The sequence below is a fragment of the Antechinus flavipes genome, chromosome 3 (assembly GCF_016432865.1).
Source record: "Antechinus flavipes isolate AdamAnt ecotype Samford, QLD, Australia chromosome 3, AdamAnt_v2, whole genome shotgun sequence".
Classification (NCBI taxonomy): Eukaryota; Metazoa; Chordata; class Mammalia; order Dasyuromorphia; family Dasyuridae; genus Antechinus; species Antechinus flavipes.
Genome location: NC_067400.1, coordinates 502,942,393 through 503,414,599, shown reverse-complemented (window position 1 = coordinate 503,414,599; position 472,207 = coordinate 502,942,393). Strand labels below are relative to the sequence as shown.

Sequence of the window (472,207 nt, the reverse complement as noted above, 5' to 3'; positions counted from 1 at the left end):
TAAGGAAAATGTAATGAGGTTTGCAGAAGAATTATACTAGGACTGCTCAAGGATGCCACTTTAGAGGAGCTCATAAGACTCTGTGCCACAGTGAGTACAAATGCCTTTTATAGCCAGGCTATGATGCAGACTTCCCAAAATCCAAACATGGGGAGACATGGTCCCTTTTGGCAAGGGACTTCCAGAGAGATTCGTAGATGCTTTCAGTGTGGAAAAGTAGGGCATCTGAAAGCTCAATGTTGGTATAGAGACGGAATGAGAAAACAGGGTGGGAGAACAAGACACAATACCCTATGTCCAAAATGCAACAGAGGCTTCCATTGGGCCTCAGAATGTACACAGATTCAGGGAAACGGGATGAGGGGCCCAGCCCCAGGGCCCAAGGCAAAAAATATTTGGGGCATGATGGCAGCCAATGGTGCACCCAGAAAGTGCCTACAAGTCCAGTACCCAGATATGACCAATCAGCCAGAAAATCATATGATGGGAGAAGGGGATTACACAATCAACCAGCCAGGAAGAAACCTGATAGGAGAAAGGGATTACAGTTGGGCAGAATAGAGCTGTATGCAGCTGGGACAACTGAGATACCCCCTGGAGAGGTGAAATCTGTTCCTCTCCAGCCTATGGATCCCTTGCCTCCAGGCACAGTAGGCTTGACCATTTCACCTCTTTTTTGTATGTACAAAACAGTGTCCATCCACACACTGATGTGGGAAACTGGGGAATGTGTAGATAATATCCCAGTCACTAATACTGGTAGACAATGTGTGACTTATCACCTAGGATAAGTAGTAGCATCAGGTTTTTTCATACAGAATCCTAATAAGCAACCTGGTGATAGTCACCCAGATTCTGACTCCAGACCACAAAATCCAGGAATATACTGGACAGCAGCTGTAACAGCTGACCGACCTATGCTCACAATCTATATAAATGGCCTACCATTAGAAGGATTGGTAGACACAGGTGCAGATCGTACAGTCATTAAAGATGCCAGTTGCCCAGTCACTGGCCAAAGATTAAAGCAGACACCTACATGTCTGGTGTAGAAGGATCAATAGCAGCTGAAGTTAGTGCTGCCCCTATGAGATAGACTTTTGAAAGCAAAACAGGAGTTTTTACTTCTTTTATAGTGAAAAAATCCCCATCAATCTGTGGGGAAGAGACATTTTACAACAATTAGGGTTAAAAATGAGTACTTGGATTTTTTAAGCAGGGCTGCTGTTGAAGGCCTGCCAACACTTTCACCTGTTCCTATCCAATGGAAAACTGATACACCAGTATGGATAGAACAGTGGCTCCTAGGTAGCAATAAAATTCAGGCCTTATTAAATATAGTACAGGATTTTCTACTTTCTTGACCTGAAGAATTAAACTTTTGAATTACGGAAAAAATGTGGTGTTGAAATTCTGATACATTTCTCCCTTCCTCTTTGGCCTTAATTAGTCCCTTTTGCAATCTAGTCATAGGCGTGGCTGGATGCCGGGGTGGGGGGTGGGGGGAGGTGCTGGTGCTGTCACTGCCCCTTTCCCCTCCCCCCCTACTACTCCTCCTCCCTCCATCCTGGAGGGTGGAGTTGATGGAGGAGAGTCAATTATCTGCTCCTTAGGTGGGACTGAACCTTACAACCTTCTCTAAGTCCTTGGAATTCCCCAGTATTCGTTGTAAAAAAGAAATCGGGAAAATGGAGGATGCTCACTGATTTAAGAAAAGTGAATGAACAGATGAAAACTGTGGGAACTCTTCAGCCTGGATTTCCATCTCCTACTCAATTGCCTTGAGAATGGCCTCTTTGGGTCATAGATATTAAGGATTGTTTCTATTTTATCCCTCTGGATAAGGAGGATATGAAAAGATTTGCCTTTTCAGTACCCAGTGTTAACTCAGCGTTAGCTGAGCCTTATAAAAGATATGAATGGACAGTTTTGCCACAGGGAATGAAAAACAGCCCCACTATATGTCAGATGTATGTTGCTGCTGCTCTTGGTCCAGTAAAAAAAGCATTTCCAAAAGTTATGCTATTACATTATATGGATGATATATTGGGATGTGCACCTGAGGAACAAATGTTAGAAGCATGTCTACAAAAGACAATAGAAACACTAAGGAATTACAAATTGTACATAGCTGAAGAAAAAATTCAAAGACATGCTCCTTTTCAATATTTAGGATACAAAGTATAAGGTGCTTACAGTACAAAAACTGTCCTTAAGAACAGAGAAGCTAAACACCTTAAATGATTTTCAGAAATTGATAGGAGATATCCAATGGGTGCGACCAGTGTTAGTTTTGACTATCTATCAGTTGCAACCGTTATGATATTTTAAGGGGAGACAGTGCTTTAAATTCACCACGCCAGCTTACAAAAGAAGCTCAAGAGGCTTTGAAAAAAGTTGAACTGACTTTATCCAATGTGATTGAAAGAGTCACTCAAAAATCCTTGGAAATATCAGTTTTGGGCACACAAGAGGCACCCACAGCAGTCCTTCATCAAGGAGACAGTGTGATAGAGTGGGTGAACCTCCTGGCACAACCAGAACAAAGCCTTACTCCTTACCCAGTGCTTGTGGCTAGAATTTTATTAAAGGCCATTAAGCAAACAGTACAATTATCTGGGACAAAACCTGACAAGATATACACCTTTTACACCAATACACAAACTAATGTGTGCTGTGAGACCATCCCAGAGTGGCAAATTTTATTAGCCATGGCTCAAAATTTTATACATGGGTCTCCGTTAAAGATAACCAGACTATTACATAATTGGCGATGGATTCTTGAAGAAAAAGTTTCTAAAGTTCCTCTTAAAGGACCAACTATCTTTACAGACGCATCCAAACACAATATTTGTGCTGTATACTCTCATGATTTAACCATAAAAAGAGTAGTCAGAACTCCTTTTCAGTACACTCAGCAGAGCGAATTATATGTGATCATGCTAGCTCTCACTTATTACCCAGGAGACATAAATATAATATCTGATTCAGCCTATTCAGTAGGCGTGGTACAAAGAATTGCCACAGCCCAAATAAAATTTGCAGCTTCTAATATATATCAGCTCTTTAAGGAACTTCAAGAGCAAGTGAACAAACATCCAGGAAAGATTTATATCTTGCATGTCCACTCACATAGTGGACTTCCAGGTCCTGTTTTTGATGGAAATTCAAAGGCAGATAGCCTTTTAACTATGTTAGCCAGTACGCCTTTATTTCAGGAGGCCCAGGAATCCCATTCTAAATACCATCAGGCTGCTCGAGCTTTGCGCTTACAGTTTGGGATTACAAAAGAAGAAGCTAGGAGCATAGTGAAAAGCTGTACAGCTTGCCTTCCCTTCCACGCTCCTACACTGCCTCCAGGGAAGAACCCTTGTGGTTTGAGACCCAATGAAATCTGGCAAATGGATGTGACCCATTATAAATCTTTTGGTCGTCTGTCTTTTATCCACGTTGTGGTAGACACCTTTTCAGGATTCACTTTTGCCATACCAGCAGCAAAAGAGACAGCCTGAGTGGTCACTGAATTCCTCATTCAAGCATTCGCAATTATGGGTGTGCCACAAGAAATAAAAACAGATAATGGACCGGTATATACCTCCAAACATTTTGAACACTTTTGTGCACAGTATAAGATTTTACACACTACTGGCATACCCTTTAATCCTCAAGGTCAAGCAATAGTAGAAAGAAGAAACAGGAACATTAAGACACTCCTCCAAAAACAAAAGAAAAGGGGAGCCATTAGGATTCTGTATGAAAAAACCCTTGTGGTTTGAGACCCAATGAAATCTGGCAAGGATGTAACCCATTATAAATCTTTTGGTTGTCTGTCTTTTATTTTTTTATTTTATAGTAGACACCTTTTCAGGATTCACTTTTGCCATACCAGCAGCAAAAGAGACCGAGTGGTCAATGAATTCCTCACACAAGCATTTGCCATTATGGGTGTGCCACAAGCAATAAAAACAGACAATGGTCCTGCATATACCTCCAAACATTTTACACACTTTTGTGCACAGTATAAGATTTTACACACCACTGGCATACCTTTTAATTCTCAAGGACAGGCAATAGTAGAGAGGAGAAACAGAGACCTTAAGATGCTGCTCCAAAAACAAAAGAAAGGGGGAGCCACAGGTAACCCTAGAGAACTTCTAAATCTAACCCATTATACTATTAACTTCTTGATTTTTGACAAATGCACTGGCTCCGGCAGACAGGTTTTATAACCCACTAGAAGGGCAGTGTCCAGTGCGAGCCGCTCCATTATCTTTCGATAATCGCCAGGTGATGTGGAGAGACCCAGAAAGTGGTGAATGGAAGGGACCAGATAGGTTAACTGCTTGAGGGAGAGGGTTTGCTTGTATCTCTACAGGTGGAGAAGGAATCAGATGGGTGCCAAGGAGCTGTATTCGCCTTGTCCATTGCAGAGAGACAGAGCAGACCCTTGAAACGAAGGAGAAGACCCAAGAAATATTGGGTGGTTCTGTTGCTGATTGTGCTCACCATTGAAAGAGTATGGCAGTTACGGCGTTTGACTCATGAACATAGAAAATTATTGGATTTCAAAACCCTCAGGAATCATTGGATTCTCTGAGACATGATAAGATTGTTGTAGGACTTGAAAACCCTCAAGAATCATTGGATTCTCTGAGACATAAGATTGTTGTAGGACTTGAAAACCCTCAGGAATCACTGGATTCTTTGAGGCATAAGACTTGAAAGCCCTCAGGAATCATTGGATTTTCTGAGAAATGATAAGACTGTTACAGGACTTCAAAATATGCTGGAATCATTGGATTCCCTAACATATAAAAAGACTTTTGCAGGACTTCAAAAACTTGGGGGGATCATTGGATTCCTTGACATGTGAAGCAATGGACAATAAATTGGTTTGGGCCTATCTCTTGGCTGCTGAAGAAGGTGTATGTGTGACTGTTGTTTACATACCCTCCTTCTAGGATTTCTGGCAATCTTTTACAACACCATGTTGATTTATATTGTTTCTTATACCGTTACTTGCATGTACAATTCATGTTTGTTACACCACATCAAGCCTGTACTGACTGTGGGGAGAGTCATCACTAATAGCCTCTGCATTGTTGCTATGTGCTTGTGTAATACTTCCCATGCTGATGAGTTTGTGCATACCTGTTTCTAATAAGACCCTCCAGTCCAGAAACCCACTAGCAACCCCGACTTCCCTTTGGTGCTTTTCATCTCCCTTCCTGAGATGTCAGGGAGGGCCTGATTATCTCCTTTTAATGCTTTCACCTCCTTTCCTGAGAAGTCAGGGAGGGTGTGATCACCACCCTTGGGGGCTCTGACCTCCCTGAGGAGTCAGGGATGGCATGACCACCTGTGTTCTAAAACAAAAGAAAGGGGGAGATGTAATGGGCTGAGGCTTGAGTTGATGTACTGAGGTCCCAAACACGTGAGGCTAAATATTAATTGGACTATACTCTATTAATATATATATACTTGGGAGAAGGAATGGCTCCCGCCCACTCTTTGTGCAAGTCCTGATGTGTTGTATAGGAAATGATGATTTTGGTGGGTGGAGGCAGGGGAGCGGAAAGAGAGACTGCTGGTTGGCATCTTGTCATGGCTGGTCACATTGCTATCATGACCGCCCTTCACCTTCGATCCTCTTTTCACCTGCAATCCCCCTTCACCTCTGCTAGCTGGCTTCCTGTTGCAGCTGCCCATATTGCTATCACAATCCTTCTTCACCTCCACTGAGAATAAAGATTGAAGATTTTTCCCTTAACCTGAATTCCTGACTCCCAGCTGATTTTAAATATGCGGTCATCACAAGCACTTCTAATGGGGAAGGGAGGGGAAGGGGAGGAATGGCCTTCATTTTCATTCTAGCTCTCCCCTCTGACCAGGAACCCCAAACCAAAAGCTCCACCCTCTAGCAAGTGCCAGCAGCCAACAGCATCCCTGCCCTACTGCCTCTAATTTCACAGGTAGGTCAACTCTTTCTCACACAGCTGAGCCTGACATTCCTAATCAGCCTAGGTTCCCTCAATCTTCCCAGACTCAGACCCAACTCCACAGTCAGGAAGATAAAAGTTTTGTGGTTCCTGCTGAGGCTCCAACCAAACCCAGCTCACTCCAGAGTTTCCTACTTGGTGTTTGTGTGGAGCTATTCCAGAGATGTTTGCATTTCACACGAGTTAATCCCAGCCCCAGATCTTTGTTCAGATGTTGGTGCTCTGTCTGGAGGACACCTGTTCTACCCAAGTCTTCTAGATTTTTCACCAGTCTATGTTCTCCCTGAGGCACAAATTGATTCTATTTGTGGGGGAAATCTGCAGAACTTGAAATTTACCAACCTATTCTGCTATCTTTCCAACTTCCCAGTATCCTCCCTCCTTCATAACTTTCTCAAAAAAATTCTTGAGTGAAGAAAAGTGTTAAAAACATGACTTAATTGAAGTACAGCAAGTACATTGTGATTTGAACATATCTAGGTTTTTGCTTTTAAAATAAAGATTCAGCATTATACACTTCGACAACGATATTGTATGAGGATGTATTCTGATGGAAGTGGATTTCTTTGACAAAGAGACCTAACTGAGTTTCAATTGATAAATGATGGACAGAAGCAGCTACACTCAAAGAAAGAACACTGGGAAACAAATGTGAACTATTTGCATTTTTGTTTTTCTTCCCGGGTTATTTTTACCTTCTGAATCCAATTCTCCCTGTGCAACAAGAGAACTATTCGGTTCTGCAAATATATATTGTATCTAGGATATACTGCAACATATCTAACATATATAGGACTGCTTGCCATCTAGGGGAGGGGGTGGAGGAGGGAGGGGAAAAATCGGAACAGAAGCGAGTGCAAGGGATAATGTTGTAAAAAAAATTACCCTGGCATGGATTCTGTCAATATAAAGTTATTATAAAATTAAAATTAAAATTAAAATTAAAAAATAAAGATTCAGGAGGTTAATCCTCATTTTGCCACTAACTTTGAATAGTCCTTTCCCTGTTTCTCATTTTCCTTTTTAAATTTAAGAAATTAAATGGGATTAACCAAATTGGCATTTTTACAGAATGTGAACAAATTGAATTTTATTTAATTCATTTTAAAGCTGAATTTGAGAGTCAGTTCAGTTTGACAGATGATTGTTAAGAGCTTACTAAGTTGCCACTGCTAAGGATACAAAGATTAAAAAACAAACATGGTCCATCGTTCTCAAAGAGCTTAAACTTCAAAAGAGAAAATAAAGCATGTCAACAAATTAGACATGCAATACAAAAAAGCAGTCTTTATAGGGTGATAATAATCAAACTAGCAATTTATTAAATGCCTATTTGCCTGCTACACACTGTGCTAGACTCTGAGGAGACACAAAAGTGAGATAGTCCTTGTTCTTAAGAATCACACAGTCTAATATTAAGGGAAAATAGTTTCACAAACTAACACAGAATATGTACAAAATAAATGCAAATTAATTCCAAAGAATACAACCAACCAGGGACATCAGGAAAGGCCATTTAATGCTGAGCCCTGAAAAGAGGTATGGGTCCCAGGAGGCAGAGGTGAGGAGTGACATGGCCAGACGAGTATTTTAGGAATATCAGTTTGGCAACTGATATGGAGAATGGATTGGAGAGAAGGGATGGAGACAGGAAACCAATTAGGAAACTATTACAAGAATCCTGATGAGAGACAATAAGAGCATGGAAAATAATGAATGGAGAGAAGAGGACAGATTTGAGAGATGTTATAGAGATATGGATAGAGGGGATGAGAGAAAAGTCAAAGATGCTTTCTAGGAAATCCGAATGAATAGAATGATGAGGCTTTAACAGAAATAGGGATGCGAAGAGGAGGGGTGGATTTAAAGGAAAAATACGTGGGTTCTGTTTTAGACATGTTGAGTTTGAGATACTTCAGAGGGCATTAGTTGGAGCTGTCCAGAAGGTGGTTGGAAATGCAGGACTAAAGGTCAGGAAAGACAAGAGGGCTTGTTTGCTTTAGGGAAGAAAAGAAATAACTTTTAATTTGGAACATCTTTAAGAACCTCATGGAGTAGGCCAGCCCTAAAGAGATGGAGTAGAGGTTAGGGGGAAAGGAATCAGTTCCAAGGTGACATGATTATATGAAAATATGAAGCAACAAAAAACTGTATAGAATAAGGGGACAAATTCAGTTTAGCTAAGATATAGAACAAATGAAGAGAAATAGCATGAGTCCATGTTGGAAAACCAGACTGAAGATAGATTTTTTTGGAAATCTTTTATTACCAAGCTAATGAATTTGTACTTTATCTTTTTATTCATCTAAGCCTAACTTTTCTCCTAACCTCTAGTCTTCCATTTCTAACTGTCTAGTGAATATTTTGAACTAGATATCCTGTAGATATTTTTTAAATCCCCAGTTGGTTATATTCTTTGATATTACTTAGCATTTATTTTGTACATATTCTGTGTTAATTTGTGAAAATATTTTCCAATAACATTAGACTATATGATTCTTAAGAGCAGGGACTATCTCACTTTTGTATATCCCCAGAGGTCTAGCACAATGCTAGCAGGCAAATAGGCCTTTGATAAGTGCTAGTTTGATTAATTGATATCACTCATATACTATAGTATATATACTATAATAATAATATATATATATATATTTACATAGTATATATATTATAGTAGTTCTGGCAAGTCCTAGGGCAATTGTAAAAATGAAAAGATGTGAAATGTGAAAAATTAATGCCTGGATAGAAACTATAGAACTTAGCAAATGAGTAGACCTAGATGAGGGATGAGGGATAAGGAAACTGTCAAAAGTTGATTGTAAAGTTTGACGCCTTAGTAGAAGATCATAGTACCCTCAACAGGGTCAGAAGTTCAGAATAAAAGTTCAGCTTTTGATGTACTGAGTTTGAGGTCCTAGATAGGATATTCAGGATGTTGGAGCTATAATATTTAAAGTCTTGGAGAGGACTGAGGTATATAAATATATAAGTTGGAATCATTCTACATAGAGATAATTATTGGGGATAGATGAGATCATTAATGAAGAGACTGTAGAAAGAAAAGAAAAAAAGAATGGAGCCTTGGATGATGCTCACCTTAAAGGAGAAGGAATCTATAAGAAAAAACTATAAGAAAAGTATGTCATAAAAGAATATCACAAGGAAGGAATCATCATGGCAGTTTTCTTGATTCAAGTTACTTCTATGCATAAAAAAGAAAATTATAGCAAAAATCTGGACTTACTTTTCTAGGACTAAACCAGTTATATCTCCCCCTCAGGGATTGAGGGATATATCTAAGGAATCAGGGAAGTCTTTCTATGGTGCCATTGGCTTAAGCCTCCATTCTTGTGTGTTTCTTCCACTATTTGTCTTCTGGGGGTTAGTGCCGCAGTTTAATTTAACCAATTAATTTCAATTAACCTTTACAAAAGGATACTTAATGAGAAAAGACTATAGACTATAAATAAAGTCTATGAAAGAAAATGTTATCCATAACCAGATAAAGAATTGATCGATTCAGAATGCAAACTGAAGCATATTTTTCACTTATTTTAACCTTTCTTGTTTTTTTTTCTTTTGTTCTGTTTCTTCTTTCACAACTGTGATTAAAATGGAAATATGTTTTACATAACAACACATGTACAAACTCTAGCAAACTGCCTACCATCTTCAGAAGAGGGCAGGGGAGAGAAGTAGGGAAAGAGAAAAATTTGGAGCTCAAAAACTTAAAAAAATTAATGCTAAAATTTTTCATGATGTGACTGGGGAAAACCAGAATACTATTAAAAAATATGTAAAATAAAAATAAAATTAAAAATGTAAATTGCCAAGCAAGTTTATATTGCTGTTTGTTGTCAGTGCTTTCTCTCTCTCCCAAAATTACTTTGCAGTTATTTTATCTGTGTGTGTCTGTGTGTGTCTGTGTGTGTGTGTGTGTGTGTGTCTGTCTGTCTGTCTATCTGTCTGTGTGTCCGTGTGTGTATTTATTTATATGAGTATATGCTATACTTCCTATTTGCCAGGCATTCTGTTAAGAGTTAGGGATATAAAAAAAAAAAAGAAGCAAAAGACAGTCCCTGTCTTTGGGGAGCTCGCAAACTGAGGATAGAAACATGTAAGTACAAACAAGCTATAGATAGACTAATAGGAAATAATTAAATTAAATAGGAATTTCATAAAAATAGGAAATAATTAAAAGACAGCATTTGAATAAAGAAAATTCCTTCAGCATAGTGACAAGGTTTTTGTTATTGTTTTATCTTTGTATCATCTTCATTAATTCTTTTGACTCCCATTATTCTCTAATGTATAAAATTATCTTAATTTTGATAAGCTTTAAGAAAGCATCAGAACACTCGTGAGGAGTCAGAAGAGACAGTCATTGGATTCTGTGGAGAATTTTTTTGCTATTAAACCCCTGGGATTTAATCAGTGTTTGTTGATCAATTTGTTTAAATTCTGGACTCATTGCCTGGTTTCTTTAAATTCACACCCAATCTTAGACTATATTTTCCTACTTGCTCTTTGAAATTCATTTCTGTCTTAGGCTCACCTTGAGACTCAATTCCCTTCTTGCAACTTGTGTAACTAACCTTCGAGCTCTGAATGAACCATGATTTCTGTGAACTGATAATTTGTTGCTACCAATGTTCCTGAACAGCCTTGCTGGCAATGCATCCTAGGACACAATCAGTGACATGGAAATCGTTTGGCTATAGGCTCAGCTTTCTAAGAAAACAGTATAAAAGTAGGAGTTAGTGACCTTGGAGAAAGCTATTTTAATAGAGAATGAAGCCAGATTCTATGATGTTATAGTGAAAGTAAAGATTTTCAGAATTAATTTTTTTTTTAAATAAAGAAGTTTGGCAGTGAAAAAAAGTAGGGAAAATTTAAAGGAAGGGAAGCAACTTGGTGTAGTGGAAAGAAAGAACACTAGGTCTAGAAGCACAACTTCACTGGATCTCAGTTTCCTCATCTATAAAATAAGAGGGCTAGACTAAATGGTTCCAAAAGTCCTTTCCAAGTAAAGACATATTATCCTCTGAGGATCTCTTTAAGATAGGGAAGGCTGAACATGTTTGCAAGTAACTGGGGAAATGAGACAGATTTAAGATTTAAAAGGCATAAGGAATGATTGATAAACTATGTTCCTGGAAGAGAAATCAGAGAACAAGATCACTGAAGTTAGCCTTAGGAACTAGAAAAGATCTTGTGTTTGGGAAAAGAAAGAAGAGAGGGCATATTAAGGTTTAAAGAAGTAGAAGAGAGTTGAGAGAGTTTAGGTCAGATAGGTTGAGTGACCGAATCAAGTTTACAATAAAAATATGCAGAAATACTGTCAGAAATATAAAATATTGCCAGGTGGGCATCTGAAAACCATGACAATGATTCCAACATTAGCCAATACTTGTAAGAGACCTTTGTACAGCATTAAAAATAGGTCAGTGATTCAGTGGTAGATTTACAAAGTCTAAACCTAAAAGAAATTAAAAGGGGGAGAGTCCTATGTATTAAAAAATACTCACTTATTCATTCATTTAGTAGCTCTTTTAGTGTTGGCAAAGAACTAGAAGCTAATGGGTATTCAATTAAGGAATGACTGAATAAATTATGGGATATGAATGTAATAGAATACTATCAGACAGTTAGAAATGAATGGGACTGTTTCAGAGAAACGTAAGAAGACTTGTATAATTTGATACAGATTGAAGTGAGCAGAACCAGAAGTACAGTTTGTTCTAAAACAACATTATAAAAATATGTTTGAAAGACTTTGTTTGAACTCTCATCAACTCAACCCATCAAGTATAACTCCAGAGGACTCCTGATAAAGCATGTTCTTGAACTCCTGAAAGAAAAGTAATAGACTAAATATGCAGAATAAGACATTTTTATTTGATATGGCCAATATGAGAATTAATTTTCTTTGACCATATCTCATAAAGTTAAAGTGTTTTGTTTTGTTTGGGGACTGGAGAGAGAAAATAAGTGCTTGTCAATTTGGAATTATGCAATAAAGTGGAAAAAACATTTTTAAATAAAAAAGGAAAATGAGTTGGGAAAATTTGGAGGAAAAAAGTGAAAATTTTGTCTGTAATCCTGTTGTATCCTTAGAAAGATTGTTCAATTAAACTTTTTGCATGTCTCACTATGATACATGCTGTACTGAAAATCATTCTTACTCAAACCACACTTTTGAAAGGCACCTGGATCAGGCTCTGTTTGCCCTGGAAAGCCAGCAAAATTAAAAGAAAAATCAAGAGTCTGACCACAATGACAGTGGCAAAAAGAGTTTTTCTTGTTCTCCCACCCTTGGTTAGTTAGGCAGTCTGATGAAGCAGAATCAGGCTTGGAATTTCAGGAATACTTTGAGTATATCTGGACTCAACCAGCTGTTTTGTTTGCCTCAATTTCCTCGACTGTAAAATGAAGATAATAAGAGCACCCAGTTCACAGGGTTATTTTGAGGATCAAATTATACAATATTTGTGAAGTACTTTGCAAAGCTTATATAAATCCCAGCTCTAATTTGTTTAGAGATTTGCTCTGGGCTTTTCTTGTTTTGTTTTTTTTTAACTTTTTTGTTTAAAACTGACAAAAATATACTTAGCAAATGCCAGATATTCAATTAAAATTTTGTTTTAATTGAAAGGAAACATTTCAATGGTTCTACAGTGGACCTTGGTTGGGCATACTCAAAAAACCTCAGTAACAACAAAATGTTTTCCTCTTTATTTTTCTCCACCCACTCCCCCTTCAAATAAGGGAGGCTGAGTGGTGAGATGAACAGATTAAACATGTTTAAACTGGCCTTTTAAAAATACAAACAAACCTGCCAATGCTTTGATTTGCCTATCCTAACGCCCTATTTCTTCATCCTTGAGCCCCAGTCTGTAATACAAAAGCAAGGACTGAGCTAATTATTTACCAATCAAATCTCAGCAGTTCCCTTCCCCTCTCACCAAGATGAAACTTCTGTTGTTTGTTTTGTTTTGTTTTTGGTTATTGTTGTTGCTTTCTTTTGTTTTTTGCTGAGGCAATTGGGGTTAAGCGACTTGCCCAGGATCACACAGCTAGAAAGTGTTAAGTGTTTGAGGTCACATTTGAACTCAGGTCCTCCTGACTTCAGGGCTGGTGCTCTATCCACTGCGACAAACAGCTGCCCCCAAGATGAAACTTTTGAAGGGAGATTAGGCCACCAAGTGCTCCCACTAGTCACAAACATGTCCTCTTTTTCCCATGTTGAGCAGTGGCAGCCCCTCAGTCTCTTAACTCTGCTGCAATGAGAGGTATTTCTAGAGGCTCTTGGAAGCTGGGTGTGAGGCGTTAGTTAGTGTCAAATGGAGCCTGGTGCGGGGATCTGAAATAGAAGTGCAATTGTTCTTCCATTCAGGTATTTTTATTTCCAAGTTGTCAACTGCAGGGCAAAATTTCACCAGTTCTCTGGCAAGTAGAATGCACCCCAGAACAAAATAATCCCAAGGTTCCTTTCCCATCTCCATTAATTTAACATTAAAAACTCGATTCTACGCTCTTGGCCAGCTTCACAGGTTCACTGATCTGGGGTAGGAAAAATAGGGTGACCCACAAACTTTTTGTTTTCTATTTAGTGGACCTTTTTTCTTTCTTTGTCTCCCTCCTTTGTCCTCTAACCCCTGAATATAATAAACCTTTGAGACTTCTATATGATATAAAATACAAATCTCCATTTATGAAACACTGGAACTTAAGGGTACAATAAACTGCATCATGGATTTTTAGATAACACTGGGACAGGAACAGCTCTGCAAACAAAGCTGACACTGAGAATATCTCTTTGGGACATTTCTAAATCAAAAAAGAATCATATAATCAAAGAGATACATTTGTACCTAAGAAAAAATCTAGAAACAAAGGGCCCGATGACAATGAGGGATGGATGAATAAATTGTGATACATTAAAACATAAATGTTTACATTGAAATGATTGTTTCTTTATATTTGTATCTCTGGGTCCCATTATACCTGTTATATAGATACTTACATGTTTGACTTACTGCATTCTATAATTCAATTAAGATAACTACTATAACATGTAAAAAATTTATTGAAATAATGCAAAATGAATAAAAAAGTGTGTATTTACTATACTTAATATAACCATATAAGACAAAAAGTGAATAAAAATAAATGAAAAATGAATCCTAATGGAGACTTAGAAGCAACTGCAAAAACATGATGCTTTATGCATTGAAATTTGTTTAAGTGTAAATAATTCAATTCACCAAACATTGATCATTTACTAGATGTACCTGCACTAGTCACTAAAAATACAAAGACAAAAATGGAACAGACCTTATTGTCAAGGAGTTTATATTCTCCTGAAGAAAAATAATATGTACAAGTAATACACAATAAGTATAAAATACAGTCTAACAACTGAAGAGATCAGCTAGTTATTAGTTGTTGTCCTTCATAATCAAAGAGGAGCAAAATAACATCACTATGTTGGAGTCAATGGATGGTATGTCCACTGTGACTAATCAAGCCATACAAAATCAAAAGCTATACCACAGGTTGGGCACAAATAGTCCATATGAATATTTGGGAAGATATCACCTTTCTTTTCAGCTACTGCAATTCTGCTTTGTTCATTGGGCACAGTGCCTTTTTTTAATTAGGAGACACTATGCTAGAACATACTGTGCCAGTGTCTCCCATATTTCACAATTGATACCAGAATCCTTTGGTGAGAAAGGATCCTTGTATTACTTTTTCTGATCTCAGTGTGAGAACTTGCCTTGAATGAATTTGCCATAAAATAGACTTTTAGGCAAATACATGTTTGACTTTTGAACAATGTGGTCAGCCAGAGTTAGACTCTCTGCAGTAGAACCTGAATGCTTGGTACTTCAGCTTAAAAAAAGATCTCAGAGTCTAGTATCAGGTAATTTTCAGAATCTTCCTATGATGATTCAAATGAAAGCAATTCGGTTTCCTGGCATGCTGCTGGCATAGTGCCCAAGTTTCAGAGGCATACAACAATGAGTTCAGCACAATGGCTTTGTAGAACTTCAGTTTGGTAGGGAGCCTAATACCGCCTCTCTCCTTACTTTCTTTTGGAAACTCTCAAACACTGGGTTAGCTTTGGAAATGCATCCATCAGTCTTATCATCTATGGAAAACATACTGTCAAGGTAAGTGAAGTTATCCACAGCATTCAAAATTCCTTCATTTGCTGTAACTAATGCTTATATATATAAATGGTGTGGTGCTGGCTGATGAAGAATGTTTTCTTGGTATTAATTGCCAAGCCAAAATCAGCACAATTAGCAGAGGATCAATCCCTACTTGTTACATCTTAGCTTTAGAGGCTGTATTGAGTGTCCAATTATCTGTGAACAAAAATTCCCACACTAACTCTCCCTCCACTTTAGTCTTGGTTTGTGACCTTTTCAAGCTAAATAATTTACCATTAATGCAGTAGCAGCTGACCTGGATGCCATTTTTGTCCTCACTGAAGACATCTAACAACATTGTTGAAAATATCATGCTAATTTTGTTTTCTTATTCATTTACTTTCTTTTTTTGATCTAATTTTTCTTGTGCAATAAGAGAATTGTATAAATATGTTCATACATATCATATTTAACATATATTTTAATATGTTGTGTATATATACTGGATTGCTGGTGAGAGTCTGGTCTGGTGAGAGTGTAGGGGGAAATTGGAGAAAATCTGAAACATAAGGCTATGCAAGGATCAATGCTGTCAAATTATTTGTGCATATATTTTGACAATAAAAAGCTTTATTAAAATAAATAAATAAAAAGGAAATAAAAAAGTAAATCTTAAAAAAAAAAAAAGAAAGAAAATATCATGCTAAAAAAGAATGGGAGTAAGCACATAACCCTATTTCCATTATCTGGAACCCATGCAAGCATTCTGTCATGAAACTGATATTCAATAATGATGACCTTTTCCAGGCAACCAAATTTTACCATAATATCCCACAAGCCCTCACCACTAACAGTATCAAAGGCCTTGTTGATCTTAGAGACCTCTGTTCTGCTTCTGGCATTTTTCCTGGAGTCTTTGGGCAGCAAACGATCTTCCTTGACCATTCCTTGGTTCTTTCTGAAGCTATACTGACTCTTGGGTAGATAGCCTAATTCCATGTAAAGACAGAGCCTATTAAAGAGAACTCTGGCAAAAATCTTGCAGGCAATGACTATAAGAGAGATACCCACCCCACCCCCCCCCCCACACACACACATAGTGATTGTCATCAGAACAGCCTATTTCCTTTACCCTTGTAGAGATAAGCAGTTAAGGCATTCTTAATCTGCTGGGGGATAACTTCCTTTTTCCATGTAACCCAAAAGATTCCAGCAGCTTTTGTATGAGCAGTGGACCCATTTTGTCTTGTAAATCTCAGCTGGAGTAGAATTAGCTTGAGGGGAGCCTAATAGCATTCAAAACCTCTTCTTCAGTTGAAAGTTCAGCTAAAGAGATATTGATTTTATCCCAAAGTGTTCAGATAATGGCTTCAGCATTGATTGATGATAATATCTTGAAAATTATGGAAGTGTTCAGTCCATCTCTCCAAGATTACTGATCACTATGACTCCATCCATGCTGAATACTTGAGATGCATCATGAGTGCCCATATATAGCCCTCAGGGCATCACAGACATGTTTTGAATTGTTACTATCAGCGTCTGACTCGATTTCATCTGCCTTCGTACTGAGCCAAGAATCCTGCATCTCTAAGTTTTGTTTGTACTTTAGTTTTGATGGAGTTAAATGCTGCTGTCTTAATACAGATGAACTATTCTACTGATAAGTCCTGTAGAATTCTCCTTTTCCTTCCAGTAGCTCCTGAATTTGCCCATCATTTTCATCAAACCACTCCTAATGTTTGCAGGTATTCTGGCCCAGATGAGTAAATATGATGCTGTACACCAAATAATAAATGTCTATTACTTTTCTAATTCATTCTTGCCAGCCTTCCCTTCAAGTCAGCAACAAAATGTTGGAGAAGCACTCTGATTTGTTGACATTGAGTCTTCTGATAATCTTCTTGCTTTGGAGCCACCAAATTTGTTTAATGTGAGTGGATGAATTTATGATTGGTCCAATGCTTTGTGCCACACATCACCTTTGTCATTCTCACATCCTTTCTCACTATTTTTCATATAATGACATAATCTGTTAAATGTGATTTAATCTGTTTTGAGGGTGAATCCACAAAGTTTTATTGCATTGAAGTAAACATAAAATAGTGTTGGTGATGAGGTAATAAGATGTAAAAGTCTTCAGTTGTAACTGACCATTGCTATTGCTGTTTCTGATTTCATTTCTCTTCACAAAAGTTGTACATATTTTTGTGTTTCATTCACTGAGTTGGATCCCTGCTTGCTGCAATAAGTAGAGCAGGGTTATGAAGCAAATAATATATTTGTATATGTGTAAAAACACATTTTCTAGCCCTTTCTGAGGAGATAAGTAGTATAGTCCTTTTCAAAGGCTACTCAGATATCCAGGGAGTTGCCAAATCCCACTAGTGCTTCAGTACAGTGAAAAGATGGCCCTATACCCTGGGCTGCAGAGTTGTGGCTATAGTTTCCAGTGCACCTACATCTGTTGGTTGGTCATTAGCCTGTTACCACAGGATTTTGAAGTAGATAAAATTGTAAAATAATAAAATCAATTAACTAAATAGCAAATAGTAAAATGGCAAAATGGTATGGGTGATATCTTTTGTAAATCAGATTTAAGCAAGACAGAGTTGCATGAAATCATCAGCCTCACTTTCTCTTCCAGAGTCACTGAAGTCCAATAGCAAAACAAAAGTTAAGATGACTGGTGGTGGCTCAGGATGCAATGGATGACCTTGGTGTCTTCAATATCTGACCAAGATCTAAGGTCTGCTTCAGCTATTTTCACAGTCCATTGAAACAAATTGTTCTCATTCACCCAGTCTGCTGGGGAAGTCTGCATATACCTTGGGTAGTCACACTCCACCCCTAATTTGATGCTTATAAAACAAAGAGCTGGAAAATGAAATAAATACTATGTAGAATAGAAAGGCTAGTTTGACTGGAAAATATAGTGTGTGTGTATGGGGGAAGTATTATGGAATCAGTCTTGAACTATTGAGTGAACTCTAATTACAAAGAATTTAAAATATCGGATATGCTGATTTTTCTTGTGCAGCATGATAAATGTGGAAATACGTTTAAAAGCACATGTTTAATCTATATTAGATTACTTATTGTCTAGGGGAGGAGAAGGGGGAAAGGGAGGAAGAAAACTTGGAACGTAAGATTTTGCAAGGGTGAATATTAAAAACAATCTTTGCATATAGTTTGAAATAAAAAGCTATTATTTAAAAAAAAATAAAATGTGAGATATAGGAATTTGCTTATCCTAAACACAAATGGGAATTGCTGCAGTTTCTGGAACAGAGAGTACACTATATGACATGTCAACTGGATTGGAACTGGCTTGGCTAGAGCCACACAAAGTAAGTCAGAGACAAAAGAGTCACAAATATAAGTATAATTAATTTCAGAGTGAGGAAAAGGACATTTACAGATTTAAGTACAATCTGTACTCCTAAAAAGAAGGGCTTAATGCTGTTGATGCTTGGACCACTTATATAAGGGGTTGGTCCCAAGCACAATCATTCTTAGATCTTGAGATAGTTCTCATGATTAGCATTTCTTGGGACAATACAAGTGTTCTTGGGAAGAGTAACTGCTTCTTGGGGATCATGCAGAGCACAGAACCAGAGTTCTGTGATAAGAACAGGAGTGCAGTACCTCTTAATGACAAGTAACAGGTATTGTGAACATGTGATAAATGGTCCTGGGAAATAAGGAGAGCTAAATTCCTCAGTGAATATTTGGTGTTGGTCCAAGCAACACATTTAGCAAGAGGGTGATGTCATCCTAAGCCCAAAGGATCATTGTTATGCCAATTTTCTTGCTGAGCCCTAGATACTGGGAAACAGTATCTCCAAAATATTTTGACAGACCTCATGTGGTACTGTCCAGAGGGCAGGGTAGTTGGTGATGATTGCATTTCAAGAGAGAGGTGTAGACTAGTTATGTATATTTGGGAATCACCTATGCAGAAAAGATATTTGAAGCCATTGAAGCTGATGAAATCACTGAGAGAATATAAAAAGAGAAGAGGACCAAGGACAGAGTTCTAGGTATACCCATCCAAAGGGATGGGACATAACTGATAATCTAGCAAAGGAAATAGAGAAGTATAACTGGTCACACAGGTAGGAGGAGAACCAGAAGAAAATCAAGCCATGAAAACCTAGGGAGGAAAGAGTGTCTAGAAGTAAAGTGGAATCATAAAAGGGATGGCTGCAGGAAAAGGAAAGAGCCATCATGGACACAGAAAGGTTAGTGTTGGTCAAGAGAAAGACCACTTCTTTATAGACTAGAGAAAAGGTTAGAGCTGGGGAAGAGGTTGAAGGCATCTATATATATGTGAAAAGAAGGATCTCTTGACTGGTGAGGTAAAGTCCTCTGCACAGAGTTAAAGTACTTAGATTTCAGAGAAGTCTGTGAACTAGGATGAGGAAAAAAATTACCTCTTTATTTTCAATTCTCACTGAAAATTAGCATTTTCTTCAATTATTTAAAAACATTATTCTGAAAGGAATCTACAACATAAAGAAGATTTGGGTTTTGGTTTGGAAGGAGAGCGTAAAGTGATAAAAGTGGCTTAAGAAAATAAGACTCAGAAAAGAAGTTATGGGATGTGAAATAGTAGCTAATTAGGAAAGAGTAAAAGGTTTGTTAGGCAGCAAAAAGAGTCTAGTTAAGATAACACATTTAGTAGAGCCAGGAATCACAGATGAGAAACTGAGCAATTTGAGAGTAGAGGCAGAGAAGAAAGATGATGAGTGTATTCTAAGGCTGAAATTTAGAAAGAGATCAGCAGTAACAGACAAGGAAGCAAGGGATTCAAGAGTAGAAGATGGCATGAAGCACTGGTTAACTCTCGGGTCAAAATTCTTGAATGGGGTAAAATAAGCCCAAAGCCACAATGATGATTAGACTAAAAAAGTAGGGAAAGGTAATGTAGCTAAATGTTGTGGTGATGACATAGGTTTCTTTAGGAGAAGTAAGACACAGGGAAATATGAAAGATAAGAATTTGTGATCAGAATAAAAAGCTTCAGAATTTTGACTTGGGACATAGAGGGTGGGAATGCTGGAGAAGTATACTTGAAACAAGGATACTTACAACAAGGTGTTAACTCAGTGGAATTGATGAGATGATGGCTCTCTGGTTTACATATATCTAATATGATAATGTAATGGTTCTCTAGTTTACACATACTTAGTGTGGTGTAATGATGTAATTGTAATAAGGTATATAAGGGCTGAGAGGACTGGAAATGAAATATTCCATCTTTGACCATTCTCCTGGTGGCTCTTCTGACTCCTGCACTCCTCCACTAAGATCAAGACTGGATCAGACTGCGACAGACACAGACTGTGAAGGAAACAATAAAGACTGTAGACTCTATTCCTGCCCATCCTCATGGTATCTATCCTGCTGAGACCAAGGCCCTGCCGAAGGACCTCCAGAAAGCTAGCCTGGACATTACAACCATCCTTGTGTGTGGCTGAGGAGAGTGAAGGTGCAGGTCATGGAATCAGGAGACCAATGACAAAGGAAGACTTCCTCTTGGAGGAGATATCAACATGTATGTTAAAATACTTAAGGATAAGGGAGAAAGGGATTGTGAGAGAAAGATTGTGGGTGATATCCTAGCTTCTAGAAAAAGAAAGTCTTGGGAATCAGTAAGTTACAGCTACAAAGATCTCATAGGGTGATAAATTTGGATGAAAGGAATCTTAAAAAAGAAGTTGCTGAGATGGGGACTTTCGACCCCATCTGGCTGTAGCTAATCCATCAAGAGCAGAGTGAGTAGAATTGGTTTTCAGCCTCATCAGGGAGCTTCATCACCATTAAATGCCCCAGCATCCCTTTCACTCTGATCTTTATTGTTATCTGCTGCTCTCTTAGAGAACTGACCTGCCCTTTCACCCAGGCATAGTCCTTAACACTTTATCACCATGATTCTATTGCCACATCTCCCATCAACAGTCCAATCTGAAACAGGGGGATGGGGAAGCCATGAAGTGAGGGTTCATTGCATAAGTCTTTTCTCAATAATTTAGCATAATCAGATGTTTTCATTATTAAGGTTTTCTTATGCCTCAGAAAATAGAGTTAAACTCTGGTAATGAAACAAGCCTGATACAGTATTAAAGGGTGATAATAAAATTCTTTAATTGAAGAGCCAACAATAGCTTCATAGATGAATAGTTTTAGAGTTAGAAGGTACTTTTATCATTACATCTTTCTCACTTTACACAGGAGAAGATTGAGTTCCAAGGGTATGAAATGATTGACCTTTGGTTATTCAGAACTCCCAAGTACAATGTTCTTGGCTTTAAATTACACAGCCTTCTTTGTGCATTGTACAAAAACAGTATAGTTCCCCAAAATGTAATCTGTCACTATCAACATTGATAAAGAAGCTAAGATACACATATAGCTGGAATCTGATAAGGGAAAATAAGAGTAATATGTTATGGCTAGATTAGAAATCAAGTGGAGACAGCACACTCTATAATGAGATTAATGGATCATAAAGGTATTTTGAAAAAGGTAGCTTCCTAAAACACACACACACACACACACACACACACACACACACACACACACACACACACACAAGGTGGGAAATAGGGAAAGAATTTCTTTTCCCTTCAATTGCACAAATGAATTGTAGGTGTTTTGCTTTCTCTAGTTTAGGATAAATTGTTAGAAACATGAAACATCAATGGTGTTTGACATGGTGTTTCAAAGTAAATAAAACTAAAACACAATATTGGCAAGAACATTAGGAAATAGAAATTGTTGGTGGCTTGTAAATTGGTTCTATCTTTCTGAAAAGATAGTTGAATACATGAAACAAGCTATAAAAATTGTTCATATTCTTTGGAATTGTTCATTGCATTTTGGGAAACATTCACTGCAGAAATATCCCCATAGAAATAAAAAAGAAATTTATACAAAGCTATTAGACACAAAGTCTGCTGTTGAACTCATGCTCAAATCTTTCCTCACAACTCTGGCCAAAGCTCATCCCCTACAAGCATAACTTTCAAAGACCAAGGTCACCCCTAATCTATAATGGGGCATTTGAGTAAACCAAATATGGCCATGTACTCCTCAGACACTGCATAAGGATGATGGAGCTCTAAATAGATTCTCTAGTCTTGGAGGCTCTTTTTTCCTCCTTTTGCTAGATACAGAGCAACTTGGCTATCCAATTCTAAATAGAAGGGATCCTCTGAGAGGAAGGTATGCAGGTCTCACTCTTAGAAAGTGAGGCCAGAGTACATTCATCACATTAAGACTTTTCCTAACTTCGGGCTCCAAAAAGTTGTGATTGTTATCTTAATTTTTCACCTAATATAAACTTCCTAAAATAGCAGAAGAAAAAACTACATGAACCTGAAGGACCATTATCTTGCCCCTAAGCTGAAAATGATCTAATTGTTGTAACAAGATGTTGTATTTGTAATATACACATCTCCTCTGTAAAATGTAAGCATTTTTAGAACAGGGGTTATTATTTTTTCTTTGTTATCTCTAGAGCCCAACACAATGCCTTTCACAAAATAGGCACTTAAAAATGGTTATTGATTGACTGGTTCCAATCAAGAATTAAAATACTTTCTTTTCAGTAATAATCATGCTGCCTAATAATCTAAACTTGAAAATATTTTTTTAAATTCCTTAGCGACCCCTCCTACCCTGATTGTATTAATAAGATAATCATTGTCCAAATAGGGGAAAGTTGGAAATCACTGTCTGTTAAGGAAGATTATCATAGTGGATCATTAACCACTAGAGAGAGTACCCCCTGCACTCAATAGACTTTTACATCACCTTCAGTCTGTTGTATTTGAACTCTTCAACTAAACAGTCTCAGGGAGAATCTAGTACTATTACTTAAGAACAAGATCTCCTAAACATGAGCTACCTCACCTATTCACTGAGTATACAAATATATAATATACAATGACAGTCTAACAATGACATTTTAATAAAATATACATTGATATTTTAATAAAATTACATATTGATCCCTATTTGGGACAAAAAGACCTACCCAAATTGACTACCTCAGAGATCACTCATAGAAAGCAGAATTATTTATTAGAATCTCGAGAAGCGGATCCCATCCTGATCTGTGAGCCAAATTTCACAGTAGGATAGGGCCAGAGCCTTGAAAATGCTTACAGCTTTTATACATTTCAGATAAAGAACCTCTAAAATCCCACCCTCTATATGTTGTGATTGGTCACATAAGTCTACTGTTCCCCTAGTTGGTCAGTGGAATGTAGTAGACAAAGTGATATACAGCTTCTTCAGCCACATAATCCCTTCATTGAACAATGGAATGTAGTCCGGGCCTTATCTAAAATCACGTGACTCCAGAGAAGCCGAAACTGAGGCCTATGGGCTTGATCTACTTTAGCTAACAGTCTCAATTAAGCACTGACCCATCATCACAAACAATATTTGACTTGCTCCATCTGTTTCTAGGCTCACCACAATCTATGATATCTACCTTCTCTGGTTGACAAGTAAAAGTCCATTCACACTTACTCTCTCCCATCCATGGCTCTGTACCTGTTTGATTTAGGCAGTGCCCCAATAAGGTAGCCCAGATCAATTCCATTATCAAGATTTTACATGCCTAGTTCATCAGTTCCTTTTCAATATTTGTCTCAGCTCATTCTTTGTATTCAGTTTGGAAGTCCACACCCTCAGAGCGTCCACTGGTCCTTTAATTCTGGTATGCTCAGTCCAAACCTCTTTCCTGTGTAGCACCGCTATATCTAATATCAAGAGGATCTGGAACGGTCCTTCCCAAGTTGGGGTCAGCTTGTCCTCCTTCCACATCTGAACCAGGGACCCAGTCTCCAAGCTAGAACTTATTCACTGTGAATTCTGAGGGAGGAGTCTGAGCAATAAACCCTTTTAGTTATAAAGTTTTCAGATGTTGCAATAAGGACATGAATATTTCCTTAAAAACAAATCCTTGGTTTCAAATATTGGATCCAAGGAAGAATTTTGAATCCCTTTTGGATAAGGGGACCATACAACAATTCATAAGGTGATAATCCCTTCGGGGTTTTGTTCTAATTCTCAATAAGGCAAGGGGGAGGCACTTGGTCCAGGGCAATTGTGTCTCAGCCAATTTAGTCAGTTGCTGTTTAATTTCCTTATCCATCCTTTCCACTTTACCTGATGAGGGTAGATGTCATGGAGGGTGTAAATCCCACAATATTTCTAGAGCCCAGGCCACAGATAGGAGGATCTTTGCTGTGAAACGGGTGCCTTGGTCCGAATCTACCTGCTTCACTAACCCATCCCCTGGACTGACATGCTCAAAGAGTACTTTTACGACTGCCAAGGCAATTGCCCGGGCAAGGGGAAAGGTCTCCACCCATAAGGTCAGATGGTCCATTACAACCAAAAGGTATATGAGATGCCCCACTGATGGCAGCTCAATAAAGTCCACCTGAATGCTTTGGAAAGGCCTGATACCAGGGGCCTTCCTCCTCTTTGGATTTGTCATCGGACTGCCCTATTCATCCTCTGACAAACAGGACACCTGCTGACAAGTTGCCTGCTATTGTGTACAAGTCCGGTGCCACCAACTTACTCAGCACCACATCACACAGGTCTCAGACACCCCAATGGCTGCCCTGAGGCAAATGTTGGTCTCATACCTGCTGTGGTCAGTACCTCTCTGCCGTCAGGGAGATGCCAGTGCCCCTTTTTATCCTCCTGAGCTTCAAGATTTTGGATTTCCTGCTTCTGGGGTAAGGGAAGGTGGAGGCATTTGAAGTGGAAAAGCTGGAATTAGCACCATCATTTCCTCCATACTTACAGATTCCTCTCCTCCAGCCCATTTTGCCCTCTCCTCCACAAAGCAGTTTCCTTTTGTCTCAAATGAATCTCCTCTTTGGTGCCCCTGCACATGAATCACTGCAATGTTCTTAGGTAACATAAGATTAGTCAAAATTTTAGTGACCAATGCCCTGTGTGCCAATCCCTTACCTTTACGTACTGTTTCCATTCTTTCCCTCAAGTAATTTCTTTTTCCCTTCACTTATACAATGACCTAAAAATTTCACCTCACATTTCACAAATTGAAATTTGTCTTGAGAAATTCTCAGTCCCTGTGCTCCTAAATAATTTAACAAACTGATAGTGACTTGGGCAAGGTCACTCTTTTTCTGCCCTGCCACAAGAGGGTCATCTACATATTGTACGACTTTTAATAGTAAGAAATTTGTCCCAGAATGTTCACACAATTCTTATATACCCAAATAGATGTTCCATAAATTGAATATTATACTAACCATTTTGTTTTTAAAATACCCAATACACAGAAAAATCCCAACATATTGCCCATGACAAAAACAATTTCAAAAGGACAAAGGCAAAAACTATTATCCTTGGAGTCCTTCCAGATAATTGGCATCAATACAGTTAATTAAAACTTCCTATTTTCACATAAAAGAATCTGAGAAGTTTTTAAAAACATCAATTAAACTTTTTGAAATAACCCTTTCAAACTATAAATTGCATTAATGATCATATTCCTTTAACAAGAAAACCATTATGTTTCAAAGAAACAAATATTTAATCAATTAACACCCTATGAGAGCAGTCTATCTCTTTAAAAGATTAGACTGCTTTCTTCAGCAGTTTGGCTGCAGCAGGAACAAAGGCCCCTTTCCATTGCTGCCCTTCCCCCCCCCCCCTCAATTTTCTCCACAGGAATCCTTCTCAAGATTTAGGCAATCAATTTATTTACTTTCTCCCAATATCAAGTTTCTTCCCAAATCTACCACGCTTCACAACTTTCTCTTTCTTTCTTTCTACATGTCTTAAACAATCCCCAACAACTTTCCTAACTGGATGCTCCATTACTAAAGTGGCAGAAAGCAGTGGGGGGGGGGGGGGGGAGAGGAGGAGAGGAGTTGAATCTTTACCTCTAAAGACAAAGGATCTTCTTCCCGTTTCTCTCTCCCCCCCACCTCTTCTTCCTACTCCCAAATACCTTCCCAATACCTTCTCTTATTCCCTAAAATCATCTAAACCTTTAATTGCTCCTACCAATCAATCCTTCATAAATCACCTGCATTTTTCTTTCCAATTCCCTTCAAAACTTCTAAGATTCACAATACAGTGAATAGCTAGATAACTCCATAAAACATAATTTACAATGTTAACAAATTACCCAATATGTTTCAGAAGGTAACATACTGAATCAAACTAAATACAGTTGTTTTTAAAAGTTTTTTTCTTTTTTTCTTCTGCCAGATTTCTTCTCACAGAAATTAGCATTTTATCTCCAGAGCTTTTTATTGCCCAGTATAGACTAAGCTTTAATTTTATTGCTTTTTCCCTCTCCTCTAATTAGAGCAGGCTGTTTTATTTTCTTAAAATAGACGATTTTTTTTCCTCTTTAGTAATAAAGATATCAATATTCAAACAAATTTCAAGATCTTATATTCAGAATGAATCTGTGCACAGGCAATAGCAAAATTATTTCCCACTAATTTCAGAATCATTTCAAAGTTCCTAATCAAGTGTTTTTTCTCCTGCCTGAGTTTCAATCAGATGAGGTTTTTATTGCCATTGACTAGCAGGCTCTGAAAACTCTTCAGCCCAGTTTTTCCTTACTTACACATTAGTGTATTAGGTTAAAAAGTTTAAAATCACAAGCAAATTTTATACTAAGTAACATTAAAATAACCAATTCCCAAATTTCTTAATCATTGTTCTTAAAACTTAACAGAGCTTTTAAATGAACAAAACAGACTAGGGGCTTTTCACAGGATTCCTCCAGAAAAGTTTGTTTTACCTTGAACATTCTTTTCTTCCAGAATCCAAACAGAGCTTCTCTAAACTTGCAAGCCCATTTAGTGTATTTCTCTGCCTTCACAGAGAATGCCTAGATATTCCATGATTTAAGACCAATTCATTCTGAACCAGTCTGAAAGAATTACTACTCTGAATGAATTCCAACTCCCAAGAATTCAGCCTGATATTTTTCAAAGCCTGCAACACAGAGACTGAATTCTCATCTCTTACGAGCTTGCTAACTTTTTAACACAGAGCACAAAATGCAAAGCACATAAACATACACACACAGATAGACTCAGAGATCTACTTTTTGTGAATTCCCTAGCCAATGTCCTGATACAAACCCTTGGACTGCTTCTATATCACCCAGTCTAGGTCTTTGGCAGAGGTCCTCCCTCATGCCTTGCAGCCACCCGAGTACTTTCTCAGGAAGTCCTTTCCTTGGGGTCTAATGCAATCCCAATACAAAAACAAATTTAGGAGGACTAATCCCTCCGCGTCTCCCTCGACCCAGCCAATAGACCTCCAGACTCCCGAGAGCAGGTACCTTGAGTTTACACATGTACATATCTTACAGGCTTGCGGTGCTGGCCATCAGGCTCTACTTCCTTCAGTCTTCACTCTTCAATTTTGCTTTCCACTGAGTACCTCTGCCTCAGGCCATTGTCTAAGAGGGAGGGAGGCAGCACACCTAGAGCTAGAGACCATGGAGAAAACTGTTCCATGGGCGCCTCTCCCTGTCTGGGGTGCACAGCCATCTCCCCCAAAGACCCCATCCCAGATAAACCCCCAACTGTTTGGGACAAAAAGACCTACCCAAATTGGCGACTACATAGAAAGCAGAATTATTTATTAGAATCTCGAAAAGTGGACCCCATCCTGGTCCATGAGCCAAATTTCACAGCAGGATAGGGCCAGAGCCTTAAAAATTTTCACAGCTTTTATACATTTCAAAGAACCTCCAAAATCCCACCCTCTATATGCTGTGATTGGTCACTTAAGTCTACTGTTCCCCTAGTTGGTCAGTGGAATGTAGTAGAGAAGGTGATATACAGCTTCTTTGGCCATGTAATCCCTTTGGACAATGGAATGTAGTCCAAGCCTTATCTAAAAATCATGTGACTCTGGAGAAACTGAAACTGAAGCCTATAGGCTTAATCTACTTTAACTAACAGTCTCTGATCAATATGTGCTTAATCTGTAAATTCTTCACCTTTTCCCACACAATCCCTTAAATTAAGGTACCAAAAATATTTCCAAATTACAAACTATATTTTGAAAGAAAAGTCTTTCCTGCTATACTTATGTAAATAATTTATACTGTCTACTACCACCACCATTTACCTCACCCCTCCATTTAGATAGCCTTTGCTTCATTGAATGCATTCAGTATACCCATAATATCATAAAGTTTATAGTCAAGTTTTTACCTTTGGTTATGCAAGGTTCATGATGCATCATGATATCTCATGATGGGATATCAGAATCATACAAATCACTCAGGTCCCTACCCAGTAAGTAATTACTATGGACTAGACAAGAATAAAAGCAAAGCACATAATTGGGACAAAATAGTAAAGCAAAAGAAAGTTAATCTATACAATCATCCTCATCTGGAAGTTTCCTAGACAAATAAAATCATAGATCTATCACAGATCTATCCCCTATCTCTATTCTTATCAGCCTAGTACCCTGGTTAAAATTAAAAATGAGGTTAACCACTCATGACTAGTTCTTAATAAAGATATATTGGCTCTTTGTAATCATTGATTCCTTGTCTAGATTTTCACTCACTATCCCTCTAATAATATAATATAGAATTTTGCCAGGAACCAAAATCAAGTTCATGGATCTAAAATCCACAAAATCTATTCTCTTCCCTTTCCTAAAAATAGGGTCATTTATCTTTCTCTAATTCAGACATATCTCTCCCATTGCACATTATTTTTCAAAAATTTCTGACAATATTCAGTGATCACAAATACCAGTTCTATTATTACTCAATAAAGTAGTTCATCTGAGATCATCAATATGCTGAACTCCTTTAAAACATCTAGGTGCTTTCTTACTTATCTAACTTATTTATCCAGGGTATCAATTACTCTTGACCCTGCCATTATTTATTTGGATATTTTATCCTTGCCCCACTATAACCTTCTACTTGATCTGAAATTGTCTATAAAAACACACATATAAACACTATCAACTGGATGGGACCAGCCTCTAACCTGTGTGTGGACAGAGCCAAATAAAATAGAGACAGGAGAGTTAGGAATCAAGTAGAAGTTTAATTTCAAAGTGAGGAAAACACCTTTAAGTGGGACAAGAGTACAACACTTGATTTGGTTCACTTAGCAATGACAAGCGCAGAGATTATTTGGAGTGTCAGAAGACGTGATTGATCACGTTCTGCTGCTGTAGGCTGGCTGTACCCCCAGCTCTCAGCCAGGATCTCATGGGAAATAGGGAAATTCTAACAAATCTAAACCATTATACATATATAAAATCATAAATCCTGTGACATCATTTGGTAAAAGGTGAGGTCATCCAGAGAGTGAGCACAAAGGATTATTACTATGACAAGCTTTGGACTCAAGCTATGTGCTGAGCCTTAGCTCTGGAAAATAAGGCATCTCACTACACACCTCTCAGACTGGCTAAGATGACAGGAAAAGATAATGATGAATGTTGGAGGGGATGTGGGAAAACTGAGACACTGATGCATTGTTGGTGGAATTGTAAATACATCCAGCCATTTTGGAGAACAATTTGGAACTATGCTCAAAAAGTTATCAAACTGTGCATACTCTTTGGTCCAGCAGTGTTTCTACTGGGTTTATATCCCAAAGAGATCTTAAAGGAAGGAAAGGGACCTGTATGTGCCAAAATGTTTGTGGCAGCCTTTTTTGTAGTGACCAGAAACTGGAAACTGAATGGATGCCCATTGGTTGGAGAATGACTGAATAAATTATGGTATACGAATGTTATGGAATATTATTTTTCTATAAGAAATGACCAGTAGGATGATTTCAGAGAGGCCTGGAGAGACTTATGTGAGCTGATGCTAAGAGAAATGAGCAGAACGAGGAGATCATTGTACATGGCAACAAGACTACGCTGATCAATTCTGATGGACATGACTCTTTTCAACAGTGAGATGATTCAAACCAGTTCCAGTTGTTCAGTGATGGAGAGAATCAACTACACCCATTGAGAGAACTCTGGGAAATGAGTATGAACCACGACATAGCATTTCTACTCTTTCTATTATTGCTTGCTTGCATTTTTGTTTTTTTTCTCAAGTTGTTTTTTTTAACCTTTTTTTACCTTCTTATCTTTCTTACAATCTTTCTTGAGCAGAAAGATAACTGTATAAACATGCATACATATATTGTATTTAATATATACTTTAACATATTTAACATGTATTGGACTACCTGCCATCTAGGGGAGGAGGTAGGGGGAAGGAGGGGCAAAGTTGGAACAGAAGGTTTTGCAAGGGTCATTGTTGAAAAACTATCCAAGTATATATGTTTTGTAAATAAAAAGCTATTGAGATAGCCCAGGCAATAAAATTCAGGACAGCCAAGGTGTTTGTAATTTAGAAATCTTTTCTTACTGGCCAGGACAGAACTCTCAGTAGAGATCCATCCCCAACCGAAGTAGAGACAGGCTTATAAGCATCCTTATTCAGCCTTGTGGTTACAGTGACTCGACTTTCCACTTACAAGGGGGAAAAATAGGGGGTTTACAGGATGTCTGACATTGTGAGGCAAGCATTCTGTCTGAACGTAGTTAAGCAAGCACTTTGTAAAAACACTTCCCTTAATTTAGTTTAAGCAACATTTTCCTATAAGTCTGAGGCCCCTTGACCCAGGGATGAGGGGGCCAGTCTTTTGTCCATTTCACTATAATAAAAAGATATTTCACACCTCAAAAAAACCAAAATAAATGTTGAAAAAAAAAGAAAATAAGGCATCTCCTAATATTTTGACAACACACATATGCTTTTTAAAAACTTTGCTGTTTCAACTTCTATAATGTCCTGCACAACTAGGACAACTGCCCTGGAGTTTCCAAATTTTTCTAGAAGATCCTTAGAAACATTAAAGGAGGAATGGTAGAGTTGTTGAGTTTTGCTCTGCATTTTTGCCACAACAGCAAAAAATTTCTCCACTACTTATAAATCCAGATGCCAGACTATAGACAAAGTATGGTGTATTATTAATCCAACAGAGTTATCAAAAATGACAAGTGTGACAAAATGACAAAAATGACAGTATATATTGGCATTAACTGACAGTGTAAACAAAATAAAAATTTCACTTTCTAAGTCCTGACACTTTGATTTTGTTGATATTGGAATTATTGATGAATCAGAAAGACTCATCTTTCTGAGTTCAAGTCTAGGCTCACCATTTTCTAGCTGTATGACCTAGATATTTAACCCTGTTTTCCTCAGTTTTCTCATCTGGAACGAGAGAAAGAAATGGCAAACCCCTTCAGTATCTCTGTTAAGAAAACTCACAAATGGGCTCACAAGGAGCTGGATGTGACTGAAACGACTCAACAATAACAAATATAAAGAATTGTGCTTGGAATCAGGTAGTCTAAATTCAAATTCTGCCTCAGACACTCCCCTGGGCAAATTACTTAGCCAATATGGACCTCAGGCAGTTGCCTAGGACTTATCTAACCAATGATGGTAGATTGCATCTGCATTGATTGATCCAATTGCTTTACATTAATTTTCTATGTTAATATGAAAAATGCTGAAAAGTTGGGTTTCCACAGTATTGCAAGCTTTGAGGTAATGTGGGATTAAGGTAGTGGGTCCCACTGACCAAGAGGTTTTTCACAGTGTGAAAGGTTGAGGAAGGTTAGCACTCTCAGAACAATTAAGTGATCAATAAAAGCCTTGAGTAAACAAAAAATTGGGCGGCTAGGAAGTGACAGGTGAATTCAGACAATCAGAAAGAGTCTTATGGTTTTGAGAAAACCACAAACTTAAAATAATAGCCCATCTAGCCCAAACTAATTGGGGTCAACGACCTGACTTGACCAAATCACTCCTGCAGCTGCTTAATAGGCTAATGAATATTAAACAACACACCCCAGAGGAGGAGTTTTCAGCCATTTTTGAACATGGGATGTATAATGGGGGGAACATGTTTTAGATCTATTAAGGGGAAATATAGTGAGCCTATCAGAAAGACTGTAACCCAGATAAAACAGATCAATCCGTTTTCTGAAGGGAGAGGCTGTGTCACACGACCAAGTATAAAGATTCCCCCACTTCTATACTCAGTGCTCTTTCTCCCCAAAGAGGAATGGGGCCCCGCTTCTGGCCAGAAATGTTAAGAAAATTCCTTAAGATTCTCTTTAATAAATTTTCTTTAATATCTGATTTTCAGTGTCAGCTGTTACTTTTAACATTAATGAACTCACAGATCCTTTATGTGTTGATATTTATATGAAATATTAGATGAAAACCATATTGATTACCCCCAATTTTTCATGTATGCATCTTGTTTATATAATAAGCTACAAGTACTATCAGAACAATTTTTTGTTTTTCTTTGTATCCCCAGTGCTTATCACAATGCCTAGCACATATTAGATACTTAATAAATGTTTGTTGACTTGAGAAAAACAGAACACAAAGACAGTGTGTAAAACCTGATGATAATTCTTTAATAATATGTGTGTGCCCTAGTAAAGATATGAAGAATATTCACCATTATGTAAATGTTTGGAGATTAAAAACATTTATTAAATTCTTATTTCTATAAAATTGATTAAGTTTCTAGTCTTCATAAATATATGCCATTTATACATTTGATTCTCCAGAAATAGGATTGCTTAAAGATAAAACTTTCTTTCTAGTTTCATATACTTAGGCTCCCAATAATGAAAAGTCAGGAAAATGTAGGATAAGAATGTCAGATATTAGGAAAGCAAAGCACTTCATTTCTCTGGACCTCCATCTCTTCAGCTGAAAAATGAGAGGACTGACCAAGAGGATCTCCAATGTCTCCCTTCTTCCTATATCAAACAAGCATCAGGTCAGTCTGAGACCAGTTAATGAAGAAGCAGGGAGATTGGGGTATAGGAACTAGGTCAGGTTCTGGGAAGGACTTTCTATCACTGACTTCATCCTCCAGAGCTGTTCTAGCTTGTACTCAGTATCTTGATGAGGTTAGTCATCAGAGCAAAGTGTCTCATCTAATTACTTTATGGAAGCCAGATCATATGAAAGTAGCTAACTCCTACACAGAGGGATTATGTAATTACTGGGTAGAGAGGAAGAAGAGCTTTTTTTAAAATTTTTTTTATAATATCTTTTTTATTTTCAAAATACATGCAAAGATATTTTTCAACCTTCACCCTTGCAAAACCTTATTTTCCAAATTTTTCTCCCCCTTTTCTTCCATCAAACAACAAGTAATCCAATATAGGTTAAACATGTGCAATTCTTTTAAATCTATTTCCACATTTATCATGCTACACAAGAAAAATCATATCAAAATGGAAAAAAAAATGAGTAAGAAAAAAAGCCAAACACACAACAACCAAAAAAATTGAAAATACTATGTTGTGATCAACATTCGATTCCCCTAGTTCTTTTTCTGGATGAAATGGCTCCCTCCATAACAAGTCTATCAGATTTGGCCTAATTCATCTCACTGTTGAAAAGAGCCAAGTCCCTCACAATTGATCATCATATAATCTTTTTGTTGCTGTATACAATGTTTTCTTAGTTAAATAACTTCACTTTGGGACTTTTTAAAGAAATCTTTGGGGGGGGTTGGAATAATTAAAATTTTAGGGAAATGTCTAATTTTCTAATTTGATGGGTAGACTCTTCTTTTATCTTGGAATTGAACATTTTTATGTTTGTCTCATGAGTTCCAAGTCCTTGTTAGGCATGATTTGTGAGACTATAAATCTCAGAGTTGAAGACAACTTTTGCCGATTCAAAGAATGAAAAATCTACAGTGTACATGATCTATGACAAGATGAGGTTTTCTCCTCAGCTGAAATGAGCTGATAGTGAGTAGAAACTCGCTGGAAGGAAGCATTCTAACACAGAGGAGGTCTGTGAATTCTAAAGACAAATAGAAATTACTTTTGTACTTTCAGTTTTATGGTTTGCTTTATCCAAATGTCTTCTCTTTTCCATTAATGTGAATAATTAAATCTAGTAATATTGATATTTATCTGTATACAACATAATACAATTGTAAATTCCAAAGTCCTGTCATTTCTAGTCCTTATTGTGGCATTTTGAAGGGGCAGGAGAAGTATTTATTTATACTGAAGTAACTAAGTTTTGAAAATGAAAGTCATAAAATGATTGTGAAATCAATATCATGCTGTATTATTCCTAAAATTATTTTCTCTGACTTTTACTTTGGTGGCATGTCTACTACTTAAGTTTTTATAGAAACTCCTTTCAAGGTACCACAATCTATCAGAGCTCCTCCTAGGTTAAAAGCAAAATGACATGATATGTGTCTACTTTAATAACTTGCTATTCCAGCACTTCTGGTTAACCTTTAATTTCAACATCTCTAGTTCTGTCTTGAAAGACAGCTGATTTCATTACCATTCAACATCTGAGCAGGTATTTATTAAACTCTTATTATGGGAAAGGCACTACAAAGATACAAAGATCAGTAAGAAAAGGTCTTGTCCTTGAAGTGTCTGTAATCTAGAAAGGATGAGATACAAGAGGACCAGTTTATCGAGGGAAGGAGCTAGTTACTATTAGGTTGGCCATCAGATAATAAATTCTCTGGAAAAAATTGTAAACGTCCTTGAATATTGTGAGTGTTCCATCTTCAGCAACTTCTTCAGCAACAGTAAAAAAAAAAAAAAGGTAGCAAAAAGGAAACAAGGAACATTAGAAATCTTGCCATTTGTAAATGTTAATTTGCTCACTCTGGCTCTTTCTGGATTAATTGACATTAGAAAGCACAAAATACTATGGATTTCTGAATAGGAAAGGGATCTCAAACTCTCACTTGGACTTGTCATAGAGACCACGTTACTGTTCTTTTACTTCTGTTTCTATGTTATCCTTCTTACTTTTAGGTAAATGAGATGGGAAATCCTGTGAGCTTCAGAAAGTAAGGAGAGTAAGTCCCCTGAGGTCAGGAAGTAATGTCTACTATCAATGATTTGAGGAGTCCAGCCCAACAATCTCTGAGACAAATGTCATCTTATGACTATTACCTTTGGAAGTGAACCCTATGAGTATAAACAAAGAAATTTGATTGAAACTATTTATAGACATATGAAAATATGCTCCAAATCATTATTAATCAGAGAAATGCAAATTAAGACAACTCTAAGATACCACTACACCTGTCAGATTGGCTAGAGTGACAGGGAAAGATAATGTGGAATGTTGGAGGGGATGTGGGAAAACAGGGACACTGATACATTGTTGGTGGAATTGTGAACACATCCAGCCATTCTGGAGAGCAATTTGGAACTATGCTCAAAAAGCTATCCAACTGTGCATACCCTTTGATCCAGCAGTGTTTCTACTGGGCTTATACCCCAAAGAGATACTAAAGAAGGGAAAGGGACCTGTATGTGCCAAAATGTTTGTGGCAGCCCTGTTTGTAGTGGCTAGAAGCTGGAAAATGAATGGATGCCCATGGTTGAGTAAATTGTGGTATATGAACGTTATGGAATATTATTGTTCTGTAAAAAATGACCAGCAGGATGAATACAGAGAGGCTTGGAGAGACTTACATGAACTGATGCTAAGTGAAATGAGCAGAACCAGGAGATCATTATATACCTCAACAATGATACTGTATGAGGATGCATTCTGATGGAAGTGGATCTCTTCGATAAAGAGAGCTAATTCAGTTTCAGTTGATCAAAGATGAGCAGAAGCAGCTATACCCAAAGAAAGAACACTGGGAGATGAATATAAACTGCTTGCATTTTTGTTTTTCTTCCCGGATTATTTATACCTTTTGAATTCAATTCTCCCTGTGCAACAAGAAAACTGTTCGGTTCTGCACACGTATATTGTATCCAGGATATACTGTAACCTATTCAACATGTAAAGGATTGCTTGTCATCTGGGGGAGGGGGTGGAGGGAGGGAGGGGAAAAATCGGAACAGAAGTGAATGCAAGGGATAGTGTTGTAAAAAATTACCCTGGCATGAGTTCTATCAATAAAAAGTTATTTAAAAAAAAAAAAAAGAAAGAAAGAAATTTGAGACCAATCTCCGCAAGAATCAAGTGTGTCCCCAAGAGTTATGGAAAATTTATTTTGGTCTTTGCTATATTGTCCCAGTGTATATTTCTTTATAAAAGCAACAATAATAATATTTATATAGCACATTAAGATTTGCAAAGTGCTTTATCTATATTATTAATCATCACAGCATTCTGTGAGGTAGGTGCTGCTGTTATCTCCATTTTAAATATAAAGAAACTGAAGCTAAGAAAAGATAGGTGATTTTCTCAGAGATCATACACAAGCTAAATATTTGAGACAGGGTATGAGCTCAGATTTTCCTGACTCCAAATCCAATGCTTTATACCCTGAACCAGCTAAACACCTACATTAACTTAACTATACATATTCTAAATATGAGAACCTTGTCCAGTGACCTGTAAATTGACATGTTACTAGAAGATCAGAATCACAACAATATTGACATTTTCATGATAAAAGAAGCTAGAAAACAAACAAAATGCAGCTAAATAGAAGGAAGTTTCTCTCTCTAAGGAAAGATAAGCAACCAAAGAAATTGGAAGGGTTTGGTTTCACTGTATAGCCAAAGGCAATAAAGCAGATCATTTAATGGAACATCTGGAATTCTTGTCTTGTAGCATTAATGTTTCACATAAATACAAAGACTATCATTAAGACATGTCTAATTCAGTTTGCATAGCAACATCTATAGCAATATCTATTCTATGATATAGAAATTATATGACAAACTTTATAAGCTCCTTTAAATTAAGTCAATATATATTTGAATACTCAATTGGTTTCTGTGCTAAGATGGGCATAAAGGAAAAAAATGCTAGAAAATATGGCTTAGGCCTGAGAAACAAATGGAGTTAATGGTTTGTAGATTATGCAACCCTATATTCTATGAATTTTTTTTTCTAAAAGAATACTAAAAAGGGCAGCTAGATGGTGCAGTGGATAGAGCACCAGCCCTGCAGTCATAAGGATCTGAGTTCAAATCTGGCCTCAGACACTTAACACTTCCTAGCTGTGTGACTCTGGGCAAGTCACTTAACCCCAATTGCCTCAGCAAAAATAAATTAATTGATTAATTGATTAAAGAACACCAAAAGATGCAAGATATGGTATGGGTAAATATTATAAAAATGAAATTTGATTTCATCATGGCATATAAAAAATAGCTGATTTCTGACATAAAGTTCTATCAGAATCCATTTTCTAATGTATTACCAGAATGTCAACTACAGTGTTATGCAAATCAACTTGAACATATATAATATGTTACACTATTTTACACTTTTACGCTATTTTACATATTAAAAAAACATTTCATATATCAGGGCAGAATCAAGATGGTAGACAAGACATTGCCTCAGCTCTCCATAGCTTTCTTCAGAATCAACATTAGATTGAGCCTTTGAATGAATTTGGGAGCAAGAGAATTCACAAATATTCAGAGTGTAATAATTTTCCAGCTTAAGCTATCTTGGAAAGACTTCAGAAAAGGTCTGATTCAATTGGGCAGGGGGAACATGGCATAGAGCAGGAGCATTGAGGGGAGATCCAGTGGTGAGGGGAATCTAATGGGGGGTTCTTAAACAAAATACAGCAGCATTGGCTACTCTATCCTGATTCAGAAGACCAATGGATCAGCAGACCAGCTATGAGACCTCAGTGTAACTACAAATGATGTAGTCTGTAGGCAATGATGGGCCTCCAACCCCCAGCATAACAGGCAGGACTTGGCCAGTACAGTGCGAAAGCCTGAAGCACCACTGGCCCCAATGCAGTGAGAAGCCCTGTCCAGAAGAAGCTTGGGACAATTTCCACTGTGCCCTAGAAGCAGTCCCCAACCTTTAAAAATGAGCAAAAACAAACAAACAAAAAAAGAGTACTGACCATAGACAACAAAAGAGGGTAATAAAACATATAGAAGGAGGGGGAACAAAATCTAGCACTCAATTGATAGATGACTAACCAAATGTGAGGAAACCAGTTCAATGTCATCTGGTCAAGATAACATGTTCTCAATTAATATCAGAAGCATACACAACTGACCATTAAGATCACAAAATGGAGTCATCCCAAAATTCTTGTTTGTTGCAAGAACACAGCTCTCTGTGGTTAAAGCAAAGGTCAACATCCATGTAAAATTAGAAGAAAGACTAAAATTAAGGCAATATTATGAGCATCTAAAACAATTTCAATTTAGCCTATTTAAATAAAATGTCATTGCAAAAGAAAATGGGAATAACTACAAAAACAAAAATATTGGTCTTGATAATCATTTTCATATACTTAAACACACTTCCATAAATTTGTACTCAGTGATCCAGCTAACCAGATGACATTGCATTCCTGGGTATCCTCTCCAGGTATTTTTCCTCATACCCAATACTTGTATACTTGTCACACTGGTCCTAGAGAGGATGTCAGAATACTCTCTCCTGATTCCACTCTCCCTTTTCCACTGTTGTGGAATTTAGTAAGTTCAGTGCCTAGGTAATAGTTCTCCTCTCTGCCCCCAACTCCTACATCTTGTACTATGGGTCTTCAATATACATATTGATGTTTATTTAGTGCCCTAATAGCTTCACAATTCCTCAACGTACTTAACTCCACGATCTATTCCTTACTCTGCCCTACCTATATACAAGGATGGATGTATCCTTAATCCTATTAGAGTAAATTAATCTACTCTAGTCATAATCTCTGATATTTCCACCTCTATGTGCCTTGCCTTTTTACTCCTAAACATATTCTTTATTTTTGCTGTGATTTCTGATCCCTCCATCTCTCAGTTCTGTTGTAGGTCATCATACTTTAATGCTGGAACTATAATGAGAATTTTACAGGATCTACAAACAGCTGCAATAAAAGACTGTAGGTCCTAGAATTCTATATATCAACAATAAAAACCTAGGCCTGCAGGCAAAGATATTACATCCAGTGAAATAAAGCATATAAAGCATAAAATTAAATGAAAAAAAAATAGACATTCAATAAAGTTACAGATTTTCAGGATTTTATCTCAAACAAATCTGAACTCAATAGAAAATTTAACATATAATATCAAAGTTTAATTTCAAGGCTCTATGAGGACAAAGTGTTTATGTTTTTTACATGGAAATATCAACTGGGTAGACCAAAAGAAAAATCAAGACAGAACTGAGTATGATCGGACTTTAAAAAGCAAATTTTTACCTTTAGATAAAGGTAAAAATAGTCATTCTACTATAAAAATGAGGTGCTGAAGAAGAACTTACACAGAAACATTAAATGGGGGAGGAGGGCTGGTAGTTCTGAAAATCTACTCACATTGAGAATGAGTTTAAGAGGAAAATATGTATGTATGCATGCAAACATACCATGAAGGGTATAGCACCCTCCAAAATCTATAAAAAAATAAAGGGGGAAGGAATAGGATAAAGTGGGGTACAGAAGGGTATATAGATTTATGGCAGTAGAAAAACTTGTGTAGATTAAATGGAATGGGATAAAGAAGGAGGGAAAGTGTGGAGGGAAAAATAAGGGAGGGGTCTATGGGTGAAGGGAGGTTAAGTAATAGCAAGGTAGTTAAGGAGCAGAAGAGTTATCAGGGATAAAAAATAAGAGATATGTGCAAACACAATAACAAGGATCAGAAATAGAATTCATTAGAAAAAAAAGTAGGGCTAATAATAATCATTGATCTCAGACATGTCAGCTATATTAATACTGTTTTAAATGCATATCCATATATGTGTCAATGTATAGGTTTATATATATATGTGTGTGTATGCATGAATGCATGTAGATGTATATTGGTATATATATATAGACACATATATATATATGTGTGGGTGAGTGTATGGGGGCTATACATAAATCATCCTTAACTGTAGCCTGTTTGGGGAAACTGAGGGGAATGAAAGGGGGGAAAAAGAATAAAGTAAAAAATATACAGTAGAGAACAAAAAAAAATCTACAAGGAAGCAAAGATAGACAGTTGTGAATATAATGTCTTTTATTATATATGCTTTCTTGAAATGGAAATTTGTTATTACAAAAAAAGATGTCTATTGTTGCCACTATGATTTAATATACTACTAGAAATGCTAGCTATAACAAAAAAGAAGAAGAAGAAGAACAACAACAACAACAACAACAAATTGGAAAAAATAAGCACTCAAAAAGTTTACAGATATGATGGTTTACTTGAAAACACTTAAACTCAGTTAAAAATTAATTGAAACAGTAGCTTCAGTAAAATATCAAGATAGAAAATAAACATACAAAAATTGTTTAGCTTTTCTATGTAAACAGCAAAGGAAAACATAAAAAGAAACCCCATTCAAAATAATTACAGAATCTTCTTGCCAAGATACTTGGAACTTGTATGAATATAACTACAAAAATTTTTACAGAAGTAAATGAAGACTTAAATAATTGGAAAAAATTAATTGCTGTACAGTTGGACTGTACAGATATAACTAAATTATAATCAACCTAAGTTAATTTATATATTTAATGATTAATATGATAATGCTGTCTAAGTTAATTTACAGATTTGGTTCCATACTAATCAAACCTTTAAGAAGTTATATAGCTTGTATGCATATATTGTATTTAACATATATTTCTACCATATTTAACATATATTGGATTACTTGTCATCTAGGAAAGGGGTTGAGTAAAGAAAGGGGAAAATTGGAACACAAGGTCTTGCAAGGGTTAATGTTGAAAAATTATCCATTTATATGTTTTGAAAATAAAAAGCTTTAATTAAAAAAAGAAGTTATATATAGCTAAACAAAAAAAAATAAAAATTTTTTGGAGGAACTAAAGGGAAATTAAAAAAAAAAGTTGTCACACAGGGAACATAGTAGTACCAAATCTTGAGCTATTCTTGAAATATGGCAAGAACAGAAACATACACATCTTCTCTGTCCCGGACCTCACCACCAAACATTTAGGAGACTCTCTCTTCTGGCAGCTTATTTAACACTTTCCACATAATGTTGGTCCCACCAAGTTCCTGTCCAAATGTGGCACAGAAGCTGAATAAGTCCTCATCTCAGCTACCATTGAGTTGTATCTCAAACACTATTCCTTGGAGCTTCAAAGTTGAACTGTTTGGCCCGGGTTACACTCCTGGACCTTTATCTCCAATCTCCTGGACCTACATTGAAAGAACAAAAACTGAGACCTATAGTCACAGAGTATTTGCCAGCCTTGAAAAGAGAAGGTAGGAGGGACAAAGGTCCCTCTTCTCTCACCAGAATGCCAACAGGCAGGAAAGGAGTCATTTGAAGAGAAAGACCAGATTCTGGCCAATTAGTGCCTTTTAAATGATCCCCCTAGTTCCAGCTACACAACCAAAGAGGTTTCTCTTTACCACTTGTTTGAAGACGAAAACCAGTTACAGAAACTTTAGACGTAGCTCAAAGTCTGGGCATTTTACACATGCTTGTAAGGGCTAGACTCATTGGTCATTCTGATACATATCGGAAAACTCATATATACTAATATGGAGTAAAATGAACAGAATAAAGAAAACAATTTATGACAAAATGGTAATTTAAGGAATAATAGCTTTCAAGGACCTTATATCTCTGACAAAATCAGTAAGCAATCTAGACTTCAAAAAACTAATTATGAAACTTATTTCCTACCTCTTGAGAGGGATGAAAAATCAGATATAAATTCTCAGATGGGGCCAATGTATCCATCTATGTCAAGTTTGTTTTGCTGTTTATATATATATATATGTCACAAAGTCACAAAAGCTTCGACTCTGGAGTCAAGGTGGGCAAATGAGAAGATGAGTGATTGGGTACTGATAGACATGAAAAAAAATTAGCATCGGTTATATTAAACAGATATATATCTTTTTTATTTTTAAAATATTTTATTTTTCTTAAGTACATGTAAAAAAATTTGATTATTTTTTTTAAATGTTGAGTTCCAAGTTTTCTTCCTTCTTCCCTCTCCTTTCCCCTCTCTGATATGGTAAACAAATTGATATAGATTATACATGTGCAGTCATGTAAAGCATATTTCCATATTAGTCATGTCGTGAAAGAAGACAAAGTCAAAAAAAAAAGAAAAAATCAAAAATAATGTGCTTTGATCTACATTCAGATTGCATCAATTCTTTCTCTGGAGGCAGACAGCATTTTTTTCCATCATGAATCCTTTGGAATGATCTTAAATCATTGAATTGTTGAGAATAGTAAGTCATTCATAGTTGATCATTGTATAATACTGTTGTTACAGTGTACAATGTTCTCCCAATTCTGCTCACTTCACTTTATATCAGTTCATGTAAGTTTTTCCAGCTTTTCTGAATTTATGTGTGTGTACATATATGTACATAGATATATAGAGAGAATAACTGCCATGTAACTATTTATAAATTCTTTTACATAAGAGAATATTTTATGTTATCCTCTTGTCTGTTCTTGAAATATTGGCTGATCATTATTAAATTGAGAATAAAAAAAGGAAATTATTTAAAAATCCAGATGGGCAAGGACCTGTTCTACCTGATCAGAAAACAACCAAATATTTTCACTTTTAACACAATTTCAACTTGAGAAAGCAGCAGTAGTGGTGACCTGATAGTGGTGACCTTGGAGACTGCCTAACACACATGGCATTATTGAGAATCTTTTCCCCAATCTTTTTGAGGAGGAGATCAGTGCATAATAAATTATGGTGATCACTGCTAAGTAATCCTATATAATCAGAATGAAAGTCTGCCCAAGTCAAAAGAGAAGGAATGTGTATAAGGAGAAGTTTTCAGGAACATGTCTTATTCCAAGAAAACTGCCTATAAATCTATGGGTAGTAAAGAACTTTAGGATCTTCTCATTACAAAAGTTAAGATTGTGCCCCTCTGGTGGAAGGATCAACAAACCCCATCAGTACAGGACACATTGATATCACGGCTCTCCATGAAATTAGACATTTATCAGAAGTACCTTAAACTGATTGGTAAACCCAGCATCTGAGACTTGAAATTACTCACAACTTCAAAACAGATATGCTTTTCCAGTGTGCTGTATTTGGTGTTTTGCAGTAGGCAAAAGAAGCCTGTTTGGTTAGCATCCTATCTGAGGACACCAACTTATATATTACCTATGCTAAATGTGTCATAATCATGCCAAAAGATATTCAGTTCAAATCATACAAGGGAAACATGCTTAAATTCCGCAATAATGGGAAGTATTTGTCATTCTCAAAACAACAACAACAAAAAATTCTTCTTCCTCTTATTGCTAGTTCTGAACATTTGATCATTTTCCCCATGGAGTAAAAAATCTATCTAAGTGCTATTGATAAAATAGGCCCAAAGAAACTATTATTTTAGCTTAATGTATTTTAATGGTGAACTTGCAGGTTAGCACAGAAGATAGCAACATTAAAAACATGGACATAAATGATTATGAATGGAAAAAATTAGCAGAATCAGCTATCAGCAATTTTTCTCACTTCAATTTGTGTGTGAATTTTGAATACAAATATTAAATTTATAGAACATAAAGTATTGCCCTAGTCAAAAATATTTCCATGAACAAATTTCAGTCATCCAACTTTATAAAAATTATAAACAAACATGTTAAAATTTCTAGACATTTGGCTTTTTTTTAAACAAGAAAATTTCTTATTGGGGTAACTAATATTTGCATTATTTTTTAACATAGTAGATTTCATCCAATCACCACACTTTTCTATCTTTGTTGTCCTACAGGCAAGTGCAGGCTTTTAACGTTGTCTGTCTTCTACGCTATTGCCATAAGCTTGTTATTAAAATATGTTAAATTAAAACAAAAAATCTACTATGGGCCTTCTCTATCCCTAGCACTGAATTTTATAAACATTTTGAATTCTATGCTTATAATTTATTTTTCAAATGAAAGGTTTTCAAGTTTTCTGATTTAAAATGGTCCAAAATATTACAATATGAATTAGTAATAACCTGAATGTTACTTTGTCTACACAGTCATTGCATTATTCATTTTAAAAAGCTATTTTAGATACATTAAGTATAAAAAATCACTATCTAAAATCCATTTCTGCTCCATGATATTAACCTACAAGGCTGATTAGAATTCACATTCTTTCAATTTGCTGCAAATTGAAACTATACTACTCATTTTCTCTTTGATGAGGTTAAAATTGCTTATGCCTCTTTCATCACATGATCTGATTACTATGTGCTGATTGTAAATTCAATTTCATGCCAGAAGTGACTTATATAGGAAAGATTTGTAGGAAAATTCTGAGTATTTTATAATATATATTTTAGTGGTTTAATTAAGTTTTTATATACTTTGAAGTATGGCTCTCAAGTGATACTTACTAAAGTATTCCTTTAGGAATTTCAAGTAAATTTTCTGTGGGTTTAAACACTTCATATCATATTATTTTTACATATACTTTTCTTTACACAATTATTTGTCCCTTCTCTTTCTTAAAGTAGTTATTAAAATTCATTTACTCTAGCTAAGTCCTTTCACAGTTAAGTAGCTTTTTGGTATGGAAATCTGAAAAATTGATAATTGTCTTCAAATATTTTTAACAGGATAGATAATACCATAATATTGTTCCTATTTTGTAGAGATAAAGTTGGGTTTTTCTCCCGATAAAAATCCACTCAACCACAAACAAAATCAGTTGAGACAGCTTTTTTAACTTTCTGACATTGAGAGGGGAAAGGGAGGATAAAGAAGAAAGGTAAAGGAATAAGCATCTATTAATCATCAGCTACTTGCCAAGCACTGTGCTAGGCAGATAACAAATATTATTTAATTGGGGAGAAACATAAAAAGAAGGCAATGGGGTATAGTGAAAGGGCACTGGATTTGGAGTCCTAGGACATGAATTTGAATCCCAGCTCTGACATTACTATCTGCATAACTTTAAACAAGCCATTTAATATCTTTTGTCCTCAGTTTTCTCATCTCTAAAATGAGGAGATTGGAGATTGTCTCTAGATTCTAGATCTTATGAAAGGTTAAGCCTACTTGATTTTTTAAAAAATTAAAATATCAAACATAAAGCTTTATTGAATAATCATCTATAACTTTTCAAATGATTTTTGACATACACCTATCACAGCCTGTCCATCTATTTTTATGAGAAATTGTGATCAGAGACTTTGTCACCTAATAAATTGAATTGTCAGCCAGGATTTAGCTGCCTTTCCATATAGGCCTACCAGAGTTTATATTCAGCAATCACAGTCTAAGGCATTTAGGAAGGAATCTGGCAGAGAACTCAATAAATACAATACATATTTTGAAACATACTTCAATTCCATATCATGACTAGAGACAGGGTAAGAAAGATAAAGGAAAGAGAAAAATGGGTAAAAAAAAAAATTAACAGAAATGTGGGACAAAGATAGAAGATGGCAAAAAAAAAAAAGTGCACAGCAGAGTACAAAAGAATAACTTACAAGGAAGCAAAAAAAGATGGACACATGAATATAATTTCTTCTATTATTATATATCCTTTCTTGAACTGATTATTTATTGTTATATATTTTGAATTAGCCCTGATGGTCTGCTGGGCACTCAACAATGTTCTGATCTGTTCTGTTTTGTTTTCCTTTTTCTGTTTTGTTTTTTTTTTTACATTATATTTTTAATAAAATATTTTTTTAAAAAGATAGAATATGTCAATTAAGAGGGGATAAGAGTTCTGTGTTGGTAGATATAAAATATTCATTTTTACTTAGGCTAAACAGAAAAGTGACTGACTGGTTTGATACTGGAATGTGTTAGAGAAGAAATCTATGAAATTTTAGTATATTTTTAGAGGTAGATGGCTTTATTATTGTCTTTTCTAAGGGATAAAGAAAAAACAGACATCCTTCTAGAATCATCATCATCATCATAGCTAACATTCATAATAGGGCACCAGGCCTGGGATTTTGAAGACCTGTTTAAATCTAACTTCAGACAATTACTGGCTGTGTAACTCTACAAAGCCCCTTCATCTCATTTGCCTCAATTCCTCATCTGTAAAATGAAATGGAGAAGGAAACGGCAAAATACTTCAATATCTCTGCCAAGAAAACCCAGAGAGGCATAAAAAACTTAGGCATGAGTGAAGTAACTGAACAACAACATTCATATAGCTTTAGAATTTGTAAACAGTTCTACATTCATTATCTCATTTTATCTTCACACAAGCTGGGAAGTTGATACTGTGACTATTATCCCTATGATATATATAAGAAAATTGAGATTCAAATAAGTGACATGATATACCTAGTGATTTAAAGCCAGACAGCTTCTGGGGAAGTATTCAAACTCTTCCTGTCTCCAGGTCCAGCATGCTTTCACCACATTGTCCCTCTCACTGCTATTTCTTTTTCTCTATTTTCAAGTGCAATGGGCATTCTTAAGTTTATAAGGACTTAGAGCTGGTATTCTTAGAGTTCATCTAATTTAACCTCTTTTTTTCTAAAACTTTAGCTCTATGCAATTCACAGGACAATTTCTTCTTTTCTTATTTTTTGTGACTGGTCTTGGATGTCCAGAAAAACGAAAGATATCTATTAGTTCCATTAATGTGTAATGATTCAATAAGTTATATGACCATAACATATACCTACCCAGAAAGGATAGTTTTTTAGATTTTCTTCTTTCAGGACAAATATGATTCAAGATTGGAATTAGACTACTTTCACCACAAGAATTAGTCTACATTCATATCCTTAAGCCTTTGGACAGAAAGAACAACTCATTCTTGATAAGGTTTCAATTAGATGAAAGTGTTAAATGTACTTATGGTGAAGAGTATGTAGCTCAGTCTCCACACATTTCAAAAGGTAAGAATCTATTTTGTGATCCAGAATCCTGTATGGTAAAAGCAGAACTTCAAATATGAACTAATGAAGGAAATTTGTTACATATTTGCTATGTATATCAACTTTTGTTCTTCAGTTGATTAGGTTTGTCTTACTCTTCATGACTCCGTGGACTGTACCGTTCATGACATTTTTCTTGGCAAAGATATTGGGAGAGGTTTGCCTTCTTCAATGTATTAAGATAATCAGAGGTCAAATGTTCAAAGTCACAGAGCTAATAAGTATCTGAGGTCAAATTTGAACTCCAGTCTTGCTGACACCTGGACCAGCACTCTATCCACTGAACCAACTAGCTGCTGCAAATACCTCTCTGTCAAATACTGTTTGATAAATGTTAGGGATACAAATATAAACAAGCAAGACATTCTAAAAGGGAGAAACAACATAGTCATGCAAGGAAGTAGCCAAGGAGGAATTTTGATCAGGATAGTCATGGGGATGGTGACTGGAATTACAGAACAATTAGCTGTCCCTCATTCTTGGTATGCTCTCTTTTCTCACCTCTTCCCCGACCTTTAATTTCCCTAACTTCCTTCAAGATACAGCTCAAATTTCTTTTGTTGGAGGCTTTTCCCTGTCCCTTCCAGATGCTAGGGCCTTCCCCTCCAAGTTTACCTCTGATCTTTTTACTTTGTATCTTGTATATTTATCTTTCCTATTAGAATGCATACTCTGTGAGAGCAGGAATTTTTTTTTCCTTGCGTCATATACAGTAAGCACTTAATAAGTGCTTATCAATTAACTGTCTTATAGTCAGATAGAGGCTAAATCAAGAAGCATGAAGATGGCCAGTATAATATGTCTGGGTCTGGGTTAGAAAAAATAAATGCTCACCAATGCCTGTGGATATTAGCAGAGGAACTTGGTCCATAGTCCACTTAGGAATGGGGGTGAAGAGAATGGGATTCAGCAGAGAATACTAAAATGGATGGTAAGAGTGTCTGGAAAATGTAGATTCCACTTAGAATTATTGATCTCAATATTCCAGTGTCAATCAACTTCTGGAAAGTCAATTCCAGAAGTCAATAGCAACCCTGTCAATCTAGAACTAAATGGGCTGCTGCTGTAAACTGATGGAAGAAATACTAGATTTGAAGTCAGAAGGAATTTTTGACTTTACTACCTATTAGTCATTGTAGTAGATAGTATAAAGGATTTGAAGTCAGGAAAACCTAGATTCAAGTCCAGTCTCAAACACCTATCATCTATGTAATGGCTGGACAAGTTATTTAATCACAGTAACTCTCAGTTTTTAACACTTATCCTACCAATTTTGCAGGGCTATTGGGAAGGTTTTAATATAATAATATATACAAAGTGTTTTGAAATAACAAAATTCAAATTTATCTGCATTGATCTTCAGCAAATACAACTGAAGTCCCAGCAAGGTTTGGAAATAAGATTATTCACTACACTGTTTTTAATAATCACGTCTTCCAGCTCTCTATAGGGAAGGACACTAAATTCAAAATGTTCTGAGATGAAAGGTTGCTGTCACTGTCGAGAAAGGTATAAGAATTATTTCTAAGAACAATTATGTTTCATTTCATTTTTAAACATATATAAAATGATATAAGCCTACTAAGCTTCACAGAGCATTTTTCTCTTAATACGCAATTAAAGAAGGGCATCTATCATCATCTCCAATTTTACATATGAAGAAACTGAAGCTTAAAAAGGGAAAGTGATCTTTTTAGGATCACAAAGCTAGTCAATATCAGGGATAAGATATGAAACCAATTTTTTCCTTATTCCAAGTCAATTCAACTCAACCAGCATTGTTAGGCATTTATTTGTATATCCCCATGCCAAGTGATAGGAATAAAAGGACAAAAGTGAAAAGCAATCCTTGTTCGCAAAAGTTTTGCATCTCTAGGGTCCAAGATTCCACCACATCACATTGCCTATCAGTAGTGTGGCTGTACAAAAATAGGATGCTAACTAACCCTGTCAGGACAAACTTTCCTTGGCCTCAGGATCAGCTGAAAGGACTTGGATTGTTTAGCCAAGAGAAAACTTACATGCTCTTGAAATGGGTGAACAAATATAATAAAGATGAGAATACTACCTAAACTAATCTATTTAGTTAGTGCTATACCAATCAAAAAACTATTTTGATGACCTAGAAAAAATAACAACAAAGTTCATATGGAAAAACAAAAGGTCAAGAATTTCAAGGGAATTAATAAAAAAAAATCAAATGAAGATGGCCTAACTGTACCAGATCTAAAATTATATTATAAAGCAGCAGTTACTAAAACCATCTGGTATTGGCTAAGAAATAGACTAGTTGATCAATGGAATAGGTTAGGTTCAAAGGACAAAATAGCCAATAACTTTAATAATCTAGTGCTTGACAAACCCAAAGACCCCAGTTTTTGGGATAAGAACGCATTATTTGACAAAAATTGCTGGGAAAATTAGAAATTAGTATGGCAGAAACTAGGCATTGACCCAAACTTAACTCCATACACCAAGATAAGGTCAAAATGGGTTCATGACCTAGGCATAAAGAATGAGATTATAAATAAATTGGAAGAGCATAGGGTAGTTTACCTCTCAGACCTGTGGAAAAGGGAGGAATTTATGACCAAAGAAGAACTAGAGATCACTATTGACTACAAAATAGAAAATTTTGATTATATCAAATTGAAAAGTTTTTGTACAAACAAAACAAATGCAGACAAGATCAGAAGGGAAACAACAAACTAGGAAAACATTTTTACAGTCAAAGGTTCTGATAAAGGCCTCATTTCCAAAATATATAGAGAATTGACTCTAATTTATAAGAACTCAAGCCATTCTCCAATTGATAAATGGTCAAAGGATATGAACAGACAATTCTCAAATGAAGAAATTAAAACTATTTATAGACATATGAAAATATGCTCCAAGTTATTATTAATCAGAGAAATGCAAATTAAGACAACTCTGCGATACCGCTACACACCTGTCAGATTGGCTAGAATGACAGGGAAAGATAATGCGAAATGTTGGAGGGGATGTGGGAAAATAGGGATATTGATATATTGTTGGTGGAATTGTGAACACATCCAGACATTCTGGAGAGCAATTTGGAATTATGCTCAAAAAGTTATCAAACTGTGCATACCCTTTGATCCAGCAGTGTTTCTACTGGGCTTATACCCCAAAGAGATAGTAAAGAAGAGAAAGGGACCTGTATGTGCCAAAATGTTTGTGGCAGCCCTGTTTGTAGTGGCTAGAAACTGGAAAATTAATGGATGCCCATCAATTGGAGAATGGTTGAGTAAATTGTGGTATATGAATGCTATGGAATGTTATTGTTCTGTAAGAAATGACCAGCAGGATGAATGCAGAGAGGACTGGCGAGACTTACATGAACTGATGCTAAGTGAAATGAGCAGAACCAGGAGATCATTATATACCTCAACAACGATACTGTTTGAGGATGTATTCTGATGGAAGTGGATCTCTTCGATAAAGAGAGATAATTTAGTTTCAATTGATCAAGGATGGACAGAAGCAGCTACACCCAAAGAAAGAACACTGGGAAATGAATATAAACTGCTTGCATTTTTATTTTTCTTCCCAGGTTATTTATACCTTTTGAATCCAATTCTCTCTGTGCAACAAGAGAATTGTTCGGTTCTGCACATATATATTGTATCTAGGATATACTGCAACCTATTTAACATGTAAAGGACTGCTTGCCATCTGGGGGAGGAGGTGGAGGGAGGGAGGGGAAAAATCAGAACAGAGGTGAGTGCAAGGGATAATGTTGTAAAAAAATTACCCTGGCATGGGTTCTGTCAATAAAAAGTTATTTTAAAAAAATACTATAATGGCAAAGAACTGGAAATCAAGAGCAAGTTCGATTGGGGAATGGCTGAGTCAGTTGTGCTATAAGGTTGCAATGGAATGTTATTGCATCATAAAAAATGGTGAGAAGAAAAACCTGGGAAAACCCATGTGAATCCATACAAAGTGAAGTGAGCTGGACCAGGAGAACATTGTTACTGCAGTAATAGCAATATTATAAAGTGATCAACTATAAAAGATTCAGCTATTCTGATCAAGACAATGATCCAAGACAATTCCACTGGACAGAATGAAAAATGCCATCCACCTTCCAGAGAGAGAAATAATGAACTCTGAATGCTGATTGAAGCATTTGTTTGGCTTTATATTTCTTGCTTTTTTTGGCATCATGATTAATATGGAAATATGTTTTGCATGACTTGATATGTAAAACTGATATCATATTGCTTATCATCTCAGTGGTTTGGGGGAGGGACACACAGGAAGGAGATTTGGAACTGAAATTTTTTTTAAAAGAGCATTAAAATAAATAAATAAAAATTATTTTAAAAAAAAAAGAGAAAACTTACAACAGCAGTTTAAAGGGACTTGATAACTCTTTTCAAGTATTTAAAATGCTATACTCTGAAAGACATGTTATCTTTGTTTTGCTTGGCTTCAGAAGACAAAATTAGAAGCAATGTGAAAACTACCAAAAAAAAAAGAGTAAATTTTGATTTAGTGTAAAGAAACTTCATTTACAGTAGAAATGTAAAAGGCAGTCTCAACAGGTTGCAAATAGGTTGTTTTATGAGGTCTTCAAGCAAAGTCTGGATGACTAATTATGGTGGATGATAAAGAACAGGTTGGACTAGAAGGTCTCTAAGGTCACTTCCAACTGCAGTTTTGGAAACTCAAAGAAGAGATTACTTTTATCTGGGAAAATAAGGGAAATATTTTATCTGGGATGGAAGCGATATAATAATATGCAAAATCTTATATGCCATGACTCCAAACTATGATAGATGCAATACCTCTCAAGGTTATCTTTTTTTTTTTTTGTCACATGATTTCTTGATGCTCAATAATGAAGAAATATCTATTCTTACATTCTTGTCCCTTCCATGACTTACTTTTTTAAATGCTAAACTCTTTTACAGATATTTAGGAAAATTAAAGCTCTTTATTTAGTCTTGGTACTCAAAGTTTAGATAGAGATCTTCTCCTAACTAACATTTATATTTTTCTTATATATATTTAGATTCATTTACCAGATTTAGAATTTTATATCAATGTTGGAGATTAGTCAGTAGAACATCAAAAAGCCAATAAGACCCTTGTCCCTACACCTATCATTTTCTGGGGTGGCTCAATGGATTCAAGTGATATTATCTTTCCAACCTATGGTATTACTCATTCAACAATTGAAATACTAAGAAATAAAAATAATCATAATCTCTCTATCCAGTGAAATATAGATAAATTTGAATTCATTTTATGGGCAAAAGCTTAGAGATAAAAGTTGAAATGGATATTTTTAGAAGAAATTTATATAAATATCAACATATGGTATTACTCATTCAACAACTGAAATACTGAGAAATAAAAATAATGATAACTTCTCTATCCAGTGAAATATAGGTAAATTTGAATTCATTCTTTGGGCAAAAGCTTAGAGATAAAAGTTGAAATGGATATTTTTAGAAGAAATATATATAAATATGTAAGAAAATGTATCTAAATTTTAAATAAAGATTAAAACAGCTCATTAAGCACCACAGTATTTTTTTAAATAAACGAGAGTCTTAGAAATACAGATGGGTGGGTTTAATATTAATCCATAGATCTCAGAAGCATCCACAGCTATATTTGATTTAATCAACTGGTGAATGTTCTGAATGAAAATGCAAAATGAAGAAAGTTTAATGTTAATCCACAGATCTCAGAAGCATCCACAGCTATATTTGATTTAATCAATTTGTGAATGTTCTGAATGAAAATGCATATAACTTTGAGTTCTATCTCTAAGAAATACAAATAGTTTCACCAATCAATTAATCAACAAGTATTTATCAAGTGTGTACTATTTATTAAATGTCTTCTACACACTGTGGTAGGTGTTTGGGATATAAAAACAAAAATATATACAAACTCTCCTCCCAAGGAGCTAATATTCTATATAAGTTTTGGATAAATTGAATCATGCTTTATAAAGAATAAATGTAATCCAGATGGAACACATATTACAACAATATATTACAACAACCTTGATGCTTTAAAAAAAATTTTTTTTCTTTAATAAGTTTATTTTTACCTATTCTTTTGGAATCCATCCTTCCTTTTATTTTATTTATTCAGAGTGAGTAAAATAAATTCTATGGTTTGGCCTAGTTCCATGAAAAGGAAGATGCCAACTTGTACTAACCATAGGTCTCCTTTTGTTTATTTTTGTTTATAATCTTTAGTGTCTGTGGGGAGGGAAGGAGAGAGAGAGAGAGAAAAGGAGAGAGAGGAAGAGAGAAGGGAAGAGAGGGGGAGAGGGGGAAAGAGAGAAGGAGAGAGAGGGGAGAAGAGAGGGAGAGAGAGAGCAGGTTTTCTCATTTGTTAGTGGTAGCAGGGAATACAAAGAGATATAGCAAATCTGCAATAAAAACAATGATAGTTTTTCTTATTTCTACATTTTGTAATTCAATATCCTCGATTTATGGAAACATAGTTAAATTGGAATTAATTTTATAGGAAAAGACTTGAGGGTAAGGAAATAGGGAGAGCATATTATTCCATGTGAGCCCACCAATTTAAGCCATGGATTTCAAGTCTTCTATAACTTAAATGGTTTTTTGAGAGTTGCTATGGCCAAAATATTCAGTCTCATGGGGAAGGTAGTAGGGAACTTGTTGATAAATCTCTCTGCAACACAAATATTTTCAGTTAAACAAAAGTTATAAAAAAAATGATTAAATCCAAAAGTGGTTTGCTCAAGATTCTATTAATGAAAGAATTAGATTTATAATCTATGTCTCATTCTCTAAATCAGAATAATCTGAGAGTGTTAGAACTTATATTTAATTTCAAGGAATGAAAGAGGAAATAAGTATTGATATGCTAGAGAACAGATTGACTTTGGCCTAGTGGAGAGAGCTGTATTTGGAAACAGAAAGACCTGGCTTCAAACTCTATTTCTGACATTTAAGTAGTGTTTGACTTTGGACAAGTCATTTAACTTCGCTGAAATTGTTTCTTCACCTGTCAAATGGGAATGACCATGCCCATGACATTTACTTTGAAGGTTTTTGATGGGGTTCAAGTTACCTAATTTGTATAAAAATATTTACAAACCTCAAAGTGCTCAATAAATGTCAGATATTGTTGTGGTTCTTCTTCTTATTGTATAGTTTCGTTGAATTAATCACCTCTTATCTGTAATTTGGGGCCTAAATTATCAGCTTTATTACTATAGATTGCCATTCAGCACAATTTGCAAAACAATTGATTTCCAAAGTGTATATTACTAGAAGAAAAAAAAGAAATTTGGTATTTTAAAAAATAAGATATATTTTGGATCATTAGTCCTTAAGTCTGAATAAAGAGATTACTTTTTTAAATTATGGTTTTTAACTTTGAAAGTATTGGTGGCAAATGAACTATATCTAATATTACTGAGCTATTATCAACTTTAGGAAATGAGCTGGCAACAAAACTATTACATCCTTTGAATGACAGTGAAAAAATTTAAGACTGTATCAACTATGTACAAATAAAAACCATTTCACTAAAGATTCATGACTATTTTATTCTCCTTTCTTAATCTTTCAAACCATCCAGGTCCTGTTTCGAACAATAAAACAGAAAAAGCTTTTTTCAGAGTCAGAGATAAAAGAGAGGAAAATCTTCAATTAGTGCAGTTGTCCAAGAAACATCCAGAATGCCAGATAAAAGAATTATTGGATTTTTCCAAGAAAAAGGAGTTGAGAAAAGTTCAGTTGTTGACTTTCTTTGATTTCTTTAAGGTTTGATTGATGCCATCCTCATAGATTTTATATGTTTTAAAAAAACTACCACGTAATTATGTTCAGGACCACTAGTATATAATTTTAAGCAAATCACCGAATTTCTTTGTTTAAATATATTTAATAACACTTGTCCTACTTACCTTATAAATTTGTCTAGATCAACTGAAGTAACAGTTGGAAAAATAGTTTGCCAAAATAAAAGCACTATTAAAATGTATGGTGTTATTATTATAATATAAAGTAGGCTACCAAATCTTTCTTTCTTTTTTTTTTTTGGGGGGGGGGGGAGGAGGCAATCTGGGTTAAGTGATTTGTCCAGGGTCACAGAGCTAGTAATTGTCTGAAGCCAAATCTTTCTAACATAAAGTATTTATAAGAACATAAATTGAGACTAGTTCTGACCATAGGCAAAGAACTTGGCTTGTTAGAAAATTATCTGTCACTATTAGTTAAAGAACTAGTCTTGAATACTTAAAAAGGAATATTAAACAGTGAAGGAATTACAGTATATTTCTAGAGTTAATGGTCCTCAGATTTTGAAGAAGCAATAAAATCAAGGTGAGGAGAAGGGAAAAAATTTGGAGTGAAAATAGGAGTGGATTTATGTTGAGAACTGAGAATAATAAGTAAAAGTTGCAGGAGAACAGATCTCCACTTACTTTCTAAAAATTAGAGCTACCTCAAAATGGAATGGATTGTCCTGTGAGGTAGCAAGATGTCTCTCATTAGATAGACAGGATAGAGATGATTTGTCAGCATCTAGTTGCACAGTGGAAAGAGAGCTGGGTCTGGAGTTCTGAACACCCTAGTTCTTCCAATACTGCTCCCAGATATTAGCTGAATGATTGTGGCCAAGTCACTTAACCTTTCTTGATTGCAGTTTCCTTATCTGTAAAATGTCAAAAAACAAAACAAAACTTTCACAGGATTGCTGTGGGAATCAAATGAGTTCACATATGTAAAGTACTCTGCAACTTTAAAGGGCTAGATAAATGCTAGCTATTATATTGCACATATTATATTCCTCCATCACAAAAAGTATTGGGTAAGACACTCTCTGAGTTTCCTTTCCAGTTTAAGGATTCTATAGAGTAATTTTTTATGACTTATCTATAACGCTAAGCTATAGCTTTCACCTCATCAGAACTTAACATATTTTACATTTTATTTGAAACCACTCTAATTCCCACTCTGATCATCATTATACGATGAGGAAGCCAAAACGAATGACTCAATGCAGGCCTATACTTCTTCTTCTATGCCTTCTTATCCGATGAAAAGTTGGAATAGGTTATTTGCGTAAACAAGGATGATGCTTAGCAGAGTGCTGCACAGACACCACATCGTGGGTGTCCTGTCCTGGAGTCCTACTCACTCCTTCTATTCTTTAATTCTTGGATCTAGCATTAGCAATTCAGAATTTTCAAAGATAGTGTTAGTTGTGGTCCCTGATGATTTTTTGCTTCTACAGGGCTGCAATATGCTGGTGACTGTACTGTCAGAGAAATTCTCTACAACCTGAAGCCATAGTCTCCATGGCACTGGGAAGAGGGAGGAAGGATTGGGATAGGAATGGGTTTTGTAGTCTACTACTGAACTTTGCTGCCAGTAAGTGGTATGGGAGGTGGAAGAGGGGTACTAAGTGAGATCAGGATCAATGAACATCATCAGTTTGTGGTGTTAAGATCTTTTGTATCCTAGACCCCAGCTTCTTAAACTGTTACTCACAAACTCATATGGGAGCTCATAAATGAATGTGGGTGGGTCACAAAATTATTATTTGTTATCAGTAAATGTTTGATTTGTATGCCTATTTTATAGAATTTTATATACCTATATACCAGAGGTCATGTAAAATTTCTTGGTTAAAAAGGGGTCAAAAGTGAAAAAAGTTTAAGAAGCATTGTGACCTAGACTATGGATACAGTTGCTTATCTTTGGTGCACAATTTCTATTTTAGAGAAGTTTGAGTGTTTGCAGGGATCCTAAACTTTGTTGTTCACATGACCCAAAACTTTTCCCCAATTTCTAAATGAAATTTTATCATTCTTTCAATTATGAATTTAGGCAACACAATTATTAGGATCATGGGGAATTTTGTTAACACTTAGGGGATAGGTGAGAGCAGTTTCAAATGTATTCCTTTCTCATTTCTGCTTGTTAAAATTACCTTGCTTCCTTGATCAATTTGTGGATGCATGTTCCAGCCTCTACCATGCTCCTGAGGTTTGGTGATAAGCCAGGGCAATTTTGAGAAGCATTATGGAGTACTGAAAAGAGATGTAGACTCAGTCATCTATTGGCTGCATGATCCTGGGCCTCATCTTCCTCATCTGTGAAACAGGGATATACACAATCTATCTTGGAGGTGCTATTAAGAAAATGCTTTGCTATTATCAATAAGCTATAGCTATAGGATAGATAAACCATCATTCACAAATGCTGAAAAGCAGAAATATTAATATCCTTCAATGACCACAATGCAATAAAAATAATGTTTTTGAAAAAAAAAGTATTCAAAGTTGAATAGAGGTTAAATAATTTGATCCCAAAGAACTGGTGAGTCAAAGAACAAGAGATCAGTAATAATGTCCAAAAAGAATGTAGAAGAAAACAGAAAGAGGTTATGAGGGAGAGGGAAAGAAGCATTTTAACAGCTTTAAAATGAACATATTGAATATATATATACATATATATATGTATGTATATATATATTTAAAAGAACAAACTGCTTGTGATAGAATTTGGTGGTTTGACCATTTTTCTGTTCTTTTTTGTACATAGGATGTTCATGTTTGGTGTTTTAAAATAACTAAAATTATTTTTAAAAACAAGAAGATATAAATGTAGTGTGTTGGTTCGTTTTCTGAAGGTCTTTAGACCAGCCTTAGTTTCAGCAGAGTAATCACCACGAGAACAAGCAGGGATAAAATCCAAAAGTCTTTATTGTCTCCTTCACACTCTGTTTCCTTGACTGCGGCCCAGGCTAGCTTTCTGGAGGCCCTTCAGATGGGACTTGGTTTCAGTGGAGAAATAAGGAGAGCTATCAGGAGCCTGTTCAAAGATGGAATGTTTCTCTGAGTCCAAGGGCTTGAGCCACCACAAAGGTGAGAGATGGAATGAATGTCTCTGGCCAAGTTTGTCCCAGCTTATATACTCTATTATAATTACATCAATGTAGGTGTGAATCTTGTAGAATAGGTGTCAGTCTTGTGGAACTATATTAAGTACTAAGTACATGTATTGAACTAGAGGACTATGAATCACCATGTTAAACTAGATAACTATTGTCTTATTAATTCCACTGAGTTAACACCTTATTGTAAGAATCCTTTCCTAAGTATATTTCTCCAGAGTTCTGGCTCCTTACAGATAGATATGAATCCCACATAATGAGAAGGTGGAGATGGGTTTCATTCTTCAGTGGTAGATGAAATATTTATATCCATAAGACATATATTCCTCAAAACATGGGCTTTTTGGGAAGGAATAGGGGAAGTAAATGAATAATTACTATGGTTGTTTTTTTCATATTTGGTTCAGGAAAACTAATGTCCCCAAGTTTCCAAGTCCAGGGTTCTTATCCACCATAATATTTAGTCACCTCTAATATGCCAATATTTGTTAACTTATTTGATCCTTATAACAACCCTGATAGGTGGTATTATCCCCATTTCACAGATGAGGAAAAGAAATCACAAATTGTAATCTCCCACTAAGGCTACTGATTGCCCGAATAGACATGAAGCAGGAAGCAGATAGTTTTACAGATGTTACAGAAGGCAGCAAACAACGGAAGCAAGAAACAAGGATTTGGCTTGTTTGATAGCCCCCAGGAAAGAATGTGGGCCCCATTAGAATGGAAGAAATTTAAGGAGTTGAAAGAGGCAATTAACACTTACAAGGTTGAATCTCCATATGTTAAGGAATTGCAGGCTCTCCTAGCCTCCTGCAGTATAACTTTTCCCTGTTCTGTGGCTGCCTACAGATGGCTGTTGAGAGGTTAGTAGGTAAAGGAGAAGTAGCTGGTTTTCTTATCCAGAAATTAGCTAGAGAGAACACTAATGCTGGTTGCCAGAAAGCTAGGTCCTTCTTAGATTAGTCTTGAGGAGATGATAAAACTAGATCCTATGAAAACAGGGCTTCAAGCCTCAGAGAACATTCAAAAGGTCCTTTGAAAGGATGAGGAAGGACATTGGCAAGGTCCAATTTTAGTATTTTGGAGAGGGCCGGGATATTTATGTCTTGCAGGTCTTGATGGGGAAGTCCACTGAATTTCAAAAGGATTCCAGAAGGATTCCAGAAATACCAACCACTTGGTCAACCTGAAATCACCTTAGACCTGATCTTAACATTTAGAAGCAGATACTGCTGCTGCTGCCTACAAATCACTCATCTCCCCTCTTCAATCCGGACCCCATTGGGTAAGGCCAGCTATATGTCCCTTGTCAGCCTGAAGTAGATCCAGATGAGACCTTTGTCCCTTTGCCACAGATAAATCTGGGTTTGACTGCTTGAGGTGGCTCCTTATAGAAAACTTGGGGAAATTCTTCTATACTCTGGTCCCAACACCTGATTGAATATACTTCCCTTCTCATCCCCTTTATTGCATCTTTGTACTTTTCTACTTTAAGCCTATATTTTATATGTAAATATATTTTTATATTTTTAATATTAAAGCTGGTTTTATGAGTGGTCCCCACTAAACAGAAAGGGGCGTATGTTAGTGACTTTTCTTCTGAGAATTGCCATGTATGCCATATCAGCTGGTAGGGCGGACCCAGGAGGTAAAAAGGGACTTGGCCTCTGAGGCAGGAGGTTGTGTCTTACAGGTGTTTCCTTGAGATGGTGAGGGGTGTGTCCTCTTGCTAGATCTTTATTTAGGAGGCAGCACTAACTTAGGAGGAAGCACTAACTTTTGGTGCCCTACACTGTGCTGAGTGGGCTAGGCACAGGGTAATCTCAGAGGAGAATAAATATAAATGGCCAGCTTTGAGTTCATAGAAAAGGATGGGGAGAAAAGTAGAGAGAGGCAGAGATGTGGAGAGATTCAGGGATGCAAAGAGAGACGCAGAGACATACATAGACTCTTGCTTCCTGCTAACCCCTGCTGAGATTGCCAATAAAGAAAGGCTATTTGGCCCCTTAACATGGGATTGTCTTCATGTGTATCTGGGGAAGATTGGTGTGTATGGCCCTGGCAATCACTAGCCTCGGTGGGAGGTTACAACAAATAGTGTCTTACATATGATCACTTTGCTAATAAGTCTTCCAGGAACGGTTTGAACTCAGGGCTTCCTGACCCTAAGTCCTGTACTCTATCTACTATACTATCTACCTGCTTCAATACAAACATGTCATAGTATATATCTTATTTAATTCTATATATGCATATATATAATATAAACATATCCTATATACACGTTATATATCGGTATCTCTATAGCGTATATATGTACATATAATATGCAGTATAAACACATAATATATAGTATGCTATATAAATACATGCTACATTCATGTTATATGTATAAATCATATGCACACATATGTGTATGTATAATTTTGTGTACCTGTATACACACATATATGTAAATGTACATATATACTTATATGCACAATATACATTTATCTTTATGGGCAAACCAAGCTTTATCTGTATTTTCATATGTATATATGTAATATATATATTCATTTTAAATTAAAACATGTAGGTAATCTTTTAAATTGTTGTCAAATTTGTTTTATAAATAATCTCTTAAATTCTATACATATTTATTGAGTATTCAGGTTTTTAGGTTCAGGTATTTAATAAGTACTAATCTCATTTTTCCTATGCTTTAAGAAACAGGGCTTCCTAAAAATACTGTGTTGGAATCAGGAGAGCTATGTTGAAATCCCAGCTCTGCTTCAAATTAATTTACTACCAGTTTGACCTTGGGAAAAGTCACTTCGCCAAGAGAAGTGGGAGAGGAGAGGGGAGATGAAAGGAAATTCCTTTTCTTTCTGGTTGCTGGTAGAGACAGTCTGTGAGAGAAGAAGGCCATCTCGCGGCGGCTTCCTTCCTCCGACTTCCCTTCCCGGAAGGCAGCTCCAAGTAGCTAGGGAGCAGAGCGACACCACTCCCCCAGACTCACGCGCTACTTCACCGAAGGCCGTCAAGGAGGCAGGGCCGGAAGCGACGGTGTGCGTCATTTCCGAAACAGTCACCATGGTAACGAGAAGCGGAAACGGTTCCCCTGCCTTTGGCAGACGTCCAGTGAAATCGGAATGGGGTTCGGCCCAGTACCACAGAGGACCCTAGGAGGAGGGGGGCACCCTCCCTTATAATATTTTTGTACCCTTCTGGCTTGCCCCCGTGCCCCGCGTCCATCCCGCTTCTTCCCCAGGGCTCTGCCTACAGCATCTCTATCCTGCTCCGCCGTACCCCGCTGCGATCTCTATATGACGGAGGAACCGTCTCTTCGGTGGGAAAAGAGCCTGGCCGGAAAGGCGGCGCCGCCTCGCGGTTGACCGTGGCCTTCACCTTAGCTTTCCAGGTTTCCAGTCTGGGCAGTTGTCTGATTTTCTTAAGCAAAGCCGACTTATGGAGAACTCTCCCTTCATTCCATAAGTCACAGACGGGATTGGAGGAAAGGAGTTTGTGAGGAGAAGGTTGGTGGTTTAGTTAGTTTTCCCTCTTCCCAACCCGTTTTAAGTGTTTATAAAACACAAGTAGTTGAAAAGGGGAACGCTTCATTTATCTGACAAATTTTGTTCAATTTATCCAAAGTATCAATCCTGTGATATATTGAAACCCTGAGGTTACAATGACAGAAAAAAAATTAAAACGCCCCTGATATCTGGAAGCTTGAAGATCAAGAAAGATTTAGTGTAAAAGGTGGCTCCCTTTATTGTGCTCTGGGCCAATTGCTGGGAATATATCAAAGCAAGCAAAAAAGAAAGGCAGTCAGTCATTCCCCACCTCGTGGAGTATACATTCTTTTTTCTTTTCTTTTTTAAAATTACTTTTATTAATTTTCCCTCATCCCATTCAAAACAATTTTTTTTACATTTGTTTTTAAAAGTTTTGAGTTCTAGGTAATCTTCCTTATCCCCACCCACAATTAAGAAACCACATGTAAAGTTTTTGTTTTTGTTTTTTCTCTGACCATCCTGCTCATCATTTCCCATGATCAATAATATTCTATCACAAACATATGCCGCAGTTTATTGAACCATTCCCCAATGAATGGGCATCTCAATTTACTTTTTTTTTGAAATGATATCCATAGCTTTTGATATCCATAGCTAGTAGTAGTGTTGTTGAGTCAAAGGATATGCATGAATTTATAGTCCTTTAGGTACAGACCAAATCTTTTGATCATTTATCAATTGAGACATTACTAATTTTTTTTATAAATCTGACTGAGTACCCTTTATGTTAGAGGGATGAGGCCTTAGAGAAAATTGCTTCAAAATTCTTTTTACACTTATTACTAACTGTATATACCCCACCCAGTTCTCTCTCTCCTTTCACCCTGTCCCTCCTCAAAAGTGTTTTGGTACTGATCATTCCTTCCCCCAAAATGCCCTCTCTTTTATCACCCCTATATCCCATTCCTGTCCTATATTCCTGCAGGTAAAAGAGATTTCTATATGTATGTTATTTCCTCTGGGCCAATTCTGATAAGAGTAAAGTTCACTCACAGCCCTTCTTCTCCCCTTCTTTCCCTTCACTGTAAAAGCTTTTTCTTGCCTCTTTTTTTTATGGCAGATCATTTCACTTTTCTCTTTCCCTTTCTCCCAGTATATTCCTCTCTCACCTCTTAATATCTTTTTCTTTTCTTTTTTTTTTTTTTTTTTTTTTTTTTTGGTGCTGAGGCAATTGGGGTTAAGTAACTTGCCCACGGTCCCAGAACTAGAAAGTGTTAAGTGTCTGAGGCCAAATTTGGACTCTGACCCTCCTGACTTCATGGCTGGTGCTCTGTCCACTATGCCACCTGGCTGTCCCCTTAATTTCATTATTTTTTAAAAAGATATTATTCTTTCATATTCAACTCACTACTATGCCCTCTGTCTACATATACTACTAAATGCCATAATGAGAAGTTCTACTGAGTTACAATTATCATCCTCTCATGTAGAAATGTAAACAAACTTTATTAAATCCCTTATGATAACACTTTTCTGATTACCTCTTTATGTTTCTTCAGAATCCTTTATTTGAAAATCAAATTTTTCATTTAGCTCTGGTCTTTTTACCACAAATGCTTGAAAATCCTCTGAAGGATTATACTCAGTTTTTCTGGATAAGTGATTTTTGGTTGTAATCCTAGCTCCTGTAGAATATCATATTCCAAGTCTTCAGGTTCTTCAGTATAGAAGCTACTAAATCTTGTGTTATCCAGTCTGTGACTCCACTATACTTGAATTGTTTCTTTCTGGATGCTTGAAGTATTTTCTCCTTGACCCAGGAGTTCTAGAATTTGGCTGTAATATTTCTGTGAGTTTTCATTTTGAGATCTTTTAGGAGATAATCAGTGGATTCCTTCAATTTCTATTTTACCCTCTGGTTCTAGAATATCAGGACAGTTTTCCTTGATAATTTCTTGGAAAATTATGTCTAGAGTGTTTTTTTGATTATGACTTTCAAGTAGACCAATAATTTTAAAATTAAATCTCCTGAATGTATTTTCCAGATCAGTTTTTTTTTTTTTCCAATGAGATAGGTCACATTTTTTTTCTATTTTTTTTTTTGGGGGGGTGTATATATTTCTCATAAAATCATTAGCTTTCATTTGCTTAATTTTTTTTAAGGAATTATTTTCCTCAGTGAGCTTTTGTACCTCCTTTCCTAGTAGGCCAATTTTGCTTTTTAAGGTATTCTTCTCTTTGTATTCTTTTGTATTTCCTTTTGCACTACTCTCAATTCTTTTTCTAAATTTTCTTCTATCTCTCTTACTTGATTTACAAAATCCTTTTTGAGTTCTTCTATGTCTTGATCCCAATTTTTATTTTGCTTGGAGGCTTTGGTTAGAGAAATTTTGACTTTATCATTTCCTGAGTGTATTTTGATCTTCTTATCACCATAGTAATTCAATGATCAGAAACTTTTTCTGTTGTTTGGCGCTTACATTCTAATAGAGAATAAACATACGTTATACATTATAACATACATAATTTTCTTTAGTGTTTCCCTTTTTCAAAATAATAGACAAGCCTTCCACTATGATCTGTAAGACTAGCAGACCTTACCATCTACCCTATCATTGCTTTCTGAACTCCCCTAGGCCTTAACCCTTCACTCTGCCTCTAGTGACTTCTTTTTGTAATTGTTGTCTTTCAAGTCGAAATAAGCTATTTGAGATCATCTTCGATGAATAGCACTTAGTATAGTGCATATCAGTCACATGCTTGCCTATGAATAATTTAATTTGTATAATCATATACATAAATATTTATAATAAAACTAAAATTTACATTATTTAGTTTTTTAATAAAAGAAAAAAATTAAATATGTATCTGTCTTTGACAAGACAGCAACAAAATCATCCTATTTGTTATCCATAGTGAAATTTTTTTTATTCTCAGTATATTTTCGTCAATTTTGTTGAGGTTATTCTTGTTTACCTAGTTGTAGTCAGAGTGTATATTCTTGTTTTAATTTTTGTGAATTTTTTTTTTAATTCTGTTTTCACTCTGCCTCCTTTCAAAAAAGTCTTCATAAATGTATTTGTATTGAGATATCTAAATGGTATAGTACATAGAGTACAGGATTTAGGTTCAGAAATCTGGCCTCAGATACTTATTAGATAGGTAAACATGTACAAATCACTCACTTGTGACTTGGTTTCCTCATCTGTAAAATAAGGATAATATCATCTATTAGGGTTGTTGTGAAAATCAGATGAATCAACATATTAACATATTAGAGAAGTTGATTTTAATTGAGAGATCCCACAAATCCATAAAACCTTTGTCAGTGAGTCATTGCCATCCCACCAAAAAAAAAAAAAAAAAAAAAAAAGGCAGAGCTAAGGATTAGAAGGTCATGAATTTCCTGGAAATCATAGAGAGGAAGCATTTAACACTTTAACTCTTTACAGGTAGCATGAAAAAACTTCATGGGTAAATAGTTTTCCACAAATGATTATCATTGCCACCTCCTGTTTAGAAAGGCCTAGAAAATCTTGAAAAAATAAATATGAAGAATACTAAGAAAATAGTTAAAAGCATAATTTTTTTTCAGTCTTCTTAAAAATAAGGATTAGGAATATCTAACAATCAGTGGAAATTATCCTGTAGAATAGTGAATTCATGTTTGTTAGAATCACTGCCCTGAAATAAATATAAATGCAGCTAGAGTAGGTTGACTGAAAAGAGAAGGCACATCAAGAAAGGACTGGAAGATTGAAATTAGGGCCCTACAGTGTATCCATGTATGATATGTTGCATGGCAATATGTTGTATAAAGTGCACAATTAAAACAATGCAGGACATTTTTTTTTTCCTTGTACACTGCTTGGCTATAAAGTTTACATAAAGAAGATCATCGTATTTCAGAGAAATGTAAAAATTAAGAATTGTTTTCTTTTGTTCTTCTTATTAACTCTCAAATAGTTAATTGTATGTTGGGAATAAATGTATTCTAAAAGTGGCATAGTAAATAGAGTGCAGGTTCTGGAATCAGGAAGATCTGATTTCAAATTTGGCTTCACATATTTACTACTTTTGTGACTGTAGGTTACTTAGCCTCTGATTGCCTCAGTTTCTTCAGTTCTGAAAAGTTGTTAGAATCACTGCCCTGAAATAAATATAAATGCAGCTAGAGTAGGTTGACTGAAAAGAGAAGGCATAAAAAGTACCTACCTTACTAGACTGTTGAAAAGATTAAATGAAATATTTGTAAAGCATTTGGTACAATTCCTAGCACATAGTAGGTACTATATAAATGCAAATTATTATTATTATTACCTGTTTTTTTAACTTGAATTTGTCCTTGAAATTCTGCGCTCTCTCTCTCTCTCTCTCTCTCTCTCTCTCTCTCCTCTCTCTCTCTCTCTCTCTCTCTCTCTCTCTCTTTTAATGATAGTGATTTTGGACTCTGGCAATTATGTCAGCAGAATTCAAGCTCTGAATTTCTACTTTTCTGAAAATGGTCTTTGCAATATGCTGTATCTGATTTCTGACAGCCAACCTAGCTAATACAGGAAGACAAATTATAAGTAGGATTACTACTGGATGATTAATTATTTGGGCAAGGTGCCGTATGAAATAAAGAAAAATTTAAAAATTGTCATCAATCCTGAGTGAAGACAATCCCATCTGCTTTTGCAGTGATAATTTCTTACAGTGAGGAAAATGTGCACCAAAGACCAAGATTCATAGTTTTTTAATTGTATACAAAATTTAGCTTAGCAATTAGTACTCTGGACAATTATGTAGCATAGTGGATAGAGGGCCCCATCTAGAGTCAGAAAGATTCATCTTCCCGAGTTCAAATTTGACCTTAGATACTTAGCAACTATGTGACTGAGAGCAAATCATTCTGATCCATTTGCTTCAGTTTCATTCTATAAAATGAACTATAGAAGGAAATAGCAAGACACAAAAAACCCTAAATGGAGTCACAAATAGTTACACATAATTATAAATTACTGAACAACAATAGGTACTCTAAATCTGGGATTTTTTTCCAGTGTGGGCATACTGAGGAATGAAATCATATCAACTGTGATCTTTTTTGCCATAAATGAGACTGTAAGAAAGAAGTGACCCTTCTCATACACAAAGGTTTAGCTCATACACAAAGTTTTGGAAAGCCTAAGAATAAAATGAATGCATTTGATTATATATACATATAGATATATAGATACATATATATATATATATATATATATTCAAAAACAACAAAAGTTATTTCACAAGGCATTTGATTATTGTACAGTATTGTTGACAGATATTTATAAAAAGACCTCTATGACATTAATTCCAACATATCCATCAACATAGAGGATGAAGTAGTAGAAAAAGTCTACAAAGAAATGGATAAGATCTTCCAAATTTTCAATATGCACTTTGACACTCAGTAAGTTCAACAGGCCTGATGATGAGGAATAAATTAGAAATGTAGACTAAAAAGGAAATAATTAAAGAAGCTAAAGACATATTATACAAAGTCTCATTCCTTTTAAAAGGTGAGGAAGTATATCAGGAATAAATAGTTCCTGGGAACTATAATGAAGTATAAGCACATCAGGAATCAACAGTGGGAATGGGGGAAATTGTCCTTGTCCCTTTGAGAACCTGGGAGCTAGTTTTCAGGCTGATTACTAAGGTTTATTATCTCATGTTAATGAAAAGCTTTCTAACTTGCTTCAGATGGAAGAATAATGCAAAAGACTTGAGTTGTTGATCTTTCACTTTCTCTTTGCTACTTGAAGATTGCTTCCTACTATGAGCTGGCCACTTCTCCCTTCCCCAGACTTCATTTTATCACCCTACCCTACCTCCCCCCCACCCACCCCCACCCACCCCACCCCCCCCACCCCCCGCCAGCTACCAGATGATAAGTCATTTGTGTGTAAATGCATGGCGCCTTTGTTTATTTTGTGTTTATTCTTTCCTGATGTTAGGTGTATAAGTATTATGAGAGGAATATCCAGGTGACCCAGAGTTTCATCAAAACCATCAGAGGTCTTCCTCATTAATCCTTCAATGATTATTTTTCTCCCCTAATAAATTCTACTCCTGATTCTTATTATGTCTGTGTGTATCTCTTCTTTCTTATCCCAGCTAATTCTCCTGTTTTAATTTTGTTCTTTAATTTACCTTGCTATTACTTAACTTCCCCCCACTCATGGATATCTCCCTTGTCTTCTTGCCCTGCCCTTTGCTTCCTCCTCCCCCCACAATTATTTCTTTATTGATTTTGGAGGGTTCCATTCCTTACATGGTATATATGTAGTGTTGCCATTTAACACATTTCTGATGTGAGTATGTTTTCAGAACTATGAGCCCTTTTCTGAACCCTTGTCTATTCTTCCTCTGCACCTCATTTATATGATATAATTACTACTTGTATCTTTTTTCTAGATGGTTTTGCTTTTTAGGATCAGATCATACACAATTCTGTCCCAATCTTTCTTTTGAGTTATCCAATTGCTGATGTCAATCTTAAATGTATGGTATACATTTCCATGTAATAAACATAGTTTATCCATATTAAGTTCCTTGAAGTGATCTTTAATATTGGCTCATACATTAAATTTCCTATTAAGTTGGGGTTTGGTTGAAAGTCCTGAAAATCTGCAAGCTTGTTGAATATTTTATTTATCCCATTTCAATATTAAGGATAATTTTGTTGAATATGATATTTTTGGCTGTAGGCCTAGTTCTTTTGATTGCTAGTATATATGATGTCAGGACCTGAAGTATTTTAAAGACTTGTACAGTCTTAAATGTAGCTCTACTGTATTTGAATTATTTTTTTCTTATTTCTTGAAAAATTTTTCTCTTTGATCTGGGAGTTTCAAAATTTGGCAATAATATTTTCCACAAAGGATCTTTTTGAAATGAATGGTGGATTTTTTCTTTTTCTATTTTCCCCTCATGTTCTATCATTTTTTTTCTTGGATTATTTTTTGCATTATTGTGTCAAAGTTGTTTTTTTGATCACAACTTTCAGATAGTCCAATTATTCTTACATTTTCTCTTCTTGATCTGTTGTTCTCCAGATCTGTTATTTTCTTACAAGAGGTCTGTTCTATTTTTTCTGGTTTCCCTTTACCCAATTTTAATTTTCAAAGAGTTATTTTCATCTTTAAGATTCTTTATCTCCTTTTCTAATGGTTAACATTTTTCCATAATCTTGTTTTTCTTGCATGGTTTTTATTTTATTTTATTTTATTTATTTGGTTTTCCCTCGTGAGAGACATCTCATTTGATTTTTAAATTCTTTTTTGAGTTTTTTATAAATTCTCTCTGGGAATTGGTGAGACTTACATGAACTGATGCTAAGTAAAATGAGCAGAACCAGGAGATCATTATATACCTCAACAACGATAGTATATGAGGATGTATTCTGATGAAAGTAGATTTCTTTGACAAAGAGATCTAACTCAGTTTCAGTTGATCAAGAATGGACAGAAGCAGCTACACCCAAAGAAAGAACATTGGGAAATGAATGTAAACTGCTTGCATTTTTGTCTTTCTTCCCAAGTTATCTTTACCTTCTGAATCCAATTTTCCCTGTGCAACAAGAGAACTGTTCGGTTCTGCACACATATATTGTATCTAGGATACACTGTGACATATTTAACATGTAAAGGACTGCTTGCCATCTGGGGGAAAGGATGAAGGGAGGGAGGGGAGAAGTCAGAACAGAAGTGAGTACAAGGGATAATGTTGTAAAAAAAATTACTCAGGCATGAGCTCTATCAATAAAAAGTTATATTAAAAATAATAAATAAGTTCTCTCTGGGCAAAGAGCCATTTAATGTTACTCTGGGGTAGAAGAAGGGTTTTTGTTTTTTTGTTGTTTTTTTTTTAACTTCAGTGCCCTCCTCTGAAGAGTAACCTTAGTCTTCCCTGTTACCCTAGTAAGTTTCTGTGATTGGGTTTTTTCTTCTGTGCCAGTTCAGTTTTTTGTTTTTTTTTTTATTAATGAGAAATATTAGTGTAAGCACCTCTAATCATGGGGTGGGGGGATGATGCCTCTAGTTTCACTTCAGCTCTGCCCTCTGCCCTGGAATCCCAAACCAAAAGCTTCCCCCTACTGAAAGTCTTTCCAGATTGAGATCCACCCCTTCCTTGACTTCCCACATTGTTTGGGAGGTAAAAGTTCTGTGATTCTTGCAAAGGCTCCAATCACATCCAGTTAGCGCCCCTCCCCCCTCCCCATTTGGTTCCCCAAGGCACAAATTTGTTTTGGTTGTGGGGGAAATCTGGAGAGTTTGAAATTTACCAATCTTACTCCACCATCTTCCCAAAATCCTCACACTACCTGTTGAAATTCTTATCCTGCAAGGCTGAGTATAGATTGAATATAGATATCATCTTCAACCTGAAGCCTTCCCTGGTCTCTCTCCTGCTATAAGGTCCACTGGAAATGATCATTTGTGTCCATCTAATGTCCCAATATTTTATGTATCTCTTATGTGTGTATGTATGTATATATATATATATATATAAATATATATATATACGTATATATGTATATATATATATTCTAATTTATATTATATGTTTGTACATAATCTTTGTGACTAGTTTTTAAATCGTTAAAGATGGGAATTAATGAATTGTACATATCAGTCATTTAATATATGCCTATTTAATAAATCGTGAGTAGCATTTCAGGGGCAGAACAAGAACAAAGTAGCAACTAGTGCGGGAGCACTTGACTTCAAGTTTAATTTCCTTCTCACTACTGACAAACTGATTAAAGTATCTTCATAAAAAAAATAGTCCAAAGCTATTAATTGATGACATCTTGACTGAATGCTTCTTAAAATAAAGCCAACTTTAAATAAAAGGAATTTTACTTTTCTCAACATAAACTTTTATTAAAAGTATTCTTCTGAGGATATCTGGATAAAAAGTTGTAACAAAAACTACTTGCAGTCACAGATGAGACAATAAAGTATGAAAGTATTTAATTCACTATACTAAAGTACTAATATGAAATATTAGCCAAATATTTTATGTTTATAATTTGATAGAATACCCTCATAAAGTGCTTACAGAAATTCTATTCTTTTGTATTATATGTCTACATTTTTTTGTCTCCCTGATAGTAAATATTGGTTGATTTATTGGAGTTTAAGTACCTTTTATGTTCCAGGCAATATGTAAGGTGCTACATTACATATACAACTAAATAATTAAAGATTAAATGCTCTTAGGGAGCTTAAATTTTCTCTAAGGAAGCAACATGACCATAAATAAGTATTGCACAAGTCACTTAATTCAATCTCAGTTTGCTTATCTTTAAATTGGAGTTGGACTAGATAGCATCTAAGGGCTTAAAACTTCTGATTTTAGTATCCTAAGTATATACAAAATAAATAAATACAAGGTACACTTTGATAAGGAAAATACTAGGAGCCAGTGTTTCAGGAATGTCCTCATGTAGATGCTTGTACTTGAGCAGTGTTTTAAAAGAAGCAAAGAATTTTAAGAGGTAGAGATAGAAAAATAAAAAGATAAGAGGTTCCAGTGAAATAAAAAATAAAAAATAGAAATGAAAAAAAAAAAAAAAAGAGAAGATAACAGGTAGAGGTGGAGTGATAGGAAGATCACAGTAACCAAACTGATTTCACTAGGAAGGAAATTCCCTTTACAATACAGAATGGCACCTGCTTTTAAATTTATAATCTTAAAGACTTTCCTTGAGCACAGAAAGATTAAATGTCACACAGACACTATGCCTCAGAGGCAGGACTCAAAATCATCCTTATTGGAGGCCAGCTAGCTGTTGTCTACTACATCTTGCACCTCCCAAAAGTAGGTTATGATGTGACAGAGGAATTTTGATTTTTTTGATCATTGAAGTAAAACTTGTGGTTAAAATTATGACTCTTTTTGTGTAGATAAAGTAAAGTATAAGTGTAGATCAGGGGAATTGAAGAAAATAAGGAATTAGCATATCAAGGTGTTTGAAAAGCATTAGCATTTTTTTTTAAGTCGCCTAGCATAAAGAGTAGGATTAGAGTAAAGATGAAGACTGAGATAGGTATTAAAGTCCTTGAGAAAGAAGGGAGAATAACTTGTGAACTGGCAAGAAAACTGCTAATAGTATCTTGATTAGGTGATAAATTTAAATTTGAATACAGTAAACCTCAAAAGACAGTATAAAAAAGTGGAAAGATACAAATCAGCTGATAATACTTTCAGGTGACTTTACACCTGGTTGATTGATCAGACTTAAAAGGTGGTTGTTAATATTTTAATGTAATCATGTCAGAAGGTATCCAAAAGGAATACCCCAGTGATTGATTATTCTTGGACCCATATTACTATTTTAATCCATGACCTGGATAAAGGCGTAGATAACATGCTTATAAAACTTGCAGATGAATCAAAACTGAGAAGCATAACCAACACAATAAATGATAAAATCTGAAGAGATTTTGACAAGTTAGAGCAGAGGTATCGAATATATAACTTATGGGCTGCTTAGGGCTCACAACATTCCTAAATGTGGTTTGAACCAAATTAATATATTTTAAATTCCTGATTTTAATGTGCTGATGATATATTAATAAAAATGTAAAAGCAAAGGGTTTTAAAGTTAATATGCAGCCCACAGGCATTCTTATGTATGATTATTGGCCCCCTTTTCTATGAGTTTGACACCACTGAGTCACTCAGCCATTGGACTGAATCTAATAAGTTAGATTCAAAAAGGGATAAATGTAGAGTCTTGGGTGCGGAAAAAAAGTTAAATCCTACAAATATGAGGATAACATGAAGAGACAATAATTGTTCCAAAAAGGATCCAATGATTTTAGTGGATTGCAAGCTCAATATGAGATGATATTTTGATGTGGCACAAAAGCTCATGCAGTCTTGAGGCACAGTAGAGGACATAGCTTTTAGATGATAATCTTACTGTACATTTTTTTTGTCAGATTTTATCTGGAGTATTGTGTTAAGTTTTGGGCACAAAGAGAAAGATATTGATAATCTAGATAGGGTCCACCAGTAAGGTGAAGGGTTCTGAGTTCATGGTTATCTGAGGATCAACTGAAGGAACTAAATAAGTCTAGACTGAAGGAAAAAAGACTCAAGAGTATGTGATAGTTTTGTTCAAGTATTTGAAGGCCATTATTTGGAGAAAGAATTAGACATGCTCTATTTGGCCCTAAGAAGATAAGAGCAGGAATTTAAGGTCTAAGAACAGGTCTAAGTTTCCAAGAAAAAAACTTAGACTTAATATCAGAAGAAGAAAAGCTAAAAGTGTTACGGGAGAAACTGGCTAGTGGCTGCTGAAGATCTAATTCTGACCAGAAGAATAGATCCCTTCATGTGAGAGGGTGATAATGATGCAAGGAGATTGAGAGGCAGTTGCATTCTTTGACCTCTCTCCCCTTCTCTCTTCCAATTTATTTCATTCCTAATCCACAAGCAACATCTGTCAGTAAAGGCTGAGTTACAATTCCTTCAGGGGGGTTGTGATTCACAGCTATGGGGGTTTTCAGAGAACTGACCTGCTTCTTCACACTTAGGTGTGGTCCTTAACAATTTCCCGTTTTTTTGTTTTATGGGAACACAATTATTTCCTCCCCAACAGCATGATCAGTTAGTTTGTCCGATATTGTAAAATTGCTGTTACCTGAGACTGCATGCTGAGGAATGCAAACAGCACATCAAAATCTTTTATGTCCTATTCCTCTAGATGGTTGCAGGGGGAGACACTATTGCAGGTATTGAATTTTGTGAGATGTCATGGAGGCAAACTTTCTGACAAATGGAGAAGAGGATTGTAGTGAGAATAGGCACTTTTCATAAGTCTCTCATTAGTCTCCTGGCTTGGCCCTTTGATGTGTTGGCCCATTTTAATTACCCGATTGAAAAAGTCTTACCAGGTCTCTTCCTCCTTTCCTTCCCCTTCCTCCCCTCCTGGGAAGATACTATTCACGAACAGTTCTCAAGCACTGTCTACTTCTTTGTATCTTGTGCTTCTTGTATTCCTGTTTAGGTGCCATTTCTTACAGACACAATCTGCTAGTGGCTGTTGGGAATCTAATTCTGACCAGATCTCTTCATGTGAGAGGATGATAATGATACAAGGAGACTGATAGGCAGGTGCATTTTCTGACCTCATCCTCTTGCCTCCAATTTATTTCATTCCTAATTCACAAGCAACACCTGAGTCAGTAAAGGCTAATTTGCAATTCCTTAAAGTGTGTTACAATTCACAGTTGTGGAGGCTTTCAGAGAAATGAACTGCCCCTTCACATTTAGGCATGGTCTTTAACATAAGAGCATTCCAAAAATGGAATGAGTTGCCTTAAGAAATATTGTGTTTCCCTTTACTGAAGCAGGACTTGAATGATCATCTGTCAAATAGAGTAGGGGCTCTTTTGTTGCATGGTTTGGGCAAGAAGGTCATTGAGGTCCATTCTAACCCTCTGTGATTCTGTGAGGAGTTGCTAAGTGATGATTACTAAAGAAGACTCAGAGATACACCAGGGAATGAAGAGTGTTCTGGTACTCTCTCCAGGACCAGCATTCCTTTTGTAAGACAATGTGCAGCAAGTACTAGAAAAGACTGACTCATGTCATGTCATGACTGACAATGTCATCTTGACAAAGTCATGTTTTTGTGAAAGTAAGACTATGGCAAAGTAAGAGAGTGAGTGGCTTAAGGCAAATGGTTATTCATTATCCCAGGAGAGAAAGATGTGAGTTTGAGTTTCTTAGATGTAGAAGTTGAGTCCAAATGAATCTTCATTACAGGGATTAAGAGACAAAATTCAACAGAATATAAAAACTGTTCTCACAATCTGTGGTTTCTGCAGGTGACAGGTGTCTTGGCTTTACCTTGAGTTGATTTAGCTCTGCAAAATGGAAGATCCTTGAAAGTATTTCTTTTTTGTCTTTGTATCCTTGCTACCTCTAAGATCTGATACAAAGTAAATGTTTAATATACATTTGTTGATTGATTGAAGACTGGAGTTCAAGAGAAAGGTTGGAGCTAAATATGTATATCTTAGAGTCATCTGTGTAGAGATAATAATTAAATGCATGGGAGCTAATGAGTCTCACCAAAAATGAAGTATTTAGAGAGAGAAGAACCAAGATGGAGTAGTAAGGATACAGCCAGCATTAGTAGGTAGAAATGGATGAATTTTCCACAAAAAAAATCTGGGGAAAAAAAGCAGTGACAGGTAGTAAAACTAATAATTTGGTAGTAGAATTAATAATTTCTTCTAATTCTAGCTGATCGATTTTGTTCATGCTAAACTGTTTTGATTTAATGTAACCAAAATTAGACATTTTATTTCTAGTCAGGATTGTGAAAAATATTTCCATTTTTCTTTTCCTTCTTCCCTCCCTCCCTTCCTTCCTTCTTTCCTTCATTTCTCCCTTCCTTCCTCCCTCCCTCCTTCCCTTTCTTCCTTCCTTCTCTTTTCTTCTTCCTCTTTCTCTTCTTCTTTCTTCTCCTTCTCTTTTTTCTCTTTCTCCTTCCTCTTCCTTCTTTCTCTTTGATCTCCTTCTTCTCCCTCTCCTTCCTACTATTACTACTGGTGGTGTGTTAGCAGTTAATTATCATCTCTACACAAATGACTACAAGACTGACATATCCAGCTCTGACCCTCAACCTTTGAATCTGTAAACTGTTGTTATTTTTTCCAACTCAGATAATTTTTAATAATTTAATTGGAATGGCATTGAATAAATAGATTGAGTAAAATTATCATTTTTATTATACTGGTTTATTAACAATAAATATTGCTTAAGTTATTCAGATCTGACAGTCTAAAAAGTGTTTTATGTTTATGTTCATATCTATTTTGGCAAGTATACTCACAGGTATTTTAAACTGTCTAATTATTTTAAATGGTCTAAAACAATATTGAATAATATTGCTGACATATAGCATAGTTCCCCTATTTTTCTCTTTTGATTAAATCTATTTTAGCTTTAACTTTTTTCTGTGATCATATTTGCTACCCCCTGCTTTGTTTACATAATAAATTCTATTCTTGCTCTTAATTTTTTCTTTCAGTGTATCACTCATATGTATAGTGCTTCTTGAAAGCCAGCATATTGATGAATTCAAATTTTTAATATGCTGTTCATTCCCATTTTATAGGTAAATTCATCCCAATCACATTCTAAGCTATAATTATTTGTATATTTTTCTCCTTTCTGTTTGTTCTCACTATCCTTCTCACCTTCTTTACCATATTGCTCCTCACTCCTCTGTTTTACTTCTACCTGCTATCTTACCTTCCTATTCCTTAAATTACCCATCTATCCAAGAGTTTCTCTCTTATCCTCTCCCCTCACTGTCTCCCTTGCCCCCTTATTCCTGTATGAATTTATAAATTTTTTAAACATATATGTGTGTATTTCTTCTTGAAACCATTCCCAATCAGAGTAAGATTCTAGCCTTACCCACCTTCTTTCCCTCTACTGGATTCTTCTATATCAATTTTGATATTTATGCCTCATTTATATGAGACAGTTATTCCTTTTTATCTCCCCCTTATGTTTTCTTTTAAAGAACAACCCCATTATACACATTTCAGCCCAAGCCTTTCTTTCAAACAAACCAAATAATGATGACAGTAATCAGTGTACTGATAACATTTTCATATATAAGAAGTAAACAATGTGACCTTATTGAATCCCTTATAATTAAAATTTAATGTTTATCTTACATTTCTAATTTCCCCTTAAGTTCTGCTCTTTTTATCCTCCTAAATATTTGGAGGTCTTTCAGTTTGTTAAATGTCCTTTTTTGTTTTTCAGGATTGTACATAACGTTGCTGAGACTCAGTTATCCCAGTCACAACCCCAGCTCTTTTGTTCTATAAAATAAAGCAAGATCTACAGTCTTTCAATGTAATAGCTTCTGGTCTTGTGTAATCCTTATTGTAGCTTCATGATATTTACTTTTTTTCTTGTTATTTGCAGTAGTTTCTTAACCTGGGAGCTTTAAAACTTAGTTTTTCCTATTAGTTTTCTTGCTGGAATCTCTTTTATGTGGTGACCTGTGGATTTTTTTTTCTCTATCATGGCTTTGCCTTCTTATTCTAAAAGTTCAAAGCAATTTTCCTTGATAATTTCTTGTATCAAAATTCCTTTTTCATCATAATTTTCAGATACTGCAACTATTCTTAAATTATTTCTTTGCTATCGGTTCTCCAAATAAGTTGTCTTTCTGATGAGATTGTTTACATTTGAAGAGGGGACCCTGAAACTTTAAAAATCCTTAAAGGAGAAAATCTCCTTCAACTCAGCTTCAGTGAGAGACCCTGCCTGGAGGGACAAACAGTTTCATCCTTGTTATCTGGGTAGGGTCAGCTCAGTCCTGAAACTCATTGAATTCAATTCAAATTCCAGCTCAAGCTGAAACCCAGCCATAAGCCAACTTGGGACTCCACCCAGGAGCCCCCTTCAGCTTGTAGTGAAAGCTCTCCTTATAAAAGAGCCAAACTAAAACCCTCTCTTTGCAGAGGTTCCAAACATGCCAGCTCCATGCTTGGCATGCCAAGGAGCCTCTGTCCACTGGAATACTCTTTCTGTTGTGCCACAGTTTCCTTTTAATGTCCTAACCCAGTTTCCCAATTGTCCTATTTAGTTACTTTGCCTTTCCCTCTTAATGTTTGATGAGATAAAGGTCTACCTCAGTTGCTCTGCCCCAAAACTCCAGGCTATAATCATTCCCTCTGAAATGTTTGATGAGATAAATATTTTATATCTTTAGGCTATAATCATTCCCTCTTAATGTTTGACAGGATAAAGGTCTATCTGTTGTAGACATCATTAGAATATCAGTAACCTCTCCAGTACCTCCCTCCATTAATCCTAGGTCCTCCCACCCACCCCCATTAGGTTATGCCCATCCAGGTACCTCCCCCATTATGTCATTGTTCTTGTTATCCTATAAAAAATCTTGCTGTCTAATACTCAGGGTTGGATTCTTTGAGACCATAGTCTCATGCAACCCTGGGACCAAACATGGATCATTTGGTCCCAGAAAATCTCTCCATTTAATAAACTATTAAATTATTCTCTAATTTCTGTCTTGCTCAGTTTCTCCAACATTACATTTCTACTGCCACCCTCTCTTTATCCTCACCTATTTCCTAACCAGACTTTATGCCTTTCTCTCAGGATTTCTAACCTTACTTCCAATAAACTTCCATAAAAAACCTCGTTTATCAATCCAGGTTTTGGGGTCTGTAAATTCCTTTATAGAGAACCTCTGTGCTGCCAGAAGGAAGTCCCCCAAACTCCCTACTTTTGTGCCGAATCCCAAGGGGGTGCAGGGAAGCCAAACTTCTCCATTTGGTTCCCTGAACCCCGAATCTGCCACTAAACCTTATCATTTAACTCCCTGAACACCAGAAACCCTAATCTCATTTTGGTTCCCTAAATCTAAACCTCATCACGTTCTCTTCAATTTTTTTCCATTTTTTTATTCTGTTTTATTATTTCTTGATATCTAGGGATGTCATTAGCTTCTCCTTGCCCATTTCTAGTTTTCAAGGAATTATTTTATTCCTTAAGTTTTTGATTCTTTCAAGTTGATTGATTTTCTTTTCATAATTTTCTTGATTTTCTTGGATTGCTCTTTTTCTCCCTATTTTTTCCTCTATCTCTCATTTGATTTTTAAAGTTTAAAGTTTAAAAGTTTATTTTTTTTTTGGTTTCTTTTTTTTTTTTTTAATAACTTTTTATTGACAGAGCCCATGCCTGGGTAATTTTTTTACAACATTATCCTTGCACTCACTTCTGTTTCGACTTTTCCCCTCCCTCCCTTCACCTCCTCCCCCAGATGGCAAACAGTCCGGTACAAGTTAAATATGTCACGATGTATCCTAGATACAATATATGTGTGTAGAACCGAACAGTTCTCTTGTTGCACAGAAAGAATTGGATTCAGAAGATAAAAATAACCTGGGAAAAAAAACAAAAATTCAAGCAGTTTACATTCATTTCCCAGTGTTCTTTCTTTGGGTGTAGCTGCTTCTGTCCATCCTTGATCAACTGAAACTGAGTTAGGTCTCTTTGTCAAAAAAATCCACTTCCATCAGAATACATCCTCATACAGTATCATTGTTGAGGTATATAATGATCTCCTGATTCTGCTCATTTCACTTAGCATCACTTCATGTAGTCTTTCCAAGCCTCTCTGTATTCATCCTGCTGGTCATTTCTTACAGAACAATAATATTCCATAACATTCATATACCACAATTTACCCAACCATTCTCCAATTGATGGGCATCCATTCATTTTCCAGTTTCTAGTCACTACAAACAGGGCTGCCACAAACATTTTGGCACATACAGGTCCCTTTCCCTTCTTTAATATCTCTTTGAGGTATAAGCCCAGTAGAAACACTGCTGGATCAAAGGGTATGCACAGTTTGATAACTTTTTGAGCATAGTTCCAAAGAGCTCTCCAGAATGGCTGGATATGTTCACAATTCCACCAACAATGTATCAGTGTCCCTGTTTTCCCACATCCCCTCCAACATTCCGCATTATCTTTCCCTGTCATTCTAGCCAATCTGACAGATGTGTAGTGGTATCTCAGAGTTGTCTTAATTTGCATTTCTCTGATTAATAATGACTTGGAGCATATTTTCATATGGCTAGAAATAGTTTCAATTTCTTTGAGAATTGTCTGTTCATTTCCTTTGACCATTTATCAATTGGAGAATGCCTTGATTTCTTTTAAATTAGAGTCAATTCTCTATATATTTTGGAAATGAGGCCTTTATCAGAACCTTTGACTGTAAAAATATTTTCCCAGTTTATTGTGAAAGTTTAAAAGTTTAACAACTTCTTTTTGAGTTCTTCTAAAAAAAACTTTGTGGGCGTGGGACCATTTGACATTTCTCAGTATCAGGTAGCTCCATTTAAATCCCAATAGCTTTTTCAAGCTTAGTTTACCAGAGCTAATTTTCAAGAAGTCATAAATGAATAATTATATGAGATAAAAAGAGTTTTTAAAAACAAAGCAAAATAATGATTAAAAAATAGAAAAGAAAAAAATAATAATTTTTTTAAAAACCTAGCTTCCAACCCTGGAGATATCTTGTGAAATATAAACAATTATAATTTATATTCCTTTGAGCAGAGTACTTACATGTAAGAATATGACTACCAAGAAATGAAAGGGAAGAGAAGAGAGAGAAACAAATAACATTTTTGCCTAAGCATAGCTGTTGAGGTTGGGAAATGGATCCTAAAAGTTTGGGGTCACAAACTGGTGTCACCGAGGTGTGTCAAAAGAATTTACAGGCTTGAACTCATTAAATACCATTACAAGTAGATTAAATTCCAAGAGAAAGAAGAAATTGTAAGTAAGTAAGTAAATAAGGAGTAAGGAGACACATTTATCTAGTTCTTCATGTTAAAGATATGCTAATTTTATGGCCCAGAGGTGGGAACAAGGAGTGGTTTCTGCAATTTGATTTTCACTGACCAACAAATAATCACTATTGTTTTAGGAGTTTGGTCCAAGGTACTATCCTGAGGCCGGAAGCTATTTTGACAGTCAGCAAAGAACTGAGTGGTCTATTCAGAATCAAACAGATTATTATTCTTAGATTGGATGTGGGAATTCCCTGAGGCACACTCTAAAGTAGTACTATATTTCTCTCCTAATTTACTTATAGTTTCACCCTTTATGCCTAAATCATGTACCCATTTTGACCTTATTTTGATATGGGATGTAAGATGTAGATTTATGCTGAGTTTCTAACATTATTTTCCAGTTTTCCCTGTCAAATAGTTCTTATCCAAGAAGCTGTGGTTTGGGGGTTTATCAAACACTAGATTGCTATAGTCATTGATTATTGTATCAAGTGTATGTAATCTATTCCACTGATCCACCACTCTATTTCTTAGCTAATACCATATGGTTTTGATGACTGCTGTTTTATATATATATATGTGTGTGTGTGTGTGTGTGTGTATGTGTGTGTATATATATTCACTTTATATTCTTGACCTTTTGTTCTTCCAGATGAATTTTGGAATTCTTAATTTCTGCAGAATTGTCATTTTTATTATGTTAGCTTGGCCTACTTACCCATGAGCAATTGATATTTTTCCAACTGTTTAGATATAACTTTATTTGTGTGAAAAGTGTTTTATAATTTTGTTCATATAGTTTCTGGGTTTGTCTTGGCAGGTAGACATTTAAATATTTTGTCTATTTAGTCTAAATCATTATTTATTAGAAAAATGCAAATTAAAACAACTCTGAGGTACCATCTTACATCTCTCAGATTGGCTAAAATGACAGAAAAAGGCAATGATAAATTTTGGAGGGGATGTGGGAAAATGCATTATTGAACTGATCCAATCATTCTGAACATCAATGTCCCTATTTCAAAGGGAATTTCTCTCTCTCTTGCTTTTGGGCTTTATTACTAACATATAGAAATGTTGATGATTTGGTTGGCTTTATTTTAACAGCTATAGCTATTAATTGTTTCAAGTAGGTTTTTGGATGATTCTCTAAGTATACCATCATAGTTTTCATCTCCTCATTGCCTATTCTAATTCCTTTTATTTCTCTTTCTTTTCTTATTGCTAAAGTCAACATTTCTAGAATAATATTAAATAGTAGTGGTGATAATGGGCATTTTTGTTTCACCTTTGATTTTATTGGAAATGCATCTACTTCTCCCCATTACCAATAATGCTTACTGATGGTTTTTGATAGATGCTTCTTATCATTTTAAAGAAAACTTCCTTTATTCCTTTGTTCTCTAGTGTTTTTAATAGGAATGGGTGCTGTTTTTTGTCAAAAGCTTTTTCTGCATCTGTTGAGATTATCATATGATTTCTGTTAGTTTTGTTATTGATATGGTCAATTATGTTAATAATTTTCCTTATATTGAACCAGCCCTGCATTCCTGGTATAAATCCCACTTGGTCATAGTGTATTATCTTGTTGATCAGTTCTTTTTACTAATATTTTATTTAAAATTTTTGTGTCAATATTCATTAAGGAGATTGGTCTATAATTTTCTTTCTCTGTTTTGGTTCTTCCTGGTTTAGGAATCAGCACCATCTTTGTGTCATAGGACTCCTTTTTTGCCTGTTTTTCCAAATAGTTTACATAGTATTGGAATTAATTGTTCTTTGAATGTTTGGTAGAATTCATTTGTAAATTCATAAGGCCTTGGACATATTTTCTTAGGAGTTCATTAATGGCTTGTTCAATTTCTTTTTCTAAAATGCAGTTATTTAAGTAATTTATTTCCTTTTCTGTTAGATGGATTATTTCAATTAGACTGTCAAATTTGTTGGTATGGAGTTGAGCAAAATAACTTCTTAATTTTTGGTTTAATTCCTTCTTCATTAATCGTAAGTTCATCCTTTTCATTTTTGATACTAGTAATTTTTTTTTCTAATCAGACTAACCAAAGGTTTATCTTTTTTTTTTTCATAAAACCAACTCTTAGATTTATTAATTAGTTCAATAGTTTTCTTTCAATTTTATTAATCCTTTGGTTTTCAATATTTCTAATTGGGTATTTAACTGGGGTTTTTTAATTTGTTCTTTTTCTAGCTTTTTAAATTACTTGCCCAAATCATTGATCCTCTTTCTCAATTTTATTCATGTAACTATTTGGAGAGGTAAAATTTCCCCTAAGAACTGCTTTGACAGTTTTGATTTAGGCATATTGTCTCATTTTGCTGTTTATTTTTTCCTATAACTGGATTACTTTCTTCTCTGAAAATCTGGTTGCTGTATCACTTGGTGCATGTACATTTAGAATCAAAACTACTTTATTTTCTGTGGTACTTTTAAATAAAATGTAGTTTCCTTCCTTATCTCTTTTAGTTAGATCTACTTTTTTGCTTTACTTTTCCTATTTATCTGAGCTCAGAATTGCTACTCCCCCCCCCCCCCCTTTTTTTTTTTTTTTTTGCTTTGGCTAAAGCATGATAAATTCTGCTCCAGCCTTTTACCTTACTCTGTAAGTATCTCTCTGTTTCAAATGTGTTTTCTTGTAATCAACATATTGTAGGGTTTTGGTTTTTAATCCTTCTGCTATTTGTTTCCATTTTATGGGAGGATTCATCCCATTCACATTAAAAGTTATGATTCTCCCCTCTTTCCACCATGTCCTTCTTTAGAAGTGTTTTGTTTCTGACCCACCCCTCCCCATTTGTCTTCTCTTCCATCACTTCTCCTCTCTTCTCTTAACCCCTTTATTCTAATTTTTCTGCCCTTGCCTTCTACCCAGCCCTCCCTTTTCTTTCCCTTTTATCCCTCTATTTCCTTAGAAGGTGAGATAAATTTCTATACCCAACTGAGTGAATATGTTATTTCCTCATTGAGTCAAAACTGATGGGGTTAAGCTTCAGACAATGCTCATCCTCCTCCTTTCTTTCCCTCTTTTGTGCCTCTAATTATTTCATTTTGCCTTCTCTTTCCTTTTCTCCCAGTACACGCTTTCCCCACACTTTAATGTCTTTTTCTTTATATTATAACACACCCTCTTATCTATGTAGGCCCCCCTCTAACTGACCTAATAAAAGATACAGTTCTCAAGAGTTTAAAAGTTTCATTTCCCCATCTAAGCATGTAAACAGTTCAACCTTTAAATAATATTTTTGTTTTCTTTCCTATTTACCTTTCTGTGCTATGTTTGAAGATCAGTTTTTCCATTCAGTTCTGGGTCTTTTCAATATTAATGATAGAAAGTTCCTTGCTTCATTGAAGCTCCATCTCCTCACCTGAAAAATGATGCTCAGTCTTTCTGGGTAGTTGATTTTTTGTTGTAATGCCAGGCCTTTTGCTTTCTGGAATATGGTATACCAGCCCCTCTGATCCTAGATGCTGCCAGACCCTCAATAATCCTGACTATGGCTCCTTGATATTTGAGTTGTTTTTTTTCTGGCAGCTTGCAGTAATTTTTCCTTGTGATTATAGTTCTGGAGGTTTGCAACAATGTTTCCTGTTCTCCTAGTGGGATCTCTTTCTGGAGGTGATTGATGGGTTCTTTCAATGATTATTTTGTCTTCTAGTTTTAATATATCAGGGTAATTTTCCTTGATATCTCTTGAAGAATGCTATCCAGGCTCTTTTTTTTTTTTTTTTTTTTTTTTTTTTGGCCTTCAGGTAAACCAAAAATCTTTTAATTGCCACTTCTGGATCTAGTTTCCAGATCAGCTGTTTTTTCCAATGAGGTACTTTACATTTCTTCCATTTTTTTCATTCTTTTTAGTTTGTTTGATTTTTGAGTCATTAGCTTCCATTTTCCCTGTGCTAGTTTTTATTGTATGATTTCTTCAGTTAGCTTTTGTATCTCATTTTCCATTTGATTAATCTTGCTTTTCAGAGTGTTTTCTTCAGGGTATTTTTGTTGTTGTTGTTGCATTTGACCAATTGTATTTTGTAAGGAATTGTTTTCTTCAGTCGATTTTTGTCTTTCCTCTTCCAAGCTATTGATTTTCTCTTGCATACCTCTCATTTCTTTTCCCAGTTCTTCTTCTCTTTCTCTTATTTGCCCTTTAAAATCCTTTGTGAGTATTTCTAAGCAGCCTTTTTGGGCTTGAGACCAATTCATATCACTTTTTGAGATTTCATATGTGGGCATTTTGTTCTCATAGAACTTGGTGTTTTGGTCTTCCCCATCTCACCACAGTTGCTTTCTATGGTTAAGGTTATTTTCTATTTCTTGCTCATTTTCTTTTTTCCTATTTTGGGACTTTTAAGGTTAAGCAGTGCTCTTGGGATACACTGTCCCAAGTTTCTTGTGCCTCTCTGAGCCTTGGCTTTGAGTATAGGACCCTCTTGTTCTTGGAGTTGGCCCTACCTGCTCTTTCCAGATTACAGTCTGGTTTCCTGAGTTGGCAATTTGCCTTCTGATCTGGGACTAGAGGCTGTGCCACTGATCCGCTTGCTACTGAGTCAGGATTGAGGATTTCGGTTACAGTAGTAACCGAACAACAAAGTTGTGATTTAGACTCTGGCTTCCCCAGATCCTATCTGAGGTGGGCTGAACAACACTTTTATCCCATTGAAGTCCTTATAATCTTTCTTGAGCTGGAGAGTGATTTCATTCTGTCAGACTCTATTCAAAGGCTTAATATCAAGTGATTTTTGAGGGAAACTGGAAAAGCTCAAGTAGCTTCCTAGCCTCACTCCACCATCTTGACTTCACTCCCAACAGTCCCTGTGAGATTTTAAATAATGAATTCCTTTCCAGTTATTTTGTGTTCTGGATTTATTGACTTAACATTTTTTTTTTTTTTTTTTTTGTATTTGCTCCTAATTCAGAATTATTCACCTATTCCATGGACCAATTTTTCTGTTTTTTTTTTTTTCCAGCTCTAAAATAATATCCTTAATATATAAATTAAAACCTGATATGAGTCCTCTTTGAGCCTTCATTTTGTCCTTCCATATGTAATTCTACAACGATCCTATTGGCACTTTGATTGTTGTTACATTTAAACTATAGATTAATTTGTGTTATTTTGGTCTAACCATAGAAACTAAATATCTCCTCAGTATTCAGGTCTTTATTTCTGTATATTCTTATAAAATATACAGAAATAAAGACCTGAATACTGAGGAGATATTCCAGTGCTTTATTGTGACATTAAGTTAACCTTCTAGTCCCAGGAAACTCTCAGAGATTATCTAAAATGTATTCTATGTCCATGAAAGGAGGATCTACACCAGTGCAATTAAAGATCCAAGGAATTCTGTAAAGCTTATTTGCAGAGATATCTTTTAGAAGTCTTGTGAATATGCTGGTAGTTTATTGCCCAAGTATTTTGCACAAATACACATACACACACACATAAACAATATTTCCCTATTTGTCAATTCTTTCTTTTTTTGTTAGTGATGTATAGAAAATTGGTGACTTCTGGATTGCTGAATTTTTTTACTAAAGCTAAAAATTAATTTTATTAGTTTCCTGGGTTTTCTAAATGGCTTATCATATCACCTATACTTCAAAACATTTTAAAACATTGCAAAAATATTTGTAGCAATATTTTATTTCTATACTAAAAAGATAAAAATCAAATGCTCAACAATTAAAGAATAGCTAAACAAATGTTTAAATATGAACATCATGGAATTTTATTATACAATAAGAAACAAATACAAAGACATTTGGAGGCACATGAAAACTGCAAGAATTGATGCAAAGCAAAGAAATACTAGTGAGGAATAATATACTGTAAAAATATAAATGAAAACACAGAAAAGGCAATTGAATTCAGATTAATTGAAAAGATCCACCTTCTTCTCTTAGAGCAAATGAAGTCTATTTCATTCCTTTCTGTAGAAAGGTAGAGAACTACACATGGATCTCCCCAGTCATTGTTGATCAGTTATATAACTTTTTCTTACTATAAATATAATAGAGAAGCTAGTCATTAGAGCATGTTTAGAGTCCTCCTTTGTTAGTTTTTCTATTACACATGAGAAAAAAATTCAGTGGAAAGTGAATATACTGGGAAAATGTGATTAAAAAATAAAAAGACATCAATAAAACATTTCTTTAAAAAACAATCCAATTGAAGTAGTAATATTTAAACTGCAGAAATGAAGTAGATAATCTTCATGATCTGCTAGGATTGTAAAAAAATTCAGAACTGGTAGCAAATTCTGATATTTAATCTCTCTTCATTTTGCTGGTCTGATTCTTGGAAACTCATACTCCAAAGCAACAGTCACCAAAACCATTTGGTATTGGCTAAGAAATAGATTAGTTGATCAGTGGAATAGGTTAGGTTCACAAGACAGAATAGTCAATTTTAGCAATCTAGTGTTTGACAAACCCAAAGATCCTAACTTTTGGGTTAATAATTCATTATTTGATAAAAACTGCTGGGATAACTGGAAATTAGTATGACAGAAATTAGGCATGGACCCACACTTAACACCATATACCAAGATAAGATTAAAATGGGTCCATGATTTAGGCATAAAGAACAAGATTATAAATAAATTAGAGGAACATAGGATAGTTTATCTCTCAGACTTATGGAGGAGAAAGAAATCTGTGACCAAAGATGAACTAGAGACCATTACTGATCACAAAATAGAAAATTTTGATTATATCAAATTAAAAAGCCTTTGTACAAACAAAACTAATGCAAACAAGACTAGAAGGGAAGCAACAAACTGGGAAAACATCTTCACAGTTAAAGGTTCTGATAAAGGCCTCATTTCCAAAATATATAGAGAATTGACTCAAATATATAAGAAATCAAGGCATTCTCCAATTGATAAATGGTCAAAGGATATGAACAATTTTCAGATGATGAAATTGAAACTATTACCACTCATAGGAAAGAGTGTTCCAAATTGACCTACTGATCAGAGAAATGCAAATTAAGACAACTCTGAGATACCACTACACACCTGTCAGATTGGCTAAGATGACAGGAAAAAATAATGATGAATGTTGGAGGGGATGAGGGAAAACTGGGACTGATGCATTGTTGGTGACGTTGTGAACAAATCCAACCATTCTGGAGAGCAATCTGGAATTATGCCCAAAAAGTTATCAAACTGTGCATACCCTTTGATCCAGCAGTGTTACTTCTGGGCTTATATCCCAAAGAAATACTAAAGAAGGAAAAGGGACCTATGTGCCAAAATGTTTGTGGCAGCCCTGTTTGTAGTGGCTAGAAACTGGAAATTGAACGGATGCCCATCAATTGGAGAATGGCTGGGTCAATTGTGGTATATGAATGTTATGGAATATTATTGTTCTGTAAGAAATGACCAGCAGGATGAATACAGAGAGGCTTGGAGAGATTTACATGAACTGATGCTAAGTGAAATGAGCAGAACCAGGAGATCATTATACGCTTCAACAATGATACTGTATGAGGATGTATTCTGATGGAAGTGGATTTCTTTGACAACGAGACCTAACTCATTTTCAATTGATAAATGATGGACAGAAGCAGCTACACCCAAAGAAAGAACACTGGGAAATGAATGTAAACTATTTGCATTTTTGTTTTTCTTCCTGGGTTATTTTTACCTTCTGAATCCAATTTTCTCTGTGCAACAAGAGAACTGTTTGGTTCTGCAAACATATATTGTATCTAGGATATAATGCAACATATTTAACATATATAGGACTGCTTGCCATGTACGGGAGGAAGTGGAGTGAGGGAGGGGAAAAATCGGAACAGAAGCGAGTGCAAGGGATAATGTTGTAAAAAAATTACCCTGGCATGGGTTCTGTCAATAAAAAATTATTATAAAAGAAAAAGAAAAAGAAACTCATACTCCATTGTTATGCCTATATACTGTGTCTAAACTGCTCTAGAGCCAGAATTTTATCTCTATTGAGATATCTTGAAAGAAAGCATGGTATATTATAGAGAATACCAGGCTTGGAGTTGAAAAGATCTGAATTAAAATCCCAACTCAGGTTCTTAATTAGCTGTGTGACCCAGGACAAGACATTTTACCTCTCTCAAGCTTTCTTAATCTATAAAATTTAGCTGATAAGTAATTGTAGCTGCTTCATAGGATTATTGAGTCAAATGAGAAGGTGCTTTGAAAATCTTAAAGTTCTATATAATTCTAAGCTATTATTACTTTAATAGCCTTCAAAAAATCCAGGATCACCTCTGTACTAAAATGAGGCATTAGAATAGGATTTCAGTGGAGGACCTCTTGTGATCATATTGTTGAAATTAATCAGATTTTTAATTTTTAAAAATGTTTAAAATTTAAAATTCAGTCTTTAGTCTAAATACTAAATTCTGATTTTAACATATAGTTTACATAAAACTGTATATAATGTGCTTAATGTACCTGTAAAAGTTTATTGTTAACATGTAGTGCTTCTAATTTATACTTTTACATATTTTTTTTTTTTTTGCTTTAAGTATCTCAAATGTCAAACATGAGTTCAAGCTCAGAAGACAATTCAGAATTAACTTTTGAAGATTATGATAAAGCGGCCAAGCTCATTCAGAAGGTCTGGAAAAATTATCTTGTAAGTTGTGCTATTCATGTTTTTGAAAATCATTAAAAAAAAAACATCATCTTAGATATTCAAAATAGCAACAATAAATAAAATTGAATTTAGAAAAATAATAATAATAGTATCACTAATAAGCATTTTACTTTCACAGTCTGAATTTCTTACTTGGAAAATCAGTTTGTGTGAACTACAAGCATTAATGTACTATATGTCACTATTGAACATAGTACCTTACTATATATAAATACAGCTAGTGATGAAATCATGAAGAATGGACTCATGTGGCTCACCATGGTGATTGAAGGTTTACAGCTAAGAATGTATTTCCTTTTTCTGCTGGTCATCTTAGTGTTCAATTGATTCTGTGAATTAAGACTTCTCTGTTCTCAGGATAAAAAAAGTCCCTTTGTTTTCCACAAAAGCAGAATGATTTCCAACCATTGCCCCACATGTTTATGCCAAGAGTAAAGTAATTGTAGGCTGGGACACCTCAAATGTTGGTGTTTAGGACAGTAGATAAATAGTTATTCTGATAAAGCTAAAGAATAAAAGAGAATAAATTCAGACATAATTACTAATTAGGAAGAAAACTGATGTATCTCCACTTTGTTTTCAGCTTTTTATTATAGCAAAAAAATAGCACTACAAATATCTTGGCATGCATTAATTTTTTTTTTTTGATGTAGGTAATATATTGTTAGGATTCTTACAAGGTGCTAAGTAAATGGAATTGAGGAGACAGTGGTTAAATCTAGTTTAGCATTGATTTAGTCCTACAACAAATAATGGTTCCCTAGTGATATAATGATTAACGTATGCTCAGTGTACAGCATATAAGCAAGAAGCTCTCAGGGCCAGACACAGAAGCCCATTAGAAGCTCATTCAGAGAAAGCTAGAGGCAGAAGGTGGCAGAGGCAAAGGACTAGCGGCAGGAGAACCAAGGAGAGAGATAGACCTCTAAGAAAGCTAACTGAGCCCCAGGAAGGCGACAAGACTTTGAAAGAGACAATAAAGGATTTGGACTTTAACTCTTGGCTGCATTTGGGGTGATTATATTGAACTGAAACTAAGGCTGCCTCCAGAAGCCCCCCAAGAAGCCTGCTCCCAAAGAAAATTATATGTTAGAAAAGAATATTATATTTTGAAGCCAGAACATGGGACCAAGAACCTTCATCTGTGTCCCAGAAATTAGGGTGAATACAACAAGGAAACTTTGTTAAAGAACTAAAGTGGAATTTCCACTAAAATGGGACAGATGTTTAGAAAACAGCCTTCTTTTCCAATTCAAGGAAAATGTGTAGAGAGCATTGTCAGACTTATGAAAAGCCAATGTTTGATTATAATTTTGGAACAGATCACTGAACTTTTAGAAACTGTACAGTACACATTTCCTTGGTTCTCTATGGAAAAAGAATTGAATCTAGAAGAATGGAAATTAGTAGAGAGTAACTATGTCAATCCTACAATGAAAATGAACCTGACTCAATTTCCAAAGACACACTTAATGCATATAATTTAATACAACTGGCTTTAGGAAATTATATAAGTTATAGAAAAAGGAAAAAGATGAAAGAGCAGGAGGGGGAGGGGCCAAATAAACTAGATGAAAAGGATGAAGCATCAGATAAGAATGGAGTTAAGTACAATTCCGAGAATGGCACTTTACAGCAGGAGCATTCCCCATCCCCTGACCTACTTCCCTCAATTAACCCTTCATGGGTGGAGGGAGAAGGAGGAGGGGTAGAGGCAGTAATACAAACAGCACCACCTATGAAGCAGCCTATGACAAGATTACAAAAAGCACTGGTTAAGGCAAAAAATGAAGAACAAGATGTATCTGATTTAATAAATGCATAGCCTGTGATGGAAGACTTGACTCTTCAGGTCAACAAAGGAAAAGATATATTCCTTTTGAGCTAGAAAAAAACAAGGATTTGAAAAAAGGTTGCACTCTTTATGGGACGACATAATCTTATATTAAGATGTTACTAGAGATTTTGGCTTATGAAATCTTAACCCTTTGTAATTGGAAATCCATAGCAAGGACATGTTTAAAACTAGGACAAAACTTGTGGCTTTTGGAATATCATGAATTATGTAGGATTCAAGCCCAACGCAATAGGCAAACTAGAGTTAATGCACAAATCACCTATGACCAACTAGCAGATGAAGGTCAATATGCAGAGAATTCAACACAGATTAATTACCCCATAACAGCTTCCCTCCCAGGGAAAGATTGGGGGGAAGCCTTCACAAAAATAGAGCAAGGTCCCAATGAACCCTTTGTGGATTTTGTGGGACGTTTGCAAACAGCTGTCACAAGAACCATTGGAGAAAATGCAACTACAGAAATAATGATCAGATATCTGGCTAAGGAAATTATCAATGAGGTTTGCAAAAGAATTATATGGGAACCACACAAAGATGCTCCTTTAGAGGAGATCATAAGACACTGCCACAGTGGGCACAAATGTTTATTATACCTAGATTATGATGAACATGGGAAGACAGGCTCCCTCTTGGCAAGGGACTTCTAGAGAGAGTCATTGATGTTTTCATTGTGGAAAAATTGGACATCTGAGAGCTCAGTGTAGGCATAGAGATAGAGTGAGAAGCCAGGGTGAGAGAAGTCCTAAAACCCTATGTCCAAAATGCCACAAGGGCTTCCACTGGGCTTCAGAATGTAGATTGACCTAAGGAAATGAGAGTCAGGGCCCAGCTCCAAGATAGCAATCAAAAAACAGGTGGGGCATGATGGTAGCTGAGTTTACACCCAGAGAGTCTTTAGAAGTTCAGGACTCTGATGTGAACTATCAACCGAAAAGCAATCACATGGCAGAAAGGATTACATGATCAATCAGCAGAAAAGCAATCAAATTGCAGAAAGAGATTACATGATCAATCAGCAGAAAAGCAATCAAATAGCAGAAAAGGATTATAATTGTGGAGATTACAGGCTTTTTAAACAAACAGGGCAGTGTCCAGTGCTAGCAGCTTCAATATAATTGCCAGGTGATAAAGAGAAATCCCAAAAGTGGTAAATAGAAGGGACTAGATAGGTTAACTGCTTGGGAGAAAGGGTTTGTTTGTAGCATTACAGATGAAGAAGGAAACAGATGGGTCGCAACGAGCACCTAGAGAGAGACAGAAAAAAAGAGAAAAACCTCAAAACAACGGAGAAGACTTAAGAACAAAATCTGCAGGAATCATTGGATTCCCTAACACAAGATAAGACTGTTGTAGGACTTGAAAACCAGCAGGAATCATTGGATTTCCTAACACAAGATGAGACTATTGCAGGACTTCAAAACTTGCAGGAATTATTGGATTCCTGGCACATGAACTAATGGACAATAGATTGGTCTTGGACTATTTCTAGGACTTATGGACATGTATAATTCTTCATGTTGATTCATGTTATTTGTTACATCACTACTAGCCTGTGTTGTTATGTGTTTATCCAATTTATGTAATTATGTGTAATACCTCCCATATTGATGGATTTATGTATACCTGTTTTAAGAGTGAGCCCCTTCAGAAATCCACTAATCTGATGTGATTTCCCATTTCCTTTGGTGTTTTCATCTCCCTTCCTGAGAAGTCAGGAAGGGTATGACCACCTCATTTTTATGGTGTTTTCACTTCTTTTTTGAGTAGTCAGGGAAGGTATGATCACCTTCTTTTTGGGATTTCTCACCTCCTTGAGAAGTCAGGGAGGTCATGACCACCTATGTTCTAAAAACAAAAGAAAGCGGGAGATGTCAGCATTCTTACAAGGTATTAAGTAAGTGGAATTGAGGAAACAGTGGCTAAATCTAGTTTAGCATTGGTTTAATCCTACAACAAATAATGATTTCCTAGTGCTTTAATGATTGATGTATACTCAGCGTACAGTATATAAGCAAGAAGCTCTTGGGGCCAGACACAGAAGCCTACTTAGAAGCTCATTTGGAGGAAGCTAGAGGCAGAAGCTGGCAGAGGCAAAGGTCTAGTGACAGGAGCCCTCAGAACCAAGGAGAAAGATATAGGCCTCTAAAAAAGCTAACTGAACCCCAAGAAGGACACAAGACTTTGAAGAAGACAATAAAGGATTTGGATTTTAATTCCTGGCTGCTTTTGGGGTGATTATATTGAACTGAAACTAAGGCTGCCTCCAGAAGCCCCCCAAGAAGCCTGTTGTCAGAGAAGGTTATATTTCAGAGAAGAATATTACAATATATGAATAATATTATTATCTATTATTATAAGAATAATTTAGAACTAATAATCAGCAAGAATTCTTTAAGCACCTGTACTTATATCAGAGCCTGTGCTAAGATAAAAGTGAAATAACCCCTGTCCTCAAGAAGATTACTTTGACAACTTATACATATATATGTAATATAATCAAAATGAACACTACTACTCAAGTAGTTTGGGGAGCAAATGCACTAGCAGCTAAGAGAATAAGGAAAGTCTTCATGTAGAAGGTAATACTTTGAATTGAGACTTTCAGGAAATAGCAGATTCTAAGAGGTAGAGATAAAGGGTACATCTCAGACATGGGAGACAACCAGATTGAAGTTGGAGTGCCATGTTTGAGAAACCAAAGTAGGGCTATACAGAATACACAGAGGGGAACAATATATTAGAAGACTGAAAATGTAGGAGAGGACCAGGTTGTAAGAGCTTTAAATGTTAATCAAAAGAGCTTATATTTGATCCTATAGATGAGCATGAGTCCCTAAACTTTTTAAGAGTTTGTAACAAGATTGAATTTTTAGGAAAATCACTTTGACAAATATGTGGAGGCTAAATTGGAATGGTGAGAGATTTGAGGCCAGGAGACCAATTTGGAGACTGTTGCAGTCATCCGGATGAGAAATTGAAATGGTATGAATTAGAAAGGTAGCTATGTGAGGAGCCATGTACAAGAGGTGTTGGAGAAAAAGAAATGGTAAAATTTGGCAGTTGAGTGGAGACTTCAGAGAATGACAATGAGATTGAGTACTTGCGTACTTGGAGAGATTGGTGTGTTCAAGAGTAGGGAATTCTGGAAGAGTGGAAGGTTGGAAGGAAGATGGAATTATATTTAGACATGTCAAATTTTTAGATATTTATGAGACATCTAATTCAAAATGTCTAATAGGTAATTCATCATACATTACTACAATTCAGGAGACTAGCTAGAAATAGAGATTCAGGAGTCATTGGAATAAGGATGATAATTTTGCATTTTGTATATATACTTAATTTCTATAACCAGTTAAAGGCATTATTGAGATTATAATCCATTGAAGAACCAAGTTTCACTTCTGATGCTTAAGATTGGTGTATCAAATATTATTAAATAGTTATATTAACAGCAATTTCACTGTTTGGTGGTTTAAAAAAAAGTTGAAAGGGGACTAGTTAATAATCCTAACTTTTGGGGACTTTTAGCTACAACAGCAACATATCAGAAGGAACCCAAATTTCCCTTCAGTAAAGCTCTAAAAATTCAGAAGTTATATAATCCCAGTTCCCAACCAAACTTGGGGGCACAGGGAGGAAAGAAGAATCCTATACTTCATCCTGTATATATAGATGAGACATGACTCATAATTTGTGAAAGAAATATGCAGACATTGCTTTGTACTGGGATAGGGGTGGTTTGAGAGCTTTAGGGGAGAGGCATGTATTTTGCCAGAGGCTTCAGTGAAGACAGGAAGATTTTGGAAATTATGGATACATAAAGAAAGCTCCTCAATACATCCTTGATTTCCAGGGCCTTCCTAGAGAGAGAATTTCTTCTTGATTTAGATCTGGTCCTCTTTCTTGATTTGCGCTAAGATCTCTAACTTCCAACAAAATTCATTCATTTTTGTTATTTTTCTGATATATTGTAACCTGTGGGACTCCAATTTATGTTTGATGTTTTGCTTGAATACACAGCTTGTTATTCATTATTTGTGAGAATCCCTTATGTAATAAGAATTAAATATAAACAGAGTTTGAATATATAGTCCTCTCTCTTCTCTGCTGAAAAAAGGTCACATTTCTTGAAGCTACTTCCTGGCCTGATATCTTTGGTTGCATCTAGAGGGTATTTGTTTACTTTTTTTTTAAAGGTTATCTGGATTACAATTTGTCTTTCTTCAGCCAATAGCTAGCTCTTCTGTAATTCTATCAAAAATGTCACATTTATGAAGGGATGACAGGTGGTAGACAATAAAAGCCAACAGTTAAAAATTAGAAAAAAAAATTCAAACAGAAAAGAAGAAATTATAAAGATTAAAAATATATACAATTTAAAACAAAAAATCATTTTATTAATTCATAAAACTAGAAGCTAATTTTAAAATAAAATTGATAAAATAGGCAAAATGTTAGCCAATGTGATAAAAAAAGATAAAATAGCCAAACTGCTAACTAGTAAAAAGAATTAACATTTACAAAAAATATAAAATCTATAGATTAGTAGAACAAGAAATAGAGAATCTAAAAAATCAAAATCTTAGAAAAAGAAATTGAACAAATTTTATTTAAAAAAAAACCTCAACTATACTCTCCTCCCAAATAGAACAAGAACAGTTGGATTTACAAAGGGACTTTATTAAATATTTAAAGAAAATTCCAATATTATATAAACTGTTTGCAAAAAAACAGGAAAAGAAGGAATCTTGCAAAATTCCTTCTAGGATACATATATGGTCCTGAAATCTAAACTAGGAAGATATAAAGCAGTGAAAGAAAATTAGAAGTGGAATCAAGATGATGGATTAGAATCCAGCTGAACTCTCAATATTTCCCTCCAACCCCTTGTAAAATATATGTAATACCTTGAATCAAATTTTGGAATTATAGAGTTAATAAAAAGTTAGAGGTGAGACATTTTTCTAGCTTAAGAGGAGGTAGGAGATTGGCAGGACATATCTGGAATACTAGGTTAGGAACTGACCTAGAACACACATTAGCAGCACCAGCATTAGCAGCAGCAGTTTGAAGAACTAGAGTATAGAAATGTTTTGTGTCACAGTTCCAGGAAGGAAAGGTACTTGTGATCATTCACAAAGGAGAGCAGGACTTGGTCCCAGTTCCAAGTGATGGGAACACTAGCACTTGCAGCTACAAGACAGCAAGGGATTTTATCATAATTCTAGGACCAGGAAGAACATTAGTACTTTTGGCTGCAGGTGAACAGGGGCCCTTCCTAGATAAAGACCAGAGTGCAGATCAGGAAAGCAGTTGACCATACCTCTCTCAGAATCATACCACCTTCAAAACACCAAAAATGTGCAAACCCCTAGAACTAGTGTTGAAAATAGCAACATGAAAAGAGTTTGAAACTTGGAATAGTGCTCCATCTCACACCCCTGTAAGCAGAACCCAACATTAAAATAAACTGCAAAGTCAAGAAAAATAAGCAAACAATACTAAAACAAGTCACAAACAAAATCAAGACATAAACTTAGCAGAAGACAGCAATGTGAAAACAACTACAAACAAAGCTTCAAATGAAAAATTCTAATTGGACACAAGCCCAACAAGAATTGCTGGAAATATTAAAGAGATAAAAGTGGTAGAGAAAAAATTTAGAAAAGAAATGAGAATGATACAAGAAAATTATGAAAAGAGAAATAACAGCCGATACCAAAAAATTGACAAAAATAACATCTTAAAAAGCAGAATCAGCCTGATAGTTTAAAAAAAGCACAAAAATTTACTGAAGAAAAGAACTCTAAAAAACAGAATTGGTAAAGAGATACAAACAAGTTCACTGAAGAGATTAGAACTGGGCAAGTGGAAGCTAATGACTTCTTGAGACATTAAGAAAAAATAAAACCAAATCAAAAGAATAAAAAGAAAAAGCAGAAAAGGTAAAACATTAGAAAAAATTGATGTAGAAAATAGATTGAAAAGAGTTAATTTAAGAAAGAGCTTAGTTTTCATATTTCAAGAAATTATATAGGAAAATTGCCCTTAGGTACAGAGGGTAAAATAGTAGTTGAAAGAATTTACTAATCATCTCTTAAAAGACATCCCCAAAATGAAAACTCCCAGCATATTATAGCCAAATATCAGAGTTTCCAGGTCAAGGAGAAAATATTAAGAGCAGCCAAAAAGAAACAATTCATATATCTTGGAACCACACAAGGTTTAACAGCTTCCACATTAAATGATAAGATTTGAAGGCAGGCAAAGGAGCTAGAATTACAAACAAGAATTACCTATCCAGAAAAACTGAGTATAATACTTTAGAGGGAAAATAGATATTTAATGAAATAAAGGACTTTCTAGCATTCCTGATACAAAGATCAGAACTGAATAGAAAATTTGACATTCAGTATAAGACTCAAAAGAAGCATAAAAAGATAAATATGACAGAGTAATAATGGAATCAATAAAGTTAACTGTTTACATTCCTATTTAGGAAGATGATACATATAATTCATAAGAATGTTGTCATTCTTATGATAGGAGCCTCCATAAACAAAGAATATGGGTTTTAATCAATTATATTGGAATATCTCCCTCCAAAATGAAGAGGTGATAAGGGATTCACTGCAAGAAGAGGCAAGAGGTAGAATGGGGAAAACTTTCTCATATAAAAAAGGCACACTAAAGAGTTTTCACAGTGGGTTGGGGAGGGGAAGGGGAGAATGGAAGGAGGTGACAGACAATGCTTAAAGAGGAAAGAATATACATATACATGTGTGTGTGTGCTACATATTATACACACATATATTGTATGTATATGTGTATATTAGGAATTAGAATCCAACAATATGTTGCTCATAAAGAACACACTTGAAACAGAAAGGCACACAGTTAAAAAGGGCTAACGCAGAATCTAATATACTTCACCTGAAATAAAACAGGCAAGAATAACAATCATGATCTCAGACAAAGCAAAAGTAAAAATGAATCTAAAATATATAAATTCAAGGAAAGTACATTTTGCTGAAAGATGTTATAAACAATGAAGTAATATCTCCAAATTTTTATGGCTTGTTGACACCCATCTGATTCCTTCTCCATCTGTAGAGATACAAGCAAACCCTTTCCCCCAAGCAGTTAACCTATCTGGTCCCTTCCATTCACCACTTTCTGGGGCTCTCTACATAATCTGACGATTTATCTAAAGATAGTGGAGTTGCTTGTATCGGACACTGCCCTTCTGGTGGCTTATAAAACCTGTCTGCCAGAGCCAATGCATTTTTGTCAAAAATCAAGAAGTTAATAGTATAAAGGGTTAGATTTAGAAGTTCTCTAGGGTTACCTGTGGTTCCCCCTTTTTTTTGTTTTTGGAGGTCTCTTTCTCCTCTCTAGTATTGCCTGTCCTTGAGGATTAAAAGGTATGCCAGTGGTATAAAATCTTATACTGTGCACAAAAGTGTGCAAAATGTTTGGAAGTATATGCAGGACCATTGTCTGTTTTTATTGCTTGTGGCACACCCATAATGGCAAATGCTTGTGTGAGGAATTCAGTGACCACTTGGGCTATCTCTTTTGCTGCTGATATTGCAAAAGTGAATACTGAAAAGGTGTCTACCACAATGTGGATAAAAGACAGACGGCCAAAAGATTTATAATGGGTCACATCCATTTGCCAGATTTCATTGGGTCTTAAACCACGAGGATTCTTCCCTGGAGGCAATGTAGGAATATGGAAAAGAAGGCAAGCCGTACAGGCTTTTACTATGCTCCTAGCTTCCTCTCTTGTTATTTCATATTGTAAACATAGAGCTCGAGCAGCCTGATGATATTTAGAATGAGATTCCTGGGCTTCTTGGAATAAAGGAGTATTGACCAACATAATTAGAAGGCAATCTATCTGCCTTTGAATTACCATCAAAACTGGGACCTGGAAGTCCACTATGAGAGTGCATTATGAGAGTGCAAAATATAAATCTTACCTGGATGCTTCCTCACTTGCTCTTGAAGTTTCTTAAAAAGCTGATATGTATTAGAGGCTGCAAATTTTACTTAGGTTATGGCAATTCTTTGTAACACACCTACTGAATAGGCCAAATCAGATATTATATTTATGTCTCCTGGATAATAAATAAGAGCTAGAATGATCGTATACAATTCATTCTGCTGAGTGGACTGAAAAGGAGTTCTGACTACTCTCTTTATAGTTAAGTCATGAGAGTTATACAGCACAAATATTATGGTTGGATGCATCTGTAAAGATAGTTGGTCCTTTAAGAGGAATGTTAGAAACTTTTTCTTCAAGAATCCATCGCCAATTATGTAAATAGTCTGGTTATCTTTAATGGAGACCCATGTGTAAAATTTGGAGCCATGGCTAATAAAATTTGCCATTCTGAGATGGTCTCATAGCACACATTAATTTGTGTATTGGTATAAAAGGTGTATATCTTGTCAGGTCTTATCCCAGATAATTGTACTGCTCGCTTAATGGCCTTTAATAAAATTCTAGCCACAAGCACTGGGTAAGGAGTAAGGCTTTGTTCTGGTTGTGCCAGGAGGTTCACCCACTCTATCACACTGTCTCCTTGATGAAGGACTGCTGTGGGTGCCTCTTGTGTGCCCAAAACTGATATTTCCAAGGATTTTTGAGTGACTCTTTCAATCACATTGGATAAAGTCAGTTCAACTTTTCTCAAAGCCTCTTGAGCTTCTTTTGTAAGCTGGCGTGGTGAATTTAAAGCACTGTCTCCCCTTAAAATATCATAACGGTTGCAACTGATAGGTAGTCAAAACTAACACTGGTCACACCCATTGGATATCTCCTATCAATTTCTGAAAATCATTTAAGGTGTTTAGCTTCTCTGTTTTTAAGGACAGTTTTTGTACTGTGAGCACCTTATACTTTGTATCCTAAATATTGAAAAGGAGCATGTCTTTGAATTTTTTCTTCAGCTATGTACAATTTGTAATTCCTTAGTGTTTCTATTGTCTTTTGTAGACATGCTTCTAACATTTGTTCCTCAGGTGCACATCCCAATATATCATCCATATAATGTAATAGCATAACTTTTGGAAATGCTTTTCTTATTGGACCAAGAGCAGCAGCAACATACATTTGACATATAATGGGGCTGTTTTTCATTCCCTGTGGCAAAACTGTCCATTCATATCTTTTATAAGGCTCAGCTAACGCTGAGTTAACACTGGGTACTGAAAAGGCAAATCTTTTCATGTCCTCCTTATCCAGAGGGATAAAATAGAAACAATCCTTAATATCTATGACCCAAAGAGGTCATTCTCTAGGCAATTGAGTAGCAGATGGAAGTCCAGGCTGAAAAGTTCCCATAGTTTCCATCTGTTCATTCATCTTTCTTAAATCAGTCAACATCCTCCATTTTCCAGATTTCTTTCTTACAACAAAAACTGGGGAATTCCAAGGACTTAGAGAAGGTTATAAGTGCCCTTGTTCAAGATGCTCCTGTACTATATCTAATAAGACCTAAATTTTATCGCTACCTAAGGGCCACTATTCTATCCACACTGGTGTATCAGTTTTCCATTGGATAGGAACAGGTGAAAGTGTTGGCAGGCCTTCAACAGCAGCCCTGCCTAAAAAACCGAAGTACTCATTTTTAACCCTAATTGTTGTAAAATGTCTCTTCCCCACAGATTGATGGGGATTTTTTCAACTATAAAAGGAGTAAAAACTCCTGTTTTGCCTTCAAAAGTCCATCTCAAAGGGGTAGCACTAACTTCAGCTGCTATTGATCCCCTTAGGCCAGACACGTAGGTGTCTGCCTTAATCTTTGGCCAGTGACTGGGCCAACTGGCACCTCTAATGACTGTACGATCTGCACCTGTGTCTACCAATCCTTCTAATGGTAGGCCATTTATATAGATCGTGAGCATAGGTCAGTCAGTTGTCAGAGCTGCTGTCCAGTATATTCCTGGATTTTGTTGCTTGGTGTCAGAATCTGGGCGACTATCACCAGATTGCTTATTTAGGAATCTGTATCAGTAAACCTGATGCTACTATTTCTCCTGGGTGATGTCACACATTGTCTACCTGTATTAGTGACTGGGATATTATCTACACATTCCCCAGTTTCCCACATGAGTGTATGGATGGGCACTGTTTTGCACGTACTCTCAGGAGGTGAAAAGATCAAGCCTATTGTGCCTGGAGGCAAGGGATCCATAGGCTGGAGAGGAACAGATTTCACCTCTCCAGGGGGTATCTCAGTTGTCCCAGCTGCATATAACTCTATTCTCCCCAATTGTAATCCCTTTCTCCCATCATATGGCTTCCTAGCTGATTGGTCAAGTCTGAGTACTGAACTTCTAGACACTCTCTGGATGTAGCATCGGTTGCCATCATGCCCCAAGTATTTTTTGTCTTGGGCCCTGGGGCTGGGCTCCTCATCGCGTTTCCCTAAATCAGTCTACATTCTGAGGCCCAATGGAAGCCTCTGTTGCATTTTGGACATGGGATATTGGGTCTTATTCTCCCACCCTGTTTTCTCATTCTGTCTCTATGCCAACATTGAGTTTTCAGATGCCCTACTTTACCCCACTGAAAGCATTGACGAGTCTCTCTGGAAGTCCCTTGCCAAAAGGGACCCTGTCTTCCCATGTTGGGATCTTGGGAAATCTGCATCATAGCCTGGCTATAAAAGGCATTTGTGTCCACTGTGATGCAGCATCTTATGATCGCATCTAAAGGAGCATCCTTGCACAGTCCTAGTATAATTCTTCTGCAAACCTCATTAGCATTTTCCTTAGCAAGTTGCCTTATCAAAATGTCTGTTACTGCATTTTCTCCATTAGTTCTTGTGATAGCTGTCTGCAAATGTCCCACAAAATCAGCAAAGGGTTCATTTGGTCCTTGTGAAATTTTTGTGAAGGCCTCACCCTTATTGTTTTTATTGTGGAGAGAAGCCCACACTTTGATAGCAGCAGCAGCAATTTGCTCATATGCTGCTATGGAGTAATTAATCTGTACTGAGATGTCTGCATAAGGACCTACATTTGTTAGTTGGTCACAGGTGATTGAAGTATTAACTCTACTTTGACTAGTTTGTTGGGCTTGTATCCTACAGAGCTCACTACATTCAGAAAGCCACAAGTAGTTTTGTCTAGGTTCTAGGCATACTCTTGCTATAGATTTCTAATCATTAGGGGTCAAGATTTCAAAAGCCAAATTCTGTAATAACATCTTAACATAATCTGATGTAGCTCCATAAAGAGTGTAAGCCTTTTTCAGGTCTTTGAGGATTTCTATATCAAAAGGAGTGTATCTTCTACTTTCTTGACCTGAAGAATTAAATGTTGAATCATAGGATATATTTGTAGTGTCAATTCAGCTATATCCTTCCCTTCCTCTGTGGCTTTAAGTACTGCCTTTTTCAATCTACTCATAGGAGGGAATGATTGCTGGGGGAGAGGTGCTGGTGGCATCACTACCCCTCCCACTCTTCCTCCTCCCTCCATCCTGGAAGGTGGAGTTGATGGGGATATGTCAATGACCTGCTCTGTAGGTAGGGTTGAAGCTGCCTGGTGAGAGGGAAAATCACCACACCCTTGAACCTCATTTAAGTCTCCATGCCCTCTGGCAATATGGTCATTAAACTGTTCTTTGTCTTCCTCGTTTTCCTCACACTTCCTCATCTGGCTATTCCTAGAACTTTTCTTTTCTCTATAACTTTCAAGATTCTTTAAGGCCCATTGTATTGTGTTGTATATATATATAGAATGTTTCCTTGGAAATTGAATGATGATCTTTATTATTGTGGTATTAACATAGTTGTTATCCTATCAGCTTCCAATTATCTGGCATAATTTCTTCTTCCTCTAAGAACCAAGGGGAAGTGCATTCTAATGTACTTAAGAGTCTAGTGAAAGATTTAGCTATATCAATACATTGATCCACAACAATTCCAAAGCACTCTTGATGAAAAAATGTGATTCACCTCCAAAGAGAAAGATTATAAACTCCTGAATGCAAACTGAAGCATAAATTTTCTTTTTCTTTATTTTTATTGCTTTTGGGGGGCAATGTGGCTAATGATTTCACATGAATAATTGATAGTATATTGCTTTCTTTCTCAGTGGGTAGGAGAACACTAGGAAGGAAGAAAAGGATTTGGTGCTCAAAATTAAAAAAAAAAGAATGTTCTCTCTCTCTCTCTCTCTCTCTCTCTCTCTCTCTCTCTATATATATATATATATATATATATATATATATATATAGCTGAGACAATTGGAGTTAAGTGACTTGCTAAAAAGTGTTAAGTGTCTGAGGTCAGATTTGAACTCAGGTTCTCCTGACTTCAGGACTGGACCTCTATCCACTGTGCCACCTAGTTGCCCCAGCAATAAATATTTTTAAATGTTAAAAAGAAAGGAAATTATATTAATATTCCTAATGAATATGAAACACTAAAATATTGAATAAAACATTAATGAAAATAATACACTATATTTAAAAGATTATACACTATTATCAAGATTGATTTATAGCAGAATGTAAGTTTGGTTCAATAGTAGGAAAACAATAAGCACAATAGACCATATTTTTAAAAATACCACATGATTATATCATATGCAACCCCCCCCAAGCTTTTGACAGAATACAATACCCATTTTTTGTTAGAAATACTTTAAAAAATTGGAATAAATTGACTCTTATTTAATAATGCAGATAATATATATCTAAATCCTAAAATTAGCATTATTATTAATTAGAAAATGATAGGGACTTTCATAATTATATGAAGGGTAAAGAAAGGATGCCATTGTCACCACTTTTATTTGATAAAGTTCTAGACATGCTAATTATAACTATAAGACAAAAAAAAAAGAAATTGGGAGAACCAAGTATAACTTTTTGATGACATGATTTACTTAGAGAGAACTCTACAGAGTCAGCTAAAAATTAGTCAAAACAATAATTTCATTTTAATAGCAAAATATAAGGCACAAAATCATCAGCTTTTCTGCATATTGCCAACAAAAGTCAGCAAGAGAGATAGAAAAAGAATTTCATTTAGAATAACTGGAGAATATATAAAATATTTCAGACTCCAAGGTACATTAAATATGTAAATACAATTAGAATACCAAAGACATTTAAAAAACCTAAAATCATTAGATACCTTTTAGGCAGCTAAGTGGCACAGTGCAGAGAACACCAAACACGGAAATAGGAAGATCAGATTTCTGCTCTGGTATGTGATCTTTACCAGCTGTGTGACCTTAGGTAAGTCACTTAACCAATAATCTCTGCCTCAGTTTCTTCATCTGGATTATAAAATGCATTTTCTAGAGTTGTAAGGATCAAATGAGATAACATTTATTTTTATATAAGGTGATAATCATCATATTAAATAATCTCAATTATATCTTCTTATATAGAGATTAAAATTCAGAAATGAAAATATTAGCCAGAAAAGCCAAGGCACTTCCTAATCAAATTCCTACTGATAGGGGTAACCAGACTTTCCAAAAGACTTAGGAAATTGGTAAGGTGCTTCAATTCCCCTCTGAATCCACCTGCAGATGGCAGGCATTTATTCTAGAGTTTTTCAGCATTTTAGGTCTATTTGTAATTCCTAATTTAATTTTTATGTTTGAAATCATCTTATCCTTGATGTAAGAAAAATTTTTATTATAACTTCTTTGGGATAAATGTGTGAATGTTAATTGTTTGCTAGGAAAGCATAATGGAAGATACAGATGAATAACTGGAAATACACATTAATTTAAAGTAAGACAAAGGCTAGCACCTTAATCTCTTTACAATAGTTGGGATTTCCTCTGGGTTTGGCGGAGTCCCATGCTAAAAGCATGAAAGAATTTTATGGTTTTATTTTTATTCATGACTTATAAAAATTTATACATATATATATATATATATATACACACATATATATGATGATTTCAAACATAAAAATTAAATTAGGAATTACAAATAGACCTAAAATGCTGAGAAACTCTAGAATAAATGCCTGCCATCTGCAGGTGGATTCAGAGGGGAATTGAAGCACTTTACCAATTTCCTAAGTCTTTTGGAAAGTCTGGTTACCCCTATCAGTAGGAATTTGATTAGGTGGAAATGCCTTGGCTTTTCTGGCTAATATTTTCATTTCTGAATTTTAATCTCTATATAAGAAGATATAATTGAGATTATTATGATGATTATCACCTTATATAAAAATAAATTTATCTCATTTGATCCTTACAACTCTAGGAAATGCATTTTATAATCCAGATGAAGAAACTGAGGCAGAGATTATTGGTTAAGTGACTTACCTAAGGTCACACAGCTGGTAAAGATCACATACCAGAGCAGAAATCTGATCTTCCTATTTCCGTGTTTGGTGTTCTCTGCACTGTGCCACTTAGCTGCCTAAAAGGTATCTAATGATCTTAGGTTTTTTAAATGTCTTTGGTATTCTAATTGTATTTACATATTTAATGTACCTTGGAGTCTGAAATATTTTATATATTCTCCAGTTATTCTAAATATACATATATATATTGTGTTTATATACAAGTGTATGTGCATATGAGTGTATATCTATATGTGTATATATATGCATATTGCAACATTGGATATGAACCACATGACTTCATGATCATTTCACCCTGAGGTTAAAGGAGTCATTGTTGAAAATTGTGGTTTAGAATACCACAATCTCAAGGCAGCAGCACTTCTGAGGCAAGAACAGGCAGGAAGAGTAAAGGAAGGTCACATTTTTTAATATGCCCAATAGAATGGGCAGTCCAGAAAAGCTACACACTTAATGTGTTTCCCTTGCTATGCTAAATCTTTAAACCTTGTCAGATAATTATACCTGCTTTGACACACTGACTCATAAATTAAATTTCTAAAAAATGTTTTATTATTTATTTCTAAACAAAATTTTATAGGTTGATGACAAGTTTACATTGAACATATCTGGTGTTTTATATTTACTCCCAAGCCAATGACTATTCAGGAATAGTAAATATCTATTTTAATTGTCATTCCTAATATGTTTGAACTTCTAGGATACCTGTATATTTAGCCACTTCAAAAGTCTAATCTTTTTAAAGAGGCAAGGAGATCCCCATCAACTATTAAAATATATTGATCCTAAAGAGGTAAAGATATTCCACATATATACATATGTAATATTTTATAGATGTGTCATTTATTTTAGTTTTTATATTTCTCTGCTTAGCATTTTTATTAACTTAGAAAAAGGCATTATTTTTCATAAATATGTGACAAGAAAATGGGAAAGATAGCTACCATTTTTATTACAGAATCATGATCCAAAATTTTTGAAAAGATCAGAATTATGGTCCAAATAGAATGATAAAATTTAATAGGGATAAATGTACAGATCTATCCAGTTTAGTTGTTTCAGTCATGTCTGACTTCTTGTGACCTCATGTGGGGTTTTCTTGGCAGAGATACTGGAGTAGTTTGCCATTTCCTTCTCCAGATCATTTTACAGATGAGGAAACTGAAGCAAACAGTGTTACATGACTTGCCTAGAGTCTCACAGCTAGGAAGTGGCTGAGATCAAATCTGAACTTGGGTCTTTTCTAACTCCAGGCCCAGCATTGTATCCACTGGACCATCTAGATGTATTGGTCCATAGGTCTAAGCACAGCTTCATATGCATAGGATTGTGAAATTATGGCTAAATTAAAATTTCTCTAAAGAAAAAAAAATCTCAGTTTTATTGGAAACTCAAGATGTCATCACTATATGACTTCATAGCCTTAAAGCTAATGTCCTTTACTGTATTGAAAAGTGTAGTCCAGAGTAAAAAAGTTAATAATTGTGCTACACTCTGCCCAGTTCAGATTGCGTCATAAGAGTACTGTGTTCAGTTTGGGGCATCACATTTTAGAAATGCCAAGCTGGAATGAGTCCATAAGAAAGGTAAGATGATAAGAGGACTGGAGAATATAGAAGTGCTTTTTGCTGTGTTTAAATCCTTGGAAGCATTGTCATAAAAATTATTTGGCTTGACTCCCAAAAGAAGTAGTAGGAGCAATGGATATGATTTACAAAAGAGAGTTAAGTTTGATGCAAGGAAAACTTTCCACATATTAAAACTATCCAGATGTAAAATGGGTAGCCTCAATTGGTGGCAGATCAGTGAAGTTCTTCAAACAGAAGGTGAATGACCATTTGGGGGGGGGGGGGCGGGGATGTTGAGAGTGGGATCCTTGTTCATGTGTGACTAGACTGCCAAGGAGCTTTCATACTTCCAAAATTCTGTGTGGTATATTTTTTAACTGGTGAACGAATATTAGCTGCTAGTTTTGCTTTGTATTTTTTGTAACAACCATGGGCAAAAACAATACAATTCACCCGTAAATTTCTATATATTCTTTAGTTTAGCTTCAGTTCAGAGTATAGCAAACACATAAGGCATTGTGTATAGAGCACTAGGTTTGGAATCAGGAAAATGGATCTTCACAATCCTCAGACACTATCTTTGTGATCTTGGACAAGCCACTTGCCCTAGTTTGATCTAGTTTCTTGATCTGTAAAATTGGCTATTAATATGGCAAAGCACTCCAATATTTTTGCCAAAAAAAACCAAATAGTCATTAAAAGTTGGACATGACTGAAATGACTCAATTATAACAATAATAAATTTATAAATAACAAATTGCTAAGCAGAAATTAGTAAGGAGTAGAGGAGATAAATATGAGTTCATCATTTTAGCAGTCTTCCTAAATGTGAAGAAAAGGTATTCAGTAACATTAGATAAGTGTCAAATAAAGCTCTTCAATAAGCTAGATGTGTAATTTGGAGTAAGTGATTTATTATCTCTGGGATTATTTCTCTAATAGATATTGAAGAGGCTTGTATTAATAATTGTTAATATTCATTTTGTCTTATAATTGCTATTTATCAATATATTAAAAATGAAAAAACATATTATAAGTCACACGAAATTTAAATGTGAATTTTAAACCTAAACAAGGATAAAGTCAAGAGGGGCAATTAAGGCTACATGATATTAAGCTTAGGTTGTTAAGTCATCACATTTCCCTGAATTTGCCTATTGTGAGCTCCTCCCATATAAAACAATGTCTTCAATTTCTAACTTGTGACTACAATTTGAATATATCAAATTTATTTCCAATAGGAAAGAAGCATTTTTTAAGTAGCAATTTTTTTCAAAAGTCAGGAATCTCGACATTTTTAAATTTAGGAACTCCCACTTCAACCTACTATTTATTATATGTCCTTGGGAAAGTAATTTATTTTTCAGATTTTCAAATTCTACAATTGAAGATAAAAATTTGTTTATGCTTATTCACTCTCTGTTATTTTACAATTCAGGTTGAACAAATATGTACATATTTGGTCAAATGATTACAGTAATAACTATCTTAGTATGTATTTTAATCTAATTAATATTACCAAAATGTGATAGATTAATATGGTTCTCTTCTAGGCAGAACTTGTTGATGCTGCTTCTGGAATTAATATTCGACTCAGATTGGGTGGAGTAAGTTTGGTGGAGATATTTTTATATAATAGTCTTGAAAGTAACCAAAAGTCTTCCCTAATTTGGTTGTTTGGAATTTGAAATGGATAACTGTTTTAAGTATATACACTTCTTATTGTAAGATTACAATTGGACTTTAAATTTATTTTTTTCAATTACAGGACAAGTTTCCTCCCAATATATATTATAAAATTTTCACTCACAGAAACATTGTAGATATATGTGCTCACAGTCCTAGAGATTATGTGAACATTCCCTCAAAGCAATTATCACTTTTGACACCTGATGAGAAACATCTAGAAGATGAACGTGTTGGCTGGTACAAACGAATAGAAAATAATGGCTGGAGACTTGTTTCCAGAAGAGTAAGTGAAACAAAATTATAATACTTTTTTATTTTACATGTTTATATTTTAAATTTTTTTTAAATTTAAATTTATAAAAGGTTTCAAGTATATATACATTTTATATGATTGCATATTGACCTAAATAATGAGGACTGGTGATTTAAAACAATTCTGATGGCAATTTTGATCACATTTGAAGTTGTAGTTATATACCTTAGTTTTAAACTTACTAAATTTTCTTACTAAGAGATGTGTCTGTACACACCCTTCTATAATCCTCACTCTTCAGAAATATAGTAGGTACTTAGGTATTATCTAGTCAGATAGGGAGATAAGTGAAATGTGATTTTTGCAACAAAAGGACGTTGAGAATGTTGTTGACTCCATATTCAACTTCACTGTATGTTAGGATTTCTTGAGATCAAGAAAATTTTTATCTCGTAGTATTTACTAGACATTAATTTCATTGATGGTAGGAAAAAATTTCTTATTTGTCTTTATCTTTCTATCTTTTTTAACATGTAGAGTAGTGTTTTGCATGTCTAAGCAATGATGAAATGATGTTGAGTTAGTCCTAATAAGGATTAGTGAAAAAACAGTGGATTGTCATAGTTTTGAGATAATGAGATAACAAAGTGAGTTTTCATGGATGGCATTTGGTCCAGAATCATACCAATCCTATTTCTATAAAAAATAATTTTGGATAGAGATACTTCTCAGTTTGTACCTCAGACAAATAGCTATCATCCATTTCAATTTTTCAAGGCAATTTCAAATATTCTGTATCATTTTCACATGGGGGACTGAAATCCTGTTCAGATATTGAAAGAACATTAGTTATTCAAGTTCATAATATGATGTACCAATATAATAACTCAAACTTTATATATTCAAAATAGAACTTCTTATCTTCCTCTCAAGCCCTCCCCAATTTTGAACTTTCTTCTTAATGTCAAGGGTTTACTATTCTTCCTAACCACTCAGGCTTACAAACATATTGTCATCCTTGATTCTTTACATTCTTAAACCTCTTTCCCCATATCCAATTTGTTGGCAATTCAATAAACAGCTGTGGCTCTTTATTGCCTAAAAATCCTATATAAATTGCTCTCTTTTAACATTTAAATCCCTTCATAATCATGGCCTTTCCTATTTTTCTGCTGCTCTTACATATTATTCCCCTCCATGTATTCTCTTATATGTAGAGTATAATCTATAAAATGAAGATGTTATACCTGTCCAACTTAGCTCATATAATTACTAGAGGCTCAAGATAATGTATTTGGCAAAGGTTTGGATATCCTTAAAGGCTCTTATAGACATAGGACATTATTATGATCCTCTCTGTTTCTGCTCTGGGATATTCATGCTACATAAAGAGATGGCATTTCATAATCAAATACCATCAGAGACAAATAGTATAAAAGTGTTTGGTAAAATGTCATTTGTCAACAGTTTTGGGGAGCTACTGATGAGATTACTGAAACAGGAAATAAACAAAAAATTGATTTTCACTTCTCCAAACTGAAGAGAAGGCAGGATGTTGAAATGAGAAGAAAACATAAAAAAATTAAATGGATGAAGCAAATGTAAGTAATGAAATTCCTATACTTATGTAAACAACATACAAATGATTGTAACAATTTTTATAATTTTTTGTGGAGGTTGACTATTACTAATAAGATTGGTGAATATTATTTTGTAGATTTATCCATTTTCCTCAATCAATCTGAGTTACATAATGGGCCACTCTGCTGTCACCAAAATCTATACTTTACTCCTGATAAGGCCTACATTTTAAAAAATTAATATTTCAATATGAAAAATTACTCTTTTACTTCTAGCAGCTCATTATCTGTAATTATTTAGTAATGAATCTATGCATATAAACGATCTTTTATTTCTTTTGAAATCTCCTGCATCCTCTATTCCTTCAAAATTATGTGTGACCTTTACTCCATAATTGTAGTAGCATTAATTTTTATTTCTTTTGAGGGTCTTTACAATTGTATAGACATTTGTTTTATGTAACTACTCTCATTATCTTTAAAGATTCTTCCATTCATTTCCTACTAGTAGAAATGTAATTAAACCAGAAGACTAATTTTTTCATACTTCAATCTTTTAATCAACATGAATTTATTAAGCTTCTACCGGGTGCTAGATACTGTGATAATCTCTAGGGATGCAGGGATAAGAAGGAATGATTCTTGCCCTCCAGGAATTTATATTTTAATGGGGGAAACAATATATATCTGTGTATCTATGTAGAATAGATATAGGATTTAGCATGCTTCCTATTATAGTGTTGGCACTTAATTATTAGTCAGGCAGCTAGGTGGTACAATGGGTAGAGATTAATTATGTAATTTTTATCCAGTTTTCTTTAGTAATAATTTAGTGGGGTGGTTGTTGTTCCTTCTTTGTTTTCAAAGAGGACCAATGACATTAGCAGTCTTGACTTACAAGTGAACTAGATTTAAGTGAGGCAAAGCTTTCTCCTCCAGCAGACTTTATAGGCCAGACATGGGGCAGGAAATCTGGCAATGGCCCTGGATGCATCAGGAAACCTTGGTCTTGGGAAGTTAAAGTCTTTCCCGGGTCTCAATAGGCAATTCCCATTCAATAGTTAAAGGGTAGGTAAAAATTGAGATAAAAGCTGGCCTACTTTGCCTTCACAAAAGTCAGACCCTCAGAGTTGTTGACCAGACCAGAAACAATTGCTATTTGGTTTGTTTGGTGGTTGTCCATTGTTCTGAAGAGGACCAAAAGGACATCATTATGTCAGAGTCTAGTTAGTGTGGGCTGATCAGACTGATAGGAGCTGGGAGTGCTTTGCCACAGCTCAGTCACAAACAGTCCCTAGGAACATGTTGGGGGAATTCTCTAATTTTGCGCATCTCTAGTTTCTTCTGGGCTAATTCAGTTCTGTTTTCTGTCCTGCCACTGGACATGTGGCTTCAGAAGAGAGAGTGAGGTTGATTACTTGGTGTAATTCTACCTCACTTAAATCCAATTTCTGCAGGAATCAAACACCATCACAGTCTCATTTTACCATTTCTACCCTTAAAGCTATTTATACTCACTTTGAGACCTCAAAACTAAAACAATGGACAAGTGAGGCTTGGGCTTGATTATAGAAATGGCACACTTGATGATGGATAAATCAAAGCTGTGGCCATCTCTGGGTGTTGCTAAAGTAGCATATAGGTGGTCATGGGAACTGATTGATTTGAGGAAACATCAATACATAATGTATGTTGAAGATCCTGATTAAAAGGCAGAAATTGGGTAGAGGAAAACTATGACAAGCCCTGAACTCCTTGACAAAGCAAATAGTATGACCTCAATAAGGGAAGGGAAATGAAGAGGAGGAGGAGGGTCAGGAAAAGTACATAAGCAGCCCCTGTTTTATTCTAGGCCAGGCACTGTGCTAAGTGCTTTTACAAATCTTCATTGCAGATCCTCAAGACAACCTTGTGAGTTAAGTGATATTACTACTCAGTTTTACAGTTGTGGAAATTTAGGCAAACAAAAATTAACTTTCCCAGAGATACAAAGCCAATATGAAGCCAAATTGGAACTCCAGTCTTCCTGACTCAAGCCTGGTGCTCTTTTTACCGTGACACTGAACTAACAACCAACTTATATATTCTGCTTTCAAACTACTAAGGCCGTTAGATAACTACCAGGATCAGCATTGGGTGATAAATTTGGAGAAAATGAATCTCAAGAGGAGAGATCTCTGAATGATGACAGGGTAGAATCTGAAAATAGTAAAGAGCAGCAAGAACTATTCCCCACCATTGACACTTCCAGCTAAGAGGTGAGAGGACACATACATCTATTTAAACTCTGTCTTTGCTCTCAGAATTTATTTCATGACAAGCCTCGGAATTATTACTTGACTGAAAAAAAACCACAAATAATTACCCAAGAGAAGATATCCTCAAAATTCGCCAGAAAAGGTCTGTTTTTGCTTGCAGGTGGAATGGTTAGATCAGGTGCAGACTGAAGGCAGGCAGTGACAGCACAGCAGACAGTGAGAGTAAAGCAGGCAGTCACACCAGAGCAGACCGGAGGGGAGTGGAGTGTGATATCAGTTGTTTTGGTGAGGAGAACTTTACCACAGTGTGGCTACTTTGCCCTGGCAGCAAACCAGTAGATCAGCAAAGAAGTTCTAAACACAGAGGGTAAAGACTATAATCCAGAAAACCTAGTGTCTCTCGGGATCTGGCTACACTCACACAGAGGGACTCAGCATGCTCTCAGAATCTGAGTGCAGATACAACACAGCCATTGCTGTCCCGCTAGTGCCTCACTGCTGCCTCTACAGTCTGGAAAGGAAGCTCTGCAATACCCTCCAACCTTTCTCCCCTCCCCCTCCCCCCAAAAAAGCAGACTGCATTTGCTTTTTTTTGTTAGTTTGTTTTCTATGATTCTTCTTTGACAAAATGAGCAACAAATTTTAATAAACTCTATTGATAGCTTCTACATGAATAGAGAGTAGACTTTAAACTCTGAGAAGACTAAAAACAGACTGTCTCCAGATGAATTCCTAAAGGGGGAATATGATCTGGTCTTCAACACACAAGACTCTCATAGAAGAAATTTAAAAGACTCTCATAAGAGAGCTAGAAGAAAAATGGGAAAAGGAAAGGGAAGGTTAGCAAGAGGGTATGGATAAGTCATCCCATTCATTTAAAGATAGAGTGGATAAAGAAATCAAATCCTTGAAAAACAAAATTAGTGAATTGGAAAAAGAAAATAGCTCTCTAAAAAATAAAATTGGTGAAATGGAAAAAAAATCCATAGAACAAAACAATTCACTTAAAAACTCAATTGGACAATTAGAAAAAGATATTTAAAAGTGAGTGAAGAAAAGAATTCATTAAAAATCAGAATTGAACAAATGGAAATGAATGACTTGAGGAGACACCAAAAATCAGTCAAACAAAACCAAAAAAAACAAAACAATGGGGAAAAAATGTCAAATACCTTCTTGGGAAAACAACAGATCTGGAAAATAGATCTAAGAGAGATAATCTGAGAATTATTGAACTTCCTGAAAAATATTATGAAAAAAAGAGCCTGGACACTATTTTCCAGGAAATTATCAAAGAGAACTGCCCAGATGTTATAGAAACAGAGGGTAAAATAGACATTGAAGGAATTAATCGATCACCTACTGAAAGGGATCCTAAAATCAAACCCCCAAGAAATATAGTGGCCAAACTCCAGAACTATCAGACGAAGGAAAAAATACTGCAAGCTGCTAGAAAAAAATCAATTCAAATATAGAGGAGCCACAATAAGGATTACTCAGGACCTAGCAGTGTCCACATTAAAGGCTCAAAGGGCCTGGAATCTGATATTCTGAAAGGCTAAAGAACTTGGAATGCAGCCAAAAATAACTTACCCAGCCAAAATGAGCAATTTTTTCCCAGGGAAGAAGATGGATATTCAATGAAATAAGTGAATTTCATCTATTTCTGATGAAAAAAGCGGAACTAAACAAAAAATTTGATCTACAAATATAGAACTCAAGAGAAACCTAAAAAGGTAAAAAGAAATCTTGGGAACTATATTTCTGCTGTAAAGATATATAAAGAACATATGTATACTTTGTTCTAGAAACTAGAGGTGGAAAGGAAATTGTACCAGGAAAAGGATAAAGTGGGTGTACTACATCTTACAAAGAAGCAAAGGAAACCTATTATATCTGAGAGAAAGAATGGAGGGGAATAAATATAGTGTGTATCTTACTGTCATCAGAATTGGCTTAAATAGAAAAATATTAGACATATTCGAGTTATGGTGAAACTTCTCCCACCTCATTGAAAAGTAGGAGGGGAAAAGGGAAAAGAGAAGGAGTAAGCTAAGCAGAAGGGAATACAGAAATTGTGAGGAAAGGGGGTAAAAAAGGGGAAGGAACTCTAAGGTGAAGGGAGAGATACTAAAAAGGGAGGGCTGTGAGAAGCAAGTGGTGCTCACAAGTTTAATACTGGGGAGAGGGGGTAAGAGGGAAGGAAAGGAGAAAAGCATAAGCAGTGGTTAACAAGATGGCAAGTAATACAGAATTGGTCATTTTAACCATAAATGTGAATGGGGTAAATTCCCCCATAAAAAAGAAGCAGTTAGCAGACTGGATTAAAAGCCAGAATCCTACAATATGTTGTTTACAGGAAACACACTTGAAACAGGGTGATGCATACAGAGTAAAAGTAAAAGATTGGAGCAGAACCTACTATGCTTCAGGTAAAATCAAAAAAGCAGGGGTAGCCATCCTGATCTCAGATCAAACAAAAGCAAAAATTGATCAAATTAAAAGAGATAAGGAAGGGCACTATATCTTGCTAAAAGGGTAGCATAGATAATGAAGCTATATCAATATTAAACATATATGCAGCTAGATTCTTAAAAGAAAAATTAAAAGAGTTGCAAGAAGAAAGAGCAGCAAAACTATAATAGTGGGAGATCTCAACCTTGTACTCTGGGAATTAGATAAATCAAACCACAGAATAAATAAGAAAGAAGTCAAAGAAGTAAATAGAATACTAGGAAAATTAGATATGATAGATCTCTGGAGAAAATGTAATGGAGACAGAAAGGAGTACACTTTCTTCTCAGCAGTTCATGGAACCTACATAAAAATTGACCATACATTAGGACATAAAAACCTCAAATTCAAATGCAGTAAGGCAGAAATAGTAAATGCATCCTTTTCAGACTACAATGCAATGAAAATTACATTCAATTAAAAAGCCAAGGGAAAATAGACCAAAAATAATTGGAAACTAAATAATCTCATACTAAAGAATGATTGAATGAAACAGCAAATCATAGACAAAATTAATAACTTCACTGAAGAAAATGACAATAATGAGACATCATGCCAAAATATGTGGGATACAGCCAAAGGGATAATAAGGGGAAATTTTATATCTCTAGAAGCCTACTTGCATAAAATAAAGAGGTCAATGAATTGGGCTTGCAACTAAAAATGCTAGAAAAAGAACAAATTAAAACCCCCCAGTCAAACACTAAACTTGAAATTCTAAAAATAAAAGGAGAGATTAATAAAATTGAAAGTAAAAAACTATTGAATTAATTGGTTCTATGAAAAAACCAACAAAATAGATAAACCCTTAGTAAATCTGATTAAAAAAAGGAAAGAGGAAAATCAAATTGTTAGTCTTAAAAATGAAAAGCGAGAACTCACCACTAATGAAGAGGAAATTAGAGCTATAATTAGGCATTACTTTATACCAAAAAATTTGATAACTTAAATGAAATGGAAGAATACCTTCAAAAATATAGCTTGCCTAGATTAACAGAGAAAGAAGTAAAATGGTTAAACAGTCCCATCTTAGAAAAAGAAATAGAACAAGCTATTAATCAACTCCCTAAGAAAAAACCCCAGGACCAGATAGATTTACATGTGAATTCTACCAAACATTTAAAGAACAATTAACTCCAATGCTATATAAACTATTTGAAAAAATAGGGATTGAAGGAGTCCTACCAAATTCCTTTTATGATACAGACATGGTACTGATACCTAAACCAGGTAGGTTGAAAACAGAGAAAGAAAATTATAGACCAATTTCCCTAATGAATATTGATGCTAAAATCTTAAATAAAATATTAGCAAAAAGATTACAGAAAATCATCCACAGGATAATACACTAAGACCAAGTAGGATTTAAACCAGGAATGCAGGGCTGGTTCAATATTAGGAAAACTATTAGCATAATTGACTATATTAATAACCAAATTAACAAAAACCATATGATCATCTCAATAGATGCAGAAAAAGCATTTGATAAAACACTTGAGAGTATAGGAATAAATGGACTTTTCCTTAAAATAGCCAGGAGCATATATTTAAAACTGTCAGTAAGCATCATATGTAATGAGGATAAATTGGAACCTTTCCCAGTAAGATCAGGAGTGAAATAAGGTCGCCCACTATTAACATTATTATTCAATATTGTATTAGAAATGCTAGCCTCAGCAATAAAAGTTGAGAAAGAGATTAAAGGAATTAGAGTAAGTAACGAGGAAACCAAATTATCACTCTTTGCAGATGATATGATGGTATACTTAGAGAACCCCAGAGATTCTACTAAAAAGCTATTGGAAATAATTCACAACTTTAGCAAAGTTGCAGGATACAAAATAAATCCACATAAATCCTCAGCATTTTTGTACATCAACAAAATCCAACAGCAAGAGATACAAAGAGAAATTCCATTCAAAATAACTGTTGATAGCATAAAATATTTGGGAATCTATCTACCAAAGGAAAGTCAGGAATTATATGAGCAAAATTACAAAAAAAACTTTCCACACAAATAAAGTCAGATTTAAATATTTGGAAAAATATTAAGTGCTCTTGGATAGGCCAAGTGAATATAATAAAGATGACAATACTCCCTAAACTAATCTATTTATTTAGTGCTATACCAATCAGACTCCCAAGAAACTATTTTAATGACCTAGAAAAAATAATAAAATTCATATGGAAGAACAAAAGGTCAAGAATTTCAAGGGAATTAATGAAAAAAAAAATCAAATGCAGGTGGCCTAGTTGTACCTGATCTAAAACTATATTATAAAGCAGCAGTCACCAAAACCATTTGGTATTGGTTCACAGGACAAAATAGTCAATAACTATTAACAATCTAGTGTTTGACAAACCCAAAGATCCCAACTTTTGTGATAAGAATTCATTATTTAGCAAAAACTTCTGGGAAAACTGGAAATTAGTATGGCAGAAATTAAGCATGGACCCACACTTAACACCGTACATCAAGATAAGATCAAAATGGATCCATGATTTAGGCATGAAAAACGAGATTATAAATAAATTAGAGGAACATAGGATAGTTTATCTCTCAGACTTGTGGAAAAGGAAGGAATTTGTGACCAAGGAAGAACTAGAGCTCATTATTGATCACAAAATAGAAAATTTTGATTATATCAAATTTAAAAGCCTTTGTACAAATAAAACTAATGCAAACAAGATTAGAAGGGAAGCAATAAACTGGGAAAACATTTTTACAGTTAAAGGTTCTGATAAAGGCCTCATTTCCAAAATATATAGAGAATTGGCTCTAATTTATAAGAAATCAAGCCATTCTCCAATTGATAAATGGCCAAAGGAAATGAACAAACAATTTTCAGATGATGAAATTGAAACTGTTTCCACTCATATGAAAGTGTTCCAAATCACTATTGATCAGAGAAATGCAAATTAACACAAATCTGAGATATCACTACACACCTGTCAGATTGGTTAAGATGACAGGAAAAAAATAATGATGAATGTTGGAGGGGATGCGGCAAAACTGGGACACTGATTCATTGCTGATAGAGTTGTGAACAAATCCAACCATTCTGGAGAACAATCTGGAATTATGACCAAAAAGATATCAAACTGTGCATAGCCTTTGATCCAGCAGTGTTACTACTGGGCTTATATCCCAAAGAGATACTAAAGAAGGGAAAGGGACCTGTATGTGCCAAAATATTTCTGGCAGCCCTGTTTGTAGTGGCTAGAAACTGGAAAATGAACAGATGCTCATCAATTGGAGAATGGTTGGGTAAACTGTGATATATGAATGTTATGGAATATTATGGAATGTGGAACAATAATATTGTATATAACTTACAATATATACTGTAAGAAATGACCAGCAGGATGAATACAGAGAGGCTTGGAAAGACTTACATGAACTGATGCTGAGTGAAATGAGCAGAACCAGGAGATCATTATACACTTTAACAACAATACTGTATGAGGATGTATTCTGATGGTAATGGATATCTTCAACAAAGAGAAGATCTAATTCAGTTCCAATTGATCAATAATGGACAGAATCAGCTACACCCAGAGAAGGAACACTGGGAAATGAGTATGAATGGTTTACCTTTTTGTTTTTCTTCTCAGGTTATTTTTACCTTCTGAATCCAATTCTTCCTGTGCAACAAGAGAACTGTTTGGTTCTGCACACATATATTGTAACTAGGATATACTATAGCATATTTGACATGTATAAGACTGCCTGCCATCTAGGGGAGGGGGTGGAAGGAGGGAAGGGAAAAGATGGAACAGAAGTGAGTGCAAGGGATAATGTTGTAAAAAAATTACCCATGTATATGTACTGTCAATAAAAAGTTCTTTAAAAAAAAAAAAGTATTCCCCCCACCACCCCGGGGCTACTTTGTCTGTGAGGAAGCAGGTCTTTTGCTAACCCAGTAATTATTTTATATCTTTCCCTCAAATTTACTAAAGAAAACAATCATATCTAAGCTTTTAAAGATTCTTCCACCATCACTTGCTCCCATCTTCTTTTGAAATTAAACCTTAAATTTTATGCTAGCTTTGTGGAGTGTGCTTTTTCTTCCTCCATGTTACATTTCTATCGAATTCTTTTTCATTTAATTTTAATTTTATTTTTCCAATTGAATTTTCCAACATTTTCTTCAGATTAAGAATATTTTGAGATTTCTTTTTCCCCTTAAAAGGATAAACATTAACTTCTTTAGAAAAAAATTATAAAAAAATTTTTGACCACTGCTCAGTTCAAATGATTTTTTATTTTTATTTATAAATGATTCTGATCTCAGAAATAAAAGAAAAATACAGTGTTCATGATGTCCTGACTGCTGATGTGCTCCTACTATTGTTTAGCATTGTAATATTTCATCTAGAAGCAGTGTGGCTTAAGAAGCCAGAATGTTAAGGAAATCACTTAACTTTTCAGGACTCTAGGCAGCTTTCCAAAAGAGAGTATTGCTAAAAGGAATGTCCTCACCTGGGATTTTCCCACATAAATGAAATGAGATCCAATCCCTTTTCCTGTCTCACAGTGTACTACAAGACATGTGAAGAAAGGTTCCAATAAGAGCTGTAGAAGTATTATCATAGGGCTTTAAATTTCAAAGTGCTTAACAGATGTTAACTGAAATTTTTTCAAAACATGAATTACTCAAATGCTTTAAATTTATTAATAATAATTTAATAGTTCAATATCAACACTCTTTTTATCAACACAATGTGGCATACTCTCTTGCCAAAAAAAAGTACTAGAATTTTTTGTATTGTTTTCTGAGTGTTAGAAGATGTTCATTTAGTAGTTAAATCTGATCTTGAGCATATGTACTTGTGAAGTCTGATCATTCCAAAAAGTGTTCCCAGGCATTTGTTCCTAAAATGTTTTGTTGATATTTTTTAAAATGTTGTTACTTCCCAATAACTCCCCACAAAGAAACCCTCCCTTATTAAAAAAAAAAAAAAAGATATGTTTAAGTAAAACAAATTAACACATGTCTGAAAAATACATCCTTCATTTCCTACTTGCTTTACAACTATCATTGTTCACTGGTCATAATTAGTCACTTTATTGACCAAAGCCCATACTTCCATGTTTTATAATTTATAACTGTACTGTAATTCAGTCATGGACTGAATTTTAATAGCTTTAGATCAGAAGGTCCCTCTCCAAAGTGATTACAAAAACTTGATTGTAGGAACCTCTTCATAAACATTAGATTACCACCACCCCATCCCATCTCTAACTTTCAAGTTGATGCCATTGTTTTCTAAAAAGTATAGAAAATTATGAGATCATACTTAAAATTTAAGAAATTTGCTGTTGGTCTTTTAAAATATATCTCCTCTGGTTGAGCATATTGTATTCAGAAAGTGATCTAGCATTATTCTTTTATTTCAGAATGAACTGCTTCTACTAAACACCCTAAATTGAAAACAAATGTCCATATGGATAATAGCAAACCAATCTTTTGGCTCTGAATTATTAGTTTCTTCATGTCATTAATTAATATTGGATGATACATGGTATTTATGCATTTTGTGGTTATGTAGTTTTCAATCGTCAGCTCTTCATGACCCTATTTGTACTTTTCTAGGTAAAGATACTAGAGTGGTTTGCCATATCCTTTTCCAGCTCATTTTTATAGCTGAGGAACTGAGGAACTGAGGCAAACAGAATTAAGTGACTTGCCCAGAGTCAGATACCCAAGTGTCTGAGGCTGTACTTGAACTCAGGAAGATGTCTTCCTGACTCCAGCATATATATATGCCACATTCTTCCCCCATTTATTCATATAAAGCTAATATAGAACAAAAGCTACCTATAAGAATTTGGGCAAGTTATTTCAACTATGCAAGCTTCCACTTCATGATCTGTAAAATAAAGGTCCTTTCAAGCTCTGAAATTTCTTTTTTTTTTTTTCCTTGTATGATTTAATAGGGGTGTGTTGGTGGAGCCACTTTATAACAGGCTCTAGTGAGACATTTGTTAAATTTTCAATATAAGCATTTACATTTCAGACATCAGTAAATACTAGAAATTAGAGTTTGATTTGTTTTGTTGAATGTCAATTTAGATTTAAGACAGTAATGGATGTAAACAAAAGAGGTTAAATTTAAATGTGCCATGTGTACATTCTTCTTCCCTCCTCCCTTCTTCCCCCCCAGCCATTTGTGAAATGTTTACCAGGATACTCCTGGATTTAACTCAGATGTGAGGTTAAAATGTGAAACTCAGTAATAAGCTGACTGATGGAATATATTTATATATGATTGGATTGCTTTCTTGTGATCCAGCATAAGAATTTTGTCTTAATATGTTAACTCCTTAATAACACATATTATCTGCTCATATCATTCAAAGTTTTTATGTCATAATCCCTTTTTCTTTTTCTAGGTATTATGCAGGAAGCCTGGAAACAAAGAGATCAGATCCTAAATGTACAGACTTAATTCTTAAAGCAACAAAAGGATTGATAAGAGCAACTGAAAAAGGTGGAATAGAAGCAGTGATGGAATGGGAAGTGGATGAAATTCTGAACTGGACAAATACATTAAACTATGAAGAGTAAGTAAATATTGTTTTTTTAGGGGATGATAGGAAGGGCATCAGCATCTAATCCTCTTTATTTCTTCCTCTCACTTTTGTCACTCTCATTGTCATTGAGGATAGGGTGCCTGTTAAACATAATCCTCCCTGATATCAACATCCAGAGGGCAATGGGGGTGCACAAATAGCAGAGTCAGTGATTCTTTTTGGGGATCTCTCCAAACCACTACTCAACAGCCTGTAAGAAATAGCATGCTATATTATTTTCACCTTTTAAAAATTCATTTGCTTTTTCTTTCTTGTGGTTTTTTCTTTTTGTTCTGATTTTTCTTTTACAATATGACTCATGGAAATATGTTTAAAATAATTGTACATGTATAACCTATATCAGAGTGCTTGCTCAAATCTTGGGAAAGGATAAGGTCAGGGAGGGAAGGAGAAAAGAAAATTTTGAACTCAAAATCTTACAAAAATGAATTTTGAAAGCTATCTTTACATATAGTTGAAAAAATAAAATACTATTGGGGGAAAAAATCATGTTAGTGATACAGTGGCAGTGGGTGTCCCCATATCTTTTCCCAATACAACCATGGGATAGAAAAAGAAAGGAAGGAAAAGACAAAAGAACACAAGACCATCAATTTAGAAAGGAAGGATTTTTAGAAAGAGTTCTGATGATAAAACCTTTAAGACCCAATCCTGCCTCCCAATGAGTGTAATGACTCTTCTATCCTTAACTTTTACATTAGATTGAATGTAGATAAGGGAAGTTGTCTCTGGTAAGGAAGTAACAGACCAGGTACTCTCTCTGAAAGTGGAGTAAGGCCACCAAAAGATTCTCTCATGGATTCTTCCCAGGATCTTCATTCCATTCAAGCCAGCCCTGCCCCTGTGATGAGACTACACAAACCTAAGTGTCTGAAAGCATATTTGAACTCAGTCCTCTTGACTTCAGGACCAGTGCTCCATTTCGCCACCTAGCTGCCCTACAAATGTCATTTCTTATATAAAGCTTTTCTGATCCCCCTGTTAGTGCTTTTTCTCTAAAATTATCTTATATTTACATTATATATATTTACATATGTACATGTTGCTTCTCTAAATTATAATGCTAACTACATGAAAGCAGAAATGTTTTTTTAAAAATTGTCTTTGAATCATTGGTTCTTGTTATGAGCTAGAATTCTATATTTAAAATAAGGATTCTTACAAGGTGCTAACTCAGTGGAATTGATAAAGACAATGGTTATCTAGTTTAGCATGGTGATTAATAGTTCTCTAGTTCAGTACATGTATTTAGTACTTAATATAGTTCTACAAGATTCACATCCATGATAATGGTATTATAAGAGAGCATATAAGTTGGGACACACTCAGCCAGACTCATTCCATGGTCCACCTTTGTGGTGGCTAGAAGCTGAAGCACAAACCCTCAGACTCAGAGCCAGATTCATTCACAGCCGCTGTGGTGACTGGCCTCCTGCACTTCCTCCATTGAGACTAAGGCAGGTCTGAAAGACTTTCCAGAAAACTGGCCTGGGCCTGGGGCAAGGAAACTAAATTGTGAAGGAGATAATAAAGGATTTAGACTTTTAACAGCTGGCTATTCTTTGCTGATTACTCTACTGGAAGGAAGGCTTCTCAAGGCCTCCAGAAAACCAACAGGAACACTACAGGTCCTTAATACAACTCCCAAATACTTAATAATTTTTATTGATTGATTGATAGAATAAAAGTGTGTGAATTGACATAATACCAAAACTACAAGTACTTGAAAGATATACTTAATAGAAGAAAGAATTAAAGTTTAAGGAAAAATTAAAGTTTGAAAATGGAATGAGTTATTTTGTGAGATAGAAGTCCCCATTCCTGGAAATGTTCAAGCAAGATTAAATGACTCATTGTCAAGGATATCATATTTAGATTTCATGATAAGTTAATATTTGGACTAGACCTAAAGCAAACTGTGGTCAGTCTAAAAGTTAAAGGCTAAATAATAATAATAATAATAAATTATTCTTAAAAGATTGTTTCTAGTTAGAAATTTTTTACGTCATTATTTCTAATAACAATTTCCTGAATACTTTCATAGAATGAACATGTATTAGGTGCTACAAAAATTTATAGGACACACAGATACTTAATAAATCAAATTCATTCAGGAATGTGTATTAATAAAATGCTTTTAATAAATATTTCCCCTAATTTTTCTGCTTTCAAAACTTTTCAAAGACTGGAAGGTGAAGGATTCATGAGTTCCAGCAGATGAGCTCTTATTATTGTATTGGTTGGTTTTAGAAATTGGAGACATAAGAATTTATATGAGAAAGGGAGTGGAACTCAGTGGGAAATAGGAATTTTTTCCATTCTAAGAAGGTCAAACTTTGTGAATAAGGAATCCAAGACTATTTGTTTCTAACCACAATGCTAAATTTATACCATAAAATAATTATTTGCCGTGATTATGTCTATTTGCTGTTATGGATTTATTTTTCCTTTGCAAGTAGGGTGAGGAGGTAAGTAGAGATTTAGGGATATTCGAATAGTGAAACATATGATAGAGCCATCAGAAAAAAAAAAGAGAATCATTTAAGCATTATTTTTAAATGCACAGAGGTCAAAAAGAAGTCTGGAAGAAAACATAGGAAACTTTTGAGTTAACACTAAATTTATTATATAGGTGGTTTCTAAAACAAGCTTTACATAATAGAAATTTGAAGATTAACATGAAATCTGTTTTTTCTGTTTTCCTTTGTACATGGAAGTGTTCTTTTTTCGTGTTCATTAAATTAATAAAGGAAAGAATAAAACAAATGTAAGAAGTGTTAGGACTCTGAAAAATAATTTCCATTTAAGGGAGTTATTAGATGATTTAGAATATTTTTTATAATAAAAATATTTTATATAAATAAAATTTATATAGTTTTATTATATAAAATAAAATTTTAAATAATATTTATATTATAAATATAAATAAGCTAGCTACTTTTACCAATAAGTTTAAAGGCAACTTAGTATCTCTCAGAATGTTTTTAGTTTTAGTTAGGAAACATTTAGGAAACAAATAAGAAACTACTAGTAGACCAGGAATTTTACTATTTAGGCAGATCCCTGAGTTCTTAATAATATCTAACATAACAATAATAACTGTCAACAGGTGACCCTTGACATTTGTTGTCTTTTCAAGGCTTTTTTTCTCCTGAGTTAACAATTTCTGAGTTGTAGATACAAAGACAAAGAGCACCAAGTGGAATAGCATGGTTAAAATGGAATGTTTGAAGAATAATGTGTAAGACAGCAAAAAAAAAAAAAAAAAAAAAAAAAAAAAAAAAAGATTATACAATGGTTAATCCTGATGGACGCTCTTTTCAACAGTGCGATAATTTAAACCATTTCCAATGTTCTTGTGATGAAGAGAGCCATATGCATCGAGAAAGAAAGGACTGTGGAAACTGAGTGTAAATCACAAATTATTTTCACTTTTTGTTGTTGTTTGCTTGCATTTTGCTTGCTTTCTCATTTTTCCCCCTTTTGATATGAGTTTTCTTGTGCAGCATGATAATTGTAGAAATATGTATAAAAGAATTGTACATGTTTAACATATATTGGATTATTTGCTATCTAGGTGAGGGGATAGAGGAAGGTCAGGAGAAAAAAAATTGGAACACAAGGCTTTACAAGAGTGAATGTTGAAAATTATGCATATGTTTTGAAAATAAAAAACTTTAATTAAGAAAAAAGAATAATGTATAAGAAAAATGAAAAGATCGGAAGGGGTTCCCTCATAAAGGCTTTAAATAACAAGATTTTAGGTGGGAATAAGGAGTCTTTGTAATTTACTGAGTAGGTAGGAGAGTAAGTCAATAAGCATTTATTAAGAACTCAATATGTGCTAGGCAGATGTTAAGCACTGGGGATACAAAGTATCCCCAACAAAGGATACAGTTCCTGCTCTCAAGAAGCTCACTGTTTTAGATGGCAGGTAAGAATTTCAAATGGGCAGGTATGTGGAGAAAGACTTGGGGCAGGGAGAACAAATTAAAAGACTACTGCAATCGTTGAGGTGAGAAGTAATAAGGGATTGAACTTCAATGATAGCTTGTTAGTGGAGAAAGGGCAAATATACTAAGAAATGTGGAGGGGGGGAAAGACAAGATTTAACAACTGATTGGATATTTGGAATGAATTAGAGTGAGGATTCAAGAATGATATTGATAGTTGTGAATCTAAGTGATGGGAAGGATGTTAGTGTCTTTAACAGAACTAGAAATAAAAGTAAAAGCTGTTTCTTCATTGATCTATTTTACTAAGTAAATGTATTGTGTGCCTAGATATGTCAACCATTGGAAAAATATTGGTATAAGCGACTCTTCAGCTAACATTCATGGTAAGTCACTTTAAGGACAGATGTTACAAACTCTTGTGACTCAAGTTTCTTCCAAAATGTTAAGAAGTTTGTATTGTAAAGTGAGATCTAAACTATTATAGTTGATAAAGACATATTTTGTGAGACTTAAGAGGATAAACAAAATTGCTCATGTGAGAAAAGTATAAAGAAAAAAAACTAGAATCTTAGGGGGTGCCTTAATATTTTTTATCCCTTTTAATCCTATCTTTAGAATCAGCAAGTTTTGTTTTACTTATTGATTCTTCCCTCCCTGCTATTATGTTCCTTTCCCTTCTCTATTCTTCCTTCTTCCCAATTCTTACTGGCTTTCCAGTCATTTGATCTTTGTTGAGTTTGATATATTTCTACACAAAACTATTTGTGTTTGTGTGTTGTTTAATATTTTTTTGATCATTTCAGATGAAAGTGAATTTTATTTGAAGCCAATTCTTTCTACCCCTTTTCCATGTTTGTATACTTTTTTTTTAAGGTAATCCCAATATTCAGAGCAGCCAGGTGGCACTCCTCTTCCTGGAGTTCAAATCTGCCCCCAGACACTTACTTTAGCTATATGACCCTGGACAAGTCACTTGCCCTATTTGGCTCAGTTTCCTCATCTGTAAAATGAGCTAGAGTAGCAAATGTCAAACCTCATGTGGTATGAAGAGTCACATACAACTGGACAGCAAAACCCAATTATGAAACTCTACATCTTTTTCTTCCTCTCTGTGTTGTCCTTTAACCTTGTGTCCTTTCATCTTTTCTTTTTTGTCTCTTCAAATCCTCAAGACAAAACCATTTCCTTCTCCCTGCCAGAATCTGTTTTTCTTTTTAAACTCTCCCAATAAGTTGTAAAGACATTAAAGTTCTAAAAGGATTCTATTAAAATAAGAGCACTGAATCATTATTTCATTCCAGTTATACAAATAAATTTATCTTTCTAAATTTCTTTGGCTTCTTGGGGTCTTAGTTCAGACTTTCTACTCAGCTCTGATCTTTTCATCAAAAATGCTCAAAAGTCCTCTCTTCTATTAAAAGATTCATTTTTTTCTCCCATAATCCCATGATTATATTCAATGTTAATCTTTGTAATAAGCTCATATAATTTACTCTTGGAGGTGCTGTATTCTAAGATCTCTTGTTTACTTTGTGTGATTCTGACTGTAGGCAATTCTTAAGTATTTGAAGGCCTTGTTGGATACTTGTATTATTTTTTTTCTTTGATGATATGGGGAAATGGGGGTGGGACTTGGGACTTTTTCCTTCAGGGGCTTTTTTCAGGCAGTGATCAATATATGCTATTTTTCTGCTCTTTGCTTCTAATAGATATTGATAGTTTTCATTTATGATTTCTTGAAATATAGCGTTCAAGCCTTATTTATTTTTTCCAGCAGTCCAAGAAATAATTCTTTTTTTTAATAATAAATGTAACTATTTGTTTATTCCATTTCCCATGAACTTGTAATTTAGTTATTTTAGTATTTAGCACTTTCTGCACTGAAATATATATTTTTTTAATTAAAGCTTTTTATTTACAAAACATTTGCATGGGTAATTTTTCAACATTGACCTTTGCAAAACCTTGTTCTAAATTATCCCCTCCCTCTCCTCATCCCACCCCTGGGTAGCAGGTAGTCCAATACATGTTAAATGTTAAAATATATGTTAAATCCAATATATGTATACATAGTTATACAATTATCTTGCCACAAAAGAAAAATTGGATCAAGAAGGAAAAAAAAACCTGAGAAAGAAAACAAACTGCAAACAAACAACAACAGAGAGAGTGAGAATGCTATGTTGTGTTTCACACTCTGTTCCTATGGTTCTCTCTCTGGGTGTAGATGGCTCTCTTCATCACTGCACAAATGGAACTGGTCTGAATCATCTCATTGTTGAAGAGAGCCACATCTATCAGAATTGATCATCCATATAGTCTTCTTGTTGCTGTGTATAATGATCTCCTGGTTCTGCTCATTTCACTCAGCATGAGTTCATATAAGTCTCTCTAGGCCTCTCTGAAATCATCCTGCTGGTCATTTCTTACAGAACAATAATATTCCATAACATTCCCAGGACTTATTCAGCCATTCTTCAATCTATGGGCATCTATTCAGTTTCTAGTTTCTTGCCCCTACAAAGAGGCAAGAACATTTTTGCACATGTGGGTCCCTTTCCCTTCTTTAAGATCTCTTTGGGATATAAACCTGGTAGAAACACTGCTTGTCAAAGGGTATGCAGTGTTTGATAATTTTTTGAGCATAGTTCCAAATTACTCTCCAGAATGGTTGGATCCGTTCACAACTCCACCAACAATGTATCAGTGTCCCAGTTTTCCCACATCTCCTCCAACATTAGTCAATATCTTTTCCTGCCATCTTAGCCAACTTGAGAGGTATGTAGTGGTATCTCAGAGTTGTCTTAATTTGCATTTCTCTGATCAACAGTGATTTGGAGCACTTTTTCATATGACTACAAATAGTTTAAATTTCTTCATCTGAAATGTCTGTTTATATCCTTTGACCATTTATCAGTTGGAGAATGACTTGAATTCTTAAAAATTTAAGTCAATTCTCCAAGAAATAATTCTTAAATTATTTCTCCTTGACCTGTTTTCCTGGCCAGTTATTTTCTTTATGTAGTTATATTTTCTTCTATTTTTTTTGCTAATATTCTAATATTCCTTGCTTGTCTCATGGTTGCTTGGTGTATTTTAATTTTCAGGGAATGCAATTTTCTCTTCTAAGTTACTCATTCTCCTAATTCTATACTCCAGATTTTCTAAAAAAATCTCTTCATTTCTTGTAAGTAGTAAGAATTTCATTTATTCTTTTGTGCTTTAAGTTGTTATGGAATTGCTTTTGGGGGAGATTTCCAAATTTGCAGAAAAAAATTTCACATTATTTTCTTTGACTTACTCATCTTTCCAGCTTTAGTTTTTAAATTGGGATTTTGTGCTTAGTCCTTTAATCTGGTTTTGCATGGAATACTTGACCTTGCTTGATATTACCTTGAGTCTCTGGAGGTTCTGTACTGGCCTCTATCTCCCAATATTAACCCCCTCCACCCCAGATTTTTAGGTTAATTGCACTGGTCCATTTCAGAACAGAATGTTAGCAACCCTCAAAGTTCCTGGACTTAGGGTATGATGGTCTAAATACTGTGGTACCATACTGGTTGCTGCTCACTTACACTTCTGGAGGCTTTCAAGGACTTTCTGACCATTTGGGATTTTGTTCCCAGTAGACACAGAGCTTTTCAGGCCACATGTGTTTTGTCTTTGGTCTCCCTGGGAAGCTATTCTGTGCTGATTTGGACTGTGCTGGAAAGGGCCTTCATTTCCCTTTGCTGATTTTTGGTGCAGTTCAAGAGCAAGAAAAGTCATTCTCAATAGATTTTTAAATCATTATTTGATTTGGTGTGAACTTCAGGGTTATTGAATAGTAACATGAGAGCTGTTTGGCAGGAGCCATCCTGACATTTGTTTTTAAAGACTTAAGAGTGCATGATTACTCATTTAATTTTTTGTTCATGTGTCCTTTGATATTCTTACCCATTTTTAAAATGTACATATCAAGGGCCTTTAGGGAAATCCCTAATTTCCTGGACATTATATGGAGCTGAACATATATATCATATATGTGTTGTGATACAGGAGCCACCTGCCAGTGGTTGCTGGAGGTCTAACTCAGATCTGTAGAATGAATCTCTTTATGTTAGAGGAAGATACAAGGAATCTGAGAGACAGTTGCTATTCTCTGACTTCTCCACTGAGAGGCAGTTATGTTGCCTGACCTCTCTCCACTTCCCTCTTGCCTCAAATTTATTTCATTCCCAGTCTACAAGCATTAGTAAAGGCTGCTTTGCAACTCCTTCAAGTGTTATGATTCACAGCTGTGGAGGCTCTCGGAGAATTGACTTGCCCCTTCATCTAGGCATGGTACTTAACATATATGCAACTTCGATATATTGCAAATTCATGTCATATAATCCCATGTGTCCTCACTATCGAACCTGCAACTCTTTCATTTATACTTGATTGACTTTCTTTTATACTCCCAGGAGCAGTTGTTATAAATTCTAGTCCCCAGTGACTTTTCTTTTTCACATTTGTGTCCTATTTTACTAAGAAAATTTAGACTCTCTGTCCTCAACCTACTGCACATCTCTCTTATTGTGTAACTCAAAATTTCTCTATACCTTTCATCTTCTCTTGCTTTAGTACAGCCCGAAGGAGAGGTAGCTTTTATCAGGTTTAATTCCTCTACTTGTTACCTTGATCTTAACAGCTTCTATTTCCTTTAGGACTTTGGCTTATTGTTCCATCTCATTCTGATTGTTTTCTTTTTCTTGTTCCCCTTCCCTTTCTTTCTCCAGTTCCTACAAATACTCAGGTCTCATTCATCTTCAAAAAGATCTTTCCTCAATTTGCCATTTCCTTTTCCTTCCCCACCAACCTAATACCTTTCCCTTTCTTTCATTTCACTTAACAATTTCTAGATAGAATCTGAAGTGAGTTAGGGTCCCTTTAAGACACTATTTTCCTATGGATCTGTGATTCCTTTCAGATTTCCAGCCCCTCCTGGCTGAGGCATATCCTCCCCAGACAAGTTATCTTTCCTGGATGCCCTAGCTTTTGATTTACCAATCCTGGTCAAAAAGCATCCCTTTAAATTCCAATAGGAGATCCCGGCTTATCCCAGCCCCAAATGGAGCCAATTTAGGCTCTCCCAGCCCCCACTGATTCTGATCTGCTCCGGTTGTCCCAGCCTCCATTCTGATTTGCTTGGGTCTCCCAGCTCGGGCTTCCCAATCCCCACTAAGATACCCAATATAATAAGCGTCCATCAACTAAAGTCTTTGCAGATGGACCTTGCTGGCTTACTCAGCTGCCAGAACTTTCTGTCCACTGAGACGGTGTTCTCAATGCAAAACTATTTTCCATAGATCTGCCCCCATAGAAGTCAGTCTCTGGTTAAACTGATTTCTATCTAACAATAAACTTTCATTTTGCAACTAATATTTGGGAATGAGTGAATTCTTTCACTCCTAAAACCTGCGGCCAATTTAAAGGGGATTCTTGATAACTTTCTTATAGCTGCTAAACTCTAGATCACCAGGGATCTAGATCAAATAGCATCAGAATCCTCTATACTTCCTGGCTCCTTTTCCTCATCACTTATTTTCTTTTCAATTCCTGGCAATAAGGCTTTTGACCCCATTCCCCCAGTGAAATCCTTTCTCTAGGATTACTAATAGTGTTTTAACTACTCTTTCTTGGTGATCTTCCCTGTTCCCATGGATCCAAATAACATGTTTTATATCCATTTTAATCTTTCACTTAAAAAAAATTCTACATTAACTGCCTGCTAGATGTCCTGCAGATATCTGACTTATGTGCAAAATGTAATTCATCTCTCCCTATATATATGTCCACCAAATTCCCCTTTTATTGTTGAAGCCATTACCATACTTCCATCATCTAGGTTTGAAACCTTGTAGTCAACTTTCTCCTTTTGTTCAACCTCCTTGTTAGTGCCATCTTGTTCCTCCTTAAATTATCATGTATAGACTTTGGTTATATGTTGTATTTCTTCAGTAGTCTTTGTATAGAGTGCCTTGGCCATCATTGGAGCTTAATATTTGATTTGGATCTAGTCAGTTGCCAAATCTTATCAATTTACTTTATATCAATCACATATGTCCCTTCCTCTACAATCATATATATATATGACTGAATATATATATATATGTGTGTGTGTGTATTATATATATATATATACATATATATATATATGAATATACACAGATACCTATACTAATTCAGACTCTTAGTACCTCTCACACTATTATTACTTGATTAGTCTGTTTCCAGTTTCTCTAATTCATTCACATTGGCTAAAATAACTTCCTAAAGCATAACACCACTAATTTAAAAAAAATCTTCAATACCCACTGCCTCTAGGATAAAATATAGAATTATTAGCTTGGCACTGAAAATCATTTTAAGAAAGGCTGTTACCTAACTTTTTATCTTATTTCATACTACTCCCCTTCTGTGTTGTGTGGTCTATCCAAATTAAACTAGCTCTCTCTCAAATCTCATTCTCTGTCTTTTGCTTTAGTGCATTCACAAAAGCTGTTCTTGCCTAGAATGTACTTTGTTTTTTTCTTTTTGCAAGACAACTGAAGTTAAATGACTTGCCCAAGGCCACACAGCTAGTAAATATTAAGGGCCTGAAGTCAATTTGAATTCTGGTCCTCCTGACTTCAGGGCTAGTACTCTATCCACTCCAGAGGTCCTCAAACTATGGCCTGCGGGCCAGATGCAGCAGCTGAAGACATTTATCCCCCTCACCCAGAGCTGTGAAGTTAATTTATTTAAAGGCCCACAAAACAAAGTTTTTGTTTTTGCTATAGTACGGCCCTCCAACAGTCTGAGGGACAGTGAACTGGCCTCCTATTTAAAAAACTTGAGGACCCCTGAGAATTTACACATGTCCATAAGTCCTAGAAATAGTCCAAAAGGAATCCATTGTCCATTAGTTCATGTGCCAGGAATCCATTAATTCCTGTAAGCTTTGAAGTACAGCAATAGTCTCATCAACAATTTTTCATCTCAAGGAATCCAATGATTCCTATTGGTTTTTAAGTCCTGCAATCAGTCTTTATCAACAATTTTTCATCTCAAGGAATCCAATGATCCCTGCAGATTTTGTTCTTAGATCTTCTCCTTTGTTTCCAGATTTTTCTCTTTTTCTGTTTCTCTCTGATGGACAAGGTAAATATGGTTCGTTGGCACCCATCTGATTCTTTCTCCATCTGTATCCTTCTCTTTCTGTAAAGTGACTAAGCAGTCTAGTTGCACCAACAATGAAGATATTAAGAGACAGATGGAATGAATATGGGATCAAGTATCCTGAAGAGATAAGTGATGACTTCTAGAACCAATTGCTAAGAACTGATTTGAAGTATAGTACTAGTAGTAAATTTTAGTAGATTTAATTAGAGGAGGAATATCCCTCCCCCAGAAAATAAGGATTAACACTGAGAAAGAAAAAATGATTTGTTGAAATGAAAAGGGAAGTTGTATAGAGGGGGATTGATCTAGAGTTCTTTTGACAGCAGTGAAGCTACAAGTTCATCTTTTGAGTATTTAGGGTAGAGATGAGGGACTTGAGAAACTTAACATAGCAAGTGTTAGAGATCTTCTTGGTCAATATCTCTCCACAATTTGAACCACTGACCATGTAAAATTTTGTGTTTAGGTTTCAGGTTTGAGGAGGTATAGGATCCAGCATCTAAATTAAACTTTTCTCCTGCTGATGTGGAACAAATGGAAAAGGAACAAATACTGAAGAGGACACAAAAAATTTATAGCTACTTGGCAGAGATCTCTAATATATCTTTCAGTACATCTTTTTAAAAATTCTCTGTACACATCAATTATATTTGAGATGTTTATTTGACTTATTTGACAATGTGTGCATTCATATACGTCATATATAGTCCCTTAGGCAATAGTTTAAATAGAAATAGAACATTATGCTTAACCTAGTGACTATGCCATAAAGAAATTATCCTTGTGATTATCACAACTCATTAAAGATTATTTTAATACTGGAATGTGAGAACGTGAATTTGGCTGTTATTAAGAGACAGTGGTATGTGAGGATGGTAGGGTCTAATGAATTTTTTCAGAATGGCAATGACTAGGATACTGATTATGTGAAGATTCTGGGAAGAGGTCAGAAAATTCCAAGCTCTCCATTTTTCTCCCACAAATAAAATAAATAGGCCTTCAGGGCAAACACAGACTGGTAAAAGCAAATAAGACTTGAATCAAAAGTGGGGAGATGGATCTTTCTAAAACAACCTGAAGGCCCCAGGACTATGCTTTAACTAGTATTAAATGCTTCAGCACAAACTCTGGGAGAGTAGTTGGAGGAAAGGGCTAAATTGAGTGAAAATTGAGTGAATCTCTGCTGGTTAGAAACATCAGGCCCAACTCAGAGGCACTGCGAGAAGGAATTAGCACCACCAGAGAGTGCAAAAGCACTGGGGCAGGAATGCTGCTAATTACAGATATTTTATTTGCAGGAGGACAGAATTTTAGATTTGGTATTCCAGGGCAAGAGGGGACAGCTCAAATGAAGCCAGGAGTACCATCCTCCCTACCTCAGGATTCGATGTGATTACACTAATAATAGTTCTCATTTAAAAAAAAAAAAAAAAAAAAGAAAGAAAAAAAATGAACAGACAAAGAAGAACCCAACCATATAAAGTTACTTTGGGAATAAGAATAGTGAAGTAAAAAAAAAAAAAAAAAAAAAAAAAAAAGCCTCTTTTACCCCAGAGTAAAGTTTAAAAAAAAATTTTTTTAAAAGACTTAAAAAAGCAAATGAGAAAAATTGAGGAAAACTTTAAAAACTATCTAAGAAAAATAAGATTATGGGGGAAAAGTTAATCATTTAGAAAAAATACAAAATCCTAAAAAAGAATAATTATTTGAAAATTAAAATCAGGCAAAATCAGACAGTGGGGGGAAAATACCCATCGATCTCCACCTTCAAAGAAAAAATCTATAAGGAAAACAAATAGGAATATTATGGTTAAATTTTGAAACCCCCAAATCAAAGAGTTCTACAAGAAACAACAAAAAAATTCAAATATGAAGCTACAATAATAATTACAGGACTTATCAGTAGCTGTAATAAAAGAACTCAGGTGTTAGAATAATAAATACTGACAATCTAAAAAACTAGGCCTACAGCGAAAAATATCTAACAAAACTAATAACCATAATAATGAAAAAAAAGGACATTCAATGAACTTATAGGTTTCAGGACTTGGTCTCAACCAAACTTGAACTTAATAGAAAATTTAACATATAAGAGCCAACATCAAATATTAATTTCAAGGAATTCAACAAGGACAAATTATTTTTTACATGGAAATATAAAACGTGTTTTAAGATTGACATCAATAACTGGGTAGTTCAAAAGAAAGATTAAGGCAGAGCTGAGTATGATCTGACTCTTAAAAAGCAAGACTGTTTAGGAAAAGGTAAAAATAGTAATTATGCTATATGAATGAGATGCAAGGGCTGCTAATTCTGAAAACCTCACATCAGGGAATGGAATATATTCCATGAAGGGTACAGCACCCTACAAAATCTATAAAGAGAAAGGGGGGAATGGAAAAAGAGAAGGGTTTGTACACTTATGGAAGTGTGACTAGGTGTGTAGATTCATAGCAAAGGGATAAAGAGGAAGGGAAAAGATAGGGGGAGAAGATAAAGGAGGGATCTGTGGAGGGGGGGAGGTTAAGTAATAGCAAAGCAAGTTTAAGGAGTAGAATTAAAAAAGAGTTAGCAGGGATAAGAAATAAGTGATATACACAATTCACAAATCACAAAAGTGATATTCAGGAGAATATAAGGAAAAAAAGTAGGGCTAATAATCATTGATCTCAAAATCAAATTTCAAAATTCAAGAGATAAATCTATCAGTCATAATATTGTTTTAGATGCATGCTTACATATGTGTATGTATGCATGTAGGTGTATGTGTGTGTGTATAGATATGTGGGGCTGAGCATATATATATATGTATATGTGCTTAGTTGTAGCCTGCTTGGGCAGGGGGGAGGGGGGAACGGGGAATGAAAGGGAAAAAAAGTACACAGCAGAGAACAAAAGGATAACCTACAAGCAAAGGTGGACAGTCATGAATGTCTTCCATTATTATATATGCTTTCTTGAATTGGAAGTTTATTGTTACTTATTTTGAATCCGCTCTGATCTCCTACTGGACACATGACAACAATAAACCCCCAAAAATATATTATTTAGTATTTAAATATTTTTTAAAAAAGATTAGAAGGCCACTGTGGGGAACATTAAGGATCAAAGATATTTGTAGACTTTGACGTTGGCAAAAGGAAACAAATTATACCATCTGCAAATCAGTCATGAGGACCCCATCTAAGGTACAAAAGAAAACCCAAGTGACTGATTGTTGGTTTTAAAAATGAAGATCCTAGAGAGCTGAGATTTTAATAAATTACACCAGACCATTCCCTAGTTACAAAGAAAAATAAAACCCCAAAACTAAAAAAAGCTTTTAATCTGGGATTCTATAGACATTAACCAAAAAACATTGCCAATACAAAATCACAATTTTGAAATCCAATGCATTAAAATTTCAATATTGTTTTATAGCTCTATTTTTATTGAAATGATCTGTTATGTATTTTACATTGTGTTAAAATAACCATTCTTAAAGAAATATACAATTTTGTTAACATGCAAATAAAGTTTTAATTATACATTTCTTCACATTCAAAATTGGCAGACTGTTTCCTTTAATAAGGTTTCACAATAGATTGACCTATGGCAGTGTAAAAAATAGTCCTTTAAATACATGTAAATATTTATTTCATTCATTACCAAACTTTAGACAGCAAATACAGAAAATAACTGGATAACTTTTCTCATAAGAGATATAAAAAAAAATTATGGCTTTGCACTTTTTTCTTCATATTACTAATCTTAAAATGTTTTTATGTATCTACATAATCTACAATTTTGATTGAGAATGAGCCCACCCTAGTAACTACACCATAGCGATATGTAACGTATACATAAATAATTCTTTTTGGGGATTGGGTTCTGCTTCTACTATGTAGTACCTTGACTGCTTCCCTTTCAAAAAACAGAAGCATGGTATTAGTCCCTAATCAAAATGAAACCACTTTTAGAAAATTCCTCCCCAATCTCAATTTCTTATTGTCCCTAATATAGTGCATTTAGTATATATAACTATGGCATTAATATTTTTCTTAATAAGCTGGCAAAGCTTCAAAGTTCCAAAGTTCCAAAACACAATACAGCCTCTCTGATTGCATACTTATCAGAAGATTCTACAGTAACTGACACTGAATGTAACCAAAAACTCTACTGAGGACTGTCAGCAGCACAAATTAAAAAGTCATTACACCTTTAAACTCTTATCTAGGTTTCCTTGAACTAAAAACAAAAAAGCAACTTAGAGAATTCATTATAAACTTGCAAACAATTTTGTTCAGTCTAAAGAAAGCAAAATTATTGCCTTCTAGTTTTCAATCATCTGACCATGAAATATAGGCAGTGTAACAACATAATGGTCCTTTACCAATAATACTATTAAAATACTATTAAAAAAAAGTCATTAAAATATTCATTTCTAGCAGTTGGCTATTTTCCTTTTGAAAATATAACTATCAACAACCCTAACTTTGCACTATAGAGGAAGTAACATCTTATGCAAATTAACCCTGCCCATTTCAAACCGCTTTTGGTAATTATGTTCACTAAGACTTAAGTAACAGGATTCCTTTTTTAAGAAATATTTTTAACAAAATTAATTCTAGCTTAGGTATTAAACATCTAGCTTATATCATATAAGCAATTCAATAATTATTCATCAAGCCATATTAGGCACAAATTGTGAAAAGTAGTTTACTAAAAATGCAAGTAGTTAATTTGAATTCTGAGATCATTCAACATAAGAATTCACAGATGAGCTGTCAATCATACTATATCTGAAAATTCACTAATTCCCATTTATAGCTAAATACTGGCAGATAACTATGCCTTATTTATGAATGTAACTGAATACTACTGTACTATGAGTAAGGGCAAAATTAGCTTGGGAAGACTTATATGAACAAATGAAAAAGTAGAAGCAAGAGAATATTTTTCACAATGACCATAAGAACAAGACTAAAATATCTCAGAACTCTGATCAGTGCAATGACTTAACTCCAGAACATTGATGGTAAAATGCACAGAAACATGGAAAAGGTATTTTTTCCTTTCAAAAGAGAGTTGCCATATTATGTACTTTGTTAGCCATTGTTCATATGTTTGTTGGTTTATTTTATTTAACTATATTTATTACAATGGAGAGTTCTGTAGAGGGATAGGAACATTTGTGAAATGATTTTTTAAATGACCTTAAAAAAACATAAATTACATTTTCTTTCCTATATTGAGCTGAAATCTATCATTCCATAATTTCTATTGGTCCTAGCAAAAGAGCAAATCTTAAGCCTGCATCCATATTCTAGCCCTTCAATTATCAAGACTGCTATTATATTCCTCTTCTGTTGTAAATATGACATGATTTTCAGTATGCTCAGTATCCTAAGCTATCCTTTCCCTTGATATGCCAAATATTTATGTATTAATAGCAAGAGAAAAAAAATAGTAATGTATATGTTGCTTCCAAATGAATCATTCAATAAGACTAGTATCAGAACAAAAAATTATAATCACTAGGTTAAAAACACTTAACCGATGTCTATACTTAAATAAGTAAGTTATCTATTTCAACAAAGAAATTTCTAAAATTGGTCATAAGTAAGTTATCTATTTCAACAAAGAAATTTCTAAAATTGGTCTGGAAGTATACTACATTTGGCATCCCAGTTTCCAATCAAAGTACCAAAGAAATATTCCTCAGGAATATTAAATAACACCTCAAGGCTATCTTTTTAATGAAAAAAATTTATATTACATTAGTTTATAACATTATTAGCCATAGCTAATGCTTATTAGCTACTCGGTCAATTCCAAAGTAAAATTTTTTACCAAAAAAAAAAGGGCAGATGGTAATCTATTCTGATTTTCACTTGCCAAAGATTATACCCAAGCTTTCCATCCAGGAAATAGTCGGCTGAGATTTTTGGGATCCATTGCTTGTTGGATGAGTAAATTCACTTGTCCATCCACGCTGAGCACTGTTCCTTCCTCTACTCCTTTCAGCTTTTCCTGTAGCCTCATTAGAACACGTTCAGCCACTTTGTTGAAACTCTGGTCAATACGACTGGTGACAAAAAAAGGAAATTTCACAATGACAGTATAGTTTCAACTGTCTTGAGAATTAAAAGAAATAACACAAGTATGCCTTTCAGATATTACTCACCCAAGATTTCTGTTATACTCTTGATCTTCTGTACTGAGAGTAGAATTGAGTTCAGTCTCATCCTCTGGTCTCTGTTGTAAATACAAAGCTTTCAAGGGGTTCATGGTCCAATCAAAAAGAGGATCATAGAGCAAGACCTTAAATGTAAGGAATATATGACTTAGAACTGTGCATGCTAAAATTATATTCATTATCAGCTAAGGCAGATGATGATATGAAAGGTACATAGGACTGACCACCAATATGAAAAGACAGTAGGTCTAAGAAATGAAGGTGTTTTACTGCTTATAATCCTAAAACAATTCAGAAAAGTTTGATAATACCAGCTGAACTGATTTGTGAACAACACCAATGATATCTAAAATAGATGTGATAGAGCATATGTTTCTATTACCACAAACTATCAGGATGTTATTCTGTGTAAAAAGGAAGAGAACCAATAAAGACTCTCTTTTAGTTTATTGCTTGAAAACATTTACCTCGACAATGGTTAAAAGAGTTTCCTGAGAATTTCTCATAACTTCCATGGTTTTCTCACAGCACCTATAAGAGTCAGATAGAAATCATAAAGAAAAAAAAAGGTGACATGCTGTCTCTCTTTGTTAGCCATTGTTCATATGTTTGTTGGTTTATTTTATTTAACTATATTTATTACAATGGAGAGTTCTGTAGAGGGATAGGAACATTTGTGAAATGATTTTTTTAATGACCTTAAAAAAACATAAATTACATTTTCTTCCCTATATTGAGCTGAAATCTATCATTCCATAATTTCTATTGGTCCTAACAAAAGAGCAAATCTAAGCCTGTATCCATATTCTAGCCCTTCAATTATCAAGACTGCACCTTATTGGCAGTTAAAATTGACTGATACTCTCCTGCCTTTACACACCCTGGCTTCCCCTTGCCTGCTCTCCCCTGACTCTGACTAAGCAGCCTCTACTTCCTTTTTCACCTGTTTCTGCAGAAAATAGAGGGAGGGAGTAGTGGAGGTCTTTTAAAAATTTATTTTCCTTTTTTTTTTTAAATAGAGTGCTTTGGTCAAAAAAAAAAGTCATAACCAATGTGACCAAGCTATTCAAAGGCAAGGACTCGGGATAGTTTTCTAAAGTAGTCCTTAGAAAGCAGAATCTCTCTGTTGCCAGGACCATGTTCAAAGACTTCCCAACACAGAACCTACCAGAGCTTATCCACTCTGCTGGCAGAACCTTATAAAGCCCTAGAGTTACTGCCATGCCTCAATGAGGCATCCGAGCAGGACTCTATGAGTTCATTTCCACACTGGAGGTTGATTAGGTCAGGTAGACAAGATTTGAAACAGATGACAGTTGCATAGAAAACCAGAGAGAACTCTAAAATGTTCAACAAAGACATTGACAGCTTTGGTATCATTCTCCAGATTCCTCTAGTTGATCAAACTGCATTAATTGTGTATCTTTGCCCTCAATGTTCTACCACTACTTCTTGGATCCCCTAGGTCCCTCTACCTCAAGTGTCTAGTGCTCGATTTCCTATAAGAGGTCTTTCCTGATCATTTTTCTCTCTCCCACCCCCACCCCAAGGTGTGGTCCTGTCTCACAATAAATCACTGTGTTTTTTTCATATTCTTTTTAATTGTGTACATGTTGTTTCCTCTGGTAGCATATAAAGTACTGGAAAACAGATGTCCCCAGTGTCTGTCACACAGCAGGTACTTAATTAATACTTGCTAAATTAAACTGAAACCATCTTTGTAAATGACTTATCTATCATTTATAAAGTAAGGAAGAAAACCTTCCTAACAATTTCAATTACTCAAAAAAATAATCTATACCTTCTGAAGACACCTTCCACGCCAGTGATGCCCATTCCATCTACAATATCTCTGGTGAGTCTAAAAGGAACTGTTTCAGGGGTAGGAAGAATCTTTCCTTGTTCAAATGCAACCCCTAAAAGAAGAAAGATGACAGAAGATTAAGAACAGTATTTATAACAAGTAAAGGTTTTTGTTGTTTATTACTTACCTAAATCTATATGCACAAGTTCTGCTGATTGTTCATTAATCAAGATATTCTGAACATGTCGATCACCAAGTCCAAGTATGTAACCAACTGAGAAAAAGAAAATCTCAAGATGAAAAAAAGGCAATTAAAAATACTGTTTTACCTAATCTAATTTCTTAAATCAAAATGTCATCAATATTTCTTACTATAAGAGACCTTACTATGATTGTGACTACATTAGGTCTTTACATTAAAGACCTTAGAGCAATGATTCTCAAACTTTTGTTTTCAGTATCTATATCTTATTAAAAATCTCTCCAAAGCGTTTTTGTTTATCTGGGTTATATTTATAGACATTTACCATATTGGAAATAAAAACTATTTTTGAATTTGTAGACCCTCTAAAAGGGTTTCAGAGATCCCCAGGATTCTCTAGACCATACTTTGAGAACCACTGCCTTAGAGCTTAGTTTTATTTTGACTATTTCACAGGAAATAATACATACAAATGGCACCATCAAATCTTAATTGTCTCCAAGTATTTTGTATTCTAGAAACACTTTGCTATGCATCTGAAGAATTCAAAGAAACTGAAGAAAAAGCCTGTTAGAGAAAAGTAACACGAAGAAAGAAAATCCAAAATTACAATATTCAAATTATATAGATGAAAACTTTAAATAGCTATAAATCTCTCAAGTCAAATACCATAGACAATATGGGTACTAATTTGTTAATATTAAAGCACACATTTGCTTTTCCTTTTAATAAATGATAAAATTATAAAAGCGAAGGGCTACATGTCCTGTCATTTGCAATGATGTTTTAATCTTATTTTGCTTGACTGTTTCTAATAAATGTGCACTGGGTAGTGTTTGAATATATAGCCTATATCAAAACTAAATTTCTCCCTAAGACAGTTTCTCATTTCTTAAGATGACTTCAGTTCTATATATGTATTTTAAAAGTAAACTCAACTTACAACTGAGTAGAGCAAATCAGACATAGACTACAAAGGACTCAAACACTGTCAGAAGGAGGGAGGCAGGAAAGGAAGAAAGAACAAAGGAAGAAAAGGAAGAGGGGGAGAGAGGGAGGAAGGAAACAAACAAGCACCTACTATGCCTTAGGCATGGTGGCAAATGTTTTCTTATTATCATTCTCACAACAATATGAAATAGGTGTTAATATTTCTATTTTAAAGTTGAGGAAACTGAAGTAAACAGACTAAACAACTTCTCTGGGATTACAGGGATATTAAGTTCTTCCTGACTCCTGGTTTAGCTCTTTATCTAATGTGCCACCTAGTTCCTTTTAAGAAATTAAATATTCCCTTCTTGAAAAAACTAAGCTATATAGTTCAAATGAACATTATCATGGATAAGAGTCTCGATTCATACTAACTATGTTATAAGAAGAAATGCTATTATTGTATGTTCTTAAGACATCAGGAACAATTACTGTATATACTCGAGTATAAGCCAAGTTTTTCTGCCCAATTTTTGGGCAGAAAATCCCCTCCTCAGCTTATACTCGAGTCACTAGATAAAACATGTGTAAATATCCCTTTGAATGCCCTCCTACTGTGTAGTATATAGCGCGAGTGCCGACTGTGATACTACAGGGCCGGCCATTGCTACGGTGATGCGGCTGTTCCTGTAGTATCACAGTCAGTAACCAGACTGTATACAAATGCTGGCAACCGCTCTATATACATATACCGGCACCCTCTCTCCTCCTCTACGGCACTGGTGTGCTACCTAAACCTACTGACATAATAAGTTTTCCCAGATTTTTGGGTTAAAATTAGGGGCCTCGGCTTATATTCCGGTCGGCTTATACTCGAGTATATACAGTAAGTCAAAAGGGGTCTGTTACAAAATGCCCATATGTTAGAGTTGATTGTTCAGATATAAATATATACTCCTGTGAATCAGAAATAAGTGAAAATATTATGTATAGAACACCAGACATTAAAATATACATCAGTGGTTCAGCACAAAAATGGAAAACTTGCTGCCAAACAAAATATTCTTATACTAACAATGTAACATGAAGTTTTCAAGAGTTTAAAAATTATCTTTAAATATGTTTAGATTTTTTTTTTTTTTTTTGGCTAGGGTGGGTGAATGGAGATGGGGGAAAGAAGGGTTCAGACTTGTGAATTCATCAATGAGTTCCAGTAGAGAAATTAAACTTTTTGCACCTATACAAATCAGCAAATTGTTTGCGATTTAAAATCTTAGAAAAGTGCCTGGGACACTGAAAAGTTTGAACTGCTTGCCTGTGATCATATAGCAAGTATATAAAGAAGATAGGATTTGACTTCAGGACTTCTTAATTTCAACATATTTACTAGATACATGATTTCCCATTCTATTTGATACAAAGAAAATAATAAATTGAATAGAAAATTAATGGATAAGTTTCTACCACCAAGCCTGTTCTCCAGCTTAATGGTCAAATGCTTATACAATAAGACAAGTTTTATTCAGGGGTGGGCAGATTTTCCCCTGCAATGGCTCCAAAGGATATATTGAGGTACCTCATATAGTGGGAGAAACTATGAAAAAAACCTTTGCCAAATAATGCAGATAAAACATATTTCTCCACAAAAATAACTTGTCAAGGGAAAAACTTACCATACTTAAAAGAACTAAGATTAAGAAAAGTGTAAAAAATTACCAATGGAAGAGGTAGCCACACTGCGAGTATATGCCAACCGCTTTTCAAACCAAATTGCGGGATCCAAGAATTTTTCCATGCAAAAGTAACGGAAGACTGGCTGAAAGTTTTGGCAAACATTTATGAAAGCTTCATACTTTTCTTCAAAAGATTTCTTCTGCATATCCTTTAAATAAAATGCCAAAATATTACTACCAAAAAAAAAAAAAATAAGGCATTGAGTCCTATTGTGGACATTTGTTGTAGCTATTGTTGAGCTGCTTTTCAGGTGTGTCTGAGTCTTTTGATTCATGTAAGGTTTTCTTTGCAAAGATATTGAAGTGGTTTGCCATTTCCTTCTCTAGCTCATTTTATAGATGAGGAAACTGAGGCAAAATGGATTATGTGACTTGCCCAGAATTACACAGCTAATTAGTGTCTGAAACTACACTGGAACTCAGATGTTCCTGATTCCAGGTTCAACGTTCTGTCCACTTCTTCATCTACCTGATCCTAAAGGCATAGCACTGTACCAGATACTGAGAGTGAGAGGATAATGCAAAATAAAACTTTATGAACAATTACACATTTCGACAATTTTTGTATTTGAAAATTAATCTATCAACAGCAATTTTTCCTGTTATTAATATGACTGAAAAGATGGCACTGGTCAGACAATCAGAAGAATTAGACTTAAAACCCAACTCCAACTGCATAACTGTGGGTAAGACCTTTTCAAAGTTAATCCAGCTCTTGCTGAATCTCAAGTTAGTCTGCCATTCACTGGATTATGGTGCCTCTTGGTGCTTTGTTAAGGTTAAGAATCAACCTTAACATTATCATACAAAGACATTTTCATTGTAATGTCAAATATTTAAAGATATTTTGTATATTACAACATTTTAAATTACAAATGTCAATATCTGAAATGTACTACAGGACAGTTTTTAAATGGTCTCTTAATTCTCCAATTGTGACTAACCATCATTTTCTTTTGGCATTGATAAGCACTAAAGTCCTTTGGCCTGTATCTTTTATGAGCTCCATCTTCATTATTAACAAGAAATTCACCAATGGGCACTGTCCCCGTACACCATTCAAGGACACCACTTCGCTGAGAAAGGGGAACCACCTACAATTGCAAAAGAGATATCATTTGTATATGATAAGGCAATATGAGAAAAAGTTCAGCTACAAAATCCTGTGTGGAACATTCTGTATAAGTTTGGTAGACTTTTTGGCAAAAAATGATACAATAATAAGTTTGAAAAACTAGCCAGCACAGTGATAATGTTTGCAGGGGAAGAGGAGTGGGAAGCACAAGATAGAGGAAGAAGCAGGTCCCCAAAATTACTCTAAATATGAAGTTATAGGACTATTGTCCGGGAGAAAGATTAGACTTGTGTGTGTGTATATATATATATAGTTAGAGAAGTTATAAGTGATAAATAAATCTATGGGGGTAAAAAAAAGACCATTAAAAAGGCAGGAAGAAGACTGGAAAGAGCTATGCCAAGGAAGCCAAGGGAGAACACATATCCATAGTGAATTGGCCAATAGTATAAAAACATTTTTAGCATGAAAGAAAAATATGCTGGAGTTAGATTGTAAATAGTTTTATGTAACCTCCCACCGAGGCTAGTGATTGCCAGGGCCATACACACCAATCTTCCCCAGATACACATGAAGACAATCCAATGTTAAGGGGCCAAATAGCCTTTCTTTATTGGCAATCTCAGCAGGGGTTAGCAGGAAGCAAGAGTCTATGTATGTCTCTGCATCTTTCTCTGCATCCCTAAATCTCTTCACATCTCTGCCTCTCTCTACTTCTTTCCGCATCCTTCCTGCCTATGGACTCACAGCTGGCCATTTTATATTTACTCTCCTCTGGGATTACCCTGTGCCTAGCCCACTCAGCACAGTGTAGGGCACCAAAAGTTAGTGCTTCCTCCTAAGTTAGTGCTGCCTCCTAAATAAAGATCTAGCAAGAGGACACACCCCTCACCATCTCAAGGAAACACCTGTAAGACACAACCTCCTGCCTCAGAGGCCAAGCCCTTTTTTACCTCCTGGGTCCACCCTACCAGCTGATATGGCATACATGGCAATTCTCAAAAGGAAAGTCCCTAACAGTTTTAAATGACAAATGGAGGTATTTAGGCTTATTTTAGAGCAAATAGAGAATCACTGAAGTTTCCTAAGAAGACTGATTAGACCTATGCTTTATAATATTAATTTAGTAGTTATGTGTAATATGAATGAGATGATAGAATGGAGGTAAGGAAGATTAATGAAGGGGCTGTTCCAATAGTCTAATTGATAGAAATATAGGCCTGAACTTAAGTGATGATTTTTTTGAATAGGTAAAAAAAGGATCAGATAACATCTTTTGTGGAGGGAGAATTGACAATTGGCAGACTTAGCAACTGATGGTATAGAAGAGAGATAAGTCAAGAATGACTTAAAAGGTTGCAAACCTAGATGGATGGAAGAATGTTAATCCCCATGACAGAAAGAAAAAAGCCAGGAAAATGGGTTCGTTAGTTATATTTTGGACATGTTTAGTTTTGAGAATACTGAAATACCTATAGGTAGAAAGAGAGAGAGAGAGAGAGAGAGAGAGAGAGATAGATATATCCAGGCAACAACTGATGATGAACTGAATGTTAGGAGTCAGATAACACTGAATGAATGAATGACTGTCATGAGGAAACAGTATGCTGCAGGAGAGAAAATAGAGAACAGAATTCTAGCTCTGGTTGAATCATTTGCAAGTTATAAGAGTTTGGTCAAATTCCTTTCTTTGACTTACCTTAGTTTTTCTCCACTTGTAAAATGAATGTAAAATGGACTGGATTAAATGATCTACAAGGGCCCTCCTACTTTAACACCATATAATCTATAAATATTCATTCAATATATTTTTAAGGATGTGTTGTTAAAGTCACTGAAGAACAAGGAAACTGCAATACTCTAGGTAAAAGAATTAGTGGCAGCAGGAAATAAAAGGAAAGTGTGATTAATATTGTGAAAACAGACAAGATTTGATAACTAATTGTATATAAAGGTGATGAAGGGATAGAAAGGAAACAAGAACGACTCCCATTTTGCAAACTTAAATGACTGAATATACTTGACAGAAAGTCAAATTTAGAGGAAGTTTTTCAGATGAAATTTTATAGATGATAAATGATGAGCTCTGCTGGAAATATGTTGAGTTTGAGTTGCCAAAGGGAGAAGCTGGTGAAAACCAAATTCAAAAAGCAGTTAGTGATATGGGACTATTCTCCAAAACAAAGATTAGACTTTTATTTATAGTTAGGGAACTTATCTATAGGTGATTAAATAAACTTGTGGGAAAAAAAAAAAGGATGAAGATTGGAAAGAGCTGTGCCAGTGAAACCAAGAGAGAACCCAGAATATAGAAGGAGGTGGCCAATAGTATAAAAAGCTGCAAAGAGGCCAAAGTAGGAAAAGCACTGAGGAAAGGTTAAGAGTTTATAAATAAAATGACATATATGCTTTAAGATATTGGCAAGATAAGAGTAGAGGGTTACAAATCACGATTATTTCCTCTTAAGGATTAATTACTGCTATTTTCAGTGACTAACTTAAAAAAAGACAGCTAGAAGAATCTACATTTTATGAAAATGACATCTAACATACCTGCTGCAGTAAAGTATCAGCACAAAATTTTTTACCTTATATGTGCAAATTGTTAATTTTCTCTTTCTTGTATCAGTGTTTTTCTGGAGTAACATATTACACATCTGGAAAACTTGCTGCATCACTGCATCTTGACGCAGGTCATCTCGACCCTTTAGGGAAAAAAAAATATTACTGAAGTACAGCTTATTTTCTTTTAAATTAAGGAACAGAAAAATCGTGCTCCTTTTAAGAAATATAATGGAAAAAATTGGTTTGAGTTTTTTAAGTAACTGACATTGAATTCCATCTTTTCCAGAATAGGCTACCATTCCCAACAGACATATACTGTAAACAAAAATCCCCAAACAACCATTTTCTCTCTCTGTTGTCCTTGTTAATTAACCATTAGAAATTTTTGAAAATGAGACTGAGAACACTCTCATATGTGCAATACTGAGTACTCAAGAATTAAACAGAGGTAGGGCTGTTCTCTAATTCTCCTTAACTTTGTCAGAGACTCTAGAGAGTTACTACCAGCTTGGAAGAGGTGGTAATTACAATCTTCCAAATGAAGAAATGAAGAAGGACTCTTACTGAGTTCAAGGATATATAAATATTTGAATAGACCACTTAAAACCTGAAGACTTCTTTTTTCTTCCTCCTGTGAGAGACATGGTAACAGTGTCTAATAGTTTTAATGACCAGCCAGCTAATAAAATTGAGGTCTTTTGGAAGTCTACAAAAAGAATTACTATAAATCTATTTACATACACACACACACACATACACACACACACACACACAAGAATATCAATTTTTCAAACATGCTGACTCAGTCTTCTTGCTGACTGAATAAATAAAAATAAAACTCCAAACAAGAAATCCAGCAATTTAACTCAGTAAGCATTCATTAAACAGCCTACTAGATGCCAGGGATTATGCTGGGTTTAGACATGCAAAGACAAAAAACAAACAGACCCTGCAAGCAAGGAATTTGTATTCTTATCTGTATCCAAGCACAAAGATAAGCACAAGGAAAAATTTACAAAGTAATTTCATGGAAATGAGGCTAAACCTAAAAGAAAAGGTTTTGGGGTATTTGAATTGAGCTTTAGAGAGTAAGAGCTAAGAACTGAGGATGGAAAACATTGCAAAAATAGAGATAGCCTATGCAAAGTCACAAAAGTGGGAGATGGAACAGCATGTAAGAGGACAGCAAATAGGCTGAGTAGATAAGAATATATAATTATACTGGAAAGATAGATTACAAGAAAAACTTTAAATTTTTTTTTCCTTTCCAAGTTTATTATACACTTTTTCCTTCCCTTATTATGAGGACCACCTAAAGTAGTCTTGTAAAGTAGTCCCCCCATCTATGACAGTTAATTTCCCTCAATAAGCCTCTGCACAGTCTTTCCTATACCTGGAATACATTTTCTCTCTGTTTCTTCTAATTCTTTGTTTCCTTCAAAACTTCCAAGTGCCACTTTCTGCTAGACTCTTTCCAGTTATTTGTCCTGCCTTTTCTCTGCCAAATTACCTTTTATTTCTACTTCTACTTTGTAAATGCTATTTAATTATCTGTTGACTCTACTAATAGTATAAACATCTTAAGAATGGGACTGTTTAATTTTTGTCTTTCAATCTTTATCATCTAGTATCAATGTTTCGTACTTAAATCACTTATTCTCATAAGAAACCCTTTCTCCCTTCCCACATTAACAAAAAGAAGTACCCAAAATATTGGGAAGATGAATCACTCCAAGTGTTATAAGTTTTTTGGCATGAATTTGAAAAAATATAATTGATAGATGATGGCATGCTTATTAAATTTGTGTATGACTCAAAACTGGAAAAGTTAGTTTGATGAGAATCAAAACTGGAAAAGGCTTTAGCAGGGGCTAAACAATGGGCAGACTCTAATAAGATGAAATTTAATAGAGCTAAAGGTAAAGTACTTTATGTGAGTTTTTAAAAAATCAATTACACAAGCTAAATTTCAAAATGGTGAGGCAACAATTCATGTAAGAATAACCTGGGGCCTTTTAAGTGAACTATATAATTAAATACAAGTCAATAGGGTGTCATGGCAGGCAAAAAAAAAAATGAATCTGAAAAAAAACCAAAAAAATCAAGTAACTACCCCACTGACTGGGAAATAGCAAAATAAGCTGCAATAGATGAAAGTGACAGCATTTACCATGCCAAAAAAAACACAATTTAGAGGAACTTAGGAAGAAGAATTGCTACAGTGGGGAATAAAACTGGGACAACAATCATTACTACAGTAGTATGAATGCAAATACTGAAGAACAACCAGTCTTAATGAATTTTAAGGATCAATAGAGATACAAAAGAACTGGTAATAAAGTATACATTTCTGACACAGCATAGTACATCAAGCATTAGAACAGACCTCTGAAGCCTCCAGTCCAATATCTCCTTGTTTAACAGATTTTTTTCAGAGGACCACCCTAAAGTCCAAGGAGGCTGTCTACATTTAGGTAAATACCTTGTATTTACCTTCAGTGGTAGCACCTGAACCCAGGGCCTCTTAATTTAGAACCAGAACCACAATGCTTCCTGTGTGGAATTCTGCACATGCCATCAGATATTCTCAATGTATAATTTTGATTTATTTTTTTCCTGTAATGTAAAGGAAAGTTCCCTGGGTAGAGGTGGTATAAAATAACAAGAAATGACTGATGTAAAAACAAAAGCCATCAAAACTTTAAGAAAAAAAAAAAACCTACTATAACCTTAGGTAGGCTATGTTAACAGAACTGTTCAGAATGAGAGAGATGGAAGTTCCATACCAGAAAGACTGTTTCCATTTTTCAATACAACCCTTTAGAAAGAAAATGCCCAGAGGAATAACTAGGATGATGTACAGATTCAAAAGCAATCTTATTTTTATCATTTTGATATGTTGATACATCCTTCACAGTCTCTGGAAGTGATCTAATTTCATACGTTATTGAAAAGATTGAAGCCTGAGTAAAAAAGCAAAGAGAACTCTAACCATAGATAGTTTTTATGATGAAAGAGAACAGATTTCAAATCCTGAGGAGACTAAAAGCAAACTGACTCCAGACAAAGCCCCAGAGAGTGATATAACCTGGTCTCCAAGGCTCTTCTAGAAAAAATTAAAAAGGATCTCAAAAGAGAGGTAGAAGAAAAATGGGAAAGGAAAGGAAAACTTTGCAAGAGGGTTTGGAAAAGGCATATAACTCACTAAAAGATAGATTTGACAAAATGGAAAAAGAGAACAATTTCCTGAAAAACAGAATTTGTGATATGAAAAAGGAAAATACTCCCAGGAAAAGAGACTTTGTGAAATGGAAAAAGAAAATAACTCTTTAAAAAACAGAATTTGTGAAATGGAAAAAAAATTCCATAGAAAAGATTGAAACCTTTAAATTTAAGTTCTCTCCTTTCCTCTCCACCATGTCACAAAATCTTTCTCTGTCTTCCCTCATTGTTTCCTCCTTCCCCCTAATTTCAGAAGATGACATGATAGTCATCTACCTTGCCAAAGAAAACCTGTGCTGGTTTGGCCCTACGATTCATAAGCTTATGAGATCACAGACAGAGGGCTAGAAGGCATCCATGATGCCATTTAGTCTAATACTCTCATTTTTCTGTTGAGAAAGCTGAAGCCTAGGGAGCCTGATGCCTAGCTGTTGGAATCTTTACAAACTGTTAAATCATTAGAGTTGATAGAAACAATAATTATCTAATTTAGCATGGTTCAGTATCCTTGATCTAATCTTACAAGGAGATGTTTTGGGCCAGAACCTGAAACAAGGTACTAAATAGAACTAATTACATTGATGCGATGCTTGTGTTCACACCTTTACTCATTGGAGTTCACACGTTTGGAGATTTCAGGGTTTAGTAAGAGATATCCGAATTCACACCTCCCTTGAAGCTCTTAGGGCCAGAGAGCACTCTGGGAAGAAACCCATAATCCTTCTCTCTCGCATCCCACAATCCCTTTCTCTTGAAGGAGCATAAATAGAGCTTCAGTGAGCCCAGGCAAGAGAGTTCAGCTGAATTAGATTGGAGAGGAGCACGCTGAGACAGACAAAGAACACTCTGGGAGACTGAGAGCCAGAAACCCTCTCTCAGAGGCAAGACAGATTCAACTTGGTGCTGGCTCTGGAGGCTGAAGAAAGCAGAAGCAGAAGCAAAGGACAAAGCGGCAAGAGCTCTTAGAACCAAGTAGAGAGATAGGCCTCTCAACTAACCGGGCTGTTTTGGAAGGAGAAAATAAAATACTTGCATTTTTATCAGCTGGTTGCATTTTGGGTGATTAATACCTATTAAATGAAAGTAAGGCTGCCTCCAGAAAACCTCCCCAAGTAACCTGCTCTCAGAGAGAGAACCATCTTATATTATATATATTTTTTCTTTTTAAATTTTATTTTATTTAATAATAACTTTGTATCGACAGATCCATGCCAGGGTAATTTTTTTTACAACATTATCCCTTGCACTCGCTTATGTTTCGTTTTTTCCCCTCCCTCCCTCCACCCCCCCCCCCCAGATGGCAAGCAGTCCTATATATGTTAAATATGTTGCAGTATATCCTAGATACAATACATATTTGCAGAACTGAACAGTTCTCCCGCTGCATAGGGAGAATTGGATTCAGAAGGTAAAAATAACTCGGGAAGAAAATCAAAAATGCAAATAGTTCACATTCATTTCCCAGTGTTCCTTCTTTGGGTGTAGCTGTTTCTGTCCATCATTTATCCATTGAAACTCAGTTAGGTCTCTTTGTCATAGAAATCCACTTCCATCAGAATACATCCTTATACAACATCGTTATCAAAGTGTATAATGATCTCCTGGGTTCTGCTCATCTCACTTAGCATCAGTCCATGTAGGTCTCTCCAAGCCTCTCTGTATTCATCCTGCTGGTCATTCCTTACAGAGCAATAATATTCCATAACATTCATATACCACAATTTACCCAGCCATTCTCCAATTGATGGGCATTCATTTTCCAGTTTCTAGCCACTACAAACAGGGCTGCTACAAACATTTTGGCACATACAGGTCCCTTTCCCTTTTTTAGTATCTCTTTGGGGTATAAGCCCAATAGAAACACTGCTGGATCAAAGAGTATGCACAGTTTGATAACTTTTTGGGCATAATTCCAGATTGCTCTCCAGAATGGCTGGATTCGTTCACAACTCCACCAACAATGCATCAGTGTCCCCATTTTCCCGCATCCCCTCCAACATTCATCTTAGCCAATCTGACAGGTGTGTAGTGATATCTCAGAGTTGTCTTAATTTGCATTTCTCTAATCAATAGTGATTTGGAACACTCTTTCATGTGAGTGGTAATAGTTTCAATTTCTTCATCTGAAAATTATCTGTTCATATCCTTTGACCATTTATCAATTGGAGAATGGCTTGATTTTTTATAAATTTGAGTCAGTTCTCTATATATTTTGGAAATGAGGCCTTTATCAGAACCTTTAATTGTAAAGATGTTTTCCCAGTTTGTTGCTTCCCTACTAATCTTGTTTGCATTCGTTCTGTTTGTACAAAGGCTTTTTAATTTGATATAATCAAAATTTTCTATTTTGTGATCAGTAATGGTCTCTAGTTCATCTTTGGTCACAAATTTCTTTCTCCTCCACAAGTCTGAGAGATAAACTATCCTATGTTCCTCTAATTTATTTATAATCTCGTTCTTTATGCCTAGGTCATGGACCCATTTTGATCTTATCTTGGTATATGGTGTTAAGTGTGGGTCCTTGCCTAATTTCTGCCATGCTAATTTCCAGTTATCCCAGCAGTTTTTATCAAATAATGAAACCTTATCCCAAAAGTTAGAATCTTTGGGTTTGTCAAACACTAGATTGGTATAGTTGACTATTCTATCTTGTGAACCTAACCTTTTCCACTGATCAACTAATCTATTTCTTAGCCAATACCAAATGGTTTTGGTGACTGCTGCTTTATAATATAATTTTAGATCAGGTACAGCTAGACCACCTTCATTTGATTTTTTTTTTCATTAATTCCCTTGAGATTCTCGACTTTTTATTGTTCCATATGAATTTTGTTGTTATTTTTTCTAAATCATTAAAATATTTTCTTGGAAGTCTGATTGGTATAGCACTAAATAAATAGATTAGTTTAGGGAGTATTGTCATCTTTATTATATTCTCTTGGCCTATCCAAGAGCACTTAATATTTTTCCAATTATTTAAGTCTGACTTTATTTGTGTGGAAACTTTTTTGTAATTTTGCTCAAATAATTCCTGACTTTCCTTTGGTAGATAGATTCCCAGATATTTTATGCTATCAACAGTTATTTTGAATGGAATTTCTCTTTGTATCTCTTGCTCTTGGATTTTGTTGGTGGTGTATAAAAATGCTGAGGATTTATGGGGATTTATTTTGTATCCTGCTACTTTGCTAAAATTATGAATTATTTCTAATAGCTTTTTAGTAGACTCTCTGGGGTTTTCTAGGTATACCATCATATCATCTGCAAAGAGTGATAGTTTGGTTTCCTCATTGCCTACTCTAATTCCTTTAATCTCTTTCTCGACTCTTATTGCAGAGGCTAGCGTTTCTAATACAATATTGAATAATAATAGTGATAGTGGGCAACCTTGCTTCACTCCAGATCTTACTGGGAAAGGTTCCAGTTTTTCCCCATTGCATATGATGCTTACTGAAGGTTTTAAATATATGCTCCTAACTATTTTAAGGAAAAGTCCTTTTATTCCTATGCTCTCAAGTGTTTTTATTAGGAATGGCTGTTGGATTTTATCAAATGCTTTTTCTGCATCTATTGAGATGATCATATGGTTTTTGTTTGTTTGGTTGCTGATATAGTCAATTATGTTAATAGTTTTCCTAATATTGAACCAGCCCTGCATTCCTAGTATAAATCCTACTTGGTCATAGTGTATTATCCTGGGGATGATTTTCTGTAATCTTTTTGCTAATATTTTATTTAAGATTTTAGCATCAATATTCATTAGGGAGATTGGTCTATAATTTTCTTTCTCTGTTTTCAGCCTACCTGGTTTAGGTATCAGTACCATATCTGTGTCATAAAAGGAGTTTGGTAGGACTCCTTCAATCCCTACTTTTTCAAATAGTTTATTTAGCATTGGAGTTAATTGATCTTTAAATGTTTGATAGAATTCAGATGTAAATCCATCTGGTCCAAGGGATTTTTTTCTTAGGGAGTTGATTGATAGTTTGTTCTATTTCTTTTTCTGAGATAGGAGTGTTTAGGATATTTACTTCTTCCTCTGTTAGTTTAGGCAAGCTATATTTTTGGAGGTATTCTTCTATTTCATTTAAGTTGTTGAATTTATTGGCGTAAAGTTGGGCAAAGTAACTCCTAATTATTGCTCTAATTTCCTCTTCGTTAGTGGTGAGTTCTCCCTTTTCATTTTTAAGACTAACAATTTGATTTTCCTCTTTCCTTTTTTTAATCAGATTTACTAAAGATTTGTCTATTTTGTTGGTTTTTTCATAGAACCAACTCTTAGTTTTATTAATTAATTCAATAGTTTTTTTACTTTCAATTTTATTGATCTCTCCTTTTATTTTTAGAATTTCAAGTTTAGTGTTTGACTGGGGGTTTTTAATTTGTTCCTTTCCTAGCATTTTTAGTTGCAAGCCCAATTCATTGACCTTCTCTTTCTCTATTTTATACAAATAGGCCTCTAGAGATATGATATTTCCCCTTATTACCACTTTGGCTGCATCCCATACATTTTGGTATGATGTCTCATTATTATCGTTTTCTTGGATGAAGTTATTAATTATGTCTATAACTTGCTGTTTCACCTAATCATTCTTTAGTATGAGATTATTTAGTTTCCAATTATTTTTTGGTCTACTTTCCCGTGGCTTTTTATTGAATGTAATTTTCAATGCATCGTGGTCTGAAAAGGATGCATTCACTATTTCTGCCTTACTGCATTTGAGTTTGAGGTTTTTATGTCCTAATATATGGTCAATTTTTATATAAGTTCCATGAACTGCTGAAAAGAAGGTGTACTCCTTTCTGTCCCCATTACATTTTCTCCAGAGATCTATCATATCTAATTTTTCTAGTATTCTATTTATCTCTTTGACTTCTTTCTTATTTATTTTGTGGTTTGATTTATCTAATTCTGAGAGTGCATGGTTGAGATCTCCCCACTATTATAGTTTTACTGTCTATTTCTTCTTGCAGCTCTCTTAATTTCTCTTTTAAGAATTTAGATGCTACACTACTTGGTGCATATATGTTTAATATAGATACTGCTTTATTATTCATTCTACCCTTTAGCAAGATATAGTGTCCTTCCTTATCTCTTTTGATTAGATCAATTTTTGCTTTAGCTTGATCTGAGATCAGGATGGCTACCCCCGCTTTTTTGACTTCACCTGAAGCATAGTAGATTTTGCTCCAACCTTTTACCTTTAACCTGCATGTATCACCCCACTTCAGGTGTGTTTCCTGTAAACAACATATTGTAGGATTCTGGCTTTTAATCCATTCTGCTAACCGCTTCCTCTTTATAGAGGAGTTTACCCCGTTCACATTTATGGTTAAAATGACCAATTCTGTATTACTTGCCATCTTGTTAACCCCGGTTTATGCTTTTCTCCCTTCTTACTCCCTTACCCCCCTTCCCAGTATTAAGCTTGTGAGCACCACTTGCTTCTCACAGCCCTCCCTTTTTAGTATCCCTCCCCCCCCTTAGAGTTCCTCTCCCTATCTTACCCCTTTCCCTCCCAGTTACTGTATTCCCTTCCACTTAGCTTATTCCTTCCCTTTTCACTTTTCCCTTCTCACTTTTCAATGAGGTGGGAGAAGTTTCACCATAGATTGAATATGTCTAAAATTCTTCTCTTAATGCCAATTCTGAAAGCAGTAAAATACTCACTATATTCATCCCTCTCCGTTCTTTCTCTCAGATATAATAAATTTTCTTTGCCTCTTCATGAAATGTAGTACCCCCACTTTCCCCTTTTTCTGGTACAATGTCCTTTCCACATCTAGTTTCTAGAACAAAGTATACATGTATTCTTTATACATCTTTATAGCCGAAATATAGTTCCCAAGATTAATCTTTACCTTTTTAGATTTCTCTTGAGTTCTGTACTTGTAGATCAAATTTTTTGTTAAGTTCTGGCTTTTTCATCAAAAATAGGTGAAATTCGCTTACTTCGTTGAATGTCCATCTTCTTCCCTGGAAAAAGATGCTCAATCTCGCTGGGTAAGTTATTTTTGGTTGCATACCAAGTTCCTTAGCCTTTCGGAATATCATATTCCAGGCCCTTCGATCCTTTAATGTGGATGCTGCCAGATCCTGGGTGATCCTTATTGTGGCTCCTCGATACTTGAATTGGGTTTTTCTAGCTGCTTGCGATATTTTTTCCTTCGTCTGAGGGTTCTGGCATTTAGCCACTATATTTCTTGGTGTTTTGATTTTAGGATCCCTTTCAGTAGGGGATCGATGAATTCTTTCAATGTCTATTTTACCCTCTGTTTCTATGACTTCTGGGCAGTTCTCTTTGATAATTTCCTGGAAAATAGTGTCCAGGCTCTTTTTTTCATCATACTTTTCTGGGAGTCCGATGATTCTCAGGTTGTCTCTCCTGGATCTGTTTTCCAGGTCTGTTGTCTTCCCCAGAAGGTATTTCACATTCTTTTCCATTGTTTGATTTTTTTGGATTTGCTTGACTGATTCTTCTTGTCTCCTCGAGTCATTCAATTCCATTTGTTTGACCCTGATTTTCAGTGAAGTATTTTCTTCACTCACTTTTTTAAGATCTTTTTCTAATTGTCCAATTGAGTTCTTTTGTTCTGTGGAATTTTTTTCCATTTCGCCAATTTTGTTTTCCAATTCACCAATCCTATTTTTCAAGGATTTGATTTCTTTATCCACTCTCTCTTTAACTGAGTGGGATGACTTCTCCAGACTCTTTTGCCAAGCCTCCCTCTCCTTTTGCCAAGTCTCCCTCTTCTTTTGCAAAGCCTCACTCTGCTTTTGCCAAGTCTCCCTCTCCTTTTGCAAAGCCTCCCTCTCCTTTTCCCATTTTTCTTCTAGCTCCCTTGTGAGAGCCTTTTTAATTTCCTCCATGAGATTCATCTGTGCTGAGGAACAGATGATCTCCTCCTTTGGGGATTCACCTGGGGACTGTTTATTTTTAGTCTCCTCAGGATTTGGAGTCTGCTCTTTATCTGTATAGAAGCTGTCAAGGGTTAAAGTCTTTTTCAGTTTCTTGCTCATTCTGTCTAATAATCAAAGACAAACTATCAAAGAAACAGAAGAAAAAAACCCCTTGAATGGAGGCAGCTTTCTTTGGGGGAGGGGCTGGGTGATGTTACCGAGCTTTTTCTACAGACTGCGGGCAGTAGTGAGGCCCTAACAGGACAGCGATGGCTGTGCTGCGCCTGCACTCTGAGATCCGAGAGCATGCTGAGACACTGTGGGGGAGGGGTGGCCAGGTCCCGAGAGACTCCACTGTTTGGGGTTGTATTCTTCACCCTCGGTGTTTTTAGCTTCTCTGCTGGGCTGCTGACCTGCTGCCGGAGCAAAGTATCTAATCCTGTAGCAAAGCTCTCCCCGCAGAGACTGCTGCGATCACACCCCACCCCCTCTCCGCTCTGCTCGGCTCTGAGCGGCCTTCCGTGCTCTCGCTGCCGCTGCTGCCCGCAGCTTGCTTCCGATCTAATAACCGTCCCCGCCCTCGCGCAAAAACAGACCTTTCTTGACGAGTCTCAAGGATGGTTTCTCTTGGTAAGTAATTGTATGTTTTTTTTCAGTCGAGCATTAATTCAGAGGCATGAAATAAATGGATAGTGAGAGAAAAACGCGGAGGTTACACAGCAGTGTGCCTCCTCTCCGCCATCTTGGCCGGAAGTCCCCTATTATATTTTAAAGAAGAAAAACACCACACCTAGCCAAGGTGAAAGAGTTACTAAGACAAAAAGCTGATGTTTGAAGCCAGACTTAACCTCACCACAGACTTGGTTCTACTTCTGACAGCCAGCAAAATCCTTGAGGGCTGCCAAACCAAATTAAAACATAATTGGAAAATGTTTAACAAAATAAATAAAAATGAAACATAGAAAATATTAATGTGTGGATTTATAAGTCAATATGCAGCTATTAGGAACAATATCTGAGTCTGATACCAGCTGCTACCATTTGTTGCTTAACTCTTTACAATCTGCTTCCTTCCTCACTCTACTAAAATTGCTTATTCCAAATTCCTCCTTCAGTTTCATGACACTGGTCATTCATGGTTTTCTCTGTCTTCTTAGAGCTAGATAATAGATAAGACAATAGATAAGAGTGGTGAGGCTGGAATCAAGAAGATCTGTGTTCAAATACTGCCTGAGATAATTTAACCTCCATCTGCCTCAGATAACTGTAAAATGGGAATAATAGCACCTATCTCCCAGCGTTGTGAGGGTCAAATGAGATATTTCCTCCCTTCTTTCCCATTCCTTTCTTTTCCCTCTCTCCCTCTTTCCTTCCTTCCCTCCTGTCCTTTCCAATCCTTTTTCATTTCCTGAACTAATTATTTTTCCTAGCCCTGGGTATAGATTTCCCCTCAAGCTTTCTTTGACCTTTTCTCTCAACTCTTTTCCTTAGCAATCCCTATCCTAACACATTATTAACTTAAATAATACATTATTACTTCTATGCAAATAACTTTTACATTTTTGTGTCTCTCCCCAACTTCTCAGAACTTTAGTCCTAAGCTTTCAACTTACTGCTAGACTAAATGTTCACCCTAGATATCTTGCTGGCCCTGTTTGTAGTGGCTAGAAACTGGAAATTGAATGGATGCCCATCAATTGGAGAATGGCTGGGTAAATTGTGGTATATGAATGTTATGGAATATTATTGTTCTGTAAGAAATGACCAGCAGGATGAATACAGAGAGGACTGGAGAGACTTACATGAACTGATGCTAAGTGAAATGAGCAGAACCAGGAGATCATTATACACTTCAACAATGATATTGTATGAGGATGTATTCTGATGGAAGTGGATTTCTTTGACAAAGAGACATAACTCAGTTTCAATTGATAAATGATGGACAGAAGCAGCTACATCCAAAGAAAGAACACTGGGAAATGAATGTGAACTATTTGCAATTTTGTTTTTCTTCCCGGGTTATTTTTACCTTCTGAATCCAATTCTCCCTGTGCAACAAGAGAACTGTTCAGTTCTGCAAACATATATTGTATCTAGGATATACTCAACATATCTAACATATATAGGACTGCTTGCCATCTAGGGGAGAGGGTGGAGGGAGGGAGGGAAAAATCAGAACAGAAACGAGTGCAAGGGATAATGTTGTAAAAAAAAATTACCCTGGCATGGATTGTCAATATAAAGTTATTATAAAATAAAATATATATTAAAAAAAAAGATATCTTGCTGGTATCTCTTAATATGTCTAAAATTGAACTCATAATACTCTCTCCAAACCTGAATTTTTTCCTACTTTCCTTGTTTCTTTTCATGTTATGATCATGACATGATCATGTCATCCCAAATCATCCAGAGTTAAAATCATGCAGACATATTTGATAGGTTGATATTCAGTTAAAATAAGGAAAATTTTCCAAAAATTATAAAGGCCACAAAGTGGAATGAATGAACAGCTGGGGAAGGACATAAGTTCCTTTTCACTAAAGTTCTTAAAAGGAAGCTAGACAATCTCTATTCCTAGGGATTCATTTTTCGGTATAGGTTGGGTTGGATGATCTCTGTCGTCCCTTCCTAACACTAGGATGCTATAGTAACATAGAAATCAAAAAACCTACCTTGACAAGTTGTCTCCTCTCTTTACCATCTGATCCTACACAATCTATTATTTTAGGTAGATTCAGGCCGCCCGCTAAACGAAATTCTTGCTTGAATGACCGTATAGTCACCACATTTTCATATTCTCCTGTAGGGTCAATCTAGAAAGATTCAAACAGAAGAATGAGAGATCAAATTCACAATATTTAAATGAAGTATCTATTACTAGCAAAAAAAATTTTCTTAACATCATTAAGGAAAGAAGTGATATTTGGTTTCATAAAAATGTCAGATGCTAAGAATGACTTGCATTGTCACTATCCTGTCTCATCTGGTTAGAAGAATTGGGAGTTTTAATTAGTTACAAAGAGATGCCATAAGAAGTCTACTTAGATCACCAAAAAGTAATTTCAAACTAAAATCTATGTATAATCTAGTGTTATGATTTGTCATTTGTTATCTTTTTAGCCCATTTTTAACCTAAAAACAACAGGAGTTCAGTTTTTTCAAGGAGAAAAGCCATGGCAAAATAAGTATAGAGATATGTTTCAAGGAAAGTAGGGGAATTTTCTAAGTAGTACTATTCAATTGGCATTTTTCCAAATAAATAAGAAACTTAGTAATAAAGTTGAATAGCTGGAAATACATTGGTTAATAGTTAGGGAACAGTACTTCAAACCAAACAATCTCAGAGGCAGGGAAGAGTTTGTCACAGCTGTATTCTAAAAAAGGGCAACTTTTCTTCCAATCTATTTATTTACCAAAGAGTATGTTATCATTCTGATGATGAGAAGACTATACAAAGGATTTTCATTCCTAAATGTCTGGTCATAGTATAATTGATCATCATCACAGTATTCATAAGCATAAGCATTTAAAACCATTTACTTTTATGATAACTTATATCCTTATTCATGTGGGACTATATTGTTTTGGAGTTTTATTACTTAGAGACATGATATACTATGATGCTTTATAAACAGTTTTAAAAACATACTAACAAAATTATTTAAGAGGAAGTTCCTTAGGAAATCTGAACCTAAGTCAGCTATTAGAAAAGGAGGATTCTAAATTCCTATTATCAGCTTAGGAACAACTTGCACAGCTTCCCTTCAGGAAATCAAGAAAATTAGAAGCGCTGAAAGAATAAACTAGAAGGAAAAAAAAAATCTTGAAATACTTTAGAGCACTGTATGGTAAAGATCAATTAAAAAATACTTTAACCCAGTCTTAACTCAAACATCACACACAGCTCCAATTACCTTAATTTCCATGGTGGGAACAACAACGTCGTCTAAGTTCTTTAGTCTAATAATGGGCTGGTCTGCAGGAATATTTATACCTTCTATATTAAAATAAAGATATTTTTAATGAAAATTGTCTATATGACTCATTAATAACTTGAGAAAGGTGGTCGCAGGTAAATCAAGAATAAAAAACGTGTTCTAGTTGCCAGATATCATCCTTTACCTCAATTCTATACAGGATAACCCTTGCCCACAATTTCTAGGAGGCCAAAATCTGAATGGATGGAGCATTGTTCCTGATTTTATCTCTGATCTGAAGTTCCAAGGTTATGCAATTGAGCTAGAACCAATGATTACTGCAGTTAATATGGTCCTTGGCTGACTGGTTTAGTCAGCCTTTCCCATTCTAGTCTCCCCTCTCTCATCTTCTATTTAGGATAAAATCCATCTGTGGGGATAAATAGTAACTTCTAGGCAGAATTTACAGTAGCATCCATAACAAGACCATGATGCATTATTTCAATAATTCATTAGTGGAAGGAGTGCATCAATACTGTGGGTGTAATCTACATGCTATGGCAATGCTACGATGACAAGAGGAGGTAGCAGTGAGTCTATATAACATTAAAAAAACTTTATCCATACCCCCAATCTAATGTTAGGGAAACAGTAACGTTCTGGATATATTGGAAGACATTAGGTAAACTGCAAATCTTTTAATAGTTAAAGAAGAATAACATTTGGGCAAAATAGATTACAAAGAAAATTAAAATAAGTGTGTAAATAGAGGTTACAAAATCAAACAACAATCTATAAATATTTAGAAAACAGTATTGAAGAAGATGGATTTTTTAAAAAATTCAGTGACTACAGATGGCCCTGGATGCAGGAGACCTTGGCTTTTTTAAGCAAAGTTCTTTAACAGATCTCAGTCTGACTAAAGCAATTGCCCATTTAATGATTAAAGCTAGGTAAAAAAGAAATGAATGGCCTTTTTCACCTAATCTAAAAAATAAAAAAATTAATCTGGGAGGGGATGACCCTCAAGAGTTTCTGGCCAAAACAAAAACAAAATGCTTCATCCTGAGGCCATCAGGAAGACAATTCCAGAAGAGAAAGTAAAGCAGGTGACCTTGCACAGTCCTCTCTCACTTAAATCCAATTCACCTGAATGTCATGGTGTCACCTCCCTGATATCTTGGTCCTCTTCAAGAAAGGACCAACAACAGTAAAATAACAGTTTAACAATGATGAGGGTGAGGGGAGAAAGTGAGTGAGGCTTTTTTTCAGACTTAGTCACAGTGACTGGCATATAGAAAGTTCGTAATAAAAGTTTATTGACTGAGTGAACCTATAATTATGTTTTTTAATATTTGATTTCTAAAAAGGTTCTTATCTAAATACTAACAGGAAACTGTTAATCAGAATACTGTCAATCTCCAATTGTTCAGTAATTGACTACAGTAGTATATGGATAATCCAGGCCTTTCTTTCTTCCCCCTTTTGATTTATTTCATTACATATGATATATGTAACAGAGGGATACTGGGAGGGTGGAAAAAGATTTAGACATCACTGAACCTATTTTGCTTGTTATCAGATTTATTTTTTATTTATTTATTTATTTTTTGCTGAGGCAACTGGGACTAAGTGACTTGCTTAGGGTCAGTTAGGAAGTGTTAAGTGTTTGAGGCCAAATTTGAACTCAGGTCCTTCTGACTTCAAGGCTGGTGCTCTATCCACTGCACCACCTAGCTGCTCCTATTATCAGATTTATTAATAATTCTAAACACACTGCTTACCTCTTGATAGAAAGGTGTAGTGTAGATTGAAATATAATTTTTTTTGAACAAGGTCAACAGAGGAATTTGTTTTACTTGATTATACATATTTGTAATGGATCTGGTTTTCTTATTTTCTCAATGGGGGGAGAGAAAAAATTAAAAAGTGCACAGGAAGGTTAAATTTATAGGATATAAATATATTTCTGTTACCTATAGATTGCAATTATTAGGGCCTTCTTTATTTTCCATTACTATGGATAACTGAGAGTTGACTATATTTATGAATATTTGCATGCTTGTATATACTATTAATATAACTGCCGAAAAAAATATTGCACCATGTCAATAAATATCAATACATACTTCTCTGAGTCTTCCATGGGTTGGCATCCATATTGGCTAATATGATATAAGCATCACAAAGTTCCTTCACATTTCTGACCATCTTAGCTTTTCCATCTTTGATAATACTTATTATGTTGTTTGCAGCTTCCATTCGATCCTAATTTAAAAAAAAAAAAAGATTGTTATGGAAGAAACATATACAACTAGTGGTTCAAAGCCACAAAGAGAGCACAGAGACAAATCTAAAGTCTAGCTCTATACCTACAACAACCCTAAGACAAAAAAGAATTATCTACAGGTAAACAATTTTTAAAAAATCATACTAGTGTTTTTCTCTGTTCATCAGTCTAAGAAAAATTTCAAGGTATATTGAATTTTTTTTACTATAACACACAGGTTTTGTTAACTATCCTACCGTTAATACAAATAAATCAATGTAATGAAAAGCATTAGTACCCTGGAGATGTGGTCCCAAAACATCTGATGAAATAAATGAATGAAAAGTTCTACCCACATACCTCATCAAGCTGAGAAATTTGCTTTGGTGCATTTTTTGTTATCCTGCTTCTTGTTGTTGCTTCTGATTTGGTTAGAAGTTCATCCTTATTTGCATTTGCTAAGGCTAGTATAATAAACAAAGTATGATGGGGGTGATCCTGTGAAATTCTAGCAATGAGCTGTTGGAGAGGTAAGAATAACTAGTTATCAAGGGGTGAACTGAACAAACTGAAACAAATTTCAAAAGTAATCTACAAATTCAGGGAAGAAAGTAGACTTTCATTTCATTATGAAATGCCTCTTGGGGATGAGAATAGTGAAATTGTGATACACTGCCCAAGGAAATTTAGGAGGCAGAGGCATAGGAAAAAACCAATAGATCTAGTTTTCACCCATATAAAAAAAATATTGAGGCTAAACACATTGTATATTCTCTTCTCCTGAGGTTATAATATATAGATAGTTTGGCCACATTGAAAAAAAGCTTCTAATGCAGTATAAAGAAAGTCATTTATTCTCTATCAAGGTGATATAATAAGAAAGACTATGTTTTTTACTTCAGGCATTAAGTCTCATTACATTATTCAGAACTTCATGAAATCCTAGGCCTCCCATCATTTTGGTCCCCATTCTAGCAGCCAGCTGGTACATAAGAGGCAGAAACTTGTATGAGGGAATCTTCACTCCATCTTTCTGTTTTGAAAAGAAATCAGAAATTATTGATTTTAAAAAAATCCTATAATATTGCAACACAGAGATTGTTCTAAAGACATTCAAAATATTTTAAAACATTACACACACAACACACACACACACATATACACATGTGATATATAAGATATGTACATATCTTATACATATGTAACATTTTATATTTAACACATATTTGCAATGTGAATAATAATAATATTCACAATGTGAACAACTTAGTAGTTAACAGTAATTTGACTCCTTTCCTTTGCCACTTGTCTTCCAAGTCCTTTGACAAAGAAGGTCTAGGCAAGTTGAACCTAAAGTCATAAATTAAACTCTATTAAGAATCAGCAGGATTTTTGGCCTTGAAATTATATGTGGATCAAAGGAAGCCTACAGAAAAAGCAGTCATAGAATATAATGGGGCTATTCTAATAAAAATAGGATTATTTTATCAAAAATGAGAAGTTATGAATCTGGGTCTATCCTGAATCCAATTATACTTTTATTTCATGAAAATTTCTCATTTATTTTCAGACTTTTTGATTATACATTTTAAACTTAGTAAATGGAAATTTTCATTAAAAGGGAAGAAATTTTCAGCAAAAACTTAAGAACTGCTGCCTTCAACTTGATTTTCAAGGATAATCACAACTGATTTTTCTATTTTAGTTCTTTAAGGAAAATACATCTTCCAAGGCCACAGAGGAGAACAGTCCTTCTGTGGGGATGGAAATGGGGATTAGGAGAACAAGGAAGACGACACAGAATTATCTCATTTCTACATAAAAATCATACCATTACCAAGATCTAAAAGCATTTATTAAGTCCCTACTAGGTAGAAGATAGTCTGTTAAATTATTCAGAAAATAAATTCATACTCAACTTACCTTATTTTCCAACCTTCTGTCTTAAAAGCTGGAAAAGACAACTTACCTTCATCATGCTATTGACTCCAGAAACTGTGGAGTTTTCGAGCCAAAGAGAACAAAGTCGAAATATCCACATATCATGTTCTTCTCCACTAAGCAAACAGCTGATATAGTTCTCAACTGCTTTACACAAGAAGCGTTTGCGATCTTCTCTCAATGCACGGATTGCACACTCATCCAGCTCTAGTTCTCTCTGAACCTTCACTGTATATCTAATATTGAAGAATTAAAGTAAAAATAACAAATCAACTACATTTATAAAATCACAATGGGCTAATGGACTTATTAGGTCAGAGAGGTAGAAGAGACTTTAGGAATCCTCTAACTCTCTCATTTTACAAATAAGACAATTGAGGCCCAAAGAGAAGAGACTTCTCCAGTCAGTTTACATAGCAAAAGTGCATTCAAGCCCAGGCATGAGACCCATGAACTATGCCTCTTACCATCATAACACAATTACTTGATCACAGTTATCCTTTACTTATCCTTTACTAAGATCTAAGCTCCAGAAAGGCCAGGCTTGTAACTTATCTATAACACTGTACATTCCCTACAGATAAGAACAAAATCCTTTAGAGAATAGGTACTGAATGTAAACATTTGTAGAATGAACAGATGAACTATAAAAGTCATAAACAATCAATAAAAATAGAAATCAAAAATGTATTATGTGGAATATTAATGGTGAGAATTCAACATCTTAAACAACTTACTACCCTGGGTAATAGAGGCAAAAAAAGGTGGTCTGACCAAGCTATCTAGTTTCCTTAATTATGTATTTCTTCAACTGAATATAGGGCATAAATACATGAAGATATTGATTACATTAATATAACTTATTTGTGTTTTCTTCTTTAGATTCTTCAGTCATAAAACAAATCATAGCCTACCAGAAATAGCACTCAGACTGCAAAATGTATTTATAATGAAACCCCTCAGAAATCAGAAATCTAATCTTCTAAATTAAAGAATAATCATGATAAGTCATTTTACTAAAACAAATTCCAGTACCAGAATGAGGATTATCAGATATCAGAGCTAGAAGAGCTAAAGAAGTCATCTTACCCAAACTCTTCACTTTATGAAAGAAAATGAGGAGACAATGGCCAAAGATTTAAGAGTAACAGAGTTGAAATTTGAACCAGCTCTTTTACCTACAATGATCTTTTCCAATATAGCACATTGCTTCTTGAAAACAAAAAATCCCAAAGAAAACTAAATTCATGTCTTCCACAAATTTATCCTTGCTCCAGTCTGGCGAACATAAAACTGTCCAAACATTAATTAGCTGTTGTGTTCCTCTTTATTCAATTATTACCTGTTTGTCTGGACTTTGTGTTCCCTAAGAAGGCCCACTTCCTGTTTAGCCTTATTCAGCAGAGCTTGTTTATTTTCAAATTCTGATGATTTCATATAGTTTTCAATTCTTTGATACTGAATATCTGAAAAACGTGCCAATGATAGGAAAGCCTTCATCTTTCCACTCCTCAGTTTATCACTACACTCTCCATCAAAACTGCCAGCAATTTCCACTGCCTAAAAGAAATACCAATTAACATCTACAAATATACATACAAAAACTGATATATTTAATAAAAAAAAGTAAATCAAGGCTATCAGCATATTAGATAAATGTTCTAAACTATAGGGAATATAGCACTTTTTATGTAGCTCTATAGAAGGTTGACTTCCTCCTCAGAAATTCCATAAGTTGGAGATAATCTTTATTTTATTTTACAGGAAACCAAAGTTCAAAGAAATTAAGTAACTTCCTATATATTATCCAATAATGTCCAAAATGGGACTTGTACCAGAGTTCTTACCTCCCAAGTCTAGTTATGTTTTTCTTCATAACATTCTACCTTAATATAAAAACCACAGTATTTCTGGTCTTTCTGGGAGTAAAGATATAAGACACTTTATTTGAATGTGTAGAATTAGCAAAGTAGTTATTAATTAAAACGATATAAAAACTAAATTTTGTATAAATTCTAAAGATACAACATGTACTGTGAAATGTATACAACAAAATGTTACTGTGGGACTTCTGATATTCTGCTTTACAGATAATAAGTGGGGAAAGTAACTAGGAGATTACCTAGATGGAAAGGATTGAAAAATATGCAGGTACAGATTCTAAAGGCTGAAAACTTACTCTCGATAGTTCTGAAAATGTGTTCCTACTAATAAAATCCCTACTTATTAGAGATTATATAGATATGTTCTAAAACTCTAATGGATTGAGACAAAACTAAAGCATTTGGGAAAATTAAGCTTTCTCATCAAAAACTATTTTAAAACTCTTACCTTTTCTAGGTATGTCTGCATAATGACTGTGGGGTTTTCTAAGCAAGTTTCTGCCAACCAGTTTCCACAAACTCTCAAACATTCTATATATATCAGTTTCAGGCTTGAGTCATTCTTTACAATGGAAGGAAATTTTTAGAAAATGAAGTCAATTACTGCATGTATTCAAAAGAATATGCTAATATAATGAGCTTACAAAATTACTCTCCTTCACCACCATAATAAATATGAGAAAAATGCCACCTTAGTCAAGAATTCCTACATAATGCAGTTCAATTCAATAAATTTTTATTAGGTACCATCAGCCACAGTGGAAAACATACAGATGAATAAATCATAATTTCTACCACCAAGGAGTTTGTAATTAGTAGGAGAAATAAAACATGCACAAACAAAATCAATTACAATTTAGTAACTACATAGGAGAGCCATAAAATAGTATGAGCACGGAGTGGAAAGATACTTTTTTTTTTTTTTTGGCTGAGATATCAAGGAAATCTTTACGAGTCAGGTGATACCTGAGCTAAGCTTTAAAAGGTGAGAAAATAGGACAGAGAAAAGGACAGAAGACAGTACAAGATCAAGAGACACTGAAAGAAAAGGCATTACAGAAAATGAGAAAGGCAAGAACAGAGAATTGGAAATAGACAACTTTATCTGCAATGTAAAGTACATGAATAAGAATAATGTAAGATCAGGCAGAAGACTCAGACAAGATTAGAAAAATAGGAAGAAATAGTACAGCCAAGTTTTCCCCAACAATTACTTCACAAAATCCTAAAATAATAAACGTGAGACCAAGTTTTGATCAGTAAATTCAGGAAAAAAAAGCAGATTAACATAGAGAGATATTTGAATAGGCAGTTACTAGAAAGAGTCTAACCAGGAATGGCTGCTTGGATCATCTAAGAATGGACTGAACAAGACCCTTGCTTGAAGACATGCACCAGGACAAGAAGAGACAGTTGGCATCTGTCACTTCCACCCACTGCCAAGTTCACAGATACAACATAGATCAGTGGATGCCAGTCCAGGGCCAAAAGTAGTCTCAGGCCTTGATCTGTATATTGAGATAAACAAAGTCAGAAGTGAGTTATAGCTTTATGGCTCTGACTCCAGGAAGTAGAGCAGGATCTCAAAAATAGTTCTCAGAATAGTAAACACAGATACCCAAGGAAGCCTGCAATTCTGCCATACTAAACCTGCAGAACTTTGCAAATTGGATGACAGTATTTAGATTCAAAGAAGTTTGCTGGAGTTTGAAACAGAGGAAAGGCAATAATTGTGCTGCTCACCTCCAAACCAAGGATAGAAACTTGCAGAGTTTAAACCAGAAGATCATTTCGTTCTGGACTAGACAACTTTAGGAACAATGAAAAGCCTTAAGTATCCCTAAGATCCTACAATGCTATTCCTTTTCAATATTCCAAGAAAGCAGCTGAAGTACCCCAAAGGCCACAAAACAGGACCAAAAAAGATATTCCTTCCAGAAATTCAGAAAATCTGATCCTAATATAAAGTCATACAGAGAAGATAGAACAAGGGAAAAAGAATTCCTCCATAAAAAGCTATTAAACTCTTCCATAAAAAGTGACAAGGATCCTCAATAGAGAAACCCAGAAGAGAATGGCTACAAAATATCTACACAAAGAATTCTTCAAAGAAAAATGCAGCTTGGGAGCTACGGAAGAAAGAATTGGTCATTAACAGCTTAGATTAAGAGGTACACAACCTTACCATGTTACAACAAACTATTTGAAAATTACGATGAACCAAACAGAAGATAATTACTCCATGAGATAACAAGAAATATTAAAACAAAGTCAAAAGACTGAAAAGTAAAAAAAAAAAAAAAAAAAAAAAAAAAAAAAAGTAAAAACAGACATATAAGATATCTCATAGCTAAAAAAAAACTGACCTGGAAGACAGATCAAGGAAAAATAAATTTAAGAATCACTGGATCACCTGAAATCCATGACAAAAAAAAAATTAGACATCATATTTCAAAAAAATCACAAAAGAAAACTGCCAAAATTCTGCCTGCTAGTTCTTTGAACTAGAAGACAAAGTAGAAACAGAATTCACAGGTTAATTCCTAAAAGAAACCCCTATATGTAAACTCTGAGGAAGATCAAATTCAATAACTAAATCTTCCATAATATAGGGGAAAAAATACAAAAACTCAGAAAGAATTCAAGGACCAAGGTGCTATAGTCAGGATCTCAGAAGATTTGGCAGTCACAACTATGAAAGAACAGAAAGTTTGGAATATGATAGTCCAGAAGGCAAAGGATATAGTCTGATCAATCAAAATTAACTTGACCAGTTTAAAAAAAAAAAAAGAGGGTAGAATCCTACAAGGGAAAAAAAATAAACCTTTAATGAAATAGAAGACTTCCAAGCATTCTTGATAAGAAGACAAAAGCTAGATAGAAACTTTAAGATACAAACAAATAAAGCAAGAGAAACATAAAAACAAAAATATGAGCAAAGAATTCTAAGAGACAAAACAAGGAAATTGTTTATATTCTAATATGGGAAGATAATATATTTCAGAACTTTATCATAAGGGATCATGCTGCCTGATAATACCAATGAGATTTTTCAATGTCAAAAGCCAGTCAATTAAAAAAGGTACAAACCTGAGAAAAATTTTCATCTAACTTCTTTATCATTTGTTTTAGAATACTTAGGGCAAGACTCTGTTCCTTTTTAGCCCAGAATACTTGAGCTTCCTCCAGCTGCCATTCAGAGATTCCACATCTGGCTGAAGTATACTGTTTGATTTGAAACATTGCCCTTTCAGGAAGCTGAAATAACAAGTGACATCTGAGTATAAATTTTACTGTTATTCTTTCTCTCCTATTAACATTGTTTCTCTCTAATATCATTAGTTTTATAACTAGTAAAAGACCAGTCTTATGAGTTTCTTGAAATAGTTTTAAGTTTTTATTACCTGTGTGTTTCTGGCAGTCCGGGCCAAAACAGATAGTTCTACAAGGTGCTTTGTGAGAATATTCTTAATACTTTCCCTTTGTAAATCCTCAGTTTCTTTTTTCATTAGGGTCTCTAGAATGACTGTACGCAATGCCATGATGGGCTCTTGAAAACCAAAATCACTATCTTTGAGAAGCTGAGACTGTCTCTGCCATTTCCCATATACCTCAGTGAGTTCTCTATCAGTGATGGATCTGAAAGCAAAGCGTTTTATAATTCATACTGACAATGAAGTATAAGGGAAAACAAAAACAAAATCACATGGAAATAAGAACTGAAGTAATGCAAAAGCTTTGTTCACACAAATAAGCCTCTGATTTTGATTTTAAACATCTCCTAAATTTAACAAAACAGATAAAAATTTACGGAGACAAGTATTTTTGCTTTATGCCATCAAAGATGATAGTGAACAGAAAGAATTTTCCCTCACATTGCCTGTTATTTCTGTCTTTCTCTTTGTCTCTTTAGGGCTCTTTACTATTTTATCAATTTTCTTAGGCTAGGTTATTCCTCATTATAAAGATAAATCTCTGTACCTCTGAGAAAGTGAATTTAAAAGATCTTACTAGTTAAGACTGAGTGCATTTCCACCCTATCCTATTTTCTCTAAGTGAGAAAAACCAGAAATTATACCTACTCTAAGTAATTTTTGCTAATCCCAAAGCAACCTTAACCTGTAAAATTTAAGTGCAACTTTAGCATCTTATTTTTGAAAGGAGGTGCTATATTGAACAATCTAACTCTTCAACTATCTTCTTCCTCTTCCATAAACACACTACATGAAATCATGTCTATGTCCCAGGTCTGATATTCACTCACATTAACCTTTACCTTGTAACTTCCAAATTTTCCTAAAAGTCAATTTTATCAACCCTATCCACAATTTACTGCAAAAGAAATACCCAATTTATTCAATTGAGAAACAGAAGTGTAGTACAAAGTATACTGTATGCCAATTCTAGTATCATTACTTATCAGCTATGTGACTTCAATAAATCATTTAAGCACTCTTCCCAGTTTTCTTATCTGTAATAAAGCTCACATTTAGAGAATAAATTTTGAAAAATTCATTATTATGTTATGTTGTCTGGAATCTGTTTCAATATCCTCAGTTTATAGATTAATACAGAGGTTAAGTTACTCAAGGCTCAAGAGTTAGCAAGAAGCAGAGATGGAACTATTATTACCTAGGTACTCAGAATGAATATAGTATTTTTCCCACTATACCATACAAAATACTCCTTGCCTTTTTTTATAGAGCTGTCATGAAGAAGAACTAATATAATATATACAAGAATACAATGTAAATTAAAATGCCCGATAAACACAGAATATTATTTTCAAAGGATGCTGAATAAGAGTTGGAATAAGAGGTAGTCACAAAAAATTTGCTTCCCAAGTAGTTCTCTTTTTTTAAAAAAATGAGATTATAGTTCTAAAAGATAAAAATAATACAGATATGAATTCTGATCCTTTATATATTCTAATCCTTTCATTTTATACTCGAGGAAACTGAGACCCAGTAAGACTATATAAATTACCCAAAGTTACATAGGTGGCAAGTAAATGAAACATAATCTGAATATTAATGGAAATTATAAAAACATGAATTTTTACTTGGAAAAACTCAAATAATATGCAAGATCAATTTGTAAAATATCCTGGGGTATCTGGTTAAGTGATTAAAGAAATGATATAAACCTGTGTAATTGGTCTTGAAGTAGTTAATATTTTTTCAAAGCACTGAGATGTAGGATATTATGAGGTTTATGTTTTAACATTTAAAAGCAAATAAAATAATCATAGACATACCTGGAGAAAAATTGTCCTATATTTTCTAACTCTCCAATAGCCTGTAATCTGCTGAGAGCAGGGTAGAGTGAGTATACAGACTCAAGGCTGCCTTTACATAATTCTTCCACCTCTTTCAGTCTAGTAACAGAAGAAAGAAATTTAAGAATGAAGAAGGTGGCTCAACTAAACCAAAATTTCAAACTAACTTTTAAAGATCTGCTACAACAGCCTTTGAGCATGCCTAGATAACCTCTCTTTGTAATAAAATCAAAATATCCTATGTATTAATAATAAATTAGTACTGAAAATAAAGAAAAATTATGTACAATAAAGATATAAAATATATTTATGATAAAGCATATGCAGTTAAATTGTATCTTTTTATTCTTTGCTTAATTAATTTTTAGTTATCCCAATCATTTGTATTTCTACAATTACCAAGAAATCTAAGATATGCTGTTCAGTCATGCAGTCAGTCATTCAGTATATGAACCAAAGGAGTTTGTTTATAGTGTTTTCTTGGCTGAAATACTGAGTGGTTTGCCACTGTCTTCTCCATCTTTTTTTTCTAAAAGATGAGGAACTGAGGCAAATAGGAGTTAAGTGACTTGCCCAGGGTCACACAGCTAATAAGTAGCTGAGGCTTGTTTTGTACTCAGATCCTAAAAACTCCAGAGCAGGTGCTCTATTCACTGCATTATCTAGTATTCACTCCATTAACTCATTAACTCATAATAAGCCTGTATCCAGGGCTTTGCATTAGCCAGTGCTCCATTCTTGAAATACATTCTCTTTACAAAATTTTCAAAGAATCCATTACTTCCTTAAAGCCAAATTTCAATTTTCCATAGGAATACTTCCGTGAACTATTCAAATGAATAGTTCCTTCCCAACTGGTATTTAACTACCTTGTGATGGTGATTATTTGTATATGTGCAACACACACACACACACACACACACACACACACACACACACCCCTAGCCAGCCTTGCTGATAATAAATACAGTTCTTAGGATGGGAGCAGTTTCATAGTTCGTATTTGTAATCCCAGGGCTTAGGAGAGTATCTGGAATATGGTAGATGCTTCATAAATTGTTGTTGACTGATCAAAAAATTAGAGTACTATATACAAACACACACACACACATATATATACATGTGTATTTTTTTCTTCAAAAATTATTTTTTTCCTTCCATACCTGGCATATTTAAGGGTTCCATAGAATGTAGAGAATTCTTTGTCTCTTAAAGACTGCAAGGCATTGTACAATGATTCATGATAACCAGGTCCTTCTGTTCTTTTTCTTTGAGATCAATGAAAGATAAAATCACAAAGTTAATTTTAATATCTGCCATCTTCATCAGCAACTTAAAAGACAAAATAGCATGTTTTTTAAAAATATCTTTTGAGATATTACAATCTCAATTGTTCTAAATTTTTTATGATACATAAAAGAATGGTATCATGATTTAAGCAGAAAAATGTCATATGAAGCAGTGAAGAGGCATAATTCAGCACTGTGGGTATTATGACTTTTACAGAATATTTTAAAAGTTAAATATTAAGCATCGTAGGTTAACAGATCTTTGTCTGGGGGAGATCTTAGATCTAATTAATCCAACACTCATTTTACAGATGAGGAACATGAAGTCCAAAAGAATTAAGTGACTTGTCTGGAATTACACAGGTTTTAATGACAAAGTAAGGTTTTGAATTCAGGTCCTGTAATTCCAAGTTCAGCATTCTTTCCACTATGTCATGATTTAAAGCTTGGAATTATGAATACACACTATCTGGGAATACTGAATGAGGATGAAGATAAACATAGAGCAATAAAAACATAAAAATAGTTCCCCCCTCTCCCCAATTTATACCATATTAACTAAAATTCACAATTCAATTTCTAAAGGTATGTGCTTAAATCTTCTTTTTGGGGAGGAGATAGATGGATTTAATTTTTTTTTAATCAAACACTTTTATTTTTACATAAAAGCACAGGGTAATAAATTTCAAACCAAGAATGGATCATTAAAAGTTATCTACTGCAAAATAAGGCCTAGAGAAACTACAAGACTTCTGTAAGATCACAAAGGAACAAATATTGGAGCTGGATTTGACACCAAGTCTTGATTCCAGCATTTTTTTTTTTTTTTTTGCTGTGATAGTATATTATATATATACTATCATATATAGTTCAAAGTATATAATTTTGTTTTGTTTTGTTTTGAATCCAATTTTACAAAATAGCTGGAGAATTACTTTTAAGGAAGAAAGGAGTAAAATATGAACTTGATTTGCTATATTCTTTTGGGTTTTTTTTCATCTTTTGGGGGGTTACATTTAAGTTATAAGCCATTTCCCCTTTTCCCTTCCTGGCCCTGCACTACAGAAGGCTAACATTTGACATAAATATGTGAAACTATAAAACACACAATTCTGTCTACCTACCTAGTCTCTGGAGGAAAAAGAATGGCCCTTCATAAGTTCTTTGTAATGGATTTGAATGTTTATATAGGTCAAAAGAGCTTAGTTACTCATATTTATTCTTTAAAGAATACTGCAGGTATTGTATACAATGTTTTCTTGTTTCTGCTCATTTCATCCTTCATTATTTTATAAAAGTCTTTCCATATTTTCTTAAAATCAATCTGGTCATTTTTCTTACAGCACAGCAGTATTCTACTACATCTTATCTACCATTTATTCAACCATTCCCCCAATTAATGGGCATCCTCCTTCAATTTCCTGTTCTTTGCCACCACAAAGAGAATTCCTATAAATATTTTAGAATGAATTACTTTGGGAAACAGATCTAATAGAGATATTACTGGGTCAAAGAGTATATACAGTTCTATAATATTTTGGGAATATTATTAGATTTCTCTCCAAAATATTTGTATCAATTCACAGTTCCACCAACAATGTATTTGTATTAGTTAAATCTCTAGAATTTCTCAAGTATACCATTGAGTTACCGTAAAAAGAAATAGTTTTATTACCTCACTGCCCATTCTGATTCCTTTAATTTCTTTTTCTTCTCTTACTGCTGTTGCTAGAATTTCTAATAGAATATCAAACAACAATGGCGATATTGGGCATCTTTACTTCACTCTAGATATTAATAGGAAAGCTTGTGGCTTATTCCTGTGATATAAAAATCTTGCTTTTTAGGTAGATGTTTCTTATTTTAAGGAAAAAATCAATTTATACCTTTGCTTTCAAGTGTTTTTAAAAGGAATAAATTTATCAAAAGCCTTTTCTGCATTTACTGATATAATCATGTGATTTTTGTTACTTTTAACTATTGATATAATCAATTATGCTAAGTGTTTTCCTTATATTGAACCAGCACTTGCTTTCCTGGTATAAATACTTCTTGCTCATAATGTATAATTTTTATGATATATTATTGTAGCTCCTAGCTAGTTATTTTATTTAGGATTTCTGCATCAATAATCATTAGTAAAACTGGTCTATGATTTTCTTTCTCTTTTGTTGCTCTTCCTTGTTTAAGTAGCAGTACCATACCTGTTTCATAAAAGGAAGTTGAAAGGACCCCTTTGCCTCTTATTCCAAATAATTTATTCAATTTTGAAATGAGTTAACCTTTAAATGTTTGGTAGAATTCACTTGCAAATACATCTGAAACTGATAATTTTTTCTTAGGAAGCTTATTTATGGCTTGTTCAATTGTTTTTTCTAAAACATGTTTATTTTTGATATTCCATTTCCTCTTCTGTTAATCTGGGCAGTTTATGTTTTTGTGAGCATTTTTCCATTTCACTTAAATTGTTATTGGCATATAATTGGGCAAAATAACTCCTTAAAAACTGTTTTAATTTAATCTTCATTAGTGGCACATCTATCCTTTTCATTTTTGATACTAGTGATATGATTTTTTTTCTTTAAATGAAATTAGTCAATTTTTTTTCATAAAAGCAACTTCTAGCTCTATCTATTAATTCAATGTTTTTCTTACATTCAGTTTTATTAATCTCATCTTTAATTTTCAGGATTTTGCTGCTTAATTAGAGATTTTTAATTTTTCTTTTTCTGTTTTTTTAAATTGTATATCTAACTCATTGATCTGTTCTTTATTTTACTAATGGGGGAATTTAGAGATATAAATTTTCCTCTGATTACTGTTTCTGATGTATCCCATAAGTTCTTATATATTGTCTCATTATCATTCTCTTTAATAAAATAATTTATCATTTCTATAATTTGTTCTTTGATTCACTCATTGTTTAAGATTAGGCTGGTTGGTCTCCAATTAAATTTTTAACCTGTGTTATCATGGTCCTTTATTAAATATAATTTTCACTTCATTATGCTCAAATTTAATATTTCTGCTTTTCTGCATTTAACTAAAACATTTTTATGACCTAATACATGATCAATTTTTGTAAGCATGCCATGTGCTGCAGAGAAAAAGAATATTGCTTTTTATTCAATTCTCCCCAGATATCTATAATATCTAGTTTATGTAAGATCCTACTAATTTACTTGACTTCTTTTAAAATTATTTTTTGGTAAAATTTATATAGTTGAGAGAGGAAAGATTAAAATCTTTCACTATTTTAGTTTTGCTATATTTCCATCTGCAATTCAATTATCTTTTCCTTTAAAAATTTGACCTATAGCATTTGTTGCATATGGTTAGTATGGATATTACTTCATTATCTTTGGTACCTTTTAATATGATCTATTATAGTATACTATACTACTTATCTCCTTTAATTGTATCCTGGGCCACCACCAGGGTCCTGATTTTTGTCTTAACACTGGACTTCTCAGGAAGAAAGAGACTGATAACTTCGCAAAACTCTGCCTCACTTAAATCTAATTCATAGGCAAGTCAAGACAAGGTGATTTCTCAGGTACTTTTTGAAAATGAAGAACAAACAACAATTTCTTAATAGGCACACCCTTTTAAGAATCTCTTCCTTTATCCAATCCTCTTGACCTTCTATATAAGATTTATGGAAGACTTTTGTACTCTATTAAACATATCTTAGTCTTTAACCCAGCTCCAATGAGAATAAGTTTCTCTATACTACCTACCCTATACTTCTTCCTTCTTTCCACTTTTAACAGTTTTGTTTACTTCTTTTTTGTATGAGATAAATTTACTCCTCTTTACCTCTCCCTACCCAGTTTAATTTTTTAGGATCATCCCATCATAATTAAGTCAATCTTAAGTCTTCTATCTATCCAAACTACCCTAAATAATGATAACATTATTTAAGTGTATCAAAAAAACATTTCCTCATATATAAAGTAAACAGTTTAACCACATTAATTCTCTTATAATTAAGTCTTTCATGCTTACTTTCTTATATTTCCTTCTTATTCTTGTAAGTTTTCTGTCAATTCTGATCTTTTCCTCAAAAATAACTGAAAAATTTAGCTCATTAAATATACATCTCTTCCCTTACTTAGCTTTGCTAGGTAAGTTATTCTTGGTCTTTTTTTCTTCAGCTTCTCAACTGATTTTTAGAGTCCTTTCTCCAAGGATTCTTTTTAGGGAGTTGTCACTATTTTATATTCTTCTGTGAAGCTTTACAAGAAACGGTATTGTCTTTTTTTGATTGTGAACGTTGATCTCTCACCATAATAGCTATCTATAGTTGGGTTCTTTCTGTTTTTTACTTTTTTTTTTTTAAATAAATGGTCTATTTCTTGGCTATTAATTTCATGAAAGAGGTAGACTCTGCTCCCAAGGTATGGAGGATAATATCTCAGGCTTCAAGGGTTTTTTGGCTCCTATTTTCTGAACTCTATCAAGGGAGGGGAGTCAGATGAGGGAGTGTTAATCTCTTAGTTCTTCCAAAATTCTATAATCCAAAGCCAGGTGGGGTCTCTGCTCATCAGGTTCACAAATTGATCTATAAATGACTTCAGGCACTCCACTTATCCTTGAGGTACCACAAACAGTCTTCCTTACATTTATCACACAGGTGGCTACAAGCCATGAATTCACTGCTCTACCCCAGAATTGAAACCAAACCAAGGATTCTGCAAGGAATTCTACAACCAGCAGGGTCCCCACCCCTTATCAACTACACTCACTGGCCAGTGCTCACTCCTTGCCAGCAGTCACTCATTCCTTACCCAAGAATTTGTCTGGTCAGTGAGTATAGACCCTACTTCTACCACCAGGGGAAGGATCCCCCATCTGCTACCCAATGCCCACGGAGTACAGGATAAAAGCTTTGGAAACTAGGGCTATTTCCTACACAGCTGTCCCCAGGATTTGCTCTTTGGTGACTCAGCAAGGAGTATTTACTCTGAGGAATTTATACTTCAATCAGGACAGATCACTATGAAAAGATCAGATTTTTTTAATGTCCTCCCAAATTGTCTGAGGCTGGACAAATGGCTCTTTAACCAAATGATTATTTCTACCACTCTAAAATTTATATTGAGGCATTATTTTAAATTATTTGTGGGGAAATTTGACAGGGCTGGACAGTTTTCTGCCTTATGTCTCATTTTCCCACAACTTTCTCAGTTTAATATTAGACTCTTAATATAATTTTGTATATGTCCAGGTATGTCAGCAGCTTATACGTTTTAAGAAACAAAAAAATTTAAATTCCTTCTTATATCTATCTTTAAAAGACTGTGACATTAATCTCACCTATATCTGGGGATAGTGAAGAAGGAAGAAAAATTTTTTTGTGTTTTTTTTTTTTTTTTTTACCTTTGAGAAGGACAGTATTCCCACTGCATGTTCCTCCATGCTGCTTGGTAGCAAAGTTCCTGCTGCTCAGCACACCACTCTGAATGTTCACAATCTAGTCCTTTTAAGTAAGTAGAAAGAGTGTGGCAGAGACCAAAATTCTGCAAGGCCTGATCAAGAATGAAAATTAATATAAATGTATAAACAAGATCTTAATGTAAGCCTTCTTCATTAAGTCCAATGCTTCATCTTGATGTGGAACACTCAGTTTTTAGTAAAAAGATAAAGCCTCAGGCAGATGCTATAAAGCCAGAGAAGCTTTGAGTTCCTTGCTAAACATAAACTAGGTATTTATCACCTAAGGAAAAATCAAGCTAAAACTGGGAAAAATTAATCACCAAAAGGTTGGCCCAGCACTATAATCAATTCACTACTGTTTCCTCTAAATCCTTCACAGCTTCTTCTATTTCTGAACACATAAAATCTCAAAAAACTTCCATTTTTTCCCCTGAAAATATGTGAGATTTCTGAAGTAAAAGTGAGCAGACTGCCCTTCTAAATTGCAGTTTTTAATTTGCAAAGTAAATAACTAAAATTATGATGAAAACATGATTTCAGGAATATCATTCATCAGGTTTCCAACAACTGCAAAACAGGAGTTCTGATTCAAAGTAATAGACTACTTATATTGTATTCTAACTCAAATGTTCAAATTATAAGACAAAGTCCAGATTTTTCAATCTTTCAAAGTTTAGATTTGCTTTGACATATTAGCCAATGATGGAATGTTAGAGAAAACAACTCTTAAGACATCATTTAATGTAAAAATAATAACTGCAATTCTCACTACCAATTACAATAAAAAACATCTCCTTAATTTGTTGTCCATAAACTTCCTACTTAAACATTAAAACAAGAATAGAAAAATACATAGTGAACATTTTGTTAAAAATGAAGAAATGTACCTCTATTATTCCTGCCTGGCGTGTAGTTGGGGAGAGAGTTGTCTCAAGGTCATAGGTCACAAGTGCTTTCCCCCACATTGCTTCATGTTCATATGTTCTTATCCTGTGGCAGAAAAAACAAAAAACAAAAAAAATCTTTAAATTTTTTTAACTGCTATTGACTCTTCACAGTTTCACAGAAGAAATATAAAATATGATGATTTACCAAAGAAATAATACCATTAAATAGAAATTAATTAGTCTTTAAAGCATTTGAAATAACTTGCCTGATAAGAGGCTGTAACATTTTCCCTCCACCACAGCCATAAAGACTGTCAGGCTCTCCAATACTTCTATAAATTTTCATAAGAAGATCCTAGAAAACGAGAATACCAAAAGAGAAAAGAAATGTAATTTTGTAAATTTTAATGTTATCTTTGAAATTATGCAATAATTTTTTAAAAAAAGAAAAAACTATATAAGAATGATCAAGATACAATTTCTTCCCCTTCCCAAATTTATAGTTTCATATTTTACAAATAAATTGAATGAAATTATATTTAAGTATGTATTCCATGAAATACTTAAGTCACCAGTGACTTAAGTGGTGAAAATGTGGTAGATTTCTGCTCAGTCTTGACAGTCAGCCCAGAAAAACGTGCATGTGTCATAAGACCCTCTATTAAGGTGAAGCATATGAGTGTCAATGAGGCAGAGAAAGAGGCCCTGGATGTCAAGAAGACATCAGTTCCAGTCTCACTTCTAATACTTTACTAGCCACGTGACCCCGAGCAAATCACCCAGGGAGCAGCAGTCTGGACAATTCTCTAAGATGGAAGACTGCACAGCAGATGCAGATCTGCACTGGTACAAGATGTTCCCTAAACCATTAGATCTAATATTTATTCTCTCCTTTTGTCCTCTCAATCTATTAAGCTGTTCAGTGAGGGCTTTTGTTCTGCTCTAATGGAAAGCATTATGTATCCTTATTCTAGATTCTAGAAGTACTGAAGCAAGTTATATTAAATTCAAAAGTGCATAAATTTTAGGACAATAATAATAAGATGTTTCACAACTCTTAAAAAGTTTTTTTGACTTAGGGGCAGCTAGAGATCAAAGTTCAAATCTGTCCTCAGACACTTAACATTTCTTAGCTGTGTGACCCTGGACAAATGAAAATTGTTATGAAATATTATCTATATTTCATAAAAATATAACTCAATATATAAAACTATAAAAATATGACTCAAAAACAATTTGAACTTTAAATTTAAAGAATCACCTTAAATTCTGTTTCCATTATTAAGTCTATTAATTCATTTGGTAAATGTGTGACTGGAAAACAAACAAATAAAAATGATTTTGAGGGACTGCCCACTCCACTGGTATCCATTTGGTGTGGTGAGCTTCTTCTTCTCAAAACACCGCCAGGTGATAAAAATTCAGATCTTTTATTATCTCCAATATAGCCCGGTTAGCTTAGAGGTCTATCTCTCTGCTTGGTTCCAAGAGCTCCCTCCGAATGTCGCCAAATCCAAGGATTCTGTCCTTCAGCCTCTGCCTCTGCTTTCTTCAGGCTCCAGCCAACACAGAGATGGAATGAATCTCTTGTCTCCTTCACTTGGGGCTCGGCTAGCTTTCTGGTGAATCTTTCAGACCAGCTTGGTCTCAGTGGGGGAAGTTCAGGAGCCCAGCCACCTACCACAGTGGTGTGAGATGAAGATGAATCTGATTGTCCACTGAACTCTCGACTCGTAGCTTCTTCCTCTGAAAACTCTTCTTCTGCCACCAACCAGCCAAATGGAAAATATTCTGCCTTGCCTCGGAGAGAGGGCTTCTGGCATAATTCCGCTGAAATCTATCAAAGTGCTCTCTATCTGCACCAGAGTTGCTCCTCTCCAGTCCAGCTGAACTTTCCTCTGCGACCAGCCAGCCAAGTGGAAAATATATTCTGGAATAGCTCTCTCTTCATTGGCCTTATATGTGAATCTTCTGAGAGAATGGGATTATGGGTTTTCTCCCATAGTGCTCTCTGGCCCAAAGAGCTTTAAGGGAGGTGTGAACACAAAGGTGTAAACACAAGCATTGTACTAATTAGTTCTACTTAGTACCTTGTTTCAGGTTCTGGCCAAAATCTTCTTGTAAGATTAGATCAACTCTAATTAGTTAGCAGTTTGTAAGGATTCCAACAATTTGGTATTAAGAAATCTCTAGGAAAGCCTTCAGAACATCAAGTGAACCTCCCAGGGAATATTTATAAGAAGACATGAGCAAGAGTTCCATAGGGCAGGCATGTATGGTTTGAAAAGTGCATCACTATTGGCAGTAGCTCTTGATTAGATCACAGATCCATCAAAGTAATATAGATTTCACCACTTAAAAAAAATTCAAAGACAAATTTTTTCCCAGATATTAACTTTTTAAAAAGTTCCCACTAGGAGAATCTGAATTAATGAATTTATATTGTATCTACTTAGGATGTTGTGTTAAAAAAAAAAAATTCCCACTTGCTTTAGTAATGTGCAAATTCTGATGTATTTTTAAAAGCCTATTAGGTTAAACACAGTAATAATTTGGTTTTAAAATAACATGTATAAACAGATGTGTGTGTATGCATATATACATATATATGTATGTATATACATTTTTTCTATACACTCTTGACTTCAATAATGACTATTAGAAAATTTTTATTAGTGTCCAAAAAGAGGCACTCTATTTTACCTGTAAACTTATTCCAGTTTCTTCTTTACTTTTCTCACTCAAACTAGAAATAGTTGTACACTGACTTCCATCTTCAAATGTTAAACTTCTGCTTGCTGAGAAAGTAGTTCTATAAAAGAAAGTACCCAATTTGAACTGCTGAATACAGTGTGTAGTGGAAAATTAATACAAACTCCTGATTGTCCTCAAAATTAGATTACTAAAGAAAACACAAACTGCCGAAATTTATCATGCAACTTTGATAAATTAATCAAATTTAACCCCCACACATCAAATACAGGCATGTCTATAACTCTTTATATTTATAATAGAACTTAAATATTTCTTATTTTGAAGAAAGAGAAGTCAGTACTTTGAGATTACATATATTTTTGCTACATATAAATATTAATACAACTAAATATATATTTAGAAAGGAATAACAAACTTTTAAGAACGTAAAATAAAAAGCAGAGGATTTGGAGCCAGACAATCTGGGTTCAAATATCTGGGTATCTTTCAGCAAATAATAACCTCCCCCTGGAGCTTAGATTCCTCCAGTCTAACAGGAGGAGGTGGGATTAAATAACCCCCAAGACAATTTCCATCTATCTTTTTTAATCTTGTTCAGTTTTTCAGTCATATACAACAATTCTTATGACTCCATTTGGGATTTTTCTTGGCAAAAATACTTTGGTGTTTTGCTATTTCCTTCTCGGCTCATTTTATATGAGGCAACTGAGGCAAACAGGGTTAAGTAACTTGTCCAAGGTCATACAACTGAGGCTGCAATTGAACTCAGGTCTTTCTGACTCCAGGTCCAGTGTTCTATTCACTGTATCACCTAGCTGCCCCCAAAACTTATATCTTCTGACCTTCAAACTGATAAAGAATCACTTTTTATGAGAGTAATTAGTCTAAAGATTATTAAATATTAAAAATAATGATACTGACTCTAAATCTGGTCCATCATATACTACATTTATACACATGATCGTTTTAGTCACATTCTATGCAGGAGATAAGTGTAAGACATGAAAGTTAAATAATTTGTAAAAGGAATTAAAATAACTCTTGTTAGAAGTCAAGAGTACAGATATCTGTTTTTCTAGTATACAAAAGTCTCACTATGTTTATGTAAAATATTTATTTAAAATACTGGCTCTTAAACAAAAATTGTAACCAACATGTGAAGAAGACTGCTAATTTTACCATTTTATGTTCTCTTTCAATAGGAATAGTTTTGTGGCAAAGGATCAAGATTCATTCTTACAAATTGCGGCAGAACACACATTCCTTCATATTAAAACTGATTTTAAAAATCAAGTAAAGATGGCACAAAGATCATAGCGACAATAAAAATGAGAGTACTATACTTTTTTCCAATGATTTGAACCATTATCTTCTTAGTTCCATTAAAAAAAATTATCCATCATCAAACAACTCAACAAACATTTATTAAGTGAGTTCTATGTGCAAAGCACAGGCTAGATGCTAGAGCTACTGTGATAATCCCATCTTCAAGGAGTTTCAAGATTATTTACTAGAAAAAATATGTACATATATATAAATTTAAAATAATTTAGGGAAAGGGGTAATACTAAGGATTAAAAGTATCACAAAATCTTTTCCTAAGAAGTGCTCCTAGCTGAACCCTAAGAAGCAGAGAAGACTACAAAGTGAATTCCAGGCATGAGCACAGAAAAGCTAATGTGGCCTAAGAGAATTAATAACTGACATTAAAATTGCTCTTTAATATTTGGAAGATGCTATTATCTCATCTGATCCTGCAATTAGACTTGTGAGATATGTCAAAAATATTAACATTCCAATTTCACCTAAGAGGAAAATGAGATAGTAATGTAAAATGACTTGTTCAGGATCACATCATTACTAAATACTTCAGGCAAGGTGTAAACTCAGGTCTTTTAACTCTACAGGGTTTGGCTTTCTGCCCACTATGCCATGCTGCTTTCAGGATATAAGTAAAATAATATAAGTTGCAGTTTGATTGCAGAAAAATAATTTGTAGCTATAATGTGAAGACCGCTAATTTTACGATTTTATGTTAAAGGTCAGTTTAAGGGGGCTTAGAAATATTAATTCAGCCAATATGTGAAGAAGGGAAAGCAAGGAAACTAATTAGAAGGATGGTACAATAATTTAAGCAAGAGGTGATGAGGGACTAATGGTGATCTCAATCAAAATCAGTAAGGAATGAGATTAATTTCATAAGTTACACAAAGTAATCTCTTTCATTAATCATTAAACCTTACATTGCTATAAAGCAGAACATAACAATGTATTTGTCTTCCCAATTTGTCCAGTTATTTGATCATAAGCTGAAATAATGAACTGTAACAATAACCTTCATAATTTCTCATTTGTCAAGAAAAATTTTTAGTGATTTAGATTTAGTGATAAACTTAACCGAAACAAAGACCTGATTCATTCATTCATTCAAAAAATATTTACTAAACACAGACTGAGCCTCATCATTGGGCTAGACACATTAAGTGATACAAAAAGCTTTACTTTCCTCACCAATTTAACATCAAATGGAATTTTAAGTATTCTTAATTGGTAAAGGAGATTGTTTATTACCAACTACATACAATTCTTTCAACCAGAAAAGAACTTTTCTATACTCTGAACAGTGGCATCCCCTGCTTTTCTTAATATAAGGACTATGTCTAAACTATCTTTTTAAAAAAGTCTCCTCCTGCCCAAATCCAAGGAAATTTATCCCATCATAAATAGAAAGAATTTTAACTTTTTCAAACTATTACCTTTTCTGTTGATCATCCAAGTTTTTCCTATCTGCATAGATTTCTGCATATAGTAATGCTGTGAAGTGAGCTGCACAAGATTGAGCTACCATGGCGACCTCCAAATAATTCAACTCCAGCCAGAAAGTATCATCAAAAACTGTCCCTGAGAAGGGTCTGATAAAAAATTAAAAGTGAATCAGAATCAATTTCTTAAACTTTAATTAAAAAGTTCCAGTATAATACTATAATGACAGGTATACAGAAAATAGTGAGCTAACTAGAAAGTCAAGTTACCCTGTTGCTTTGTTAGTGGTCTACATACACAAATAATTTATTTCAAAATATTTAATATCTAAAGCTCTTATTTAGTTCTGATATTCTTTGCTTCTAAAACCTGTAATGGGCTGAGGCTCGAGTTGATGCACTGAGGTCCCAAGCACGAGGCTAAATAGTAATTGGTCCATACTCCATTAATATATAAGCTTGGAGAAAGAATGGCCCCCGCCCACTCTTTGTGCAAGTCCTGATGTGTTGTATAGGAAATAACGATTTTGGTGGGTGGAGGCAGGGGAGTGGAAAAGGAAGGGGAAGGAGAGACTGCTTGCTTTTGCCATTGCGACGACCTTTCAGCTCAGATTCCCCTCTGTTAGATGGCTTCCTGTCGCAGCTGCCCATATTGCTATCACAATCTTTCTTGCCCATATTGCTATCACAATCCTTATTCACCTCTTCACTTCAATAAAGATTGAAGATTTTTCTCTTAACCTGAATTCCTGACTCTGGCTGATTTTAAATACGCGGTCATTACAAAAACCTACTTGTATAAATTAGCTATTATTATAAAAATGAAAAAGAATTTTCCAAAAAAAAAAAGACTTTAAATCAACATGTCTATAAAATTACATTTTATTATGCAAAAGTTACTGGTGCCGATCCTATTTCTTTGAATATCTGTAACAGAAAGATTCTAAAGTCAATTTAATAATAATGAAAATTTTACTCTTTCTCTGTCTTCTGGGAGATTCTGGGATATTAACTATATAAACTGTTTAATCTAGAAACACAAATATTTAAAGGCTTATGGTTGCTTTTGTAAAGAGGTGGAATTAAAGATGAGTTTAAGGAAATAATCAAAATAGAAAGAACAGAAATGGTGACTGGAAAAAGAGAAGAAAAGGCAGAAAAGAAACCTAGCCTTTAATAGGTTCACAATAAGACAAATCAGCACAAAACTGTTTCTAAAACTTGAATTTTCAAATTACTTAAGAAGTCTTCAAAATCCCCCAACTCCAAAATCTTCATCTAGAATTGCTACTAATAAAACAGCAAAGAAAGAAATTAATATAAAACTAATTGGAACTAAGACCACACAATCCTGCACTACAAAGAAATCACAGAACACCTAACTTAACACATAACCAACACATGAAACATGAATTTCCTCTACAATATTATCACATTATAGTTCATCATATGTAGACAATATTGTGTGATAAAAAAGGAGGTTAGGCTATACTATTCAGAAAGCCCAGGTATTAGCAAAATTCTTCAGCAACTCTGCCTAGGAATTAAAAACACAGAAAAAGGAAAATGGGGAAGTATAGAGGACCAATGAACCTAAGTTTAAGGGGTAGATAGAACCTAATCTAATTTCCTCATTTTCCTGAAGATGGAGGTCAAGTACATATTGAGATGTATAGGAAAGGCTAGAAATTCATATTTCAGCTTCTCCTACTATATTATCCTGACTTCTTTATTCTAAAATTATACAACAAAAGACATCTTTGAAAAAAATGAACCATATTGACCTATCCATGTAGGCCACTTGGGGACGTATTATTTGAGGAGCAAATTTATTGACAAAAATCAATACGACAACAGCAACATGATATAGTTCCAATGTAAGGGTTGGGGGAGGAGCCTCACACAGTGAAATAGGAAGTACAAAGGCCTTAAAGCCTGAGATCCCCAGATGTGATTTTCTGTGATCAGCAGCCACTGCTGCTTTGTGAGCAGAAGGTCTGGTCTCATTGAGATCTGCATCATCAATGGAGGCGATTCCTTCTCTAACTGGCTGTGCATGTGACCTCATAGACCCTATATAAGCTGTGGGGACCAGGAAGTAGGTGGAGTTTACTAGGTGTTCCTCAGGAATTCACTAGGAGTGAGCAGGAAGTCAGCTAGGGCAGGATGTGTACGCGTGGAATAAAGATCTTGAACTTGCATGCAGCTGTCCTCAGGTGCTCTGTTAAATTTGAGAACCACTGCTCAGTGAAGTGGTGGCCAGGGATCTCTGAAGACCTCTGATTGAGGCCCCCATGCGAGACTGTGGCCAGAGATTTTTCTGAAGGCCTGGGAATTAAGAGGGACTGGTAATGGTAGATTCTGGGTAAAACTACATCCCAAGAACAAGACTTATCAATACAAAGCCAAGCAGATGTTAACATATTATCCTTAATCTTATAAGAGAAGGTAGGCCTTTTGACTATTCATGTTCAGAATCTATTCAAAAAGCCTTAATTCTATTTCTGTTGCTTCATACCTGTGTGGTTCTAGACAAGTCACAATCTCGTTGTACTTCAATTTCTACATCTATAAAATCAGAGAGTTGGACTAGGTGAACCCCAAGTCCCTTAGACAAGTTCCAATTAATTATAAACAGGTTCAGGTGTGTAACCACAGATTAATAAATAAGATATATAAAGATCAACATAAAAGGGCAAGCTTTACCAAGTTCTGGTAGCCCAGGCATGGTTTAATTTGGGTTCTAACTACCCTAATTTCCCCAAGAAGGATAGCAATCCATTTGCCTTCATAAGCTATTTAAGGTTATTGCAGGTGGCAGCAATAGTTACCTAACACTTTAGGTATCTTAAGCTAGCAACTAATATTAACATGGTAAAATAAAAGCTTTTTTTCTTCTTTATGATTCAACCTCCAAAATAAAAAAAAAGATCATGATAATTCATACATTACCTTCTCTGTCTTCTCATATAATCTACAACGTCAAGCATTGTTCGTCTTGATTTTTTATTCAAAGATCCTCGAAAAAGAAATTCTGATTCTAAATTAAAAAAAAAAAATATGGCAGAGATGAACTTCTTCTGATCCATCAAATCAAAAAGTATTACCTAAAAATTTTAAATCAATCTATGAGATGTGTGAATTTTCACATATAGCTTTTTAATCATTTCCTCTAAAAATAAAATAAAATGGATAAGGAATAAAGAATTACAGAATTCTTTTTAAAAATTGAAGCAAAATGGTGAACAATTCATACTAAGTATATGGTACAAGTGAAGCTACTGTTTGAACTTTTATGCTGTGCCAAATATCTATATCCATATCAAAAACATAAAACTTAAACTGAATCCTGAAAACAATTTTAAAAAATAATTCCCAAGTTATCAATAAAGTTATTAATGACCAAACAATGTATAAAAATTTTGTTTTAATCGATATATTATTTTAACAAATCAAAAGCATAAAGATGTTTGTAAACATTTATACAAAGCTTTTGCTTACATACATATGGATCATATATACTTTAGACTACATATGGTTATTTCTAATCATAGAGTTGATTTTGCTGGCTACCTCATAATTCTATGTGATTACTTGAGGTATATTTACACAAAACAAAGTAATTTCAAAACTAACTTAAGAAAAACATAATAGAAATGTTTAGAAGAATTGTATATGTTTAATCTATATTGGATTACTTTTTGTCTAGAGAAAGAGGGTGGGAAAGAAGGAGAGAGAAAAATTTAGAATACAAGATTTTGCAAGGATAAATGTTGAAAACTATCTTTGCACATATTTTGAAAATAAAAAGGCATTATTAAAAATTTTTTAAAAAAGAAAAAACATAAAAAAGAAATTTTGTTGCCCCAAACTCTCACAAATTTCACTATTAAATCAAGTGAAAATAAAATACTTGTAATTTTGATCTTTTAGAGCAAATGTTCTTTTTTGTTTTGTTTTGTTTTGGTTTTGGTTTTTTTAAATAACTTTTTATTGATAGAACCCATGCCAGAGTAATTTTTTACAACATTATCCCTTGCACTCACTTCTGTTCCGATTTTCCCCCTCCCTCCCTCCACCCCCTCCCCCAGATGGTAAGCACTCCTTGCAAATGTTCTATTATCTAAGCCACTGCTCTCTCTCTTCACTGGCATGAATAATGAAGGGTTGATTCCTTACATAAAAGTAAGTCTGGTTCTATTTTAATAACAATTAAATAGTGGAAGGTTTTAATACCTGAATCTATATTTGCAGGAGTTGTAGATCGGTTGGATTGTGAGGAATGTCTGAAACAGTTCGTAAAAAATCCCTGGATATGCACAGATAAAAGATTTCGCCAGGACTCATTTGTATCATGGAGCAAAATATCATGAATCAAATATGGAAGCACAAATTGACAAAAGCTGGGTTTCACCTAAAATACACAAATATATCTGGTAAAGGGTTTAGGTAAAATAACATGGCAAATTTCATATTTTCATTCCTTTTCATAGATTTATTACATTTTTTTAGAGATCTTAAGGGATTTGATAGAGATATACTAAACAGATGCCACTAATATTTACAACAATCACCTGAAGAGAGCCATGATATCAAAATATGAAAAATGTTTTAAAATCATCTAGTTCTTAGTAAGAGCAGTTACTTATAATGTATATCAAACTTTTTATGAGATGTATGATATGAACTGAATGACATAGAGCTGAATAAAATATCAAACTTAAACTAGAGGAAAATATATGTCTTCTATAGGAAAGCAAAAACTAGGAAGTGAATAATAATACGTAAGTTAAGACAAATACACTACATATGCCAAAAAGATGAGGTTTGCCATCAACTATGAAGATTTATAAAACATTTGTGGAAGACTGTGATTACTACAGATAAATGAAATAAAAAGCAAAATTTATGCAAAATAAAGAGAATTTTTTTTTTAAAGCAAAAGACAAGAGATCAAAAAAGCCAAGCAGAATCTTAGAGATCATATGTATTCTTCTTACTTCACATAGTGGCTTTAATAACAAAAGAATTTCACTTTTTATGCCCCCACTCTTCAAAAGTGTACAAGTCAATGTCTTGATCCAACTATCATGATTTTCTTCCTGTGGAACCCACAAATTTGGATCATCCAAGCTTTCCAAAGGATTTTCTTTGTCAATTCTAGGAACTTCTAGAAACTAGAAAGATAAGTTTCAAGTCATATGAAAACAATAATGAGACACTATTTTCTCTAATAGATCCCACTAGTTACTTTATCTCCTCTTGGATTTTCTGAGGATGGAAAGAGATAATGTATGTGAAAGTATTATTTTCACATATATTACAGAGTAAGTTTGTTACAGAGTAAGTTTGCAACGGTGCCTTAAAAAAGCACTAAATTTTAAATACAGTTTAAATACAGTTGCAAAAGCAAAATATTTAGTGGTAATGGTGTGCTCCAAAATTAAATTATCAACAATGAATTATTTCTTAATTACCTGACATGAGTAGATGGAACATTGAGTGAGGAAAACATAGAAAACAACAAATTATCAAAGTAAATCCTCTTCTTTACTTTCTTAACTAATGCAAAGGCTTAAGGATAAGGAAATTTAAAAAATTAAACAATTACTATATTATCTTTTCTTTTCATAAAAGAACACTGTGATAAGTTGCTTGGATGACTACATATCAAGATACTATATAGAGAGAATTCATGTTTCATGTAGAGATCAAGCAAGATAATCTCCCAACTCTATCACCATGCAGAATTAGGAAAACCAAGCCTACTCAGCTGTGGGAAAAAAATACTCAGTTTACAAAGATGGGAAGTAAAAGAATTACCTATCCTCAGAGCCCTGGTTTTTTTTTTTTTTAATTATTTGCAAAGTGTACAATTTTAATATCCTTCTTGGCTAAAATGTTAGTGGAATAAGATCAATTCTCTGAAGGGAATTACATCTCATTCTTCTCTATTTCCAGTGATACTAACTGAGTGCTATGCATTCAAAGCGTACTCTCTAATTACTGAGCAAGTAATAAACATACCTTTTTCCTAGATGTTCTAAAAGGTTGTAGGTATATAAGCATGGGGTCAGTTGTTTTCTTATATATCTCCCAGAATTCATGTCCAGTCTTTGTGGCTAAAATATTTTTCAAACACGCAACAGCAGCTGATCGAACCTTAACACTGAAAAGTATATACATTTGAACCAGAACCTTTTAACACATTACATAAGCACTTTTGATAAATTTAACAAACGATCAACAAATTCCTTAGGAAGCATGAAAATGAGTTCAGAAGTATACATAGAAGAATTTAATATAATCATGTAATACAATGATGAAGACAAAAGATTAGACATGATCCTTCAACTTAAAAGAATATACCATAACCCACACTGAGTCCAGTGGTACTACTATTACAAATTTCATAAACAAATTCATTATCTTTCCTCTTTTTGACCTCAAAAAGTAGTCTTTATCCCTCAGAAGTACTTATGTCCTATTTTGTGTTTTATTTATTTCTAGCTAGTCATATTCTTCTCTGGCCCCTCTCACATCTTAAGCTACAGGAAGGGAGACCATATCTTGGTTCTCTTTGTATCATCCTATATGTTCCATATAGTTATTTTCTTCTTTTTTCAGTTTGGAACTGTGATTTTACTAGCTTTCCTGTCAAGGAAATTCCCTCTGTAGAACAGCATCTGATTTCCATCTTAAAGACTTAGGAGAGTTGTCTGAGGCACTCAAGAGTTAAATGATTTACCCAAGGTCACATAGCCAGTTTATGTCAAAGGCAGAACTTGAACTTCTGCTGCCAACTCTATATCCACTATACCAGACGTGTCAAAAACATGGTACAATCCTCCCTAAATGAGAAATATTTAACAAAATAAATAAAAATACCACAAAACATAATTAACCATAGTTTACTAAGTCAATCCAAATCAATCTTTATGTACAATTCTCTTTGAGTTTGACATCTTGCAGGACACTTGGTGGTATTCCCATCATTAATTTTAATTTTGAGTATATCCAAACGCTCTAGGTCTCCTTCCCTTTTCTTTCTCTGTTCTCTCACTAGTGATCTCATCAACTCCCATGAATTCAATTAGTATCTTTATGAATATTTATATATCCATCCTTTGTCTCTCCTGAGCTTCAGTCCAACATTTTAACTGCCTATTAGACATTTCAAAATGAGATTCCAAAGATAATCTCATACTCAACATGTTCAAAGAACTCATCATCTTTCTTCTGGTCCCCAAACCTATTCTTATTTTGAATTTCTATATTATTCTCAAGAGTCCAACCACTGCTTCAAATCATCCAGGAACATAACTTGATATTCATCCTAAATTTCTCACTTTACATCACACAATGAATCAGGTTCAAATCTTGTTTCTAACTCTATAATTGATTTGTACAGGCCTCCTCCTACAGTCAGGTGGCATAATGGATAGAGAGCTGGGCCTACAGCTAGGAAAACTTGAGTTCAAATTTGATCTCATATACAATTCATATATAAAACAAAACTGATTATCTGATAATCTACGGGATTGTGTGCTATTTCAAATCTAGCTGAAATCTAAATCTATCCTCAGATACTCTGGGAAAATCATTCAATCTTATTTGCCTCAGTATCCTCATCTGAAAATGAGCTAAAGAAATAAATGGCAAACTATCCCAATATCTTTGTCAAGAAAATACTACAAAGAGCTGGACAATGGAATACAACTGAATACATAGAAAATTCACATATACGAATCTCATTCCCTATGGGACAGAAAAATTAGGTAGTATTGCATAGAAACAATCATTAAGTACTCACCAATCTTCGACTAGTGCATTATTTAAGTATTTGAGCATTATGAAGGTCCACTGAAGTTCTTTATCTTCAAATAAGTCAATAGCCTTAGAATAAGATGCATCTTTACCATGCTGAATGGCTATGGTAGAAAAATCTATAGGACCCACTTCTCCCAAGCAGTTTCCAATGGCCTCTACAAATAGAAACACCATTTTGGTATAAAAGCTGAACTTTTGCAGAACTGCTGCAGGGTTGAAAAAAAGTAAAATAATCTCTTAATGCTAAGAAAAGCCTATTTCTTCACAATTCAAAGTTCAATTATATCATAAAAGATTTAGATTGGAATAAAGAAATTTATTTAGGTCTTGAATAACCTCAAATTTCTAACAGTTTTAGGCTCTTCTTAACACCAATAACCTTCCAGCATTACTAAATGACTGTAAATCATGGAACATCAATGTCTCTAGACAGATCATTCAGCCTCTCAGCCAGTAAGCAATGGAGAGGTGACAGGAAAAACTAATTATGGCCTTAACATCTATCTACATACTAATGTACAGTATATATGCATTTAAAGAAATGAACTTGCAATTTTAACATAAGCTGATAAATTTAGACATCTCTAAGACTTGGTGTAATGAGATGTACACTTAAAATATAGGAGTGGAAAAAATATGCTTTACTGAAAAGAAATAATTCTAAGGGAAAAGGAAAGGAAGCAGCACCTTTAAATCATGAATATCTATGTGTATATAAAAATCCACAAATAAGAACGTGGGATGTGCATTTGGGTGTAGATAAAAAGGAAGACAAAAAAGACAGGTTTTACTCTTGGAATCTAAAAGAACTTATAAATAAGCCTAAGTATAGCACAATGGGAATTTGAAGATAGAAATGTTATAGGGAGCAGTTTTAGTAAAATGACAAGGTAAGGAGTAGATTTTAAGGATTTGGTCCAAATCACAATGAATCAAAACACATAATCAGGACAATTTTCTGGCACATGAATTATAAACAGTAATGGCATTAAGCTACCCTAGAAAGCTGCCAAGCATTACATTAGGCATTTGGGCTCCTGCAAGATTTTAACAGTGTCTAGGTTTGTATGAGCAGAAGGTGCATTACAGGCGTTCAATACTTTCCAGACTTTAAGACTCTGCTACAGTCTCTATCTGCCATGCCAGCCCCTCCTCCCATTGGTGACTTTTTTCTGAGGCTTCCATTTTAGGGAGGCGATAGGCAGCTGATTTTCATTCTCCTCCCAACTGTGCCTCTGCCTTCCTGGACATTCATATCATGCTACACCTCAAGAACCTTAATTCTACCAGTTGCTTTTCAGTTTCCTTTTGTGTGATGTCTTCCCAAATAGAATGGAAGCTCTGTGAGGATGGAATGTTTTTCCCTGCAGTATCTGGCATATAAGTGCTTAATAACTAATTGTTGCCTTGTAAAAAAGGTGGTGAGATTTTCTAATTACAGGGCTTAAAAAGAAACACCTTTTTACTGGATTGTGTGCTATTTCACAGAAGTTATGCTGGAAGGGTAGAAATACTTTCCAGTACTATCATTTGTTATATTAGAAGCAATAGAGTTCTAACAATTTTGGGCCAGATATCTTCTTCCTTCTCCTGTTCTGAATCTACGAAAATCTGTACAAAGCAGAAAATCTGCTACTTATACTGAGAACAACTCCTCAACACATTGGGGGAAAAATCATTTTTTCCTACTGTACACAAAGCATGGGATTCTGCTTTACTCCCTAAAGTTTAGTCTCAAAACTTTTTTGTAACAAGCCTGGCACATGTCAACTGACTAGCTCTGGAAGTAGGAAGGTATTTGTAATTTTCTCCAAGTCCTTTAGATATGCACATTTGTAATACTTGTTTAAATAAATAATTTACATGAACAAATGCTGTCCTATCATCCACTTTTAAGTCTAAGCAGGGAAAAAAGAAGTATGAAAGAAATCAAACATGCCTTATTTCCCTAATACCCAAATTAGCAAAACTGCACTATACTTTCCTTTGGTGGTGGAGATTTTCATACATAAGATCTAAACAACTGGTCATGAAAAGTTAGAGACATTTATTAAGCTAATGAATTTGCCTCGTGATATATGATTGTGTGGAATACTACTGTGCTAGAAGAAATGACGATCAAGTTGCTTTCAGAAAAACCTGAGAAGGCTAAGATGAACTATTGCAAAGCAAAGTGAGTAGAACCAGAAGAACACTCTACACAGTAAGAGCAATAATATGGATGAACTATAAGTAACTTAGCTATTCTCAGGACAATGATTCAAGATAATTCCAAAGGACTTGTGATAAAAAAAAAAAAAAAAAAGCTATCTACCTCTAGAAAAGTAACTGATAAGAAAAAAAGAACTTGTGATGAAAAAAGTTATCTACCTCCAGAAAAGTAACTGATAAGATCTGAATGCAGACTGAAATATACCTCTATTTTTCTCAGGGTTTTTAGTCTCTTTTCTTTTACAGGGCTGATATGGAAATATGTTTTGCATGACTTCAGATGTATAATTGTTATCACATTTTTTGCCTTCACAATAGGTGAGAGAGAAATTGGAGGGAGAGAATGCAGAATTCAAAATTTCTAAAAATAAGTGCTAAATATAAATAACAAAAAATTTAAAATCATTTACCTAAAACTTCCTTTTCACCAGTATGGTTTATTGCCATCTTGGATAGCTGCAGTAAACTCACAATAAGCTTCACCATAATGCCTTCTTGTGGGTTATCTAAGATTAAGAAGGAAAAAAAAATTACAAACATCCCAATATTAAAAATACTTAAAATATCAGTTCAAAAACAAATACTTATGTGCAAAGCACTTGTTAGGAGTGGGAATATAAGACAAAAAAGAAATAATTCCTACCTTCAAGGAATTTACATTTTACAGGTGAGATAATAATCACAACAAGCAAATAAATTATCTGATTATAATTCACTGAGCAGAGATTCAGAGTTCTAAAAATTGTCAGAGATCGTCAAGTTCAATCATTTTCATTTATAAGATTTATAAATGATGAAACCAAAACTAAGGGAAGTTAAAAGATTCACCTCATGCTCACACAAGTAATAAGCAGATTTGAAGTATTTGTTGTTTGTTTTTCAAGTATATTCCCCTCAATAAGTGTGCATTAAATATATTTGAAACACCCTTAAAATATCAAATGAAACTATATAAATAGTAAAAATGCAACCAGCAACATCTGGAACATAGGAAGAAAAAACTTTATAGGGAAAATTTTAGGATGAAAGCCAAAGACTCAAAGGAACTCCTGAATGAACAAAATCATTAGTGCTGATGGTAAAACACAATCAATATGGTAGAAAGAGCACTGGACTTGGAAAATGGTTTTGTCAGTTAATATCTATGGGACTCATGGAAGTCACTTAAATTTTTCAAGTTCGGAGCAGCTAGGTGGCACTGTGGATAGAGTACCAGCCCTGACATTAAGAGAACTTGAGTTCAAATCTGAACTCACACACTTAACACTTCCTAGCAGTGTGACCCTGGGCAAGTCACTTAACCCTAATTGCCTCAGAAAAATAAAATAAAAATTTCAAGTTCTCATATGCAGAAATGTGGCAATAATATTTTGTGAGGAACCGAGGAGAAAGAGAGAGGGAGACAAAGACAGAGAGAAATAGAAAAATTGTGTGTGTGTGTGTGTGTGTGTGTGTGTGTGTGTGTGTGTGTATGCTATTATTAAAATAAAACACAAAAAGAATTCTTAGGAATTACTGGAATATAAAATAACACATATTTTCTTCCTTCTAGTCCTCCAGTAATGGAGTTCAATAAGGAACACAGAATTCATAACAAAAATGTCTGTAGTTAGATTTCCATAGAAAGGATATACTCATTGGTCCCATCTCTTTCATTTAAAAAAAAAAATGCTGATGCTTTTTCTTTACATCACAATCATCACAATCATGACCCACTCTTAGAATAATTCATGTCTAGAGGAAAAATATCATCTATGAAAATTTACATAATTAAAATAAGTTCAATAATCTTCGAAGGGGAGAAGGCTAAAACACTGCTTTATTCATATATAGAAAAATTGACACTATAAGATAATGTAACAGATGAATGAATACTAATTCAAAAAAATAGCAGATCACCATGTACATAAAGAAAAAATTTCCTAATACTACATTATAACTGTTTCAACTCAAGAACAAAATACACATATATATCTATATTAAATCATATGACATGTAACCCTGATCACGTTATTTTAATACTCAAAAACTTTTATGGTATCAACAGTTATTCTGAATGGAATTTCTCTTTGTATCTCTTGCTGTTGGGTTTTGTTGGTGATGTATAAAAATGCTGAGGATTTATGGGGATTTATTTACTCAAAAACTTTTAATGACTCTTAATAGTCTACTGAATAAAATTCCAACTATTTAGTGTAGCATTCAAAGTGTCTCATATTTTGGTCCCAATCTACCTTTCCACATTTTACAGGTCCTCTTTACTTAGCTTATGCTTTAATCAAACTGGACTATTCATTGTTCCCCAAACAAATTTGGTATTTTCATCATCTCCGTGACCAAGAATGTCTTCCTCCAACTTCTATCATCTTTCAGGGCCTACGTTAAATGCTATCCCTTCCAACTATTTTAAAACTTTAGCCAGAAGTAACTATTCCTTCTTCTGAACTGTACTATCTGTATCACTATTATATGTTTGTTATTATCTATTTTGTATTAGTTATTTGTATTTATTTCTTTCCTACCTAGAATATAAACCAGTTCAAACCAAAGACACACCTCTGTAAATTCTTTATTATCTAGACAAGTAACTTGTATTTTTCAATACAAACAAGAAACCAGTGTAAACATAACAGAAAATTAAGGTTCAGTTAGTTACACTTGAACCACAGCAGAATAATGGTGGCAAAGAACAAGGATAACTGTAACACAATTTACAATCAATATTACAGACAAATGCATTATCCCTTGCTGTATTCAGAGAATCAAGATCTAGCTAAAAAGAAACTACTGCTAAATTGGAAATTTTATTTGTCCCAATCTACTTAATTTCACATATCTGTAATATTTGAAGACAGCAGGAAGTCATCTTGAAAGGATATGCCATTATTTTTTTTTTCATATGACTTAGAATGGCATATTCTACTCTAAGTCATATGAAAAAAAAGTCCTTAATCTAGAAATACACATTAACAAAAATTAAAAACACTAATGAAACTCTCTAATTTTGTTATTAGTATTTACATAAAATGACATGTAAAAGAATTACAGGTTTGCTTGCAAATTTAAAAAATCTTATATATATAAATCTAAACTCTAAAAAGGGATAAATTAGGGAAGATTAATATTATGAAAGGAGTGTCTGCTTTATTTAAAAACCTTTCTTAATTTAATTCCTCTAAGTAATGAGTTTTTAACATGTAAAAACCATGCCATAATAATTTGGTACCTTGAGATCCTTTCAAAAGGTCTTTCATTTGATCTTTATGTTGTTCCAGTTGCTTTCGAAGCTCCTTTAATCCTTCAAGTCTGGTCAAAGGTAGTGAATCACAGACACTTACCGAAAGGAAATGATTAATTTCCTAGAAAGAAAAACTTTAATTTAAAATGGTTTCCAATAATAAATAAGAATTAAAGATTGATTTATGATAGCTCTAGAAATATGCCAGTATACTAGATTGTTTAGGATGTAAAAGACATTACAGATAAGAAGTTCATAGAATAACAAGCATGGTAATTATAACACTTATTATTAGGCAATCCCCATGCTGAAGAGTTGCTTTAAAATTAATGTTATTAAGATATACATATGAAATTATAATATGCACCTATCAAACAGACAAAATGTCAAACATGCATAAAGCTCTTCCATTTTACAAAACATTTTGTACAACTAGGCTATTTGTCCAAAGTCACACAAGAAATGAAAGACTAGAATGCAGGTTTCCTGACTTCAGTTCAATGTGCTTTTCATTATATCATTTATATATATAAAAATATCATTTCACTATATCATTTAAAGCAGACTCTAATTCAAAGAAGAGAAAACGATTTTTTCTTATAACAAATTCCAGAAATTCAATGTTACCCCCTTTGCAATTAAATATTGCCTGACCTAAATCATCAATATAAATTTTTCATAGATGGAATTATTAATAATGACATAGAAATGTCACAATAATATCAATGTCCCCCTTCTAGAAAGTTCTATTGTTCATCTTTCCTGAATCAAAAAAGCAAAAAACTAATAGAAATAATAATTCTTATCATGGTTTGAGATAAAATAGAAATGAAAAGGGAAGAAAATATGATACATTTTTAAAATATATGTGTCATAATATAATTTTACTAAAAGCAAATTTGGGCCAAGAATGCTTAAAAAAAAGAATAAAATTCAGTTCCTGATTTTTGATGTCTAAAATGGTGCTATTGTTTAGATACATCATAAAAGACACACACAGCAGACTCAATAAAAGCATTACCTAAGAAAGGAAGATTCCAGTATCTATAGATATTACCTGGAAAATGAGATTTTTTTTCCCCTAAAATACACAGAAATAAATCTTTTTTTTTTTCATTTCAGTTTCCTTTTTTCAAATCATTCAAATTCAAGTCTTTCCTATATAGTTACTGAAAGAGTCTTCGATCTAAGTTGGGGGATCTCATTAGTTTTCAAACTCAATTATCCTCAACATGCATATCACTGTCAGATCTATTTGTCTAGTCTTAACCTTTATGTTCACAGTTTCATATCTGCAAATGCCATTCAGATATCTTGAACAAGATATCCAATAGATATCTTAAAGTCAACATGTCCAAAACTTAATTATCTTTTCCCAAAAATCCTCCTCTCTTCCAAATTTCCCTGTTTCTGTCAAGGGCACTACCATCATGCTCATCATCCCGGCTCACAACCTAAGTATCGTCCTCAACTCCTCACTCTCATCTCACGTATCCAAACTGCTGATAAGTCCTATTTCTATACATGGAACACCTCTTGAATATAGCTCCTTCTCTCCTCTGACACAGATGCCAACCAAGTGAAGATGCTTCCCTCACAGTTGGACTACTGCAATAGGCTTCTGCTTGCTCTCCTTTCTGTAAGTCTCTTTCTGCTATAGTCCATCTTCCACTCACCCATCTAAGCCAATATCTTAAACACAAGACCAACTATAATCTTCAAGTATTTCAGAACCCAACATACCTGGATGCATGGTGGAGCTTGCTATTAGTATTGCTCCCTTCCATGAATGTGGCACAGAGCCAAGGAGGGACAAAGACTTTTAATGTGAGGCAGAATGACAAGTTCTCAAGAGAACTGCCTTCTCCAGGAACCAATTAGAAAAAATTTACATAAAATACTATCTCCAGAAGCATAAGACACTGGTTGAAGCAGCATGGAATCCACATTTAATTAGCTGGCTTGTTATTCTAAGTAGAAAGCAAATTCTCTAGCTCTTTCCTACCTCATCAATCTAGAGGAGGCCATGTGCTTCCAGACCGAGTCCTAGGGGATGGTCTCCACATCTCTGCCTTCACATCTCGCCCAAATCCCAGGCTTAGGTTTGGATCTAACCACCTACTCTTCAGATTTTGTCTTAAACACATTCTTCAGTCCCTCTCTACCCAAACCTGTCTTCCTCCTTCTGTGACTAGATCTCACCATCTTTAGTCTGTCCTAAGACTCAGATATTTTTCTTTATCACTGGAGAAGCTGATCCCTTTCAGTTGCTGTAAGAAAAGAATAACTAAAGAGGTGGAGTAGGGTCTACGTATCTGATTTTGTGATTAGCTGGGGAAGTGATATTGAGACATGAGTGACAAAGCAATAATATAGCAAACTGAAAAAAAAAGAAATAACACATAGACAAACATACACACACCTTATTCAATAAACTCCACTGAGTCACTATTATCTTTCTATTACAAAATCCTCATATAAACAAATGTATTGGCATCTATGACAAGAGCAAAATCAATAAATGAAGATTCAAGGAGTTAATTTTGAATCCCTCATCTGAGTAACAAAAAGATAAAATCCCTTATTCCTAAAAGGAAATGTAATTAATATATATTATATATGTGTGTGTGTGTGTGTGTGTGTGTACATATATATACATACATATATATATATGCAAAGTCTGTGAGAACACAAACTTAGAGAGAACCTAAAAATCACACAATCTTGGGATTTTAATTCTAAATCACAAGAAAGGAAGATGGATACTGAACCTTAAAATTTTTCTGCACTGCCTGGAAAACTCTTATCCCACAAGTCATTAAAACATTACATACTCTTAAACACAGTGATATCATTGTTAAGAATATGCACTAAAGATAGGGAGAAAGTACCCACATATTTAAAAAAAATTGTGAGGAGTTGAGGACGATACTTAGGTTGTGAGCCGGGATGATGAGCATGATGGTAGTGCCCTTGACAGAAACAGTTGAGAAAAACTGCTGGGAAAACTGGAAACTAGTATGACAGAAACTAATTGAACACCAAATAAATAATTTTGATTTATATTAAGTTAAAAAGTTTGCATACAAACAAAACTAATGCAGACAATATCAGAAGAGAAGCAATAAATTGGGAAAACATTTTTACATTTAAGGGTTCTGATTCTCTCCCCAGAAGCTGAGAAGGGCTTCAATTCCAGCCTACAACCTAATCTGAAGTCTGGAATAGGATAAGTAAAGCAGGAGTCCCAGACCAAAGAGAAGCCTACACATCTCTTACTCTGAAATTACAGTGCTTTCCAGGTGGACCAAAAAAAAAAAAAATGACTCCATGAAGCAACAAGAAATATTAAAAGATTGGCAAAAAAAAATATGAAGAAAACACAAAATATCTCATAGCAAAAACAACTTGTCTGGAAAACAAATTAATAAGAGAGAATTTAAGTCACTGGACTACCTGAAAATCATGACCAAAAAATAGACTAAACACAACATTTTTAAAAATTATATGAGAATCAGTTGGAAAAATATTAAGTGCTCCTCATCAGGCCGAGCAAATATAATAAAAATAACAATGCTACCTAAATTAATCTACTTATTTAGTGCCACACCAATCAAACTCCCAAGAAATTATTTTATAGACCTAGAAAAAATAATAACAAAAGGTCAAGAATTTCAAGGGAATTAATGGAAAAAAAATGTCAATGAAGGTGGCCTAGCTGTGCCAGATCTAAAACTATATTATAAAGCAGTGGCCATCAAAACCATTTGGTACTGGTTAAGAAATAGTATAGTCAACCAGTGAAATAGGTTAGGATCACAAGACAAAATAGTCAATAACTACAGCAAACCCAAAGACCCCAAGCTTTTGGGATAAGAAATCACTATTTGAGAAAAACTGCTGGGAAAACTGGAAACTAGTATGACAGAAACTAAGTATTGACCCACACCTAACACCACATACCAAGATAAGATCAAATGGGTTCATGATTTAGACATAAATAGTGATATTATAAGCAAATTGGAAGAATATAGAATAGTCTATCTCTCTGATCTATGGAGGAGGAAAGAACTGGAACTCATAATTGAACACCAAATAAATAATTTTGATTTATATTAAGTTTGCATACAAACAAAACTAATGCAGACAAGATCAGAAGAGAAGCAATAAATTGGGAAAACATTTTTACATTTAAGGGTTCTGATAAAAGCCTCATTTCTAAAATATATAGATTTATAAGAAATCAAAACATTCTCCAATTGTTAAATGGTCGAAGGACATGAACAGAAAATTTTCAGGTGAAGAAATTAAAATAATTTCTAGGCATATGAAAAGATGTTCTAAATCATTCTTGATCAGAGAAATGCAAATTAAGACAACTCCGACACACCTCTCAGATTGGCTAAGATGACAGAAAAAGATAATGACAAATGTTGGAGCAAATGTGGGAAAAATGGTACACTAATGCATTGTTGGTGGAACTGTGAACAGAACCAACCATTCTGGAGAGCAATTTGGAACTACATTCAAAAAGTTATCAAACTGTGCATACCCTTTGACCTAGCAGTGTTTTTACTAGGTCTATATCCCAAAAAGATCTTAAAGGAAGGAAAGGGACACACATGTACAAAAATGTTTAAGACAGCCCTTTTCATAGTGATAAGAAACTGGAAACTGAGTGGATGCCCATCAGTTAGAGAATGGCTGAATAAGTAATGATATATGAATGTTATGGAATATTATTGTTCTGTAAGAAACGATCAGGAGGATGATTTTAGAGAGGCCTGGAGAGAATTACATGAACTGATGCTAAGTGAAATGAGCAGAACCAGGATATCATTGTGCACAGCAACATCAATATTATACAATGATCAATTCTAATGGACATGACTCTTTCCAACAATGAGATGACTGATGCCAGTTCCAATGATCTTGTGATGAACAGAGTCATCTATACCCAGAGAGAAGACTTTGGGAACTGAATGTGGATCACAACATAACATTCTCCCTCTTTTTGTTGCTGTTCATTTGCATTTTGTTTTATTTATTTTCCTTTTTGATCTGATTTTTCTTGTGCAGCAAGAGAACTGTATAAATGTTCATACATATTGGACTTAACATATATTTTAATGTGTATAACATATATTGGATTGTTTGCCATCGAGGGGAGAGGATAGAGGGAAGGAGGGGAAAATCTGAAACACAAAAGCTATGAAAGGGTCAATGTTGAAAAATTATCCATGCATATGTGTTGAAAATAAAAAGATTAAAAAAAAATCATATGAGAAAACTGCCCAAAGCTCTTTAGAACTAAACAACAAAGTGAAAATAGAAAGAATCCATGGGTAATGTTTTTTAAAAAAATCCAAAAATGTAAATTTCGGGTAATATTAAAGTCAATGTCCAAAGTCTACAAATTTAAGAAAAAAATACTACACAGAAAAAAAAAGAATTCAAATACTGAGAAGCCACAGTCAGGATCACACAAGATTCAGAATAAGACCACAGAAGATAATAGCTACCCTTAGAAAGCAGCAGAGAATACAGTATTCTAGAAGGCAAAAGATAAAGTTTTACCAACCAAGAATAATTGACCTAAAAAAATTGAGCAAAATCCTGCAAAGGAAAAAAAAAATAGATCTTTAATGAAACAGAGGACTTCTAAGCACTCCTGATAAAAAATTAGAGTCTGAATAGTAAATTTTGAAATACAATCACAGAAGCCAAGAAAAATGTTAAAAAAAACAAACAAACAAAAAAAAAAAACATGAACAAGTAATCTTAATAGTCGATAACATGTATCCCATAAGAAGTCTATCACTAATAGCTATGTTTTGATGAACTTTAAAAAATAGGGTAAGACTACATTAGAGGTGTATATATATAAATGCTTTATTAGAATTACAATAGATCAATCACCTTAGTAATCCTACCAAAAAGGGAAAGATTTGATGAGGAAGCTGCTGTCTCTATAATTATTGATTCTTTTTTTTTTTTTTACAATTCCACTAACCTCCTTAACAAAACATTCTGGAATTCTGCCAGAAATTGAAGATAAGCCCAGTATTTTATAGACTTAAGATTCTATGTTCTTCCCTTTTATGAACATTCAGACCTTAGTCCTTTTTAAGTCCAATGGCACCACTCCTATGCTCCTTAAAAGATCATTGAGGGGGCCTCAATTTTTTCAATATGTAAGAATTTAGTTCACCTGAAATGGGTACTCTGAAAGAATGAGACAATCGTGTGACTTTAAAAAACAACTTTCTACTGATTATTCCATGTATCTATTTCTAGACACTTTTTTTCTTAACCTTTCCAGTGATGCAGGTTATAAATTCTTCATCACACAGTAATTAAGTAATGGATTAGTTATTACTTTACCTCCAAGAGCGAAAAGGGTCCTTTACTGTATTTGATTTCCTGCTGAGTGATACGTAAGTCCTTAAAGGCTTCATGATCAGGAAATGGGTCTAGGAGTCTAATTGTGTGATAAAGGTTTTCATTGTCTTTGTTTTCTATCACTAGATATTTCAACAGATCTAAGACCTAAATGCAAATAGAAAAAAAAAAATTGAAGTTGTTTTAAAAATACATAATACTGGTTTTTTTAAATAGCAAAAAATACTAGAACCACTTAAAATGAGCAATTTCTTACATATGGCTATATTTAAAACATTCTTTTAAAATATGAGGTACACAAAAAACCTATGGTTCTTAATGACATTCTATTTTAAGGAAATGTTTATTGAGATGGTCTAGAAAATTACCTGTTCCTGAATCTCCAACTGATCACCCACTAAAGGTATGATTGTGCCCACAATAACATGAAGGTGGCTTTCCAAAGCATCCTTACAGTAAGTCACTGCTGTCCGGCAAACCTTACTTAACAGGTCACAGCAGATTGAAAAGCTGCGCAATGATACATCCATGAAGTGGGAAGGCCTAACACAAGAAGAAAAAACTTTGTTTTAAAATTGAGTTTCTTTCTTAGTTCAAAAGCCAAACACTTCTTTTCATCTCCTCTAATTCATATACAATTTGGGAAGAACATTCATTTTTATAAAATCACATACTTTTAACATACAATAAAAATTGAAATGGAAAAGCAAACGACCTTTTGCCTTAATTTAAATTAAATTTTTAAAATGCATGGCCATATATTAGTCACATATCAAAACCTTTCAAACTTTTTAAGACTATAAATGAAAAGATACTGCTTATTTGCATTAGTGAAAGGAATTAAAGAAATGTGAGTTACCCATATCCAAGAATTTATAGATCTGTCCCTCCTCCCACAAAATTTAGATATTATTATATGTAGATTTGACAAATTTTATTTTGTGAAAAAAAGATATAATTTAAAATAAAAATTTAGAAAATCCTTTATTTGTTGTGTAATTTCAGTCTCAATTTCACTATTTATTTGTAAAACTGAAAAGATACCTGCATTAAAGGATTCGTTGTGAGGATCAAATAAGATAATGAATGTAAAGTGCTTCACAAATCTTAATGAATTATATATAATTATCAGAGAGCATTGCTCTTAAAAATATCTTATGGGCTCTTTAAAGACATATTTGAAATAAAATGAACAGAATAAAGAATAAGAGTATAAAAGTAATGATAATAGTATCAGTTAATATTTCTATAATGATTTCTATCTGCTAGTTACTATGTTATTAGCACTTAACAATTATTATCAAATTTGATTTCCAAAATTATCCTGGGAGGTTGGCATTATTATTGCTCCCCACTTTACGAATGAGGAAAATGAAGAGAACAAAGATTAATTGACCTGCCCAGAATCATACAGCCAGTGCTTCAGGTCAGATTTGATCTCAGTTATTCCTGACTCCAAGCCCAGCACTCTAAGTATCACATACCTATCCCTTAGATTATATTAAACAAATAAAATATTTACCTATTATTGATATAGTGGATTAAGGTATAAATAACATCTCGAAGAACAAAAGCCCAAGATCCACCCAAGCCACTTTTTATTTCTCTTAGTAATAGATTAACAAAGAGATGATATACTTTAAGAATTCTATTTTTTTTATACACATTATTTGTTTCAGCTGCTTGTTCACATATGGCTAAAAGGATTTTCTGGAAGGAATCCTAAAAAAACAAACCAAAAAACATGAATGAAAATCTTTCTAAATATGCCAAATAGCAAAATCATAATAAACATTTTTATTCAAATGTGCATATATAACTTAGACAAAAGTGAAATCAAAGGTAAAATGTTATTGAAAAGTTATGAATGACTTCCTTAAACTATGAATGAAAGCCAGTTTTTAAAAGATACTTATTTTTTTTCAAATGAGCTATAATTTGAAGGAATGTTTTTGTACCAAAGCAAATATACTCCCATAAAGAAATGCCCAAAGTGACATGTTTCATCCATCTGTAAAAGAAGAGAATCTTAGGAAAGAAACAAATCTTAAAAGCAGCATAACAAGAGAAGCTATACCTCAGTAAGCAGATCTGGACTGCAGTCCTAGTAAAGGGAACAATTTAAGAAAACCTCAGGTGGGACCTAGATTAGCATTTACCTGTGAGTGCTGTCTCAGCGTCATTCCTAATTTCAATTCCCAATGCTTAAAGTAATTTCTTTCTAACTACAATAAGTTAAACGAATGTTACCTATAAACTTTATACCCCAATTGTGACTGAGGCATAAATAAATAATTAATGTGTGAAACACAAAAATTATAAAATTAAAATTTAAAGAGATTTTTCTACTTTCTATGAAATATATCTATTTTTGTGATGAATTTAATTCTTAAATCATCCTTCATCCATCCTCAAGATGAGCTGCCAATTTATCTCCCAAGGACTTTGTCTTTTATGCCATAAAAATTTCTTCACCCTGGAAAGTTACTCCATCCTTGGACTATTTTTCTCAAATCAGCAGTATCCTTCAACTCTATGGTCTTACTTCTAATTGGCTGGTTCCTCACAGAACCTATAATTTATGGAGGCTCAGGGCAAAAATGTGTTCATCCTTCTGCACACATATATTGTATCTAGGATATACTGTAACCTATTCAACATGTAAAGGACTGCTTGCCATCTGGGGAACGGGGTACAGGTAGGGAGGGGAAAAATCGGAACATAAGTGAATGCAAGGGATAATGCTGTAAAAAATTACCCTGGCATGGTTTCTGTCAATAAAAAGTTATTTAAAAAAAAGAAAGAAAGAAAGGACAAACAACAACAACAACAACAACAACAAAAATGTGTTGATCTTTATCTAAGCTGCACTGTTGATTTATCTCCAAAGGACTTTCTGTACTCCCTTTCCCCTAATGTTTTAGCTCCCTTTTACTTCTTTCATTGTCTTCCCTAAAATATAAACTCCATGGGAGCAAGGACTATCTTTCTGTTTCTATTTGTATTTCCTGTACTTAATAAGTACCTGTTTATGAAGAAAATGTTTATGACATTTCATAAGACTTACAAAGAGTTCATATTTCTGCCTGAAAAATAAATCATTTTCTTTTGGTTAACTGATTTGTAATTTATACTTACTGGGCTCTTAGAAAGAATGTCTATAATACTTTTAAACTTGGTTTTATGGCAATTGCTGATATAAGCCAACGTTGCTTTGATCACATGTGATGGAAAGTATGGAGGATTAGGGGCAGGATCAAGATCCCTAAAAGTTATAAAAAATAATGAAATGATAATCATCACAATAAAATTTCTTAAAAAATATTTCAACTGTATTAAGAGCATGAAGTGCCCAAAGAAAAACAATAGCATATAATAAGTGAAATAAAAATAAAATATTAAAAGAAGTCAAATTTTAATTGAAATAATATCACAACTAATATACAGTATAGTCTGTGTAGTTCTCATAACAAATCAATAACAATTACCCATTTGACCAATCTATCACAAGTGATTTTCTTAGAATAACAATCAACATCAGATCTAAAATGGCATTTTGATTACTACTAATTCAAATACAGATAATAACGCTAATACCAATTTTCAAAATTCTGGTAATAGTTATGTACTTCTCTGAAATGAACAAACAACATTATTTTAAAGTTAAGTCAATCAATTGACTATATAAAACATAGATCGTGTGTGTGTGTGTGTGCACACGTGCACGCACACACATGTTCAGAGATCAGTTAGACTCACTTAATAGCTAGCAAGTTGGGACTCATGAGAAAAAGCAGTATCCCCCCTTCTTTGCAGAGAATGGGGAAATGTGTGACATCTTTCATGCACTATCAAGACAGCTGATATTTAGGCTTATTTTGTTGAACTGACTTTTTGATTCTTTATGACAAAAGATGACTCATTAGAGGAGATGGATTCATTTAGAAATAAAGGTTGTATAAAACCAAGATATTAATATTAATAATTTTAAAACAATAAGATACTGGATGCCTTTAAGTAAACAAATCAAATAATAAGACTTTTTAAAAGAAATTGAGTCTTGATGTAATACACAAGATGAATTTTAATTTTTTTGGTCTAGACTAGTAATGTCATTCTTTCCTTCCATAGAAATTTGAAAATCATCTTTAACTAGCAGTCTCAGAATTGTCTGGGGCACTAAGAGGTTAAATAAATCATATACTGAAGTGTCACTCACAAGACCTGAAAACAGGTCTTTTTGACAGGTGTGAAACCACTATGCAACACTGTATCACATTGAAACCACTATGCAACACTGTATCACATACCCTCTGGCTCTGCTGAAGGTTATCATTCCCTTCTCAAAAAAATGATTTTAAAGAATAAAAATTTAAAAAACGGGAACATAAAAGAAAACAAGCATATAAAATACAATTATCAAAATATTTTCTTTTAAAGTTCATGAACACACTGTTAAATATCCTTGAATTAAAGAGAAAGAAAGTAGAAGTAGGAACTCTTGCTTCAAGATTCCGGTTGCATAACTCTGTGTTAGGAATAGTGGTGCTGGATTATGATAACAATGGGAGAAATGGACAAGGGTAAGTCTAAGAAATATTTTCAAGAATGACAGGGCAAGGTATGTTAAATAGAAACTAAAAGGATTATTAATCACAGAAAATGAAATTAAATGTATTTTCATATTTCATGTAAGCCACGTTAAGTAAATTTCAGAAAAGCACAGATTTTTAATGGTTGTTAAATGTTAAGGGATTTTTTTTTTTTGAGATTTTGTTGAAGATGAAATCTCAAAAAAGACATTAAGATCGCTAGTAAGATCAGAGGCTCAGTTTCACTCTAATGATAGGGTTAATGTTCAGATTATAGAAAATCCCATCATGATTAAAATGACCAAGAAATCATGAAAATAATAGGTATAGATCATAAGTTCTGGTATTTGGAAAAAAGGACCAGAAGTTAGATAGCATTATAGCATTTAAAAAGGGTAGGAAGGCTAAGGAAAGCTCCCTTAAACTAGGAAGGAAATTCTGACAAGAACTTGGAATCAGATCATATTTTGATCTATAGATATCAATTTAGAGTGATATACACACACACACACATTTGACACAACATTCAATCTTGGAAAACAGAGATATTTGTGAACATGTTAACAACTATCCTACCCCACCCCACAACCTTGTCCTTCCCATCCCCAGAGGAATTTGAAGTTGTGATTATTTCTTTAAGTTTTAAAAGTTCATACCCTGAAAAGGGAGAGAGGTCAGTGCTTTCACTAGTTTCAGTATCTGCTGGCTCATGTAATGTCATCAATAGTTCCACTATGATCTCTGCCAAATTACTGTTAAGTAAATGATCAATCTGCAAAGACATTAGAAAATTAGACAATTAAAAAGACAAAGAAATTAGACAACTGAAATACTTTGATTTGCAAATGCTTGGCTTACACATGAATGTCCTTTGAAAGGAAAACCAATCTTAAGAAAATGAAATTTCTTTCCATTCCTCTACTGCTTCTACTCTGAATCTTCCATGTTCTTTACCTAAAAATTGCAAGGCTGATGGTAGTGACTAAGATTTAAACTCTAGAAGCTAATTATCCTTCCTATTATATCTCTAAGATTGGGAAATTGGGTTGATGGTCTTACAGAAGCTTTTCCAGCCCTCCACTTTTTCATCTCAGAGCGCTGACTTCCACCAAATCTAGCTTCTATTGTGAAATATAGAGTAGTACATATCTGCATGTTCCTCTGAAATGATGTAGTTCGTAGTAAACCACAAAAACCAATCATCGGTATATGACTTAGTCTTTTCCTTATAAAACTTATGTGAAAAAGATGATGGCATGGAAAAGAATTACTTAGCACCTAATCATAGTTAGAACAGTTAGAAAATCTCAGAAAGTTTGTTTCAGAGACAGTAAGATAAAGGGAACACTTATGAGACTACAATTTGTTCAATTCTGAGTTAGGAAAGAAGAGATGGCATAGGAGAGAATCTCAAAAAAATCTCAAAAAGTTTGTGTTTATTTGTGTCAGAGACAGTAAAATAAAGATAAAGACTATAATCTGTTCAATTCTGAGTAAGTAGGTCTGATCAGAAGTAATCATAATGGCAATGAAAAGGCAATAGCAAACAAACAGGATGTCTCTGGTCCAAAAAGTGCTCTTGGGGAGTTACATTACCAGAATCCCTACACCCTATAGCTTTTGTTGGCATGGATTTCCTCAGCATCTCTGCAACTCATATCCAAGAATCACTCACTGGCTTTAAATCACATGAATGCCTGCTTGTGTTGCCAAAAAGATTTAAAAGTCCTCTATCCTACTGAAAGGAGAGACCAAAAGATATCTTCTTGATATCTCATGATGTCATTGTCCCATGAAAATACAGTTATAAGAGGGAGAGAGATAGTAAGGTTTAGTGCTTGTTTTGAAAACAGATTAAATAAGTTCTTAAGTGCTAACCTCTAGAAATAGCTACCTTATTTTTTATTATATTATTTTTTTTATTAAATGGAATTTTTACTATATGGAAAGATTCTAAACAACTAGCTTACAAAAAATTCTGGACTTATAACTTGAGGTTTGCCATTATGGTTAATACTTTAAAGTCCATGAATGAAAGTTATCAAATCTTTCACCTTGACTCATTTTAAAACATCACTTTTGCCTATCTTCTCTATGGAATTTATTTCAAATATACCTCCATGTAAAAGTTCAATCCTGCATCATATATTTCAAGGTAAAAAAATTAATTCTTTTAAAATATACTACAAAAGTATTTTTAAAAAGTATTAATGCTAAATGAATTAATAAAACCTTCAAGTCTGAAATCTAGTGGCATTGTAATTAATAAATGGATTAAAAATGTATACAGTACATATAAATATATAACAGAAATAATTAAACAGTTGCTCATACCTGTTTCCCTAAAATATTTTCATCCTTAAGCATATCATATACTTTAGTAGCAGTGTCTCTTCGCTCTGATATATCATTGTTCCCCGTGCTCTCAAAGGCAAAATATGGAAGAATGTTTACAAGGATCTTTGGAAAACAATCTGTTAGAAGGTTTTTCCAATCCTTCTGGATCTGATCAGCAATGGACTTCACATCTTCAAACTGACCTCTCATCACCAAAAGTGGAATTAAAACCTTATAGCAAGAACTGTAGGTGAAATAATTTTAAATTACAAGTAGTAATTTTTGTAAAATTACATTTTATAATGCTGCTCCCTTCTTCCCAATCCCAAGTATAAGTACATAAATTGGTAGATAGTTATTTGGTCTCTTCTTGATGATCTTCTTTCAGTAATAATACCATCTGTGAATTTATCCCACCATTAAGTTTTAGATATAATGAGAATCAATTCCTACAGAGTTTCAAATTTATTTTATCTCTATTACAGATTTCTCCAACATATACCTGGTCTGGTTTGGTTGCTGTTTCTGATTCTGTCTTTTTAATGGCCATTTCCATTTCCTCATTTGGCATTCGGGGACAAAAATATTAAGAGTCTAAATACGATGATTTTACCATCAATGAAGAAAAATGTTACACTTTCCTACTTTTTAGCATATTGTCTCTCTTCCAATTTCATTTCTAAATGAGTTTCAATCAATCAAAATGCATTTATGAATTGCCTGCTATTTGCCTAGCACTGTATTAGGTGATATGATACAAAGCCAAAAGTGAAAAAATTCCTGCTTTCAAGAAGCTTTTATTCTACCTGGGAAAAGATCTATCTACGTGAGTATGCATAAAATTAAACAAAAAAGGGGCAGCTAAGTGGTGCAGTGGATAAAGCACTAGCCCTGAAATCAGGAGGACCTGAGTTCAAATCTGACCTCAGACACTTAGCATTTCCTAGCTGTGTAACCCTAGGCAAGTCACTTAACCTCAATTGCCTTAGCATAAAAAAAAAAATTAAACAAAAAAGGAGTACAGGGTAGTTAGGGAAAGAAGACACTGCAATAGTTTAGGCAACAGGGAATAAGGGCAGGAATTAAGAGTTGTGTGAGAGAAAGGGAATATAAAAGAAAAGTAGAAATAGAAATGCTAAGACTTGGAAATATACTGGATAGGTGAGATCAGGGACAGTGTGGAACACAATGCCAAGCTAGTGAAACTGAGAGAATGAGAATGATGGTAGCAGAAACTGGGAAGTTCAGTGGAGCAAAAGGTTCTAGAAAATGATTATGTTATGGACATGTTGAATTCAAAATGTATATGCAACAATCCAGTTGTAACATCCCTTATTATAAGCAGATTAATTTGGGGCTGCAGTTCAAGAGTTACAGTAAAGCTAAATATAAAAATGTGGGAGTCCTCTAATTAGAGCTGATAATTAAGCCCATAAGAACTAATGAGGTCAATTAAGTAAAGAAGAAAAGAAAGAGAGCCCAAGATAAAGTCTTGAAGTATATATATATATATATATATATATATATATACACACACATATACATGGTATAGAAGTATCAAGAAAAGAATGATGATGTTGAGATGATCAAACTTATTTAGATCTCATATGAAATTTTCTGCAAACTCATTTTTTCTTTCACTACTTTTCACAGGCAATACTATTCCTAATCTTCCATTGTAAGAATTTATAAATGTGTTTCTGATATAAAATCTCTTATCTACAATGTAACTTTTCTTAGCAGGGAGATCCAGTATTTGCTTGCTGAGATTTATGGTTTCTTTTGGTTTTTCTTGTACTAAATTTCTCTACTCCTGTTAAATTTCAACTGAAAATGAAAATGATCCAAAAGAATTCTTAGTTCATTTTCCACTTTTTGGAATCACTGTGACTGAACAGTTCAGGTTGGAGATACAAATATATATGTTATTTTTAAAAATCTATAAATGATTACTAAACTTTAACAAATAGTCTAATAGAATACACTTACAACCAGTTATCACTTACTATTAACATATAACAATAAAATTCACATTTTGTGATGTAAATAGCCCTATTACCTAACAGCTTTCAATGAGTTGTTTTTTTTTTTTTTTAAATAACTTTTTATTGACAGAATCCATGCCAGGGTAATTTTTTACAGCATTATACCTTGCTCAATGAGATTCTTAAAAGTACAAATGATAGGTTTTTATTGGTTCATCATGCCCAGCAAGTCCTCTCACTACAGGTATAACCCAGAACTCTCCCCCTACAATGTCTCAGATGAATTCTAGATTAAGTCTTTCTCCTAAACTCCAATCCTACACCCTTCAAGTACTTATGAAACATTTCAAACTGAATCTCCTATATATGTTGCAATCATATCCAAAAATAGATTCACTCACCCAAATACACCTCTTTTCTTCACTTCCTTGTTTCTCTTGAAGGTACTTCTACCCTTTACATCTCCTAGGCTCAACCTCAGCGTTACCTTCAATCCCTGACTGTCCTTCATGCATTTAGCATGAAGATTGAGATTATACAATCAGTTGGCAAATATTGCTATTCTATCTATCCCTTCCTTACTGCCCCTTGAGTAAACAATAAAGTCAATAACTTCACAACTTGGCCCAAACCAATCTTTCTGGTATCATTACCTACTAATCCTCTTTCCATTCTCTAGGATCTAGCCAAATTATATTCCTGTTCAAGGGAGACTAACACTTCTGGCATGAGAGCCAACGAGCCTTTTCAAGGCTACTTTCCACCTCTGGCCTTTACCTGACTCACCCACCTCTCACCTGTGGCTCCAAGAAGCTGTCGCATGCACAGTGACCACACTCTGGTAAACTGTTTCAGCAGATAAGCTGAAATCAAGTTGAGGGCAACTGAGGAGTCTCAAACCCTTTGGTGAATTAAGGGGATGTCTACTCCAAACATGTGAAGATTTCCCCTGGTGGAATAGGCAGATGAGAACAATTTGTTCCAATGACTTAAGCAGGCACTGTTAAGCACTCAGAACATGGTTAGACACAGATGATGTCAAAATTATAGGAGACACTGAACTGCCCATCATGGCATGCCCAAATCAAAGACATTGCTATCCTCTATAAGCAATGAGAATTGCATTTATCTCAAAAGAAACGAGAGGAGCAAATTTAGAGACTTTTGCACTAGAAATGTTCATACGGACTATTTGTACTCGACTTGTGCTAGAGCCTTCCAAGTTTGTATTAGTCTAATCAGTCAGTTGGACACTGTGTATCTTGATTATAACATATTTTAGTTCTGAGAATAAAGAACCAACACAAACTATTCCATTTTCTGTGCTGCTCTCCATAATAAGAAACTTTTCTCAACTCTACCTCTTAGAATCCTTAGCATCCTTCCCAACTTAGTTCAAGAAAATTTATATATGAAGCCTTTCGTGATCCCTCCAACTGCTTCTGCCTTTAACAAACTACCTTGCCTTTATTTTGTATATAGAAAAGTCTTCTTAGAACTCACAATCCTCCATATACTTTTCAATCCACTGACAATGGACTCCTTACAGTTTCTCCACCTGTTATCTCTGGAACATCCACTGGCTTTTCCCTCATTCCTGGAATATTCTTCCTCCTGATTTCAGTCTGCTGGATCTCCTAGCTTCCCTTAAGTCTCAGATAAAATCCTGCTTTCTACAGAGACATCTTTTCTAACCCTTCTCAATTCTAGTGCCTTTAGTCTACTGATTATTTCCTATCAGGTTTGCACCATGTCTGTCCTATTGTTTCCATGTTATCTTACCCATATGAGTGTGAGATGCTTGAGGACAAGATCTGTCTGGTGCCTTTCTTTGTATCCTAATCTCTAAGCATAGTGCCTGCAACACAGCAACTGCTTAGTAAATTTTTACTGATTGACTGATTGATATAAAGGAGATTAAGACATAAGAAGACTGGAAAGGAAGGAGGCTAGATGGCATAATGTTTACAGCACCAGCCCAGGAAGACCTGAATTCAAATCTGGCCTTAGATACTTAACACTTGCTAGCTGTGCGACCCTGGGCAAGTCACTTAATCCCAAGTGCCTTGTCAAAAAAAAATTAAAAAGAAAGAAAACTGGAAAGATAAGAATGTATATGTTATGTTCTATCTCCCAAGCAAAATGTAAACTCCTAAGAGCAAGTGTTATTTCACTGTTGTCTTTTTATCTCCAGAGCCTAGGACAGTGCTTGGCACGCAGAAGGTGCTTGAAGACAGACATCTACAAAGGCAAGAGTCTTCTGTGAAGTCTTCAACTTACTCTTTTTCTTAATTCTGACCCATATAGTCAAATATTTTTCACCTTTCCCTTTTGCATATAAGTTACAGATTATCAAAACACAAACACACACACTCTCATGCTCACACACACTTCACTAAGTTTAGACTATTCTAAATATTTACTTCTCTGCTCTCTACAATAGATACTGGTTGTCTTCCTGAAGAACTTTTTGCTTAGGATCACATGTTTAGATATATATCATTTGCAAATCTACCTGTAGAAATCTGTAATGTTTGTGTAGTTCAGTAAAATAAAAGGAAAAGATGACAAGTGATATCCAATATTTTGTAATTTCAACCACTCCAAAACCAGATAGTCTAGATGAGAAGTCATGAAGTCTTCTAAGTGTTTATACTCAAAAATTTCCGAGACTCTCTTCAAAACCTGTGGAATCCAAAAGAATACTCTATTTTATTCAAAGGAAACATTCAAGATGAGGTACATGTAAGCCCAGTAAGCTCCCATAAGAAATAATACAATCCAGAACACCTAGTTATTCTGCATGAAAATGACACACAAACATGACCCACATAATAATGCTTTTTGCTAACAGTGTTTTTGATACTGCCATTAATGTTCTAAAAACCCTAAGTCCCCATTCTGACGCAGGTTCAAATTCTGACTCTAATATCTAGATAACTGTTCTTTCTCATTCATGAAAAGACTGTTTTGTTTGTTTTTCCAAGGAGGGGGCAGCTGAGATTAGTTTTAATATTATACAGCCTTTGTACTTATTTTAAATTTTTATTACCCACATTTGTGTGTGTGTGTGTATGTATAATATTATTTTATGGAACGGATCATCATTACATTAAAGGTCTTTTTGATGAACTAAGCAGTAATATAAGATAGACTGTGTTTATATACTTCTTCAAAATGAATATAATTATAAATAGAAGCAAAATACACACTATATAATGACTATGTAAATAAAATATTTTATTTACAAGAAAATTTTAACACTTTTTGGAATATTTTTATTAACATATATGGTATCCTAAAGATCTTAGTGCAATATTAACCTATTAAAACTAATACTTAAAGATTAATATACTAGTATATTAACATTTAAGCTATTAAGGCTTAAAACTACGCTAAGACCTTTGGGACATCTTTTATAAAGACATTGTAACTTTAAAATTCTGTTTAAAATTATTTTCAGAAATATTAAAAATATTTACCATGGGGGGTATATAAATAACAATTTAAAAATTAAATTTAAACATTTTTACCTTTTTTACAAGTTGGGTTTCTAATCCATTTTCTTTCACTGACTGGCAGATGGCAAACAAAGCCTGTTTTTCACACACAGGGCTACAGTATAAAATCATGGATACTGTCATCAATAAAGTAGCTTTCCTATTATAAGGCTCATCTAGCAGTTCACCAGCAGTAACAGGACTTCGAGACTTTAATGGGGAAAAAATTTTTTAAAATAAATAATGGATAGCAAATAACACCATAAATAAACTCATGAGAATAAAACTAAAAGTACTTACAAGAAGCTATGATAAACTAACTATTTGTACTGTTCTAATCCAGAGGTAGTATTCAAGAAGAAAGCACAGAGAATCCACAGAATCATAGAATTTTAGAAATCAAAGGGACTTAAGAAATTATTTAGGTTTCTTTATTAAGAAGAATTTATTATTAATGAGACCTTATCAACAGAACTATAGGAAGAAAAAAAAACTCTTTATGCTAGAATAAAGAGGCTTTCAAGAAATTATTTTTTAAAATTATTAAGTTAATTAAATACATTTAATTAAATTTTAAAAATTATTTCAAAAAGGCCCCAGAATGTACACAAGAGAAAGCAGAAATGGTTATCTAATTTATCATCTATATAATTCCTAGTTATATATTATTGCCACAATCATGAATTTAATGAGACTTTATGTTTCTATAGTACTTTTAGTTACACGATTGCTTTTACAATAAGATTATTCTTCTTCTTACGTACGTAAGTATTTAATCATATCTTCCAAATACCGATAGAATTTTAAACCTTACTGTGCCTTATGAAAAGCAGGGCATTCTCTATAACAAAAATATAAAAGCATTAGGAATACTGGTTTGAAAAATATAGTAAGAGCCAGGAACTGACCCACACTCTATCATAACCTCTTCTCTTCAAATAGATCAAAACATCGGACCTGAAAGGTACAAATCATACTCATCTGTGCCTCTAATTAAACCTTAGCAAAACAATTTCTTTCTAAGATAAATTGATATAGTAGTATAGCCTTATGTTGTTTTTAGATTTTAAACTACTAAGCCAAAATTGTCTTTTAAAATTACATTTGGTACAACTAGAAGAGTTTAGGTAAGGGTTTTATATGATTTTGCAAATTGTGACTCACCCTCTAATCCACAGATTTTCTATCAACTAGAGCTTTCATTTACAACTTGACAAAACCTGTTTGCATGCATTTTGTGATACAAAAAATACAGATATCAAATTTTATGCTAGTGCCTACCTTGTTTACTCATGGACAAGTACAAAACAGGCATTCACTTTGCACAGAAATTAGGCAATAAATAAAAATAGTTACATGAGTGTTTTAAATGTAGGATTACCATTTCTTTCATTCCTTCCTGGACTTTTAAATATGCATTTTCAAAAGCTTTTTGCTGGAGCTTCAAAGGAAATGCTCTTGATGATCCTGAAATGGCTACTCGTTTTGTATCCTGAAATAATCTTTTTTTTTTTAAGAAAAAGAAAAAAAATTAGATGCAGTGTTCTAAGATCCTCTTCCAACATATTTTGTATACAGAAAACAAACCCACTGCAAGGCATGTAAAGCTTATGTCTATATATCAGTACTTCCTTCAAAGGATAGGGTAATGTTTCTTCCTTTAGCAAGACCCAAAATATTTATAATTTTTGGCATAATTTCTATACTATGTAATATAATTCTAGACCAAAAATTGAAACAAACAAATACAGTCCTGAGTCTTTAGACAAAATTGTGATTAAATCAGACAAAACAAATAATTTACATATTCTAGATAAACGCTGCCAAGGATAAGGTGTCTATGTTCTCCTGTGGTGGGCTGTTCTTATGTTTAAATACATTTTTAAGAAGTTTAATCTAAATCTCAACAGATTAAATTTAAGCCCATTTTAACCACTGAAGAGATGGACTTCGTAGAAAAGCTTATCTGTAACTTTTAAATAACAGTCCTTCCAAAGATGACTATTAGTTATATTTTCTTGAGACAAAATAATTTATGCCCCTTTATCCTTCTCCAGCAAACCTTTGATAAATTCTTTTGTTCTCTGAATGCTCCAGTTTCTCTAGACGATTTTTAAAGCAGTTAATACTAAAATTAAATGTAAAGTAAAAATTTACTAAAATAGTCAGTTATAAGCTAAAAAGTACTTAAGAAAAAATAATTAATGTAATAAAAATTACATAGATTAGAGACCTATCTATGTCTCTTTAAATTATATTTCAGTATTCAAACAAGTTTTTTCAATATGACTTCATGTTCATTTAATTTGTAGTCCACCATATTCTCCAAGTCTTTATTTTTTAACTTTATACCTGTGATATTTATTTCACATATGCACTTCAACATCAACTTATTTTTGATAGTCAATTGTTACTTTTCTCCATGATTCTTAGCAATCCTAATTTAGCATCACCCATAATGAATATGCTCATAAAGAAAAAATTTTTAAGTCTGCATAATCAGACATCTAAATTTTCACTCACAAATAGCTTATTAGAAACCAGTTTGGACTACTGAATTCACTAGATCTAATTAATTCATAAGATACTTTAAAATCTCATAAGCAGTGGACAGAGTGCCACCCCTGAAATCAGGAGGACCTGAATTCAAATATGGCCTCAAACACTTAATACTTCCTTGCTGTGTGACCCTGGGTAAGTCACTTGACCCCAACTGCCTCAGCAAAACAAACAAACAAAAAAACCCCTCAAAAGCCATGGCCACATAAGTAGTAGAGGGCAAGCAAAGATAAAATAATTTCCTGAGTGTCTACTATGTACCAGGCACTATGCTGATTACTTTACAAATATTTCATTTGATCCTAACAAATACACTGGGAAACAGGATATTATTATCCCCATATTACATCTGAGGAAACTGAAGAAATGATTTGCCCAGCATGACACAGCTAGTAAGGATTTGAGGCCAGACTTGAACTCAAGTATTCCTGTCACCCGGTCTAGAGCTTCATCCATTGTGCTACCTTATTGTCTAGGAGTCACTTCTTTGTAAGACATATGTCTGAAAAAGTGCCTATATATCAAGCTAAGAGTTACAACAAGGTTGGTTATCAATGCCAACATGTTATATAAAAATATGCCTAATGTGTAGCATAATTTAACTTCATTCTCACTCACAAAACCAATCTTGAAATATCCCTATGAATTTGATATCATATGGAGAATTTACATCACCGGTTAATTGACTTTGCAGCAAGCATTCGAACTTGATGATGGTTGTCAGCAAGAAACTGTGGAAGAACCTCAGTCACAGGTAAGTCTTTTTCCATTATGCTAAAAACAGCCCACTTCGAATAAGGATCAGTCTAAAGAAAATTAAGAATTCCAGGTAACTTAGTATATAAAACAAAAGCAAAATCAACATTTTTTAAAAAGTGGAAGACCTGGATTTTAAATTATCATGATAAATTGTCTTACTCCTAATCTCTTATTAAAGAAGCAAAGCTCACCTCAAGCAAGGCTTTCAGGCAGTTTACTAGTGCCATTCTCACAGATGCCACACATTTGCCTTCCTTTGTTAAATGCCTGAAACAAACAAAAATTATTAAAAATGCCAATCTGTCCCTTTCAGATTTGATTCTTTACTGTGGCAAATCCTGATTTTCCTTAGTTCTCTCAAAGTCTCCTTTTTTTTTTTTTTAAATAAAAATTAATGGGGAAAGGTACTTAATACATGTTCTTTACTATATATTATTACATGAATCTTATGGTTAATATTGAGAAAATTGAAAGAAACTCAAAAGAAAAAAAGTTTCTTTTCATAGTAGTAGTAGTAGACAGTTCTTGAATCTTCATACTACTTTGTTGTCTAAAGCTCCTATCAAAAATAAACAAGACTAATACAAAGTTTTCCTCCGGCTTCTTTGTAAGTGATATCCATATTTGGAAGATGTGCAACATTCATTGGGTGAAAGAGAATTTTTAGACTGTTTATCCAAAAAAACTCATACAGAACATGATCAAATTAGTCACATTTCAGGTCTCTTTTCTCCTTTGTCCTTACACATTCCCTTGTACACTTTCTCAATTCAATAGGCATTTACTAAGTTGTGTTAAAATGTCAGGGGCCCAAAGATATAAAAATACAACAGTTCTGGCCCTCAAGATCACACTAAGTGGGGGGAAGCAACATTTGTACAAATAAGCAAGGAAAAGAGCATTGGCTCTTGAACCAGAGGACCTGAGGTTCAAATTCTGCCTCTGAATTTATTCTTTCTGTGAACCTGATCAGGTCATACCATTCTAAGTCTCTGTTTCTTCATCTGTAAAAGAAAGGAACTGGACTAAATGGCCTGCAATGTTCCTTGCATCTCAATCTATTGTCTGATAAACAGATATAGAATAAATACAAAGTAATTTCATGAGGTTGAGTGGATGGTACTAATACCAATGAGGAGATCTGCAAACGTCTCTGAATGTGAACAGAGCCTTGCTGAGAAACCTAGGAGTTCCAAGACATAGAAATGAAGAGGAAGAATATAAGGGACATTCATGAAAAGTGACAGGGGAAGAAATGAGTACAGGGACCACAAAAAGATCAATGTGTCTTTAACATAATATGTGTGTGAAGAGGACTAATCTGTAATAAAGCTTCAAAGAAAAATTAAAGGAAGACTATGAAGGCTTTCAAACAAACCAACCAACTTCTCTCTAAGAGCCATTTTTCTTAACAATTAAAAAAAGATCATGAATAGATCATGAAGAATCATTTTAAGTATTCACAAGAGTTTTGGGTCATGAAGTACATTCCTCACTGCTAGAACTATGACAAAGCTATTTTGAATTGTGAATGAGACAAAGCTATACAGGTTAGCAAATACATTTTATGACAGTATCAAAAAGATCTTAAAAACTTAAAAAGAAAAAAATCTGCTTCACCGGAAGAAATAGGAACAAATATAAATTATTTCCCTTGAGATTTTCTTTAAAACTCAGTTGTACAAATATAAAAAAGAAGAAAATATAGCTAGGCAACACTTCATGGGATGTCATAGTCCAATTATCTCCTCTATGTACAGGACTCCCAAATAGAAGTCTATTTTTAAACCTACTCTCTCCTATAATCCAGTTCCATGTTACCAAATCTCTGCTGGACATCTCCACCTAAGATATCCCAAGGACATCTCAAATTGAACAGGCCCAAATAGAACTTATATTTCTTGCCTAACCATTCATCCTCCAAAATTCCTCATTTTTGTCAACATCCTTTCCATGAATGTAAATTTGGAATTAACATTGACTCTTTCCTTTTCCACTACCCTATGTCGAGATAGTTACCTACCACATCATCCCTCTCTTCCTAGTTGTACTTCCTCTTCCCTTGTCCAGATCCTGGACTACTAACATCTTTCCAGCCACCAAATCTTTTTTCCCTTTCTAACTCCATTCTCTAATTAGCAGAAAAATGTCAGTATTCGTACTCAGGAAAATTCAAGCATTTTCCAATTATTTAGGATGACATATACATGTCTATTTAGTAAAGTCCCTAACATTCCAGTTCAAAACAATGCTTCTTAACTGATTTCACATTTCTTGACAATCCTACAATTCAACAAAACTGGCCTGCTTTGTATTCCTTATAAAAACTATTCCCTCTTTCATATCGTTACCCCATCAGAGAGCTGTACCCATGCCATAAATACTCTTCCTCATGTCTACTTTTTCAATTTCCTAGCTACCATCAAAGGCTCAATTCCATGAAGTCCTTCTATTCTTCACAGGTTCTTATCACTCTTCCCCAAATACATGTAAGTACACATATGTATATGTGATAATTATCTATATATACTGTTTTTCTCCAGTAGAATACAAGCTCCTTAAGGCCAGAAACAATTTTTTTTTCATCTTCATATCCTTGAGTCTTACACTATGTCTCATGCATCAGGGGTACATAATAAATGTTTATTAAATTAAATTTCACTGGTTAATAGCTATTGTTGATCTTTCCATGCTTTATTTGGCTGTTGTCACTGATTGTTAGGAAGATGCCCAAAATAGCATGTAAGTCTTGTTGAGGTTTCTCTTATCAATTGTCTGTTGCTAGAGGCAGCATGGTAAGAGTGACAAGAAGGCTAGATTTGGTAGACAGAAGACCTGGGTTTAAATCCCAAATAATACTACTTAATTGACAAAGGACAGGTTATTTATCCTCTCTGAGTCTCAGTTTTCTCACCTGTAAAATGATGGAGCAGGAACAGATAACCAGTAAGTCACTTTTTGACTCTAAATCCCTGTGAAAGTACAGATTTAAAAATTCCAGAATTTATAGACTAAATCTATCTTTAAAATGAAAATCCAAACATATTTCCAAAAAGTTCTTCAAAGTGAATAACGAGGAAAATACACAAACAAAATGTCTTACAGAGGTTGGGTAAACTATTTTGCAAAAAAGGTAACAATAAGGCAAAAATCCCCATTTTACGTCAGAGAAAGGAAGAGAATAGAATTATTCCACAAATTTATACCTACCAAAAAGCTCCTATGACTGTTAGAAACTGTCCTTGTGCATTTCTTGTATTTTCTACATCTGAACTATGTTGACCCAGATTTGTTATTATTGGCAAAATGTGGCTTAAGATTGCTCTGCAAACATCTTGGTCACGACGATACAAAGAACACACATGCCTATGTTTCATTATTTAAAAAAAGAGAAAAGAAAAGAAAAATCATAAGTATAGCTAAAAGCAACGATAAATGAATAAATTAAAATGAATTTTCTATTTGGTACAATTGCTTACGAAAGAGGCTTCAGAAGTTCAGAAACTTCTTCCATCGGCAAGGGGTATTCTTCAACTGGGAGTTCCTTTAAAAGCACCAAGTACTAAAGTACAATGAAAAAATGTTTTTATATATTTTAATGTAAGGCAGAAATAATTTTTTTTTTTTTTTTTGCTGAGGCAATTGGGGTTAAGTGACTTGCCTAGAGTCACACAGCTAAGAAGTATTAAGCGTCTGAGACCAAATTTGAACTCAGGTCCTCCTGACTTCAGGGCTGGTACTCTATCCACTGCGCCACTTCACTGCCCCCAGAAATACATTTAAAATGTCTTTGTTTAAATGTCTTTAAAGGAAATGCAAATGTCTAAAAGTAAATGTTTTTGTACAGTCAGAGAATAACAAAAATCAACATTGCATTTACACCTATTCCCACAGTACACAGATTGAGGCCAAAGCATACCCACCACAACAGGGGTCAAGATTGTATAGTGTACAAGGCAGAAGATTTGGAGAAACCCTCAGGTGCATGTGTGTGAGAGAGAGACATACATATATACACACACACACACACACACACACAGAAAGAGACACAGATAGAGACAGATTTATTAGACTTTCAAAATCAAAGATGCACAGCAAGAACCACTAACAGAAAAATTTAAGAGCTTTTCCATAATACTTGACTCACCATGTGTAGGTGGAGGGATTTAGAAGTATCTAGTATGCTGGGTTCAATTAGCTTCAACAGCTCCCTCCTTATGTCACATGCTCTAAAAGATACTGTATGGGACTGAGCAGTAGTTACACATATACATAAGAACTTTAGCATGTCTAGGAGAAGAAGATCTTGCTTTGTCAAATGTTCTTCAGCTAGAGGGCTTACTGAACCTGAAAGTAAAATGTACTGACTCATTTTGTGAAGAGATAGATTTCTTGAGTCTTCAAAATGAAAAAAATAAAGCAACATTTCTGAAGTTTTTACTCAGATATATCTCTTTTAAAAGAAATCACAATGAGCAGAACCAGCTACACCCAGTAAAAGAACACTGAGAAATGAGTGTGGACTATTTGCATTTTTTGTTTTTCTTCCCAGGTCATTTTTACCTTCCTAAATCCGATTTTTCTTGTGCAACAAGAGAACTGTATTAATATGTACACATATATTGTATTTAAGATATACTTTAACATGTTTAACATATATGAGACTAGGGGAGGCAGTGGAGGGAAGGAAGGAACAGAACAGCTGAAACAGAAGTGATTGCAAGGGTCAATGTTGAAAAATTGCCCATGCATATGTTCTGTCAATAAAAAGCTATAATTTAAAGAGAGAGAGAGATAGAGAGAGAGAGAGAGAAAAGAAATCACAAACCTATGGCAAATAAATTCTAATACAACTGATTAAAACCCTGCATCTTCAAAATGAAAAGAGCATCACCTTTAGAAACTAATATAGAGTAGCTGGAACTCAAGCCAGCACTAAAAGGGTTTAAGAAATTGCCAATTCCAATAACTAGTATTACAAGAAAAACCAATACCAATTCCAATCATTACATACTTCTTTTTATTTAAATAATTTTTTTTCCCAAAACATATATGCATGGATAATTTTTCAACATTTACCCTTGCAAAACCTTGTGTTCCAAATTTTTCCCTCCCTTTCTCCCACCCCTTCCCTTGGATGACAAGTAGTCCAACTTACATTATATAGTTTCTACAGCAAAATCAGCAGCTACAAAAAATAAAAGGTGGTATATTAAGCATCCACTCACCAAAAGTATTTTGTACCTCTCCAGATTCATTTGCATTATTAATATTAGTGTCATCAGATTCAAATAGGTTCATGGTTGATTGATCCTCTACCTCTACTAGTTTTACATCAACATCATCTTCCATTAATTCCACTTCTCCAGAATCAAATGATTTTTTAGTAAGGGATGCCTTCAAAGAGTAGAAATTAATTTATTACATATTGCATTTTACATAAAGTAGTGTGTCAGAATAAAGAGAAAAAACAAAAAATCTCTATATCCAAATAAGACTGTTAATTTCTTTCTAATAGGCAAATAAAATGTTTATTATTCCTCTTTTCATCTCCATGTTCCAAATGATGAAACTGATATAAATGAACACACTTTTCTAGAACCTTAGAAAATAAAAATGCAAGGCTGACTGCTTCAGTTAAAAATAGATATTTATCAATATAAAGATAGTTTATATTTAAATGAGATGTAAAGAAATTATATGTAGAGAGATATAGAGAAATGTAGACTGATCTAGATCCTTGATTATCATCTAAAAAAGTAGAGGGAAATGAATTAAAGAACATTTCTATGAAAAAAAGAAATTTAATTGAGAATTTATCTATAAGAATGTAAAATAATATGGACAGTTGATGAGATACCTTTCTTCCATAAACAAAGACTTTAGAGAACTCAAAAGTTCAAAAAAAATTTTAGTTAATAGCATTTTTACTTGGAATTAGATATTGGGGTAAAATTTCTTGGACAAGTGAATTATGAAATAGTAGAAAGAACTAAATAAAGCTTAAAAAGAGGAAATGGCTCACACAGGGCCACAAAGCTAGAAAAAAGTATACCCACTCCTACATCCCCAAAAAAGCCCCACACACATTTCATAAAGCTCTTTGACCAAGATCTCCCAAACCTGGCCTATAAAAACAAACTTATTATCTAGGCTTCCTCATGTAAACTCCACAAGTAATTCATTGTTTTATTTTGTATGACCAGCACAGCATGAGTACATCTTATTTGTTGAGTTGAATTTAATGAAAACATTAAATCATCTATTTGGGGCATATTTTTAAGATAATATACAAAATGGGATTAAAATGTAGTCTTAAACAGAATAATCCGCATATCCTGGTATATATCCTAATACATATAGGTGATCTCTTTAGAGAACTAAAATGAAATGGAACCTATTTTGTACTCTACAATTAATTATATTCTAATGAACCACATGTAAATTTTCAAAATTCTTAATAATTGGAAGCATACTTACTAAATTTGTGCAAATGTCCACAATGTCATTCATCAACTTGGATGTTAACAAACGCAGAAAAAGTCCAGATATAATCTTATTCAGCTTGTTCTATTAAAAAGAAAGGGGGGAATAAAGAAATAAACACCTAAGATACAGCAAATTTGGACCTCTTCTGATAAAAAAAAAAAAAAAAAGATTTCTTTTTCATTATGAGTTCTCTACAAGATTGCGAAAATATAATGACACTGCCATCATCTCATAGAGTGCTTCACTTTTACCTTACATCAAAATAAAGGTTGGGGAAGCCAGCCAGTATCTCTTATTCATCCCTCTGTTTCCCAAAAGGCCTATCCTATTGCCCTGGATATAGCAGGGACAAATAGAAAAATGCTGGCTATAAAATCAGCTTTGTATTTTATTCCATCTAGCAGAATTATCTCAGAAAACATAATAAAAAAGGACAAAATAAAATTTCAATATATTTAGCCTAAGCTGTAATTGCTTCCTTTACTTGTATCTAAAATATATTTTCTATTTAGTTTTAAATGGAATAAAATTTTGTGACTAAAAAAAAAAACTAAACTAAAATGCTAGCAACCCAACAGTTATCTAGACATTTCAAAATGCTAAGAAAGTTACAAGGTTAAAACATTAACCAAAAGGAATCTTACCTTTGTACAATTATATAAATAGTTGGTACAAAGCAACATCATAGTCCTCAATGAAGAAATTCTAGATTCTTCATTTATCTTACTTTTAAACAATGTAACACTTTTGCCAGCACACTGCATCAGAGACTATTAAAGAAAAGAAATAGAAAACAAAGCAAAACACACCAGAAACAACTGAAGTAAAATTAAGTAGTAGAAATCTAACTCTTTTTTGGAAAAGTCTCAATTTTTTGATAAAATTGCATTAGGAAATTCAATTTGATAACTAAAAACCAAGGAGAAAAAAAACTGTGGAAAGGAGTCTATAGTATTTTAAGATTAACATATAAATCTGTTAGTATCCAAAGAGGGGAAAAAATAGGTGAGCCTTCAAAAACCAATTTCATAAAATTCATATTTTTAACATATAAAAATGTCAATTAGGAATTATCACTGAGCATATCCAAAAACTTGATGAATGATATAAATATAAAAAATATCTGTGACTAAGTTTAAATTAATTAATTTTAATTCTAAAGATTAATGAACATGTTCCAAGTTATATAAATACATGTGACCTTTGATGAGTCATTTAACATTCGAGTTCCAGTTTCTTACTTTGTCAAATATTATATCATACAGTAAAGAGTTGAAGGTGAGGACTAATTGATATAAACATTTTGTAAAATATGAAGTATTAAAAACATTTTGTAAAATGTGAAGAATTTGTCTCATTATATGAGAATAGAAAGAAAGAAAGAAAGAAAGAAAGAAAGAAAGAAAGAAAGAAAGAAAGAAAGAAAGAAAGAAAAAAAGAAAGAAAAAGAAAGAAAGAAAGAAAGAAAAAAAGAAAGAAAGAAAGAAAGAAAGAAAGAAAGAAAGAAAGAAAGAAAGAAAGAAAGAAAGAAAGGAAGGAAGGAAGGAAGGAAAAAAGGAAAAAAGAAAATACACTTATGTTTACATACACTTTCCCATAAGTAAAACAGATTATATGGCACCATATGATCACAAGATCACAAATTTAGATGTGAATCTAATTCACTCCTTTAAATGGAAGGACCTTAGAGACCAATGAGTCTAAATTCATTGTACAGAGAAGAAGCAAACAGGTTGCACAGAAGACAGAGAACCAGGCATATAGTCAGGAAAACTGGACTCAAATATTTGCTAATTATGTGACAATGGATAACTTACCCTCAGTTTGCCTCAGTTTCCTCATTTTTAAAATGGGGATAATAACGGCACCTCCTTTACAGAATTGCTAAGATCAAATGAGATAATAGTTGTAAAGTGTTCTTCAATGCCTGGCTTGTAGTTACTGCCTTACAATATTACCTAGTATCATTATTATTATAAGCAAATTTCTCAAATGCCATCTCATATGAAATCATTCATGAAATAAATGATATTAAAAATTCTGTCAAAAAAAGTTTTGGCTTATATTTTCTTACCTTGGCATTCTGGAACAATTTTGATTTATATGCATCTTCTTCAGATAATATACCTGCATGACAATAGCAACCAAGAACACCCACCAAAAGACTGGAACATCGGACAAGAGCTTCTGATCTCACAGTCTTGAAATAAACCAGAAATACAAATACAAAGTACATTTCTGTAAATATGGTATTGTTCTGAATAATAAATGACTCAGATTAAATAACTTATGACTACCTCTTAAAGGAACTAGTTTTATAATTCTAGGTAAATTATATAAAGTTTTAAAAGTAGTGGGTTATCTTTGTCAAGGTTTTTTAAAATTCCCACAGTTGAAGGAAATTCTGATCCAAATATCTAGGCCCTAATCTGCTCAATCAAGACAAAAACAAATACACATATGTTCTACTAGCCAAACAATATGTACATTGGTACTGTTACTTTACCATTTGACATGGTTATGCAAAATTTTTCCTTAAGTAGCACAAAGATATTAAAAACATCCTCAGGCCTTATACAGGCCTGTAAAATCTAAGACGTACTCTAACGCCATTTGTGGAAGGGGTGTTTTGTGAACTTATTTCACACCCCTGTGGTAGAATGTACGTTCTCATTTTACTTAGGCCATTAACTTCCCTACTACTTAATGGAATAGACACTTATATGAAAGAACAAAAGAATTTCCAAATATTATTTTCTCTTATAGGAAAATTATTGTAGCATGAATGAGTTGTTTTTAATTAAAATATAGCAGAACTTAGAAACTGGACTAGAAGACAGATAAATATAGAAGATAAATGATCAAGTATAGGGTCCTTATGAGTTCATTTTTCTCAGGCTTTCTAATTTATAGAAATGAGACTTTTCAATGTGACTTACTGCTAAAATCTCTTTGTGCTGTCTCCCCCAAAAGAATATGCCCCAAGACAAATACTGTCTTGCTTTTCTGTTTGTACTCCAAACATTCAGAACAAGGCTTTCCTCAAAGTACTTAACAAATGCTTTTTCATTCATTCATTCATTCCTCCTGCTATCAGATTAATCTTTGCAAAATATCATTTTGATTATTCCACTCTGCCAATCAAAAGTTTGGAATTGTTGCACATTTTTCTGAAAAAGACTACTTGAATTCAGACACTTCCCAGACCAAAGAAGATAGCATATGTAAAAGTGTTCTGAAAATTTTGAAGTATTACTTAATTGGTGACTATTCTTCTTATCATCATTATTAATATTAATCTTCAGAAATACAAATGGTTATGATATGGAAAAAGGAAAGTTAGAAAAAATGGTCAGAAAGTGAAGAGAGATGAATTCTGTTAGTGATACTGGAAAAACTTCCTCATAACTGGAGTTGTCCACAAGTAAAAAAAGCTCCCTCAAGAGCAGAGCCTAAATGGTCACTTTTAATCCTGCAAAGGTGATCCCTATTAAGATACCACTTAGATCAAATAACTTCTAACTCAGAGATTCTGTGATTACGAACAGTCTAGCACAACACAAGTGCAACTTAATATCGCTAGCCTGTTTCCCTCCTCAGTTACATTTCCTTTCTTTTTCAGTCTCTTTCTTTTTCTCTCTTTTCTACCTAAAATCAAAAAAAAAAAAAAAAAACACTCTGTAACTCAACACAGAAAAAAATATCATTGGTCAAAGTTGCAGATTTAAACTTATCCTTAAATCTCACCTCAAAGGAATAATTATTTAAAAGCTGTTCAGACAATCCCAGAAGATAGCGATCTAGTGTTTCTTTTAGATTCTGATGGAAAGAAAGTCCAGCACTAGTCTGGATTTTTTCAGAGGCACTGTATATTGTATTGGTACAAAAATCCATCTGGTCAAAAGATGTCTGAAGGTATAGCTCTTCTACTTCTAAGAATGTGGCTTCCACTTTGCCTTTTTGCTGCTGTTCACTGTAAGAAAATAAGGCCTTAGTTTTACATTCAGCGTAATATAAATGAATGGAACTTTCAATAGTACCGAAGTCACATAAATCATCTGACAGCAAAGAAAATCCTCACAATTGGGAAACTCTCAATAAATAATTTTACATTTAATAAGAGACAGTTCAAATTACATTAGAATTCTTTTCTAGGCAACACAGAAAAATTTCAATTTATATACCTTTCAGTCACACTCTGGAAAAAATCCATTGCCCCTTTACAGTTTTTCATGGTGAGACTCACTAGAATTGACTCCAGGGTTAGATGAGGAAAATCACTGTGGAGAAGAAGTTTTTCACTTGAGTTTAATAAATACATTTAAACAACTACCTTAAAACAATTTCTGCTTCTATATTGCAAAGGAGAAAGAGAGAAATTCAGAAAAGAAATATAAAATAAGAGAAAGGAAAGGGTGGTATAAAAAGAACAGCTAGAAAGCCATTTTTATTAATCTTTAAAACTTTGAAGAGAAGCAATGCACATTATATCTAGAAAGACAGGTTGAGGCCACACATAATTGTAAAGGGCTATATATGCCAAGCAGAGAGAGTCTGTATGTTAGTCTTGAGGCAACACACTCTGGAGCTTTCTGAACAGAGATGGAAAGTCATGTTCAGATCTGTGTTTCAGGAATATCAATTTGGCAAATGAATGAAAGAAGAGCTGGATAGGGAAAGATGGGAGGCAGGGAAACCAATTAGAAAGTTATTAACCAGAGTCTAAGCAAGAAATGAGGATCTGAATGAAAATTATAGCAATGTGAATCAAGAGAAGAGTAAGAATATGAGAGATGTTGAAGAGACAGAATTTACAAGATTAGATGCTAATTAAATATGAGGGTGAAAGAGTGAAGAATTGGGGATGATTCCAAGAATTTGAATCTGGATGGTGTCTTAAAAAGAAATATGACAGTTGAAAAAAGGAGTGGATGGGGTAGGGATGGGACAAAGGCATAATGGGTTCTATTTCAGACATAATGAATTTGAAATGCCTATAAAGACCAAACTGCCATTTGTACATCTTAAAATTCTCAGCCATTTTCAAGGTTCAAATACCATCACTTGGGGACCCCTTAGTTACTGGTGTAGACCTCTGATATTACTTTGTAATTTACTTAACTATACATATTATTTCCCTTACCAAATATAAATTCTTTGATTGTTTTTCATTTGCAACTCTGTAGCACTACTGCCTGATATAATCTTAAAACATATTAAGTAGTGCTTATTATGAATAAATGCATATTCCAGTTTAAGACATGACTTACAAACATTCTCCCTGGATGGAATATCACTTAATTAGTTTATTGCTTCTATATAGCTCCTAACCTATATATTCCCAGCTCTAACCTCTCTGAGCTCCCATTATACATCTCCAACATCTTTTAAATTGAATAAACCAAAGACATATCAAAGTTCATTATGTCTAAACTAAAATTATCCATTTCTCCAAACCTTACTGTTCTTGCAAATTTCCCTATTTCTATTGCAGACATCATCATCCTCCAGCTATCTGGGTTTACAACCTTGGCATTATCTTTTTTTTTTTTTCCCCTTCTCTATCTTCCCACATATTCACTTAGCTGGTACATTTTGTTCCTATCTCAGAAACATCTCTTCCTTTTTTATCTACTCTCAAAACCACCATGCTAACTTGGAATTCAAGCCCTCAATTATTTTAATCCAAGACTATTGCAATGAGCTAAATGGCCTCCTTGCCTTAAATTTCTCTTTATTCCAAATTATACCCCTCCAAAGCTGGAAAAAAAAAATTACAGAGCTGATCATGTCATTTTTCTATTTAACAAACCCCAATGACTCTATTTTCTTTAGTATTAAGTATAAACTCTTCTATTTAACTTTCAATGCCCTTGGTAATCTTTTACCAGCTTCATTTCACATTACTTTACTTTCTAAATTTTGTGGTCCAACCAAACTGTTTTTCATCTCTTCCATCTCCCACTTGCACACCTGTACCCCACATATGAATGTATCATCTCCATATTGCCACCTCTGAGAATCCCATGGTTATTTTTTTCCCAAGAGTCTACTCTAAGCACATTGTTCCTTATTCCCTCAACTGCCAGTTACCTTTTCCCTAGAAATATAACTTGTACAGATTTTGAATATACTTACTTTGAACATACATGCTGACTCTCCCAAAAGAATAATATAGCTCTTTGAGGGTAAGGGCTACTTTAATTTTGTCTCTGTATCCCCAGGATCTAGCACATAGCACATGGCACTTTAAAATGCTTGCTGACTGATAATAGAGGATTACTTAAACTATTTTATTCCTACCATTAAAGATTATGGTTATCATAAAGCAACAATATGACTCTTAATGTTAAAATAAAATGTAATGCAGCTTCCTTCTTAAGAGAAATTACCTGCAAAGAACTGGAGGGAGCTCTGTACTTTCTTCTATGTCATTTTCTAACTGATAGAATAGCAGCCACTTCATAATTAGCTTTTTTAATGAGTAACCTTGATTTATTTCACAAACACTCTGATCCATTCCTACTTTTGACATCTCTGGAACTATGCAGGACATCAAGGCTAATGACAAACAACATACTGCAGGACTTTAAAAGAAAAAAAAGGGACAATTTATGTTAAGGAGAATACAATCATTACACATTAGAAGAATATAAATAGATTCATTGGCAAATTATTTGATATAAATCTATCATATCCTGATATCTATTACTTGAGAAATGATTCCTTAGTGTCTATGATCATGAAAATATAGGGGAATGAGGATTATAATGTGAATAAACAAATTACAAGTTGGATTCAATAGTCAGAAGAAATTCTTCATCTTTGCAACAACGCTCTCTTTACTTTTGCTGAAGTCAAAATCATATTTACTAGGGTTATAGTGACTTTTAACGACCAAATTACAAAAACTCATGAAGTAAAGGAAGCTTCAAGAGAAAACTCAAGTCAAACTTCAGGAATATTATATGAGGTTCATAAAAAAAATTCTAAATTTAAAATTAGAAGTACAACATATTATCATTACCAAGAAGGTCTGCAAGCTGATCCTGTAAATATCTTCCATAGTTCTCTATCAACCTCAACCAAACTTCCTTCAATTATGGCACCAAGTAAGCCAAAGTTTTCAGCCTGTATTTGTTCAGAACTTATACTACGAAAGGTAATAGACCAAATTTTATTCCAAAGTTTCAGGAGATCTGACTTATGTGAGGTTTCCAGATCCAGTTTCTTTCCCTGACACAATGCAAGTTTGACAAGGCATCTTAACACATATGGAATACGTTCCCCTCGTCGCTGCTGGGATAGAAGCTGGTGAAGTATTGTCAATAATGGTGCAAGTTCACTGTTAGGAAGACTTTCAGGATACTTTGCTATTAACTGTGTTGTAATCTGTAACCTTAAAAAAGAAAGACCCAAAATGATTAATTTGAAAAATGTTTGTTTTTAATAATATCAATAGCAAATGTATATATTACCTCACATTTTACAAAGTATGTTACCTCTCAGAGTATTTTATTTGATCTGCATAACAATTCTATGAAGTAGGCATTAAAATGATCACTTTATAATGAGAAAACAGGCAGAGACACAATTAGTTAAGGATAAGATTTGCCATTGCTTCTCTCAATCTGCCCATTTGTTACAAATTACGAGTCTATTACCACAATTCATCTGGCCTCAGGCCTTTATGCTTCTGAAATGCTTTTCATTAACTTAAGAAATTTTAATTAATGCTCATCATATCAAGACGCTACATTAAATGTTAAAAGTCAAATAGCAAAAATAGTATTTAAAAAAAAAAGAAAGAAAAACCTCCCTGAATTCAAGGAATTTACATTTTACAGTAAATGAGACCACATATATACAAATAAACAAAATAAAATAAATTTAAATAAGAAGAGACTGTTTTTCTCCCACCTACAATGTTTCCTCAGGTATCTACACACTAATTATGATGGTTGGGAATGTAAGAACCCAATTAATTACTTAATAGCTACATAACTTTGGGCAAGTCATTAACTTCTGTTTAGTCATTTTCCTCATCTGTAAAATGGGTATAATAGAATCTATTTCCCAGTTATAGCAAATGAGATATACATAAAATTGCTTTAAAAGCACAGTACCCAGAACATAATAGGCACTACATAAATACTAGATATTATTATTAAAAGTATAACCAAACAAAATTTAAACATATAGCCTGAAGACCTCTAAGAATCAAACATACTCAACAGTTGGTTATATTTTTTACAAAGCTAATAAATTAGTTTACAAACAACAAATAAAAAAAATTTAGGTAATGTAGACTAATAAATGGCTTTCTTTTACAAGACTATAAATGCTCACTGACATTTTAAAGTAGTTTTTATAGAAGTTGAGCAGATCTCTTAAATAAAAATTTTAAACCAAACATGAAACTAAAGAAAACAGTGAATAAGAAAAAAGCATTAAGATACTTTACCATGGCACAAGATCAAAATCATTATGTGATCTCTGAAGATAATCTTTAATAACTTCCCAACCTAATTCTATTTTTCTCCTTTTGCTAGGTGTACTGCCACTACAAATATCTCTTGGTGATGTCACATAAGACTGAGAGATTTCTAGGACTCTGGTATCTTCACTGAAGACCTATAGCAAATAAAAAGTTACACAAAGAGAAAGCTAGCTTATAAATGAAATTTGGAAAAAATCCATCAAATTTTTCTCAAATGGAAGAAAAATAGAAGCTGTGGGTCAAGAATAAACAATTATAATACTACAACCACATACAATAATCTTGAAAAAGATTTTGAATATGGCACTTTTACTATGCTGAAAAATACCTATGGAATACTGAGATGAGCAAAGAATTACCAAAAAGCATTTAACCAAAGAAAAAAAGAGATGTGTAATAGTACAAAATGCCCACAGTATGCTGACTCAAGTACTTTACAAACAGTTCTATGTGGAAAGAAGAATTAAAAATGTTCCATCTCCTATAGATTACATTCTTGGAAAACAAGCATATTTATGTTCAAACTGTTTACTGACTCTAAATGGGAAAGAAATAGTATGGAATTATTACATAATGAACATTTAGAAAGAAGTTATTGTAAAAAAAATGTCAACTATTCAAAATATGTTGAAAAAAGGAAAGAAACATGAAAGACATTCTGAATAATTTTATCTCTTTTTCGCAAGAAAATATGATGGAAAGTTAACAGGGAACATTATGACCAAAAGTTAAGAGCTACTGTACCTGGTGACAAACATCTGCCATTAATTCAACCAAGTTTTCCTTGACAGCAATATTTCGACATCCAGAAGAATATTTTCCTCTGCTTCCTATATGACTTATCTCATTCAATAGTAGATCATATAAGTTGTATAAAATACTTTGCCATTTTGCTGATTCATAAGCTCCTATTTACAAAAATGCAACAAAAATAGTTTCTACTTGGTTCCATTTTTAATGGCCAACAATTAAAAAAGGTATCTATATATGTATACATGCATGTATGCATGTGCACATGCATGTACATGTGTATCTGTATATCTATGTGGCTATTATTCATAGAGAAAAATAGACAATGGATTCTGACATCTTCATTTACAACCTTGACTTTTTTTTTAAATCATCCATCTCGAAAGTTTATGAAATACTTTGAAAACGTTAAAAAACATTATATGAATGCTATTTCCAAATGATTATTTCCTGAATATACTACTATTACCTTAACATTTATTTTAAATCATTTCCCTCACAATCTCAATCAATTTCTACTAACAGTTCCCCTTGTTAATATGATTGACTACACTTACTATAGTGCCTAAGGTAGGGCACAATACATGGTTGTTGAACTGAAATGAATTGATGGCATCCCTAGGCTTAAAAAAATCCACTGGTTACTTGGGCTTGAACAACAGCTAATAAGTTTTTATGGTGAGAATTTTTTTGTTGTTGTTTATTAATCTTCCTAGTCTATATTCTGACTTCAGCCTTAATGTCTGAAAGTAGAAGCAATTGGGGGCACCATATTGCATAGAGCAATTGGCCTGGAATAAGGAAGAACTGAATTCAAATCTAATCTCAGATATTTACAGGTTGTATGATCATGAATAAGTCACTTAATGACTATCTCAATTGTAAAATGGGGAGGCACCTACTTCCCAAGGTTGTAAGCATCACGTAGATATTTGTAAGGTCCTTAACATGGTACTTGGCTCATAGTAGACACTTAGTAAATTCTTATTTTTTATTTTTGATGTTAGGGACAAGCTTTGAGCAATTTTGGAAAGAAAGTCCGGTCTAGTCATGTTGGTTTTTTGTCTTTTTTTATTTGTTTGTTTTTAAGGTTATGTTATTCCAAGAATGCAAGGTCAACTTTGAGAACTTACAAGCTTTCAGGACTCCCAAAACAGCCTAAACCAAGTATGTGCTCCTGATTTGAGAATTCAACTCAGATTATTTCTCTACAGATTCCAAAGCAGATTAGAAACTAAAAATCTGGAATTAGGATGGGCAACAAAGCTGTGAATGGTAATAATTTCCACTACAGTGATCAGATGTGCATTTAAGACCTCGTTGTCCTGGTGCCCAGATTCTCTTTGGGCAAGGGAATATTCAACACAATCATTCCTTGCCAAATCCCTTCCTCAATATCTGCCAATTTCTCTATTCCCTATGAAAATGTGGGATGGAAAAGTAATCCACTGTGACTTTTTTTGTTTGTTTAAATTTCCCAATCAGTCTTTTTTTCTTGATCTGCTTAGAAATTTTGGGGTAGAGTTCAAGGTATTACTTTATGCTCCTCTACCATCTTGGCTCCATCTCTTTGCCATCAATTCTTACTTCAGAACATTTTCTTTATTTCCACCCAGATTTTCATCATTTTATATCTCAGTGATTACAAAGAATACCCCACTCTGGTCTTTTCTACAAATTGAAGAGAAACTCTGCAAACTAGCCTCCCCACCAATCACAGACATAGGACTTAAAGCACCTATTTTGTCAAATCATTCTCTAGATTAAGTTTTCATGAATTGTCAATTACTCTGTGTAGCTTCGGAGCCTTTTGTAATTTGGCTCTGCTCCACTTAGCCAACTTTTAAACTCCTACTTCTTCAAAATATGAACCTATCATTCAAAAGAACAGTCCTGTCTTCCACAAATATCAGATGGGAACAAAGCTCACCTCCATGACACTCTTCCTGCCCTTTTGTCTATCCTAATATTTAATATTTTTCTAGTTAAATATCCTTGTAGGTATCATCCAGATTCAACTTCCTGTAAGAAATTTATAATCTCTCTCTTCACTGAATTAAAAGACTATTGAGAGTACATTATATATTACTTGGTATTTAATTATATACTTTTATTCTTTTTTAATTGTTTTATATATGTTAGTCATAATCTTCCATCAGACTTTACAAGCACAGTGTCTTTTACTTGTTAAAGTCTTATAATGCCTAGCACTGTGCTAGAAACACAGCAAAAGTTTATCAATGCCTATTAAGGAGATGATCAATTCAATCAAAGAATGAAACTTTCTAATTCTAACACAAATATTAATTGACCCTGGGAAGATGGAGGGAATAAAAGAGGGAAAAAACAATAAAGGTAAAAAGTACACAACAGAGAACAAAAGAATAACCTACAAGGAAGTAAAGATGGACATTCATGAATACAATGTCTTTTATTATTATATATGTTTTATTGAAATGGAAATTTATTGTTATATATTTTTGAATCCTCCCTGATTTCTGTTAGACACATAATAGTGTTTTGTTCTGTCTCTATTTTCCTTTTCTTTTTTCTATTCAACTTTTTGTTATTTTGTATTTATTTCAATTTTTAAAAAAATTTAAAAAACAAAATTAACAGATGAATATCAACTAGATAAAAGAACCTAGGGACCCATTTTGGCATCAACATTAATTTTATTAATCCACGCCTCAGATGGGCTCTCAACTTGGCAATAACTGTTAGTGACAAATCAGAAAAGGTCATAGTCTTTATTTGAATTAGACACAATTAGATTTAAATAGTTTGATGAGTAAGCAAATTAAAAACAATAAGAGTTTTCTTATACCTTTTTCTTGGGTTTTGGCTCCTTTTGGATGATGAAAACGAACTTGCAGATGAAATAATTCAATAATTACATCCTTCAAAGAATCATTTGGTCTTTGTTGAGACCATATGTAAAGCACAGTAGGAAGGATTTCTTCTCCTAGTTTACAAACTCGAATACGGTAATTTACAGCAAAGACATTGAGAAAGATATTAAGAGCAGCTAAAATGTGATTCAACCCTGCAGAGCTTTTTTCCTGCCTGCAACATAAGAAACCAAAAATTAAGTATTACACACAAAAAAAAGTTTTTTGCTATTTATACAATCAATTTGAAGACAATTAAGAAATTACACAAAGATGGAAATGCTCCATAACATTTATTTCAAAATCCTTAGTGCCTCAGTTTAAGAACATAAGTTGCCCATGGAAAGGGACATTTTGTGTCTTTGTATCCCCAATGCCTCACTGTGCCTGGCACCGAGGTAGTTCTTAATCAAAGTCTGTTGATTAATGAAAAGTTACAGGAGAACTCCATGTGTCCAAATCACTCTGTAAACCAATAAAAAATGATCCATTTATAGATACAAAAGGCTCACTCTTTTTAGCTTTTTTCTTAGCTAAAAAGTGGCCAGTCATTGTTATCCACTTACATATATAAAATACTTTCCAAAGCATCTGACATGCACTTTTTTCGATTTTTTCCTCTAATATCTACTTTTAACTTGTTCCTGTGCCATTTTTAGTTTCCTCCATACTAATTTAAACTTGATTGTTTCTATATTTGGCTAATAACTATAAGTTAGTTGAAGGGAAGATCTGTATCTTATACTTGTTTGTATAGTCCACTACTACTATTACAATAGTACTGGATTGGTATCCTTCTCCAGTAGAAAAACTAAAGCAGAATCTTCATGAAATCTGTCTCAGTTTGTATTGTGGGTCACCACCATCCTTCCAATCACCTACATTTGAAAATTTACTCTCCTTGATCCCATATATCCAAAAAATTTTTCAAATCTTGTTTTTATTTCTATATCTCTCACATTCAATTCTTTCTTTTCCTCCAACACAGACATCATATTAGTTCAGACCCTCAAAATCTCTCTCTGGGACTATGCAAAAGCCTTTTAATTAATCTCCAGACTCAAGTCTTGTTCCATCAATCCATCTGCTAAAATGATTTCCCCAGAGAGCAGGTCTGACTATATCATTCCCTACTCAATAAACTTAAATGCCATCTTCTATGTGAAGGTTTTCAGATCCCTGCAGTTACTCATGCCATCTTGCTAAAATAACCTGTATCTACAATGGTGCTACTCCACTGTATACAGTGGTGTATATCCACATGTAAACACATATTCTCCTCTTGCTAGATTTGAAGCTCCTCCAGGGCAGAAACCACTTCAGTTTTATCTCGCTTTCTCCAAATCTTAAAAAAGTACCTGACAAATAGCAGGTGCTTAATGAATGCTGACTAATTACTACAAATGGAATTCTTATCTCCTAAGGGAAAAGCGGTTCCCCAGCAACTAAATATCATAAACTAATTGAGAAACCCTAAAATAAACCCATTGTCACTTCACTTTATCTAACACATCTTTCTTGATCTAGATTAATTTTTAAAATGAAAAAATTAACTCAAAAAAACCATGTATTCATCTGTACAATATATGAAATGTATGCATTAGGCAGATATGTACAAGGTATATGCAAATATCTTGCATATGCATCTATGCATATACAAAGAATAAATGAGAGGTAACCTCAGAAGGAACGGCACTTGAAACAGAGAGAGAATCAGGCAAAGTCTCTCTCAAAAGGTAAAATCAGATCTAAGACTTTCAAGAATCTAGGAATACCAAGAGGCAGTAGTGAGAATGTATATTCAAGAAATGAGAAAGAGCCAGTTCAAAGGCACTGAGAAAGGAAATGGATGCTTTACATATTGAACAGCAAGCACAGCAGTATGGCAAAATAATAAAAAAAAATGTGGAGGGGAATAAAGTGTAAAAATATGGAAAGGTAGAAAAGAGCCTAGTTAAGAATCAATCAATCCTCAGGCAATCATCAAACACCAACTAAATGTAAAACACTGAATTGTATGTTGTGGATATAAATACAATAAATAATTTCTACTCACAAGGATCTAATAGAAGCCACAAAAAGCATGTAAGTATACAGAGCAGAAATGTAAAAAAAAGTCACTAAAAATGAACAACTAAGTGGTTAACTACAAGGTAGCCTGAGAAAGAGAGTCCTGGAAAAGCCTTCATGCTTTAAGCTGGTGGTAATGCGGTATCTTAAAAGGATGGAAGAAGTGAGGAGGGAAGGAGTACACTCAAGGATAGAGGATAGACAACTAGGGCCAACAAGACACAGAAATAAAAGAAGCAAAGCTACAAAGGACAAAAAGAGAGAAATACAGTTTCCCAGTCACGGGACAGGAGAGAAAATAATGTCCAATGAAGCTGCAGAGATAAGTTGGAGCAAAGCTGGGAAAGTCTTTTAAATAATGCTAAAGAGAATCGAATATATTTGAATCTAGAGGTAACAGGAAGGGAAAGTGTTTACTAAGTAGGGGAGTAACAAGGTGAGATCTATTTTTAATGAAAATAAAGAGCTTTAAACATCAAAATCATTAAAAATTACCTTGCATACTGCATGGCCTTTGAAAAAAATTCAAAAAACTTTAAATTTATTCCATCTGTCTGGGAACAGCATCCTCTGGTTACAGTTTGAATTATTCTAGCCACTAAAACTCTATTAATGTCTTTAGATGGCTTGAGATACAATGTACAGTACAGGGCCAGAAGTTCTAAAAAAAAAAAAAAAAAAGAAGAAAAAAAATTAAAAATTAATTACAAGACTAATTTCTTTTCAATCATTTTAAAGCATTTCTTTTAAATTAGAATATTGAAAGTTTTACGTGAATCAGAATGTCCCACTACTTGCAAAAAATACTGTAGGTAAGATAATAATTTTGTAAAATACATATTACAATTAAAACATTCACCTATAACAGTGCTATCTTGACATTTTTATTGTTGAAAAATTATCCACACAACTGTGTGGAATAAATGATGATTGAACTGAATATATATACCCAAAAGAGTTGTTTTCAGGAGTTAATTACTATTTCTAAGTTCAAAAGCCAGGAAATTAGAGTTTAACAGCATATGGTTTCACATACCCAAAAGAACACATCTTCTGCAGAAAATGATTAACATTTGGTTTTTAATATGTTTTACTGCTATGTGGGACTAGTCAGTGGTAGAGTAGCTGTGGAAAGACAGACTGATGAACTGACCGAATCACTTTGGAAAGTTAATTTTAAAGTAAAAATGTGATTAAAACATCCATGTTCTTAGAAACTAGAGAACCCACTTCGTGGCATATACGCCAAAGAGGTCAATGACAAAAAGAAAAGTCCCACAGAATCCAAAAAATTTATAGTAGCACTTTTTTCAAAGCAGAAGAAAACTAGAAACAAAACAGAGCCCACTGATTAGGGAATAACTAAATAAAGTGTGGTATTTGAATGTACTCTTTTTTTTTCCCCCTTGAGGCAATTGGAGTTTAGTGACTTGCCCAGGGTCATCCAGCTAGGAAGTGTTAATTGTCTGAGGGCAGATTTGAACTCAGGTCTTCCTGACTTCAAGGTTGGTGGTCTATCCACTGCTGCCCCTTGAATGTACTCTTCAATTAGAAATGATGACTAGGAATATTTATATGAAATAAAATAAGCTGAAATAAGAAAAAAATATATATATACTGTAAAAAAACAGTCAATATACTATAAAAACAAAATGATGGACACCAAATGCTAATGACCAAGCCCAGCCTCACAGAAAAGACATTTGAATATATTTCTTTTACTTTCTTTGAAAATGAAAGTGAACTGTGGGTCCAGAACCCTGAATATAGTGTCAAACTTTTTGAATGTGTTAATTTTGCTGAACTTTCTTTTTTATTATTTGCAATAAAAGTTGGTTCTCTGGAATAGGAAAGAGAGAATATACTAAGAAATGCAGGTGTTAGAAAAACAAATCAATAAAAATGCATTTTTTAAAAGAAAAAGAAAGTAAATCAATCTTCCTTACAGATAAATCAATAAAGTAAATCAGTCTTCTTTACATATAAGTGACTAAGAAACCCACAAATTCTTGTGACTTCAAAGGGAAAATAAATATTTTCAAGTACATAACATATCGTGATGATTAAAGCAAAAAACTAATCCCTATCTGGCAGTCTTACCTTCCTTTTCTCAGAATTCTATTTTCCTAGGTATTATTTATTTCAACAACATTCATTCCTATAAAGTAGAAGTAAGGAGGTAATAGAATGCTCTATATTAAGGAATTCAGTCAAAAGAGTAAAATATGTTGCCTAAGGTCATGGTAGAGAGGCAGCAATATAGCAGAAATACAACTAATGTTGGAGACTTCAAGTTTCAAGTTCACTTCAGACAAATACCAGCAGCTTGGGCAAATCACTTAATTTCTGAGTGCCCCATGCACCTCCCTACATTACATACATAATCACGCCAGAAGCCCTCTCTCCGAGGCAAGGCAGAATATTTTCCACTTGGCTGGCTGGTGGCAGAAGAAGAGTTTTCAGAGGAAGAAGCTACGAGTTGAGAGTTCAGTGGACAACCAGATTCATCTTCATCTCACACCACTGTGGTAGGTGACTGGGCTCCTGCACGCCCCCCACTGAGACCAAGCTGGTCTGAAAGACTCACCAGAAAGCTAGCTGACCCCAAGTGAAGGAAACAAGAGATTCATTCCATCTCTGTGCTGGTTGGAGGCAGAAGAAAGCAGAGGCAGAGGCTGAAGGACCAGACCTTTGGATCTGGCAACATTCGGAGGGAGCTCTTGGAACCAAGCAGAGAGATAGACCTCTAAACTAACCGGGCTATATTGGAGATAATAAAAGATCTGAACTTTTATCACCTGGCTGTGTTTTGAGAAGAAAAAGATCACCACATTTTGGCCAAATAAAAGAGATGTGAATTTTTTTTTTTAATTGAGATTAAAAAACTTATTAAGAAATCTCATTTATTAATTAATTTTGGGCCGTGGGTAAATCGCCTACCTTTTCTGGAACCCTGGTTTTCTCTCATCTATAAACTGAGGAATCTGGCAAGATCCCTAGCAGCTTTAAATCTATAATTCAACAATCATAATCTAGGGCTGGACTGTAGATAATTGTGGACTGCTCCGTCCACAACACAGGAGTGTCAAAACTCAAATAGAAATATGAATCACTAAACTGGCCCTAAGGTACCCTGAAGATACATACTGACTTAAAATATCATATATTAACATTATCTTTGTCCTATTATATTTTTAGTTGTTTTATTAAATACTTCCAATTACATTTTTAATCTCCTTTGCATCCTCTCTGGCAAGCTAAGGGCTGCTTATTTAATCCTTTACACTACAGAACTGCTTCCTTGTACAAACATGATTACAACTATCTGTTTTAATGGCTGTAAAAAGAGTAATAAATTGTGCATAAGAAACTATTTACTGAGTTAATATTCACTTGCACAGAACAAATACTTAAAAAGAAATGTAACTACTTAAAAGTTGGCAAGAAAGTCCAAACTTAGTCTTTACTAAGTTGAAATGATGAGTAGGTAAAGAAGAAACTGTAAAATCCAGATTTCTTATTGAAAGTAGAGAAAATGTAGGTAAGAGGAGCTTAGCTTCTGCTTAGAATGAAAAGAGAGAGGTATTAAAGGAGAGTTTATAAGATGTATTGGTTTTCTTTCATCTTCTCTATAGTGATTAGAAAAAGGAAAAATGGAACAATAGATTATGACGGGAAAACACTCATCAAGTAGAGCTGAGACCTAAAAGGATCAACTGAAAAGGTAGACTAAGATACAAAAACACTATTTCCAAACCTCTAAAAGCTAATACCAACTGAGCATTCTACAGTCAAAATGTTAGAAATTGTTGGGATGGCTTTAGGGTCAGAGATTGAGAGATGGAAAGAAACCTTAAAGGATATTTTAGTCCAACTTTTAATTTTACACATCAGGAACCTGAGGTCAAGAAAGGTTTGATTTATCCAAGTCCATTCAGATAGTAAATGGAAAAGGCAGAAATCAAATGGAGATTTATAATCTCCCAAAACAGCGGGTTTTTTTTTTTTTTACTGTAACAGATCTAGTCCTACAAAAAGTATAACATAAAATGTTATAATAATAATAAGAATATTAGAATTATAGAATTAGAATATAAGAATAATAAGAAGAAATAATAGAAAGGTTTCTATCTCAAAGGGAAATCACAGAATTTCTTTACAAATAGCTTGAAAGTTAACTATTTTTTTTTCTGAGTAGAGATTTTTACATTCATTACAAAAGCACATTTTAGGAATATCACATTTCTGATTTTTATATGTAAGTTATAAAGCTATAGTTCATTAAAAGTTAACTTGTCTTAGAAATTGGCTTATACTTCTTTTCTTCTCTTAACTGCACATTCACATCCACTTAACAAATGCAAAATCAAAATGGGGCAATTCAAAATATAAATACATGATTCTAGGAGCATAGCAAGAGCCTGAGATGTTAATTTCATGTGAATTTTTTTTAAACCATTATATAAAATACTAAAGAATAAAAAAAGAAGAAGAAGAAATGTGACAACTCAGGAATATGAAGTTCCTGATTGCTACAGGCATTATTTATTTCATCAAAGTGACTCAACACCAAAAAACTTACAAATAACAAATCAAAGAGAACATACCTGACCAATGATGCTGAGATATTTCACACCAATATTTCCTTACTGAAAGAATGTCCTTAAGCAATATGTTACTATAGTCAGCTCCGTAAGTTGTTCCACTGGAGGAATCCTTCACTGTGTCCATGACATAATTTAGAAGCTCTTGACATTTCAACCTGGGGGCTCCTGGTAAAGAAGAGAAGATCAGGAGCAATGAAAATATGATGAATATAAAAATAAATTAGTAATGTTATATAAAGATAATAATTTAGAGGATTCTGATTTTTAGAATGCCTTTGACTACAACACTAATTAAGGAATAGGTAGCAAACATTTATTAAATTCCAGCTTAAATAATTCAAATGATGTAGTAACTATTCCTAAGCAAGGTTGAAATTAACCTACAAAGAAAGGAATTAAGAACTAAGTTTAACTGTACAACAACTGTACAACTGTACAAGCTTGCAGAGGAATACTTAATCTACAAAGAAAATAAAATGGGTGCAGTACAGAAACTTGGGACTCAAGAAGACTGGATTTTGAAAATGCCTCTAAGACTTTAGGCAAAGCACTTAACTTCTTTGTGCTTCGATTTTCTCATTTGGAAATTGGAGATAATCACAACCCCAGTTCCAAATGTTATTTTAGATAAAATTAAATAATATATGTAAAGTCTTTATAATCTTTAAAACCACATATAAATATCAGCTGTTATCATTATTAAATATTTATCATCTGTGTGCATATAAATGGGTATTTTAAATAAAAGCTAATGCCACTTCCATGAAAGAAGTTTTATATAATCTGGTTTTAACAATTAAAATTAGATAACAATAAAACTGCACTTCTATTAAATTCCCCTACAATTTATACTTTTCACTTAGATGGAATGAAGAGCTATTATTGAGATTTCAATGCATTTTTTTAAAAATGTCTTTTTTTGTTACATTTTATATTCCATATTTTTCCCACTCTCTCGTCCTATCCTGCACTAGAGAAGGTCAATATTTGACTTTTGTTTATCAATATATGAAAAATTATACTATGCATACTTTCATTTATCAATAGTTTTTCTGGAAGTAGATAGCATCTTCCTTCGTAGGTCCTTTATAGTTCATTTGAGTATAAATTGTTCTCTTGGTTCTGCTCATTTCACTTTTTATTATTTTATACAAGTTTTTTCATCCTTTTCTAAAATCAACCAGCTTAGAATTTTTTACATCACAATGTATAGTATTCTATAACAATCATATACCAACTTCTTTAGCCATTCCCCAACTGACAGACATCCCCTCAATTTCCAGTTCTTGGATACCACAAAGAAAGCTGCTATATTTTAGAACAAAAAAGTCTTTTTCTTTTTTCCATGATCACCTTGGAAAAGAGATTTAATAATGGTATTGCTGGGTCAACTCTTACAACTCTTTGGGCACAATGCCCTTCAAATAAGATCGTTTAAATTTTACTGTTATAGCATATTGTTCATATAGTCACTTTATTATTGGATAACCTCCAACAAGCACTTGTTAAACCTTTAGTATATATCAAAAAAACTGTGTCAGAGCCCAAGAGGAACTATCCTATCTCAAAACCCTAACACAACACTTGTACTCTTTTCTCATGAAGCTTGCAATCTAATCAGAGCAGCTTGTGGGGCAGTGGATCGAATGTAGATCTGAAGTCAGAAAGATCTATGTTCAAATCCTCTCTCAGCCACTTATTTATTAGCTGTGAGATCTTAAACAAATAACAAAACCTGTCTGCTTTAGTTTCCTCATCTGTAAAATGGGGATAACAATATCTTCCTCCCAAGGTGGCTTTGAGGATTAAATGAGATATCTGAATGGCACTTTCCAAATTACAGGGGCTATATAAATTATCATTATTAATACTGTTGCTGTTGATAAGATATTCATAACAATATAAGCCCCATTATATAGAAAAGAAAAGTGAGGCAGAAAAAGATTAAGTGACTTCTCTAGGACCCCAAAGCTTTTAAGCATCTGGGACAGAATTTGAATTCAGGTCTTCCTGACTCTTGGTCTAGTCCTCAACCCACTGCACTACTTAGCTACATCTGAAATGATGGATGATATTTCATCAGATCAAGTTTAAAAAGAAGACATTGTTAGACTAGAGAATAAAATAAAGGCACAGGAAATGGAAATAAAGAAATACAGACCATGAAGCAGAAATAAGTGGCACAACCCCAGTACAGAGAATACAGAAGTATGCACATAAAACCTCAAAATTTCAAAGCCAAACATGACCAATTCCTCTATTTTATAGATGAATAAAAAGAAGATGCAATATATTGTATTCATTTGTGTCAGGAAAAATTAGATAACAGTTGAGACAAGAACAAAGTTAATTTTACTTTTTTTCCCAAGTAATTTTTTTTTTCCCAAAGGAATTTATGAAACCCTCCAAGGTCTGTTGAAGTTGCAGTTTTTGTCATTACAGATAATAACTATGTTGATGAAAACACAGCTCTTTTGAAGTACAGAAATATAAGAGAACAAATATTCTAACTAGTGATGAAATACACATTTATAAACAATACTGAGAACATTATATTTACTATTCTATATTCCCCCATTACTTTTTCTTACCTAATAATTAATTTTATTAAGAAAACTGAGAAAAAGAATATTCCAATATACTACTGCATGCAACTTAAAAAGAAATCATAGCAAAGACTGTACAAGATAGAGACTATAAGGTAAGGATGATTCAAACAGAAAACAGAGGACTGGAGCTCAACTTCTTGGAGTCAAGGAGAGACATTCACTCCATCTCTCATTTCTCCACTGAGACCAAGGCCCATCTGAAGGGCCTCCAGAAAGCTAGCCCGGACCCCAGACAAGGAGACAGACTGGTCAGGAGACAAAGAATTTGGACTTTATCCCTGGCTATTCTCATGGTGATTACTCAGCTAAAACGAAGACTAGTCCAAAGACCTCCAGAAAGCTAACCAGAATGTTACAATCACCTAACTTTTCCTTCACCATGTTCAAACTAAAGCAAATGACCATTAGGCAATCCATCAACGAATATATAGCATGTCCCTTACTTTTATTTGCACATTTGATGAAGTATTTAACCAAGCTGGTAATTTCTTGCATCTTTTTCTGTCTGGAAGCTTGTGTTGAAGCCGACACATTTGGTTTTGCTGTTCGCAAACATTCTGTTTCCTTCTGGATGTATTTTTGCAGAAACCTTCAAGAAAAAAAATTTATTTTTTAAAAATGATCTTCTGCAGGGTTTCCTTTAAAATCTTTCAAAAGTCCATGCAACTAAAAAGTATTCTTTTAAGTGTTTAATTTCAACTAATACCCCATTAGTAGTGCTATGGCAATTGTGAAAAGGGAGAATAGATGCAAGCAAGAGATGTTGTAAAGGTAGAAAGGACAAAATTTGACAACAGTTAGATATGTGGTATAAGCACAAGTGAGAAATGACAGGAAAACTGTGACACAGACTTACAGGAAGAGTGTTGGTGCCCTCAACAGTAAAAAGAGTTGAGCAGCATTAAGAATTTTTGGGGGGAAAGATGAATCTATTTTGAACCTACTATTTTCAAGATGACAACGAGACATCCAATTCAAGATGTCCAAAAAGGAAGTTAGTGATGTGAGAACAAAGATCAAGAAGAGTTTAAAATTGAATACAGAGATGTAAACATCTACATAAAAATGATATCTGAATCAGTTAAGACCTGGTAAGATAACCAAGTAAAATATATAGAGAAAAAAAGGCCCAAGATAGAAGGGAGGGCCATAAGGGGAAATCTAGGCAATATAAAAACAAAAGATACCCCCAAAAATGTATTTTCTAAAAAAAAATGAGAAAAACAGCATCAGCTACACCACTTCTTCTTCTTCTTCTTCTTTTTTTACAAAAAGAACCACGTGACTTGATGGAGCAAAATATTTAGCTTCTATTCCAATAATGGATTTCCCTTGTGTATGTTAAGATCATAGATATTTTTACTTGTTAGATGCAATCAACAATAACTTCATTAAACAATCATTTCATGATTATTATCAAGTGAGTCATAAGACTTATTGTCCCCAAAGGTACTCCCCCGCAGTGATTATCTTGTACCAAAGCAAAGAAATGGAAGAACTTCTTAAAGAAGCTGTTTTTCAAGTGCTCCCGTTTGTACCTAATAATGCTAAAATATAATGACTATGTTGAAAACTCCAGAATACTCTAAGTTATTCTCAATTAGATTCATGTTGCTCAAAGAAATTAACACAAAAATTCACTCAGGAAAACCAAGCAAAGAATGCCTATTAACTGACATACAATGTGAATAGAGAGTTAGTTTTGGAGTGTAGAGTTCAAGTCCCAACTCTGACATATGTTAACTATATCACAGGATCAGAGATTTAAAGCTGGAAGGAATCCAAGAGACCACATAGACCAACTTTCATTCTACACATAGGAAACTGACATTTAAATCATTCAACTTCAAGTACTCAAGTTGCAAAGAAATTTCCTTGTATTAATATAGTCAGAGGTCTAAAACCACAAAAAACCCTTAAATATCACCTAGATCACGGATATTCCTTTAACTTTATCAGTAGATACATTTTGGCAATTAAGATGAAGAATAAACAATCCAAAACCTAACAGAACAAGGACAGGCTTAACTGCATTTGGAATCTGGGTAACATCTTGTAATGATTCTCTTTTACCAAAATCCATTTTTTCAATTTTGTAATTCCAGTATCTTCCTAGAGATGTTATGTAGCTGTGGATTAAGGAATACTATCAAAATCTCAGATGTAGCAAACTGCAAGTGATCCAAAGAGCAACAGAAAGCCATCAGGGACATTCAAGTAGACTGCAGTAAAAATGAAGACTTGTAGACAAAAAGTAATGTCAAAGATATCATTCAAGGATATGTATGACTAGAAAAGCAGATTGCCAATAAAATTCAGCTAAATTTTAAGTTGTACTCTAAATGGGTTCAGATTTGCTTTGAAGCATTTTTATCATTTCCATTTGAAGCATTTTATCAAGCCATTAAGTCATTTTTCTCTCAGAAAGTTTGACTTTTCACTTATCAAAGACCTGAAAACAAAATAATAAACACATCCTGGTAAGGAAGTAGTTAAATGAACTGAGGACATGAATAACATGAAATATCACTATGAAATATAAAGAATTTCAGAAAAGGAAAGTAAGACATATAGTGAACTGATGCATAGTGAAGTAGAATGAAGAAAACAATAATCATATTTATAACAACAATGGAAATGGAAATAACTACTTTAAAATATTCACTTCTTTTCCTTCTTTGCAGAAGTAGGACACTGTTAGTGCAGAATACCACATATATCTTCATACTCTATTGATAGGTGTATTAATTTTGCTGAGTTCTTTTTTTCTATCAATTTTTTTTCTTTGTAATAAGGGATGGTTCATTGGGTAGGGGAGGGTGAAGAAATTTATTCCCCAAAACTAAATCATATAAAAATCAATTTAAAAATTACAACTTTTGTTTACAAAGCTATATGATTCATGCCTCTAATGGGTTTATCTTTTGACTTCAAATTAATTATCCTAAACAAATAAATGCTGCTGCAACTTTGTAACAATCAACCTTTTTCTTATATTGGCATAAGTGATTTTAATTGAATTGCTATAACATTATTCTCATTTTCTTCCTAGTTAAACACATTTCAAATTATCACCCATTTTAATCATGTTGGGGAACATTACTTACTGATGACTTCATATACTTCTATAAAATCTTCAGACACCTAAGCAGTTTTATTTACATACTATAATTTGAAATCATAAAATTATAAAATCAGTGTCATTCCAACAACTCAATTGTTTTTGTAATCAACATAGAAGATATTAAAATGTTTTTAAAAGATTTTATTTAGCAGTTAACAAAAGAAAAATATATCCAATTTTTAATCTTCTTAAATTCTTCATATAAAAATAATACTTTTACTATATTTTGAGCTAATTACAACTTAGCAAGAAATTGTTTTATGCAAAACACTGAGTTAAGCTTTTTAGAAAATGGTAAAATAGTGTCTAATGCATGAAAAGAAAATTAATGGTGACATTAAATTATACAAATGATAGTTGGAAAATGAAGGAGAAAAATTTATTAAAAAAAAAAATACCTAAAAACAGCATCCCAGTTCAAGTATTTTCCTTGTCTAGAATCAGAATTCCGATCCAAATGTTTAACTGTTTCAGGATCTCGGATCAAATGTTTGAATTTCTCAACTTCTTTCTGAAAATATATTTAAATGAGTTATTGTAAATTGTAAATTGTAAATGAGAACATTGTATAAATTGATGTCATTTACTACCCTTCGTTCTGTAGCTCTGTCATTTTCAAGTTGACGACAGCAAAGTAGTAAATCATGTAAATCGAGGCTCATGTTCAAGTTGTTAATCCACGCAACAGAGATCTAAAAGGAAAAAACAAGGTAATACTAGAAATCATAACACAAATTAAGCATAAAATAGAATAACCAGGAGTCTACTGTTTAGTTGCTTCTTAAAAGTTTCCACTTTGCTAGTAAGCATGGAATCATGCTACTGAAAGTAATCTAGGACTGGGCTTTGGCAAGAGATAGTAAAGATAGGACAAGATGACAGGGCAGTCTAGCGCTAAAATGGTTAATAATTGGGCTAAGGTTGGAAGGAGAGGAAAGTGACGTCAAGGTAAGAATAATAGTCTCGAACACAATGAAGTTAACAAGTTGAAGGACTCCATCAGAGTGAAGATAAGTAAGTATGAGGAATAGGGTGAGAAATAATCTGTTCAATGGCACTTCCTATAAAATGCACACTTTCAGGGCAAGAATTGTTTCATTAAAGCTTTGTCTCCAGCATGTGCCTGTCACACAGTGAGCAAAGCATCTCTGGGAAGTTAAATGATTCAGCTGGGGGTCTCATGCTTCCTTCTGAACAAAATGGAGAGATAGGGGTTAAAGGTAATAAGTTAAACCATCTAATTCACCTGGGGGTCTCATGCTTCCTTCTGAATAAAATGGAGAGATGGGGTTAAATGAGAGGTGAGGTAATAATAAGTTAAACCATCTGACCTAAAGAACAATCATTAATGACTAAATATAAAGCTGAAAGATCAGGCCTACTGTAGTATAATCCTTGACCCTCTAATAATTAATATATTTAACAATTACTCAGATTAATTATGTCAATCATAAGCAGTAAGAGCCAAATCTAAGCTCTGGATTATTTCCACTATCTTACCTCCACTGTGGACTAAGAGTAACCCCCAATTACTGCAAGTAGGCACAGGAAGTCTAGATAAGAAAGGGTGGGAGTGGGTAGGACACAACATGATAGATAAGGATAAATATCTGAAGATCTGTCATGTAAAAGAGTATTAGGCTTTCAGATACTAACTTAATGTACGAAAAATCTTCATAATAACTGCTATCAAGAAATAGTACTAGCTAAGGAAGTAATGGTTTCTTCTCACAAGTTTTCCAAGTGCTAGATTACCCTTGCTGAAAGGTTGAAGCAATTCTTCAGTACAAATATATGACAAAAAGGGTCCCTTGTAGCAATTATTCTTTGAATTAAAAGTAGCAGAAGTAGGATTTGAACCCAGTTAAGTTTCCATCTTTCCCCTAAGGAATAGACTAAAACAATACTTCTGCAAAATAAATGGTTTCCACTTACAATAATGTTTAACTATAAATAAACATATAGAGATGGGGAAGGAAGGAGAGGGTTTTCATTCAACACTCAAATGAGATAGCAATTTCTATTCTAAACCAGTCTTGATCATTTCCCCAAACCTATTGTCTTCTATTCATTCTGTATATACTTTGTATTTACTTATATGTAGATAGATATATGTAGTTTCTCTCATAGAATATAAGCTCGAGGGGAGTTTGTTCCAAATATGTTTTTGCATGGTCTAGTCCAGTGCCTGGCACATAGAAGATTTAAAACTGCTGATTAATGAATCATACAAATCACACCCTTTCAATCCCATGTTTTTTCTTTTATAAAATGAGAATAATACTTGCACTATCTGTCTCATAGGGTTGTTTTAAGGTCTACAAAATCCTTTTCTTATAAGAATAACAAAGGTGAGTTTTAATTATTAACTACTAAAACTAAATTTAATCTCCTTTACATGAAAGCTCTTCCAATATTTTAAAGCTTCCATAATATCCTACCTATTATTTTTCAGGATAATCCTTCCCATGCTTTTTTAAACCTATTTTCTCTTATAATAAATTGAAATTTGAAGAAATGAAATAAAATCTTGCACCTATCACTAAATAGTTATGACTTCTGAGCTCAGTTGATCTTTCCATTATCTAAATCAAACGGTCTTAGGAAAAACTAAGTAATTGTAAATATTAGTTATTTATGATTCATATTGAGTTAGTCCGAAGTCCCAAGAATATGCAGCTCTGATTTGACAGAAAGCCAAAACTGCAAGAGACTACTAGCTCGGTCCAGGTCCTTTTTGATTAATAGAGATCATTACAGCAGGCAAGCCCCCAAGACACCTTTTTTTGCTCATAAGACTTGCATGGGACACTTCCCCTCATTACAACGGTCCAGCCCTACCACTTTCACTTTCAGTTGTGGGAAAAATAACCCTTTCAGAACTCCATAAATACTTCTGCAAAGAACACAGAATTAATTACCCTAAATAAAAACTTACTCCCTTTGGCTTTACTCTTTTCAGGCATCACTTCCCTATCTGTGAGGATTCCCTCATTAGAACATAATTCCAGCAGAAAAAGGCTGACTCACTTTAACATACTGGTTGGCACAAAATGAGTTTAATGAATGTGTTTTCATTCATTCACCAAAAAGTAGAAATGAACTGCCTCAGAATATTAGCTTAAAATTCACTAACAATACACAAGAAATGAATGAAAATATATGATCTAGCTATCTTGGTATAAAAAATTCTTATCCAACCCTGACCAAATAAACAGTCATGGCACAAGCAGCTCTGCAACTACTATTAACTCTTTTAAAAAAATCAAAACAAAAACAAACAAACAAAAAAAAACCAGCTCACGCAGCCTATCAAAACCACAGTTAACTAAATATGAAATAAAATAATTGCCATGGCAGAGTTCATCCACAAGGTGAATGCAAAGGATTGGTACAATACTAAACTCAGGCCACAGACTGCTTGCTGGGTGTTAACTCTGGCAAACAGCGTGTGTCCTAATAATAAAACGATGGAGGAAGAGACATCTAAGCTAGGGGCTCCTGACATGCTACAAAGAGTACACAAACATGGCTGGTAATCTGAGCACCTAAGTCGTAAAGTGGATAGAGTACTAGGTCTGTAGTTAGGAAGATTTGAGTTCAAATGCATCCTCAGACATTCAATAGCTCTGTGACCCCAGGCAAATCTTTATAAAATGGGGACAATTATCCCCAGGATTGCTATGAAGATGAAATATGATAATAATTGCATAGTGCCTAGTACATATTAAGTGTTTTTATAAATATGTTATTATTAATCCTGGGCTTTGCCATTCGGACAAATCACTCAATCTCTCTAGGATTCCAGGTTCTCTTCTAAGGAGCTATACTCTTACTTAACTATGACTGACAATTAAAAAACTGACTACAATACTCTGCATTTCAGAAACCAATTCACAAGGTAAGCAGGTTTGTCTAGACACTCTAGCAGGATTTCCTAAATGTTTTCCACTCACGACCCCATGCACCAGAGAAATTTTTGCACGACCTGGTAAGTATTTAAACAGGTAACAAATGAAATATTTACTGATAATTATAATTTCAAGCCCATCACATTCGGTTTCAGGAGCTTAGCGCTAGGGTATTCGTCCCCCACCTCCCAGAGATTCATGGCATCACACAGAATCCTTAATTACTACAAGAGGAAGACAACATCCTAGAGAACGGGTCACCCTTTTGGGGCAGCTTGCATCAACCCTGCGGACCAGGAACAAGGTCTCCATGAGTCCAGAAAGGAAATCTGTGTGAATGGGAAAGGCAGTTAAAGAAAAGAAAAAAAAAAAAGAAATCACCAGTCAAGAGAGTCAAGAGAGAGGAGACTCCGAGGGAAGGAAGAGCCTGGAAAAAACTGGCTGAAAACGTTGGGCTCGCCTTCTTGGGCTGGTGGAAAACTGGGGAGGAAAGGGAATGTGGCCACCTTCACCATCCCTTCTCAAGGGAATTTAAAATACTCCCCTCGGCTCCGCCCCGGCGTCCAGGCAAGGAAAAAGGGGTATCTCGGGGCACTGACGCCAGGTGGGGGCAGGGTGGCAATGAGCGGTCCTGAGAAAGGGGGAACCGCAGACCTCCAAATCATGCAGCAAAACCCCCAAAACCCATGGAAGTGGGACGCGCTCTTCCTCGCCCCCTACCGCAGGGATCCGAAGACGGCAGCCTCTAGAAGGAAGGCCGCCTAGGTCCGCCCTTCTCCTTCCAGCCTCTTCTCCCCACTCGCAAACGGCTCACAAGCACCAAGCTCACCCTACAGTTCCCACTTCCGGGTTCAAACAACCATCAGCGTGCAGTCTCCCTTCTTGGCGGGAGAATCCAGAGAGGTCGTAGCATTTGTTGACTCCCTCTGCGCAGGCGTACCACTAGTCCCCTCCTTTCCCCGCCTCACTCTATAAGGCGGCGGTTCGCTAATAGGACGCGACGATTTAATAGAAGGACCATGCTCCATCAAGCACTTCATTAAGATATACTGCGCAGGCGTATAACGGCTCAACCTCCATTTTTTTTTTTTTCCCCCACCCCGCCTTCCTTATCCCTGAGCGGAAATGATGTTCCTTTCACTCAGTGTTGGGGCGGGGCACGTTTCCGCGCCTTTCTTTCTCCTTAGGAGCGATTGGCTGCATTGGAACTAGGGGGCGGGACGAGTTGCCTCGGGGTTCGGTGCCTCAGCTGACGCCGCGGCTGGGACCGAGAGATGCCGTGTCGGTGTTGCTACGCGAAAGGTTTTTGAGACGTGCCCGGGGTCTCAGTCCTTCCAGAGGCCTGATCATGTTGTTACCGTCCGACGTAGCCCGGCTAGTGTTGGGTGAGTGGCGCCTCGGGGCAGACCGAGCTGGTCCGCGGATCTCCGTCTTACCCTTCAACAGAAAGGGTGGGGGAGGGCGAGGGAGAGGCAGAGCCTCCCTGCCTCTGAGCTCAACCGGCTTCTCAGCCCTGGGGGTGAAGGGAGCCCGAAACCCCCTGGGTCAAGTAGTGCGACACTTCTTCCGCGGCTTCCCGGGAGACAGACACTCACTCACCCTGACTGGAGGCAAGGCGGGAGAATTAGAGCTCGGCCTCGGGGAGGCTCCTAATGTGGGGGAGGAGATGGTTCTTCCTTGCCTGCACTCAGTTATCCGCATCAGAGCCAGGCTGGGCGGCCTAAGGGCCGTGCCAGGACAAGCGAGGGCCTTTTGGGGGAGCGCCCACAGGAGCCACCTTCCGATTTCTAGACGCTTTCCTTCGGGGCCACGGGATTTGGGAGTTCTTCCAGAAGGCGTTTGGCTGCCTCGGCCCGACTGCCCCTCGGGCGCTGCCCCACGTTCCTTAGCCAGCGCAGTTACTCTTCCAATTTTCTAGCAAGGAGAAAAGGCAGGTTGGGGATTCATTTTTAACCCTGATCGGATATTCTTCCATTTGGATGGCTCAGTTCCATTGTCCAGCTTTTGTTGCATTGATGAAGTGGGCCATTCCATTTTTGGTGGCTTTATTTCTGTATTTTTTTGTTTTGTGTGTTTTTACATTCTTTGAAAATGAATCCACAGTTGAATTCCTGAGTTGAGCCGCCTATATTTTCAAAATCTGAGCCTATGACAGAGACTTGATATATGTTTAAATTTGTTTTTCAACTAATATTGAAGGGAGCTGTAGGTAAGATGCAGTCTATCCCTGGCATTTTCACTGGCTGCCCCTCATACCTGGAATTTTCTCCCTCCTCATTTCTGCCTCCTGGCTTCCTTCGAGATCCTGCTGAAATCCCATCTCTTTAATTCTCTAGAATCTGTTCTTTGTTGATTGTGTCCAGTTCATCCTGTATATAGATTGTACGTAGTTACTTACATGTTGTCTCCCCATTAGATTGTGAATTCTTGGGAAGCTGGGGCTTTTACTTTCCTTTGTATCTTGAGAACTTAACACAGTAATTGGCACATAAGTGTATTTGATAAATGTTTATTGTCAGACTGATACTGCCAAAGTTTAAGACTGACTTGTGAATCCCAAATGACAGTGATAAAGGTAAATGCCAGAGTGTTTTAGAGTTATGTATGTATTGATATAGAGCTCAGACAAAGCCCTGTTCTGCCAAAATATGTAATGACATATTTTCCCTGGGAACACTGACATTTTACATAAAGATTCTGAAATACAGCTAGTTTGTCTAGTTAGTTTACATTCAGTGATTCTAGTTGAGGAGAAGATCTGATATCCAACTGAAGTAATGCATTCTTAGAAATTACCTTGAATATTATAGCTTTATGGAGATATTCTCTCCATCCATGAAAATCAGAACCTGTACACATTTTTTCATCCTATGTACTTGTCTTCATCCAGTGCATCCTCCACAGGAGATCTATTCGGGATGGCTGTTAGTGATGCTTTATTCTAGATGTTCACTATCTCTAATAATCTTTCCTTGAATTTTGCCAAATTGTGACAGTATTTATGCTCCTTTCCTGTGGCACCTTTCTTTTTTCCGTAATCTTTTAGAAATCAGGTCTATTGATATTTACTTTTTTAAAAAAAATTTTTGCTGAGGCAATTGGGGTTAAGTGACTTGCTGCAGGGTCACACAGGAAGTGTTAAGTGTCTAAGATCACATTTGAACAGGTCCTCTTGACTTCAGGGTTGGTGCTATATCCACTGCGCCACCTAGCTGCTCCCATCATATCTACTCTTTTAATATTTTGGGAAATAATTTATCTGGAGCAGGTGACTTAAACTCAAGTAAGGCAGGTAGGAGATTTAGTAGAGATGTAAGGTGGACAGTGATAAAGTAATTGAGAACTGGGGATATGGCCATACTCAGAATATTTATTTATGGTCTGATGTCTTCTTGTAATAGATTGTTCCTGGGATTTGTCCTTTGTTCTTCACTGTTCATTTAGTAGTTTTTAATCAATGACTGGAATGAAAGCTTTGATGGCATATTTACCAGATTTTCAGATAATACAAAGCTAGGAGGATAGCTAACTCATTTTATAACAGAATCAGAACCCCCAAATCTTGATTAGCTTGACCAAACCTAATGAGATGAAATCAGCTAGGGTAAATGTAAAAAACTCTTTACTTGGGCTCAAGAAATTACTTTCACAAATGCAAGATGAAGAGGGCATAATTATACCATATTTGGCCTGAAAAAGAGCTGAGGGTTTTAGTGAACTACACGCTCACCGTGCACCTATACTGTGATAATACCCCCCCCCCCCAAAGTGAAGTAGATCTTGAGTCAGCTTTTGAGATATATCTTTCAGGAATACTTTGCCTTGGTCATAATCACCTCTAGAGATAGAGAGTAATGGCTGCTAGAAACTAGAAGGGACATTGATAAACTGAAGAGTATCCAAAGGCAAAGGGTGATGAAGAGGAGAGTGAAGGGGCTTGAGTTAATGTCATCTAGAGGTCATTTTAGGTGAAATAGGAGATGAGATATTTAGAACATGATATCTTCCAGCAATTGAAGGATAGTCATGTGGAAGTGACATAACATGTTTTTTGTTTGTTTGTTTTTTTAATCTAAAGAGGAGAACTTGGAACAGTTGGCAGAAATTGCTGAGGCACATTTAGATTTGATATGGGGAGGGACCTTGTTAACAAATATATTTCCTAATATAAAATATAGTTGCTTCTGAAGGTAATGGATTCTCTCTCATTGAACACTTTTAAACAAACATGACACAATTTTTTGAAGGTGATGTAGCAGGGATTCTTTTTTAGGTATTGGTTAAAATAATGGCTATTGTGCACTAACTATGGTTTAATGCAGGGGTCCTCAAATTACGGCCTGCGGGCCAGGTGCAGCAGCTGAGGACGTTTAACCCCCTCAACCAGGGCTATGAAGTTTATTTAAAGGCCCACAAAACAAAATTTTTGTTTTTACTATAGTTTGGCCCTCCAACAGTCTGAGGGACAGTGAACTGGCCTCCTATTTAAAAAGTTTGATGACCCCTGGTTTAATGAATAGATGGAGAACCTTCAAAATTTGCCTCTTTTTAGTGAGGAGTTGGGAAGGAGGTCTTAGTCTCTCTCAGTCTCACCCAGCCTGGAAGTGCAGCAGCTACTCATGGGATAGACCCAATCCCACTAAAGATCAGCTCAAGCGATTTGAGCCATTCTTTCTAACCTGCATCAGTTCACTCACTACCACCACCATCAGTTCCCATAGGCCTTCTGGTTCCCTGTTCAGGGAAGTTGGAGGTAAAGAACTATATTAGTACTGTAGTTAATGAGGACTACTGATCAACTTAGCACTCTGTAACTCAGAATCATGAACTTTCGCAATCTATTAGCTTCAGATTCCTGAATTAGCAGGCACACATTACCATCCTAGTTAGATCTCTTGATATCATGTGGGTACAAATGGAGCATACAGGCTATCCATCAATTCTCTGTACCTCTTGCCTGGTGAATGGCCCATCTTTTAACGATACATTTCTCCAAAAAGATTTTTCATATTTCTCTTTCTGTTCATTTTTCAGAATATGTTTTAGTCTATTTTCACTTGCTTTTAAGTTCTCCATTGCATAGACATCCACAACTTTGTCAATTAGGAACAAAAGAATAAAACAGAAAATGTCAATAAGTATTTTGGCTTACTATGTGACAAGCACTGTATCCAAGCACTGGGAATGCAAGTAAAAGGAATGAAACAAACTTAACAATCCCTACTTTCAATTAGAATACATTATAATGGAATAGGCTGTTCATGTATGCGCACATTTGTATACATACAAACAAATATATTTGTGGAAAGAGAAAAAAACATCCAAGCACACAAATACAAAATGAATAAATAAAAATATTTCCAAAATAGTTTGGGAGGGAGAATATTAGCTATTTGAAGGAAATGCTTCATGCAGAAGATGGTACCTGAACCACATCTTAAAGGAAGACATGGAGTCAAGAGACCATTTGTAATTAAGGTTGTTGTTTGTCCTTCATTCTTGAAAAGGACCGTGACATCAGGGAAGTGATGTCATGACCTGCAAGTGATTTTGATTTAGTGAAGGAGCGCTGTGCTTCACTTCCCCTACAGAGACATCTGGATCCAGTGACGAGATCAAAATGGCTGGAAATGGCCCTGGATAAAATGGGAGACCTTGGCCTTTTTGATTGAGGCTGCACCCATTCAGCAAGTGAGGCAAATAATTTCCTCTTTCTCCTAGTCCAAAAAAATCTATAAATGAATGAATCTTGAGGGAAACACTCTCAGGGTTTCTGGCCTAAGGAGAAATGATTACTATTTACATTCAAACTGAGTTGATCAGAACCCAAACAATGACCAAGTGGGACTTGGCCTAGGACCTCTTAGTGGCTGGTGAGAATTGGATTAGTTTTGGTTTAAGGCTTGGTCCTTAAGAAGTAAATCTAGACAATTAATCCTAAGATACCTTGGGAGGGTTCAGAGATACAAAAGAGAAAAAAGATGCTTTTAAGAACGTCTGTAGATAAGGGTATAATACTCTATATTGCAAGAGGGAGGACAGGAGGGAAAGAAAGGAAAGAAGCAATCTTCCAACTGCCCAATTCCAATGTGTGGGCCAGTTTTACTCACAAAGGTTGTTGTTTGTTCTTCCATAGACAAATGATATCAGGGAGATGATACTACAACATGCCCATGAATTGGATTTGAGTGAAGAAGGGCTGTCACTTTGACTTAATTGCAAAATGTGAAAGAGATAGTAATTCCCACCCAGTCTGGAAAGACAACTGGGGCCAGGTTGTTCAAGACTCTAAAAGCCAATGAGAGGTTCATATTTGATCTTAGAGACTTTAAAAAGCCACTAGAATTGGTTGAGGAACAGTCAAATTAGTTTGCTGGTAGTGTATGAAGGAGTTGGGAGAGACTTGGAGGGAGAACAGGCAGAAGAGATGATGAGGACTTGACTAAAGTGGTAGGTGTATGAGAGCAGAGAGAAGGGCTAAGATTGTAGAGGTGTTATAAAGGTAGATGACAAGATTTGACTACTATTTTGATATATAGGATGGGCAAGAGTAAATGAGTTTTTTTAAGGAGGACATTTTTAAAGTTACATACCTCAGGATATGTGGTGTATGAAAGGATGTGGTGCTGATAGTTTTCACAAAAATTGGGAAACTATCCCAATGAGTTGAGTTTTAGACTTTCTGATTTTTAAGATGTCTTTGGTCCATTTGGTTTGAAATGGGTAATGTGTGATGTGGGACTGAAGCCTAGGTAAGAAACTGGAGTTGGTTATATAAACCTGCAAGTCATCTTCATAGAAATGATAGATAAATCATTGTGGTCTTGGTATCCAATAAAGTTACATGACCAGGGGTAGAAGGGAGAAGAGGGCTCAGTATAGAACCTTGGCAGGGGACAAGATATGAATAGTGAGCCAATAAAGGAGACTGAGAAAAAGCAGTCAGGCAAGTAGAAGGAAAACCAAGATAGACTAATGTCATGCTAACTCAGAGGTCAGAGTATCCTGAAGAAGAGGGCAGTCAGCAATATTAAATATAATCAATATTAGGTGAAGGCTTTTCCTTCTTGAGAGTAGACCATAAGAATGTGCAATTGCACATCAGTAACTTTGTAAAGAGTTGAATGTTGAGGTTGCAAGTTAAATTGTAAAGGGTTGTGGAGTGATTGAGATGAGAACAAGTGAAAGCAATTAAATACAGACAACTTTTTCAAATAGCTTGGCTGAGAGGAAAGAGAGATGTAGAATGTTAGCTTGAGAAAATAGTAGGAAATAGTATTTTTAAGGATGGGGAAGAGATGAGCTTGTTTTAAAGGTGGGGAGAGGAAATTGGGAGAGGCTGAAGATTAGAGAAAGTAAGGATGATTGAAGATGGGATTCATGGAGATGAATGAATGAAGTAAATTATGGGAGATTTGTCCTTTATTGAAGAATAGGGGAAGGAAGGACAATGGAAGATGAAGAGAATGAAGAAGCTAGGGCTTTGGTTGAATGGCCTTAATTTTATCAGTCAAGTAAGAAGCAAGATCTTCAAGTGATAAAAGGGGGGATTTGGGGAGAATGAGATAGGGGGTTAATTAGGGAGAAATATAAGGGCTGTAAAAGCTTGATTGAGATGGGATGACATGAATTCTTAATTCACCAGCTAGCATATTTACTAAACTTCTTGCAGTTGGTGATGATTAGAATTATGAAGATGTATGGTCAGGGCAGTCCAAGGGTAAAGTGTAACGAGAAATGAGTTGAACTAGGGAGGAAGGTATTGGAAAGCAAATGAGGTGTAGTTAAAATGAATAACTCTTGGGTTTAGGTAAGGAAAGAAAGTGAATTTTGAGCAAGGACAGTCATGTGAGGAAATACTTGTGGGGTGGGGGGAGGCTTCTGAATGAGTTCCTATATTGTAGTCTGAGGAGGCTGAAGAATTTACAACAGGACTTTTTCATCCCTTCTCAAATTTCCAGTGACTCCTCTCCTTCCATTTTCTCAGCTGAGAACTTTGCTTCATTTTACAGAGGGAAAAACCCACCTTAAATTCCCTTTCTCTATCCAGCCATTCAAGCCTTATGCCACTCTCTCCTTCACTCTTGTCTTATAATGAAGTACCCTTACCAGCATTTACCCCTGGTTTACATGTTTCACATTTCATCCCTTCTCCAAAAAATGTTCCCTCTGTCAGCTCTAACATTTATTTTCAATAACTCCTTCACTGTTGGCTCATTTCCTACTGCCTACAAACATGCTCATTTTTCTTCTATCTTGAAAAAACCTTCTGCCATCCCCGATGGATCCTACATCTCTTCTACCCTTGCTCTTTGTAGATAAATTTCTCAAAAATATTGTCTATAATTGGTGCCTCCACTTTCTCTCCTCCCTCTCATCTTAATCTTTAACAATAAGGCATTCATTACTCTTAGTTGCCATCTCTCTTTCCTCATTCTCCTTGACCTTACTGCAACTTTGACATTATTAATTATGCTTTCTCTTAAACTTTCTTCTCTCTGGACTTTCTCTTATCTTCTGGTTGTCCTCCTACTTAATATGACTGCTTTTTCTCTCTTTTACTGAATCCTTCTTCAGATTATGTCCCCTAATCACATAGATCTCCTTTGAAAGTTCTGTCCTGGGTCCTCTTCTATATTACTTCACTTTATGATTTCATCAACTTCCTTAGATTTAATTCTCATGTCTATGCTGGTGATTCTGAAAATTATCTTGTCACAAACTCTCCTAAATCCTACCCTTAAGCATCTCCAACTGCTTTGCAGACATCCCAAAGTAAATGTCCAGTAGATATTTTAAATTCAACATTTCCACAAGTAACAGTTTTGTTATTTTCTTCTCCAACACACACTCTCCCTCATCTAACTTCCCTGCTGTGATAGAGAGTGACCTGGGATGTGTGGGTTAATCACAGAGGACTAGCATCTCTGGTATGAAAGCTTGCCATGCTCTTTTCAGGACTGATCTTTGGTACACCTGTTTCAGTTGCCATGGAACACTTAGAATTTGGTCAGACATCAAAGATGTGAAGAGCATTCACTGCATCTAGGGACCGTTATCTGTGATGACCAAGTTAGCACCCTGGATACCTTAGAGAATCAGCCGGAGTCAGGATAAGCAAAAGTCCTTGATCTTTATTCTTGGTCTTAGGGGTAGGATTGATTTGGATGGACACAGAATCTTCACGCCCTCTCCTCTTTGTCTCCTGCCTAGAAGTGACCCTGGCTAGTCTAACTCCACCCCTTCGTCCCTCCTACAATTCTCTGTATACACCAATTATCGAGCCAGGATAGTGGGAAGGGCCATTTTCCAAGCATATGCTTATAGAATGTTGTCCAATTGGTAATTAGTCTTAAGTGCTCAGTTGTTCAACCTCAGTACATTAACTCAAGAGTTTCAGCCTTTTACAGTTATCAGTCATGACTTTTGTTTTGCCATTGGACTTTGATGTAAGAGAGAAGGGGCTGGTGACATTGTACAATTCTGTTTCAATTAAATCCACTTCATGAATAAGACATGACAACATCCCATGATATCATGGATTTTCTTCAGAAAGCAGGAAGAACAAGAGAGTAGCACCTTCTGCTCAGTCCCTTAGGTTCACAACCTAAGAGTTGTCCTGGACTTCTCACTCTCTAGGGATGTTTCTCTCTGACTATCCCCCAATGCACTGGAATTCTGTGCCTGGAATGTTCTCCTTCCTCTGTTCTGATCACTGACCTCCCTGGCTTCCTTTAAGGTCCCAACTCAAATCTTGTCTTCTATATGTTACATTGTATATATTTTTTTGCATGTTACTTTCCCTATTAAATTGTAAGCTCCTTGCTTAAAGGAGCAGGCATCCCTCAGGGCAGTACCACTTTTGACTAAAAGGAATCAAGAGTCCTTCCAGGGTATGGACCAGAATGCAAAACAGTAGAGGAATGGCCACATGTCTGCCCAGATAATACCACTTTAGAAGCACCAAAAAGTTCTAAACCTCCAAAACTAGCTCTGAAAACAGCAGTATAGAAAAAACTCCAAGCTTGGAGTAGTCTCCCCTGTCTGTCCCCTCACCTCTCCCCAGCTCTCTTCCCCTTCTCTCAGGAATAGATCTTAACTTGAACATAAAGTTTAAAGTCAAGAAATAGGCTGGGAAAATTAAAAAGAACCTGAGCAGTATACACTATTGTAATATCAGGGAAGATCAATATACAAAATACCTACAAGTGGTGGGGGGGGGCGGGGGGTGAGATGAACTGGCCATATGCCCAACAAGAATTCTTAGAGCTAAGAAATGATTTTCAAAACAAGTAACAGTGGTGAAGAAAAAAAAAATGGGAAAAGGAATGAGAGAGATGCAAGGAAATTATGAAAAAACTTGATGAAAGAAGCATATTAAAAATACTGGAGAAAATAACACCTTAAAAAATTGGCCTAATGGGAAAAAAGGCACACAACATCACTGGTGAAATTAATTCATTAAAAGTAGAAATGACCAAATAGAAAAAGATATAAAAGTTCACTGAAGAAATAATTCATTAGGAATTAGAATGGGAAAGTGGAAACTAAAACTCCATCAGACATCAAGAAAGAATAAAACAAGGGCAGCTGAGGGGATACAGCCGATAGGGCAGTCAGGAGGACCCAAGTTCAAATTTGACATCAGATACTAGCAGTATGGTCCTAGGCACACTGAGAAAAAAAAAGAAATTGTCATCAAAAGAATGGAGAAAGAAATCGAAATATCTCATCAGAAAACTAGCTACCCTGGAAAATAGATATAGGGAGAAATAATTAAGAATTATCAGACAGTATAGGTCCAAGTAGGCAGAACATTGCTTCTTCAGACAGTTAACAGGCACTAGTAGTACAGGGATGGGGCGATGAATATAATCATATATGGAAGCTTTCAAAGAAATGTTGGAATGTTGCCTTCAAGTTCAGGTCCTTTTAAAAGGTACCGTGTTTTTGGTATGTATTTGTACTCTCCTCTATATACCTTAGGTGTTTTCCTTCTTCATTTAGGAGCTTGTATGAATCCTTTGTGTCTTAATTTTTCTGTGACATGAAATAATATCCTCTATCCCTACATACATTTAGTATTTTCATGGGAGTTGTGAATCTTGGTACACTCATATGGAAACATACATACATATAATGTATGCACATGTGTGTGTATGCACATAAGTGCATTTCAGACACACAGAGTACATGTGCAGTTGTCTTCCCAATTAGAACATGAGTTTCTTGAGAGCCAGGCCTTTTTATTTTTTTGGGATGGGAGGAGGCTCCTCAGTGCTCAACAAGGGTACAGTGGTATGTAGTAAATGCACAAAGACTTGTGGACTTGATTTGTAACTAATTTCATATGTAGGAAACTTCCCCTTGTCAAAAAAAAAAAAAATTCACAGGCAGATATATAAATATCATAATGGGGATTTTTGTTTTATTTATAAAACACATTAATGAAAAATGTAAAGCAAATGTAAACAAATGAGGGGTAATAGGTACAGACGTAGACATATTACACATAATGTGTTGGTTTATTTTCCTTTATGCTTCTTTGTTTCAAAAGAGGTTTTATGGGAGTGGGGTAAAAGTGGTAGTTGTTTTGAAAAGTTATTTGAAAGTGGCAGTGATGTAAAAACCATCAATGAAGTTCAGATTTTTTAAATGCTCGTTGATTTGGGGTTGAAAGTAAAGAAAATATTATTGTTGTAATTCTTTGATATAAATTATACATATGATATTGATTCTTTTATAAACTTTGTGAGTGTTTTTTTTTCCTCCAAGAACACACACACACATTTTTCATATTTTCTGTTGCAGTTTTTTGAGTATATATTCTTTTACTCTTTAAGTTCTGTTATAATAAAGGCTATGCCTTGGATATACTTTGTGTTACTCTAGCTTACTGTAATTTATTGTACCCAATGAGCACTTAATATTTCTTCAGTTTGTCAAGTTTATACTAAACTTAGAAAGGAAAACTTCACAATGTTTATAGCTGTATTCCACAGATAAGCTACTAGATTCTGGACTTTGTTGTTTGTGTGCTGTGGGATTTTTACTAAATTCTGCAATTTTATTTGCTATTTCTATGTATTGTGTTTAATGAATATGAAGTTAATCTGGAAGTATTGAATTGCTTCATTTTATTTCTTCTTATCAAAGTATAATTTGAACGTGATAGCTAATCTGTTTTGTTGTTTTCTTTTTTTCTATTTGTTTTTGTCTTATTTAGGCTATTTACAACAAGAAAATCTCATCTCTACCTGCCAAACTTTCATTTTAGAAAGTTCAAATTTAAAGGAATATGCAGAACATTATACAGATGAAGGTTTTATTCCAGCCTGCTTGCTGGTGAGTCATTTGATCTCTTAAGATTCATTTAACACTAAAATATTTTAAAGGGTAAGTTTTATCTTAAAATTTCTTCAGTCAGTGAAATCATCAGTTTGGGGAAGTTATGTGGTTGTTTTTTTTAGCTTCATTCTCCAGTGGCTCTATAATCTCTTCAGTATGGATAACCATAACAATCTCCACATCTGACCATCATGTTCTACTCTTGTCCATGACCTCAAAAACTACCATGGGATGCTACCCAACTTGCTTAGGAACAACATATGGATATCAATGGAGCATTCAGGCTGTCCATTGATTACACCTTATTTTTCTTATGTGACCAATCACATAAGAAAATATTTTTCAAACAATAAATTTCTCTCATTTCATCTTTTATATAATTTCTCCTACATAATTTCTTATATATAATGTGTCACAACTTGCTCATGCCCGCCCCATATACCTCCCCTTTGTCTTTAGTAATCTTTATTTTCATTCTTTAGAGACTATGTTGTTCAGTTATACCACTGGAAAAATATTGGTATTATAATTTTATTTATAATTTTATCAAGGGTCAGTGGAAGGTTAGGTGACCTACCTAGAATCTATTAACCAATATGTTTTAGAGGCAGGACTTTAAACCAGGTCTTCCCTACACTGAGGCTAATTCTTTTTTATTACCTCATACTGCTTTGTCTATCAAAATATATGTTGATTAATTTGAAAGTTTTGTTCATCTTGTCGTAAAATTTTTCTACATTTTCATCTTCTGCAGTCAGTGTTGAGTATGAGCTGCAGTTATTTTCATGGTTGTTATTTGCAAATACTATTTTTGAACACTATAATGAACAGATGTCTTATTAAGATTAATGTGAATGGCTTCCTCAAGAACAAGAATCTCATTTAAGTATCCAAGGCTAAGTTAATGTTTATATATAATTTAAAAACTGATTTTCTTAAGTACCTCCTTCCCCCTTTCTACCCATTGCTTTTCACCTTTATTTTAGAAGTGGAAGAAAGTTAAACAGAAGTGTAAAGCATTTTGTGTTGTTGTTTTTTGTTTGTTTGTTTCATGATTGTTAAGGCCAAAAAAATTTGTCACCAAATCAACTTACTGGTGATGAGTCTTACATTCTTAACTGACTGATCTTTAGCAAATATGTACAGCTAGTATCATACTTAAAGCATAGCCTTAGGGAAACTAGAGTTAACACCATATACTGACATGGTTTTGTTTATGCCAGATACTTGTGCATCTAAAAAAGACCAGTAAGAGACCAGGTATTCTTACCATACACTCTTCTTGTAAAGTCTGTCCTTTGACTTACAGCTCTGCCTCTGCCTCATTCTTTAGAAAGTTATTTCAAAATGGTGCCTCCATGACTCTCACATGTGAACAACATCAGACAGCTACTTAGGCTTTGTAGCCATCTAACTGGTGTTTATTTCAAAAGGTGGCATTTTTTTGTATTAATTGAATATATTCCCAATAGGTAATACTAAAATGCCCAAGATACCAAATGACACATCTTTATAAACCTAAGAATCTTAACTACATAGAAATATAGGATCATAAATTTAGTGCTAGGAGGGAACTCGAGATCATCTGTTCCAACCCCTTATCTTACACATGAGGAATTTGAGGCCCAGATAGATGAAAAAAAAGTCACTAGTAGATAACGAACTGAGATTCAAACCAAATACAATACTTTTTCCACTCAGCTACCTTAGTGAGACTCTCCTTATTCATTTATGCTTCTAATACACTTATGCCACAATAATGGCTATTTTACATAATAACTCATACTCTTTTTTGAAAAAAGGTATGTAAATCTATGAAGTAGTGAAGACATAACAAAAAGAAATGTATTAGAACTAAAACTTACGAAAGTAGGATAATATACACACAATGTTAAGGACATAAATAAAGAATACAGTTAGATTTGAAAAGTACCTCTGGAAAAACAAAGCAATAAAAATGCTTTTCCTAGTATCTTATTAAATTATTCTTACTCTAACTTCCCCTTCTGTTGTATCTTCAAGAATCCTCTCTTGTATAAATCCACTCTTGTATATATAGCTGACTTCTCTTTTATCTTAGATTTCTGTTCCTTCCATCTTCTGCCACTTGGGAAGACCTAGGTTTCCCTTTCACTTCTTGCCAAAAAAATTAAAAAGATACTACATCTCTGTTATCCTTTCCAGGGCTTGTTGTATTTTTTCTTTGTGGCACTCTCTCCTCCCAACCCAGAATAGTAATTCTAGAATGGGAATTGTCCAAGTCCTACCCAATCCAGATTCTGGTAGCAATTATCTTCTTCCTACCAAGTCATTCTCCTTCCTTTGTAAAAGAGTCTATACCTAGCCAACTAGGTATACTAAACTACACTAAACTATATATGAGGGGACTAAAAATATATACATATTGCTGTTACTCAAACTAACTTCCCAATTTCTCAATCTTTTCAACTCCCATGACCTAATCCTTTAAAATAAAATTGCAGGCTGATTTGAGAAAAGTCTGGAAAGACTTTCATAAACTGATCCTGAGTGAAGTAAGCAGAACCAGGAGAAAATTGGACACAGTAAGAGCTAGATCATGTGATAATCAACTGTGATGGATTGGCTCTTCTTAGCAAGGGTGATCTAAGAAAATCCCAATAGACTTGAGATAGAAAAGAAAATGTCATTTACCCCCTGAGAGAAAACTATGGAGACTAAATGCTGATTGAAGCATACTATTTTCACCTTTTTTTTTTTGTTTGTTTGCTTTTTCTCTCTGAAGGTTTTCCCTTTTTGTTCTGATTTTTCTTTCATAATATGACTAAAATAGAAATACGTTTTAAATGATTATACATGTATAACCTATATCAGATTGCTGGCTGTCACGGGGAACAGGGAGGAGAGAGAAGTCAAAATCTTCCAACCATGATTGTTGAAAGCTATCTTTATATGTAATTGGAAAATAAGATACTATTGAAAAAAATATATTTTTCCTCAGTTACATGTAAAGACAATTTTTAACATACTTTTTTAAATTTTGAGTTCTAAATTTGTTTTTTCTTTTCCTCATCTTCCCTTCCCCTGAGATAGTAAGCAGTTTGATGTAGATTATATGTGTTCACACATGCAAAATTTATTACCATACTAGTCATGTTGTAAAAGAGACACAGACTCAGAGAAAGAAACCCATGGGGAAAAAAATAGAAAATGAAAAACAGTATTCTTCATTCTGTGTTCAGACTCCATTACTTCTTTCTACGAGGTAAATAGCCTTTTTCATCAATAATCTTTTGGAATTGCCCATGACCTAATCCTTTATCCCATCGACCACTCTTGAAATTTTTTTTTTACTCTCTCACAAATATTCCACTTCTGTAACTTCCTATGAGTCCAATTATCTTTATCCTTCAGTTCTCCTAAGTTTCTTTTTTTTTTTTTTCCTTCATCATGATTTTTCATTATCTCAAAAGCTCAGTGCTCTTCCAGCTGTTAATGTTGTTCTGGCTTCACTTTTTTCCTGTCCTCAGACTTGACTCTATAGTTAACCAGTTCAATGTTATAACCATCTGCCCCTAAACCCTTTACTTCTACATTCACTCCTGCTCACGTTGCTACCCGATGCTGCTAATGGAGTTGTGGCAACTTAGTTTACTACTACAAATTCATGTTATCTTATCATTACTACAGCAAGATCATTTTCTTCCCTAATTAATTGTGTTAGTCTCAATAGCTGTTTCAAACTTAAAGTCTTCCACTCTTCAATTTCTTACTATCCTTTCAGCAGGAAACCCCACCTTATATTTTATAAAGGAATAGAGGTTAATTATTCTTTGTTGTACATCTGAAAACCTCCTCCTTTACTAGAGTAAACTCTATGATTGAGATCTGGTTCTTCTCACCCAAGGTCAACTTCTCCACTTTTAATTTTGATCCCACCTCCTCCCATTCTTCTAACTTATGACCTCTACGATATTTTTCCTTATATACTTGCTCATTTTCTGCTGATTCAAATATGTCTAAAATAAAGGAAAAAACTTCCCTTTGCTGTCTCCTTAAGTTATCATTTATAACATTCTTTTCCTTTTACAGTTAGACTTCTAGAAAAAGCCAAATGCATTCAGTCTCAATTTTCTTTCCTCTAATTTTCAACCCCTTGCAATCTGACTTCCTAAATCATTACTTAGTCAACTACCATGTCTCACATTGCCAATAACCTCTTGTCACATAATAGAAAGCCTTTTTTTCAATCTTCATCCTTTTTTATTTCTTTGACATTTTAGGATTTGACATTTTAGTCCCCTTCACTTTTTGGATGCTTTCTCTGAGTCTTTTTTAAAATATTGCTTTCTCTTGGTTCTACCAATCATTTGCTGAATAATAATCTATATCTTACTTCTAAACTAGGTATGCCTCTCCCAAGACTCTGTCCTAGACACCCTGGTCTCTAAAGTCTTTTAATTACTTTTATCAGTTCCCACTAGAGCAATTGTTGCTATGAGGATGATTCCCAGTTCTGTGTATCTAGCTCCTGACATTTAAACAGATCTCATTATCTTTTCTCTAATAACCTTTCCCTTTCAGAAAATCCACTATTTCATTCTCTCAAGTTCACAACTTTGAAGTCATTCTCAAAATCCCCATGCTCCCTCAAACCTTTATAGCCAATCTGTAGCCAAATCTTATCAATTCTATTCCACATTTCTTGAAACAGCCTTTTCTCCATTCACATGGAAACCATCTAAGTTTAGATCCTTATCCTTTCCATCCCATACTAATATAATAGCCTCCTAACTGATCAGTCTGCCTCCTCTTTTCTTTTATCAATCTATTCTCTGTACATCTGCTAAAGTGTAGGTTTAACCATGTCAAACCTCCCTGCCACTTTTGAATAAGGACCAGTGAATTTAACCTTGGCCTCTTGGATAAAATATAAATACCTCTTTGGGGCATTTAAAGCTCTTCACAACATGAATCTAACCTACTTTTTTAGTCTTATGTGTATGACACATTCTTCAGTCTCATCACTGGTCAAATTGACCTTTTCCCTGTTCTTCACACGGAACAATTAATTACCCTTTCTGTGCTTTGCACTTCCTGATTCCTAAAGATACCTAGAATACATTCCTTTCTCACTTCTGCCTCTTGGAATTATTGAATGCTTTTGTTTGTTTGTTTGTTTTGAAATTTTCAAAGTTCAACTCATATTCTTCTTTCTACATAAGGCCTTTACCTAATGTTCTTCCTCCCAACTTATGCTCTCCTTATCCAAAAACTTAATCTTGTTTTTACTTTGTATGTGCTTGTTTATTACATGGTAAAATTGCATTTTAATCATAAATCTACAGAAACATTTTCATTTGATATTCTATATCCAAGTCATTTTCTAGCCTAAATCTTTCCAAGATTTATCATCTTTCAGTAAGTATTTATTAAGCAGTCATTGTGGGCCAGGAACTTTGTTAAGCACTAAAAGTACAAAAAAAGTCAAATAACAATCCTTGTGTATTACAAGCTCACGATCTAATGGTAGGGTAGAGTAATGCAAGAAACTATGCACAAATTATATACATAATAAAGGGGAAATAACCAACATAGGGAAGTCACTAGAACTAAGACAGATTAAAGAATACTTCTGGTAAAATTAAGATTTCATTGGAAAGCATTCCAAAGCAAGTAACCCTCACTCACTTTTCCCATTCTTACCTTTAATTGCCTGGGATATAGTTGTAAGTGAATTTAAAATTCCCATAATGAGAGGACAAAGGACCAGTTTTGAGCAGTTGTTTTGTCTGGAGCTCTGCTTCCTGTAGAGCTCTTATTATCAGGTCATAAATTAGCATTCTTAACTCCAGGTCAGACTCCCATAGTTAAAAAATGGCCCTTAGGGGGCCTTTTTTTCAGATTCACCTGGATTTGGTTATTCCTTAAGTCTTATTTGTTTTTTTCCCCTAAAAGCTTGCCAGCATTCCTACATTTTAATATAACAATCTGGGTGAATGTTATGGAAGTATGAAATATTATTAGTGCTGATATGTCTTAATGATAATAACTAGTCTTTTTTTTTCCTTTCCAGTCTTTATTTGGAAAAAATTTGACAACAATTTTGAATGAATATGTAGCTATGAAAGCAAAAGGTAGGAATTTTGAATGAATGAAAGAGTTTAGAATTTCTTCTGTTTGCAGAGTATTTGCTTTATTAAAAAGTCATTTATTTTGCCTAGCACAGTGGATAGAGAGCTAGCTTTGCTGAAGGGGGTGGAACAGTAATTTGTTTTGATGAGCTATGAAAGGAAATTCTGCATGATGAAAAAATGTGTTAGAGTAGGTCACTGATTGAAATTTTTTTTTTCCTGAGGCATTTGGGGTTAAGCTACTTGCCTAGGGTCACACAGCTAGGAATGTTAAGTGTCTGAGTCCAGATTTGAACTCAAGTCCTCCTGACTTAAGGGCTGGTAGTCTTATCTACTGTGTCATCTAGATGCCCCTTGAAATTTTTTTTTTTTAAGAACTTTTAAAAACTTTAAAGCAGAAAAATTTTAATTTGCTTCTATAATTTGGTCAACTCATCCTACAGGGAGTGAGGACCTCAAAGAGATTTTAGTTCAGTTCTCCAGAATATAAATTCTAGGCTGTTTAGTATCCTGAAATATCAATTTATATGCTGCAGCAAGCTGTGGAATTTAAGCTAACTAGATAAAAGATTTGGGAAATATATATATATATATACATACATACATACATACATATATATTTATATTTGGTTTAAGCTCCTCTGAGAGGAGAAATAAAATATATTTAGTTTAAGCTCCTCTGAGAGAAGAAATAAGCCTAGAAACCAGTATGTTATAGGAAGTATTCAAGGTCTGATAAGCCTTGTGACCAACTCATATAATTCTCAAGTCTCCCATCAACTCTTTAAGTCAATATCTTGTAGAGAAGATGCCAGCCTACATTAATTTACTCAGTGTCCAATCTGGGAAGTTTCTTCTACCATTGAAATAATAAATCTAGTCCCTCTTCCTCTTTAATGCTTATAACTTTTTTATTTAATTTATTTTTGAAAAGAGACAGGATAACATAATGAAAAGTATGCTAAATTTAGAATAAGGAAAACCAATTCAAAAATACTGCCTTAGGCTCTTAACAACTTTGTGAGCCTGGGCAAGTCATTTAACTGCTCAGTAAGCTTAAGTTTCCTCATCTAGAAAAAGAGGATAATAACATTATCTTGCCTTATAAGATTATTGTGAAGATCAAATGGGATAATGTATACGAAGCGCTATACAGATGTCAGCTATAGATGTCCTCTGCTAAGTTTCCAACTATAATTAAGCCTGTAACATGAAGCATCCAAAAATATTAAGATAATTTCTTTTACATAAGCTGAGAATTTTATTAGTTTTGGTTTTGGAAACATTACAACTTTATGGAAAAGACCATTCTCTTAAGTGTGTCATAAACTAAATTCAACATAACTTTGCAGTCATTCCTAAAGCTGGCTTTTCTTTTGGATTACTTTTCATGATATTATCAAAGCAGGAACTAGACTTTCTGTTTACTTATTTAAAACTCTTGACTTATAGTCAAACTGAAAATTGAGTTGGCTGCTAGAGACTTAATTAAGGAATGTTTCTCCTATATTTTAGAAACAACAAATGATGTCCCAGCAATGATGTCATCTCTGTGGAAGAAATTAGACCATACACTTTCTCAAATCAGGTAACAAACATAGGATCATGGAATGCTTAATAATTTCAGAAGTAAAATCAGTTTGGGTCTTAATCTTTAACGAAACCCATATAGCATAGCTTTTATAGAATTGTTCAAAGAGAAGATCTGGTATACTAAAACATAAGGATATTAATTTCTGTAACTTTCATTTAACCATTGGTTTAAAAAATAAGGCTTTTTAATTTAATAGGAAAATTTTAAGCTAAAATGAACTTTGGTTCTTTTTTGACAGTTGAGAAAAGCGGCATTAAGAATTAAAGACTTTCCCATAGTTGCCCATGGACTTAGGTAGACGCTAGCAAAAATTAAATCTTCTAACTCTCTGCTATCTACTATGCCAGGATACCTTTCCTTTTTTGAACTCAGAAGAATGTTATTTTTATTTATTATTGTTGTTATTATTTTATCATCATCATTTTTCCATCTTTGTGGAGAAATATTTCATGTGCCCAAGGGCTTTGGTTATTTGATTCTTTCATATATAAGATACTCACTTTTTCCTAAGTTACAAAAAAGTGGAGAGCCCTTTCTGGAAAATGTCAAGACTTGAATGGAATACTCAGTTTCAGCTAGAGAAATAATTTAGATACAGAATGACAGGCTTCTAACCAAATAGGATATGACTTTTTAGTTCATGGCTTGTTTCAAATGACACAGAATTATAGAAAAAAACCTCTTAATGTAGGATAGGTTGAATTTATTTAACTAGTTGGTCTTTTATATCTACCTGGCAAAATACAGATCATGTTGGCTTTATTGATTTCAGCTTTTTATTCGTTTGATAAAATAAGGAAATGATTTAGCTTTTATTTGTGGATTCTAGCACAAATTTTTCTTATTTGTACATCATGAAAATTTCAAACCTCATTGGGGCAGTGTCCTTACTCTATAAGTCACATGTTTATAACATTGAAGGATCCTTAAAACACTTTCCTTGTAATGGTTCTGTGAGAGGCAATAATACAAATATCCTGAATCTATAGATGAAAATAAACCCAAAAGAGTCATATATCCAGGACCCAATCTTTCCATTCCAAACCCCGGACACAACTCTTCTCATGCTCCACTGCCCACTCTCCTTCACCCCCACAAAGACATCAAAAAATAGCATAGTATAAAAGAAGGAATTTATTTGAAAACACTTTTTCCATGTGACATTTTTTTAGAAATCCTAAAGTAAATCTAAAATGTAAGCAGCAGCTGTACCTTGTCTTTAGTTTTTAAAATTAAAACTAATTTTATGCATTCTGTCAAATTTCCCTGCCCCACAGGATATGCAAGAGACAGATGTAGTCACTTTTTTGGCCAGACCTTTATTTCAAGTGTAACTGTACTTAAACCAAAATGTCATGTATACATGGAACGTTTGCTAAGTATTTTTTGATAACCACTTCATTGTATTTGGTAGGAGCATGCAGAGTTCCCCAGGGTTTGCTGCTAATCAGAGAGGTTCGTATTCAGCTTTTACAGTAAGTTCAAACAAATGCTGAGCAGAGCACTCTTAATTATGACTGATTATCTGGTCATTCTTTTCACTACAGAATTTCTGTCCATGGACAATGAGCCAGATTATATTAGGAAAATGAATAAAGTATTTTGGATATAATATTTTCATTTAAAATGTTAAATATGTATATACAGATACGTACATACACAAACATTTTTTGTTTCCTGCTTGCCTCCTTTAATAATAAATGAAATAAGGTTTTTCATCCTTCGCTCTCCCATACCTTTAAATATCAAGTTTCTAAATAAGCAAGCAGTATGAAATGGAGATTCGTGGTTTCTTATAAGGTTTATTTTTTTGTATTCTGCTCTGTGTATCAAATTGCTCTTTGTTATTTGGTATTTTAAATTCAAGGTTTTTTTTTTGTTGTTGTTTTGTTTTTTAATTTAAATCAAACGTTTCTAAATCCAGGGAGTTTTACCAATATGATCAACCCATCCTTCCCTATTAGTCCCATTGTTAATAAACTAGTACTAACTCCTATTTATTTGTATGCCTGCTTCTAGGTATTCCTTACATTCCTTATAGGTAGATTTATTACTCTTTTGCTTAAATTTTTTTAGTGACATCTCCCTGTTACCCAATGAGTAAAGTGGAAACTCTTTTGCCCGGCACTCAAGAATCTCCTTAAATTACTACTTCATTGCTTTTATAAATATATCTTATACTTACCTCCAATAAAACAGAACTACTTCGAATTTCCCATAAGCACAGTTCACTTAGCAACTTCTGTGCCTTTGGGTTCATAATGTTTCCATGGGTTTGTGATGCCCTTCCTTTCCTTCTACCTCTCAAATCTCTATCCTTTTAAGCCAAACTCATATAATACACTCCTCTTCATTGACTAATATCCTTAATATTCATACCTTCACTCCAGCCCACTTGGACATCTCTAATAAAATTATGTAATATTTCTGTTAGTCTTTTGTTTATGTATAACATCTCCCTGCTATTAATAGTGGGAACAATATGGTATTTGAACTTTATATCTCAGCCACACTGAGTACAGTTCAGCATAGACAGTAGACACTGAATTATTAATTACTGATTTTAAACTGAATCTCACAATATAAAAAAGATTTTGTTGGAATTAATATGAAAAAAAGTTACAATAGAAACCTAAACCAAGCACAGGGTAGAATTACACATTTGTTTGTCTCTGCATTATAGCATAAAACAAGTCGACAAATGTGCTTTTCCCCCCATCACTTCAGATATACTGTATTAGATAATATATATTTTTTACATTTCCTAAGCCATTGTTTTATTAAAATTTAAGGTTATTGTCTTTGGACTACCATTTATATTTTTAAAACATTCATCTTTTTAGCACGTACAAGAAGTGGAATTGCAGAGATGAAACGACAGCGAAAGTTTGCATCTCAGGCAGTTACCATCAACTCAGAGCTCTCATCTCTGCCTTATCAGACGGGACAATATGCTTCAAATCCTTTGGCAGCTACACAGGTCATCAGACCAATGAATCAAAATACAACTCAGTTTCGAACAAATTCTGCTTTTGTTTCACAGCCTCCTGACAACATTACCAGTAAGTTTCAATATTTTGTTTACTATCATTGATACAGTTCTGGTCTCATTATCCTCTATATGTAAATACCTAAATCATTTTTGAAAATTACAACTTGCTATGTAATGATTAATTGATGGATTTAGCTCTTTTCAACAATGAGGTGATTCAGGCCAATTTCAATAGATTTGTGATGGAAAGAGCCACTTACATCTAGAAGAAGGACCAGAGGGATTGAATGTGGATCACAATATTGTATTTTCACCTTTTTTGTTGTGGTTTACTTGCTTTTTTTTCTTTCTTAATTTTTTTTCTTTTCTGATTTTTCTTGTGCAGCATGATAAATATGGAAATATGTTTAAAAGAATTGCATTTGTTTAATCTATATTGAATTACTTGCTATTAGGGAGAGGGATGGGAGAAAAATTTGCAACACAAGGTTTTGCAAGGATGAATGTTGAAAACTTTTTGTATGTATTTTGAAAATAAGCTATTAAAAAAATTTTAAATATAAAAAAATAAAATAAAATAAAATTACTTGGTATTATCATGGGTAAATTTTTTTAGTTTTTAACTGGACCATATATGAAAATAGAATTGAAAATAATCTCCCTATTATATAAAAAATAATAAATCTTGATAATGCCCTTTACAAAGAGATGTTTGGCACAGAAGACATAAATAGTACAATTAGATAGCATCAATTATGCAGGTAAACTATCCAGAATAGTGTTTTCATTTTGAATTTGCTAGATAGCTGAAGCTGTATGCAGTTTTCTCTCCAATAACAATAATTTATCATCTTTCCTTAGAACTTTATAACTGAAATAATTAATTTTAATTTTTGCCTTAATGAAAAAATAATGCCATTTAATAAAGAATATGGGAAAAGGAGAAAGAAGCAGAACTTGCAGTTAAGGAAAACCTGGGAAAAGAAAACCTAGGTCCAATTGGAGATGAAGAAAATTGGTTTAAATATATGTAAATCATTTCATTTGTAAATCTCCCTACATATTTCTGTTCTATCTAAAACTCAGCATTATTCTTTCCTACATTTCTGTCTGTCCAACAGCAGAAGAGAATCTCTTAATATTCAAGGTAATCAAACTATAAAATAATGCTTCATTTTATAGTATTATTTATCCTTGAAGCTCAAATTTTTATATTATGCAACTTAACTAGGTTTTTAAGGGTTACTTTCAGTATTGAATGGGACTCTTTGTATTTTTTCCTAGCTACAGATTCTTTACATATTGTAGTACCTGTACCTCAAGAACGAAAAATTCATTCCAGCTTAATGTCTCCTGGAAGACGAAAAAGGTAGGTATTATTTTTCTTTTTCTTTTTTTTATAAGATGAGGCAATTATATCTAAAACAAAATTATCTGTGCTAAGATAATTGTATCCTGAATATACTAGGAGATCTGAGCCAACTTCTCAAGCCTCTTTATTAGAAAGACAATGATAAATAGATCATATTATGTTTAGGGCTGAATAAAGCATTATATGTCTAAGATTCATGTTCCTATCCAATTGGATAGTGGAACAGAAAGCATCTTGATGATTGGAAAAAAATCTTGATATATTCTAATGAACCTCTGATTAAAAAAGAATATATTCATCACCGTTTTTGTTGATGAGTCTCTCCAAACTTAATAGATGACATGCGTTGTTTCACTAACCCTATATTTAAAGTCTTAGGGCATGATAAAACCTGTAGAATTTATGGAATAGGACTTTAATTGAAGTTCTGAATCATATTCATTAGTTGAATATATTTGGACTAATTTGTGGAATCATAGACTGAGAGTCAGTAGTTTTCCTCCTTTTTTGTTTTGATTTTTAGCAAGCCAATGGTTTTTTTGAAATTTTAGATATTTTATTATTTTCTCAATTATGTGTAAAAATAATTAACTTTATTTTTTTTTAAAGTTTGAGTTCCAGATTCTCTGATACTGTCCCATCCTCATCATTGAGAAGGCAAGCAATGTGATAGGTGTTATGCATGTCAGTTGTGTAAATATATTTCCATATTATTCATGTGAAAGAAAACAAATTTTAAATAATAATAAATTTTTTTAAAAAATCTGCTTCAGTCTGCATTCCATTTCTATCAGTTTTTTCTCTGAAGATGGATAGCATTTTTCATCATAGGTGCTTCAGAAATGTGTTAGAGCTTTGTATTGCTGGAAATAGCCAAATCACTCACGATTGCTGCTACTCTACAATTTTCTTCTGTTTCTGCTCATTTCACTTTGCATCAATTTGTGTACGTTTTTCTGAAAGCATACTGCTTATCACTCAGAGCACAATAGTATTCCATCACAATCATAAATCACAACTTGTTCAGCCATTTCCCAGTTGATGATCAATCCCCTCAATTTGCAATTCTTTTCCCTTTTTTTGTTTAAATGTCTTTGGATTACAAACCTTGTAATGGCATTGTTAGGTCAAAGGTTATGCATAGTTTTTAGTCTTGGGCATAGTTCCATTGTTCTATGGAATGATTGGATCAATTTATAACTCTGCTACCAGTGCATTAGTGTTCCAATATACCCATATCTCCAACATTTGTCATTTTCCTTTTCTGTTGTATTAGCCAATCTGATAATTATGACATCATACTTCAGAATTGTTTTTATTTACTTTCTCTAAGAGTGATTTAGAGCATTTGTTTTTCCTTTTGATTAAAGATATATTTGCTTTCTCCATCTGAAAAGTTCCTTGTTGATATCCTTTCACCATTTGACAGATTTTGTGAGGCATTGGTCCACAACTACTTTCTGCAGTACTATTTTTCAATTTTTCCAGTTGTTTTTGTCACCTAGTAACTTCTTACTCCAAAAGCTGGGAGTGTTTAGGTTTATCAAACACTAGGTTACATAGGTCATTTACTATTGAGTCTTGTGCAGCTAATCTATTCCACTGATCCATTACTCTTTAATGGTACCATATAGTTTTTATACTTACCAATTTATAAAAGTTTGAAAACTGATACTGCTAAACCACCTTTTTTCCCTTTTTTTTTTTTTTTTTAATTGATTCCCATGATATTTTGAACGTTTGTTCTTTCGGGTGAATTTTGTTGTGATTTTTTTCCTGGTTTTTCTAATTTTTTATTTATATATACCATTGAATAGATTAATTTAGATAGAATTATTTTTATCATGTTGGCTCAGATTCCTCATGTGTTGTCTGCTGCTCTTGTGGTTTCCAGAATCCAGACACCTGTACCTGGAATTATTTCTTCTTGTGAGCTGATGATGATGATACATGGAGACTGAGAGGCAGTTGCTGTTCTCTGACCTCCCCACTGAGAGGTCGTTGCGTTGTCTGACCTCTCTCCTCTTCCCCCTGCCTCTAATTTATTTCGTTGTCTGTTCACAAGCAACACCTGTGTCAGTAAAGGCTGCCCCACAACTCCCTCGAGTATCACAGTCCATAGCTGCAGAGGCTCTCGTAGAATTGACCTGCCCTTTCACCTATGCATGGTCCTTAACACTTATGAGCAATTGATATTCCAGCTGCTGCTCTATGTGAAAAGTGTTTTTTATAATAAAAAAAGTAATTTTATTTATATAGTTTGTGGATTTGCTTTGACAGATAGACTCCCAAGTATATTTTTATTGTTCATAGTTAAAATAAATGGAATTTCTCTCTTTATCTTTTGCTATTGCATTTTGTTGGTAATATATTGAAATGCTGGTGAGTCATGTGATTTTATTTTTTACATCATGCAACTTTACTGGAGTTGTTAAATATTTCACGTAGTTTTTAGTTCATTCTCTAGGATTCTTTAAATATATCATCATATTATCTGCCAACAGTGCTAATTTCATGTCTTCATTGCCCATTCTAACGCCTTCAGGTTTTTTTTTCTTCTCTTAATGTTATAGCTGGCATAATAGTGATGATGATAGGAATCCTTGCTTTACCCAGATCTTATTGGGAATGCTTATACTCATTACAGATGATCCTTGCTGACAGCTTTAGATAGATACTATTCCATTCCATTGGTTCTTATGCTTTCTGGTATTACTAAAAAAAAAATTAGAATAAGTGTGATATTTTCTCTGCATCTCTAGATAATTTTTGTTGGTTTCGTTATTAATATGGTCAATAGTTTTTGAAATATTGAACTAGCCCTTCCTTCATGGCAAAAATCCCTCCATGATCATAATATGTGATCTTTGGGATATATTGCTGTGATCTCCTTACTATTAAAATATTTAGATCAGTATTCATTAGGGAAATTGGTCTATAATTCTTGTCTTTTTGTTTTTCCTGATTCAGATATCAGTACTGTTTGTATCACAAAAAGAATTTGGTAGCACTCCTATTCGGCTATTTTTTCAAATGGTTTATGTAGTATTAGAATTAATGGTTCTTTAAATATTTTGTAGAATTAATTTTGAATCCTCTACTTCTAGGGATTTTTGCTTAGGAAGCAGTTGATGAAATGTTAAATTTCTTTTTCCAGATAGGGTTAAGTATTCTACTTCCTCTTCTGTTAATTTAGACAACTTATATTTTTGTAAATATTCATCCATTACACTAAGATTATCAGGTTTTTTTGGCATGTAATTAAGCACAATAGCTCCTAATAATTGCTTTAATATCCTCTTTATTAGTAGGAAACATACCATTTTCATTTCTGATATTATTAATTTTATTGTTTGTCTTTCATAAAAAATAGTTTTATTTATTAGTTCAATGGATTTGTTACTTTCAGTTTCATTAATCTCTCCTTTGATAATCACAGTTTCCAATTTGGTGTTTAATTAGGGATTTTTAATTTATTCTCTTTTGTTTTTGGTTGTATGCCCAATTCATTGATCTCTTCTTTCTCTGTATTATTGATGTATTTAGATACAAAATTTCTCCTTAATACTGATTTGGCTGATCATAAATTTTGGTATATTTTCTCATTGATTAAATGTTATTTTTATGGCACTTTGATCTGAGGATATAATTAATATTTATGCTTTTCTGCATTTGATTGTGAGGTTTTCCTCTAATTGATTTTTTTTCCCTAATTGACTTTTGTATGGATGCCATGTGTCAGTGAGAAAATTCTATTCATCATCTTAACTTGTTTCTCTTCATTTTGTGGTTAGATCTATCTCATTCTGTGAGGGAAAAGTTGTGATCCTCCCATAATGTTTTATTGTCTGTCTCTTCCTGTAAACCCATTTAGGTAGATTTTACGTACTATATATATGTTTAGTATTGATATTACTTTATTGGGTATAATACATTTTAGCACCTAGTAGTTTCCATGCTCATTCCTTTTAATTAGATTTATTTTCTTTTTTGCTTTGCCTGAGATCATGGTTACTATCCTTGCTTTTTTTTTTTTTTTTTAACTTCAGCTGAAGATTCAGTTGAGATTCTGCTCCATCTTCTTACCTTTACTCTGTATGTGTCTCTGCTTCAAATGTCTTTCTTAATAAACAATATATTGTCTGATCCTGGTTTTTAATACAGTCTGCTGTCTATTTCCACTTTTTAGGTGGGTTCATCCCATTCATAATTATGACTACTGTGCATTTCCCTCTATCCTAGATTTCTCTATCCAACTGAGTATATAAGTTTTTCCTTCTTTTAGCCAATTTGAATCAGAGTAAAGTTCAAGCATTGCTCACCAATCCTTCTTTCCCCACTTCTACATCATGTAGTTTTTATGTGAAATAATTTATTCCATTCTACTTCTCCCTTCCCTCTTTTCCTGGTATATCTCTCTTTTTCACTACTCAGTTTTTGTTAATTAATTTGCCATTTCATCATGGTCAACTTACCCATGCCCTCTCTATACATACCTCCTAAATGGCCCAATAATGATATCTTTCTCTGTAGAAAGGTAAACAACCAATGGGTTTTCCCATTGCTTTTTTTCAGAGCTAGTTCTGGGGATGAAGTCTTGAAGTTTTCTGTTCTTCCAAGGTGTTATGATGTAAGAAAAGGTGTCATTACTGTTCTCCTGTCATGTAAGCAACCACAAGTACTGTTTTCTATCCTTAAGCTGTGAGTAGAATCCCTACTCCCTTGTGGCCAGAAAATTTAGTATGTTAGTGCTCCTCCTTCCCCTGGTACTGCACCTGGAACTGAGTATAAACAAGGCAACAGAGTTCTGCCCCCAGTGCCAGCAAAGAATCCCTTGTCTCTTTCTGACCATTTGTCCATCCCCTTTACCATCTGTGGGCTACTAGCTCCAGAAACTGCTGCCAGATTCAGTCAATCCCAAGGCATGCTACTGGCTTGCACTAGGTATCACCCATTGCTGACTGCCTTATACAGAAATTCAGAACATGAGACCTCACTGCTGCTTATTCAGCGTACTGTGCATTGATCTAAGCTCCAAGTGAGCTTAAACCTTTCCTGCCAACCTTCTAAGTTGTCTTGGGCTAGAATATTGTTTTGCCCAATCCTTTTGTTGTTTAGCCACTCCAGAAATCATTTTGAGGTGTCAATTTAAATTTGTTTGGAAGAGAATTTGGGAGATGTTGAGTGAATAAGTACCTTTACTATCTTCACTCTGCCTCTACAAATTGGTGATTTTTGATTATCTTTTTTATCGATTTTAAAATAAGGGTTATTTTGTCACTACCTGTTAGTAATATTTTTTAGAAAGTTTTGATATCAGTAAAAATAACATAAAAATATACTACACAGGATCTGTCTTTTGCTACATTTCCTCTTTAATACATGGTTTGGGTTTTATGTGAATGTATACTTTAACAGACATAAACAAGTGTTTCAGGTTTTCCTGTTGGCTTTAGCATATTTTAGTAATTGGTAATAACGTATTTTAGAATCTCTAATTCCTACTTTTTTAACAGTCATTTCTACTGGTGCAGGACCTTTCTGTTTTAATTTATTGTATTAGACTATAAGCTTCTTGAGTACAGGCAACTTTTTTTGGCTAAACTTTGTATCTGTCTCATACTTAGCACTTTGCAAAAAAGACAGTTAATAAACATTTGTTATGTTTTTTATTAGTTGGGCTACAAACAAAACTTTACTGACATACTGCTTTCTCAGCTTCTGCAGTTTGCTTCTAGCATTTTATTCTATGTTTGGGGTGCTGATATATTTCCCTTGGTTGATTTCTTGGCTGTCCAAAATAATCAAAATAACATCACTATGTTAGAGTCAAGTTACTGTGACCAGCTACTTGGTCAGACCAATACAAGCTCAATGTTCTGCCACAGGTCAGACACAAATAGTCCTTGTGAACATTTGGGATGGATTCTCTAACTTTGTGTATTTTGTGTTTCTTTGAGCTACTTCAATTCTGCTTTTCTCATAGAGCATGTTATTCTGAGTGATCCTGTACTAGAATCTCCCATGTCATACAAGTAATTCTAAAATTCTTAAGAAAGACTTTGAAAGTGTCCTTATATTGCCTCTTCTGGCCACCTTGTTATTGCTTTGTGGCAAACATACATTTGTCATTTAAACAATATGGCCAGCCCAAAGGAGTTGCACTTTCTGCAGCAGATTTTGAATGCTTGGCAAAAGTTCAAGAAAGTATCTCAGTGTCTGATATTTATCCTGCCAAGTGATCTTCTGAATCTTCCTAAGACAATTCAAATAGAAGCGATTCAGCTTCCTAGAATGGTGCTGATACACTGTTTAAGTTTCACAGGCATACAACAATGAGGTCAGCACAACAGTTCTGTAGACCTTTAGTTTGATAATTAGTCTATCTCTCTCCCACATTTTACCTTGGAGTCTCTCAAACACTGAGCTAGCTCTGGCAATGTGTGTCAATCTCATTATCAATGTGTACGTTGCTGGAAAGTATACAACCAAAGTAAGTGAACTTATCCACAGCATTTAGAACTTTTCCATTTGATATAATTAATGATTTCACATATGGATGGTGTGATGCTGGAGTACCTATGTTTTCTTGTTGTTAATTGTTAGGCCAAAATTAGTACATGCAGCAGAGAATCCATAATTTACTGTATCTCAACTTTAGAAGCTGCAAGCCTCTACAATCATCTTCAAGCAAAAAATCATGTACCAGCACTTCCACTGTAGTTTTGGCTTGTGGCTTTTTCAAATTGAAGAATTTACATCATTGTAGTAGCTAATTTTGATGTCATGTTTATCTTCATTGAAGGCATTTGACATTGTGGCTGAAAATACCATGCTAAACATGGGAGCAAACACACAGCTTTGTTTCACTCTATTAGAGACTGGGAAAGCTTGGGAGCATTGTCTGTTTTCCAGAACTTTGGCAAGCATACCATCATGAAATTAATATATACTGATTAACTTCTCTGAGCAACCAAATTTTGCCATAATTTCCCATAAGCTCTCACATTTAATAATATCAAAGGCTTTAGTCAGATCTACAAATGTTGTATATAGACTTCTGTGTTGTTCCTGACATTTCTTCTAAGGTTGTTGGGCAGCAAAAACCATATCAACTGTTCCGTGGTCCCTTCAGAAGCCACACTGGCTCTAAAGTAGATGACCTTTTTCTAGATGTAGGGTCAATTTATTAAGGAGGACTCTGGCAAGAATCTTGCCAGCAATGACTAAGAGACTCTACTGTGATTACCTTTTTAGAGGTGATCAATGGAGGCATCCTTTAAATTCCAGAGTATAACTTCCTCTTGCCATGTAATCTGGAAAATTTCAGTCAGTTTTTATATAAACAATGGACTCCCCCCTTGTAAATCTCAGCTGGAATAGAATCAGCATCAGATGCTTTACCACACAAAAGTAGCTTAATGGCTTTCAAAACATTTCAGTTTTTTAAAATCATTCAGTTGGAACTTCAGCTAGGAAATGACTGATTTCAACCTGAGGTAATAGCATATTTTGGCTTCAGCATTGATTGATGAGAACACTATGGAAGTGTTCAATACATTTCTCTAGGATCACGTCCTTAATATTAATCAGTGTGTCTCTATCCAGAATGAGTAGTTGAGATGCACTATAAGACTTTGGACCAAAAATAATCTTCAGTGCATCGTACAAGCACTTTGCATTGTTACTATCAACATAAAGCTGAATTTCATCTTCCTTTTTACTAAACCAAGAATCCTGCATCTCTAAGTTTTGATTGTACTTTACTTTCAATGGAATTGAATGCTACTTTCTTAGAAGTGGATGAACTATCCTGTTGGTACATAGTCTGTGGAGTTCTTATGAAGATGGTGTTGGTTTTACAATCAGAACTAATCTAGTAAACAATTCGTATGCCTTCCAGAAGGAGTGAACTATAGACTTATAACAGTGAAAGTTCCACTGAACTTCCATTCAGTGCTTATCTTCCACCATGAAGAACTCTGATGAGGTCAAAGAAAACTTTTATAAAGACCTGCACATGGTTATTATCCATGTGCTAAAAGAAGACAAGCTTCTAATTCTGGGTGACTTTAATTCTAGAGTAGGCACAGACTATTGGGGACATGTCAGGGAGTCCTCGAGAGGAATGGAGTTAGAAACAGCAATAACGTGGTCACTTAACTGTTAAAGATATGTGCATCTTATGACTACCTCTACACCAATACTATATTCCCTTTACCTAACTTCAGTGAAACTTCATGAATATATCCTCACAGCAAACATTGGCATTTAATAGACTGAATATGGAGACAGACAGAATGTGAGATTGAGAAAGACAATATGTGCTGCAGAGTGCTGGACTGATTATAGATATATCCCTTCCAAGCTGAATACTTTGCATTCATCAAAAATAGTGGCCCCAAAGCAAAAAGACTACCAGAAGAATTAATGTCAAAAAATTAGAGCTCTTTGAGAGGGAATAATTTGTTGCTAATTTGGAGGATGATAATTAACTTGGTGATTAGGCCTTTTTCTGAAGTCATCAGGTAACATACAGCCCCCTGTCATAGACCCCTTCTGAAAACCCTTCTAGGGACATATCTGATCTTGTATTTTCCTGCCATACCCACGAAAAGCTACAACGAGGCATCAGATTAATGATGATGATCAAAACAAAAATAACTTAATATTTGTTGTATTAAAGTTTGTAGAAAGGCATTACCAGACTTAATAAAAGTCTTTTTTTATATGTTTCAGTGAATCTCAAAGAAAAAACATCACGTTTTCTGGACCTCAGTCCACAGTTAGAAATTTTCAGGATCCAAATGCATTTACAGTAGAAAAAGTAAGTGAACCCTAATTCCAAAGCATTGTATTCATTCAACTCTTCTTTTAATCCTTATGTAGTATTGGTAGTAGACATTGTGATTAAATATAGTCTTTATTGATGAAAACATTATTAGATATTTAATAATCTAAATTTGATAAACTAAAATTCTGATTAAAAACTCATTTGTTGTGATAATCATTGCAGCATTATGGTTAGTATGTCCTTTCAAAAAAAAAAACCCAACAATATCATGAATAATTGGACAGAAATCTGAAAACAAGTGACACTAAGTTCTTAGATTAACAATGTAATGTAATAATACATCTTAATTATTCATAATGATAATAGGATTCTTAAGTTCTCTGTTAAGTAACTAGTAGCATTTATTTTCCTGTTGTGGAAATCCACTGTTCCAAAGCATTAGTGGTCATATGACTATCATTTCAGTATCAAAATATATATGTATTCATATCACAGTGTACCTTATCTGCACATTATTTTAAAATTCAGAATGAGACTTGGTCTCTTTGAAAACAGACCTTCTTCAAAATAATGGAAGTATACTATTAAGAGAAAAAATGGGAAAATAGGTGACTGGTGAAGGGGAAATTGTCTCATCTGGGAAGAAAGGTTGACAGAGCTGCTCCCTAAACAAAATTCATTGGGAAGAAGTTATCACTAACTTCAGTCTCATCCCAGAATTTAACTATTTAGTTGACATCTAGTAATTCCACTAAAATTATTATAAAGTTTCTTTTTTGTGGCCTTTTAATAATTTTTGATATTTTCTTTTTTCAGCAAATGGTTATTGAAAATGCCAGAGAAAAAATACTAAGCAACAAATCTCTACAAGAGAAACTTGCAGAAAATATTAACAAATTCTTGATTAGGTAAGACATAAATCAAAATATCAAACTAATCTTATCCAATCTAAAATATTTGTGCTTAAAATATGTCTTATGTTGGTTCCAGTGACAGTAACATTGCTCAAGTACCCAAGCAAGCAGATAGCAATCCTACTGAACAAGAAGCTTCAATTGATGAAATCCTGGGACTTCAGGCATGTACAAATATAGATGAGAGAGAGAGAGTGAGAGTGTGAGGGTGTATGTGTGTATATGTATGTATGTATGTGCATGCATGCACGCTCAAAGTATAAAATGTTCTTTATGTTTGCACTGATTCTTACAGGTTTCTGTATAAATTTACTTATTAATCTATGAATTATTAGACCTTTAATTTTATCACCATTATTATTTCAGGACTGGTTCTTTAGACTTGTGGTATATTTTCTCTTCAAAAAGGGAAACAGTTATTAAATAATAGAAATTAGCCAGCAACCTTTAAAGTAACTATGTGGAATGTTTATTCATTTTTTGGTTTTTAAATCTCATCATTTTTTTTTCACATCGAATGACTGACTACATGGAAGTGAAGTTAAAGTATGCTTAATAGTACAAGCATTGTGACAAAGTAGAAGGGTCTGTTTATTTTTCAAGTGTGTGGAATACGTGCGATATTAACCAGTTCAGAGGAGCAACCTCTCTGGAGAAATATTTTTAAGATACAGTAAATGCCAGTACCAGGTTGTTGAGAACTTTGGAAACATTTCTAGGCTCTAAAAATTAATTAGTGTTCATTAAAATTTGTATCAGAGTAATGATTTAGTTTTTTTAAAGTTTTCTTTCAAAGGCTAGCACCTGATTTGAGAGTGTATGCCATTTATTACCTTGACTAATGATAGTGCTTTGATACTTGATAAAACTTAGCAGTATCTTGTAAAAGAAAGTATAGATATTGCTTATACTTATATCTCTAATTCTTAGCACAGAATAAGCATTAGTGGTCATATGGCTATCATTTCAATAATAAAATATAGATATACTCGTACATTGCACCTTTTGTGCACATTACTTAAAAATTCAGAATGAGATTTGATCTCTTTGAAAACAGGTCTTCTACCACACAATAGAATGAAAGTAGAGAAACAATGAGAAAAGAATAGATGATTGATTCAGGGGAAATTATCTTATATGAGAAGAAAAGTTGAGGGAAAGCTGCTCCCTTAACGAATTAAGCACTGAATTTATGCTTTTATCTTTCTGTCCTTCTCAGTGGTGTTGTCATTTCCACTGTTTAAACGTGGGCTGAGATGTAAACAATATAATTCTTGAAGTATGTTATATTCTACAAGTTTTTTGAATATATTAGTTTTTCAACAACTCTTAACTAATTCTTTTGTTGCTATGTTCATTTTCATTAGACTTGTAATTATTGTATTTTCAATCTTTCCAGAGTGAAATCCATATGTCTGAAGAGGCTATACAGGATATCTTGGAGCAAACAGAGTCAGACCCTGCATTTCAGGCCCTTTTTGATTTATTTGATTATGGTAAAACATTTCAGGCAATTAATTAGTCTTTGTTTTGTTTTGGTTTTGGTTTTTTGTTTTTGTTTTGCTTTAGTTAATTAGATTTTTTTCCAGTTCTTTAAGAAATATCAATAGTATCTTCTCAAATTATCTCAAATAAGCTTTTCCTTCCATTTCAGCAAATACAGTACATTTTAATTATGATCTCTAAACTAAAGGAACTTCGGCTAAGACAAGTTCATTTTTGTTTGTTTGTTGTTGTTTTTATAGCTTTTTATTTACAAGATATATGCATGGGTAATTTTTCAGCATTGACAATTGCAAGACCTTTTGTTAGAATTTTTTCCCTTTTTCCCCCTACCCCCTCCCCCAGACAGCAGGTTGACCAATACATGTTTATATATATTAAAGTATATGTTAAATACAATATATGTATACATGTAAGACAAGTTCATTGTAGATCAAAGCTTTTTATTAAACTATTGTAGAAAATTTTGTCTAGTACTTGTTGAAATCCTGTCATTTGCCCAGCTCTTTTTCAAGCAAGGTCGGGTTGTAAAAAAGCAACAAAAGATTTCAATTTTTTCCTTTCAAATTTCTTGCCATTTTGGAGGAAATCTATGAATTTACATAAAATACCATACATAATTTAAAAAGCAAGAGGAAATGTCTTCTGCAACTGAAGTTTGAATTTACTTTTTTTCTAAAGCAGCATAAATTGTTCCATTCTTCCTAATGTTTGTCTGTTTAATCAGGATTGAATTATACATAACTGTTTTCCTATTTTGAAAAGGTAAAGCAAAGAATAATAAGAGCATATCACAAGGTATTTCTAATCAGCATTTGGAAACCAATCAGAATGTTCTAGTAGAGGAAACTAATCTAGCAGTTGGAAACACTTTTGGAACTGAACAATCTAGTAAGTATCTATTAATATTCTCAATCCATATTTTAATTCTTAGTTTCTAAAATCTCTAATTTATATGTCATTTAATACAAAAGTTTATGTAAATAAATTACGTTTTTGTCCCTTTGATGTCCTCTTCTGCAGAGGAAAATACTGCACCTAGTTCCACAGAAACTATTTTAAGTATAAAATTATTGAACTCTCATGTCTGAAATTTGTCTGAAATCACTAGTTCCTGGATTTTTATTAAATATTAATTAGATTTCTTTTCATTATAACTTTATGCTACTTCCCATAGCCAATCTTGTCCTTATGACTATGCCACCAAACTCAGTCTATGAACAGTATCTCCTAGTAAGCATGTAACAAATACTAGTTAAAATTGAGTCAGATTCTCTGCTTAGAATCCATCTGTCTAATACATTCTCCTAACTTATCAATACTACAGAAATTATCTTTTTGTTTTGTTTATGATACCACCCTCCTTAAAACCTTATAATGACTTTCCAGATTTTTATTGTTTAATTTCAAATTTTCATCAATATTTCTTGTCAAAAATTTTTCTTATACTTTTATTTCTCTTATTTATCTATATTCCAACCCTCTCCTTTATTTTTCTGAGTATGCTTATTTCCAGTTCCTTAGTTTTGTTGTCATTATATCATAGATTTTCAGAGTTTACAGGAAATTAGCTAGAAATTATTTCATCCACCCAAATGGGAAACTAAAGCTCAAAGCTAGATGAAATAACTTGACAGTCATACAATTAATAGAATAAACAAAACTAGAATTCATTTTCTGAATCTTTGTTTCTGCTCTTTTCACTATACTATAGTATGAGAAGTTTCTTCCTTAATATATATGCAAGGCTATTTTTACTACATTCCCTGCCTCCCTTAATCAGACTATTTTATGTTTCTTATTTCCTTTAGAATATTTCCTCATATCAGAGAAGGACTTGTTGCTCCTAACCTTGTGTGTATATCCTAAATACAAAATCCACACTGCTTCTTTTTCCAAAGTATTTAGTTTTTTTTCCTAAACCCTATTATGTATCTTACTTTAATACATATGATAGTAAAATGCAAATATTATGATGGGCTACTCATATATTCCAATTTTTAAAATTCTGCTTACTATGTATACTTTTTGTTTGTCAATTTCAGTGTTATTTCTTCTAGAAGGCTGAGATTGTAATCCAAATTTCATGGAAATTTTTAATTTCCATTGTATAAAGGCACATAAATTAGATTTTTGATAAATACTTGATGATTATAGAAATTACCACTTTTGTTTCCCTGGTTCTGAAGGGTTTTCAGCAACATAAGTAATTACAACTGCTAGTCTGAAAGATTTTAAAGATGGGAAGAAGATAAAGAGAGTCATAGAAAAGTTCATTATAAGGAAATAGCTTGACTAGAAAAAATTGAACAAGGGAGAAATAAGAGAAAAGAAAAGTGTTGGAATAAGTAGGGCAAGTCTTCTAGTTATTAATACTCAAAACTTCTTAACACTTTTCTTGGCCAGTAAGAGTTTTTTAAAGAACTTTAAAAACAAAATCAAAGCAAAACACATTATTTTGTGCTTTAACAAACTTATACTAAGCAAAGTGTAATTTGGCTGGTAGCGTGCTAAGTCTTATATATGTACCCTGTAAATATACTTACATTGCATATGACTAGGACCAATATTTGATACATGACAGTTATCAGATGATAACAGTCTCTCTTTTTCCCTGGTAGAATTTTAACATTTTTTTACCCTGTTAGATGATAAAAGTTAGAATTGTGATTGGTAAAGATAGAAAGATACTCATAAGAGTTTTAGAACAAAACAGTTTCTTAAGAGTATACTGGTGAGAAAAAGATGATCAGTTCATTAATAAAATAATATATATAGTGAACAAAGCCTCTTCAATACCTGAAAATCTCCTTATTTTGTGATAATCTAAGTTACCCTACTGTTTTGCAGATGACCACTCTGTTGAGTCTACATTTTGTACAGACTATCATACTGAAGAAACATCATGTGCTTTGAAGGATGGCAATGGTGATGATCATCTTAAGAAACAGGAAACCCAAGAACAGTGTGTCCCAATGGGATCTACCCTACAGAAAGAAACATTTAAAGCACCCTCCTGTGTTGCTTCTGAACAGAGGTGTAACCTTGAAATCACCTTTGAATCTGTGCCTAATTTGAATGACTTTAACCAAAGAGGAAATTCTGGTCCTGAATGCAATGAACAATGTACAGAATTGTACACAAATCAACTATCTAATGAAAATGAAATGGCTTTGGAAATTGGAAAGGACTCTTCAGTGTCTAATACCCCAAATACATCTGAACTACATCCTGATCAGTCCAATTTGCCTCTGGCTTCATTTGCTTCCCTTGATGAAGTAGCAGAAAGCAATGAAAATTTAACAAGCCATGGGAAAAATTCAAACCATTTTTTACCAAATATTTCATTAACTGGAAAATCATCTCAAAAAAACCAGTGTTGTGAAAGTCCCAGTGATTCTGTAAAACTTAAAACTATTTTTCATAGCTCCAAGTCACCCGATTGTAGTGAAATGCAGCAGAATAAAATCGAAACAAACGATATTTTGCCCATTGCATCACATCAGTCTTCTGATTGCTTAGATGATTCTTCAAACAATACAGTCTTACTTGGCTCTGTTCACAGTTCAGGTTTAAATTTGTCTGATCAACACAAAGTAGAGGGTCCTCTGGAAGAATCTGTCACTTCCAGCAAACCATCTAGTAGTCAATCTTTTGTGGATTCACATCATTTGGAAAGTAAAGGTTTGCCATCAGAGCCCTCTAACTCAGAGGAAATAGCATTGGAATCACAAGAACCATCATCTTCTGTAAAAGAAGATGGTGGTGGTGTTCTTCTATCCCCTAGCAAAAGTGTTGACTGTAGAGAGATTGAAATAATGCCCACTGAGAGTAATCCTACAGAATATAGTCATTCTGTTCCCTCGGAATCCCTGTGTTCTTCAGTGGGAGAGATTAATACTGAACCTCAAAGTACTGGTGAATATGAACATTCTAAAGATTCCTCAACTGAAGTAGATCCATCAAACATAGTATCACTCAAAATTATCATAAGTGATGACCCATTTGTCTCTACAGATACAGAGCTAAACAATGCTGTTTCCAGCATCACTGGGGAAAACTTGCCTACTATAATCTTATCTTCTCCAGCAAAATCGCCAGTCAAAAATGTAGGATTAGTTAAATGTTTGACTTCAGAAGAAACTTCAAATACTGTTTTATCTGCTGAAAAAGTAGGGGACTCAACATTAGTAGAACAGAGCCTTTTAGTGCTCAAACCTAAAGACACTATAACAAATAACATACAGAATGATGATTGCAGTGCATTTTCAACAGCCATCACACCAAGTGTATCTCAGGATGGAGGATTTATACAGTTGATGCCAGCAACAAGCACAACTTTTGGCAATTCCAATAATATTCTGATAGCTACCTGTGTGACTGATCCAACAACCTTGGGAACAGCTGTCACTCAGTCTAATGTTGTAGTGTTACCTAACAATTCTGCACCTATAGGTGCGCAGCCCCCACCACCACAACAGTTACAGACTCCTCCAAGATCAAACAGTATGTTTGCAGTGAACCAGGCAGTATCACCTAATTTTTCACAAGGTAATTCTAAGAATATTTTGGTGGTATCTTTCTAGAATGAAATCAGCTTTATCCTTGGGTGGGAATAGGTTTAATTAACTAAAAGTAAAATAAGTAAATGAAATCCTCAAAAGATCATCATGATTATATTCACATTTTTATTTTATCCAATTTCTCTAACTACACCTGTTTTGCAGAACCACTAACCAAAGTGAAATGTTTTTGAGTTTTACTTTTTTTTTCCCCAGTTACACCTAACAGTACTGACAAACTATGCAAAAGAGACTGAATAATTAACATATTTATTGAGTTCCTACTATAAATCTGTACATGGAATATTTCTTTGCTGTGGAGAATAATAAAAAAAAAAAATCTGACATGGTCCCTTGTTGGAGAGCTTGTGTGGTCTTAATTAGAAAAACCATAGTTGCTAAAAACTACATGGCAATGAGTCTAGGCCTTATACAGGAACAGGCAGGGACAACTTGAATTGTTTTTTTAAAAATGAGTCAGATCTGGGGAACTCAGTGTAGAGTTCACAAGGTGTCATTTGGGTATGGATATTCCAGGTAGAGGTGACAGGCTACTAATTAATCCCCGAATAATTAAATAAGTGTATTAACTTTTGTATTCAATGGTGATATTTACTTACAAATTTTAGTAAACCATACTGTTTTTTATTGTTTTTCCAGTAAAGTTGATGGGTTTGCATTCATTGGTTGGAAAGCTTTTTTTGCCCATGTGAATAAAATGTGGGAATGAATAAATAAATTTACTAAGTGCTTCCTATGTGCAAAGTATTGTGCTCAGTACTAGGGATATAAATAGACAAGCAAGACAGTCCCTGTTTCCAGGACCTCTTGTTTTAATAGGAAGGAAGTTGCAGATCAGTTGGACAAGCCATATGGTTCATAGGGGTACTTCAGCAAAGCAAGTAATGATTCATCTTATTTAGTGTCATTTCCATTAAGAGGGAAAACCATTTCTGGAGTTAAGACTATTTCATAGTAGCAAGGACTTTAAAAAGGGTGGTAAACTTTCTTTTCCAGGTTTTTAGTTTATGTGGCTATTGAGAGAACAGAAACAACAGCAGCTACAAAAGTAGTAGCTAGGTTATTTCACAGAGATTATTTCCTTGAATAATTCCTGGACTGGAAGATGGTTAGAGGTAACATTATTGCTGTTACAATCCTTGAGCTTATCTTTCCATTAATAGTAGGGGGTCAACAGAAAGGGCAAGTCTTTTCTCCAGTGTGATCATTACTATTAGGGCTAGGACAAAAGAAGGGCTGATGGTTTGGGTGGCAGTGCTGTTACCCAGGCTATAGGGGTTAAGGTGCTTTTTTCATGAGAGTCTGAGGAAAGGTGGTAGCAATGGTTTGACTCCCCAGGTGACTTTAGCAGAACCATGTTCAAAAACATTGTTGATAACCTACCTAGGCAAATAAAATTTTCTTTAATACTTATCTCCTTCAAGAGGATTATTATGATTTGGTCCTCTATTTCTAAAATCTTATTTAGTTAATATAGTTCCTATGGCATTTAGGATTTAAATGAAAGCAGTACAAAAACTACTTTAAGTTCTATAAAGATGCCTTACATTGGCATGAAGGTGAATGTGAGTTCTCAAAGACTATGTCAGTAAAGTACAAACTCTTTCATGTCTGACTGATCTGGAAAGACTTCAAGTAGAAGCCTTGAAATATCTTCCAATAACAAGTTTAGCAAAATTCAGAAAAGCTCATCACTAGAAATCTGGCCACCAAGTAACGATTTTTTTTTAGCTACAAATACTCATGAAACCAGAGAGGAATTGCAGGGGAGAATATTCCACTGATAAAATCAGATTTCTCAAATGTTAAGAAAGAAAACAAAACAGTATTCATTTTGTACCTATCTCCACTTGCCACCTCTAAATTAAGACATATTCTGGGCTGTTTCCAAGAGGAAAGATAGAAGGAAGTATAATTTTATAGAATCAATTGCAGGGTGTTAATAAGGATTATTATGAGTAAAAAAAAAAAAGCCCTTTATTATTTTTAATTTTAGGATCTGCTATTATAATTGCCTCTCCAGTCCAGCCTGTGCTCCAAGGGATGGTAGGAATGATTCCTGTATCAGTAGTAGGACAAAATGGAAATACTTTTCCAGCTCCTCCCAGACAGGTAACATTTTGATTGCTGTGGGCTAAAAATGGAGTAGTGGAACATTTTGAGCATACTTTAATGTGAAGTTTTTTTTTATCCAGGTCCTGCATATGCCTTTAGCAGCACCTGTCTGTAACAGAAGTGTTCCTAAACTCCCCATTCCTCCAAAATCCCAGAAAGTCCAAGGAACAAGAAACAAGCCTAGTACAGGTAGGTACATTTTAAAGCTGGCTAAATAACGTCAGTTTTATATTTCTTATTTTTCTTTGTGGCAAGGATTATTCTCGAAGTCTTCTAATAGAAAGGGACTTCTAGATTTCATTTCCTACTCCTGAATATTTTTGATACTTGGAGCTCTTACCATTATTATTTTAAACAATTCTGCTATTATAACACACTTTTGTATTTCCCTATAACTTATATCTATTAGTTCTAAATATCTAATGTCTCTTCTATATGATTGTCAGTTCAAATAATTCAAAATGGTCATCACAACTGCCTTTTCATTCAAATCTCCCTTGTTATCTGACTTTTCTTCCATAATGTCTCCCTTCACTTTTCTCTTTTCATCTCCTGCTGCCAATTCCATAATACAAGCCTTTATTACCACTCACCTGGATTGTTTATTTTTTTTAATAATAACTGTTTTTTTTTTTCCAAAATAAATGCAAAGATAATTTTCAACATTCACCCTTGCAAAACCTTGTGTTCTCATTTTTTTCCCCTTCTTTCCTCTCTCCTATACACAGCAATATAGGTTAAACATATGCTATACTTATATTTAGTGGAAAGGAGGGATATAAGTGATGATCCAGCAAAGAGGGTGAGAAGGAATGATAGGACAAGAAGAAAAGCAGTGTCAACAAAGCCAAGGGAGAAGTTAACAAATCGAAATTTGTAGCAAAATTTTAGCTGTGAAAGAAAAAAAAAAAAATAGGATGGTAGTTTGAAGATATAGAAGGACCAAGTTAAGGTTTGTTTTTGTTTTTGTTTTTCTTAAGATAGTGGTATCTGTGCATGTTGGTAGGGATAATCAAAGAATGAATTAATAAAGAAGGGAAGGGAATAAGCTCTTAGATAGCACCTTGTTTGTGTTAGGTACCATGTCAAGCATTTTACAAATATTATCTCACAATATGAATGAACCTCACAACAATCCTGAGAAAACATCTCCATTTTATAGATAAGGAAACTGAAGCAGAGAGAGGTAAAATGACTTGTCCAGAGTCACACTGCTAGCAAGTATATATGGCCAGATTGAAACTCAGGTCTTCTTAACTCCAGGCCCAATGCATTATGGCATCACCAGCTGCCCTCATGGGTAAGAAGAAATTGGTTTGTGAGGGAAAAAACTCCCAGAGGACGAATTGAGATCTGGTATGTGAATTAGAGCAACTGGCTTGGGCAAGAGGAGCTACTTCTTTCTCAGAAAGGAAAACAGAAAGAAAATGCTGTAGAAGAATTTTCAGATTGAGTAGAGAGAAAAAAAACTTTCACATGGCTCTCACATGCTCACTAAAGCAGGGAAGCAAGTTTCTCTATGGAAAAGGAAGATGGGAGTATGTAAAGGCTTGAGAATATTTGGAATCCCTGCTCTGTGAATAGAGTGAATGAAGGAAAAATAAAAGATTTGTCATGTAACATTGAGGGCCTAGTTTTAATTAAGCAACACATTTGAGGTCATGTCAGTCTCCTGATTTCTCTATAACCTTCTGCAACATCTGACTAGGTTACAGGGGTCCTCACACTTTTAAAATAGGGGGCCAGTTCACTGTCCCTCAGACTGTTGGAGGGCCAGACTATAGTAAAAACAAAAACTTTGTTTTGTGGGCCTTTAAATAAAGAAACTTCATAGCCCTGGGTAAGGGGGATAATCATCCTCAGTTGCTGCATCTGGCCCGCAGCCGTAGTTTGAGGACCCCTGGACTAGGAGAGAATGAGCTTGGTAGGAGTCATCTCCCACCCAACCATAGAGGTGTTTTGGGCAGTAATTGGACAAGGAGTTCCAAAATATAGTTGAACTGGTCAACCACCAGTTCAATTAGACAATATCATACAGTATCAATATCAGACAATAAACATAGGTACTAGGTGCCTGGTACTAGTACTACTAGAAAGTACTAGGTACTTTGTTGAGCATTAGACATACAAAGAAAAGCAAAAGATGGTTCCTATTCTCTTAGACTTTACAGTCTTAATTGTGAAGACAACATGCAAACAACTATACAAACGAGACAGAAGACAGGATGAATTTCCTCAGAGGGAAGGTTAAAGAAAATTCTGCCTTTCCTGAGAAATTGGATTTTATCTAAGGTTTGAAAAAAGCCAGGAGGCAGAGATGAGAAGGGAAAGGATTCCAAAAATGGGGGATGATCTATGAAAATGCACTGATACAGGAGACAATGTGTCTTGTTTGAGAAACAAGAAGGCCAGTGTCACTGGATCACAGGATGTAGAAAGGGACAAGCGAGTAAGGGAAAGATAAAAAGTAAAAAGATTGGAGGACCAGATCATGAAGAATTTTGCACACAAAATAGAAGAGAAATGGGGAAGAGGTGAGGCAAAGAGACTTAAGCAGAAAGCTCTTGGCAGTCATTCAGGCTTGAGGTAGGAAGGGCCCTGTCCCCTGGTGGTGTCAGTCTCAGAAGAGAAAAGGGGGCACATTTAAGAGAAGTTAAAAGGGTAAAATTAACAAATCTTGGCTGCAGACTGACTTAAGGGGCTTAATGACTAACTTAATGAGGAGTTGAGGATTATACCTGGGATTTAAACCTGGGTGATGGGAAGAATGATAGTACCCTCAATAGTAATAGGAAAGTGAGAAAGATGGAAATATTTGAGGAAATAAGATTATGAAAGTTGGATTGTGAGATCAGAGTTGGGATGATATGATATTGCCTGGGGCAAATAAGAATCATAATAAGAAAGGAAAATTTAGAGAGATATGGAAAGATAAGGCTGTGTGTGAGAGAGTATCAAAGAACATATATATAGAGAGAGAAAGAGAGAGAAGTATTGAAGGATTCAAAACCTTAAAGAGAGTACTGTCATGAGTAACATTGAAATCTAAATTATGACTATGCTATAGGTGAGGGATAGTGAATATATGGGTCAGGAAAGCTAAAGTCAGTGAACCAAGAGGACAGTTCCAGAGAGGAAAGACACATGCATATTAAGGTCTCTTGGTGTGAGAATAATGGTAGAAGACTATAAAGGCAGTTACTGAACTCCTTAAGGAAAATGTAGGCTTTTTAGACAACTTTTTTAAAAATTTAAATAAAAATAGAAATATATAAAACAAACCTCAAAGGAGACATTGAAGTCTCCTAACAGAAGGATAGTCAGGAATAGCATTCCTGACCAAAAGGCATATCTTCTTAAAAGGGCAGGTGCAAGAGGAAAAGGGGCAGGGGAGGATCTAGATTAGCAAAGGCCAGACTAAGGTACACAGAGAAGATTATAGAGTAAGGTATTACCAGAAAGGGTTTTCACCACAGCAGGTGATAACTGAATCATGGAAACAGAAAATGAGAGTTTGCCAGATATGGGATAGAGAAAGGCCCCAACCTTGGCCCCAACCTTCCAAGGTACTGTGGTATCAGAATACATTGTAAGTATTAGATAGCTTCCATAGCTTATATCATCACTAAAACATGAGAAGGTGTGGGTAGATTTAACAGACAGAAATAGAAGGGAGTTCTCTTCGTGTTCTTGGGTTGTTAATACAGTTCCCTGTGAAAGAGCTTATATCAAGTTTAAAGGAGCAGGTATCAGGCACACTTCCCAAAGTAGCCCATGACACCTTGTTTAACCACACCCCCACGAATTATAGCAGTGACTAACATTGAGCTATAAACGAAAGTTTGACTAAATCATAATAAAAAGGGTTGGTAAATCTCGTGCCAGCCACCACAGTCATACGATTAACCCAAATTAACAGGATAACGGCATAAAGTGTGTTTAAGCATTCAATTCACTACATAAAGTTAAAGCTCAGCTGTGTTGTAATATGCCCTAGTTGATATTAAAATACGCAATTTACATGACTTTACTCCTGCTGAAGATACTAAAGCTAAGGTACAAACTGGGATTAGATACCCCACTATACTTAGCCATAAATCGAGGTAATTAAATAACAAAATTACTCACCAGAGACTACTAGCCACTGCTTAAAACTCAAAGAACTTGGCGGTGCCCTAGACCCTCCTAGAGGAGCCTGTTCTATAATCGATAAACCCCAATACACCTCACCCCTTCTCGCTTATCAGTCTATATACCACCGTCAGCTCATCCCAACAGGATCCCAAAGTGAGCAAAATCATGAAATCATAAAAAAGTCAAGGTGTAGCATATGGAGGGGGAAGCAATGGGCTACATTTTCTATATTAGAACGCAAGGAAGTGTCTATTGAAACAAAGATATGAAGGAGGATTTAGTAGTAAATTAAGAATAGAGCCTTATCTCAATGTGAAATGAAAACTCACACTTACATAATAGTCTGATGAGATTGATTAATCTTGGTTGACAAAACTGAAAGCCACTACTTTATTTTCCTAATGTTTACAAATTAATTCATTCTAGAATTTTGTTAGCTTTGATTCCATAACTTACTTGGTTATATTGATACTACTTTTGCTATTGTATATTTCTCTCCCTGGTACCCAGTACTTAATGCATTTTACCTTCTGATTTTACCCTCTGATTTCGGTCCTTTCTCTCTTCAATGAATAAATTCTAATCCTCTATTCCTTAGTCCCAATTCCTAGCTCCTAATTATTCTCCCTACATAATTTCCAAATCCCTTCACTTCACTGAATTTTGAGCCCTACAAGCCTTCTTTCACACCATGACATTTCCTAAGAATTCTACTATAGAATTTAGAATTGGAAGAAACTTAAAAGAGATGATCTAGTCTAGTCTCTTTATTTTTAGAAATGAGAAAATTGAGACCTAGAGAGGTTGAGTTGGACAGGATTTTAGATAAATGGGAAAGTTGTATTAAAATCCATGAACTCTCACTTAAGATTTAATACGTAATATTTTATTGATTCAATACCTATAACTTAGTGTGTCTTTTTCTCTGTATTTAATTTTTAAGATTTAAATGTTACAATATAGATTTACTATTTCTTAGCAATCTAATAATTTGTTGATTATAATTATGTTATATTACATATTTAATATATCATATAATTACATTGAATATATTGTATGCATATTTATAATTTAACATGTCATGATATAAATTTATTAAATACATATAAAGCCTATTTAATATTTGTCTCTTGCTTTATAGTGCTGAGCAAGCCTAGTAGGAAAAGAAATCTAGTTAACATAAGAATTTCATTTTATCAGGAAATTAATGAGATTTTTTTAATTAGCAAATACTCAGGATTTATGGGGTTTTTTATTATTATTATTAAATATATACTTTTTTTTTTTTTTTTTTTTTTGCTGAGGCAATGGGAGTTAAGTGACTTGCCCAGGGCACACAGTTAAGAAGTGTTAAGTATCTGAAACCAGATTTAAACACAGGACTTCCTGACTTCGGGGCTGGTACTCTATCCATTGCGCTACCTAGCTACTCCTTAAATATACACTTTTTAAAATAAATACATCCCCTGCCCAAAGCAGGAGACTTCATTTAATAATGTTTTCAAATTTATCACAAGAGAATTTTCTCAAGGTCATGGGACTTGGTCTTAAGGTGGTTTGAGAATTTAAGACTATTGGGTAAGTTTTCTTCAATCAGTACACTTCTAGTTTCAAAGAAGTCTATGCATGTATTTGTTTCTTCAGAAAACATTATTTCACTAATAGGAAAAATATTTGTTTTACCATCAACCTCTTTTCTCACAGGTGAATATAATTTCTCCAAAAGATGTTTTCTGTCTTTAATTGTTTGCATTTTAATAGTTCCAGGAAAGTTGACCACCAGCTTGGGGGATTCTTTAAGCCATCCAGTTGGTTTTCATACACACAGGTGAGCATAAATGTTTTCTTATTATTTGTGTTATTTCAATGGCAGCGTTTTGTTGCTGAAATACTTTTCTTCTTTTTTGCAGAACTCTAATTCCTGAAAAGAATTTGGCTACAGATCTTGGGAAGAAATTAGAAGATACCACAATTCCCCTTTCTACAGATAGTACAGTGTCTGCTGTCAAACCACATGAAAGTCATAGGCGTGTACTGTGCTTTGATACTTCTCCTGGAGTCAATACCCAAGGGTCTAACACCAAAACACTGTCTCAAAACAAAGAAAGGAATGACATTCCCTTTGTTACTGTGGACCCTCCCACTGTGTCATCTTCCATTGTAAAATCCTCTTTGAATATCAAAAAAGAGAGAGAAAAATCTTCTGGGCCTAAGATTTTATCTCAGTCAGAAACTGCTAGCAGTAGGAATACAGCTGTAAAAGAAACCCAGCCAGAAAAAAAGAATTCACTGGCTGGTCTGGTTCTTGATTCTTTTCACAAAGCAACAGCTAATAAGGAGAATGAACTACAAAGGGATGTGGAAAGGCAAAAAAATCAGGAAGCTACCAAACTGTCAAATGGGCATCAAAACAGTCCTCTATGGAATGACAAAACTTCTGCTGCCTCAGTCCAAGAACTGACCAAAAAACAGGGGCCATCTGGAAACAGTAAAAATACTGTTTCAACAGGGACACTTTCAAAGGAGCTAAAACGGGAACAGACTAAATCTGCCAGCCCTCTAACTAAAAACAGTGTAGAAAAATTACATGACCTTCACTGGCACAGCCCAACAAACAGACTTCCCAGTTCTGGGGATTTACCTATACCTAGGACACCAGGATCAGGAATTGGGGAGAAACATAAGGAAGAAGCCTGTGACAGCATCCAGACTTCCAGCACTAGACGTTTCACTGATGAGAATGGCACTCCCAAAGGAATGATCCCTCCTGCCACTCCAGACTTACCAGCTTGTAGCCCTGCCAGCGAAACAGGGAGTGAAAATAGTGTCAACATGGCAGCCCATACTTTAATGATTCTCTCACGAGCTGCTATCTCAAGGACTACTTCAAAACCACTCAAAGATAATACACAGCAATTTAGGTCTTCAAGGAGCACCACCAAAAAAAGGAAACTTGAAGATTTAGATGAGTGTGATCGGACTGCCCGTTCTTCCAATAAAAATCTTCCAAATTCAACAGTGCAAGTAAAAAAGAAGAAAATAAAGGCAAGTCTGAAAGATTTAAAAAAGTTTATTGCTTCATTTTCATTAAGGCTCTAATTAAAGTTTTCCACTTTGCTATCAAAAAAGTTTTGCCCAAAAAAAGTTCATAATAATGGCATATTATTTCTTTCAGAAATTCATTTATCCACAACTTTTATTTTAATCCTCCAGTGTATACTAGAAAGGAAGTACTTAGATGGTATTTCCAGTTTTATTTTTATTATTTACAATTTTCCTAATTAAATGGTTCAGCCACACTGATAACTTTTTTAAAATGCTTTGTGGTAAATATTTTCATGCGATTTTTTTTTTTTAATTCAAATCTTGAATGTTTAAAAAATTATATATACAGAGAATTATTTGTCAGTGGTGATTATTGTAATTCTTACAAAGTACTTTTCTCACAATTGCCCTTTAATTGCTCCTTAAGATAATTAGAATCATATAGGGAATATTATTCATTTTACAGTGAAGGAAACTAAACTTCCTCAGAAGTCACATAAATAATGATTATCATTAGGATGAGTTCATTTAGAATTCAAAACAGTATGTACATCTATTACTATATGGAATCTTTTATAAACCTGTATTTTTACAAAACTAAAATTACTTAAAAAAAAAAAAAAACTAAAGATATTTAAAGGGAAGGCTGAGACATTATAATCTGTTATGATTATGTGTGATGTTAGCTAACATAGGATTGTTTTTCTTCTCTCCCCAGAAAAAGAAGCTACCTAATTCATTTCCTGCTGGAATGGATGTGGACAAGTTTTTGTTGTCTTTACATTATGATGAATAAGAACTCTAAATTATTAAGAATATTAGTAATTTAAAACTGGTACCCATATTACTATGAGTAAGAAAAAAAATATGAGAGCAGGAACTGCACTTTCAGTGTGCACTGAAGTTACACTTTATAGCTATATCATGCTGTTTCTAAAGCAGCTTGCTAGTTTGTAAATAGACTTGATTTAGTATATTTTTATTTTGGAAAAGCACTTGCAGAAATATAATAAAGCCATTAATCTGCAAAACTGTACAGCTACCACAATTACATTTTGTAAATACTATGTAAATTGTATTGAAATTGAATTTCAATTAACTAAACTTTGACAAACCTGGTTTTGTTTTGTTTTTGTTTTTGTTTTTTGTTTATATTTTAATTACCAGTCAATTCCCAACTCAACAAAGTTGTCCTTTTCTTTGAAAAAAGTGATCGTTTATAGTCAGTGTAACAAAACATTTCTAAGACTTAGCCATTAAACAAATTAAAGGTAACGCCTTAGAATAAGAATTTGATTGTTTTCTTTTTTTTAAACTGTTTCTCTGTCCCTCGTTATCACGGTAAAGGCTGTATTCCTGATTACTTTTTTAATTAAAAAAAAACAAACCAGGGAGAAACAAAAGCTTTAAATATCCTCATTTTGGTCTATTAGTTAGAGGGAGAATTTTATAAGATATTTAATAAGTGTTTTGATCTGTTGTGTGTAGGGATTTTTATAAAACTTTAAATGAGCCATATAAAGTTTGCTTTTGTAGTGGAAATTTCCCAGAAATGTATATATCTTTCTCCTTCTCTCCCCTCCCCCCCCCAAAAAAAAAAAAACAAAAACTGGGGCTTTTTTAAAAATTGCACTAATTCAGAAAAGTCTTCAATTTAGTGGCCAAATCTCATTTATTTAAATCATATTCAATATTAAGAGTTTGTGTGTTGAGATTTATTTCCTAGCACAGATAGAATCACATTCATTTAGATATAACTAAAATAACTATTTGGCTGTTTTTTTCTCCTTTTCCTTAAGGTATATAGGATAACTACATATGTAGATATCCATCGTCAGTTCTTGAGAAAGAGCGCTATCTCCACATTTGTAATACAACCTGTAAAGTTTAAAAGTTAATTTAAATTTTACCTAAGAACAAAATCTTAAGCATTTAACCTATTGTGCCTGGAAATTACTGATGTGCATTTTCTAAAGTTCTTCCTATTGTGGTTTGACTTAAAACATGTAGATTGTTTTAACCCCTACAGGGTTGACATTAATGCAGCTTTCTTCAACTGTTCTATACTGAGCCATAACAATCCATTTGCTATCTGGTAACCATTTCCTGAATTTATTTCACTGGCACTAATTGCTTTGTCATGTTCAAATTTTACTTGAGACATTTGTGTTGTAAAAAATTTGTTTGTGGCAGTGGTGATATGAAGATTCCTAAGGAACTAAACATTATGCAGTTACTGTTTATATAAGCTCTATTACTTGATACTGCATTACTTGTTAGGTTTGAATAAATATTTTGGTTAACTTCAAAAGATTTGACTATTTATTAATCTGTTTTTTTCTGAACATATGCTTTTACTTATCTGGAAGAGATTTTATGGTAGAAATCAAAGCTCATGGCCTGGTTTTAAGGAAGTTGATTAGCAATGTCAATTTACAGAATGTCTTAAGAGTTGAGAATCCAGAATGTCCCCAGAAGTCTTATACTCATGTCCAATGAGTATTGTATTTATTCTGTGATGCCAGTCTTTCAAACGTTGTAGAATCCAGTCTATTATTCACAAAAGTTCATAGTTTTGATGAGGTTCAGATTCCCCTCGATTCCCAATCAGGGAACCAAATGATGAGGTTTGGCGCAGGGCAGAGAGTTGTGGGAGCCCCTTCAGATCAGAACAGGTCCTTCATAAAAGAATTTACGAACCCGAAAAGTTAGACTGGCAAAAAAAAAAAAAAAAAAAGTTTATTGGCACTTAGTTAGCTTTTACTAGGAGGCTGACTTCCTCAGTGGCAAGGTCCCAACAGAGAAGTAAAGGTCTAGCAGAGAAATCCTGGCAGAGACAAAGAGGGGTTAATGCTGAAAAAAGGGTGTCTTCTCAGAAGGCAGGGGGTCCTGACAGGCAGCTATGCCAAGGAAAGAAAGAGGTTACTTGGCATGGCATGTTCCTGCTTTGGGCCTCTGCCAAGAAATGAGCCCCAAAGTTAAGAGATTTGAAACTGAAGTTTCAAATGAATGAGATTACCGGCCCCAGGCCTAGATTTCCAGTAGAATGGGGTCATTTACTGAGAGTGCTCCTGAGCCAATCTTCAGCTCAATAGGGGTAGATAGAAATCTAGATCTCCAGCTAAAAGAGATTACTTACATTTGAGCTAAGTAGGGTGTGGTCCTAAACTCAACTAGTCCCATCAAGATAACAGAATGAAAGCACTTTATCTTGATTCCCTGAGGCAGGCGGCTCTCAGGAGAGCCTCTCGTGTCTACCCCAAAGTCAGGACAGTTTCAGGGTTTCCCCCATCATTTACCGCCCCCCCCCAAGCAGTTAGCACCCAAATTCATTTGGGGAAGAAGGGGCAAAGATCTCAGACTTCTTTAACTACTTCAAGCTGTCATGGGTCATAGAGATTGTCCCTAGTTCATTTGGGGATTCATGCCAGAAGGGGAGGTGTGAAATCTGAAAACAGCAGCAGGGCATCTAAGGGGTGTTGTGTGTCCCAAAAAGTCGTGCCATGATTTGCAGACTGGAGGGCAGTTGAAAATCCGTAGCTTGAAGCCTAAAGAAAACATCTTAGGAACAGATTAAAAGTGGGATGCCATCCAGGGTTGAGATGTTTGGGACGGGGGCCTTTTGCAAAAAATGCATCAGATACCATCTGTGAGCTGACTTTAAGAATGCTGATAGCCCACCCAACAATGCTGAATGCCCTCACTGCCCACAGAGTTCCCTAGCTGAAAGTAGTTAAGGAGTTAAATGCTGGCATGGGCATAGAATACCAATCAAGAAAGATAGGAGAGAAAATTCTAGGAGCAAAAAAAGTTCTCATCCTTAGTATAAGTGTTAAGTAGCCTAGAATCTAGGGTGTCATTGAGAGTCACTGCAGAATAAGTCGCCCTTTCTTTCCCATTTTCAGGAAAGCTAATTTCTCCCAATTGGGTGGAGTCAGGGAGCAGGGTGGCAGGATTAAGGATGTGATGCACCCAGAGAATCAGGTCAGATAGGAGACCCTGGTATCTAGTAGGCCTCCCACCAAGCCACTGATGTCCTTTGGCTTTTAAAACACTCTGAACCCTAGAGGTTAATGGCTATCCCAAGGTTAATTTTGAGATCTCTTCAATTAAAAGCAGCCACTGCTTTAAGGCAGGATGGCCTAGGAAAGTACACAGCTACTCTTTTGAGGCAGGGTCTAGAGGGTGGGCATTGGGCAGGGGCCTGTCAGGGCTGCAGATCAAGATAAGAATGCAGTTAAGCTCCAAACCTCTTAACTGTAACTAAAAGTTCATGCTTAAAAAATACCTCTGGAGGTCTGAGTTGGGTCCTCTATTTCACCATTAAATTGCCAAGCTGGTGAGGCAGAGGAGGGGTCTCAAAACAGATTTTTAACCTCCTCTGCTATCCCCACTCTATGGGGGAGGGAGGGGGAGATAGGAGAGACTAGAGGGCCAAAAGGAAGGAAAAGCCCCTCCCATCTGGTGTTGGGCTGTTGTGGTGGAGCAAGGGGGAACTTGACTAAGCCCCAAACTCCTGCTGAAGTGCAGAACATGAAGGGATGGCTCAACCCCTATACAAAGAAACCACTAGGTGTGGGAGGCATATTAGAGAGGCAGTGCTCCTCTTGCTCGAACTCAGGACAGGGACTGGGGAGTCTCCTCGGACAGTTCCATGACACCTAGAGCATGAACCTCCCGGCTTCAGTCTGAGAGGGATTTGCATTGAAAGAGGCACCTCTGCTCTGAGTGTTTTCTCCAGGAGGCAGAAGTTGCCATGGGGAGAAGAAAAAGAGCTGTGAGTCCCAAGATTTAGTTCAGGTGAGAAAAAGTTAAAGTGATAAAGTCCTGTTCTGAAAGGGATTTAGGAGTGCATTGGGATGCAAAGGAGAGTTCATGAGTCTTTAGAATTGAGAGTCCTTAGCTTTTTAGGTTTGAGATCTTTCACCTTAAAAAGAGGTATTTTGTCCCATTTTGCCAGAAAAAGCCTTAGTTTCCCCGATTCTACAGCCTTTGTCCTTTTCTAGATAATTAGAGATGGAGAGTTGACAAAATGCTTTATCAAACCACAGGAATTCCCATTTTCCCTGAGAATTCTGCTCAAGCCTGGGCATCAGATAACTCAAACCTTCCTGGGTGTCTGAGTGTCTAGCTATAGAATAGACAACAAAAGGCTTTTTACTTCCTCCAGATTTTGGGGGTTCCCAATAAGGGAACCAAATGATGAGGTTTGGACCCCTTTGATTCCTGGTCAGGGAACCAAATGATAAAGTTACTGCCCCCAGGCCTAGATTTCCAGTAGAATAGGACCGTTTACTGGGAATGGTCCTGAGCCAATCTTCAGCTCAATAGGGGTAGATAGAAATCTAGATCTCCAGCTAAATGAGATTACTTAAGTTTGAGGTAAGTAGGGAGTGGTCCTGGACTCAACTAGTCCCACCAAGAAAACAGAATGAAAATAATTTAATGATTTCCTGAGGTAGGCCTCTCCCAGAAGAGTCTCTCCAGAGCTCAAGGAGAGCCTCTCAAGTGTCTACCCCAAGTCAGAAGAGTTTCAAGGTTCCCCCCATCAGTTTAACCAAATCTCTACCCTGGGGGGTAGAAGTAGGGAAGGAAAAGGAATCACATTTCAGACATGGCTATTTGATAAGATGTTCTATGGCTTAGTGCTGGTACTTCACAAGCTGGTTTTTGGGAAACATTTGGCTTACACCTGCTACGTACATAAATCTTATCAGACCTACTAAGTTTAAAATGTACAATGTGTTTATTAACTGCATGTAATAACAATCTTTATTTTAATATTAAAGCAACTAGATTATGTTTGAAATTTACAATAAGAAGTCATGGGTACAAACCAGACATTAGGATTCACCTAGACTATAGCAGTAGATGCTTGAGAGGCCAAAAGAACAACTGTCTTTGTTGTTGTTCAATCATGTCTAACTCATGATGCCATTTGGAGTTTTTTCAACAAAAGTCCTGGAGTATTTTGCCACTTCCTTTTCCAGCTCGTTTGACAGATGAGAAAACTGAAAAGCAAACAGAATTAAGTGACTTGCCCAGGATCACCCAGCTAGTAAGTATTTGAGTCCAAATATGAACCCAGATCTTCCAACTCCAGGCTTGGCTCTCTAGCTACTCCAGTTCTGGCTTAGATAAGTAAGAGTGGTATTTAAAACAGCTAGACCCCGAAGGGAATTAAACTGTAGGTTGGAAGCAACTTCTTATCAAATTAATTAGACCGTATATATCACATTTAAGAAAAAGCTTTAAGTCATACCCCGTTTAACTAAAAGGAAACACAGGGCTTCTTGGAAGGCACTCATACAGTCCTACCACTGTGGCACTGCAGTAAAGTATGAATAACAATCATGTTCAAGATTATTTTCCTGGAAATCGAAAAGATTATTAGAGATCCCTTTTTTAGCTAAATATGTCTTAAGATTACCAAATCCAATGATACGAAAACTTTATTTATGTTATAGATGGACTCTGTGCAACTGTACATTGTTCTTTTTCACACTCTTAATAATTAGCTGGCTGATCTCTTCTGTTCACAAATACAGGTGAGGGTACTTGTTTCATTATTCTAGTACTTCTGGATTAGTATTGCAGAAGCACCACCTCCTCCATTGCAAATCCCTGCGAGACCATACTCTCCTTGTTTCAAGGCATGGACCATGTGAACAACAATTCTTGCTCCAGACATCCTAGAAGTTAAAAGGAAAAAAGTTTTCATTTTTCATTTATAAGACCATATTTTTAAAGTATAAAAGTTTGGTTTTAATTTTAGATATTGATATCCATAATTCACATACTTTAAAATTTTCTAAGGCATAAAAGCTATTATTTAGGGTAAGTGACTGATAAATATCCATGCAGCTGAATAAATTTTAGTATTTTTTGTGTTACTCAAAAAATAAAGGAATCTAAGAACGTATTGAATATAAGACAAGTTTCATAAATAATTTACCATTTTTAACATATATTGCATTACTTGTCATTTAAAGGAGAGGTGGACGGAAAGGAGGAAAAATTGGAGCACAAGGTTTTGCAAGAGTCAATGTTGAAAAATTTTTCCATGCATATATTTTGAAAATAAAAAGCTTTAGTAAAATAAATTTTTTAAAAAATCATAATCTATAAAAAAAGAAAAGAGTTTCAAGCTATAAAGAACAGCTATTTCTCTAAGAGGCTTTTCATGACCATTCAACACAACCCCAAATAAAGTGACTACAAAACCTGTTCTCATGATCCAGAAATTCCACTAGTAGCCTTTTGATGCCTCAAGGAGACCATAGATAAGATTAAATTCTGACATGCAACAAAATATTTTTATGATTGCGGAGAATTAGAAACAAAGTATGTACTCAGTTGGAAAAAGATAAATTATGATACATAGAATATTACTGTGCTGTAAGACATGAATGTGATGAATACAGAGAAACATGGGGGAAAAAAAAGCGAATAGTGCGAAATTATAAAGAACATGACTTGAGAAAAAATAAATGAGAAGATACTCCCATAACACCCAAAGGTAGGATGTCTACAAATGTACACTGCACATATTTGCTGCTTTTTTGTTTTGTTTTTTTAAAAAACACACTTTGTTACACAACTGTATGACTTGCTTACAGAAGGTGGGAAAACATGAAATTTAGTAATTAATAGGAGATCACTATTCTGACTGATTTTAAAGCATTTATATTCTGAGGTGAAGGGTGGAAATACAATACAGATGAGTAAAGGAGTAAATACAAAGCAATTTGAGAAGAGAAAGAATACTAAAAGATTCAAGGAAGGTATCTAATAGCACCTGAGTTGTTTTGAAGGGAGTTATAGACTGGGTATTTGTCTCTGTAACTTTAGTAAAAAGCACAGTGCCTGCCTTATCCTTACTAGAATGTTTGTTAAATTTTTGACTTCACAATACTTAGATATCCTTTATCCCTAAAATGCATTATCAGAAGTAGATAGTGGTCACTCATGCTAAAGAGATATTAAGTAGATACATCCTAGATGTATGTCTTGTTAAGAAACATGACTTCCCTATTAACATCAGATAAACACTTCTCCCTCAGCAGGAAGTCACCAACTAGCAGCATTTCCTTTATTCCTTTCCTATTGAATTGCCTCTCCCCCAGATGCATGCTTTGGATACACAAATTCATTTTTCAAAGTATAAACAGCTGCTTCTTTCTCAGATACTGCAGTTAATACTTACCTCTTAATGTTCAATGGTTCTTTTCTCCCTTGTAAAAGTCTATGTTTGGAATTACTTTATGTATTACTATTTGAGTTGTAGACAAAATTCTTCCAGTCCTCAGTCAGACTGGGAGCATCATGTTTTTGTAGATTGAAGAATTGCTTCTGTTTTTTTCTTTGCAAACAATCATTAATTTTCTCTAATACCCTTAGAAAGTAAATAGTTGTTCCTCAAGCCATTTCCTTTTACAAGGAAGATCAACCTGTACTTTGCACTTATAAAATTATTACTTGGCAATGGCACAATGGCAACTATTATTCATTTTATTTAGGCACTCCATACTTTTCTGGAAGCAAAATCCTCATTATGGTTGGTAGCAAATATTCCCCACCCCACTAGCAGAGAAGGAACCACAAATATATAAATTTATCTAACTTAGCATTTTAACTCTCAGTTAGCATAATTAAAACTTTAGAAATATTGGAACAAAGAAATTAACCAAGAATATGCAATAATTTCACCTACCCAATTGGGTGTCCCAAAGAAACAGCACCTCCATTGATGTTCACTCTTTTGGGATCAATATCCAACATTTTCATATTTGCTAATACAACTAAACTAAAAGCTTCATTTACTTCCCACATTGCAATATCTTCTTTTTTCAATCCCGAAGTTTTTAGAATCTGAAAACATCATAAATCCAAATGATTTGGCAAACCATAAAATCTTAATTTATTAATTTATACTAGAACTTTTAAATAGGCATAGTTTGCTTTTATTTGTCATTACTTAAAAAAAAAGTTTTGAAAGGCAATATGGTATAATTAATAAAGCCTTAGCTTCACAAAGACTGAGGATTCAAGTGTGGCTTCTAACACATTGGCTGTGTGACCATAATGTATCAACTCCAAGCACTTCTTTTATACTACACATAGCAAGAGCACATTGACTTTGGGAAAAGTAGTTCACTAAAAGGTCTCTACCCCAGTGAAATCATCAGTCCAATTTTAAAATTAAAAGTTTTAACAGTATGTAACTTGATAAGTGATGGTTTATGAATATGGTTATTATTAAAGGGAGAAATCATAATTTTAGTTCCTAGAATTATAATGCAATCAAAATTCACTCTAAAGAATTCTATGGTTTTACAATTCAAAGGAGTCTTTCAGCTCCTTACCCAAGCAAAAGTGAAGATATTTATTCCTTAACTCCAAAAAATGAAAGAAATTTGTAGGTATTAAAGCATATATTTAGTCTTACTGCAGTCCAGCATACAAGCAGAGGCTGAAGCAATTTCATAACCCAGAAAACTGAAATCACTTGAGAGCTGAGAATATATTGAAAGATTATTAGGAATAGTTCCAAACTGAAGGTGGAGTAATTATACGAATGTCAAGAAATTATGAGCCATTTATATAACTTCAAGAGGCAGAGGGCATAGAACAAAAATAGTCTAGAAAAAAACCATGTCAGAAATCCATGTAATTAAAATGTGTCTGGAATTTATTTTTGAAAGATTATTTCCCCATACTACAAATGCTCTTTGATTACATCATTCTGTGTAAGACAGACGCTTTAGAAGGAGTTCCCAAGCTAGAAACGATTCAAGTAGCAACCTGGCAATGGACTTTCTATTCCATTTTTAGCTAAGAAGTTCTTTTCAAATATGCATATTATATAAATATATGTTTGCTGGCTAAAAACCAACTCTACTTAGTTTGTAAGCTCATCACCAGGTGAATCAGAGTTAACTTTTTGATCAAAACAGCTTAAAATGACCATGCACTAAATAAGATATAGTAAGTGAAGTAAAGATTCTTATTAATGAAGTTAGAAATCCTGTGAAATAATTTCTTTACTGAGTTCTTACCCATCTTGAATTTATAGTGTGATAGCATGAATTCAAATCCAAATTCTACAATGTAAGTATATGTTTGGTCTATGTAAAGTATATGACTTTAGGCCAAGAAACTAACCTGCCTGGGCTTTCTTCATCCTTTTTATATAACTAAATAACTTCCCCCACTCTTAGTATTTTGAATCCATTGTGCTATCCTTAAACAAAAAGATTTAACCTGCCTGGCTTAGGTTAACATTCAAATTCATTTTCATTCCTTGGGTTCATACCACCTGAAGGCAGAAGGCAAAAGTCAAGAATAAATAAATGAGTTGGGCAGAGGAGTGAAATGAAACTGAAATTAAAATTTTATCCAAAATCATTTAGAATACCTGATTTTCAGATTTATAAATATAAAAGATAATAATCTATAAAGTAAATAATGCCTTCCATATATATAGCATGTCACATTTTATGAAGAATTTACAGGCATATGTAATCCACTTAATCCACACAAGTGCTATTACCCTAATTTCATATTTTTAAGAAATAGGATACAAGGCAAAATAATTTGCCCAACTGATTTCAGAAAAGCCTGAAAAGACTTACATGAACTGGTGCTAGGTGAAGTGAGCAGAACCAGGAGTACATTATACATAAAAACAGCAAGATTATGTGATGATCAATTACAATAGACTAGCTCTTCTCAGCAATGCAGTGATCCAAGACAATTCCAATAGACTTGGCATGGAAAATGTCATCTGTGTCCTGAGGGAAAACTATGGAGACTGAATGTGGATCAAAGCATACTATTTTCAACTTTCTTTTGGTGGGGGAGCTTTTTCTTTCTTGTCGTCTTTTTTTCCCTTTTGTTGGTTTTTTTTCTTTCACAACATGAAAAATATGGAAATATGTTTAAAATGATTGTACACATATAACCTATATCAGATTGAGTGCTATCTTGGGGAGGAAGGAGATAAAAAAGAAGGGAGAGAGAAAAAAATTTGGGAACTCAAAATTTTGCAAAAATAAATGATGAAAACCATCTTTACATACAATCAGAAAAATAAAGCACTTATTGAGGAAAAAAATAAAACATGAAAAGATAATGATCAGTGCAAGTCATTACTCATCATTAGCTATTACTATGCCTTTGTTCACATCACTTTCCTAAGAAATTTTAAAATAACTATTTCAAATAATTTCAGGGTCTGGCTTATTGTTTCTTTGAATCTTTTTATTATGTATATAAAGATATTTTGACTGGGACGCTAATATATTGTGGGTGGAGTTGTGAACTCATCCAACTGTTCTGGAGAGCAATTTAGAACTGTGCCCAAAGAGCTATCAAACTGCATACTTTTTGATCCAGCAGTGTCTCTACTGTATCCTAAAGAGATCATAAAAAAGGGAAAAGGATCAACATGTGCAAAAATGTTTGTAGCAGCCTTTTTTGTAGTGGCAGGGAACTGGAAACTGGATGCCCATAAGTTTGGGAATGGCTGATTAAGGAATGATATATTAATATTATGAAATATTATTCTATAAGAAACAATCAACATCAGGATGATTTCAGAAAGGCCTGGAGAGACTTACATGAACTGATGCTAAGTGAAGTGAGTAGAATCAAGAGAACATTGTACTCAGCCACAAAATTATGTGATGATCACCTCTGATGGACTTGGCTGTTTTCAACAATGAGGTGATTCAGGCCAATTGCAATGGTCTTGTGAAGGAGCATCAAGAAATGACAATGTTATTTGTATCTTTTTTGGTATATTCTTGCTTTTTTTTTGATCTGATTTTTCTTATGCAGCATGATAAATGTGGAAATATATATATATATAGAAGAATTGTACATGTTTAACATATATTGGATTGCTTGCTGTTGGTGGGGGAGCCTAGGAAAAAAGGAGAAAAACTTGGGAACACAGCATTATTTTAGGGAAAAATGTTGAGGACTGTCTTTACTATATTTTGAAAATTAAAAGCTATTAAAAAGGGGTAGATACTTGGCACAGTGGATAGAGAACCAGCCCTGAAGTCAGGAGGACCCGAGTTCAAATCTGTCCTCAGACACGTAACACTTCCTAACTGTGTGATCCTGGGCAAGTCACTTAACCCCAATTACCTCAGCCAAAAAAAAAAAAAAAAAAAAAAAAGGTTTTGCCTCTTAGAATTTTGTAACTACAGGTAGCTTTCTTATTATGGGGAAGATAATTGAATTAACATTGTTTACTATGTAACATACATATGTTCATACAAACATTGGTATAGAACTATATTAATAAGTAAGCTTAACAAAGTATTAGAAAAAAATAATTTGTCTAAAGTCACACACAGCTTGTGTCAATAAGTTTTAAGTACTTTAAGACTAAATGTCTTAAAAACTCTTATTTTTATTGTTCTTCTACATTATAAGGCCTCTCAATAAGTGACTTTAAACCACTTTCAAGAATTAATATACTATGGTATCTATAGTAAGCAGAAACAAAATTTACAGGGATAAAAAAACTTCTTTTTCATATGTGTGTGCAAATGTGAAATTTAAAAATGCCACATTAGGCAAATTAAGGAACACACTTTGTAATGGGTAAACTACTACATAATTTAGTAAGGTATTTAAAGATATTAAAGTGCAAAACTATTTTTAAAAGGGTATCATATCCTGAGGTAGCAGTATATTAAATCGAAAGCTCTTACCTTTGGTATCGCATAAGCAGGTGCAATTGGAAAATCGATTGGTGCTACAGCAGCATCTGCAAATGCTATAAAAGTTAGAGATAAAGATTTTAAAAATACTACTTCTTTAAAAACACTTCTTCTATCATTGAATTTAAGGTTTTTTCCCATTGGAATAGATAATATATTTAATAATTACCATTAGTGGTCCACAAAAGCAAAAGAGAAACCTTTTATAAAATATTTAAGTCAGCATGCTTCTCTAAATTGTGATTATTAAGAAAAGAATTATAACACTATATTCTAAATTTAGAAAATGTAGTCACTAAATGTGTCATCTGGACTCAAAATCAAAAGATATTACAGGGAAACGAAACATAAGTGATTGCAAGGGATAATGTCGTGTAAAAAGATATTACAGGTAAAGTTGAAAAATCTAATACTGAAAAACTAAAAAGTCAATTCTGTATCAAATTTTTAAAGCTTATTTTCACTTAGTGCAAAAAACTACAAAATATTACCTATGAAATCAATGTTAAATGTCCAGAAGTTAAATGATATTATGGCAAAATTATGGTTTTTGAAAGTTCTGAGTCTAAAATTGAACTTCAACAAAATGGAACACAAAGTGCAACCTGAATCATCAACATCTTCAAGCTAGAGTAAACAAAAGGGAATAAAATTCCTAGAGATTCAAAGGGAATAAAATGTCATATTTAACAACACTAAGCAAAATAATGACAAATAAGAGCTCAGAACTGAATTCTGTAGCTTTCCTAAGAAAGATTGTAAAAGCAAAGTTGGGAAAGTGTCAAGAAAGCAAGCAATCTTCAGAAATATGCCAAAACAATATGTGTCTATCTTCAGTCCTGAACTTTCCTCGATGAATTCAATATAACATGTTAGATTAAACTATAACCCAATACCAACAATGAAACCAGTTTCAAAGAGGACATTAAAGATTTAGGTGAAGACTAATTCGCAGCTATATGGAGATAACAAAGGTTTTTTTACCTGCTACTCTGGCCAATGGCTTAACATTGAGCCTCTTGGCTGCATCTGTTGTCATCAGAACCAAAGCAGCTGCTCCATCATTTAGTGTGCTGGCATTGGCAGCTGTCACTGTGCCTGAAAGTGATGATAAGCCTCAAGTCAAAAAACACAGAACATCTCAGTGCATGACAGAATAAATAAAAGCAAGAGTGTGTTAAGTTGCTCTTCTAAAGTCTATTAAGAAACATCAGTGGATCCCCTGAACTGGTTTTTAAGTTGTCATATTTTCCAAAAACAATGAACTGAGAGTATGTAGAAGGTCAAGGTCAAGTTCCCCTGAGCTGACATCATTTGTTGTTTGCATCTTAGACTGGATTTCCTGTGTGTTCTTGGAAGTTCAGATAGGTGCCAGTCAAGTCTGCACTAGGATGAGGATCTGTTTGTGCAGGTGGGACCCTTATAGATAAGCAGACCATCATATCTTCATGTTCCATCAGTTCCCAAAGTTCTTGGTCTTAGACTGGGAAATAGACTATCATAAGAGTGCTAAGTTAAAAAACTCATGACTAAAAGAATGCTACAGCCTATGAAGACCATTTACTATTAAATATAATGAACAGACAAGCCTGAGGAAAACTCATGAATTGATGTAGAATGAGCAGGACTAGGAAAACACTTTTTATATAATAACTACATCGTAAAGACAAACTGTGAAAGACTTTTAAGTCTTTGGTCAATGCAATGGCCAACATTTACAGGGCTGTTTTCCACCTTTGGTGTCCCCCTATTTTACTGAACTTTCACCTGTGGCTCCAAGAGGCTGTAACATGCACAGCAGCAACACCCTGGTAAATTGAAGTAATGATACCTACCTCCTAACATACTGGTGATTTATATAAGATGAAAAATAAGAAGACACCAATGTGGAGTTTATTTTTGCCCGACTATACATATTTGTTGCAAGAGTTTTCCTTTTTTCCAGTGGAAGGAGAGAAAAAATCCTTATTATTTTTTAAATATATATAGAGAGAGATTGGAGAGGTTACTGTGTTGGTGAAGGGAGCACCAAAACTGAGTACCAAAAGTACATCAGATGGGGCAGCTCGGCACAGTGCATAGAGCACCAGCCCTGAAGTCAGGAAGATTTAAGTTCAAATCTGGCCTCAGACACTTAACACTTCCTAGCTGTGTTATCCTAGGCAAATCACTTAATCCCAATTGTCTTAGCAAAAAAAAAAAAAAAAAGTACATCAGAGACAAATGAAATTAAAACCAAGAAATCAGATTTTTCCACATTCCATAATATGCATGCTGTTAAAGGATTTTGAGATATTTTTGACTATATGAACCCTTTTCATAACAAACCAATAAAACTAAATGTAGCAAAATAAAAAAAAAAAGTGAACAAATTTCTGAACACTGAATTTCTCCAAAATGACATGAAATTCCTTGAAAATTAGAATTGGGCAAAGGAAACCAAGCAAATTTATAAGACCAAGAACTAATACAAAATATAAAGAATTTTTTAGAAAGATGAGAACAAGAAACTAATTAAAACTGATCTGGAGAACAAATCAAGAAGAAAAAAACAATAATCAGACTAGCTGAAAGCTATGATCCAAAAAAAAAAAAATCTTTTTTTTTATTATAGCTTTTTATTTACAAGTTATATGCATGGGTAATTTTACAGCATTGACAATTGCCATACCTTCAACAAAAATCTTGACACACTAATAAAAGATATAATTGATGAAAATTGTCCTGAACTGATAGGACAAAAATTAACATTTTTACCATATGAACTAATTACTGGAAGATCAAAATCATTTTTATCAGGTTTTATAAAATTATACTGTCTTATCACTACCAGATTTTATTTTAGCAGCATTAACTAGAGATCTTTCACAAGTGACTTAGAACCTGATCAAGGAAATAACTACAAATACCTGCCCTGATTCATCAACAAACATATTAAAACCATTCAGTTTTTTCAGCTAGTACTTCAAGCCCCATTTCCTGCCCTGATCAAACTCACTAGTGTGTCATTTACTGGACAAGTCCTCTGACGAAATATGAATTATATTTGCTTAAACACAAAATATGACAACTGCTTGGTCTTAAAGGCTACATCTTCTGGGGTCCCAATCATGGAACATTACCATACATCCTAAGGACATCTGGATCAACAGGACCCAAACTCCAGGCTCCTGCTGGCATCTGGATGACTTGTGCACCTCCAGTGCCTAATATAAACCTATCAATTCCCCTTCTTGGGCAACCTTATCACCATGGCTATTAACCTCATTTTTTATAAGTTTAGCAATGTCCCATGCTATGCCCCTCAACTACCTGGACCCAGGTTCAGGCAGATAAGGGAGGATAAGAGTCATCCTGCCTAGTGTTGGGCTCCCCTAAGGACAATCTGAAAACAACATACACAATCTACACAAGACTCAGGGGTGGATTTATATAAAAATTAGGCTTGGTAGTCTTGACATCACCATTAGTTTCCCCTTAAGGGAAAGTGAATCCTATAAAATCTATGCATGGAAACTGTTATAAGATTAGGCCTGATGATCTTGAGACCATCATCACAATCTTCCCTTAAGGAAAGCTATAAGATTATAGAACATAATTATGGAAAAATACTAACCTTGACAAAGAATATTTTTTGAAGATTAGTGCTTCCCCCAAAGAATATTTTGTCAACCACTAGCTTATGTTTTTCCCTATTAGGCAAATTCCCCAAAAATAATATTTTGTTTATCACCAGCTTGTTTCTTCTCTGATAATGCCAACTCTCCACCCCCGCCAAAAATTTTTGCCTTGACCTGATATGCAAACAGGCCAGCTTTAAGGGGGCTACCAACAATTAGAAGGGCATACTGGAATACCCCCTCCCCTCAGCAGGAACACACCTCCCTGCTGAATGGACATGTGTTCTGTTCCCCAACATGGTACTGTCCTTACATGAGTTAGACTCCATGTCAGCGTAGGCCTGTGCCATATAATGGGTCACCTTCTTTCACTTTCCTCCTCTTCCTGATTATAATAAAGTTTGGCACTGAACTGTCTCTCTGAGTTTTGCTCGTTATTCTCAGCATCCAAACCCATGAAGCTGTTGCTTTCCCTGACATCTCTGGCTGGCCCATGGGCTTTTCCTTAGACATAATCTGGGTTCCCCAAGCAAGGACTTAAACAAATGACAGTCATACTGACACCCGGGAAGGATACCATTGTGAGCCCACTTGCAGAGAGCCAGAAGCAACAAGGGAACTCCTCCGTTCTCCCAGCAGGGATGCCTCTTCTACCCAAGAAATCAGAAAACAAACATCCTTTTGCATTTTTGCATATTACTATCAACTCTCTAGTCCTGGCAAGATCACATGTGATTTTTTATACCATCATTTTGATAGATCACCATCACATACTATTGTGTTTGATTCAGAAGTAAAACATCTTTATGAAATAAAATGCTATTTTTGATTTCCTTCTCAGGTTATTTTTACCTTATGTCTAAGTCCAATTTTTCTTGTGCAGCAAAATAACTGTATGTATATGTATATATATATATATATATATATATATATATATATATATATATATATATATATATATATATATATTGTATTTAATATATGTGTCTAGGGGAGGCGGTGGAGGGAAGGAGGGGAAAATTTGGAACAGAAGGTTCTGCAGGGGTCAATGCTGAAAGATTACCCATGAATGTATCTTGTGGATAAAAAGCTAATTAAAAAAAAAAAAGAAATAAAATGCTAAATTCTTAAAACTAACCATTTTCTTTTTGGAAAACTGTCTTCAGTTTTGGGACTTTAGTAAAATCAACACGCTTGTACTCTTCATCTTCTTTTACCACTATGTCTGGTTTACCTAGAAGATAAAAACTATAAGGTTAGAAAATAACCATTAAGTATATTTGAATCAGAAATTTGTTTCATGAACAAATATACGATACTTTCCCATATAAGTTTATATGCCTTAAACTCAAATTTGTTACATGTAATTTGTTATACTAAAATAATTTCCTACTAAAGAACTTAAAGAAATAAAACTTCCTTATATCTGACTTCTACTTAAATTCAAAGTAAAAAAAAAAATACAATGTATATTTGAGCTTAATAAGGGTAAAAATCTAACAGAATCTCTGAATTGTAGATTATGTGATTACTTGTTGGGAATACAAAAATTTGTCCTCAATTAACATGAGTGTGAAAATAATTGTATATATATTTTTAGCTAAAAGACAAGCAAAAAACCCTAAAAATCCAATCAATTAAACATTATTATTTCATCCCATTACAAAGAAAAGTGGTAACATGTAAACCAAAACTTGAGTCAATAAGTGATATAATAGATCACAGTATGTTAAACCTGAAGTCAACTGGTGTACAAATTTCAGGGGGCACATGAAGTTGGGTGAGGAAAAATATTACATCTTCATTCTGATAGTTTCCTTGGTAATCATTGCATTTTTAATGCCTTTTTATTCTGGGAAGTTTACCAGACTAACAAAGGGGCTCATGACATATAAGAGTAAAATCCCTATCTTTGAGAGTTGATTAAGGCTGTGAAAGATAAAAGTTTTTTGTATGATCACAGTCACAAAATCAGCAAATATTAGAGGCAAAACGTGAACCTAGTTCTTCCTAATAACTTCAACTCCAATAACTATGCCTCTGACATATGTGATATGATATGATATGATATATATATATATATATATATATGTATATATGAGATATAGTTAAGCATATTTGGAAACATCGTACTCCTACCTTTTTGTGAAACTGTAACAGGAATAATTTCATCTGTAAATACTCCAGCTTCCCAAGATGCTTTACTTCTAGAATAAGAATTTATGGCATAAGCATCTTGTTCTTCTCTTGAAATATTAAGTTTTTTGGCTGTATTCTCAGCACAGTTTCCCTAATAAAAATAGTAGAAACAGATTTTTTTTAATATGTGACAACCAGAGTTGCGATTGAAACAGAGTGATACTATGTGGCAATCCTCATACAATAGCAAGTTGTTTATATTTTGTTATACATAAGGGTATGAGGGTATAAAAGGGGAAAAAATCTTGTAATAAACGAACTCCATTTTCCCACCATCCTCAGGAATCCCACCTCAACACTTCTCCACTAGGATGGTATATTTTAATCACCTCAGTGTGGGGGCTCTAGAAAGCAACGGTATGCTTTGTCACCTCAACTTGGGGGCTCTAGAAAGCAGGACTCAATAATTTATTCACCCCAACTTGGGGGCTCTAGAAAGCAGGACACAAGACATAGATGATTTTCAGATGTACTTCTGTATCTAGCCTAACCCTGACCTCTCTCTCTCTCTCTCAAAATGCTCCCCTCTATCAAACTTCTCTCTTACTATCAAAAGTCCTCATCTACATGTAATCTTCAATTTCCCAATGTCTCACCCACTCCATCCAATCATGGTTGCCAAATCCTATAAATTGTACCTATTTGAGGGTCAGCTAGATGGCAGAATGGATAGAGAACCACACTTAGGGCCAGAAAGGCCTAAATTCAAATCCAACTTTAGACCTTTACAAGTTGTGTAACTGCCTCTTAAATTCTTCTTGCCTCAATTATCCCTGCAGTAAAATAGAGACAATAATATCACCAACTCACAGGGCTACTGGGAGGATCAAAGAAGATACAAAGCACTTAGCACAGTGTCTGGCACAAAGCATGCTTTAAATATATGTTAATTATTGCTGTTATTATTATTATTATTATTCTCATTACATAGTAGATACTTTTAAAGTGATCACTGGGTTGAAATAACACTCACAAATTAAATACTTCAAATATTCAATAAGATAAAAAATTTGCAGCAACTTGTGCATGTACGAATACTCATTCTTTCTAGCTCAACAAAACAGCATCAAATATAAGCTAAGATTCTGACATGTACATGAAAAGTAACCTTCCTAAAATATTTACCACACATCTTATGAAATAGGTAATTCAGTACCTTCAATACAGGTAGTACAAACCATTCATATTTGTATGCTACATAGTAAATATAAAAAAAAAATTTACCATATGAATTTTATTGTAGACATCTGTTAATCCATCTTTAACTATTAAATCTTCAAGTTTTACTCCTCCATAAGGAGTTGCTCCTCTGTTCATTACATATGGAACATTTGACATGCTTTCCATTCCACCTGCAACCATCACATCCTATTAAAAAATGGCATTGAATAGTTGCTATGAAAAATTATGAATACTCAATTAGATTTTATAAACTGTGACTACAATGAAAAGTTTAAAATATATACATTTTCAATACTAATATACAGTAAGAACTTTTTTTAGGTGACTACCATTAAATGTCACTTGTACAAATCAAACATAATTAAAATTAGAATCAAGTTGAAAAAAATCAAGGAGAAAAAGAACACATAAAGAAAAGAATATTTTTCTTGATAAATTCCTAATGTTTTTCCTTTGACTTGCTCTATTTTTAAAAATACTCTACTAAGAAAACACATTTTATGATGAAGTGGATGTTTCAGAGAAAACTGGAAATACTTGTATAAACTGGCACAAAACGAAATGACAGAAACAAAGAGAAAAATTATTGTAAAGGCAATCAATTTCGAAAATCAAGAACTCTGATCAACACAATGAGTAGCCATAAAGTCAAATGACTCATGATAAAACATGCCCACCTCCTGAAAGAGAGGTGATAGAGTGCAGACCAAGATCATTTTGGACATGGGTAATCCAGGAATTTGTTTTGCTTAATTTATGTTTGGAGCTGAGGTTTTGTTTTTCTCACTTTCTCAAGCTAAAGGAAAAAGGGAGTAGTATGGAGGGAAAAGGAAGGTCTAAGAGGATCTCTATTTGAAAAAAATAACTGCTACAAAAAATCAAATGTATATTTCTCTATTTCATTAAAGGTAAGCATGGGTTTACTATCAGAAAAAATAACCAAACGCATAAATAACTTACTGTAGTAAATAATATAAATGCAAAACCTAAAGAACATTTCCTACATTGTTCTTTTTTTTTCTCTCCTTAAACATTTTCTTCTTCCTCAAAGTGTCACCTGTACCTCTGTACTTAGAGCAAATGACATTAGTCACTCTTTCAAAGCCTCTCAGTATAACCAATCTAACTTACCCACTATTGTCTCCTCTAGTCTTAGAGGAAGAAGTTTTCCTACTCGCTACAAATAATCACCACTTATGCTTGCACCCTCATTCTAGTCTTTTTCCCATCTCTGCTAGGATTTCACTCTGGCAGTCACTTCAAACAGGCTCTTTCCAGCCTACAAATATGCTCATGCTTATGAATTAGATAGTCTCTGATTTCTTATAGCTTTAGATAGTATGATCCCTATACTACTATTATATATCTAAGTGTCATTCAAATAAAATTAATTAACATTGTGAATAGCTAAGAAACTTATGACTGAGTATGTATGAATGTTCAGATACTGGGAAATACGTATACAACGGTGAGATTTGTCCCTCAATCAGTGAAGATTGCTGGTTTGGAGGGTACCAAGTGACACAAGGAAGATATTGAACAGGTATCATGTTATTCTATGGAATTTGAGAAAACAGTAAAATACAAAGCCAAGACATACAAAATGAATTTTAAAAAACAGTAATTATATCATATTAACTGTCTGGAACATTAATACATTCCACCATTCCCAAAACTGTACTTGTTATAAGGCTAGCAACCAGTTATTAAATCTAGGTAATACAATGGATGGAGTACCAGCCTTGGAGTCAGGAGGACTACAGTTCACCTCTTATTAGCTGTGTGACCCCGGGAAAGTCATTTAACCCCAACAGCCTTGTCAAAAATATTTACCAAAAAAAGCTTCTAAGATGGCAACCTGAACTAAGGCAGAAAAACCAGCTATCAAAAACATACTATAACAAAATTCTAAAAATTATACCAGACCAAATAATAACCAAGAAATCCAATCATAAACTGAAGAAACTTCATCTAATTTAGTATATTTCACAATAAATCAGAGGCCCATAGACAATAAGAAATGGAGTCCCCCAGATAATCCAGGATCAAACAAGACTGAAACCTCTAGCATGATTACAGAAAGTGCAGAAATATCTCTATATAACTATATCAAGAGCTAACAAGATTGGAATACTCCCACAAGAAAGTTCCAGCATCGTTAGAAACTATAGCATGGACTTTGGAAGCAACCAGAAACTACAAAATGTGAATTTCAAGCAATGTAGCCCCAAAAATTCCAAGGGAGAAAGAGGAAGAGACAGATCAACAAGAAGGAAGAGGAGGAAGAAGAGAAAGAGAAAGAGGAGGAAGAGGAGGAGAAAAAAGAGGAGGAGGAGGAGGAGAAGGAAGAGGAGGAGGAAAAGAAAGAGGAGGAAGAGAAGGAGGAGGAGGAGAAAGAACAAGAATAAGTAGTAGTAGTAGTAGTTAAGAGGACATACATTAAGTGAAAGAGGTAAAGATATTTGGAGAATTTAGGGTGGGGAGTATAAAACTATATCACTTATTTGAATAACAAAAAAATACCTACCAAAATATTTCTCAAAATCATAGATATTTAACCAGTTACACAAAGAAAAGAAGTCCATTCTTTAATTTCTTATACAAAGGCTGTCATGTCATAATGCCCAGAACTAGTCTAGAAATCAAGTATATACTGGTTCCAATCCTGCCTGACACATACTGTGTGAGTCTGGGAAAGGCTCCAACACTGTAATAGGAAAAACACTACTTTGGAAACTAAGGGATCTTAATATTGTAGCATCTTGTTCAATCTTGGCAAATGTATTTGTTCATGAGTGTTCATGAGTCATGACAACAGCTATAGTGTATTCTCATTTTATCTCGACCTGTGACTTTCACTGGTATACTGAATTCCCAAGTGAGGAAATTCACTCTACCAATGGACATGAGTCACTATTCTGCAATATAAAGTTGATGGGCTTCTCTGAGAACAAAGAGAGATTAAATATTCTGCCCAGGCTCACACAGTCATTATGTGTCTGAAATTGAGACTTGAACCTAGTTTTTTCTGACCCTGGTGACCAGCTCTGTTAATTTAATAGCAGACTCTCTAACTCTGATGCCTCTGCTATTTTAATTATAAAATTAAAAAAAGCAAATATTCATCTTACCTGATGGCCACACATTAGGTTCTGAGATGCCATCATAATAGATTTCATTCCTGATGCACAAACTTTATTGATAGTGGTACATGGAATAGAGATAGGCAAACCTAGAACAAGGATAATTAAGTCATTCTCCCAAATCATTCAGATACTTTTTCCCAATTAAATAACACTACTAATTAGGTAAATGGACTAAAGCTGCACTTCCTGAAGAATAACTTCAGCATACATGAAGATTTCCATGCCAATATGCAATTTAATTCTGAATAAATTGAGCAGTCTACTTCAAATCACATACCCTGTCTATTCCCCTCACACTCCTTCCCCAAGAATATCTAATCCAAACTCCTCATTACAGAAACAGATATAGCTACATTACAGCCCAGAGAGCCTAGGGTCATATAGAAAGCAGGATTCTTCATTCCTAGTTTTGGATTCTTTTTTTTTTCATCATATCACAATATCTCACTAATAATATTCCATCAAACTATAATGAAAACTTATATTACTAGATTTTCTAAACTTTAAAGCTTTTAAGAAAAAAAATAAGACAGTGTTTTTCTTATTTTAAGAAATTCCTTGGCTGAATAAGTTATTTAATTTATTGTTACATAATTTATGGAATTTTATCGTTCTGTAAGAAACAACCAATAGGATGATTTCAGAGAGGCCTGGAGAGACTTACATGAACTGATGCTAAGTGAAATGAGCAGAACCAGGAAATCATTATATACAGCAACAACAAAATTATGATGATCAATTCTGAGGGACATGGCTCTCTTCAACAATGAAATGATTCAAACCAATTCCAACTGTTTAGTAATGAAGAGAGCCTTCTACACTCAGAGAGAAGACCATGGGAACTGAGTGTGTTCACAACATAGCCATTTCACTCTTTTTGTTGTTGTTTGCATTTTATTTTGCTTCCCAATTTTTTCTGGTTTGATTTGGTTTTTCTTGTGTGGCAAGACAATTGTACAAGTATGTATGCATATATTGGATTTAACATATTTCTACCATGTTTAACATATATTGGAGTACCTGCCAATTATGGGAGGGGATGGGAGAAGAGGGGGGAAATTGGAACACAAGGTTTTGCAAGGGCTAACATTAAAGAATCATCCACATATATGTTTTGAAAAATAAAACGCTTTAATAAAGAAAAAAAGGAAATACCTTCTACCAGCAAAGATAATAACTTTTCTACAAGTTGCAGTCTTGGAGAGATGCTGATAGTCCTAAGATTTTCAGTGACTTATACAGGTTCTTACAGAAAGTATTTGGCATTTGAACAAGTCTTCTTGACTCTGAGGATAGTCTCTGTCCATTTTACCAATTGCCTTCTCAGGAAAGGTTAGGAAAAATAACCAAAAAATTACTCATACCTGCTCCAAGCACAGCCTGCCTGGCTGGTGCTTGTCCTTCACCCCCTTGCAGAACATTGCCCATGTAAGCTTCTTTGACTTCTTCCTTGGGAATCCCTTAAAACAAAACAACTGGCATGTCAACATCTTACATAATTCAATGAATATATCACATAAAAAGTATGTAGTAATCTTTTTTCTAAGTAGTACTCATGGTTATAAACTCTATCCCCTGAGTTGTCTAACACATCTTCATAAAAAATAAAAGAGCCTTAGTCAAAAGAAATTTTTCATTACTTACCTATTTTTCAAAAGTACTTTCTGCCCATAAATGTTATCAATTATGCCTTGCACACACTTAATAAGAACATTATTAATTGAAAAGTATATTTTTACCTTTATGACCTAATTTTGTCATTTAGAAGCAAAAAAGGATACTCCCAAAAAATCTATCTAATTTACTGCATAACTATTTTTTTTTTTTGGGCTGAGGCAATTGGAGTTAAGTGACTTGCCCAGGGTCACACAACCAGGAAGTGTTATAAGTGACTAAGGCCAGATTTGAACATAGGTCCTCTTGACTTCAAGACTGATGCTCTATCCACTACACAAACTAGCTGCTCCAACTGCATAACTTTATAAAACATTCTCTGGGAAAAACATGCACACAATGTGTGCTCACTCATTCATTTCAACCTCCCAAAAGTAGCATGATGATGTTGATAAAATCCCTCACCCTTCTAAAAGTCTTTATTGCACAGTATTCTACTTCTCATATTCTGACTGATCTTTTTCTTTAATTTTTCATTATTTCTTTTTGACATTTCTACCCCCATAAACTTGGATATTCCTCATTATTTGAACTCCAGTTTCCTGCTTTTAACTTTTTACAGAACTGTCTTTGGGATACTCATGTTTTTATAGTGGCAATTCTTACTTTTGCAAAAATGATTCCTAAATCTCACATGTAGCCCTGACCTTTACATTGATCTCCACTCAAATAATCTTCAGATGTCTACTAGTCCATGTCAATATACAAAGATCTGTCATTTCATCAGTGTGGGAATTTATGTAGATTATAATTTAACTATAATTCTACATATTTTAGATATGTTCTCTTCTCTTTAATCCCACTAAGATTTAAAGAGCTATCAAAAGATTTGCTCACAAACAGTACAACTAATAAATATTAGAGGCTGGACTTCAAACCCAGGTCTTCCTAATGCCAAATTCAGCATTCTATCGGCTATTTCATCTTGCTTACCTATGGCTAATTACCCTTAAGCCAAGTAATACCATTCAAACTCAACATTTAAAATTGAAATCCCATTTTCCTGCCAAAACTGCTTCATGATTTTGCTATTTTTGGCAGCAGCACCATTATTCTTCTAGTCACTGTGGCTTAAAACCTGAGATAATTCTTCTCTTTCATCCTTTCTTTCTCTGCCTCCTCTCTAACCCTCAAACCCCCACACCCTGTTAATCTCCAAATTGCTCACATTCTTTGTTCAAAAAGCCTCTTGAATATCCCTTTCTCCTCCCATTGCTCCCCCTCTAATCTAGGCCCCTCAACTTAGATGTAAATTATTATAATATCTTCCTAATTGGTCTGTCTCTAATTTAGTTCTTTATTAATTCTGCACATTATTGCTAAATTAATCTTGCTAAAAACACTGCTTTAGTGTTATTCTTCAGTGGTTTCAAATTAACTACAGAAGGTCAAAATTTCTCAGATCAGCCTTCCAAATCTTTTTTAAACTTTATCCCTCCAAATCACTATTGATCAGAGAAATGCAAATTAAGACAACTCTGAGATACCACTACACACCTGTCAGATTGGCTAAGATGACAGGAAAAAACAATGATGAATGTTGGAGGGGATGCGGGAAAACTGGGACACTGATGCATTGTTGGTGGAGTTGTGAATGAATCCAACCATTCTGGAGAGCAATCTGGAATTATGCCCAAAAAGTCATCAAACTATGTATACCCTTTGATCCAGCAGTGTTACTTCTGGGCTTATATCCCAAAGAAATACTAAAGAAGGAAAAGGGATCAGTATGTGCCAAAATGTTTGTGGCAGCCCTGTTTGTAGTGGCTAGAAACTGGAAACTGAATGAATACCTGTTGGAATCTTTACAAACTGCTAACTCATTAGAGTTGATAGATTATTGATCTGATCTTACAAGATGTTTTGGGCCAGAACCTGAAACAAGGTACTAAGTAGAACTAATTAGTACAATGCTTGTGTTTACACCTTTACTCATCGGAGTTCACAAGTATGCCAGATTCACAGAGTAAACTTTGTAACTTTGTGAATTCATACCTCCCTTAAAGCTCTTGGGCCAGAGAGCACTATGGGAGAAAACCCATAATCCCTCTCTCTCGTATCCCACAATTCCTCCCTCTTGTATAAAAGAAACAGACAGAGGCTCTCGGTGAGATTTCAGTGGAATTACGCCAGAAGCCCTCTCTCCGAGACAAGAGAGAATATATTTTCCACTTGGCTGGCTGGTGGCGGAAGAAGAGTTTTCAGAGGAAGAAGCTATGAGTCGAGAGTTCAGTGAAGATTGAGAAGGCTCTCTCAGAGGCAAGACAGATTCAACTTGGTGCTGGCTCTGGAGGGTGAAGAAAGCAGAGGCAGAAGCTGAAGGACAAAACTTTTGGATTTGGAGACATTCGGAGGGAGCTCTTGGAACCAAGCAGGGAGAGAGGCCTCAACTAACCAGTTACTTTGGAAGGAGAAAAAAAGTTGTATTTTTACCAGTTGGCTGCATTTGGGGTCTGAACTGATACTAAGGCTGCCTCCAAGAAAATCTCCCGAAGAATCCAACCTGCTCTCTCTCCCAGAGAGAACCTTTATTATTATTTTAAAGAAGAACAAGAATCACCAACAGATGCCCATCAATTGGAGAATGGCTGGGTAAATTGTGGTATATGAATGTTACGGAATATTATTGTTCTGTAAGAAATGACCAGCAGGATGAATACAGAGAGGCTTGGAGAGACCTACATGGACTGATGCTAAGTGAAATGAGCAGAACCAGGAGATCATTATATGATCAACAACGATACTGTATGAGGATGTATTCTGATAGAAGTGGATTTCTTTGACAAAGAGACCTAACTTAGTTTCCATTGATAAATGATGGACAGAAGCAGCTACATCCACACTGGGAAATGAATGTGAACTATTTGCATTTTTGTTTTTCTTCCCAGGTTATTTTTACCTTCTGAATCCAATTCTCCCTGTGCAACAAGAGAACTATTCGGTTCTGCAAACATATATTGTATCTAGGATATACTGCAACATATTTAACATATATAGGAATGCTTGCCATCTAGGGGAGGGAGTGGAGAGAGGGAAGGGAAAAATCGGAACAGAAGTGAGTGCAAGGGATAATGTTGTAAAAAAAATTACCCTGGCATGGATTCTGTCTATAAAAAGTTATTATAAAATTAAATTAAATTAAAAAAAAAAAGAAACACAATGATCTGAAAAAAATAAAATAAAATAAACTTTATCCACCCCCCACCTTGAGATAGCCTAAACACAAAACAGTTCTAAACTTTTACTCATCCTATGTTCTCAATCTCAAATATACTCTACTCATCCTCTCTGCCTATCAATCCTCCCAAGACCAGTCCAAGCTCTACTTCTTCCAAAAAGCTTTCCAAGACCACTTACTTCCTCTACTAAATTCATATAATACTTAATACATGTAAATATCAGTTATTGTCTTGCTCTCAACTCCAATGGAAAAAACACTTTAAAGTCAGAGGATCTAGGTTCAGCTCCCACCCCTAATAATTACTACCTGTATAATTTGGACTAATATAAAGTCTCAGTTTCATCATCTGCTAAGTGAGGGAATTAAACCCACTGATCTTTGAGGCCTTTTCCTTTCCCTCAATCCTCCATTCCCAGTAATACTACTGACTTTTCAATGCAGACCCAGGACTGCCCAAGTTCAGAGATCAGTTCTACCTCTGGGGATGAAAAATATATGGAAACTTCAGTATGAATTTATATTCCTGATGTCAATACTTGGTTCTGAGAATCACTGTCCCCATCCAATATCCCACAGTCTTTGGCTTTTTGTTCCTCAACTTTCCAGCCTAGGTTTATGATCCCAGATGCCTTGACTTACTAGCTCTTTTCTTCCTTCGATGATTTGCAAGAAACAGATATTGAGAACTGGTCAATCTCTAAGATCCTTTCCTACCTAACGGAACCCTTATTTCTAGTCTCTATTATAATATTATCATTATATATTATAATAATATCATGAGGTATTTATATTGTCTTGTTATTTAGCATTTTGTAGGCATGTATTTAACTTAAAACTCCTGAAGAGGCAAGCTGCATCTCATAACTTCCTGTTTCCCAATAGTAGCTAGCAGAGCATTTTGTATTTTATATTAATATTTATTAAGGGAAGAGACAGCAGGAAAGAAAGGGAATACATTTATTAAGCACCTATTATAACACCAGGTACTGTGGTAAGTATTTTACAAATATGATTTCATTTGATTCTTACAATCAACTTGTGAGAAAGGTGTAATTATCCCCATGTTATAGCTGAGGAAATACGGTAAGGATTATGTGATTTGCCCAGAGTCATACAGCTAGTGAGTGTCTGATGAGGTGGATTTGGGCTCCTTATTTCATTACTTAGCTCTCTCTACTTCAAGCTCAGTGTTCCATTTCCCCCCAAGCACAAAGTAGTTACATACCTGCTGCTTCAATGGCTCCTTGAATTGCTACAGAACCAAGTTTAGTGGCTGGAAGTGAGGAAAGAGATCCTAGAAAAGATCCAATAGGGGTCCTTTTTGCACTGACTATGACCACTTCCTAATAAGACAGAATTTAATAAATTATATAAATAATACTCCTTAAATCATTTTCTATTTACCTAAGGAAGGAAAATATTTCTAAGATTCCCCAAACTGTCTATCATCAAGTAGACAAATCATATCAGTATTTAAATACCAAAAAATTCCTTGGCTCTGTGTGTTATTATATAAGAATTTAAGTCAGATACAGAATATCACATTTGAGCAACATATCCATTATTTTCCTCACATTACAATTTTCTTCTACATTCAGTTAGGTGCTGGTAATGAATGAAGCAAAGTTCAAACTCAGAAAGTAATTAAAAATTCTGAAAGGGTTGCCTTGCCCTTCCCCCCCATAATAATAACTTTTTTTTTTCAAACTTCATGCAGATACAACATTCAGCATGGCAAAACCTTAGTGTTCCAAATTTCTCTCCTTCCTTCCCCATTTCCCCCACTCCCCTAGATAGCAAGCAAAATAATACAGGTTAAACATGTGTAATTCTTCTAAACATATTTCCACATTTATCATGCTACACAAGAAAAATCAGATCAAAAGAGAAAAAAAAATAAGAAAAAAAACTAGCAAGCAAACAACAATAATAATAAAGATGAAAATACTACGTTGTGATCTGCATTCAGTCCCCATAGTCCTCTCTCTAGATCTCCATCACAAGACTGTTGGAATTTGCCTTGCCCATTTTTAACTGCAAAATAAATAAATGCCTCTACTTTGAAGGAAACCTATACTACAGGAATACTTGCTTGTAACAAAAGCAAGGAATCTTTCCCTTTCCATTTGAATCCAAACTCTCGTGTATAGCCCTAGACAAAGTGAAATATTATTGTGTTGGCAAAAAAAAAATGTTATTGAGTTACTTCAGAAACAATGTAAAAATATCCAGCAAAATCATGTATATATTTATATTTATCATATATTTATATATTTATATATATATGAAAAAATACATACACATACATATAAACAAATAAAAGATTTTCCTCACAATTCCCTAGTAATACTCCTCTGGAATTGCTATGATCAAATCCGTATTTGGATCTCAAGAGCTAGTTATATGATAGCACAAGTGCAAAAAAGAGAGAATTCTTATACAATAAAAGTTATGGGGAGGAATAAGAGCAATTCATTTAAAGCAGAATACTCTGCTATAGATAAGGAGAATAGCTAAGAAAATGGTTTCTTAAACTTTTCCTACTAGCAACCTCCTTTTGCCCAAGAAATTTTAAATATAGATATCAAAAAACAGGAATTTTTTTACTTACATTCAAAGTGGTACTTGGTGTATAGCTCCGGTGCACAAAATTCAATTCCTAAAATGGAAATATGTTTATAAGTGTTTAATATAAATAATGTCAAATAGCAGGATATTCTGTCACAGAAAATTACCTGGTTGCAGGTTTAATTTTAAAGTTTATCACCCTGAAATATCTGAACTATTCTATTAAAACTAGACAAAAGCTTATTTAGTTGAAATGTAGTCCTAGAATATGTTAAATATCTATATTTGGTTGAAATGTAGTCCTAGAATACGTTAAATATCTCTGGATGATTTCATATTATATAAGCAGTTTTAAAAGTTTTTGGGGGTTTTTTTCAGATGGGCAAGAAGAAATGATTGATTTTTTTTCTTTATCTTTCTACTTTGTTCTCAGGAATAGTTGCCAACAAGATAAAAATTCAGAAATGTGCAGCAGTTTTTGGACAAAGAAAGTTTCTTCTTTATATATAAATATTGTTTAATTTCTTCCCATCTTTAAAAAAATCACAATATGGTAATTCAATTAAGTTCAGCTGCCAACCAGTGTCTTCTCTCAAACTACCTTTTGTTGGTATGCATTTTATACTTACTTATTGTACATGATTTTTTCCTCTAATAGAATTTAAGTTCCTTAAGGGCAAGGATTATTTTATTTTCATCTTTGTATCCCAATAACTAATAAAGGGATAAATTAGATAGTTAATAAATACTTGATTTTTTAAAAAGTATTGAAAGCTTACTAGCTACAAGACTCTAATTTAGGTGTTGAAAATAAATAGAAAAGCATGGCCTTAGCCTGACAGAATTTTGGTATTTGTTTCTCAGCTATACCACTCAAGAGCCATTTCTTAAAAAGGTGATAAATAAAAGGAAAAGTTCCATATATACACAAAAATACTTACAGCAACAAAGAATTGGAATTTTTGGCCATCAATTGAAAAATATATAAACCAACTGTGGTATAAAAATGTTATGGGATATTATAATGCAATAAAAAAATTAAGAATATAAATACTGACAGTGGGGGGAGAGAAGGAGAAGGCAAAGTATTAAATGAAATAAAATTAATTAAGCAGAACAAGCAAAACAACATAAAAAAAGAATAAACAATGTAAAGAAAAAGAACAAAAATGCATCTGAACACTATGCAAATTAATTTTAATAAAAATATGACTCTAAAGAGGAAATGTGAAAATACATCTTCTTCTCTTTATGGATATTACTGAAATTGGCCTTGAAGAGTGGAGGAATAATGGATAGGAAGCCAACAAGACTTGAGTTCGAGTCCTCACTCTGATAACACAAACTGACCCTAGGCAAGTCACTTAACTCTCTGGGAATCTCTTTAAGACAGTAATTAGTAGAGAAAGTGCTGACATGCATAAGCAAAAGGAATTTCCTCTACTGATGAAGTCACAGGTTGAGTTCTTTCCCTATTTTTATTAAATACAGAAATCAATTGTGGGTATATTTTAATTTTTCAACATTCATTTTTGTAAGATTTTTAATTCCTCTTTACCTCCCCCCAACCTCTAAAGACAGAAAGCAATCTAATATAGGTTATGTATGTATAATAATTTTAAATAAATAAATTTTAAATAATTTTAAATTTTAAATAATAAATTATTAAATAAAAATAAACATTTTAAACTAATTTCCATAGAACAAAGGGAAAAACCATTAGAAAGAAAATGCAAAAAAAAAAAAAAATGGTGAAAATACTATGCCTTGATCTGTTCCCAGACTCCACATTTCTCCCTTTAGGTGTCTGGATGGCACTGGACCACGCGCCAGTGAGAAGAGACAAGTCCACCATAGCTAACCATCACACAAGCCCACCGTTACTATGCAAAACATTCTTCTGTCTCCACTCACTTCACCCAGCACTGGTCCATCTGAAACCAGCTTACTTATTTCCCACAGGACAATAATATTCCACTATATTCATATACTACAACTTATCCAGCCATTTCCCAACTGATGGGCATCCATTTATCCCCCAATTCCTTGCCTCCTCCAAAAGAGCTGCTACAAATATCTTTGCACATATGGGTCCCTTCCCCTCTTCCATGATCTTATTGAGATACAGATCCAGTAGTTAACACTAGTAAATTAAAGAGTATGCATAGTTTGACAGCTCTTTGAGCATAGTTCCAAAATGCTTTCCAGAATGGCTGGATCAGTTCACAGCTTCACCAATAATGTATCAATGTCTCAGTTTTCCCACATCATTTCCAACATTTATCATTACCTTTTCCTGTCATCTTAGCCAATCTGAGAGGTATGAGGTGGTGGTTTTAACTTGCTCCAAATGGTCATAAGATTACCACTAATTGGAACAGAGTAGGAGTAGGCCAACATGAATTAGTGATTTAGAGCATTTTTTCATAAGACTATAGATATTGACTTAAATTTCTTCATCTGAAAATTGTTCATATCCTTTGGCCATTTATCAGTTAGAGAATAACAATGCCTATTCTTTAATGTGATTTCCAATTTAAATCATATTTGTTTTTAAGAGTGAAGTGCCAAGGACTTTGACTTTGGTAACAAGAACTTTCACTTCTGGGTATTTTCCTTTTTTTTTTTTTTTTTTTTTTTTTTTGCTGAGGCAATTGGGGTTAAGTGACTTGCCCAGGGTCACACAGCTAGGAAGTATTAAGTATCTGAGACCAGATTTGAACTCAGGTCCTCCTGACTTCAGGAATGGTGCTCTATACACTGCGCCACTTAGCTGCCCCCACTTCTGAGTATTCAATAGCTATGATGTAGTACTTTCACGAACAAATGCCTAGGGTATATCTCCATAGAGGTAGCTTCCCAGGACAATGACTGCTGGCACTGAATTGGAAGAACCACTACTGCCAAGTTCAGGGTCTTGAGCTCTTTCCATCTAGATCTGAGGGGAAGACAGTCATTAAGATGGGGATAGTGATAGTGGTGATGGTGGTTTGACATGTGAGGAACTTGCTGCCTTTTTTTTTTTTAATTACATTATGTTTATTGTTAGTCAATGATAATGCATTAAATGAATTGGGAAGTTAGTCTTATATCCTATGATCTTGCTGGATCTATTTATTGTTTTCATTAATCTTGTTTGAAACAGTGGGATTTTCTAGATACCATATCTTGTCTGCAAATTGTATTTTATGAAGATTTCAGTAAATTATATTCTTCATTTAAGATGCAAATTCCTCTAATAAAAAGATTAAAGTTATGTATTCTGCCTAAAAGCTCCTTCCCACCACTCAGTATGTATTCCTGTCAATATTAAAGACAGTAATACCTCTGATAATAATAAAGTGATTTATCCCAAATTAAATATTTACATATAACTGAAAGCAGAATTGTCTTTCACTACAAGTGTGCTTTAGTGTCCCTCAATCAATGTGATATGGAAGACACTGGCACAGGATTGCCCAACATGGCATGCTCTCAACAGAAAAGGTACTGTGCTCTATGAGCAAAGTAGAACTGAAGTTAGCGCAAAACAAACATAAGATGCACAGATTTAAAGAAGCCACCATAAATGTTCCCATAGACTTTATGTGCCCTCCAGATGATGGAGCATTCCAAGCTCGTACTAATTTCATCAGCCACAGTCAGGCAAACTGAAATTTAACTGTAACATGGTGATGTATTGTTTTAGTCCTCAAGAATGGAAAGACAATTACCACCATCCAACTACCTCTGAATGAAGACCATAATATCTCCCTGGAATTTTGAACTATTGGTCTATCCTTCCTACATTGTACTAAAAATGTTAGTTTTAGCAATAAGAAAAGAAAAATAAATTGAAGTAATTAACAGCAGGCAATGAGGATATAAAACTATCAATCTTTGCAGATGATATGATGGTATGCTTAGAGAACCAACTAAAACCTACTAGAAACAATTCACAACTTTAGCAAAGTTGCAAGATACAAAACAAATCCACATAAACCATCAGCATTTCTGTATGCTACCAACAAAGTCCAGCAGCAAAAAATACTAAGGGAAATTCTATTTAAAATAACTGTAGTTAGTATAAAATATTTGGAAGTGACCTGGCTAGACAAAGTCAGGAACTATATAAACACAATTACAAATCTTTCCACACAAATAAAGTCAGATCTAATCAATTGGAAGAAAATCAAGTGCTTAGGGATAGGCTGAGCTAATATGATAAAAATGACGCTTCTAGTAGCTAATTGATCTACTTAATTAGTGCCATACAAATCAAACTGGCAAAAAATTATTTTAGAGAGCTAGAAAAAATAATAACAAAATTCATTTGGAAAAGAAAAGGTCAAGAATATCAAGGAAATTAATGAAGAAAAAAAACAAAAAGCAAAGGAAGGTGACCTAACCATACCAGATGTAAAACTATATAATAAAGTGGCAGTTATCAAAATCAGTTTTATTGGCTGAGAAATAGAGTGGTTAGGTATACAACACATAATAATCAATGACTAACAATCTACTATTTGATAAACCCAAAGATTCCAGCTTCTAATATAAGAACTTACTATTTGACAAAAATTGCTGGGAAAACTGGAAAATAGTTTGGCAGATAAGGTCAAAGGGGCTGTATGATTTAGACATAAAAGGTGGATACTATAAGCAAATTAAAAGAGTGAGGAATAATAACTGTCAGATTTTTGGAGAAGGGAGGAATTTATGACCAAACAAAAAACAGAACATTATGAAATATAAAATGGATAATTTTGATTACATTAAATTAAAGTTTTTGCACAAACAAAACCAATGAAGCCAAAATTAAAAGGGAATTAGAACGCTGGAAAACAATCTTTATAGTCAAGTTTCTAATAAAGGCCTCATTTTAAAAATATATAGAGAAATTAGACAAATTTATAAGAACACAAATCATTCCCCAAATGATAAATGGTCTAAGGACATGAATAGGAAATTTTCACATGCAGAAATTAAAGCTACCTATGGTCATATGAGAAAATGCTCTAAATCACTATTGAATAGGAAAATGCAAATTAAAACAATTCTGAGGTACAATTTCATACTTCTAGTGGCTAAAATGACAGGAAAAGACAATGATAAATATTGGAGAGGATATGGGAAAACTGGGACACCAAATGTATTATTTATTGATAGAGCTGTGAACCAATCTGGAAATGTTTTCCATTTTGGAAAACAATTTGAAACCATTTCCAAAGAGCTATACCCTTTAATCCAGCAGTGCCACTATTGAGTCTGTCTTGCAAAAAAAATCATAAAAGGGGGAAAATGACTCACATTTTGCAAAAATGCTTGTATGGCTCTTTTTGTGGTAGCAAAGAATTGAAAATTGAATGGATACTCATCAATTGGGGAATGGCTGAATAAGTTATGATATATGAATGTAATGGAATATTATTTTCTATAAGAAATGAAGAACAGGCTGATTTCAGAAAAGTCAGAAAAGATTTACATGAACTGATACCGAATGAAGCAAGCAAAACCAGGAAAACACTGTACATAATAATAGCAAAATAGTATGATAATCAACTATGATAGAATTTGCTCTTCTCAGCAATAATGATTTAAGGCAATTTTAATAAACTTTAGATGAAAAATATCATATATATCCAGAGAAAAAAGTATAGAAACTGCATGAAGATCAAAACACACTATTTTCACCTTTTTGTTTTGTTTTTTGTTTTTACTTTCTTGTGGTTTTCCCCTTTTGTTTTGATTTTCTTCTTTTTCAACATGACTTATATAGAAATATGTAAAAAATGAAGTAGAATCTATATCAGACTGCTTGCTAGCTTGGGGAAGAAGAAGAAAGGAAGGGAAGGGGAAATTTTTGGAACTCAAAATTTTACAAAAATGAATGTTGATAACTATCTTTACATGTATAGTATAATAAGGGGAATAAAAGATCAAAACAAATTGCTGTAAGAAACTTTTGAATAGGAAAAAAAAGGAGACAGGGAGAGGGAAAAGAATAGAGATACAGGAAATAAGCTCAATTTTTCACAGGATAGCAACTGCACCCAGCATGGAAGGAATTTTGACATTTTGTGGAAAGAACAGGAGTAGGAAATAGTATGCCATCTTCAAACAATGAATCATCTAGGGAGGATTATACCATGACACACCTTCAGCTTCAGGTATTAGCTAGCTTTGTGACAGTAGCAAGTCATTTAATTACAATCTGCCTGTTATCCTTATCCTCTTATTAAAAAGGGGAATAAATAATAGCATCTACCTCTCAGAGTTGCTGTTAGAATAAAATAGATAGTATTTGTAATGTGTTTTACAAAACTTAAAGCTCTATAATACAATAAATATTAATTATTTTAATATTATTGTTGTTAAATACAACTGCAAAGATTGGAGCCATTCTTTTGCAAAGGGTTTAAATATCAGGAGTATTTTTTCCTTATTAGCCAAAAGGAAAACACTGAAAGTTTTTAAGGATAAGTAATATGGTAAGGGACATTTCCTTTAATTGTTTCTTACCAGCATTAGTTTTTCTTTACCTTATTTCTTGGAGATTTTAATATAAACTCAAACTCAACTATTATCTCTTTATGGAAGACCCACAAATTTTTCTCTCTCCAGCCTTGTCCTCCTTCCCTCTTCCATCCTCAATTCATGTTGCAGCTCCAAAAACCTATTAAAATTTTTCACTTAAATGTTGTTCAACATGTCTAAAGCCAAATTTATCTTATTTCCTCGACCCCTTAACCAAAAATCAGTTGATCTTTATTTTCCCATTTCTGTTAATTACACCATTTTCCCCCATAAGCAACATCAGCTTTCACTCCTCTATGCCTATTGAAAACACAACTATTCAGTCACTAAAGTCATCCCAGTCCTATCATAATCTTCCTTCTCATTCCCTTTGATGCCATTAGAATATGGGACTTTAATTCAAATCTAGATAACAATTTCTTATTTTCTTACAATACAGTTTGTTGTTTTCTTTTCTAATTCACTTCTACATTCTGATGCAATATTAAACATAACTCAAATACTTAAATGGAACTGTAATTTTTGGATTTTCTCTCCAATAATGCAGATCATGGCTAATTCATGTCTAATCATGAAATTTGTATGCATTGATGAGGCAATTTTCAGATGAAGAAATTAAAGCCATTTCTAGTCATATGAAAAAATGCTCCAAATAACAATTAGTCAGAGAAATACAAATTAAGACAACTCTGAAGTAGTATTATACACCTTTAAGATTGGCTAAGATGACAAGGAAAAGATAATGACGAATGTTAGAGGGGATGTGGGAAAAGCAGGACACTAACACATTTTTGGTGGATGTAAGCATTCTGGAAAGCAATATGGAACTATGACCAAAGGGTTATCAAACTGTGCACATACCCTTTGATCCAGCAGTGTTTGTATATCCCAAAGAGATCATGAAAACGGGAAAAGGACCCATACTTACAAAAATGTCTGTAGCAGACCCTTTTGTAGTGGTAAGGAACTAGCAACTGAGTGGATGCCCATTAGTTGGGGGATGGTTAAATAAGTTATGATATATGAATGTTATGGAATATTATTGTTCTATAAGAAACTATCAGCAGGATGATTTCAGAAAGGCCTGAGACTTACATTAACTGATGCTAAGTGAAGTGAATAGAACCAAGAGAACATTGTATATAGCAATAAGATCATATGATGATCAGTTCTGATGGATGTGGTTCTTTTCAACATGGAGGTGATCAGGCCAGTTCCAATGGTGATTGGATCCAATTTTGATGGAGAGAGCCATCTACACCCAGAAAAAGGACTACAGGAACTGAGTGTGGATCACAACATAGTATTTTCACTTTTTTGTTGTTTGCTTGCATTTTGTTTTCTTTCTCATTTTTTTCTTTTTGATCTCATTTTTCTTGTGCAGCATAATAATTGTGGAAATGTGTATACAAGAATTGCACATGCTTAACATATATTGGGTTACTTGCCATCTAGGGGAGGGGGGAGGGGAAGGGAGGGAGAAAAAGAATTGGAACACAAAGTTTTGCAAGGATGAATGTTGAAAACTATCTATGCATATGTTTTGAAAATAAAAAGCTTTAAAAAAAAAAAAAAGGAAATTTATATCCATATCCTCCTACAAGCTGAATCAAGAGGAAATCAACCCAGTGTGTTGGATGCCTTCCTCAATTTCTCTTGGTATCATGAAGATATAGGCATTCTGACTTCCCAACTGTCATCTCTCAACGCTGACATATGATCAACTAAACTTTTTTTCTATCATATTTTTCTTGATGATATTCTTTATTCCTATTCCAACTCCATGAAATTTTCTTCATGGTATGTTCTCTCCCATTTCCTTATGTATGATAGTAATTTTTGATTCTTCAGAAATTGTTGTGTTCCCCACCTCACAGGTATAACAATACTACTAATATACTGCTATCTTGTTTAAAAAAAACATACAAGATTGATTTTAAAAAGGGGGGAAGGGGAGTCTTTGTTTCTTAGAGAGGTATGGGGTTATTAAAAGAACTTTGCAATTTTCTAATGGCAACCCAGCCAGTTTTTCTGCCTCTTGCTGAGTTCAATTTGTTTATTTATGCTGTCTTACACCTAATAAATTAAGATTCATTCAACTATATCAACCTGGGCAAAATTCTTCCTCTGTTTGTTTTTTTCCTGTGTGGACTAACTGGCCCTTTTCCCAGAAGTTACAGTTAATAATGTTCTGGAACTTGATGAAATCGCAGCCTGAATTACAAAAGAAGCACCTGTAAAAGATCGCCTTCTATTGAGAATCTTTTATCAACTTAAGATTCTATTACATAATTTCTCCATCACACTGGCAAACAATTTTGGGCAATATTACCTCCCTTATTATTTTTTATTTTTTTTATTTTACCTAATATTTGTTTATGACCAGAAAAATCAATGAACAAGTTTACTTCGATTGTTTTTTTTCAAGGAATCTTGAATAACTTAGATTTGTGAATAAGAATCTCTAAAAGATGTTTTACAAGATTAATTTTCATAAACTGCCATTGATATCATTCCTTGCTTAAAAACTTTCAAATTCCCCTTTCTACCATCATTTCCTTCCTACCAAAAAACTCCTTAATCTAGTAGTCAAAGCCCTCCTAATCTGTCCTAGCTGTTAGAGATATAAAGACAAAAATGAACAGTCCCAGCCCTTAAATAGTTGGTGATTTACATCACCAGTAAGGTTGCTTTCAATCCCTTCCCCCATGCTATGTCAATACAAAAATGTTCTCTCCCTCTTTTCACCTCCCAACTTTCTATGGCAATCCAGCCAGTTTTCCTCCTCCTGCTGAGTTCAACTTGTCCAACTTGTCTTGTTATCCTTTGAGTCTTTTATTTCATATTATGACAGAGTATCAGAGTTAGGGGGAAGGGAAGGAAATAAACATTTATACAGGACTTACTATAAGCTAAGCACCCGCTAAATACTTTTGTAATAATCAACTAATCTCTTCGCTTTAAATTTAAGGAAAAGAAGGTCATAAATAGCTGTGCTTGGATTTAGAACCAAGTCTAATGAAAGCATGTCGAGCTGCAAAACTATTCAATACTACAGATATTCGGTTCAAGTCTTATTCTCCCATAAAATGTTGAATGCTCCTTGATACTACATTTCATTCATTTGTATATCACACAATGTTTTGCCCTGTCTGTACTCGGTTAGCAATTACTGAAAGATTTAATCAAGAGTACATAGTATGCATATGTCTTTAAAATAACTTTTTCAGGAGCTCAAAGATTGAGTTATAATTTCTTTCAGTCTTTTTCATCATCTAATATTTCTTACCCTTTCCACTCATCCGAAAAGTACCCGATTTAAATAAGGATGACAATGTATAAAAGGAACAAAACTGGAAGTCTATTAAATTCTTCAACAAAGCCCCGAATTTTACAAACTTAAGGGGCAAAAACAACAATGAAATCTCTCTCTATGAAATCGGCAGCTTTATTATGGGGCTCTCTTTTCCATAATGTCAATGTCCAATTTGGTGAGATATTCCAGAAGATTGCACTAAAGCAACTACTGACAGTTTGGGGTTACTTCGGGAAGCAGGGACTGGTGACCTTGACAGCTGGAGCAGAAGCCAAGAAAAACCAAAGTGCCTCTTCCGGGCACCAACAGCACCAGCCCCCTCCATGCCTGAAATGTTGTTCTCTTACCCTTGCCCGTTTCCCCGGCTTCAAGACTCTGCTCCAAACCCATTTTCTGAGTCTCTCCAGCTCCACTGTCTTCCTCTTCTATAATACATACCTTCTAACTGCTCTGAGTGTATCTACCCGGTTACTGCCAGACTGTCTCCCGCCACCCCACCCATGGCTTAGCACCGTGCCCAGCACACAAAAAGCGCTTAAAAACAGCTTGTTGCCTTTGCCTTGCTCCTTGAAGGCAGGAGCTGTGTTGGGGAAGGGAAGGAGAGGCTGGGGAAAAGGAGGAAGGGTCTCGTAGTTCTAAATCTGCCCCCCACCTCAACGCTGAGCGCAAAAGCGCCAGGCCCATCCCGAGTGCTTAGGGTTCACCAGTCCAATTGTCCTCCCTCAGCTCGCCGGGAGATCTTCACATCTACCCTAAGGCAGGGAAGCAGGAGAGTCTCCAACCCTGCCCGCCCTCCCGGGGTAACGGTTCAACCCGACCCAGGGAGAGGGCTCCTCACCCGCAGCAACTTCCGGAGGGGAAGACCGGCAGAGAAAGATCCGCGGCCCAAACGAAACGCCAGCAGCGCCATTCTCTCAGCTATCTCGGAGGCTAACGCAGTCGCCTACAGACTCCTGTGAAGGTGCTAAGCTAGGTTAGGCGGTCAGCCAAGGGTTACGTGTAGATAATAGAAGCTACCTACAACCCACCAGCCTCCGGATTAAGCTGGAGATCTTGGGCGGGAACAGTCTCCTTCACCTCCACGAACAACCACACCCCTCGCCTCCACCAATAGGAATAGGACTCCCAGTTCAGCGAGACTCCATTGGCTGAGAGCCAGAAAACGGAAGTGTGAGACAGTCGTCTGAACAGCCTTAAGTTCTGGGCGGGTAGGAGGAAGGGAGCTGCAAAAAGACTCCGGGCTTAGGTTCTGGAATGTATTTTCTAGGCTGAAAAAAGGTCGAGCTTTAGGGTAGAGTTCCTCTAAGCCAAGGCATTCTTTTATAAATGTCGTCCCGAAATAAATCAAGTAAATGAATAAAGTGCTTAATTAACTAGCAAAGCTGTCGCTCCGAGTGCAGAGCACACAATGGATTTCCCTCAAGAGACCCACGAAAAGGTTTTTTATAATTTTAGCGGGGAGGAGATACTATGAAGTAGTCAGGCCTGGTCACACGAGAAGCCTGCCGTCCTGGCAGCCAGAGCCATAAAAACCACTTCATTCTAGCTGTTTTGCCCTTCGTGCCATGAATCCAAATAGAAGGCGTAAGAGAGTCAGGCGCTACTTTGGGGTGGGGGGAGGCATTATTCGGAAGGAAAAATTCCGGGATGGGGGCTTAAGGTGAGGAGCAACCTAATTGGCATTAAGCATAGGAATATGAGGGCATTACTAGAATTGTAACATTTCGAGGATACTTAAGAGGTTGTGGCAATACGTGGTACATTTGGTATTAACAATTTTCTGTCATTTCCCCCCCTCTGATTCTGAGAAGACAGTCTTCTCAATGAATAATTAACTGGTATGACACAACAACACGGGGAAAGGGGAAATAGATTGATCTTGGCATTGACAGAAGCTTGTTTGAGGCAAGCCCCAGCAAGCAAGCAAGTGTTATACACCTGCATAAAGTGCATAAAGAAGAAATAAAAAGGGAGGGGTCCATTTATTTACCGAGTGTCTGATAAAATTCAGGCTCAGACAAGTTTCCAGTCCAATCAAAGGCATTTGTTTAGGGGTTTAAAGGAGACTTAGGTGATGTGTGGTGAGCTTTTTCTTCTCAGAACGCAGCCAGGTGATAAAAGTTCAGATCTTTTATTATCTCCAATATAGCCCGGTTAGCTTAGAGGCCTATCTCTCTGCTTGGTTCCAAGAGCTCTCTCCGAATGTCGCCAAATCCAAAGGTCTGGTCCTTCAGCCTCTGCCTCTGCTTTCTTCAGCCTCCAGCCAGCTCCACTCTTCATGTCATTCCGGTGAAATCTCGACTTGTAGCTTCTTCACTCTGAAGAACTTCTTTGACTAGCCCATTGAAGCTCTATTTATGCTCCTTCAAGAGAGAGGGATTGTGGGTTTTCTCCCATAGTGCTCTCTGGCCCAAAGAGCTTCAAGGGAGGTGTGAACTCATTGAACTCCAATGAGTAAAGGTGTGAACACAAGCCTTGTCTTAATTAGTTCTACTTAGTACCTTGTTTCAGGTTCTGCCCAAAACATCTTCTTGTAAGATTAGATCAACTCTAATTAGTTAGTAGTTAGTAAGGATTCCAACATCTCCCCCTTTCTTTTGTTAGATGAAAACACCAAAGGAAATAGGAAATCTAATCAGATTAGTGGGTTTCTGAAGGGGTACACATAAATCCACCAATATGGGCCAGAACTTTGTAACCGATATACATGGTATACATAAATCCATCAATATGGGAGGCATTACACATAATTTACATAAGCACATAGCAATATAACACAGGCTAGTAGTAATGTAACAAATAACAAGAATCAACCTGAAAATTTACACATGTCCATAAGTCCTAGAAATAGTCCATAAGGAATCCATTGTCCATTAGTTCATGTGCCAGGAATCCAATAGTTCCTGTAAGCTCTGAAGTACTGCAAAAAGTCTCATCAAAAATTTTTCATCTTAAGGAATCCAATGATTCTTGTTAGTTTTTCAAGAACTGAAACAGTCTCATCTTGTCTTAGGAAATCCAATGATTCCTGGGATTTTAAAAAGTTCTTTTAACAGTCTCATTGTCAGCTGATTCTTTCTCCATCTGTGGAAATATAAGCAGATCCTCTTCCCCAAGCAGTTAACCTAATTCCCTTCTATTTACCAAATTTGGGATTTCTCCTCATCATCTGGTAATTACATTGGAGCTGTTTGCACTGGATATTGCCTTGTTGTCTTAAAAGGCCTGTATTCTTCCCAACTGTAATCCTGATTGCTTTTCTGTTGGTTGATGACATCAGAGTCCTGAATTTCTAAAGGCTCTCTGGGTGTAACCTCAGCTGCTATCATGCCCCACCTGTCCTTTGATTGATACTTTGGAGCTGGGCCTTGTCTCTCCTTCCTCTGGATCAATATACATTTAGAGGCCCAATGAAAGCCTCAGTTACATTTTGGACATGGGGTTTTGGGTTTTCTCTCACCCTGTCTTCTCATTTATCTCTGTATCTACATTGGGCTCTTAGATGTCCAATTTTTCCACATTGAAAACATCAACGAGTTTCTCTAGAATTCCTTTACCAAGAAGGACCTTGTCTTTCCATGTTCATCATAGTTTGGGCGTAATAAGCATTTGTGCCCACTGTGGCACAGCGTCTTATGATCTCCTCCAAAGGAGCATCTTTGTTTAGCCACCATATAATTCTTTTGCAAACCTCATTGGCATTTTCCTTAGCCAAATGTCTAGTCATTATTTCTGTTGCTGCATTATCTCCAATGGTTCTTATTACAGCTGTTTGTAAACGTCCCACAAAATCTGCAGAAGGTTCATTGGGACCTTGCTCTATTTTTGTGAAAGCATTATTTCCATCTTTCTGTCCAGGGAGAGAATTCCAAGCTTTTATTGCAGCCTTAGAAATTTGCTCATACACTGTTGTGGGATAATAAATCTGTTCTGAACTCTCTGCATACTGACCTTGACCAGCTAGTTGGTCAAAAGTGATTTGTCCTGTTTGCCTATTGTGTTGGGCTTGAATCCTACATAATTCATGAAACTCTGAAAGCCACAATAAATTTTGTCCTGGTTCAAGACATGTTTTAGCGATGGATTTCCAGTCATTCGGGGTTAAGATTTCATAAGACAAATTATCCAGTAACATCTTCACATAAGATGATGTAGCCCCATAAAGAGTGCAACCCTTTTTCAAATCTTTAATTTTTCCCAAATTAAAAGGAGTGTATTTTCTCTCTTTTTGACCTGAGGAGTTGAGCTCTTCAATCACAGGATATGCATTTATAAAATCAGATATATTTTCTCCTTCATTTTTTGCTTTAATTAATGCTTTTTCTAATCTTGTCAAATTCTGCTTTACAGGAGAAGCTGACTGTGTTTCTGTCTCTCTCCCTCCCCCTTGTTCCACCCATGAAGGGTTAATTGCGGGGGGAGGGTCATGAGATGTGGAATCACCTAATTCCTCCTGCTGTGAAGTATCATACTCAGAATTGTAATTAACTCCATTCTCATCTGATTCGTCCTCCTTTTCACCTAGTAAAGTTGGCACTTCTTCCTCCTGTACTTTCCTTTTCTTCATTCTATCACTTAAATAACTTCTTATAGCCAATTGTATTACATTATATGTATTAATTATGTCTTTGGAAATTGAGTCAGGTCCATTTCTAGTATAAAAAAGATCCCCTCTTTCTAATGTCCACTGCATTGAGTTTGAATTAGATCTGTAGCATTCACCCAGTTTTTCTCCGATTAATTTCCATTTATCTAAATCTAATTCTTTTTCTGTAGAAAACCAAGGACATATGTATTTAACAATTTCTAAAAGTTCAGTGATCTGTTCCAAAATTATAATTAAATTTTGGCTTTCCATAATTTTGACAATGCTCCCTAAACATTTTCCTTGAACAGAAACAGGCTGTTTTCTAAATATCTGTCCCATCTTAGGTGAAATTCTACTTTAACTCTTCTAACAAAATTTCTTTGTTGCACTCACCCTAATTTCTGGGTTGAAGACTCTTTTCCACTGGATCAGGATCAGAGGCTTTTCCACTTGAATCAGGATCATAGCTTTTCCACTGAAATCCACTGAGGGGTCTGTTAGTCCCTGTTCGGGCGCCAAAATGTGGTGAGCTTTTTCTTCTCAAAACGCAGCCAGGTGATAAAAGTTCAGATCTTTTATTATCTCCAATATAGCCCGGTTAGCTTAGAGACCTATCTCTCTGCTTGGTTCCAAGAGCTCTCTCTGAATGTCGCCAAATCCAAAGGTCTGGTCCTTCAGCCTCTGCCTCTGCTTTCTTCAGCCTCCAGCCAGCTCCACTTTTCATGTCATTCCGGTGAAATCTCGACTTGTAGCTTCTTCCCTTTGAAGAACTTCTTTGACTGGCCCATTGAAGCTCTATTTATGCTCCTTCAAGAGAGGGATTGTGGGTTTTCTCCCATAGTGCTCTCTGGCCCAAAGAGCTTCAAGGGAGGTGTGAACTCATTGAACTCCAATGAGTAAAGGTGTGAACACAAGCCTTGTATTAATTAGTTCTACTTAGTACCTTGTTTCAGGTTCTGCCCAAAACATCTTCTTGTAAGATTAGATCAACTCTAATTAGTTAGCAGTTAGTAAGGATTCCAACAGTGATGCACTCTAATGGCTGTTCCTCTTAAGGGAGAGAGCAGCGTTCTCTTTTAAGGGAAACAGCGGTCCAGCAGAGTAAGATGAGGGTTCATATAAAGAAGAAAAAACAGGAGACTGGGAAGAGCAGGAAAACTGGATGATCTCAGAGATTTCCAAAACCTTTAGACAATCTCAGATCAGGTATACATGGGGAAAATCCCAGTATTTGTATTAAAGTAGCAGTGGAAAAAGGTAAAAGGCCCTTTTGCTTAAATGACGTTCTTGAAAGAGTGACAGAATTATTGGGGCTGGAGCAGTGGCTAGATATGCATGGAATAGGTAAAAGATCCTTTTGTTCTAATGAACTCCATGAGAAAAATTGACAGAATCATTAGAGCTGGAGGCAACAGCTAAAATTCTGTCACATTTCATTGGTCCATCATTTTTTAAGGCCCAGAAGTTTCATCTCATAAAACTTCCTTATTCTGAAAACATCCTTTGGTTCTCTGGAGAGCTCTCCTGGACTTCAGGAATCAGTGAGACTTCATAGCAAATTCTAGTGAATTTGTTTCTTCAAGTTTCCCTTTTCTGTTAAATATCTTACAAAATAAATCTTAATACGATTCGTTTGTTTTGCAAATAATCCAGTCGGGTAATAAGAACGAAGTCAAACCTAATAACATCAAGTTAGAAATTTCTAGACCAAAGAATTTATATTTTTCTACTCGCTGCTCTTATCCTTATCTATGATGAGATCCTGGGTCTCTAGGTGGGCATTGATAGAGAAAGCCTGAAGTAGTCATAGGATTATAATACTCCTAAGGCAAGTAGGGAAGCCATTTTAGCTTTAAGTGGGCTTTTTGCTCTTAAAGGTTTTTTTGTTCAAGTACACTTTTGACTATAGGTTCAACCCATGTGGAGGTCTCTAGAAACCCCACCTTTATTATATCCAATCAGAAAGCCAAATTATGATGTCCAACCCTCAAGAGTTATATTTCCCTTGTAAAAGATCTGCTCATATTGTAGATTCTTGCTAATTTATCTGTGAATTTAGTCTGCCAGTTCAATCAGTGGTGTATTCCTATCTTATGACACCTTCCTTTTAATGGCATCTTCCTCCCAGTTAACTGTGAGTTCCACTAAGGAACTTGTCTTTTCTCTTGTTAATTGCTAAAACCCCTTTCTTTGCTAACTCCTCTTGGAATTTAGCCCACTCTAGGTCTATGCCTACAAATTCTTTTGGGATGACTCATAATACCAGCCCATAACCCCAATGTACTTGGGGTTTCACACCACACGCCATCATTTTGGTAGCTAATACCATCATTCTGGTGACCTAGTATAGGAAGGGTCTGACTGAACCCTATAATCTCACAACCTTAATCAGAGATTTAGATACTGCCCACAACAGGCCAAGGGACAACTAAAAAGACTCTATGAAGATCTGACTTGTAAAATGGCCCTTTTAGTTATGAAATTTGATAATCCGCCAATATAGATATATAGGCTAAGGCTAAAAGGTATCTTTTTAATTGGAGTAGATTCTGCCTTCATCCAACTATCTGGTGTATCTATTTCATTCTTCACCTCCAGAATGGAAAGGAACTTCAGTTTTTTACCTATAACGTCTTGTGATGTAGGCTAGCAAATTTTCACATGGGTATTTTTAGGAAATTCAAATACAAACTGAAAAATCAGAAAATTCTGAAATCAGTTCTTGTATTTGGCATACATAAGTATTTGATCTTGTTACTTAAAAAAAAACAAAATTTTCACTAAAAATAAATTTTTATTCACTTATTATATTATCTTTTATTGTTATTATTACATTTATCTGCTAATTTTCCACCCCAAGAGGATGATTATGCTAAGAAACTAATAACAGAACATTTTTATAAGAAAATTATCTACAATATAATACATAACTTAATTATCTTAAAAGTTGCCATATAAATTTCAATTGTAATAAAAGATTCTGAAGTAGGAAATATAAATATGTTGAATAATCAGTTTTGAAACAGTAAGTAGCAAATATGTTTTTGTTAATAAAACATGTTTGTACTGCAGGACATGCTCAATACCCAGGTGGTAATTCCAAATTAAATAATAAACAAATAAAATTGACATTTCCCATTTAGGTAATAGAGAATATTCTTTAAATTACTCTTTTCTAAGGAAAAGGATTGCACTAAAATTCTTTTCTTCAAAACAAATTTGAAGATGTTTCTGATTTAGTTCCCCTCCCCCATATTTCCTCCCCCACTCCCCCACCCCGCTATCCCCCGCCTCCCGCAGCTGAGGCAATTGGGGTTAAGTGACTTGCCCAGGGTCACACAGGTAGGAAATGTTAAGTGTCTGAGATCAGATTTGAACTCAGGGCCTCCTGACTTCAGGGTTGGTGTGATTTAGTCTTTTTAAAAACTATTTATTTATTTATTTTAATTAAAACTTTTTGTTTACAAAACACATGCACAGCTAATTTTTCAACACTGACCCTTGCAAAGCCTTCTGTTCCAAATTTTCCCCTCTTTTCCTTCACCCCCTCTCCTAGATGACAGGTAGTCCAATAAATATATTAAAATATATGTTAAATCCTCTATATATATATATATATATATATATATATATATATATATATATATATATATATACATATTTATACAGTTATCTTGTTACACAAGAAAAGTCAGATCAAGAAGGAAAAAAACTGGGAAAGAGAACAAAATGCAAGCAAACAACAACAGAAAGAATGAGAATGCTATGTTGTGGTCCACACTCAACTCCCACAGTCCTCTCTTTGGGTGTCAGTGGTTCTCTTCATAAGTGAACAATTGGAATTGGTTTGAATCATCTCATTGTTGAAGAGAGCCTCATTTCACTTAGCATCAGTTCGTGTAGATCTCTCCAGGCCTCTCTGAAATCATCCTGCTGATTGTTTCTTACAGAACAATAACATTCTATAACATTCATATACCATGATTTACCCAACCATTCTCCAATTGATGGGCATTCATTTAGTTTCCAGTTTCTTGCCACTACAAACAGGGCTGCCACAAACATTTCTGCACATGTGGGTCCCTTTCCCTCCTTTAAGATCTCTTTAGGATATAAGCCCAGTAGAAACACTGGTGGGTCAAAGGGTATGCACAGTTTGATAATTTTTTGAGCATAGTTCCAAATTACTCTCCAGAATGGTTGAATCCATTCACAATTCACCAATAATGTATCAGTGTCCTAGTTTTCCCACATCCCCTCCAACATTTGTCATTATCTTTTCCTGTCATCGTAGCCAATCTGAGAGGTGTGTAGTGGTATCTCAGAGTTGTCTTAATTTGCATTTCTCTGATCAATAGTGATTTAGAGCATCTTTTCATATGACTACAAATAGTTTCAATTTCTTCATCTGAAAATTGTCTGTTCATATCATTTGACTATTTGTGATTTAATCTTAATAATTATTAGAATAACAGCTTGGTGCCATACATTGTTACATCAATACTCAATTATTCTTACATTATTTTGAAACATTTAAAGATTTTTTTTTTTTTTTTTTTGCTGAGGCAATTAAGGTTAAGTGACTTAACCAGGGTAACACAGGAAGAAAGAGGCCACATTTGAACTCAGGTCCTCCTGACTTCAGAGCTGGTGCTCTATCCACTACACCAACTAGCTACCCCTAGGACTTTTTTAAATCACACATATATCACTAGTAACAGGCAGGTGACAAGATCAAATACTTATTTACTTAGTTTAAAATATAGAAATGATTAAAATTATAGGCTAAATAGTTCAAGTCTTTGCCTTTATCTTATTTTAATAGTTCAGATGTAGCCCCAGTGTTTGCCTAGAAGATTACTTAATATTGGGTTAATACTAATCACTTAACATGATTATAGAAATCTGACATAAACATGGACCCACACTTAACACCATATACCAAGATAAGATCAAAATGGGTCCATGACCTAGGCATAAAGAACGAGATTATAAATAAATTAGAGGAACATAGGATAGTTTATCTCTCAGACTTGTGGAGGAGAAAGAAATTTGTGACCAAAGATGAACTAGAGACCATTACTGATCACAAAATAGAAAATTTTGATTACATCAAATTAAAAAGCCTTTGTATGAACAAAACTAATGCAAACAAGATTAGAAGGGAAGCAACAAACTGGGAAAACATCTTCACAGTTAAAGGTTCTGATAAAGGCCTCATTTCCAAAATATATAGAGAACTGACCCAAATTTATAAGAAATCAAGCCATTCTCCAATTGATAAATGGTCAAAGGATATGAACAGACAATTTTCAGAGGATGAAATTGAAACTATTACCACTCATATGAAAGAGTGTTCCAAATCATTATTGATCAGAGAAATGCAAATTAAGACAACTCTGAGATACCACTACACACCTGTCAGATTGGCTAAGATGACAGGAAAAAATAATGATGAATGTTGGAGGGGATGCGGGAAAACTGGGACACTGATGCATTGTTGGTGGAGTTGTGAACGAATCCAACCATTCTGGAGAGCGATCTGGAATTATGCCCAAAAAATTATCAAATTGTGCATACCCTTTAATCCAGCAGTGTTTCTATTGGGCTTATATCCCAAAGAAATACTAAAGAAGGGAAAGGGACCTGTATGTGCCAAAATGTTTGTAGCAGCCCTGTTTGTAGTGGCTAGAAACTGGAAAATGAATGGATGCCCATCAATTGGAGAATGGCTGGGTAAATTGTGGTATATAAATGTTATGGAATATTATTGTTCTGTAAGGAATGACCAGCAGGATGAATACAGAGAGGACTGGCGAGACTTACATGAACTGATGCTAAGTGAAATGAGCAGAACCAGGAGATCATTAATATACCTCAACAACGATATTGTATGAGGATGTATTCTGATGGAAGTGGATTTCTTTGACAAAGAGAACTAACTGAGTTTCAATTGATAAATGACGGACAGAAGCAGCTACACCCAAAGAAAGAATACTGGGAAACGAATGTGAACTATCTGCATTTTTGTTTTTCTTCCCGGGTTATTTATGCCTTCTGAATCCAATTCTCCCTGTGCAACAAGAGAACTGTTCGGTTCTGCAAACATATATTGTATCTAGGATATACTGCAACATATCCAACATATATAGGACTGCTTGCTATCTAGGGGAGGGGGTGGAGGGAGGGAGGGGAAAAATCGGAACAGAAATGAGTGCAAGGGATAATGTTGTAAAAAAAATTACCCTGGCATGGATTCTGTCAATATAAAGTAATTATTAAATAAAAATTTAAAATAAATAAATTAAAAAAAAAGAAATCTGCCATAAAAGGAGAATTATGTACATAGCTATAGTAAGGAGAAAATATTCCCTTAACTTCATATCAGTCCCAATCGTATACATCAAAACTTTTCAAACTGTGGGTCATGACTCCATATGGGACCCCATAACTGAATATAGGGGTCACAGAATTATGATTTATTATAATTAAATGTTTGATTTGTATACTTATTTTATAGTTTTATATACCTGTGATCACTTAAAAATTTCTGCAGAGAAAAGGGATCATTAGTGATAAACTGATCCAGGCTTAAATGGTGATGTGCTTTCCATTCAAGAGGAATCGAGTCCATAGTCTCATGGCGTGAGAACTCCATTTGCAGTTCATCTTAATAATTATACCTGAAATCAGACTCAGTTACAATAACATAGGTTTAAACAGCAAGTTCAAATAATCATATTTTTGGGTGAACTCATCATTGAGATCATATATCACTGAGAACAAGTACATTTTATAATATCAGACTGAAAACAATAAGAGAATCAAAATTTTAAAAATCATGATATATCTTGCCCTGGTTAGAGATATTTGCTAGAAGCAAGGACCTGATTATAATACATCAATACTGGTCCTAAAGGCTTATGCCCAAGGCTCAGAAAAACTAAAAGAAGCCACATATATGGAACCAGATAGATAGATTTCTTCAGTGGGAAAATTAACTTTCCTAAGATTGCCTTCCTAAGTTTATTCTCAAAAACAGATATCCACTGGCCTTAAATACCAGATTTCATTCTCATTGAGCTGCTGGTATTATTCTTGAAATAGTCGTTTAAGGTTGGCCCAAGGACACCAAAAAAAAAAAAAAAACTAAGAATGAAGCTCAAAAATATATTCAGGGTTGCAAAAAAGAGTTCACCTAAAACAGCAGTATCACTTATTATAATAAGACTAGACAAAACTATTGCCAGTTCTCTCAATTGCTGCAATAAATTTGCTAAAAAAGTTTATCAGACCTTCTAAAAATCACACAAAAGATTTTTGCTTAACATTCCTTTATACTAGCATTTTTCTTTCTCAAAAACAGCTTACGATTTATTAATGTAAAAAGACACTTATAAGAACCTAATAAAGCAATACATGATAATTGTAAGTTCACATAGTGTATATGATAACTATAAACTTGCAGACTTACATATCTTTTATTTAATCCCTATAGCAAAAATAGATTTTTTTTTAAGATTGGAGGTTTGGGGGGCTTATGATGTGATTCAGCTCAACATAATTGATATAGTACAGGAATATAAAGACATTACTGAAATTCTGACATTGCTAGAACTTGGTTCATATCAATTCCCATAGAGACTAGGTATTCAGAGAAGACCTTGGACTAGAAATCCCTATGATCTTAAGTTTCTACTACTCTAGGAGACCTCTGGATCAATTCCATTCCAGTAGCTTTCATGTGAATTCTGACCTTCATGGGTGAATCAGATTTAGTTTGGTAAACAGACTATTACTGCCAAGGGGCAGCTAGGTAGAATGCTGGCCAGGCTAAGATCAGAAAGAGATGAGTTTTAAATATGGTTTCACACACTAACAGTGTGACATTGGGCAAGTCACTTAACTCTGATTTCCTCAGTTCCTTACCTGCAAAGTTAGCTGGAGGAAAAAGTAGCAAACCACTTTAATATCTTTGACAAGAAAACCCCAAATGAGGTCATGAAAAGTCAGATATGATTGAACAACACACAATTACTTCCAATTGCAAAGGCTTCTAATATAAAGAGAGAAACAAATCATTTCTATCTTCAGAGAATTTGAAAGTGGGAGAGACATTAGAAGCCATTCAGTCCCAAGATTTCATTTTAGAAAGGAAATGGTACAAATACACATGAGTTGTATATCAAAAAAAAAGGAAAGAAAAACTTCCTCTTCACTTAAGAGGGAAGGGAAAAATTAAAGGTTAGATTAAAGGAGGAATTTGACTTAAAAAAAAACAACAACAACCCTAAGGATGTGCAAAAATATTAATTCACAGCTCTTGTGGTGGCAAAGAATTGGAAACTGAGGAGCTGCTCATCAAATGTGGAATAGCTGAATAAGTTCCAGTATAATATGTGAGAGAATACTATTGTATTTTAAAAATGATGAATTTCAGAGAAACCTGTAAAGACTATGAAATAATGCAAAATGAAATGAGCACAACCAGGAGCACAATTTACATAATGACAACAATAAAAACAAAAAAAAAAAATTTTGAAAGACTTAGGAATTCTGATCATAGTAACGACCAAAGACAATTCCAAAGGTGCAGGTATTGTTCTATAGCTTAACTATTAAGGCCCCCCTACCTGACAAGTAATTCTCTTTGGAAGAAGGGAAGGAAGAAGGAAAGAAAGTAGAAAGGAAAGGATGGAGTGAGGAAAGGTGAAAGGAAGAGAGGAAGGAAGGAGAGGAGAAAAAATGCTTCAATTTTCAATTTTGGTCAATCTGATCAATTTGCATTCTCTATACCATCAACTCTCATAGCTTGATCAATCATTCCATAATTGATGAGCACCCTATCATTTTCCAACTTTTTGCCACTGTGAAAAGAGTTACTATAAATATTTTTTGTACATATGGGTCCTTTTTGCTCTTTCTTTGATCTCTTTTTAGGTATAAACATAGTAGTAGCCTCAATAGGTCAAAGGGTATGTGCACAGTTCACAATCTTTTTAGTTTACTTTCTTTTCCAAATTGTTTTACAGAATGTAAGGACAAGTTCACAGGTCTACTAACAAAACATTCAAACATCTGTTTTTCCATAGGTCTTCTAGCATTTCTCATTTTCCTTTTTTGTCTCTTAACCAATCTGAATTTATTTTAAATTTGCATTTTACTAATGATTTAGAGTAGATGTGTTTAACTTGGGTGGTAGTGTAGAATTCTACTGAAATGAAATTGGGAAATGCTTACAAAATAAAAATGCAGCATATATCATATTAATCTTTTGTTTTCCAAGTTAATTTACAGTGGTAAAATTCCTTTCCTATTCAAGTTTGACACCAGTGATTTAGAGCATTTAAAAATATATGGCTATTGATAACTTGAAATTCATCATCTCAAAACTGCCTATTCACCTTTTGACCATTTATTAATGGGAGATGACACTTATTTTTATAAATTTGATTCAGTTTTCAACATATATTAGAAGTGAGACTTTTAACAGAGAATTTTGCTACAAAAATGCACATGCACATGATGCCCATTTTTTGTTTTTCCTAGAACTATAATTATTTGATTTTGTTTGTGCAAAATCTTTTTAATCTTATATAATTAAACCTATTAAATTTACCTACTATGGATCTAATTCTTCTCATTCCATAGATGTGACAGATAATTTCCTCTATGGTCCTTTGATTTGTTTATGATATTATCCTTTATGGCTAAATTATCAACTTATTTGGAACTTTTCTTGCCATGTAACATAAGATATTGGTCTATACTTAGTTTCTGCCAGACTTCTTTCAAGTCTTCCAAGTGATTTTTAACCCATTTATGAGTTTTATATTTGGGATTCTGGAACCTTGGCTTCTACATATTGTAGACCTGACCTGTTCCATTGATGAACATCTCTGTTTATTACTCAGTACTAAATTGTTTTAATGATTATATAGTATAGTGTGAGATCTGATACTATTAAGCCTTCTTCCTATCCATTAATTCCCTTGATAATTTTTTCTCTGACATTCTTGGTCAGAGAAATGAAAATTAAAGCAACTTTAAGGTACCACTACATCAGTCAGACGTAGATTGGCTAAAATGACAAGAAAAGATAATGACAAATACTGGAGGGGTTGTGGGAAAACTGGGACACATACATTGTTGGTAGAATCATGCATTGATATGTAATATTCTCTTTAAAATGTAATGTTCTCTGTTGAGGTTTTCTTGGGGTCTGTGGAGGGAGCCTTTGTTCCAGTTCAGTAATCACCACATGAGTAGCCAGGGGTTAAAGTCCAAATGCTTTATTGTCTCTTTCCAAATCTTGTCTCCTTTCCTGTGGCCCGGTTAGCTTTCTTATAGTCCAGATCCTTTATTATCTCCTTCCTGGGGCTGGGCAGCTTTCTGGAGAGTCTTTCAGTCTGGCCTTGGTTCTGAGAGCTTGAGCTCCCGACTGCCTTCTCTGGCTTCTGAATCTTCCCGACTGAATCCTGGCTGAGTTTATCCCAGCTTACACATGCTCTCTTATCAAAAGTGTGAATCTTGTAGAACTATAGTGAGTACTAAGTACATGTACGGAACTAGAGAACTGGTAAGCACCCTGCTAAATTAGATAACTATTGTCTATCAATTCCACTGACTTAGCACCTTGTTTCAAGTTCTAGCTCATAACACTGATCCAACTATTCTGGAGAACAATATGGATCTATGGCCAAAGGTCTATTAAACTGTGCATACCTTTTGATCCAGCTGTGTATCTATTGGATATCCCAAAAAGATCTTAAAGGAAGGAAAGGGACCCACATGCGCAAAAAAAAAAAAATGTTTGTAGCAGCCTTTTTTGTAGTGGCAAGAAACTAGAAGCTGAGTGGATATCCATCAGTTGGAGAATGGCTAAATAAGTTATGGTATATGAATGTTGTGGAGTTGTCTTGTTCTATAAGAAATGATAAACAGGCTGATTTCATGAAAGCCTGAAAAGAAAAAAAAATAGTGAAAATAGTATGCTTTGATCTGTATTCAGACTCCATAGTTCTTTCTCTGGAGGTGGAGGGCATTTTCCATTGCAAGTCTATTAGAATTATCTTGGGTCACTATATTGCTAAGAAGAGCTAAGTCTATCAGTATTGATCATCACACAATACTGCTATTATAGTGTAGAATGTTCTCCTATTTCTGCTCACTTCAATTACCGTCACTTCATGAAAGTCTTTCCAGGCTTTTCTGAAATCACCCTGCTCATCATTTCTTATAGAACAGTACTCCATTACTCTCATATACCACAATTTGTTCAGCCACTCCCCAATTGATGGGTATCCACTCAATTTTTAATTCTTTGTCACCACAAAAGGAGCTGCTAAAATATTTTTGTACATTTGGGTCCTTTCCCCATTATAATGCTAGTGTGCTTTCTAGAGCCCCCAAGTTGGGGTGCCAAAATATACTGTTTTAGTGGAGGAGTGAAGAACACAGGAAACCCATAAGGATGGTGGAAATATGGAGTATGTTTATTCCCAGTTCTTTCCCCTTTTTATACCCTCATACCTTTATATAACCAAAGCAACACTGGACATGCACTATGTACTGTGCACATGGGACCATATGAACAACTTGCTATTGTATATAGTTTGCCACCTGCTATCACTCTGCTTTAATTACAACACAGGTGGTCACACCCCCTTTGACTTCTCAAGAAGGCCGAGATTCCTTAGGGGAGATGAGAGCCAAACCAGACATTGTCAGCAGGTTCCCTCTGGGCTGAAGGGTCTTATACCTCACTCGAGTTCCCCCACTATCTGTGGCCCTCAAAATAATGATCACTATTGACCCAATAATGGTTTTACTGAATCAAAGGATATACACAATATTATAGTCCTTTGGGAATAGTTCCAAATTGCTCTCCAGAATGGTTAGTTCAGTTCACAACTCCACCAACAATGAATTAATGTCCCAGTTTTCCCACATCCCCTCCAGTATTTATCATTATCTTTTCCTGTCATCTTAGAAAATCTGAGAGGTGTAAGGTGGCACCTTAGAGTTGTTTTTAAAATTTTTTTTTGTATTTCTCTATTCAGTAGTAATTTAGAGCATTTTTTCATATGACTACAGAAAGCTTTAATTTCTTCATCTGAAAACTGCCTGTTCCTATCATCTGATCATTTATCATTTGGGGAATGACTTTTATTCTTATAAATTCGACCAGATTCTCTATATATTTTAGAAATGAGGCCTATGAGAAACACTGTAAAAATTGTTTTCTAGCTTTATGCTTCCCTTCTAATCTAATCTAAAATTGTACAAAAATTTTAAAATTCCATGTAATCAAAATTATCAATTGTGCATTTCATAATGTTCTCTATTTCTTATTTGGTTACAAATTTCTCCCTTCTCCAAAAATATTACTAGTAAACTATTATTTGCTCTTCTAATTTGCTTTATAGTATTACAACCTTTATGTCTAAATAATGTACTTATTTCAACTTTATCTTGCTATAGGGTGTGAAATGTTGGTCAATGCCTAGTTACTGCCATACTATTTTCTAGTTTCCCTGCAATTTTTGTTGAATAGTAAATTGCTATCCCAGAAGCTGGAATTTTTAGTTTTATGAAACAGTAAATTACTATAGTCATTGACTATCGTATCTTGTGTACAAACTGGTTTTGATGGCTGCCACTTTATAATATAGTTTTACATCTGATATGGCTAGACCTCATTTCTTTGCATTATTTTCCCCATTAATTCTCTTGATATTTTTGATTTTTTGTTCTTCCAAATTAATTTTATTATTTTTCTAGCTTTGTAAAATAATTTTTTTTTTGCCAGTTTGATTGTTATGGCACTGAATAAATAAACTAACTTAGATAGAATTGTCATTTTTATTACATTTGGTTAGCCTACTCATGAGCAATTGACATTTTCCCAATTGTTTAGATCTGACTGTGTGTGAAATATATTTTATAATTGTGTTCATATAGTTCCTAGGTTTGTTTTAGCAGGTAGATTCCAAATATTTTATATTGTGTACAGTAATTTTATTTTTAAAAATTTTAATAGCTTTTTATTTACAAGTTATATGTATGGGTAATTTTACAGCATTGACAATTGCCAAACCTTTTGTTCCAATTTTTCCCCTCTTTCCCCTCCCCCACTTTCCCCCATGGCAGGATGACCAATACATATTAATTATATTAAAGGATAAATTAAATACAAAATAAGTATATATGTCCAAACCATTATTTTGCTAGTGTATGGTAATTTTAAATGTAATTTCTTGCTATTGGATTTTGTTGATGATTGGCTTTTGGTTTTACAGAGATACTATTTATCATTTTGAGTCAAGTTCAATTTACTCAGAAATGAGTGTTGCATCTTGTCAAAAGCTATTTCTGATAAAATCATATTATTACTTGCTTTAAAAAAACCCTAATATGGTCAATTATATTTATCTTTTTCTCCAATATTGAATCAGACTTGCATTCTTGGTATAATTTTTGTTGGTATAATAATAATTTTTATTTATTATTTATTTATATTTATATTTTTACTTATTATTTTTATTATATTTTATTTATCATATATTTATTATATATTTATTTACATATTATATATATATATATTTATTATTATTAATTATTTATAAAAATTTTTGTTGGTATAGTAATAAAAATAAAATAATTTTGTTGGTATAATGGCCTGTTCAGTGTATAATTTTTGTGATGTTGTCTTTTATTCATTTTGGGGGGTGGGGAGGGAATCGATATACATTAGGGATATTGGTTACTTTTGTTTTGACTGTCCCTGATTTAGGAGTTTATGTCATAACACGAGTCTGGCAGAACACTTTCTTTTCCTCGTTTCCCCAAGTTTATGGGCTATGGGAATTATTCTTTAAATGTTTGATAGACAAGCCATTCTCCAATTGATAAATGGTCAAAGGATATGAACAGACAATTTTCAGATGAAGAAATTGAAACTATTACCACTCACATGAAAGAGTGTTCCAAATCACTATTGATCAGAGAAATGCAAATTAAGACAACTCTGAGATATCACTACACACCTGTCAGATTGGCTAAGATGACAGGAAAAAATAATGATGAATGTTGGAGGGGATGCGGGAAAACGGGGACACTGATGCATTGTTGGTGGAATTGTGAACGAATCCAGCCATTCTGGAGAGCAATCTGGAATTATGCCCAAAAAGTTATCAAACTGTGCATACCCTTTATACCCTTTGATCCAGCAGTGTTTCTATTGGGCTTATACCCCAAAGAGATACTAAAGAAGGGAAAGGGACCTGTATGTGCCAAAATGTTTGTAGCAGCCCTGTTTGTAGTGGCTAGAAACTGGAAAATGAATGGATGCCCATCAATTGGAGAATGGCTGGGTAAATTGTGGTATATGAATGTTATGGAATATTATTGCTCTGTAAGGAATGACCAGCAGGATGAATACAGAGAGGCTTGGAGAGACCTACATGGACTGATGCTGAGTGAGATGAGCAGAACCAGGAGATCATTATACACTTCGACAACGATATTGTATGAGGATGTATTCTGATGGAAGTGGATTTCTCTGACAAAGAGACTTAACTGAGTTTCATTGGATAAATGATGGACAGAAACAGCTACACCCAAAGAAGGAATACTGGGAAATTAATGTGAACTATTTGATTTTTGATTTTCTTCCCGAGTTATTTTTATCTTCTGAATTCAACTCTCCCTGTGCAGTGGGAGAACTGTTCAGTTCTGCAAATATGTATTGTATCTAGGATATACTGCTACATATTTAACATATATAGGACTGCTTGCCATCTTGGGGGGGGAAGAGGGAGGGAGGGGAAAAAATGAAACATAAGTGATTGCAAGGGATAATGCTGTGCAAAAATTATCCTGGCATGGATTCTGTCAATACAAAGTTATTATTAAATAAAAAAAAATAAATGTTTGATAGAATACATTTGTAAATCCATTTGGATATGAGCTTCTTTTCTTTGGGAGTTCATTTATGGCTTGATCAATTTATTTTTGAAATGTAGGATTAAGTACTTTTTCTTTTTCTGTTAATGGAATTGATTTTTTTTGGTAAAAATTCACTCATTCTATTTATTCATTTATTTGTTTGTTTTCCATGGGCATTTGTTGGCTTTATATCATTTTTACCTGCATACCCAAATCATTGATCTGTTCTTTTATTGATGAAAGTATCTAGAGATATAAGTTTTCCCCTAAGTAATGTTTTTTGGCTGAATCCTCAAATTTTCAGTATGTTGTCTCACATTGTTGTCCTTACCTTTAATGAACTTCTACTTGTGCAACTCTCCCAAAGTTCTTTTTTCCCCTCCTTTCCATTCTTTTATGAATATCATAACAGAATCACTCCCAGACCCTCTAGACTTCCTTTTTGATGCCTAATGAGGACAGATTTCTAAGGGAATATATGTATCATCTTTCTATATAAGAATGTAAATAGTTTAACCTTGTTTAATTTCTTATGAACTCTCATATTTGTCTAATTTGGTATTCAGTTCTGATCTTTATATCCAAAATGTTTAAAAAGTTCAAGGGTTCATTTTTGCTTCTTCCTCCCCCACCTAATCCCCTCACCAACTTCCACACTCCTGAAACGGATTATATTCACTTTTGTTGAATAAATTATTCTTGGTTGTAAATTAGATCTTTTTTGCCTTCCAGAATAACATTTTCTGGGCTTTCTGCTCCTTTAAAGTGATGACTACTAAACTGTGTGATCCTGACTATGCTTCTTTGTTGCTTGAAATTTTCCTTTCTGGCTGCCTGTAATATTTTTTACCCCTTTGCATTTGGAAGCTCAGGATATTGGTTACAACATTCCTGGGAGTTTTCAATTTCCATTTTGCTCTGACTGTAAGAAATCTGGGTTTACTGGACTACTTGAAATATTTTGTCCAGTGTTTCTTTTAGTTGACTTTCAAATAGTCCCATTATTCTAATTTTTTTTTTATTCTCAATTTGTTTTCTAGAGTGTTTTGTTGTTGGCTTGATTTACTGTCAAATTTTATCTAAAAGTTATCTATATTTCAATTCCCTTACTATGCATTCTCTTATCCTCTTCTTCACTTAACATTTTACTTAAACTGACCTCAGACCTTTTCTTCCTTATTTACTCTTCTAGATCTCGAAGCAATAGAGCTTATTTCTTCCTATTCAGTACTCCTTTGATTTTGGACCAGTGTCCTGCTTTTCATCCCATAATATCAATATTTACTTCTTGATTAAATATTTAATGTGGGATTTGCACACAAGTTTCTGTCTTTGGCTTGCTCCTCTGTTCTCTATAAACTGTCTCTTGACAATATAATTCACCTGCCTCTCTTCAACTACTAACTCCATGAAGATTATCTCAGAATCTTATCTCTATGGCTTTGTAGACCTGGATTTCCAATTGTTTAGGAAATACCTCCATGAGGAAATCTGCACTCCTCAAGTATAATTTATATAAAACCAAGTTTATTTTCTTTCCTCAAAAATTTGTTCTTTCTTGTCAGTGATACCACCATTCACTGTGTCCCTTTAATAAGGTTCTAATGAACCTTTAAGTCTAACTCTTCTTTCTCAATCTCTAACATCCAACCGTTAACAAAAGTCCTGATAATTCTACTTTCAGAAGACAGCATATCTCAGGTAGACAAAATCATTTTTTTCCTATCCAATTCAATAAGCATTAATTAAAGCTTACTATGAGTAAAATATAATGATAGGCACTGGGAAATGAAAACCAGTTAATGGCCTCAAGTACAGCTTTTGGAGGAATAAAAATAATTATGTTAATAAATAGGAAACAAATTGAGGAGAGAGTGAACACTAACCACTGTAGGGATTGGGATGTAAAACAGGAAATGCTTCCCTGGGAGGTATAAATGAATTTCTCCTAAGAAAGCTAAAGAGATTTAAAAAGTATAATTTTTTTCTCTCTCCCACTTTTTTCTCCTCCCCTTCCTCATCGAGAAAGTTTAAAAAAAAAAAAAAGTTTGGTGCAAATATGCATGCAAAACAAACTTCTACATAGACCATGTCTAAAATATATGTCTCAGTCTACACATGAAGTCATTCTATCTGGAGGCAGATAGAATGTTTTATTTTAAGTCCTCTGAAATTGTGGTCATTGTATTGATCAGAATTCCCAAGAGAATGTGTATCATGGACTACCCGAAAATTATGATGAAAAAAAGAGCCTAGATACTATTTTACAGGAAATCATCAGAGAACTGTCCAGAAGTAATAGAACCGGAAGCTAAAATAGGCATTGAAAGAATTCATCAAACACCTTCTGAAAAAGACCCTAAAATAAAGACTCCGAGGAATATTGTGGCTAAACTTCAGAATTTTCAGACTAAAGAAAAAATTTTACAAGCAGCCAGGAAAAAACAGTTCAAATACCGAGATGCCACAATAAGAGTCACGCAAGATCTGGCTGCCTCAACATTAAAGGATCAAAGGGCCTGGAATCAGATATTCCGAAAGGCAAAAGAGCTTGGAATGCAGCCAAGAAAGGAAGGAGGGCAAGAAAAAGAAAAATATAATTTGGGGATATTAGGATGGCAGGAAATACAGAATTAGTAATTTTAACTGTAAATGTGAATGGGATGAACTCTCCCATAAAGAGGAGACAGATAGCAGACTGGATCAAAAGTCAGAATCCTACAATATGTTGTTTACAGGAAACACATTTAAAACAGGGAGATACATACAGCGTAAAGGTAAAAGGCTGGAGCAGAATCTATTATGCCTCAGGCGAAGTCAAAAAAGCAGGGATAGCCATCCTTATCTCAGATCAAGCAAAAGCAAAAAATGATCTAATTAAAAGAGATAAGGAAGGAAACTATATCTTGCTAAAGGGTACTATAGACAATGAAGCAATATTAGTATTAAACATATATGTACCAAATGGTATAGCATCTAACTTCCTTAAAGAGAAGTTAAGAGAGTTGCAAGAAGAAATAGACTAGTGGGAGATCTCAATCTTGCACTCTCAGATTTAGATAAATCAAATCACAAAACAAATAAGAAAGAAATTAAAGAGGTAAATAGAATATTAGAAAAATTAGGTATGAGAATGTGTATCATGCATAGCAAAGAGGCACTGAGTTTAGGGAATTGCAAATAGGCTAGTTTTTATTTGGAACTTAGTGTACTTAAAGACGAATAATGTGAAAGGTAGACTAAGGCCTTATCATTCCAAACTGAAATAAATGTCTGAACATAAATGACAAAATATAAACTCGAGATTTAGGTTAAGATGAGCCAGCCATACTACCTAGCAAGTCATAATTATTTAAGAATATAAAGTGAACACTCATTTGACAAATCCTAGAATACTAGAATGAAGTGGGCAACCTTCGAAGTTTTAACTAGAATAAGGACAAATACTTTCCTAAGGAGAAAGTTTATTTTGAATTTTGCTATTGTAAGAATTAAAGCAGATGGACCTAAGTCAGAAGTGTCAGTTTCTTCAAGAAGTTTGATAAATGCAGATACACCTATATCTATCTATAATTGGTTGAGAGAAATTAAGTTCATTTTTGCACGATTCTAAACATGCTTTTTTACAAAAAGTTCTGTATTTCTATGAGAGGGTTGATTAGTTGTTTAAAAGCAATGTGCCACCTGTCAGATTGGCTAGAGTGACAGGGAAAGATAATGTGGAATGTTGGAGGGGATGTAGTAAAACAGGGACACTGATACATTTTTGGTGGAATTGTGAACACATCCAGCCATTCTGGAGAGCAATTTGTTACTATGCTCAAAAAGTTATCCAACTGTGCATACCCTTTGATCCAGCAGTGTTTCTACAGTGTTTCTCCCAAAGAGGGAAGGAAAGGGACCTGTATGTGCCAAAATGTTTGTGGCAGCCCTGTTTGTAGCGGCTAGAAGCTGGAAAATGAATGAATGCCCATCAATTGGAGAATGGTTGAGTAAATTGTGATATATGAATGTTATGGAATATTATTGTTCTGTAAGGAATGACCAGCAGGATGAATACAGAGAGGACTGGCGAGACTTACATGAACTGATGCTAAGTGAAATGAGCAGAACCAGGAGATCATTATATACCTCAACAACGATACTGTTTGAGGATGTATTCTGATGGAAGTGGATCTCTTTGATAAAGAGAGCTAATTCAGTTTCAATTGATCAAAGATGGGCAGAAGCAGCTACATCCAAAGAAAGAACACTGGGAGATGAATATAAACTGCTTGCATTTTTGTTTTTCTTCCCGGATTATTTATACCTTCTGAATTCAATTCTCCTGTGCAACAAGAAAACTGTTCGGTTCTGCACACGTATATTGTATCCAAGATATACTGTAACCTATTCAACATGTAAAAGATTGCTTGCCATCTGGGGGAGGGGGTGGAGGTAGGGAGGGGAAAAATTGGAACAGAAGTGAATGCAAGGGATAATGTTGTAAAAAATTACCCTGCCATGAGTTCTATCAATAAAAAGTTATTAAAAAAAAATAAATAAAAGCAATGTGCCACTTTTATGTTGTTTTTATCTTTTCATTCTTTTATAATTTTTATCATTCATACCAATGCTCCCAATACAAAACTATACAAGGAAAGGAGGTGACAGAGACCAGAAATTGATTCATTCAAATCTGAAGAGAGATAGGGCAGCTAAATGGCTACAGCCGCAGTCCTAGAGGAAGAAATTCCTGAGTTCAAACCTACTCTCAGAAGTCTACTTGTGTGATCCTGGGCAACTCACTTAACCCTGTTTATCTTAGTTTCCTCATCTGTCAAATGAACTGGAAAAGGAAATGGCAAACCATTTCAGTATCTTTTTCAAGAAAACCCCAAATGAGGTCACTATGAGTTGGACATGATTTAAAATAACTGAACAAGTGAAATATCCTCCACGTCACGAAAATCTGGACTTAAGTCCTGCCTCTAACATACTAGTTGTGTGTGGGTGACAAAGAGCAAATTGTTTCTTATCTGTCCCAAGCAATTCTCAAAGATTATAATAGAGGAAAAAATTTCCTATCTGCAAAGGAGACTGCCATACTTTCAAAAATTACAGGCAGGTCTAAAAAACATCAATAATAAATCCAAACTAAAAAGATATCCCAAAACTCTAATTGCATTTTTTTAAAGGAACTTTGGGATATTTTGTGGAAACTCATTACCACAGTAAAATAAAACCATCTTATTATTCAAACATGACACAATGTCACACAATTATATATGTATGTCACAAAAAGCAATTTATATTTGTTAATTTGGACCTCTACAGAGCAAAATGCTAAAGGACACTTTGTTCAGTCTGTTTTTAAAAATGAGCATAGGACAATTTATATTTCTCTGCTTGACATAAGAAAACTGTCTTCTTCAAATCTGAGTAGATACTACATACCTGTCAAATTGGCTAAGATGACAGGAAAAGATAACAACAAATGTTGGAGGGGATGTGGGAAAATTGGGACACTGATACACTGTTGGTAGAACTGTGAATGGATCCAACCATTCTGGAGAACAATTCGGAACTATGCTTAAAAAGTTATCAAACTGTCTACCCTTTGATCCAGCAGTGTTTTTACTGGAATTATATCCCAAAGAGATCTTAAAGGAGGGAAAAGGGGGTCCCTCTGTGCAAAAATGTTTGTAGCAGCCCTTTTTGTAGTGGCTAGAAACTGGAAACTGAATGGATGCCTATTAGTTGGAGAATGGCTGAATAAATTGTGGTATATGGATGCTATGGAATATTATTGTTCTGTAAGAAACGACCAGGAAGATGATTCAGTAAAGCTTGGAGAGACTTACACGAATTGCTAAGTGAAATGAGCAGAACCAGAAGATTATTATACATAGCAACAATAAGACTATACCATGATCAATTCTGATGGAAATGGCTCTCAACAATGAAATGATTCAAATGAATTCCACTTGTTCAGTGATGAAGAGAGTCATCTATACCCAGAGAGAGAACCATGGGAACAGAATGTGGAACACAATGTAGCATTCTCACTTTCTCTGTTATTTGCTTTCATTTTGTTTTCTTTCTATAGTTTTTCTTTTCTTTCCTTCTTGATCCGATTTTTCTTGTGCAAGATAACTGTATAAATATGTAAACGTATATTGGATTTAACATGTATTTCTTTTTTTTTTTTTTTAATAACTTTTTATTGACAGAACCCATGCCAGGGTAATTTTTTATAACATTATCCCTTGCACTCACTTCTGTTCTGATTTTTCCCCTCCCTCCCTCCATCCCCTCCCCCAGATGGCAAGCAGTCCTATACATGTTAAATATGTCATAGTATATCCTAGATACAATATGCACACAATATGTGTGCAGAACCGAACAGTTCTCTTGTTGCACAGGGAGAATTGGATTCAGAAGGTAGAAATAACCCGGGAAGAAAAACAAAAATGCAAAAAAACCCCCCCCCAAAAATTAACATGTATTTCAACATATGTAACATGTATTGGACTATCTGCCAGCTAGGGGAGGAGATGGGGGAAAGGTGGAGAAAATTTGGAACAAAAGGTTTTGCAAAGGTCAGTGCTGGAAAACTTACCCAATGGATATGCTTTGCAAATAAATTATTAAAAACAAAAAAACAAATTTGAGTGGGTAAATCTCTTTTGGTTTTTGGTTCCAAAGATACTAGAGAACTCCAGAATTTTAAAAGCATTGTTTGAGAAATCAAATGAATTCATAAGATTAGGATTATGCTAAAGTGGCCCTCAAACATCCAGCCAATCTTTGAATGGCTGCTTGCTTTCCTTATAGTTTTCTGGACCAGGAATAATTCCTGGCCAATTCAAAATTCCTTAACATATATATCTCAAAACACACACACACACATTCTCTCTTTCTCTCTCTCTCTCTCTCCTTTACCTCTCATCAATGAAGCTATACTCAAATAAAGAGGGAAAAACAATTGGTTATTGTGCTGTGCAACACTTTTATTTTTTTTAGTATCTCAATGCTTCACCAAACATTTAATAAAAGCTAAAGTTTTCTTTTGACTGTGTAGTAGTCTTCTCACTTTCAAAGACCCTTAAAACACAAATTTAATTGATGCCCTTTTTCCTACTTTTTAAACTGTTAACAAAAACCTTAATTCCACATCTTGGTTAGCTATTCCTTTCTTTCTGCATTGATATAGCTTTTTAAAAATACTCTCTCAAATGATCAAATTATTTCATTAATTTCTCCACTGACAAAATGCCAAAGCTCTTTAATATATGACTAAATTCAAGGGACATTGAAAAATGAAGAAGAAAATATTGGTTAATTCTAATCTGTGAGTTTAAGTAGCATTTATTGCCAAATTAGTGTAATTGGCTTTATTGTTTGTCAACTGGAGAAATATGTACCTGATTTCTAATGAAGTTCTGTATAGTTCCGATGATATAACTGCATCTTATAAACAGGTGATGAAATTTAGTTTTCATTGAAATAGATCTATTCATCTTTATCTGGATAAACATTAATAAGTTCTAATTATAAAATAATTTAATAACAAAAAATTTTAAGCGCCAAATATATGCACATACAATGTCATATATTCAAAGGATAAAAAAGAAAGATAAAGAAGACATGGAATTTGTTAGAACCAAGAAGTAAATTTGTTTATAAACATCAGAACCATTTTACCACTGATGTGTACTGATCATCAGGACATGCCCAATTTCACAGAATTTGAGGATTAGAGTGAACTTCAGTAACCATAATTACACACAAAAGAACTGCACTATAACATGACAGTGGTCATCTAGCCCTATCCCGCAGACCTCCAAGAAGGGAAAAGAGGTAAGCCTTTTAAGGCAAGCCATTTCAGTTTTGCACATCTCTGAGCATTACGTTTTTTTGATATTGAACCTAAATTTGCCTCTGCAATTTCCACCCATTTCTCCCAACTTTGCCCCTTGGCACCAAAAAACCCCAATTCTCATTCTTCTTCCACATGATAACATTTCAAATTCTTGAAGACGGCTATCTATCTCATGCTCCTTAAAACTTCATTTCTCCAATTCCAGTTCCTTTAAATAATACTCATTTGTTGGGGCAAAAGGTCCTCCATCATTTTGGTTATCGTTCTAAATACAATACCAAGAGTAATGAGATAACTTCCCTAACTCTGGAAATTACACTGTTTTGATGAAATCCAAGGAGGCAGCTAGGTAGTGCAGTTCATATTGTATTGGGCCTGGATTCAACAAAACCTGAGTTTAAATTTAGTTTCAGAAAATTACTAGCTGTTATTTTTCTTTGTCTTAATCTATTGAAGAAGGAAATGGTGATTGACTCCAATATCTTTGCCAAGAAAACTCCAAGGACAATATTGAGGTGTTATGGTCCACGGGGTCACAAAGAATTGGACAGGACCAGACAAAACAGTAAAAACAATGAAGTTCAAAATTACATTAGCTTTTCAGGATACCACATCACACTGTTTATTCCTTTAGATGTTGCAATCCAACAAAACCCTTAAGATTCTTTTTAGAACTGCTATCATTCTTTTACCTGATATCTGTATAGCTGACTTTTTGTAGTCAAATATAGCCCTTTATGTTTATTGCTATTGAATTTCATCTTATTTGGTTCAGCTTGATGCTCCAGCCTGTCGAAGTCTTGGTGGTTCTTTATTATTACTGTGTGTTAATCATCCCTCCTAGATCTGTTATCTACAAATTTCATGAACATACCCTTTATACCTTTTACCAAGTCACAGATAAAAATGTTAGCAGTTCTAGGCTAAGTACAGAGAACTAAGATACTCCATGGGAAGATCTCTTGTCACAAAGACAATTGAATAATTTAAAAATAACTTTTTGAAATTATCTATTAAAAAAAATCAGGTGAATGCAGAATTAATTGTATAATCTAAATCAGAACTCTCCATCTTATATTAATAGCGTTTTCCTCATCCACTTGTTTGGTATTATCAAAAAAGAAAATGAAATTAGTTTGGTTTAACCTGTTCTTAATGAAGCTATGCTGGATCAACTACTTTACTTTTTAGATATTTGCCAACCATCTCTTTAATGATCTCTTCAATAATTTTCTCTGAAACTAAAGTCAATATCTCTGGTCAATAAGTTTGCACATTCTGTTCTGTTCCATTTGCTGTCACATTACAAAATGATGGAGAAATGGTTTTAAAACCATATTTCCTAACCTCTAGCCTTCATTTGAAAATAAAATGTATAATCTGAATAAATTCATTGCCACAACATTTTAAATTCTTAGAGCAAGGTTGTGGGTTTTGTTTTTGCTTCATTTAATATATAACACAACAAACCTAGCACAAGAGATTTTATTCAAATTTAAAAACTGTTTCATAGGAGGACACCAAAATTTCTCGGATAAGAGGAAGTCTTTTGTATTACTTTTTTTTTTTTTATTTCGCAAGAAAATAAATTATACAACTTAAAAAATAAAATTCAAAAATTAAGCAGTACATCAAAATAGTTTAGCTGACTGCCATATGGAAACTGCTACCATTCAAAATTGTACAGCATTATTATCTCGGTATGAAGTGGCACACATTCAATATTGTAAATACCATACATAGATAGATTACAATCTAGGAACTCAAGTTTTATCAACACTCCACAGACTACATATAATGTATATGACAGGAAAGCTTCCATGTACTGTTTATTTCACAAATATGACCTTGGAAGAATTTACAAGATAGCATCCCAGTCATTTACATGAAAATAGAAAAAACACAGTTTGCATTTAAGTTAGTAAATCTTTCTGTAAAACTAGCAAATTTCTTGCCCAAATTGAATTGTTAAAATTTGCACTTTACAGGAAAAATAACATCCTAATGCAAAATGTTTTCTGACTATTCAGATCATATTTCTATTAAATTTTACATATTAAAGTGAAAACAAGAAAGCTAATATTTGTTCATATTGGAACATTTTACTCATGCTCAAAACAAGCAAGAGATACATGGGCCAACCAAAATGAAGGAGACCACCTATGTAATGAAAAACATGGAAGACTTGAGAATTTATAAGATCTTCATTAAATCACTGGAAAAGAAAAATTTTTAATATTTTTCTCACTGAAACTCATTAGAAATGTAATTTACAATCTGTCACGTTTTTTATTTGGTCAATTTTGTCTCATATCCATTCACTATGGCAGTGTATGTGGCAACATTTGTTTATACTTTCCAGATGCAGCACCTGTGTTAGCTAGGTCTTTGGAGATAAATATTCAAAGCTAAAATTAAGCTTTAAAAGTGCACTGCTGCCATATTGCAAGTGAAGAACATTTTTGATTTTATTTCTAAATACTTTTTTCTCACAAGTAACACCTTACTTCAGTTATCTCTCCTATCCCAGATAACACTAGCTTTAAGTGCATATAGGTGAAACTGACCTGATGAAGGATGCTAAACGTGATTCTGCATCTTTAGCAAGCTGCTGGTGTCATTTTGCTTTTTTTTTTTTTAACATAGCAAATTTTTAGTCAAAACATAGTTAAATAAAATTGAACAATGTTATAGGCACCTTGTTAATTAACGGTTTCCACAAACACTGAAAAGTAGTTAGATAACTTATTGGTTATTAATTTTGTATATATACCAGAAAATTGAAGAAAACTACAATGCTACAGTATTCGTTCCCATTTGGATGCGCAAAATATAATTAGGACATAATTAGCTATGAAACAAAATTTTACAAAATTTAATAGAAAAATCTGCTATGGGCTTAGAGCTACCCACTTTTGTATTTCGCTTGCCTCGCAGGTCAACACATCATGGCTCTCATTCTTAAGTTAAATGACAGAAAGATTAGGAATTTGTAAAAAGTGCTCAAGACAATTATGGCAGAAAGACTTTAAACTTTCAAAGTGGCGTCAATTTTACCCAATTATTTCCTATTCTGGCATTCTTGTATTACAAGTAAATGTGCCAATATCAAAAGTTTTGTTACACATAAAGTCACCATTATTATTATTACACATTTTATTTTTTCCAAATTTCATCCACTGTTAGCCTTTATATAGCTAGAAAACAAAATGTGCTAATTTTAGTTCAATTCTGAAAATTTCTGGGCTAACATTTTTGACACTTTCAAGCTACCTTAAAAAATGAACTGCAACATTTTAAATTTTTAACAAAAAATTCCAATTTCCTATGAGCTTTAGAACAGGCATAAGAATATAAATAGCAAAATTTTTATCTAAGGTTTTATTTATTTTCCTTTCTTAATAGCAGCTATTTCCAACATTTGGGGGTTAGGAATTTAGTCTACAAAATGTTCTTGAATGCATGCTGCTAATAGTATAATACTGTATTCCTTTCAGTGCTGCAGCATTTCATTTCCTACTCCCTTCATCAAAATCATATTGTTTCTGAAAAATTCTGATATTTTTTGTCACACAGTATATAAAATAATTATTTGCAAGAAAAATTGAAACTTGCACCACGATGAATAAAAATCCAACTTGAGCTTTTCTTTCCCAATGGGGAATATTTCTTTTCCCTTTTTCTTTTTAAAATTATTACTTATGTCCCCAAGTTTAAAGAACTCGATTACTCTGGGCATCAGGGTACCAGCAACCATGAAGTTACTATTATCAACTGATTGACAGAAAGAAACAAGATAATTGCTGCCATGTGGATATCTTAACATATCAAGTATTTATAAATAAGCCAAATATTTGGCAAGTTGGCTGCTCATATTAGAATTGTATCAATTCTGCTTCTTTGTTCATGTGTCAACCTATGATGATGCTTCTCATATCTCCCACCTCAAAGCGATTTACAGGTCTTTAAAAAATGTAGTTTCCTTATCTCCCTTCCTCCCCTCTACAGGTATTTGGGACTGTAAAAAACAAAATGTTACAGTATAAAAATGAAAAACAAAAAAACAATCATGTAAATGTGTCACATTCCAAGTAGGAGGTTTTTGTATTTTTTTTAATGCACTTATCAGATATCTGAAACATAAATATTAATTGTATGTAGCAGATATTTAGATCACAAATATTAACTGTACCACCAAACACATTTAACATATATTCATTTTACTAGTGCAGGCCCTGAAAAGCAACTGTGTAACAATTTTCTTTAAACAAATGAAACAACTAATTTACTTTTTCAAAAGGTTTTGTTAAACTTGGCCAAATAGATCAAAATATCCATGCCATTTTACAGCAAACAAAGAAGAAACCGATCTCCTTTCTTAAAGGAAGTCGAGATTTAAAGGATGGAAATATTTTACATTATCTATGTATCATTATGATCTCTTACCACATACTGAAGCAATACTTGAGCCAACAAACTGATATTAAAACAAAGGCATATGTTTTCAACTGTGATGTATATCTCTTCCAAAGTTCTATTTCACCGAAGGTAGACCGTACATTACTCGGTTGATCATAAATAACTGAAAGTGCTGTTTCTAGTTCTACTTGCATTTAAAAAAACAATAGCAGTTCTTCAGTGCATGAATATTTGAAGATCATTCTTTGTGCAAGTAATGTTTATTTTTTAAATAAAAAAGGAAATAAAAGAAAAAAAAAAGAATACCCTTCCCTGGTGTCTCCCCAACTTCCACTTCTAAAAACCTGTAATTCTCCTGATGGGTATAAATGAAATCAACTTTAGAAAGCTCACAATGGGCTCTTCATGAATGCAAGTTTCCTCACAAAACAGCATGCTGTTAAAAGTGTGCAACATGAAGGGAATGCCATCATGCTAGTTGATGAATTGGCAAAACATAGTCCTTTTGTAAGGTAAGGCAGGAATTTTGATATTTATGTAATAAAAATCCAAATGAGTCAATCTCCAGCACACACTGTTGCAACTGTCTGCCCAAGCACACCTCTATCTGGGTTTTCCATATCTTCCACAGTCTTCAAAATTATGCCATGTATATGAAAGTGTTGATATCTGACTCATCTCTTCTGATATATTTGTGCTCTATAAGCCATTCAATTTGCTCTTTTATCATTTTCTTTTGTGGTAAGAACATATTTTTCAAAATTTCTACTAGTTCAGTCTGTAGTTGAGCATTACTAATTTTCTTTCTCATTTTCATTATTTGGATGATAGCCTCCTAAAAACAGAATGACAGAATTAGGATTTATTTTATTAAGGATTAGAATGTATTTTGACATAAGAAAAATCAAACTGACTTAGAAATGTTATCTTTATTTTTTCCCTACCATCTAGAATGAGATTTATCACCATGGGGATATAAGTAAGACAAGTCTGATGTTTATGTAAGAGATTTATTCTTTCTAACTATGCAGCCTAGTAATGAATACAGTTTGAATAATTTGACCCCACAAATATTATTGTTAAATTATAAGTTATGTATAATTTTGATCTTGGTGGCAGGAGGATCTAAACCCATGAAATCACAAATCTATACAACTAAAAATCACCTATGTAGGTCCAGAGAAAATATATTTTAACTCAGGAATCCAAAAGGTAAGAAATGAATTATAAATCTGATAACACATCGCTATTATTATGACTCCTTCCTCAATTTCTTAGGATTTTCATCAGATTAGCAGAAAAGGGAAAAACACTAGTTGTGGCTGTATCCTCCCCATTCTTAGCTCCCCAGCTCTGGATCTACTTTCAGCACTCTCTATTCCCCTAAGCAGTAATAAGTGAGCACTTATGACTTTAGAAAAAATAACTTAACAAAAATTATTTTATAAACTGAAGCAGATAAAGATGTCTACCACAAATAGTTCTTTCAAATTTTAGTTATTTCTGTTCACATTACATACCTGGGTTCTTAATATTCTTAGCTGAACTATTCCTTCATTCTCCTCTTCTCTCATTCTTTCTGTTGTGAGTTGCAACCGCCCAATCAAGTTAATTTTACCTCTTTTCTGAACTTTTGCATTTTTTCTGTAAAATGATATTAATAAAAAAATAATTATTTTACATAAAATAATCTCATGAAAGCAAACAATAACAACTATATGGAAGATAATTTGATACTGTAACTAGAAAACTCAACTATTAAAAAAATTATACAATACAAAATTTGTTAATGTAATGCAAGATTTGGAAGAAACATCATCAAGTCCAGAGTCCTCATTTTATGGATGAGAAAAGTGAAGTTCAAAGAAGTATCACAACTTATCCAAGTGTTACACATTCATTAAGTAAATCTTGAACCTAAACCTTCTGACATATATTCAAACATTCTTAGGCTTATGGTTTAATAGGACCACAGATATGGAGCTGGAAAGAACCTCAGGTCATATTTTATAGATGAAGAAATTGAGGTACAAAGTGATTTGCCCAAAGTCACAAAAATAGGAAGGAGCAGATTTGGGATTTAATTCATGTGTCTCCCCTACTCCATGGTGTTTCCTAGCTGGTCTTCCTGGGACAATGTGTTAAAATGATTGTTAATCTGGAATTATGCCCAAAGAGCTATAAAACTGTGCATACCCTTTGACCTACCAGTGCCACTACTGGGTCTGTATTCCAAGGAAATTATAAAGGAGGGAAAAGGACCCATATATGCAAAAATGTTTGTAGCAGTTCTTTTCTTGGTAACAGAGAATTGGAAAATTAGATGCCCATCAACTGGAGAATGGCTGAATAAGCTGTGGTGTAAGAAGGTAACAGAATATTATTGTTCTATGAAAAATGATGAACAAGCTGATTACAGAAACTCCTGGAAAGATTTACACAAACTGATGCTGAGCAAAATAAGTAGAACCAGGAATATATTGTACACAATAACAGCAAGAATGTGCGATGCCATCAACTATGAAAGATTTGGTTCTTCTAGGTGGTTCAGTGATCCAAAGCAATCCAACAAACTGTGGACAGAAAATGCCATTTGCATCCAGAAAAAGAACTATGGAGACTGAATGTAAACAACACATGCTATATTCATTTCTGATTTTTCTGTTCTGATTTTTCTCTCCCAAAATGATTCATAAACAATATGCTTTAAAATAAATACATTTTTAAAAATGATTGCTATACTAAAATGAGTGTTACCAGATAAATGTAAAATGAAAAGATAAATGTGTGTTCTACCACCTCCTCCCTTCCAAAGCAAACAAAAACCAAAGTTCATCAATTTTAATCACTGGTGAATTTTCTTTCTTTTATTCATTACATGAAATCAGACAAATCTGGGGGGGATATTCAAGATAGTATGGCTAGCCACTGAAAAGTACCATGAGTATTGAAAGGAAGTGTGACACAATGGAAGGAGGTCAGACCTTCCAGTCAGGAAGTGTTAAAAGCCTGCTTCATTTAAGCTACCTCACATCAGCCCAAGCAGTATAAAATGAACAGAAATTGGAGGTACAGGAACTGAATTGGAAACCTGAGTCTTTTACTTACTATCCTGATGATCCTGGGCAAGTCATAGAACCAAAAATAAAGGAGTTAGGTAAGAAAACCTATATTGTTTTAGCTCTATCATACTATGTGCAAATCACACAATCTTTCTAGGCCTATTTCTTCATCTGTAAAATGAGGAAGTGGAAAATATGACCTTTGGAGTCCTTTCTTCCGATCTATAATCTTACTGGATGTATGAGGACAGATCTCTACTCCAATGAGAGCATGGGTTTGGACACAACATATACTATATTACTCTCCTAAGAAAAGTACAAATTGCTAGTTATACTTTCAACTACCCTCCTAAGGAAAAAAACAAAAAACCAGAGAAGTATTTCGGCAAAGCCTGCATAGCAACGTTTTATTTTCTTGGTAAAGAGTTATATCAAATCAATAAGGATTTTATACAACCCTGTACAGGGTGGCAGGCAGCATGCTAGGCAAGAGGCCTAGAAGAATAAGAATCAAGGAGTCTTGCTTTCCAGAATCTATGTTATACTCGTCAGGAGCCACTGATTGTGGCAGAATGTCATATATTTGATTTGGGTTCAGGGATGAAAAAACCTCTGAAGGAATCAATAAATGTCTCTTTAAAAAGACAGCACTTCTCCTTGATAGAAGACAGAGGTTCCCAAAATGTCAGTGAACAGTACAGCATTCCAGGTATGAAGGAGAACATGTAGAAGGCCTGGAGCAGCTGGGAAAAAGGGTGTCACATATGGAGAATATGTGTTATAAAGTTTGGCTAGAGTGTAAAGGGCTTAAATTTCATGTGTGATACTCTTTTTTAAAAAAAAGAATGGCGTCCAATTGCAAAAGGCTTTAAATATCAAACAGAATTTGTTTTATCTTAAAGGTGATAGGGAGCCACAGAAAGTTTTAAACAGGAAAGTGCCATAGTCAAACTTACATTTTAGGAAAATTATTTTGGAAGCTATAGGAAGATTGGAAACAGACATGATACAGGGAGACCAATTAGGAGGCCACCAGTGTGAATAGAAGGAAGAAAGAAAACTAACTGGCTATGGAGCAGTGGTGGATGAGAATGAAGGAAGGGTTGAAGATGACTCGTGAGTTGTCAATCTAGGTGTCAAAAACTAGGCTGGCATCCTTAAGAGGATTGGAGAAAAGGGACGGGTAAGTTAAAACAGAAAGACAATGAATTATACATAATAGGTTTGAGAAACTTATGACACACTTAAGGTGAGCTGTCAAGTGAGTAGTTGGAGATACAAGTCTGGAGCTCAGGTGAGAAATAATTATGGTGATTTTTCTGCCACATCAAACACAAAACCCAAATTACCAAAGAGAAAGCTATAATTTGTAACTAGGAATATGATTTAATTAAGTTTTTACACACATGTAAAATGACTAAAAGTATGGAAATGAAGAAATAAATGTGTTTCAAGTAGCACTTGAATATAATTTAAAATTTATGTAAATGTAAAATACAGGCAAATTAGCTTCTGTCTGATTTATTGTCCTTCAGACTAGAGACCAAGTTAACACAAATAAAACTTTAATAATACACTAGTTACAATATTGATAGCTTATATGTTAAATCAATTAACATAATATATTTTATTCCAATAGATCCTTAAGCATCAGTCACCATTCTGGACACATTTTGGAACTAAATTTGAATAGCAGAATTCCATAATGTGATACATTCCTAGTGCCTCACATATTAGGCTTCAAATTATAAAATAGTTAGGTCCTTAGTTTTATATTTCCTCTAAGAAAAATAGTAAAGCTTTATCCTGGAAACAAAGCACTAACCATTGCAGGAAAGATTTTACTTTTAAATCAATAAACAAAAATCTTACATTAAACTGAACTCCTGGTTCACTGAGAAGAGGGTCCCCTCTGTAAAGTCTTTGGGTGAGATGACTTGTGGCTCATACAATAAAACTTGTCGTTTGAGCTTTGGAAAAGCAACAAGAGACTATGCAAAAGGAAAAAAAAAAAACACATTAGTTTGTAAAAGGTACCAAAAAAGTACTATCCAATTCTATATAGGTTCTAAAAATCTACTTTGAAAGCATCTATTTATTGTGCACTTCAAAGAACCAGTGATCTCTGTAGAGTCTAAGTGAGTACTTCTTCCAACAACTGAGCTCACAACCTATGCTTTAACTTGTGTGCATAACAATGGAAACATATGATAGTAGGAGGTGAGGTGGAAATAAAGATTATAAGGATTGTTCATGCAACTGTGGACAGGTATTATTGTTTGTCTTTTGTTCTTAAAGAGGACCCCAGCATCAGTAAGGGAACAGCATGACTTGCAAGAGAGTTGGATTTAAGTGAGGGAAGATTATGCAAAGTCACCAGCACCCCTCTCTCCTCTGAAACCATCTAAAACAGTGACAAGATATAGATCAGGATGACTGGAGATGGCCTGAATGCAGTGAAAGGCCTTGGCATTTTCTGAGTCCAGGTCTCAGTATGTCTGAGACAATGCCCATTCAGTGATTAAGGCTAGGTAAGAAAATGAGACAGAGAATGGCATCCTTTACTAAATTAAAAAAAAAAAAAATCAAAGAAGAAAAGATTCTTAGGGTCTCTGGCCCAGATAGAAACAACTGATATTTACACTCACTCCGAGAAATTATAGCCCAAACAATGACCAAGTGAGGTTTGGGCTGGGACACATTGTTGGGCAATCAATGAGGGCTATAAAAAAGAAATCTAGTTCATAAACCTCAAGATATCTTGCTAGGTTTTTAATTGAGGAAGGCAAAACGTTTTAGAAATGTTTTGTTTTTCCCTTCCACCTTTTTTCTTTCCACTAATTACAGATCATTTGTGAATTCTCTATTAGTATTCCCAAGCCCAGACAATTATTTGCAGGTTGAGTATTTCTATCAACATGTAGGAGACTTGATTTTTCAAAAGGGGATGAAAGAAAGATGTTTACAGCCCTAGGACTGAAATGATTTCACTGAATCTAGAAAATATCCTGTATATAATTCAGAGTGTGTAATGTTCTGGTTTAGCTTTCTGGTTGTCTTGGGACCAGCCTTTGTTTTAGCTAAGTAATCACTATGAGAATAGCCAGGGATAAAGTCCAAAAGTCTTTACTGTCTCTTTCATAGTCCGTCTCCTTGCCTGGGGCTCAGCTAGCTTTCTGGAGGCCCTTCAGATAGGACTTGGTCTCAATGGGGTCAGCACGAGGATAGGCCAGCCACCATGCGGCTGATGAAGATGGAATGTCTCTCCTTTGCTATGAGAACTTGAGCTCCAGCCTCCAGTCCTTTGTCTTCTCTGAGTCTGTTTCTAGCTCTGATTCTGACCTCTTAAATACTCTATTACAATTAAATCCATTCCTTATACTGAGTATAAGCCAATCATTATATCACTAGGGAACCATTATTTGTTGTAAGATTAAATCAATCATACTGAACTAGAGAACTATTAATCATCACGCTAAACTAGATAACCATTGTCTTATCAGTTCCATTGAGTTAACACCTTGTTGTAAGAATCCTTGTTTCAAGTACACTTCTCCAAAGTTATGGCTCTCTATAGAGGTGATTTGAGTAATGAAAGATTGTGAGAACCTATACAAAATCAAAAATGGATAAAACAAAGGACCTCTGACTTCAGTGCAGAGAACTCTGCTATGCCAACCCAGGACAAAAATTTTTCACAATGCAGAATGCAGGCTCTGACTTAATGGGAAGATAGAGAAAAATATGAAAATCCTTGATTGGATATAGAAAAATGTGGTTGTCAATAGCTATTGTAAGTATGATGAGGATGTTGAGATTTGAAAAATACTAAGCATCATATACTATTCAAAATGCTTCATCAAGAATCTAGTTTATAGATTTTGTTGCAAGTCAAATATAACTTATAGGCTCTTAAGGACTAAGAGGCTCAAAAGTTGATTATTTTCACTAAGTGACAAAATTCAGATTTAAACTAAATCTTAAATGTAAACAAAACATCTCTAAAAATAAATAGATTCAGAATTCATTACACTAAAGTTATAAAGAAAAATCCACACCCATAAAGTTCTTCTAAGTTCAGCATCAGGAAGTTCAGTTGCTAGCTTAAGATTTTCAAAGCTGATCTTTTCTCTTGGTCTTTGGTTCCAAGCAAACAATACAGCCAGCTGAAATGTTGTTACCTCTAAGTCATACTGTCCAACTTCATTCTTAAATGTTATCTGTAAATATTAAAAATCAATACTGAAAATTATTTGGTAATGACCACATTTATGTCAGCAAGCTAGAAATATATAAATATTACACAATAAAATTTAAGTTAAAATATACTTACAATTCCATTTGACATGAGATGGTGCCAATGTAATTTTCTGCCACTGTGATTTTTTTTATAGAATTCTTCTACTTCAGGGATCAGATCCTCCAGCTCAGTAGGAAGGGAAACAAATACTTTTTCAGAGCTTCTGGACCAGGCACCAGCATTCAGAATTTTAATATTCACTGAGTCAGCTATTGACAAGATATTTTAAAATATGAAATATGTGATAAATAAAAGCCAAGTAGAAATCTCATAACAATATATTTTGTTGTTAAACACAAAGGCCTCTACAACCAAGAAAATGCCACATTGAGTAAAATCAGCAATCAGTAATTCAATTAATCCAACATACAAAGATGTATATTGACATAGACAAGAATCATCTTCCATGGTAACAGCCTCAAATGGTGAGGGGATTTATGAATATCTCAAATATTTTGGTTCTATGAACTGTCACACAGTCAGGTTTCAATAAATGTGTGCTGAATTGAATATTTGTTTTAAGTTAGTAAAGTTAAGATTAATTTTTCTTTCAAAGAATCTACTAAAAAACCTAAAGATTATAAAATGATACCTGGTAAAGCCAACTTATTATTCTTGTGCATTTCCTTAAAAGCTTGATTCAAATCTTCTGACACTTTAATGTCCTGGAACATCCTAGCGAGCTTGTTTACATAATCTGCTGGCATACCCACTTCCTATGCATATAGACAAGAGAATAAATAAAATATTAATTAAAACTACAGCTAACACTGAATATTGACTCTTGGATGTGATAATAAATTTCTTTATTTTAGTTAACACAGCCAAATTCTTAAATAAAAATGTTAATATTCTGCTCAATATTTAGGATATTCCTTCAAGTGAAGTGCAACCTTGATTTTGCCCATTTTTAATGTATTACAAATTGATGTTTTGTGAAGATGCAATGCTTATAAGAAAAAAAAACAAAACAGAAAGTCACCATTACAAAACTGTGGCAAATTCACATGGTTTTAAAAACAGTGAAAATAGCAACACTCAAAGTAAATGTAAACGTAAACTGGTAAGAAATTTCTCTTATAGTTTTTTTTTACTTAAACTTCTAAAACATGGTAAAATCTTTTTGGAGCTAAAGTTTTCTACAGCTTTCTACAAGCAATATTAACTAGATTTTGTAAACTTTCATAGCAGTGAGTTACCTTTACTTTTAGTTGTTAAAAGTGAGACCCAAATTTTTTTTATAGCCAGTGAGATATACATGTATTTACGTACACACACACACACACACACACACACACACACACACTCACACACACACACTCTCTCTCTCTCTCTCTCTTTTCCCCTCCCTCTCCCTCTCTCTCACTCACTCCAAAGAGACAGACAACCTATGTTTCTTCCTCTCTTATGTGTATGAAATCTTCTTGGGGGTTCCTCCATTAGACTGTGAGTTCTTTAAGGGAATTAATAAATGCTTGCTGACTCAAGTTCTTGAGACCTGAGAGCTTCAAGACAATTTACTTTTTCAACTCCAGCCAGTAGCTTTCAATTCCTCAGTAGCTAAGATTATTTGGATAAACCTCAAGAAGGCATTTTAATACTGATGGGGGAAAAGCCCAATCTGTTTGCCTCTGCCAGGATAGGACAAAGTTCACTAAACCTCTTCAATATCACATCAGCTAAGCAGTTTTATAATCATAAACAGCAAATAAATGAATTTTTTTCCATTTAACTAGGGTGTCAAAATATACTAAATTCTCTTCTAGAGAATGAGTAAATTTAGAACTTGTGTTTTGTGGAAATAAAATAGAGATGGGAAAAAAATATATATCATAATGATTCCTAAGAAAATGATTTAATTTTTTATTTATGCTTTAATTTTTGTTCTTACATCATTGTTATGAATGAATGAATAAAAGAAAAAAATGTAGTTAAGTGTTTACTATGTATAAAACTTTGTGCTAACAGAGGAGCGTATCGAACTTTTTCCACTTTGTGACCCTTTTTGTCTGACAAAGTTTTACATGACCTCAGGTATGTATGTAAATCAAACATTTATATTACAAAACCATAAAAATTCAATCAGATCCCAAATGGAGTAGCAAACCACAGTTTAGGAAGCTATGCACAAGATATACAAATAGAAAAGCAAGACAGTCCTGTTATTAAGAAGTTAACATTCTAATAGGAGAAAATAAAAAAGTCATTTCAAAGTTTCCACCCAAGAGGAATAGGTAGTTTTCTTTTCTTTTCTTTTTTTTTTTTTAAAAGCCTACAGCACCCGGTATTCCCAGGCAGTCTCCCATCCAAGTACTAACCAGGCCTGACCCTGCTTAGCTTCCGAGAAGTAATTTTCAAAAATAAAATTCTGAGGAAAGAAAATGTTTTCTTGCGGCAAAGCCAATTAAGCCAAAAACATCCAATAAGTGACCATATTTGGCAATCTCGTAATTAGGGGGTGTACATTTCTTTTTTCACTCTATAGAATCTTTGCTATTTAAAAAATTATTTGATATTCAACTTTCTTTTAGTGACCTTCCACTGACTGTTATAATAATCATGTATACTATTCTTTGAATTCTGATTACTTTATTCTGTATCAGTTCATAAAGATCTTTCCATTTTTTCCCCTCTTAACAGATTCTGTTAATTGCAGCATTAGAATACTAGAAATTTGGAGAAAGAAACCAGAGTTCAATTTTCAGCTATGCCATTTATATTACTTATCAATCCATGAACAAGCAGAGTGACCCCTCAAAGTTTCAGTTTATTCATCTGTAAACTAAGAGAATTGAATTGATAATTTCTAAGTTCAGGCATTCAGAGTTCTTTAAAACCAAAAACTTTCACATAGAGCTGAAAGGAATCTTGTTATTGGCACTCTGTATAATATTAATCAACAAGCATTTATTAAGTTGAAAACTATGTATCAACAACTGTGATATGTCATTGATTACAAAGAAAAAGCAAAAATGATCTTTGCCTTCAAGGAGTTTATATTCTAATGGAGCCAACATATAAGCATTAATGCACATGAAAAAAATTTAGATAGATAAAAGGTAATTTTGAAGGGGAAGTTACAAACAGCTGAGGTGAAATTAAAAAAAAAAATGAAGTAGAAGGAAGAGACATTATTTTTTCTTCTAGAGTACTGGAAATTTCACTTAAACATCATAATTCTATATGTAACTTTACAGATTCATAAAAAGCTATTTTAAGAAGCCAATTAATTTATAAATTAATAGATATGTAATTTTATATAATCTCTTTACTACCCTTTTTCCCCCAAAGGGGCAACTTATAATAAGGTTCAGAAAATTAATCAAATATATTAATTTCAAAAAGCATCTTTAAGTGCTAAGCATATTTTAAACTGAGAAATAAGAAATTGAAAAATCATATGAAAACATTGGAGTTACTTACTCTTAGCCATTCTACCATATTCTCTTCAATTTCACTGTCAGCAGAGATATCCAATATGAGACGGCGTGTTAAGTGAGCTTTGTGATATCTCATAAACACATCTTTGTTTTGTACATACTTAAGTACCAAAAGCTGCATGGAAACAAAATCTCATTCAGTTTCTTGCCTGTTTAAGTTGATGACTTCCCTCTCACCCCAAATATACAACAATACAGGAGGAGAAGGCCTCCTCTATTTATGGAGCTTATTTAATAGGGTAATTAATCCTGGCAGGACTACTGGTTTTCTGTTTAAAATGCTGGCCAAGTTATTTTGGGGTTGAGACAAACTACCCTACTGTATTCATTCAGTAAAAATAAGATTCTTTAGAATCTTAAGGTAACGAGTTAATTTTTCATCAGTAAAACAGTTCACCCTCTCTTCTCTCCTTTCTTTTTTTCCCCCCATCTCCCACCTATCTCTATTGTTTCTTTATTACTGTATTTATTCCCATTTTGTTTCCTGTTTCTATTATTTTTTTCTCTTCTTTTTAATTCTGGTAGCTACAATGATGAGGCTGATAAAGTAGCTCTTTTTATACAGTTCCTGTGCTTGGCTGATCATCTAGGGACCTTATATAATTCAGTCAGAAAGGATATTAATTGTGCACCGAAGGCACCTGGGTTTCTCCTTATACTTTACTGTCCTTATACAGGAATCAAAGAACTTTTGCAAAAGTAAAATAAGAAGAAAGCAACATGATGGTGTTCATTTTCAATGTTGCTTTTAGGTAAAACTGTTTTCAAGTGAAAAATTATATAGACAGTAAAGATCTCATATTAATTACACCAAAAGTCTTTATGGATGCTATCACAGAAAGGCCAAAATCAAAACAAGTTCATTTAAATAAATGATCACAATACTTAAAAAAAAAAAAATCACATACCACTTCTTTTAGTTTGGCTTCAATTTCTTCAGAAGTTAGTTTTTTGCTTAGTGGTGTTTTTCTTAGCAACATATCACAATAATTGGCAAGGAGTTCAGGGCATTTTGATTCAGGTTGCGTTTTTAATCCAACCCTATAAGTAACATATAGGCAGTTCATTACACTGCATTACCACTTATAAATATTGTTCCTATTACCAGTTTTTTTTTTTACACAAACTAAATCTTTATATTCTACAATTCATCTCTAGGATGTACTCATTCCTTTCTTACTACACTGAAATAACATTATCCAAATTTTGATTCCCATCAATGCCTTATGCCTAAATTATTCCAACAGTCTCTAAAACTCTAGTCTTTCCCATTTCTAATCCATTCTGCTATAGTTATCTTCTTTGTATTTCACATCTTCCACAAATAAGCCTCTTTCTTACCTCCCATTACTATGTGAATCCTCAACTTTAGTCAAATTTATTATTCCTACAATAATTATGATGCTGTGATCTCACTTTAGTTTACATGCCTGGATTGGCAAGATTCCGATTTTTACTACTTTAAATCTTATGTAGCCTTCAAGATCAGCTCAAAGGCTATCTCCTTTGTAAATTCTTCAATTGTCCCAACTTGAAGTAATCTCTCTCTTTTGAGTTTTATATCAATTATTCTCTATATAAATTGTGAGCAATTCAATAAACATGTATTGTTTTAAAATATTTCAAATGATTAGTTTGATTTTTTCTTTTCTTTTTACATTTTGAGTTCTAAATTCTCTTCTTCCCCCTGCCCACTGAGAAGACAACATATAAATTACACATATGAAGTCATGCAAAACATTTCCATACTAAAAAAAAAAAAGCAAGAAAAATCAAGTTAAAGTTATATTCAATTTGAACTCAATTTCTCTCTGGAGGTATACTGAATCTTTATGTGATGAATCTTGTGGAACGGTTATGGATCACTGTATTGATCACAAAAGGCATGTCTTTTATAGTTGATCATCAATAGAATTCTGCTGTTTCTTCTCAGTCCACTTTATATCATTTCATACAGGTCATCATGATTTTCTGATACCACTACCCTCAATATTTCTTTTAGCACAAGAGTACTCTATTATAATCACATGCTACAACTTGTTCAGTCCTTCCCCAATAGATGAGCATCCCCTTGATTTCCAATTCTTTGCTTTAATCAGCATTTATTATGTACTGATATATGTGGCATTGCAAGTCTCTTGTAATAAAATTCTGTATCATTTGTGACATCTCTTCTAGTGCTGTTTTAATTACAAGCCAGGAATCAGAAGAGCCAAAATACATTAAATGAATGGCACTATGCTCTCTGTTAAAAAATGTCTTTTGTCAACAAAGTGCACAAGGAGCTAGAAGCCCACTCTGCTTTTATTTTCTGCCAAAACAACCAATCTCCAAGGCATGTAGTGGTGTACAAGTTTCTTTAATACTAGGACAATAATTTCCTAATGGTTAAATTCAATGGCCTTTTCTCTAGGCATCTCTACTATTAAATATAGCATTAAATACTTGAAGACTACAGATTTCACTCAGCAACATTATAACATGGTTAGACCTATAATTTAAATAAATCACTTTAGCAAATGAGCAGAGGACAAATTGGAAAGACTTGTTAGAAAGATGTTACAAAAGTCTAGGTGTGTAGTGATTCTAATTAGGATGCTGATTATGTGAGTGAAAAGAAGGGGATGATTAACAGAAATGATTGAGAATAAAAACAACTATGTAAACAGTGCAACATCTAGACTAGTTATATTGATATTGACTGAATACAACAGTTGAAGTGGCAGGCCTGAGACTGGAGGATGGTGAAACTATCAACAATAATATGAAAGTTCAGAATGGGAAGGGTTTTTGGGGAAAAGATAATGGGCTCTATCTGGATAAGTTGAGATTGAGATATTTATGAGACATGCACTTTGAGAGATTCAAGAGAAAGTTGAGATGTGAGTAAAGGGGAGGATGCAGAGATATGGGAGTTATTTGCATAAAAATTATAACTGAATCCATAGGAATCTCAGCAATTGAGACTGTACAGGGGGAAAAGAAAAGAGGACTCGGAATAAAGTGCTGAAAAACTAATAAAGGAAAATGAAAAAGAATGGATGGGAAAAGAATCAGGAAATGGCAGTGTCATGAAAACCTAGAGATGAAAGAGTATCCAGGAGAAAATAGACTCTCACCCACTGCAAGATTCCTATATCTTTTAGCACTCTGTTTGCATCATTAACGGGGTACTTATCATCTACTATTTTCTTATGTACATTTTTTTTTTTGTATATGTATCTTAGAAACATAGGATTTTAGAGTTGAAAAATATCTCTGGGACTAAATGATAAAACCTAATAAGGCACAAACTTCCTTAAAAGCAAGAACAATGTCTTTTACATCTTTGCATATTTCTACCAAATGAAAAATATCTCCAGAAAGCCATCTTCAAAGTTAAAATTTTTTCCAAGTTATAGTCACAACTTTCTAATAGCTAAATTAAGGAAAGCAAACGTAGGCAAACTAGGGCAGTTGTAACAAGCTGTACACATTCTTAGATCTACTCTAAACAAAGATCCACTGGGCAATTCTTTATCTACATGCTGATTTCAAAAGAAAAAGAGGTGATGGTAGTCCTCCATTGTTTCTCCTTTATTCTACATCTTATTTCAAAGGTAAAGGAAATCCCTCTAATTCTCCCAGAAATTCCAATCTCTAGTTTTTGTAGTTGGTTGGCCCATTATTACAAGGTGGTCTACAGCCATGACAATTACAAGACTGTAGAGACAAAACACCTAATAATAGACCAAAAGTTAAAAACAAAAAATTTTACAAATTGATGCATGGAATTATGCAATTAATTTGTTACAAAGAATTAAAATAAATGTATTCTCCATTTAAAGATTTAACAATTAATGATATTTGATACTGTAGTAGATATTTAAAGGACAAAGAAACTAAGTGGAAAAATTAGTGTAATCTATAAATACAATTTATCATGTCATATCTAAACTAGCTTAACTTAAGCAATAAAACACATAAAAGAGAGATGGAACATTAGCAGGAGGGTCAAACTACCTCAGTTATTCATCCCTGCCCTTCAGACTCTGGTTGAGACAACCCAGGACCCTAAACCCAAAAACTCCAGCAATATTCCCTCAGTCTGTGTACTAGTAGCTGCAGCTATTAAAGATCTGGAATCCATCTAATCAAAAAGTACTTATTAAAAATACTTACTGTGTGCTATGCTTTATGTTAAGCGCTGAGAATACAAAGAAAGGCAAAAATAGTCCCTGATCTCAAGAACTACTTAGTCTAACAATGGGGAAATAACTTGTAAAATAGATACATATAGCATACAGAATAGAGAAAGATAACTTAGAAAGGGATGCTTGGCCTTAATCTGCATTATCTTCTATGCATTAGGCAGAGCCAAAGGAGTCTGACTAAATGTAGAATCAGATAACTTGTAAAATAGATACATATAGCATACAGAATAGAGAAAGATAACTTAGAAAGGGATGCTTGGCCTTAATCTGCATTATCTTCTATGCATTAGGCAGAGCCAAAGGAGTCTGACTAAATGTAGAATCAGAAAATAACACCCAGAAAATTCCACACAAATTTTTTTCTGTAGCATAATAAGTTTAATAAAACATCTGTATTAATTTCAACTTACATGTGAAAATTGGTCCACTTTTAATAAACTAACTTGCTTATCCAAGAAAAGATCAAATCTGGATTTTGTTTTATTTTTAAATTAAAATTTTAAAATATTAATTCATGTAATTCATTTTCCCAGAATTAAAAAAATAATTTTATTAACTCAATTGTTCACTGACACTAAAATAAGAAATCATTAAAAATGCAAATTCCCTTTTATTTAAGCTGAAGCTTGCATGGATTCAGTTTGTTGATTTGCAGATGGAATGACATTTGTGAACAAACTTGTTTTCATATGTGGACACACATAAGGAACAAATGTAGAAAAGAAACAATGTCCAAAAAATTAAAAATGATTACTATTTATTCTTAGAATTTTTTTTCCTAGAAGAGGAGATAATCCAAAGAGAAAGTTCAACAATCAAGTATTTTTCCCCAATCTAAAAACTGAAGGAAAAAAAAAGATGAACAGATTTCAAATAAGCTATGGTAGCTTATTAGATAAGCTACACAAAATAAACAGAATGAGGGTTAGTATGATGATCTGAACATCTAAGACATGGTAAATTTCAAAATATAAATTTGCTAATTTTTCCATTTAAAATGAATATTTCCTTAATAAAAATTTTCTTACCCTTTCTGCTTTAATGGTAATTCAAGTTTAAAAATTGTAGCATCATTCACAACTGCTTTGTATGCCTAGAAATAATTTGAAAAGAGATAGGTCAAAAACTTGACATTTAAAATACATGTACCTAAGAAATTAGGAATTTTATATTAGCATTCAATTTAACAAGCATTTACTAAATGCTTATTATGTATAAGGCACTGTATTATGTGCCAAGGACATATATAAAGATTACACAGACCTTAAGGCGCTTATAACTGAATAGCCAGGGAAAGACTATAATTACTCCTCCTCCAACAACAACATTATTATCATCATCATCTAAAATAATGGCTAACATTTCTATAGCACTTGGAAATTTAAAAAGTCTTTATATTTGTTAATACATTTGGTCCTCACAATGCAGGAAGGTAGGTGCTATTTTTTTTTAAACATGAGAAAATTGAAACACAAATTATGTGACTTGTCTAGTATCCGTCTTTGAGGAAGGATTTAAATTCAGGTATTCCTGACTCCAAGTTCCAAACTACCTCACTGTCCAACATAAGGGAAAGTAGGGAAAAAGCATAAAGGAGAAATATGAAGAGGGAGAAATTTTTTTCAGTTGAGAGAGCCAGGAAAAGCTGAACTGAAAAGATGACACTTTAACTGGGTCTTGAAGGAAAAGAGAAATTTCAATTGATCTAACATATTCCACATTCACTGTTCTATGTATTAAATATCTGTTCTGTGAAAGGTACCCTTTCTAAAACAGCTAACTGCCTCACCAGGGCGGTATCAAAGAATAATTAGGATCAAAGAATTAAGAGACAGAGAAGGAACTGTAATGGAATAAAGAGAGTTTTTCGGGTTGTAATTTTTTATTAGACAAATTAGTCGTTTTGGGAGATAAATTAATGCAAAGCTGCTCCAGCACTGTGAATACTATTTACCTTAATAAAAGGAAGGAAAAGAACCTATGAAGACAGTATCAGGCTGCCTATCATAATAGAATGAGGACATCTGAAGTAAGGGTAAAAAAAACAGTTGCAAGGCCAAGCACTTTACTTAAGTTGGGTAACATATCCTGAGAACAGAAAAATGGTATAGCTTATGGTTTCTAAAGAAAAGTAAAACAAATATAGTTGCAAAGATAAAGGAAAAACTATAGTATTTGTTCTCTTGTTTTAAGAGCAGTTTTCAAATGGGAAATATTTAAACTAAATTGATGTCTACAGAATTTAGAAATCATTTTTGCAGCCACTTCATTTTTCTGATGAAGAAATTAAGTCCCAGAGAAATTAACTGATTTGCCCAAGGAAATACAAGTAAGAAGACAAAAGGACATTCAAACCTAGGTAGTGTGATTCCACATTCACTGTTCTATGTATTAAATATCTGTTCTGTGAAAGGTACTCTTTCTAAAACAGCTAACTGCCTCACCAGGGCAATAGTACTTATTTTCCCAGGCAATGCATCAAATTTCCAACTAGATCCAACAACACCTTAATTCTGAAAATAGACAAACTAGGCCGCATTTGAACTAGTATGGTCATAAATGGCAATGTCTTACAAGCAGAGGTGACTATATATAAAAATAATGAAATGGAAGAAGGTAGATCACAAATGGAAAGAAAAAATAAATCTAGTTAAGCTATAACATGGAATATATATGTAAAGGGAAATATGATTTAAGGCTGAAAGAATGGACTGACAGAAAGACAGCCTGGAAGCAGAAAGACTAATCAAGTAATAAAAGAACAGTAAACTAGCATAAATGAAAGATATGAGTAACTAAATTGGAGTGATAGTTGCAAGAATGGAAAACAGGAGAAATAAGAGACTGCAGAATCAAAAACAATATCACTTGATTACTGATTAGCTGAATGGAATTGAAAACAGAAGATTCAAAAATGGTTCCAAAAAATTAAAAACATAAGTTATTGGGAAGATGGTAGTGACATTTCAGGAAGAAAAAATTAGGAAGAAAGGCAGATTTAGAAGAGAGATGAATTCAGGTCTGAATGTGTGAATCTGAGTTGCCAGTAAGACATTTATGCAGAAATACTCAGCTAAAAATAGAAAGATGAAACAAGAAAGGAGAGAATGTAGACAGAGAGCTATATATAAAACTCTACCCATTTTAAAAAATGGTTCAAAAAGTATTCTCTTTAAAAGAGAAGAGGATGAGAAGCCAGGAAAGAATAAGAGTTGTTTAAAAAGATAGTAAAAACATGAGAATACATACAGAGTCACAGAAGCTAAGGGAAAGAAAAGAAATTAAGAAAAGGGTAGCTTAGTTTACTGTAACAAATGCCTAAGGAAGAGGAAGAAAAAATGGACTTAATCAAAGAGGCAAAATGGAATTTTACATATCAAAGCAATGATAGAAGTATACAATTTTCTACATTATGCCATTTACTGAAAAATAATAGAAATCCCAAATCTTATTATACTCATTTCACTAATTTATATTAAAGTATCCCAAAACTTAAATGCAAATATGTTAAGCCAGTTCTAGGAGGCAGCTAGATGGCATAGTAGATAGAGCATTGGCCTTGGAGTCAGGAGGACCCTAGTTCAAAACCAGTTTCAGACACTTAATACTTCCTAACTATGTAGCCCTAGGCAAGTCACTTAACCCCAATGACCTCTCAAAAACAAAATGAACAAACAAACAAACAAACAAACAAAAAAAACCCAAGCAAACAAAGCAAGTTCAAGATTACTCTACTTAGGCTAGGTTCTGCTAGGTCCTACACCCAAGTTCTATGTCATTCAAATACAATAGAAAAATGAGGCAGTGGTCTAATTAGTTACAACTTCTCTTCACAGGAACAACTTAAAAGTATAGATAAATGAAATAAAGAATTAAAGGAATAGGAGCCAGCTGACAAGTACTAAATCTTTTACTGTCATCAATAAGGTGGAATACCGTCAAAAGTAGTACAGTGGGCATTATAATAGAGGTCCAATATGAGCTAAGTTAAAAGAAAAGTACATTTCGCATAATAAAGTATTTAGAGATGATGTGAAAGGGAAGAGAATGAAAGATGAAAATGACAGCAATACTAGTCTAACACTAATTAAGGTACTACTTAATGAAAATACTTTAAGAGCTTTTTTCCACAGATAGCATATTTATTTTTTACCTTTCAATAAAAATTATGATGTTGTTGTTGTTGTTTTTTTTGTTGGAAGAACTAGAGGCTGATTATTATTAATCATATTCACTATCTCTGTTTTTTCACTCCTTCATATGGCCTGTAAATGTACAGGAGGTTCCTCTAAAAACCAATTCTCCCTTCTATGTCTCATTTCCTCATCACTAAAAGCTCCCTGTGGAGGAAAGGACTGTCTTTTATGTCTCTTTATTATCTAGAACTTAATTAATACATGTCCTATATAGTAAGTATCTGATAAATATTATGCTCAATAAATGTGAAGCACAAAGAAGACAATTGAATTTAGAAAAGCGTTTTGCTTTACTCTCAGAAGTGATTTTCATTCTCTTTAGAACAGTATGCAAGGAAAGATGGAGTTTTGGACAGGAGAATAAGATACAGAAATTGAACAGTTCCTTTTTCTTCAACCAAATGGCTTTTCAAATAACAGATATAATTAAATACATTATGTATTACAAAAATTACAATATATTACAAAACTAAAAATAAACAATGTTTAAATTATAAATGACTCTACTCCAATGATAAAGATAAGTGATTTGGATATATAAGACTAATCCTTTATTTGGCAATCTTAATTGTCTAATGAAGGAACTTTTTTGACTAAAAGTAAATTATCACAATGACATTTTTAGTTTTAAAACAAACAAATCAAAACCAAAATGATGTTACATACCTTATCTCTTGCAGTAAGAAATCGTGGATCATCCTGAAATGCTTCTTTGACAAGTTTACTAAATCGATTAAATAGTGTAAGTAATTGTTCAACATATTTTTCAGAATCCTGGAAGCAAAACACACTTAGAAAGTAAAAAAAAAAGAAAAATAATAACCAAATTGCTATATTGATGAAATTAATTCAAATATGTAACCACACAAACATGATGAAAAAATATTTTAAAAAAAGAATTAAATTTTGTAGATCTAAAGCACTAAGAAATTTTTTTGAAATGATACCACATTGCAAATTTTCCTTACAATGTTAAGTATTTGCCATTTTCTTATCTTTACATACATTTATTTCTGACATATGTTTTGGGAAAAAACTTACAGTAGTAATAGTTTCAGCAGCTGCTACCATATCTGCTAGGCCAGCACTCACTATATGTTCCTCTAAATCTTTCAACATCGGCTCTATTCCATTAGGAACTTTGTCCATCAAAGAAAACATTAAGTGCAACTCTGAAAAGACAAAAACATACTGGTAAAATTATCTCATTAGAGGGGAAAAACCTGAAATTTTCTCTCATCAAAAGAGAATGTGTTTAGGAATTATTACAGTGGATAGGATCTGTTCTGATTTAATTATCCACTTTATTCCCAACAATTACAAGAAAGAAAAAAAAAGAAATGAAAGAAAGTGAAAGAAAGAAAGAAAAAGAAAAATCCATAATTCAAAAGTGATCATATAATGACATCTGAATAATCTAATCTCTTTCTCTAGAACTAAAAAGTTCTTAAAATTTATGTTGACCATTAGTAAACAAAATAAATGTAAAGTATATCTAGTAATTAAGAATAAAAATCACGTAATCTCAATTTTTAAAAAATATAACTATAGTTAAAACAGAACAGATAAGGGGCAGCTAGCTGGCATGGTGGATAGAACACCAGCCCTGAAGTCAGGAGGACCTGAGTTCAAATCTGACCTCAGAAACTTAACACTTCCTAGCTATATGACCCTGGGCAAGTCATTAATCCCAATTGCTTCAGCAAAAAAAAAAAAAAAAAAAATAATAATAATAATAATATAAATAAATAAAAATAAAATAATAATAACATAAATAAAAATAAAAAACATACACAACAGACAACACACGATAAATTATCCTATATAACAGAGAAAAAAAAATTAACATTCTCTCCCTCACCAAAAAGTGTCAAAGATGGAAATTTTTAAAAAAAAAGGATTACTTATAATCTTTTTCTCAGGGTTCATACTCTGAGGAGCACCTTCTGCTTTCATGTAATCTTATAGTACAGTTCTTTTGAAATAAATTTCACTATTTCTCCTTGGATGGTATGTGAGTACCATTCAGTTTGATCCACATCTATTAGCTTCCAGTGGGGTCCCAATGCATGAAATTAACCTACCAAATTTCAAACATCCTTTAATGACAGCAAATCATAAGTTCTGGGTTATTCTCTTTATACAAGATAAGTATTTTTGAAAATAATTTAAACCTTGTCTTTTAATAATGAAAACTATCTTTTAAAAAAAGAGTATCTTATGTAGATGCTTCTGGAAAGATAAGAGATAAGGTAGTAACATCATAGTTTAGGAAAGTAATCATGGCCTAATGGACAGAAAGCTGACCTAGAAATCAGATAGCTTCTCACAATTTGTTTGTAATTTCAAATCTTTTAGTACACAAACTGTACACCAAGGTATGGAAAGGTGATTATTCTTTTATAATGTACAAATATATTCACTGACAGCAAAATCAATGATGTTATTAAATCATGCTAACTATCTAAGCTTACAAAGTTATAAAGCAAAAACTTTCTAAATTTCTAAATTCTAACTAAAATACTACTAAAGTAACAACATTTCAAATAGAAAAAAGCTGATGAAAAACTTGGTTTTACTGTTGTAATCTTCAAGCACTAGAACACATACATGTGCCTTACTAAGAATGATATAACTGAAAGCTATCAAACAATTTACTTAACAGTTGCTTGTATTTGACACCAAAAGTTATTTACTATTTATTTTACTTACTTTCAGTTTCATTTCTTTTTATCATGCCTTGGCATTCTGCTAAAATTGTCTCCTTAAAGGATGTCACCAGGGCATTTACACAGCACTCCATAAGCTGAAATATTAGAAATTAAGTTAATTCATTTCAAGACTTTTAGTTCACAAATTTCAATTTAGAAGCTAAAACTAGCTTGTCCACAATGATAAAAACTTCTTGTGTGCTCAAAAACAGAGGTTATGTACCTGTAATATAAACTTTAAAGTGTATTTTGATATTGATTTATCACTTATGAGATGGTTCTTATGCCCCCTTGAAGATCAGAGTAAGGTTTAAGACCACTTTAGGGAAACAAGTCCTTTAAAACTTTTGAGAGATTGTATGTGTGTTAATTATTAAGGCAAAGATGATTCTGTGTGAATTTATTATGGATTATAGATACCATCTAAGTAAAAGTTCCCTTCTTCCAGCTTACCCTCATATTAAACATTGTTAAAAAATTCTAGATGCAAAGCATTTTGTTATTCAACAATTCATTATGCATCAAAATCTAGTTTGCTTTTGAAAATCTCTACTTATTTATTAACTTTTATCTATAATTGTAACAGACCCACCATAATAATTGCTTTGCTTATTCCCTCCTTATAATCTTGGTTGCTTTTTTTTAGATTAATATATTTCATGATATTTTCTATTCTTTTGGTACTTCCCTTGTGTGAACTACCAAATTGATCTGCATATTGTTTTAAAACTGTCAACTCCAACATGATTTTCCCTGTGCACACTTATTATGATCTACTTGCTCTTCTCTCAACTTAATCTCCCTAAAAGGTCATTTATACTTCTTCATATAGCCAAAACCTATTAGTTAACTAACTAAACATGTATTTAAGATTTCACTATCACCATCCTAGTTCAGATTGCTATCTACTCACTTTAAACTACTAAAATCACTTCTCCTCCATTTTATATATTGCTGACAGACTGATCTTCATAAAATAGCAGATTCTATCTCCCACATGCTCAGAAATCTTCAAAAATATTTCATTGCCCAAAAGACCAAACCCAAACTCTTTAAAATTCCATTTCAAGATTTCCATGGTGCTGTCCCAACGTCTCTCTCTAAGCTTTTTTTTTAATAACTCATACGCAAAAACCATCTATTCTGACCAAATTGTTCTATACAATGTTCTCTAAACAGATTTTCTGCTTTGCTCCATTAATACCTTTATTCACACTAATTCTCAAACTTTGAATACTCTTTTCTACAAATCCAACCCATGCTTTAAAATTCAAACCAAAACAACTCTCTTCTAAGTCCACTTAAGTTCTTTTTTTAAATTTTATAATAACGTATTGACAGAATCCATGCCAGGGTAACTTTTTTACAACATTATCCCTTACACTCGCTTCTGTTCTGATTTTTCTCCTCCCTCCCTCCACCCCCTCCCTTAGATGGCAAGCAGTCCTACATATGTTAGATATGTTGCAGTATATCCTAGATACAATATATGTGTGCAGAACCGAACAGTTCTCTTGTTGCACAGGGAGAATTGGATTCAGAAGGTAAAAATAACCTGGGAGGAAAAATAAAAATGCAAAAAGTTCACATTCATTTCCTAGTGTTCTTTCTTTGGATGTAGCTGCTTCTGTCCATCTTTGATCAACTGAAACTGAGTTAGGTCTCTTTGTCAAAGAAATCCACTTCCATCAGAATACATCCTCATACAATATCGTTGTTGAGGTATATTAATGATCTCCTGGTTCTGCTCATTTCACTTAGCATCAGTTCATGTAAGTCTCTCCAAGCCTCTCTGTATTCATCTTGCTGGTCATTTCTTACAGAACAATAATATTCCATAACATTCATATACCACAATTTACCCAGCCATTCTCCAATTGATGGGCATCCATTCAATTTCCAGTTTCTAGCCACTACAAAAAGGGCTGCCACAAACATTTTGGCACATACAAGTCCCTTTCCCTTCTTTAGTATTTCTTTGGGATAAAAGCCCAGAAGTAACACTGCTGGATCAAAGGGTATGCACAGTTTTATAACTTTATGGGCATAATTCCAGATTGCTCTCCAGAAATGGTTGGATTTGTTCACAACTCCACCAACAATGTATCAGTGTCCCAGTTTTCCCGCATCCCCTCCAACATTCATCATTATTTTTTCCTGTCATCTTAGCCAATCTGACAGGTGTGTAGTGGTATCTCAGAGTTGTCTTAATTTGCATTTCTCTGATCAATAGTGATTTGGAACACTCTTTCATATGAGTAATAATAGTTTCAATTTCATCATCTGAAAATTGTCTGTTCATATCCTTCGACCATTTATCAATTGGAGAATGGCTTGATTTCTTATAAATTTGAGTCAGTTCTCTATATATTTTGGAAATGAGGTCTTTATCAGAACCTTTAACTGTGAAGATGTTTTCCCAGTTTGTTGCTTCCCTTCTAATCTTGTTTGCATTAGTTTTGTTTGTACAAAGGCTTTTTAATTTGATGTAATCAAAATTTTCTATTTTGTGATCAGTAATGGTCTCTAGTTCATCTTTGGTCACAAATTTCTTTCTCCTCCACAAGTCTGAGAGATAAACTATCCTATGTTCCTCTAATTTATTTATGATCTTGTTCTTTATGCCTAGTTCATGGACCCATTTTGATCTTATCTTGGTATATGGTGTTAAGTGTCGGTCCATGCCTAATTTCTGCCATACTAATTTCCAATTATCCCAGCAGTTTTTATCAAATAATGAATTCTTATCCCAAAAGTTAGGATCTTTGGGTTTGTTAAACACTAGACTGCTATAGTTGACTATTCTGTCTTGTGAACCTAACCTTTTCCACTGATCAACTAATCTATTTCTTAGCCAATACCAAATGGTTTTCCACCTAAGTTCTTCAGAGAAAAATGTCTTCTTTATTCTTCTGAACTAATATACAGCATTAACATCTTGTAGCACTAATTTAATATTTAGCATTTAGTATTCTTTTTTTTAAATCTTTTGCAACATTTACCTTTTCATGTATATGTATAATGTTCTCAATTAAAATCCAAGTTACTTGAGCATAAGGAGCCATATTTGTATCTCCAACAGTTCCCAATACCTCAATAGTGGTAAAATTTTTTTGAAAAATTAATTTTAAAAAATTTACCAAATATAAATTTTCCTTTCTTTTCCTCACCCCAATTTAAAATAAAGCAATACATTTATATTATACACAGATAAGCAAAATGAAGTACCTAATTGGTCATGTCCTAAACCCTGCGTAGTAGTATATCTTTCTATTAGGAGAAGGGTAGCATGTTTGAACATTAGTTCTCAAGTCTTTCAAATTTGTTTATTCTTGTGAAGTTTTTGTTACTATGCACACTGTTTCCTGCTTCTCTTCATTTTATTTCATATCAGTTCATACAAAGTCTCCCAGATTTCTCGGAAACTTTTTTTACAAGGAATAACAATCATTCCAACTCATCAACATTCCATTAATTATTCAAATCTTTTCCAACTGATAGACAGTCCCTCTAGCTTCCAACTTTGTCACATCAAAGAGTAACCACAATTTTTTTTTGAATATATGGGGCCTTTCTCTCTCTCTCTCTTTTTTTTTTTTGGAGAGAAAACTGGATTAGCAGGATAGCTGGTTCAAAAGGTATTCACAGTTTACTAACTTTTGTGGTAGAATCATAATACATACTATTGGTTGTTTGCTTCCAAGGAAAAAAATGATGTTTAAAGAACTGGATTAAAGACTACCAAAATAGTCAAGTGCCCTAAATGTTTGACAATGAGGAAGTTCTACTTTTTATAGTTTTTCCAACTTGACTCAAATGGACATATATGTAACTTCCCTCCATTGAAGTAAATGATAACCCATTCACATCTCCTTACACTGTGTCAATTAAAACATTTAGGACTAAATAATCTTTAAAGTTCTTTGCCAACTCTAAAGTTATGTGATTCCTTCAATTTTTGCAAAAGTAATTTGCAACTCTGAGAAGCCAGATTACCTCAATATCAGATAGCACTAGAAATTTTAATGCTTAATTAAAATTGGGCTATTAAATTATAATTATTATCTGAATTGCAATATGAAAGTAAGTTGGCCCTAACTTCTACCTACCTATTATTGGCTGTTAAATTTGGATCTTTGCTTAGTAGTTATTGAGTATGACCTTCATTATTTTTATGAAGATATTTCTATGATGAATAGTCATGGAGACATTCTATTCTAAAAACCCAGAGAAATTCATGTAATACAATAAAAAAGTTGTTTTTGGCTTTTTTCCCATAGCTTAATTTTATTCCACTTTTCTAAAGCATCCATTAGGATAATTTTACTAAAGGAGAGCAAAAAACAAAATCTAAGTACATTATAACTTCACAAAAAAGCAATTGAGGAATACTGGATGAAAGCTACCAAACAGACTATCTTCATGGACTGTCCCTTGATCTAACAGCCAGAAATATTAATTCTCCTCTAAGTCATATGATGTTAATATCCCTTTAAGGATCTAATATAGGAAACTCATTCTGTGACATTATATCTAACAATAACATAGAAAAGGGTCTACTGTTTGAATAATAAGAATGAAACATTTGTGAGTCCCTCTTTCTACATATTTCTCTTTTATATATTTTATGTTCATGTTGCTTCCTCAAAAAGAATATAAGGATATCAAGAACAATGACTATTTAATGCTTGTCTTTGCATCTCTAGCACTTGGTACACAATAAATGTTTAATAAATATTTGATTAGCAACCCTTTAAAAGCCAGAACAGATAAAAGAATTTTTTAAGGAAATCAGATTTCTGATTAAGAATTCAAGCAACAAGAATCTTCAATCATAAGAAAAATAATATGTATTATTACTACTGTAAGTCTAAGATGAAGCTAGTTCGAGACTTTTGGCCAGTTTTCACTGAGAAAACTGTTTTCTCAGTAAAGGGTTCATTCCGATTCAAAAACTGACTATTCTTTTTGCATTATCTTTTGCTTTACTATTGTCACTGTGTATATTACACTCTTGGTTCTGAGTTTCTTCATTGAGCTGTACTCTAGAAAGCTTAATTTGATGTAATGTGTAGACTAGATTAAAAGGATATTTGGAGGCAGGGGAAGAGGGTCTGAACTAAAATGAGTCATGTTATTATAGAATGATGAAATCAGAAAGCACTTTAGATACTAACTAGACATGACTTCTCAAACACAAGTATCAACACCATCTTCCCAGAGCAAAGGTCTAAACATACGACTTTGCTGCTCAAGAATTTTCAGGGGTTCCCTATTCTCCCTAGAGTGAAAAAAAAAAACAAACAAACAAAACTGCTTGTCCTTAGAGTCTTTTACAAGTCAGCTCTAATACAGCTTTTTCCAGGCTTCCTGTACATCACTACTCCCCTTCATATATTCTACATTGCTGCCAACCTAATTTTCCTTTTGTCTCTTATACACACCCCTCACCCTCATTCTCCATGCCCTCTGTCCATTCCTCAAATATCCCCCTTTTTGGCCTCTACTGTAATATTCTCTCTAAAATGTAATGTCCTCTTTTGAGGTTTTCTTGGGATGTCTGGGAGCAGTCTTTGTTTCAGTTCAGTAATTACCACATGGGTAGCCAGGAGTTAAAGTCCAAATCCTTTATTTTCTCCTTCAAAGTCTTGTCTCCTTCACTTGGGGCTTGGCTAGTTTTTCTGGAGGTCTATCTCTCTCCTTGGTTCTGAGATCTTGAAGCTCCTACCTGCCTTCTCTGGCTTCTGAATCTCCCCAAATTCAAAGGTCTGTGCTTTAGTCTGCAGGCACCACAATGGAATGAATTTGTCTCAGCCTCTGAGAGCTTCTAGTGAGCTTGTTTCTTTTCTTGGCCCTGAGAGCTTCTAGCTTATATGCCCCACACTGAGTATACACCAATCATTGTATCACTAGGAAATCATTATTTGTTGTAAGATTAAATCAATGCTAAACTAGATTTAACCATTGTCTCCTCAATTCCACTTAGTACCTTGTTTCAAGTTCTGGCTCATAACATCTCCTTGTAGGATTAAATCAATCACAATGAACCATGCTAAATTAGATAACTATTGTCTCTCAATTCTACTGACTTAGTACCTTATAAGAATCCTTTGTTTCAAATTCAGAATTCTGGTCTATAACACTCTACCTCATCTACCTTTTAAATTCAAGGTACAACTTATGTGTTACTAGGTGGGAAAGCCTTTCCTGAATCTAATTCTTATGTTTTCCCTCTCTTTAGATTAGTGTGTATACCTATATGTTTATATGACATCAGTGAAGGTAGGAACTTCTTCATTTTGTCTTTGTACTACCAATGCCGAACACAAAGTGAATTCATGAGATTCTTCATGATGCAAATTGGTTTGGTCATGAAGTTCACCTTAAAAATTCAAGTTAAGTTTCTTATTTTATCTTTAAGAAGCTTATACTATTTCTAGTCTTCTAAGACTCAAGTTGGTGGCAATAATGTTAGAAAAGAATTGTAAACACTGTGGACGCAAAATGGAGAATTGCCTTCTAAGATGTGAGGGTTAAGATAGGGAAGGAACTCCAATGTTTCAGTTTTGAGAGAATGGAAGAAATAATAGTGCTATTAATTAAAACTGATATATCTAAAGTTGAAATTGATTTTGTGGAAGATGAATTCAAGTTTCTTCCCAAGAATTTATTTATTTTCCTTCCAAATCCAAATGATAAAAGAAAACCTAAGTAGGCATATACAAACAAAATAAATCCCTACAATGACTAGGTCCAAAATCCTGTCTTATTCTGTATGTTGAGTCTGTCACCTTTCTGTCAGGTTCTTTATCACTCATACCTTGGAATCATGGTTTATCATGATTTTTTATCATGATTATCATGATGGTTTTGAACACACTGAAGGTAAAGTGTGAAAGAAATATCAATAAAAATGTTTACTGCCTTAGAAAACCTACAATTGGAATTTACTTGACAGAAAAATTGGACATGACAAATAATGGAAATATTTAAAAGGATTGCACTTGTTTCACCTATACCAGATTCTTGTTAATTTCAGGAGGGCAGAGGTAAGAGAGGGAAGAAGAAAAATTTGGAACATAAAGTTTTACAAAAAAGAGTGTTGAAAACTATCTTTTACATGTATTTGGGAAAATAACATACTATTGAGAAAAATAAGAAAAAGGTTGGAGATATATATATATATATATAGAAATCATTTATATAGATAGAGGTCACAAAAGCATAAGAACACATAAAATGACTAAAAAAATAGAAGAGAGAACTGAGTTGAAGAAAAAACCCTGGGCAATCAACCAGTGAAAGACTTATAATAGCTAATAAATAGCTAGCATACATGCAGTTCTTTAAGGTTCTCAAAGCCCTTTAAAATACCATTTCATTTGATCTTCACAAAAACTTAGGAGATGGGTGCTACTGTCTCCATTGTACAAAAGAGGGAAGTGAGATAAACAGAGGTTAAGTGACTTGCTCAGGACCACACCAGAAAGTGTCCAAGGCAGAATCTGGACCCAGGCTTCCCTGACTACAAACCCAATGCTCTATCTACTGTATTACCTAACTATTGAGCTGAGAAGTAAGTGCACTAAAGTGTAATGGGCTGAGGCTCGAGTTGATGCACTGAGGTCCCAAGCACGTGAGGCTAAATAGTAATTGGACCATAATCTATTAATATATAAGCTTGGAGAAAGAATGGCCCCCGCCCACTCTTTGTGCAAGTCCTGATGTGTTGTATAGGAAATGACGATTTTGGTGGGTGGAGGCAGGGGAGTGGGAAGAGAGACGGCTGGCTGGCGTCTTGACACAGCCGCTCACATTGCTAGCGCGACTGCCCTTCACCTCCGATCCCCCTCTGCTCGCTGGCTTCCTGTTGCAGCTGCCCATATTGCTATCACAATCCTTCTTCATCTCTACTGAGAATAAAGATTGAAGATTTTCCCTTTAATCTGAATTCCTGACTCCAGCTGATTTTAAATATGCAGTCATCACATTTAGTGCCCAAGCGTGGGAACCAAGGACCCTACTTTCACTGAAGAAGTCTCCAGTGACCAGGAATTTAGGTGAGTATAATAGACAAACAGGGAACTTATTTTCTTAAAGACTAAATTAGTAACCTTTTTTGGCTGAAATGGGACAGATGCTAACTAAAGATTCTCCATCCCCCATCCCTACCCCCCCCCCCCCCACCTCCACCCAGGAGCTTAAGCTGATAGAAGATCAAGGGCTACTTATAACTTGGTAACAGACAGCTAGACTTCTGGGTACATTAAAACGCACCTCCCCTTGGTTCTTAGAAGAAGAACAAATCTCTCCAGATAATTGGGCATTGATTGGTCAACAGCTCTCCGCATATTACAACCAAAACGGTCCTCATTCAATTTCCATAGAGGCATTCTATTTACACAATATAATACAGTTGGCCTTAAGAAACCGTATAAGTTATAGAAAAAAGAAAAAAAAAAAAAAAAAAGCTCTAAGAACAGCCAAATGGAGAAGCCTGAGATAAAGGAGGAAGACAATGAATAGATTAATGACCATATACCCACAGGGCATGGAGACTTAAGTGAGGCTCAAGGGTGGGGTGAACTTTAGCCCCACCTAAGGAGCAGGTAATTGACTCCCCTCCATCAACTCCACCCTCCGGGATGGAGGGAGGAGGGATAGTGGGGGGGAGTGACACCACCAGCACCTCCTCACAAGCATCCAGCCACTCCTATGACTAGACTGCATTAGGGACTAATTAAGGCCAAAGCGGAAGGGAGAGATATATTGGAATTTCAACATCACATTTTTCCTGTAATTCAACAGTTTAATTCTTTAGCAAGAAAGTAGAAAATATGCTCCTTTTGATATAGAAATCCTCAAAGACCTGAAAAAGGCTTGCATTCTTTATGGGGCTACATCAGCTTATGTTAAGATGTTATTACAGAATTTGGCTTTTGAAATCTTGACCCCTAATGACTGGAAATCTATAGCAAGAATATGCCTAGAACCTGGACAAAACTACTTGTGGTTTTCTGATATATGGTCTGTAGAATACAAACCCAACAAAATAGTCAAAGTGGAGTTCATGCTGCAATCACCTGTGACCTACTAACAGGTATAGGTTCCTATGCAGATGTCACAGTACAGATTAATTACTCTATAGCAGCATATAAGGAAATTGCTGCTAATGCTATCAAAGCGTGGGCTTCTCTCCACAATAAAGACAAGGGTGAGGCCTTCACAAAAATAACACAAGGGCCAAATGAACCCTTTGCTGACTTTGTGGGACATTTGCAGAAAGCTATCACAAGAACAAATGGAGAAAATGCAATAACAGACATTTTGATAAGGCAACTTGCTAAGGAAAATGCTAATGAGGTTTGCAGAAGAATTATACTAGGACTGCACAAGGATGCTCCTTTAGAGGAACTCATAAGACGCTGTGCCACAGTGGGCACAAATGCTTATTATACCCAAACTATGTTGAATATGGAAAGACAGGGTCCTTGGCAAAGGAATTCTAGAGAAACTCGTAGATGCTTTCAGTGTGGAAAAGTTGGACATTTGAGAGCTCATTGTAGATAGGGAGATAGAATGAGAAGACAGGGTGAGAGAATAAAACCCAAAACCCCATGTCCAAAATGTAACCCAGGCTTTCACTGGGCCTCTGAATGTAGACTGACCCAGAGAAATGAGAGGCAGGGCCCAGCTCCAAGGTATCAATCAAAGATAGGTGGGGCATGATAGCAACTGAGGTTACATCCAGAGAGTCTTTAGAAATTCAGGACTCTGATGTCATCAACCAACAGAAAAGCAATCAGGATTACAGTTGGGAAGGTTACAGGCCTTTTAACACAACAGGGCAGTGTCCAGTGCAAACAGCTCCACTATCTTTAGATAATCGCCAGGATGTGGAGAGACCCAGAAAGTGGTAAATAGAAGGGAATTAGAGAGGTTAACTGCTTGGGGAAAAGGGTTTGCTTGTATTTTTACAGAAGAAGGAATCAGATGGGTACCAACGAGCTGTATTCTCCTTGTCTATCACAGAGAGATGGAGCAGACCCTTGAAACGAAGGAGAAGACCCAAGAAATATCGGGTGGTTCTGTTGCTGATTGTGCTCACCATTGAAAGAGCGTGGCAGTTATGGCGTTTGACTCATGGACATAGAAAATTGTTGGACTTCAAAACCCTTAGGAATCATTGGATTCTCTGAGACGTGATAAGATTGTTGTAGGACTTGAAAAGCCTCAGGAATCATTGGATTCTTTGAGACATAAGACTTGAAAGCCCTCAGGAATCATTGGATTTTCTGAGAAATGATAAAGACTGTTATGGAACTTCAAAATCTGCTGGAATCATTGGATTCCCTAACACATAAAAAGACTTTTGCAGGACTTCAAAAATTTGGGGGGATCATTGGATTCCCTGGCACGTGAAGCAATGGACAATAGATTGGTTTTGGACTATCTCTTGGCTGCTGAAGAAGACGTATGTGTGACTGCTGTTTACAAACTTTCCTTCTAGGACTTCTGACAATCTTTTACAACACCATGTTGATTTATATTGTTTGTTATACCGTTACTTGTGTGTACAATTCATGTTTGTTACACCACATCAAGCCTGCACTGACTGGGGAGAGTCATCACTAATAGCCTCTACGTTATTGCTATGTTCTTATGTAATACTTCCCATGCTGATGGGTTTGTGCATAATAAGACCCTTCAGCCCAGAGACCCGCTAGCAACCCCCACTTCCCTTTGATGCTTTTCATCTCCCTTCCTGAGATGTCAGGGAGGGCGTGATTATCTCCTTTTTAGTGCTTTCACCTCCTTTCCTGAGAAGTCAGAGAGGGTGTGATCACCTCCCCTTGGGGGCTCTGACCTCCCTGAGGAGTCAGGGATAGCATGACCACCTCTGTTCTAAAATAAAAGAAAGAAGGAGATGTAATGGGCTGAGGCTCGAGTTGATGCACTGAGGTCCCAAGCATGTGAGGCTAAATAGTAATTGGACCATACTCTATTAATATATATTCTTGGAGAAAGAATGGCCCCTGCCCACTCTTTGTGCAAGTCCTGATGTGTTGTATAGGAAATGACGTTTTTGGTGGGTGGGGGCAGGGGAGTGGAAAGAGAGACTGCTGGCTGGCGTCTTGATACAGCTGCTCACATTACTATCGCGACCGCCCTTCACCTCTGATCCCCTTTTCACCTGCTATCGCAAGCTTTCTTCACCTCTATTGAGAATAAAGATAGAAGATTTTTCCCTTAACCTGAAATCCTGACTCCGGCTGATTTTAAATATGCGGTCATCACACTAAAGGATCCACTGTCATAAAGGGTCAAGAAGCAGAGAACATCAATAAAGGAAGGATAATCATGGACATCTAGATGGTACAGTGATTTGAGCACTGGCCCTGAAGTCAGGAGGACTTGAGTTCAAATCCAGCCTCAGACACTTAATACTTCCTGGCTCTGTGACTTTGAGCAAGTTAAGTGACTTAAAATTGGAAGGGAGGAAGGAAGATGAGTCTAAAATGCTAAAGAAAGATTAAAAAACAGTCTCAGAAAAGATCATTGGTTAGGATGACTAGATTGTAACAGAGAAGTTTCAAGAAATCAGTTTGATCAAAAAGGGAGAACAAAAGCTAGAATAAAAAGGAATAAGGAATAAAGCTACTCATTTGTAGTGAAGGAAGCTTAGAATACCTTAAGTTTTCTTTCAAGTACCTTGGAGATTGAAGGAAGAACTGTAGGACAGTAATTACAGGGTCTAGGGGTAGCTATTGTATGACAAAAAGAGATTCCTGAGTATATCTGTAGGCAAAGGAAAAGAAATGAATAAAGAAAGAAAAAAGTGATATCTTTTCAGACAAGGAGGAGAGGACTGGCAAAAATAAGGAGAAATTGAGATTTGAAGAAATAAATTTAGAGATATTTAGGAACTAATTTGAAGAAAGTCATGTTGGTTAGGAAAATTTCTTAGCATATAATCTCTAAAAGTCTATCCGGGATTTTTATTTTTGTGATTCATATAGTAAAATATTCTTTTTAGCATTATTTGTGGTAGTGAAAAAAAAAAAAAAAAAACCTAGAAGGAAAGTTGAGTGCTCAACAAGTGGTAAATAGCTGAAAAAAAACTATGAAAAAAAAAAAAAGACTCCCTGAAATAAATAAATAATGACATATTATTGTACTATATTGCATTGGGCTGTTATTGTACAAAAAGAAATATCAAAACAGAGGAAGCATGGCATAGAAGAAAGAACTGATTTCAGAGTAAGGAAGATTTAGGTTCAAATTCTGCAACATTTCAGCTCCCCATTAACTCAGTGCCCATTTAAAATCTTTTCCTTTACTAAAATACTAAATTTATTTAACATATATATTCTATGTCTTCCCACTATTTCCTTTTATCTGACCATCATTAAACTATCATGTTCTATCATAACATTTCATGCATTTTAACATAAAGGAAAAGAGTCCCACCTTGGAAAACTAAACCGGTACCAACTTTGGACAACACTTTTTTGGCAAAGTAATTTGGATGACATTTATCAGATAGCTAAGTTCTCAGTGAGTTCTAAAAAGGATAACCAGATATCAACTGCTACATAAATAGGATGTCAAATGTTCAAATTTATTTGATAATTTCCCCAAAGCTTGAGACCTTGGATAGACTACTGAAAAGATATTCACAATATCCACTTTTTGAAAAGCTAGCCTGAATTTCTATTTAATATCCTCTATTTATTGTTATAGCACTAACACATTTCTTCACTGAAGTGAATCTTTTTTTCACATTCTTCATTTTCAAAAAGTTTTATCTTTTTCTATGGTAAATGTATCAGTATTCCTTAAAGAGTGCCCTAAGGAAATTCTCTAAGAATAAATTTCCCAAAAAGTGTCAATTTGCATTCTAATTAAGCTCTTGTGAAAGTTGGAATCACTGGATAAAACGAATTTATAGCCCTAAAATATTACTTAACTTAAACACTACAAGAAATCCAATAGTTACCTAGTAGCATTTCCTATATGTCTCTTTTACAGGGTATGTAGTAAACACATGACTGTGTGGCAGTAACTTAGAAACACCATATACATTAGACTCAACACAATACTCCTGGTTTAATATAAATCAACATTTTTTTATGCATTTACTATATGCCAGGCTCATTATATAAAGACAAAAATCAAAACTTCCTTCTGTCCTCAAGAAACTTATACTTTTATTAGAGGAGAAGATATATACATCATTGGATTTTCACCTTCACTATGGGCATCTTTATAAGTGTGCCATGGTCTACTAAGAGTTATCTCTACAAAAGTAGTTTTGAGTTGGACAAGTCTCTTGATCAACTTATGTTCCTAAATAGGAATTCTGCCTCTCTGTTTGTTATATTATACAGTAAGGGGCTCTATTTAAGGAAAAAAAATCTGTTGGGAAATTCGAGTAATCTTTCTAATGTAAAAATTTGATCACATCATTTTCCTGCTCACAAAAAAACTTTCAGTAGCCTCCAGAGCAGTCCAGGTGATAAAATATTAACTTCTTTTTATTATTAGAATTCTTTTTACTTCTATAATGTAGCTTTAACTTACCTTTGTAACCATATTTCATATTACTTTTTTTAGGTAAAATAAGATTAGCTAAATAAGATTACAGGCTGTTCCTTGATTTTACTCTGAATTCTTAAAAAAAAAAAAAAAAAAAAAGAGTTCTGTGCATTTGGGCAAGTCATCTCTTTTATTTGGAATGTCCCCCCACCACATGTCTGCTAAAACCCAATGAAGCACAGTTCACTGCTATCTTTTCCTTAAAGCCTTTCCTGATCCTTCCAGCAAAAGATAATTTACACTTTACACTTGAATTTCTCATGTCTCTCCTCTCTATTTGACCTTTCCTATACAAGTATTTCATTCTACCATAATTATTTTTGTATTTGTCATAGATCCTTTAATAGATTACCAATTCCTTGAAGCAAGGATTATGTCATAGAATTATAAAATTTGATTGCCAAAAGAGATTTTAGTTATACAGTCATACAGTCCAAAGAGACTTCCATTTTATCATCTGACAAGTAGTCAACCAGATTCTGTTTGAATATCTCAAAAGAAGTAGAAGTCCTTGTTGACATTTTTCATTTACAAATAGTAGGTGCTGGAAAAGACTTCTGACAGTTTCTTGGATAGCAAGGAGTTTAAATCAATCAATCCTTAAAGAAATTGATTATTTACTGAAAGGACAAATATTAAAGCTGAGAAACACTCTGGGCTACATGAGAAGACAGGACTCATGGGAAAAGATGCTGATCTTGGGAAAGACTGAAGGCAAAAGAAAAAGGATTGCAGTAGGGAACGAGTTGGATAATGTCACAGAAACAACAAACACAAACATGGATAGGATTCAAGAGAGAAGAGCCTAGCATGCTATGGTCCCCAGAAGTGGGCACAATTGAATGACTCAACAACAACATGCTTAATAAATATTTCTGTGTGGAATATAAAGGTAAGGTGAAGAACTTACAGGAATGTGTGAATTCTTTTTCTGTATTTTATTTTCATTATTTCTGTGTTTCCCTTATGACCTGTATAATATGTGCAGGCCCATATTTACTTGAGCCTTGGCCAGCTATAAACACATTTTCTTAACCTGAGCTGATGACATTTATCGATATTTAGTCTATTAGCTTGACCACTGTCTGTTTAATTATCTGAAGCTTGAAGGCCTGATTTTCTGTTTCCTAGAAATCAGGTGATTTTGGGGAAATAGAAACCTTCCATTCCAATCTCTCTGGATACAACCAATTAGATGCCTCTTCCTCCCCTTGTAAATGCTCTCTTACTTGTGATATAATCTCTTATATAAAAGCTGTGTATCTTTACTACTTCTTTAGCCCTCCTATTACAAGCTTTCTCTTTCCCTTATCTCATGATAGAATGGCTCATCCTCTGGAGGTTTTAATAAACAACCTTTCTGCTATCTACTGAGTGATCTCTGATAGTCATTTTGGGTAAGAGTCTTCTATATGCCACACACTTCCTAAATTAAAATGGATAATACTACTGCTTATGTACTTTTTGTGGACATGGTACACATATAATGTTACCAACCTTTAATTTTAAAAAGAAGAAAAATTACACTTCCTATACAAAGAATGGATAAAACCGAAAAGCCCTAAAAACAGTACAAAACTTCTCCTACAGATCTTTAATCAAGTATTATGCTATCCTTTTTTAATAAAGCAAAGAAGTACTGATGTACAAAAGGGATAAGGAGAAAAAACTAACTGGAGGAGAAAAAACTAGAATGGGGAGGGGGAGAGAATTTAAATTTGGCCTATTGTATTAGGAAAGAATAAAAAAAAGAAAATTGAGGTTTGGGAAGGAAGAATATTAAAATAATAAAAAACAATTTCAGAGAAAACTGGGAAGACACATGTAAAAACTGATGCATGATGAAGTGAGCAGAATGAGGAAAACAATTTATACAATAACAAGGAAAACAACATTGGAAATTAGATTAGAACCCTACTTATCCATAACTAAAATCAGTGAATTTAAAACAAATCACTGAGGTGTGTTAACATGTCAAAGATGAAACTGAAGGTAAATCTGAGAAGTTCAAAGGTTAAGCAGACTATGGGAGTTCTCTCAAAATTCTATAGAAGTATTTAGCTCAAACGGCCTTAACTTAGTTCTCTAGAATTGAAAGAAAGTACTCAGAAATGGTAATCTTGCCAGTCATCACCTTTGAATAATCATTATTTTCTTAAAATAATATGAAACAGATGAACACAGAATAAAATGATTCTGATTATATATAGTTTAGTCATTACTGTACTGTTTAGTTTATGTACAGATAGATATAAAACAATTTCTTATAGGATAATAAGGTTTAAAAATACTCTAACTCAAGAAGAAATTTTATTTGATGACTTGATACACTAGTTATTTTACATACAAATTGGGCTGATAAACAGTCGGGCAGTTAACTAATACTATGTATAACCAATACTATTAGCTTAGGTTTACTTAAAACTATATATCAAACTCATCTTCCAAACTTAAAAGCAGGGTTTATGGCTTGCTAAATTGTCTTAATTCTCCATTTGATTTGTTCTATGCTGACATTGCAATGAAGCCTTCATACTCTAATACTTAGTTTCCCATATTGATCGATGGCATTGTGAGAACAAGGATGTGAACTAATCTGAACCAGACTAGAAAACAAAGTTTCTCTTCTATTAACCTGATCATTTTGAAGTTATTTCAAATCCAAATAAAATGAAAACAGAAAATAATTATAGGATTTCAGGTCTTCAATCATGAAACAGAATAATCCAATTTTAATAAAGACTGAATATTTTTTTTTCTTAACAGTATTCTATTTTTCCAAATAGATGTGAAGATAGTTTTCAACATTCATTTTTATACGATTTAATGTTCAAATTTCTCTCTCTCTTCCTTGCCTTTCCTCTTCCCCAAGACAGCAAGCGATGGGATATAAGTTAAATACATGCAAATGGATCTAATTTCAAAAAAAATTGACTTAGTATTTTAAGTTTTTTTTTTAAATCACAACAATGAATTACTTGTAATTAGATTATCAAAGATGGCCTTTTTATATTTTTGCAATATAATTATCTTTTCTGTGATAGCTCAGAAATTTTCTTAGGAGCAGAAATTAAATATGAGATGAATAAAAATAATTTCTTCAGTCAATCAAAAAGCACTTCTTATATTTCAAGCACAGTGCTAAGCACTGCAGGTAAAAGAAAAAAAACATGGTTCCTGCCCTCAAGAATTTGTAGTCTAACTGGGAAGACAATATACAAATAACTATATACAAACAAGATATATACAAAGCAAAACAGAAGATAATCTCAGAGGAAAGGCCTAATAACAGGAAAGGCTTCCTTTATAATCTAGGATTTGAATTTGGTCTGGGAGGACCAGGAGTAGTCAGAAGCAGGGGTAAGAAGGCAGCACAATAGAAATAGACACTTCAAAGGCAAGGAATTGAGGGATGAGTCATGTGTAAGGAACAGTAAGAAGTTTAGAGGAACCTACAATATAATTTCATATTGTAGGGAAATGAAATATAAGAAGAATGGATAGGTAGAAAGAAGCCAGGAGGTTGTGAAGGATTTTAAATTATCGAATAAAGCATTTTATATTTCATCCTAAAGGGTAATAGGGAGAGACTTGAGTTTGGGATGAGATAGGATTGGATAAAAGTTAGACTTGCATTTCTGGAAAATCACTTTGACAATGGAGTGTAGGATAAGCTGTAGTGAGATTTGAGGCAGGGAAACCAATCAGCAGGTTACTGCAAGAGATATGAGATAATAAATACCTTTACTAAGCAGATGGCAATATCAGAGGTAAGAAGAGATATATGTGAAACATGTTATAAAAACAGAAACAATAAAATTTGATGATATATTGAATATATGGAGTGAAAATAAGGAACTGAGTGTGATACTAAAATTGTATGCCTGGGTGATTAGCATGATTCTTAACTATACTAACAAAGTTAGGAAGAAGGGAAGATTTGAGGAAATATAAGTTATGTTTTCAGTTTGAATTGGCAATGGGATACACTATTCAAGATGAATAAAAGACAGCTCAAGACACCTGATTACAGCTCAAAAGAGATTAGTGCATATGGGAATCATTTGCATATAATGATAATCCACCAGAGCTAAAGAAATCTCCAAGTGAGATAGTATAGAGAGCAAATGGAAGGGAAATCAGGATAGAAACTTGGCAGATATTTAGAATTAGTGGATATAACCTGGTTGCAAAGATGACTAAGAAGAAGCAGTTGTAGAAGTAGAAGAATTCGAATGAAGATAATGTCATAATAAAAAACTAAAGAGGAGAGAGAATCTAGAAGAGAATTATTGATAATGTAGAAGGCTATTCACAGATCAAAAAGGATGAAGATGAAGTCAGAAAAACTTGGCAATTAAGTAATTACTGGTAATTTTGGAGAGAGCAAAGGAGTTTCATTTGAATGATGAGGTCAGAATCCAGATTGCAGAATTTATGAGCAAGTGAAAGAAAATAGTGGTACTCCTCACTCAAGGAATTTGACCATAAAGGAGAAGAGAGATATCAGTTGTATCAGATGAGGGACTTTTAAGGATGGGGAAGAGATGGGCATGTTTTTAGGTAGCAGGAAAATGACCAGTAGATATAAGAGACTGAAAATTAGAATAAGAATGAAGATGAGAAAGGAAACGAAGATGTAAAGGCATAAAATTAAGAGTACATGTAAAAGGAATTGCATTGGTGAGTAGGGCTACTTCATGTGAGACAGAATGGAGGAAAAGGTAAAGATAACTAAGTGATGTGAGGTGAAGAGAGAAGGAGAGAAACTGGTGAGTAGGACAGAGAATTTATTAGGGAGGTATAAAATGACTGCAATGAGGGTCAAGTCAACAGTTTCATGATTTTTCTACAGTTTCATTTGGCAGCATGCAAATAGGAGTTGAGGGGAATGAATATAATCTAAAGTTAGACATTGGCAAGGAATAATTGCCAACAGAACAAAAGTGAAAGGGATTAGATTGTAGAGAACAGTGTGGATTGAACTGATTTACCAAGAAGTAAGGAAATGGAGAAGAGCAGTGCAAAACAAGAACAAGAGCCCGGGAAAGAACTAGGGTTGGAAGACCTAGAGGTCAGAATGAGGGCAAATAGGATCAAGGATTGTAAAGATGGAATGGTAATATTTGATTATAATCATATAAAGGAATTTAGGAATTCATGAACATATAAGTGGGAAAGGACAAGATCAGGGTATAATCATCCCTGAGTGTAGTTGAAATAGAATGGAGAAATAGATCATGGGAATTGAGCAGATTAGAGGAATAGAAGGAACATCAATGTGTATGTTGAAGTTCACTAGTATGAGAGCAAGAACTGGGATGGGGAGAAAAATTGTCGAGCTAGACTAAACTTGTGGAGAAAAGAAGGACAGTGTTCTGGGTGTTGACAGGTAAATCACTAGAATCTGGATTAAATGATAAATTTGAATATAGTGAATTGACTGGCTTGGGGGACATAAATATCATTTTAAAGACTAACCTCTAAATGAGATTTTATAAAACATAATACAAAATAACTGATTAAGTTAATCTACTTAGCATAGTCAACCAATTCTATAGCATATTGATTTGCAAAAAATACTTACTGCTTCTACAGAGTTACATTCTCGCCTTGTTTCTAAATACCGAAGTGCTCTTTTTTCTTCTTCTTTTAATTTAGCATCTGCCTGTCCAAAAGCAAAATGACAATCATTTTAAGAAGTGAAAAAGCATAGTAATAATTATCTTATGAGGTAAGTTCTGACTTACATATTTCATATAGTTCTGTACACCATTTTGTTGTAAATAAGAAGGGGCTTGTGTTCTATAAAATCTTTCTGTCGAATCCAAGTATGCTTTTTCAAAATTGTCTCGGTAAATTTGAAGCTTATCCTCAGGATTTGAACAGAGATTAACTGAAGGAAAAAAAAACACCCAGAAAAAAATTTCACTCCAGTTATGATACAATTCTTATAAAATATTTTAATTAAATAATAATAAAAAATATGTATACTTTAAAAGAAAACTAAGACCACAAGATTTTAAGTGCCACATACAGGGACTCTAAACACACAGTGCCAAGAACAATATAAATTCTGTCTATATGGATCACATAATTTAGAAGAAGATGCACAAATGTATAAAAAGATAATATAAGATGGCAAAGATATGCATGGTACAGACAATAAAGCATTCTAATAGTCTGGAGGAGAGAAGAAATTATTTACAGCTATGGTATTTGAGGGAAATGTTATAAAAGAGATGATTATGGAATTGGGGCAGTGGGGGAAAAACAGTTGTGAAAGTATAAGAAGAAACACAAAAGAACAGGTTATACATAGAAAGTAGTAACTGAAGGATAGAGTCCTTATGGGGAGTAGAGGGATAGAAGGTTTTCACTTTATATACAGGTAGAATTATAGAATTTATGACTATATAATTAGAAATGAAAGGGACATTGGAGGCTATCTGCTCCAATCCTTTCTTTTTACAAATGAGAGAACGAAGGCCCAGGAAGATTATGTGATTTGCCCTAAGTCACAAAAAAAAAAAAAAAAAAAAAAAAAAAAAAAAAAAAGAATTTGAACTGTGGACATCAGATTCCACACACAGTAATTTTTCCCCTTTGTCACACTTGAGCCATACTGTATAAATCCTTGAATTCTAGGTTACAAAGATTAAATTTGATAGTGAAAAGTTATTGAAAGATTTGAACAGAGAATGACAAAAAGCAAAAATATGGTATCAGAATACATGGTAGATTTATAGAGGAAAGAAAACACAAAAAAAGAAACTGAGCAAGGAAACTATTCCAATAGTCTAAGGACAAAAGAAAAGAAGCTTGAACCAGGATTGTAAGCATGGGTATCAAAGGAGTATGATAAATAACTAGATGTGAGGGCCAAGCAAGAGGGAAGATTTAGAGTCAAAACAAAGTCTTAAACCTGGTTGTCTAAGAGAATGCCAGAGATGAGAAAATTAATATTAGCATTGGTTTGGAATTTCAGGAATATACATTCTCAAAGGAATTAGCACATTTCCCAAACTTAAACATAAATGGAAAAGTTATTTGTTAGGTGACTGCTCTTATTTAAATTGATCAAACAGGCACATCTATTAAGAAATTCAGAAATTTATAGCTTAAATGCCAAGGAGAAAGTATGAAATGGAGTGAACAAAAGAAATCTTTTTTTTTTTTAAAGGCATATTGAAATCACCTTTTTAATCACTAATACCACCATCAATCAATAATCAATCATCTGCTGCCAACAAGCCAAAGAAGCTGGGAGTTGCAGCAATCACCAGACCACTAGTTCTTTCAGTGTAGTTCCCAAAGGCATAAGTACTATGCCAATGTGACCTGGAAACTTTTTGAAGATGCTGCAGTGCTTGCCTCCACTGCCATTGAAGAGTCAGAAAAAAGTTTACTGGCAAAATCTTTAACCCTGTCAAATTGTTCATCAAAAGCAAGTTTAATTTTTTTATTTGGAAAAAACCTTAAGGAAGATACAATAAAACCTACTTACCTGCTGTACCCTAAGAGTCATTTTTATCTGACCTGCAGCTGAAATCTATGTATTTTGTTCCTACCATTTGAATGTGAGCACCTTGATGTCTCTCTAGTGCTTAGTATGCTGCAAATATAATATAATAAATGCTTTAACTGCCTTTTCATTGATTTATTTAGCACAAAAGTTCCTAAGTTTTCTGTGTGACATGGACCCTTTTTACAATTTAATGGTAACTACATGTCTCTTCTCAAAATATTTTTAAATGAATTAAAAAATACTTAGAATTATAAAGGAAACCAATTATACTGAAATATAGTGTGTATACACACACACACACACACACACACACACACACACAATATAAAGTGAACAGATCCACCTCTGATCTAATATTAATGGTATATACATTGTGCTTACTGACAAAAAGTTCTGCCCTACAAAATATACTAGTTTCTAAAAAGAAAACATAACTAATATCATAGAATTAAAACATACCATAGGATTCTCTTACTCCAATCACCAGCTGAGAATCGAAAGCTTCTCCTAATCTCTCTGCATGGACTAGCTTCATTGCACTGTCCTGGAGTCTATTCTTTATATTTGAAAAGATTGACTCATTCCATGTATCAAGCATAAGCTAAATAAAAAGAAAACAAAATCCACTAAATATAAAATTGTAAAGAATTACAGCAGATATAAAAAATGGGTGATGACTATAAAAAAAAGTCAATTATTTACCAATATTTCAGGCTTCATTCATTTGAATACTAAAACATCAACTTTTATGTTTCAAGTCAGGATGTGACAATTTTTAAAAATCTTACCTAATTTTGTTGGTCAATTGCTCAAAATATACATTTTATTACCTCTAATAAAGTAATACCATGTTTGTAAATTCTCAAAACATAAAAGTATATTACTTTCCTTTAAAAAAAAATTCTAGTGAGGAACACAGATATAATTCAGTGGAAAAAGACATAACAAAAATTCACAAATCAAGTAATTTACAGGAATATTTTAGTATAAAAATCCTTAAAATATTTTTTTTCTAATGCTTTCACATAAGTTTTTGTAAACCAAAATTATTTAAACTGGTATTAAGAACATGTTACTAATGGCTACTATAGAATTTAATACATTTTAAATAAATCCTTCAAGTTAAATGTTGATTCTCACTAATAGTTTGCCAATTCCAACTCAAAAATCAATATTATACATCCTAATAACTTAAAAGGGTTCAATTCTTAAGCATTCTAGTCCTTTTTAGTAAAAAAATAAAATAAAACCAAGAAAATTATATATGTATTTCTTACATGGCCAAGGCATGAACTTATTTTCCTTAACATGCATATTGATTATGAGGGTTTTGGTGTTTGTTTGTTTGTTTTAATTTGGGTACACAGAAAAGATAGGGGTAAATAACTTAAAAAACTTAAGTTAATGTAACTTAACTTTAAAAAAAAAGGTTTTTAAAAAGTTAGCTACTTTTCTTTTAATATAAGATAGTTTTTGCCTAAAAAGGGCAGAATCAGTCATTTTTAAAAGTCAGAATACTAATATTAAGTAATTTTAAAAAAACGCTCTGCCCATAATGTGACAAAAAGGCATAGCTTTATGAACTTAAGAAATTATGTACCAGTACCAGGACTGTCTTTAACTAGTTTTGTGCCTTGATAAATCACTTTGTCTATTTCTGTTTCAGTTTCTATACATCAAAAATGAGGGATTATCACATTATTGCCCATTTCATAAGGTAGGCCTGAGGACTAAATGAGATAGATAAATGTGAAAACACTTTGAAATACATTGTGCTACATAAATTAGTCAAGAGAATAATAACCCTAATCAGCAACTGAACATGAGGCTAACTTGGTGACAAATTTTTTTATTTTTGAAAACACAATTCTTCCATTCTGAGGTATTCCTTAGATATCAGTTCTGGTGTCCATCAAGATTTATAACTATGGTATTTTAGATTTCTAAACTCTATATCATATGTCAACTGAATTTTGATTGAAATAAAATTCTACTTTATTTTTTTCCCTATAACTACAGTGAAAACTGGTTCATGGGTAAACTAAATCTCCATAGGCACACTCACCATTGGATGAGGCTGCAAAGTATGCTTATCCATTCCATTCAACTTGGGTTTTCTAAGGAGCAATATATAAATGCAAGCTAGAGAACTGGAGACAGGTCAAATTCTAACTGCTAGTGCCAAAGGTCCCTGAGGAATAGGCAGGGAGGAAACTGAGTTGTGAGGTCAAGTAATTGCTTCTATAGAGACATTGCCCCTTAACCCTTCTTCCCAATTACTATAAGGCAAGCAAAAATATATCAGCCTTCATAGTTAAAAGGTTTCTTTGTTTAGACTTTCTATTAAAAATAGTATCATCCTCTATTTCTAACTTAAAGGAAACAGAGGATGATAAAATATAGGTAAGTATACTGCCTGTTCAATACTATCCAAATACTTTGTTCTATCATAAACAAATAAGAGAGAGTATATTTAGATACAAAGACATAATTAAATATGAGACCCCAAAAACTGAATCCAATTTCATTGTTAACTCAATTAGATCACATAACATATATTTATCAAAGGAATATAAACTACAGATCAAAAGCATCTAAAACACAAATGCTATGTAGTTAGTTGCTTATTATTAAGGTCCCAGGAGATGCCCATAATCCCGAGAAAAAAGTAAAGCAGAAATACTAAAGAAATGACAAAGAGTGTAGGACATTACCATGGAAATGCAAATTAAGATAAATCAGGAAGGAAAAGATAATTCACAGAAAGAGTTATCATTTTTAAAAAATTTATAGCTTTCCCACACCCCTAAATTCTGTCAAGTTCAGAGTTCACCTTTTAGGTCTGCTAGGCACAAAAGAGCTGTTTTGAATATTCATTGCTCTAGTATCCTTAGGAACTACTGTAGATTTTGAGAAAATGAAGGAAGGGTCCAAGGAATGATAAGATCCATGAAGCTAATATTATTCATATATGGTCCACTGTTCACTGCTGTGAGCATCACCACTATTAGAAAACTGATTAAAAACTAATATTTGGGACAGCTAGATTGTGCAATGGATAGAGCACTGGCCCTTAAGTCAGTAAGATCTTAGTTCAAATCCAATTTCAGACACTTACTTATCACTTACTAGCTCTGTGACCCTAAGCAAGTCACTTAACACCAATTGTCTCAAACACAAAAAGCTAATCTATAGCATTCTGTGGCATTCCCAAAAATCCTACTCTAGTTTTAGAAGTTGAGAAGAGAAATCATTTCTTATGTAACCTGTAGCTAGTTTTTATATACATTTGTTTGAATGTTGTCTGAACCAAAAGTAAACTATAAATTTCCTGAGGGCAGGATTGTCTTTTGCCTCCCCTCCCCTTTTATCTCTTTTTGTATTCCTAATGTCTGGTACATAGCAGTCACTTAATAAATGTTTACTGATGTACTATGGATTGACTGATAGAAAAAAATCATTGGTTTTTAAAACCAAGAACAGACTATAGAATTTGAAACAAAATAGATGTAAAGTAATATGAACATAAATGACCAAAACTAAAAGCAGTAAGTTTAAATGACATGCTCAACAAATTTAAATGTAAAAGAAAGAAGATGAGCGGGAGAATGAATTCATTCAATAGTTATAACTATATTAAGAACAAATGATATCTTACATTCGATCATACTAACTTTTCAATATGCCATCAAATCTATCATCTAATTTGACAGATGAGGAAATGGACCCAAAAAAGTTAATGATTTGGGTGCAGTCACATATAGAATTATAAAATAAGGAATGAAGACAAAGTTCCTTCACTCCTAGCCTTAAACTGTTTCTTTTCACCATAAGGTATAAGCACTATATACCAAGAAGAAAACTAATTGCTTGTACAGCTTCCTTACCCCAAAAAGAATTTAAAATTTAGTCAGGAAGACAAGACACACATGAAATTGATGGGGGTGAATCCTGAGACTGTCCAAACCAGGGGTCCTCAAACTTTTTAAATAGGGGGCCAGTTCACTGTCTCTCAGACTGTTGGAGGGTTATGGGCCTTTAAATAAAGAAACTTCATATCCCTGGGTGAGGGGGATAAACATCCTCAGCTGCTGCATATGGCCCATGGGTTGTAGTTTGAGAACCCCGGTCCAAACTCTCCTTTGAAAGAGACCCTATCCATCAGAGCAGTTAAGTGGTGTCATTCATTTGGAGAATAGTCTGGGACTACTCCTAGTAGCTCAACTCCTAAAATAAGCAATCTCTTTTCTAGAGATCTAAGCTCCCGGCATTGACATTCAATTGTAAATGAGAGACCAAGCCTCAGATGCTAATAAAAGACAACTCTGAACCCCAAATCTTTGAAAACGTCCAAAACAGGCTTATGCTTGCCATGGAAACCCTCTTCTTAGCAAAGCTGTTCTGCCAGCACTCTTGACTACTTTGAAAATATTCTCTTCTCGATGTTAATCCTTGTTATTTCCCTTACAGGACCTTACTCACCAAGTCTGTCTTCCTAGCAAAGCTGGCTTCTCAGTGACAACAATAAATCTCTTTTGCCACAAACAGATTTTGGGGTTATGAATTCTTTAGCATTGAACCTAGGCCGACCAGAGGGGATTTCCCACCCCAATTCTCAACCACTAGCCTCTTCATTTGCATCTCATCAAAAATGATTTAACACCTTTAATTTCAAAACAGTATAGTAGAAACTAAATCTACAAATAGTGAGGAAACTCAGAAGTAACATCAGTAAATGAAAATTAAAGTTAGGAATTAAATGCAGAGGAAAAGAGGAGTAATAAGAAGGAGGGAAAGTGATCAGATTACAGAAAGCAATACAAAAATAAAATATGAGCACTGAAATTATGAAATGGAATAATAATGCCTGCAGAAAGAGAGGAAAACTGAACAAAAGGAAATGCTAAGAGATAGGTGATGTCTGAAGGAAATGAATTAGAAACATGAATTTGGTCAAAATTTGATAACAGATAACCTGAAAATATGATGACGCTAAAGCAAGACCTGTGAAGTTAATAAAGAAAAAAAAAATTTTTAAATCAGGTAAGAATCAACAAGGATTGAAGACAGAATATGAAGCTAAAGAGGAAAAAGTTGATCTAAAGCTACTATGTGACAGGACAGTGAGGCAACTTTACCTACCTTTCTAACAATACTATCTTCCACATTCGACTTTTTGTTGCTGCCCTGCTTGCCCATTAATGTAATTTCTAGCTGACAGAATGGTTTAGGTAAGATATCACATTGAGTAAAAAATTTTCTCCACTCTACAATATATGCTTTTAGCAGTGCTGTATCATCCTGATGGCTCAGTACTCTCTGAAAGAAAAAAACAATCCCAGGTAAAAAGAACATATATAGCCAAACACTAAAAGAACAAAATGACTTTAAAATGAAGTTAATTTTGTATTTCCAATTAAACTGTTGTTGATCTCCTAGGCAGCTATACTAACAGTTTTAAAAAATACCTCTTTCACGGGTTGTATCTAAGTATATGTCTCTTTCTAGCATTTAAATTCTGAGTCAAATACATTAGATTCTTTCCTCAATTTAACATCATAGGTTAGTTACCATACATCCTAAGCTGGAGAATAGCAAAGTAAATTCTCAATTTTTCACTATGCAACAGAGACATAATATATTTCATTATGTGAATTTCACATATAGTATTCAGCATAGATATTTATCAAATGTTAAAAACATAGTAAATGATATTTCAATTTATTTTTATGCATTAACTAATAAATTTCCTTCACTTTAAAAGGCACAATTCAACTTTACCAAAAATCACAAATTTAAAATTAAAAAAACAAAAAACCCACTAATGCTTTTCTATAAAATTTCAAATTAGAGTTAGAAAAATGTGTATTTAAACAAAGCTTTTGATTAAAGTGTATTAACAATAAAACATTTGCAGCTATTATAGACTTAGCTTTTCTCAGCAATACAATGAATCCCAAGATATTTCCAAAAGAATTGGGATGGAAAAAGCAATCCTCATCCAGAGAAAGAACTATGAATCTAAATGGGGATACGTTTTTTATCTTTTTTGTTTTTTCTTTCACATGGTTTTTCTCTTTGTTTTGATTTTTTCTTTCACAACATGATCAATATGGAAATAAGTTTAAAATGACTATATATATAATCTATATCAGAAAAATATAGAGGAAGGAGGAAAAAAAATATGAAACTCAAAATCTTACAAAAGTAAATGTTGAAAATTATACAGGTAACCGGAAAAAATAAAATACTATTAAGTGAAAAAACAAACAAGCAATAAAACATCCACTATTCTAAAGAAAGTCTACACACAATGCTATGATTCCTAACCAAGATATTTTAGCTGCGATACTGTATATAATACAAAACTTATTAGTGCTCACTTTTGGTATTTTAAGTTCCTTAAATGCAAAGGAAAAATTATTTTAAACCAGAATAAAGACTATATGTGTAAACAAAAACACTGATATGCAGAGGTACATAACTATTAAGGAGTTAATTCACTAAGTTTACAACTTTTCATGGTTTGTTTAAATGTTACTAGCACTGGCAAATTAGTGACATTTAAAATTTCATTAAAAGATCAGAAACTCCAGTTTTCTATGACTTCTAAAATTCATAATATAAAGAGTAAAATTTTGTGGATCTTTTGAATTAATATAAAAATAGTGCTTGAAAGGTATGATAAATGATACAATATTGAAATACTGTTTGAGAAGTATAAGAATAAATATCTATACAGAAGTCAATTATCAATACATTCTGTTCTTAGAGCAGTACCTTGGCCCATAACATAGGAAAAAATTCAAGACTCATTAATTTCTTCAGATTCAAACATTTTTGAATAAATCATTAGAATCTGGTAAGCTTGGATACAGCACAAAAATCTTTTCCTTTACTTCTTTTTGTTTCTTTTGAATCAACAGCATCCAAGTCAGGGAAAAAAAACACTAAAATTCAGTCGTTTCTTGATTAATAAAAAGAAAGAATAATTTAAAACTCCTGATAATCGAAAAATCAATTTCAGTCATTAGCTTCAATCTCTTTCTACCAATCAACTTACAAGAGCTTTCAGCAACAAATGATCTGGCTTATTTGGATTTAAATTCATTGAATTTCCTGTCACCTTCTAGAAGATAGTGATGCAGAATGAAATGGAAAAAAGCTAAGCAATAGTGAGGAAGAACAAAAAACCTAATAGATATAGTCAATACGACAAATATTTGTTGAAATGAAGTAAATGGCTAAGTTCCTGAATACATGAAAGCCAGCTATCTGTTAGAGGTTTTCATAACAGATAAGCTTTACTTTGCTACAACACTTGAACTTTAGACTCAGTAGCAAGAATAAAATGTAGCTTAAGCATTTCCCAATGCTTAAGGACTCTGGCATAGAAAAAAAAAATTCTACTATCTATGAGGGAAGTCTCGTAAGAGGGCCCATAATTGACACACTACAATTACTAGATGTAGCATCAAAATGATAATCTTGTTGGGGCAAGAACATTGTTTAATACTAAATTAGCAAAGCAGTAATAAATATATTAAGGAAAAGTATTTTCAGGACAAAATTTTAAATACCTGTTGAATTCTCAAACAATCTACTAAATAAGATATATTATATTCCACAAAACCAGTCTTCATTGAAAGCAAAACACTAATTTTAAAAAAGCAACTATATCATAAATTAACTTTCAAAAACTCACTGCCTGTGCTTGTTTAATAAAATCAAGTATGTCTTCTTTCAAAGCCTGATGGATTTTTGCAGGGCCTTTATCATCCCACAGACAAACTGCATGGACATCCCTAGAAAATAATGAACCAAGTCACCTTTAAGGGCATAATTTTTATTTGTTCTCTGTCTCTCTCTCTCAAACTCAAAATCTCACACACTCTCTCTCTCTCTCTCTACACACACACATACACACACATACACAAAAACACAAATATAATACACATATACACCCACACACAGAGCTTTAGAAAGAAATTCCTGGGAGACAGTTATTAATCTGTACATGTTTTATTACTCTTAATAATAACTTTAAAAATATATCAATGTTTTCTATAGAAACTAGTCTATCATTCAAATTCCAGTCAAGCTCCATTACACACAACTTATTCAGTTTCACATTCCTTCAGGTATTTACTATTTATATATACTTAAAATATTTATTTTGTTTAGACTCAGTTAAAAAAAAAAAACAGTAGGAACAAAAAAAAAAAATCCTACTGAAAAAAATTTGAATTTACAAAAAGTTTATAGAAGGAAAAATTAATCATATTACAAAAAAAAAAAAAAGTATGCCTAAGGCTCATTTTAAATGACAAATTCCTGAATGTTCACAGATCAAGATGTAATTCCTGTCTGAATCAGTAGCTGACTGGTAGTAGCATCACACCAAGGTTTAAAGTTCTTTTACTTATTAATAACAAATACAACAATAATATCGTGCTTTATATTTACAAAGCACTTTTCAAACTCTAATCTCATTTGATCTAATTTTTTCATTGATTTAAAACAACTGACACACCGAAGAATTGTATATTTGTGAACATTACATAATCATAGAATTTTTAGATACAAGAGACTATAGAGTTCAGCCTCCTTTTCTTAGTATTAGAGAACCAATATAAGGGAAGTTGAGTGACTTTTCCAAGGTTACCCAATTGGTTTATAGCAGAACTGAGGTAGACCTGATATAGAATGGAAAAAAAATCACTTAACTGTCAGCTTTTATGCTTTAATTCTCATAGGATATAATTATGAACATGAGAGATATGATTGTGAAATTTCTCCCACAAAAGAAATTCCCTCTATCAAATGTGATTTCGTAAATAAATTTTAATTTGCTATTTGAGGCACATAAATATTAAGCGACTTACTAGTTAGTGTCAGATGTGGACTTTGAACCCAGGTCTTTGTGATTCTAAGTCTAGTACTATCTCCAGTATACACTGTATACAGTAAGAGTATCACTGTTGCCTCAATATACAAATATACAAAATAGCAAAAGGCTCAAAAGAGGGCAGCAATGTATATAATTAAAGTAACTTTCAAAATAACTAAGAAAAAAGCTCAATCTCAATAAAACAATGGTATGTATTATATCTTAAAGTATAATATTAACTTTATTTTACATTTAATGTACCAATTTAAAAATTCATCAAAAAAAATCTTATAGCTATATTTCTATTATGTTGCCCCAAAAATAGAGTGAAAAGGTTACTTACGAAAACAAATCAAACCATTGCTGTTTTGTGACAGATTCCTGGCGTAAAAGCTTCAGAACAATAGGACGCATAAAATCCCATTTGTCTTCAAACTGAAGTGAGCCTTTATTCTTTAAAAGAAAGGAAAGGTAGTTTAATTTAAATCCCCTTAAGTTAAAATTACATTAACTCAATTAAAATCATCTACTATTTTTGTCTTTTAATAATTAGCTAGGGAAAGTTGAGATTCCAAATTTAAGGTCACCCATTTTTCATAAAGATGTACATTCTAAATTTCATCTTATGTCAAGGAGTCATGGTTATTTTGATATTTTATTTTCTCATCTTGTTTTCCTTTACTGATGTTTTTTTCCAACAATTTTGTGGAATACCAGGCATCAGATATTAATAAACATAAAATTCTGCTAAAATTATTGAACTTTAGAGGCTTTTAGAGACCTTTCTGAATGAATCTCCTTCATTTCAACAGATAAGGAAACTGAGGCCCTGGTGTTAAGTGACTGACCCAAGTTTACGTAACTTAATAGCAGGACTGAATCTAGAACTCTGATTTGTTGATTCCTAGTCCAGTCCAGACTTCTATGATATCAAAATTCCACAACATTAGTGCCAAAGCTATCCTGTGGAAAATGCTATCAGCATCTAGAGAACTATGAAGATTGACTGTGAACTACTTTCACCTTTTGGTATTTTTTTGTTGTTGTTCTTATGTTTTTTGTTTTGTTTTTTTGCTGAGGCAATTGGAGTTAAGTGACTTGTAGGGTCACACAGACACTTAGGTTAACACTTCCTGTTAAGTAAGTCCTCCTTACTTCAGAGCTGGTGCTCTTATCCACTGTGCCACCTAGCTGCCCCTTTTCTTATGTTTCCCCTCACCCTTTAGTCTGATTTTTCTTGTACAATATGACAAACATGGAAATATATTTAAAATGATTGTACATGTATAACCTGTATCAGATTACTTGTTGTCTTAAGGAGAGGGGAGGTAAGGAATGGGAGAAGAAAAAACTCGAATTATTGAAAACTATTTTTACAGGCATTTGGATAATAAATGAATATTGAGAAAGTTTTTTTTTTTTTTTATTTAGCTCAAGAGATGGGGCAGATAGATGGTGCAGTGGCTAGAGCACCGGCCCTGAAGTCAGGACCTGAGTTCAAATCTAGCCTCAGACATTTAACACTGCCTAGCTGTGTGACCTTGGGCAAGTCCCCTAAGTCCAATTGCTGGGGCAGGGGAAGGAGGGAAATCAGGGAAAAATAAGCTTAAGAGAAGAAAAAAAAAAAAAAAAAAAGCTATCTCAACACTATAAATGCCATGATAAGAACAGTAGAAGGATAGGAATCAAACAAACAAACAAAAAAAAACCCACAAGCAAATCTATACTTTATTTTAAAACTTTTTTTTTTTTTTTGGTAATAGTATTTACAATGCTAATAAAAAAATAATAGAAAACTAATCTGTTTTATGGACTTGGTTCATATGCTGCTCTTTTGCATACAACAATCAGAAATTGCAATATTTTATTTGATTAGCTGATGTGAAAAACAAAATTATTTTTCCTCATGGTTCTTCAGATGAAAATAGAACATGAACATTAATACTACCATATTTAGTAGGCTTAATCAAATAATTACTACTGTTCTTCATGAAATGAAAAAATGGTAGTTGTCTGTTCAAAAATAATTTTAAATATATCATTTATTACTAAAGTGCTTAATTTTCTGTTTCTTGTTACTTTAATTTTTGAAAGAATATAGTTACCTTAGGAATATCTTCCTAGGTTAGATTCAATGATTCCCAATTCTTCCTCAAGCACAGGCAATTTTACCTGTTACTAAATTATAAGGCAATTCAAGAAAAAGTCATTGCCTTTCTAAGTGATACTTTCACCTTACTCCCTTTGCAAACTATCAATGCATAGATTAGAATTCAATATGACCGGAACAAGTTCCCTACCTGTGAAGTGGGGGTCAAAAATATTTATTCCCTACCTACTTGGAAAGAACCCTGTGAGGATAAACTAAGACAATATTAAAGTTCCATGGAGACTCTCTGTAATCAATCCTGTGAGCTCTTCTTTACTATTTCCCTTTAAATTCTACCTTTTCACTTCTATTTCTACACTCCCAAGGAGCAACATAGTACAACAGCTAAAGAATGTCCTACAGTCAAGACCACCTTCATTTCTCCTGAGGCTGGACAAATTGACTCATCTCCTCAGGACTTTTTTCTACCATGCCACAGAAATTTCTTTAGCCAGAAATGTTTTTCTGGACAACTTCTTATATTCTGATGGGCTGGTTTCTCTGCTGAAAGAGAAAAATCTAGGATGAAAATCCCTTTCCAGCCTGTACTGCTGTCTCATTTCCTTCTGTACTATGCCCCATTAATATGCCTCCTCCATCCTCTTTCAATTCCCTTTGATGTATTATCTTCTTTCATTAACTCCTAGAGGGTAGCGACTGTCTTTCTACTTCTATTTGGATTTCCTGTGCTTAGCAACAAAATATCTCGCACATAGTAAGAGTTGAATAAATGCTTATTCTCAAACTTAGTTCTGCCTCTGACACAAACTGCCTGTTAGACCTGGGCAAGTCACTTAATGTCTAAGTATCACTAGGTTTAAGACTATAAATTACAGAGAAGGCAGAAGCCTGTATCTGTAACAAGAATTTTCTCATCTTATCAATATTTATTAAGCATCTATTATGTATCAAGCACTGTGCGGAAAGCACTGGAGATATAAAGAGGCAAAAAATAATCCCTTCCAAGAAGGAGCTTACAATCTAATAGAGGAGACTACATGTAAAACAATTAAAAAGAAACTAGAATTAAGACAGCATTGAGGATGGCTTTCAGTAAAAAATGGAACTTTAATTGGGACTTAAAGGAAGTCAGGGAAATAAACAAACACATGTAAAAAGAGAAAGCATTCCAGGCAAGTGGAACAGCCAAAGAAAATGGCCAGTGTCTTGTTTTGGAAAGAGTATTCATTGGGAAGTAAGGTATAAGAAAAATGGAAAGGTAGGAGGGCTAATTACGAAGAGATCTGAATGACAAAACAGCATTCTGTATTTGTACCTCGAGGCAACAGGGAGACATGGAGTTAACTGAGGGGAGGAGGGGAACAACGACGATGATTTCCTATATTACTTCAATCACAAGTCCAATTTATATCCCAAGTCCACAGAATGTATCACTTAGTAAGATGAAACCTTTGCAAAAATTCTATAGTTCCAAGGCCAGGAGCCATTACATCATATTCATTATATGTCCTTCAAAGTCCACCCTAAGTCCCACTTCTTTCCAACATGCCTTTCATGATTACCCTGACTCTCCAGTAGTCTCTAAATTAGCATTTACTTAAAATTATATAAAAATAAAATAAAATAAAAAATAAGCACCTCCTGTATGTAAATACAAGGAGATACAAAAAAAAAAAATCAAAAAGTTCTTGCTTAAAGAGATTTCATTTTCTCTGGAGAGAACACTATGTATATGCAAAATTACACACAATATATAATCAAAGTAACTATGGAGAAAGGTAATACAAACTGAGATTAGGAAAAGGAGTAAACATGAGCAAATAATATTAGCAGCTAGTGTTTACATAGCAATTTAAGTTTTGCAAATCCCTTAATAGGTTAACTCCTTTGAATCTCATAACAACTCTGACATAGATAATATTATTATCCCTTTTTTACAAATACAGAAAAGGAAGAACAGAGAATTTAAGTAACTTGCCTAGGGTCACAGGGCTAATAGCAAATAAATGTCTGACACAAAATTTGAACTTGGGTGTTCCTGACTCCTTGTCCTACAACACTGAGCAATCTGCCTAAGAGATGAACTTTGAAGAAAATTGAATTCTAAACAATGAAGGTGAGAGAAGTGCATTCCAAGAATCTGGACAAGAACAAAAAGAAGAGAGATCAATCAATCAATCAATCAATATTTATTAACCATCTATTATGTACCAGATACTGTGCTAAGTGCTGGGGATATAAGATGAGGTAAAACATAGATTCTGTTTTCAAAGAGCTTATATATAATGGAAGAGACAATATGCAAACATATAAATGCACTATGAAAATTAAGTCAATTTGGATGGATCAGAAACTATTTAAAGGGGAATAAAGGCTGGTAAGGTAGCTAGAATCAGGTTTAAAAGGTTTTGGATGCCAAAGGAGTTTGTTTGAATCTAACATAGGAGATAAGAGGGAGTAACTTAAGTTTATTAACATTAAAGTGATTAGTCTAAAATCACAATGATAATTATAAAATGAGTTACAACCCAAAATATGATATTCTGGAAAAAGACAAAGCTGGGCTTGTAAATAAAAATTATTAGTGCAATTATATATAAAGTTTTAAAGTCCAAACATCTTAACATTTTATGATTGTTATTTTGGAAACTATATGCTATGCTGAAGATATTAAATGAAGATTATTATTGAATGAAATCATGTGCCACTTCATTTTCACGTACTGCATTAACAACCTCAACAATAAATGTGATATTGCATGTGTGTATACCCACATCTAAATATATATATGTATGTGTGTACATATATACATGTTGCATATATAAAAATAAACATGTACCTGGACAATCAGGAATAGAGTCATGTGTATACTTAAAATACTTATATTAAGAAAAAAAGGGAGAATTTTTTTTTTATTTTTTAATTTTTTATTTTTTAATTACCTCAAAGTTCCAAGTGAAATCCAGTTTATTTGTCTATTCATTTGTTCCCCTGAAACAGCAGTGTGTCTATTCAATGTTTATGTACCTGATGGGTGGATTGACCATCCAACTGAATACCATAATATGAACAACAGACAGTATTCATCCACTTGTTTTTTCCTCAGTAGATAGTCCAATCACTTCTGAGATGTTATAGTTCTCATTTAATAGGCTTTCAATGTTCCAAGGCTTTATCCAATCAAGAGCCCAACATCTATAGGGTATCTTTCTAAACTAAACATCTTTCATGACACTTGTAAATAATAATAACAGCAAACAAATATCTCTGTTTTATACCTTGCTTAATAGATAAGTACTTAATAAATAGTTAATTAATCATTTTTTAATGTCATACTTACTTCACATATATTGTTTTCTATCATATCTGCCTTTTCAAGACTCCATTTGGAGTTTTCTTGGCAACGATATTAAACCATTGCCGTATCCAGCTCATTTTACAGATGAGTTAATTGAGGAAGACTAGAGTAAGTGACTTGTCCAGGGTCACTCAGTGTCGGAGGCAATTCTGACATCTTAAGGAAGAATGTAAACTGAAATGTTTTCCTTTTTTTTTTTTTTTTGGGCAATCTATTTAATAATCCTTCCAGTTTTATTCTTAAATTCATTCTGAGAATGATTTAGCTTACTTGGGTCTCTCACCAAATTTCTTCTAAATGTTTTTCTCTATATCACTTCTTATAATTTTATCAGGTAGCTCAGTGGCCAGAGTGCAGGGCCTGGAGTTAGGAAGACCTCAGTTCCAAATCTGGCTTCAGACACTTAATACCTGTGTGATTCTGGGCAAGTCACTTACCCTTGTTTGCCTCAATTTTCTCATCTGTAAAATGAGTGAAGAAAACTCCCCAATAGGGTTAAAAGGGGACTAGGACATGACTAACAAAAACTGATTTTCTGATGTCATTCTCTGTAACAAATGAATTTAATGTCATAAATAGGCATTCAGTGTCCTTGACTGTTGTATCTTGTCAAGGAGATAAAAATATTTGAAAATATTATATATTTTATATTACATTATATAATTATATAATAAAAATATCTGCTTTTTTGGGTTCCTAGTTGCTGCAAATAATTTGCATTTTCTCCTTAAGATACTGATAAGTCTGTGTTAATTATTCTTTTATCAATCTAGCACTTTTTGGCATTAACAGCTGGACATTATTTTAATTGCATATCATATCTTATTTTTATTCCAATTTGTTTTTTCCCCATTTTTTTCTTTAAAGTTTATGGACTGACTGTAGATAAAACCACTATGTAAAAAATGACTCCAATATCAGTAAACAATGATTTCTTTTTTGTTAAGTTAATTTCTTTTACATGTGTGATGTTATTGGGTATTTGTGATCTATAGCTTCCCTCAACTCTTTTTTGGATCTTCATCAACTAAATCCCTGATACATCCTTGACAATGAACATTTTTTAACAGCAAATTCTAGGGCTTTTTTCACTGATAGAAAACAAACAAACACAACACAACTCTGAATATTACTGTTATGTAATATCAATGCAATGTCATGAATACCATGTTTAAAAGGTGTCCTTATGCAATATCTGAAAGGGTACTGCTAACTCTTAAAAAAAAAAAAAAAAAGACTAATCTTCATTTTTGCCTATGTGTTTCCAGGTGGTTTGTTTGGCTCCATTAGGTCAAGGATTTTCATATTTTCCTTTGTATTCCTAGTATCATGCACAGAATCTGGCATATTAAAGATGCTTAATAAATGCTTGCTGATGGACTGAACAAAGAAGGTATGACTTAAAACAAAGAAACAACAACAACAAATAGGACAATGTGAATCAGTTTGGAGAGTACTATAAAGTAGCCCTCCATACAGTACTACTCAATTTATCTTTCAAATTTCAATTAAGAAACAAACTGCTATTTTGCTGACTGGATGAATGAATCACCAAATTTTTAATTCTTTCAAAAAGGCACCAGATAATAACTGGATAATAAAAAATACCTAATAAAAGAATTCAGAGAACCACAACAAGACTTGGATGAAATGACAAAGTGCAGGAGAAGGCCAAAACCCAATATAAATGATTAAAACAATATAAACACTGAAATTCAACAAAAAAACTTAGTTCAAATATAATCTTGTTGGAATCATATCATTCAAAGTTAAAACATACATTTCTCCCTACTATAAACTACAAACTATATACTAATAGTGATACTGTTTTCTGATGATTTTACTTAACTGTTTGATGTTCTAAGTTTTTTGGTGGGTCGTTTTTTTTTTTTGTGGGGTGGGAGGGAAGGATTTTTTTTCTGGGAAATACATGTTGTATCAAAACAAAATTTCCCCAATTAAAAAAATAAAGATATTATACCATCTTTTTCTTGCCTTACACTGTAACACATACATTCTTGTGACTTAAAAGTAATAGGTCAGGTTATTTAGGGCTATTAGATCACAGAACTTAGAATATTTATACAAACAAGCCTCTGTTTTACTTCAATTTCAAAATATAGATACCTCCTGGCCCATCAGATGATACTATGCATTTATTTATTTAGGACTCATTTCACCAACTTCCAAAAAGAATTCCTTTGATTTAATTTGATACTCAGTTTCTTTCTCTCATACAATCTTTAAGTATAGTAGTCACTAAAAGACCTAATCCTAATTGCTGTCTTTGTTTAAGAAGAGGACCAAAATGACTTCACTATGTTAGTCAAGCTACAACATGTCCAACTGTGGCTGATGAGAGCAATACAAATTCAGAACGCTCTGCACAGGCTAGGTACAAATAGCCCTTATGTACACTTGGGATAGATTTTCTAACTTTGTGCACCTTATCCTCCAAATCTGAGGGACCTTTGCTTCCTGCAGGCTCACAGAGTGTGTGGTGTGGAGGGTAGGGGTGGGAGGCGTACTTGCATACATGTGCAAAATATATATATATATATATATATATGCATGCTAGATTTAGTACAAAATAATTGACTTAAGCCCTACTGCAGCTCAGAATTCTTGAACTCAACTGATAGAACAGGCTCAGCTTCTCCCAGTAGCAAGGATTACAGATGTACTCCACAAAATCCCCAAAGCCAAGTAAAAGGACAAGTAGAACTAACGATGGACCTAAAACTCACTGAAGAAGCCAAAGTACAAAGAGATTATTAGTTCATTACTAGAATGTTACACTAACGTTAGTATTGACTTTTCTTATAGATAAAACAAATAGAGGAAACTATTCGTTGAATTATATGCTACCTGTTATTCAACAATAGAATGTCTATGAATTCACCTGTAGAGGCTAACTTCTTTCAAGCACTGAATTCATTGAGGAAAATAAAAGTTACTGGTAAGTATTACGGTTTTATTTATTTATTTATTTTAAGCATGGAAATGTCCAAATGAATGGTAATTGTTTCATTCTTCTATAAAAGCTAAGTATATAATATTAAGTCATTGCTGCTTAGTTGTTTTCAGTTATATTCAAGTCTTGATGATTTCATTTGAGGTCTCTTAGCAAAAATACTGGAGTGGTTTGCCATTTCCTTTTCCACTTCACTGTACTTAAAATAAGTATCTGAGGCCCAGATTTCAATCCAGAAAGATAATTGCACCACTGTCCTAAAATATAGAGGTGTGGTGTAGTGAAAAGTGTACTGGGCCTGCAGTTAGGAAGACCCGAGTTCAAAATGGCTTTGGACACTTAATAACTGTGAAACTCTAGGCAAGTTACTTAACCTCTGTTTTGCTTTAATCCACTAGACAAGAAAATAATGAATTGTTCCAGTGTCTTTGCCAAGAAAATTCCATGACAGTTTGGTCCATGGGGTTGTGAAGAATCAGACATAAATGATTAACAAGCTAAAATATATCCCAATAACTATCCATTTTAATTGAGATTGGCTTCTTAAGACCTGAGTTTCAATTGATAAATGACTGACAAAAGCAGCTACACCCAAAGAAAGAACACTGGGAAACGAATGTGAACTATCTGCATTTTTGTTTTTCTTCCCGGGTTATTTATATCTTCTGAATCCAATTCTCCCTATGCAACAAGAGAACTGTTCGGTTCTGCAAACATATATTGTATCTAGGATATACTGCAACATATCCAACATATAAAGGACTGCTTGCCATCTAGGGAAGGGGGTGGAGGGAGGGAGGGAAAAAAAAAAATCGGAACAGAAACGAGTGTCAATATAAAGTAATTACTAAATAAAAATTAAAAAAAAAAGAGATTGGCTTCTTAAATATACAGGTATTTCAGATATTTATCACTCAAACAATGGTTTTTTTTTTTTAACTTTCTTTATTCTCATGATTCTAGAAAATAAATAAGCCTTCCTGAAACAAAGCATCACATGATCTCTCTATGATTTCACTAATTCCTAAGGATCTAATTATTTTATGTAGACTGACTTCAGATAGATATAACTATGGCTGTTTGTATCCTGAACTCCAGTCCTCTCTCATTAAATGCCTAGTGGTCAAGTTTTACAATCTAGAACTCATGCTCAACTTCCCATTCTTCAACACCCTAAATAGCTAATCAGGTATACCAAGTTTTCTTGACTCTTCCTAAACAAATAACTTTTGTATCTGTTCTCTGTTCCCCATTCACAATACCATAATTGTCCCAATCCCTTACTTCACCTAGATTATTTGGTCTTTCTGTCTCATTTTTCTTTTATCTAATTCATTTTTCACAAAGATGCCAAAATACTTTTCCTAAAACACAGATCCACCATAACACTGACCAAAAACTTTAGTGCTGTTGCTTTGACTTCTAGGACAAAAATTAAACCCCTGTTTTTAGTATTCACTATATTTAGTATCAAACCCCTTCTATTTAGTATGTTTAGTAAACCTGTCACAATCAGATTCCAACCTCTTTTCTCTACATTTATTACAATTAACCTTCAATTTTTTGTATATATTCTAGAGTATATCCAAACTAGCACATTTCCTCTTTTCACTATATACATCCTATATGTGATACTTCATCATCCAGCTCCATGCCTTTCACCATTATGTACATACAATCCCTTCCCTGCCAACTATGTACTCATTCCTTACTTTCTGCCTGGTAAAATGTCTAACTTTCTTAAAAACTTACTTCAAATGCCACCTTCTACATGAAACTTCTCATCTCTTTGCTCTGCCCCAACTTACTTTTCCCAGCTCTGTTTTTGTTATGTTATATGTCTAACCGTTATCTTCTCAGATACAAGCAAAGTTCCTCAGGGCAGGTATTACCTCATTTTGGTCTTTGTATATCCTGCCGCTTCAAGATTGCTAGGACTTATTACCAAAATGTGCTCCCCCAATCTTTTTTGACTACTGTAATTCAGTTGCTACTATATTGCCAATTCTAACAAAGCCAGTCTTTCAAAAATGCACATATATATATATATAATAATATATAATAATAATATATAATAATAATATATAATAAAATATATAAATAATATTTAACCCCTTTAAGCTCCAACTTACTAAAACTCAAAAATATTCTCTTTTCCTTTCAATCATATGCTCAAAAAATTCTCAATCCTAATCATTAGTAGTAAGCCTATGATCCTAATGGATATAAGAACATGAATAACAATTTATGTCATAAAAAAGGAAAGACATACACTTAAGGAAAATAAGGCACAAAAAAGAAGCAGTATCACCAACTACTAAAAAGTTTTCAAAATTTTCTTCAAAATTTCAGAAAATCTCTAATGATAGCATTCTCTAAAGCTTTTCCTTAAATTTCAGCAAACAAGAGGAATAAAAAACAACTTCTTACTGATGAAATTTCTTTTGCTTAATTAGTACACTTATCATTTTTCCACTTTCAAATTACATGTGTATGGCATTTTTGGCTAAATGAGTTAAATAGAACCAAGAAAACACTGTCCACAGTAATAAGATTATGTGAGGATCAACTGTGATGGATTTGGTTCTTTTCAACAATGCAGTAATTCAAGGCAATTCCAATAGACTTGGGATGGAAAATGCCATCTGCAAAACTGAAGGCAGTTCAAATAGTATTTTCGCTTTTTTTTTTTTTTTTTGTTATTGTTTGCTTTTTTTTTCCTCTCATGTTTTGGAAAAATTTGGAACACAAAGTTTTACAAAAATGAATTCCACATCTATTTGAAAAAACAAAATACTATTAAAAAAATAAAAACCCTTTGTGCATTCCTTTTGATCCAATAATCTCTCTCTTAGGTCTGAATCCCAAAGAGATCACAAAAAAGAGAAAAGTACCTATATGTGCAAAAATATTTATAATAGCAGAAAGACTTATAGGAAGCAACATAAAGTGACATGAACACAACCAGCAAAATACACAGTATGAGCAACTATGACTGACTCAGCTCTTCTCAACAACACAGTGACTCAAGACAATTACAAAAGACTCACAAAGAATGCTAAACATAACCAGATAGAAAACTGATAGATTCGGAATATAAGATTGAAATATATTTTTTCACTTTTTTCTTTTTCTTTTTTTTTATTTTGATTTTTCTTCTTTCACAACTGTAACTAACATGGAAATGTTTTACATAATAGCACATGTAGAAAATCTATCAAACTGCCTTCTTCAGATCATCTTCAGAAGAGGGAAGAAAGGAGAAAAATTTGGAATTCAAAAATCCTATAAAAATTTTCTTGACATTTAACTGGAAGGAGAAATAAAATAATATTTAAAAATAAATAAAAAGTTCTTTATTGTTCTGACATTATGCTTACAGAATTATGCTATTCCTGAAACTTCTACTTCTTGTTTCCATGTTCTAAAACTGTCTTATTTATAATTAAGTTGGCTGATGAGCTCCTTATCCATTTACAGCTTTTCTCTTTTCTCCTTCACTGAAGTGCATTTGTATCATCAGGATTTTCTATCTGAATGCTCCACACACCTCTAGGGAAAATTTCTTTAAAATATTATACCTTAAACTTTATGAAATTTGTTCTAAAAAATCTTGGAACTAGTATAAGATTACTTATTCATTTTTGTCAAATCCCTATGCTTACATGGTCTTTTCCACTCCAAGTACACATAATTTCTTTTGTAACCAATTTTTGTTATCTTTTATTTTTATATCACATATACTTTTCACTTATCTTTTTCCTCTTGGTCTGTGTCTTCTTTTACAACATGACTATTATGAAAAAATGCTTTGCAAGACTGCAGATGTATAATGTATATCAGACTGCTTGCCCTCTCAATAAGAGGAGTGAGACAATTTTGAATTCAAAGTTTTAAAAAATGAATGCTAAAATTTTATTTTTAAATACACTTAGAAAATATATTTTAAAATAATAGTACTTATATATAAAGTGTAGCTAATTTCGAAACATTTTATCTACCTTCTAGGTAGATTTATCTATTATATTGTTATTTAATGACTTGAAAAAATCTACCTGCATTTGTCTTCTCATTCCCATTACAGCAGGAATATAGGACATTCTGTGTCCACAGTTTAGGAACCATGAATCAATTTCCTTTGAATAATCTATATATTTTTACAATCATATTATAATAAAATCCCAATCCATGTGAGATACCTAATCGGGCAAAATTTGCTTCTGAGAATTAAGATTTCTTTACCATGTTTATTATCCATACTTTGGGCAGACATCTAAGAACATGTATTTTATTTCTATCTCTTTTCTTTGATAGTTTGTCTAATTAATTATTAATATTCTTCATTTGATACATGCTCCGCTTGGTGGAAAATGGTGGTTTATGTTATATAATGTAGCTTTCTCTATCCATTTTCAGTTTAAAGGTTTTCTTGATCATTCTCGAGTCTTCAATAAAATATTTATCTTACCGACAGGGTCTTTAATTTTTTTTATATACTATGTACTGGGTGACTCATGTCATCATTCTGGGACAGTCTCTTCAACTGTAAAATGAGAAAACTGGACTAGACCAGTGGCATCAAACTAAAATAGAAATAAGGGTATTAGTCTAAATATAAGGATCTTTGCAGGTCATATACTGACTTTGTTTTAAAATGTTGTTACAAATGAAATTAAAGTTAGCTGAGAGGCAAAATTCTAAGCATCATCTATTTACTATTTAAAATAGCAATAACCAATAAATTGGGTTAATGGTCTCTCAATAATCAAAGACTGAGAATTGACAGAGTTTTAAATTTTTTCCCCCTTTATATTAAAAAAAAAGAAAACAAAACAAACTAATTCCCTTGAATATTTTTGAGCTTTTGTTCTTCAAAGTGAATTTTTTTTCCTAGTTCAAATAATTGTTTGGTAGTTTGATTGGAATGGTACTGAATAAGTAAATTAGTTTAGGCAAAATTGTTATTTTTAGTATATTGGCTCAGTCTATCTGTGAGCAACTGATATTTTTCTTATTGTTTAGATCTGACTACGTGTAAAATGGTTCATAAAATTATGTTTATGCAGTTCCTCCGTTTGTCTTGGCAGGCAGACTACCAGGTTTTGTATAATTTTTTTACAATTATTTTAAATCTCTTGCTGCTAGACTTCCTTGCAAATAAAGAACTGCTGGTGATTGCTGTGAATTTATCTTATATCCTAAAACTTTGCTAAAGTTGTCAATTATTTCAAGTAGTTTTTAAATTGATTTTTAAGTATACTAGTCTTGTCATTTGCAGTGATAATATTTCTCTCCCCATCTATTTTAATTCCTTTGATTTTTTCTTCTTCCCCTATTGCTATAGTTAATTAAAATAATAATTTCTAATACTATATTGAATGATAGTAATGATAATGAACATCCTTTCTTCACCACAATCCTATTGGGAAAGCTTCTAGCTTATTCCCAATTCAGATGTTTGTTGATTCTTTTAAGTAGATATCACTTATCATTGATTATTCCCTTTGTTCCTATGCTTCCCAGTATTTTTTAATAGGAATGGGTGCTATATTTTCTCAATTACTTTTTCAAAATCTAATGAGTGATAAGCATATGATTTGTTGGTTTTGTTATTGAGATGCTCAATTATACTGTTTTCCTAATACTGAACCAACTCTGAATTCCTAATATAAATCTCACCTGATCATAGGTCATTGGTCACAGATCCCTGTGACATACATATTGCTGTAATTGCCCTGCTAGTATTTAAGACTTTTTTGTATCAAAATTCATTAGGAGAAAAGTTTTCTCTTTGTTTTAACTTTTCCTAGGTTAGGTATTAGCATCATATCTGTATCATAAAATGAATTTTATAAGATTTATTTTTCACCTATTTTTCCAAATAATTTATATAGTATTGGAATTAAATTTTTTTTTAATGTTTGATTAAATAAATAAATAAATAATCAATTAATTTTTTAAAAAATTCACTTGTGAACCCATCTGAACCCATTTTTTTCTTAGGGAGTTCATTAATGGCTTAATCAATTTATTTAAGGTGTTATTTAGGTATTTTATTTTCTCATCTATTAATCTGGGCAATTTATGTTTTCATAAATCCTCACATACACATACATTAAGCCAATCTATCTTTGTAACCTCACTCACTATCTCCACTTAATTCAAATTAAAGTTGATCTAATCAAAAGCTTTTTCAGACTATAACCATGTATAATCCTATGGCTTGAGAATTACTCCCATCTCCCAAGGAGAAAACTATGGGGAGTAATCAAAGTAATTTAAGCCACCTCTTCATTGAAATATCTACTAATCAGAATTGTCATGATGTAATGTCAAGCCAATCAGAAGAAGACTTAAAGGGCTGTAGATTTTGCTTGGGCACAATCCGAACTATAATAGGGCACAAGTCAGTGGATTTTGGGTCAGACATCTTTGGACTAGATTTCAAAGATTCTTCCATTTCTAAATCCTTTGGGAGGAGGAAGAGGGCCAGAAGGAAAAGCAAGCAGGAAGGGTCTCAAGGAGAAGGTGATATAAACTGAGCTTTAAGAGGAATCTAGATAAGAGACAGAGGTAAAAAGAGCCTTGGAGGCAATTTGTGGAACAGTAGTTTGGGAGATGCAGATTTAAATACAAGGAACAATAATAATTGTTGAAAAGAGTAGTCTGTCCCAGGAAGCAATAAGTTTTCCATCACTATTTAGGCAAGAATTAAGACTACATGATTTTTCTGTCCACCAAGTCTGACATACTATTAGGATGTGACAATATTTTAGTTGTCATAAGAATAAGCAATGAGATAAGTATATCTAGATAGTTAAAGAAAACAGTGGACAAAGAAAAGGATCAGAAAGTTCGGATTTCACCACTTTAAATTAACAATTATCTAAGCTATTTATACTTTCATTATTGTGTATACTCTCGACACTGAAACAAATTGAAATGATTAGCCAATAGAATCTCTGAGCTGCTATAACCAAAAATATTTATTATATGATGGCTGCAGTTACATCAATGGTCCTTCTAAGGTACATACTAATTCTTTCTCCAATCAAAACCACCACTAGTTATTGTCTCCAACTGTCTCTGTCAATCATGTCTGTTCAAAATTTACCACCTTGGGACAGTTAGATGGTAATTTTTGGTAATGGTAATAATTCACTGGTCCTGAATTCAGGAGTACTTGAGTTTAAATGAGACACTTAACACTTTTTAGCTGTGTGACTTAGGAAAATATCAGTTAACCCCAAATGCTTCAAAAGAAACCAAACCAAAAAAAAAAAAAAAAAAATCCAACAACAAAACAAAAAAACTTTACCATCTCTAGGAAGCCTTCTCTATTTGCATATTTTGTATTTGTGGATACTGTGGTTTATATTTTTCAAATGTTTTTATGTATATATACATAAATATGTAGAAATATGGATATCTATATATCTACATATGTTTATACTTTATAAAGTGAAAACAGTTTTTTTATAAGAGAAATCTAATTTCTTTCCATTTTGCACCCTCTCATAAGACCAACATTAGGTACAACTGAGAAGTAAGCAAAGATCCTTTTGGCAGTGACTAAATTCTCTTTTTGCCTCCTCCAACTCGAATACTCAAGGATCTCATACTATCAGTCCATTACTCTATCAAAATCTGCTGTTTAGAAAAGAAAGACCATAATCTGGCAAATTTGCATTATGTAATAAATGAATAATATGGTCACATAGTCAAAAAATACTCTACAATTTAATAGGAGACAAAACCTTAAGCCACAAGAACAAATTTTTACCTTCAAATATATGAGGACCAGGAAAGATGGATTTCTTGAGATCACTTATACTCATACCATAAAGGGAAAGCAAGTCATAGGCCCACTAAGCCTGGTACAAGCCTTTATCCAGATTCCATGTTCAATTTATTCTTACTGATTGATTAAACTTAGTATCAATACAACAGTATCTATGTCCAAGGCCTGATTCAGCTAATGAGACTGATATCAGTCTCTTGGACTCTAGTGAGCTCTTGGATATCAGTTGTATAACCAAGCCAATAATTAAACACCTTCCAATAATCAATAAAACTAATAATCAAACAGCTTGATAGGCTACACCTATACAATCACAAAGTGTGTGTATATATATATATACACACACACACACACACACACACACACACACACACACACTAGTTTTATCTATCTATACACATATATTTACCATATGTAAATATTTGCATACATGTTGGCCTACATGTATAATATGTATAAATATTTGAATTTTTTAATATATAAGTTATATGTATATGTATATGTATATTTATTCAAGATTTAGATTCTGCCAGCATGGTCTTGGAGAATCTTAAGTCATCTTCACACTAAAATAAAGCATTAAAAGAAGCCTTTAACAGAACATTCCCCCAAAATTACTGTGATTAAACCATAGACTTAATATTAATTTATTTTGGCTTTTACACTGTAAGTCAGAAAAATCTAACTTTGAATGTTTACACTGTAATCTAACTTAGCCCCTATAAGCTCAACTAAAATCAAAAGACTGCTCATACTAACCTGGCTGGAATTAGTGGTAACCTGGTCTCAGTCAAAAGTCTTTGGTTGCAGAATTCAATACCACTGGAAATCAGAGTGAGCCCAGCAGTAAAATCATCAGTGACCTTGTTATTCTAAAGGAAAAACATATTAAATTGAAGGGATGGATTTTAATTCCAGATTTTTAGCTGAAATCCATGTACATAAATCTGACCTGATGATGAACTTGAAAGATAGAAACATTCCAGATTTTTATCTTCTATAAAAAAGAACCTCAGAAAGTTGAAGTTGCTTTTCATTATTGAAAAATGTATAGTTACTGATGGAAAGTGAAGTAAACAGAACCAGGCAAATTAAATATACTTGATGACTACAATAATTATAATGACCAAGCTTAACCCCTCAAGCCTACTTTTTTTTTTTTTTGGGGGGGCCAAAGTGAGGAACCACACAGATGCAACATTTAATATGTATTCAGGCTCCTTTGATAAGTTGGATTATTTGACTGCCTTCTTCCTTTCTTTTTTTAAAAAATTCTATCAAAGGCATGACTCTAGGTAGATTTATTGAAAACAAAGGTGATATAAAAAGAAAGGTCAAATTTTAAAAATTAAGGAAAGTACATGGGCCAGAGAATAATAACAACATGTGAGAAATCTAATCAGTAAAAGCCACCACTTAAAATTCACAAAAGCATAGAACATAAAAAGGTTTTGTTTAATATTTTATAATTTTTAAATTATATAAATTAAGATTTTCTCTTCAAAATAACAATACCAAATGAAATAAAGATAAGAACGACAACTAAAATTATTTTTGTTAATGACCATAAAAAAATCAAATTAAATCTTTAAAGAAACTACAGCAATATAGACAAAAGTCATCTACTGTAACCATATTGGATCCATATGATATAAAAATTCAGCACTGGCAGGAAAAAACCCCCAAAATCCATAATTAAACTACAAAAGCCACATGATTACATCAGTAAATGAAGAAAATCATTTGACAAAATACTGGTCTGTGTTAAAATCCCTCAATAGAGTATCATGAAAATACCTTTTTTTAAAATGTGATCTTAAATTACATATATATAGAGAGAGAATCTGAAGAGGCAGCCTTACTTACAAAGGGAAAAACATGAAGTATTTCTAGTAAGTACTCATAATAAAAGAATCTCTCTGTCTATTCAATACAGCAATATAAATACAAGCTCCAACAATATGATATCAATTTCACAATGGATCTGTGATATTATCAATTCTAGATTTTCCTTCAACTTTGAAAATTCTGATGCATTCACAATTTTAGCTATGCAAATCATAATGCAGCCCATGCAACTCTTGCCCATGAATTCCGGTAAGTCTGTTACAGGTGGTAAATTCTGGTGCACATAGGTTTGTCAAACTGTTATCCCTTGATCATCTGTCTTAACCAACATTTGTTCTTATTTCCTAAAAATGAAATCTTGTATGTCTCTTTTGCAATTCTTTGTTTGTGTTATAACTTGATCATATTCACTTACAGACCTTTCCAGTTCCCAGAAATAAATCAAGAGAAGGAAGTTTAAAAATACACATCAGCAAAAAAGTACCACAATACTCTTTTTTTTTTTTCAAAAGATGCTAGTTTACTTAAAACAACTCTGTGAAGATGCAAAGAAACAATTAATAGTTTCAATATTATAAAATAAATCCTAAAAAAAATAGTATTTCTTTATGGTATAAACAAAACAAGAATATGGAGAAATTTTACTAAAAATAAGTAAAAATGTATAAAACGTGGAAATTAGCCTTCTCAGACATACCCAGGACTTGCATTTTAACTATAAAACATTTTTTACAGATAGCTTATAAGAAAACCCAGTCCTCTGAGTAAACTGAATGCCCAGGTGAATAAATTCTCTTTAACAATGAAGTTCAGCAAATTCTCTAAAACCTATACAGAGTTGTCTAGATCACTGAGGAGTGATTTACCCAGTCATACAGATGACTGTCCAAAACAGGTCTTGAACTCAAATCTTGCTAGCCTTGACACCAGCACTTTGTCTATTATATCATGTTAATTTTAATAAACAAAAATTAAGTAAGGTTAGGCAGCACCAATATAATGAAATGATAAAAGGGCCCTAACATTACTTAATTTAAAAGTTCTTAATTATCCAAACTACTTGGTATGATACAAAAAAAAAAAAAAAAATTGATCAATAGAACTGGGCAGATAAGCAAGACTTAGAAGCAAATGAGTCCACATAGATTTCTGAAATAAACATAAAGACATTAATAATAATAAACATTAAGCAACAATAAAACAGCAGAAATGAAGGTAATAGCTTTCATAAATATTATTAGGGGAGAATTCATAATCATATAAAAATAGAAAGTGTAAATAAATATAGCATTAAAATAGGGCATCAATAAAGTATGAATGGGGGGGGGGGGGGAATCTACACCAAAAGATCTCTGATAAATATTTGATGTATAAAATATAAAGAAAACTAATGCAAATATGTAAAACAAACAAACAAAAAATTCCCAATGAGTAAGTGGATAGAAAAGCAGTCCTTTGTGGAATTCCAAATAATGAACTATGTAAATGACTACTCCCAAACATTAATGCAAATGAAAACAACTATGAAGACTAGTATTCAATAAACTCAACAAGTTAGTATAACAGATAAAAGACTGGAAAAGTTAAAGTAAGAGGGTTTGTGAAAAGATAATAAACACAATAACACACTGATGAAACTAAATTGGTCTATGGGAAGTAAATTGGAACTATCCTAATAAAGTGACTAACATGTCCGTGACCTTCCACAGAGATTCCACTAGATGTGTGCCCCTAAGGAGATTAATGATAAAAAGGAAGATATCATACACAATAAAATATTGATGGAAGCTCTTTTTTTGTGATAGTAAACTACTGGAAACAAAGTAAATGTTCACCTACTTGGGGAAATAGCTAAATAAATAGTAGTACATGAATAAAATATTGTATTGTAAAAAATGATGGCTATGATGACTATCATAAAAGCCTGTGTGGTATAAACAAAACATACATATATAACATATATATAAAAGCCCTATATGAGGAAGACATATGAACTGATACAAACTGAAATAAAGGAAACCAGAAAAACAATTTACATAGTCATTAAATTAACAGAGCAATCAAATAATTAAAATGGAGTGCTCTATGATTATAATGACCAAGCCTGGCTCCTAAGAAGAGAAGAATGTAACTCCCTCCTTTCTTTGGAAGGGGGAGAAAACCAAGAGAAAGGAACATTGCAAATAATGGTAAATTTTGATATTTTGGTTAATTTTGCTCTCTGGGAGAAATTGATAAAATTGAAAGTAAAAAAAAAAAAACTAATGAATTAGTAAACAAAACTAAGAGTTGGTTTTATGGAAAAACCAATAAAATAGATAAACCTTTGGTAAATCTGATTAGAAAAAGGTAAGAGGAAAATCAAATTGTTAAATTTAAAAATGAAAAGGGAGAACTTTCCACCAATGAAGAGGAAATTAGAGCAATAATAAGGAGTTACTTTGCCCAACTTTATGCCAATAAATTTGATAACCTAAGTGAAATGGATGACTACCTCCAAAAATATAGGCTTCCCAGATTAATAGAGGAATAAATTGCTTACATAGTCCCATTTCAGAAAAAGAAATAAAACAAGCTATTAATCAACTCCCTAAGAAAAAATCCCCAAGACCAGATGGATTTACATGTGAATTCTACCAAACATTTAAAGAACAATTAGCCCCATGCTATATAAACTATTTGAAAAAATAGGGAATGAAGGAGTCCTACCAAATTCCTTTTATGACACAGACATGGGACTGATACCTAACCAGGTAGGTTGAAAACAGAAAAAGAAAAAAATTATAGATCAATCTCCCTATATTAGCAAAAAGACTACAGAAAATCATCCCCAGGATAACACACCATGATCAAGTAGGATTTATGCCAGGAATGCAGGGCTGGTTTAATATTAGGAAAACTATTAGTATAATTGACCATATTAATAACCAAATTAATAAAAACCATATGATCATCTCAATAGATGCAGAAAAAGCATTTGGTAAAATCCAACATCCATTCCTATTAAAAACACTTGAGAGTATAGGAATAAATGGACTTTTCCCTTAAAATAATCAGTAGCATATATTTAAAACCATCAGTAAGTATCATATGTAATGGGGATAAACTGCAACCATTCCCAATAAGATCAGGAGTGAAACAAGGCTGTCCATTATCACCATTATTATTTAATATTGTATTAGAAATGCTAGCTTTGGTGATAAGAGTTGAGAAAGAGATTAATGGAATTAGAGTAAATAATGAGGAAACCAAATTATGACTCTTTGCTGATAATATGATAGTATACTTAGAGAACTAAAAGCTATTAGATATAATCCACACCTTTAGTAAAGTTGCAGGATACAAAATAAACCCACACAATTCATCAGTATTCTTATCTATCACTAACAAAATCCAACAGTTAGAGTTACAAAGAGAAATTCCATTTAAAGTAACTACTGAAGTATAAAATCTTTAGGAATCTATCTGCCAAGGGAAAATCAGAAACTTTATGAGCAAAACTACATTACACTTTCCACACAAATTAAGTCTGATCTAACCAACTGGGAAAATATTAAATGCTCTTGGATTGGGTGAGCAAATATAATAAAGATGACAATACTACCTAACTAATCTATTTATTTAGCGCTATACCAATCAGACTCCCAAAAAACTATTTTGATGACCTAGAAAAAATAACATCAAAGTTCATATGGAATAACAAAAGGTCAAGAATTTCAATGGAATTAATGAAAAAAGAAAATCAAATGAAAGTGGCCTAGCTGTACCAGATCTAAAATTATATTATAAAACAGCAGTTACCAAAACCATTTGGTATTGGCTAAGAAATAGACTAGTTGATCAGTGGAAGGTCATGTTCAAAGGACACAGTCAATAACTTTAATAATCTAATGTTTGACAAACCCAAAGACCCCAGTTTTTGGAATAAGGACTCACTCTTTGACAAAAATTGCTGGGAAAATTGGAAATTAGTATGGTAGAAACTAGGCATTGACCCACACTTAACACCATACACCAAGATGAAGTCAAAATAGGTTCATGACCCAGTCATAAAGAATGAGATAATAAATAAATTAGAAGAACATAGGATAGTTTACCTCTCAGACCTGTGGGGGAGGAAGGAATTTATGATCAAAGAAGAACTAGAGATCACTACTAAGCAGAACTAGAGATCATTATTGATCACAAAATAGATAATTTTGATTAAGTTAAAAAGTTTCTGTACAAACAAAACTAATGCAGACAGGATTAGAAGGAAAGCAATAAACTGGGAAAACATTTTTACAGTCAAAGGTTCTGAACCAGTTACACCCAGTGAAAGAACTCTGGGAGATGACTATGAACCACTACATAGAATTAATTCCCAATCCCTCTATTTTTGTCCACCTGCACTTTTGATTTCCTACACAGGCTAATTGTACACTATTTCAAAGTCCAATTCTTTTTATACAGCAAAATGACTGTTTGGACATGTTATACATATATTGTATTTAACTTATAGTTCAATATATTTAACATGTATTGGTCAACCTGCTATCTGGGGGAAGGAGGGGAAAAATTGGAACAAAAGGTCTTGCAACTGTCAATGCTGAAAAATTACCCATGCATTTATCTTGCAAATAAAAAGCTACAATAAAATAAATAAATAAGGACAAATAAGACAGAAAAAAAATTTTGCTCTCTGGGAAAAAAGAGAGATGCATTTGGATATAAAAGCAATAGAAATTTCTCCCCTGTTGTGTCCTGCTTTCTAGAGCCCTCAAGTTGGGGTGACAAAACGTACTGTGCTTTCTAGAGCCCCCAACCTGGGAGCCACCATCTTAGTGGAGGAGCGATGAGGCAAGGCTCCCAAGGATGGTGGAAATATGGAGTCCATTTATTCCCTGTTCTTTGGCCCTTATGTACCCTCAAACTTTATGTAACCAAAACAACATTGGGCATGCACTAAGTATATACTGTGCACATGGGACCACCTAAACAACTTGCTATTATATGTACTTTGCCATCTGGTATCACTTTGCTTCAATTACAACACAGGTTGTCACTGCTCCTGGACTTCTCAGGAAGGCCGAGAGCCCTCAGGGGAGATGGGGAGCTGAACCAGACATCGTTAGCAGGTTCCTTCTGGGCTGAAGGGTCTTATACCTCACCTAGAGTTCCCCCACTATCTGTGGCCCTCTACACTCCCCTTCTCCCCCCTCAAAGTTAATGGTTCTCTCTGTTCTCCAATGACCTAGAATTTAGATCCTCAATTATTCATTCTTTTTAATAGCTAGTATTTTCGCCATATAGAGTAAATTAATAAATATCTGTTAAACTGAATTTAACGATAATAAAAGAATAGCTATGGCAATTAACTAAGGGGTTCTTTAAGCCTGCTGTTCAAAAAAAGGGCAAATAGGAGCTGTAGAAATACAGAAGTGTTAAACAAAGAGTTTCTGGATTAGACAAACATATGAACAAGCCCTGGAATTTAGCTCTTGAACCTATACCTTTAGAAGACTCATGAATCCATTTCCATCAGACAACTAAAGTCAAGACTTCACTGACTGATACCATGAATCATGTGGGCTGTGGTGTCAATCATCTAGGGAGTTGTGAAATGATTAGTATTTACCAGGATTTCTTTGTGTCTCACAATCTGAATTCTTTTCCTGAAAGGCAATGAAGCTGTCCCCAAGACTCAATTGTCTAGTTGGTTTGAGTTTAGTCCCCTAAGCCATTCATGGAGTTTAGGTGGAATTAGGGACCTTTGAAAGGCTAACGAGTTACTCATGTAGACAAATAGACTAGATGAATAGCCATATGAATAAACAATAACTAGCAATTATACAGCATTTTAAAGTTTAGAGAGAGGAGTCTAAGATCTTTTGTACTTTAATTTCAACAATATTCACTGTATTATCCAGCTATATAAAAAGATGAATGGGGCCTTCAGCCAAGGACTTATATCCTAGGTATTTTTACTATGCAAACGAAAAATAAACATTTTAACTACTGAATGACATCATTTCAATATCTGACTTAATGTACTTGGACAAAATTGAAATAAGTTTAGTATGATATAGGAGTAAAGTCAAAAACACTTAAAGAGGTTTTCCTAATTGCTTTGTTAAGATATCAAAAAGAAATCCTCATTGTGTGCCTATCTTAAACAATGCCTGGTTAAATCAATTATTAGCAGACATATTGAAAATCATTTGGGAGAAAAGGTAGAGTTAGGTGTTACCAAGGAAACCCATCTGGATGGACATGAGAGTCATAGAAATTATTATTAGAGAGAAGCCCCAAAATTGAACCTGCTCCAACTTTCAGGAGTTACTGATTTTTAAAATAGAGATTATAGGAGACTAATGAGCTTCTCCTTGAATCCTTTAAAGTTTTCTACATCTTCACAAGTGCTTTGTTTCTCTTTTCAACAAACTCTTACAGTTGGTATTCAAAGTTTTGGTTCCAGTGTTCCTTTCATTATTTCCTTTCATGGACTTTAATTTCCAATCAAATCGCCCTACTTATTGACCCCCATATACATTTTCATGCCCTTTGTATGACTTGCCTTCCATGCATGGAATGCACTTCTTTACCTCTGCTTCAGACACCTTAGTTTCCTTCAAGACTCAACTCAAATCATTATATACCTCAACAACGATACTATATGAGGATATATTCTGACGGAAGTGGATCTCTTCGATAAAGAGATCTAATTTAATTTCAATTGATCAAGAATGGACAGAAGCAGCTACACCCAAAGAAAGAATACTGGGAAATGAATATAAAGTGCTTGCATTTTTGTTTTTCTTCCCGGGTTATTTATACCTTCTGAATCCAATTCTCCCTGTGCAACAAGAGAACTGTTTGGTTCTGCACACACATATTGTATCTAGGATATACTGTAATCTATTTAACATGTATAGGACTTCTTGCCATCTGGGGGAGGGGGTGGAAAAATCGGAACAGAAGCGAGTGTAAGGGATAATGTTGTAAAAAAAATTACCCTGGCATGGGTTCTGTCAGTAAAAAAGTATTTAAAAAAACAACAACAACAACAACAACAACAACTCAACTCAAGTTCTACTTCTTAAAAGCAGAAGGGGTTCAGTGGATAGAAGACAGGGTTTGGAGTGAAGGAAATTCAAGTTCAGATGTAATCCCATTTATTAGCTGTGTGACTCTTTGTAAGTAATTAATTAACTTTGTTGACCTCAGTTTCACCAATAGCAAAATAGGGATAATAGGATAAATCCCCCAAGGTGAAGATCAAATGAGACAATAATATTCTGTAACATTCATATACCATAATTTATTCAGCTATTCCCCAACTGATGGCCAGCCATTCAGTTTCCAGTTCCTTAACACTATAAAAAGGGTACCTACTAACATTTTTTGCACATGTGGGTCCTTTTTCCTTTTTTATGATTTCTTTGGGATATAGGCCCAGTAGACACCCTACTGGATCAAAGGATATATATAGCTTGATAGTCCTTTGGTTATAGTTACAAATTGTTCTCCAGAATGGCTGGATCAGTTCATTATCTTTTCCTGTCATCTAAGTCAATCTGAGAGGTGTGTAATGATACCTCAGTTGTCTTAATTTGCATTTTTCTGATCAATACTGATTTAGAACATTTTTTCATATGACTAAAAATGGTTTTAATTTCTTCCTCTGAAAATTCCCTATTCATATCCTTTGACCATTTATTAACTGCAGAATGATTTATGTTCTTATAAATTTTTATTCAATTTTCTCTATATTTTAAAATGAGGCCATCATCATCATTCACTTGAATTGAATTTTTTTATTAGTTTCCTGCTTCCCTTCTAATCTTCTCTGCATTGATTTTGTTTGTACAAAATCCTTAATGTAATATAATCAAAATAATTCATTTTGCATTTCATATTATACTCCAGTTCTTCTTTGGCCATAAATTCTTTCCTTTTCCACAGATCTGTGAGGTAGATTATTCTTTGGTCTTATAATATACTTATAGTGTCACTTTTTATGTCTAAATCATGAACCCATTTCGACCTCATCTTGATACAGGATATTAAGTGTTGTTCAATGCTAACTTTCTGCCATAGTATTTTCTAATTTCCCCAGCAATTTTTATTAAATAGTGAGTTCTCAACCCCAAAAGCTGAGATATTTGGGTTTATCAAATCAAACCCATTCCACTAATCAACCAGTACATGTCTTAACCAGTACAAAATGGTTTTGATGACTGCTGCTTTATAATGTAGATTTAGCTCTGGTACAGCTAGGCTACTTTCATTTTTTTTTTTTTTAATTCCATTGAAATTTTTGACCTTTGTTCTTCCATAAGAACTTTGTTATTATTTTTTCCAACTCTGTAAAGTAGTTTCTTGGCAGTTTGGTTGGTACTGTATAGATTAATTTAGGTAAGTAATTATATTCAAATAGTTCCTTTGTGTAGGCAAGCAGACTCCCAAACATTTTATATTACTTACAGTTATTTTAAATGGAATTTCCCTTTGTATCTCCTGCTGCTGGACTTTGGTGGTAACATACAGAAATACTGACAATTGATGTAGATTTATTTTGTATCCTGTGAATTATTTCTAGTAGGGTTTTTTACTTGATTCTCTAAAAATACCATTACATTATCAGTAAAGAGTGATAATTTGATTTCCTCATTACTTACTCTAATTCCTTTAATTTTTTTCTTCTCTTATTGCTAAAGCTAACATTTCTAGTACAATATTAAATGGTAATGGTGATAGTGGGCAACCTTGTTTCATCTCTGATCTTACTGGGTATGCTTTTAGTTTATTCCCATTACATGAAGCTTACTAATGGTTTTAGATAGATGGTACTGGTCATTTTAAGGAAAACTCTCTTTATTCCTATGCTCTCTAGTGTTTTTAATAGGAAAGGATGTTAGATTTTGTCAAATATTTCCAAAACACATTTATTAAACACCTAGTATGAACTACTACCCATTGGAGATACAAAGTAACAGTTCCTGCCTCAAGAAAACCAAGCTAATATTCTATTAAAGGGATACAATATCCACAAAGAAAAGTTAAACACAAGGTGATGTGAAAGATTTGAGAACATTAACAATTGAGGGGGCACATTAAAGACTTTACATTAAAAAATGACCTCTAAATTAAGCCATAAAGAAAAAGATTCTGACAGGCAGATATGGAGAGAATTCATTCCAAGAAGGAGGGGATAGTGAAGATGGAATATTGAACTTAGATGTCAAATAACAATCTAACTTGGCTAACTTTCTCATTTCCCCTCATTATTTGAATTTTTCAAGGGGCAGGGAAACATCTTATGCCATGCATTACTGTTCTTGCTGTTGTTGTAATTGCCTTGCTTAAATAGATACTTAATAAAAGTTAATGAATTGAATTCTCCAGAGAAACAATATAAGTAATTAGGTTTTTCAGGCCAAACTACAACGTGTACCAGAAGCATCATATTGTACTAATGACACAATAAAATCAAATCACCATGTGAAATAATGTTTCTAAAAGAAACCGTATTTAAAGAAGAGTTCTAATTTGGAATGCCAAGAAAGCTTTTCTTTCTGATGTGGTTAAGCTCTCCTGTAGCTCCAGTTCACAGCAGAAAGCAATAGCACCAGGGGCTTTAGCAGACCTTGATATGGAGTAAACTTGGGGAAAAGTAGTATATGTGGGATGTGGCCACAGACTGGAACAGGCCTGATTTGGGCCAAAATGAAGAGAAAAAACTTGAGCACCCAGGAATGGCATTCCAAGTAACTTGCAATCACCAGATCAAAGTAATATACAAAGAAAAAAGCAAATCTAGAAGCCAGAAGCATCAGTGTGCTTCATGTCCCAGGAACTGAGTGGGGTTACAATTCCAACTTCTGGCACAGTCATAAAACTGCAGAGAAATAACCAGAACAAGCATCCCAGAAAGGGAGTTTGTCATTCTGAATGAATAGAGGTTCCAAGCTAGCAAAAGGGGCCAAATCCAACAGCAATCAACTATTCCTCAGCTACAAACCCAGATCAGAAACTTGTACAGGAAGTAAACAAATGACCTTGGAAAGGACCACACTGAAAGCCTGAATCGTCCTTGATACTGTAACAAAACAATACTTGGTGTCCCAAGAAGACAGCAATAATACTAGTCAAGACCTCTGGGGCAGAAACTCAGAAGTGTCCAAGCACAACAAAATTTCAATGTACAGAGTAAATTCTATAATGGCACGATAAGCAGTCCTATGTAAATGATGGAATTCTAGTGTGAGAAGAATATGTTGCTCTTCTGATAAGTATATTCTGACAAGTATCTTTTTGATACTCTAAAGCAAGGATTCCTAAGCTAGGGTCTTTAGTGTTGTTTTCTTTAATATTATGATATCTATATTTCAATATAATTGGCTTCCTTAGTAATTTTTTACATAAAAACATTTTTTGTTTAAACATAGCTTTTTCTAATAATTAAGATTTACAAAGTACTTGAGGATCTTAAGATGCAGGTTACATACGCAGATATATGTGGTTTACAAGAAGTAGCTTCAATTATGTTACCCCCCTGCACAAAATTTTAAATCTCCTCACTACTCAAAAGATAAAGTTCAAACCAGAATGGCAGAAATTAGGCACTGAATCACACTTAACACTGTATACCAAGATACGGTCAAAATGGGTTCGTGATCTAGGAATAAAGAATGATATTATAAATAAGTCAGAAGATTATAGAATAGTTTACCTCTCAGACCGTGGAGAGGGAAGGAATTTGTGACCAAAGAAGAACTAGAGATCATTATTGATCACAAAATAGATAATTTTGATTAAGTTAAAAGGTTTCTGTACAAACAAAACTAATGCAGACAGGATTTAGAAGGAAAGCAATAAACTGGGAAAACATTTTTACATTTAAAGGTTCTGATAAAGGCCTCATTTCCAAAATATATAGAGAATTGATTCAAATTTATAAGAAATCAAGTCATTCTCCAATTGATAAATGGTCAAAGGATATGAACAATTTTCAGATGAAGAAATTAAATTTTCCTAGTCATATGAAAAAAGAGCTCTAAATAACTATTGATAAGAGAAATGCAAATTAAGACAACTTTGAGGTACCACTACACACCTGTCAGATTGGCTAAGATGACAGGAAAAGATAATGACAAATGTTGGAGGGGATGTGAGAAAACTGGTGGAATTGTGAACAGATTCAGCCATTCTGGAGAGCAATTTGAAACTATGCTCAAAAAGTTATCAAATTGTGCATATCCTTTGACCCAGCAGTGTTACGACTGGGCTTATATTTCAAAGAAATCTTAAAAAAGGGAAAGGAACCTACATGTGCAAAAATGTTTGTGTCAGCCCTTTTTGTAATGGCTAGAAAATGGAAACTGAATGGATGTTCATAGACTGGAGAATGGCTGAATAAATTATGGCATATGAATGTGTTAGAATATTATTGTTCTGTAAAAAATGACCATCAGGATGACTTCAGAGATACCTGGACTTACATGAACTGATGCAAGTGAAATGAGCAGAACCAGGAGATCATTGTATATGGTAATAAGATTATATGATGATCAGTTCTGATAGATGTGGCTCTCTTTAACAATGAACTGATTCACAGGAACTATATGAGTAAAACCACAAACACTTTCCACACAAATAAGTCTGATTTAACCAACTGGAAAAATATTAAGTACTGTTGGATAGGGCGAGCAAACATAATAAAGACGACAATACTACCTAAATTAATCTATTTATTTAGCGCTATATCAATCAGACTCCCAAAAAACTATTTTAATGACCTAGAAAAAATAACAACAAAATTCATCTGGAAGAACAAAAGATCAAAGCTTTCAAGGGAACTAATGAAAAAAAAAAAAATCAAATGAAGGTGGCCTAGCTGTACCAGATCTAAAATTATATTATAAAGCAGCAGTTACCAAAACCATTTGGTATTGGCTAAGAAATAGACTAGTTGATCAGTGGAATAGGCTAGGTTCAAAGGACAAAAGTCAATAACTGTAATAATCTAGTGTTTGACAAACCCAAAGACCCCAGCTTTTGGAATAAGGACTCACTGTTTGACAAAAATTCCTGGGAAAATTGGAAATTAGTATGGCAGAAACTAGGTATTGACCCACACTTAACACCATACACCAAGATAAGATCAAAATGGATTCATGACCTAGGCATAAAGAATGAGATTATAAATAATTAGAAGACCATAGGATAGTTTACCTCTCAAACCTGTGGAGGAGATAGGAATTTGTAACCAAAGAAGAACTAGAGATCATTATTGATCACAAAATAGATAATTTTGATTAAGTTAAAAGGTTTCTGTACAAACAAAACTAATGCAGACAGGATTAGAAGGAAAGCAATAAACTGGGAAAACATTTTTACACTTAAAGTTTCTGATAAAGGCCTTATTTTCAAAATATATAGAGAATTGACTCTAATTTATAAGAAATTAAGCCATTCTCCAATTGATAAATAGTCAAAGGATATGAACAGACAATTCTCAAATGAAGAAACTGAAACTATTTCTAGCCATATGAAAAGATGCTTCAAGTCATTATTAATCAGAAATGCAAATTAAGACAACTCTGAGATACCACTACACACCTGTCAGATTGGTTAGAATGACAGAGAAAGATAATGCGGAATGCTGGAGAGGATGTGGGAAAACTGGGACATTGACACATTGTTGGTAGAATAGTGAATACATCCAACCATTCTGGAGAGCAATTTGGAACTATGCTCAAAAAGTTATCAAACTATGCATACCCTTTGATCCAGCAGCGTTACTACTGGGCTTATTTATATCCCAAAGAGATTTTAAAGAAGGGAAAGGGACCTGTATGTGCAAGAATGTTTGTGGCAGCCCTGTTTGTAGTGGCCAGAAACTGGAAACTGAGTGGATGCCCATCAATTGGAGAATGGCTGAATAAATTGTGGTATATGAATATTACGATATATTATTGTTCTGTAAGAAATGACCAGCAGCCCAAAGAGATACTAAAGAAAGGAAAGGGATCTGTATGTGCCAAAATGTTTGTGGCAGCCCTGTTTGTAGTGGCTAGAAGCTGGAAAATGAAAGGATATCCATCAATTGGAGAATGGTTGAGTAAATTGTGGTATATGAATGTTATGGAATATTATTGTTCTGTAAGGAACGACCAGCAGGATGAATACAGAGAGGACTGGCGAGACTTACATGAACTGATGCTGAGTGAAATGAGCAGAACCAGGAGATCATTATATACCTCAACAATGATACTGTTTGAGGATGTATTCTGATGGAAGTGGACCTCTTTGATAAAGAGAGCCTTAATTGATCAAAGATGGACAGAAGCAGCTACACCCAGAGAAAGAACACTGGAAATGAATATAAACTGCTTGCATTTATGTTTTTCCTCCCGGGTTATTTATACCTTCTGAATTCAATTCTCCCTGTGCAACAAGAAAACTGTTTGGTTCTGCACACATATATTGTATCCAGGATATACTGCAACCCATTCAACATGTAAAGGACTCTTGCCATCTGGGGGGAAGGGGTGGAGGGAGGGAGGGGAAAAATCGGAACAGAAATGAATGCAAGGGATAATGCTGTAAAAAATTACCCTGGCATGTGTTCTATCAATAAAAAATTATTAAAAAAAAAAAAAAAAGAAATGACCAGCAGGATGATTTCAGAAAGGCCTGGAGAGACTTACATTACTGATGCTGACTGAAATGAGCAGGACCAAGAGATCATTATATACTTCAACAACAATACTATATGATGATCAATTCTGATGGATATGGCTCTCTTCAACAATGAAATGAACCAAATCAGTTTCGACTGTTCAGTAATGAATAGAACCAGCTATATCCAGTGAAACAACTCTGGGAAATGAGTGTGAACCACGCATAGCATTCCCAATCCTTCTATTTTTGTCCAACTGCATTTTTTTTATTTCCTTCACAGGTTAATTGTACATTATTTCAAAATCTGATTCTAGTATTGTTCTGTAAAAAATGACCAGCAGGATGACTACAGAGAGGACTGGCGAGACTTATATGAACTGATGCTAAGTGAAATGAGCAGAACCAGGAGATCAATATATACCTCAACAATGATACTGTATGAGGATGTATTCTTATGGAAGTGGATTTCTTCGACAAAGAGATTTAACTCAGTTTCAATTGATCAAGGATGGACAGAAGCAGCTACACCCAAAGAGAGAACACTGGGAAATGAATGTAAACTGCTTGCATTTTTGTTTTTCTTCCCGGGTTATTTATACCTTCTGAATCCAATTCTCCCTGTGCAACAAGAAAACTGTTCGATTCTGCACACACATATTGTATCTAGGATATACTGTAATCTATTTAACATGTATAGGACTTCTTGCCATCTGGGGGAGGGGGGGGAGGGAGGGAGGCGAAATATCGGAATAGAAGTGAGTGTAAGGGATAGTGTTATAAAAAATTACCCTGGCATGGGTTCTGTCAATAAAAAGTTATTTTTAAAAAAATCTGATTCTTCTTGTGCAGCAAAATAACTGTATGGAAATGTATACATATATTGTATTTAACATATTTAACATGTATTGGTCTACCTGCCATCTCGGGGAGGGAGTGGGGGGAAGGAGGGGAAAAATTGGGCCAAAAGGTTTTGCAACTGTCAGTGCTGAATATATCTTGTAAATTAAAAACAACAACAACAATGAATTGATTCAGACCAATTTCAATTGTTCAGTAATGAAGAGAGTCATCTACACCCAAGGAAAGGACTGTGTGAACTTAGTGTGGACCACAACATAGCATTTTTACTTTTTCTGATGTTGTTTGTTTGCATTTTTGTTTTCCTTCTCAGGTTTTTTTTTTCTTTTTAGATCCGATTTTTCTTGTACAGGAAGATAACTATAGATATGTATACATATATTGGATTTAACACATTTTAACATGTATTGGAATACCTGCCATCTGGGGGAGAGGGTGGAAGAAGGAGGGGAAAATTTGGAACAAAAGCTTTTGCAAGGGTCAGTGTTGAAAAATTACCTATGCATACGTTTTGTAAATAAAAAGGTATTAAAAAGAAAAAGAAAAAGATAAAGTTCAAACTCTTCGGTCTGGCACTCAAGAATCTCTATAACTTAGCCTAACCTAACCTAACCTTTTAACCTATCTATTTAACTTAGAATAGCCCACAAAAACTATTATTTTATATAGCACTAGTTGTCAGGCACTGGGCAAATATTTCACAATTATCTCTATTGATCCTTACAACTCTGCTAGACAGGAATTATCATTATCTCAGTCTTATAGCTAATCACTGTCTGATGCCACATTTGAATTCAAATCTTCCTGATTTCAGATAAGTAATCCATGCCCTATATAATCTCACTGCCCCAAAAGAGAGGAAAAACAGCAAAATTAAATTAGGGTTACAGAAAATCATTTGGTCAAAATGCATTATGGCATAGTATATACAACAAAGAGCTAGTGTCAATAATGGTTTGTTTCAAGGGGTTCTGAACCTCTTTATTTTTTCTAAATGTGTTGATATCTTTCAAAATGTATGGTCTTTTTAATCTAATGTCTTAAATGTTTTTAAATCTAATTTTAAATTTATTTTGTGCTCTTAAAATATAATTCTAAGAAGGAATTGATAGGTTTCATCATACTGCCAAAGTAGTCAGTGACACAAAAAAAGTTAATAATCTCTAGTCTAAATGAGGAAGCACAATGTATTATTATTGTTGCTGTAACAGCTAAATTTCCAGCCTTAAAAAGCAACCTTGGATATAGTCCCTTACATTTGTTGTGATGAAATTTTAGTGAGAGATCATTTCTTTGACAACTCCTTTTTCAAGGATGCTCAGAAAAATGGAGAATAGCACAATGTTTTCAGAAGATGGAGCTTAGTTGTGCTAGTTTACTAACACTCTGGTTGCAAGTGTCAAGCAAAACATAAAATCATGGACTCTTAAGAGTAAGAACGTTTGGAGACATTATTTAGACTGATCTTCCATACCAAAAAACAAAACAACAACAACAAAAAATCCACCAATCTTCTAAAACTTCTCTCTAACAAATAGGCATCTGACCTAAATTAGAGATAAGCTCATCAGTTCCACAGTTCAAGTTTGTCTTCTTATAACTTTCACATTTTGGTTTTTGTTCTGCCAATTAGAACTACAAGAATAATTTCTCAACGTGCTCTAAATCACTATTGATCAGAGAAACAAATTAAGACAACTCTGAGATACCACTATACACCTCCCAGATTGGCTAAGATGACTGGAAAAGATAAGGACATTTGTTGGAGGGGATGTGGGAAAACTGGGACACTGATACATTGTTGGTGGAACTGTGAACGGATCCAACCATTCTCAGAGCAATTTGAAACTATGCTCAAAAAACTATCAAACTGTGCATACCGTTTGAACTAGCAGTGTTTCTACTGAGCTTATATCCCAAAGAGATTTTAAAAGAGGGAAAGGAACCTACATGTGCAAAAATGTTCTTGCCTCTGTAGTGGCAAGAAACTGGAAAGTGAATAGATGCCCATAGATTGAAGAATGACTGAATAAATTGTGGTACATGAATGTTATGGAATATTATTGTTCTGTAAAAAATGACCAGCAGGATGATTTCAGAGAGGCCTGGAGAGACTTCCATAAGCTGATGCTGAGTGAAATGAGCAGGACCAGGAGATCATTATATACTTCAACAATAATACTATATGATAATCAGTTCTGATGGCTGTGGTTCCCTTCAACAACGAGATGATTCAAACCAGTTCTAATTGTTTAGTGATGAAGAGAGCCATCTACACCCAGAAAGTGGACTGTGGGAACTGAGTGTGATTCACAACATAATATCATAGTATTTTCACTTTTTAGTTGTTTACATGCACGTTATTTTGCTTCTCTCTCTCTTTTTTCTTTTCTTGTGTGGCATGACAATTGTATAAATATGTATGCATAAATGTAATGTCCGGACTAGCTTTCTGGAGGATCTCTGGATGAGCCTTGAAGGCAGGAGAGCCACCATAAAGCTAGTCAAAGAGTCTGGAGTCTGAAGCTTTCTCTGTGTCTGAGTCAGAGACGGTCCCAATCCTCTCCGCCCTTAAATACCTCAGTACGATTATATCACTACAACAACTGAGCATGTGCCAATCTGTAGAACCATTACATCACCATATCAAATTAAGTGTATGACGAGAGTGATTATATCACATTAAGTATATGTTTAACTAGAAAATCATTATCTCATCAATCATACTGGGTAGGTGCTTAACTATAAGCACCCTGCTGTCCTTTATTCAAGTATACCTTTCCAGAGTTCCGGCCCTCTCTCTATATAATAGATTTAATGTATATTTCTACCATGTTTAACATAAATTAGACTACTTGCCAGCTAAGGGAGGGCGTGGGGGAAGGGGGAGAAAATTGGAACACTAAGTTTTGCAAAGGCTAATGTTGAAGAATTGTCCACACATATGTTTTGAAAAACAAAAAGCTTTAATAAAGAATAATTACATGTCAGGCTTTCACACAATCACAAAATCTGAAAATTAGAAGAGATTTCAATCACTACCTAGTTCACCTTTTATAAGAAAATCATCCCAGTTATAACACAATTGTCAAATGTGAATACTTCCAAGGAGGGGGAAACCAATCACTTACTTCTCCAGAAAGCCCATTTCACTTTGGGCTAATTGTAATTTTAAAATTATCCTGTTTGCAATTTCCTTCTATTGTTCCTAGTTCCACCCTCCCAGGCCAAACAGAACAAATGACAATAGAAACTAAGGATTCTATGAGGTAGACAAAAGGAGGAAGCACAAAAAACAGCTTTTGTGGCTTGAGACAGCTTTTGGCCAGTGCCAGGAAACAGAATAGTATGAACAGGAACAGCAAGTGGGTCAATTTATGTCTTTACCCTTCACCTTTGTGAATACTGTGCTTTGGCTAATCAACAGAACAGATATTTCACTGAACAACAAGAAATTCAACATTTTCTCAATCATTTCTCTTTCAGGAAGTGATTGGCGGTTTCTTTCTAGTTTTATTTTGCTCTGTGATGGCTTTTTTTTTTTTAAGTAAATTTTATTTTGTCTTCAGATGTGCATTTTTTCCCTCCATCTCATTCCACTCTTTAAATTGAGTAAGGGGAAAGAAAAAAAGAACAAAAACACAACCCTGCTACAACTCTATCTTACTGATGAAAACAAATTCCTGAATTGCCCATAATTTTTTTTGAAAGTCTCAATTTTTACTGACTCCATCTATTAGGTAGATAGCAAGTTTCATGTCAAATCTTCTGGAATTGTGGTTGGCCATTGTGGGGATCAGAATTCTTTATCTTTCAAAGTTGTTTTTATAATATTGCTGTTATTCCATAAATTGTCCTCCTAGTTCTGCTCACTTCACTTTTTGTCAGATCATATAAGTCTATCTATATTTCTCTGAGCTATCTCCATCATTTCTCACATCATGATGGTATAACAGAATACTATTACATATTCTATTACATTTATATACAATATCTTGTTCAACTATTCTCAGATTGATGAGAATCCTCTCACTTTCCAAGTCTTTGCCACCACAGAAAGAGCTGCAAAAAATTTTTGCATATCTTTTTCCTCTTTAATCAATATTGCTGGATTGTGCATAAATAAATACATTTCCAACCAGATATCCAAATTGCTTTTCAGAAATAAACTGAAAAGTAATACAACTTGGAATAGATTGCTAAAGTTTCATTTATGATTTCTTAAATATGGTGTACAGAATATTTTTTAAATGTGGTTTTCAGAGAGCCCAATGATTCTTAATCATTTCTGCTTGATTTATTTTCCATTTTTTTACATCCAGTTGTTTTAAAGTTTTTTGTTTTGTTTTGTTTTTTCTTAATATTTCTTGCGGTCTCATGAAGTCACTGATTTATGTTTATTCTATATTTTAAAGAGTTCTTTACCATTTTCTTTTCTAGGCCATTTACCCTTTTTCTAATTCTTTCTTCCAAAAATTTTATTTTTTATCTTTTGATTAACTTCTTGTAGATATTTAGTTCTAGTGGGGAAAAAAGATCACCTTTTTTTCTTTTGCATCTTTGCTTCTAGTTGTTACTGAGTTATTCTTTCCTTCTAGGATAGATTATTGGGTATTTCTGGATCTATTATAAATCTTTGTATGTTCTTATATTTACTAATCTCTCCAGCCTCAGTTTGTGAACTGGAGTTTTGTGCCTAGGCCAGGCCCTACTTTTTGCTATGCTCTTGGGTGATAGATATGTTCAGTATTGCTTAATCTTGATCTGGGTTTCTAAATCAACTTCCACTTTATAGGATTAGCATCAGTCCTGTCCCTTTGAAATTTGGAGTAATGGATCCACAACACCCTCTTTGGCATCTTTTGCAAAGTACTAGTGACTTCAGAATTCCTGGGGCCAGGATATCCTCTCCTGAGTGATGCCACACACCTGGAGTTTTTGCTGAGGTTCCAGTAGCTTCAAAGGTCCATGCTGCTGTTTCTGGATACATCCAGGTGTCAGGTTACAAGCCAGATTCTGGTTTTCTATAAGGCTATTTAGCTTGAGAACTGACTTAGTTTGAGCTCCCCCCCTACCCCTTTTCTATGGCCTTTAGTCTTCTGACATTTTTGTATAGCTCTGTGAGTAAAGTCAGTTACAAGATTTTTCTCATTGGATTTTTTGATCATTAATTGCTCTGCTGCAATTTTTATGGGTTCTTTCCCCCCTCCCCCTCCCCTGCTTTGGACACTGAAGAAGGAAGGAAATGAGCATTTATTAAGTGCCAACTGTAGGAAGAAAGCAAGTGTATATAATTATTAAGTATCTACTATGTGGTAGGTACTTTGACAAGCACTTTGCAAATATGATCTCAAGCTATCAACTTCCACTGAGACAATGATATTGGCTGGAATTCTCTTCCCAATTAATATAGTATAACCTATTGATATATAAATATTAGTATCACTAGGACCTTTGTGGTCTTCTGTAAGTCATTTTTCCTTTCTAGGCTTAGATACTCTTATCTGAAAAAAGTGAATTTATACTAGATGATCTCCAAATAGCTCTAAGTCTTTAGACTACAAAATGCATACTTTTAATTCAATTAGAGATGAAAGAATTCAGTTCAGTTACACTAATATTATCTGACTACTTTAATTTCCTAATATTTAAAGGCTATACCAAAAAGAAGGCAATAAACCTCATTTCCCCTAACCACAAGTATCAGAAAAACTCACAGCACATTAAAAAAGAAATTTAATTTTTTTCAACATTGCTTCCATAATCTTATTTTGTGAAATGTTTCTGATGTCCATCAGATACACTTGATACTTGATAACAAGTAAGAGAATCTCTTTTGGGGGGCACTATAATTCTTTGAAAATTAAAATGTATACATATGTGTGTGTGTGTGTGTATAAAATTGAATTTTGGCCAAATCACATTATTTTATTGCCATATCTGAGAGCACAAGGTATTCATGGAGTAATCTCAGGGGATACAGTGTGGTAAGAATTTCCCATCTAAGCACACCAAGAGAATCTATTATATGTTATTTTCAAAGGCAGAGTACCATCTACTTTTTTTTCTGTTTTCCCTTAACAGATTCAAGAGGCATTCAGAACCAACTGAGAAAACCTTCCACTCTTTTCCTACTCTTAACATTTTGCATACTGCTGCCATATATTTAGATCTAGTCAAGCACTACTTTGTTAAAAAATGTTCAGTGGCTACCTATCTGTTGCGTATTTATTAAAATTAAAACTCTTCTGCCTGTTAAGGATCTGTCTTAAAAACAACAAACATTTATATAAATGTTTGCAAAGTGCTTTACATATATTATCTTAATTAATCTGCAGAACTACCCTGGTAGGTAAAATATCATCATTCTCATTTTACGGATGAAGGCTCAGAGTTAGAATGACTTAAATGCCAAAGGTCATATTGCTAGTGAGCATCTGAGAGAGAAGTCCAGTACTACATTCAATAAACCATCTAGATGCAGGATCTCACATTACTGCCCAGGAGTCAAATTAGATAAGTCTCTGCCAACTAAAAACACCCAGTTAAGACTGCTTGGTTTAATGCCCTTCCTGGGAAAAGCTTTTCTTTCCAGCTTAACCTATTGGATTTTTTTCCCCCTTTCTAAAAGTCCAATTCAAATGTCAACATTCCTCCAAGATGCCTCTTCTATTCCCCCCACTCAGACCACACAGAGCAATTTGTTTTGCACTTCTCTAATGCACTCATCAAGAAAGACATATTTAGTGGCTAGAAGGCTACAGAGTCTAGCACTAATTCAGAGTCTTGTCTAGGATGCCTTAACTGGTTGATCATGAGCAATATCCTTAACTTTAGTATCCCAGGGAAGTCTCTAAGATTAGAAACTGCAATGAGTTATTGAAATGCATTAATTGATCATACTCTAGATACAACCGTCTCCTCCCCCCTCCCCCCAAAAAACTATTCATTTTGAAAGAAATGTGCATTATATTTTTCTGATTGTATATCTTCTACTTCTTTAGACCCTAACAGATCTTCTGGGTCTTTTATGTTGGAATCTGTGAATATTCCAATTATTCCAATTACCATTATTCCAATTGGTATTATTCCAATACCATTAATTTTCCTTCATAATCCTATGTATTTTATTTTATGTATTTAAAAACATTACATTACTCCGAGAAAGAATCTAGAGGCAAAAAGGGGTAGATAATGGGAGAAAAAAAAAAAAAAAAAAAGAATAGGAACCTCTGTTCTACGAAGACTGCTAAACATATTAAGCTTGGAATTTCCCCCAGCACCCAAGCATAGGGCTCAAGATGCATAAAAGTGTTTAATAATAAATGAAGAATGAACTAGATTTCTGCATAAGTCTTCTACTGATCATTTAATTCTTCTCTCCAGACTGAAAATAACACATATACCAAAATTAGAAGATAAGCCTTAAATAGCAAAGTAGTAAAAAGTAGAAAAGAATCTCAGCAGATGAACAGCTTTCAAATTTAAGAACCTTAAGTTACACCAAAAAAGAAATTTGCTTGCAAAATGGATAATTTTGATTACATTAAATTAAAAAGGTTTTCTACAAACAAAATCAATGCAGACAAGATTAAAAGGGAAGCAGAAAACTGAGGGAAAAAATTTTGCATCCAAGAGTTCTAAAATATAGAGAATTGATTAAAATTTATAATATAATTCATTCTCTAATTGATAAATGGTCAAAGGATAAGAACAGACAATTCTCAGACAAAGAAATTAAAGCCACTTCTAGTCACATGAAAAAAATGCTCTAAATCACTATTGATTAAAAAAATGCAAAGTAAGATAACTCCTCTCAGATTGGATAAAATGATAAGAAAAGTTAATGACAAATGCTGGAGGGGATCGGAGAAAACTGGACACTAATATATTGTTGGTGGAGTTGTGAAATGATCCAACCATTCTGTGGAGCAATTTGGACCTATGCCCAAAGAGCCATCAAACTGTATATCCTTTGATCCAGCAGTATTTCTACTGGATCTGTATCCCAAAAAGATCATAAAAAATGGAAAAGAACCCACATGTGCAAAAATATTTGTAGCAGCCCTTTTCTCCCTGTAGTGGGAAGAAACTGGATACTGAATGGATGTCCATCAGTTGGGGAATAGTTGAACAGGTTACTGTATATGAATGTAATAGAATATTACTGTTCCATGAGAAATGATGAACAGGATCATTTCAGAAAGGCCTGGAGAGATTTACATGAATTGATGCTAACTGAAGTGAGTGGAACCAAGAGAATATTGTATATAGCAAGATTATGTGATGATCAACTGTGATGGACCTAGTTTTTTTCAACAATGAGGTGATTCAGATCAATTCCAACAGACTTGTGATGGAGAGAACTACTTGCATCCAGAAAAAAAGATTATGGGAGCTGAATGTGGTTCACAACATAGCATTTTCATTTTTTCTTGTTGTTAGCTTTCTTTTTCTTTCTCATTTTTTCTCCTTTTTGATCTGATCTTTCTTGTGCAGCATGAAATATGGATGTAGAATTATGTTTAGAAGAATTGAACATGTATAACTTACATTGGATTACCTGCTGTCTACGGCACAGGGTAAGGGAAAGGGAGGGAGAAAAATGTGGAACACAAGGTTTTGCAATGGTGAATGTTGAAAACTACCTTTTCATGTATTTTGAAAATAAAAAGCTATTATTAAAGATTAAAAAAAAGAAATTTACTAATGTTAATAAGCATTCCCTTCCTTTCGTTAAAAAAGACTTTAGAATTACATATTTATACACATATATACACACATATACCAGCTGAAATTATTTGTACAACATGGAAAAGTACCCAGATCATAATCCATGCTTGTCAGTCTTGACTTCACTCATCAAATTGTTATACTTAAGTAATCAAATATAGACAAAACTTATTTAACAGGTACTATAATTTAAGAAAAGTGATTTGTGACATGGTAAATGATCATAATTTGACTAGTCCAAAAAGAGAATGAAACCAAGAAAAATCTCAACCACTCAGAACTAAACAGAAATACAGGATAACAAAGAAGAAAAGGCCCCTAGAGTCCAGAGTCAGTTCCAATTACTCTTCAAATTGACTATGTGACCTTGGGCATGTCACAACTTTATGTAAGACTGATTCCTCTTTGATAAAACAACAGCATTTATGGATGAGTCCTTTCCAGGTTTAAAACCCTTGAGCCATGAATTTCCAATGTGAATATTACTATAAAACAATAAGAGGATGCACTGGTCTTTTCATTTCATTTGAAGTCCCCTTTAATCAGCTTATGGAAGGAACCTTATCTCCGTTACTAATCCTGTCAAATAGTTAATAAAATAAATCTAAAATAGTTTACTCTTGCACAAAATTACTTTCTTTAGAAAGATATTTTTTAAAAACCTTCTAATATTATCTTACTACACTATAGCAAGAGAACAAGGCCTTAAAGAAACTGAGAGACAGGAGCAAAGAACCTGAAGTCTCCGAAGGAAAACAGTCGAGGATTGCGGTGAAGAGTCCTGCAAACTAATAGGGGGGTGGATGCTACAAACCTCGGCTTAAAGGAAAGGAAAAGAATGGGATAAGCATCCTGCAGCCCAAGAGTTACTAGGGTTCTTCTCTTCTATGCCTTAGACCCTGCGAGCTAGAGCGTGAGAGACATCTCTAAAGAAGAACTGTACCCTATCTCCCCGAAAACAAATGTCCCGTTGAATGATTGTAAGGTTCCCCTCACAGCCCCGCTGGACGGACAGACAGACTGACGGACGGACGGAAGAACACACACACACACACACACACACACACACACATACACGCGCGCGCGCGTGCACATACACACACACGCCGGCAACTGGTGGGGGGGAGGGGACAGGGAAGCAAGGCCCTTCTCCCCAGAGCGCGAGAAGGGTGCCCCCTCAGCTACCCCTGTCATCACTGGTCCCGCTGTCTGACCCTGCACGGATCCGCCCCCGGATCCAGGTGTGCTACTTTCCTAGCGCGGGAGCGGCGGAGAAGGAGAGCAGAAGTGGGGTTCTTACCTTTAACAGATTAGACGTCGCCATGTTACCTCAACTTAACCTCTCGCGGGACTGCGCGAGATTTCAGAGAGCTCGCCGGCTCAGCTTGCGGCCTCTCCCGCCAGACTTCCCGGCAGGGCCCAGCGCCCGAGGGCCCAGTGCTGTCCGATGGGGGAAGGGAGGGTGCAGTGGGCTCGGGGCGTTCTCAGTTCAGGCCCCGGGAACTGCCTCGCCCGTCCTTCTCCCCTTTACATGCTCTCGGGGAACTCCCCTCCAAGGGAAGCGCTCAGGCGAAGTCCCAGAGCCTACGTCTGCACAGCTAAGATAGAAGAGCCGGGGAGGGGGAGGAGGCGACGAGAGCAGAGACGGCACGAGCCCCCTCTATTCCTTCAGCTCAGTTCGTCATGGTCGCGCCTGCAGCCAATCTCTGGAATACAGGGA

The 472,207-nt window shown here is 34.2% G+C and overlaps 5 protein-coding genes and 1 long non-coding RNA gene across 8 annotated transcripts; 3 read left to right on the top strand and 3 right to left on the bottom strand.

Moving 5' to 3' along the window:
• The first annotated feature begins 14,863 nt into the window (after positions 1-14,863).
• LOC127558059 (uncharacterized) lies at positions 14,864-18,607 on the top strand. Its single transcript, XR_007952706.1, has 3 exons — positions 14,864-15,178; positions 16,990-17,093; positions 17,808-18,607. It is a non-coding gene; the product is annotated as an uncharacterized LOC127558059 (long non-coding RNA).
• A 42,091-nt stretch (positions 18,608-60,698) lies between these two features.
• C3H11orf65 (chromosome 3 C11orf65 homolog) lies at positions 60,699-133,062 on the top strand. 2 transcript variants are annotated; one of them, XM_051986935.1, is made up of 9 exons: positions 60,702-61,524; positions 88,446-88,555; positions 105,495-105,587; positions 107,916-107,969; positions 108,131-108,334; positions 109,772-109,905; positions 121,054-121,224; positions 125,538-125,593; positions 132,862-133,062. In XM_051986935.1, exons 2-9 carry the CDS (start codon positions 88,454-88,456, stop codon positions 132,882-132,884), a joined length of 837 nt encoding a protein of 278 aa, XP_051842895.1. In that variant the 5' UTR covers positions 60,702-61,524; positions 88,446-88,453; the 3' UTR covers positions 132,885-133,062. The 2 variants fall into 2 exon arrangements, with proteins under 2 accessions (XP_051842896.1, XP_051842895.1); XM_051986936.1 differs by lacking the exon at positions 125,538-125,593 and having other exon boundaries at positions 60,699-61,524.
• A 2,638-nt stretch (positions 133,063-135,700) lies between these two features.
• On the bottom strand, positions 135,701-256,822 carry ATM (ATM serine/threonine kinase). The gene is made up of 63 exons (XM_051986938.1): positions 256,473-256,822; positions 252,432-252,533; positions 252,240-252,352; positions 249,161-249,306; positions 246,109-246,273; positions 241,997-242,162; positions 239,368-239,606; positions 236,535-236,698; positions 235,755-235,924; positions 234,318-234,689; positions 233,683-233,877; positions 231,475-231,570; positions 231,038-231,263; positions 229,365-229,490; positions 227,935-228,060; positions 227,282-227,371; positions 226,030-226,198; positions 224,949-225,148; positions 224,281-224,363; positions 224,012-224,167; positions 220,993-221,068; positions 220,718-220,848; positions 218,865-218,985; positions 217,517-217,693; positions 216,499-216,668; positions 211,996-212,242; positions 210,318-210,433; positions 208,208-208,334; positions 206,592-206,791; positions 205,438-205,612; positions 205,052-205,216; positions 198,656-198,788; positions 195,840-195,935; positions 193,202-193,373; positions 191,416-191,557; positions 190,389-190,565; positions 189,625-189,802; positions 188,341-188,428; positions 185,383-185,538; positions 182,615-182,723; positions 180,178-180,266; positions 179,912-180,014; positions 178,968-179,116; positions 173,460-173,564; positions 172,276-172,395; positions 170,423-170,657; positions 170,109-170,276; positions 167,467-167,580; positions 166,478-166,695; positions 165,164-165,371; positions 164,114-164,227; positions 163,555-163,713; positions 163,055-163,193; positions 160,923-161,005; positions 159,681-159,821; positions 146,906-147,022; positions 144,187-144,336; positions 143,226-143,391; positions 140,565-140,651; positions 140,375-140,489; positions 139,041-139,104; positions 138,562-138,698; positions 135,701-138,462 (listed from the first exon to the last, which is right to left on the bottom strand). The coding sequence occupies exons 2-63, from the start codon at positions 252,501-252,503 to the stop codon at positions 138,279-138,281; spliced, it is 9,195 nt and encodes a 3,064-aa protein (XP_051842898.1). The 5' UTR covers positions 252,504-252,533; positions 256,473-256,822; the 3' UTR covers positions 135,701-138,278.
• Positions 256,823-256,971: 149 nt separating this feature from the next.
• LOC127554955 (protein NPAT) lies at positions 256,972-307,570 on the top strand. Of its 2 annotated transcripts, XM_051986932.1 has the most exons (18): positions 256,972-257,137; positions 267,979-268,097; positions 274,156-274,216; positions 275,729-275,801; positions 277,222-277,262; positions 278,651-278,869; positions 280,084-280,168; positions 288,911-288,998; positions 289,782-289,873; positions 289,956-290,043; positions 291,279-291,375; positions 292,148-292,273; positions 294,233-295,933; positions 297,962-298,077; positions 298,161-298,269; positions 303,976-304,042; positions 304,125-305,259; positions 305,978-307,570. In XM_051986932.1, the coding sequence occupies exons 1-18, from the start codon at positions 257,101-257,103 to the stop codon at positions 306,053-306,055; spliced, it is 4,332 nt and encodes a 1,443-aa protein (XP_051842892.1). In that variant the 5' UTR covers positions 256,972-257,100; the 3' UTR covers positions 306,056-307,570. The 2 variants fall into 2 exon arrangements, with proteins under 2 accessions (XP_051842892.1, XP_051842893.1); XM_051986933.1 differs by lacking the exons at positions 256,972-257,137; positions 267,979-268,097; positions 274,156-274,216; positions 277,222-277,262 and having other exon boundaries at positions 275,727-275,801.
• Positions 307,571-310,982: 3,412 nt separating this feature from the next.
• On the bottom strand, positions 310,983-346,469 carry ACAT1 (acetyl-CoA acetyltransferase 1). The gene is made up of 12 exons (XM_051986934.1): positions 346,237-346,469; positions 335,610-335,657; positions 334,224-334,341; positions 329,508-329,603; positions 328,129-328,229; positions 325,040-325,183; positions 323,756-323,906; positions 322,755-322,850; positions 318,981-319,094; positions 317,988-318,052; positions 313,973-314,130; positions 310,983-311,951 (listed from the first exon to the last, which is right to left on the bottom strand). Exons 1-12 carry the CDS (start codon positions 346,306-346,308, stop codon positions 311,831-311,833), a joined length of 1,284 nt encoding a protein of 427 aa, XP_051842894.1. The 5' UTR covers positions 346,309-346,469; the 3' UTR covers positions 310,983-311,830.
• A 25,437-nt stretch (positions 346,470-371,906) lies between these two features.
• CUL5 (cullin 5) lies at positions 371,907-471,877 on the bottom strand. The gene is made up of 19 exons (XM_051986931.1): positions 471,788-471,877; positions 429,481-429,590; positions 427,953-428,052; positions 425,390-425,566; positions 420,707-420,848; positions 418,470-418,615; positions 418,307-418,387; positions 399,122-399,215; positions 397,451-397,581; positions 397,076-397,183; positions 393,242-393,306; positions 388,929-389,061; positions 388,004-388,135; positions 385,173-385,296; positions 384,614-384,789; positions 384,339-384,500; positions 382,153-382,271; positions 378,739-378,862; positions 371,907-378,053 (listed from the first exon to the last, which is right to left on the bottom strand). The coding sequence occupies exons 1-19, from the start codon at positions 471,809-471,811 to the stop codon at positions 377,859-377,861; spliced, it is 2,343 nt and encodes a 780-aa protein (XP_051842891.1). The 5' UTR covers positions 471,812-471,877; the 3' UTR covers positions 371,907-377,858.
• Positions 471,878-472,207: the final 330 nt, after the last annotated feature.

Bases quoted from the DNA above. Each gene is read 5' to 3' on its own strand.
- C3H11orf65 (XM_051986935.1), top strand. From the start codon at position 88,454: ATGTCAAACATGAGTTCAAGCTCAGAAGACAATTCAGAATTAACTTTT. The intron at 105,588-107,915 runs GTAAAGATATTC...GTTCTCTTCTAG, and splicing joins AATATATTGATCCTAAAGAG to GCAGAACTTGTTGATGCTGC. The intron at 107,970-108,130 runs GTAAGTTTGGTG...TTTCAATTACAG, and splicing joins TTCGACTCAGATTGGGTGGA to GACAAGTTTCCTCCCAATAT.
- ATM (XM_051986938.1), bottom strand. From the start codon at position 252,503: ATGAGCCTCGATTTACATGATTTACTACTTTGCTGTCGTCAACTTGAA. The intron at 205,217-205,437 runs GTAATTTTCTAG...ATTTGCATTTAG, and splicing joins AGTTGGAGATTCAGGAACAG to GTCTTAGATCTGTTGAAATA. The intron at 164,228-165,163 runs GTAAGTTGTCTT...TTTTCAAAACAG, and splicing joins GAGTCAATAGCATGATGAAG to AAAGATGGAGTGAAGATTCC.
- CUL5 (XM_051986931.1), bottom strand. From the start codon at position 471,811: ATGGCGACGTCTAATCTGTTAAAG. The intron at 418,616-420,706 runs GTATGTTTTAAT...TTTTTCCTTCAG, and splicing joins TGGAGTAAGAGAATCCTATG to TTAATCTCTGTTCAAATCCT. The intron at 389,062-393,241 runs GTAAGAAAATTT...TGTTACTTATAG, and splicing joins TTACCATTAAAGCAGAAAGG to GGTTGGATTAAAAACGCAAC.
- ACAT1 (XM_051986934.1), bottom strand. From the start codon at position 346,308: ATGGCGCTGCTGGCGTTTCGTTTGGGCCGCGGATCTTTCTCTGCCGGT. The intron at 335,658-346,236 runs GTGAGGAGCCCT...TTTCCATTTTAG, and splicing joins CCCTCCGGAAGTTGCTGCGG to GAATTGAATTTTGTGCACCG. The intron at 328,230-329,507 runs GTATGAGTAATT...TCCTTGTTCTAG, and splicing joins GCAGGCTGTGCTTGGAGCAG to GTTTGCCTATCTCTATTCCA.
- LOC127554955 (XM_051986932.1), top strand. From the start codon at position 257,101: ATGTTGTTACCGTCCGACGTAGCCCGGCTAGTGTTGG. The intron at 275,802-277,221 runs GTAACAAACATA...TGTATTTGGTAG, and splicing joins CATACACTTTCTCAAATCAG to GAGCATGCAGAGTTCCCCAG. The intron at 280,169-288,910 runs GTAGGTATTATT...TATATGTTTCAG, and splicing joins TCTCCTGGAAGACGAAAAAG to TGAATCTCAAAGAAAAAACA.